Genomic DNA, 475472 nt, shown 5'->3' with positions numbered 1-475472 from the left:
TTTATTTTTTAAAGAATTTTGTGTGTTTTGTTATTTTTTTTTTATTTGGGAGAGAGAATCCTAAGTAGGTTCCACCCTCAGCGCGGAGCCCAATGTGGGACTCAGTCCCACAGCCCTGGGATCATGATCTGAGCCAAAATCAAGAGGTGGACGCTCAACCAAGCCACCCAGATGCCCCGTGATTTTTTTTTTTAATTTTAAAGTAATCTCTACTTATGTAGGGCTCGAATTCACAACCCTGAGATCAAGAGTCACACGCTCCACTGACTGAGCCAGCCAAGTGCCCCAAGAGCTAATGAACTTCTAATGTGTCCCTAAGAGTTTCCTGGTAGCAACATTTGGTGGAAATGTCACAAAAGCTAGAAATTAATTTCATGGAAATGTCACAAAAGCTAGAAACTGGGTTCTATCACTCAATAGCATGAGGCCTCCAGAAAGTTCCTTAACTTCACTAAGCCAAGCTTTCATCGTTTAAAAAAAAAAAAGACGGGGGGCGCCTGGGTGGAGCAGTCGGTTAAGCGTCCGACTTCAGCTCAGGTCACATCTCGCGGTCCATGAGTTTGAGCCCCGCGTCAGGCTCTGGGCTGATGGCTCAGAGCCTGGAGACTGTTTCCGATTCTGCGTCTCCCTCTCTCTCTGCCCCTCCCCCGTTCATGCTCTGTCTCTCTCTGTTCCAAAAATAAATAAACGTTGAAAAAAAAAAAAAAAAGACGGGAGTTCTCCTGTTTAGACAAAAATCTCTATTGAAGACCTCTTTCAGAGCTGTTGTTACTTTGACGTAATTGTTATTATGAAAGCCCCACCTACCCTCTCAGAATCAGGCCCAGCACTGGATGGGCTTTCCAATAATAAGGAAATGGCAGGGACCCTGCACCACTTTCTCAGGGCCCGCTCTGTGACAGGCACCGCACTGAACACTTCGCATGTGCTGTCTCATTTAGCCCTCACAACCCTTCGAGGTGGTTTAATATCATCATTCCACTTTGCAAATGATACATTCAAGTTTTAGCTTGAGGGTAAGTTACTGTAAGCCAACCACGTGGCTCATTGTCAGCATTCAAACCTAGGTGTGCCAGACTCCAAAACTCAGCACTTCACCATGACCCATGTCACGGACTTGGTCCTGAAGTGCCAGAAGGGCCACGCACTCTGAAGTGGTGGCCCCTTGGTGTACCACACTCCCAAAATAGAGTGAAACCAACACTATGGTTCAGCGCTCCCCCACAGCACCCACCAGTGCCCATGACCTTCACTGACCCAGGTCTTCTCAATCACCTGACGAAGCCCCTGTGCTCTGGGCACAACACTGTTAGCTTCTGTCCCCACATGCCACCGGCTGCCCGATACTGTCTCAGAACCTGCCAAGAATGAGAACGCAGTTTTCTTCTGAAAAGAGAATCAAAATCAAGTGACAATGCTGTCCTGGTGGTCCATGACTACTGGACCATGATGGTGAGTATCATGAGCTGAGCTCCGTGGGTACGGCCTTTGTCTCCCTTTACTCTTCTCCTAATGACAACTGACAGCCTAGCTTTGGGGCCCTCACAGCCTGGTTATGAGTCTTTGCTCACCTGCCTACTGGCTATGTGACATTGGACAACTTGCCCCAACTCTGTAAATTTTGGTTTCCTCATTTATAAAATGACGATGATGGGGGCACCTCAGTGGCTCAGTCAGTTGAGCCTCGAACTCTTGATTTCAGCTCAGGTCATGATCCCAGGGTCAAGGGATTGAGCCTCACATGGGGCTCCATTGCTAAGCATGGAGCCTGGTAAAGATTCTCTCTCTCTCTCTCTCTCTCTCTCTGCCCCTCTCCCCACTTGTGCACGTGTTCCCTCTCCCTCTCTCTAAAATGAAAATAATTATAAAATAAAATGATGATGGTGGTCATAATCTGTAGCACAGCAAGGCCATTCTGAGGATCACAATTTAAATGATGCATATAAACACTTTGCATAGTCCTGATGTATAGGAAGCAATCAATGAACAGTGACTATTATGGTTCTTCTTCATTAATATGACTCTCATTTAGCCTGAATTTGAGAAATCTGAGAAAGAAGCACTTGTCCTCATAATACATATAGGCGTGATCCCTATTTATTTGGTGTGTCTGAGCCTGGATTTTGATTCAGTCCTATCAGACATCTTAGACATTAGACATTTACTAAGTGCCTAGCATGGTGAGGAGTTTTTAAAAGGCATACGGGCCTTTCTCATAGATTCTGATACCTGAGGAAAGACAAGATTTACACCACATGAGGGGCGCCTTGGTGGCTCTGTCAGTTGAGCATCGACTTCAGCTCAGGTCATGATCTCATGGTTTGTGAGTTTGAGCCCTGCGTCGGGCTCTGTGCTGACAGCTCAGAGCCTGGAGCCTGCTTCAGATTCTGTGTCTCCCTCTCTCTCTCAGGCCCTCCCCTGCTTGTGCTCTCCCTCTCTCTCAAAAATAAATAAATAAACATTAAAAAAGAAAAGATCTATACCACAAGAAAACATGTCTAAGAAAGAGAGGGTGTCCTACAATATATTTAAAAATACTAAACTGGACCAAACCTAAACCAAAACTTAGTGCAGAAAATAGTAATGAGGGAAAACTTGATAGAACTTTGATACAGGTGGGAAGTGAGGAGGGATGTTGAGTTATAGCGCCGATCCCTTCCTTGCCATCAGGAACCACCCGCTGGGCCCAGAAGACCCACTCAACACAGGGCAGTCTCCAAGATACTCGCCCTTTGAGGCAACAGCTCCACTGGTGAGATAGCCTGGCTCGTGATGGGTGGCCTTGTGGTCACCATATTGTGAGGGCAGCCAGGCTGCCGTTAGATGCTCTGGCCCGAGGGACTTCTGCTGACAGGTACATCCTTCCTCCAGGAGGTGGGCTTGCCTGCAGGGCGGGGAAATCAAGTCCCAGGTAGAACCAGACAGAGGACCAGGGCAAGCTACACTCTTATGGCTGTTCTCTGCCTCCTAAGGGCTGCTATTTCAAAGCCTCCTCCTTGGGCAGCTACCAGAGTAAAGTGCTTTCAAACCTTTTGATCATAGCCCCAGTAAGAAGTACATTTTCTTTTCTTTTCTGTTCTGTTCTTTTCTTTTCTTTTCTTCTCTTTTCTTTTCTTTTTTCTTTTCTTTTCCTTTCTTTCCTTTCCTTTCCTTTTCTTTTCTTTCTTTTTCTTTCCTTTCCTTTTTTTCCCTTTTCTTTTTCTTTTTTAATCTTATTTTAGAGAGAGAGTGTGTGTGTGAGCAGGGGAGCGGGGAGAGGGAGAGAAAGAATCCCAAGCAGGCTCCATGCTCAGTGCAGAGCCTCACACAGGGCTCGATCCCACGACCATGACATCATGACCTGAGCTGAAATCAAGAGTAGGACATTTAACCGACCAAGCCACCCAGGCGCCACAAGAACTGAATTTTTAATAAATGTCCTGGGTAACTGTGATGCAGGTACCCTACTTCGAGAAACACTGTACCGGAGTGCTCAAGGACACCAGCGTCATCAGGAAATTCAGATAGTCACAACTTGCTGGGTACAGTCTGTCCCCACCTCTCCTCACAAGACTCACATAGTGACTTCACTTCACTGTGACACTCACTGGTGACTTCTCCATCAGACAGGAACTTGGCTCACTTCTCCTGAACATGAACAATCTCTGCAAACAACCTACAACTTTGTGGTCTCATCTTTGATGGATGGCATAAGAGGCCAGTAAAACCAAGCCTTCAGGAGAACAATACATTTCTTCATCGAGGATCTGTTTCTTGTCCTGAGATACAAAATTATTCCTAGTTAGATGGGCCCCAGCATTTGACAAAAGCATCTATAACCAAATAATTTATACCGTCAGGGTCAGGACCCAGTACAGGAGCACAACGAATCTCTTTCCTACTCCAAATTTGAAAATTCCATTTTGAACATGTTTCAGTGTTAAAGATAGAGCCAGGAAGAGAGGTATCAGGAAGACATATAAATGGTCAAGAAAAATAACAGTTCAAAAAATAGCACATCAGCCAAAAGCTGACGGATGGAGATGGAAACAGATATCTAAGTATAATTGTAACATGTGGTGACATCTCTTTGCCTAAAATGTTCTTCTTTTACCAAATTAAATAGCATAACAGCCCCAAATCCGGAAGAACAACCATTTTGAAGCAATTCACCTCTTTTAAGTCTTTATTTACTGCAGGCAACATCCTGATATTGTAAGAAAGGGAAAGACACTGGGGCGCCTGGGTGGTTCAGTTGGTTAAACATCTGACTTAGGCTCAGGTCATGAGCTCATGGTTCACAAATTCAAGCCCCACATCTGGCTCTCTGATGTCAACACAAGCCTGCCTCGGATCCTCTGTCCCCCTCTCTCTATGTCATTCCCCTGCTTACACACACACACTCTCTCTCTCTCTCTCAAAAAAAAAAAAAAAAAAAGAAACATTAAAAAAAAAAAAAAGAAAAGGAAAGCCATCATTTTCCTGACAAGCACGCACATCAAGGCATAATATTACTCTTAGGTACTTCAGGCATTAAACTCACAAGCAGTCACTGAGTACTTGCGACGTGCAACCAGCAGATACTGGATAAGTCACATTCATTTGCTCCTCCAAGAGTCCCCCTGGGCCGTCAATGCTAGGCTGCTGGAAATACAGAGATAAGAGATAATTGAGATGTGGTCCCTGCATCAATAGAACTTATAGTCTGTTAACTGGGGATTTTTTTTAAGTTTATTTATTTTGAGAGAGAGAGTGAGAGAGAGCAGGTAAGCGAGAGTGTGAGCAGGTGAGGGGCAGAGAGAGAGGGAGCAACAGAATCCCCAGCAGGCTTTGGGCTGTCAGCACAGAGCCCAGTGCAGGGGTTGAACCCACAAACTGTGAGATTATGACCTGACCCAAGATCAAGAGTCAGACACTTAACTGACTGAGCCACCCAGGCACCTCTGTAACTGGGGATTTTAGAGTTAAGAGATCTGACAGTTACAACACTAGAAGCATAGAATGTTACAAGAACCCAGAAAGAGAGGAAGAAAGTCCGGGAATGCACAGTTAAAATGAGAGGAGTCAGCAAATGTGCAAGAAGAGAGATGTGTGAGGCAAGGGGGCGGCCAGGACAGCAAGAGACCTTGTGTGACTGGAATCCAAGCTGTGTTCATAGATGGGAGAGGGGTCCAGGGAAGGGGGGCTGACCACACATGTCCTTAGGGGCCACTCAGAGGAGTGTAGCCTTGATCCTAGACAAGATGGGCAGTCATCGAGGATGTATAGCAGGGAAGTGATATATTGGACACCACACGGATAGACAAATTGGGGACTGAAACTGAACTGAGAAAATAATTTTTGCCTCTGATGCAGCCCAGTGTTGAAGAGAGGACCATACTTTCAGTGGTGACACATCGAACCAATGAGTTATTGACACCCCTTTCTTCCAAGAACCCTTCACTAGGCTTGGGGAAACTGTCCCACACCAAAGTGTGTGTTTACTGGGCAGTTGGGGAGGCAGAATTTCAAGGACCATGAAACATAGGATTCTCCAGGATTTGGTGTCTCAGGTCTCCCCATGAGGGAACCAGTCTGCCCAATCTTCCTATGAAACTGTGTTTCTGTGGCTTCAACCATCGTGGACATGTGAGAGAGTCTCATGTCTGTGTCTTGAGTCTGCTGGCTCTCCTGGGCTCCACTGGTGCCTTGGACATCTCCACTTAGACGTGCCCGTGTGTCCCTCAAAGGCTTCCTTTTCCCTCCTTCCTACCTTCCTCTCCTGTGTTTTCTCATCAGCCACCCAGCAGTGCAAGTCAGAGACTCGAGCATGTCCACATCACAGTCATCACCCACATCCAGGCAATCCCAGGACCTCTTGAGTCTACTTCTTCATGGCATTTCTCGGCAAACCCATCACGACTACTCCAGTCCTCATGCCTCATTATCCCACACCTTGATTCCTGCTACAGGCTCCATCCCAGGCTGGCTCCCCTCCTACCTGTACGTTCCTAATGAGGTATACTCTCAGGAAAAAAGTGAACTGGAAGACAGCTGTTTTGTTTTGTTTTGTTTCCCCAGTAATCATATTGTTAGCGGTAATGTGAAAGTATTATTATTATCCTGAGATTGTTGAGTATGTATTGTGGGACAAAGCAAATTTGTAAATATACTAGTGTCAGGGAGAAGTAGATTTTTCAGCTTAGGAGAAAGGAGATACAAATATAAGACCAATGAGGGTAAATTTAACCAAAGAAAAAATTACAAGGAGAATTAGAGAGCACATTAAGGAAAAAGACATGAAAATACAACATAACAAAAGCAGGCCTCAGAGGAAAACTTATAGCTATAAATGCCTACATTAAAAAGAATTGAGACCTCAAATCAATAATCTAAACTTCCACCTTAAGAAACAAGAAAGAGAAGAGCAAACAGAACCCTAAACAGGAAAAAAAAAAGAAAATAATAAACATGAGAAATAAAGTGAAATGAAAAGAAGTGAAATAAAGACTAGAAAAACAATAGAGAAGAACAAGGAAATCAAGAGTTCTTTGAAAAGATCTACAAAATTGATAAGCTACACTGACCAAGAAACAAAAGGGGGGTGGGGGGGAAGACTCAAATTACTAAAATCAGGAATGAAACTTGGGGACATTACTATTGACAATGAACATGGCATTCATACATGGCAAAATGCCAGCGGGAGCCAGAATCGCAGCTCAGCCCTGGGGGCTCCCAGACGCAGCTGAAGAAGTAGCTGTTCAAGCTGCAGGTGCTGAACCAGGAGCAGCGGGCTTGATCGCACGGCGCCACCGCAAGAAGCGGGCGTCCAGTGCCTGTACCTACATTACTCTCTCTGGGAAGAAGTGCAGAAAGCTCCCCCAGAGACAGCGTGCCCAGGAGGACAAAGCAGCCATGGGAGTGGCAGTCCCCACTAGGCAGCCAGGACTAGTGAACCACTGCCCAAGCGGCAAAAGAAGGTTAACACTCCCCAGGATGTAGACATGGAGAACCTTGAAAATGAGAGCTTGGTCTCTCACCTCTCCCACCAGAAGATCCTCAGCTGGAGCCAGCAGGACTCTGGTTGTTTCAGAGGACTTCAGAGAGGGCATTGTCCCTTTTCACTCTCCTCTGATTCCTCTTCCTTAATGCCTAGTGAGCTGCCTGGGGGTGCCGGGGGGTGGTGGTGGATGTGTCGAGAGGAAGAGGGTGGAGAAGAAAGATGGGAGAAGGGGCTCCTTAGCAGTCAGCTTCATGTGTAACAAAGCCCTAGAGTTCTCACTGAGATGTGTGTGATTAAATGGAGGAACGGCAGGGGCGCCTGGGTGGCTCAGTCGGTTGAGCGTCCGACTTCGGCTCAGGTCACGATCTCACCGTTGGTGAGTTCGAGCCCCGCGTCAGGCTCTGGGCTGATGGCTCAGAGCCTGGAGCCTGTTTCGGATTCTGTGTCTCCCTCTCTCTCTGCCCCTCCCCCATTCATGCTCTGTCTCTCTCTGTCTCAAAAATAAATAAAAAAACATTAAAAACATTAAAAAAAAATGGAGGAACGGCAGGGTGGGGGAGGGAGGGGGTGTCTGTGAGTGTGGAAGCAGGAGATAGAACCCACGGAGCTTACTTGAGCAAAGGCAACAAGAAGCCAGTCTGTGAGATGGTCCTATCCCCCCAGTGAGTGGCACTCCAACTTTCCATTTCTGACAAAAATACAGATGATTGTAGAGATGGCAGAGGAGGTAAGGGTCCTGTTATCAGCCCTGCCGCTGCCCCTGTGTAACCAGAGTGGACAAGTCACTTTATGTCATGTTTTGTCTCTGCTTCCTTTGCTGGATTATATTTCTGATAAACTGAAGACCATACATTTTTAAAAAAAGATCATAGAGGGGCGCCTGGGTGGCGCAGTCGGTTAAGCGTCCGACTTCAGCCAGGTCACGATCTCGAGGTCCGTGGGTTCGAGCCCCGCGTCGGGCTCTGGGCGGATGGCTCGGAGCCTGGAGCCTGTTTCCGATTCTGTGTCTCCCTCTCTCTCTGCCCCTCCCCCGTTCATGCTCTGTCTCTCTCTGTCCCAAAAATAAATAAAAAACGTTGAAAAAAAATTAAAAAAAAAAAAAGATCATAGAGGCGCCCGGGTGGCTGAGTCGGTTAAGCATCCAACTTTGGCTCAGGTCATGATCTCATGGTTCGTGAGTTCCAGCCCCTGCTGACAGCTCAGAGCTTGGAGCCTGCTTTGGATTCTGTGTCTCCCTCTCTCTCTGCCCCTCCCCTGCTCACACACTCTCTCTCTCTCTCTCAAATGAATAAACATTAAAATTTTTTTAAAAAAAGATTAGAGGGGCGCCTGGGTGGCGCAGTCGGTTAAGCGTCCGACTTCAGCCAGGTCACGATCTCGCGGTCCGTGAGTTCGAGCCCCGCGTCAGGCTCTGGGCTGATGGCTCAGAGCCTGGAACCTGTTTCCGATTCTGTGTCTCCCTCTCTCTCTGCCCCTCCCCCGTTCATGCTCTGTCTCTCTCTGTCCGAAAAATAAATAAACGTTGAAAAAAAAATTTTTTTTAAAGATTAGAAGAGAATACTATAAATGCTAGAAATTTAGATAACCTGGATGAAATGGACAAATTCCTGAAGCCCACAAACTACCAAAACTGACCCAAGAATAGATAGAAAATCTGAAGAGACATATAACAATTAAAGAGATATAGTTAGTAATCAAAAAAAGTTTTAACAAAGAAAAACTCAGGCCCAGATGATGGTTTCACCGATGAAGGCTACCGATCATTTATAGTAGAATTAATATCAATACTTCTCAAACACTTTTAAAAAATTGAAATAGCACACTACCTAACACATTCCTAACTCATTATTACCCTCATACCAAAAAAAGATATCAGAAGAAAAGAAAACTATAGCCCCTCATGAATATAGATGCAAAAATTCTCAATACAATACTGGCTAACTGAATCCAGCAATATATAAAAATAGTTATAAAACACGACTAAACGGGATTTATCCCAAGAATGCAAGATTAGTTTGACATACAAAAATCAATCTAGGGATGCCTGGGTGCCTCAGTCAGTTAAGCATCCAACTCTTGGTATCGACTCAGGTCATGAACTCATGGTTTGTGAATTTGAGCACTGACAGCACAGGACCTGCTTGGGCTTCTCTATCTCCCTCTCTCTCTGTCCCTCCCTTGCTCAGTCTCTTTCTCTCTCTCAAAATAAATCAATAAACATTTTTTAAAATAATAAAAAATTTAAAAATCTTAAAAAAATTTTTAAACATCAATCTATATAATATACCATATTAATTTTTCAAATGGGGGTGGGGCAGGCGGTGGAGGGGAGACAAGATCATCTCAATAGACACAGAAAAATCATGTGACAAAATCCAACACTCTTTCATGACAAAAATATCCAATGAACTAATGGAAGGGAACTTTCCCAATCTGATAAAAGGCATCTGTAAAAGCCCACAGCTAACGTCATACTTAATAGTGAAAGGCTGAAAGCTTTCCTCTTAAGGTTAGGAATAAAATAAGGATGCCTGCTTTTATCTTCTATTCACCTACATTATTCACTTCTGTTTTACTGTACTGGAGGTTCAAGCAAGGGCAATTAGATGAGAAGAGATAAATTAAATAAATCATAAAAGACCTCCAGATTAGAAAGGAAGTGAACCATTTGCAGATGACATGATCTTATATAACAGAAAACCCTAATGAGTCTACAAAAACTTATTAGAGCTAATAAATGAGTTCAGCAAAATTGTAGGCTATAAGATAAATATAAAAAATTCAGTTGCATTTTTATACACTAGCAATGAACAGTCTTAAAATTAAGAAAGCAATCCCTTTTATAATAGCATCAAAAATAATATAATTCTTTGGCTAAATTTGTGTCTAAGTACTTTAAGACTTCTGCACTGAAGACTATAAAACATTGTTAAAAGCAATTAAAGCTCTAAAGAAATGGAAAGACATACCATGTTTATGGATTGCAAGACTTAATATTGTTAAGATGGCAATACTCCAGTGGCGCCTGGTGGCTCAGTCAGTTGAGCATCTGACTTTGGCTCAGGTCATGATCTCGCAGTTGATGAGTTTGAGCCCAGCATCGGGCTGGAGCCTGCTTTGGATTCTGTGTCTCCCTCTCTCTCTATTCTTCCCTCTCTCATGCTCTGTCTCTCTCTGTCTCAAAAATAAACATAAAAAAAATAAGATGGCAATGCTCCATAAAATGTCTACAGATTCAATAAAATCTTAATCAAAATTTTAAATGAATTTTTTTTGCAGAAATGGAAAAACTGATCCTAAAACTCATATGGAACTTCAAGTGACATAGAAAAGTCAACACAATCTTGAAAAAGAAAGGTAAAGTTGGAGGGGTCACACCTTCCAATGTCAAAACTTACTACACAGCTATAGACAAAAGAAATTGAATTAAGAATCTATAAATAAATCCATATACTTATGTTCAATTGATTTTCACAAGGTTGACAAGGCATTCAACGGAGAAAGAAAGCCTTTTCAACAAATGGTATTGCGACAACGGGATATCCATGTACAAAAAGAATGAATCTAATCCTCTTCCTCACACACAAAACTTAAAACGTATCATAGACATATATAAAAGCAAAAAAATTGCATACAACTAACTCAAGTGTCTGTTGTCACCTTAATGGATAAAGAAATTGTGGCATATGCATAAAATGGGATATTTTTCTCCATTAAAAGGAAGAAAATATGCTACAACGTGGGTGAACCTTGAGGACATTATGCTAAGTGAATTAAGCCAATCACTAAAAGACAAATTCTGCATGATTTCACCTCAAAACCATAGAGACAGGAAGTAGAATCATGGTTACCGAGGGCTTGGGGGTGTGGGGAAGGGGGAATTATTGGTTAATGGGTACAGAAGTTCAGTGTGAGAAGATGAAAAACATTCTGGAAAGGATGGATGGCAGTGATGGTTGCCCACCAATATGAATGTACCTGTATACCCCAAAATGGGTAAGATGGTAGGTTTTATGTTATGTGTATTTTACCACAATAAAAATAATTTGGGGGAAAAGTTGTGTGATATGAACACAAGGATAGACAAAGAGATCAATGGAACAGAATGGAGTTTATGACAAAGATGACCCTGCATTTCAGTGAGGAAGCTCGGTCCATTCCACAAATGGTTTTGCATCATTAACACCTGATTCCTATCTCATACGTGAAACAATTCCAGATAGATCGCATGTCTAAATGTGGAAGATAAAACAAAGTTTCTAGCAGGAAATCTAAAAGAATATCTTCTTGAGTTTGGTTTAAGAAAAGATTCCTTAACAGGACAAAAAAACTGCAATCATTAAAGAAACAATTGATCTATTAAACTGCATGAATATTAAAATTTTATTCTTATGAAACCACACCATTAAGAGAATGAAAAGACAAGTCACAAAGTGAGAGAAGATATTTGCAATATAGTATCTGACAAATGACTTTATCTCAAATATATAAAGAAGTCAATGAGATAAATATTGACAATGCAATTTTAAAATAGGCAAAATACAAGCTCTTCAAAACAAGAAATATTCAAATGACCAATAAACACAGCCACCAGAGTGGCTAAAATACAAAAACACAATGTTACTATTTTTAAAATATTTTCTAATTTTTTAGAGAGAGAGAGAGCAGGAGAGGGGCAGAGAAGGGGGAGACAGAGGATCCAAAGCAGGCTCTGCGCTGACAGCAGAGAGCCTGATGTGGGGCTCGAATTCACAAACCATGAGATCATGACCTGAACCAAAGTCAGACACTTAACCAACTGAGCCTCCCAGGTGCCCCTTTAATCTTTTTTTTTTTTTTTTTCAGTAAACTCTATGCCCCATGTGGGGCTTGAACTCAATAGAGCATGCAACTCTTGATTTCAGGGTCGTAAAAGACATGCTTACATATGTTCAACAACATATATGTATGGTAACATTCATAGCAGCCTTATTTGTGATAGACTCCAAATAGAAACCTCTGAAAGCCCAGCAACAGAACAGGTAAGTGTAGTAGATTCACACAAAGAAATACTATGCAGCAATGAAAAAGAATGAACTATTGTTTTACATGCAACCACATCTACAAATCACACAAAGATGATGTTGAGCAGTGAAAGCCCACCACAAGAGAATATATTCTTTGTCATCCATTAAAATAAGTTTTTAAAAGTCAGGACTGTAGTTACCTTTAGGAGGATGGTAGTGACTGCAACGAGGCCAGGGAATGCACCTGGGGAATGGCATTAATGTTCTGTTCCTTGGTCTGAATGCTCATTACATCGGCATAGTCATTTAGTAAAACTCCAGCAAGACAAATGCTTGTGATATGTGAGACTTCAGTAAGTGCCTTACTTTCCTTTAAGGGCTCACAGACTCTCAGAAAGGATCAAAGAGCCAGGCTTGTAGGCTATACAGATAGTAAGAACACTCCACAGACTGGTCTGGTGGAGACACACGAGATACTATAGCTCTGACACCACCCGTACTGGATTCTGGAAGCTGCTGCTAGAGCTGGACATCCCAGCCCCCATGGCCGCCCCTTCCCAACAGGGATTTGCCAGACCCAGCGTCTTGTCATCAGATGCTTGACTGGTGGAACACGCATGGGTGCACCTGACCAGAGAAGTTGGGTCATGTGCCCCTGGCTCAGTCAGCTTGGGCTGCCACCACAAAATACCATAGACCATAATGGCTTCAACAGACATTTATTCTCTCACAGGAAGCTAGATGTCCAAATTCAGGGTGCCACACTGTCACATTCTAGTGAGACCTGTCTTCCTGCCTCGTAGGTCATCCTGCTGTATCCTCACATGACCTCATCTTCGTGCATGCTTGTGACAGGGGAGACAGAGAGAGACGGTGTGTCCTCTTGTAAAGACACCAATCCCATCACATCAGGGCCCCACCCTTTGACCTCATTTAACCTCATTTACCTCCTTACTAGGCTCTATCTCCAAGTAACAGTCACCTTGGGGGTAAGGCCTTCAACATGAAGTTGGCGCATTGGGGGAAGGCACAATTCAATCCCTAGCAACCTCATGAAGCATTTTCAGCCACTGTACTCAGAGGCCAGCCAGCCTCCTAAGGTGAGGTGTCCCACAGAGAAAGAAAGTTCAAATGCTGGGAAAGAACGACAAAGGTCCCCAGTGTGCCTATCACTCTTCCTTTCCTCCGTGACTCCCGCACCCTCACCCCCATCCCCTGGTGCTCCTCTTTTCTCCGTGAGTATCTTGCAGGCTTCCCCTTCCTCATCTCTTCCTTTGAAGCTTCACGGCCCGAGATGTCCTGCTCACGAACGTCCGGAACGAGGAGCAACGTTAGAGCCAAAGCAGCCGAGGCCGCGCGGGGCGGGGCTGAACCGGGCGGGCGGGGCTCCTAAGCTGGTGTGCGCAGCCTCTAGAACGGAGGCGAGGCGTGGCGCGGCTGAACCGGGGGGCGGGGCGCCTACTCTGGTGTGCGCAGCCTCTAGAACGGAGGCGGGGCGGGGCCGAACCAGAGGGGCGGGGCGCCTACGCTGGCGTGCACCGCCTCTAGAACGGAGGTGGGTGCGGGTGCTAGAGGGTCCCCAGATCAAGGAGGAGGCGAGGGTCCGTGAGGCACAAGGCCGGGAACCAGGGAAGTGCAGCGATGGGTCAAAGAGGAAGAAGAAAGGAGGCCCCGCGGCTGCCGCGATGGCTGCTCCGTGCGCGGGTAGCACAGCAGCCGGACCTTGAGGATCAGGGCTGGGGGAGCCCCGCCATCTCCTTGGGGGTCCCCGACGTTGCCTGCCGCAGGCCTCCTGGTACTGATGGGAGACGTCCACAGCCGTATTCCGGGTTTATGCCCCTCCTTAAGAAACCAGATGCTCGGACCAGCCTAGGGCGAGAGCGAATCTGCAGCCCAATTTCTGATGGTTCTGGCCACAGCGCCTGGGTCAGCTTTCCCTGGTGGCAGGCAGCAACACTGGACCCCGTTCACGTCTCAAGCAACAGGAGTGTTGCCAGAGGGTGTGGGAGGAAGCCACAGGGTGAAAGAGAGGATGAAGGTCCACCTCTGGAACAGACAGGGCCTCCATAGTAGGAACTACTCAGCAGTCCCGTCTGGGAGTTACTTTCAGAGAGGCTTTTAGACACTTCTCCACCCTGTGTCACTGCCCTTGAAATGCATGGTCCCACAGCAGACATACTCCCCAGCAACACAGTTCACAAGCCTGGCCCCTGGCAGCTTGGGGAGGGGAGAGAAAGTGTCCAGTGGAGAGACCATCCTGGGTGCTGTGGCAGAAAGGCAAGTGGCCTGGATGTGCCATCCCAACAAGACCGCACACATACACAGTGGCGGAGAGGCATTGACAATGTGGAGTAACGTGTGGTCATCCGGGAAGGCCTGCGTGTCCCCAACATGACAAATCCTTGTTCTGCTTACAGCGGGCACCAGAATGTGGGGGTCGAGGTGAATCGTCATAGTAGGGGTCATTCTCAGCTCAGAAGGTCTCAGAGCTCTTTTAACTCGTGGGATCTTAGGGAGTCAGGCTCCAGGGTTTGGCATGGGCAGCGGGCAGTGTCAGGAAGAGCCAGAAGGCACGGCAAAGCCAGGGGACCGCTCAGCACCTGCAAATGTCGCTTTGGCCCCGGGGACGCATAAGTCACACCCGTTCACCAGCAAGTCTGAGTGTGTCTCAGACAGCTTGTAGCTTCCAGGAGGACCATGGTGCTGGGAAGTAGCAAGCGTGGAAGCACTGGGGGCTGTGGGAACAGCGTGTGAATTCAAAAGAGGTGAGGTGGGTGGGCCATCTGGTCGTCTCCACAGACATTTGAGAAGATGCTGTCGCCATTTGGAAAGTTTCCTTAATGAAAACTTTTAACACTAGGGATAAAGTGACACTTGTCTTACCATGATCGTTCTACAGCGTCCAACAGCAACAATTCTTTGTGTACCTTCAATGGGTGGAAAACAAAACGGAGAAAGTCCCTGCCCTCATAGAGAGGAGACAAAATAAACAAGCATGGTGGGTTTTTTCTTTTAATGTTTATTTATTTATTTATTTTTGAGACAGAGAGGGACAGAGCATGAGCATTTATTTTTGAGACAGAGAGGGAGGGGCAGAGAGAGAGGGAGACACAGAATCCGAAGCAGGCTCCAGGCTCTGGGCTGTCAGCACAGAGCCTGACGTGGGGCTCGACCTCACAAACCACGAGATCATGACCGAGCTGAAGTCAGACGCTTCACCGACTGAGCCACCCAGGCACCCCAGCACGGTGGTTTTCAAACAGCGCCCACATTCCTTGGCCCTCTTCCCAGGGAGACGTGGAGTGATTCCCCTTCTCCTTGAACCGGGACAGGGCTTGTCACTGCGTCACCAGTAGAGAATGGCAGGACACTCTTCTCCAGGACACACCTATAAACGCTCTAAGAGGCTCCCACCAGCTGGAAAGGCCACACTGAGGTGCTCCAATCAGTCTCAGGTGCCAGACAGGTGATTCTAGCCCGCAGCCCTTGGAGTCACCCCCAACGGAGACCCCAGACATCGTGGAGCAGAGACAGTTCCTGTGCTTGTTATGCCTTGCTCAAATTCCTGACCCACGGGATCCGTGAGCTTGATAAAATGATTGTTGTCTCACTGAGGTTGGGATGGCTTGTGATGTGGCAAAATCTAACCAGAACAAGTACCTGATGCAGTATCTGCGTTATGTAATGTGATGTTACGTAGAAAAGCAAAGCAGGGTAGGGGCAGTGCTAAGGGAGAGGGTGGCATTAAGCGAAATGAAGCCAACCTGCTAAGGAGGGAAATGCGAGCGAGAATGAGGGGACAGAGGAATGGAACAGAGGACTGCAGTGTGTGCCCATAACGTGGAAACCTGCCGCCCCCTCGGCCTCAGGGTGGCCCGTCTCGCAAGCTTTCGTGCAGAGGGCAATGTATCCTGGCTCCTCAGTTCAAGTCAGCTGCTGCTTCTGGGAGCTCCATTTTTTTTTTTTAATAATTTTTTTCCTAATCCTGGATAATTTAAACATTTAACCAAAGACGAGTTTACGTAAATTTCTTAATTTACTCTTTTTTGCACTTGGTATAAACATTGAAAGGTACGAAAGTTCCAGAGCAAAAAGTCTAACCTCCCACTCCTGGCCCCATCTCACTCAATGACCCTCCCTTGATGCAACTCTCTTGCCTGTTTTTGGAGAATCTTTCCAGAAATGGTCTCAACATTGGAGAGCAAACTACACCGACCATTCTGCACCTTGATTTTCTCACTTATGACGGAGTTGTCTCCATATCATTACTTAGATGTGTTTCTCATTCTTTAAACAAACAAAACAAAACAAAAAAAATTTTTTTTTCCTTTGGAGTAATTTTAGCTCTACAGAAAAAAATTCAAAGACATTGAAATTACCATGTATCTTTCAGTTGGCTTTTTCTAAATATTAACATCTAACATAACTACGTTGTCAAAACTAAGTTCTCATTAGTACAATACCACTGACTAGACTACAGAATTTCTTCCAGTTTCGCCAGCTTGTCCGTCAATATCCTGTTCCTGTTCCAGGACACCGCCCAGGGTACCAGTAACATTTAATCTTCACATCCCCTTAGTCTCTACCAATCTGCGACAATTTCTCAGTCTTTCCCTATTTTTATGACCTTGACCATTTTGAAGAATAGTGGCCAAGTATTCTGCAGCATGCCCATCAATTTGGGTTTTTCTGATGTTTTCTCATGATTAGAATAGGTTATAGGTTTGGGGGAAGAATCCACAAGGTGAAATATCCTTCTCAATGCATCATTTTAGGGGCTCACGATATCAACATAACATTAATGGTGAGATTAACCTTAATGACTTGGTTAAGATTGCATCTACCAGATTTCTCCACTTTAATGTTTATGGGGGAGGGTGCATGAATGGGGGAGGGTCAGAAAGAGAGGGAGACACAGAATCTGAAGCAGGTTCCAGGCTCTGAGCTGTCAGTACAGAGCCTGACATGGGGCTCGAACTCACGGACCGTGAGGTCATGACCTGAGCTGAAGTCAGATGCTTAACCGACTGAGCCACCCAGGTGCCCCCAGATTTCTCCACTTTAAATTGTTGTTTTTCTTTTTCTGTGTTCTTTGAAAGTGGATCACTCAGCCCAGACCACATTCATGTTCCACCTTATTTTTTAATTATTTTTTTTAAGATTTATTTATTTTTGAGAGACAGAGCACAAGCGGGGGAGGGACAGAAAGAGAGAGAGAGAGAGAGAGACAGGATCCAAAGCAGGCTCCAGGCTCTGAGCAGTCAGCACAGAGCCCAACGCGGGGCTTGAACCCATGAACCGTGAGATCATGACCTGAACTGAAGTCAGACATTTAACCGACTGAGCCACCCAGGTGCCCCTCACGCTCCACCTTATTAAGCTCCACCTCCCAGAAGGGGGCAGGGGGGCATCTACACATATTATTTGGAATTCTTCTGCATGAAGATTTGTCGCTTTTCCCCCATTATTCATTTCAACCATTTATTTTTTAATTTTTTAAATCTTTTTTTCATTTCACCCATTTCTTTACATCAGTATGGACTCAGGGATCACTAGAACCAGCCACTTTCCCAAGGAGCCCTGGTTTATTTTACTGGGGAATGGTTGTTTAGAAACTAAGATCTATGGGGTGTCTGGGTGGCTCAGTCGGTTAAGTGTCCAACTCCAGCTCAGCTTGTGACCTTGCGGTTTGTGAGTTCGAGCCCCACATCAGGCTAGCTGCTGTCAGTGTAGAGCCTGCTTTAGATCCTCTGTGTCCCCTCTCTCTCTCTCTGCCCCTCCCTTGCTCACGCAGCCTCTCTCTCTCAAAAATAAATAAACAGTTACAAAAAAAAAAAAAAAAAAAAAGAACCGAGATCTGGGTACTGGGTATGCTTATTGCTACCAGAGCGTGTCTACTTCAAGGCCTTCTCTGCGGACAGAGTTTGGAAATAAATGTACGTTTTCTAACCTATGTGTATATACACATCTGTAATTCTTTCTGTACCTATCTGTATGTGTCAAAGTAAACATGAGTCCGTACTGACTCCACCTCTAACCCAGCCCAGGGTTTATTGTAGCCTTTCCCCTTGCTTATTTGCAACCTGGTTCCCGTTATCTACAATCTATTACTTATTTGTTCAGTCCTAGTACATATATAAAGTAGTTTCAGAGGGCTCCTGGGTGGCGGCTCAGTTGTTAAGGATCTGACTTTGACTCAGGTCACTATCTCACGTTTGAGTCCCATACTGGGTGAGCTCAAGTCCCGCTTTGGCTGACCATGAACCCCACTTAGGATGAACCCTGCTTCTCTCTCGCGCTCTCTCTCTGCCCCTCCTGGGATTCTCTCTCTCTCTCTGCCCCTCACTCGCACTCTCTCTCTCTCTCAAAAATATATAAAGTCATTTCAGAATCGCCAAAGTGTACTCCATGAAGAACAAATTTACCCTAGAGTACAATGTTTACCTACAGTACTTTTTTGTCTTCAGTCTTATTGTATCCAATCAAAGAATCCTTTTCCAAAATTACTTAGATCAGTTCCTTTCCTCTCCACCCCCTTCATTGAGGTGCTGTCATATGTAACACAGGGTAGTTTGTCCTAATCTGCATTCCATTCTGGGATCCCATGACATCTTGGTCGATTTTTTAAAAAATTTGCATGCAGCAAAACTCGTTGTGTATGGGTTGTGACAAAATGCACGGAGTCATGTATAAACTACCTTGGTGACGTATAGAACAGTACCATCACCCTGAAAATTCCCCTGTGTGTATGGTAACCAACTTTCTGGTTTCCCTGAGACTGCAGAGGGGTCCCAGGATGCAGGACTTTCACCCTGATATTTATCTTGATATTTCATCTTGATATTTATCAACCGACTGAGCCATCTAGGCACCCCAGCTTTTTGTATTTCTTGTAATGTAAATCTGCTAGCAATGAATTCTCTCAGGCTTTGTCTTTCTTTCAACTTCATGTTTGAAAGATAATCTTTCTGCATATAGAATTCTTGGCTGGCCGGTTTTCTTTCAGCACTTTGAATATGCCGCCCCACTCTCCTCCTCCCTGCTGTTGAGAAGTCAGTTGTTAATTGCATTGTTGTTTCCCCATCATTTTGTTTTTCTTGCTGCTTTTAAGATTTGCTATTTGTCTTTCTTTTTAAAAATTTTGTTTAATGTTTATTAATTTTTGAGAGAGAGACAGAGTACGAGCAGGGGAGGGGCAGAGAAAGAGGGAACACAGAGTCTGAAGCAATCCAGGCTCTGAGCTGTCAGCACAGAGCCCAACACGGGCCCAACTCACAAACTGAGAGATCATGACATAAGCCAAAGTCAGAGGCTTAACCAAGTCAGCCACCCAGGCACCCCTGCTCTTTGTCTTTCAAGTTCAACCATGATGTATGTAGGTAGGGATCTCTTTGTTCTAACATGGATTTGTTAAGATTTTTGAATCTGTAAATTAATGATATTTATCAAATTTGAAAGTTTTTGGCCATTATTTCTTCAAATATTTTTCCTGTCCTTTTCTTTCTCTTTTCTTGTGCTGTGACTGCCATTTCTCTATGTTGGCATGGTTGATGTTGTCCCTAGGTCTTGAGGCTCTGTTCATTTTTCTTCATTTTTTAAAATTCTCTCTAGTGTTCAGGATTGAGTCATTTTTATAATCTGTGTTCAAGTTCACTGATTCTTCTGTCATCTCAAATCTACTGTTAAGATCATCTAGTAAATATTGCATCTAAGTTATTGCAGCTTTCAAGTCGAGAATTTCCAATTGGTTCTTTGTTATATTTTTCATTGTTTTTGTTGAGACTGCCTGTTTTTTAGTTGTAATTATATTTTGCTTCCATTATATTTTCCTTTAATTCTTTGAGTGTATTTATAATACCTGCTTTGAAGACTTTGCTAAATCCAACATCTGGGTCCACTTAAAGACAGGTTCTATTGACTGCTTTTTCACCAAATATGGGTTTTACTGTGTTTGCATACACACTTCACACTTTTTTGTTGAAAACTGGACATTCTGGATAATATATTTTGCAACTTGGGATTCCGATTGGATTCCTGCTGCTACTGTTTTGTTTTTAGTGACTTGTCTGAAGTTAACCTGTGGAATGTATCTCCCTCCATAGTGTGAAGGAGCCTGATGTCTTTGCTCAGATTTTTAAAAAATTGATATTTTTACTTTAAATACTTGTAGATTCACATGTGGATTTCAGAAATAATACAGAGAGATGTCACGAGCCCTTTGTCCAGTTTTCCTCAGTGGCAGTATCTTGTAGAACTATAGTATAGTATCACCACCAGGATATTGGCATTGTAGTGAAAATCCAGAATACTCCAACACAAGGATGCCTTCTGTTCTTTTATAGCCATATCCACACCCATCCCACCCTCCATCCTTAATTCCTGGAAACTATTAAGAAATGTCCTCCAATTCTGTAATTGTCATTTCAACAGAGTTATATAAGAGCAAGTGTATAGCCTGTGAGCCTTTAAGCCTGGCTTCTTTTACTTAGCATCATGCCTTTGAGATTTATCTCAAATGTTGCATGTATTAGTAGTTCATTCTTTTTTATTACTGAGTAGTGTTTCATCATATGAATATACCACAGTGCCATAGACTGGATTTTTGTGTTGCCTCAAAATTCATGTTGAAACCCAATCCCCAATATGATGGTATTTAACAGTGGGGTTTTGGGGGAGTGATTTGGTCATGAGGGCAGAACCCTCAAGAATGGGATTAGTGCCCTTATAAAAGAGAGATTTGTCCCTCCTGCTATGTGAGGACACAGAAGATTACTGTCCATGAAATTGGAAGCAGACCCTCCCCAGACATCAAATGTACTGGAGACTGGACCTTGGACCTCTCAGTCTTCAGAACTGTAAGAAATAAATTTCTGTTGTTTATAGGCCACCCAGTCTATGGTGATTTGCTACAGCAGCACAGAGTAAGACACACAGATTATTTAATCATTTACCCATTGAAGAACATCCAAGGTCATTTCTAGTTTAGGGTTATTAGGAATAAAGCTGCTGTGAGCATTCATGTACAGGATTTTGTGTAAACCTATATATTCATTTCTCTGGGATAAATGCCCAAAAGGACAATTTCTGGGTTGTATGGTAGTTGCGTGCTTGACTTCATAAGAATTCCCCAAGTGGGACACCTAGGTGGCTCAGTCTGTTAAACAGTCAGTTCTTGATTTCGGCTCAGGTCATGATTTCACAGTTCCTGAGTTTGGGCTCCACATTGGGCTCTGTGCTGTTAGCGCGGAGCCTGCTTGAGACTCTCTCTCTCTCCCCCCCCCCCTCTCTCTCTGCTCTCCCCAGCTCACTCTCTCTCTCAAAATAAATAAACTTGAAAAAAAAAAAAAAGAAATTCCACAGTTTTCCAGAGTAGGTGTACAATTTTACATTCCCACCAGCAATGTATGAGTAATTCAGTTTCTCTTTGCTCTTACCAGCATTTGATGTTATCACTATTAATTAATTCACTCATTCATTCACAATTCTGATAAGTGTACAGTGGTATCTTGTTGTGGTTTTAATTTGCATTTCTCTCATGGCTTAAGATATTAACCATTTTTCTATGTGTTTATTTGAAATCTCTTCAGCAAAATGTCTGTTCATGTCTTTTGCTCATTTTCTAGTTGAATTGCTGTTTTTTGTTTGTTTGTTTACTGTTGAGTTTTATGAGTTCTTTATATATTCTTGATAGTTCTTTGTTGGATATGTCGTTTGCAAATATTTTCTCCAAGTCTGTAGCTTGTCTTTTCATCCTTTCAACAGTGTCTTTCACACACCAAGAGTTTTACATCGATGAGGTACAATTGGTCAAATTTTCCGTTTATGGATTTTGTTTGTGGGGTCATGTCTAAGGAGTTTTTGCCTAGTCCTAGATCCTGATTTTCTCATGTGTTTTTTTTCTAAAGTTTTATAGCTTTATATTTTACATTTAAGTTCATGATCCATTTTGAATTAATTTTTGCGTAACATGTGGGACTTAGAGTCAAGGTTCATTTTTTTTCTATGAATGTTCAATTGCTATGGCACCATTAAAAGTACTATCCTTCCGGGGCGCCTGGGTGGCTCAGTCGGTTAAGCAGCCGACTTCAGCCCAGGTCATGATCTCGCAGTCCGTGAGTTTGAGCCCCACGTCAGGCTCTGTGCTGACGGCTCAGAGCCTGGAGCCTGTTTCAGATTCTGTGTCTCCCTCTCTCTGACCCTCCCCCGTTCGTACTTTGTCTCTCTCTGTCTCAAAAATAAATAAACGTTAAAAAAAAAATTTAAAAAAAATGTACTATCCTTCCTTCGCTAAATTGGTTTTTGTACCTTTGTTTAAAAAAAATCCAATGGACCTACTTGTGTGGGTCTATTTCTAGGCTGTCTATTCTGCTTCTGATCTCTGTGTCAGTCCTGTCATCAGTACTATGCTATCTTCATTTCCATAGCTGTCTAGTAAGCCTTCATATTGGGTACAGTGATTCTACCCCTTTAATCTAAGATTATTCTAGACATTCGAGGGCCTATGCCTTCCCTTATACATTTTAGAATAAGCCTATGTCTATCAAACAAATCCTTGCTGGCATTTTGGTAGGAATTGCATTAAATCTTTAAATCAGTTTGGCAAGCATTGACATCTTGACTCTTTGAGTCTTTTCTGTCATGAGCACAGTATGCCTCTCCATTTATTTGGTTTTAATTTCTTTCATCAGCTTTATATATGCTTTGTTAGATTCATACCTAAGCATATTTAAATAGTTGTAAATGCTACTGTATTTTTCATTTTGCTTTCCATTTTTTGTTGAACACTGGATGTTTTAGATAACATATTATATCTGATTTTTTTTTCCCCCTGAATGTTATTGTTTTGTTTTTAGTAAATGCCTAGACTCAATCTTTGGAATCTCTCTGCCTCGTGGTACACAACCCATAATGTGTTGGCTCAGTTTTTTAATTTATATTTTCATTTTTTGTAAAATAAAATCTGCCTATACATTGTCTCTGGGTCTGTCTAGTGAGTGGTCAGGTAATGACAGGCTCTGCTCAAACACCAGTGAGGCTTTCACCCTTGGCCAATGGACTTGGGGACAGGTGGGGGGCCTATTCAAAATTCAGTCTGTTTTCAAGTCTCTCCCAGCTTTTACTTTCTACCACAGATCTTGAACCTTCTTGGGGTCTCCCCTGTGTATGAACACAACCTCCCATTCCATCAGGGATGTAATGGAAAGCTTGATCAGCCCTCTCTGGTTCTCTCTTTTCTGGGATTTCCCTGGCAAATTTCTAGATAGCCCACTGGTCTGCCAACTGCCCCAAGTAGGCCTGCAGCCTCAGGCTACCAAAGCTGTGGGTTTTCACCTTTCATTTCCTACGGAGTTTCCTACTTTTACTGACAATGCCAGTGAGCATGGGGTTTTTCTCCCTCCCCTCCAAATCAAATCCAACGGTGAAACTGCCAGTATTCAAAGGCATATTCACCCTGGTAGCGTGACAAGCTGGGGATGGGGAAGGAAATGGAAACAGCTCCAGGCAAGACTCCCACAGTTCGTTCCAAAAGTTCAGTTTTTCCATAAATAGATGCTTCTCAATTTTTTGGCTACTTGCCTTTGGTCAACTTCCAGAGCCCTGGAATGGTTGGTTTTGTCAATTTTGTCCTGTTTTATAGTTGCCTAACACTTTGCCGGAGACACTCAGCCATGACTGAACCTTTTAGCCCCGGACCACCTTGAAATCCAGCTGGGATCCAGACTCTTCTACCCTCCCAGCTCCAGCTCCTGGGGGTGAATCAGCCTTCTTAAGTGAAGCTCTCCATTCACATGCAGATCTCCCTCTACTGGTGAGAGGAGGCTCAGAATTAGGTTTGCCTACTGACAGGTCCCAACACAGTCCAGGGCAGTAATCTCCAGAGTGGGGTACACTTGCTCAGACAATGGGATGGCACCAGTCAATTCATAAGGGTGTAAAAACTTTTAGATTGAAATTAGGCTCCACTCAGATTAAGTATACAAACTGACATCATCACCCTCCCTTGGATGGTCAGTTGGATGGGCATGGGTCAACATGTGGGGTTGAGACGCCTACACGAGGTGTATGTTCCTCACACAGTTGCCCTGAGGGAAGCACCCTCACACTTCGTCCACTTTCAGCTTATCAAGAGCTGCTGCGATGTATAAGGACACTATCAAGGGGAGTCATGACTTGTTAACTGGTTTAAAACTAACACCCACAACACGGACAAATGGGTTAAAAAGACTCCTTCAAATAAATTACTGATTGAGAATAACACTCAAGTGCAAGCAAATGACAGATAATGGTGGAGGCAATTCCTCCTCCTCCTACTGGGAGGTCTTCCCAAGTTCCATTAGGAGCTCAATATAATGATGCTTTAATCAGATCTAACAAGAAGTCATCCAGAAAATAATGCCAAGTTAATGAGCACAATTTGAAATATAGATTGACAAATTCAGAGTGATGAATCTCACCCTAAGCCCCTTAGGTGGCTTGAGATATTAGCCAATGGACACTATGATGTCATCACATTGTCAAGGCATTTTTAAACTGCTGTATTTTGTGTTTCTATTTTTGTGTGTATTTTACTAGGTAGAGAATTTAGTAATATAGTCATGCATGTACATAATATTCTAAGAAAATTTATATCCAATGTGTGCAATAGAGTTCACTGCCACTAGAAGTGAGAGATAAAGTCCCCCTGGTCTCTAGGGTACTTCTGCATTGGGATCCCATGGCAGTATGTATGCCACTGTGCTAGCTGGGGTCTCTGCCACAGGGCTGCCAAGTCCCAAACACTCTCCACCCGGGATTCCTGTCTGGCGTCAAGAGGTTTTGGGGCCAAACTTGCAGGACCAGAACTCAATACGTAATCAGCAGACTGCACCTTGCAGACTGGTATCACTCCTTTGCCCCAACCCAAAGTACCCGCTTTATCAGTGGGACTCAAGACTACAGATGGGCGACCTCCCAGCCCTCCACATCTCCAATCAGAGAGGTCATGAGAAACCTCATGCCACATCGTGGGATCTGGACAAAAGAGCTCTGTGGAATCGGATCATTAACCTTTAACATTTCCGGGGACCAAAGTAGGAAGGGTGTGAACAGGACAGTAGGCAGGGCTTATGGGCTCAGCTCTGGTCCTGTCTGCACCAACTGACCCCCGAGAGCTGTCCTGCAACCCCACCATATTTCCTGCATGGACAGAGTATAAGGTAAGCAGGCGGACTCCAGACCTCCCCAGATACAGCTCACATTCATCACCTACGGCCTCCACATACTTCAATTCACTGAATTCTCTCAAGAACCCTAGGAAGGGAACACTATTAGTAATCATTCTCTTTACAGATGAGGAAATGGAGGCAGAGTACAAATGAAATTTGCCCAAGGCTCTCCAAGAGTAAAGTGCTAGTGCCAGAATTGGAACCCAGACAATCCTAATTAGGCACTAAATCCGAAACCCAACCTCCTAGCCACTGTGTTCTCCTGCCTCCTTATATGCTACCATCTGTCCATGACCTGGTCACCAGTAACTGCTGACACTAGAACTGGCCACCAGAGGGAAAAGCACGATCATTTGCTCTAAACAAGGCATGCGTATTGCAGGCTTAGTGTTGAGGCTTAAGACACACGAAGATGTACTCTGAAGGGACCCCATCTAAAAACCACACACACACACACGCATCTTGCTTCATCCATCTGTTGCCAATACTTGCAAATTCTGGGCAGACCACCTCAAAGATTTTCTTTTGCTCTGCCTGCCTAGCTTAGGTTTTTGACATCTCATTTTTTCAGTGTCCAACCCAGGCCAAAATCTGTAACATCATTTTCACTAAAAGTTGCATATCCCACACTCTCCAGGGACGGTGCATTTCTAGCCAAACTCTTGGTTTTCCACTGTGTATTCCTGACCTGTTTCCTGCTCATATTACTTCTACCCCATGAACCACCCAACCCTCCCCCCACCCACCCCATCCAATACACAGCATGTTTCTGTTGCGCTCCAGCAACTTTACGGGTAAGTTTCTTACACCTTAGAGCTACAGGCTATCATTTTTGTATCTGAGAATGGCAAAAATGTACATACCGGAATGTGGGTTAAGATCAGTTATTCTCTTTTCTTGCTCTCCTGGCATTCTGTGCGCTGGGAGTATGTATGGGGTGGGGGGGAGGGGCCGGTGAACACAGGAAGAGGGATGGAGACAGGAAGTACATCACTTGTTCCCCAGTCCCAATGCCTGCTTGAGTGGGACCCTGGCTTTCACGAGTGCCAGATGGACATCTTTGCAGATCACAGGACTGTCCCCTTGGACCAACCTCCCTTCCTCCTGGCGGACTAAGGACAGGGAAGGACCTCTCCAGCTCATGGCCTCATCTTGAAGTGTGGGCCACAGTCAGGCAAACTGAGAAGAGCCCTAGATCACAGGCTGGTAGACCTTGACCCTAGGGGCCGGGGAATGAGAGCCACTGTAAGCGTCCAGGGTTGGTAGGACGCCAAAAGCTGAGGCATCGAGGGAACTTTCAGTCTAGGGCAGCAGAATGCATGGGGTGACTATGCCGGGACCCTGGTTTTCAACAGGGCAATGCCAGCCCTAGGGGAACTTTGCTTAGGAGAGATTTTGGGTTATCACAATAATAGGGGACCTCTCCTTGCATGTGGAGGCCCCCCATAGGACAGCGCAAAGACCTGTCACATTTCACAAAGCTTCCAGGGTCTTACCCATCTTTCAGGTAGAGATTAAAAATGTGTATCATCATTTGAGCCTGGAACCTATTTTGCACAAATATTTTTTAGACATGCACTATACTTTCTAGGATCCCAAGTAAACGGAGGGAAGAGTGTACCTTGTTGTTTTGGGAAACTTAACAGGAATCCCATCTCCTGCAGTCCTGCTGGGGTCGGAGTGGCAGCCAAACCTCACCTGTCACTCTGTGCGGGGCTGTCCCGCTCACAGAAATCCTCTCACGGGTACAGGATCTAATCCCATTGTCATCACTTCAAGGTTGTGCCCAGGGGCACGTGGGTGGTCCAGTCAGTTAAGCATCAGACTTCATCATCTCGCGGTTCGTGAGTTCGAGCCTTGGGTTGGGCTCTGTGCAGACAGCTTGGAGCCTGGAGCCTGCTTTGGATTCTGAGTCTCCCTCTCCTTCTGCCTTCCCCCACTTGCTCTCTCTCTCTCTCAAGAATAAGCATTAAAAATTTTTTTTCTTAAAAAAGAAAAAAAAGGGGTTGTACCAAGGCCTTTACTTAAGATGCAGCTGAGTTCATTACATGTTGCTTTCCTTCTATTTATATTTCAGTTAGTCCTCTATTTTTTTTAATGTTGATTTATTTTGAGAGAGAGAGAAACAGGGGAGAGGCAGAGAGGGAGAGAGAGAGAATCCCAAGCAGGCTCTGCACTGCCAGCAGAGATGGACTCAGGGCTTGAACCCACAAAACCACGAAATCATGACCTCAGCCAAAGCCAAGAATCAGATGCTCACCCAACTGAGCCACCCAGACACGCCGTCCTCTATTTTTTTTATTTTTATTAAAAAAAAATTTTATGTTTATTTATTTTTGAGACAGAGAGAGACAGAGCGCGAGTGAGCGAGGAGCAGGGAGAGAGAGGGAGACACAGAATCCGAAGCAGGTTCCAGGCTCTGAGCTGTCAGCCCAGAGCCCGACGCAGGGCTCAAACCCACAAACCGCGAGATCATGACGTGAGCTGAAGTTGGACACTCCACCGACTGCGCCACCCGGGCGCCCCCTTTTTATTTTTAATTACATGTTGGTAAATGATGTTCTCTTTTCAGGATAGTAAAATCTATAAAAAGAAAAGGTTAGGCCTCATCAGGTTGAGCTCAATGTGCTAGGGGCCAAGGGGCCCCTGATGCCGTGTGACTTTGGTCCTGCTCTTTAGTGTGTCCACGGGTGGCCTGCAGCTGCCCCAGCACCAGCGGCCCCCCAGGTGGTGCTAGAGCAGGAAAGCAGCCAGGCAGAGCCTGGAACGGGCGCCCTGGACAAGAGGGAAGGGGAGGGGTGCCCTTCCAGCTGGCAGACCGCTGCAGTGTTCATCACGTGTGCCGAGTAGGAACCCCCGTGTCAGGGACAGGTGGATTCCCCAGCTTCTACGTGGATGAGGCATGTGAACCAGCCACACGGGCATGGATGTGGCGCAGGGTAGACAGCCAGATTCGGCTGAAGGACACGGACCGAAGACGAAGAGTCTTCCAGATTCAGGATATGATCCAGTGGCCAGGCTGGAGATGAAAGGGCAGAGGAATCGTGTCTGAAAGGCACACAGGTTTGAACTCGAAGCATCTTCCCTAGCCCCTTCTGTGTGTCTTTCTTCTTTTTTATGACTTTTTTTTAAAGATTAAGGGCTACTTCATCATTAAAATGAAGGCGTGGCCAATGTGATTTCAAGAGGTCAGGCTCCCAAATTCTGAAAGGCAGAGAGATTGTAAGGCATTCTCAAAATGACAACACGAATTCTTGATAGCTAGAATCCTGGAGTTCAGACCCTGAAATCTCTCAGCTGTGAGGTCGCTCATAAATTATCCAGGGTCGGTGGTTTTGAAACTGCAGTCTGCTTTCCATTAGTTGGCCGTGTAATCAATTTAGTGGTCAAACTCAGTTTTTAAATTAAATAGAAGACACTAAAATTTAAAAATATTGGTGTGTGTCATTCGTGGCGGGAGCAACGATCACTTCATGATGTTTGTTTCAATTACGTAACTTCCTTCCGGGCATCCATTCTCATCCATGAAAAGTGAGAAGCCAGGGCACAGGCAGCCCCACGGCCCAGAGAAGCCAAACCCAGTTCTCCTCTACCCCCAGGTAGCCAGAGGTGACCCACCAGCCCAACTCTTGCACACCCGCCCTCCCCACTTCGTCGGAACACACATTCACAGAGTGCTGGACACTGCTCCAAGCACTTGGCATTGGGGCGCCTGGGTGGCTCAGTCGGTTGGGCATCCGACTTCACTCAGGTCATGATCTAGAGGTCCGTGGGTTCAAGCTCCAGGTCTGGCTCCGTGCTGACAGCTCGGAGCCTGTACCTGCTTCAGATTCTGTCTCCCTCTCTCTCTGCCCCTCCCCCACTCACGCAAAAAATGAATAAACACTAAAAATTTTTTTTTTTTAAATAAGCATTTGGTATTAACTTGATGAATTCTCACTGCATTCAAGTGAGTGCCATCATCCTTATTTTACGGATGAGGAAACTGGGGCACAGAGAGGTTAAGCCACTTGGCCAAAGCTGCAGGGCATGTGGGAATTGGAGCCGGGGCTCATTGCTGCCACGCCGGACTTCAGTTCCTGGACCAGCCAGGGGTGCGGCATCTCCCTGCCCGGCCTCTGGCACACCAGCCCCATGGGGCCACTGTAGCAGCAGCCTGGGGGAACCCTGTCCTCGGGAGGTGGACAAATCCCCAACGGGCCCCCATTCTCCACGCGGCAATGAGCCCGGGATCCCTGAGCGCCAGGGTCGCAGCTCCACCCTCTGCATCCAACGCTCCCACCCCACCCCAACCCCTGCTCCCATTCCCGGGTGCATTCAAACCGCAGCTATTCCAAGATGCCATCTGGGGCCCCCCGAAGAGCCATCAACCTCTGCCCTGCAACCCTCTTGATCTCTTCACTGTCTGCCATTAGATTACACTTTTTCGTGAACTGTCTCCCCAACTAGAAGGGCCGAAAAGACCAGTCTTTTGTCCATGTGCTACAGCACCTTCAGCTCCCAGAACAGTGAGGACACTTAGGAGAACCCGAGAAAGATTTGTTACTGTGAGTGATGCAACAAGTCGATCCCCTCTTCCCCTGGGACACAGCCCACACACTTGCATCTGTTCTCAAGGTGGTCAAACCACCCTAGTTCACCCATAATATCAACAACTAGCATGGCACCAGTCTGGGGTCTTTGGAGGCTAAGAAGAAGAAGAAGAAGAAAAAGGCTCTCTCTCAGATGAAGAGAGAAGTTTGGGCAAGTTCACGAAGACCTTGACCAGACTCCACACCGCTCCTCTGGCCTTTGCGTTCATTCTGATCTTTTCTGTGCTCCTTTGCTGGTCTGTGGCTTCAGGTGCAGCGTGCCTGCCAGGGAATAAAATAGCAACTTGACTCGAGGCCTCAGCACAGGTCAGATTTTACACGGAGCGGACAGAAAGAAGGTGGGAGCTCTTACTGACCAAGGACTCTTGTTCACACGTGATGAAGCAGGACATGCCATCTAAGAGTGCAGGGGGAGAGCAGTGAGGGGCACGAAGCGCGGCCTGTGAGAGAGACGAGGCAGGAGAGGTGAAGAGGTAGAAACAAATGGGACTGTTGAGGCATCCTGTTCAACACGGTCCTGGCCACAAGAGTGCCTAGAGACTGACCTCTGTGACCCTGGAGCCTGCCGGGAAGGGAGGGGAGGTCCACAGAGCCTCCGCCCATAGGGGAAGAGAAGAATTCACGTTAGCGAACACGATCTCCCTTGATAAGCTGCTCCACAAATAACTGTAGGGGATGCGCCGTCCTGGCACAGGGCGTCTGGCACATGCGGGAGCTCTGTGACAGGAGAAGGCAGAGCGGCTGGCGTCTGCTTCTGGTGGTGACTCAGGCCAAGTGCACGTGAAGGGCTTATGTAACTGAGAAGGGCGTCTTCACATCCCCATGTCTACTCACATGCTCCGCAGTGGTCTCCATTGCTTAGTTTACTCACTTCTGGGCAGGATTTGGGTCAAGTCTGTGGGCACTTGCTGGTCCAGGGCCGTCAAAGAGGTTTTGTACTCTCAGGGAGAAGACCTGTATGTTCGCTGAGGCCAGCTTAGTAGGAGACACGGCCCACCCCGCATCCTGACGATGAGCGACACGTGGAGAAAACAGGTTGCAAAACACCCCCAGTAACTGATCACATATGTTCTTCCCTTAGAAAACACCCATCAGATGGGAGGAAAACAGAGACACGGCAAATAAACTCAGATGTTTTATTCTGTAAAGCACATATGCACATATTTCAAACACAGAAAATGAATCTGGGAGTAAATGCCGTAACAGATCAGCTACTGACCATCATGCAGCAAGGTAAGTGAGATGGGTCCGCTGGCCCTTCTAAGCCCACAGCGCCTGCAGGAGGGTGGAAAACCAGGATACTGAATCCCTACAGACTGCCAAAGAAAATGCAACCGAAACGGCAGGCTCCTAGTGACGAGAAAAACTTACAAATAGAATCAAAACTGATTCAAGTCATACAGTGAAAGCACAAAAGGAAAAAGGAAAGAGATCAATATGATCTGAAACAACCATTTAATAGTAAGTTGCTAACCTTTAATTGGACCTCCAGTCCAAGATGCCTGAGGACGCGCCAGTGCTCCCGTGCGGGGTCACTCAGAACGGCCTGTGGGCCCTGTGTGGGACGCTCTTCTAATCCTGAGGGTCCCCCAGCAAGACGCAGCGGAGGACTAGGCCTTGTCTCCAAGTGCCCAGATGTTAACAGGACTCTGGACTTCCTGAGATTCCATGAAAGTCTCTCCGGTTCCTAGACCTCTTCACCCAGGCCCATGGCCTCTCCTCTTCCCCGATTTCTTTTATACGCCTGACTGACTCTAGGTTTCTAGAAGATCTTTGAGAATTACCTGCTAGAGTGAATGCTGGATTTTTTAAGCGTGTGTCCTGGCCTCATGGACAAGTCATACTGTCCAGGCATTTTTGGCACTTCCTTCCCTCATGCCTAACAGAGTCCTTCCTCCCCTGGCTAGAGATTCCAGCCATTCCCTGTTATTAAAACAAGTGTAATTAACATTAGCAACAAGCTGGACTGAACAAACCAGTGAAACTGACGTTTTCCACCTGTCTTTCTCCTTTTGTGTTACTCTGCCAGTTATAAATCTATCCCTGTAACTCAACTTCATGGGGATTTTATCAATTCAGTAGCAGCTTAACCTAAAATCTGTTGGTCTTAATGATACTGATGTTTCTAAAGGCCAAGCCAAATGGCTCTTTCTCAATCTTGTCTCATAAAAGTCTCAAAGTCTCTAAAGAGAAAACTAAAGGACCAGGTTAGCCATGCATCATGTAAGCAACTCATAAAAAAAACTGGATAGACAAGTATGATCATTACACTTGAAATGTACTAAAAGGAAAAAAAAAAGGGATATTAACATATTAAGTTACTACAGTGATTATTTTAATAATCTTCAGTAAGAGCCCACAATTGTTTTCCATTCAAGAATGCCTGGGATCAAATGTTCGAGGCCAATTATTTCAGACTGCAGGACTAATTCTAATTGGGAACAGACTACAGACCTGAAGTTCAGGGGAAAAAGTGCTGAGAGTCACGTCTAAGGTTTTAATTGCCCTTCTGCTACATAATGTTGCTCAGGAGAACACAGAAGTCAGTAATGACCAGGACTTATTAAGGCAAAGAGCTATTAAGGAAAAACCATAATACAAGAAACAACAAAGGACTAGAAAAAGTAACACAATTTTTAAAAACATAAATATGGAGCAGAAAGAAAAAGGGATAAAAGATTTAGATCATCCAAATGCCACAGGAAAGAAAAATGATACGTGGCAAATCAGAAGTCCTTTCCTCAAATTTCACAGGCATTGTTTCCACGTTACTGATCTACGAGCTGCCGTTTTCCTTCTGAAGATATGTTCATTGCATAAAAACATATGCAAAAAGTAAAAAGAAGAAAAAAAATCCACTCCCTCTTCAAAGAAGAAGCTCTTTTACAACTATGAGACTGAATCATCTGTCTTTCTATACTGCCAGCTGCACTCCAGAAAACAGAACAGCTAATTTCTACTCTAGAGCCATTTACTTAATTTTTAAGCTCTTTTGAGTGAGGACACTGCTTTAACTTTTATAAAGGAGGGAAGGGACAACAGAGAAGAAAAGGACAGTGGCACATTCTGTGCCAACTCAACTCAAACAAGACCAGGTTCCTCACCATCCATGTGGAAAATGAAACTTAGATCTTTACCATGTAGGTGATTTTTAAATATTTAACTCTTTACTCAAGATAAAAGCACAAGTCTGTCCTAACTAGAGTAGTATTAAAATGTGACTATTTTACTTGTTCTTCAAAGAAAAAAAACAAACAGAACAAAAAACTAAGAAAGATAGGTATGTTTCCTTGCAAGCAAAATGGAGAAAAAGGTATTATTGTTGTTACCATGATTATTAAGCCACAGACACATAAAATCCACAAAATGGATTGGTGGCTTTGGAAATGCAGTATCATATCGAAGGTGCAGACTGTTTGGAACGTTCTGTACATACCGGGCTGAAACAAGAACCAAAGCAAACCTCAACCCCACCAGCAATGAAATGCCCCTGTGACCTTGGCAAAGACGGCATGGTCTGCTCCCCAGCAGTAAGATCACGCTCCTCTCTGGCGCTACGCAGAACCATCCCAAGTCCACAGGTGAGGCTGAAGGGTTCCCGCTGCACCCAGTGTGAAGCACGTGCATCATTGGACCAATTTCGGAATAGATTTTTATAAATATATACAAATCAGTTACAGGCACTTGAAATGTCTTTGGCTGGAATAACCCAACATTGCAAGATAATATATTCACAGAGTGTCCAGGCCCAGGCTGGGTTCAGCAGGCAATGATTATGGTTCTCTCAGTCTCTCTTAGAAAACGGGCAGTTGTGGGATTAGGCATCAGCCAAAGCCACCTAGAAAAGAAGAGGAGGAGCAATCCAGTCACACGGTAAAGCCCAGGTCACACGGTAAAGCCCAGGTAACTCAGTCCCGCCCAGTACTCTTACTGAGTTCGGGTCCCCAACCAAACACCAGGGAGCCATACGGAATGCATCGATCAGGCAGGGGAATTACTAAATCCCTAAGTAAACAATGTCACTTGGTAGAGAATGAAGAAAAATCTCAAAGTCCGTTGCAGGAAGTAGCTGATCTAGTGGAAACACCATGCTGAGACAGAGTTAACAGTTTTCAAACCCTGATCAGCATTCTAGGAGAGGATTTCTCAAGCCGATAGAAACCGCGAGGAAACAGCCCTTCAGGGTCGGCTGCTCTCCAGTAGGACTTTGAGAACAATGCCCAATCAGTACCTTTTGCCAGCTAAGGCTTGGGTATATGACTGAAAATCCAAAATCATCATTTAGGCTGAGAGTAGACTACATCTGATAAAAAGGAACGAGTCTCACTAATTGAACTAGTGAGTTTGAGCCCTATGTTGGGCTCTGTGCTGAAAGCTTGGAGCCTGGAGTCTGTTTCAGATCCTGTGTCTCCCTCTCTCTCTGCCCCTCCCCTGCTCGCAGTCTGTATGTGTCTCTCTCTCAAAAAGAAACAAACATAAAAAAAAAAAAAAAAAAGGCAGTAACTAATTTCTCTGGTGGAAAGGTGCCATCCACAATAAATGGAACGGGGAATAAGTGGGGACTTCCTGTCTGCAGAGATCTCCAGCAAAATCTCGGCCAGACCCCACCCACTGCTCACCTTCTCAGGACAAAAGTCAGGATTGCTCTGACGCAACTTGCTGGGTCTGCCTTTGATAACCGCATAGCAAAACATTGTTATCACCATCACGAAGAGGAAGTAACTGGTGTGCATGAGATGCAAATTTATTAATGAACGGTCATCCTAAGTGAAGAGAATAAACCAGAAACATCTGCACTGAGTTACTGGAAGATTTTAATGCTGGGTTTCTGGAAACAGGGTTCATAACCTCCTGACTCGCCTAAACTTGAATTCTCAAACTGAAACGAGGTTTCTCTTTTTCTCTTCTAAGCTATTAAAGCTGGATCTAAGTAAAGATGGTATTCCTGGAACCACCCACTCCTTCCTAAGGCAGCCCCCTGCCCTGGCTTCTGCACTCCTATACTGCCCAGGAACCCAAGAATGCCCTGTCCCCATTTCCCCCCACACCTGAAGTTCCCAGAGACCAGAGGCCTCAATCCAGACCCTTCTCTTGAGTCCTCTGACTACCCTCAGGTCACATGGCTGACAGCCCAAGACTGTGTTCCTAATTCCTTGTCACTCCCCCACCAGGAAGGCTTCTCCCCTTGGGCAGCTTCATTCCTCTGCCTTTCTCCCACTTTTCAAGTCCCTGATTCACTCCTCTCTGACCTCCCACGTGCAGTCACCAGGCCTGCCAGCTGCCGCGTCCCAGCCATGCTTCCCTCCCTTTTCCTTCACACGTCTCCAGGCCTTGAAACATCAAGCCTTGGGCTCCATCGCATAAACACATCATCAGGTGGGAGACCAGCCTTCCTAACACACTGCTTCACAAAGACCCTACAGTGTCCCTCAGCAAGGCATAAAGGTCTTCCTGGAACCAGGACTCTGCCCAGCATCCAGCCTGATCTCCACTGGTGACTCCTTGCAGGGCCCCAGCCCACCAACTTCTACAACTTGATAAAATGAGATGTAAGAGAAAAGGACCAGGCAAAAAGAAAAGAAACCCACCTGACATACAGTGACCAGAACAAAAGTAAGGGCGTTTACGATAATCCGTGCAGTCTGTTAAAAGCAGGTTCAAGTCTAAGCAGGAGGCTAAATGAACCTCCCATCCACTGGTCCAGATCCACTGGTCTTCCTCCTTATTAAGTAAGATCCCCTCCAGCTCTCCATATCTGGCCAAAGACTCAGCTCCTCCTATTTACTTCTACCTTTCTAAATTCCAAACTTATTTATTTTGCTCAAATTGACGCTAACCAAATATTCTGAGTGGCGGTGTGACTGAGCAGACGGTATAAGCACCTCTCGTCACCCCCATGGGTCGGGCACACGACAGCTGCTCAACGAGTAACCGCAGCCGAGCAGCGCAGAAAATGAGCAACAAATGCAGGGCTGGTTAGCTAAAAAGGTGGCCTATTTCCCCAAGTCTCTAGTCTCCCGACCCAGCTGGAAATCTAGAATGGCACGAGCTAAGCTAGCCCACTGAGGTAAAGAGGGCCTACACTAATAGTTCTCAGACGCAGGGACACACACACGACTTTTCTCACTTACATCCGGAACAATAACTGAAAGCTTGGGATTTAAAGCATGATAGACTTTTCCAATGGCCCCCTTGTAACACCAGAAAGGATTGTAATCTTGAGCGTATTTTGTGTTGGCATCTCTGGCAGTCGTGAAGATCTTGTACCAGAGCGTGGCGTTGCTGTATGTGTCAGGAACACAGTGCGGTGGCTGCCTGCAGGGGAAGAGTGGCAAAGACACGTGCTCAGTGGCCTGAGACGGTTCCTTGTGTCTCCCCCGCAGCCCCAGCACAATACTGAGCACAGCCACACGCGTGGAAAGGAAAGATAAGAGACATGCATTTAAGGAAAGTCACATGATGTTTTTCGTTCACAGATCTCTAAAAAATTATTAAACACGTAACGGAATAAGAAATCGGCATGTCACATTCACGAGTCCGGTTGTTAAGACCTTTGCCTCCGCAGGTCAGTCAACACGGTTCTCTCGCATACGACGCAGCCAAAGAGACACTTGCTCCTTTTAAGCCCAGTTTCTCAAATTATCTAAATTCTTAGTCACAACTGGAAGTTTTATGCACAGACGACTCCATTATATTATATATAATTGGTTATACACAGCCAATAGCAAATGTTTAACTTACCTGGTCTTGTCCTACAATCTCCAAATGTCTCAAATAGATAAATCACAGGATAACTATTCTTATTTAAAAAAGGGTTCATCACAGAATTCTTTTAAATAGGCTACGTCTAATGTATTTTATGTATCTATAGATCATTATATCCTTCACAGAGAAAGGAGAGGCAAAAAAAACCCAAAAACCTTAAAAGACCAAGTGGTAACACTGATAGCCATGCAAAAAATTCGAAGCAGAAAATTATGCTCTCGATTTAAAAAATAACTCCTTCTGAATAACGGAGATCAAAACTTCACGTTTCAGGAAGCTTCATTATGTCATTCTAGTCACAGGATCAGCTCTTATCTTTTCTGTGACATGCTTCCACCAACAGGAAAGGCAGCCTAAGAACATGTAACAAAAACCAGATGCTTTTACCACCTGCGGAAGGATTCACTCGCTCTTTAATACTTTTATGCAGAAGTTGTACCTGTAAGATTCCAAAGTCAACTTAAATAATCCTTCAGCCACGTCTGGCTGTGACAGTCCTGCAGAGTAATTGACTGGAAGCCACCCTGAGAGTCTGCTGCTAAAGTGCCCCAGTCATACTCTGGTACATGGAGCTCGTGACACGCAACCACTGGGCCCAGGAAGCCACTTACACGGTGACGGGAAACACGCCAGGGTTGGCTGTGAGGGTCATGCAGGCTGTGAACACCACCTGCTCACAGTGACCGTGAAGGGCGCAGTCGTCCGAACTCCAGGCTGTAGGCAGGGTAAAGGTAATGTTTATCTCCTCGTGGGCTTCCCTGCCTAGGAAAGAGAAATCGGGGTGGGGGGGTGTTTGGTAAACAAAGGTAAGAACTCATATATTTGTTATGTTCTGGGATTTCAATGAATCCTGGAATCAAACCCACCCAGGAATCACCTATCAGCCCACAGAAGAAACACACCTGCCTTTGTGGGATTTTAGGAACAAGAGTTCTGAGCCAGGCTCTGAGGCCTGCTCACCTGGTAGAGCCACAGCTTGGCAAATGAGAGGGGCCGCTGTTTGCCAGCGCCTAGAGATGTCAGGCAAGGGCCCACAGTGAATGAGTTGGAAAGCTGGGGGCTGGGTGAGCCATGATCACCACCATTTTCGCATGTGAACAGCACTCGTACCATTTTCAAATTGCTTTTGTATGTGTTCTTTCACGTAAAGTGTGCCATTAGCCCATGAACGTGACCACAGAAGTACTGATGTTCCCCTTTCACGTAGGAGCAGACTGAGGATCAGAAGGTCTAACGGACTTAAGGAAGGGCAGGGAACTGGTAAGGGCTAAAGAAGCTTAAACAAAAATGAAGGTCTTCTGATACCACAGCGGAAGGTCCACTTGATGCCCAGAAGTCACCCTCTCACCTCAGTCCCACGGGAGCAGCTCTCGCCTGTAAAACCAGCAGGAGGCTGCCAAGCACTTTAAGCTACCTGAGGACTTTAAGAGGCTCTTGGTAACAAAGAACCAAAGATACTTCTTCTAAGGTCCAGGCCTCCGCAATGAAGCCTTTCCTAATTATCCCAGCTTCCACTACTTCCTCAACACTCTCCTGAATCACTTAATAGTCTGTCATGGTCAGAGGACACTATTGGTCAAAGGGCAGTGCTCACTGTTCTGTAGATGTTTATTTTTTTTATTCTTTGAGAGAGGGTGCGCAAGTGGGAGAGGGGCAGGAAGGGAGAGAGAGAGAATGTTAAGTAGGCTCCACACCCAACGCGAAACCCAATTTGGGGCTTGATCTCACAACTGTGAGATCACTACCTGGAGCTAAAATCAAGAGCTGGATGCTCAACTGACTGAGCCACCCAGGCGCCCCTAGGTGTTAATTTTTAATATTACTTAACACGCACTTAATATAGCATTTCCTTTGTGCCACGAACTATTGTAAGTGCCTGATGAATATTAACTCATGTTATCCTTGTCTCTTCCATAATCCTAAAATTCCAACTGGACAAAACCATACCTTAGTTCTGACCTTAGTTTTTCTAGTTCTTTTCAGCAGCTAGGGCTGAGCTAATGTAGGCATTCAAAAATTTGTAGACTATAACAATATTTATATTTGTAGACTAATAACAATATTTATAGTATGTATTGAAAACTCCATGATGAGAAACTTGAATAAAAATTTGTGCTTGTAAGTATTAAAACCAGAACGAGGCCTTAAAGTTGCTTCTCGGCTGCTTTTATTGAGCGCCTACTATATACCAAACACTTTAAGTGAAGATGTAGTAGAAATAGTTCCTTCTTGACTTCATTTAGTTCAAACTCAAGAAAAGGGGAGACATGCAAAAATAAAAATAGTCTGATGAGTAAAGACCACATACTACTAATACTCTTTCTTCGAAGAGTTGTTGCCTAAGAAAATCTGGAAGGAAAATGGCTACACTCACACACCTGAAAGTCCAATCTGATGCCCTAAAATGGTCGAGTACAGATGGGTGACATTGCGGGAGTACCCTCCAAAGGGCTTCAGCGGGTCCAGGGTTAGGGTGATCGCAACTGAGATGTTAACTGGGCCTGAATCCTCCAGGGCCTGAGGGGACTGGGTGGACGCTCTGGCCTGCCCGCTGGTCATTGTGCTCTCCGGAGCCGTGGTGTCATTTGTGAGGTGCTTTAACGTTTCATTCTCGGATACACACAAGTCCAAATCGTTAAACCGCAGCAGAAACGTGTTCCAATCCTGCAGTAAAATGCAACAGAGGGAAGTAAGTGTGAGAAAGTCGGAAAGTGCTGCCACCACACCATCTGGCCACGACCTGACGACCCCCCAGTGTGGCGTCACAGGGCTGCAGGGGAATGACACTTCTGAGTCACTCATTTAAAACAGCAATGACAATACAGCCATCAGCCTCTTGTGTTGGTGTAACAGTGGGGTTTCCAAATCACTCTCATATTCACAATCTAAAATATGAATTCTTAACTGGCATGAGATACTAAATATACCAGGAGATTAAACCAACTTATTCAAGAAACTGTGTAGAAAACAAACCAAAATAGCACATACTTATAGAAAATGATCTAGCTTCAGAACCAAACCTGAAAAGAAAGCTTAAATGAAAGTAATAAAAGTTAAAATTAAAAATTAAAAGCATTCATCCAAATTTAATTAGCCAAAAAAATAATCCATTATTTTTAAGATTTTGTTTTTAAGTAATCTCTACACTCAATGTGGGGCTTGAATTCACAATCCCAAGCTCAAGAGTCACCCGCTCTACCAACTAAGCCAGCAGGCGCCCCACAATTAGTTATTTTTTAAAAATTAGGCAGCCTTGGGGTGTCTTGCTGGCTTAGTCAGAAGGAAAGGCATGCAACTCTTGATCTTGGGGTTGTGAGTTCAAGCCCCACGTTGGGTGTAGAGATTACTTAAATAAATAAAATTTAAAAAATAAATAAGTAAATAAGGCTGCCTTAAAATAATTCCTCAAAAGGGCAATTCTATACATCTTGCTTTCTCTCTGTAGAATGCAAAAGTGTAGTCAATACCAATATTCATGTGGTACTTCCCCCGCCTTGTCATGGACTTTGGAACATGACCACCTTAAAACAGAACAATTTCAGAAAGGAAGGGAAATGATATTTATCAGGCTTCTCTTACGGTCTGTACTGATGATTTAAATCATAAGCAATTTTAAAAACACATACAGCTGATTATGTCATGATTAAACTGAAACCAACCTAGTAAAGTACCCACCTGGTTCTATTTTAATTTTCACAGAAATGCAAAGATGAACTCAGGCTGAAACAGTGACAACAAACTAACCTAGGCTGTCCGACAGAACTTCTCTGTCCCAGCAACATTAGTCTACAAAAAGTTGCCAAATGTGAAGACAAACCCAGTTACACTTCCAATTACTCTAACACTAGCCACTGATTAAAAATGCCACTTGAGGGGCGCCTGGATGGTTCAGTTGGTGGAGCGTCCAACTTCGGCTCAGGTCATGATCTCACAGTTTGTGAATTCAAGCCCCACATCGAGCCTGGAGCCGGCTTTGGATTCTGTGTCTCCCTCTCTCTCTGCCTCTCCCTCACTCGTGTTCTCTCTCTCAGAAATAAATAAACATCAAAAAAAAAATTTTTTTTAATGCTATTTGATATCCCTGACTCTCCTTCAGGGAGGCGGATTTGAGGCTTTCTCTCTCGTCCCCTCATGAGGCTACCTCTCAAAAAACCTTTTCCTTGCTGCATTAAATAAAAAGCCATCTGAGCAATCCTTGAGCAGTCAAGTGAGTATACCTTTACAGCATCAGCGGATCAGTGCATGGTATTTAGTAAGACTGCAACTCGATGTATAAAATTACATTCTCCCCAAACCTACAAACTCAGGGGACCTGAGCTGAAATTGAACTGAAAATTAGAGCTGAAAATGAACATTCTAGTCCCATCCCTTCATACTCCAGACATGAAGGAACTGAGGCCCAGAGCAACTTTAAGGGCTCTCCAGTCCCACAGCTGAAGGCACAATCTGGATTAAGTTTTTTGACTCATAGCCCCAAACTTCACCCATATTCCTCAGATCCTCATTTGAAAAGAAAAGCACTAAGTTAATCATAACCAAAGCTCTGCAGTATCCTGGCACTGCTTTCCTGCAGAGTTCAAGTCCATTTTGAACAGCTGGTCAAAGCCAATGTCAGGCTCCATTTTGATTATTAAAGACTAATTATCCAGGCTACCTCTTAATCACTTAGCTTGGCTGAGTGTTCAACATGCCCTTGGGCTCTGAAGAAAAGTAATGCCAGGATGCTGCGGAGCCCTGGTTCTGACTAGAATATTCATTTTCAGCCCTAATGTGAGTACAGCCTATTTGCACAACCTTTAAAGATTCAGAGTCAGAAAAGAGGGAAAACTGAGCCAGCCAGTAGGTCTCTTCTTGGTTAGAAACTCTTTGAAAGGGTTTCATGGTAGAAATAGCTAAAACTTGTTACCTAAACTGTCTGAAAGAGTTCACTTGTGAAGGTGGCCCTTCCTGTCAAGGTATTCTAGGATCTAGAATACCAGAGAGCAGAAAAGGCCATGATCCCCATTACACAGGGTAGAACCCTCCTCTTAGTCACGAGGCACACACAATGAGGCAACGCTGCAGTCTCAACCCCCACTCCCGCTCCTACTCCCACCTAGGAACACACCCAAGAAGAAAAAGGGTAAGAGAAGGAACTCCGGGAATCTACGATGACAGGTACTCATTTGTCCTGAAAGAAACTTTATCCACCAGTAAATTCACCGTATCATTAATTCAGCATTATTTCTAACATGTAAAATATATTTATTAATAGGTACATTATCATTCACTTCTGTTAAGAATTGTTAATTTTGTATTGTTTTCTTTGTATTTGCAAAAATACACCTTTTAAGATCTGTATTATGAGTGTTCAAACTATTATATGCCTAGATTAAGGATTAAAGAGCAATACCCCAATAATGTATTTAAACTGACCACAACATAAAAATCTAGAAAGCAAGTTTGTAGATAACTGAAATTCGGCCTAATAAAAAAGACAAATATATCTGAAAATAAGACCCAGGTGTTCTATTTCTTTAGCATCCCTTCTTTGGCAGTGCAAAAGCTATCGGTACAGCTAAAAGAAATTCCATGACATGTGGCTTCAAGATAACAAATATTTACAGTTTTCAAAAACAGCAATTAGCTAATTTAAGATAAATTTAAATTACTTATTATTAATTTAATAACAGCAAATATGTTAGTTCCTGGCCTTCCTGACACAAACATTTTTACAAATATATTTTCCAAAATACATGTTTCATTGCTGAAATAGTCTAACTGAAACTGATGGCATTATTTAAATCAACAGTTACCTAACTAGATACCTTCTAACAAAGTGAGTCATAGGGAAGACAAAAGATTGTGAATAAATGTTGCTCTTTCTCACTGGGTTAAAATGTCCCCATCAAAGAAAGGTGTGTGGAGAGCGCAAGGGTGTTCTCCCACTGGGTAAGGTCGGGCCAGCCTGACAGGAAAACTTAAAATATACAATACCTCTGCCATTTCCGGTGACTTAATCTCCTTGATTTTGAAGAAATAGCCCAAGGTCAGGAAAGCTATTGCCATGGCGCTGACACTGATCATAAAGACCACAAGGGGAGGCCGGCTGCTGATGTACAGCTTCAGGTTCTCCAGGGGGTTGATGTTGAACATTATTCTGATCAGCTCCACCTAAAAGGGATTAATCAGAAGACTCACGGACTGACTCACCCCAAGAAACCCTATGATCCCCATTGTTGTTTCCTTTAATGGTGTTGAGGGGTGAGCGGTGCCTGCTGGCTCAGTCAGTTAACCGTCCAACTCTTGATTTCAGCTCAGGTCATGATCTCGTGGTTCGTGGGTTCAAGCCCAGCTCAGCTAACAGCACAGAGCTTGCTTGGGATTCTCTCTCCCCACCATCCCGTCCTTTCCCGGCTCACACGTACATGTTCTCTCTCTCTCTCCCTCTCAAAATAAATAAACTTAAAAAAAAAAAGAAACTATAAAAGAAATGGCATTGGGGGTAATGAGGTCACTCACTACTGAACTTGAGAAATGTTTGATCGTAAATCCACTGCAAAGCCTAGAAGGCAAAAACACTAAATGTGAACTGTCATTATGTCAAAGTAGTAAGATATTGAAAGATACACATTTCTCTTTCCATCTGAATCTAATTATTCTATACTGAACACTTACTCTTCCATAAACACTATTATAATAGCACTTGTTACTGCCACTTAAGATAATGCGGAACTAGGTAATATGATATAAATACATGCTAACACATACAAAAAGAAATTGAGGATGCTCTCATTTCCTACCATTCAAAGGCTGACTTCCATTTGTTCAATTCTGTCCTGTTCACTGCCATACTCATGCCTATCCCAGTGACAGGCAGAGAGGCACGTAATAAATATTTAATTATACCACTCCCCTGCTTAGAGCCCTCCGAAGGCTTCCCACTGGACCTAGGATGAGATCGGTGATAGCTCCATGGCCCACAGGGTTTCATGATCCAGAAGTGGCACCACTTCCCCTGCTCCCTCCCTCACCACGCTCTGGCCACACTGGCCTTGCTATTGTTTAGATCACCTTGTCACTTTCTACAAGGAAGTCAGCAGGGACTTGGCCGGAGACTGCGCTGAATCTGTACATCAGTTTGGGGAACGCTGCCATCTTAACAGTATTGTCTTCCAGTCCGTGAACCTTGCCATTTGGATTTTCTCTAATTTATTCCAATACGTTTTGTAGTTTTCAAAGTATACATTTACACTTTTTTTGCCAAATGTATTCCTAAGTATTTTATTCTTCCTGGAATTTTTGAACATGTCCTTTATGAAGGTGTTCCCCCCCCCCAATTTCCACGTTTGCTCTTTGTAAAATACAGGTTTCCACTCAATAGCCTTCCCTGACCACCCTCAGCCCCCCTTCCCCCCCGCACCTCTCAGTACCCTGCGTTAGTCCCTTCACACTGTTAAGTGCCAGTCAAGAGTATAATTAATTTTCCACTTGTGTGTTGTCTCTCATCCCTGGTTTCTGGGCTCCATGACAACAGGAATTTTGCCAGTCTTGATCACTGTGATGGCCCTGGTCCCTGGCCCCTCAATCTGACATGTCATAAGCAATTATATACATGAACAGACTACAAAACTAAACAAAGCAACTAAAAAAAACTGATAGCTTTTAAATTTAAGAGCAAAAAAGATGCATCCACACCCCCTAAGAACTAACAGCAACCACTTGCAATAAGGCAGGCTGTGTATTCGTTCGCCTTCACGAGAATCCTTTAAGATGGAAAATATCCTTTGTGCTCTCCCCAGAGGCAACAACCATGTATGTTCTGTGTACTTTTACTACATGTATATGTTTAATCAGATACAATTACTGATATTGCATACGAAGACTTGTGAAAAATGATATACTGACTATATCCTTCTGCTATTTTCACCCAACATTCGGTTTTGGAAGTTTGTCTGTTCACCTATGCAGATCTAGTTACTGAATTTATCTACTGTGTAATATGCAGCTGTAGCTGGGTTTTGCTGGACTGAGGAGCCCAGCGAGATTCTTCTTGGGTTGCCTCAGCCAGGGCCCTGCGGCAGGCACAAGAGTGGCTCTGACACAAGTAGGTCACAGGGTAGGCCCATGTGCAACCTGACCTGGTCACACCAGACGGCTCTCCAAAGAAGCCATGCTGGTCTACACTTCCTCCAGCAATGAAAGGGCTTGCTCAGTTTCCCAACACTTGTACCAACACTTGATATTCTCAAGTAAACTTACTGATTTGGATCGATGTGGAATGTTATCTCATCATTTATTTTATTTTTATTTTAGAGAGAGCAAGCACAAGAGGGGGAGAGGAACAGAGGGAGAAAGAATCCTAAGCAGGCTCCACACTCAGTGCAGAACCAGATGCGGAGCTCAATCCCACGACCCTGGGATCATGACCTGAGCCGAAATCAAGAGTTGGACGCTCAACAGACTGCGCTACCTCATCATTACTTTAAATCACATCTCCCTTGAACTGAGCATCTTTTCACTTCATCAGCCAGTTAGGTTCTTCCTAAGTAAACTGCCATTTACTAGTTAAGATGTTTGTCTATTTCTTATTAATGTTCAGGAGCTCTTTTTACATTCTGGATACTAAGCCTTTTCCAATTTTTTATGTTGTATGTAACTACTCCAAGTTTGTGGATTTTTCTTTAATGTAGTCACAGTATTCTTGCCATATGAGAGGTTCTTGATTTTTTTAAACAGCTTTACTGAGATATAATTCACATACCACGCAATTCAGCCATTTAATATATACAGTTCAATTCACAGGATCGGCAACGATCGCTGTAATTGATTTTCAAACATTTTCATCATCTCATTAAAAAAACCCATACTCTTTAGCAGTAACCTCCTATTCCTTCCAGCCCTAAGGAAACCACTAATGAACTCCGTCTATGTATCTGCCCATTCTAAACATTTCAAATGAATAGAATCATAACACGTGGCCTTTGGTGACCTGACTTCTTTCACTTAGCATGATGTTTTCAAGGTTCATCCACATTGTAGCACATACCAGTACTTCATTCCTTTTTATTGCCCCAAATATTCCATTGTATGAAAATTTTTTTCATACATTTTGCTTATCTATTCATCAGTTGATAGACATTTGTTTCTACTTTTCATCTATTATGAATGCTGCTGCTAAGAACATACACGTGTCTTGTGTGGACATAAATTTCCACTTCTCTTAGCTGGATCTGTCCTATATATCCTAAGAGCGGCACTGCTGACTCCTATGGTAACATGTTCAACCTTTGGTGGACCTGCCAGGATATTTTCCAAAGCAACTCCCACTCTGAATTCTCACCAGTAGCGTGTGTGTTACAATTTCTCCACAACCTCACCCACGCTTATTACCTTTTTTATTAGAGCCATCCTACTGGATGTGAGGTGGTATCTTGCTGTGGTTTGATTTACATTTCCTCAATAGTTGTAAGTCCTTGACTTTAATGTATTTAAATTTATCAACCTTTGCCTTTTATGATTATGTGTATGTATATATTATTTAGGTATCTTTACATGTCAAAAAGATTTTTATCATTACTTTCCTCTACAGGGTTAGAGTTCCACTTTTGACTTTTAGTGTCTCTTAATCTACTTGGAATTGATTTGGGATTCCAGAATCTAGGTTTCTCGTTTAGTCCTGTTCTACACAGGTGGTCAACTGTCCAATTCCATTACCTGGTTTTATACTGAACGTAGATTTCCCATGGATTTGTAATGCCGTCTCTCATATACATCAAGCTCCCATATGTGTGTGGGTTTGTTTCTAGGCTTTTTCTTGCGTTCCATCACCATGTCTGTATCTCCCACCTGTATGAAATCTTGCTCTCTAATACAAGAAGTCTACTGTTTTATTTTTATTCAAAATTGTCTTAGCTATTCTTGGCCCTTTACTCTGCCATATGAATTTTAGGTTCCAACTGTTAAGTTCCCAGAAAAATCTTGTTAAGATGTAAACGGGAATTGCACCAAAAAGACTATTAATTTAGGGAAGAAATGACATCTTTCTAACACTGTGTTCCCTAATCTATGAACAGGGTCTCTCTCTCTCTATTTATTTGGGTCCACTTTTCTTTTTCAATAATTTTTAAAAACTTTCTCTTATGCATCTTGTTTGACTCAAAAACATACTAATTTATGCTATTACTGACAGTATCTTCTAAAAATTACATTTCCTGTTGTTAATGTATACATAAGAAAGACTTTGGTATACTGATCGTGATTCTAGACACATTGCTGAAATCTTTTAAATTCTAATTAGGCTATTTGTAGCTTTTCTTATTTTATGTAAACAGTCACACTACAAGCTAGTAAGTGTTTCTTCTTTCCAGCCCCTATTTCATTTATTTTTCTTACGGTTTTGACTAGAATCTTCAGAGAAATGATGAATAGAAGTGGCAAGAGTAGAAATCCTGGCCTCATTTCCACCTTTAAAGGAAACACTTCACTATTAAATATAGTATATGTCAAAGGTTTCTAAAAGAAACCCCTCACCAAGTTAAGGAAGTACTGTTTCAAGTATGCAAACAGATTATAAACAAGTGTTACATTTTAATGAATGCTTTTATCTGCAACTTAAATTTTTTCCTTTAATCTGCTGACGTGAACTATGTTGATTTTTTTCATGCGGACTCATATTTCCACTTGGATAAACTTAATATGATCAATCATGATTTTTTAAAACTACATTGCTGATTTATGTTTGCTAAATTTTATTCAGACCTTTCAGTATCTATTTGTAAGTGAGATAAGAAAATGATCAGCCATGATCACACTCTCCCTGACTATATACACTCCTTGACTAGTAGGATGAAGTCATCCTAGTATCATAAAATGAATCTGTGCAGACACGTATTTTCTAGAACATATGTAAGAAATTAGCTTTTATTTTTCTTAGAAGCTTTACAGACCTTGGCCAAAAAGACCACCTGAATTCACCAAGTTTTTGTTTGGTTTTGTATCTGGTTGAGCTGTCTTAAATGCTTCGTCACAATTTTAGTGATGGCCAGTCTAGGTTTTTTATTTCTACTGAGTTGGTTTTGGTAAGATGTGTTACTCTAGGAAATTACTCCTTTGATATTGGTTTTTAATATTTCTGGCACAGTATTATTTTGTGATTTGTTCAATTTTTAACTTACTTATAGTTATTTTTTTTCACTACAAATGTTTTTATGTGTTTGCCGCCTTCTCTTTTTAACCAATCTTACCATAGCTGTATTGCATTAATGTTTTCAAAGAACCAGTATTTGGTTTTGTAGACTATGTCTAAATAATTTGTTTTCCATTTCAGTAATTTCTACATGTTGTTTTGTTTTGTTTTTATAATTTCTCCCTCTGCTTTCTTTGGGTTTACTCAGTTTGATTTCTCCAACTTCTTCAGTTGGAATCTTAGCTCAGAATTTTTATTCTTCTTTTCTGAGATAAGCATTTCAGAATATAAATTTCTGCAACATACTCCTAAAATTATATTCATGCCCTTCCCACTACCACCAATCCAATCCATTAGCTAATCTCGTTTTCTTTCTAAAATAGATCTCAGATTCACCCACTTTCCCCCATCTTCTTGTGAAGATGTACTAGCTCTCTACAGCCCTAAGACCTCTATATCCAAGTGTCTGGTGCATTATCTCTACACCTACACATTCCACAACATGTCCAAAACTGAACTCATCTGCTTTCCTGCCAGTGTAACTTTTCCCCCTGTATCCCCATCTCAATACAGAACTCTGGAAAACATTCTAGACTACTTGTGCCTTCCCCGCCATATCCAAGCAATTACTAAGTGCTAAAGATTCTATTTCTTTAATATCTCTTCCTTCCTCTTCTTTTCCATACTCCTTGGCACCGGCCCTTAGTTCAAGCCCTCATCATCGTTTTCTTATAACTATCACTGAGAATCACACCTGGATCTGCATCAAATAATCCATCCTTCACATGCTGTGAGAGTGATTTTTCCAAATGCAAATCTGGTCATGTTACTGCTTAAATCTCTCAGAGCTCCGATGACCAAAGGATAAAAGTCCAAGCTCTTTAGAATGGCAGTCCACCACAAGCTAGGTCTTGCCTACGTCTCAACGATCTAACTGCTTGCAATTCCCAGGACATATTAGACAATATTATAGCTTCAAGCCTTTGAGTCCACTGGTCCTCCTGACCTTCATGAACCACCTTCCACTAGTTTACCTGCCTCTTCCAAGACTCAGCTCATGGGTTACCTCCTCTATGGAACCTTTCCTGGCCCTTCCCCCCACCCAGCCCCTCAGGAAGAAGTGACTACTTTCATTTATATCCCACTATACTCTGCAAATTTCTCATACAGAAACTGAAACACCTCACTGCAACTGTGTGTATATACATCTATCTTCCGAACCGATCCGTAAGCCCCTCAACGGCAGATACAATGTCTTACTTGTCTCTCCATAATCAATATCCAGACACAAAATAGGCTATGTTTTAAAATGCACAAGTTCATAAATGAATTCATCAAATAAATCCAGACTTAAGACATAAACTAAAAAATAATCTAGAAAGTGATTATAACAAGATTGCTGGACACAAGGCCAATATACAGAAGTCAACTGCATTCCTACATAACAGTAAGAACAAGCTGAATTTGAAATTATAAATACAATACTTATATTAGACCCCCCAAAATTAAACACTTAGGTACAAACCTAACAAATATGTACAATACGAGGAAAACTATAAAACTCTCATGAACAAAACTAAAGAACCGAATGGAGATATTCCACATCTGTGGACAGAAAAACTCAGTATGTCGAGGTGTCAGTTCTTCCCAACTTGACTCATACATTCAACACAATCCCAATAAAAAATCCCAGCAAGTTATTTTGTGGATATCAACAAACTTTTCTAAAGTTTCTATGGAAAATAAAAGAACCAAAACAGACAATACTAAAGCAAAAAAAACAAAACTGGAAGACTAACTCTACTTGACTTTAAGTCTTACTATAAAGCTACTGTCAGTAATCAAGACCCTAGAGTATTGGTCAATGGAACAAAACAAAACAAAACAAAACAGAGAGCTCAGAAACAAACTCACCTACATGCAGGCAACTGATCTTTGCAAAAGCCATACAATGAAGCAAAGCCACATCTCTTTAACAAATAGTGGTGGAACAACTGAACATCCACATACAAAAAAATGAACCTAGGGGAGCCTGGCTGGCTCAGTCAGAAGAGCATGCGGCTCTCGATCTCCAGGTTGTGAGTTCGAGTTCCACAGTGGGCGCAGAGATGACTTAAAAATAAAATCTTTAAAAAAAAAAAAAAAGACTCTAGACACAAACCTTATACCCTTCACAAAAATGAACTCAAAATGGATCACAGACCTGAATGTAAAAGCAAAACTATAAAACTCCTAGAAGATAACATATAAGCAAATCCAGATGACCTGGAGTCTGGTGATGACTTTTTAAATATGACACGAAAGGCAACATCCATGAAAGGAAGAACTGATAAACTGGATTTCATTAATGCTCAACATCACTGATCATCAGAGAAATAAAAACTACAATGAGATATCACCTCACACCTTTCAGAATGGCTAAAATCAAGTAACTTAATAAAAGTTATTAGAAATATTAAATAAATAAATATTTTTAAAAAGGGGGTGGTGCCTGGGTGGCTCAGTCAGTTAAGCATCCAACTCTTGATTTTGGCTCAGGTCATCTCATGGTTTGTGGGTTCGAGCCCCATGTCAGGCTCTGACAGCATGGTGCCTGCTTGGGATTCTCTCTCTCCCCTCTCTCTCTCTGCCTCTCCCGCACTCCTGCGTGCACGGTCTCTCTCAAAATAAATAAACTTAATGAAAATTATTTTGAGAATGGCTAAAACCAAAAACACAAGAAACAACAGGTATTGGCAAGGACGTGGATAAACAGGAACCACACTGTTCTTGCACTGTTGGTGGCAATGCAAAACGGTACGGAGGTTCCTCAAGAAGTTAAAAAATAGAACTACCCTATAATCCAGCAATTGCACTATGAGGTATTTAGCCAAATGATACAAAAATAATGATTCAAAAGGATACATGTACCCCAATATTTATAGCCGCATTACCTACAACAGCCAAACTATGGAAACAGCCGAAGTTTCCATAAACTGATGAATGGAAAAAGAAGTAGCATATACATACAAGGAATATTACTCAGGGGTGCCTAGGTGGCTCAGTTAGTTAAGCATCTGACTCTTGATTTTGGCTTAGGTCATGATCTCATGGTTCTTGGGATTGAGCTCTGTGTCAGACTCCTTACTGACAGGGCAGAGCATCCTTTGGATTCTCTCTCTTAATAAATAATAAGTAAACCTAAAAAAAAATTTTTTTTTTTTTTTTGAGAGAGATACAGAGCGTGAGTGGGGGAAGTAGAGAGACAGAGATGGAGACAACAGAATCCAAAGCAGTCTCCAGGCTCTGAACTGGGTCAACACAGAGCCTGGCGCGGGACTCGAACTCACAGACGGTGAGATCACGGCCTGAGCCGAAGTCGGACACTTAACTGACTGAGCCACCCAGGTGCCCCAATAAATAAACTTTTTTAAAAAAATGGGATATTAGTCACAGAAAATAATGAAATTTTGCCATTAGTAAAAGCACAGATGAAGCTAGAGTATCATGCTAAGTGAAATCAGTCAGAGAAAGACAAATACCATACGACTTCACTCCAATGTGGAATTTAAGAAACAAAACAAACAAGCAAAGGGGACAAAGAGCAAGAAACAGAACTCTTTAAAAAAAAATTTTTTTTTAATGTTTATTTATTTGAGAGAGAGGGAGAGAGAGCACAAGTGGGGAAGGGGTAGAGAGAGAGGAAGACACAGAATCCAAAACAGGCTCCAGGTTCTGAGGTGTCACCACAGAGCTAGACGTGGGGCTCGAACCCACGGACTGTGAGATCATGACCTGAGCCGAAGCTGGACGCTTAACCGACTGAGCCACCAAGGCGCTCTAAGAAACAGACTCTTAATTATTAGGAACAAACTGATGGTTACCAGAGGGGAGGTGGGTGGGAGGACGGGTAAAATTAGGTGATGGATATAAAGGTGGGCACTTGTTATGATGGGCACCAGGTGTTGCATGGAAGTGTTGAATCACTAAATTGTACACCTGAAACTAACATTACACTACATGTTAACTAACTAGAATTTAAATAAAAACTTAAAAGAAAAACACTAGGTTTCACTAAAATTAAGAATTTCTGCTCTATGAAAGACACTGTTACCAGAATGAGAACACAAGCACAGACTGGGAGAAAATACTGCAAAAGACATATCTGTTACAGGACGGTTATCCAAAATATACAAAGAACTCTTAAAATAATAAGAAAACAGCACGATTTAAAAACTGGCCAAGGATCTTGACAGACAGACATACCTCAACAAGGAAGACATACAGATGGCAAATAAGCATACAAAAAGATGCCCCATATCACAGGTTATCAGGAAATCCAAATTAAAACAACAATGAAATACCACTACCCTTCCTAGAAGGGCCAAAACCCAGAACACTGACAATGCCAAACACTGGCAAGAATGCAGAGCAACAGAAACTCTCATTCATTGCTGGTAGGAATGCAAAACGGTACAGCCACTTTAGAAGTTTGGTGGTTTCCTACAAAACTAAAACACACTCTTAACCACAATATCCAGCAAGTGCACTGCTTGGTATTCGCCCAAAGTAGTTTAAAACTTAGGTCACATAAAACTCTACACATGGAGGTTCACAACAGCATTATTCATACTTGCCACAATTTGGAAGCAACCCAGATAGATACCTTTCAGTAGGGCAATGGATAAATTGTGGTATATCCACACAGTGGAATATATTATTCAGTACTAAAAAAGAAATGAGCTATCAAGCCATGAAAGTCAAGGGGGAAACTTAAATGCGTATTACTACATGAAAGAAGTCAATCTGAAAAGGCCACATACCCTATGATTCCAAAGATATGACATTCTGGAAAAGGCAAAAGTATGGAGCTAGTAAAAGGATCAGAAGCTGCAGGAGGGAGGGAGGGATGAACAGATGGAGCACAGAGGATTTTTAGGTCAGTGAAAATACTCTGTATGATTATGGACTCTGAATGACAGTGATGGAGGTTCACCAATTATAACAAATTCTGGTGGGGGATGCGGAAGGGGGGAGGCTATGCATGTGTGTGGGACAGTGTTATACAGGAAATCTCTGTACCTTTCTCTCAATTTTGCTGTGACCCTAAAACTGCCTTTAAAAACGTGAGTCTTTTTTTTAAAAAATAAAAACAAAAAATGACATCAGTTAGGTTAAGAATCTTAAGATTGAGAAACAAAAACATCAACAGTAAATCAGAGTTCCATAAGTTTATTTAAAGTTATAATAAGCTCTTATATATGTTTATACAGTTTATTAAGAGAAAGACAAAATCTGAATCACATATAAAAATAAATAGGAACCATTCACCACCTGGAACTACAATTATAAAACATCTAGAAAAGTACAAAAATCTAAAATAAGTTCACTTCTAGAGAAAACTAACAGTCATTAAAACCACATCACACCAGAATGTAAACATCTATATATCAACATAAATACCTACAAATCAGCAAATATCAATATAGCTAATTTAATTAGAGAAAGTTCCAGGGGAGGCCAACTGTATTCACTTAAAAGTGAAAGACTTTATTTTTTAATAAAACAATTAAAAGTCAAATGTTTCACAAACTTGAAATTCCTTTCCTACTGTTCACTAGCATTTTCAAATAATTAACAAAAGCTAAACAAATGTATTTCCTCTGGAAAGAATTAAAAGAACATTTCTATGATCTTTACCATAGTATATGTCACTTTTAATTAAAGAATAAGTTAAGTTCTGTATGGGGTTAAGAAAAGTAGATAGAGAGAAAGCACACTATCTGGCCCCTTTTCCTAAATTCATCCCAAGTCCAACTAGAGGCTTTCACAAGGATAAAGAGAGAAACCACCAGGGCTGTGAAGCTGCCCCTTGGGAAAAGTCTAGGGATTTAAGGTACCCAGAACACAGCCAAAATGCAGTTACATGTGAGAGTATGTGACTGAAGTCCATTGACGGAGTACCTAGAGCTCTGAGACCAACTGAATGACAACACTAAACATCAGGTGGCAATTTAAGTAGGCAAAAGGCAATACCAAGATTATACTGGAGTTATCTCGAGCAACCCACAAGTTAGGAGAAACACCAGAGTTACTTTAAAAGAAGAGAAGAGGAAAAGAGCTGTGAAACTTTCTAGAGATGAACCTGGCCACACATATCAACAGCACTACAACCCAGCATACTCTTATCTGTGTTCAACTTCTAAAAACTTCACCTGAGAAAAAAATACTGAAAACAAAGATTTAACTACTAAGATAGTTATCTCAGGAGTGTTTAAAACAGTAAAAAGCGAAAAACTAGATACCCAACAACAGCAGAGAAATGGTTACAGCATGATATATCCCCAGCAAAAACACTATGGTCATTAAACACACAGCAGCTAAAATAACATACACAGAATGAGGCTGTTCAGGTTTTTTAAGTATGAGAGTGGGTGCACACAAGTACCCATCCGGGAAAAAAAGACAAATAACATACCCTCAAATGTAAACAATGGTGGTTCCCTCTAGCTGGTCAGATTACATACATCTTTTTCCTTTTTAAAAAAATTTCCATCATGAATATATATTCCTTTTGTAATACTTTCTAACAATAAAACTTATAAATGTAAATAATCTTCAATAGATCCTGCTGGTCTCGTGGCCAAAATAAAACTTCCTTAAATCTTAATTCTCTTCATTTTCTTCATTAATAAAGGTGAGAAATAGGAGAAAAAAACCCCAGAACGTTCTTAAACCAAACTAGAAAAAAAAAAAAAAAACAGAAAGCAGGACAGTCCTCTAGCATGTCCTGGTGCTAAAGAAAGGCAAAGCTTAACTTGCAGTCATCTGTACTCAGAGGGATCTGTGAGAAACCGAGAATAGCAAACAAGATCTAGGTGAGGCTCCTGCAGACAACCCAGTACTGTGTGCTCCCGGGGCAGGTGGGCACAGAAGTTCTCCAGACAGGCATGGGCCCCTCCATTAGGGCAGAGGTTGAGAGGCCAGTGGAGGCCACAGAGGGGAGGAAGTGACCATGAGCCAAAAAGGTGCCCAGGATGGTGAGGTATCCTGCAAGTGTCTCAAGAAGGAAGAGGTACTGAGAAGTGAGTAAGTATTACGATTAAGAAAAGAAAGGATCTCTGAGCCTCTCTGCGCTTTAAAAAATACTCCAGTGAAACTAAGCTTGTGTAATGCTCCACCTGGCCAGATCACCGGTGACCTCTAAAACCACACTCTGGCAGGGGGAAAGCAAATGGTGAGGACAGAAGAACAAGGATGAGGAGACAGACAACAGGTGAACACCAGGGCTTCAAATGAAAGGGACAAGAGACAGTGGGTCAGAAGTGAGGAAACTGACACATTTGTAACCAGAGAAAAGAGCTACTAAAAGAGGAAGGCTGCCCAAGGGGCCAGTGACAGCTGAAATATGCAATTTTGTAATTGATTATAGTATTTTATTAGAAAGGAAATTAACACTGATTATGCCAGATAAGGAGCCTTTCACAGGGTCTCCCTTTCTCCAAGTACACCACATAGCTACTTGCCCAAGTTTAAAACTACAATCTAAAACTCGAATTTAAGATCTGCTAAACCACTACCTGTGACCCAGACCAAAAAGTTCACTTTACGTGAACAACAAAACCACCGTTCATTTTAAACTAGATTTTCGACCTCAGGCCAAATGGGAAATTCCTTAAAACTCTCCGATAAAGTCATGTCCTTCTCAAAGTTTCAAAGTGACTAGGAGGTGGGGGCTGGCGGCAATGCCAGGGGAGGCTTGGAGAGCCTGCTGTGTGTGCCCACCCAGGAAATACACCGCTCTTGTGCTAAAAGAATAGCAGGAACTCACCTCCATGTGGGAGAGGGGCCCACTTGGTTTATTGTGGGTTTTTCGTTTTGTTTTTAATGTTTATTTATTTTTGAGAAAGAGAGAGAGAGCATGCACGGGAGGGACAGAGAGAAAGGGAGACAAGGGATCTGAAGCAGGCTCCATGAGCTGTCAGCACAGAGCCCGATGCCGGGCTCAAACTCCCAAACCGTGAAACCATGATCTGAGCCGAAGTCGAATGCTTAACTGACTGAGCCATCCAGGTGCCCCAGGGCCCACTTTGAATATAAAAATTTAAAAAATATCCTGAACCTAATAAAAAGCACTAATGGATGTGAAACTAGATTATCCAACACTTAGCAGAGATGAGGCCACCTGCTGATATCAAAGAAACCTGTGCAATCTCAAGCACGCAGCTACCATCCTTCCTCCCCCACCATGAAGCAGAACAGACCCTCAGAGAGGCAAATTAGTAGTGATGAAGACAGGAAAACTTCCAGGTCTCCAGTGAGGTCTCAGTTGGTAAAGCCAACCCAGAATTGCAGTCCTTAACTCCCCTTCCTGCAATATTTGACACAGACACAATGTCTTCCACCTCCAGGACATCAGTCACCGGGCTTTCCTTTTGCTTAACTGGCCACCCCTTCCTTCTCCCTCTTCTTCAAGAGCTGCTTCTCCCCCTGAGCTCACGGCTGGGCCTCTGCTCAAGGCACACACACTTATTCCCTGCAATTTTCTGTATCTATCCCCGTGCCCAGACCCAAACATCCACATACAGGAGCTCTCTACTTAGCTGACCCGCAGGCACCTTGAGCCAACGTCAAAACTTCTCCAAAGTCACCAAAGCCGCTCCTCCTCATAATGAAAGACACAGCCATCTACCCAGTGACCACTGCCAGCCATTCTTGAGTCTCTCTCTCTCTCTCTCTTCTATAAACAGCTATCAGTTACCAGTCAAGCAGTTCCCACCTTGTAAATGTCTCTAACAAGAGGCTGTCCTCCACACACACACACCCACACACACCCCCCCCCGCGCCCCCTCCCCCATACTGCCTTCTTCAGCCAAACTGAAAGCCAGATGTATCCGGTTCGTGTTGCCTCTTGTTTCCATGATGTTTCTGCAGTTGCTTAACAAGAACATCTAACATAACTGCTCACTCTTTACGAAAGAGGCACCCTGTTTAGGAGTTTTGCATGTATTGTATATGATCCTCACAACATCTGTATTTCGCAGAGGGGTAAATTAAGGCATAAGAAGTCAGCTAACTTGCCCAAGGTCATACAATAGTAAATGAACCTGGATTCAAATCCAGTCAGCCTCCAGAACTGGTGCGTCAACCAGGAAGCAGACTACTGTTGTAGTTACTGTTGTAACTAATGTTACGGGTTCAGATTAAGAGTCAACCCGAGTCAACCCCACCAAATGAGATGAAAACCGAAGAGTATCCATACAATTTTACAATTAAGACATCAGTAGTTTTGTAAGTGAAACCCCTTTAAGATGATGTGATAAAGGCAGAAACCAGATGCCAAAGGGCTAAAGAGAGAGTATCATTTTTAACAGCTACTACTTAAAACATGCCCTGTGCCAGGCACCATCCCAAGTACATACACCATACTTTTTAATCCTCACAACGCTGCCAGGTAAATATTACTATCCTCATTTTACAGATGAGGAAACTGAATCAAAAGAGGTTAAGTAATCTGTGCTAGGTAATAAGTGGCAAGAGAGAGATTCTGACTTAATTCTTCTCACTCTAAAAGCTGTGTCATCAATCACAATACCAGGATTGGTAAGTAGGTTTCAAGTCTAATGCCAAGCTGAAAAGAAACAAAATTTTCTTAGGCCATGGCTATATAAGGTGTATCTTAGTCATAAAAGCACAAGACTGATTTTTTTTGAAGTTTAAAATGGTTAACTTATTTTCCACCTCTTTAAGCAAGGCAATTCGTATCTCACAACTCTCATCAATCAGAGTATAAAGCAAAGATGAGTAGAATCTTCTCAATAGTTTCCTGTTTCTCAAGCTAATACATTTCATAGTGCAGAAAAGACTTTCACAATAACTCACAACAAGTTTAAATGATCAAGATAAATTACAACAGGAAGCATAAAGTTTTAATGCACTTTAGGCAACACCAGTACTCGAATAAAGACAAAAAGGAACAACATGGGCTGACATAATTACATGTTTGTAACCAGACTTAGTTCCAAAATTCAGACTCTGGCTGTATTTCTACTCACTTATAATTAACAAACGCATGGCTCCATTTTCAAAGGCATAATATAAAATCATGGTAACTTCCAACATGCCTCCCTCTCCTTTTAAAAAAAATTAATTCACCATAGTTCCAAAATGGAAAATAACTTATCTTTGTTCTTTAGTTGTTTTTTTTTTTTTAATTGTTGAGCATTTTAGAAACCAAATTTAAAAGTATCCCCACATTAAAGTTTAATGACTTGGAGTTTAATTAACAGGTATTTAAAAAAACAGATCATGAGTGATGACAAGATTAAATAAACACTAAAAGTTCAATATGAAATTATAACATCCAAACTCAGTGTAAAGACTGGCAGATGTTGTGAAAACAGCACTTTTAACCAAACAGCATAAAGGTCCAACCAAATGACCATACTTCGTAGACAGTCCTCACCAAAGGTTGATGTACAGTCCCAGGACTACATTCAGGTATGGAATTATACACAGAGAGAACTACAGACCTCTTGTGAAATTTATTCAATCTGTACCAGGGAAGGATAATTTAAAGATTTCCATATTTATCAAAATGAATCCAAAATGGAAAATCAATTTGCTAAAAACTCTATCTTTCCTCCATTCCTTTAAGTCACTATGATACTGGGCTCTTTTTTTTTTTTTTTTTTTTTGAGTTTTTACTTAAATTCCAGTTAGTTAACATACAGTGTAATATTAGTTTCAAGAGTACACCACACTGTGATTCAACACTTCCATATAACACCCAGTGCTCATCACAAGGGCACTCCTTAATCCCCAACACCTATTTCACCCATCCCCTACCCACCTCTCTTCTAGTAACCATCAGTTTGTTCTCTATTAATTAAGAGTCCATTTCAGGGGTGCCTGGGTGGTCAGTTACTCTGACTTCGGCTCAGGTCATGATCTCAGTTTGTGAATTCCAGCCAGGCATCGGGCTCTGTGCTGATAGCTCAGAGCCTGGAGCTTGCTTGGATTCTGTGTCTTCCCCTCTCAGGCCCTCCCCCGTTTGTGCTCTGTCTCTCTCTCTCAAAAATAAACAAACATTAAAAGAAAAAATTAAAAAAAGAAAAGAGTCCATGTCTTGGTTTGCTCTTTTCTCTTATGATCATTTGTCTTGTTTCCTAAATTCCACATAACCTTTTTCATTTTAATTAAAATGTCATAGTAAAATACTTTTATAAAGGCTGTCTTACATGGCAATGGGATTCTGCAGCATGTTACTGACAAAAAACATCCCGCAGATTGGGCCATCCGTGTACTATGTCATGCTGTGTCCCCTGTAGAGGCCACTCTTTTTCAGACGCATGTCTATAACAAGGAGACAGAGCAGTGGCTAGAAAGGGAAGAAGAGTCTAAAAGAAGTATCAAAAAGTTAAGATGGTGCAATCCTGAGAGTGTTTAACGAAAGACTAAGGTTGAAGCCAGGGAGGTCCTGAGACTAGTCATAATGTTGCAGAGCAATTACATGGCATCCTATCTGAATGGCTTCAAAGGTCTTTGACAATACTGTGTAAGAGAAACCAGCCACATGTCGGTGAACTAGATGTCAGTAAAAACACCCAGGGGATGTCTGGGTGGCTCAGCTGGTTGAGCGTCCAACTTCAGCTCAGGTCATGATCTTGTGGTTCATGAATTCAAGCCCTGCGTCAGGCTCTGTGCTGACAGCTCGGAGCCTGGAGCCTGCTTTGGATTCTGTCTCCCTTTCAAAAATAAACACTGGGGCACCTGGGTGGCTCAGTCCCTTGAGCGTCTGACTTTGGCTCAGGTCATGATCTTTCGGTTCACGAGTTTGAGCCCTCTGTCGGGCTCTGTGCTGACAGCTCGGAGCCTGGAGCCTGCTTCGAATTCTGTGTCTCCCTCTCTCTCTGCCCCTCCCCTGCTCGCGCGCTGTCTCTCTCTCTCTCAAAAATAAATAAACATTAAAAATAATAATAAATAGATATGTAAACATTTAAAAATTAAGAAAAAACACTCAGGAATTGGCTTAAAAGCCTGCCATTCATCAATTGGCAGTAGCCAGAGTGGCAAAGATCATACTAGAGCCGAGTTCCCACAAACTAAACACAGGCACAGAAACAACTTGCAGACACTAAATTTAATTTCCTGACTGTTAATACCAGACAGGAATCACAATCAGCATCTTTTTCATTGTCCTTAAAATAAGTTAAGCACTGCTTTGTGTCATTGTCTGAGTAACAGAACAAAAGAAACCCACCAAATGAAAACAAGTCTTTAGAACTCAGAAATCTACCAGAAGCCAGACTGGGTAGCCAGTGCTTTTTCTGTCTTAGAAAAGCATTTAACCCTTCTTACCGACTGCCTCTGCCACTGCTTCCAGGTTTCTACTGCCCAGCTACCTAGTCTGAGTGCTGTTCCAACACCTGGCCCTAGCTTTTTCATTTCCCAGTTAATTCTGACCCAAATGCTCAAGATCTTTTGAGGTCCACCTCAAGGGTCACTTCCTTTATGAAGCCTAACAAAAACCTCTGACAGTTATCTCCACGTGGCCATTCAGTCCTGCCACCTTTATGAGCCTACTGCTTTCTCTAAGTATGTTCCCCGCGGGCAGAAACTGTATTTGCCCTTAGGTCTTGTCTCTCTTCCGTGCAACAGCTGCCAGCTGCCCTAACACAGGGATGCTCAATCAGCATTTGGGGATCTCAGTGCCCAGACGTGGGTGGCAGGCAGTCGGGCTTTCAGTCCTCCCACCTCAATTAGGCCACAGAAATTCTTCCTCCACCTTTACTAAGAAGTCAGCACACTGCCTCCTTATCCCAGGGAGTAAAGAGCTTGCAGTCATCAAGTCTATCTTAGCTGCACAACAGGTCTATTTCCTTTCCTTAAATCAGGAAACTGGAAGGTGTTCTTACCCTTCAAGCAATTTCATCTACACACAGGATACAAATGCTCAGACCCCAAGCTAACCAGAGAGCTAGCGGGACAAAAAAAGTTATTAAATATCCACCATGAAATTAATCAAATTCCAGCCTTGGAATTTTTCCTCCCACTGCCTCCCACAGAGGCTCACCTTTGAGGCAGGAAAGTAGCAGTTCAGGAGCAGCCACAATCTTCCCTGCTTTAAAGCAAGCTGCAAAGAAGCTCCCCATTCATCGCTGAATAAGGGCTGTAATCTGCTAGTTGAGAACTAAACTACAGGCATCGTATTCTTCAACAAAGGCCCCCTCACCAGCTGTTCCCCGGTTATGGTGTTCACACAGTTCAAAACAGCACAATAGGCTTGGTTTTATTTCTAATGGTGTTTATCAAGAGAAACAGAACTACCTGGCTCTAAATTACCCCGCAGCCACTCCTTGATTTATTTTACTAAAATATGAGTGAAGATGATTATCCACCCTATCTCTCGGTATTTACCAAGCCTGACACATAATATACCACTATTTCAAGTGTCTGCACATAGGTTAAGTCTATCCCTCCCATCTTCTTCCTGAGATGTACATGATTTGCAAATAGAGAAGTAACGCAAACACGACCCAAAGTCAAAAATGGCAAACTACCAAAATGTTCCTCGTGCCAAATCCAAATTATCCAGGCCTCAGGTCTGAACGGAGGACGTCCCGCCATCTCGAGGGCGGCAGGGCACCCTGGCTCCAGGCATGCGGGTGGACCAACCCGGGGGGGCGGGTAAGCAGGCCCACGCCAGCGGCGCAGGCCAGGCTTGGGCTAAGACGGAGCGACCCCCACCGCCAGCTGGGGCGGGGGCTGCAACCCCGACAGGAGGTGAAGACACCCGGCCGGAAGGGCCGCTCCCGACCAGCACGGCGCCCTCCCGACCCCGCGCTCAGCCCCGGCTGAGCCCCGACCCCGGCCCGCCCGACCCCGGCTCACCCCGCCCCGGTGGGCAGCGGCGCGCCCCGGGCCCGGCCGGGCCAGCTGTTCGGCGGACGCCCGCGGCCGCTCAGAGATCACTCGCGGCGGCGCGCGGCGGGCCGGGGGCCGCTCGGGACCATCCTCCCCGCCGCGCCAGGGGCGGCCTCGGGCTCCACGGGGCCCAGGCGAGGACCAGAGGCCAGTCCGGCTCACGCCGCCGCGACACAGACTCCTCTCAGGGTCCGGCAGCCGTGGTTTCCGGGTAGAAAAAAAAACGCCACCGCCAACGCTGCCGTGACCTCCGACACCTGGCGTCCGACGGCGGCGCGGCCGGGACAAGATTCCTCAGTCGCGAGCTGCGGAGACCACGCCCCCTGGCTGGGCTACGTGGGGGCTTGCGTGCGAGTACCGGGGCTGCGTGCGTGCTGACACGGAGCGCGGGGCCTGCCTTTCTGTGTCTGTGTTTGAACGGGGTGTTATGAGGCTGGCATCGTGGTGAGTGCCCGTGCCTAGTGCACGTGGGTGGACCTGCGTGTCAGTGCGTTCTGTAAAGACCGTGTGTGCTGTGCGTTTGTGGATCCGTGTGCGTGTTTAGTGCTGTGCGTGATGGTTAGGAGTATAACGTGTGTGCATACGTAGGTGTGTAGTGTGTGTCTGTGTGTGCCCGTGCATTAATCACTGCCCATGAAAGTATAATTTTAATACAATCCCTTTGTAAGGTAATTTGGCATCGTCCAGGAAACTTGAAGATGTGCCTTCTTTCTGGAGAATATATTACCCCGGAGAAACAGTTGCACATCTGCGCAAGTAGACATAATAAAGAATATTTATAGCACCATTATTTGTAGTCACTAAGAATTGAAGAGAAAACAAACATCCATACAGTCAAACGTAAAAATAGGCAGTATATTTTTATATAAACAATTTCGACAGCGAAGATTATTCAGAACAGCTTGACAACATCCGGGCTCACATTAAGGGCATAACATGCTGGGGGGGGGGGGCGCGGGGGGCAAGCCATGAAAGGATACATTGCAGCATAATTCAATTATATAAAATCCCCCAAACATGCTAATCAACGCATTGTTTAGAGATGCATACGTGACTGGTGGAATTCAGAAAAAACAAAACAAAACAAAACAAAACAGGAAGAGATGCACAGACTTCATGTTACGTGGTAAGAGGATAGAATGGGGGAGGGCACACAGGCTACTTCAAGGTACCTTGAGCAAGTCACAAGCACTCTGAGCCTCATGTACTTGGTTTCTGAGGTGGGGGTGATAACATCAGCTTGTTCCAGTTCGTTAAAGTCCTCCACTCTGTAAAACTGTAAAGCACTATCCAAAGATAAGTTATGTGCTTTGAGAGCTAACCACGGTAGGACCTGAGCTGTTTGTCAAAGTTCCTGCAGGGCACTGACCCCTGGTTGGTATGACACGCACCGATTTAATAGTAGTGTTTTATGGGTTCAAGAAGCTTCAGAGTAGTTTATGTCAGCTTATCAGCATTATTTGTAGATAATAGACAAAGGGCTCTGCATTTGGGGCTAGTTACAAGCAGGAATATGCCTATGCTGTGTGACCAGAAAAAACATTAGAAAAGAAACCAGCAGAGACTCAATTTTGGGCTCCCTGCTCTAAAGCGTTCCACGCACATGGTGGTTCCTGCCCCAGGAGTGAAAGCGCCATCTGTTTGGGCTCTTACAGAAGAAGGATAATAGAACCTTGCACCTCGCCTTTCCAGCCCTTACTTAAATATTATTGGTGTATTGTATTTTTTGTCCTGTAATAAACTGTAGATTGTTAGGATCTGTGAGTTTTCTTTAGCAACCAAAGCCTGTTAAACCATTTCAGCAGCTGGTGTCAGATGTAGGATTTACTGAAAAAACCCTGACTCATTCTTAGCTCAAAATGTGGCTAAGGCATTACTAGGAAAAAAAAAAAAAAAAAAGGTGATTCTGATAAAAGAGATGAAAATGAACAAGTTACTCTTGGTTTGAAGTAGCACAGACTTTGAAATTAGATACTAGTTGTAAAACATTCCAGTGAAATCTGGAACTGAAAGAATCTGAACCTCAGGAGCTAGAAAAATGGACCGGCAGGGAACTGCAAACTGATACCAAGTCAGCTAAAAATTCAGATCTGTGGTTGCCGCTTTGAGCATCAGCAAAATGAAAGTTAAGTTCAGAATCTCCTTGGGGTGAGCTGTGTCCTCTCTGGCTGGCACCATAATATTTGATGAGTCAGCGAATTCTGTGAGACTTAGGACAACAAAGAAGATAATTCAAGTTGGGCAAGATGACAGGGAGGGCAAGAAACTAGGGAAATAAGGGATTATTCAGTGAGGGAACTGAATAATTTTCCAGGTCATTACAGACATCATCCTGATAAACCTTTGTTAAAACGATTCCTGAGAATTTTAGAGAATTTTAGAATGAGGAGCAGTGTCTCTGCTTTGAACACTTCTGACTAAAGGGGAAGATTTTGGTCCACCAACTATTGGCTAATACCTTTGTGGGGATGGTTCACAGGGAAGCCCCTAGGTTTCTGGAATGGATTAAGAGAAGGATCCATCATGCTTATCCAGAGAAAGACAATGTCACTTCCCCTCCGTTGTCAACCAATACTAAGGTTGCAAAAACACTGCAGGCGTAGGCAGTATTGGACTATCTATATAATGACAGAATTGAGCTCCCTAATGGGATGCCCCTCACCCAGGCTACGACCAACACTGTAACTCAAGGCGTCCCGCCAGCACTAGCACCACATATGACTTTGATATTGAGACCACAGGAGAACGTAAAAGAGGCGACCTCAAATCCTTTATCCCAGCTACCACATGGAGGATTAAAAAAAAACAAACTGGCACAGCCACTTTGGAAAACAAACTGGCAGTTCCTCAAAAAGCGAAACAGAGAGTTAACATTTTAGCCCAGCAATTCCATGACCAGAGACCCAAGAGGCTTAAAGCATGTCAACACGAAAATAGTCAAAAAAGTGGAAACAGCCCAGAGGTTCATCAACTGATGAATGGATAAACAAAATGTGGTACATCCATACCGTGGAACACTATTCACCCGTAAAGGGGAATGAAGCTTCAAAGCATCATGATAAATGAAAGAAGCCTGTCACGAAAGGCCACATATTATATGATTCCATTTGATATGAAATGTCCAGAAGAGGCAAATCCATGGAGACGGAAAGTGAATTCGTGGTTGCCAAAGGTGGGAGGTGGTAACTAAAGGGGAACAGGGTTTCTTTTGGGGCCAAGAAAAACACTTGAAAATTGACTTGGTGAATGCACTGAAAACCATTGAATTATACACTTTGTGTGAATTACATGGTATATGAATTACATCTCAGTAAAGATGTTTTCAAAAAAGTTAGAACTTTACAAAAGAAAGGAAATCAACACAAGAAAGGGACTAACAATTCAGCCTCTAATCATGTGGGAATCTTTAGACAGCTAGTTTTAAAAGTCAAAAAAGAAAGAAATTGAGAGAGAAAGTGCCACCAAAACCTTTATGAAAATCTGGGGATCCCACATCTAAGTCTCCTCAAAGCCCCTCGGATGGAAAATCCAAAGGCTTGGGGAAATTCCAGAAAGAAATAAGGTTCCAGTGAGCCTACAGCATTAGATTCTAAAATACTCACTTTTATTTATTTTTTTTTTCAACGTTTATTTATTTTTGGGACAGAGAGAGACCGAGCATGAATGGGGGAGGGGCAGAGAGAGAGGGAGACACAGAATCGGAAACAGGCTCCAGGCTCTGAGCCATCAGCCCAGAGCCTGACGCGGGGCTCGAACCCACGGACCGCGAGATCGTGACCTGGCGGAAGTCGGATGCTTAACCGACTGCGCCACCCAGGCGCCCCAAATACTCACTTTTAATACAAAGGTAGTAGTTCTTTGTCCAATACCTGCAAGTTTTCCTTAAGATTGATATTATTTCGGGGTGCCTGGGTGGCTCAGTCGGTTGAGCATCCAGCTCTTGGTTTCAGCTCAGGTCATGATCTCAAGTTTGTGAGTTTGAGCCCCGCATCAGGCTCTGTGCTGACAGTGTAGAGCCCACTTGGGATTCTCTCCCCTCTCTCTCTGCCCCTACCCCACTCATGCACTCTCTCTTCTCTCAAAATAAATAAACTTTAAAAAAAGTCATAATGGAGGAAGAAGACAGGCAAAAACGCCGGGGTCTCTTGACTCAACTCCCAGTGGGGTTCCCAAGGTCTTTTACCAACAATGGGTGGTGAAATGGCCAGAGGTGGAGAAGTAACTCTTCTAGATCTCCTGGGCATGGAGCACATTTACAGTGTTGCCTCGGCCTGCTAACAAGCCCCATAGGGGCAATAGAATTAATCCAGGGGGCTATGGGGACGCTACTATAAAAGCGACCAGAATTAAAGTCTGGTCAAAAGTTGGAATATGTGATTTGTAAATGTATGCTGTGATGGTGTCTCCCTTACCTGCCATGCTTTTGTGGTGGAGTCAGGGCAGGGGGGAGGGGAGGTGGCAGAGGAATTCACACAGGGGCCCTCCCCGCTGCACTCTGTTTTCTCTTTCAACATTGAACCTGCACTGAAACTTCAGGTAAGGGCTCCAGAGGCTGGGACTATTCCACAACAAGATACCATGTCCGTAAATTTGGACCTAACGGCAGGATTTCAAAGGGATCGATAGGACTGACCGTCACTTCCCCGCACCCCACCGCGGTGGAGCTGGCTGCTGAGATGTTTTGTTGCCCAGTGGATGCGCCAGACGCACTTCTCTGCACGTATCCAATCAGACCCTCGAGGTGAACTGAAGAGAAGGCTCCTGCCCATCTCCTGTTGCTGCCAGCAGTATAGTTGCACGGTAGGGAACCACAGGGCCTTCTTTAGAGAGAAAAGACTGGCTTAAAATTGATGATATATGGAAGAAGATGCAATTGCTCCCAGGGGAAAGGGAGCCAATAGCTTGTTAAAGGGAAAGTCTAACCAAATCTCCATGGCTGGTTGAGAAGCTTAGAGGAAGGGAATAAATATGGTCTCTTAGCTTTGACTCCGAAGGTCCTGGGGGCAAAGAACTGTGTCCGAAGCTCCTCTTTTTTGAAGAGCCAACAAGTGACCTGACCACTACGGACAGCCGTTTGGCAGACCCTCAGAAAGTGAGACATAGAATCACCATGTGGCCCGTCAATTCTAATCCTAGGTGTACATCGCGAAGAACAAAAAGCAGGAGTTAAAACCGATGCGTACCCACCGATGTTCATCACCCCATTATCTGTAATAGTCAGAAGGTGGAAACAACCCAGATGTTCACCAACAGATTAATAGGCAAACACATTGGCCTACACATATGAAAGAATATCACCTTGGAAAGGAAGGGCACTCTGACACGTTCTGCAACATTATGTGAAATGAAAACATTATGATAAATGAAACAAACCAGACACAAGGAACAAATGTTACATGATTTAACTTACATGAAGCAGCAAAGTCATGGAGACAGAAAGTAGAAAAGAGGTCATCGGGGGGCCACGGGAAGCAGGGAATGGGGAGCTATTGTTTCATTGTATAGAGTTTCTATTAGTTCTGGAAACAGGCAGTGGTGACGGTGGCATGACATTGCGAATGCACTCAATACCACTGAACTGGGCACCCAAAAAGTGTCGGTGTGAGTTGGAAATATTTCACCGCATTAAGAAAAAAAAAACCACGCGAGTGGACAACGTCCAATCTAATGACCTTCTGCGCGTGGTCTGTGTCCTCACAACCGATGACCAGGTGTGAGGTCTGTGTGACCACAGGGAGCAATTGTAACGGGACTATGTCTTTGGGTCTGCATTTGACGTTTGCTCATGAAATACTGGAGACAAGGCCTCTGACTTATACTGCTATGAGAACCAATTATGGTACGTGAGAAAAGGCAGATTTTGTTGGAAGGGGCAACATCATAAAAAATTGGTTGATTGTAGTTTAATCAGTCAACAGAAGTACGCCACAAAGCACAGATAGCCAGTGATCAGGGAGGAAAAGGATTGTCAAGTATGAAACATTTGTGCTCATGTTATTTATTAGTGGATGGATCAGCTCTCTGTTTAAATGGATGCCAACCCCCCAGATGACTGCAAACATTTGAAATCCGTGTGCACATTTGGATCTTCTATGTGAACAGAGTACCTGTTCGAAGGTGTTCTGTGCGAGTGTAGGTGGTTCCTGAACCAAGAGAGGGGTGGGTAATAGGACCTTGCACCTGGACGTCCCAGACCCTTAGGGTGAGACAGCCTTTGGCTGTGATTTCCTTATTTCCATGCTGTTGCTACCTAGTACCCTTTCCAGGAATAGACTGTAGATAGGTAAGCACTGCCATTTTGAGCCCTGTCATTTTGGGTCTTGAGCAAGTCAATCCTGTTTGACTACCACCATAGGTAGAGTTTTGCTGCACTAATAATCACTGGGTCTCCTGATGGGGTGCACTGAGAAGGACACATCACCTCTTTGGCATTCCTGCCAAAATGCTAAAACCTGAATATAATCCTCAGGACGTGATCAAGCAAATCCAGGATGAGTGACATTCTGAAAATACCTATCCCACACTCTTCAAGTACATCAATGTCATGAAAACAAGAAAGACATGTATACCAAATGCATGTATACCAAATCATCATGATGTACACTTTCAATATCTCATAATTTTATTTGCCAATTTTACCTTAACAAGCTGAGGAAAAAAGAAATAAACCTGGGCAATTGTTCTAGATTAAAGACCACTAAAGATACATGACCACTAAAAGCAATCCTGTACAGGAACCTGGATTGGGAAAATTTGGATATGGTCTACTGACTGCATCAATGTTAAATTCCTGTGGTTACGTAAAAGATTGTCCTTATTCTTAGGAGATATATACTATATTTAGATATATACTAAATAGAGGTATTGAATTGTGATATCCGCACCTGAGAGAGAGAGAGGAAGCAAATGTGACAAAATGTTAAGTATTGAATCAAGGAGAAGGGCATACAAATGTTCGTTATAGTATTCTTTCAGTATTTCTGTAGATTTGACACTTCTCAAAATAAAAATTTAGAAGAAAAAATAACAATCACTGTGATACATTAGGCCAGAAGTCAGCAAACCTTTCTGCAAGAAAATATATATATATTTTTAAGCTTTATGGACCATATGGTGTCTGTCGCAACTATTCATCTCTGCCATGTACTGTGAAAGACACAGAATGAATGGGAGTGGCTGTAGTCTAATAAAATCTTATTTACAAAAGCAAGTGCTGGGCCAGATTTGGCTGCAGGCCATAGTTTCTGACCTCTGCTTCAGGCTGTGGTACACTCAGGGCAATTCTGCTGCCTCCTACAGTCAACTAGAAATTCATGGCTGCTCAGGAATTGACAGCATGTGTTAAAATGTGAATCAAATATTGTAGCTTGAGATGCTATTATCCTAATCTCCCTACAACTGGTGACCTAACAGCCACGTCCCACTGAAAACATCCTCTCCTCTTTTTCATCTTGTCCCTAATAAAAACTCTTCAAATCTCAGGGTGCCTGGGTGGCTCAGTGTGTTAGCGACCGACTCTTGATTTCAGCTCAGGTCATGATCTCGTGGTTTGTGGGATCGAGCCCCACATCGGGCTTTGTGCTGACAGTGCAGACAGTGGAGAGCCTGCTTGGGTTTCTCTCTCTCCCTTTCACTCTGTCCCTCCCCTGCTCACCCTCTCTCTGTGTCTCTCAAAACAAATACATTTAAAAAAAGAAATGGGAACTCTGTGGGAATGTAAAATGGCACAGCCGCAATGGAAAATAGTATGGCATTTCCTCAAAATATTAAAAATAGAACTGTAGAATTACCATATGATCCAGCACTTCTGGGTTTATTATCCAAAAGAATTAGAAGTCAGGATCTTGAAGAGATATCTGGACCCCTGTGTTCATTGTACCATTGTTCACGATCGCTAAGACATGGGAAAAACCTAAATGGCCATCGACAGATGAATGGATAAAGAAAATGTATACTCATACAGTGGAATGCTACTTGGCCAAAAAAAAAAAAAAAAAAAAAAGTAAGGAAATTCCGCAAAACGGGATAACATGGATGGACCTTAGGACATAAGGCATTATTCCACTTACACGAGGTATCTAAAATAGCCAGTTTCACAACATCAAAGATTGGGATGGGGGTTACCAGGGGCTGGGGGGGGGGCGTACTGTTATTAATTAACAGTCCAAAAATTTCAGTTAAGGTTCTAGATACCTGCTGTGCAGCACTGTACTTAGAGTCAACAATAACACACACTCCAATATTTGTGAAGAGGATAGATTTTACGTTAAGTGTTGTCACCACACTAAAAAGTAAAAGAAAGAAAAAGAGCGGGGGCCCTGGAGCTAGTCTTCCCCGGGTTCGAATGCTGGCTCCCGACTTCAGCTCTGTGATCTTGTGCAGTGCCCAGGCATCTCCACGCACCAGCTTCTCTTTGTGCCTCAGAACAATTAGCACGACTGACCTGCAGGCTACTGGAGAAGATTAAACAAGTTCTTCCGTGTGAGGCACTTAGCACAGTGCCTGGCATGTATCGAGCGCTAATTAATGCTACCTGTTAGTATTCCTACTAAATTAGGTTTCTTGGACACAGTCAAGAGGTAATACATCTTTAAATGCTCACTTAGCACAGTACCTAAGGGCTAAATACATGTAAGATGTTGCAATTATTCCACTAGGCAGTTAAACAGGCATTTGTTGCCTGTCACTTTCATTGTATCTTACTCTCAGCTAAGTCTTGAGCCATTTCACTTTTCATGTTTTTGCACCTTCCCATGTCTCCTGGATTGTGAATAAGCTGAAGGCAGAGTCCAGGACGTGTGAATTTTTGCAGCCCCTCCAGCACCACGCTATGTAGCCTGGGCTGGAGTATATATAGGGCATAATTTTAATACAGTCTTGAAAAGAAGAATCTTGGGGCACCCGGGGGGCTCAGTCGGTTAAGCGCCTGACTTGGGTTCAGGTCATGATCTCACGGTTCGTGGGTTCCAGCCCCGCAGTAGGCTCTGTGCTGACAGCTTGGAGCCTGGACTCTGCTTTGTCCCCTTCTCTCTCTGCCCCTCCCTGCTCGTGCTCTGTCTCTCTCTGTCTCTCAAAAAATAAATGAATGTTGAAAAAAATTTTTAAAGGAAGAATCTTCAGTAGACCACCTAATCCAGCACGCTACTGATTGACTCATCTAAATAAAGTTTACTTATTTTGAAAGAGACAGAGATAGTGCAAGTGGGGGAGGGGCAGAGAGAGAGAGAGAGAGAGAGAGACAGACAGGGAGAGAGAGCAGGCTCCACGCTGCCAGGGCCGAGCCTGAGGCAAGGCTTGAACCCAAGAAACCCCGAGATCCTGACCTGAACTGAAACCAAGAGACGGGCATTCAACCGGCTGAGCCACCCAGGCGTCCTCATCTCCACACTTTTAAAAAGACAGCGCTTTCAGAATGAGTCACTATGACTTATGAGATGATAAGAGAAACTCTTCCCTTGAAACGGTGACCATGTGCATCCACCCCCTCTGACTTTTCAAAATCGGGAGGAAACGACCAGACTCCTTCCCCTCCCAGACCTGTCCTGCGCTCTGCAGCAGGGACCGTCAGAATTGCAGGTGAATTCTGACCATGGACTCAGAGCTCAGGTGGGATGCCTCCGTGTTGGAGAATGCTTACCAATCTTCCAGCTGCCACCCCAAGTCCAAGAAACTCGATTTCTTTCAGCTTCACTGACTTTTTATTACGGGAGTACCCTTTTTCTTCTGGCACTGAAACCACGCAGCGGGTGTGTGCTTCCGCAGAGGGCATTTAAACCAGACACCTAGCCCTGCAAACAGCTCGTTATTCTTTTAAGGAGGAGGAGGCCTCAGAACCTTCCAGGAGGATGATTCTACCCCAGAGGTGGCATTCTATCTTGGCAACCGCAGAGGGGTTGCCTGGGAAACCCTGTTTAGACATCAGCTGCTCACTTTTAAGACAAACTTCTCCCTTTAAGAGCTAGTGTGCCCGATTACAATTGTGTTGTGTGGTGGTTTGGACAGCGTTTGTTTTTATGCTCTTAGAATAAGTTTTCCATTTTTCTGTTTACAAAACAACCATTGTATTGTATACAGTTAGGAAACTTTAGGAAATATTAAAAAGGAAATTAAAACCATCTGTAATAACCAAACCCAATGGTAACTACCGTTAAGATTTTGCTGTATTTCTGGAGCAGCTGGGTGGCTCCGTTGGTTAAGCGTTGGCTTCTTGGTTTCAGCTCAGGTCATGATCTCACGGTTCGTGAGTTCAAGCCCCCAGTCGGGCTCTGTGCTGACAGTGAGGAGCCTGCTTCAGATTCTGTGCCTCTCTCTCTCTCTCTCTCTGCCCCTCCCCCGCTTGTGTGTGTGCGTGTACTCTCTCTCTCTCTAAATAAATAAGTAAACTCAAAAAAAGAAAGAAGAAAGATTTTGCTGTATTTTTTTCTTTTTTTTCTAGCATTGCATGGAATTTTAAAACAAATTCGGAACTATGCTTCACATCATGCTAGGATAGTTTTCTACATAATTATTTGATTTAAACATCCCCCTCTACACAATTTAAACACTGAAAAATTTTAACTTCTGTAGTCCTTATTTTTAATGTAAATTTTTATTGTTTCTTATGATTTTTTTAGCATAGCTTTCCAGAAATGGGATTACTGTGCCAAAAAGTAAAAATATATATTTTTTATTTAAAAATTTTTTAATGTTTATTCATTTTTTAAATTTTTTTTTAACATTTATTTATTTTTGAGACAGAGAGAGACAGAGCATGAACGGGGGAGGGTCAGAGAGAGAGGGACACACAGAATCTGAAACAGGCTCCAGGCTCTAGGCCATCAGCACAGAGCCCGATGCGGGGCTGGAACTCACGGACCATGAGATCATGACCTGAGCCGAAGTCGGACGCTTAACCGACTGAGCCACCCAGGCGCCCTAATGTTTACTCATTTTTGAAAGACAGAGACAGAGCACAAGCAGGGGTGGGGTGGACAGAGAGGGGGACACAGAATCTGAAGCAGGCTCCAGGCTCTGAACTGTCAGCACAGAGCCCAACTGCAGGGCTTGAACTCACAAACCTCGAGATAATGACCTGAGCCTAAGTCGGAGGCTCAACCGACTGAGCCACCCAGGCGCCCGTATATTTTTTCATTTTAGAGGGAAAGAGAGTGAGCAAGCAGGATAGAGGGGCAGAAGGAAAAAGAGAGAAGCTTAAACAGGCTCCACACTCAGCGTGGAGCCTGATGAGGGGATCAATCCCACAACCCTGGGATTATGAGCCAAAATCAAGAGTTGGTCGCTCAATCTATGGAGCCATCCAGGCGCCCTGAAGTAAAAAGATTTTTAAGGCTCTGACACATCGTGCTGATTGGCCATCTGGAAATTTTATAATCTGTGCTTCCATCAGTGAGGCACATTTCTCTGTACATTCATAGTCCTAAAACGTTATAAAATTTCACCTTTGCCAATTTGACAGGCAAAAAAATACGTTATTAAATTATTTTACATTTCTGATTACTAACGGGCTGAAATTCTCATCTGTTGCTGTCTATTTGTGAGTCTAAATGGTGAGTTGTTTGTTTATGTCCTTTGTGCATTTAAAACAATGTTTATTTATTTTTGAGAGAGTGCAAGCGGGGAGGGGGAGAGAAGGGGGGTAGTGGATCCCAAGTGGGATCTGAGCTAACAGCAGCGAGCCCAGTGCGGGGCTCACACTCACGATCCTCGAGATCATGACCTGAGCCGTAGTCAAACACTCAACCGACTGAGCCACCCAGCCACCTGCGTTTGTGAATTTTTAAATGGTTAAAATGTTTTAAAGTTTCTTATTTGAAAAAGTACTTCCGTTTTCTTTCATATTTGTATTGGTAATTTGTCTTTCTTCTTCCCCCACCCCCAACTTTATTGTGATAGAATTGACATATAACATTGGTAAGCTTAAGGTGTACAACATGATTTAATACACACTTACGTTGCAAAATGATTACCACAAAATGGTTAGTTAACACATCCATGGCCTCACACAATTACCTTTTTAATTTAATTTTTTTTTTTTGGTGAGAACATTTAAGATTTTATTTTATTTTATTTTATTTTAATTTTAATTTAAAAATTTAAATTTTAAATTTAAATTTTATTTTATTTTATTTTATTTTATTTTATTTTATTTTATTAATTTGAGAGAGAGAGAGCACACGCAAGCAAGGGAGAGGGGCAGAAGGAGAGAGACAGAGAATCTTAAGCAGGCTCCACGCTCAGTGTGGAAGCCAATGTGGGGCTCAATCCCGTGACCCAGGGACCATGACTTGAGCCCATATTGAGTCGGATGCTCAACTGCCTAAGTGACCCAGGAGCCTCTAAGATCTGCTTTCTTAGCAATTTTCAAGTAGGTAATACAGTAATTATTCACTATAGTCACCATGCTGTGCATTAGACCCTCAGAACTTCACTCATCTTGTAACTGGAAGTTTGTACCCTTTGACCAACATGTCTCCATTTCCTACCCCTCAGCCCCTGGCAACCACAATTTTGCTTTCTGTTTCCATGAGTTCAGCCTTTTTAGATTCCACATACAGATTCCACAAGTGAAATCGTACAGTATTTGTCTTTCTCTGATTTATTTCGTTTAGCATTAATGCCCATCCATGTTGTCAGGATTTCCCTCTTTCCTATGGCTGAATTTTACATTTCTGTATCTATTCTCTGTCAGCAGTCACAGGTTGTTTCCAAACTTTGGCTACTGTGAATAATGCTTCAATGGACATGGGGGTACAGATACCTCTTTGAGATACTGTGATTTCATCTCCTTCCACATCTATACACAGAAGTGGGATTGTGGGATCGAATAGTAACTGCATTTTTAATTTTTGAGGAAGCTCCACAGTGTTTTCCACAGTGACTGCACCAGTTTAAATTCCCACCAACGGGGGGCGCCTGGGTGGCTCAGTCGGTTAAGCGGCTGACTTCGGCTCAGGTCATGATCTCACGGCCCGTGAGTTCGAGCCCCGCGTCGGGCTCTGTGCTGCCAGCTCAGAGCCTGGAGCCTGTTTCAGATTCTGTGTCTCCCTCTCTCTGACCCTCCCCTGTTCATGCTCTGTCTCTCCCTGTCTCAAAAATAAAATAAAGTGTTAAAAAAAAAATTAAATTCCCACCAACGGTGCACGAAGGTTCTCTTTTCTCCACATACTTACTAATGCTGTTATCTCTCATCTTTTTTTACAATCATCCCCACAGGTGTGGGGGTGATATCTCACTGAAGTTTTGATTTGCATTTCCCTGATGATTACTGATGTTGGGCATATTTTCATATATCTACTGGTCATTTGTATGTCTTCTTTGGAAAAATGTCTATTCAGGATTTCTGCCCATTTTTAAATCAGATTATTTGTTTTTTGTTTTTGTTTTTGCTGTTGGGTTGTATGAGTATCTTATATATATTGGCTATTAGCTAGCACTTTATTAGATATATAGTTTCCAAATATTTTTTCCCTTTCCAAAGGTTAGTTTTCATTGGCTTGATGGTTTCCTTTGCTGCACAGAAGGGTTTTTTTTTTGCTTTTAATTTTTAGTGAGAAATAATTAACATATTATGTTGTATTAGTTTTAGGTGCATAATATAATGATTTTATAAATGTGTATGTTGTGAAATGATTACCACAATGGGTTTAGTTAACATCCATCACCACACATAGTTACAATTTATTTTCCTTTTTTGATGAGAACCTTAAAGATTTACTTTCTTAGCAAATTTCAAATATACAATATGGTATTGTTAATTATAGTCACCATGTTGTACGATACATCCCCAAGACTTATCTATCTTATAACTGGAAGTTTGTGCCTTTGACCACCTTTGCCCATTTCTCCCACCAACCTCCCTCCCCACCCTGCCGGTGGCAACCACCAATCTGTCATCTGTATCTAGGAGTTGATTTTTCTTTAAAATATTCCACATATAAGTGAGAGCATACAATATTTGTCTCTCTTCATCTGATTTATTTCAGTTAGAATAATGCCTTCAAGATCCATCCGTGTTGTTGAAAATGGCAGGATTCTATTTATGGCTAAATAGTCTCTCAGAGACTGAGAGAGAGAGAGAGGGAGAGAGGCGCCGGAGTGGCTCAGTTAAGCATCTGACTTCGGCTCAGGTCATGATCTCATGGTTTGGGAGTTTGAGCCCCGCATTGGGCTCCGCACTGATGGTGCAGAGCCTGCCTGGGATTTCCTCTCTGACCTCCCCGCCTTTTCAAAATAAATATTTAAAACTTAGAGAGAGAGAGAGAGAGAGAGAGCATGCACACGCAAGTGGGGAGAGGGGCAGAGAGAGAGAGGGAGAAAATCCCAAGCAGGCTCCACACTCAGCATGGAGCCCAATGTGTGCTCGATCCCACAACCCTGGGATCTTGACCTGAGCTGAAATCAAGAGTCAGATGCTCAACTGACTGAACCATGCAAGCGCCCTGAAAGTGTTTTCAAGACCCCTACTATTGTTGCATTGTTGGCAATGTCTCCCTTCAGATCTGTTAGTATTTGCTTAATATATTTAGATGTTTTGATGTTGGATGCATGTATACATATATATGCATATTACATATTATATATTGTTATATTCTTGCGGTGAATTTACCCCTTTATCATTATATAATGAATTTTTTTGTCTCTTGTTACTTAAAGTCTATTTTGTATGATATAAGTCTCTATTTTGGTTTCTATTTGCATGAGATATCTGTTCCCATCCTTTCACTTTGAGTCTATGTGTGTCCTTGAAACTGAATCAAGGGACGCCTGGGTGGCTCAGTCGGTTAAGCATCCGACTTCAGCTCAGGTCATGATCTCGCCGTTTGTGAGTTCGAGCCCCACATCAGGCTCTGTGCTGACAGCTCAGAGCCTGGAGCCTGCTCCCGATTCTGTGTCTCCCTCTCTCTCTGCCCCTTCCCCGTTCATGCTCTGTCTCTCTCTGTCTCTCAAAAATGAAGATTAAAAAAAAAAGAAACTGAATTGAGTAATTTGTAGGCAGCACCTTCTTTTTATCCAGAAAGCCACTCTATGCTGTGAGTTGGAGGATATAATCCATTTACATTTAATAGTGTTTATATTTAATTGATGTTATACATAGAATGAACTTCCCCAACTTAACCACCTTTATGGAATATGCATTCTGCAAATGAAAACATTTTAAGAACAACAAAAGGTAAAGGGAATATTTACATATATTTTACACTGGTTGTTTTACCATTTTATATTTGTCTCTCTTTTAAAATTTTTTTTAATGTTTATTTTTGAGAGAGAGAGAGAGAGAGAGAGAGCATGAGTGTGGGAGAGGCAGAGAGAGAGGGAGACACAGAATCCAAAGCAGGCTCCAGGCTCTGAGCTGTCAGCACAAAGTCCGACACAGGGCTTGGACCCATGAACCGTGAGATTATGACCTGAGCTGAAGTCGGACGCTTAACTGACTGAGCCTCCCAGGCGCTCCTTTATAGTTCTCTTTAATCCCTCAGGAATTATATTCATGATAGTGTGAGACGAAGTTCTACTTTAATTGTTTACCAAAAATTGGTAATACTGTAGTATACCATTGGGGAGTGGAAAGAAATCACTTGTGACAAGGAGGAGAGTGCAAATCAGCCAGCTGGGAGTTGTACATCTCCTTCCTCGGTCATTCTTATTTAGACTTCGTTCTACCACTAAGACATCTTACTGTTGAAGCTGGCTCTATTCAAGGGTGTTGCCCTGGTGATGTTTAACCATCACCAACAGACAGCACAAAATCAAGATCTACCATCACAAAGCAACTCCCTCAGGCTGCCTTCCGCTCCTGTCCCTCACCACTAGGAGCCACTAATTTTCCCCCATGTCCATAATTTTATCATTTCAACCATGCTATGTAAATGGAATCATACAGCATGTAACTTTTTGAGCCTGGATTGTTTTTCACTCCAACTGTTACAGGTATTAACATGCGGAGTAGTGTTCCATTGTACGTATGTGCCACAGTGAGTTTAACCTGTGAAAGAACATATGGAACGTCGCTGGTTTGAAGTTATTCAAGATAAAGCTGCTTTTAACGTTTGTGCACAGGCTTTTGTATGTTCAGGAGTTCTCATTTCTCTGGAATAAATGCCCCGGGGTGCTATCGCTGGTTTGGAAGGTAAGTATATGTTTTACAAGAAACTACCAAACTATTTTCCAGAGTGGCTGTAGCATTCTACACTTTCTCTTTTCTGATTTCACGTTTTCTTTTTCTTGGGTTCATTTTCCCTTGTTTATCAAGTATAGTTCCTTTCACTTTTTAATTTAAAAAAATTTTTTAAATTGTGGTAAAATACGCTTAACAAAATGTGCCACGTTAGCCACTGTAAGTGTGCAATTCAGTGGCATTAATTATATTCACGATGTTATGCAACTATCACCACTATCCATTTCCTGAACTTTCCTATCATCCCAAACCGAAACACTGTACCGATAAACACTAACTCTCCATTCCTCCTCCCGCTTAACTCTTGGTACCTTCTATTCTAATTTCTGCCTCTGTATCTTTGCTTATTCTAGTTACCTCACATAAATGGAATCATACAGTAGTTGGCCTTTTGTCTTGGTTTATTTCACTTGGCAGAATGTTTTCAAAGTTTATCCATGCATTGCGTATCAGAATTTCATTCCTTTTTAAGGCTGAATCTTTTACACTACAGGGATACCCCGATTTTTTAACCCGTTCATCTGTTGATGGCCACCTGAGTTGTTATCAACCTTTTGGCTGTTGTGAGTAATGCTCCTCTGAGCCCTGGTGTGTAAACATCAAACTAAATCGTGTCCCCACAAAAATTCACATGTTGAAGTCTTAACCCCTAGCACCTCAGAATGTGACTATAGTTAGGGACAGGATCTTTACAGGTGTAATCAATCTTAAATAAGGTCCTTAGGATGGACCCTAATCTAGTATGACTGGTGTACTTATAAGAGGAGGGAATTTGGACATAGACATATACAGAAGGCAGATGATGTGAAGACATAGGAAGAAGATGGCCACCCACAAACCAAGGAGACGCCTCAGGTCCAACCCTACTGATGCCATAACCTCACATTTCTAGCCTCCAGAATTGTAAGAAAATAACCTTCTGTTTAAGCTACCCAGCTTTTGGTACTGGTTAGGTCAGCCCTAATAATATAGCAAGTATCTGTTTGAATCCCTACTTTTAGTTCTTTTGGGTACTATATCTAGAAATGGAATTGCTGGATCATATAGTAATCCTAGGTTTCACTCCTTGAGGAACCACCAAAATGTTCTCCACGATGATGGCGCCATTTTATATTCCCAACAGCAATGCACCAGGGTTCCAATTTCATCACACCCTCATCGTCACTTGTTATCTTCTGCTTTTCTGACAAAAACCATCCTGACTGCTGTGAATTGGTACCTCCCTGTGACTTTGATTTGCTTTTTTTCTAATGACTATTGGTTTTGAGCATCTTTTCATGTGCTTATGGGCAGTTGTGTCTTTTCTTTGGAGATGTCTAAGCCCATTTTTGAATTGGGTTGCTTTTTTTTTTTTTAATGTTTATTTTTGAGAGAGGGAGACAGAAAGAGAGCACCAGCGGAGGAAGGGCAGAGAGGGAAACACAGAATCCGAAGCAGGCTCCGGTCTCCGAGCTGTCAGCACAGAGCTTAATGTGGGACTCAAACCCATGAACCATGATATCATGACCTAAGCCAAATTCGGACGCTTAATCAACTGAGCCACCCAGGATCCCCTGCTTGGGTCTTTTTTTTTTTTTTTTTTAATTGTTGTTGAATTGAAGGAGTACTTTATATATTCTGGATATGTAACCCTTATCAGGTATATGATTTGCAAATATATTCTCTTGTAAAATAGTGATTTCTAGGCGCTTGGGGGGAAGAAGGAATGGGCAATGACGCTCAAAGTATACACAATTTCAATTATACAAGATAAATAATTTCTGGAAGTCTACTATACAACACAATGCCTATAGCTAACAGTACTATATATTTAAATTTTTCTAGAAGGGTAGATCTTAAGTGTTCTTAACACCATTACTCCCCACCATGAAAATTAATAATAATAAAGAAGATAGGAGGAAACTTTGAGAAGTGATGGATATGTCTATGGTCTGGATGTTGGTGATGGTTTCACAGATGTATACTTAAACTCATCAAGTTGCACATTAAATATGTACATCTTAAATTTTTTCCCCTCCCTTTCTGTGGGTTGTCTTTTCACTCTCTTATTACTGTCCTTTGAGGCACAAAAGGTTTACATTTTGATGAAGTCCCATTGATCCATTGTTTCTTTTGTTGACTGTGCTTTTGGTGTCATATCCAAGAAATCATTGCCAAACCTAATGTCGTGGGGATTTCCCCCTCCATTTTCTTATAAGTTTTATAGCTTTAGCTCTTATGTTTAAGTCTTTGATCCTTTGAATTAATTATTTATGGTGTAAGGTCCAACTTCATTCTTTCGCACAAGGTTATCTAATTTTCCTAACACCATTTATTGAAAATATTGTCCTTTCTCCCACTGAATGGCCTTGCATGTATCTTCTATGGTTAAGTTTCTGTTCAAGTCTTGTGTCCATTGTCTAACTGAATTCTTTTTTAACTGTTGAGTTCAGGGGCACTTGGGTGGCTCAGTAGGTTAGGAGTCTGACTCTGGCTCAGGTCATGATCTCATGGTTCATGGGTTTGAGCCCCACATTGGACTCTTGTGCTGACAGCACAGATTCTGTCTCCCTCTCTCTCTGCCCTGCCCCCCACTCATGCTTTGTCTCTATCAAAAACAAACATTAAACAATTTTTAACTGAAAAAAAAAATTTTAACTGTTGTGGCGCGTGGGTGGCTCAGGTCATGATCTCATGGTTTGTGAGTTCGAGCCCCACATCGGGCTCTGGGATGACAGCTCAGAGCCTGGAGCCTCCTTCGGATTCTGTGTCTCCCTCTGCCCCTCTGCTGCTTACACTCTGTCTCTCACATTGTCTCAAAAATAAACATTTAAAAAAAAATTTTTAACTGTTGAGTTCAGACTATTCTTTATATATCATGGATATCAATTGTTGGTTGGACATGTAATTTGCAATTTTTTTTTCAGTCTCTAGCTTGTCCTTTTATTAACAGGATCTTTCATAGAACAAAAGTTTTAAATTTTGACTCAGTCCAATTTATCAGTTTTTTTAAAAAAAATGTTTTTGAGAGAGAGAGAGAGAGAGAAGCAAGTGGGGGAGAGGGGCAGAGGGAGAGAGAGAAAGAATCTCAAGCAGGCTCCATGCTCAGTGTGGAGCCCAGCATGGGGCTTGATCCCCTCCCATGGATCAGGACCTGAGCCGAAATTAGGAGATGCTCAACCGAGCCACCTAGGTGCCCCTGCTTTCTTCCCGCCCCGCCTCCCCCCCCCCCCCCCCCCGGTTATTATAGTTTTCAGTTCTAACATTTCTATTTGGTTCTTCCTTATACCTTTGCTTTGCTGGGACTTTCTACATCTTCATTTGTTTTAAGCATGTTCATTTTAGCTCACTGATGCATTTTTATGAAGGTGTCTTAAAATTTCTCATTAGATAATATCTTGAATAGAAGTGGTGAAGGTGGGCATCCTTGTCTTGCTCCTGGTCTTAGAGGAAGAGCATTCAGTCTTTAACCATTATGATGTTAGCTGTGGGTTTTCTTATATGCCTTTGATTATGTTCTTGTTTTCTTCTATTCCTACTTTATTTTTTTCAAGAAGTGTATTTAAGTGCTTTTTCTGCTTCAGTTGAGATGATCATATGGTGTTTGATCCCTTTATTCTGTTAATGTATTGCATTGATTGGTTTTTGTAGTTGAACCATTTTTGCATTCCAGGAATCAATCCCACTTGGTCATGGTGTATAATCCCTTTAATGTGTTATATAGATGGCTACTTAGTTACTTTTGATGGCTAATATTTTGTTGAGAGTTTTTGCATTTATGTTCACCAGGGAAATTGGTCTATAGTTTTCTTTTCTCAGACTGTCCTCAGGCAATGCTGGACTCATAAGAAGTATTCCCTCTCCTTCAATTTTTTAGAAGAGCTTCAGAAAGATTGATGTCAGTTCTTTAAATGGTAGAACTCACCAGTGAAGCCATTTGGTCCTGGACTAAAATTATTTTTTTTAATTTAAATTTGTTAATATATAGCGCAATATTGGTTTCAGAAGTAGACTTCAGTGATTCACCACTTACATACAACACCCAGTGCTCATCACAATAAGTGCCCTCCTTAATGCCCATCACCCATTTAACCCATCTCCCACCTGCTTCCCTCTGTCAATCCTCAGCTTGATCTCTATCATTAAGAGTCTTTTGTGGTTTGTTTCCCTTTCTTCTCCCCTCGGCCCCTTTCCATATGTTCATCTGTTTTGTTTCTTAAATTCCACATGAGTGAGGTTTTTAAAGTTGTATTTTCTGGGGCACCTAGGTGGCTCAGTAGGTTGAGCGTCTGACTTCGGTTCAGGTCATGATCTCGCAGTTTGTGGGTTCGAGCCCCGTGTCGGGCTCTGTGTTGACAGCTCAGAGCCTGGAGCCTGTTTCAGATTCTGTGTCTCCCTCTCTCTCTACCCCTCCCCTGCTCGCACTCTCTCTCTCTCTCAAAAATAAACATTAAAAAAAATTTTTTTAAATTATATTCCCCCCCCAACTTTTACTAGCTATCATTTTACTGTGAAGGCTTTCCATCAACTGGGTGTCACTATAGTTCTTCCTCAAAATCGGTTGGTATAATGGTAACCTCCAATATGTGTGGGTTTATCTTGAGAGAGAGAGAGAAAGAGAGTGCAAGCTGGGGTGAGGGGTAGAGAGAGGAGAAAGAAAGAATCCCAAGCAAGCTCCACACCATCAGCGTGTAGCCTGACGTGGGGCTTGAACTCATAAACCACGAGATCATGACCTAAACCAAAACCAAGAGTTGGACGCTGAACAGACTGAGCCATCCGGGCATGTGTTGTTTTTTTTTTTAATGACATATTTATTCAATGTTTTTCACAATTCCTCTTCATTTTATTCAGAGTGCCCCCAAACTGTCCAATGGGACACCTTCCATCTGACTCCAATGTCCTATTGAGATATACCCATTAGTCTTAAAGTACTTTCTTGCTTTCAGACCAAAAAGATACTTTTCACTAATTTTTTAACTTACCTAGCTGTAGATCCAGCCTTTTCTCCATGGAACATGCTGGATAAAGGGTGAGTGACGCTTGTTCCCACTCCCCAACTGGCCAAGATGCGGCTGTCAGCCAGCAAGCCATCAAATGCGCCATCATGTCCTGGTCCAATGCCCCATGCATGCATACCCAGCTGTGACCGTTCCTGAGGGGCTACAGTGGTCACAGAGTGGCAGCAGTAAGACCAAGATCTCATCCAGGAGGGTGGTGGGAGGCAGGACTATGCATGAACCGAGGCTCTAAGCCGCACTGTGCATGCTCCATTGTCCCCTCAGACTTCAATTCAAACATGAATCCAAACACAGCATTATTAAGAATATCCAAGATGGCAGAGACAGAACATTAAAGCCCAAGCGCAGGGAACTCCTGAGCACAGGTCCGAGTATGTCTTCTGTTTCTCAATTTTGTATTTTTTCCCATATAAATCCTAAAAGCTCTTGCTGTTTGATTTATAGGTTTCTATAGTGAACACAATTTTCCCATCGTATTTGCTAACTGGACAGTTATGAGATATAGAAGTATCATTTTGTACTGTTGCTTTTGATGGCTACTTCTCATGTCATCTCACCATTTTAGTGAAATGTAATGTTTCCATATCAGTTCTCTTGGGCTTTCTAAGTAGAAAAAAGCACCTATACATAGCTATCACTTGAGCACTTAGCACTGCTAGGTACTGTTGTATGTCATCTAATCCCCAGAAGCCCTTGAAGCTGGTGTGATCGTCACACCCGATTCACAGATTGGGTATGTGAAAGAGCAGAGACTTGCCCAAGGCCAAAGAACTAATATCTACATGTTAGCCAAAATTTCAAAGCCAACCGCAAGCCTCAACCACGAGGCTAGAACATTTTCTACATAGGTTAGGTTAAGCCCCCTTCATTTCTGTTTGAAGACTGAGTACCTGGGGTAAAACTTTCAGAAAAGCGCTAATGGCAGTGACAGCAAACATCTTTCTCTTGTTCTTGATTTTAACTGGAATGTCTCCAATGCTTCATTTTTAAGTGTGATACTGATGGTTGTGGCTTAAAACGGAAACCTTTGCAACATGAGGATATTAGTAATGTAGCTTTTCCTAAAATAAAGAACTAAAACTCAATCTAGCTGAAAGAGGGATGGATCATGAGACCCTGTTAATATGGGTTTCCGTTCCAAAGGTTTATTCCAATCACGTTTATAGTACATAAAATAGCGATACTCTCTTGTTGAGAAGACAGAAAATGTGGCCACAGTGTTGATGCCAACTTAAGAGAAATATAAGCCTCTACCTAAGGCAAGATTTCCTATCTACAGAATTCAACTAATATGAGACACGTACAAAGAAATCAATTCAACAGCTTCCCTTAAAGATATGCAAGAAATCAAAAGAAGACAGTTTTTGTGGGAGGCTGATATGCACATTTTATTTAACAAACATAATGTACAAGACTAAAAGAACTGTATATATTCCCAGGAGAATTCAGAGTGTGTATACCTGGATTAGCACCTAGAAAGTACATAGAAAAGAACAACGGAAAAGGGGGAAAGCTTTCTACAAAAATCACTTGGGCTCGGGTTTCTAAGTGCAGATTCTCACTGGCATCGGATAGTAACTCCTCGCACTCCACATGAGCTCAGTGACTGGCTGACTCGGTTAACTGCTTCACGCCTTTAGCGCTTCGTGACAACAGGTATGTCAACCTCATGGCTCTTACGGGGAAATTTAAGTAAAGGATACAAAGTTTTATACTCACCCTAGTTTTATTCCAAAATTACTGCACTACAAATCTGTGTGGTACACTGTTAGGAAGATACTGAGATACTGCTTGTGTCATGTGACCTTATTTCAGAACGATGCCCTGGAATTATGCACAATTTCACAGCTACGCTGATAATCTATAGAAATCACTGACTGGAAGGAGGATCATACGTGGCGTATTTAGGTTATGAAGGGTTCCGTTAGGATTAAAACGGCTCCACACTGCCAGTGGCTGTAAAGCCTCCGTATCAGTTGACCGCACTGTGCATTTAATACAATATTCTTTGGTTACATCATATTAACCACAAGGAGGACAGCTTCCTTGTCTACACAATAGATTAGTGGTTCTCAACTGAGGGCGAATTTGCGCCCACTCCACCCTGGAAACATTTGGCGATGTCTGGAGGAGATTTTTCACGACTGTGGGGGTTGCCACTAGTGTCTAGTGGGTATCGAGGCCAGGAATACTGCTAAACGTCCTGTAATGCACAGGGAAGCGCTCATAACAAAAAGTCCTCAGGCCCCAAATGTCAGTAGCACTGAGGTGGAGAAACCCTGAAAGAGGTTTATATGACATGCGTCTGGGTTGCCCATAGAGTCAAAGGTCTGCTGCAGACGGAGGCAGAAAGAAGGGTGCTACAGCTCTGAGGAGTTCCCCATCGGCTCTCGCCAGTGGAGGCCCGTTCACTCTTGTCTTCTGATCTAGACCCAGCACCAGCTCCTTTACGAAGACCTCTATAAATACCTGCTGAATGGGTGGAGGACGATGGTGCAAGAGGCATGGTTCAAAGTCTTCAAATGACTATCTTGAACAGTAACTTTATACGACCTAAAAATTATTCTGAACCTCAATGGTGTCACAGTCCCTGACTGATTATACAGAACCTCAAAGTTAGGCTAACATATTGTTAAAGGTGGAGTCAATATTTTAAGGGCAGTATGTCTAACGTTTCTAGATTCATTTAAGTGGGGCAAACCAAATAAAATGGTGTTAAAGGCAAACATTCAATATACTTCATTTTAAACTAAAAAAATTAACGCATGAAACGCCATGCACAGCAGACACCATTCCTTTTTTTTTTTTTTTACATATTTACAATTTTACATATTTACTTATCAATATATCTTCTATCTTTACAATTATAAAATTATTTCAAACTGTAGAAGAGTGGTACCATACATTTTGTAGCATTCATTTGTTTTATCCTTTAAAGGCAATTATTTACCCAAATCCAAACCACAGTGAATGCCACAGAGGAAGCACGTAGGAAAATCATGGACAAAAAATAGATTTAGACAAAACTTTCACATAAGACTTAAATGAATCTATTTCAGTAACTCAAATAAATAGTATTTTATTATTTACTAAGCTTCCCCTGCCAGGAAAAACAAAACAAAACAAACAGAACAATCCCCACAAACTGTACCTTTAAAAACGCTCTGGCATTTATAAGCATTAAGTTATAGTCTAGATCCCAATCATGGACTGTAGTAAGGGCTAGCTACAATTTAGGCTCAAATAAATACTACCCATGTAAATATTTATCATCCTGCATAAACTTGAGGTTGCAATGGTGGAGGAAGTTTATCATTTTCAACATTTTCAGAGTCAATAGCTGCTAAAGATTGATTCGGGGGCTTAATTTCGAGTGGATATTTCTCAACAATGTCTTGAACCTCTTTTGCAATTCCATCTGTCCACTCTATGAGGTCTTTTTCAAGTTTCTTGGCTTCACTCATGATCCTTTCTTGTCGTTCATTCAACTGAGACAGAAGATCCAAGTTCTTATACATTTGCTTAACCCCCAAGCAAGCATCAGGAGACCAATTCTCAGATTCTTGCTTCCTGGGAGAAGTCTGGCCGGACATGTATCGATCAAAATCTTCCTGACTTAAATTCAAAGACTGAGCATCTAACTTCTCAATGAAAGCCACAGCACAGCACTAGAAAAAACCAGAAGGTTATTTACTATAGCCATAAGGGGAAAGGTACAAATATTCAAATACATCTTTTTAAATCCTTTTATTATGGTGAATTTAAAACAATCAAAAGTAGGATGGGGCGCCTGGGTGGCTTGGTCGGTCAAGCGTCCGACTTCAGCTCAGGTCATGATCTCACGGCCCGTGAGTTCGAGCCCCGTGTCGGGCTCTGTGCTGACCGCTCAGAGCCTGGAGCCTGTTTCAGAGTCTGTGTCTCCCTCTCTCTCTGCCCCTCCCCTGTTCATGCTCTGTCTCTCTCTGTCTCAAAAATAAATAAATGTTAAAAAAAAAAAAAAAAAGGTAGGAAAAAACAGGTAATGACCCACCATGGACTTCAGCTTCAAAAATTACCAACTCAGAGGCACTTGGGTGGCTCAGTCGCTTGAGCCTCAACTTTAGCTCAGGTCATGAGCTCAGCCCTACATTGGGCTCCCTGCTGTCAGTGCAGAGCCTGCTTCAGATCCTCTGTACCTCTCTCTCTGCCCCTTCCCTGCTTGCACTCTTTCAAAAACAAATAACCAAACAAAACAAAATTAACAACTCACAGCAAATCTGTTTCTTTCTTTCTCTCTTTCTTTCCCTCCCTCCCTCCCTCCCTCCCTCCCTCCCTCCCTCCCTCCCTTCCTTCCTTCCTTCTATTGACTCATTTATTTTGAGGGAGAGAGAGTGTGAGCACACCCAAGCAGGGGAGAGGCAGAAAGAGAGAGAATCTTAAGCAGGCTCCATGCCCAGCACAGAGCCCGATGTGGGGCTTGACCTCACAACCATGAGATCATGACCTGAGCCAAAATCGAGAGCTGGATGCTTACCTGAGCCACCCAGGCATCCCAATCATGTTTCCTTATACTCCCACAAGAAATAATACATTTCTTCCTTAGGAAAAAAAAAAAAAAAGTTGCATTGCAAACTCCCATTGAGTCTGTGAGAAATTCAGTCCTCTCCTTGGGTTGTTCAAAGGTCTAGGGGTCTTATACAGAGTGAAACGTCGGGGGAGGCACCTTCAGTGTTTGTTCCACACTGGCTACAGAGTTTCCCGTGGACAAAAACTGAATGATTCCTCAAACTCGGAGACTCTCTGCTTCCCTGCCATGTTGCAGGGAAGAGGAACCACTGTTGGGACTGGGAGCTCTAGGGCCAAGTGACTGGGGAACATATCCCATAAAGCCATTCCCCTTTGAGGTCTTGCCAGCCCCACAATGCTCACTCAGGGCCTGGCCAGCTACTGGGCACATCAGCAGGTACTGGAGTGGCACACAGACCTCTGGTCCTCTAAGGACCTGTGGTCCTTTAACATCAAGTGGCTGAAAGAACAGGCTTTGAAATCAAGCAACCTGAGTTGTCACCTCCGTCATATGTTAGCCAGGAGTTTTTGTGAGCCTGGGGAAAGTTACCTACTGTCTCTGGGGTTCCTGTATCTGTAAAATGGGAAATACCACCCAGATTTATTGTGAGAATGAAGCAATCCAGCACACGTAATGTGCTTAGCTCACAGGTCGGCAGTAAGAAATGAACAAACGGGAGCAATTATTAGTACAGAAATCCTTGGGCAAATGCTCAGTGAAACAGACATCTGTTGGCTATACTTTCTCATATTGATTTAATTTTTTTACAAAGAAAATGAATTTTCACATTTTCTTAAAAAACTATTCTCACAAGAAAGATATGCAATATAAACAGAGGGAAACAGGCAGCTCTCAGAATTTCTTCTGAGAACTCATTCCCAGGATCCAACATTATTACACATAAAAAAGGGAATCACCTTTTTGAGGAATATTTAGCAAATCTACTACAACGGACTCATCTGACAAGAATGGGCCCATCTGACCCTGCCACACAGGTGCCCATGGTGTCCGTGGATGTGCTGCAGTCCCTGGAGAGAGGAGGAATCTAAGAGGATTCTAACATTCCTGGCATGGATGGATGCTATTGCCCCAAGTGGAAACAGTGTATATGAGAAAGGAGAAAACCATTTGGTGGGGAAGCAGGTTTAGTTTTGAAAAAATTAAATCTGAGGCCCAATAAATAGCCAGAAGTGGAGCTCAGTAGGAGGGCAAACAGGTGACGTGTGTGTGTCATCACTGTGCAGATGACAGCAGAGCTACGAACAGAGCAGACAGCCTAGGGAGAGAGATGCATAGAGGACAGCACCCCACGGAAAAACCCAACTTGAGAAGACACAAAGCTCACAAAGAGACAAGTAAGGAGTGGAACTCTGAAATCCAAAGGCAGGAAGTTCTAGAACAAAGGAGTTACCAAGAATGTTAAAGAAGTAAGATGAAGGCTGACAGTTTTCATGGGATTTGACTTCTGCTGGAGCAGTTTCACTGGAGCAGAGGGATCAGAAGCCGGACTCTGAATCAGCAAGAGGACGGAGACATAAGGTGCTAACAGGGCTGTAGGTCAAGGTGCTGGGAAGCTGCAGGGAAAAGGTGAGCCAGCAGCCTCCACTGTTGACCACCAGGACGACCCTCAAACACCTCCCAGCCCTGCTCATTTCTCTACTACCAGCCACGTCTCCATCTTCATAATTCTCAGGGATTTTCCACACTCTCTCATGTTCTCTAGATAAAGAACTAAATCCAAAAGGCTCTTCCTGGCAGTCAAGTGCATGTTTTCACTTATGTTAAGAAATGCTTACTTCAGCTAAACTTTTGGGGGAGTTTAGTTTAAACCACCATGTGTCTGGGAGGATGAAAAATACTGCAAATAATGGAACAAGCATCATTTTGAAAAAGGGCATTCCCAGGATGGGCTAAATGGGTGATGGGTATTAAGGAGTGCACTCGGATGAGCACTGGGTGTTGTATGTGATGAATCACTGAATTCTACATCTAAAACTAATATTACGGTGTATGTTAACTAACTGGAATTTCATAAGAGCTTGAAAAAAGAAAAAGAGCATTCCCAACTCCCTGCAAACCACATCCCCAGATGCTGCAACAACAGTAATGAGCAGCTGAATGCCATGGCTGAGGGTGAGGTTAACCGGGGCAGGTCTAGGTTTTGAAGCACTGGAAATTTATACACTTTTGGGAACCCACTTAAAGGAAAACAAAATACAGAATCAGGCACAAAAGTGAATACATATTTAGCATTTAAAAATAAATCACAACAAATTTCTGGAAGCTTGGGAGATTCAAGCTTGTCTTTTTAGTTTCAAATGTCTTTTTAGACAATTTACTAGAAATGCTGCCTTATGTAACCTGGTTTCCTCTCCCTATTACCCAGTACAACTTCCTACCCAGGAAAGAAGGCACATAAGGTATTCTGAGGCTCAAATCCATTAGTAAATCTAGTCTAAAGCAAACAAACAAAAGTTAAGTGGTCAGTAAAAGGAAGTATTCAGCCTTACAACTTAGATACACATATTTTAATGCCATCTTGCCTAGAATCAAGTAGCACGGTTAACAACAGTTGAAAATCATTTCACATCCTCTAAACTGACCCTTGCCTAAAATCTCAGGACTCAGTTCTAACAGATCATTTATAGAAATAAAGCAAAAAATAATTCTTAAGTCTTTCAATAAAGAAATCAAAGTCCATGATCTGATTTATTCATGGTTGAAACAACCCAACTAAGTGAATGGCCCTTTTAACCAGGACCTGGGCAAGTGATGGCCAACAGCAACAGACACTCCTCCACGTGACTATCGTGTTTCCTGTAAGAGGATCACAATCTCTGGTCAAGTACTGAGAGGTGGGGTGTTTGCCCGGCCCAGTCATGTGTGCTATGTGACAGCAAGCAAGCATCTTTAGCTTTACTGATTCCTCAACTCACGGGCAGTAAACTGTCACAGGCCTGTGAGTGATGTGTCACACCCCTAAAATGGTTCCTCTCCGTAACTCCAGGAAATCAAATCCTTACCAGATTGGTGAAATAGTAGCCATCCTCTCCAGTCATCAATCGGCTTGGGTTGCAGAAGCGGGTGATATACTGGATATTGGACTGAAGGCGTGGGGGGTTGCCCTTCAAAACAATGTAGATGAGAGTGGGTAAAAAGTCATCGGCTGACGCTGGCTCGTTCTTGGTGATCTTAATGGCATTGAAGATGTGCTTGCTACACTTGGTGATGCAGGCCAACTTATCTCGAGGTACACGCTTAGAATCCATTTCAATGATATCTATAAAGCAGAAAAGACACTGCTTCCAATGAGAAAATGATTACATAAAAGAAGTATTAGAATAATCATTTTTTAATCTATCAAATTACAGAGGTTAACCCTTTCTCCACCAGGTAACTTAGTATATAAAAAACTTTGACCACAGAAACTGTAAACACTAGCTCATCATTACAGAATGTGTAACCAGGCACAGAACCACAGACCAGGCATTATATGCATTATTTCTGTGCTCCACAAGCCTATTTCTTTTCCATCCTCAGATTGTACAATGGATACTACTTGTAGGAAGGGAACTGAGGTTCAGAGAAGTTCCATAATTTGCCCAAAATTATATAGACAGCCAGTGACAGAGGGCAGATTCAAGTCTGATTCTCTAACGCATGCCTTTAACCACAATGGTGAACTGCTTATGAGCTCCTTGGAAAATTAAGAGCGTTTTTCCTGCTTCTGTTCCTCTAATACACTGTAAAAGTCAGTTTAGGAAGCCTACTGCTTTTTAGAAAGGTGGGTACTATACAAAGCACCATTGTATTGGATATAAAAATACAGCTGCTAAAATCTATCACACGTATGGTCCATAGCGGCCAGTCCCCACGGCATATAAATCTCCACCAGCTACAAACACCTACAGCACTTTTATGACATTTATAACCTACTAGTTAGCACAGGGGATAAAGCAAGGGTATACATTTACTCTCATTCATTTCCCTCAGAGAAAAATTACTTCACTGCCCCAAACTACCACTAAGTGGTAGGCTCTTGCAAATGGACACCCTGTGCCACAAAGACCGGGAGGTGGGGAGGAGTTCAGCACCACTAGAACAACAGAAGAGGAAGGAGGGAGTGCGCCTCTGGATAGGCGTTTCTGCCTGCCATCTGGAGCAACGTGAAAGAAGAGAGCTGACGCAGGTTAATTTGAAAGCAATTTCTGGTCAACAGCAGGAACAAAAGTTTCTGATTTAGGTGGGGTGATGGCGCATGTCACAGTTCTTTCTGCTCCCAGCTCTCATCCCGGAGGTCGGTTACTGGGAGGAATCCTCACGGACCACCAGCCATGGAAGACTAACGTATGGGACAGAAACACCCGACAGTGCAGAGGCTGTATTTTAACTTCCTAATGCTTCTAGTCCCTGTACATACATGTCTATTGTATGCTTTTGCTTATTTTATGGTTTAGTTCCTTTACTCTTTTAATGATGGGTTGTAATTATTGTTACTATGTCTCAAACTATTTTCTTTTTCTATTTGAGTAGAATGTATGTAAAAAAGATCTGGGGCGGGGGGGTGCCTGGGTGGCTCAGTTAGTTAAGCGTCTGACTTTGGCTCCACGATTTGTGGGTTTGAGCCCTGCATCAGGCTTTGTGCTGACAGCTCAGAGCCTGGAGCCTGCTTCAGATTCTGTGTTTCCCCCTCTCTCTCTCTGCTCCTCCCCCCTCCTCTCTCTCAAGAAAAAACATTAAGAAAAAAAAATTTTTAAGACGTTTTAAAAACTGTTTTTACTACTGTTTTTATCCTGTTTAGCTTTCTACCTTTATTGTTGGCTTTTATTTTTTATTTTAAACCTTTCTCTCATTTTAAACCACTCTCTCATTATTTATTCTTTAAGTTTTGTTTAAAAAAGTTTTAAAGTTTATTTATTTCTGGGAGAGAGAGAGAGAGAGAGAGAGAGAGAGAGAATGCGTGTGCACATGAGCATGCAAACAGGGGAGGGGCAGAGAGAGGGAGACACAGACACCGAGGTAGGTTCCAGCCTCAGAGCTGTCAGCACAGAGCCTGACACAGGGCTAGAACCAGTGAACTGTGAGATCATGACTGAGGCGAAGTCAGACACTTAGCTGACCGAGCCACCCAGGTGCTCCTATTCTTTAAGTTTTTTTTTTTTTTAATGTTTATTTATTTTTGAGAGAGAGAGAGAGAGAGAGTGAGTGTGGGGGAGGAGGAGAGACAGAGGGAGATACAGAATCCGAAGCAGGCTTCAGGCTCTGAGCTGTCAGCACAGGGTCCGACGTGGGGCTCGAACCCACAAACCGTGAGATCATGACCTGAGCCGAAGTTAGATGCTCTACTGACTGAGCCAAATGGGGCATCTGGCTGGCTCAGTTGGAGGAGCATGGGACTCCTGATCTTGGCGACATGAATTTGAGCCCCATGTGGGATGCAGAGATTACTTAAAACTTAAAAAAATAAATAAATAAAAGTGAATTACTTTTTATCTGGATGCATGTAGCTGCCACTGCCAAGAGGGAGGGCCAAGAGTGTAAAAAGAGAAGGGAAGGGAAAAGAAAAAAAAGTAAAGAGGGAAGGGGGTATAGATTTCCGTCACACTCTTTGTCCTGCAGCAACCCCTCCTCTAGTATCCTTTAGTCTGAAGGAAGTTTTCTGGGGGGAACTCTTTTGGACCGCCCCCCCATGTGTAGCTAGTTCCATGATTTGCATTGCTCTAAAGCCTAAAGGAGGAGATCCGGGAGGAAATAACAACAGGAAACTCACCACTGTATTAATTCTTCGAGCAATGATTTCCTGCCCTAATCTGTCTGCTCTTATTTACTTTTCAGAATCCTCAGATAACTGCTTTGTGTCTGCCGTCCAGGGCTTTTACTTGTAGTCAGTAGGAAAGACAGGCTGAGGGTGGGTCCTCCATCTTAGCAGAAGTCTTAGATTTATCGTTCAAGAAGTTTTGTAAACAAAGTAGGCTGTAGCTCCAAGTCATGATTCCTCAACCTTGGCACTAATGAGATTTTGGACTGGATAATTTTTTTTTTTTTTTTTTTGTAGGGGACTGTCCCGTCTTGCATGATGTTTAAAAGCATCCGTGGCCTCCACTTCTAGATGACAGATGTCAACTGAAACGGAAAATGCCTTATTCGGTATTATTTATCAACAAAACTGACAGTGCTGATTAGTAGCACCTGGGACAATGTAGAGACATTTAACTGATGTCTCCATATTTAAGACCACTGTTACAGACTGTCCTCTCTGGGACTCCTGTACTTAGGCTAACAACTTCAGATTAGGAACACAGTGATCATTAGAACCTTTGGCCCTCATAGAGGCAGAACGTATCTGTACTTGGATTGGCAAGATATGGGGGTTAAGATGAGGAAGAGTAAGAAGGCTTTTAAAATTTTATGGCCAGGGGCGCCTGGGTGGCTCAGTTGGCTGAGTGTCTGACTCTTGGTTTTGGGTCAGGTCATGATCTTATGGTTTGTGGGTTCCAACCCACATCAGGCTCTGTGCTGACAGTGTGGTGCCCACTTGGGATTCTCTCTCACTGCTCCTCCTCCTCCTTCTTCTTCTCTCTCTTTCTCTCTCTCTGAGTAAACATTAAAAAATAAAATAAAATCTTGTGGCCAAATTTCTACTACTAAAATATCTCTTCAAACTCCAACTCAGATGACTTGAGAGAAAAAAGTTTCATCTCTCAAATTCTATTAACAAACTGTTGATGTATTAAAATCCTCTTAGTTCTATTCTTAAGCAAACAATGGTCTGGCTCCTGTAGTTTCTGGTTTTATAAGGTCTATCCTATGGCATTTCAGAAAAGAGTCCCAAACATAAACTCCTTTTGAAGTACTTTAAACATAAACCAATTGGTCTTGAACTTGGTAAGAGTCTTTGGGAAAAAACACAAGTACAATGTCCATATCCAGGCTTCTCACCTTCAATCTCTTATGATGTTCCCTGAGCAAAAGGTAGGAGTGGGGGTGGGCCTTGACCCAAAGGAGTCAATTCATGAAGCCTATAACACAGCCTTGCAGAAAAGCTTTGAACAACAAAGATGACAGAATTTAGCTAGGCCAGTTAGACTCTGCAAGGGGAATTACAGAAAACAATTCATTTAACAACAGGAGTTAAAATGCAGAGATATACAAAGAGAAGCAGAACCTGAAAGAGCGCAAGAATCACGTTAACAGCAGATATCCCAGTCCCCAGAGGGGCTGTGGAGCTAAGTTTCCGTGAGAGTGTGGCTTCCTTTCCTACCTTGATAATCTCTTAAGTAACCCCCTATTTCTTCCTGTAACAGGAGTGAGTCTCTAATTCTTACAACCAAAGGAGCCTACCTAACGGTTTGCCTCCAACACTGCTAATAGCAGCTGAGCAACTAACTTTCTTTCCCAGCAGAATTTCACTAACAATCTCTAAATGGGCAAGTCTTTCCAACTCTTCTTAATTGAGGAGAAGCTGGCCTAGGTTGGATGTCTTCTCTAGTAGGAGCAATTTGTTTTGGTTCTTTGCTTTTTTAAAATTTTCGTGGGCTATTTCTGCTGGGCTATTCCTATGACTAAGAAACAGAAACCTTATTAGGTGCCTGGACCTGTCCAGGATGCTGGAACCACATCAATTCAGGGCACTTCATTTACTTCTTAGACAAACTAGAAAAATAATCCAAAGCACATCTCTAATTAGCCAATTAGAGAGACATCATTTTAATATGTAACTTCAGCTTGCGGAGTACCTTGTACCACCAACTCCCTTCCTCCCTCTAAAATTATTTTGAATATACAAATGCCACTGAGTTTTAAGAAATTAGCCTTAGCTGCATTTGACCTTGGTTTAGTTCAATGCCCAAGAAATAAGAGACCCTGGTCACAGAAAATAAAGGGGAAATGTAGTTTACCTGCTAATGTGAATGCTTCAAATTTATAAAACTAGCACTCTTGCAAAACGCTTTTCCCACATTCCAATATACCTTTGGCAATATACCTTACTATCTGGCTGCTCACTGACTTAAGTATGGATTTATGTTAACTTCAAGGAGAAACACCCAGATAAGAAAGCTCTCAGTTTCACTGACCTGTGATTGCTTTCACCACCATATCAGATACTTCGGAAATTTCTTCATTAACAGGGACGCAAAGCATCTGAGGTGTAACCCAGTGCAGGGCTCTACAAAGAGGGAAAGACAGTAAAAATCCCAAGAATACACTGCAGCCATTTGTCTTGTCATGTCCTTCAGTTAAGGGGAAATATGGGACCCCACTGACTAATGAGGCCATTGTAGGCCCAAGCATATCGCTGCTGAACATATTAGGGGTTGAGCTGAAGTAACTAGAATCCTTAAATGAGGCTTCTCTTCGGCACTTATCACAAGGAAAGCAGAAGACAACTTTACTGGTTGAAATGAGATTATACTGAGGCTGAAGAGATATTTGAGGATAAAGATCTGAGAAGAATCTGCTGCTTCCTCTCTTCACTGTCCATCACCCTTAATGTCCACTTAGGCTCTGCCTTCAACTTATGAGACTGAGTAAGAGGTCAACAAGTGTGTGTCGCCCTAGTCTGAATCACTGAATTTCCTGGCCACACCCTAGCTTCCCAGCAGAGACTCTGCTGCTGACCCTCACCGGTTGTCTGACAAATGCTCTCACCCTGCATGTCAGTCCAAAGCCCATCTAGCTCCTTCTGGCTCCATCTGTCACCTTCCCAATACCAAGTCCTCACTTCTGGGGTGACACTACCAAGAACAGATCTACCAATTACCAGCCCCACTGTCTGGGAACACCGTTTGGATTCCTAGGCCCCCTCCTCCAGAAACACCTGTGCACAACCAACCTCAGACCTATTCCCACATTTAGATGGCCTATTTCCTAAGTGTTTCACTGCCACCAGAATAGAGCCCTGGGGGAATAGAGCCCACTCTACTGCCCATGGAAGATTAAGCACTTTGGGAAGTGTTATCAACCCAGTGCTGGGGGAGGATGTGATTGGAGGAACAGCTAAATAAGGAGCACCACTGGTTGGGGGGGGTGGGGAATAATGACACCTTAATATGGGTATGTCCAGCTTAACTTCCTGCCTCACAAGACGGGACAAAGCAATGAGAAGTAATGAAATTTCCACCTGTTCCTTGGAAGTTTTGGAGATTTTGAAACAATCTCAAACACTGGATCTGCTTCTCATCTAAAGCTGCTGGAGTCAGAAGGATAAGCAAGAAGGTGATTTCAGGCCTTTCCTCCTAGCAATTTACCATATTCCTGGTCTTTCTGACACCACAAAGAAGCTCAGTGCTAAGGACGGCAGGTCCCTTTGCTGTTATTTGCTCTCAAGGTTTGAAATGCAAGTGCTCTGTTCTCCCACAACGTGTTCTTCCCATGGTAGATAGTAAACACAAGACAAAGCAAAACAACCAACTACCGGATCCTCTTTTGAATAGCGAGATCTTTCTTCTCATCATCGGTAGTTTCTGGACAGAACACATACTTATAGAGACGAGTCATGATGTACTTTTCGATCTGATCCATTATCTTCTCAACTTTTTCCGGAGGCACTGAAATATCCAAATGGACATAAAAGCTCAAGAGAGGGATGGACAGTTTAAATTAAGAATATGTTTTCATAGTTTTTCCGACATAGCAGAAAACTAATTTACTAGTTAATACATTAAATATACCCAGAAACAAAAGTACAAGATGTTACATTAAAAAATATCCTTTAGGGGCGCCTGGGTGGCTCAGTCGGTTAAGTGTCTGACTTTGGCTCAGGTCATGATCTCACAGTTTGTGAGTTCGAGCCCCGCGTCAGGCACTGTGCTGACGGCACAGAGCCTGGAGCCTGCTTCGGATTCTGTGTGTCTGTCTCTTTGCCCCTCCCCCACTCATGCTCTGTCTCTCTCTCTCTCTCTCAAGAATAAATAAATATTAAAAAAAATCTTTTTAAATAAAAAAATAAAAAATACCCTTTAAAACCTTAACCTCAATTTTTGGGACTGCCACTCACAGAACTGCCAGTTCTAACCTAAGCTGCTTGGCGGGACCTAATAGGTTGCATGCCTTGCCAAGTGGGAAGACCTCAGCATGGCTCACACCCTATTGCTACATTAGAAAAGCACTTGTAATTCCAAAAACAGAATGACAGCAACCCACTCTTCCATTTTTTCTGAGGTTTACTATAAAACCTTGGAGATTTGGAGGTGTATAGGTGGGGCTTATTTCTCATTTATACATGTATGCTAAGTATATCCTGAAACCCAACATCAATGGAAGTCAAATTCAAGAAAATCTCGAAAACCCTACAGCTCTAAGTCCCTGATTCTCAATTTTTATTCCACCCCCACCCATCTGAGGAATACATAATCATGAAAAATGACTCACCATAATGGTGATTCCAAGATGGGGGTTTCATTTAGAAGCCTCCTAAGTGGGTTTTAATCGACTCTGCCCCTACCCCTAATGGAATTATTAAACATTGTTCAATAAATTACCCAACTGCTGTGATTACTTTGGAATGGTACACATGGTGGTATTGAAAGACACTCTAAGGATAAGACCAGCTACCAGGATGTCAGTGGAGTCATTTATAGGACAGAGTTGGCAAACCAGCCAGGCCATCAGAGAAACAGAGAAAGTTCTAAAAGACTCAAAGGTCAGACTCTGTACAACTGACCAGCAATCCCTTAATGGCTGGCTACCAAAGTATTACCTTTTCCACGAGTCTGCATTCTTTCAGTCACATTCTGGTAAAAATCCTGAGTAAACTCTGACTGTTCCTCAATGCTTAAATCCTGAAAAAAAGGGACAAAGAGGTTGCTTGGTAGCTGAAGAAAGATCACGCATAAAGCTCTAAATTTTATAAAGTTTCCAAAATCCACTCCTTAATTGGTGCTAATCTCAAAAGTACCTACCAATTATATAACCCTGTAGAAAAGAAAAGTCTGTCCTGTAATGTTATTTACAACACCCCATGACCTCTTATTTCTTCTGATGTATATATGTATTCCTACATGGATATAATGCATATTTTGATAATTTACACACTTATGTGCATTTCTATTTATCTGATCTACTTAATCATTTTTGGTGGCTTTCTCACATCCCATTATATTAAATGATGTATTTAACCAGTCTCTACCACTGTGCATTTGGGTTTCTCTCTTTTTTTTTTCACTATTATGTACAATTGTGTGGACTGTTTCTCTTGGGTTATTTCTTTGTGATACATTTTCAAGAGTGACATTAACAGTTCAATAAATATGAACAACTTTGTATCTCTAAGTATCTACTGCTAGATTGCAATCCTCAGAACCTCCCAGTGCAGAGTCATTAGCCATGTATGTGTATTTATTTCTCCAGGGCCCCTACAATAATGGTCTTCGTAATTTTTATTTGGGTTTACTCATTATGTGGTATAATATGTATACTTATTCCCTACTTTCTTTTCAAGAATAAAGTCTACATAAAATATAAACACAGTTCAGGGAGCCCAGGTGGCTCATGAGTTCATGAGTTCAAGCCCTGCATCGGGCTCTGTACTGACAGCTCAGAGCCTGGAGCCTGCTTCGGGTTCTGTGTCTCCCTCTCTCTGCCCCTCCCCTGCTCGAACTCTGTGTGTGTGTGTCTCTCTCTCTCAAAAAGAAATAAACATTAAAAAATATAAACACAGTTTAGCACAGTTAACTAGAAGATGATAGGGACGCTTGGGTGGCTCAGTCGGTTAAGGGTCCAACTTTGACTCAGGTCATGATCTCATGGGTTCGAGTCCTGTGTCGGCTCTGCTTATAGCTCAGAGCCTGGAGCCTGCTTAGGATTCTGTGTCTCCCTCTCTCTCTGCCCTTACCCCTCCTGCACTCTTTCTCTCATTCTCTCTCTCTGTCAAAATAAATAAATAAACACTTAAAAACAACTAGAAGATGATAGGAAGAAACACAAAACATGGAGAGAAGCAGAATACAGAGGCAGGAACAACAGAAAAATGTAGTCCTTAGAGAAATTAGTCCAGTCAGTCCAGTTTAGTCTCTAACTAAACTTTCTAGCAGTCATCACCAAGACAAAAATAGTCACATAATTGGGTGTTCAAAATATAAATGCAAATGAACCCTTCAGGTGAAATTCTGACACCAAACCCAGAAATTTCTCTCAAGGGTTCTCCTAAAGACTCACTGTAGAAAGGCATGATCATGGCCCAGGACAAATTCCACAGGACCGTTTTTCACAGCCTGCCTCTATGCAGGCCAATGACAGCATGCAGGCAAGGGCCCATAAGGCCTTGGTGAAAGCCTGCAGACCCTGTCACTCTGGCTTAAATCCCGAAAGACGCGTTAGGGTCCAGATCGTGTCGTTCTGCCTTTTACAATGTCCCTCCCAAGTATCCTTTCCTGGTTTGGGCCTCAGCAACCCTCCCCTCGAGTATAGCTGCTCTCCCCAACTTTGACGTTTCTCACTTTTCAATCTATCCTGCACCCCACAGTCCAACTGATCATCTGAGATTCAGATCTGAGCACAGAATGAGATTAATCATCGGAGCATCATACTTCCAATGGTTGTCCATCAGATGAATCCTGAAGCCTGAACTCAGAATCACCACCCCTTCCTCCTTCCCGCTTACCCTGCCAGGTTACCCAATTGTTCTGAGGTCTGCTTTTGGCTATTCCACCTCTCCAACACTATAAAGTTACTCTCTGTCTGCATTACTTTGATTCCTCTCCAGTCTTCCAACAGCTGTCCGAGGAAGGCTCTGTTCATACCTTACTTCTAAGAGCAGTCTTTCATTCCCTTAGTCCAAACAGCCTTGTGGGCCTCACAGCACTCACAGTGCACCTGCTGCTTTCTTAACTAGGTATTTACAGAAAAGTCCTTCGGTTGAATTAAAATTGATCCTTTGTCTAAGCAAGAACTTGGTACTAAGTAAACTTTAGACGTTTTGAAATGTTGCTTTCATTTGTATTTACCACAATTTTCCAGTGCTGCCTTCCATTCTACCTTTTATTTTACGTTACACAGCTTTTAAAAAGTTAATACCACTAAACCTTTTACCTGATCCTTAAGAACAATATTTAAGAGTTCAATTGCAGCTTGAAAACTGTTTTAAATTTCTCCACAGAAATAAGTATCTCTCCAGCACAAATAAATATACTAATCAACTTCACTAATTTACTTCTAAGTTTTTTTATGTTTAACTCTTATTTGGCCGAAATGTAAGGTGCAAGTATGAAATATGGACCGTAAGTAATCTATATACAAACTTCCCTTTGTCAGTAGCAGGTAGTAAGTAAAAAGCAACACTGCTCCCTCTGTTCCCCCAGTTGCTCCTGAGAAACCGAATTTATTTCTGGAATCCCTGGTTTATTTCACTGTCCTATATTTTAATTTTTTAATTAAAATCTCACCTAGTTGTGATGTCTTTCATTTTAGGATATATTTTGAAGTCTGCTAGATTTAGAAACCTCTCCTACCAAATTCTTATTCCCAAACCCACCACACAAAGAGATTATATATTTGCTTTTTTTTCTAGAATAAATATAACATTGTAATTTAAATTTTTCTTACCTAGATCCAAGGTACTATCTTTAGTCTTTTATTTTTTAAATGTTTGTTTACTTTGAGAGAGAGAGAGACAGAGAGAGAGAGAGACAGAGAGACAGAGAGAGACAGAGAGAGACAGAGAGGGAAAGAGGGAGGGAGAGAGAATCTCAAGCAGGCTTAGCATTATCGGTGCAGAGCCTGACATGGGACTTGACCTTACGACCATGAGATCATGACCTGAGCTGAAATCTAGAGTTGGACACTTAACTGACTGAGCCATCCAGGCACCCCAACAATCCTTAGTCTTTTATTTAAAAAAAAAAAAATTTTTTTTAATGTTTTTATTTATTTTTGAGACAGAGAGAGGCAGAGCATGAGTAGGGGAGGGGCAGAGAGAGAGGGAGACACAGAATCCGAAGCAGGCTCCAGGCTCTGTTCTGTCAGCACAGAGCCCGACGCGGGGCTCGAACTCACGGACTGTGAGATCATGACCTGAGCCGAAGCCAGACGCTTAACCGACTGAGCCACCCAGGCACCCCTAATCCTTAGTCTTTTAAATCTTTGTATGAACTAACTTGCCTTACTAGACTTTTACTAATATTTAATGCTATTTATCGCTATTACATTTAAAAATTACTATTTTTTAAAGGTTTATTTTTGAGAGAGAGACACAGTGTGAGCAGGGGAAGGGCAGAGAGAGAGGGAAACACAGAATTTGAAGCAGGCTCCAGGCTCTAAGCTGTCAGCACAGAGCCCGACGCAGGGCTTGAACCCAAGAACTGTGAGATCATGATGTGAGCTGAAATCGGACGCTCAACTGACTGAGCCACTCAGGCGCCCCCCAAATTACTATTTTTTAATACTGTGCTAGGCTCTTTAGCTTTTTATCACCAGTGTGTCATACTGTAACTGAACTTTATGAATTTATCTTGTTATGCCAATAAATTGACACCTCTATTAGTACACTTAGATTTTCCTGAGAAGATCATTTTTCCTAAATTTCATGGAAATTTTATTTCTATTCACTCAAAAAGCACTTGCTGCATGATCAGAATTGCTAGCCACTGTACCAGACAAGGTATTAAAAACAAAATTAATAAAATGCCCAGAAGGCATTCAATTTGAATGGGAAGATTGAACACAAATAAGTAATTATAATATTCTATGAGAATTAAAAACCAGAAGGACAAAAAGTGCCACGGGCCACATGATAAATCCTTCACTTCTCCTTTTTATTGCAACTACCTTCAACAATTCTCCCTAAATAGGTATGGGTCTACTGTAGCAGTAAGTATTCTTATTTCATACTAATATCTATGTGATACAGGAACGACGTTTCTAGTAAAGCTCAACGAGACAGGATGTATCCATGCTCTGGGGTCTGAACTTGAGCAGATCACATCTACTCTGTGAGAAAAGTCCTGATTCTACCCACCTCCTCCTGCTGCTGGAGGATGGGACTCTATCAGAGCATGCTCAGTTTGTCCAATACATGGCTTTGCTTTCCATACTGCTGCTTCCCAACGAGACTTCAATTTTTTGCTTCCTATCTAGCCCTTGTCTATGAATTGATCAATGAAACTTATATTGTAAATTCTCTAAGCTTCATCCCTGCACTAAAGTAGATAACCAGACAAATAGATCCATGGACTGAGCAATTTTAAGTCCACTGGTAATATTTCTTCAGAAAACTAGTTTTAATACTATGCCTGGACTTTCATGTGGGTAATTATAAGCAGCAGCTACATGAAGAATGTGTCCATAAGAACATGTTTGTAAACTCTAAATACCATCAAATTAGTCCCTTCTTCTCCTATTCTTAGTTTAAATCATTTTGTAAATCTTTTCAAATCCTTTCAATAAGCAGACTATGTTTAAATTAACAAAAGGACTATCATTATGGAGTTTGTGAGATGAAACTTTTTATTATGAAGACTATTAATCTAACTTTATTTTTATAATATGGGGGCTTCACTTAACATCTTAACAGTAATATTTTAATTTTCCTTTAGCATGCTATAATTTTACTTGTTATTCTTTCAGTTTATGCACTTTATGCAATAGATTATTCTTTTTTATCTCCTAGGTGCCTCAGACATGGTTACCTTTCATTTGCACCATATCTCAATACTTAGAACAAACCACAGTACATTGATTCTTATGATTACTAGTACTCACTTTTTAAAAAATATTTATTTTGAGGGAGCCAGAGAGAGCGTGCGCTAGTAAGCAGGGGAGGGGCAGAGAGAGGGAGAGAGAATCCCAAGCAGGTTCCTTATTGTCAACACAGAGCCCAACGCAGGGCTCGATCTCATGAACTGTGAGATCATGACCTAAGCCGAAATCAAGAGCCAGACGCTGAACTGACTGAGCCACCCAGGTGCCCCAGTGGTACTCACTTCTAAGTAAAAACACTGTGACCTCCTTTTAAAGGCCTAAATGGCCTGTTTTGCTAGTGGCAATGAGTCACCTATCCCTCCCCTGGCTCCAACAATCACTGCCATTCTATGTTACTATTCAGAAAATTTCTTTTTATATTTCTATTTATATCACACAGAGTTACACTACATTAGACTGTTTATTTTACAATTTACAATAACTCCCCTGCTACTCTGTCCTCTTATCTTGTTTCAGATTCTTTGTAGGACTTACCACTATGTTATATTACAAATCTGTTGATTATTTTCGCCACTAAAATGTGAGCTCCGTGAGGGGACTGTTGACCACCATATCCTCAGTTCCCACAACAGAGCCAGGCATAGGGCTATTGCTCAATTAGTTGAATGAAAGAAGAAATAAATGTGACCATTTATCATTGCCCCTCTCTTTGTAGTACTGTAAAAACACTTGGAGACAATTCTACATAGATTTCTTCTATTTCTACGGATCTTGTGAGGAGAGTCACTGATTGCCTTTGTTCTGCACTATCTTTTCAAGGATAGCTAAATAGCAAATAGCCTTGGAAGACAGACATAGCACCTCCCTCAAGTAAAAGGGTATACTGTTTATTGTCCAGTATAATAAAGATAACATTTCCATCTGAGGCAAAGGTCAGACAAGTTTAAAACATCCTCTTATCTAACATTACTCACTGCAAGCACAGGCATTACCTGGTCTTTGCATTACCCTGTGGGAACTGACACTCAGGGAATTGGTGCAAAGGCTAATATACTCTAGATATGGCTACTGCTGTGAGTAATAAATTGGCCTTCTTTTCTGACCCAGGGGACTCATGGCTTCTGCCAGTATCCATGGAATGATGGCAGGCTAATTTGTTAACTTGAGAGTAGGCAAAATCTCAGATCCTTCACAGTTCTTCTCAAAGGAGCTGAGCAGGTTTGTGTTGGTAAATTTTTAGGTTCTACAAAATTCCAAAATGTTTTTTCAGTTTTCTAAGAAAAATTACAGTCTACCAAAGTCTACTTTTCCTAAAGTATTTTCAAACTATTGACTGGGATCATCTTTTCTATAATGTCTGTGTGTAAAGTCATTTTATTTTTTTCCTAAAAAATTTTCCTGTTTTGTTTGAAAGTTTGACAAGTGGGTGTATTCTTTTGACTATTAATACTGAGAGGTATTCTGTATACCTTCTTAATTGTCTGGTTGAAATCTTTTTTTTTTTTCTTTCCACTCTATTTTGAAAATCTTTGCCTATTTCCTTAATTATGTTTTCTATGTAGTTCACCTGGCACATCTCATCATTAGAATTTAGAATTCCAAAATCTGTTTTCTGGGTTAAGTTTCTTTTGTACTGCAGTTAACTGTTGAATTTATTTAGGTTTTAGCTTCGATGTCCATATTTTTTGTACTGCCAGTTTCTGTTGCCTTCAATAATTTTTTTAAGGAAAATAAACACACTGGTGCTTCAATCCTCTTAAATAAAAATTTAAAATTAAACATTAACATTTAAAGTAGACCAAGCATGTGGTTCTCATAGTTTGAGATAGTCCATCTTACTAGGGAATATACCCTGAGGTCACTAGTAGCTAGTTGAACATAGATTTAAACATTTCTACATTTAGATGAACAAAACAGAGCAAAAGTAATTGGTTTTTGTCAAATTCAATTACTGCCAAAATAAAGATGGTGAGAATTGTTAAGGTACATTATGTTCATTTCACATCTCTAAGGTAAAGCCAGTAGTTGATCATTTTTAGCACCTGGTTAGTTAGTAATTACAAATGAGCTCACATATGTTCTTCACAAAGGTCAGCGTTAAATTTTTTTTTTTTAACGTTTTATTTATTTTTGAGACAGAGAGAGACAGAGCATGAACAGGGGAGGGGCAGAGAGAGAGGGAGACACAGAATCTGAAACAGGCTCCAGGCTCTGAGCTGTCTGCACAGAGCCCGACGCGGGGCTCGAACTCACGGACTGTGAGATCGTGACCTGAGCCGAAGTCAGATGCTTAACCGACCAAGCCACCCAGGCGCCCCTAGCGTTAAATTTTTTTAGCAAGAAAAATGTTTATACTCTTGCGTTTCATTTACACAGTGAGATGCGAAAGAACCACAGTGCAGCGAGGCACGGCCAAGTAACCCCACAGGATTCTAGAAGACACTGTATTCATTTAAGATACTCTGATGTCACCAGAATTTGAGCAAATATAGCATCATTCATGATACTCTAGAGGACTAGCAGTGTCCAAGTGGCTTCTTCTCTAAGTATGTGAAACTACGCAACATGGAATCCTAAAAATCAGTGAACAGACTCCTGAATTAGAGTTCATTAATTTAATTGTGTGCTTAGCCACTTGGGTTTTTCCAACAAAGTTTGGGGAAAGGTCAAAAGTACTCATGGGTGAGAAAAGACGAATCAGCCTTTCAAGAGTTATAGGAGCTAGTTAGAGGCAGCTAAGCTCCTTTCACCATGCCCACCAAGGTAGGTCCTGGTGTGGGCCATCAGCTTGTACCTCACCTTGTTAACTAGCACTGCTGTGCCCAGCTCTTTCCCCTCAACAAGAATGCAGAACAAAGCCTCACATCTGTAGGGTCAAACTTGGCTCAGTTTGAACCACAACTGGTTTAATTTGAGTAAGCCGTGATTTTTGAACACCTTCTGGATGTGGATTTCTGTCATTATGGGGCTCTTCTATAGGTTTTATAGGATTATCATCTTTAATTTTTTTCTCTTGGAACACACATTGTGTTGCTTTCTCTAAAATGCCTACAAACTCTAGCAAGTCCTCGCAGAATTCCTAAATACCATATAATTATGCCTCCTCCACCACTTTTGGCTCCTTGGCAAAAAGTTCTCTGTATCTGCCAAATCTTGCTTTTATTCTTCCGTACACTCTTTTAGTTGCTCTTCTAATCACTCTCTCTTCCATGACTATCCTCTCTGTAGAGGAAATACCTCTCTTCCGTTCCATTTTGACCCGTGTCCTCTTCTACTCTGGGCACTGTTCTTTTGTTTTGCAGCTGTGCACAACAGGACAGGGCCTGAGAGACGATGCCAAAGCTGGGAGCCAGCCCCACCCACTGAGCCATCACGGTTCCCCTTGATAAGGTCTTAAGTTTTCTCGTACATATCGCTGTATTCTTCTATGATACATTCTTATTTTATTCACTCATCACTTTCAACATAATTATCAATTTAACCTTTTATCTATTTTCAGTTCTTACAACTTACAGATTCTATCAGCTCAGATGCTTTCCCACTGTCTTGTCACCTCACTTCTCATCTAACTTTAAAATTGAGTCCTGGGTTTCTCCCCTAGCCCAGCTCCCCAATTTTCTTATCATGATTAAAGCCTATTTTGTTAATTAAAATTTCTTTGCCTTGGATACAAACCTCTGCTCTCCTAACAGTAAATACACAGCAGGTCAAACTACTCCTTGCACACACATATGGTTTAGAATAGTGAAATTATTTTTAAAAGTTTATTTATTTAGGGGCACCTGGGTGGCTCAGTCAGTTAAGTGTCCGACTTTGGCTCAGGTCATTATCTCATGGTTCATAGGATCGAGCCCCACATTGGGTTCTGTGCTCAGAGCATGGAGCCCACTCCCTCTCCCCCTGCCTCTCTCTCTCTCTCAAAATAAATAAACGTTAAAAAAAGTTTATTTATAAAGTTTATTCATTTGTTTATAATATTTATTTATTTATTTTGAGAGAGAGAGGCAGGGGGAGAGGGAGGGAGGGAGGGAGGGAAGGAGGGAAGGAGGGAGAGAGAGAGAAAGAGAGAGAGAAAGAGAATGTGAGTGGGGTAGGGGCAAAGAGAGAGAGGGAGAGAGAAAATCCCAAGCAGGCACTATGCCGCCAGCACAGAGCCTGACATGGGGCCTGAATTCACAAACTGCAAGATCATGACCTGAGCCAAAATCTAGAGTTGGATGCTTAACCAACTGAGCCACCCAGGCACCCCTAGAATAGTGAGGTCATTTTAAGGTATAGGAGGACACCTAGCTTTCTATTTATTCTTGGAAAGAGAAGATAAATGAAGATATAGCTATGTTGTAAACTGTAATTTTTTTCTCCTCATTTAGGTTTAGAAAAATAGTTTTGCAAGAGAGTTGACATGGGAAAAATTTTAAGTTTACATAACGTAACCAATATCAGAATTTTATAGAATGAATGCTTGGGAAAAGAATGATGAAAGTAACAAAAGGTCTTACGTTTGTGCTTGACTGCTTCTTTAGTAAGGAAAAAGAATATTTGAATGACTGCTAATAAAGGAATCTTGTTTTTAAAATTGCATTGAGGGGCACCTGGGTGGCTCAGTCAGTTAAGTGCTGAGTCTTGATTTCGGTTCAGGTTGTGGTCTTGTGGTCATGAGATCAAGCTCTGCATGGGGGTCCATGCTGGGTATGGAGCCTGCTTAGGATTTTCTCTCTCCCTCTCAAAAAAATAATGCATCGAGAAATCCACAAAATTCACTTATCAAAAAGCTTTAATTCAATATCCAATAAATTAAAAGGTATGTATTTCAAGGAAGTAGAGGGTATAATAAGCTCCACTTTTAAAAATAGAGTAGGCTCCACTTTCAGAATAGGGGAGAGTGCTTCTGAGTGATTTATTAATAATTAACAATGGCAGGATTTAAACATTTTGGGCAGCAAAAGAAACTTCTTGATTTAACTGCAGTCTGTTTTGTGTTTTGAAAATGTTTTCATATAAATAAACTTATGGGAAAAAAAACTTCACCAAGGAAGGGATCTTACTAAGTTAGAAAATAGGGTTTTCTAGTTATGATGGAAAAGGTTAATATTGAAAGTTGGCTCTATATAATACTTTAAAATTACCCTGGCCACATAAAAAGGCTTTGTCCAAATGACAAAAAGAAACCCATACATCCTTCATTTCATTGGTGACCCTATACATCCAGAATCCATGGCCACTCTTAGACCTATCTGAAGCTTGGCTCTTAGAGTGAGTTTCTTAAATTCTAGTTATTTTTGTAATGATAAGAAGTTTAAAACACTAAACCTTATAAATTCTTCTTAGCTTCTTCTGTATATGCCAGTCCCCCATCAGTCATTTTCTTAGTAAAATTTAAATTCTTGCTATGATGACTTCTAAGAAGAGAAAAGTGGCTGATGACAACATACATATAAGTGGATTTTGTGTTAATGATGTAGCTGCCTATTTTGTTTGCAATAAAAATACCTCTTATTCTAAATAATATGAAAAGGAATATAAGATATATTTTAAGTAGCTAATAAGATTAACCAAACAGAAAAAATGACAAAATAAACCACCTTCAGAAGAGTCTGAGCAACCAACAATATTTGTTGAACAGTAAAGCATTACATTGTATTACTGCAGTGTGTATGAATTATGTAAGGACTGAATGAAATTTCATCCCAAAGAGACATCCTTTTGGGATGAGGAAATTGAAAAAAGAAAAAAAAAATTCTGAGTGCAGATGAGGTGTTTTGTGATAAAGATAAAATGGCTGAAAATAAACCCAACCTTTTTAATGCAATTCTGTAAATATTTAATTTTCTAGACTTGAGCCAGATATGGAAAAGGCTGCTCACCACTGACATACACTCAGATCGGAGAAAACAGGAATGCAGTAGAAAAAGATGTGGGCAAGAGTGGTCCATTGTTCTGGACCTCAGAGATTTGGGGAAGACTGCTACTGTGGGGCACAGAAGAAAGAATCACCAGTTAATGGCAACGTCAACAGGGTGGGTTCAAATATATAGGAAATGAATTTTCATACTGTATAGGTCACTAGAATAAGATGACTTAGAAAGTCTACTTGGTGAGACGAACATTAAATTAAGTTTTTTGAGCCTTAAGTCTAAGCCTAAGTTAAGATTTTGAGTTTTGGTTACCTGAGTACAGAGGACACCTTTCACACACTTCATTACCTCAGCAACTATCCCCAACTGCACTCAATCAGATTCTCTCAAGAAATTTATATGATTAAGTGATTTGAAGCTTATTAGGTAAGATTGGTTCATTCTGGTATAAAAACAGTTTTATTTATTTAAAAGGACATTTAACTTGGAGCCAAAGGCAAAAGGGCTTCCTGGAGAAGCGCTGGACATTTCAGTTTAACAAATATCTGTTAAATTTCAGGTATGTGCCAGGTATTGTGGCACATACTTGCCTAAGACTTGGACACTTAGCCACAGAACACTTAGTGCTAGTGTAGAAATAGAAAACTGTTGCACAATGGCTCTTCAAATGGAAGGGATCTGAGGCCACATTCAGTTCTCAGATATGGGTTAGTGATGCCTTGAAAACAGTTAGGCATGATGGTATTCTGCCCCAGTTAATTACTGTTTTACTTTAGTATATTGGTTTAAAAGTCAACTAAATTATTACAGAACAAGGGCACGTTACAGTTCTGAGCAAAAGAAAAATGAACAAATCAGTTCTGATGAGCTGATCAAATGAGCTTATTATTTTTCTAAAATATAGCATTACACAGTATATATGCTATATGTCCTGTAGTCTCTAGGCCAAAATAGTATGAATATCCTGTAAACATTCTGTATGGACTAAAGAAAAAATAACTACAGGGGTGCCTGTGTGGCTCAGTCAGTTAAGAGTCCAACTTCAGCCTAGGTCATGATCTTGCCATTCCCAAGTTCAAGCCCCACCCTGGGCTCTGTGCTGACAGCTCGGAGGCTGGAGCCTGCTTCAGATTCTGTCTCTCTCTCTCTCTCTCTCTCTCTCTCTCTCTCTCTGCCCCTCCCCAACTCACATCATCTCCTTCTCTTAAAAATAAATAAACATTAGAAAAAATTTTGAAAAAAAGAATAAATAACTACAAAGGCTTAGTTTTTATTTATGGCTAAAAAAATGAAAGTTGTCTTAAATACTGAGAACAAACTGAGGGTTGATGGGGGTGGGGGAGAGGGGAAAGTGGGTGATGGGCATTGAGGAGGGCACCTATTGGGATGAGCACTGGGTGTTGTATGGAAACTAATTTGACAATAAATTATATATTTAAAAAAAATGAAAGTTGTATACCACATGACCTCTGAAGATTCCATACTAAGGAAGTCTATCACTGCTTCTAACTTAAAACATCAATGATTATGGGCACCTGGGTGGCTCAGTCGGTTGAGCTTCAACTTCGGCTCAGGTCACGATGTCATGATTTGAGCCCCGCATCCAGTCCTATGCTGACAGCTCAGAGCCTGGAGCCTGCTTCAGATTTTGTCTCCCTCTCTCTCTGACCCTCCCCAACTCACACTCTCTCAAAAATAAATAAATGTTACAAAAACAAAACAAAAAAACCCATCAATGATATATGCTTTCTTTAAATGTTACTATCTGCTTACAAATGCTTTAAATTTTTTTTTTTACTGTTTATTCATTTTTTGATAGAGACAGAGAGTGAGTGGGGGAGGGGCAGAGAGAGGGGGAGACACAGAATCCAAAGACAGGCTCCAGGCTCTGAACTGACAGCACAGAGCCCAACGCGGGGCTCGAACTCATGTACCATGAGATCATGACCTGAGCTGAAGTCGGATGCTTAACCAACTCAGCCACCCAGGTACCCCTGCTTACAAATAACTTTGAGAAGAAAACAGGACTGCTTATTCTCAGTATAACTGCACACCAAAAAACAAGAGAGAAAGCTTCTTTTCTCCCTTATTAACTGAATTCAATATTTAAAAAGTATTTTGGCAGAAGCTGTTTGCTTATTAGCCTAGTGATAGTGACCACAGCTGAAATACAGCTAAGCAGTTAATCACCTTGCTGCTTTTCTTACTCTCTTTTCCTAAGACTTCCTCACTTTCCAGAAGGGACTTTTAGAGCGAATTCTGAGTTTAATGGGTGAAGAATGTTACAAATAATTGATCGTTGTTTACAGAAATGAGTCCCTTTACAAGTAGTCTTATAAATTACTGCAATTGAGGGGTGCCTGGGTGGCTCAGTCGGTTAAGCGTCCGACTTCAGCTCAGGTCACGATCTCACGGTCCGTGAGTCCAAGCCCCGCGTTGGGCTCTGGGCTGATGGCTCAGAGCCTGGAGCCTGCTTTCGATTCTGTGTCTCCCTCTCTCTCTGACCCTCCCCCGTTCATGCTCTCTCTCTGTCTCAAAAATAAATAAACGTAAAAAAAAAAAAATTACTGCAATTGAGATTACAGTTTAGAAATTGCAGGTTAAAGAGACACCTGTGGAAGGCACAAGTTCTAGTTCTGACACTGGCAAAATCTAACTGTGTAACCTTGACAAGTCACTCATCCTCTCAGGCTCCCACCTTCCCCATCTATAAAACAAAAGGGACTGAAACTGGATAGTTGCTAAGGTCCCTTTCAACATCTAAATTCTGGCTTTCCCTTCTCCCACCTGATCAAGGAGCGGTATTTTATAACAAAATACAAAACAAAAACAGAAAACCCTAAAATGAACGCTATTGGCCTAACTGCTGCTACTTAGAGTTCAAGGTCTACTATGTTCCCTTAGCGGTTTAAACTACATACAAGGTGACAATTTAGGAAGGCTTATTACTAAAGTACACAATACAAGTGGCTTCAATGTCAGACTTTCCATGCAAAGATGACCCAAATACCACTGAGTTGCAGTGGAAAAGTACTAGCCTGGGAGTTGGGTTTTAACTTGGTTCAGTGACATCTCTTAGGTAAGTAACTTAACATCTCTGGATCCTGATTTTCCCAGGTGTAAAATGACAAAGTTATACTAGATTATCTCTAAGACCTTTCCCAAAACCAAAACTCTATGTTTCTAAGTGGTTACTCTCAACCTACCCTTTTGTAATGCATTGCTTCCAAAAACAGCTTGGTCTGCTTATAGATTTCTTGGCCTGTCTTGTGGAAGGTCTTGAGAAATTCTATGAACTCTTTAGACACTCTATCCGTTTCAATGCTGGTTTGCCGGTTTATGGAAGGACTGGGAGCTTTTGCTTCCTGAATTTCTGCTGGGAAAATTAAACATAGTAAGTTTCATTACATAGAAGATCCATGCATGGAATTACTTTAACTATGTAACTTGATTATTTAAATTATGCTTAATCAAAGTTAAACTTGAATTTAAATTCTGTTTAAATATTTGGACCACTTAAAGTAAGCTCAATCTATTTTATGACGAGGAAGTACAAGCAGATAAAACTACACAATCTAAAAGATATTCCCATTCAAATAAAAGTTGCTCTACTAATATTTTTTTAGCCAAAATATATCATACTTTGACGCATATACTTAATTATAAATGCTGAAATGGCGGCACTATCTTGAACAACTTTCTCAAAGACTGCATGAATTTACAAAACTAGTCAATAAGCAAAATAACAATCAGGAGAAGCACAAAAATGTTAGGTGACTTATAAGATGTGAGACAACTCTTCCAAATCCATTCTACTTCTCAAAAAGGCAAAGGCTCATTTATTTATGTGGAGACTAACAATTACTGACCCATAATCCAGTTTTCAAAAAAATTTTTCAAGTCATACTGCTCTAAGTGCAAGAACGCATCCAACATAGCAATCATGACAGAGCAAACAGCAAAGAGGTAAGCAAAGTAAGTAAAACACTGTCTAATCAGTGGCCACACACCTCTTTCCCCTCTTCAAATGGGACCTTTAAAGAATAAAGGTAACAGTGCTACAATACAGTAGGCGCTCTCTGATCACATTCTAGCCTCCTGATATTCAACTGCTAATCCAATAACTGTAAGGAATTAAATTACTCATATCCCCACAGTTCCCTTTTATACATAAAAAGAAAGATCATTAGGAAGAGAAAGTATCTTCTGAAGATACTGAAATCAACTTATTACCTGCTTACTCAGAGTAACTTCCTATCATCTTATGTTTTGAACCTTAGTACCTGAGATATATTTCAATAAAGAAGTTGCAGTAAAGTTTTCAGATAATAGAAGACTGGATTATTCAAGTGAGACAAACACATGTAGACTACCTAAAAGAATATACTATTAACTATGGTGAAGTAAAGATTCTACCTCTCTTTTATTATCACATAGCTGGTGATCAAACCAATGAGGTACTTAAATTGTTTGACTTATGTTCAAAGTAAGGGTGAAAACACCCTTTCTCCTCCCAACAGTACTATTAAGTAGTTAACAGAACAAAGTTGCACATTATAGTTATCTTTTCAAATCAAGTATTTGCATATCTTTCAGATTATCAGGTGCTTCCTAATTATGATTCGAACTATAGAAGCCCTAAAATCACATTAAAATAAAATAAAATAAAAAAAGCACACAAAAACCCCACTATATCTATGGCTAAAAATACTATCAGTCAAAAGTCAACCAACAGATGGAAAAAATGCTTGTAAGCTTTATCACAGACAAAGGGCTACTCTCCTTAATGTAAAGTAACTCCTATAAAGAAGAAAGAAAAATAACAGTTCAACAGGAAAAGGGGTAAGGAATCCTAACATTGCACAGAAAGGAAACCTAAATGTATTTTAAACAAAGGAAACATGCTCAGTCTCACTCGTAACAAATATGCAAATCGAAACTACTATGAGATGCCATTTTAAAAATTAACAGACACAAATCTGATATTGATGAGGGTATGGGGTAAAAAGGCATTCTCATCTGTGGAGGTGGGAATGTAAAATGATACAACTGCAATGAAATGCAATTTGGCAATAATCATCAAAATTAAAAATACATTTATCCTATGACCCAATAATTCCATTTCTCAGAAATTTTCTGATATAACCACACATGTACAAAATGAAATATATACAAGGCTATTCATTTTAGGACTACTTATAACAGCAAGACTAAAAATGGCACAATGCACACCACTAAGGAACTAATAAATTGTGGTTTAATCCATAAAAGGGAATACTATGTAGTTTTAAAATACTTTTTATGTACTAAAAAAAAAAAGAGTTCTCAAAACATATTGCTAAAGTGAAAACAAAAAACAAAAAACGACAGTATGTGAATAAGAATATAGAACAGAGTATATACAATAAAAATATATGTGTTCAGAAATGAAGAAACGCACCTAAGGATACACAAGAAACCAATGACAAAGGTTGTCTGAATACGGGAGAACAATGGTGGTGATGGCTGGGAACTAGATGGGTGAGGGACCATACACCTTTTATTTTGTAGCCATTTGAATGTACTACTTATTTTTTTTTTTTAAGCAAATAAATTAATCAGGTACAATCTAACTTAGAACAAAAACTGGAAGCACCCTTTCTAAACATTTTTACCAATATGGAATACCAAAAGGTGTATTCAACAGTCTGTATGATTAGAAAAAATTCTTTAAGGAGTGCCTGGGTGTCTCAGTAGGTTAAGCACCTGACTCTTGGTTTCGACTCAGGGCATGATCTCATGGTTCATGAGTTCGAGCCCTGAATTGGGCTCTGCGCTGTCAGTGTGATGCCTGCTTGGGATTCTCTCTCCCCCTCTCTCTCTGCCCCTCCCCCGCATGCACATGTGTGCTCTCTCTCAAAATAAATAAATAAAAACTTTAAAAAGAAAAAAGAAATAAAAAGTTCTTTAATACTTAACTTAATCCTTCACTCAATCTGATAATTCCACTTCTGGTCATGATGGGATAACAGGGGTTGGGTTCACCCTACTCCCTTAACAACTAGAAAATCAGACAAAATACACGAAATAATGCTTTTCAGACACTGGACAACAGGTGGATGGGAGGGTAACCCCTGAGAGAAGCAGACAAATATGGTAAGTCTTACAAGTACCCCAGCTCGCTGCACAGAGAGTTTTTAGGCCATGGCAACTCAAACAGAGCCTAGCAGACCTGCTGAATTTGGGAAACAGCATTTAGAGCTGAGGGAGGCCAAAGTCGCTAGAAATTGCATGGCAAAATACAGAGAGGATGGGGCTGCAGAGAAAAAATTCCAGGTAACTGCAGAGGGATTCCTGTGAGTCTTTGAGGGAGCACTGCATGTATATGTGAGAAAGTACCCAAGACTGCATAAAGAAACAGGCAGAACAATCCCCAGAGCACACATGACTGGGAATAATTCACTTCCAAACAGCCAGGAGGAACAAAGAACATCAGCAATGGCAAATATAAAAAAACAATTTCTCATTAAAGTAAAATTTCTTTAAAAGATCATTCACTGGAGCCACCTGGGTGGCTCAGTTGGTCAAGTGACCCATTCTTGATTTCGATTCAGGTTGTGATCTCATGGTTCACGCGAAAGGGCTCCGTGGTGGGGTCTGCACTGACAGTGTGGAGCCTGATTGGGATTCTCTCTCCCCTCTCTCTACCCCTCCCCTGCGTGTGTACTCTCTCATACATACATACGTACATACATAAATAAATGAATGAATGTATGTCTTCCTAGCAAGGTTCCTGAAAAACTTAACTATCCTACAATCCAACAATTACATTACTAGGTATTTACCCAAAGAATACAAAAATACTAATTCAAAGGGATACATGCATCCTAATTTTTATAGCAGCATTATCTACAATAGCTAAATTATGGAAACAGGCCAAGTCTCCATCAACTGATGAATGGACAAAAAAGATACACACACATATACATATATACATACATACACACAATGGAATATTACACAGCCACAAAACAGAATGAAATCTTGCCATCTACAATGACAAAGATGGAGCTAGAGAATATCATGCTAAGTAAAATAAGTCAGTCAGGGAAAGAAAATACCAGACAATTTTATTCATATGTGAAATTTAAAAAACAAAACAAATGAGCAAAGGGAAAAAAAAGAGAGAGAGAGGCAAACCAAGAAACAGACTCTTAATTATAGAGGACACACTAATGGTTAGCAGGGGGGATGTGGGGGATGGGATGGGTTAAATAGGTGATGGGATTAAGAAGTGCACTTGTCGTGATGAGCACCAGGTGTTGTATGGGAGTATTGAATCACTATATTGTACATCGGAAACCAACATTATTGTACTGTATGTTATCTAACTGGAGTTTAAATAAAAACTAAAAACAATGATAAAAAAAGTCTTCCTAGCAGAATAACATATGCTTTTGAATTATATTGGCGATATTTACAGCTCTTTCAAGAATTTTCCATATTGCAGACACTGTGCTTTACTATATATTCTCATTAGTCCTTAAAAATTTAGATTCCTGAAATCATATGAAATAATAATATCTACCATTTTAAGCCACATACACACTGAGGTTAGAGAAGTTAAGTCACTTATATGCCTCAAGTCACACAAGTAGAGGAAAAGCTGAAATCTGAGACCAGATCTGCTTAATTTCCAAGCCCAGGTTCTTTACAACCACACCATAACGTCCCTACTATTATTACAGTGTCTATTGATTCCTTTTTAAGCAAATCATTGAGTAGCAATTCAGTATCTACTACATAAAGCTGCCTGCAAAGGCAGATCACACTAAATCCAGTTAAGTCTTTGATATATAAAGTAAACTGTAAAAGCAAAATCGTCACTAAATTTGTTTGAAGAATAGGTATGAAAGAGTAAAGACAATCTGAATATGCCAGTTATCAAAAAAGGACATGATCATGTAGTAAAGATGATTAACACCATTTCTAGGACGAGAGACATTTTATATCTCAATGTTAAAAATTTTACTGAAAAATCCCATGTTTCTCAGATTATTAAAAAAAAAAAAAATCAATAGAGGCAACTCAGCAGAATACTATAAGAACCAGAGGAGCCAACTCTGCGATTAGAGGTTTGAAACTTTCAGTCCCACCCACCCCCTGACTTCTTTCAAAATGCAGAGGGGATGGACATTTTTGATCACCAACAGCCAACGATTTAATCAACCATGCCTATGAAATGAAGTTGCCATAAAAATTCCTGAAGGATTAGGTCTGGGGAGTTTCCACATTGGTGAACACAACGAGGTGCTGGCTGTATGGCACACCCAAAGAGGGCATGGCAGCTTGGTGCCCGCTCCCCTATACCCTGCCCTATGCAACTCTTCCATTTGGCTAGCCCTGTGTTGTAGTCTTTGTAATACAACATAAGCATTAATGAAGTGTTTTCCTGAGTTCTGTGAGTCATTCTAACAAATTGTCAAATCTGAGAAGAGGCCTGTGGGAATCCCCAACTTCTAGATGGCTGGTCAGGAGTATGGGTGCCCAACTCATGGGGGCTGCAGCTGGCCTCTTAGGGTGGAGATAGTCTTGTGGAACTGAGCCCTTAACCTGTGGGTTTTGTGCTGACTCTGGGTAGTGTCAGAAAAAGGACTGAATTGTTGGGACACCCAGTTGGTGCCAAAGAATAAAAGACACTAAATATGCGATAATGGGGAAACAATTTCTCATAATCCTTATCATGAAAATCAGAAAACAGGCACGATTATAAAATCAGTTCTAAATTCAACTTGGGGAATCATTACTTCAGTTTCATCTAAGTGCCAAACAGGCCCTCATGATTAAAGTAGCAATTTATTAGTGATCTTTCAGATGATGTAATCAACACTATGCTTCTATTTAACTAGCATCTGGGACATCTTGGGACAGCACTGAATGCTGGAGGATTATAGTTTTATTTTTAACTTATTTTGAAATAACCTCAAATTTACAGAAAAGCTGCCAGATTGTTACAAATAATTTCTTTATACCTTTAACTCAGATTCATGAAATTGTAACCTTTTGCTACATCTCTATTATTTTTTCTAAATTTTCAGGTGGATTGTATATAGCATGCTCTGTATCTCTTTTTTTTTAATATATGAAATTTATTGTCAAATTGGTTTCCATACAACACCAAGTGCTGATCCAAAAAGATGCCCTCTTCAATACCCATCACTCACCCTCCCCTTCCTCCCACCCCCCATGCTCTTTATCTCTTAATATGAGCGTTTCCTAACAAGGATATGCTTTTACATAACTATAGTACAGTTACTAAAAAAAGCGTGTGGGTTTTTTTCTTACATAGGATCCAATGGAGGGTCACATCTTCGTTTGGCGGTCACGCATAGTCTCCCTTTAACCTCTAAGGGCTCCCAGCCTTCCTTTGTTTTTGTAATATTGACAATTTTAAAGAATAAAAAGGCAAGTCATTTTATTGAATGCCCCTCAGTTTGGGTTTCTCTCTCCTTTCCTCATGACTGGATTCAGGTTATAAATTTCAGCTTAAGTATTAACATAATTCATGGTATGTTCTTCTCAAAGGATATCTGGAGGCACATAAGGTCCATTTCCCATCATTACATAGTTGCCATTTCTCTATTTGTAATTAATAAATTAGCTGTGGGACTTAATTTGAGATTATGCTCATAATTTGTTCCTCAGAAAACTTCTCTCACCTCAGATTTAACATTCACTGGTGAAATCTGCCTGAATCAATTCTTAGTATGATGACTGCAAAATGGTGATTTTTTATCTCCATCTCTCCTTCTACATTTATTAGTCAACATTCTATGGTAAAAAAGAGTTATCTCTTCTCTTTTATTTAATCATTTATCTATTTTATTAGTTGAAAGGACTAGTGGATTACTTTATTCAGGTATACTCCATTTATTGTCCTTACTTAATACTCAAATTTGACCAGTGGAAATCCACAGAAGATGGCTGCTGGGTCTTTTACATGTCCGCAAATTTTGGGCGGCCCCCCTGCTCCAGCTCCAGAATCAGTCTTTTCTCCAAGGAACCCTCAAGTTCACTTTAGTGAAGATTAATATTTAGAATCTAAGGTCTGGGTGGAAAAATTGGTATGTTTCTGTTCTAAAAATGGAAAAGATATTCTTCCTATGAGCACTGCCTTTAGATTAGTTTGTGAAAGACGTGCACAAGATTCTACTCAGGGCAACAACATCTAGTTGAGCTCTCCAAAAAAAGGACTTTTAAAATGTGTGAGCAAGTATTTCAACTTGGCCAACCAACTATGATTTATTGTGTAAGCTATAATATAGCTCACTCAATCTTACTTTAGAGATTTTAAAACTCTAAATAAACTTTCTGAGTCTTTACAGTCAAGCTATTCCATTAACTTTCTCTGAAGGGCAACCCAACTCTTAACAGGATATTAAATATTCTTCAAACTCCTTAGAAGGCTATATTTATGTTCTGTTTACAACCAACCTTCCTTGGTTTAAGAGCTTTCTTTCATGCCACCAATGGAAGCAAGAAAAATATCAAGAGCAAAGGCATTGTGTATTAATGAAGTGAAATAAAGAATACAGAACACAAAAGGTCTATTTTAGTAGAGACTCAATAAATTAAAACCACATTTAGTAATAGGCTAACCTTATCCACATGCAAAGCCCAAATAATCAGTCTGAAATGCAAAGTTCATCTGGCAAAGTTATGTAAGCAGTCTGTGAAACAGAAGATCAAACAGGATCTTCTTTTGTAATACATACACATTAATCTTTTTTCAATACTTTGAGGTCTTTATCCCCATATGCTTTCTACAGACCAGAAACAACTAAAGATTAAAAATCTAAGGTAAGAATCTATCATGTGAAAAGAAGCTAAGAAGTATACTGGCTAAATATTTTTTTAAAATAAAATAACTTGGGATTGTTTCTTTTAAAGTACAAATCATCAGGGTGCCTGGACGGCTCAGTCGGCTAAGCGTCTGAACTCTTGATTTCGGCTCAGGTCATGATCTCACGCACGGTTCATGAGTTCGAGCCCCTCATCGGGCTGTGCACTTTCAGTGCAGATTCTCTCTCTCCCTCTCTGTTCCTCCCCAACTTGTGCTCTCTCTTGCAAAATAAATAAACTTAAAAAAAAATAATAAAGTACAAATCTTCTTTCATAAAATAATGCACATTTTACACACTCTTAGGATACAATTTTTTTTAAAGTGTCAAGGAGAGTCACTGAATGTGTAGGACTATTAAGTTCTTCAGTAACAGAAACCTCATGAAATATCTATCCGTAGCTATACATACAGATGTAGATATACATGCACATACATATACTAGAGGTCAAGGGATATAATGGGAAAAAAAATGGAACCAGGAGACTTGAGTTCTCATATATCAACATATTACAGGACCTTGAGTAAGCTGGGCTAATATTTTATGGGCTTTCATACTGTCTGTCATTTGTAAAATGAGGCAGTTAGAGCCAATGGCTTTAGAACTTCTTTACTATTTCATCTGCTGTCATAGTTTGCCATTTCACTCTATATCATAAATTCATAAGGTTAATGAGACTTTCCCAAAGCAAAAAACAAAATTTAAGCTAAATAGGAATGAATGGTTTTGATCAATACCCTTGAGCTCCTTACTAGTAGAGATTACTCAATCAGAAAAACAATGTGTATTTTTTTTCTTTTTTAATGTTTATTTATTTCTGAAACAGAGAGAGACAGAGAATGAGAGGGGAGGGGCAGAGAGAGAGGGAGACACAGAATCGGAAGCAGGCTCCAGGCTCTGAGCTGTCAGCACAGAGCCCGACACAGGGCTCGAACTCACAAACCGTGAGATCATGACCTGAGCCAAAGTCGGTTGCTCAACCGACTGAACCACCCAGGTGCCCCAAACAATGTGTATTTTCAACTAGCTAACATTTATTGGAGACTTAGTGTGTCAGGCACTGTGCTGAACTCTTTTAATTGGATCAGCTTCTTTAATTCTGAAGACGTGCCTATAATAGGTATTACTGTCCCTCAGAATAGACAGAGCTTAAAGAAATTAGCTTGCTCAAGGTCACAACAGCTAGTAAATCACAAAGCTGAAACGCAAAAAAGGGTGACTCCCAAGTTTATGCTCTTAACCACCATACTATACTACCTCCTAATAAATAAAGCATGAGTCAAATACGTTCTTCATTTAATCTCTAATAGGTCCTGATTATTCCCATTCTAATTATAATAGAGAAAATTGCTATAGTGACAGCCGACCAAGAAACAATTTCAAATTAATCATGTGAACAGAAAGACTATTTAAAGATTTGCTTTTATTAAAGAGAAGTGCTGTGTTTTTGGTAATAAGCAACCTTTCCTTCTTTTTAAAAAAAATGTTTAATGTTTCTTTATTTTGGGGGCAGGGGGAGGCAGAGAAGGAGGGAGACAGAGAATCCAAAGCAGGCTCCACACTAAGAGAACAAAGCCCAACGCGGGCTTGAACTCACTAACCGTGAGATGACCTGAGCCAAAGTCAGATGCTCAACGACTAAGCTACCCAGGCACCCCAGCAACCTTTTCTTTTAATAAAACAAACAACGCCATTAAATCTGAAAGACAAGCAAATTTCTTTTTTTTTTTTAAGTTTATTTATTTATTTTGAGAGAGACAGAGAGAGCACAGAAGGGGCAGAGAGGGAGAGAAAGAGAATCCCAAGCAGGCTCCGCACCGTCAGTGCAGAGCCCAGACTGGGGCTCGAACACATGAACTGTGAGATTGTGACCTGAGCCAAAGTCTGAGGCTTAACCGACTAAGCCACCCAGGCACTCAAGGCCAGCAAAGATCTTAAGGTGTGATATTATTACTCATTTCTATGCCTTTAAGCAGACAAAAAACCTCCTGACAATTACCCCAGATGGCAGGGTTTGTCCAAGAGAACATCTCTTCAGATAGCATCAGTCTTGTCTCCATCGCCATTTCAAATTTACTGCATAACTCTGATTACCAACATAAAGGTTCAAAGACAAAGCTGACAACAGACATTCTTTCTTGCTTCCAGTTAGGCCACTTCAACTAGCCTGTCTGCTGACTGGTAGAACATGTGTAATTTTAGCAACAATCCTTTTGCGGGGAATACAGCATTTTAAGAAGCGGATGAAAAAGATAATGTACGTACAAATCATGCACCAGAAAATGCCTTCTATGGGTTACTTTCACCCCTCCAAGCGCCTAAAGCAAACCTTCTCCTTTATATTCTCTATATATTTCTTCAAGATGCAAGCTAAGCTGGCTCTCAAACTCTCAGAAAACCTTTCTTAGATGAACTTAAGCCTAGAAATAGTCAGTTCTGACAAGATATGGTTAAGTAAGGATATTATCCAAAGCAGAATAAGCCAGAATCCAAAAATTAAAGGCATAAAAAATAAAACATCCAAAAAGATAGCCATTTGGATGGGAATAAATTTTATAAACAAAACTACCCATTTCAATTTTCTTCATTCCTCCTATAGAGTAATAAACAGGTTTCTCTAACACACAATGTCCTCCAACCAAAGAGATTTTTGGTTTCATATATTGTGTGACCCTTAAACCCAATTTTGGTTTCAAATAGGGGTTGATGTCCACTGAACAACTTACAGATTAAAAAGCAGAGCCCACATGCACTGTGGGTCTACTCTGTATCTCATCTGAGCACAGAAGGAAAAAGGAAAATTACCCTTCTTTGATCCAACCCTGGATGAAGCACTGAAGAATTTCTTCACTGTGGTAACCTTGCGGGTCTTCTCATTGGTTTTTTTTTCTTCAAACTTGGAAAATGTGAGGGATTGGGCCCCCTGGCTGCTCTGACTGCTGGCAAAGGCCTCTTCCTCCTCCCGCTGAAGTCTGCAATTCAAGAGAGATTAAGAATGAGCAAGACATCCTCCAAGTTTTCCTTGTATCTGAAGCTATTACTCAATGAATTGCAGGGAGATCTTGAATTTTTAGAAATGGAGGCTAAACATATCAAATAGGTCTGAAGTGCCTGAATGAAACTATCCCACACACTCCTAGACTTCAAAAGGAACCTTCTCCATAGATCATATTCATTTAACAATATACTAAGGTTACATAAAAGGAACTCTAGTCTACTTTTCCTTAACAAGCTCAAGGTTGAAAAGGAAAAAGATAAGTATATAATGTGATAGTTCCTACAGTAGAGAGTAAAACATAATTGCTATGAGAACATAGGAAAGAACAACTTAATCTGCTGGAGGAGACAAAGAAGGTTTTACAGTGGTGCTATTTACACCGGTCTTAAGAGGTGAATAGGGTTCCACTGAGTGAAAGGGCATTCCAGGAAGAGGGAACTACAAATGTGAAGGCATATGGTTTCCTTTGCAGATCAAGATCAGCGTAGTCACTGGTGTGACCAGGTGGTTAAGAAACCTTGACTACTGAGCCCATTATAATCCTAGATTTTATCGTGTAGTGGGGAACCAAGAAAAACTGTAAATCCAATAAATGACCATCATCAGATCTGTACTTTAAAAAAATAATGCAGGTTGCTATGTGATAACTTGAGGGGCAATAATTAAGAATATATTATACAAAGATTTAAGTGAGAAAATATAGATCTGGAAACTAAGAAAGGATGAAATTCAAGAAACTTCTTTGAGCTGGAATAAATTCTATTTATTGGTCAGATAAGTGGTGTAAAGGAGAAATTAAGAATGACTCCCAAAGAAACGGAACCCTCTTGCACTGTTGGTGGGAATGCAAATTGGTGCAGCTGCTCTGGAAAAGTGTGGAGGTTCCTCAAAAAATTAAAAATAGACCTACCCTATGACCCAGCAATAGCACTGCTAGGAATTTACCCAAGGGATACAGGAATACTGATGCATAGGGCCACTTGTACCCCAATGTTTATAGCAGCACTCTCAACAATAGCCAAATTATGGAAAGAGCCTAAATGTCCATCAACTGATGAATGGATAAAGAAATTGTGGTTTATATACACAATGGAGTACTACGTGGCAATGAAAAAGAATGAAATATGGCCCTTTATAGCAACATGGATGGAACTGGAGAGTGTGATGCTAAGTGAAATAAGCCATACAGAGAAAGACAGATACCATATGGTTTCACTCTTATGTGGATCCTGAGAAACTTAACAGAAACCCATGGGGGAGGGGAAGGAAAAAAAAAAAAAGAGGTTAGAGTGGAAGAGAGCCAAAGCATAAGAGACTCTTAAAAACTGAGAACAAACTGAGGGTTGATGGGGGGTGGGAGGGAGGGGAGGGTGGGTGATGGGTATTGAGGAGGGCACCTTTTGGGATGAGCACTGGGTGTTGTATGGAAACCAATTTGACAATAAACTCCATATATTGAAAAAAAAAAAGAATGACTCCCAATATTTTTTAGCTAACTGAATAAAATAGTGATGTCATTAACTGATACAGAAGAAGGTAGGAGGAAATGTTGGGATTGAGTAAATAAAAGAAATAAATTTGACCTTGGACCAGGTCCAACGTATTTGAGGTATTTATAATAAATCTAAAGAGCTATCTATAGAACAATGGTTCTATATGTTGAGCCCAGCAGCATCACCTGGGAACTTGCTAGAAATGCAAATTCCCAGACCTTACTCCCACCCTACTAAAGTCAGAGACTCCAAAATGAGGTCCAGTGATCCCTGTTTTGATAAGTGATTCTCATGCTTGTTCAAATTTGAGAAGGAGTGCTGTAATAAGACTCAAGCAAGGTCATAAACGGAAGCAGAAAAAAATAGCCATGAAGTCATAGGTAGAAGTGTTAGTCTGAGAATGGAATAAGACACACCTCTCTCCGAGACAAAATAGAAGTCAGCATCAAGATAGGAGTACATTTTGCTGTGGAGAGGGGAGAAAGCTGCTTTCTTCATGAAACAGGATCAGCTACTGAGATGTTCAGGAGTGCAGTGGGAAATCTGAGCAAATACTTAATTGTTCTATGTCTATATTTTCTCTTTTGGACCATAGAGTTACTGAAAGCAGTGAGTATGCATTATAATTCTCCAAGTTCACCACAGATGCTAGAAAAGTAGTCACTCAACAAATATGGATGATTAGGTATTAAAAAACTAGCAAAAGATGTCAGAGTTCAGTCTGACGTTCTTTTATGGAGAATTTTTACTGTTTCTAGGATGTTTTGGCAAGAGATTAACATCATTCATGGCATTTTATTCATCTCTATACTCACCAGCCATTCCATCTTTTAGTTTTTATCATAATCGTATTTCTGGATAATATAAACTACTTTGGACTAACAAACCTCATTTTTAAGAAACAGTTAAATTTCCAAAATGCACACGCTCTATATACAAATCAAAAAAGTTTTTACTATTATGTGTTTATCACCATGGCAGGAGCTATGCTGGATGTATTTTAAGAATGAAAAAACTGAGGGGCGTCTGGGTGGCTCAGTCTGTTGGGCGTCCGACTTCGTCTCAGGTCATGATCTCACAGTCTGTGAGTTTGAGTCCCGCATCGGGCTCTGTGCTGACAGCTCAGAGCCTGAAGCCTGCTTCAGATTCTGTGTCTCCCTCTCTCTCTGCCCCTCCCCTGCTCATACTCTGTCTCTGACTCAAAAATAAACAAAAATATTTTAAAAAAAATAAAAAAAAAAAGAATGAAAAAAATGATGCCTGATGAGAGCCATGTGCTTGGTACATCAGCTAGACTACTGCATTTAATGTTCACCATGAAATCTGTGTATCTCCATTCTTCTTCTCTGAGAAGTCTATTTTATCTATCTAAAAGAACTCAGTCTAACACACTCTAAACACAAAATAATTACAAGACAAAGATAAAATGAAGAAATCACTGAAAGCTATTCATTAAATGTTGACTGAGAAGAAGAAGAGAAAAAATTCACTTTTAATACTAAGCTGACTTGCTGATAGCTCACAACAGGGGAGAAAAATGGATTTTGACAATGACTGAGCTATCTCTCTAACTGTATCGCTGTTAAACCACCCCTAGGTAAGTCCTTTTACCGCTCTGCCAGTTCCCAATCCTCCTGAATCTGCTTCTGCCTGGCTTTGTGGTACTCTTCCCTCCAGCACTTGGAGCAGAAACCCTGCCAAGCAGGGTTGCCATAGTAACCACATCCTTTCTTGCATAGGAGCTCCGACTGATCCACGTGAATTCCACGGCGTTCAGACTTCAGGCTCATCTTCTTTCTGCTAATCAAGTATAAACAAGAAAGTGTTGTTGCACTATCATTCTTCTATCAGCACAGGAATTGAGAACAAAAATATGAGCGAGTCCATAATCTTCAAGCTATTAGGGAGGGAAGGAAGGCTGTGAGGGAGGGAAAGAGTTTAAATACAGCAAGTTCCTGGGACACAAGGCTGCCTCAATTAGTAAAGCATGCAACTCTTGATCTTGGGTTTATGGGCTTGAACCCCACACTGGGTGCAGAGATTATTTAAAATAAAAATCTTAAAAAAAAAAAATAAAGCAAACAAGTTCTTGACACAGTCATACAAAAGAAAACATTTCTTATTTCCCTCTCAATAATACATAGAACACTTTAAGAAAGAACTAATATTGGATTAAAGGCCTAAATGTAACACTTGAAACTATAAAACACCTAGAAGAAACCAGAGGGAAAAAACTTCATGACATTGGATTTGACAATAGTTTCTTGGCTATGACACCAAAAACAGCACAAGCCACAAAAGGAAAACCAGACAAATGTGACTGTATCAAACCTAAAATGTTCTGCATGGAAAAGTTAACAGCCCACAGAGTGAGAAGGCAACCTGTATGGAATGAGAGAAAATATTTGCAAGCCATGTATCTGCTAAGGGATTAATATTCAGAATATATAAAGAATTCCTATAGCTCAACAACAACAAAAACAAATAATCTAATGAAAAATTAGCAAAGGACTTGAATAGATAATTCTCCAAGGAAGATATACAAATATCCAACTAATATGTGAAAAGATGCTCAACATCACTAATCAGGGAAATGCACATCGAAACCACAATGAGATACCACTTCACATCCAGTAGGATGGCTATGATGAAAAAAAAAAAGTCAGATAATAACAAGTGTTAGCAAGGATGTTGAGAACTCTCATACAGGGCTGCCTGGAATGTAAAACAGTGCAGCTGCTTTTGGAAACAGTCTGACAGCTCCTCAAGCAATTAAACAGAGAGTTACCATATGACCCAGCAATTCCACTCCAAGGTATGTGTGTATACACACACACACACACACACACACACACACACACACACACACAAAAGAGATGAAAACATATGTCCACACAGAAACTTGTACACAAGTGTTTAAAACATTATCCTTAATAGCCAAAAGGGGATGAATGATAAAGAAATTGTAGTATATCGATACAATGGAGTATTTGACCATAAAAAGGAATTAAATACTGATACGTGTCACAACACGATCAACCTTGAAAACGTTTTGCTAAGTGAAAGAATCCAGTCATAAAAGGCCACGTATTATATAATCCCCTTCATATGAATGTTCAGTATGGGGAAATCTACAGAGACAGAAAATAGATTACAGTTGCTTAGGACTAAGGGGGAGAGGGTGGGAATAAAGGAGATAGCTGAAGAGTATGAGGTTTCTTTTTGAGAGGATGAAAATGTTCTCAAGTTGGATGTCATGATGGTTGCCACTGAACTGTTTAACCTTTAAATGGGTGAATTCTATGGTATGTGAATTATACTTCAATAAAGTTGTTTTTAAAATACGTATCTTGGAGATATTGCAGGTTGAGGCCCAGACCACACAATAACGCAAATGTCACAATAAAGTGAGTCAAATAAATTTTTTGGTTTCCCAGTGCAAATATAAGTTAGGTTTACACTATACTGTAGTCCATTTAGTGTTCAATTCTAAAAATTAAAAATGCAAATTTGACACTGAGATAAGGTTACAGGTAAATTAGAATATACCAGTTTTATGGATTGGAGAGGAAGTGTGAAAAACAGCAAAGAAACAAAGTCCTAGAAATTGAAGTAGGAGCAACGTTTTTATCAGAGTGTTAGCTATAACAAAGTATAAAACTGTAGGATTTAAGCTTTATGTGGTAAATAACATGGCATTCATATGTAAAATGTTCAGTATCTGAGTGGTAGTTTTACTGACGTATAGTTATTTTAATTGTAGACTTAAAATTGCTGCATTTTATGTACTTAAAGTAATTCTTAACATAAAAAATAATAAAAATTAAAATTAAAAATGCTTTATTGCTAAAAAAAAATGCTTTATTGCTAAAAAATGCGAACTACCATCTGAGGTTTCAGTGAATTGTAATCACTGATCATAGATACCATAACAAATAATAATGAAAACGTTCGAAATATTGCCAGAATTACCAGATTTTGTGACACAGAAACACGGAAGTGAGCAAATAATGTTGGCAAAATGGCGCGGACAGATTTGCTCAATGCAGGGTTGCCACACAAACCTTCAATTTGTGAAAAAATGCGGTATCTGTGAAGCTCAATAAAGCAAAGTGCAATAAAGCAAGGTATGCCTGTAAAACTCAACAGAGGAGGGCAGGATGGAAGTCATGGAGATTCAATATTGGCTTTGAAGGTGGAGCGACTATAAGCCAAGGAATGTGGGTGGCTTCTAGAAGCTGAGAATGACCTCAGTCCTATAACCAAAATGAACTAAATTCTGCCAGCATGAGTATGTCTGGAAGCAGATTTTCCCCACAGCCTCTAGAAAAGAGCCCAGGCTGGCTGACTCCTTTATTTTGACCTCTTGAGATCCTTAACAGAGTACGAGTACCCAGCTGAGCCAGGCAGGACTTCTGCTTTACAGAATTTGGGGATAATAAATGGGTATTGTTTTAAGCTGCTAAATTTGTGGCGATTTGTTATGGCAACAACAGAAAACTAACAGGCCTCTTTTCCACATCTCTTTTTGGGAGCCTTTGCACATGTGTTCTAATGCTGCCCAGGGCTGTGTGCCCTGCTGTTCACATGGTGATTATTCTCTCCTACTGTAGGTCTTAGCTTTCACATCGCACTGTTAGGAAGACCTTCCCTGGTTACTCTATCTAAAGTAGTACCTCCCCCAAATCCCCAACTCTCACCTCCACGCTGGCATTATTTCTCTATATCCTACCTATATTGAACAAGGCGGGGTAAGGAAAGAGTTAACCAAGCAGGCCTGAGTTGCTCAAAAATCGTGCACATTCTCAGAAGGGCCTGCTTGTGTACTGGCTCATGGTCAGCTTCTGGGAATGGAAGTCTTTATGTCTTTATGTCATGAGTGTCATTATGTTTTGTATGCTTGGAAATTTGAACCACACTTTAGACAGTCTGCGCAAATAGTGTGATGTATGGTGAACACCTGCTTTCATTCTGAGGGGTCTGGAGTTGCATTAACTGTGGTCATACTGTGAAGGCACTTGTGCTTATGTGACCAAACTTCAATAAAAACCCTGGAATTCAAGGCATAAGTGCGTTTCCTTAACAGAAAATACCTCACACGCGTTGCTACAATTTGTTGCTGGGGGATCAAATGCACCACTGGGAGAAGACTCATGAGAAGACTCAGGCCTGGTATCCTCCAAACTCTGCTCAGTGCACTGGTTTCCTTTATTGGTCCTGTTTTGTATCCTCTCACCTGGCTATAAAACATCACCAGGAGAACAGGAGTTCTATGAATCCCATCAAATTACCAAACTTGGGGGGAGTGCTGGGGACTAGTGACATAGGGTATGATTATAAAGGGGTGGCATGAGGGAGCTCTTAGTGGTTACAGAATAGTCCCCTATCTTGACCGTGACACAAAACTGCTATACACACACACATGGCAGATGTCAATTTCTTGGTTCTGAGAGTATACTATAGTTATATAAAATGTAGCCTTTGGGGAAAACTGGGCAAAGAGTACACAGGGCCTCTCTGTATTATCTTTGCAACTTGCTGTTACTCGGTCATTTCGAATTAGAGAGGTTTAAAAAATTCCACTTAAATTTTAAATGACAACACGTATGACTGAACCACTGTATATGAGACAGTTAAACAGTGATAACGCAGGTTATTTCTAAATATGGAAAACAAAGAGAGCAAGCGAACTGCCAGAAGTGCATGCCACGATTTGAAAGGCTATGTAGAGGTGATGATAGCTCTGTTTCAGTGGGGCAAAGCAGGTACAGCCAACACACCCACATTAGACATCAGAGACATATAAACAGCATATCCCCTTCAGTTAGGGAGAAACATACGGGGATCAACCGCCTGAGACTCCATTCTGTCTTTCCTGCACAGAAAGACCTCTCTCTCCCTAATCAGTGGAGCCATAATCCAGAGGCAAGCTGCCACCACCACTGCACCCAAGAGGAAGGCCAGAGGGACATATCCAGATCCTGTTTGAGCACTGCACTCAAATAAGCAGGCTTTTATTGAGCAACCTGGGCATAAAAAATGCATAATTCAATTGGCCCACTACATTAGAGAAGACAGAGTAAAAATGATCTCTACTGCTGAGACAATGGAGAGCCCTGTGAGTTCTGCCCCCAGGCTAGTATTCAATCTGGGTTGAGGTACACTAAAAAAAAGGACAGAGGAGTACAAATCCCAGAGTTAGGTGTGTTCTTCCTTAAGACTGCATAAAGCCAGATTGATCTCATAAAATCAGCAAAAACAAAACAACATTTTGTGGATCTGAGTAGCTTCCCACTATTTTCCTTATGAGAGTCCTACTTTCTGTTCTTGGGTTCAGTGCTATGTTCTCATAGTTCAGTTCCTCTAGGCCGCAATTTACAAGAAACTTCCAATCAACTCTACTAAAATGATACACTGTCCTTTGACCTCAGTTAAGAAATAAAATTAATAGCTAAGCTTTTTTCCTGAAATTTGATTTTCTCCATTTATGGAAGTATAAGATGCTTACTCTATAAAACCTGATATATATAGACAAGTAGAAAATAAAGTAGAAAGAAAGTCAAAACATCACCCAGAGACATTCACTATATTCTTGTAGTGCTTTCTCTACTCATCACTCAGTTACTTAACAAATAATTATACACTGATTTACACTCTATGACAGGCACTTTACAAAAGTAAAAGTAAAGTTTCAGTCATTTTGGCACCTGCTATGTAGTATGGGAAATATAACTATATATCTAGAAGGCCTGAAAGAAGAATTTAAAACACTATGAACAATGAGGAAATAATTAATTTTAGAATTACAAAATCACATAAAAATTTGTATTTATGTAAAACAAGCTAAATATGTGTAAGTGAAATCTATGGAACTCTTAAAATAGTCTAACAATAACAAGTTTGTAAATATAAAAAGATCCCATTCACAATAGTATCAAAATGTAAATCCACCCAGGAAATACTTTAATAGTAAAATTACGTGATTTACAATAAATATTGAGAACCAAAAAAAGCTAAAGTAGCTGGTAAGGTAAGGCATACCAATTTTTACTGAGGAAATTAAATATATAAATGGCAAATGTTTAAAATATTTCAAGTTTACTACAAATGACAATAAAATCTCAAAAGACTTTTTTTTTGTTGTTTTGTTTTGTTTTTTCAACGTTTATTTATTTTTGGGACAGAGAGAGACAGAGCATGAACGGGGGAGGGGCAGAGAGAGAGGGAGACACAGAATCGGAAACAGGCTCCAGGCTCTGAGCCATCAGCCCAGAGCCTGACGCGGGGCTCGAACTCACGGACCGCGAGATCGTGACCTGGCTGAAGTCGGACGCTTAACCGACTGCGCCACCCAGGCGCCCCATCAAAAGACGTTTTTTAAAAGTTTATTTTATTTAATTATTTTGGGAGAGAGAGAGTGTGCAAGCACACAGGGGAGGGGCAGAGAGAGCGGTAGAGAGAATCCCAAGCAGGCTCCGCACTGTCAGCACAGAGCCCTATGCGGGGCTCCAACTCATGAACCATGAAATCATGACCTGAGCCAAAATCAAGAGTCAGACACTTAACTGACTTAATCGCACCTTACGAAACTTTTAAAGGACTAAGGGCTATTTAAGCTTAAAAACTGAAGCAAAATTTTAAAAAGAAAAAGATTCAAATACACAAATTTAAACTTCTATCTAGTTTTTAAAAGGCCCACTTAGAAAATGGAAACGCAAGGGCACCTGGGTGGCTCAGTCTGTTAAGCGTCCAACTCTTGATTTTAGCTTAGGTCATGGCCTCACAGTTCGTGAGATTGAGCCCGACACTGGGCTCTGTGCTGACAGTGCAGAGCCTGCTTGCGATTCTCTTTTCCTTCTCTCTCTCTCTCTCTCTCAAAATAAATATTTAAAAAAAGAAAATAGGCAAATATTTTAAGAAAATAGGACAATGAAGTATTTTATCATATTTAAAATTATATGAATAAAAAGAAACTGTAAATCTCTGATATGCAGGATAAGGATACGAGTAGACCAATCACAAAACATGAAAAGCTTCTGAGAAACAGAAACAGAATGTCAAAGGGCTTCTGCATTTTATTTTTATTTATTTTTATTAAAGTTTATTCATTTTTGAGAAAGAGAGAGAGAGACAGAGACAGAGAGAATCCCAAGCAGGCTCCAAGTTCAGCATGGAGCCTGATGTGGGGCTTGATCCCACACCGTGAGGTTGAAATCAAGAGTTTAATGCTCAACCAACTGAGCCACCCAGGAGCCTGTGAAGATTTCTGCATTTAAAATTTTGATATATACTACCAAAGTGGCTTCACAAAATGACTGTGTCTATCTACATTCCCACCTATTGTGTATTAGAGAATCTACTTTCCTGGAAACTCATAAATAAATACTATATTACTAATCTTTATTTTGTCCATCTGAAAGGCAAAAAAATAAATCATTTCTTGTTTTAATATGCACTTCCTAAACCATGTTTAATATTTACTGGTCATTAGCATATCTTCTTTGAAGAATTTAACCATTTGTGTTTTTTGTTCATTTTTCTGTGTCATCTTTTCTCCTTTATTTTCAGTCGAAGTATAGTTGACATATAATCTTTTTTTTTCTCTTTATAAGTGCTCTTTTTATGTCATCTTTTAGTCCGTCACTTTATGTTATGAAGACACCACTGTTTTAATCAAAGAGTTAATATTTCAAATCTATATCCAAGTTTCACTAACTTTCGTATCATTAAATACATTGCTTCCAAAATGAAAGTAAATACCACACAGAGAAGCAGTGGCACAGTTCCAATGTTAAATACAACAAAACAAAGCATCCAAACACTAGCCTGCCCAAATAATTCCAAGTGGTAATCAAACCCATGAAATATAATGTAGAGTTTATACTGCTGGAATGAGCAAAGCCGGCAGAGCAGCATTCTTACAGAATGAGTTCTTGACAACAATCTTCTACTGTATTAAGTCGCACCCTCTCCAGATAAGTGAAATTATGATTCCAATCTGAGCATGCCACTGCCCAGGCTAACAACTCAAACTTGCACACCAAATAAACTGGCTGCTCTGGTCTACTTCCTTCTATGCTCCATCCTCTCTTCCATGGCAGCAGCCAATTTCCCAAAAGGCCAGTTTACTGGATAAGTAAATGACCAAACATTCTCTGGCTTAACTCTACTCAAACTAGCAACAAACTGCAACACATAACATGCTTTCAACCACTAACAGCTTTGTTTTTTCTCAAAGTTCTGTCTCAGTTTAGCTTTGCTGCAGCCATTTCACCCTCAGCCATTGCTGTGGCTGAGCAAAGTGATACACACACATATATCATAAGACAAATACAAAAAGCAACTAACTGCCTGGATGGAAAATGCATTTATTCAGATTTATTAGCCAGTGTAATGAATTATATATCTGTATTGCGTTCTAAGCCTCCGAGAAGTGTCTTGTGTGTAATAAAAATTTAATCCAATTAATCTGCAGAAATTTTCAAAAGCTACAACCATACTGTCTGTTGTGGGTTAAATTGTGTCCCCAAAAAAGGCTGAATTCAATACTGTGAATGAAACCTGATTTGGAAATAAGCAGATGTAATTACTGATTTAGGGTGGTCCCTAAATCCAATAACTGGTGTCCTTACAAAAAGGCCCTGAAAGACACACAGACATACACACAGAGGCCACATGGCCTCAGAGGCAGAGATTGCAGTGATGTGGCTGCAAGCCAAGGAACTATAAGACAACCAGCCAGCATCTCCAGCCTTCAGAGACAACACGGCCCTGCTGACACCTTGGTTTTAGATTTCTAGCCTCCAGAATGATGAGAGAATAAATTTTTGTTGTTTTAAGCCACCCCATTTGTTTATAGCAGTCCTAGGAAACTATAAAAATCATCCAGTAAGAATTGTAAACTGTAATTGTAAACAAATAATTGAAAGAAATGAGGTTTCCACAAGTTAACATAGAACTATGGGTTCACAGCATCACTTGCTCTTTATCAACTGGATAATCACATCTCCCTCCCAGTTCATGAGAACAGTCCTGGCTTATGCCTGTTGTCCTAGCGAAAAGGCATCCATTTGATTCTCAAAAGTCATCTGCTCTGGATAATAAATTACACTGTCATCTTATTTATGAACAAGCCTAGAAAACCCTCCTGTAGTCCACCTTCAAATTCCATCCTGTTCAAATAGCATCTGACTCCCTTTTGCCCACTGACAGATTAATTCTATCCCTCTGGTTCTTACAGCATTTTATATATACAGCTATTATAATACACTCTATTACAATAACTTGCTTATGTGGCCATTCCACATACACAGACACAGCATAGCACTGTTCTGCCAGGAACAGAGTGAGTAATCCATACATACTTCCTAAATTTATTAAATTATTTATTCAGAAGACCAACAAAGTACCTGCATAGACCATTTTCTTTCACTTCTGTCCCATGTACACTCTCCAGGGCCCATTGCAGGTAAGAGTCGAAAGTTGAACAGCAAAATGACTAACTTACAAAGCAGGTGTTCTCAAATTTTAGCATGCATCAGTAGCACATGGAGGACTTGTTAAAGCACAGAGTACTTCCTGGCTCCCGACCCACAGTTTCTGATTCAGGGGGTCAGGGGTAGGGCCAGAGAATCTACATTCCTAAGAAGTTCCCAGGTGATGTGGCTAAGGATTACTCTTGGAGAACCACTGTGATAAAGTAAGCATAACAATTATTAAAAGATTAATTTCTTCTCATGATTTCATTACTAGTGGGAGAATTTATTTTCTGAATACGATGGAGTAGCTTGTGGCAGACCAACACTCCTACTGAGAATGAAAAAAGCTAGATACATTTTTTAAATCAATGTTTAAAGGCATCAAAAAACAGATGAAGCAATCAAGACTAGAAGCCTCTGGATTCTGGAAAAAGAGACGAATGGTAGAGAAACAAAGTGACATTCTGTGGCCACTTTTTCACCAAGTACATTTGATGATTTTGGGGCAAAAGGCTGAGAATCCAGACTACAGACAGAGGAACCACAAGAGCTTTTGGAAGAGATGAAACAAAGGCAAGAATCAAGGAGCCAAAATCCCAGGGAAAGTGGAGAGTCAAAGAGCCAGAAAGATCTAACACAAGGCTGGTTTTTCCCTAAGGACATTTACCAAGTTCTGCAGCTGCACAGAGAGGACTTCAAAACAAAACTGAAACGTCTGAAAATCAAAAGTGGAATTTTCAGGGGAGCCCAGCTGGCTCAGTTGGTAGAGCATGCAACTCTTGATTTGGGGTTGTAAGTTCGAGCCCCACGTTGGGTGTAGAGATTACTTAAAAATAAAATCTTTAAAGAAAAAAAAGAGTGGAATTTTCAGTAATCTCACTGTTCTCAAGAGACAAAGATTACAGCATAGAAACCACCAGGGGAAGAGATGCCTGTGAATTCACTAAACTATCAGTTGGAAGCCCCAGATGGTAGTGGTAAAGGCAAACCAGAAGGAAACCTAGCCTTATCAACCCAGCAACACAATCTCAACCATTAGCTCAATCCCTAAAAGGATTAGATAAGTCCCTACTCTACCTGGCTAGCAAAAGGGAGGAGACATTTCCTCTCTAAAACAATAGCACTGAGGTGCCTGGGTGGCTCAGTTGGCTAAGTGACCAGCTCTTGATTTCTGTACCAATGGCACACAGCCTGCTTGGGATGTGCTCTCTCTCTCTCTCAAAAATAAATAAATAAACTTAAAAAAAAAGAACAGCATCATCTGGAGCTTCATTTTATTCACAACACCCAGCATTTACCTAACTAAAAGCCAAAAAGAAAAAAACAGATGCTCAGATGATCCAGACAATGGAGTTAACAGAAAGACTTTTTATTTTATTTTAATTTTTTAGAGACAGAAAGAAATCCCAGGAGGGGGAGGGGAGAGAGGGAGAGAAGGAGAGAGGAACAAGGAGAGAGGGAGACAGGAAAAGAGGGAGAGAGGGAGAGATGCAGAGAGAGAGAGGGAGCAAGGGAGAAGCAGGGCATGAGCTTACCTGATGCAGGACTCAAACTCATGCACCATGAGATCATGACCTGAGCTGAAGCTGGATGTTTAACCAACTGAGCCAACCCAGGCACCCCAAAAGAAAGACTTTTAGGAGCACCTGGGTTGGCTCAGTTGGCTAAGCATCCAACTTCAGTTCAGGTCATGATCTCACTGTTTGTAAGTTCAAGTCCTGCATAGGGCTCTGTGCTGACAGCTCAGAGCCTGGAGCCTGTTTCAGATTCGGTCTCTGTCTCTGTCTCTCTCTAGCTCTCCCCCTCCCCGCTCATGCTCTGTCTCTCTCTCTCTCTCTTTCTCTCTCAAAAAATAAACAATAAAAAAAAAAAAGAAAGACTTTTAAATAATGATAGCTATTTAAATTCCCTATTTAAAAATATAGGTAAAAAATAAATTTAAAATAGGTGAAAAAAAGAGGGTAAGAACATACTTTAAAAATGAAGAATTTCAACTGAGAATTGTAATCTATAAGAATTGAACTGAAATGCTAGATCTGAAAAGTATAATAACTAAAATTAAGAATTCAAAAGGTAGATTTAACAACAGACCAGGCCTAGCAGATGAGAGGATTAGAAACTGGAACCCAAGTCAATAAAATACATCCAAACAGAAGCAGAGAGAAAAACTAATAGGAAACACAGGGGCAGGAGGAGAGCAGTGTAAAGAGAATGAGGAACACTGTGGAAAAGTCTACCAAATATATAACTGGAGCCCCTCAAAAGAAGAGGAAAGAATGAATAAGACAGAACCAATATTAAAAGCAAGAACCAGGGCACCTGGGTGGCTCAGTCAGTTGACTGTCCAATTCTTGATTTCAGCTCAGGTCATGATCTCATGGGTTCATGAATCAAGCCCCTGGTCGGCTCTGTGATGAGTGTGGAGCCTGCTTAAGATTCTCTCTCCCCCTCTGCCCTTCTCATCTGCTCCCACATGTGCTCTCTCTCTTTAAAACAAAATTAAAAAAATAAATAAAAGGAAAGAATGAAAATTTCAAAATTGATGAAAAGACAACCCACAAATCCAAGAAATTCTGGGAACCTAAAAGCAGAAAGACACACACACACACACACACACATACACACACACACACAGATATAGCATACTTAAAATGTTGATAATCAAAAACAAAGAGAAACTTTTTAAAGTAACCAGTGGGAAAGAAGCACATTGCTTTCATAGGTGCAACAATAAAACTAACAGCTAAATTCTCAAAGAAACCATAAAAGCCATAAGACAACAGAATGACCTCTTAAAAGTGCTGTAAAAAGAAAATGCCCACCTAGAATGTGGTGCTCAGTGACTATTTCCTTTAAAAAATAAAGGCAGAATAAGACATTTACAGACAGACAAAAACTGAAACAATTCATTATGGGCCCGCATTAGAAGAAATACCAGAGGGAACTCTTCAAACGGGAAGAAAAATTAGCCTATTCCAAAGAGAAACACAGAAATACATACAGGAAGGGACGAAGAGTAATGGAAACAGTAAATATGTAAGTAAATCCACACAAATACTGATTATATAATGCAACAAAGCAGGAAAACGACAAACTGAGTTAGTACCTAAAGCTCTAGCATTACTGGAGAAGCGATAAAAGTTGTAATTTGTATTAGACTGCAGTAAGTCAAGGGTATATATTACAATTGCTAGTATAATCACAAAAAGAATAGTGAAAGAATGTGTAATTAAGCAATTACTATAGGGAAAATATTAAATAATTAAATAATAAATAATCCAAGAGGGGCGCCTGGGTGGCTCAGTCGGTTGAGCCTCCGACTTTGGCTCAGGTCATGATCTCACTGTTCGTGAGTTCGAGCCTTCCATAGGGCTCTGTGCTGACAGCTCAGAGCCTGGAGCCTGCTTTGGATTCTGTGTCTCCCTTTCTCATCTGCTCCTCCCCTGCTTGCACTCTGTCTCTCTCTCTCTCAAAAATAAATAAGCATTAAAAAAATTAAAAAAAAAAATAATCCAAGAGATGGCAAGAAAAAAGGAAAAGGGAACAAAACTGGTGAGTCAAAAAGAAAACTTACCAAAAGATGGTAGATCTAACACGAAATATAGTGACAATCGCATTACATGAAAATGGACTAAATATTCTAATTTAAATACTAAAATAGACTAAAGAAAAAAAACCTAAATTCAATCATCACGATGCTTTCAAGGATAAAATTAAAAAAACCGAAATTATAAGGACGGAAAAATATACAGCATGCAACACTTACCAAAAGAAAGCTAGTAAAGCTATACTGATATACAAAGTGGACTTGAAGGCAAAAAGCACTACTAATGCTTAAAAGATAACAGTGCTAATCCACCAAGAAAATTCTAATGTAAGCAAAGTGGTTAGAAATTAGTAATCACTGGGAGCTAAGAAGCATACCCTTACCAACGACCTTGAAGGCCAATGCAAAACAACTGCTGCAACCAACTCTTTTTAGAAAAATCTATGGCAGCTCAAAGGGTAGAACTACACATTAACATAGAGCATAAATACCAGACTTCTTGGCAATACGATAAAACTCACACAGGGGCACCTGGGTGGCTCAGTCGGTTGAGGATCCAACTTTGGCTCAGGTTGTGATCTCATGAGTTCAAGCCCCACACCAGGCTCGCTGCTGTCAGTGCAGAGCCTGCTTCAGATTCTCTGTCCCCCTCTCTCTTTGCCCCTTCCCCACCTGCGCACGCTCGCTCACACATTCTCTCTCCAAAAAAATGAAAAACAAACCTCATGCATATACCTTATGTGAATTCTGAAATGCTTAAACTAGTAAACAATTTTTTTACCACAAAATAAAAGGTAGACAGTTTTACAAACAAACATTAATAAAGATCAGAAGATATTCTGGGGTAATAAAATGTTTACTAGACTGAGTAGTTTGATAAGGTTCATATCTATAAAATTCACATCTATAAAAACTAGACTTCCTGAAATTAAACCCTCAGAAAAAGGAAAAAACAAAACTGAAAAAAAAACTCAGATTCTTCTTCTCCAAATATAGCTCAAGTGTTGATTGAAGCATGAAACTGAAATCTTTGCATTATACTTACCTAAATGGCAGACTCACCATCATAACAATTAGTGGTTTTGTTTGGGGCTGGAACTGGCTAGGCCTAGAATCCAACCTCCTGATTAGCTTTTCTGTTAGAATCTAAGAACTTTAAACTTTAAAAGATCTCAGCTTATTTCTCAAGCCCTATTTTATTTACACATAAATAAAATAGTAAGTTGAGATTTTTATTTTCTAACTTATTTATTCAATTACGAGACCAAAGTACTAGAAAGACAAAAAGTTTCTTCCCTCTCCTCCCTCTCTCTCTCTTTCTTTTTTGGTAGCCCATACAGGGATTGACAAGATCTTCTTCAAAGAAATAGCCTATAACTTCTCATGGGTAACAACAAAAAGTATCTGCAATTTTGTTCTCAAGTATGTCCAAGAACAAAAGTAGGCTCTTTGGAGAAAGTTGTGTCTACATATAGTTGATATTCAAAGAACATCAGCAGTTAGCACAGGGTATGAAAACACTTTGCCATCTGATTATTCCTCATAAATGATACTTAAGATGTGTCCACCCATGACTACACAACATTTAAACCCCTAGAGTAATAATAACATCTATATACACTTACCACACCATGAGAACAACTGCAATGGCTAATTAATTAATATAAAGATATAATCCATCTTGCTAAGTAGAAGCCAAGGATATTACTTCCGGAGACACTAATTATAATGGATTTTAGACATTTTATTTCATCAGCCTACAGTTTTATTTTTTCTTTTCACATTTTTTATTTGCATTCTTCTTATAATATCCTACTCAAAACTGTGGTCACTAGCCCAACTTATTTTTCAGGAACATGTTTAAAAAACAATGTCAAAAGTGATATGGAAATGCAATTAAGGAACCATTAAGTTACATAACTACATTTAGGCAACAACAGTTCCACCCATTGTTTACTGATGAAAGGTGAATAAGGATGTTCTCTATTCTCTAGTTTCAGAGGCTAGGTCACAATTTACAATATACTATAGGAACTGTATTATAATACTTCAAACAAAACAAAACAATCTGGAATTACCTGAAACAGCTACATATGAAAATGCACGATAAATGATGGTTTACTTATCTGTACAACTCTAATGCAATACAATTCCTAACAGAACAAAATGAGAGTTAAGAACACATACACCTAGTAATGGCATTACAAAACTATAACCTAAGTTCATCTCAAATCACAGCAGTGAGATCACCAGCTTAAGTTTTACTCTAAAATTTAAATACAAATCTCTTTTTCTAGAATGGTACACTATCTTTATAAATATCATTGTGACTTTCCTGATCTTGAGATAAATTCAGAGCAAACACAAAGAAAAAATATATGCATTTTAGATGCAAACAAACACATAAAATAATATCGCCACTCTGCCAATCCCGATTGATGCTTAGAAGACTCCCCACTCCCCAGCTTTACAAAGTACAGCCAAATGACTTGAAATTGTATCTCCCTGACCATTATTTGGATAGGAAGATCCTGTGAAAGGCCTTTTTGTAATGGTGGGTTCCAATACTTGCCAATGTGCTTACCTCTATTAACTGTATATGTCTGTTCCCACCTTGGGAGCTCATGGTCCAGTCTGCTGCAGGTTAATATAAAGTCACGGTTAGGTGCAGACCACTGAGTTGATTGGACTACCTGAGTTCAAATCTCCATCACCTCTTGTATGACCTGAAACAAGTTACTACTCTGAACCACACTTCTTTATATTTTTAAGAAGGAGGGTGAAGGGAAAGGACAACATTGAGATAATGCATGTCAAGGGCTTATTACTTGCACAGTGCCTGGCCCATGCTAGCACTTGATAAATTTGAACTATAGCCAATGTTCTCTATGCTGGAGCTAACACCCTAAACCTACTTCCAGAAATGAATCTTAGGTCTGTGTCTGGTATTCCCTAAGTCCATCTGTATGTGGAGGTGAGGTGACTTTCATTTAAATATTCGTCCTTGTCAGACTCCTCCATTTTCACACTCTCCATGAAAAATATGGCTCTGTGATTAGATAACATAAAACGACAACATAAAAAATAAATGTACTTGAGGGACTTGTCAGGAAGCACAAACTCAAATCCCTGATTTGCTGATAACTTTATAACAAAAAGCTCCATTGAGAAACAAAATATTTATGGAAGAGAACCTAAAGAATGTACAGTCCCCATCTACTTATCTAGAGCATCTAAAACAGATCCTTAAATTAAATCACTGTAGAAATCTACATACTTAGATCACATTATTTTGCCAGCACCAGAACTGCTTTTACTGAATTATGTTTTGTCATCAACCAACACAATGAGGCAACAAAGAATTTTAATTAAAAAACAAAGTAAAACGAGGGCGCCTGGGTGGCTCAGTCAGTTAAGCATCTGACTTCGGCTCAGGTCATGATCTTGTGGTTCCTGAGTTCAAACCCCATATCAGGCTCTGTGCTGATGGTTCAGAGCCTGGAGCCTGCTTTGGATCCTGTGTCTCCCTCTCTGCCTCACTCCCACTCGCGCTCTGTGTCTGTCTGTCTGTCTGTCTCTGTCTCTCAAAAATAAGACATTAAAAAAAAAAAATTAAAAAAAAAAAAACAAAGTAAAACACAATACAGCCCTTTGAAATGCATGCTGTTATTTGCTTAAGGATGTAGCTAAGAAATCTGTCAATACAAGGAGTCTGGGAATCCAAAGAGAAACTGGTCTTTTATCTTATGATCATTGAATTATACAACTGATTATATCGCTTTCTGAATAGGCTACTAAAAGGCAGAGTCAAATTTGTAGCCCTCTAACAAATACTTAAGATTTCAGTCCAAGTACCTTGTGCACATATCTCATTCCATCTCAATGAAGATCTTACAGACCTCAGTTTTCATCTTAATTTTTCTCCCTCCGTGCTAAATTCATCACCTCCTTATTTCTGTATGTTCTCAATAACATGTTGTATCTTTGTAAGTAATTATGAATCCTTTCTGGAACACGATGTGATATAAGTAAATGACATGCTCCATTTAAAAAACATTACAGCACAATAAGATACTTTCTTCCAGTAATAAGCACTTTATGAGTTCAATTTCTAAAGGCATTACCTTTTTTTTTGTGCTCCAAAAAAGAAAGAAAGAAAGAAAGAAAGAAAGAAAGAAAGAAAGAAAGAAAGATTGCAAATACTGTGTCTAAAATTAGGAAATTCTAACAACAGGAACTACAAAAATAAAACTTTCATTATGTATTTTTAACTTTGAAGCACACAGAAAATTACAAATATATCTCATGTAAAAATCCCCCCAAAGTCATGTTTAATTTTAAAACACAGACCAAATCACCATAAATGCAATTTCAATGATTTATTCTGAATGAAGGGAACTAGAGAGATTAGCTTCAAAGATGATTCAAAAGGAGGAGCTTCAATTTCTTCTGTGCTGCCCTGTGCCTGGCACAGAGGATGCTGCCAACCATACCTTAAGGTGAGACCACACAGAATTCAGGGCCCCAAAGACTCCTGCTACACTCCTGCTTTAGGCATTGTGCTACGGCCCTCTTTCAGGGATTTTAGCAATCTCCTTGATGTCATTTGAGGAAAATAAAAAGCTTAAGACTCTTAGTGTGTGCAATTTAACCCATTCATGAACTCATACTCTGATCATAACTTCTGACTTCTAACCACATACTTATCTAACTGATGATAATTACAGTTCTTCACCCTCCTAGTGACCATAAACAAGGAAGCTATGCTACCAGAAACATGAAAAAAGGTTCTACTGTACAATAAAAATTATACTTTCTACCCCACCAATAGGAACTTCATCAAACACAGGAATCTCACAGGGTAACTTGGAAGCCGCATCATAAGAGTACAGCTTTTTCTTAAAGCATTTTAGGAGCTTTATTCAAATATCAAGCAAATAAAATATAAGTTACATAATATCAAGTGGGATGAAAGTAAGTCCACTGTTGTTTCTAAGTGTTTATCCGATGATACTCTAAATTATTTCCAATCATAACAGTCATATGAAATATAATGTTTCGACGACGCTTTATGACAAAAATAAGCATTTAATAAGACTTTCAAAATGTTTGACTTCTACTGTGAAACTCTTGCTTTTAGTGTGATAACTTTATTTATGGGTTAAGAAAGCCACTTAACAACATTTGTATTCTGAATCACAGAATAGACAGGTGTGTCACATAGCTTTCTTCTCCATTTTAGGGATAGGTCATCTCTGCTACAGATGTATACTTTGCAAACAATAAAAACACACGTGCCAAAAATTAAATTCATAGTCAAGATGAAATTCTGTCTCCAAAGATTGACACAAGTAAATGAAACAAGATCTTAGTTCTTCTCTATGTAGATATTAAAATAAGTACTGATCATTTTTTTTCCCACTGGAAACCAACATCAGAAATCAATGAATTCTCATCAAGTTAACAAGTACTCATAGAACACTTGTGAATGTCCAGCTCGGACTGAGAATGCAAACAGATAGAAGGAGAATTCCTGTTTATAGAAGCTTACAAATTAGCAGGGTCGGACACTTTTTACACAATGAAACAACTAGCAAATGAGCATACAACTCAGTTCAAACATTTAATGAGCACATAATCAAGCACCACATTGGGCCCACAGTCTTCATCAGCCAAATAGCAGCAGTCTGTGTGTGTGTGTAAAATCTACCTAAAATTCCATTTTAATCATGAAAAGACCCTCCTTAAAACCCTTCCTCGGTTTTGTTGTCATCAGCTCCTGAATCTCTGCCCTGCACTTTTTTACTTTTCAAAAACCGTCTCCTAGTAGTTATTGGCCTATTCTCCTGTTACTTGTCCCACCCCCACATTCCAACCAATCCCTAAAATTCCCACCCAACCTTGTTAGTTTCAAAGTTATCGTGCTTCAAGATACTTCCATAAAGTATTCCCTGATTATCTTTCTTCACCCTCCATACCCTGCAGTGTCCCTCCTCACGCTCTATCTTGGCTCTATTTACCACACCGTATTGAAAGTATCTTTATTGTCCCTAACTTCTAGAGAGAAGAAACATGATTGCTTGGAAGATCGGTGAAATTTCAAATCCTGAACTCGGTTTAATCTTCCGCACAACCAGTAACTCTTACAAAGTAACATTATTTGTCATTAAATGGATTAACAATACAATCAAATCTTACCCGTCCGGCAAACTTTCTTGTTTTAACTATTTTACATTAACAGGCTTTTTAAAAAGCAGTTTCAAGTTTACAGAAAAAAAAAGTACAACTATTTTTAAATCTCACAAACAAAAGTAAAAACTCTTCATATTCAAAAAACGACTCCCCTGGTGATGCTGTCAACTCGTCTTGACAATTTTCACATCTAATCTAAAGGGTAAAAGGAGCCCATCAGAGCCCACTGACACACTTCCCAACGACAGGACTTGGTCACCAGCGCTGAGGCACCACCAGATGTCTATGACCTACTCTCTAAAGCAGCTGAGTCCCTCCCTCCCTGTGACTAAACTTCCGTGATGGGCATCACCTCTGCTCTCCTCTAAACCAGTTCTGCTCCTAACTCCAGGCCCACAACTTCCCCCACAACGACGGCGCGAGAGTTAGGACCGGTGTTCAAGTCCCCGCATCACCAAAGACTGCACCCTCCCGGCTCCGGGACCTTTCCTCCCCAAGAACGACGTGGGTTCTTGAAGCCCCGGAGCCCCTGCCAAGGCCGGGCTGCTCTCTGGGTCTGAGCCGCCAACCCGGACGGACCCCCGAGGGACCCAGGGCACGAGCCGACGGGCCGCCACCACAGGTGTCCCCTCCAACTGCACGGGCTGGACAGTGAAGAGGAAGCCGGCCAAAAGGAAGCCATCCCGCGAGGGGTGGACGGGTGGCAGGAGCCGGCCAGGAAATGACAAGCGTCTGTCCGTCGGAGTTGGGCCGGGCCGTACAGAACTTGGCGACGAACGCTTGAAAGGGGGAGGCTCAGCACGACGAGGACTAAGGCGGCCGGCGACCGCCTGGGGCCGGTCAGGGCCGCGCCGCGGGGCCCCGGGTTGGGACCGACGGCGGCTGGAAGCACCGAAGCGAAACGGCCCCGGCCGGGTAGACGGCACGGGCGAATGACCCAGCAGCCTCCGCCCGGACGGCGCCGTCGCCCCGCCGCCCAGAGCCGAGATCCTGGGCCCCTGTCCTTCTGCTCCGTACCTGGCCTGCGGCTCCACTGGCGTCGGGCCGCCGCTCTCCGCGGGTAGCTCGAGTGGGTCCCGGCTCCGCCAGTCCACAACCCGCCCTCTCGCCGGCCCTCCCTCCCTCACGCCCCGCCCCCGGCGCCGCGAGCGCTCGTTACGCACGCACAGACGTCATTTCCGGGTCCTGGGGCGCGGAGTGGGAGGGTGTTGTTGCGGGTCCTCTCGGAATCCGCGCCGGGTGGTGCGAGCCGGAGGCGGGGGTGACTGACAGCACCCGCAGTGTCGGAGGTCTAGGAGAAGAGGGCGGCCTCCAGGCTAGCCCTGCAGTGCCGACCTGCAGCGTTCGGGAGCCGACGGAGCAGCCGGTGTGCCCTGTCTTCTTCAGAGCCTGCTTCCTGCGGTGCTGTCGGGCCCTGGGCCACTGTAGCAGCACGGATGGGAGACGGAGGCCGCATGAAAAGCCAATGAATCCTATCACATTACGGATGTCAGGAATTTTAGTGTTCGAATTAAAGGACCTTAAAGAGATTGGTTGACCTAAAAGCCGTTTTTACAGCTAAACATAATTGAGACCCACGAGGTTAAATAATCGTTAGCTAGTATTAATGGTCGAGTCTTAAACGGAATCCAGTTCCCTTGATTACCATTTCAGGAATGTTGGAAACAGCAGCTGCCTCTGTATCCTGGGTGCCATCTACGGCATAAAGTGCCGCCACAACAGAGAAAAAACAAAACTATACTGGATCTGGAAGGTAGACCTGGGTTGAAATCCCAATTTTGCTAACAGCTGCCTCTGTGATCTTGGACAGGTTGCCTAATTTCTGTCTCTTTTCATCATTTGCAAAATGGAAATTGATTCTTTCCTCAAATTCTTCTAAATGCTTAGAGATAGCAGAACATGCCATCCAAAAACGTACCTCTTTGGCATAAGGATTATTTTGAGAAAGTGGATGCCAGAGAAGCTCTGAAAATGAATACCCTTTTGTAAGGGAAATGTACATTTAAAAGGAAATCTCCGTTTGTAAAGATGTCTCCTTCCCCGTACCTAGAAGAGGATGGTTAAATCACAAGAGACTCATCAATGGAGAAGACACTAACTTAAATCTGCGTAGCAAACCTTAAGCTTGTTTGCATTTCTTTCCCAGATCACTTCCCATAACTGATCCTCCAGCTACCCACCTTACCCCAACACACACCTTTCTTTTGTGTACGTGATAATGTATTTAAGTTGGCATTCTAAATCTTGTCCCGTTATCTCTCATGTATGTATAAGGTATATGTATTAATAAATTTCAATGTGCTTCTCTCTTGTTAATCTGTTTTTTACCTCAGAGGTCTCAGCCAAGAACTCAGAAGGGTAGAGAGACAATTTTTTTCCTCCTCTACACCTAATGTGTGCTAGGCTGAGGATAGAGAGCATAAAATGCATAAAGTGGTACCTGGGTGGCTCAGTCGGTTAAGTGACCGACTTCAGCTCAGGTCATGATCTCATGGTTTGTGAGTTTGAGCCCTGTTGGGCTCGGTGTTAACAGCTCAGAGCCTGGAGCCTCCTTCAGATTCTGTGTCTCCCCCTCTCTGCCCCTCCCCAACTGGTGCTGTCTCTATCTCTCATAACTAAACTTAAAAATATATTTTTTTTAATTTTATTTTTAACGTTTATTCATTTTTGAGACAGAGAGAGAGACAGAGCATGAATGGGGGAAGGTCAGAGAGAGAGAGAGAGGGAGACACAGAATCTGAAACAGGCTCCAGGCTCTGAGCTGTCAGCACAGAGCCCGACGCGGGGCTTGAACTCACGGACTGCGAGATCATGACCTGAGCTGAAGTCGGACGCCCAACCGACTGAGCCACCCAGGGGCCCCCCCCCAAAAAAATTTTTTTTTAAATTTTTTTTTTAACGTTTATTTATCTTTGAGATAGAGAGAGAGACAGCACGAATGGGGGAGGGTCAGAGAGAGGGAGACACAGAATCTGAAACAGGCTCCAGGCTCTGAGCTGTCAGCACAGAGCCCGATGCGAGGCTCGAACTCACGGACCGCGAGATCATGACCTGAGCCGAAGTTGACCGCCCAACCGACTGAGCCACCCAGGCGCCCCCAAAAATTTTTTTAATAAAAAAAAATAAAACACATAAAACAAAAGTATGCTGAGAAGCTTACATTCTAGAGGAGAGGGAGGAGCCAATAAACAAGTTATTTACAGTAGTACTTAAGATCGTGATAATTGCTATGAATAAAAAATTAAAAATTACGCAAGGAAGAGGAACAGAAAATGCAGTCTAAAAGTTTGCAGTTTTAGAGTGGAGAGGAAAGCCCTGGCTGCTGAGACGGTACCCTGAACAAAGGGCAAAGGAGCTAGCTATGCTGGTATGCAAATATTTGGGCAAGTGTACTAGGTACTGGGAACAAGTGCAAGGGCCCTCTTGACACCTCTAACCTATGTAGCTGTAGCAGATTGAACTGGGGGAGGAAGAAGAGATCAAAAGGTAATGGACACAGTAAGTAAGGGGCTAACCCCTAGGTCAATGTTGAAAGGGACTAGCAAAAGTGAGGACACTGGTAGGTCTGACTCATTGGGGTCATTAGTGGGACAAACTACCACACGCCTTCTTCCTCTGAGAGAAGGTGGGGTGGAGGCTACTGGAAGGGGCACCAAAGTTATATTTAACTGAAGAAGCAATGCTTTAGTTTGAATTTAGTGGTTTAGTTCTTGATAGGCATATGGATATTCATTGTATTACTTTTTATTTCAATTTATGTGTATTTTGTGTTTGAATTTATGAAACTCTATCCCATTGGAAACAGTGAAGATAAAAGAGGGCTAAAAACTCATCTTGGGGTAGGTCAAAAGGAAAAGAGCAAAAGAAGAGTGGGGAAAAAAATAGAAGCAAGAGGAAAACTGCAAAAGAGGAGTAATGTGGAAGCTAAGAGGAGAGAGAGAAAGCAAAGGGATTAATGGAAAGAGATTCCACAGAAGGGTCAGATAAGATGAATCTACCCCCCCAAAAATGAAAACATATTAACAAAAGCGGTGAGAGGTGCCTGGGTGGCTCAGTCAGCTAAGCGTCCAGCTCAGGTCATGATCTCATGATTTGTGAGTTTGAGCCCCACATTGGGCTCTCTGCTGTCCGCACAGAGCCTGCTTTGGATCTTCTGTCCCCTTCTCTCTGCTCCCTCCCCTCCGCCTCCGCTGCTTGTTTTCTCTCTCTCTCTCTCTCTCAAAAAAAAAAAAAAGTGGTAAAAGCAGGCATCCTTGTCTTGTTCTTGATCTTAAATGGAAAAATTTTCAATCTTTCATCATTGAGTATGTTACCTGTGGGTTTTTCATATATGGCCTTTATCATGTTGAGGAAGTTCCCTGCTATTCTTAGTTTACTGGGTGTTTTTTTATCATGAAAAGTCTTTAAGATTTAATTTTTTTTTAACATTTTTTAAAGTTTATTTCTTTGAGTCGGGGGGCAGAGAGAGGGAGAGAAAGAATCTCAAGCAGACTCTGTGCTGTCAGCATGGTGCCTAATTTGGGGTTCAGTCTCATGAACCTGTGAGATCATGACCTGAGCCGAAATCAAGAGTCAGACACTTAACCAACTGAGCCACCCAGATGCCCCTATTTTTTTTATTGTGAAATATAGATAACATAAAATTTACAGGCAGAAAAATGAATTTGGGTCCTTACCTAACATATATATGAAAATTAAAAATTGATCAAACACCTAAATGTAGGATATAAAATTTAGAAGAAAACACAGTTGAAAAGCTTCATAACCCTGTATTTGGCAATAATTTTTTAGATATGACACCAAAGGCACAGGTAATAAAAGAAAAAAATAAACAAATTGGACTTACCAAAATTTAAAACTTTCGTGCATCAAAGGCCAGTCAACAGAATATAAAGTAACTCACTATTTGCAAATGACTTACCTGATAAGGGATTCTTATACAGAATATATAAAGAACTCCTAAAACTCAACAACAACCCAGTTTACATGAGATGTCTTTCTATTTATTTATCTCTTCTTTCTTTCAGCAATGTTTTATAGTTTTCATTGTACAAGACTTTCACCTCCTGAAATAAATTAATTCCTAAGTATTTTATTCCTTTTAATGTTATTATAAATGGAACTGTTTTCTTAATTTCTTTTGGGTTGCTTATTGTTAATGTATAGTAATGCAACTGATTTCTGTGTGTTGATTTTGTACTACTACATTGCTCAATTTATTTTTTCTAATAGTTTTTTTTCCCTGTCAATCCTAACATACATCTGTGTATGTAGGGTTTTCTACATACAAAATCGTATCTTTGGATAGAAATAATTTTACTTTTTCCTTTCCTATTTGGATGCCTTTTGTTTCTTTTTCTTGCCTAGTTGCTCTAGCTACAATTTCCAATACTATATTGAATAGAATTGGAAAAAAAAAACAGGCATCTTTGTCTTATTCCTGATTTTAGTGGCAATGCTTTCTGTCTTTTACCATTGAGTAGAATGTTAGCTGTGGGCTTTTCGTATGTGGCTTTCTTATACTGAGTTAGTTTCACTCTATTCTAGTCTGTTGAGTGTTTTATCATAAAAGGGCGTTGCATTGTGTCACAAGATTTTCCATTATCAATTGAGAAAATAAGATAGTTTTTTCCCCCTTTATTCTCTTAAGACCATTGTTGTATTCCAGGAATATATCCCACTTGGCCACTGTATATAATCCTTTTAATATGCTGTGGAACTCAGTTTGTTAAATTTGTTGAGAATTTTTATATCAATATTCATAAGGGGTACTGGTCAATAGTTTTCTTTTCCTATAGTCTGGCTCCATATCAGGGCAATTAATGAGTTGGAGTGATTTAGAAAGCACTGCCTTCACTGTTGAGTTTTTGGAAAAGTTTGAGAAGGATTGTTATTACTTCTTTAAATGTTTGGTAGAATTCACCAGCAAAACCATCAAGTCCAGGGCTTTTCTTTCTCGGGCGGTTTTTGATTACTGATTCAACCTCCTCATTAGTTATAGATTTGGATTTTCTGTTTGTGATTCAGATTTGGTAGGTTTTATATTTATGAAAATTAGTCCATTTCATTTGGTTATTTAATTTGTTGGTGTACATATGTTCACAGTATTCTCTTATAATCCTTTTCATCTATGTAAAGCCAGTAGTAATATCCCCTCTTTCATTTCTGATTTTGGCATTTTGAATGTCCTCTTTTTACACTAACAGTAGCTAAATATTTGTCAGCTTTTCTGATCTTTTAAAAAAACAAATTTTGGTTTTGTTGAGTTTCTATACTCTGTTGTTATCTTATTCATTATTTCACTTATCTCCACTCTAATCTTTATTTCCTACTTCTGCTAACTTTGGTTTAGTGTGTGCCTCTTTTTCCAATTCCTTTAAAGTGTATGATTAGGTAATTAATTAGAGACTTTTTAAAATGTAGATGTCTACAGATATAAATTTCACTTTGAGCACTGCTTTCAGTAGATTCCTTAGGTTTTATATGTTGTGTTTTCATTTTCATTTGTCTCAGAGTATTTTCTGATATCCTTTGTCATTTCTTTTTTGACCATTGGTTATTTGAGAGCATTTAAAAATCTTTTTCATGATTTTGTGAGTTTTCCTTCTGTTACTGATTTCTAGTTTTGTTCCATGGTGATTATGAAAGATATTTTATATGATTTTTCAAAATTTATTAAGACTTGTTTTCTGGCAAAAAAAAAATGTTCTTCTCTGGACAGTGCTCTACGTGCATTTGAGAAGAATGTATATTCTATTATTGTTGGGTGAAGTGTTCTATATATGTCTGTTAGGTATACTTGGATTGTAATATATTGTTCAAGTACTCTACATATTGATCTTGTCTCTGGTTGCTCTATCCATTATTAAAAGTGGGATACTGAAGTCTTCCACTATTATTGTAGAACTGTCCATAATTTCTCCTTTAATTCTGTCCTTTTTGTTTCATATATATACTTGGTGCTCTGACATTAGATGCATATATGCTTATAATTGTTATGTCATTTTGTTGGATTAAATCTTTTTCTGTATATAATGTCCTTCTTGTCTCTTGTAACCTTTTTTTCTAATGTAAAATCTATTCTAATAGTATAGCCACCCCAAACTCTCCTTTGGTTACTCTTTGCATGGAATACATTTTTCCATCCTTTTACTTTCAACCTCTTTGTCTTTGGATCTAAAGTGAGTCTCTTATAGACAGCATATAGAGTTTTTAAGAAAACAGGTTCTGCCAATCTCTTTTAATTGAAGAGTTAAATCCATTTACATTTGAAGTAATTACTAATAAAGAATGACTTCTGCCACTTTGCTACTTGTTTTCTGTATGTCATACATATTGTTTTGTTCCTCAATTCTTTCATTACTGCATTTTTGGTATTTAGTTGTTTTTCTGTAGCCTACCATTTTGATTCTCTTCCTTTCTGAATATTTTAAAATTTATTTTCTTAGTGGTTAGTTTTGGGATTACAATTTAACATCTTAAATTTATAACAACTTAGTTTGAATAATACCAACTTATTTAAAATAGTATATATTCTGTACCTATACATCTCTGTCCCTTTCATTTTATTGTTATTGTCACAGATTTCATCCTTATAAATTGTACACCTATTAACACAGATTTATAATTAATGTTTTATGTATATGCCTTTTAAATCATATAGGTGGAAAAAGGAGCAATTACAAACCCAAAGCACAATAATACTGGCTTTTACATCTACCTAGGCATTTACCTTTTCCAGTGTTCTTTATTTCTTCATGTAGCTTCAACTTACTGTCTAGTGTCATTTGCTTTACAATCTGAAGGATTCCTTTAGTCATTTTTTAAATGTTTATTTAATTTTTGAGAGAGTATGAGCAGGGGAGGGGCAAAGAGAGAGGGAGAGAGAGAAATCCAAACAGGCTCTGCACTGTCAGCAGAGAGCCCCATGCAGGACTCAGTCTCATGACTGTGAAATTGTAACCTGAGCCAAAATCAACAGTTGGACACTTAACTGACTGAGCCACCAGGCGCCCCTCCATTTCTTATAGTGCAGGTCTACCAGTAATGAACTCCCTTGGCTTTTATTTGGGGATGAATTTCTCCTTCATTCTTGAAGAATAGTTTTGCCAGATATAGAATTCATGGTTGACAAGTTTCTCTTTCAACACTTCAAATATGTCATCCCACTTCTTTCTGGCCTCCATAGTTTCTGATAGGAAATCAGTTATATTCTTAAAGGGGATCCTTTATATGTGATGAGTTTGTTTTCTCTTGCTGCTTTCAACATTCTTTTTCTTTGGCTTTCTACAGTTTGATTGTAATGTGTCTTGGTGAGGATCACTTTGAATTTACCTTACTTGGAATTCTTTAAGCTTCTTGAATTTGTATATTTGCCTCATTTCCTTTATCTTATCATTTGTTCAATCTCTACACACACACACACACACACACACACACACACACACACAGTTTTCCTGAAGAATGTGAGACTAAGTTGCAGACATCATGCTTTGCAGACATCATGCTTCTTGACTTTACATATTTCAGTGTGTATTTCCTAAGAAGAAATATATCTTCTTAGAAACCAAAGCAAAATCATTAAAATCAGGAAAATTAACATCTGATAAGTTAACATTGATAAAATCCTACTTAATCTATAGCCCTTACTCAGTTTTCATCAATTGTCCCAAGAATCACTTTTATAGCTATAGTTTTTCCTGGTTGATCATTTAATTGTCATTTATCTTTAGTCTTCTTTAATCTGGAATAGTTCTTCCATTTTTATTTGTCTTTCATGATCTCGACATTTTTGAAAAGTGTAAGACAGTCATTCTGAAGAATGTCCTTCAATTTGGGTTTGTCCAATGTTTTCTCATGATTAGATTCAAGTTATTCATTTTGGCAGAGAAATCATATAAATAATGTGTCTTTATCAGGACAGGTCCTTTGTTTAATGTTGACTTTGGTTACATGATCAATGAGGAATCTTTCAGGTGTCTGCACTGTAAAGTTACCATTTTTACCTTTGAAATTGGTAACTTGTAGGGAGATATTTTAAGACTATGTTAAAACCTGTTTTTCTTCCAAAGTTCATCCATCAGTTTTAGAATCCATTGATAACATGTTTTTTAATGTTTATTTATTTTTGAGAGAGAGCGAGCGAGCGAGCAGGGGAGGGGTAGAGAGAGAGACACACACAGAATCTGAAGCAGGCTCCAGGTTCTGAGCTGTCAGCACAGAGAGCCCAATGCGGGACTCGAACCCAAGAACTGGGAGATCATGACCTGAGCTGAATTCAGACACTCAACCGGCTGAGCCACCCAGGTGCCCCTGCCACCATCAGTTATAATTATGATGGTTGTTAAATGTAGATTTTCTACCCCATCGTTTCCTCTATATTTATTAGCTGACGTTTTACTCTAAGAACTTTCCTTGGGGCACCTGGGTGGCTCAGTTCATTAAGCATTTGAGTTCGGTTCAGGTCATGATTCCGCAGTTCATGAGTTCGAGCCCCACATCCGGCTCTCTGTCAGCACAGAGCATGCTTTAGATCCTTTGCCCCGCCCCCCCTTTCTGCCTCTCCCCTGCTTCCAGTCTCATCTCTCTCTCAAAATAACTAAATAAACATTGAAAAAAGAACTTTCCTGTCTACTTCGTTTATATATTTATTTGTGTCAACATAAATTCATGGATTCTCATTTTATTCAGTGGGTTATAAGCCATCTCAGTTGGCCTTTGAACAATGTGATTGATGGTTAGAGGTACTGACCCACTGTTGAAACTCTGCACATAATTTTTGACTCCCCAAAAACTGAACTACTAAAAGCTTACTGTTGACGGGAAGCCTTACTGATAACATACATAGGTGTTAATATATATTATGTTTTATGTATTACATACAGTATTCTTACAATATAATAATGAGTATAGTAATAGTATAGAGTGATGTTGAGCATCTTTTCATGTGTCTGCTGGCTACTTGGATGTCTTCTTTGGAGAAATGTCTGTTCATTTCTTCTGCCCATTTTTTGTTTTCTGGGATTATTTGTTTTTTGGGTGTTGACTTGTATAAGTTCTTTATATATTTTGGATACTAACCCTTTATTGCATATGTCATTTACAAATATCTTCTCCCATTCAGTACATTGCCTTTTAGTTTTGTTGATTGTGTTCTTTGCTGTGTAGAAGCTTTTCATTTTGATGTGGTCTACACCAGATTTTTTTTTCTCGAGAATCACACAACACAGAAAGCTTTATTCATCCATACCATTCCAGAGAAAGGCAGGCTCACTTTAGTATGCTGTCATCTTGGGCTTCTGCCAGTTCTCTCTCAATGTGTTTCCATTCATCCTGCTTCTTTTTCTCCTCAGCTGCTATCCTCCTTTCCTCTTCTGCCTGAAACTTCTGTAGCACTTGGCTCTGTAGGCCACACCAAGGAATTGAGCAGAGTAGGGGCTGTACTTGATGAGCAGTGACCTGCACTGGCAGCACCATTTTGTCCATAACCTTAACCAGATTTTTGTGACAGTATTGTATATGTGCTTGCTGAAGCGAGCACGTGACAGTTTTGTAAATGTATTTTCTCCTCCTTATGGTTTTCTTAAAATTTTCTTTTCTCTAGTTTGCTTTATTGTAAGAAAACAGTATATAGTATATATAACATACACAATATGTGCATTGACTCTTCATGTTGTTAATAAGGCTTCCAGTCAACAGTAGGCTATTAGTAGTTAAGTTTTGAGGGAGTCGAAATTTACATGTGGATTTTCTTCTGCACAGGGAGTTGGTGACCTAACTCCTGCATTGATCAAGCATCAACTGTACTATCAAATTTTAAAGGGGGGGGGGGAGGTGGAGCTCTATATGTAATGAAATGGACAGATCTCCAAAAGACAGTGTTAAATGAGAACAGTAGGGTGATGGAACATGTGGTATGCTACTTTTAGATTTAAATATAGATATATAGGGGTTCCTGGGTGTCTCAGTTGGTTGAATGTCCAACTCTTGATTTTGGCTCAGGTCATGAACACAGGGTTGTGGGACTGAGCCCTGTGTCAGGCTTCACACTGAATGGAGCCTGCTTAGGATTGTCTTTCTCTCCCCCTCTGCCCTTCTCTCCTGCTTGCATTCTCTCTCTCTAAAAATAAAAGACAGACAGATAGGTAGATACTCTCCTAGGATGTGTATCACTTTCTAGAATATAAATAAATAAATAAATAAATAAATAAATAAATAAATAAATAAATAAATTCTAGAAAAAAAAATTCATATAGATAGAGGGAGAAAGAGAAGAAGAGAGATACATGTACACTAGAATAGATATAGTATATATAGGAAGAATTATTTTAAAGAATTGGGTCATGTGATTGTGCAGGCTTGGTGAGTCCAAAATCTGATGGCAGAGAGAGAGACAGAGAGAGAGAGAGAGAGAGAGAGAGAGAGAGAGAGAGAGAGAATCCCAAGAAGCCTCTGCACCATCAGCACAGAGTCCAATGCAGGACTTCACCCCATGAACCGTGATATCGTGACCTGAGCCAAAATCAAGAGTTGGACACTTAACCAACTGAGCTACCCAGGCACCCCTGGAAGTGTACTGTAGATGGCATAGTCAGAGAAGGTCTCACTGAATATGTGACAACTGAGGTGGAACATAAAATGGAAAAATGAGCCAGCCCATGAGGAGCGCTGGGGAAAAGGCATTCCAAGGAGATGAAATGCCAATCACAAAAACCTGAGGTAGGAACTGAAAGAAGTCCAGAGCAGAAGACAGGAAAAAAGGAGTAGTGTGGAGTGATGAAGCTGGGGGTACACAGGAACCAGATCAAACATGGAAAGACCATTCTAAAAGCAAAGGGTTTTAAGTAGGCATGTTGCAGGTCTAATTAACCCTTCCAAGACTATCTTGGAAAATAGGTTGGAGGAGGTATAATCAGGGGTCAAATTAAGCCAAGAAGTCTTTGTAGTAATGCATGATGAGAGATGATGGTGATTCAGACAAGTGAATTTGTCATGTTTTCAAGATAATCTTGAAGATGAATTCAAGACTTGGCAATGGATTGCAGTACAAGGTGAGGTAAGGAGGGGAGTTCAAGATGACTCTTACGTTGGGGTGCCAGGGTGGCTCAGTCGGTTAAGCCTCCAACTTTGGCTCAGGTCATGATCTCGTGGTTTGTGAATTCAAGTCCTGCATTGGACTCTCTGCTGACAGCTCAAGCCTGGAGCCTGCTTTAGATTCTGTGTCTCTCTCTCTCTCTGCCCCTCCCCCACTCACACTGTCTCAAAAATAAACATTAAAAAAAAAAAAAGATGGTTCTCAGGTTTTTGTTGACTGAGTGGATGGTGGTACCATTTCCTGAGATAGAGAAGGTGGAATGAAGAAGATGTTTGGGGTGGGAAGAGGAAGTAAAGAATTCCACTTGACTATATTAAGCTTGAGATGGCTAATAGGTATTGAAGTAGCAATATTTAGCAGGTTATTGGGTATATAATTCAGCAGGTTATTGGATATATAATTCGAGGCTGAGGAAAGAGGCCTGAGTGAGTTTAAATTTGGGAGTCATCAGTGTATATAGATAGGCCAGTTACTGACTGCCTCTTAGCTCCATATTCATCCTTCATTGCTTCTGCAAAAATTGGGTTGGGACCTTTGAATATTTTTTCCTTTGCCAACTAATGTGATATTAAACTTTGTTAGTAGAGGACATTGGTGAGATATTGCCAAGAAGAAAGACATTTCCTTTCCGGTTCTGGTGTGATTGCTCCCAGCCCCGCCTCTCCAGCACCCAGCTCCTGCAGTGCATGGTAGTCAATGGCACAAAAAGGCCAGCAGCTTTCCCCAGCACTCGCCTTGGGTGGTTTTTTAGTGGAGTGTTTCTGGCAGAACACCTCTCTGAACAGATTTTGCCAGCACCCTAGAGGGTGATTTCCAGCAAGTTCCAACAGCATAGCACCCCAGTGACTTCTCTACCATTCAGTGAGCCATGGCTATCCCCTCTCCAAAAAGGTCTGGATATCAGCTCTGGGAGGAGTGTTCTCTATGTCAGCTCTGGGGGTAGTGGCTGCTCCTACGTGTGCTATTCCTGTATTCTTTATAGTTCGCTACTGCCAATCCCTCGTTACTCCAATCCTATTATAATTAATAGTTATTTATATTAAAGATATAAGTTGTTCAGATAACTGCATGTTTTTTTTCTCTTGGCTAATACAAATGACTCATTGCACTTCAGGCAAGATCATGCAAGGAGGAGACAGCCTAGACTGATGTGTCAAATATAAGGTGCCAAGAATTCTCTATGTTATTTTCCATTTTCAGTGGGTGGGATATAAAGGCACAAGGGATAGCAACAGGATGGAGCAGAAGCACCTGTGTTCAGTTTCCTCTCCTGTCACCCTAGTCAGCCATTGTAAGGGGAGGCAGTCCCTTTTTGTGTCCACTTTGGCAGGCACTGGGTTTTGGCTGGCTTCTGCTGCATGTGGGTACCTACCTGCAGCTTGCAATGGCTTCTCAGTCAGCTGCAACCAGAGCTGGAATTGCTCTGCTGGCCTCTTTCTTGTGGTCTTGCAAATGGAGCACCTTCTGAAGTCAAGATGTTTGAAAAACATGGCCTGCCCTCTCTGTGTGGACAAAGCTCCCAGTTTCACCTTGACTACTCCAGGCTCCTGCAGACCGACATCCCTTAAGGGGTTCTTTCACATGCCATCACTAGACCTTGAATCTGTTGGTTATATTTCAACTCTTACACCTACAAAGGTTGTTGGCCTGCCAATACCAGCATCATGGAGATATAGAAACAAGGGACAGAGGCTCCCCATGCTTGTGCCTCCTTCTGACCCCTACCAAGGCACTGAAGTGTGTCTTGGTGGTATAAGACCAGGATAGGAGAAAAGGGTTTTTAGCTATTGGAATTCTGGGTCCTTAGTGAGGATCAGGTGAAGCTCCTTCCTAAAATGACAGGATGATCAAGTGAGGAAGTTGAGGATCATGAATGAATGGTTACTGCCTATAAATCCCAGAAATCCTGGGGCAAAGTTGAGTATCTGGAGAGCCTTCCACCTAAAAAACTTTACTTTCTTATACATTATCATGAGGATCCTTTGGTTGGGCTATCTGGAAATTCTGCCTCTGGATCTCAATCCACAAATCTAGGTTGTCCCAGGGGGTGCTGCTGCTATAAAGCAGTCAGGATTGCCATCCCAGCAGGGAACAGCACTGACAGGGTTCAAAATCAGACAATAAACCCCATCTCAGTGGGATCCTCTAGGCTAAAGGTCCAGCCTATGTAAGTGGAATCCTCTAGGCTAAGTGGTCCAGCCTATGTAGACATTCCTGCAGGTGACTACAGAGTGGATTCCTCAATGTCCTCTCCTCAATCCTCAGAGAGGATTCCTCTGCCTCTCTGAACCAACGGAAATTTCCAAATAGAGCTGCATTTGGAAGTATAAAATTAAGCATCTGGGTGGAACATTGTCTGAATATGTCTGGGGGCAGATACATTCTGCCTTGACTTTTGGGAGCACCAAGTGAATAATGCCTCCTTATTTCGGCCAATAGGGATGTGGTCAGCTCACCAGGGAAGTCCGTATCTTTGTTAGGAAGTTCTTGGTGAACATAGTTTCCAGGAAGAGTATTTTGCTTATCCCTTCCAAGGGTAGAGGAGGGTGAAATTAACTTATCTGTTCAGTGGGGTCCTGCAAGTACACTCTGCTGCCCCTGTGGAAATAGATACAGAGCTTCAAGACAAGGGCTGAAAAAAGGCTTTCAATCCTACCAACCAGGTGAAAAAGCTGAACTGGAAAGTCAGGGACCTCAGTGCAAAGAGCACCTAACTGACTGAGAAGAAGTTTGGGGGCAGTGCTGGACAAAGCATCACTGCCAGGGCTGGCTACCAAATGCTGGATGAGGCAGGGCCAGAAGTAGGCAACCAGCTTTAAAATGCCAAAGACAGGACATCGTGAGCTGGGGGAGGGGTGGTGATGGTGGAGGGGGTGGAGAGATGGAGATGACATTGTAAGAGTAGGGACAGTAGGCACCCATGACACGTACACACAAAGATGGGTCCCTGGGGCAGAGTAAGCGGAGGCAGAGCTGAAGATAAGGATGTAATGTTGAAAAACACACTAAAAAAGGCATTTATAGGGATTTAAACCTACTCATGATAACATTCTAGGGACTTAAACCTACTCAGGATACCATCCAATCCCTTTACAAAAATAACAAAAGAATAAAGATTTCAACTAAATTCTTAACTTATAAATTTCTTTTAACGGAGGTCAAGCTCCAAGTTTTGTGGTGCTTTTGGGGTTCTATTTCTTAATTTTATTAATAAAGGAGATAAGTATGTATACATCTATTCCAAAGATCTACTGGAGCTAGGCCATCTGCCAAGGTCACTTAATATAGGGAAAAAAAAAACAACAGGGTCTATAATACATTAAGAGAATCTTCTAAAAGTCATGGTGTGTGGAAGGGTGATTCAGTTTGCTACTGAGATCACAGAAGGGTGAGAAAGGTGCATCACAATCTGATTATAGGCCCCTTTTATGAAGTATTTCTGGATGGTTCAAGATGGTTCAACTCAGCCTTCCTACAGTTGTGTTGGATTTTTTTCCTGGTGCACAACAGTTCTGTTTCCACTTGGTTCCAGGCGGTTGGAGGTGGTAGAATCCCAGGATCTTCAGATTATGTCAACGCTCAGGAAGAACAAGTGTGTGACGGAAGAAGTCCTTAGCAATCGGGAATGGGGCTGCCTCATTTCTAAGACTCAACTGACTGTTACTGTGTGTATATGCTGGGAAGGGAGCTTTGTGGAGGGGGAGGTAAAAGCTTGGACATCAGATCTACGACTTTTGTAATAACACTATCAGTTTTTCCTTATATTTAGACTTTAGAAGAAGATATTCATCTAAGGGAGAAGTGAGATGCCTAATGTTCACAGCTAGTAAGATCACTGTAGAAATGACTGGAGAAGGGAAAAAAGGCACATAATTACTCTTGCTCAGAACAAGATGCTCATTGGCATCCTATTCATATAGGCACTTTATTTTAAAGTTATGTTAGAAATAAAGTTTAAAATTATGTTTAAAAAATAGAGAACAGTATAAAGTACATGAAAGGAAAAACAAAATGGTAAGGAGTCAAAGGACAGGAAGTTAAAGGTAAGTGAACACAAGCTTGAGCAACATGCTAGAAGTTAAGCAAATCAAAATGAAAGGTAATCAAAGCTAGCTAAGAGATCATCTTCAAAATGATGACAAAGGAACAAATAGGCAGGATTGAGACCCAGATCTAAGGGTCGTAAGTCCCAAGCCAGGCACACAGCATCCCCTGAGCCACACTAAAGAGCCTCACATTCAATTATTCTCTTGATGTCAGGGGTCCCTGAAGGAGGGCCGCGGCCTCAGGCACACTCCCCACATGATCAGGCTGCATCTGTGTGGTTAGGCCAGGGGGCTGCAAGAGTCTGATTAACTCAAGCTGTCCCGGATCATCCTGCCATACCCAGGATCCAGCCAGAGAGCCACTACTGACCTCCACTCATTGCCCATGAGCAGGGTCCTTCTCCATCTAGCAAACATGTGCCCCTTACTAAGAAGGGCGGCACACTGGGGACCCCAGCTAGCTCCTTAATACTCAGGGACTACTTAAGACCTACGCATCCAAGGAAGTTTTCTAATATGACTTCTAGAGTATCTGCTTTTAAAATCTGCACAGACTGAAGCAGGGTGAAGCCCTGAGTCTCAGAGGTGGGACACTGAGCTCTGTTGTCAGTGTCCCACTGACAAGAAGGGAGGGCTCTGTTGAACACCTGTGAGGATTTCCGAAAAGGGCCCTGGGTTCGAATCCTGACTTGGCCATTTACTAGCTATCTGCCCTTGAGGCAATTATGTCTCCATGAGCTTCAGTTTCCAACTTATTAAGTATTATTAGTGTATCATTACTATGTGATTGTGTGCACAGTAATTAGGTCAGGGAATACATTTGGCACAGGTAATGCAGCAGTGCTTTTGTTTAAAAGTCAGAATAATCAGAGATTTAAGGAAGCAGTTGGAGGGTGGCATAGCTACCCAGCATGTCAGAATTCACCTTTCCATGAAAGTGATTCCATTAAGTGACTCCATGGGGCATCCTGATGAGGACACTCATTAGCCAGGAAGGTGTCAAACTCTGCTTTCAGAGGAAGGGCAACTTATACCCATTTTCCTCAAGTAAGGGTCTTAACCACTAAGGCTTACATAAGCTTAGAGCCATTTATCTCGCCCTTGAAAGAAGTGGTGACATGATAGGAGGGATTTCTTTCAGAACCACCTGACATGGCTGTTAGCCACAGAGTGACCGTGCAACTGTGGTATCTTCTTCCCCTGAAGACCTCTCAACACAAGAGGGCAAAGCCTAGGCTGGGTGGGCACACTCCTACCTGGAACAGAGACAAGGCTACAGTTACTGCAGAAGGGCCTTCATGGTGCCCATCTCCCTCTAACTTCAAGTCAGGGCAGAAGTTCAGGGGCTGGTCTCAGGAAAGAGCCTCTTTTATTTAGCTAAGTATTTAAAAATATAACACATTTTAAGCAGAAATCGAGACATAGTCTGTGATTTGCTCGCACAGTGGGGGGCAGAGGAGGGATGAGAGTAAGTCTCTAAAAAAGAAAGGCACAGCACCCAGGTTCTAATTCTTTACTTTAATGCCACATGAGGGTACTGAGGCTCCATGCACCAAAGCGCTCACAGACAGGGAGTGAACGAACATAGGAAATGTTATACCATGTACACGAACCCAACACCCAACACCGTACAGAAGGAAGACAATGGACCCAGGTGACCTCCCATACTCCAGAGGCAACCTGTTCCTATACCCAGTCTTTGTTCCCTCCTCCTCAACCCCTGCCCACCCACCCTTCTCCCAATTAACATATGTATACATGTATGATTCTTCCAGAATTCCAAAAAGTGCCTCTCCCACCCCAGTCTCTCACACTCTGGCTTCTGATGAATAGAGCCTCCCTCTTTTAAGGATCACAAGGCAGCCACTACTTTCATGAAAGAGTCGCAGCAAAATGGTGCCCAAGAAAGCTTAATCACTTAGAATCAAATATGGACAGAAGGTATGCAGAAGGATATTTGAAATTCTAACTGGGATCAGTGTGAGTAGTTTTTGGTTTTTTGTTGTTGTTGTCATTTGTCTTAACCTCTTCAAAATCCAGCTGAGGCCAAGACTGCACACTGAGGCTCACCCCACTTTGTGGTTTGGAAATGTCATTCTTCCTAGTCTTCCAACAAGCAACCCAGAACAGGAAGATAAGGTCACCTGACCAGCCTGAGGCACAAGGTTCAGACAGCTCCCAGAATATCCTCAGCCCCAGGAAGAAAGAATAGAAACTTTCAGAGCACAGTTGACTCCTTGCCACGTGATAAGCACTGGACAGCCTTGTGAATTAACCGAAGGTAGAATAAGGGTGGTGATGAGTCCTATATTTCTTCTATTTAGAGTGCTACCCAAAGAATTCCCCCTTCTGGGATGGTGTGATGTGTTTCATTGTGGTTTTGCTTCAATCTTTTTTGTGCCATTAATTAACTTTTTCATTGTTATTGAATTTTGTTATGGCTGCTATTGCACCACACGATCCTGTATCCTAAAACTTTCACCTTCCCAACCAGTGAGCATGACACCTGGGAGAAAAGGTGCCCACAAACACAATGGAAGCTCCAAAGGCAGGCACTTTGGTTTGACCCATCAACACGATGCACAAGAATGCTATGAAAATATACTCCCTTTTGATTGGGAAGAAGTGTTCATCCTTTGGGGCCCTCCTTCCTAACCCAACCGTTCTTATGCTTTAGAGTTGACCAGTTAGAGTTGAGAAAGGATACAACTTGGAGAAGTCTCTTCCTCAGATATGACCTTTATTTGGAGGCCATTACCACCACCACCACATCCAAAAGCACTTTTCAGCCTGGCCTTGGCTTCTCATCAGAGAATGGCCAAATTGGGCCACTGAATTCTTTTACTTCGTTTGGAAAGAGCTCTAAGCTGGCTGCCAGTATCCCTGCGCTGCCTGGTCTACTGGCCCAGCGCCTTGTCTCCCCCACAATGGCACAGAACACACCACTGTGAGAACAACACAGGGGCAGAGCGGATCCAAAGGGGTGTCTCTAGCAAGAGGCACAAGGACAGTGTCCTTGTGCAGCATCTCTGCAGCTCCAAGCTTGTCTTCAGGGATTGTTTTTGAGCAAACCAATCACTCCATCCTACGTGCATGGACTCTAAATAACCAAGTACTGTGATACTTGGGAGAGAGACAGGGCCAAGGCCAGATTCCTGAAAGCACTAGGATTAATTGTCTGCTTTCTACTCATACTGCCTTTCTCCTGAATAGCTTGCCTCAGTGTCTGTCTAAAAATGAATCTGTATTAGGCAGTAACACCAACTGGAGCAACTTAAATGAAAGACTTCTGTTAGAACAAGACAAGAGGCATGCTGTTGGACTAAGTTTCAAGCAGGGAAATCAACTCCAGAAAAGTGATGATTCATCTGTGGATGAGAACAATAGAAGGGATGCATACCTTGGAACCTGAACAACTGACTGTATACTTTCCTCTTAGATCTCATTCTATACCTCTGTTCCACCATATAAGAACACAACGTAAGAGTGCAAAACCATGCCCTGGAATCCCTGTTGCCACAGAGGGCCAGGAAGTCACTGCCCTATGAAGGAGTTCTGCCAAGGTCCTAAGGCTTGGCCTTCTCTTCCTTAGAAGGATACAGACATCTTTAGCTACCCCTTCCCTACATCACCAACCACTGGTCTCACAGGACTGAGACCAATGAGGCTGTCCTCACTAGTTTTTTATATACAAAAAATCTCTCTACAAAACACCCAGGAACAATCAAGCACAATCACGATCACATGGAGAAGTCTGTAATGCAGCACAGAAATGTTACGTTCCGATTACTGGTGCTGCATGGCTCTTCCTTTAGGGGATGTGTGTCCACATCCGACTGACCACCCTAGTCTGCACATGGAGCAAGAAGGAAATGCAGTGGGAACAGAGCCTTGTGAATCTTTTTCTGTCTCTGAAATGGGGACAGTAAAACACGATGGAAGTGCTGCTATCTTCCTACAGCTCCCGGGATAGCTGTGCCTCCCACCCAACCCTTTCTTTGCCTCCTCAGAACAGACACTCTCCTAGGAGAACATTAGCAGGATAAAGCAATAGGGTTAAAAACACAGGGGTTTCTATCTAAGGAGGTTCACCACAAATTGGATGCTAACACATGAAATGGCAGCCAAAGAGATATTCTGAGCCTCTAGAAAGGATGTTACATCTCAAAGATAACAGAAGATCTATGCAACTTGTCTGCTTGATTCAGGGAAATCTTCAAAAGGAACCTCTGAAATCTGCATTACAGCCCTGAGAAGATAACCCTTCAAGCAAGGAAGGTTGGTGGAAGGTAGGAGAAGCCAAGGCCCTAAGGCAGGGCTGTAAACATTGTGCTTTTCTAAGGCCAACCTGGTACATGGCTTTGGCAACTATGGTTACATCTCCAAAAAGTGGTGAAGAATATGTTCCAGGAGGAAGAGTCTTTCCACATCCTAAAACAAAGCATGGAACTATCCCTGGGGGAAGAGGGAGAGAAGATGCTTCTTCTTCAGCCAGGGGCTGTGGGGTGGCTACCTGGGTAAACCCCCCATCATATTCTGTGTTCATACCTATACACTAGGCACAAGGAAGGGATACGTGAACAGGGTTGAGGAAGTGATTATGCCTACAACAGTTTGGTAACGTGGCTCTAAAAAGGGCAGAAACTCTCTTGCAAGAACAAGAGTGACAAAACCTCTCTGGACTTTCTGGTCAAGCCCTAGCTACCCAGACCCCTAAGCCTCAGGCAGAGACTGCTGTGCCTTGAGGAGAGGTCAGGTGAATCCAGGCACCAGGTCCCTGTGGGCCACAAGCCCTGAGCCTGACCCCGAGGTACAGCTGGGAGACCTCCGTCCCCTTGGAGCTGTGCCTCAGGACTTGGTCCTCACCTCAGCAGGTCTGGGGCAGTCAGTATCCCTTCCAGGGATCTTACTCCCAGCGCCACTAAGGGGAATGGACACCCTCCCTGATAGGACTCTGTTCCCTACCCGGGCTACTCACCACCATGTGATCTTGAACTCATAGATGGGGCGCTTGCAGTAGTAGTGGTTGATGAGGTGCTTGTCACACACCCCGATGCACTGATGGTCCACAGTGAGGCCCTGGGCTGAGAGGTCTGTGACCAGGCAGTGCAGTAGGTCATAAACATCAGCCACAGCCTCCCAGGGCCCAAAAGATACATCCACTTCGCAGTGGTGCTCAAAGAGCTGCCCATCACTCTCACTCCGCTCGAAGCGCAGGGAGTTGAGAAGCGGACACTCATAGGGGGTGATGGGCATCTCCTCCTTGAAGACACAGACCTTGAGCTTGGCAAAACGGGCCTTCCGCTGTACTGCACGCAGCCGGGCAATCTCCACAATCCGCTCCAAGTGGTCTAGGGGGGTGAACACAGCACCCATCACTGGGACAGGGGTCAGGATGTCGGGGGGCAGTGGGCAAGGCAGCGTCAGGGCACAAAGAGAGAGCCCCGGTGAAGGCATGATCCAACAGGGAAGAGGCAGATCCTGGGGAAGGGACTCTGGGCCCGTGAAAGGCACAAACTTAAACAGGGATCATGGGTCTCCAAGGCAAAAGAAACCAAAAGGATAGAATGAGGATCATCCTTTTGAAATGTGATCTGATGATGTCACAGGAAAAGTGGGCCCTATTGAACTTGAATCTTCCCAGTTTGACTGGGAGGGGAGAGCAGAAGGGGAAGCAGAAATCTCTCTGATCCTGAGTAATACGGATACATCTTAGACCCACCTCTTTGGTGACGACCTATGCACACACAGATGCCTTGCAACCCTCCTTTCCCACACCTCAACCACCCTGGGCAATTGACACCTCACCTTTGTAATAAGGCATGAGTCCCAGAAACGCCTGGCGCACTTTCTCCCCCTTCAGAGGCTGCATGTTCTCTAGCTGCTCCAGGAGGGGCCCGATGGCATAGTACTGAGCCTCTTTGTACACAGCCCGTACACGCTCCCGGGGTGGCAGGTCCCCTGAGCGCAGGAAATTCAGCACATCTCTGAGCAGGAAGGAAAGAGGGTTGGTGAGAAGGAGCTAATGGATCTGGGCAGTGTCACATAGTGGTTAGAGCACAGAGTCTGGAACCAGACTACTAGCTGTGTGACCTTGGAGAGGTGAACTTAACCTCTCTGTGCCTTGATTTTCCCATCTGTAAAATGAGGGAAAATTTAAAAACTACCTTGTAATGGTATAAAGGGATTAAATGATTAAAAAGTGCTTAGAAAATACCTGGCACAAGGTAAGTCCTCAGTAAGCATTAATAGCTGTTATTATCAGTATCATCATTATTACATTTATAATTATCATTAGGTATATTTATTTTATTAGGTATTGTTATTTTTGGGTATATATAGGAATAATGGAAACATACATATTCTAGGCTCCTTAAGACATATATATTTAAATTGAGGTCTAATTAATATGCAACAAATGTACAAATCTTTTTTTTTTCAAGTGTACAAACCTTAATTGTATAGTTTTATTATAACCACAACCTAGACCAAGATACAGAACATTTCAATCTCCTCAAAGTTTCCCTCTGCCTCTTCTCATTCAATCCCAGAATTCTATCAACAAAGATTAGTTTTGCCTCATCTTAAAACTCATGTAAGTGGCTGGATCTACTATAATTGATTTAACCCATTCTCCTGCTGATGGACAGTTGAGTTGTTTCCAGTTTAGGGCTCTTATGGGTAAAGCTGTGATGAACATTCCTGTATAAGACTTTCTGTGGACACACGCACCAACTTCTCTTGGCTAAATATTAGGAGAATTGTTCAGTCATAAAGTGAAGCGCATGCTTAACAAAATGGTTGTAGCATTTTATGTTTCCACTAGCAATGTAGTAGCCTTCCCCATTTTCTATATTTCTTTGCCATTCATCTTATTTTGTAGCTACATGGACAGCAAATGCTACCCTGAACACCTGGACAAATTGGTTTCTCGAATGAATAAAATCACATACTGCATTTTCTTAAAATAAAAATTCAGTTCTTTTAATTCCATCTTCAGATTCTTTGGTGCTAAGAGTAATCATAATCAGATCCATCGCCAGTTAAGTGTGGCAAGGTCTTTACTTCTGTAAAGATATGTGAGTAAACCCCAAGATCAAGATGTTGCCTCAATAGTTTGTCTATGACCATGATGTAACGGCAGTTACCACTCACTAAGTATTAGTCTGGGTCAGCTACTATTCGTGTGTTACCCTATTTAATCCCTTCAATGACATTTAAGTGCCATCTTAGGTCCATTTTTAAATGAAGAAAAAGAGGGGCTCAGAGAGGTTAAAGAATACCCTTACTCAAGGAGCTACAGCTAGCAGAGGCCCAGATGCAGTCATGGTTGACTCCAAGTCCATACCCACAGTGGTCCAGACTCTAGTCCAAAGTGTTATTCACTGATCACAGTGGGAAACTGCCCCAGGTGGTGACCCAAGCAGCCTCCCTGGTGGGTGCTAGGGACACATGAGCTGCCCCAGCAGAGAAATGTACCTGATCAAATGCCCTGAGCCCCTATTTTATTTTCTCTGAGTCTTTAAGCAACTTCATCTGCTGATGATGAATCACAGACCATTGGAGTCTAGCAGCCTGAGGATAAATGCCACAATACCCTGCTTTCTGCCACACCCTGGCCCAGCTCTGACCCTCTCCAGCTATGGCCACCTGGGCATGGGCACATCAGCTTAGAGCCAAAGCCTGTTCCTCCTCCCCACAACCCCTTCCCAAATTAGTCCTCTAGGATCTTAAGCAAACCTTGGTCTGCTCTGAAAAACATGACCCCAGGGCAAGGCCCAGCTAAGAGTGCTGTGGGAGTTGCCAGCTGGGGCCAGCACTTTCCTCCCCCAAACAGCCTGCAAACAAAAATCTTTTTATAGCTCTGCAGAGCGATGTGACACTTTGTTTTCTCAGCATTGGAGGCAGCTGACAGCCCAATGGGGAAACCCAGATGCTTCAAAGCAAATTGCATGACCAGAGGCTCCTTTCTGAGGATAAAAATGACCTTTCTCCCTGTGCAGGCGATCCTACTTGGGAGGCCAGCACAGATACGTAGTGGTTGGAGACTTTCTGACTCCTTAGCCAATGTGTTGAAGGTCAAGAATCATGTTAGTTCTGTAGTCATCTCCAAAGTTACACTGAAGGGGCAAAGAGCTTCAGCCACATGCTCTGGAAGGACCCGGTGAGGGGTCACACCAAGGCTCTTTACGTAATCGGCATGGCAGGCCTGTGAGGCAGCTGTAATTATTTCTCATTTCACAAGCAAGGAAACTAAAACATAAAGTCTTTAAATTGTTTACGTGTTAAGGTATCAGAAGTCTTTCCTTGGGAAGGGCTATTTTCTTTTTTGAGATTGTGTCTTTCTGTGTTTTAGCGTTAAAATGACAGTCACAATTGAAGGTGTTTGTTTGTTTTTTTCTAAAGGCTTTTCTTGGCAAAATTAAAAGATGGCAATCATATGTTGGCCCTTCCTCCACCTTTTTTGTTCATTTGTTTTAAACCATCAAAGAAAGTCTGAGAACCACGGTCATACACCATGTCCCTCCCTAATGGCAATGTGGAGCCCCAGAATCTGAATCTGAGGATATTCTCCAAGAAGTTGTTTTGGGGCTCCCCTGCCTATAGGTGGCATCACACCTATTCCATACAGATGACAACTTCCTGGTCTCCAATTTCATCACATCCAGTCAGTGTGTAGCACCTGGGCTCTCTCTGGCTGTCCTTGTCTCCTCTGGGAAAGATACTATGGCTTTTGATCCAATTCAATAAGCACATTTATTAAATTCCATCAGTACATTTGCTATTTTCTTTTCTGGGTATTAATGGAAGATACCAAAGCCCCATATTGAAGCCCAGGTCCTACTTACTAGAACTATAAGGTTGATCATAGAGGGAGAAACATACCCAAAGTGGGTGCCATCCCGGTCAATGAAGTACCGGCCCTCGGAGTCTGTGGGAATGTAATGTCGCCCGCTGAACATGGCCGCCAGCATGGTGTCTTCATAGCGCCGCAGGGTAGACAGGCGTGTGGTGAAGTGAGCCCCTCCAATGTTAAGGGGAACAACCTCAGGAAACTGGAAAGGAACCACCGGCACTTTCAGCCAGGCATTGGGGAATGAGAACAGAGGCTGCTCTGATTGTGGTCTTCTGGGGTCTTATTAGTGCTACACCATTCAGTCACCCAACGCTAAAATCCAGGAGTGTTTCTGAATGTTCTTCTCTCTCCTCTCTTTCCCCACACTCATCAGTTGCCAAGTCCTACCCACATACCCCTTGGAATGTTCTTTCCACTCTCCCTTTGTCCATCTAGCAAATGCATTTGCCCCGTGTGTGGTGTATGTTGTTCACTGCACAAGGACACCGATCTGAGAGTGATCTGCTAGCCCAGCTGTGTGTCCTTTCTCTAATACACACCAAGGCACCATATAGGTTAGCAGCATCCGCGCATTCTAAAAGTTTCTCTTCAGGGCGCCTGGGTGGCTCAGTTGGTTAGGTAGCTTGATTTCAGCTCAGGTCATGATCCCAGGGTTGTGAGATGGAGTCCTACGCTGGGCTCCATGCTGAGTGTGGAGCCTGCTTAAGATTCTCTCTCCCTCTGCCCGTCCCCAAGTTGTGTGCACATGCGCACACTCTCTCTTTCTTAAAAAATAAAATAAAAGCTTCTCTTTAAGTTTCCCAATTCTGTAAGCATTTCTGTTCTATTGTTCCTCACATGCACCCAAGACAGAGTTAACTGAACATTCCCTCCATCGTGCCTTCACCATGGACCACACACCCTCCTCGCCTAGCACGGTACACCAGCAGTTATTTTCCTCTGTCAGCTCTCCCTTCTAGACCTCAAGCTTCCTGAGGGCAGGGATGGCATCTTGTTCACTAATCATGAGGCCACCCACAGCAGGGCTCATAGGTGTTTGTGGAACAATTCCAGGCATCCACTCCTCATTCTTTGTACCTCACTGCTTCTTTCTTAATCTGTAGAGTGGGATCAGTCCCCCATCCAGCTAAGGTTCCGGAGGCAAGGGCAGGGGGAAGAACAGGGAATGATGGTATAGATTTGCCAGGAGAAGTTCTAGGGTCTCCCTAAAATACTCAGGACCTTTTTTGGGGGAGGTGGAGGGTGGGAATATCTTTCACTGCTTGTGGTTTTAAAGAAATGAAGCCAGTTCTCTCTAATTTTCCCACAACCTCCAGATTGACTAAAATTTTGTACGAGTGCATACTTTTCAATATTACATCTCTAAGGCTCCAGTGTATGTTTATCCAGATAGTCCTTTCCCCCAGCCTTCCATTTTTTTTCCTACATTTTTTTAGGTGTAGTTGACGCACAACGTTACATTAGTTTTGGGTGTATGACACTGTGATTTGTTAAGTCTTTACACGGTATGCTTACAAGTGCAGCTACCACCTGCCACCATTTATTACCGTTATGATTTCACTGACTGTATTCCTTATGTTGTACTTTTTATCCCCGTGACTTATTTATTCCATAACTAGAAGCAAATACCTCCCACTCCCTTCACCCATTTTGCCCATCCCTCCACCCTTCCTGCCCTCTGGCAACCACCAGCTTGTGCTCCGTATTTATGGGTCTATTTATGCTTTGTTGTTTTTTTGTTTGTTTTTTAGATTTCACATATAAGTAAAATAATATCAACTTTTTAAAAGTTCTTTGTGAACTAAAGTAGGATAAAAATACATTAAATCAAAGTTACCCAGAGCCTAGTGCAGTGCCTGGCATGCAGCAAAGACCCAAGTGTGCATTAAATGAATGAGTGAATGAATGCACGAAATAGAAAGGTTATGTACAGTTCTTCTGTGCGTATGCACTGTTACTCTTCTGCAACCAAAGGATAACAAATGCCTTCTACTTAGTCTATAGCTCCAATAAAACTATTCTAGGTGCATAGCAAGGACTCAAATATTTTGAGATAAGAATGCTTTACATTTCTGGAGCTCTTTACACCTCTTCCAAGGATATCTCATACCAATCCAAGTGTCTGCTCCACAGTAGAGCTGAAAAGACTGAGGCACAGAGGCAAAAGCAACCAAAAACTGTTCTGGATCTCACATGGAACAATGTATCTGGGGGGGAGCTGGCCTACAGTCTCTGGGTGTTGCCTCTTTGTCTCAAACCCCATTGTTTCCCCAATGACAGTGCATGAAAAGCAAGCACCATAGTGTTTCTAACGGCTCCACCCCGCACCCCCCCCCCCCAACTGCAAAGAGTACTTCTAGAGTTGTGCTCATTGTTGTGTTTCATGATGTCGAGGGCACAGGCTTCTAATCCCCAGGGGAGGAGCCACCCCCGGCCCAGCCCTGCCCCTCTGGAGCTGTCCATTCTCCTAGGATTCCTCCACACCCCACAGGCCCCCACATCCAGCACTACCTTAGCTCCTACCTTCTGTCTCCCTCTTCAGCTCCCAGCAGTGCCCCACCTTCCCTTCTCTTTCCCCTTCTCTTGAGTGACATTTCAGCTCTAAATGTGATACTGTTATCACATCAAGACCAGTGGGAAGGAAAGCCATTGAGGTGTCAGGTGAGTGTGGACACATCTATTAATTAGCCTGCTTCTTATCTGCACAGAGTCCCTGACCCCACTTTCTGGGCAGCTGGAGGTTGGGTCTGGGCAACCACGAAGGCCTCCTCCCTGATTTTCTAGAAGACACTCTCATCTCTTGGGGCTCCAAGGTTCCCTTCCCACAGACTACCCTCCCTCCTCTAGTTGTTAAGGATGGGACTTAGGGGTGGAGTAAACCAACCTTGCAGTGAGTGAACACTGAAAGAGGGGGGCGTGGGGTGGGGAGATCAGGTGCCCCCCGGGGACAGGAAGACACACCTGTGCCTTTTACAGGAGGATGAGTGGGCTGGGCAGCTCGGCTCTTCTGGCGCCGCCCTCAGCCCGACCCCCCCCCCCCCCCCGACCCCAGCCTCGGTGCTGCTCACACCCCAAGGTCAGTTCTGCCGGGCACCTGCTTCTCCCTCTGCGCCCCTTCCCACGCCCCACCCCCCGGGTACCTCCTGGGGCAGCAGGGGCAGCGCGTGCCCCGCCTGCGTGGCCGTCGGGGTGGCCGGCTCCAGAAAGTCGTCTTCGGCGTCGGAGCTGGACATGGCACCGTCCGGGCGACGGCTGTCTGGCTCCCGCCCCGTGACTACCACCATCCCTCTGGCTCTGGACAGTGGGCGCGGCTTCGGGCGGGCGGGAGGCGGCGGCCCCGGGCACTAGCGCCGAGCAGCGCCCGACATGACGCGGCGCGGCCGACGGGCGGGCCCGGGGGCGGGGTGGGGGGGGGGGTGGAGAGCGCAGCGCGCGCGAGCCGGAGGGCGGCCACTCCCTCAGCGCCAACGGGCTCACGGACCACCGCGCGGATCGCAGGGCCACCGGCCTGACCCGGCCGCCTCCCGCTATTGGCCGAGGCTCCTCTTGCTCCGCCCCTGATTGGCAGGAGGCTTGTCCAGTCCAAGAGCAGGCAACGCGTTGAGTCTGCGCCCGAGTGGCCACTGGGAGCCGGACCTGCTTGCCTGCCCTGCTCTGATTAGTCCCCAGGCCAGCGGGCGCGCCCCTTCCATTCGCTATCCGCCCGGCGCACAGGGCGGCGCGCGAGATCGCCACATCTACGCGGACCCTCCTCGTTGGCTCGGAGGGTGGCTCCCGCATTGGAGTCGACGCCTAGTAACTAGACAGCAGGCAGGGCTCTGAAACTAGCTGTTCTATCTTCAGGGCAGTGGGTTTTGTGTCTCCTTGGGCGTCGAAGGCCGGGGAAATCCGTAGGAGGGGAGGAGCAGGTCACCTCAGTGGAGGTGGCGGCGGGAGGACGTCTTGAGGATGCGGGGGGTGTGGCGGGAGGACGGCTGAGGTTGTGAGAGAGGAGGGGCAGCATTGCGATCGGGCGACCCTCCACAGGCCACAAGGGCAAAACCTGGGTTTCCAGTCCTTCCTGATGGACTCATGCAGGAACCCGAAAAGAAGAAACCTCAAAATAAGAGCACCTGAGTTCAGTTAAAAATGACAGTGACTCTCCATCCTCTACGTGCCAGTTCCTCCGCGGATGGACACAGGCCCCACCCAAAGAAGCTGACATACTGTCTGCAGCCTCAGGCTGTGTCCCCTGGGAGGGGCTGGGTCAGCTCAGGGACTGACTCTCCTAGGCATCACGCTCTGAGCTCTTTCAAACCATTTTTACACCCAGTTCCTCATCTGATCCTACTGTTGTGACAGAAAAGGCAATTGAGACCTAGAAGACTGGGACCGCTTCAGAGAGGTGGGCAATGAGCTAGAGGCACACACAGCACTTCCTCTGTTGGACCAATCACACTCCCAGGTGGAGAAGTGTTCCAGGTCAGTGTTTTCTCCCACATCAGTTGCATCGAAATCACTGGAGGGCGACCTTGTTAAAATACAGAGTCCCAGTCCTACCTCCAGAGAATCTGATTTGGTCTGTCTGGAGTGAAGCCTTACATTCGCACTGCTGACAAACTCCCAACTTATCCTGATGCTGCAGGTGCATGAACCACGCTTGGAGTAGCACTGCCCTAAAGAGGGCCCCTTGAGGCTTTCTCTTATCTATCACTACTCTCTCCAGCCCTTCCCAAGGACATGTATAACAAAATTTCCTCCTTCTGTCCCATGACAGTTAGGACGTTTCAGCTGTAACAGAACTGCGACCAAACTTGGCTTAAATGAGGATTTTATTATCTTACCTAACAAGAAGTCTGAGCAGATCCTGGGTTGATTCACTCAACATGGAGTTACCTGGACCAGCTTCCTTCCATTTCTCCACCCTCCCAGGTGGCCTTTCCTCACCCTAGGAATCCATGTGAGAAAACCACAGAACTGAGTCAGGAAGACAGTTTTTCCAACTCCTTAAGGAAAGCCTGTATAAAGAGAATGAGAAGGGAGACCCAGAGGCTCGGGAGGTGGGGAAATCCATGTGTAACTAGTTTTACATTGCATTCTGAATGTGTTGGAGTTTTCATTTTCCATTTCTGCTGAGGATTTCCTTTAGTAATACAGTTTCCCAGTTGTTTCTGTTTACACATTTGGTGGGGCGGGGGGGGGGGGGGGGGAGGGTTGGATCCAAGGTCAGCAGCCTGGAATGAGGACTTGCTGAATGAGTGGGAAGGGGTTGGAACAGGCTTTCTGGGAAAGCAGGGCACTTTGCTGGCAGCAGCTATCCCCACCCAACAGTGGAATGACTTCCAGGCCAGTTCACATGAAGGCTGCAGGGAAGGGTCAGTGAGCCTTTAAGAGAAGGATGGGATGAGTAGCCCATACTCATGCAGAGGTGGGGGCTGTTGTCAGAATACAGGCAGGTATACTCTGGGATCACTTCTCCAAGAGTAAACCAAACAAACAGGCCTGAGATCAAGCCCTGAGATTAGTAACTGGATTCTATTCTCCATGTCTCCCTAACAAAAAGAACTGAATGCTGGCAAATCTCCAGAGTACTGATTCAGCTACTGAATTTTCCCTCTTTATTCTAACTTACTGAATAATTTAACAACCAGAAAGGAAATGAAAACAGAAGCAAAAGCATCCATCTTCTTTTCCACATCACTTTTTCAGTTTTCATTTTGATTTAAATGTTTTAGACACGTAAACAATTATAGATAATACTTAGCTCCCTGCTCATGAAATGCAATATCACAAACACAGTTGTGTCTGCACATACCTCCCTAATTTCATCCCCCCCTCTCCTATATATCGTATGTATCATTCCATGCATGTTTTCTCTTTAGTTAGGATATATGATACAGCAAAGTGCAAAACTATATATGTACGGTTTGAAGAATAATTATAAAGGAGCTACCCATAAAACCACTACTCAATCAAGAACTAGAATATTACCAGTCCCTACATGCTCCAAGGGTCCTCCCTGATGAAGACAACCTCTATTCTCCCAGAGGTCACCAGCATCTTTACTTTTCTGACAATCATTTCCTTGTTTTCCAAGTTTAACTACCCCTGTCTACACCACTGAGCAATGCAGCTTAATTTTTGTTTTTAGACTAAATAAAGGCCGCGTTATCCATGCCACTGATGAATATTTAATTATTTCCTAGTGTTGTATCAATCAGTGCTGCTACAAATCTTATTTTAATGTCTCTTGCTGCTCTGAACATTTCATATCAAATCATGTCACTCCTCCATTTAAAGCTCTTTAAAGGTATTCTTGTTTCAGAGAGGAGTGAAGAAAAAAAGCGTGGTTCTGAGTGAAGTGAAGGGAGAATGGGAAGAAAGGAAGAGAAAAGAGTGGGGGGGGGGGAAGTGGAAATACTCTGTGGAGGAGTTTTGCTAGTGCCCAGAAGTCTTCCACCTTCCAAGTTTTAACTCCAATAAATTGATCTTTGATCTCTAGATTCTATCTTTCTCCCAAAACTGGTTTATTTGCTTTTCTACTTCCTTAAGACTGATGGTCCCTTGCCCTCTCACCCTTTTTTCTCAGGTAGCTAATAAAATAAAATCACTTGATTTTATTTTCTCCCCTATCCTACCATGACCCCACATATCCATCTAAACATCTCCCTAGGGAATGTCTTCCTGTGTTCCCTTGCCAGCACCTGACCAAGGGACAAAACCCATTAGATTAACCCATCAGCTTTCTGTGCTCTATCTCTGGATAAGTGCCATCACCATATGAATTTAGATACCACCATAAATGCATGATTAACTCATGCAGTGCCACTGAGCCATCTGTCCATGTGTTTCTTCTAGTCAGCTCTTTCCTTTTTTATTTTTAATGTTTATTTATTTTGAGAGAGAGCAAGAAAGAGCGAGCGCATGAACAGGGGAGGGGTAGAGAGAGAGAGTGAGAGAGAAAAACGCAAACAGGCTCCATGCTATCAGTGCAGAACCTGACGTGGGGCTCGAACTCTCAACCACGAGATCATGGCCTGAGCCAAAATCGAGTTGGACGTTTAACTGACAGAGCTACCCAGGCACCCCTCTTTTTTTCTTTAGTTGAGATATAATTGACATATAACATATTAGTTTTGGGTGTACAACATAATGATTCAATGTTTGTATAAATTGCAAAAAAGATTACCACAATAAATCCAGTCAATATCCAAGTCAGCTTCCTTTTCTATTTCCAAACTTACTCTTTCCAAGGCCCTCTGCACTCCAGGATATCTCCTCTCCTTCCAGCAAATGGAAACTTGGCTTTTATTGCATAGAGTAATGCAGCTATCAGGCATGAAGAACTTCCTCAACTTCCTACCATCTCACCCTCAAGTTAACCATCTCCTCTGGGTTTGAGGCTAAATCTCCCCAAGGAGGCTCTAACTTGTACTTGCTCTATAAGTTAACCCTTCTCTCTCCTGAATTTTTGGTCTCTTCCTCTGTATGGTTTTCTTGGCTGCAGCCTATATTATGTGCCAGTTTCTCCCATCATAATAAATATTCTTCTTCAATCTTGCATCCTTCTCTAGGTAGCACACCTTCTTTCTCTGTCCCATGGTAGCGAGTATTCTCACAAGTGTCCATACTGTTTCCTCTATTTCCTTATCCCCATTGCAGAGTAGGTTTCACACCCATCACTGAAACTGCTCTCCACAAGATCAGCATGGCTTTCTAACTGCCAAGCCCAACCATCTGTCCTTCTTGAACTCTCTAGGTCATACCACAGTGGAGTCTCTTAAAACCCCCTCCTCCTTTGAATTCCATGAGCCTTCCCTTCCCTTCCCTTCCCTTCCCTTCCCTTCCCTTCCCTTCCCTTCCCTTCCCTTCCCTTCCCTTCCCTTCCCTTCCCTTCCCTTCCCTCCCCTCCCCTCCCCTCCCCTCCCCTCCCCTCCCCTCCCCTCCCCTCCCCTTCCCCTCCCCTTCCCTTCCCTTCCCCGTCTCTTTTGCAGGGTTCATTCACCATCTTACCTCTTCAGAGCCATTGGATCCCAGAATTAGCCCTTGGCTTGCTTCTTTCCTATTCTACATATACTCTCAAGGTATGGTTTCAACCATGATTAAAGATTCCCAAATTTAAATTTCCAACACAGCTGTTTCTCCTGAACTTTATACCCTTATTGTACATAAAACTGACTACTTGACATCTCTAACTGGATGTCCCTAAGGGTGCTTCAAATTTACCATGTTCAAAACCTAACTCAGCATTTTTCCACCAAGTGTTCCCATCCTTCCTTATTTCCCCCAATTCTCTCTACTCCTTGTTTAATGTTTATTTATTTTGAGGGAGAGAGATAGAGAGCGAGCAGAGGAGGGACAGAGAGAGGGGAGAGGAGAGAGAGAGAGAGAGAGAGAGAGAGAGAGAGAGAGAGAGAGAGAGAATCCCAAGCAGGCTCCGCAGCTGTCAGTGCAGAGCCTGACATGGGGGTTGAATCCATGAACTGTGAGATCATGACCTGAACTGAAACCAAGAGTCAGACACTCAACCAACCAAGTCATCCAGGTGCCCCGCAACTCCTTGTTTCTTATCCACTGGCATAAAGGGAGAAACATCATGACTGACAGGATGAAGTTAGATGGTTGGCCTTCCCTTGCTCTCCTGGCCTTGAGGAGGAGGTTGTTTGCCAACAGCTTCCCATGGCACAAAAGCTTGGCTAATGGCCCACTTGCTCTCACCCCAGGTCAGCTCTCGCCAAGCCTCTGGTGTACCCTGTTGATTAACCACTGCTATTTCTTAGCCTGGACTTCTCTTCCTATCATCCGCTTTGGTAAATGTGACTGATGTTTAGATTGTCTTTCTCACCTCTTTTCTGATCCCTCTTAAGTGTGGCTCACTGAATGCTAGAAGCTTAAAATCTAAAAGCTACTTTCTCCAGAGTACCTTGTATCCTGGATTCCACGAGCGACCTAACTTTCACCAAGCAGATCAAAGCACTTGAGGTTTGGAGGAGGAAAAGTGAACACTGAGTCAGAAGCCATGATTCTTGCTCTTTTGGGAGGCAAGCTTGAATGTGGAAGCATTAAAACTTTTCCTTTTTGCTGTGGCTGTAGCAGACTTCCCAATATCTACCTTCCTGGAAGTCAAAAAGCAGGGTGGGGGCGTCCATTTTGGTGTCTTACTACTCCCTGTAATATCTACAAGGTCCAGTACAATGCATGGCACATAGTAGGGACTCAATAGATGAATGCTGAAAGGAATTTGTGCTGTGATCACATTCAAACTATTACCTCTCCATATATTTCTTCCTCTTGTCTTTTATTGGTATTAGTAGTACACAGGGGCATGAATTGCTGTTGTTAATATCAAAGAGGTAGAGAATTCCAGAATGCCATCACTCTTGGCTAGTGGGAAGGAGCTCCCCCTCATGTTGTGAGAAGGCCTAGGAGTCTTATCCAGAGTGAACATCAAGGGAATGCTCTTTGGTTTGGGGTGTATACTGGTAACCTTGGACATCTTCACTGCAAGAGGACATGGGCCCTGAAATGCTCTCACCTCAAGCTCCTTGCATGTAGGCTTTTGGTGAATTTGTTTTATATTTTCAATTATTAATTATAAAACAAAAATAACATATGAAACAGATACAAAAATAACATGAGAATTCCACGGTGTTTTATGAATGTGGTTTGAGGGCTCATCGTTGTCCTACCTACTATTGCATATTACTTTCTCACCCCTTATGTCTCTAAATGAGGCTGGTTCCAGTCACTTCTGAAGCATTATGGTCAAATCCCATGGGTGGGTGAGTATATTGGAGCCACATTCCCAATTCTCCCTCCCACCTCATGCCCAGTTTGTGTGGCATTTTCTTTCTTTCTTTCTTTCTTTCTTTCTTTCTTTCTTTCTTTCTTTCTTTCTTTCTTTCTTTCTTTCTTTCTTTCTTTCTTTCTTTCTTTCTTTCTTTCTTTCTTTCTTTTTTTCTTTTAATGCTCATTTATTTTGAGAAAGAGAGAGAGAGAGAGAAAGGGGGGAGGGGCAGAGAGAGAGAGAGGGAGACAGAGAATCCACACTGTCAGGGCAGAGCCCGTCTTAAGGCTTGATCTCATGAACCTTGAGATCATGACCTGAGCTGACATCAGAGTCCAGTGCTTAATCGACTGAGCCACCAGGTGCCCCTGTGTGGCATTTTCATCAGTCTATCATTTCAGGCTTAAGCACTTCCCAGCTTGAATATGTCACCTCAACATGATTCCACCAAATGGAAAAAGAATTTAGCTGGAAATATAATCCCCTGCACCCTAAGAAAATGTACCGTTTCCTAATGTGCCCTTCTCTTTGGGCCTCTCCACCACCATTCCACAGTCTTTGTCCTCCTAGGCGTCCCCACCCACTCAGAGAGTTTGTTGGGGTTGAGGCTGGGAAGGGCCTGTTGTTTCTCGGAGGCAGGAAAAGGGTATTAGGGAAAAACAACTTGCCATTTGGGGACTTTCTAGCTCTGATGATTATTCTGACATTTGTTTGGAATTGCCAGCTGAGAGTCCTTTTGGTTAGCTAGAGACATTAAGGTGTAGTGAAATAGTTAAATATCTGGAGGCAGGATAGGATTTAAATTATCTGTAAGAGCAGGGGTTTGCACACTTCTCTGTAAAGGGACAGGTAGGAACCATTTTCAGCTTAGCAGGCCATATAGTTTGTCTCTACTCTACCTGCAGCTGTAGAGAGCAAGCAGCCATAGGTAAGACATATACAGTAGGTGTTGCCAGATTTGGCTCGCTGGGTGTAGTTTGCCAAACCCTGTATAAGAGAAATAAATCCATCCTAACTGCATTGTGATCTTTTCAAATGTGCTCCATATAAATGTCCTAGTAGCTCATTTCTGCTTCATTTCTGATTCAAGTCTCAATGATTCATTTGTGAAGAACAATCGATAGCCAAGTGTCAGAGTATCAAGATTACTAACTTTTCATCAGAAGAACTGGATAAATAATGAGACTCACTAGAAGAGAAACTGAAAGTCAATGTTAAGTGTAACCAGATGTGTAGCTTTGGGTAAGTCACCACTTACATCTGGCTACTCGAGATCCCAGTTTTTTTAACTGTAGGATTACGGGGTTCCATCTCTTGATTTCTTTTAAAAAAGTGTTTTGGGGGGGTCCCCTTGGATGGCAGTGGCATGAGAGCAGAGTGGGAGGTGCGGCAGCTAGAGTCACCGCAGGACAGGCATTTAGAAAGTTTCTTCTCCTCCTTGAGTTTTAGTTGCAAGAGTGCAGCCAAAACTGTAACCAAAAGGAGGCATTATGCTTCCAGAAAAATCTCAAGGAAAAGCACTGCAGGCAACAGTAGTAGCTGTTGGATCAGGCTCTACAGGGAAGGGTGGAGAGATTCAACTAGTTAGCCCGAAAGTTGGAGATAAAGTTCTTCTCCCAGAATATGGAAGCACCAAACTAGTTCTGGACCACAAGGATGATTTCTTATTTAGAGATGGTGACCTTCTTGGAAAGTATGTAGACTAAAATAAATAAATCACTAGTGACATGGCATCACACGAAGCTGCCCATTCCACTGAGGTTCTGAAATCTTTCCTGTAAATGTTCTCCATGTCTCTTTTATAAGAAGCTAATAATATCCAAGAACATAGTAATAACTAAAATAACTCACTATTGTTTCTTATTTTACAAAAATAATTCCTACTGATTGTGTTTAGAAAAGAGAGTTAAGAAGAAAGAAGAAAACAAGAATCCCCACTTCCACCACCAAGAGAGACTGCGAAGTGAGAACACTGAACATTTTGGCACACGTCCTTTCAGATGTCTATCGGCTTAGCTATTCTATTTAGTTTCCTATACGTCCTTTAGATGATAAAGATGGGATCATAATAAACAGCTTTGTGATATCAAGTTTTCACTTAATGTAACATGAACATTTTTCTGTGTTGTCTTTTTCTACAATACCATATATATTAGCTGAGTTCTATTTTGTGGATATACCATAATTCATTTAGCCCATACCCCTTTTGCTAGATTGCTTCAACTTTTTTGTTTTCACAAACTATATTGCAATGAGCAGTTTTGTAGAGAAAGCTTCGCACACATGCAAAGCACACATGCATGATACACATTTTCCTTATTTTTTTTTCAACTTGAAAACTTTTTTGAACGTTCAGCAGTCATTCCATGTTTGGCCAATAGAGGGCATTTTAGGCTTTCTCAGGGTAAGGCCTTAAAAGCCATTTCTACAATATGGAAGAACAAAAATAGTGGTTTTATTGTGAAAATGATTCAATTTTGGATCTTTGGAAATAACCAACCCCAAAGGAAGAATCAAAGTCATTTATTTTTATCTCTAACAAAACTACTTTGTCTCTCAGATACACTCCCACCCAATATTTGAACAATGAACTGCTTTGTTAGGATTTAAACCTAAAATGAATAAAATTACCTCTTTTGCCCAATTCAGAATAATTAAGGAAGGAGTGCTCTGCTTTACACAAAGACCTAAAGTCCCTGCAGAAGACTGCAGTGGAGACTGACAAATAAGCAGGAAAGGGAACTCAATGCTGAAAATACTGACCTTGCCAGAGAAAAGCCCAGACAGCCCCAGGATCTATAGTTCCTTTCGAAATACAAATCTGGGGGTAACACTGAGTGGAGTCTTTCCTAGACCAATACTTACCTATCGTATAGCCAGGTTTTGGTAGGCGATACTGTATATATTTTGTTAGAACCTGAAATAATTGTTTTATTTGCAGTTTTCTTGATTTTTACCAAGACCATAAATTCCCAAGGGCAGTAATCTGCCTATACTTCCTGGCACACTACCCAATTATACCTAGCAAATTACTAAGTACAAGGGAGGTCCTTAAAACAGTTGCAACTCAATGTTAATGGCAAGTTTCTATTCTAGTATAAAGATGATTATTGAGATGCAGAGTAGTGGTTGGGGTGTAGACTCTGGAGCCAGGTTGTCTATGTTTGTATCCTGTCACTAGCTGTACTAGGTACTTTTACCCCCCCCCCCCCCACCCCGAGCCAATGTTTGTAAAACGTAGGTAGTAATAGTAACTCAGATGGTAATTATGAAAATTAAAGAAGTTTAAACATGTACAATGGCTAGCATGGGGCCTGGACCACACCAAGCTCTTGATAAGTATTACTAGACTGATTGCTTAGGTGATTACTAAGGTTTTCTTCCCCTCTTTTTTAAATTCTATGATTCTCCATGGCTGATGCTCTCTCCAAGCTCCTCCCGTGGCCACCGAGGACACTAGCCTCTCTCTGGCTTTGCGGGTTCACTTGCTGTCTGTGGCCAATGGCTCTGCTTCCTCCACGAAGCTCTCTGACAGTCATAGGCCACACGTCTACCTGGTCCCTTACTGTTACCTCCTTTCAAATTTTGCTCCAGCCAGCTTTCATTCGTTCGACAGGAGTTCCGTTTGATGTCACCAAATCACAACATTTCACAAAGTCATCTTCATCGATGTGATCTAAGAAACAGAAATGCTTTTCCTCACAGGGCTCAAAAGAAATGTGCTCGGGCCAGAAAGCAAGCAAGCTTTGTGGAAGAAGCAACGTCAATAGGGATGGAAACAGCACAGCGTCTGTTTCTTCAGGCCAGTGTGCCGTGGTTGCCTCTTTCCTGAGTCGGCGATTTTGTGCGGCGGGTTCTCCGCCCTTTTCCTTTTCCGATACACTCCTGCTTGTAGCAAGGGAGTCTCCAGGGGAGGGCAGGTGCGGGCAATAGAAGTCACATCTCCTCTGGGGCAAGCACTGGAGTCAGGCTGGGTGAGAGTTGAAAAATGTCCTCCTCTCCCACTCTGATAGGCTCTAGAGGAGTATGTGGCCTCCCCCCTACAAAGGTAATGACATGAGACTAACACAGGACATAAGCAACAAACAAAACAAATATTATGCTAAGCTGAGGTTGACTTTGTTACTATTTGGAGGTTGGAGCAGTTGAGTAATAAGAAATGGCACTGAAGACAGCTGAGCCCTTCATGAGGCTGGGATTTTCCAGGGAGAGGGGAGAGGGTTTACAGGCATCTGGGAGAAGCAGAAAGTGAAGAAGTGTAAGGAGACAGAGACAGGCAGGAGGCGAACTGTACGCAAGAAAGTAGTGAGGCCACACAGTGGAGGCAGAACAGTTTAGATGTAACGTGTTAAGCATTAGAGAATCAAAGAAGGCTTTTGAACAAAGGAGTGCTTGAAGGCACACTGCCGAACAAAGGATTGATATGGCAGCAGTATTTATTGTCTTGTTCTTTTAATTTTTTAATGTTTATTTATTTTCCGGCGGCGGGGGGGGGGGGGGGGGGGAGGACTGTGAACGGGGGAGGGGCAGACAGAGAGGGAGACACAGAATCCTAAGCAGGCTCCAGGCTCTGAGCTGTCAGCACAGAGTCCGACGCAGGGCTTGAACCCACGGACCATGAGATCATGACCTGAGCCAGAGTCCGACGCTTGACTGACTGAGCCACCTAGGTGCCCCAAGCAGCAGTATTCATTTTCAGTTGAAGGGGACAGGTCTGAGGGGAGTGGACTGGAGAGAAGGATGTTCAGGCCAGGCTTGGGCCAAGGTGCCAGGCCACCACTGTGGCACTAAGGGGCCTTGTCTGGGGGACACCACCTGGCTGAGCCTGTTTTCTCATCTGTAAAATGATATGTCAGAGGTTTCTGAGAGAATTAATCATTTACCGAATATTTTCCTGGGCTCCTGGAATGTGCCAGGCAATTTGCTAGATGTCAGAGATACAAAAATGGACAAGAAAAGACATAGTCTTTGTCTTCCAGGAACTTACCATCTAGTATATGAGACTGACAATAATAATTTAAAAAACAGTCAACAGACTAAAAACTGCAAAGTCTGATAAGGTGATACTAAAAAGAAGAGAGTCAAGAAGGGCATCTACTTTTTAGTTCAAGGGGCCAGGAAAAGTCTCTCTGAGGAAATAGAATTTACTGAGATCACAGAACTGAGAAGGAGGCATTCTGGCATAGAGCAAAGGGAAGAATATTCCAGAGAGAGGAATAATATGTGCAGAGGCAGGAAAAGCTTGGTGTGCTTCTGTGAGATCCAAAGAACCCTAGAGAACAAGGAGCGAGGTAGGTGAGGTGGGGGGATGGCCTGCAATGAGATGGAGAGGGGCAGTGGCTGGATCATGGTAAGAACTTGGGTTCTATTCTAAATGAGAGGGTAAGTGGGGAGGGTCCTATCTATATGTATATTGTCAAATCATTACTCTGCCATGTGCTAAACAGCATTTGAGGGGGGCAACGTAGGAATGGGGATATTGTTTAGGAGGCTCTCTATTGCAACAGTCTAAGTGACAGGTGGTGCTGTCTGACATTAGGATGGGAGCAGTGGAGCTGAAGGAAAGTAGATGGATTCAAGAAATATTCTGAAGGTAGAATCAAAGATCTTATATGTGGGGGGACAAAAGGAAGGAAAAGACTCTTAGGTCTCTGGCTTGAGTGACTAGGTAGAAAATATTATTTACTGATAGATAAGACCAGAGGATGCAGATTTTCAGGCGAGGGATAAGAAAACACATAAAACACCTTGTTCAGTGCCTCACACATAGAAGACACTCAATAAATAGAGATTACTATTATTATCTGGTCATTCTGTATTGTATAACACTGGCTTCTAGAAAACAGCTGGTAACAGTAACTTCTCTGTCCTTAAATACAGCATATAGGCATAGAAATAGAACAGGACTCTAGGACAAATGATAGCAGGTCTTTATGAAATCAATTACAGCAAAATCTTCATTAAGACGTTATGATACATGTCGGGGCACCTGGGTGGCTCAGTCAGTTGAGCATCTGACTTCGGCTCAGGTCATGATCTCATGGTTCGTGAGTTCGAGCCCTGCATCGGGCTCTGTGCTGACAGCTCAGGGCCTGGAGCCTGCTTCGGATTCTGTGTCTCCCTCTCTGCTCCTCCCCTGCTCACAGTCTGTCTCTCTCTCAAAAATAAATAAATATTAAAAAAATTTTTTTAATAAAAAAAGATGTTATGATACATGTCAATTAATCTTCAACAAAGGAAGAAAGAATATGCAATAGGAAAAAGTCTCGTTCAACAAATGGTGATGGGAAAACTGGACAGCCACATGCAAAAGAATGAAACTGGGTCACCTCACACCATACACAAAAATAAACTCAAACTGCTTTAAAGACCTAAATGTGAGACCTGAAACCATAAAACTCCTAGACGAGAACACAGGCAGTGATTTCTCTGACATGAGTCATAGCAACATTTTTCTACATATGTCTCCTGAGGTAAGGAAAATAAAAGCAAAAATAAACTATTGGGACTTCTTCATCAAAATAAAAAGCATCTGCACAGTGAAGGAAACGATCAACAAAACTAAAAGACAACCTACTGAATGGGAGAAGGCATTTGCAAATGACATGTCTGATAAAGGTGTAGTATCCAAAATATATAAAGAACTGATACAACTCAACACCCAAAAAACAAATAATCCAATTAAAAACGGGCAGAAGACATGAACAGATATTTCTCCAAAGAAGACATTCAGATGGCCAACAGATACATGAAAAGATGGTCAATATCACTCATTATCAGGGAAATGCAAATCAAAACTGTAATGAGATTTCACCTCACATCTATCTGTCAGAATGGCTAACACTAACAACACAAGAAACAACAGGTGTTGGTGAGGATGTGGAGAAAGGGGAAACCTCTTGCACTGTTGGTAAGAATGCAAACTATTGCAGCCTCTGCAGAATTTATTGCAGCATTACTTACTACAGCCAAATTATGGAAACAGCCCAAGTGTTCATCAATTAATGAATGGATAGAGATGTGGTATCCACATACACACACAGGTACACACACACACACATTGGAATATTTTTCAGAAATATAGAAGAATGATCTGCCATTTGCAACAAGGATGGAGCTGGAGAGTAACTGAGTCATAAAAAGACAAATACCATGTGATTTCACTCATATGTGGAATTTAAGAAACAAATAAGCAAAGGAAAAAAAGAGAGAGAGAGAGACAAACCGAGAAACAGACTCCTAACTATAGACAACAAACTGATGGTTACCAAAGGGGATGTGGGTGGGGGGATGGGTGAAATAGGTAAGAATACACTAATGAGCACTGAGTAACATACAGAATTGTCAAATCACTGTATTATACACCTGAAACTAATATAACACTGTATGTTAACTCTACTGGAATTAAAATTAAAAACTTCATTGAAAAAAGTTTTGATGCATAGGAGGGATTATCTACAATACAGCCAACTGAAGAAACGTTGGCTTCTCTGATAAGGGCTTCCTGCTTCTCTGAAATCACAGTAATGAAAACATGTAAACCACCAGAATGCTTCACACATTTAAAGCTTTTATTTTGAAAAATAAAATACAAAAGTCATTAAGTTGTAAATGTATACGGTAATTCCTCAACTTCTCAAAAACAATACAATGAATTATTTAAATAATTAAGATATTTAATATTATCCACATCAATACATTTAAACAGGAAGTGTTCTACAAAACATTAGAACATGTACAGACAACCTATTCCAAGATGAAACTGCCCAATTTTTGCTTATAGAATCCCATTTTAAAACCCTCCCCTTGAAACAAAAGTTTGGAATCTGGTAAGAAAAGACGAGGACCAGAGCAGTTTTAACAGAAAGCACATGTTCCCTCTGGACTTCGTATCCACAGGGTTGTGCACGTAATTAGGATCAAGAGCACTGTACTCAGGGAGCAGATCACTCAGGAAGGCCCAAATGTATACCGACTTCCCACCCTCTCAGTGGGGACAGCCTGGCAAGTGAACAGGAGATGTGGGCCATGGTACATACGCTCCACTGATCTCAGCAGGGGACGGCCAGTCCTAGAAAATTCCCTTCTGTTGAAAAGGCAGCAGTCTCCCCTAGGGCAAACAAATAGAATCTGGTTATAGGTGTGGAGTCACGCTTTGTCTCCCCTGCACCATACTGCCTCCTTCCCAGTTGTGGTCCTGGTGTAAGCCAGGTAGACAGGGAGGAGGACAGATAACTACAAGAACAGCTGCCTCAGAAGGACGACCAAAGAGGCACACTCTCCCTCAGTCTGCGATGCTTTTAGATGCCTGCCAGTAGCTTGGGTACGCGAAACAAGCAGACGGCAGCCAAAGCAAGGGCTGCTCCTGCCCATTTCTAAGTGACTGCAACTGTCATCTGCAGTTGAAGCTACTGCGGGGGCACTGGTAGGGATGCATGTTCAGGGGTCCAACATGCTGGCTCTTTGTTTTAAAAAAGTGGAGACCAACGTTCTTTAAAGGAAGATTTAAAGAACACAGTGACTGTCATATTCAAATGCCAAAAGGTTTCAAAAGACAAGAAGAAAGACTATTGTCTGTTCTGAGATGCTTTGTCTTCCTCGTTTCTTCTGAGTCCTTCTCTCATTGTATATGGGCACCTACAGGCCACACTGAGCAATGCAAGGATGAAATGATGCTGTGGAGGCAACTCGAAGGCTGAAGTCAACAGACATTGTATTCTGTCTTGTAAAACAGCTGGTCAGTAAACGAATCCCTGTGTGTGTATTTCAGGGAGGGAATTTATAGATTTTAAAGTATCTTGGATCAACAAAATTATCCAAGGCTTGATAACTGCAGTTATACAAGTCCATAGAGTATATGTCTAACATTTAGCATTTGCTCCTTAGCAAAAAGGCATTCATAAATCCTGAAACTCATTAATATTACTAGCTCGCTGCCATCCATGATTTTGACATGGCTTAGCAGTGTTCATGTGCTTTTTGTCTATTATCCACTAACACCTGGCAAGTCATAAAAATCTCTTATTCAAATTATTCAATCTCAATTATCTCATCAGTACAACAGGAATAATACCACCTACTTGCCAGAGTGGTTTGAAACCTAAAAGAATGCATCATATTATATAAATTATATAGTATATGTCATATAATATGTCATTTCTATATTACATATATAAAATGCTTGATACTTTATGCCTGGTATAGAGTATGCACTCAATCCACTGTTATTATATAAATAAAAATAAAACAACAAGACTGTAAGAAAAAAATCACATTTTCAAAAAAGTTTTTCACGTTCCAAATGAAAGCACCACAGGGTGGTGGAAGAAGCCTTGGCTTTCACCTTCCTGTGATGTGACTTTGACAAACAACCTGCTCTCTCTCTAGGATCAGTTTCCTTATCTGCAAATAGGTGATTGGGGTTAATGGTCTCCTGATCCCTTTCATATTAAAAGAAAATGTTATTTTTATCATCTTAAACCCCTCCTTTTATTAAAAATAATGGCTAACACTATTTGAGCGCTTACTAGGTGCCAAGCTTTTTGTAGACATTATTGTGGTTAATTCTTACTACTACTCTCTTATGTATTAATAATCTTATTTATTCGTCCTCATTTTACAGATGAGGAAGGTAAGACACAGAGAAGCAATTTACTCAATGCCACAGAACCAAGATTCCAACCCAGGCCGACTGACTCCAGAGCTGTGCTCTCCACCCACCCCAGCCACACCTCCTCCTAAGAGAGCTTAAGCAGGGAAACCCAAAGACCCAGGAATGTCCCCCAACCCTCACCTCATATATGTAAGAGATTCCTGGCTCTGCTACTCCACTTCCTCAGTCTGTCAAAGGAAGCAAAAGATGTTTTAAAGTCCTTGAAGTTGGTCAGCATGAAAAGTGACTGCTCCCATTGAAATATCAGGTGTAGTTTGCAGGCTCTGATCACAGATTTTCTGCAGAAGAACTTAGTCTGCAACTGTTGTATAATAAAGAATTTGACTGGCCTTTGTCCCTGGTTGCTGGTAGGGAGGCTAAATTCTTGGATTTTCCCAGGTAACAGGAATGTCTTTGTTAATTCAGGAGCTCCTTGGATCATACTTGAGTTATGCTAAGAGACGACATAACTCAGGATGGAAGCTGGTCACAGAAAGACCAAACCTTTCACCAGAGAGCTGGGACTCTGAGCCAGCCCAACCTCTGGGTAGCGGACATTGACTGGGATTGAATTCAATCACATGACCAATGATTCAATCAACCACATCTATGTAATGAGATATCAATAAAAACTCTGGATGCTAAAGACCAGTGGAGCTTCCTGTTTGGTGAACACATGTACATGCTGTTGGGAAGGAGAAGTATCCAGACTCCACGGCGAATGGGCGGAGCTCTGTGTTTGAGACCCTCCCAGGTCTTGTCTTACATGTCTCTTCATTTGGCTGATCCTGATTTGTATCCTTTAAAATCAAACTATATTTGCAAATACAGTGCTTTGCAGAGTTCTGTGAGCCTTTTTAGCTGAATAGCAAACCTGAGGGTTCTGTGGGTTTCAGTTTTCTCATTTATGATTAGTTAAGTCAAAGTCTTTTACAGCCCTTTTTCTAAGTATGTGTGTGTGATGCATTAAACTAACCAGAAAAAGGTGCGTGAAGTGCCTGTAAGCCTTTTGTGCAGTTTTTTTTTTTCAACTGATTTGTAGGAACCCTCCGTATTCTACAGAGGAGTCCTTTGCTTCAATTATTTTATCCCACTTAAGGCATACTTTTTTGCTCTTTTTATGATGCTTTTTAATAATAAGTAAATATAATCAATTTTAATGGAGTCCAAGTTATCCATTTTAAAATTAATGATTAGTGTTTTCTATGATTTAAGAAATCCTTCCCTCTTAAGGTCATGAAGATGTTCTCCTTTATTGTCTCCTAAAACCTTACTTTTGGCCTTTCACATATAGGTCTATAATCTGTCTGGAAATGATTTTTGAGTATGCTGTGAAGCAGAGGTATCCCTTTTAACCTCAAATTCCCTTTCTTGACTCCTTCAAACTTTTTATGCAAAACAGTCTTTGGATTTGACATTCTTTTAAGACTTGCCTCTTGGATTATTCTCTGGCTCTAAATGCCACAGCCTGCAAGTGAGTGATGACCTATTCATGAATCCATCCAGGTTTCTGGGACATCATGCCCAGCCCAGGCTCAGGGCCCTGTTCTCCCTTGTCTGCAAAAGTTGGTCACAGTCTTTTGGGGAGATCAGAAGTTCCTTGAGAAAAATTTTTTTTTCCTCTGACTCTTGAGGACTTTTCCAACTTCTCCCCATAACAGAAATTTAGTAAACATCTGTTGAATAAATAAAATGAATGCATGGGTGGATTAAAACTAAATAGATGCTAATAAGAACATGCCTTGAAAGTAGTTTGAAATTCTCAAGTAAAAGGTATCAACTATTCATGGCTGACTGTTATTAGACGAGGATTTCTTTCTTGTCTAAGACAGTTTTCTTAGAGAGCCCAGCCCATTCACTCCAGGCTTGCTCTGGGCGACACGACTTCACAGTCTGTGAGGTGGTATGTTTCCCTCATCAACCCATATCTGGAAAGATATTAGAAACTAAGTTCAGTGCTGAGTCTTCATTTCCTAATTCCAAGCTAATTACTGAGAGCAGAAGCCTGGAGGCAACACATATTATCACTAGGCTAGAAAGGGAAGTCTTCTGCTGGGCTCATGAGGGAGTCAACAATTTTTCCCCCACCATGATATAGGAAGGCAGATGATGTTCAGATGCAGGATACTCTGGGTTACTTCAGGTACATTGTGTCAGCTGCAACCATGCCTGTTTCTCTTCAACTCAAGACATGATACTGAAACCCAAGTAGGTGAGGGCATGACATTACAAGGATAACTCTAGATCTGTTTTATTAATCTTTTAAAAAGGAAAAGTTAGAATCTTCAAATTCTCACCATCCTTTCCCAACTTGGGGGCTTTGTAGTTGAGGGCTGATGGATGTATATATAACAAATTCACAAATCTTCAATAAGACAAGTTAAAAGGCATGGATGTATATAAGAACAGAGTAGATTTTTATTTCAAGTTAGATATCAGAAGGCTGGAGCAGATTCACCAAGGCAGGCTCCTTATATGTGGAATACTATATAGCTTGTAAGTGACCTCAAGCATTTGGATTTTAGTTATTAATAAAGCATTTCCCTAATTTTGGAAGACACTGAGCTATCTGACTGTGTTAAAAAGTAAGACTGTTAAAACCAACAATTATCAGAGGCCAATCTTTTTATGACCAGCACAGCACTCTTTAAAAAGATCACTTCAACACAAGAGCTCATCTATCACATTAAGAAGAGGAAGCAGATACAGTACCTGAGGTTTTTCTTTAAGAAATTCAGGTAGCTGAAATTCTCCTTTATAGACCTGGAAAAACAAAGCCAAGTGTGAGTTTAAGGAAACACATACTGTCATCCTCACTTCAGGATGCTGGCAGCGCTTGATGGTGGATGAATTTACTGCTTCAGTCCTGGTCAGTTTTAGAATGGGAGGAAGCCTGTCAGTTCAAAAACAGCTAGCATTGAAGGACTAACTGAAATTCCCATTTACTCTGGCCCCACCTGTTCTACATTTTGCCTGAGTGCTGGCTGAGAGAGGGAGGGTCAGAGTATCTGAACAAGCACCCAACATTCCAAGCTCCAATCATTTTAGCTGAGAGAGAAAGCAAGCCCTGGGCCATCTCTCTCAAGCAACCAACACAGAATTCACACAACTTAAGAACAGGCTCCTCCTGATTTCCTTTTGAAATCTCCACCCTTACAAACTCTAGATTTATGCCAAATTTGCTTTTCTTAATGTACCCTATACCCTCATAATATTTTGAATATTAGATGATTCTGAAATCATACACACTTTTAACCTCAAAAATCTCAATTGAAAACTTACTCTTATCAATATATAAAATTACATTTATGGAAATAATTTTTAAAAAAGACAATACCAGGGCTCCTGGGTGGCTCAGTCAATTAGGCGTCTAACTTCAGCTCAGGTCATGATCTCATGGTTCATGGGTTTGAGCCCCACACTGGGCTCTGTGCTGACAGCTCAGAGCCTGGAGCCTGCTTTGGATTCTGTGTCTCCCTCTCTCTCTGCCCCTCCCCCACTAGTACTCTGTCTCTGTCTCTCTCAAAAATAAACATTAAAGGGGCGCCTGGGTGGCTCTGTCCGTTGAGTGTCCACCTTCGGCTCAGGTCATGATCTCACGGTTCATGGGTTCGAGCTCTGTGTAGGTTCTGTGCTGATGCTCAGAGCCTAGAGCCTGCTTTGGATTCTGTGTCTCTCTCTCTCTCTCTCTCTCTGCCCCTTCCCCGCTTGTGCTCTTTGTCTCTCAAAAATAGACATTAAAAAAAATTAAAAATAAATAAACATTTAAAAATAAAAATAAAAAAGTATCATTTACAACAACATCAAAAAACTCCCTAAATACCTAAGAATAAATCTAAAAAAAAGATGTATAAGATCTTTACACAGAAAGCTATAAAACATTATTGAGAGAAATTAATAACCAAATAAATAGAAATAGCATTCTCAGGGACTGGAAAATTCAATATAGTAAAGATGTTCATTCTCCTCAACAAAGGAATTCCGACTAAAATTCTAGCATATTATTTTGGGTGGAGGGGGCAGGGGTAATTTCTGATTATAAAAGTTCTAAGGAAATGCATAGGGCCAAAAATAATCAAAGTAATCTTGAAAAGAACAAAGTAGGGGACTTATTCTAGTTATTAAGATGCTATATTATACAGCTATAAATAAGCCAATTATACAGCTAACATACACACATATACAGCTATAATTATTATATATATTCTATTCTCTCTCTATATATAATTAAGTTAAAGGCAGGCTTTGGTACAAGTACAGACAAATATATTAATGGAACGGAATGAAGAACGCAGAAACAGTCCCCTGTATACAAATACTTGGTTTATGACAAAGTATATGACAATTGCATTGCAAGCAATGCAATTAGAATGAATAAATAAATAAATAAATAAATGTAGCATATAATGATACACTGAGTAGCAATTAAGAAAAATTAACTATTGCTATGACAATAACATCAATGATTCCCAACACATAATGACAAGGGGGATAAAAGCCAGATGCCTAAAAATGATATACATATCTCCATTTAAAGTACAGTAAAACCTTGGTTTGTGAGCATAATTCATTCCGGAAACATGCTTGTAATCCAAAGTGCTTGTATATCAAAGCAAATTTCCCCATAAGAAATAATGGAAACTCATATGATTTGTTCTACAACCCCAAAATATTCATATAAAAATGATTACAATACGGTAATATAATACAAAATAATAAAGAAAATACAAAATATAAGGAAAAATAAACAAATTAACCTGCACTTACCTTTGAAAACCTTCGTGGCTGGTGTGAGGGAGACAAGGGAGAGGGGGGGTTATTGTGTAGGACGACTTTCACTATCACTAATGGAATCACTGCTGTCTCTTGGTTCAATGGAATCTTTTTCTGCACGGGGGCCATTGTATATGCTCGCACAGATGTTGACTACAGTACAGTACCAAGCTCTTGTCATGGACTGTATTCAATGTAACTGGAAAGGGTCTAGATCTGCAGGCAGCCTGACTTAGAATGAAGCCAAAGCATTCCTAAGCCTACTCTTGTCTGGAAAAGCAAAGGACTATCCACAGGTGCTTTGAAGTGGCAAAAAATACACTAGTGCCAGTTGTGGGCACCTTCCAATGTTTTGAAACATCACTGATTTCTGCCAAACTCTGCAGCCTGAGACTGAGTATCTGAGCATGGGAGATGATCACCCACAATCCCACAGTGACAGTGAGAGAGAGAGAAGAACCACTGGCTCAGTTGTGATCATGTGATGTTTGCAAGACATCGCTCGTTTATCAAATTAAAATTTATTAGAAATGTTTGCTCATCTTGTGGAACACTTGCAGAACAAGTTACTCGCAATCCAAGGTTTTACTGTATTTTAAAGTTTGTAAAAAGGCAGAAACAATTTCATGATGTTAGGAATCAGGATACTGTTCACTCTGGGGAGGAGGGAGGGAGGGAGGGAGGGAGGGAGATGAAAGAGGCTTCCAGGGTGCTGGGAATTTTCTGTCTTGATATTATGAGTAGCAACTATGAAGCTACGTTCATTTTGTGATCATTTATAGAGTTATGATTTGTGCACTTTTCTCTGTGTATGTTATATTTCAAGAATAAAATTGAACAAATTAAGTCAGTAACTTATTGCTAAAAATCTACTGTTAACACACACACATGTACACAGTCTTTAAATATAAAGATGTTTGTTTCAACACTGCAATAGCAAAACAAAACAAAACAAAACAAAACAAAACAAAACAAAACAAAACAAAACCTGGGAGCTATTAGTGTCAATCAAAAGTAAAGAAGGTCTCCAGTAGCCAAAGTTAGGTAATTGCTGAACTTGACAAAGTATGGCAAGAAACTACAGATGGTTCTTAGGAAGAGAGTCACTGAGTAGCCCCTCAGAACACAAAGAAATCTTCTAAATGGTGAATCCTAAAGCTCACAGACCTAAAGGATTTTTACTTGGTGAGGACTGATCCACTTCTAAAAGTAGCAGCATTCCTTCTGAAATTCAGAGAATCAATGTACTTTTTGCCTCTTCTCTGCAATGTCTAAAACCTGCTTCATTCTTTGGGGTTTCTGCTACAGTCCTAAGAAGCCTAAATTAAAACAGAGATATCAGGGGTGCTTGGGTGGCTCAGTCAGTTAAGTGTCTGACTCTTGATTTCAGCTCAGATCATGGTCTCACGGTTCCTGGGTTTGAGCCTCAAGTCAAGTTGGGCTCTGTGCTGGTGGCGAGGAATTTGCTTGGGATTCTCTCTCTCTCCCTCTGCCCCTCTCCTGCTCATGCACTCTCTCTCTCTCTTTTTCTCTTTCAAAAATAAACATTAAAAAAATTAAAACAGAAATATCAGACTTTTGGATAAGGTATTTCCTCAGAGATGCATCACAATGGAAGATACAGTGGGTGCCAGATAACAATACTGCGTCTACCAGGACTGTTTCAAAAGCTACCATTGCCTCTTTCATACCCTCAAATGGTCCCAGGTCACGGGATAGGTGGGCAGGAGCCGTCGGGCCTAGCTGCTCCCTGAAGTATCTGCATGTAAGAATCCTGTTTGTTCTACCCTAACACCACAGTCCATAGATTGTTCCAGCTTCCTGCACCATGTCCCTCCCACCCCCATTTTAGTGAGATATAACTGACTATAACATTGTATTACTGTTCCAGATTTCTGATGTAGGAAGTGTTTAAGTCCCTGGAGCTGTGTGTAGCATGTTAATGCTGACTTCCACTGTGCATGCCTGCAAGCACCCACTATATCTAGCACAGGGGCTCAAGCCAATAGGATGAGGCTTTTTCTTTGTTTGTTCGCTTTTGTTTTTGTTTTTTACCAGATTCCCAGGTGTCTTTCCTTCTTCCTCTATTCATGGAACTGTGTCCCACAAACTCAGGCATAAGCTACTCAGGCTTAGGGTCTGTGCCCTGGCTGCTTTACTGAACCAGAACAAGTCTGATTTGCCCCAGTCCCTCTTCCAGTTAGTGGGTTAGTTCCCCAAGAAACTTTTGTTATATTCTTCATATCCTCTGACTCAGAAACTGACTCTCCTCTCTTTTAGGAGCCTCCTCTGCTAGAATTCAAGCAGGAGGTTCACTGAAAGCCCAGGGGGTATATAGCTAGTCAGTGGCACAGTGAGGCTCAGAGGGCCCTACCCAGCACTGTCTCATTATAACATGCTGTTTGTATTTTATTACCATTAGCAAATCTTATGGTTGAATCTTCCCTTCCCTTTTCAGTTCACTGTAAAAACCAGCAAGGCATGACAGAAAACAGGAGTGGGAACATCAAGTATTATAAGTGTCTTCCAGGAACTGACAGTTCCAGAAAGGTAAGGCTTGCATGAAAGGAGAAAAAACACCCCTGAATATATGATGTCACAAATGTAATAAAAAACCAAAAAGCGGTCTGGATAAGACATCAGATAAAAGGCTCAATCAAAAAGTTACGTGGGAAGATGCCTCCTTTGATTATCCTTCAGGGAACAAATGCTTCAAAAGACAGAAACTTTAGTGCTGACAAAAAGAACACTTTCACTGACAAAGTAATTCCATTTAGTGCAGAAATGAAGCACCACATTGCTTATAAAAACAGAAAAGTTAGGAATGGAATTTCCTTTGGTTAAATGAATGGTGTTTCTGGACATACTATTCTCTGGTACTAACAGAGTGAGGACTGCACTTGACAGCAATGAGCTAGGCACTCAGATCCAAACAATCCTACAGAACCCTCCCACCTCAAGCCCTGAAGGAATGATGAGGAGACAAAAGTAGGCTCCTGATTTGCAGGGTGCACTGGAAATAAAAATACTAAGAACAGCAGGTAAACATTAGTGTCTCAGGTTAATGTTAAGTAAGTGCTTCATATGTATGATCTCACTGAATCCCACAATCTCTTGAGGGAGGTATTATTTACTCCCTTTTTACAGATGAAGCAATTAAGGCACAGAGAAATTAAGTATTTTGTCCAATGTAGTGAAATGAGAAGCTAATAGGTACCATGATTCACTTGCATTTTAAAAGGATCTTCCTAGGGCACCTGGGTGGCTCAGTTGGTTGAGCGTCTCTTGATTTCAGTTCAGGTCATAATCCCAGGGTCGTGGGATCAAGCCCAGAGTTGGGAGCTCCATGCTCAGCATGGAGCCTGCCTAAGAGTCTCTTTCTGCCTCTGCCCCTTTCGAAACCCTGCTTGCACGCTGTCTCTAAAATAAAAATAAAATGAAATAAAGTAAAAGGATCATCCTAATTGCTCTGTTTACATTGTCAAGGGCCAAGGATAGAAGTATGGAGGTTACAGTAGTAATCCAGACAGGAGAGGATGACAAGGAGGTGGTGAGAAGTGGTGGGTGTGTGGATTTTTATTTTTCTAATTATGTCTAATTACACAGACTCAATGTAGGGTGTGAGAGAGCAGAGCGGAGTCAAGGATAATTCCAAGGTTTTTGGCCTAAGTAACTACCGACGGGAAATACGGAGTTGCCATTAACACAGCTGAGAAATGTTCTGACTGCAGAATATTTTCAGGGGGAAGATCAGTAGGTTCAGTTTTGGATATATTAAGCTTGACATGTCTATTAGACAATAAATGAAAATGTCAAGTCACCAACTGGATATATAGCCTGGAGTTCATAGAAGTCTGGGTTGGGATATATAAATTTGAGAATTATCAACTAACAGATGGCATTTAAAACCTTGATACCTGATATGATAGCCTGGGGCTCAGGGTAGAGAAAGAACAGCAGAGGACTTAAGACTGAGATATGGGGGCATTCTAACATTCAGAGGTCAGAAAGAAGAAGAAGAACCAGCAAATAAGACTGTGAAGAAGCAACCAATGACACAGAAGGAAAACTTAAAAAGTGATGTCCTTAAAACCAAGTGAAGGAAAGCTATCAAGGAGGAAGTAATCAATTGCATCAAAAGATGCTGGGAGTTCAGATGGTAACTGACTACTCGATATAGCAACATGAAAGTCACCATCAACTTCACAAGAACGAATAGAATAGTAGCTGTAAAATTCTGAATGAAGTGGATGTAAGACAGAGAATGGAGAGGAACTGGAAACGGAGTACAGAAAATTTCAGTTTTGATGTAAAGGGAACCAAAGAAAGGAATGGCAGTGGCAGGGCAACTGGAATCAAGAAGTATGTTGTGTGTGTGTGTGTGTGTGTTAAGATAGAAGAACTAAGGGCATATTTGTTTGTTGATGGCAAAGATCCCACTAGAGAGCAAAATCTGATGATGTAGGATATATGAGGAGATGGACTTGGGTGCCAAAGGGGAGGAAATGCCTTCAGATAGGATCACGGATGTAAACTTCTGTTACACAGACTTTCTACTACGAGAGATGAGGATATCAGACCAGTAATACTTCCTTTCCTCTAGTCTCTCAAAAATTACATAATAATTTTTGGTTAACGTCACATTCTGTAAGTTTCCATTATTGTGACACTATAAATATCACCTATTTACATTTTCTTACACAAATTTGTTGTTGTCTTAGAGTTAGTAATAACCTCATCTTTTTCTTAATTAGTAGACTCTATAGTTTTTAGAGCAGCTTTAGCTTTATAGAAAAACTAGCAGAAAGTAAAGTCCCCATGTATGTCCTCTCTCCCCCACAGCTCCCCCTATTAAAATCTTGCATTACTGTGGTACATGTTATAGTTAATGAACTAGGAATGATACCCTGTTATTAATTAAAGTCTTTAGTTTGCACTAGGATTCGGTCTTTGTGTTGTAGTTTCTATGGGTTTTGATGATTCCATAATGACACATATCCACTATTACAGTAGATACAGAATAGTTCCATTATCATACCCCCGGCCCCGCTCCACTTATTTACTCCTCCTACCTTCATGCAATCTTTTTACTGTCCCAGTTTTGCCTTTTTCAGAACATTATAGACTTGGAATCACATAGTATGTAGTCTTGTCACATTGACTTCATTTAGCAACATGCATTTAAGTTTCTTCCATGTCTTTTTGTGGCTTGATAACTCATTTATTTTAATCACTAAATAATGTTCCATTGTCTGGATATACAGTAGCTTATTTATCCATTCTCCTACTGAAGGCCATCTTGGTTGCTTACAAGTTTTGGCAATTATGAAGAAAATTGTTAGAAACATTGTGTATAGGTTTTGTGTGAACAGAAGTTTTCAACTCATTTGGATACATACCAAGGAATGCAACAGCTGAGTGATACAGTAAGACTATGGTTAGTTTTATAAGAAACTGCCAAGCTGGGGGTGCCTGGGTGGCTCAGCTGGTTAGACTCTTGATTTTGGCTCAGGTCATGATCTCACAGTTTGTGATACTGAGTCCAGCACTGGGCCCTGTGCTGACAGTGTGGAGCCTGCTTGAGATTCTCTCTCCTTCTCTCTGCCCCTCCCTTGCTCTCTCTCTCTCAAACTAAATAAACAAACATTTTAGGGGATGCCTAGGTGGTTCAGTCGGTTAAGGGTCTGACTCGATTTCGGCTCAGGTCACGATCCTGAGGTTTGTGAGATTGAACCCCGCATCTGGCTCTGTCTTGACAAGGTGGAGCCTGATTGGAATTCTCCCTCTCCTCACTGCTTCCCCCAACTCTCTCTCAGAATAAATAAATAAACATTAAAAAAAAAAAAACTTGCCAAGCTGTCTTCCAAGTGGCTTTACCATTTTGCACTCTTACCAGCAATGCATGAGAGTTCCTGTTGCTCTGCATTCTCATAATCTTAGGGTGTTGTCAGTGTTCTGGATTCTGGCCATTCTAGTACGTGTATAGCGGTATCTTGTTTTAATTTGCATTTCCCTAAGGACATATGATGTTTTCATATGCTCAGTTGTCAGTGATATATTTTCTTTGTCAAATTGTCCATTCAGATCTTTTGCCCATTTTTTTTATTAAAAAAATTTTTTTTAACATTTATTCACCTTTGAGAGAGAGAGAGACAGAGCATGAATGGGGGAGGGGCAGAGAGAGAGACACACACACACAGAATCCGAAGCAGGCTCTAGGCTCCGAGCTGTCAGCACAGAGCTCAGCTCAGGTTTTGAACCCACAAACCATGAGATCATGACCTGAGCCAAAGTCAGACATTTAACCGACTGAGCCACCCAGACACCCCTTTTGCCTATTTCTTAATTGAATTGTTTCTAAATTTTAAGAATTTGCTTATTTTGTACGTCAGTTCTTTATCAGATGTGTTTTGCAAAAATGTTCTTCCAATCTGTGGCTTTTCTTTTTCTTTTCTTAACAGTGTCTTTTACTTTGTCTGAAAGCTCCTCCAGCTGTCTTTTATTTGTGCTATCATGGTGTATCTTTTATTTATCCCTTTGCTTTGAATCTATCTGTGTCTTTATATCTACAATTTCTTGTTAAAAGAAAACTGGGGCGCCTGGGTGGCTCAGTCTGTTAAGCATCCAACTCTTGATTTTGGCTCAGGTCATGATCTCATGGTCATTGAGTTCGAGCCTCCGCATCAGACTCTGCATTCTCTCCCCCTCTCTCTGTCCCTCCTGTGTGCTCTCTCTCTCTCTCAAAAAGTAAATAAAATAAACTTAAAAAAGAAAACTAGTTTCTCTACTCACAGTCCTTCTGATACCACTGTAGGGTTTTTCTTCACACCAAGAAATCCTAACTTTCAAGAATTAGCACAGGGGCGCCTGGGTGGCTCAGTCAGTTAAGCGTCCGACTTCGGCTCAGGTCACGATCTCGCGGTCCGTGAGTTCGAGCCCCGCGTCGGGCTCTGGGCTGATAGCTCGGAGCCTGGAGCCTGCTTCCGATTCTGTGTCTCCCTCTCTCTCTGCCCCTCCCCCGTTCATGCTCTGTCTCTCTCTGTCTCAAAAATAAATAAACGTTAAAAAAAAAATTAAAAAAAAAAAAAAAAGAATTAGCACAGATCTCCACAGGTTAAGGATGCAAGTCCAGGCCTCCTGTGTAGTGTTTCCCACAATCCCCTCCTCAGGTTCAATAATTTGCTCAAATAATACCCAGAACTCAGAGAAACACTTCACTCATGATTACTGGCTTATTATAAAGGATACAAACAGCCAGATGAAGAGGAATGTAGGATGAGGTCTGGAAGGGTCTTGAGGGCAAAAAGTTCTGTCTCTGTGGAGTATGGGGTATACCACTCTTCCAGTCCATGGGTGTGTTCACTAACCTGGGAGCTCTCTAGACTCCTTTGTTTTCTTTTAGGGTTTTAATGGAAGTTCCATTATTTAGGCACAACTGATTAAATCATTGGCCAGTGGTTGATCAACTCAGTCCCCAGCCCCTCTTTCCTCGCTGCATCTAGAGAAGGTAGGGCTGGAAATTCCAAGCCTCTAAGCACATGGTTGGTTCCTCTGGCCACCAGCTCCCATCTTGAAGCTATCTAAGGGCCCATAAAGTAACTCAATAATCTAAACTCAGTTGTGCTTGGGGCGCCTGGGTGGCTGAGTTGGTTAAGTGTCCAACTTTGGCCCAGGTCATGATCTCACAGTTCGTGAGTTTGAGCCCTGCTTCGGGCTCTGTGCTGACAGCTCAGAGCCTGGTGCCTGCTTCAGATTTTGTGTCTCCCTCTCTCTCTCTGCCCCTGCCCCACTTGTGCTCTGTCTCTCTCTCAAAAAAATAAACATTTAAAAAAAATTAAAAAAAATTCTTTAAACTCAGTTGTGCTTGAAAAGGGCTTACTATGAATAACAAAAGATGCTCCTTTCACCCTTATCACTCAGAAACTACAAGGGTTTTAAGAGCTCTGTTCTAGGAGCTGGGGACTGAATATATAGTTCTTATATCACAGTATCATACCTGCAGTAACTTATATGTAGATAACACACTTGTAGATAACATATAGTTGGGTTTTGTGTTTAATGCACTCTGGAAGTATCTGTCTCCTAATTTAGACCATCCATATATATATATATATATATATATATATATATATATATATTTTTTTTTTTTTTGTTTTTGTTTTAAGTAATCTCTACACCCAACATGGGACTCGAACTTACAAATTTACAACCCTGAGATCAAGAGTCGCACACTCCACTGAGCCACCCAGGTGCCCCTAGCCCATTCACATTTAATGTGATTACTGACACAATTGGTTTAATACCTATGATATTTGCAACTATTTTCTTTTTGCTGCCCTTGGACTTTCTCGCTTCTACTCTTTTTTACCTTCTCCAGTTTTAATTCAGCATTTTATGTGATTCCATTTTCTCTCCTCTCTAAGCATGTCAATTATACTTCTTTTTAAAATGTCTTCAGGGGCACTGGGGTGGCTCAGTCGCTTAAGTGTCTGACTTCAGCTCAGGTGATGATCTCGCGGTTTGTGAGTTCAAGCCCCACATCGGGCTCTGTGCTGACAGCTCAGACAGAGCTTGCAGCCTGCTTCAGATTCTGTGTCTCCCTCGCTCTCTGCCCCTCCCCCACTCACACTCTGTCTCTGTCTCTCAAAAATGAATAAATGTTAAAATAAAATGTCTTCAGTGGTTATCCTAGAGCTTGCAATATACATTTACAACTAATCTAAGTCTACTTTCAAATGACACTGTAATACCTCACAAGTAGTGTAAATAAATAAGATTACTTCCAGTTCCTCCCTATCCTTTGTACACTCCTGTCATTCATTTCACTTATCTAGAAGTTATAATCACTGACTATATTGTTGCTATTATTTTAAATAAAATGTTATCTGCTAGGTCAATTAATGGGAAAAATTTAAGATATTATTTTACTCCATTTATTCCTTATCTAACCTTTCTTCTCTTCCTTTATGTACCTGAGTTTTTCTTTTTTAGAGAGAGAGAGAGAGGGAATGTGAGCGGGGGAGCTGGCAGAGGGAGAGAGAGAGGGAGAGAGGGAATCTCAAGCAGGCTCCATGCTCAGCACAGAACCCTATGTGGGGCTCGATCCTGAGCTGGAATCAAGAGTCAGATGCCCTATCGACTGAGCCGTGCAGGTGCCTCTAGATCTGAATTTCCGACCTGTATTATTTTCCTTCTCTCTGAAGAGCTTATCATCTCTCACAAAGCAGGCCATTGGTGACAAAGTCCCTCAATTTTGTCTGAGAAAGTATTACTCCTTCAGAGGATAATTTTGCTGGTTGCAGACCTGAGGCTGGTGGACTTTTTTCTTTCAATACTTAAAATTTTTTAAAAATGTTTTTATTTATTTTTGAGACAGAGAGAGACAGAGCGTGAGCAGGGGAGGGGCAGAGAGAGAGGGAGACACAGAATCGGAAGCAGGCTCCAGGCTCCGAGCCGTCAGCCCAGAGCCCGATGCGGGGCTCGAACTCACGGACTGTGAGATCATGACCTGAGCTGAAGTCGGACGCCCAACCGACTGAGCCACCCAGGCACCCTCAACACTTTAAATATTTCACTCCACTCTCTTCTTGCTTGTATGGCTTCTGTGGAGAAATCCAATATTATCCTTGTTACTCTACAGGTAAGGTGCTTTTGTCTTCTGGGTTCTTTCAAGATTTTGTTTTCGATTTCCCATAATTTGACTATGATAATGCCTACGTGTAGATTTTTTGGCCTTTATCCTGCTTGGTGTTTTCTGAGCTTTCTGGATCTATGGTTTGATGTCTGTTATTAATTTTGGAAAGTTCACAGCCATCACTACTTTAAATGTTTCTTTTGTTCCTTTTCTTTCTTTGCCTCCTGGCATTCCTATTATACATATATTACGTCTTTTATAACTGCCCCACAGTTCTTCGATAGTCTGTTCTCTTTCATTCATTTTTCTCTTTAAATTTCAGTTTTGCAAGCTGATTCATTTTCATTGCTGGGCTGTGTCCTGTCTACGATAAGTCATCAAAAGCATTCTTCATTTCTGTTACAGTGGCTTTGACTTCTAGCATTTCCTTTAGATTCTTAGTTTCTATCTGTGCCTGCATCCAGATATTCTTGCATGTTATCGACTTTTCCCATCAAAATCCTTAGCACGTTCATGATAGTTATTTTAAATTCCTCGTATGATAATTCCAAAATCTCTGGCATGTATGAATCCAGTTTGAATGCTTTCTATGGTCTCTTCCACTGTGTTTTTGACTTTTAGCACACGTTGTAACCTTTTGGTTAAAAGTGGACATGATGTACTGGGTAAAAGGGACTGTGGTAAATACGCCTTCAGTGTGAGGATTTACACTTACCTGGCTACGAATCAGCCTATGTTTACTATTTGTTGAAGGAGTACCTATCAGAGGCTAAAATTTCTTCAAGTGTCCTTGTTTTTGTACTTCTTGTTGTTTTGAGGTTTCCCTAGAGACTTCCTTTAAAAACAGACTCTGAGCATTGTAGCTCTTTTAGTAGTAATCCACTGTTATTATACAAGATATCGACTGGTGTGGTGGTAGCGTGTGTGTGTTTGCGGGGTGGAGGAGACTATTCTATAACCCCATAGTTTCCATCTAAGTATTTTAGTGAGTCTGTTGCCTGGGCTGGAACCAGCACAAGGGCTTCTCAGCTTCCCCTCCCACCCCTTTAGGTAAGACAGAAAAACTAAGAGGGGGTTGGAGCTGGGTATTTCCTTTCCCCTAAGTGGCTTAGACTTTGGTAAAATAGTTTACTTTGAGGGCAAGCCGTTGTTAGAGAGTATCCCCAAGCATATTTTAAGATGGTTACTTTTCCCTTCCCTCTGTCAGAGCGCCAGGGGATTTTTCTCTTATCTTTACCCTGTGGGGCTATGGAGGAAAAACTCACTAAGCCTCTGGCAATTCATCATTTACAGTTTATGTATTCCTAGCAGTACTGTCTTTAGTGGGAGACTTGTGCTCTTGGTAATCTATGATTCTTGGCATTTATGTCTCCCTCTTCCATTTTTTCCCCCTTTCACAAGATATCCTTTCTGAAACACTTGGTTTACTTCCATCTGGACTACTTGTTCTCTAGGTCTCCTGCTCAGGTGCTATCTTGCAATTTTCCTTTGCTGTCATCTGGCATATTCTCCATACTTCTCTGGTTTTCATTCCCATTCCCTTGCCCAGGTCTTCCCTTTACTTGGTTAATCCTTCATCTTTGGTGGAGTATACCCCTCAGTATGCCTCCTGAAAAGGCATATATAAGAAGCAAATCTTTTGTGATATTGCATGTCTGAACATGTCTTTAAGATTTTATTTTTGAGTAATCTTTACACCCAGCGTGGGGATCTAACTCACAACCCCAAGATCCAGAGTCACAAGCTCCACTGACTGAGCCAGCCAGATGTCCCTGAAAATACCTTTATTTTATCTTAATACTTGATTGAAAGTTTATCTGGTTATATAATTACAGATAAATAATTTTCTCTCTGAAATTATGGCATTGCTTCACTGTCTTCTAGCTTCCCACGTTTGGGTTGACAAGGCTTATATTCTTTTTTCTTTTCTTTTTTTTTTTTAACATTTATTCATTTTTGAGAGAGTGTGAGCAGAGGAGGGGCAGAAAGAGAGGGAGACACAGAATCTGAAGCAGGCTCCAGGCTCTGAGCTGTCAGCACAGAGCCCGACATGGGGCTGGAACCCATGAACCATGAGTCATGACCTGAGCTGAAGCTGGACACTTAACCAACTGAACCACCCAGGTGCCCCTCTTTTTTCTTTTTTCTTTTCTTTAAAGTTTTTTAGTGTTTATTTTAGAGAGAGACACAGAGCATACGTGGGGGAGGGGCAGAGAGACAGAGCGAGACAGAATCCAAAGCAGGTTCCAGGCTGTCAGCACAGAGCCTGATGCAAGACTTCAACTCATAAACCACAAGTTCACGACCTGAGCTGAAGTCAGAGGCTTAACTGACGGAGCCATCCAGGCGCCCGTAAGGCTGATACCTTCTAATTCCTGGTCCTTTCTATGTGACCTTTGTTTTCACACTAGAAGCTTTAAGAATTTTCTTTTTATCCCTAGTGTTCTATAACTTTATGATAATGTGCCTGGATGAGGCTCATTTTCTTCACTCAGTGGTACTGGAGATGCATGTGCTTCTGTTCCTGGAAATGTCCTTTTATTACAACTTTAATAATTTCCTCCTCATCACTCTTTCTCTTTTGCTCCAATTAGTCAAATGTTGGACCACCTGAATAAAGCCTCTAATTTTTTTTTTCTCTCCAAGACATCTGTTGGTCCTTTTATTTTACTTTCTAAGAGATTTTCTCAACTTTGTTTTTCTAATTCTTTTACTGATTTTAAATTTCAGCTCTCATATTTTTAGTTTCCAAAATTTTAAATTCTCTGTTCCTGTTGTTTTTTAAAAACCCCCATCTTCTTCTTGTTTCTTCATCTTATTTCTACAAGAACATTAATTATAGTCCATTTACATTTTCTTTTTCTCATTACATTGTTTTTATTTCCTCTGAGATCCCTTTTTCTCTTTCTTTTGGTCTCTTTCATGTTAGAGAAGTTCTGCAAACATCCAGTGCATCTTGGCCGTGAAGAACAAAAAGTTGACGGGAGGGGCGCCTGGGGTGGCTCAGTTGGTTGGGCATCTGACTTCAGCTCAGGTCATGATCTCACAGTCTGTGAGTTCGAGCCCCGCGTCAGGGTCTGTGCTGATGGCTCAGAGCCTGGAGCCTCCTTTGGATTCTGTGTCTCCCTCTCTCTCTGCCCCTCCCTCACTCATGTTCTGTCTCTCTGTCTAAAATAAATAAACACTAAAAAAAAATTAAAACAAAAAACAAAAAGTTGACTGGAGTTCTGTATATGAAGATGTGCTTCCTTAGCTGGCTTTTTTTTTGGTCAGGGTTCTCCATGTATGATGGTACACCCATAGTATGCACATTCTCTGAAGTCCAGGTAAGTATCTTATGGCTGGAGGCTGCAAACTACTATTTATGGAATTGCTGAATAGAGGAACACATCACTACTGGAAAAGAAATTTTTTAATTTTTAAAGTTTATTTATTTATTTTGAGAGAGAGAGAGAGGCAGAAAGAGAATCCCAAGCAGGGAAACAGGAGGGTCAGGAAATTGGCCAAAGTACAAGCAATACACAATTCTTATTATTTGTCCTCAGCTCACTTTCAGCTTTCTTCTTTTTTTTTTTTTTAATTTTTTTTTTAACGTTTATTTATTTTTGAGACAGAGAGAGACGAAGCATGAACAGGGGAGGGTCAGAGAGAGGGAGACACAGAATCTGAAACAGGCTCCAGGCTCTGAGCTGTCAGCACAGAGCCCGACGCGGGGCTCGAACTCACAGACCATGAGATCGTGACCTGAGCCGAAGTTGGACCTTAACCGACTGAGCCACCCAGGCACCCCACTTTCAGCTTTCTCATAAAATTAATTAGGAACTGAACATCTAAGCCCAACATGACTTCAGCTGTTACCACAGCCTCACATATCTATCTATCTATCTATCTATCTATCTATCTATCTATCTAACAATTTACAATTAAGATGTAAGCAAAAGTCTGCGAGCAGCTAGCAGCAGTTAAGGCTTGCAGACTGCAGATTCAACCCTCCACAGGTCCCTTTTCCTTCACACACAGTTTTATTCAACCTAAGTTATTTGGTTTCAACCTGTAGCGGTTAGATACAGCAAACAGGCAGGCAATGCTGGGAAGTGACAAATAAAAGAAGACAAATTATAAAAAGGCAGACAGGAGGACGCCTGGGTGGCTCAGTCGATTAAGTGTCCGACTTCAGCTCAGGTCATGATCTCACGGTGAGTTCGAGCCCAACATCGGGCTCTCTGCTCTCGGCACAGAACTGGCTTCAGATCCCTGTCTCCTGTTCTCTCTGCGTCTTCCCAACTCATGCGCACCTACTAGGTCTCTCAAAAATAAACATTAAGTAAATAAATAAAGGCAGACAGAAAGCCTTGAGTCCTTTAAGAAAGAGATCAACAATTCTATATCCTATGGAGAAGGCCAGCATTTTCTCTTTACAACACATACAATGATTTTTTATGAAATAAAATTTCATATTATCATCAGTAATTTCTTTAAGCAGGTAAGGAAGTATGTGATCAAAAAGAGAAGGACTTCTACACCAAACTGTTAATTAAGATTTGGTCTGTAATGGGACAGATCTATCTAGAAACTTGCCTTTCTAGAATGACTGGCTCTTCAAAGATTTCATTCAGATAGTCAAGTTTTTACAAGTTATAAGAGAAACTCTCTATGAAGCCAAATTCTGAACGTGGGTTGATCTTACGGAGAATATTAAGCTTTCTCTAAGTTGTTTTCACCCTGAAAGTGTTCGTGGCACATTCTGAGACACACATGCCTTGTTATCTGTGTTAAGCAACCTCTGAGGCTGAGCCCTTATGTTCCCTGCCTGGTATTCATGACCTGTGGAATCCCCTTCCTTTAAGTGTGAACTGGACCCAGTGACTTGCTTCTAACAACTAGAATATGGCAAAAATGATGGCATGTTATTTCTGAGATTAGGTCACAAAAAAGTCTGTTTCTTCTGTCTTGGGGAATCTCTTGCTCTCCAGCTGCATGTCGTGAATAGGCTTACGCCAAGGTCTCTGTGCCAAAGAACAGATATCCCCAACCGATTTGGAGACCTGTGGCCTGCCAATAGTGACAGGAGTGAGTTTGGAAAGGGAACCTCTTCTCATTGAGCCTTGAGAGGACTGCCACCCTGGCTGACAGTGTGACTACAACCTCCTGATGAGCCTAGACCAGAGGCATCTAGTTAAAATGCACCTGGATTCCTGATCCTCGGAAACTGTGAGAGAATATGTTTGCTGTCTTGAGTGCCTAACTACCCTAAATTTTAAAGTGCCAGAGATAACTAACAGATTCTGGTGTCACGAGTGGGGTTCTATTATCACGAATACTTAAAATGTGGTAGCAGTTTTGTAACTGGGCAGTAGGAGGTAGCTATAAGGACTTTAAGGAGAGCAGTGATAAAAGCCTAAATTGCCATGAATTGAAATTGACAGATTTTGGACTGTGAGGAGGCTCCCTGTGAGGTTTTAAGGAGGGTAGGAACATCTGATTAGAAACTGGAGGCAGGGGGATCTTTGTTATGTAGAAACAAAGTTCAGTAACCCCGTCACTTGCAGTTATACACAAAGTAGAAAATGAGCCAAATGAACTGGGTGGTCCAGTAAGGGGATTTCCAAGCAAAACACTGAAGGTGTCATGGAATTTCTTCTTGATGATTATAGTAAAATATAGCAAGAGGAGAGAGAAATTGAGGAAAGGATTGTTTAAAAAAAAAAAAAAAAAGCCAGGACTTTATGGCTTTGAAACTGGGTGTGAAAATTCTTAGCCTTGCCATCTTCAATGACAGCAGTTATGGCACTGTCACATTTCTCTCACTGATTATCACCTTCTCTGCTTTTAACTCTCTTGCCTCCCTCTTACAACGACCCTTGTGATTACATTGAACCCATCAGATAATACAGGATACATTTTTAATTCCTTAATTACATCTGCAAAGTCCCCTTTGCCATGTAAGGTAACATAGTCACAGATTTCGTGGATTAAGACATGGAAATCTTTAGGGGGCCATTCGTTATTCAGGCTACAAGTAAGCAATAGATAACTAATACTTAGAATTTCTACAGTTTATAAATGGGAACCCAGAGGTGAACAAGGTGCTATAGAAAGACAGTTGTATAGCCCTTACACACAAACAAAAAGCCCATACATGTGTCTTTAAATTTTAAAACAGTAGGTTATATAGTGGAATGCTCTTACTCTTAGAGGGGTATGCTGAAGCACAATATCTGTAACTTTCAAATAAGTCAACAGCAGCAGCAGCAGCAGAAGAAAATGCATGTATGTGTAATGTACATGGAGAGAACAGATGAAGCAAATATGGCAAAATTTTAACTAATGAAGCTACATTAAAGGTATAAGATGTTCTTCAAATTCTTCTGTAAGTAAGAAAAAGTTGGGGAAAATCAGGGGCTCAAAACAATGTTCAACACAACAAATATATTAACCTTACAAAGCTCATTGGAGCATAAGAAATATACAGTCTGTGTATGGGCTGAAACTGAGGATTCCACTGAGGGGTTGGCAACCCACTCTGTAAAAGCCAGCAAGTAAACATTTTAGGCTTTGTAGGCTATACAGTCACTTTCCTAACTACTCGATTCTGTTGCTGTAGTGCAGAAACAGATATAGACAATATATAAATAAACAAGCATAATGAGTTCTAATAAAAGTTTATCTACAAAGGCAGATAGCGGGCCAGATTTGCCCTGCAGGCTGTAAAGTGCCAACCAATCTCTGCTTTAACTCAAAACCTTCTTTCAAATGTAAATTAAAAATATAAAAAATTTTTTAAAAAAGAAAAAAACCCCTTCTTTCAAAATAAGAGAATTTAAACAATCTCCAAAAACATGTAATAATGACCATATTATGTGCCAAGTAAGCACTGTAGTAGGCAGTGCACACTTTGTGTTGCTTCTGTTCATCATTTTCTTCTCAGTGTGTGTGTGTGTGTGTGTGTGTGTGTGTGTGAGAGAGAGAGAGAGAGAGAGAGAGTGAGAGAGAGAGAGAGTGTGAGTGCGTGCACGTACGCACAAAGAAAGTTTAGTCTCACCACCCTGGGTTGTGAATTCAAATTTCACTATAAACTCAAATCTAACTTATTCCTCCTTCTTTCTAAAGTAAACCCACTGTAAACTCTATAATATAATCCATCCTTCCTTTTTTTCTTCTTTCTTTCCATCCTCCTTCTAAATCTACTCAAATGTGCAAAATTAATCACAATCCTTCCTTCATGACAAACTTTCATCATTGGTCTATGCTTTGCCTTCTATTATTTATTTCGTAATGTAATTCATTGTTTTTAATAATGTAATAAGCATCCCTCTTGAGAAATTTCACATTCAGAGAAAGCACAACTCCAGCCAGATATGATAATACAGGAAGGAATCTAGATTTTGAAATTTATATCTTTAATCCCACTGGGCTCTGGTGGCTCATTAGAGACTTATTATCTCTAAAACACAAATATGAAACAGTTGATAACATGTATGTTTACATATTCTCATTTGTCTTAAAATATTTTGGCAGTTTGGAAAATCTCAGACTGGATTCTTGGAGAGTTCAATAGTCTTGTGCTGCCTAGAAACAACTAGATAAATGTTATTAATATTTTCTATACCAAGAAAAAAATTAATCACCTCAAAGCATGATCTTCTATTCCAACAATGTTTTTAAGAAAAAGAAATGTTTCAGAGTGCCTGGATTGCTTAGTTGGTTAAGCATTTGACCCTTGATTTTGGCTCAGGTCATCATCCCACAGTTCATGAGATCGAGCCCTGCATCAGGTTCCGCACACACAGCCTGCTTGGGATTCTCTCTCCACCACCCCCTCCCCCCCCCCCCCCCCGCCTCTCCCCATGCTGGCTCTCTCCCTCTCTCTCTTAAAATAGACACTAAAAAAAAGAACTGTTTCAGTGTATTGACTTAACTGAAGTTTGATAAGATGGATTGGAATGTGAATTGAATTGGGAAAGCGTAGTAACTGTAAAATAGGAACCCACTTCCATTATACAAAGCTGTATAAATACAGCAAATTTAGCATTAAGGCTTTGATTTCCTGGGGGAAAATTTTTAGTTTGCAGATTGCTTAAGAAATTGTATCATTTCACTATAGGACACCTATCAGGCAAACATGCTAATCATTTCCATTCAAAGGTAATGGTACCAACCAAGTTTTCAGGGACACTGAATGATAATTGATGCATACAAGTACAGTCAACACTGTGCCTACATGGCACCCTAAATGCCCTACTTTTATGACAGTTATCACACTGAATTACAGCTAATTACAAATCCATCTTCACCATACTTCTTAGGAGAGGGACAGAGTCAATCATCCTTATATCCTGGATACAGGTACAAATGGATAGTTGGAAGAAAAAGTAATAAATAAATGAGATCCTTTCATAGTGGTCTCCATTTTTACAGATGAGGGACTTAGAATAGTTTCTGAGGCCAACTTACAGTTGAGATTGAACACAGAGAGGTAGAAAAAATAACTCTAATGGGACCTTCCTGATTTGAATCTGCTGAACCATCAAGGCTACATATTATTACTTTATAGAAGACTGTCATTCATTGTGTCATGCTATTCGATCCTACTCTTCGAAATAAAAGAATTTAAGCATCTAACATTACAATTTGATAAAAACATTAGATAGCTTAATAACAAAAGTATTCTCTTTTGCTCAATTACATTTTAAAATGTTCATAAAGGAACGCATTTGGTGACAGGTAGCAAAGGGAAAAAATGGTAGAAAATCTAAGAAATTCTCCCTGGCCCCAATATTAGCAATGCTTCAATAAGAGAAAGATGAGAGTACATCTTCCAAAACTTCTAATCACAATATTTTTTTCTTGCCTGGAAGATCATTCGAGAAAAAAATCAAATTACAGATATAAGAGCTTTGCCTCATTTTCCTTTTTTATTTATTATTTTTAAAAATTTTTTAATGTTTATTTATTTTTGAAAGAGAGAGAGAGAGTGGGAGAGGGTTAGTGAGAGAGGGAGACACAGAATCGGAAGCAGGCTCCAGGCTCTGAGCTGTCCCTCAGAGCCCGATGCAGGGCTCGAACTCATGAACTGCAAGGTCTTGACCTGAGCTGAAGTCGGACGCTCAACTGACTGAGCCACCCAGGCGCCCGCCCCCTTTCTTTTTTTTTTAAATGGTCATGATAAAAAAGGAAAGCTAAGCTAGGACAGTGATATTCTCTAGAGAGAAGAAGCGGCCCTATAAAGAAAATGGGAGATTAAGAATAAGGCAGTATGGCACACCTTCACTCTGTTAAGATGTTCAGTTAAACTAGATTTAAGAGTAAGATATCACTGTTGTGGCAGAAAGATAAGGTTCAAAGTTTCCTTAAAGCCAAAAGTAAAATCTGGTTTAATTAAATGGAGATCGAGAACTGCTGAGTTCAGTGAAAAGGAGTCCAAACCTTGTGTGTGTGCGTGCATGTGATGTGCACAATTTTCTCCCCTAAGTCTCCATTTAGAGGTATTTGTACTCTTTTTGGCTGCCGGATCTGAATCTCTTTTCTACATCTGGGAAATGCCTTACCTCATGAGACTTGTTGGGAGATAAATCTTCTCTATAGGTGAAACTAACAGACACTTGCCCTTGCTTCATTATCTCTTTCAGCATAATTATTAATATTTTTTTAAGTAGGCTCTGCATCCAACGTGAGGCTTGAACTCATGACAAGAGCTGCATGTTCCATCAACTGAGCCAGCTAGGTACCCCATTCATAATAATCTTTAAAAGGGGATTACTTCATTAATTAAAAAATATTCATGGCTATATGCTGGTCAAATTTTCCTCTGGTGTGGATTCCTTTTTGATGTATTACTCATTATTGAAAGAGGGGAGTTGTTCATATGTCAAATATTTACAAGAGATTCACATTAGGGAAGGTCCAGGGCCTTATGACACAGGTTGTACATGAGAATTGGGTTTTTTACCTTCATTTCTCAACAACTAACCAAGATCCACACTGTAGGGCTGCTTTCATTGCTGACTCTTTCCTTCAACCTGCTTCACAACAGACAGTATTGTACGGAAATAGCTTATAGTCTGTGTTCAGTCTCCACCTTCCCTGCTTCATGACATTTCCTGTCAAGTCCTGACTAGGGAAGTACTGGCCCTTGGTTGTGTACTGTTCTTGTTACAGAAAAGGGACTGTTGGTTTTGCCCTCAGAGCTTCCAATTCTGTGGAAACACGTGTTCTTGCCGAAAGTGTCCACACCGAGTGTCCCCCTCACCTTTACTTGACCTTCACTGCATCTGTTGATCATCTTCAACGTCTTTTCCCAATGTGTCCCTCTCATTTCTATTTGCTCTCCCTTGCATTTGTTGCTCTTCCTCTGTGTCTTCTTAGTTGGGACAATGGATTCCTTCAAGTGTCAAACCAAGCACCTGTGTCTCCATTTCTTGTTATGGTTATTATTTTTAGATGATTCCAAGATGAGGAGAAAATGGCTATCTTTTCAGCCTTTAAAAGCTGAACTCTTTTCTTTGAGGAAGACATAGTGGTAGCTACTGCAGAGCTCTGAGTGCCTGGCTCTTGCCTCCCCCCTGTTTTCTCCCAGGAACCAGTTGGTCAGGAAGCTGTGTCACAGCCATGGCTTCTAAGGACATGGGAAGATACCCGTGGAAGCGGAGGTGGTGATTCACAGAATTAGAATCACTCTAACCAGCTGCCAATGGAAAATCTCTGGAGAACATATGAACCAACTTGATCAGAGGTGCAAAGGAAAAGAACCTCAAAGTGAAAGGATCGGTTTGGAAGTCTTCCAAGACTCTGAGAATCACTACAAGAAAACCTCTTCCGGTGAAGGTACTAAGACTTGGGATTGTTTTCAGATGAGGATCCATAAGTGACTCACTGATCTGTACAGTCCTTCTGAGACTGTTAAATAGATTGATTCCATCAGTACTGAATGAGGAATCAAGGCCGAAACCACCAATGCACGTGCTTAATCAAGTCAACCTTTTTAATAAATTATCAGTTGTTATAAAAAAACTCTGAAATACAGATATCTTTTTTCCCCAATTTTAAGTAGACTTTAATTAAAGTATAACCTATCAAGGGAAATGTGCAAATTATGGCTGAACAGCTCTTGACATTTTATAGAATGAACACAGATTGAGAAACAGAAAATGACTCAGCAGCTCCTCTTGTGCCACCTCTAGTCATAATGTGTCTCTCTCCCCCAGTAAGAGTAACTTTGAATTTTATGGAAATGGAATCATAGCCCAGCCCCTGATAAACTCTGTTACTTTCTATTTCTATGAATTTGCCTGTCCCATCCATCTCTTAAGTAGAATCATATAATATTTGTTCTTTTTTTCTCTTAATTTTTTTTTTTAACATTTATTTATTTTTGAGACAGGGAGAGACAGAGCATGAACAGGGGAGGGTCAGAGAGAGGGAGACACAGAATCTGAAACAGGCTCCAGGCTGTGAGCTGTTCAGCACAGAGCCTGACGCGGGGCTTGAACTCACTGACCGCGAAATCATGACCTGAGCTGAAGTTGGCTGCTTAACCGACTGAGCCACCCAGGCGCCCCCATATAATATTTGTTCTTTTGTGTCTGGCTGATTTCCCTTAGCATAATGGTTTCAATTTTTATCCAAGTTGTAGCAGGTATCAGAATTTCATTCATTTTTAAGGCTGAATAATATTCCATTGTATGTATACACCACCTATTTATCTATTCATCCATTAATGGACATATAGGTTGTTTCCACCTTTTGGCTACTGCGAATAATGCTGCTTTGAACATTGGTGTATAAATATCTGTTTTGAGTCGTTGCTTTCAATTCTTCTGGGTATATACGTAGAAGTGGAATTCTGGGTTATGTGGTAATTCTATGTTTAACTTTTTGAGGAACTTCAAAAGTGGCTGGATCATTTTACATTCCCATCAGCAATGCACCAGGTTTGTAAGTTCTCCACATCCTTACTAACACCTGTAATTTCTTTTCCTTTTCCTTTTTGTAATAGCCATCCTAATGAAAGTGAAGGGGTTCATTGTTGTGGTTTCGATTTGCATTTCCCTAATGACTAGTGATATTGAACAGTCTGTTATAATTATTTTTAATTTCTGCATATTATGATATTTTGGCACCATAAAAACAACAACAACAACAACAAGCAAAAAATCTGCCCCCCAAACAACTTTCTGTCTGGAAAGAGATTGCCCCTCCAGGACTAGCTAGTTCTTACAGACAGGAAAGGGCCGAGCCCGAAGCATGTCTCTGATATACAAACTAGTCAATCCAGGGCCATGTCTCCTCTATCTGGTCCTGGTGCCCCAAAAGACACTATTCCTCTGCCTTAATCCTCCTGGGGCAGGTGCCAGATAAGTGGGACCACCCCAAGGCCCAAATACCACTGAAGTAAGTTAAACTAGCTAATCCTAAACTGTTCACCCTGCCCTTTCTTGCCTTTCATTTACAAACCTCAATAAAGGCTCTGGCCTAACCCTCCCCCCCTCTAGTCTCCTAACCACCCTGGTAGCCTTTCCACAAGGCCCTGCATGGGATGCCATGCCTTCTCTCTCTAGGACCTGTAAGCACCTGTAATACACCTAGTTTTCCCCAGCCTGTCCTCAGGCTTCTCTTATGGACACACCTGATTGTCTCATAAAAGAATTCAAAGCAAGCATCTTTTCATATGCTTATTGGCCATTTGGGTTAATCTTCTTTGGAGAAATATCTATTAAGGCCTTTTGTCCATTTTATGTTTAATTTTTTGAGGAAATCCCAGCCAGACTGTTTTCCAAAGTGACTGCACCATTTTACCTTCCCACCAGCAGTGTATGAGGATACTAATATCTCCACATACTTGGAAACACATTATTAAATATTTTTTTGTTTTATTGTGGTAAAATATATATAATAACATTTCCCATTTTAATTCCAGTGTAGTTAACATACAGTGTTATATTAGTTTCAGGTGAATACTGTAAGTGATTCACCAGTTCCATACCATTTTAAACATTTTAAAGTATGTAGTGTAATGGCATTAAGTGCATTCACACTGTTGCGCAACCATTACCACTATCCATTTCAAGAACTTTCCGTCCTTCCTCCAGCCCCTGATAACCACTGTTCTACTTTAGTCTCTATATATTTGACTATCCTAGGTACCCCAAATAAATAGAATCATACAATATTTGTTCTTTTTGTCTGGCTATTTCACTTAGCATAATGTCTGTCTTCAAGGTGGTAGCATGTATCAAATTTTATTCCATTTTAAGGAATTTCATTCCACTGTATGTATATAGCACATTTTATCTGTCTGTTCATCTGCTGATGGACAATAAGTTGCTGTTCACACCTTTTGGCTCTTGTGCATAATGCTGCTATGAACACTGGCATACAGATATGAGTACCTGCTTTCATTTGTGTAGATACCCAGAAATAAAATTCCTGGATCACATGATAATTCCATGTTTAATATTTTGAAGAACTACCATACTGTTTCCCATATATTTTCATTACAGGTATCCTAGTGGATGTGAAGTAGTATCTAATTGTGCTTTTGATTTGCATCTCCCGAATGATTAATGATATCAAGCATCTTTTTTTTTTTTAATTTTTTTTTAACGTTTATTTATTTTTGAGACAGAGAGAGACAGAGCATGAACGGGGGAGGGTCAGAGAGAGGGAGACACAGAATCTGAAACAGGCTCCAGGCTCTGAGCTGTCAGCACAGAGCCCGACGCGGGGCTCGAACTCTCGGACCGCGAGATCATGACCTGAGCCGAAGTCGGCCGCTTAACCGACTGAGCCACCCAGGCGCCCCATCAAGCATCTTTTCATGTGCTTTTTAGCTACTTCTGTATCTTTTTAGGGAAATGTCCCCTCAAAATCTTTGCCCATTTTTATATATCTATTTTTTTTTTTAATTATTTTTGAGAGAGAAAGAGATAGACAGAGAGACAGGGAGCAGGGGCGGCGCAGAGAAGGAGACAGAGAATCTGAAGCAGGCTTGGCACGGTCAGCGCAAAGTCTAATGTGGGGCTTGAACCCACGAACTGCAAGATCATGACCTGAGGTGAAGATAGACCTTAACCAATTGAGCCACCCAGGCGCCCCTCTTTGCCCATTTTTAAACTGAGTGATGTGAATTCTTATTATTGAATCATAGAGTTCTTTATATATTCTAGATACTAGTATCTAGATACCATTCTGTGTGTTGTCTTTTCACTCTTTTGATGATATCATTTATAGCACAAAAGTTTATAATTTCAACGTAGTCCAATTTTCCTATTTTTTCTTTTGTTTTCCTTACGCTTTTGCTGTCGTATCTATAAAACTAGTGTCAAATCTAAGGCCATAAATATTTATTCCTATGTTTTCCTCTATGAGTTTTACAGGCTTAGCTCTTATATTTAGGTCTGTAACTCATTTTGAGTTCATTTCTGTGTTATGATATTAAAGAAGGGATCGGGGCGCCTGGGTGGCTCAGTCAGTTGAGCATCCAGCTTCAGATCGGGTCATGATCTTATGGCCTGTGCATTCAAGCCTGGCGTCGGACTCTGTGCTGACAGCTCAGAGCCTGGAACCTGCTTCGGATTCTGTGTCTCCATTGCTCTCTGCCCCTCCCCTGTTCATGCTCTGTCTCTCTCTCTCTCTCAAAAACAATTAAACATTATAAAAATTAAATTAAAAAAAAGAGAATGGATCCAACTTCAATCTTTGTATGTTGGCATCCAGTTGTCCCAGCACCATTTGTTGAAAAGACCATTGAATTGTCCTGGCATTCTTTTTGAAAAACAATTAACCGTTAACCATAAATGGCAGGACCTACTTACGGACTCTCATGTCACCTTACACCTTTTTAATAAGTTATCTTTCTGCTTAAATCAGCCAGAGTTGGTTCCTGTTGCTTGAAACTAAGACTATCATATCAGGAATGAGAAACTGTAATATAAAGTTAAGATCTCTGAGGATCATCAGAGAGTAGTAGGGACCCCACAAGATCAAACAGGGAATTTGAGAATTCTTATAGTGGTTTCAGCCCCTTTAGCTTAAACTATCAAATACTGTACCTTTGGGACACTGATCATGGGCCTATGGAGGCCATATACAATGTTAGGGAAAACTGTAAGTTAAAGTCCAGATGTTGGTATATGTTAACTAAATTTTTTAGCCTTCAATAAATCCTATAATCAAGAAATTTTTGAAAGTAAATACAGCTCTGTTAAGAGCAAACTGAAACTGACTGAGGGTACACTAATTTGTGCATTTTTTAGGATTGAAAAAGTCAAATTCTGATATCAAGCTAAAGTAAGTGTATGCAGAGACAGTGAACTGGAAGACTTGATAGGAGATAAAACTGAGCAAAGGAAAAACAAAAGCCTAATGTAGGCCTTCGAGGTACTGTTAAGAATTCTCCAATAAACAAAGAGAGAAGCCTGGGGACAAAGACTAAATTATGAGTTATGCCTTTTCAACCTGAGGCTGTTACTTATTTTTTTTTTAATAATTGTTCACAGAATTCTTTGATTTTTAAAAACCATTGTGTATATGTTTTTATTATTTTTTAATGTTTATTTTTGAGGGCAGGGGAGGGGCAGAGAGACAGGGAGACAGAGAATCTGAAGCGGTTCCGGGCTGAGAGTCACAGAACCAGGAGATCAACACTTGACCTGAAGTCAGATGTTTAACTGACTGAGTCATCCAGGTGCCCCCTGAAGCTATTTTTAAAAAACTGTCTCAGAGCCAAGGGGATGGACAGGAATTTCCATGACAAAGAGACTAGATCAGAATTGTCCACCTAGTGACTAGAAGCAGAGGCTGGAGGTTGACTCATCTAATCTCTCTGATTCACTGGCTCTACTCCACCCACATGTAATACCTCAGACAAAATAGGTGTTCTCCTGCCTGAAAGCCTTTGCACAGACTACTCCCTCTACCTTGTACAGGCTTGCCCCCAGGTATCTGGATGGAAATTCCCTTACCACCTTGGTGTCTTTGCTTAGACACATTTTTTTTTAATAAGAGTTGCTCGGATTCCTCTGTGTGTAACTGTAACCTGTTTCCTCACCATTCAACTCTCTCAATCCCCCTAACCTTGCTCTATTTTTCCCAAAGAAGTTATCATCTAATAATATATAGTTTCCTTATTTGCTATAATCATTACTATTTTCTGGGGAAAGAAAGAAAAGATTTTTGTCAGTTTTGTTTCCCAATGTTCTCAAAAATTTCTATTGATTCAATGATTGAAATATGCTACACTAGCTAAATTTCATATTTTGAGAAGAAAAAAATAGTGGGAGAATGAAATCATATGGTAAATGGTAGCATAGATATTATAGCATGTATATCAACCTTTTATTTCTATAAATGACAGACTTAAAAATGCTAATTCATATTTTTTTACTATCCACTAAAAGTTTAGTCCATTGCAAAGGAAGAATTTGGCATGCTATTATTAAACCATCCAAATTTACCAAAGATTGACCATAATAAACTGCTAAGTATAAGGAAAGCAAATGGTTTCTCATCAGAGGTAAATTCAATGTGTACTCTTTTATATCTATAGCCAATTAGAAAATATTACTGCTTACTGTATTGGGGAAGTTTAATGTCTTCCTCTCACTTACTTGTTGAACAAGTATTTCTTGGTTATAAGAGATATTGACCTAGATGCTCATCACACTGTGGTGAACAAAGTCCTTGTGCTCAAGGTATTTATATTAATGTTCCTTTAAAACATCATTTCAAAGACAGTGGTAAGCATTTGTACTGCTCACCAGTATATTCAGTCCTCCTTTCCTCTGTCACATGAGAGGACTGTACTTCCTGATCTCTTGAAGTTAGACAGGACCACCTGACATCAGGCATGGCTTTTACTAGCAAACATAAAGAGGAATTATGTGTGACATTTCTAAGAGGAAGCACTTAAGACTTTATGCACGGGGGCGCCTGGGTGGCTCATTCGGTTAAGTGTCTGACTTAGGCTCAGGTCATGATCTCACGGTTCGTGGGTTCAAACCCCACATCAGGGTAGTGCTGACGGCTCAGAGCCTGGAGCCTGTTTCAAATTCTGTGTCTCCCTCTCTGCCCCTCCCCAACTCGTGCTTTGTCTGAAAAGTAAAGAAACATTAAAAAAAAATTAAAAAAAAAAAGACTATGCGCGATTCTCCACGCTCAGTCTCTCTCTTCCTCTGCCACATGTGGCTATAGAGGTGCCATGAGATCAAAGAAGTCTGAATGTTGAGACAACACATGGGACATGCCTGAGAGTAGCCTAGACTCCAGAAACATGTTAAAAGTGACAAATTTTGGGCACCTGGGTGGCTCAGTCGGTTGAGCGTCCGACGTCGGCTCAGGTCATGATCTCACAGTTAGTGGGTTCGAGCCCTGCATCAGGCTCTGCGCTGACAGCTCAGAGCCTGGAGCCTGCTTCAGATTCTGTGTCTCCTTCTCTCTCTGCCCCTCCCCCACTCACGCTTTGTCTCACTCTGTTTCTCAAAAATAAATAAATGTAAAAAAAAAAAAAATTTAAAAAAAAAGTGACAAATTTATTTTGGTTAAGTCTTCTGAAGTCTGGAAGGGAGATTATATAAACTTCTTTCCACTTTAATATCTACATCAGAAAAAATACTGACATCTGCCAGACATCCTTTTTAATCCAGAATAAACTAACACTTCATGGTTGCTTGAAATTGACCAGAGGTTCTTGAACTGGCTTTGAGACCCTTTCAGGGATGTCATAAAGTGAACACCAATTCTCTCTTTAGTGTTATAGTACAGCTCTCCAGAAGGTACCTGGAAAAGGCACCTGATATTGGAAACACTGAATACAAAGATATGAAAATCCATGTATCAAGTTAGATAGTGAAGAGATTTTGCAAAAATGTAAAATATTCTTCTAATTCTGTTACAGAAGGTAGTTATTTTTCATAAAACTAGGCTATATTATGTTTATATATAACAGATTTCCTGTTATTTCTAAGTGAATTTAAAATATTTTAAAAATTTTCAGTTTTAGTTTCTAATAAAATACTGGGATATATACACAGATAATGTAAACAAAAGCTCTTTAGAGTCTGATAATTTTTAATAATTCCGGTCCTGGCATCAAAAAATTTGAGAATTATTGGACTACACTGTGCTTCCATCAGTGAAAAGCTACTATTTTTAATCTTTATCATTCATCCCTTTCCTTCACTAGGAAATAATTACTTTCCAGATAATACCAGAGGCTTTATGATAAATATCAATATATGTCACCAAATTTCTGATCAAAAGTACTTTAAATTAGAATGTACACCTAAAAGACATTTTAAGAATTCTGAAATTTGTATCTCTTTGAACCTAATCTGGAAAAATTATTATTATTTTTTTTAATGTTTATTTTTGAGACAAAGAGAGACAGAGCATGAACGGGGGAGGGTCAGAGAGAGAGGGAGACACAGAATCCGAAGCAGGCTCCAGGCTCTGAGCTGTCAGCACAGAGCCCAACGCGGGGCTTGAACTCACGGACCAGACCATGAGATCCTGACCTGAGCTGAAGTCGGACGCTTAACCAACGGAGCCACCCAGGCGCCCCTGGAAAAAATATTAAACCAAGTAGAAAATGCTTTTAGGGAATACTAATCTCATGACAGTATTGAAGAGAAATTCTACAAAGTAATAATTGATTATGAGGTCACTGACCACTGGATTCTAGTTAATGGCAACTGTTTCCATACTGCAGCAACAATACTACACTGCTTTATAATTTAAGAGCTTAACTGAGATTATCTGTAATGGTTGCATAGTAATTAGGACATACAAACAGAAGACTTGGATTGTTCAAATAATTTAATTCAAATTGAATAACTCAACAATGAAGACATTTATTGATGCGCAAAGCCCTATGTTTGGCTTTACAGGTATCAATGATGATGTGAAGCAGTCATCTCTCAAACCAAATTACCAGGAAATCCATTCTAGTGTTGGCCAAATGCCAGTCAAAACAGAAAATAAACTTGATGTTTTTATGGCTAATCATTTATTTTCTAGCAACACAAAGTCTTGAAAATTAAGCTCAAGTATTTCTGTGTTTTCAAAAGGGCCCTTTACTGCTTCACTTAAAAAATTTTTTTTGATGACTCCAAAAGAAGTACAATACATATTTATATAAAAGTTAACAGAATTCCAATTCTGATGGTTGTAGCATACCATTCTATATATTTTTTTCTCCTGTCACCTGTTGCATTCTGGGAATGGTATATAACAGAGCCTAACACAAGAAAGCACTAACAGGAAACAAGAGGGAGAGAGGATTGAAAGGAAAAGAAAAAATATTTAAAACCAGTAATAACAGTTATACTATATGCCTGAAATATATGTTTTTAAATCTTGTTTACAGCCTCTTCTCATTCTAATCCATATGGCTATAGTGCACACATGAGCAAGTGACTGCCTTGCTGTATATCTGTCATACCCAGTCTGAAGGTCCAAGCATGGTACACAAGGCCATTCTAATTTCATTCAACCTTACCATCCAGCTTCCCCTCCTACAACTCCTTGTCAAATCTCATCACTAAACAAACAATCTGCCATTCCCAACATAGCTTCATGTTCTCCTACCTTTTTTCTGGCTGTTCCCTCTGACTGAAATCCCTCTTTGGAGCCTTGTCTTGGCTGGTGAACCTCTATTTAACTCCTAAAACTCAGCTAAAATAACAGCACCACTGTGAAGTCCAAATTGAATTAAAATTTCTAATCTTCCAGAGTACTTAGTTACCCTTTTTATAGTATCAATCACTTTACTTTTGGAATTATTTTTTTCCATGCCTCTCTCTGCAGTGATACTGCCTTAATAGGAGACTATATTTCATTTATCCTTAGCTCATCTCATATGGCACCTAGTAGGTAATACACTTCTGCTGAATGGAAAATTAGAGCAACAACACATGATTATCTCCATAGACTCAGAAAAAGTATTAGAAAAAAATTCAAGACTTTTCATGATAAAAACACTCAGTAAACTAGAAGTAGAAGTAACATGTATCATTACTTGTATCATTAACATGATAGAGGGTATTTATGAAAACCCAACACATCATATTTAATGGTGAAAGACAGAAAGATTCCCATTGAGATCAGGAATAACACAAGGATGCCTACTTTGTTTTTTTAATGTTTTATTTATTTTTGAGAGAGCATGAGCAGGGGAGGGGCAGAGAGAGAAGGAGACAGAGAATCTGAAGCAGGCTCTGTACTGACAGCAGAGAGCCCAATATAGGGCTCGAACCCATAAACCGTGAGACCATGACCAGAGCCAAAGTTGGACGCTCAACCCACTGAGCCACCCAGATGCTCCAAGGATGCCTACTTTTGTGCTTTTATTCAATCTCTACGAGAAGGCTTAGCCAGAGCAATTACACAAGAAAAAGAAACAAAAGGCATCCAATTTGGAAAAGGAATATAACTGTTTCTATTTGCAGATGACATATTTCTACATGCAGAAAATCCAAAAGAATCCACATATACATAAAGTAGCTACTAGAACTAACAAACAAATTCAGCAAGTTGCAGGGTAAAAGATCAACATATGAAAATGAGTTGTGTTTAGATGCACCAGCAATGAATAATCAGAAAGGAAATTAAGAATCCATGTATAGTAGCATTAAAAAAAAAACACCTACATTAAAAAAATCTAAAAAAGAAACACCTAGGAATGAATTTAAAGGGAGTAAAAGACATGTATAGTAAAAACAACCAAACACTGATGAAAGAAATTAAAGAAGACATAATTACTTGAAAAAACATTTCATGTTCATAGATTAGAAGACTTAATATATTTTTTTAATATTTATTCTTGAGAGAGAGACAGAGTATGAGCAGGGGAGGGGCAGAGAGAGAAGGAGACACAGAATTCGAAGCAGGCTCCAGGCTCTGAGCTGTCAGCACAGAGCCGGATGCGGAGCTTGAACTCACGAGCTGTGAGATATGACCTGAGCTGAAGCTGGACGTTTAAACAACTGAGCCACCCAGAAACCCCAGAAGACTTGATATTCTTAAATGGCACTACACCCCAAAGTGATCTGCAAATTTAATGCAATCCCTATCAAAATCTCAATGGCTTTGTGTGTAGGTGTGTGTGTGTGTGTGTGTGTGTGTGTGTGTGTAAATGGAAGAGCCAATCATCATATTCATATGGAATCCCAAAATACTGAATGCCTGAAAAGCCAAAATATTGAAAAAGAAAAACAAGGCTCAAGAACTCACACAGATTTCAAAACTCACTCCAAAGCTGTAAAAATCAAAACACTGGTACTAGCACAAGGACAAACATATGGACCAATGGAATGAAACTGTGGCTTGAGAAATAAACCCACCATCTACAGCCAATTGATTTTTCACAAGTGTACCAAAACCATTCAATGGGGTAAAGAACAAGCTCTTTAACAAATAGTGCTAGGCCAACTGGGTATGTAAAAAAACATGAAGTTGGAATCCTGCTTCATTACATATATGAAAATTAGCTAATAATGGATAAAAGACCAATATATAAACTAAAATTAAAAACTATCATTAGAAAACACAGGAGTAGGGGCGCCTGGGTGGCTCAGTCATTGAGCATCCGACTTCAGCTCAGGTCATGATCTCACAGTTTGTGGGTTCGAGCCCCATGTCAGGCTCAGAGCCTGGAGCCTGCTTTGGATTCTGTGTCTCCCTCTCTCTCTGCTCCTCCCCCACTCACACTCTGTCTCTGTCTCAAAAATAAACATTAAAAAAAAAGAAAACAGAGGAGTAAATCTTCATTACTTCAGATATGGGAATGGATTCTTAGATTTGACATCAAAAGCATGAGTGACAAATGAAAAACAAACTGGATACACACAGATTAAAACCTTTGTCCATCAAAAGACATTATCAAGAAAATGAAAAGACAGCCTATGGAATGGGAAAAATATTTGCAATGGTACCTCTGATAAAGGTTTGGTATCCAGAATAAAGAACTCTTACAACTCAAAAAAAAAAAAAAAAAAAAAAAAAAATGGGCAGTGGACTTGAATAGACAGTTCTCCAAAGATATACAAGTGGAAAACAAGTACATGAAGAGATACTCAAATTCATTTGTCATTAAAGAAATGCAAATCAAAACCACAATCAGGTATCACTTCACATTTGCTAGGATGGCTAGAATTTTTTAATTTTATTTTTATTAAGTAGGTTCCATGCACAGCATGGAGCTAAATGTGGGGCTTGAACTCATGACCCTGAGATCAAGACCTGAGCTGATATAAAGAGTCCGACACTTAACCAAATGAACCACCCAGGGACCCCAACAATTTTTTTTAATGTTTATTTGTTTTTGAGAGAAAGAGACAGAGCACGAGCAAGGGAGGAGCAGAGAGACACAAAGACACAGAATCTGAAGCAGGCTCCAGACTCAGCTGTCAGCACAGAGCCCGACGCAGGGTTCGAACCAACAAACCATGAGAACATGACCTGAGCCAAAGCTGGATGCTTAACTGGCTGAGCCACCCAGGAGCCCCTCAACAATTTTTTTAAAGGGAAATAACAAGCACTGATGAGGAGGTGAAGAAATAGGAACTCTTGTGTGTTGCTGATGGGAATGTAGAATGCACAACCACTGTAGAGAAGAGTTTGACAGCTCCTCAAAAAGTTAAACATAAAATTCCCAAATTACCCAGGTATTCCATTTCTAGGTATATATCCAAGAGAAATGAAAATATATGTCTACACAGAAAACTGTACATTAATGTTCATAGCAGCATTGTTCAGGATAGCCAAAAGGTGTAAACAATCCACATGTCCCTCACCGGACAAATGGATAAAGTGTGGTAGAAATGTACCCTGGAGCGGTGCGTGGGTGGCTCAGTTGGTTAAGTGTCTGATTCGATTTCGGCTCAGGTCATTTTCTCACAGTTTGTGACTTCAAGCCCCGAGTCAGGCTCCGCGCTGTCAGCGCAGAGCCTGCTTGGGATTCTCTGTCTCTCTGTCTCTCTGCCCCTCCCCTGCTCTCTCTAAAAAATAAATAAATAAACTTTAAAAAAATGTACCATGGAATATTATTAAGCTTTAAAAGGACACATGAACCGCAAAAACATACTAACAGAGACAGAAAGCAGATCACTGGTTCCCAATGAGATGAGAGAAAGAGGAATGAGGAATGATTGCTTAAAGGTTATTTTGAGGCTATATAAAATACTAAACCAGAAAGAGTTGGTAACTATAACCCTGTGAATGAACTGAATGCCATTGAATTGTATACTTTAATAATGTTAACTGTAGTCTGAGTTTCACCTCAATATTTTAAAAGGTAATTAAGAGGTTATTACGGATTCCTTTTGCCAATAAATTTGCAATATCAGAAGAAATAGACAAGCTCTTGGAAAACACAACTTAAACAAACTGATGTAAAAAGAAATATATATTTAGGGGCACCTGGGTGGCTCAGTTGGTTGAGTAAGCGACTTTGGCTCAGGTAATGATTTCACGGTTTGTGAGTTTTTGAGCCCTGTACTGGGCTCACTGTTGTCAGCACAGAGCCTGCTTCGAATTCTCTGTGCCCTCTCTCTCTGCCCCTCTCCCACTTGCACACATGCTCTCTCAAAAATAAACATTTTTTTTTTTTAAAGAAGAAATCGACAAGCTCTTGGTTGAAAACTAAACAAAGTAACATAGAAGAAATAGATATTTAGGGGCACCTGTGTGGCTCAGTTGGTTAAGCATCCAACTCTTGATCTCAGCTCAGGTTATGAGGTCACAGTTCATGAGACTGAGCCCCGCATTGGGTTCTGCACTCACACCATGGAGCCTGCTTGGGATTTTCTCTCTCCCTCTCTCTTTGCTCCTCCCTGGCTCTCATTCTCTCTCTCTCATTCTCTCTCTCTCTCTCTCTCCCCCCCCCCCCACTCCCTCTCCTTCCCTCCCTCTCTTTCTCAAAATAAAATAAACTTTAAAAAAGGAGGAATAGCCTGTTATAGAAAAATGATACATAATTTGAAATCATCCCTGTTGTAGACTGCAAAAAACATCCCCTTGGTTAGTTAGAAAAGGCTTGAGAGGTCCTAGATATTCTAGCTGGGCTGACTGATAGTGAAGATCTCCCCTACATGAAGCCCATCCATAAAGAATGGGAGAGGTGATTGTTTTTTCAAAATTACAAATCTCAACAAAAGACCATGAAGCATACAAAGAAATAAGGAAATAAGGCCCACAAAGGAACAAAATAACATGCCTAAAGAAACCTAGATATTTACAAATCATACATCTGATAAGGATTTAACATACAGATCATATAATGAACTTCTAGAACTTGACAATAAAAAATCAAATAACTATTTAAAAATAGGCAAAGGACTTGGACATTTCTCCAAAGATGATATACACAGGACCAGAAAGCACATGGAAAGATTCTCAATATAACTACATATTAGAGATATACAAATCAAAACCACAATGAGCCATAACTTCACATTCATTAGTAATCCCATTATTATTACTAGAGAAAAACAACCAGCCAGAAAATAACAGGTGTGGGCAAGGATGTGGAGAAGTTAGAACCCTTGTATACTGTAATGTAATTATGAAATGGTATGACTCAGCTATGGAAAACAGTATGGCAGTTCCTCAAAAAAATTAAAAAGAAGATTACCATATAATCCAGCAATCCTGCAGGGTCTCAAAGAGATATTTGCACCCATGTTCATAGCAGCATTATTCACAAGGTGGAAGCAACCCAAATGTCCATCAATGGATGAATGGATAAACAAAATGTCCTATGTAGATATAATGGAGTATCATCCAGTTTTTTTTAATGTTTATTTTTACTTATTAAAAAAAATTTTTTTAATGTTTATTTATTTTTGAAAGAGAGAGAGAGAGTGCAAGCAGGGGAGGTTCAGAGACAGAGGGAGACACAGAATCCGAAGCAGGCTCCAGGCTCTGAGCTGTCAGCATAGAGCCCGACATGGGGTTCAAACTCACAAACCATGAGATCATGACCTGAGCTGAAGTTGGACGCTTAACCGACTGAGCCACCTAGGCGCCCCTATTTTTACTTATTTTTGAGACAGAGAAAGAAAGCATGAGTGTGAAAGGGGCAGAGAGAGGGAGCAGGAGACGGAGAATCCAAAGCAGACTCTGAGCTGTCAGCGTAGAGCCAGATGTGGGGCTCGAACTCATGAATCATGAGATCATGACCTGAGCCAAAGTTGGATGCTTAACCAACCAACCATCCAGGCGCCCCCTGCCCTTTTTTAAATGTGTCATCCAGTTTTTAAAAGAAAATCCTGTTATGTGCTGCAACATGGATAAATCTTGAGGACATTATGCTAAATGAAATATACTAGTCATGAAAAAGACACAACTGTATAATCTACTTATATTATGTACTTAAAGTATAGTCAAATCCAAAGATAGAAAGTGGCATGGTGGTTGCTAGGGGCTAGGGGGGAAGGTAGAAATGGGGAGTTGTTGTTTAACGGACAGAGTTTGTTCTGCAAGATGAAAAAATTCTGAGTATCTGTTTCTTATACTTTAAAAAAAATTTTTTTTTAATGTTGTTTATTTTTGAAGGAGAGAGAAACAGAGTGTGAGTGGGGGAGGGGCAGAGTGAGAGGGAGACACAGAATCTGAAGCAGGCTCCAGGCTCTTGAGCTGTCAGCACAGAGCCTAACTTGGGGTTCGAACTCACAAACTGTGAGATCGTGACCTGAGCCGCAGTCGGACGCTTAACCGACGGGGCCACCCAGGTGCCCTACGGATTTTAATTTTTTGTTAATGTTTATTTTTGAGACAGAGGGAGACAGAGCATGAGAGGGGGAGGGGCAGAGAGAGAGGGAGACACAGAATCTGAAGCAGGCTCCAGGCTCTGAGCTGTCAGCACAGAGCCTGATGTGGGGCTCGAAGCCACAAACTGTGAGATCATGACCTGAGCCGAAGTCGGACACTAAACCGACTGAGCCACCTAGGCGCCCCAGTAATGTCAATATACTTAATACTACTGAACTGTACATTTAAAAATGTTTAAAATCATAAATTTTATGTTATGCATTTTTACCACAATAAAAAATAAAAAATAAAAAATTCTAGGTAGGTTGTGACCTCAATTAGAAAGGTAAAGCATTAATGTTTTCAGATATAACACAGAGAATATCTTCATGGCCTTGGATTATCAAAAAGATTTATTCAATGATATAACAAAAACACTATACTAATGGCAAAGACACCAGATTAGGGATTAAAATTGAGAACTTTCATTCTTTTTAAAAAAATGTTTATTTATATATGTTGAGAGAAAGTGCAAGTTGGGGGGGCGGGGCAGGGAGGCAGAGAGAGGGAGAGAGAGAGAATCCCAGGCAGGCTCCAAGCTCAGTGAGGAGCATGGCATGGGGCTTGATTCCACCATGGCCAATATCAGGACATGAGCTGATGTCAAGAGTCTGATGCTTAACCGACTGAACCACCCAGGCGCCCCAAGAACTTTTATTCTTGAAAAGACTTATGAGAGAGAAAAGGCAAGTCAGGTAAGTGAGAGAGGATTTGTGAAATACATATTAAACTGTACATAAAAATATGTACAGAATTCCTAAAGATCATTAAGGGAAAAGCAAATAATTCAGTAGGAAATCGGGTAAAAGACTTAAGTAGGCATTTTATAAAACAGTGCAGTTGCAAATACCATATGGAAAAGTGTTTACTCTCATTAGTTTTTAAGTACATATGAATCTTAACCATAATGAAACATCACTGTGCATCTACAAGAAAACACTAAAATTTTAAAAGATTGATTCTAACAAATACTGGCTGTGGGGAATAAGTTAAGGAATTCCCTGAGCCTGCACTGATGGGCTAACAAGGCACATTTCTTTTGTTAATCAGCTCTGCTCTGGGCAGCATCACCCATAGCACAGTGGTCTATAGCCCTATTTACCTGTTTACCTAATTTGGTCCTTCCTTCCTCTGAAAGCAGCTTTCTGCTATAGTACTAAATTGGGGGGATGCTTTCACCCTGAACACTCTGAATCTTGCTTACCTCATATGAGGTATTTGTATTGGGTGCCTTTGCCCCTCCTTTCTATTCTGGGGGACTTTCCCCCCCTTACTTTATTCTGGGGGGCCTTTGCCCCCCCCCCACACTCTATTCTGGGGGCCTAATCGTGTTTACCCAAGCTTGGGTGTAAGCATCCTATGGCTCTGTAATTCTTTATGCCTTGTTAGCCCATCGGTGCAGGCTCAGGGAATTCCTAAGTTTATTCCCCACAACTGGCAATGTGCAACAAGGGAAATTCTCATACATCCATTGGTGAGACAATAAACTGGTATAATCACTTTGGAAAACTCTTTGGCATTATCTCCTAAATTTAAACATACAAATACCCTTTGACCCATCACTTTTACTCTGTGAAGGAAAAGATTAACTCAGCAGGCCCAGGTTGCTCACATGGTGCATACTCCAATGAAAGGTCTGTTTTCAGGACTGGCTATTGGTTGGCTCTTGGATCTGAGTTCTGAGTGTTCTGTCTATAATGTTTGTGCACAATTGGACCAGGCTGTACCAGTATAAGCAGATAGTTTATGTTAATAATTTATTTATGGTGAACACCTGCTTTTTCTCTGCGGGGTCTGGAGCATGAGAAACTGAAGCTAGTCATGCAGGCACTACATGCCTGTGACCAATCCCCAGTAAAAATCCTGAATACAAAAGCTCAAGTGAGCCCCCTGGTTGGCAACAATCCGTATGTGCTGTCACATATGTTGCTAGGTGAATGAAGCATATCCTATGTCACTCCATTAGAGGGGACATTTGAAGATAGCACCTGGTTTCCTCCAGAGTTCAATCCTAAGTGCCTTTTCCCCTTGCTGATTGTACTTTGTATCCTTTTTCTGTAACCAACTGTAACTGTGAGTATAAGAATTATGGATTACTGTGAGTAGTCTTGGCAACTCCTAACATAACTCTCAGGAATATTCTCAACAAAAATGTATATTCATTTTTACCTAAAGAAATTCAGAAGGATATTTTATATCAATATTAAAACATTCCTAAAACTACAAACAACCAAAATGTCCAAATAGTTATATAATCAAAGTATAACATCAAATAACAAAAATGAACCACTGTGAAATCCAACATGAATCCCATAAATATTACATGAAAGAAACCAGACAAAAATGAATACTGTCAGTGCCCTCAAGCAAAAGACTACCAGAAATATAGCTGTAGTTGAACATGCGGAGTTTATTACTCATTTCAAGCAAGGACAAACCCACATCATGGGGAAATGTGGGGTGTCTCAGTAAAAGAGCACTGGAAACCATACATGATTAAGGAGTTTGCTCTGGATTGGGTGCTGCCAACAAGAAGGGATGATTCTATGACTTTATCGTACCTAGAGGAAGGCAGACAAGAAGCAAGACTAAAGCGATTATTGGTAAGAAAGCAGTAGTCACTCATATTAGACAAGAGGTGGATATTTGATATTCTGTGGTTTGCAAAGTAACTGTAATTTTCTCCATGCTTAGACAAAAGTATCAAGGGGTCTTGTCTTTTCTCAGTTCATTATGGTTAAAAAGTAATACTGTCCAATGTTGGTATTTTGTGAGATCATTTATATCAAATAGGAGACCAGCATGTCCTAGTGGTGAGCACAAAGCCAGCTTTTAATAAACTGTTGCCTAGATGCTGTGTGTTATCAGTTCCTGTTTGTCACAGACTGATTTTTCTTTCCTCAATATGTATTGTATGATTCCGTTTATATGAAACTTAAAAACAAGCAAAATCAAATCCATTATAAATTCAGGACAGAAGTTATGGTTAGAAAGGAGGAGGGAATGATTTGGAGGGGCAGGAAGGAGGCTGTTGGGGGTACACTTACTGTCTCCTTGAAAAGGAAAAGAAGCATCTCTGGGTTAAAACATGATCCCATTTATAGTTGTACCAAGGACCACAAAATACCTAGGAATAAACCTAAGCAAAGATGTAAAAGATCTGTATGCTCAAAACTATAGAAAACTTATGAAGGAAATTGAAGAAGATACAAAGAAATGGAAAACATCCCATGCTCATGGATTGGAAGAATAAATATTGTTAAAATATCTATAGTACCCAAAGCAATCTACACATTCAATGCAATCCCAATCAAAATTGCACCAGCATTCTTCTCAAAGCTAGAACAAAGAATCCTAAAATTTGTATGGAACCACAAAATACCCCAAACACTCAAAGTAATATTGAAGAAGAAAACCAAAGCAGGAGGCGTCACAATCCCAGACTTTAGCCTCTACTACAAAGCTGTAATCATCAAGACAGTATGGTATTGGCACAAAAACAGACACATAGACCAATGGTCCAGAATTGGACCCACAAATGTATGGCCAACAAATCTTTGACAAAGTAGGAAAGAGTGACCAATGGAAAAAAGACAGTCTCTTTAGTAAATGGTGCTCGGAGAACTAGACAGCAACATGCAGAAGAATAGAACTAGACCACTTTCTTACACCATACACAAAAATAAACCCAAAATGGATGAAAGACCTAGATGTGAAATAGGAAACCATCAAAACCCTAGAGAAGAAGGCAGGCAACAACCTCTTTGACCTCACCCACAGCAATTTCTTGCTCAACACATCTCCAAAGGTAAGGGAATTAATAGCAAAAATGAGCTATTGGGACCTCATCAAGATAAAAAGCTTCTGCACTGCAAAGGAAACAACCAACAAAACTAAAAGACAACCAACAGAATGTTAAAAGATATCTGCAAATGACATATCGGATAAAGGGCTAGTATCCAAAATCTGTAAAGAACTTACCAAACTCAGCACCTGAAAAACAATCCAGTGAAGAGATGGGAAAAAGACATGAATAGACATTTTTCCAAAGAAGACATCCAGATGGCCAACAGACACATGAAAAGATGCTCAACATCACTCCTCATCAGGGAAATACAAATCAAAACCACATTGAGATACCACCTCACACCAGTCAAAGTGGCTAAAATGAACAACTCAGGAAACTACAGATGCTGGCGAGGATGTGGAGAAACAGGAACCCTCCTGCACCGTTGGTGGGAATGCAAACTGGTACAACCACTCCGGAAAACAGTGTGGAGGTTCCTCAAAAAATTAAAAATAGAACACTATGACCTAGCAATAGCACGACTAGGAATTAATCCAAAGGACAGAGGAGTGCTGATTCACAGGGGCACATGTACCCCAATGTTTACAGCAATGCTTTCAACAATAGCCAAATTATGGAAAGAGCCTAAATGTCCATCAACTGATGAATGGATAAATAAGATGTGGTTTATATATACAATGGAATACTACTTGGCAATGAAAAAGAATGAAATCCTGCCATTTGCAGCAACGTGGATGGAACTGGAGAGTGTTATGGTGAGTGAAATAAGTCAGTCAGAGAAAGACAGATATCATATGTTTTCACTCATATGTGGATCTTGAGAAACTTAACAGAAACCCATAGGGGAAGGGAAGGGGAAAAAAATAGTTACAAACAGAGAGGGAGGGAGGCAAACCGTAAGAGACTCTTAAATACACAGAACAAACTGAGGGCTGATGGGGGGAAAATGGGTGATAGGCATTGAGGAGGGCACTTGTTGGGATGAGCACTGGGTATTGTATGTAAGCAATGAACCATGGGAATCTATCCCCAAAACCAAGAGCACACTTTACACACTGTATGTGAGCCAGTTTGACAATAAACTATATTAAACAAACAAACAAACAGCTAGCAGAAACAAACTGGCAATAGCCTGCACAACCTTCATTCAATTATGAAACATGATCAATAGATTTTTGCTACAAGATGAAGCCTTTGTACACTCTTGTCTATCAATTTATTATTTATGAGAAAGTGTCATTTGTTAAAATGCAAAATATATTAGGTGAAAAATACATGAAGGTTCACATGAAGGCCACTGATGTTTATCCAAGAGTTCAAGTCCCCAAAATGAATGTTTGAACAAAGCAACATTGAACTTCTATCAAATTCAACTACTCTGATTCAACAAAAACAAAAGAATATAGGAAAATTTGGGGATGGTATCTATGTCTCTAAGAAAGTGAACATAAATCATTGATTAAAAAAAAGAAATCTAGGAATTTCGCAGTAGTTAAACACCCAAGATCACTCTGATGTTTTAAAAATTACCATAAGGGCACCTGGGTGGCTAAATTGATTAAGTATCCAACTCTTGATTTTGGCTCAGGTCATGATCTTATGGTTTGTGGGTTTGACCCCTGCATCAGGTTCTGTGCTGACAGCACAGAGCCTGCTTAGAGTTCTCTGTCTCCTCCTCTCTCTGCGCCTCCCCTGTTTGCATGCTCTCTCTCTCAAAAATAAATAAATAAACACTTCTTTAAAATGTCATAAAATACACATATTCAAAAAATAAGCAAGGAACAAGAGAATATTTTAATATAGCAGGCAGATTAAAAAGAGCCAAGAGAGAATTAGAAAATGAATCCAAAGAAATTACCCAGAACATAGCAGACAGACAAGACAGAAAACATGAAAGAGATGTTAAAATATTTAGAGGGCAGAATGAAACATTTTAATATTCAACTAACCGTGGAGTCCAATGACAAACTGGAGAAAATGGAAGAAGCACAACTTTCAAGGAAAAATGGCTGAGAATTTTACAGAAGTATTGAAATATAGGAATTTGCCTAAAATAGGTACACAGAGCCAAATAAATAAAAGAAAAAAGCCACTGTTAGATATATTGTAGTAAAATAGTACAGTTGTGTGTATGTACATGTATCTCCCTATATATACATAGGGACACCCACCTGATAAAGATCTCAGATGCAAGTACTCAAGAAAAAGGCAAGTGGTAAACATGTACATAAACATAAATAAATATTGTCTACAGATAATCATAATGATTCTAACATGTGGGGTTAGAAAAAAGAACTGAAATAGTCAATAGTAACAGCAAAAGCATTAAAAGGGTGGTTATCTAAGGGTAAATGTTTATGTGGAGATTTAAAATATCAAACAGCTTTACATTTTATCAGGTAGAGCTTGGACAGTAGTAATTTAAGACTAACAAAAGAATATATGTCTAACTTCTAAAACAGCAGGAGGGGAAGATGGAATTTTAAAAATCAAGCAAAAAAAGAGATAGCTAGAACACAAAAGAAGTGGGGAAAATAAGAAAATACTTGAAAATAGAGTTTTAAAAAGTAAGGACAGGGGCTCCTGGGTGGCTCAGTTAGTTGAGTATCTGACTTTGGCTCAGGTCATGATCTCATGGTTTATGGGTTCAAGCCCCACGTTGGGCTTTGTGCTGCCAGTGTGGAGCCTGCTTTGGATTCTCTGTCTCCTTCTTTCTGTCCTTCCCCTGCTCGTGCTCTCTCTCTCTCAAAAAGAAATAAACATAAACATAATAATAATAATAATAATAATAATAATAATAATAATAAAGTAATCCTAATAAATGTAGAAAACTTGCTAGAAAAAGGATATTTGCCAGATTAAATACAATTCTAGCTACAGGCTAAAAACCATTCAAACATAAAGACTTAGAAATGTTGAAATTTACAAAATAGAAAAAGACATACAAGGGAAATTACAACCAAAGTCAGGGTAGTATATAAGTACTAAAAAAAAAAAAAAAAAAAAAAGTCTTTTAAAGATAGGGTTGCCAAATTTAGTGAAAATAAACAAAACCGAGGACTATGTAAGTTAAATTTGTATTTCAGATAAATGATGAATAGTTTTTAACATTACTTAGGACATACACTAAAATTTATTTGTTGTTTATCTGAAATAAAAACTTAATTGGGCATTCTGTATTTTATCTGGCAACTCTATTGTAAGACAAAAAGCATTTTTAGTGAATCTTTAGATTATGATAAAGTGCTCAATTTGCCAGGAAATGGTAATGACTGTAAACTTGTAAGCTCCCAATAAAGTAGCCTCAAAATAAAGCAAACTTTGACAATTTCATGAAGAAATGGACAAACCTGGAGTGCCTGGGTGGCTCAGTTGGTTGAGCATCTGACTTCAGCTTAGGTCATGATCTCACGGTTTGTGGGTTTGAGCCCCACATTGGGCTCTATGCTGACAGCTCAGAGCCTGGAGCCTGCTTCGGATTCTGTTTCTCTCTCTGTCCTTCCTCTCTTTCAGAAATGGACAAACCCGTCATGGTGGACAAAACCTCTATCTTGACTCTCTGTGCTGTCAGTGGCTGCTTTCCTCAGGAGCTATGGCACCCAAGTGCAGTTCCTCCAGGTTTTCACCACAGTGGCAAGTGGCAAGGCCTCTCTGCAGGCCTACGGGTGGTAATGGCTTCTCTTTCTTTCTAGTTATTGGCCCTTTCTCATTCCTTGTTGACTCTTAACCATGGCCACATTTCAGTAAAGCAACCCTTCAATAAAATCTTGTTGGCTAAACTCTTTAAAGTGTGCCATCTGTTTCCTGTCACTATCATAACAAATACAAGTAGGTGCAGAATTACGGAGAGTGTAACAGGGTTGGAAAGATCAGCATGTTGTGATTATCATAATAAAGACTGCTGTGGGCAAAAATCATCAGTGGTTGCTAAATCTAGGTTGAAAAGTCTAATGAAAAGCAAGATATTCACACAGTCTTAAAGTGTAAAGTTGCTTTAATTGAAAGGGAGAAAATAAATGTAGAGTGGAAACACTGGAAAAAACACCTTCACAAACAGAAAAATTAACATCACCAAGGAGGAACAGACGAACATCATATGCCTCCAGATATGATTCCTTAAGAATGAAACAAAACCATGTATCCAGTATCCTGCTGGGAATGTACAGTCTGATTTAACCATGAGAAAACATCAGACAAACCCACAGTTAGGAACACTGTATAAAATAACTTGCCTCAATTCTTCAAAAATGTCAATGTCATGAAAGACAGAACATATGAGGAAATGTTACATATTAAAGGGAACTGAAACAACAACACGGAACTAAACACAATATGTTACCTTAGACCAAAACCTATACTGGTAGGGGGAAAAACTAGAAAATACATTACTGGGACAATTGACAACACTGAAATACAGACCATAAATCAGATAAAAGCATTATGTCAGTGTGAAGGTTTCTGAATTTGAGAACTGTACCAAAGTTATGTAAGAAAATATCCTCACTCTTAAGAAATATTAAAAGCAAAGGGGCATGGTGTATACGATATATCGTCAAGTTATAAATGAATAAATAACATAATACAATGTAGTGTGTATATGTGTGTTATTGTAAAATGAGAAAACAGAAGTAAACCTAGTAAATATATTTTATACATATACAGAGAGCGAAAGAGAGGAGGAGGAGAAGTAGTAATAGTAGGGGGAGGTTGGTGAAGGACAGAATTATGGCCAAAAGATACAAAATGACTAAATCTGAGAAAGGATATACAGGAGTTCTCTGTATTGCTCTTGCGACTTTTCTCTCTGTTTTAAATTATTTCAAAGGAAAAAGTGCTATGGATATTGCTCCATTAACACTCTTTGTTACACTTGAAAATATGATGAAAGATATTGATTCTATTTCCAGGAAAATCAATTTGCATCGACATACATAAGTTTGCATATTATTTTAGGGAGTTCAAAGACACCATAGAGTATGTGCACGTTAAAAACCACTGCTCCATTATTTCTAACATCCAGTACTGCAAAAGAGAATTCTGCCATCAGCATAGTTTTTATTTTTTTGTAGGTAACCTATTATTTTCTGTCTCATTATATGTAGGTTTCCCACCCCCCCGCCCCAGGATATTTGAAATTTTAGAAATACCACCAAATATGGTACTGACATGTTTTTTTCATGTTCTTTAGAAAATGGTAAGCCCTTTTATTCTTCAGGTCATTTTCAGCCTTAGAAACTTTCTTTACAATGACAAATTTGATTGATGCTTCTGTTCCATTTCTTCTGATTTTTCCTATTCACTGGTTAATTTTCAATTTTCTGTCTTTCATATGCGTACTTTTTTCTACCTATCATTTCCATCTCTGTCCTTTCAATGTTCATTCTAGAAGAGCACCCCAAGTGTGGTCTCTATGTCATTAATTTTACTTTTTTTTTTTTTTTGTAGCATCAGTTCTGCCCTTTATCACATGCTCCTTATACTCCAGATATGTTGTTTACCTGGAGCTGTGACTTGAGAATGGATACAGAAAGACAGAGTGACTATAGAAAGAGGGGAGAGATACCAGGGTTAGGATGTTTTGCAGACCAGCTAACAACTCTAACTTCTTCATTTTCTAGTCTGGGCAGCCCTTTCAATCTGGAGTTAGAAATGGATAGTAAAGGTGAGTCCAATCCTTGGTCTGCCTTCTTTGTGGCCATTGGTAAAGCTGGGATTAAGGAAGTGACATGAGGGGTGCTTGGGTGGCTTAGTCAGTTAAGTGTCCGACTTCAGCTCAGGTCATGATCTCACAGTTCATGAGTTCCAGCCCCGCATCAGGCTCTGCAATGACTGTGGGGAGCCTGCTTAGAACCCTCCATCTTCCTCTCTCTCTGCCCTCCGCTTCACACATGCTCTCTCAAAAATAAACATTAAAAAAAACCAACAACAACAAAAAAAGGAAGTGACATAAATGTGGTCCTCAATGTAATCAATGATAAAATTATTGGAAAATTTCCCCATTCTTTAGCATAAAGCTCTTTCATATCTTTGTTCCTCTTTATTAAATTGTTAAGGAATTTTTATTTAAAAATTTTAAACATTTTTATTCATTTATTTTTGAGGGGTAGGGGCAGAGAGAGAGAATCCCAGGCAGGCTCCATGGCATCAGTGCAGAGCCCAATGTGGGGCAAAACTCTCGAACTGTAAGACAATCATCTGAGCTGAAACCGAGAGTTGGACACAATTGACTGAGCCACCGAGGTGCCCTTCTTTATGGAATTTTAAATGATTGGAGGGGTGCCTGGGTGGCTCAGTTGGTTGAGTGACTGACTCTTGATTTTGGCTCAGGTCATGATCTCACAGTCAGTGGGTCTGAGCCTTGTGTCAGGATCTGTGCTGACAGAGCAGAGCCTGCTTGGGATTCTCTCTCTGCCCTTCCCCCACTCATGTGTGTGCTCGTGTGCTCTCTCTCTCAAAATAAATAAATAAATAAATAAACTAAAAAAAAAGGCCAGGAGGCACCTGGGTGGCTCAGTTGGTAAGCATCTGACTCTTGATTTCAGCTCGGGTCATGATTTTACGGTTCATGAGATCAAGCCCCATGAAGGGTTCTGTGCTCACAGCACAGAGCCTGCTTGGGATTCTCTCTCTCCACCCCTCCCCTGTGTGCTTTCTCTCTCTCTCTCAAAATAAATAAACATTTTGAAAAATGGTAATTGGAAAAAGCTGTTTCAGGCACTGGAAATCTGATACCAAGTTAGCCTAGAAGTGTCTTTTCCCATATTTTCCCCTGATGAGGAGCACAGGGTAAAAAAATGACTTCTAATTATTCTGGTTTATTATATTCCCATCATAGATGTGGATCGTCTAAGAGTTAGATATTATTGTTTAGTACAATCATTTCTGCCTGTTTACAATATGTATTAATTGACATAAAGAGAATTGGTTTCTTTCTATAAAATTCCAAGGGAAACTGTAAATAGCTACCCAACCAAACCTCTTGGCTGCAAATGTTCTCTTTCTCAAAAGGTGGTCTTACTAACGAAGGCAGAAAGAGAAAAATGAGAGGAACGATAGAACCTGCTTCTTTTGTTTAAGAGACTGGATTCCTCACAGGCCTTCAGATAGGGTCACACCTGAAAACAACTGCTGTTAAAGATGGTTTAAATGTATTAAATCAGAAATGACACAAGTAAGGAACACGAGGCTTGTACACACAACAAAGGGGCTCCTTTGACATTTGATCTAGGTAAGTAAAAAACAAGGAAGATGACTCATTTTATACAGCAAAAAAGCAAATATGGATGCATGAAACTCATTACCCCCAAGAGGATTTCTGGCAGAAAACAAATTATTGGTATACACTTATGAATGACTGTGCCAAAATGGTGACAGAGAATGAGACAAGATTTGACTTTGAATGATGAGTCACAAAGAGCACAGTCTTGCTGTGGCTACTCCCTTGGGGTAGTCTCAGATTTTAGACTGACCCAGTGGACAAATTCCTGGGTTTCTAAGACCAGTTTTTATGCCTTTATTTTATTAAAAATTTTTAATGTTTATTATTTATTTTTGAGAGAGAGAGAACGTGCAAGCAGGGGAGGCGCAGAGAGGGACACACAGATGCAAAGCAGGCTCCAGGCTCCGAGCTGTCAGCACAGAGCCTGACAAGGGGCTCAAACTCACAAACCGTGAGACCATGACCTGAGGCAAAGTTGGATGCTTAACCGACTGAGCCACCCAGGTGCTCCCAGTTCTTATGCCTTTAAAACACAATGGAAAGTTTTCTGTCATCTTATCATGATCTTATTATTTCTACATCATGTCTTTTCTAAATACCTACATCTTCTTCCTGTATACAAACCCAATCTTTGCTTCTTCGGAAGCAACTAGGTGTTATGCCTAGAGCACTTATTTACTTATTACCTGTTTAATAATTGAAGCCTTAAAATGATACATCTAAACGCTGACTGAAGTATTCTGAGAGATGGTAAAATGTACAACTCTGAACTTCCTCATATATTCTTCATAAAATGCCCTAAGGAAACAATTCTACCTATTTTCAAAGTCAAGGCAAAACTCTTGGGCAGGGAGGGAAGCCAAATTAAGGAACTGAACTTAATTCTACAGTTGTTGCTTTGAAGGTCTATGAAAATTTTAAGAGAGTAAGTATTCTTTTAACTAAAACAGCTAAAATTTGAGTACAAAAAATCAAGGAAATGAGGAATAGCTAAAGATTTATCATCTTCCAAATTCACCAAGAATAGTATTAGTTGGAATATTCCTACTATGGCCCAGAAGCCCAAGTAAAGGAAAGGAGTCCAAGGGGGAATTTTTCCTGGATGTGAATTACGATGTCTCACATAACTGTGGCAAGAGCAGAGTCGAAGATGATATTCACAGACAGCCAGAACCAGGACTTCAAATAATGCCAGACTCTCTTGGACTCACTCTGCTTGCCTCACTGGGTGGGCTTTATTCCTGCTACACACTGAAGAGTAGGAGTCCACTAGCATTAACTGCTAGTTACTGCTTAACGCTATAATAACAGAATAACTGGTTAAAAGTAGCTCAAACATCTAAGAAGTCCAGAGGTGAAGTGAATGGTCAGTCCTGAGCTGTGCTCAGTAGCTCAGAAATCAAGGGTCTCAGGCCCTTTCCTTGTCTTCCTTTTATCATCTTCAGGGTATCAGTGATACCTTCTCTTACAACCTCAAGACGGCTGCAGCACAGCCATGCATAATGTTCTTCCATAGCAGTGTTCAAAAAGCAGGAGGGGAAGGATGAGCTCTTTTCACAGAATTCTTTATTTTTTTTTCCAGAAAATTCAATGTCTCCCAGAAAACTCTAAAAGACATCTCCTTACATAGCTTTGCCTAAGTAAAAATTGGCCACATCCTTATCCCACCTCTAAGGAAGTCTGGAAAAATTACTATCAGGAATTTTTAGTTTATTTTTTAAGAGATAGTTCCTACTACAGGTAAAGATGGAACGGGCAAGCAAAAATGTCTAACACTTCTACTAACAGTTCCTATGCCTTATATCGAGTTCCTTCTTGCTTGCAACTGTGGGTTCTACACCCTGATATCTGCTTTTCCATTTGACTATTTGCTCTGCATTAGTACTGTCTATCCAGGTTTCCAACGCATATTCCATTTATACTTTGATCTGCTTTTCAGCTCTCTCTTCAGGTTTAGTAACAAGGTCTTTAAACTGTTTTCTGGCTTGACTCATGTGCCCTGAGGACTCTGTTCCTCCTACCTGCTCAGTGACTCATAGATGCTTCAAGTATAGATGATCATATCCTATCTCACCCCTACTTTAGATTCCTACTCAGTTTAATGAACAACTCCATCGAGCTTCTTCCTACCAAGGAATGCGTTTGGTAAATAAGTTCAATTTTGGTCACCGAGTTTCAGGTCTCTGTGAGCACGTAGGTGGAAGGATTCAAATGGCAGATGGAAATATGGAGCTCAGAGCTTAGGAAAGAAAACCACTAGGAGATACCAAATTTATGATCATCAGCAAATAGGCTGTAATCAAAGCCATATAAGGGGCGCCTGGGTGGCTCAGTCAGTTAAGTGTCCAACTTCAGCTCAGGTCATGATCTCACGGTTTGTGAGTTTCAGCTCGGCATTGGGTTCTGTGCTAAGAGCTCGGAGCCTGGAGCCTGCTTCAGATTCTGTCTCTCCTTCTCTCTCTGCTCCTTCCCCGCTTGTACTATGTTTCTCTCTCTCTCAAAAATAAATAAACATTAAAAAAAAAAAAAAGCCACATGAGTGGATGAGTTTGATTAAGGAGGCCACAAAACAGAATTCCTTAATCTGATGGGCTTCAGGGACATCTATGAATTCACTGAAATTGTGGGTAAAATTCTGTGTATCTATGTGTCGGTATTTCTAAGATAGGAATCCATACATTTCATCATGTTCTCAATTAGGTTTATAAATCTAAAAAGATAGAGGGCACTATTTACTTCAATGTGCCACAATTTTGGGATTAGAGACTATGATGGGAAAGAGTATGGAATATGTTAGTATTTAATTTCCAATTTACCCTCTGAGTCACAGCAACCACCAAGCACATGATTTTCTATTCAAAATTGGGCAATATGTCCCCAAAATATGCTGACTCAGAGACCAATACTTCCAGACTACCCAGAACTGTATGAAAACCAGCACGTTTAGTCCTGGAGCTTTGGATTCTATATTCCTGGTCAAAATGTGAATTTCTTCCCACTCCCATCCCATAAATAAAGGGAACAATCTCCTGAGCCATCTTCTTTTTCTGGAGCCATTCTCACATCACATCTGACAATCAAAGATCACTTTCTAAGCATGACTTTAGGAAACTTCATGATCATCAATGCTGCATACAATAGCATCTGAATTTTTACAGGCAAAAAAGCTTTGAAAAAACATAGGATTTGGATTACAAGAAGGGCTACGAAAACCAACCCCACAAAACAGGAATTCCAGCTTGTATGCATTATCATGAAGTGCTCAAAAATGCAATTATAGTTCACACTTTATCTTTTTTTGGCTCAAAATTATTTGTCACTTTAGAAATAGAGATGGGGGAGGAAGGTTTTTATCCAGTGTGAATTCAGAAACCCTTTAAAAAGCCACAGATGTGTATGAAACAAATTCTCTAGTCACATGGATTCAAACCACAGCATTCTTCCCAACCTTCAAGCAGACCAAGAATAATGTAGCCAGTCAACTTGCATGTAGGAAAACTATAGTGTCTATTGCCTGGAAAACCTCTAAATATCATTTGTACATATTTCTGGTTTATAAAAAACATTCTGATATCATACAAAAGAGAAAGCTATGAATTACCAATTGTCAAGAGATTACCAAGGACTATGGTAATGGATGTTAGATTGATGTGTACTTCATCTTTAGCAGAATGTAAACTTTTTTAAAACTTCAGAGATGGTTCATAAAAGAATGTGGACATGTAGGTAATAACTGGAAAATGTTCAACTACATTAATCAATGAAACCTATTAAAATCAGCAAAAATCAAAAATAAAATTACCTATATTATATGGATAGTCCAAAAGATTAAAAAGAAATTATCAACATATATCAAGCAACTTAAAAAATTTCAGATACTTGGACCTGGTTTAATTCTACTTTTTTTAGTCTACGTTAGAAAAAGACACTAGGGGTGCCTGAGTGGCTCACTCATTTGAGTGTCCGACCCTTAATTTCTGCTCAGGTCATGATCCCAGGGTTGTGGGATCAAGCCCTGCATCGGGCTGGGCTCCATGCTGAGCATAGAGCTTGCTTGGGATTCTCTCTCTTTCTGCCTCTAACCGTCTCCCTGACTTGCATTTTCTTTGTCTCTCTAAAAAAATAAAAAACAAAACAAAAAGAGACAAAAATGTAATTTGTACCAAAAAATGTATTTTGTGCAAAGATGTTCACTATAATATGTCAAACAAAATTGTAAGCAGCAAAAGGAAAATGGTGAAATGAATTATAGGACATATACTAGGGAAATATATTTTATTTATTCATTCATTTACTGACGTACTACTGTGCTTCAGAAAGGATTTGAGGTAGCTCATCTGGTAATATATTATGTAACCATGAAAAATTATGTTTAAAAAGCAACATGCTAACGAACATTAGGAGGAAAGGGCTGGCTACAAAATCGTGTGTGTGTGTGTGTGTGTGTGTGTGTGTGTGTGTGCGCGCGCGCAAAAGTAAGATTATAAAACAATGCTATCTTACATTTTACAATAAGCAGGAAGGAAGGGAAAACCATCGAAATAAGAATGGTATGTGTATGGTTGGTAACAGAGGCGAATTTTATTCTCTTATCTTTTTAATTTTATAAGTTGTATAAGTTTACATTTTTATAATAAAATGTTTGTAGATATGAAATCATAAGAAAGGATAAAGATTATGTAAAAAGATCTGCCTGTATACATGATGGTTTATAAGAAGACAGATAGCTCTTCCTAGATAGCTACTACAAACTAAAAAAGGAAAATGAAAGTATATAATACTTAAGAGAAAAAAATCTGCATGGAAATTAACCTCATGAAATGTAAGTGTGTTTGTCAATTAAAGGTATCAAAAGAAGGACAGAATAAAGAGATGATTTAAGATTGTAGAGAGAGAAGGACACTGACACAAGCAAGAGAATACTTGAGAAAAGCAAGGAATTTTCACCTTGAAATCAAACAGCCTATCAGTGAACTTACACTAACATAGCTGTGTTGTTGAAACTGCAGTCTCAGACAAGAATGCATGTAGAGTCAGAGGGTAGAATTGTGGTTGCCAGGGGCTGGAAGGAGAGGGAATGAGTAATGACCATGTCGTTTCAGTTTGGGAAGATGAACTTCCAGAACATTTTTCATCTGGGTGGTGGCGGCAAGTACACAAGCAACGTGGGTATAGTTAATACCGCCGAACTATACACCTATAAATTGTCAAAATGATAAATTTAACGTTATGTGTATTTTACCACAATAAAAAAAGAATACATCAAGGTCTGATTTGAAATAAATTACACTCGGAAATGTATATATTCAGATTAGCTGAGTTTGCAGCTTGTCTGAAACAATATTTTATAAAGATGTTAGCATAATTTATTAAGAGAAAAAGCTGTAATTACACTTTAATACAACTTTCAATTGCAAGGTTGCTTATTACACCTCTGTAACAATTCTTCTGATGTAGCCAGTGTTCAGTTTTCAAGTATCAAGAAATCATGCCTCATTTAAACAAAGGTTTAAAAGTAAAGTAAGCTATTAGGTTCAAAGGGAAAAAAAATCCTAGAAGTGAGGCACTAATAATTCTGGTATTTCCAGCAAATCTGTGGTAATCGGCTATGAGAATAAATCTCCCCAACAATCAGCACCATTCCTAGAAACTGCACAAAAAAGATTAAAGAACTGTCCCCATACTTCCTGGGAAGAGCCACAGTTACCCTTCAAATGCAGGAAGAGTTCTCATGATAAAGCATTCTACAAATAGAATTTCTCAAACTTAAAGTAAATTTCTGATCACAAAAAATAAGAAGCAAAAGGAGAAAAAAATGCTCAGGACCCAAATTCCATATTCAGTTTTCTCAATTCATTTTAAAAACTCTCACTTACCCTTCTAGTGTTTTCAAGAATTTTGGGATCAGGTTTTCCATAGTTAGGTGGATTGGCATATGGGTCATATCCAAGTTTGGCAAGCATGGGTGCAATCACTGCCATGTCTTGTAAAACATCTGGGGGTATCTTCCCAACCCATTTTGATAGTGCTCCTACATTGACTGGCTTGATGACTTGGTCTGTAGATCTCTCCACTCTGAAAACAATACAGTATGAATAAGTATTTATTTAGAATACCAAAAAATAATATTAAAAGACCCATGGAAATTCTTTTTGATAACTTTAACAATTATAAGTGTCTCAGTTATAAATCTATTGAGAAAGAAGACACTAATCGGGCTTGACACTATTTACCAGGCTTTTTTTTTAATGTTCTAAGTTTGACAGTTATTATTGGCAACTTCATATTTCTAGAAACAGGAAAAACGGTCAGCTGAAAACATCTGTACAAATTACAACATCCAGAAAAAATAAAGCTTTCTTAGGAAAACAGCCAATCAACTTACTTGAAAGGCATCAAAATTAAACAAACAAACAAATAAATAAATAAGATGGATTGATGAATGACTAGAGGGATAAACAGATGGACAAAGAGATATGTGATGAAGCAAATACAGCAATATATTAATTATAGTTAGTAGGTGTAATTCTTTCAATTCTTTGTATGTTTGAAATTTTTCATAATAAAATATTAGGAGGCAAATAGCCAGCATAATCCACTAAGAATGCAAAATATTCATTTGTTCTATTTTTCCTTTTTTCCTTTTTTTAAAGTTTATTTTGAGAGAGAGAGAAAGAGAGCCAAGCAAGCGCAAGGGAGGGGCAGAGAAAGAGGGAGAGAAGGAGAATCCCAAGCAGGCTCCTGCAGTTAGCACAGAGCCTGACGCAGGGCTCGAACTCAGGAAATCATGAGATCATGACCTGAGCTGAAATCAAGAGTCAGATGCTTAGGGGAGCCTGGGTGGCTCAGTCGGTTAAGCGGCCGACTTCAGCTCAGGTCATGATTTCGTGGTCTGTGAGTTCGAGCCCCACGTCGGGCTCTGTGCTGACAGCTCAGAGCTTGGAGCCTGTTTCAGATTCTGTGTCTCCCTCTCTCTGACCCTCCCCCATTCACGCTCTGTCTCTCTCTGTCTCAAAAATAAATAAACGTTAAAAAAAAAAATTAAAAACAAAAAAAGAGTCAGATGCTTAATTGACCGAGCCACCCAGGCGCACCCCTGTTCTATTTTTCTGTTGACTTCCTGAAGAACACTGTTCTTCAGGAAGCACTTCAGGAAGAAGTGCTGTTTATGATTTTCAGTATTTCAGAAAAAAATGTGTTCCATCTCTTGACCTAGAGATTTACTTTGTGCTTGTAGTGGTTATACTTACATATTTGACTAACTCATACTCTTAGGATAAAATAAATAAATATAAATAAAATAAATATAAAATAACACCTAGATTTAAACTGGATCTGAATTAGCAGATTTTGGCCAAATGACTGCAAAACAAAAGTGCTTAAGAGAGTTTTATAATAATTAACTCACTCAAATTAGTATTCTCATAAAAGGTAAAAACCCCTATTTAACAGGTACATGTTTAACATGTACATGACCTCTCACTGCAGAGAGGTCTGCATCTGATGATGAATCCTTCAAAGGGGCTCTACTCCTAAACAACAGACAAGAGAAAATAAAATGATTATTCCCTGGGATTCTGTGAGACCACTGGCTCCAGGTTCCCTTCCTGCTTCAATGATCACATTTCCTCCCTCTCTTAAATTTTTCTTCAGATTCCACGTAACCCACTGCTCTTTCTACTCTATGCTTTTTCCCTGTATGGCTTGATATTTAATGGTCTTTTCTTGACACCCTTGGGTTTTCCAGGCCAGGTCCAGTTTATAAATATTGCCCCAGCTTCAATATTAAAGGCACATCCTACTCACTCTCATAAATGTTCAAGTTTGTATGATAAATTCAAGTAATTTTAAGTAAATGATAAATATGGTCACCCTGCCCATATACCCCACACACACCTCAAAACTAAGATGGTCTAAAACTGGACCCATCATCTTCTGCTCAAGATCTGATCCCTTTTATGTACATCTTATATTGATAAATGGCACCACCACCTATCCATAAGGCAAAGCCAGAGATCTCAGATGGGGCAGGGAGAAAGAAAGCAAGATCACTCCCAAGTTATCCAGTTCTACAGTCTCTATCTTTGAGTAAGACATCTCTCCTTCATTCCTACTGCCACTACCTCAGTTCTTATCACCATCACATCTCACCCAGATGATTACAAAACCTCCCAATTTCCCTGCACTTAAACAGTTGGCTTCCTTGCCCAACTATCATTCCACCAAAACATAAGGAGGGTCTATGTCTTGTTAATCTATCACTGGCACCTAGCACATTAACATGTAATAGATGCGCAATTAATGTTTATTAAGTGAATGACTGAAAGCTTTTCACGGGGGGGGGGGGGGGGAACGCCCGTAAATTTAGTTTAGACAGACATGCTCAAGAAAAGTCAAGGATCATTTTTATAAGGAGATCAACTGACACAAGATGAACTAACCAGAAAACATAACAAGTGCTAAACTGCATGATATTTTCTGTGGGGGCATTAGCGATGTTAGAGAATGGGAGTCATGTCTGCAGAAATAAACATCTCCAGAAAAATAAGGCTTATAGTAAACAAAGAATAACATTTTCTATTCATTCTATGTTAGGCTTTACATGTGATATCTAATTATAGATCCCTAAAACAACCTTAAGAGAAAGATATCAGTCCCCATTTTTCAAATGTGTAAACTGAAATCCAGATAAGTGATTTATCCAGGGTCATACAGCCTGGAAAAAGTGGAGTTAGAATTTGAAGCTCTGGTTCCAAAGCTCCAATTTTTCCCAGTTTCTCTTATCGATCTTCTTAATTTTTACATTCTGTGTTTCCCTGAAAACTTTACTCTTTTGTTCCTTACTGCATAGTGTGAGCAAGTTGGTTTGCCACAATGGTAAAAATACACAAATATACTATACATATATTAGGAATATATACAATGCTTTGCTGGTAATGTTTAACAACCTGATCTCCAGGGAGGGGAAAAGCCATGATTTGTTACATTTACTGAGGTCCATGGCATAAATACCATACCTTCTATGGCTGATTTCAAACTACCAACGTGCCTCACCAACTGCAGAGTCGAGAAGAGATGTGCAAACTGGGCTCTTGACAGCCAGGGCAAGTCAGCTCTAGCAGACCACTGGGTATCTACAGGGCCATAATCTCCTATCTCAAATTCTGAGATCTAAAAAACTCTAAAAAGTAAACAGTTTCTTGCCTTCATCTGGCAGCAAAACATGACCTGAACTGATAGGAATCTATTTATAGTCATTATTCTAGTTGGCATAAACAACCAAACTCTTTGATGAAGAAATATTAATGTGTATGATTACACAGTGCTGACACAGAATAAGCAGAGGGTATTTTATAATATTATGTACATTATATGACCTTTCTGAGGTCCAAATATTTCTGAGTTCTGAAACATGTGTGTGTTAAGCTCTGGAGTCACACATAGGGTCTTGTATGTCATGACTGGGAAATTGACTTTATCTTGAAAATGATGGGAATGATAGAGTTTTAATCATGGGACTGACATGACTAGGTTACTGCTAGAAGCATTCAATGCTGATAATTATGGGTAAGGCAGATTGAGGGACAGGGTAATCAAGGTCAGAAAAACTAGTAAAGATGTTTAACTATATATTGGAAAACTTGAGAAATTATTAATTCAGTAGAGCGAGTGATAGAAGTAGAAGGAAAACTCGACAGATTAAAAAAAACACTGATAAGACTTAGTGGCCAATTAGATATGGGGAAGAGGGGATGGAGTCTAGGTGAATTCAGATTAGATGTGAAGGGCAGAGTAGACAGTGTTATCACTCATTACAGTAGGTAGTATGGAGGAAAAGCATTACAATGCTGTTGCTTTGTTTTGTTTTAGGAGTATAGAACCCAGAAAAAGAGGTAAATTGATGGTAATCAGAAAGTTATCAAAAGCCTAAAGAAACACTAGCGTTCACTAAGAGACTGGAATGTAGTATATGCTCAATAAACAATAGCTATTATTGTTTTTTCATCCAGATTATAGCACTGTTCATAAGAAACATGAAAGCCATTGTTTGTCATTATGATCAAAGTAATAACTTAAAGTACAACCATCCCTTGTCTGAAAGTGATAGAGAACTCTAAAATGAAAGAATCTGGAAAGGTTTTTGTTATGTAACCACTGAGTCCAAAGATCCACTAGCAGCACATGCAGTTATTATGGACCGCTAAAGGGAAGAACTTGGGAAGGCCTACTGCCTATCAGTCAGGTGTTTCTCTAGTGTTTCAGTAGTAATGACATTTTTTATTTATTGATCGTAAAATTCAAATTAAACATTTTCTGAATACCCACTATGTGTCAGGTCAAGTGGTGGATACCAAGGATGCAAAAATGACTGACTAGATCATGGCCCTCGTCTCAAGAAGCTCAGAGTCCAATAAGAGAGAAAAACAAATACATATGATTAATATGCAGCATAATAAATGTAATGACAAAAGCTAAAAACTATGTAAGTGATTCCAGATAACACAACTAAGCCGTTCTTCTCCTAGGGTGGGACATGAATCAGGGCAAATTGCCAAGTTGCTAAGGCAAGGGTTAGCAATGTATGGGCCACAGGCCAAATTCAGTCCCACTGCCTGTTTTTGTCTAGCCTTCAAGCTAAGAATGGTTTTTACATATTTAAATGGTTTTTAAAAACTCAAAAGAATATTTCTTAACACAAGAAAATCATATGAAATTTCAATGTCATAGTTTTATTGGAATACAGCCATGCCCATTTGTTACACATTATCTATGGCTGCTCTTCAATGGCAGGGTTGAGTAGTTGAGGTAAAGACCATCTTGTTCCCCAAACCTAACATATTTAGTATTTAGCTCTTCATAGAAAAAAACTGTCAATTGTAATCTGAGACTGCATTTTAAGGGCACGTAGGGTCTGTGTGGGGGAGTCTCGGGTGCTGTCCTTCATCACAAAAGGGCCCCATCAACTTTTACACACAGGAGAGACCTGGTACACTTAGAAAGTGGAGAGCCAAGAATGTATTGAAGCTGCTTGGGTGGGGAAGGTGAGAGGAAGAAAAGAAATAAAAAATAGTGTTTACTTTGCACTTACCAGGTTCAAAAGAGTATTTGTTGAGCTACAGTAAAAAAAAAAAAAAATAATAATAGAATGAAATAGAAAATAAAATAAAAAACAAGAGGGTGGGTATGGTCCCAATCCTCCAGGAGGTCACTGCCTCATGAGCCACACGAACTTTCTACAATTAAACTTTTAGAGTTGCTTCTTAGTTCCAAATCAGCTCTTCAGGCTCACCTTTCCTCTCTTCCCAGGGGCTCTAGCTGTTTCGTTTGCCTTTTTCTATGAGGCAGCAAGGTGCAGTGGGAGAACGCAGACCTGGAAGTTGGGCCTGTGTGATCTAGCTTTGAGATCTAAGAAAACTGATCCTCAGAGACTGAGAATAATAGCCACTAATACTCGGTTTTAAAAAACATTCTTCAAAAGCAGAGATTGGCAAACTGTGGCCCAAATTTGTTCTGCTGCCTATTTTGTAAATAAAGTTCTACTGGAACACAGCCACATCCACAAGTTTCTGTACAGTCTATGGCTGTTTTTGCTCTAAGTCAGAGCTGAATATTACAACAGAAACTGTATGGCCTGTCAAGTCAAAAATACTTGGTCCTTTACAGAAAAAGTTTGTTGATCTCTGTTCAAAAGGATACAGTTATTAGAGAGAAATGAGATTCGTTCAGAAAGCCGGATTTTCTTTCCTAGAGAACAACAACCTGCAGGCTGCATGCAGTTCATCAAATTCCCTTCACTCCTTCAGTCTTTCTAGAAATTAACCACCACTTACGCCTAATTGTACTAGGATATAAATTAGTTACCATACCACTAGTCTAACTGGGACCTTAACACATAGTGCCTGCTAGACTGGGATTTCTCAACACCCACAGCCTGGGAACAGCGCTGCAAGGCCTGATATCTGTGAATCAGCAGATTCTCCCCCAGTCCTAGGCATCGAGGCTCACTTCCCTCTGCAGTGTTCATAGTAGAAGGCACCTGCCCTCGGGGACAACGCCAAAATCTTGAAATGACTGAGGTGAATATAATCTTCCAAAACACTCATTTTAAAAGCATGGATCTTTCTTGAACCAGGCAGGCTGCCAAACCACAGGTATGAATTATGATACACAGCAACTACTACAGGAAACCAAATTCTCTGGACTAAAGGAAGCATCAGGGCTAGAATGGACAGGCAAAAACGAATGGGTAAGAGTATATAATCCATATGGTTAGACTTATTAGACTAAAACAAAAGATGAAATACCATTAAAAGTCATGTTTTCAAAGACCATTTCACTCTTAGCAAATGCTTAGGTTATGTCTTGTGAAAGTGGATTTAGGGGACCTGGGTGGCTCAGTCAATTAATAGATGACTCTTGATCTCGGCTCAGGTCATGATCCACGGTCTGTGAGACTGAGTACCATGTTGGGGGCTCTGTGCTGACAGTGCAGAGCCTGCTTGGGATTCTCTCTCTCCCTCTCTCCTCTTCTCCTGTTTTCTCTCTCAAAATAAATAAACCTTAAAAAACTGTGTACAAAACAGAAATGCAATTTTGTGATGTGTTATATATTCTTACAGAATCATATCAAAATGCTCACGATGACCGTGATGTGATTGTGATTTTTATATTCTTATCTAACTTTTCTGTATTCTCCAATTTTCTATAATAAGCAATGTCTTTCTTTTTCAGTCCATGGAATAGTGGGATTGCAAAGATCCATGCAGAAGTCTAATAACTATCTCAAGCTCAACACAGGTCAAACTTAACTCCTGATTTTATCCCCAAATACTACACCCATGGCCCTCCCAATTGTATCTGAAAACCACTCCATTCTTCTGCCTGTGCAGAATAAAATAAAACTGGAACTATCTTGGGGCGCTGGGTGGTTCAGTCGGTTGAGCGTCCGACTTCAGCTTAGGTCATGATCTCGCAGTTTGTGAGTTTGAGCCCTGCGTCGGGCTCTGTGCTGACAGCTCGGAGCCTGGAGCCTGCTTTGGATTCTGTGTCCCCCTCTCTCTCTGCCCCACCTCTGTCTCTCTCTGTCTTTCAAAAATGAAAAAACACAGAAAAAAAAATTTAATAAAAAAAACCTGGAACTGTCTTTTGACTACCCTCTTTCTCTCAAACTCCACATCTAATCCATCTGAAAATCTTATCAATTTATACTTCAAAAATATATCCAAATATGGTCATTTCTCATCAACTCCACAGCTACTCCCCTGGTCCAAGCCAACATTATCTCTTGCCTGGATTTCTACAATATTCTAATAGCTACCCTGCTTCTTCCTTCACATCCTGTGGTCTATCTACATTACATATACCAGAGAGAGTTAGATTGTGTCACTCCTCTGTTCAAAATCCTGCAGTGCCTCCCCAGGTATTCTAAGTCCAAGACCTGAAAATGAGAGGGAATCTGAGAAACCACAAGAATAGGTTTTTAAAACTTGTCAAATCATCCACGAAAACCAAGAAAGCAGATAGCAAAGCCAAAAAACCATGACAAACATTTAAAATAAAATTAGGTGACAAAGTTGCCCTACAGACCCCAAAATACAAGTGGTTGGAAACAATAACATAACGGTAATACCTACATGAAATGAGTGGGAGGAAGGAGAAGGTAGCAACAGGACATCGAAAAGATATTTACAAGACTGACCCTTGAACAACATGGCATTTAGGGTTGCTGATGTCCACGCACTTGAAAATCCTTGTATAATTCTTTACTTTTGTTAAGTAATTTCTATGCCTAATGTGGAACTTGAACTCATGATTCCTGAGATAAAGAGTTACATGCTCTACCAACTGAGCCAGCCAGGCATCCCTCTTGTATAACTTTGGCGTTCCCCAAAACTGAACTACTAATAGTGTGTTGACAGGAAGAGTTACTGATAACATAAAAAGTCAATTAACACATATTTTGTACATTATATGTAGTTTATACTGTAAAGTGATACAATAAGGTAGGCTAGAGAAAACAATGTTATTTAAAAAAATTTTTTTTAATGTTTATTTATTTTTGACAGAAAGAGACAGAGTGTGAACAGTGGAGGGGCAGAGAGAGAGAGAGGGAGATGCAGAATCAGAAGCTGGCTCCAGGCCCCAAGCTGTCAGCACAGAGCCGGACGCCAGGCTTGAACTCATAAACTGCGAGATCACGACCTGAGCTGAAGTCAGATGCTTAACCGACTGAACCTTCCAGGAACCCCTAGAAAACAATGTTATTTTAATAATCACAAGGAAGAAAAGATGCACTATTTATGATACGTAAGTTTATTCATCTATGAATTGTCTATCAATACCTACATCAATATCATTGTACATGATATAAAACACTGTAGATATACATATTTCTAACATTAGCCATCAAAAAATGAAAATATGTACAGTCTCTAAGTCTGTGGGCATAATTTTTGGTAAAACTTAACTTTTTTTTTATGTTTATTCATTTTTGAAAGACAGAGACAGAGCACAAGCAGGGGTGGGGCGGGTGGGGGGGGGGGGACACAGAATCTGAAGAAGGCTCCAGGCTCCGAGCTGTCAGCACAGAGCCTGACGTGGGGCTTGAACTCATGAATCATGAGATCATGACCTGAGCCGAAGTCGGATGCTCAACCGACTGAGCCACTCAGGCACCCCAAAGCTTAACTTTTTATAATAGATTTGTATACATTTTATGATAGTAAATGATAAAAGACTAGTACCTATATATCTTATGCACATGACATACCTTACTTTTTATTTTTTTTTCAATATCTCCAGGCCACATGGTTTGTCTGAGAATTTTTTCAAGTTGTCACAAATCTCCCAAAATTTTCCCAATATATCATTGAAGAAGTCCATGTATTAGTGGATCTGCACATTTCAAACCCATGTTACTCAAAGATCAACTGTACTTTGAAAATTACACCAGATCTATTTTAGAATATAGTTGAAACTGGGAGGGGTGTCACCCAAATCTAAAGATGAGTACAAAGGTTAAGTTCTGGAAGGAGTCAGAGAAGGCTGGGAAACATGAACTCTTGAAACCAACCAGCCAAGGAGCCATAGCTCCTTTCCAGGACAGGGCACCGCACTAAACAGAAAGTTCTAAGAGTAGAGTCAGAATAGGGTCAGAGACAAAGGAATGAGAAGATTGAGAATATGATTGAGAATAGGGCAGAGAGCCAGGAAATATCAAAAAGTAAACCACCACATTATTTAAAATCTTCCAAAGAAAACAGAAAGAGATCTGTGAAATATATAAACATATCTTGAACTATTACTCCTTGAAAATTTCAAGAAAACTATTTTCATGTACAAATGGACAAAAAAAGTTAAGATCAAATCTCATACAAAGTTCTTATAAGAAAAAACAGAATGAGAATAACATCCCTATGGATATGAAAAACAACCAAAAAAAACAGCTCAAAAACATACTAGAATTATAACTTACTGTTTCATTTTTTTAATTTTTTATTTTTGAGAGAGAGAGCACAAGTGGGGAAGGAGCAGAGAGAGGGAGAGAGAGGATCCAAAGTGGGCTATGTGCTGACAGCAGAGAGACTGATATGAGGCTCGAACTCACAAACTGTGAGATCATGACCTGAGCAGAAGTTGAAATGCTCAATTACTGAGCCACCCAGGTGCTCCTATAACTTAGTATTTTAAAACAAGCTAAAAGACATTATGACAATGATACAAGACATGGAATAACAACATAAATCATAATTATAATAATTCAGAAATGAAGTGCTAGAACTCAGGAAAAAAATCAGAAATGAAAAAATTTCATAAATGAAGACTAAGCTTGAAGGAAGGCAAGAGTTATTAACTCAATACAACAGACACCCTTAAAAGAAGTTAAAAGCGAAATAGAATAATGCCTTAAAAGAGTTCAATGTTTTCCATTTTAAAATAATTTTATATCCTGGGAGCACCTGGGTGGCTCAGTTGGTTGGGTGTCCAACTTTGGCTCAGGTCATGATCTCACGGTTCGTGAGTCCAGGCCCTGTGTCGGGCTTGGTGCTGACAGCTCAGAGCCTGGAGCCTGCTTCGGATTCTGTATCTCCCTCGTCTATCTGCCTCTCCCCTGTTTGTGTGTGCTCGCTCTGTCTCTCTCTCTTGAAAATAAACATTAAAAAGAATTAAAAAATAAATAAAATGATTTTATATCCTGGGACCTTACTGAATTTATTTATCAGTTCTAGTAGTTTTTTGGTGGAGTCTTTCAGGTTTCCTACATATAATATCATGTCATCTGCAAACAGGGAAAGATTAACTCCTTTTTAATGAATTTGGATGCCTTTTCTTTTTGTTGTCTGACTGCTGAGGCTAGGACTTCCAGCACTATGTTAAATAACAGCGGTGAGAGTGGACATTCCTGTCTTGTTCCTGACCACAGAGGAAAAGCTCTCAGTTTTTCCCCATTGAGTATAATGTCAGCTATGGGTTTTTCATATATGGCCTTTATTTGTTGTGGTATGTTCCCTCTAAAGCCTACTTTGTTGAGGGTTTTTTTTTTTTTTATCATGACTGTATAGTGTTCTTTGTCAAATGCTTTTTCTGTGTCCATTGAAAGGATATGGTTCTTATTCTTTATTAAGTGGTGTAACACACTGATTGATTTGTGATTACTGAGCCACCTTTGCAGTCTAAGAGTAAATCCCACTTGATCTTGGCAAATGATTTTTTTAATGTATTGTTGGATTCTGTTTGCTAATATTGTATTGAGATTTTTTTGCAATTATGTTCATCAGAGACATTGGCCTATAGTTCTCTTTTTAAGTGGTATCTGTATCTGGCTTTGGTATCAGAATAATGCTGGCCTCAGAGAATGAATTCAGAAGTTTTCCTTCCTTTTCTATTTTTTGAAATAGTTCGAGAAGAATAGGTATGAACTTTTCTTTAAATGTTTGGCAGAGGGGTGCCTGGCTGGCTCAGTCAGAAGAGCCTGTGACTCTTGATCTTGGAGTTGTGAGTTTGAGCCCCACATTGGGTGTAGAGATTATTAAAAATAATAAATAAACTTTAAAAAAATTTTAAAAATAAGTGTTTAGTAGAATTTGCCTGTGAAGCCATCTGGTCCTGGATTTTTGTTTGTTAGGAGTTTTTTGATTACTTAATTTCTTTACTGGTTATCAGTCTATTCAAGTTTTCTATTTTTTCCTGTTTCAGTTTTGGTAGTTTATATATTTCTAGGAATTTATCCATTTATCCATTTCTTCCAGGTTGTCCAATTTGTTGGCATATAGTTTTCATAATGCTGTCTTATGATTTTTTATTTAAAAATTTTTTTAACATTTTTATTCATTTTTGAGAAAGACAGAGCACTAGTGGGGGAGGGGCAGAGAGAGCGGGAGACACATAGAGCTGTCAGCACAGAGCCAGATGTGGGGTTCAAACCCACGAACCATGAGATCAGACCTGAGCTGAAGTACAATGCTTAACCAACTGAACCACCCAGGCACCCCATGATTGTTTTTATTTCTATTATTTTTCTATTATTTTTTAATTTCTATATCATTTATTTCTACTCTAATCTTTATTATTTCCCTCCTTCTGCTGGTTTTAGGTTTTGGTTGTTTATTTGAGATTTTTCTTGCTTGTTGAAGAAGGCCTGTATTATTATAAATTTCCCTCACAGAGGCCCTTGCTGCATACCAGGGTTTTTGGACCATTGTGTTTTCATTTTCACTTGTTTCCATGTACTTCTTAATTTCTTCTTAGATTTCCTAGTTGATCCATTCATTGTTCAGTAGCATGTTATTTAACTTTCACGTATTTGTGGTCTTTCCAGATTTTTTCTTGTGGTTGACTTCTAGTTTCATAGTGTTGTGGTCAGAAATTATGCATGGTATGATTTTGATCTTCTTTAATTTGTTGAGGTTTTGTAAGCTAATATGTGATCCATTCTGGAGAATGCTGCATGTGCACTTGAAAAGAATGTGTATTCTGCTGTTTTAGGATAAAATGTTCTGAACATATCCATTAGATCCATCTGCTCCTGTGTGTCATTCAGAGCCATTGCTTCATTGTTTCGTAGTTAGGTGTCATTGTTTCGTATTTAGATGTCATCGATGTAAGTGGGGTGTTACTATTACTGTATTATTATCAATTAGTTTATGTTTGTTGTTAACTATTTTATGTATTTGGGTGCTCCTATGTTCATTCAGTGCATAAATATTTATAACTGTTATATTGTCTCACTGGATTGTCTTCTTTTTTATTATATAGTGTCCTTTGTTGTCTCTTGTTACAATCGTTTTAAAGTCTACTTTGTCTGATATAGTATTGCTACTCTGGCTTTCTTTTGACATCCATTTGCATGCTAGATGTTTCTCCATCCATTCACTTTCAATCTGCAGGTGTCTTAGTATAAAATTGGTCTCTTACAGCCAGGATATAGATGGGTCTTGTTTTTTTATCCATTCTGTTACCCTGTGTCTTTTGATTGAAGTGTTTAGTTCATTTACATTCAAAGCAATTATTGATATATATGTATTTATTGCCTTTTTATTACTTGTTTCGTGGTTGTTTCTGGAGATTGTCTCTGATCCTTTCATGTCTTTCATTCTTTCATGTTTGCCGATTTTCTTTAGTGATATATTTGGATTTATTTCTCTTTATTCTTTGCATATTTGTTAGTGGTTTTTGATATATGGTTACCATTTGGTTTGTATACAGCCTCTTCTGTATATAGCAGTCTATATTAAGATGGAGGTCATTTAAGTTTGAACCTATTCTTTTCTCCTCCCTCCCCATATTTTAGGTATATGTTATTATATTTTATACCTTTTTTTTATGAATTCCTTATTTTCTACAGAAATATTCATTTTTACTGCTTTTGTGTTTCCTACCTCTGTACTGATGCTTTTAGCCTCTCCTTTCCACTCAAAGAGTTCCTTTTAATATTTTTTGCAAAGCTGGTACTTAGTGGTCATGAACTCCTTCAGCTTTTGTCTGGGAAACTCTTTATCTCCCCTTCTATTGTGTATGATAGCATTGCTGGATAGAGTATTCTTGGGTGCAGATTTTTTCCATTTCACACTTTGAATATATCATGCCATTCCCTCTGGCTTACAAAGTTTCTACTGAAAATTCTCCTGCTAGCCTTATGGGTTTTCCCTTGTAAGTTAATGACTTCTATTGTCTTGCTGCTTTAAAGATTTTCTTTTTTTTTTAGCACTATATTTTGTGAATTTAATTACATTTTGTTTTGGTGTGGGTCTTTTCTAACAGAATTTTCCCTGAGCCCAGGGCCGAGGTTAGCAAGCTTGGAGTGGGCAAGTACTCAGGAAAACTCTTGGGCATGGCACACTGCTAGTAGGTGAGATACAAGTGCCTCTTACTGGTGGCTCTGTGTTTATCCTGGGGGGCAAGGGAGGAAAATGGTGCCTGCCAGCTCCCTCATTTTCAGTAAAGTCCCTCAACATGTTCTGAAATCAGTATGAACAGATCTGTCTCCTGTTTCCGCCCCCCCCCCCCCCCACTCCCCCACATTGTGTAAACTGCCTTTTTTATGTTCCCTCTCCATCCAGGCTGCTGTCTTTTTAAGGGCAGCAACTGAGCTATTGCTCACCCTCCTGGCTCACTCTGTGCTGATTCAGCAGACTTTTAAAACTCCAGGCTCCAAGTACCAGTGGTTTTATAAACACATGGAATTCAGCCCCTCTGGTTTTTAAAGCCAAATATTTTAGGGATTTGTCTTCCCATGTGAGCTCCCTGGTGCAAGGGCTCATTTCTCTGCCCTCTCCATGCACACAGCTCCCACCCTCTTGCGGGCAGCTTCCCTCTGCCTTTCTGACCTTCCTAACCTTTCAGCTGCAGCTTCTTCTCTATGTTTAGCTGTGGAGTTTGTTTTGCCAGTCTTCAGATCACTCCAGTTTGTTACGCTGGATGTGGAGGGTATCTAGTTGAAAATGTGGGACAGAGTCCTTTTACCCCGCCATCTTCCCAAGTTCCTCCAAAGAAAGCATTCTTTACATTTTTTCCCCAAGTATATGTTGACAGAGTACATGATCTAACCAAGAATAAATATTTGCTTTAAAACGGCCAACATCAAGATGTAATCCAGTGGGACTTCAAAAGAAAAAATCCACTGAGCACCTAGGCAAAATAAGCATGTGACTTATAGTAGAAAAATAAAGTAATAAAGAATAAGAATCAAAATTAGATTATCAGACTTTACAACATCAAAACTTTTTGCCAGCGAATAAACATGCACATGGAAGAAAACTGAGCCAAGAACTTTAGATCTAGAAAAACTGACTTTCATGTACAAATGACATAGAACAGCTGTTATCAAAGTTAATCAGAGAATATTGTTTCTATGGACACTTTCTGAAAAAGCTACTAGAGTGCAAGTCAACAAACTTTTTCTGTAAAAGACTAGATAGCAACTATCTGAGGCTATCAAGGCACAGTCTCTGTTGCACATCCTCCTCTTTAATTTTTACAACTCTTTAAAATTTTGTAAAAACCATTCCTACCTCACAAGCCATACAAAAACAGGTGGTAAGCCATTGTTTCCAACCCCTGTACTAGAAAATGAGTTTCAGACAACCAAAATAGTTAGGGGGCACTGACAAAGGACTGGGATAGCCTCACCAGACAAAAGTAGTAAAATAACATTTTCTGCTAAAAGAAACTAGGGCATATTAAAGAAATGACTCATTCCTGATCTCAGCTGAGCCTGTAATATCTTCTCATACCAATAGCTAGGAAATTATGAGACACTCCCATGGTCATGGCAAAAGTCTTCAGGAGCCAATCTGAAGAAGCTTCTAGTGGGCCAGAGATGGGACAATTTGAACTTTAACAAAAATAATAATTTGCAACAGATTGAAATCTCAAGTTAGTCTCTTGGAAAGATATGAAAAGGAATCGACTCATTATCTTGAAAACTACCAAATAAAGGTTAAGAATCAAGTATTTATCATGACTTTTCCCTATGTGGACCATAAACCCAGGTAACCAAATAGTAGATGGAGGGATGTATCTCTTTATAAACATTTTTCAAATAATATATAGAAAAGAAATCAGAATTAGATTATCAAAATTTTGCAAGGTCAAACAAACTGATGAATCTAGGCACTGAGGATTAATGGCTGCTAAAATCACAAAAGGTAAGACAACTATGCATAACAGCCTTGCCAAATCAAATCTTGAGTATGATTAAGCCTCTGGATTCAGCCACCAATTTGTATGAAACACAGAATTAAAAAGAATATGTTGGATAATCAGCAGTCCAATTGCAAAAGTTTTGCAATTAGCAAAATTCAGATTATACATAATTTTACTAGCAAATAACCTGGGCTCTTCAAAAAATAGCATGTGGTAACGATAGAAATTGAGCATTGGAAATCTATAGATTCAAAGGAATTTAAATACACGCCAGATTATTTTTGATGGGTAAAACTATAGTATATAGGGATGTGTATTTGGATGATAAAACTATAAAGAAACATCAGGAAGTGATTTCTAAAAGTATCAGATTAGTGCATAGTTTTGGGAAAAGTATGAGATTTGAGATTAGGATACCTAGAAAGGCTTCTAGATTGACTGGCATAGTTCAATTTCTTGACATGGATGGTAGTTACAAGGGTGTTTGCCTTATTAAAATTCATTAAACTGATTTTTATTTTATTTATTTAATTAATGTAGAGTGTGCACGTGACAGCAGGAGAGAGGAGAGAGATAATCTCAAGCAGGCTCCACGCCCAGCACAGGGCCCAATGTGGGGGCTTGATCTCACAACCATGAGATCATGACCTGAGTGGAAATCAAGAATTGGACGCTTAACTGACTGAGACACCCAGGTGCCCCAAAACTAATTTTTTTTAATGTTTATTTTTGAGAGACAGAGTGCGAGCAGGGGAGGGGCAGAGAGAGAGAGGGAGACAGAATCTGAAGCAGGCTCCAGGCTCTGAGCTGTCAGCACAGAGCCTGATGTGGGGCTCAAACCCACAAATTGTGAGCTCATGACCTGAGCTGAAGTCGGATGCTTAACCAACTGAGCCACCCAGGCGTCCCCCCAAAACTAATATTTAAATAGTCCTTACAGTGGTAGTAACCTAATCTGACTTCTACACTCTCCTACGTCCACTCTGTTTCAGCCCCACTGACTTTATTGTGATTGCTTACCTAGGCTAGGTATGCTCCTCACTGGTGTTTTTATAGTGGCTGTTTGCTCTGCCTGGAATATTCTTTCCCCAGATATCCATTTGACTAACTCCTTCACCTCCAAGATATCCGTAAATCTCACCTTCATGAGGAATACTCTGATCACTCTATGTAATATTATAACCTGCCCCTCAAAACCCCTTGGTCCATGGGACACCTGCTGGTTCAGTCAGTAGAACATGTGACTCTTGATCTTGAGGTTCCAAGTCTGAGCACCCACAATGGGGGTAGAGATTACTTAAAAACTTTTTTTTAATTTAAAAAGTCCCCTCATTATTGATCCCCTTTATCTCCTCTGATTTTTCTTTTTCCACAGCATTTATAAATGCTACTATCCTAATACATGATTTTCCTATTTAGTACAGTTTTTGTTTTTTGTTTTTTTCTCCTTCCACTAGATTGTAGGCTCCATGAGGGCAGCAATTTTTTTGTATTTTGTTCACTTGCTCTTGCTCTCTCATAGGTCTCTGCTAGAAGTATCACCTTACCAATGAGGACCTCCCTACTATTCCTATATCCCAGCTCTTGGCAACAACCTATTTTCTGCTTTATTTTTCTCTAAAGTACTCATTACCATCTGACAAACTAGACATTTAACTTGCCTATGTTTTCATGGATTGATTCTCAAATACTAATGTAAGTTTCACGAAGAAAGGGCTTATTTTTATTTGTTTTGTATGTTTTGTTAACTGCTATAACCCTAATGCAATGGGTACTCAATGGGTACTCAACATGTTAAGTGAACAAATAGTCTTTATTATGTTTCAGTAGTTTTTTCTTATTCCTTAACAGTTTGTATTATGAATGACAATTGAATTTTACCAAGAGCCTTCCAGCATTAAATAATATGATCATTTGGATTTAATTTATTGACGTAATGAATGATGTTAACAGATTTTTCTGATATGAACCATTCATTTTTGAAATAAAATTAGTCATAAAAACTTATCAATCTTTAATACACTGCTGAATTCTGTTTACTAATATTTTAATTATGACTTTATGATTTATGATTGTAGCATCAATATGGGAAGAAAACTCTGAGGTTTTCTTTTCTATAATTTCTACTGGTTCTGACATTAAATCATAGTTTCATAAAGTGAACAGGGGAGTTTTCCATCTTTTTCTATGACCTAAACTAGTTTAAATAGCATTGGACTCATCTGTGCTCTAAAAGTTAGAAACAATTCAATTTTGAATCATCTGTGCCTTTTATTTATTTAAAATAAATTTGGGGGGGGGGGCTCCTGGGTGGCTCGGTCGTTTAAGTGTCCAACTTCGGCTCAGGTCATGAACTTACAGTTCGTGAGTTCAAGACCTACATCAGGCTCTGTGCTGACAGCTCAGAGCCTGGAGCCTGCTTCAGATTCTGTGTCTCCCTCTCTCTCTGTTCCACCCCCGCTGGAGCTCTGTCTCTCTCTCTCTCTCAAAAATAAAGATTAAATTTTTAAAAAAATAATAAATTTTAAAAAATTTAAAAATAAGAAAAAAAATTTTAATGCTTATTTGTGAGAGAGAGAGACAGACAGAGACAGAGCATGAGTGGGGGAGGGGCAGAGAGAGAGAGGAAGACACAGAATCTCAAGCAGGTTCCAGGCTCTGAGCTGTCAATACTGAGCCCAACACGGGGCTCAAACTCATGAACTATGAGATCATGACCTGAGCCAAAGTCAGATCCTTAACTGACTGAGCCACCAGGCACCCCACATCTATGCCTTTTAAAATGTTTTCCTTAATCACCTTTTCAATCTCTCAGAGACTAATCAACCTATTTAAGTTCTCCATCTACCCTGAAAAATCAGCTATTATCTCTGGGCTTTCAATTTACTACAAAGATACTCTTTCATAGCATTCACATATAATTCTTTTAATTTCTTTTTTTTTTTTATGTTTTATTTATTTTTGAGAGCAAGAGAGACAGGGAACGAGTGGGGGAGGGGCAGAGAGAGGGAGACACAATCTAAAGCAGGCTCCAGGCTCTGAGCTATCAGCACAGAGCCTGATGTGGGGCTCGAACCCACAGACTGTGATATCATGACCTGAGCTGAAGTTGGACGCTCAACCGACTGAGCCACCCCTCTTTTAATTTCTTTCACATCTGTATTATGTCTCCTTTTTCATCCTTTAGGTGATGTACGTTTACTCCCTTATATACCTTCATTGATACTGCAAAGGGTTTACCTTTTTATTGACCATTTCAAATAATCAATTTTCATTTTTGTTTCTCCTTTCTACTATTTTTCTCTGTTTTATTAATTTCAGCTTTTCCCTGCATTGACTTTAGGATCCAGTAGTCAATCCTTATCCACCAGGGATAAGTTCCAAGACCCTCAGTGGATGCCTGAAAACACTGACTGTACTGAACCGTGTGTGTGTGAACACACACACACTATGTTTTTTACCTATGATAAAGTTTAATTTATAAATTAGGCACAATAAGAGATTAACAATAACTGAAAATAAAATAGAATAATTGTTACAATGTATATATATGTTATGTGAACGTGGTCTCTCTCTCAAAATATTAGATTGTACTGTATTCACCCTTCTTGCAATGATGTGAAGATGATAAAAAGCCTATGTGATGAGAAAGTGAGGTGAGTGATACAGCATTGTGACCAGCATCAGGCTACAATTGACCTTCTGATGACATGCCAAAAGGATTATCTGCTTCTAGGCTGTGGTTGACCAGCAAAACTGTAGGCAAGGGTGGGGGCTACTGCACTGCTTTGCGTTTGATACCACTTGTCCTAAATTCCCATATGATTTGGGTCTAATTCTAACCCTATTCTTTACCACTTATCAAGACAAACCAACTGATTCATAGGCAAGAAGATCTTATTATTTAAGAACAAAGGAGGGTCTCATTAGAAAGGGTAATGGGGCTTAAATAGCATTCAACTGGAGGTTCCATGGGTTGAAAACTAAACTATGGCTAAAGAAGAAAAGTAACTACCTAACATAGGCTTACTGCAACATGTATAATGTGTGTTAGGAATAATGCATTCCTACCCCACCCCTCACCCTCAATATATGTTCCATAAGGGCAGGATTTGTGTCTCATTTGCTGCTGTATCTCAAGTGCTTACAATGTGCTAAGGAACATAGCAGAAGGTCAATAAATATTCGTTGAATAAATGAAAAAAGTGGACAAATCTGTTTCTGATTTTTCAGATGAAATCAGCATTTCTAGGTTTAGAATAATAGTTAACACAAGGTCAAGAAAAAAAAAATAGATTCTCTCTCCTCCCTTGATTACCCTTCCTCTCCTCTATGTCTGGTTATGTCTCGGTCCTTAAGTTCTTTAGGTCCTAGAACATTCTGGGATGAAAGCAGCTCTGTTGTGGTTTTGTCTCTGGTTGTTTTATTTTCCCTATGCAACAACATCTTGGTGTTTGGCCAGACTTGCATTCTTTGCAAGGAACAGATTTCGTTTCTTTTTTACAGCCTACAAGTAGTTGTGAAAACACTGACACTTTATTTCTCAAAAGTTCACTTATTTGTTCATTCTACTGTGGTCCTCCAGCATGAAATAACAGAACCAAGCTAGTTAAATGTTGGTAATAATTGCCCTTAGCCCATTCTGGATTTCAAGAATAGCATATATGACCAAATATTTAAACACTGCCTAAAATCAAATAGGGTAATCATCAGATTCATTATTAAACCTAAATTTATATTTTCACCTCAAAGGTAAATTACTTTAACATGTTATACTTTAATTAAGACCAAAAAAAAAAAAAAAGACTTTTAGTACTTATAAATAATGAAACTGTGGTTGAATTTCCTTCCAGTGATTTAATTACATAGTTTTATTTACCCCTGATTTGAACAACACGGACAGAGTAATGACACATATTTCAAGATCTTAAGCTATCTCACATAACATAAAGTACAAACAGAACTTCAAGAATAGCAACTTTTTTTCAGCATTTAATTAAAATTTTTATGTATATACTCATGGAACCAACATCCAGAACAAGACAGGGAACATTCTCAGCCTCTAAACTGGCTCTTTTGTGCGACATGCCAGTCAGTACCCATAAGATAAATGGTATTCTACTTATTATATAGATCAGTTTTACCTGATTTTTGAACTTTATACAAATGGAAACTTAAATTATATATTCTTTTGTGTCTAGCTTTTTATGCAAAGCCTATTTGTGAGATTCAACATTTGTGTATCAGCAGTTTGCCCTTAGCCCTTTTTCTTGCAGAGTAGTCTGTAGCTCACTGCATGAAGACACCACATTATCTGTTCTCCTGTTGATAAGCATTTGGTTTTGCTTCCAGCTGTTGGAATAGATTTGATAGGTCAGAAGGTAGGCAGGCATTGTGACAGGGAAAGAGAGAATAAAATAGGCAGAGAGGGAAAGGTTAGGACCTACGGTCCCTGGGTGGGGAAAAACACATATTTTAAAACACTGCTGGGAGCATCTGACCCAGGAGCAAACTCCCTCAGGCCTAAAGTTCCTCTTAAAAATGTAACAGACACCACCTACTCCCCTTCAGGTTCCCCTTAGGAATTTGACAAGCAAAATACCTAACTAAAATAAGTAAATCATAAAACTTACGTTATATGTGAGATGGTAGGACCATAGTCTGACTCCTCACATAATGGAATCAAGTCAATCAGGAATGGACAAGCCAGCACCTAAAATTATCAAGCCAATAAGGGTAGAGCCTGAGAAGGAACGAGGGGGAAGGAACGGGGCCGAGAAAACCCCATAAAACAAAGTCCCTTGCCTACAGTTGCGGGCATTCACTTTCGAATGCCCCTTTTGTATAAAGAGAGCTTTCATACTATTCTTACTTTCTGATCTTATACTCTAATAAATTAGTTTTGCCTGCTGATTTTAGTTGTGTTGACCTCTTCATTCTTCAAAGCAGGAGACAACAAACTCTGGTAAAAAATTCTGCAACAGCATATTTGCTATAACAAATAGTTTTCCCAAGTGGCTATACTAGTTTACACTCCCACCAACATTAAGAATTCCAGTTGTTTCATATCCTTGCCAACACTATGTATTGTCCAACCATTTAATACTAACCATTGTGGTGCATATGTAGGGGTATCTCACTATGGTTTTAATTTGCATTTCCTATTGACTAATAATGGTAAGCCCACTCTTTTATTTACTTATTTTTTATGCAGAATTAGAATGGTGAAAAGATCTCACTTCATTAACCTATTCAAAAATTATATGCTGGATGAAGGAAAACAGCAGGACTCCTGAAAAGTGGAGAGAAGTGATGCAAGTGATCTTTGAAAGACTCCCTTTTTCTAAGGACCATCTTGCCAGCGCTAAGTCAACCTATGGGACTTTACCCATGTTCTTTAATTTTTATATAGATTCAAGTCCAGTGTTCTTTCATTTCATCCTGAAGCATTTGTTGTAGGCAGATCAACTGCTGACAAATTCTCTTGCTTTTTACGTGCAAAGATTGTCTCATTTCTTCTTCATTTCTGAAGGGCAGTTTTGGCAGATAAAGAATTCTTAGTTGAGTTCTGCCTTTCAGCACTGTGAATATGCATCTCATGCATTCTGGAATCCATGGTTTCTTCTTTTTTTTTTTTTTTTCTAAATGTTTATTTATTTTTGAGAGAGAGAGAGAGCGCGAGCAAGTAGGGGAGGGGCGGGTGGGGGGGGGCGGGGACAGAGGATCTTCAGCAGGCTCTGCACTGATAACAGAGAGCCTAATGCGTGAGATCATGACCTGAGCCAAAGTCAGATGCTTATCTGACTGAGCCACCCAGGAAACCATGGTTGCTAATGAAAAGGAAGTTGTTACTCTTATTAAGAATCCCTTGTAGGCCATGAATCCTTTTCTCTTGCTGCTTTAAAGATTCTCTTTGTCTTCTGAAGTTTGATGATGATGTGTCTATGTGTGGATCTCTTTGATTTTATCCTACTTGGGAGTTCGATGAACTTCCTGGATGAGTAGTTACATGTTTTTATTTTTTTTCTGCTCATTTGGTATCTCTTCTCTTTGTAGGATTCCCATTATGTGTATGTTAATACATTTGATGGTATCCACAGGTTCTGTGTGTGTGTGTGTGTGTGTGTGTGTATACAGACATACATTTTTTTTTTCTGTTTCTCTGATTGGATAGTAGCAATTAATGTATCTATTAAGTTTGCTAGTTTCTTTCTTCTTCTAGTTCAAATCTCTTGGGCCTAATGAGCGAATTTTTCATCTTATTTATTGTCAACTCCAGAATTCCCATCTGGTTTATTATAGTTCCATCTCTTTATTCTTATCCTCTATTTGGTGAAGACACTGTTCTCATACTTAAACTTTTCTAAAAAATATTTTTTTTAAATGTTTATTTGTTTTTAAGAGAGAGAGTGCAAGTGGGGTAGGAATAGAGAGAGAGGGAGACACAGAATGTGAAGCATGCCCCAGGCTCTGAGCTGTCAGTATAGAGCCTGATGCAGGACTCGAACTTACCTGAGATCATGTGAGATCATGACCTGAGCCAAAGCTGGATGCTTAACCAACTGAGCCACCCAGGCACCCAGGAATCTATGGTTTCTAAAGAAAAGGAAGCTGTTACTCTTATTAAGACTCCCTTTCAGGCCAACTGACAGAGCCACTCAGGTGCCTCCATTTATAATTCTTGATAGGTGAGAACTTATTGCTATTTTTTGCTGTTCTGCTATTGTTTTGTTCCCCTCTTCATCTCTTCCTGTCTTCTTTTGTTATTTGATGGTTTTATGTAATGGTTTCCTTTGAGTTTTTTTCTATTTTCTAAGTATCTATGATAGGTTTTTGTTTTTTCTTGTGGTTACAAGAATTCCATAAAATTACCTTGTAGCTATTATTTTCTGTTTTAGGTTGACAACAACTTAAGTTCAGTCATATACAAAAACTCTACACTCCCTTTCACACATACTTTTTTTTTTATAGTCAGAGTTTGCATCTTTAAAAAAATATTTTTAAATGTTTATTTAATTTTGAGGGGGGGGGGTGGGAGGGAGGGGGAGAGAGAGAGGGGGACAGAGGATCCAAAGCTGACTCTGTGCTGACAACAGACAGCCCAATGCAGGGCTTGAACTCATGAATCATAAGATCATAACCTGAGATGAAGTTGGACGCTTAACCAACTGAGCCACCCAGGTGCCCTAGAGTTTGCATCTTTTAATAATGTGTATCAATTAACAAGCTTTTGTGACTAGACATTATTCTACTTGTTCTTAATGTTTTCATCTTTTAACTTTTATATTATGATTAAAAGTAATTTATATACCACCATTACAATATTACATTGATGCTGTACTTGACTATATATTTACCTTTACCCATGAGATTTATACTTTCATATGGCTGTCTAGTTTGTTTTCATTTCAATTGAAAGAACTCCCTTAAGCATTTCTTGTAAGGTAGGTCTAATGGTGATGAACTCTCTCAGTTTTTGTCTGGGAAAAACTTAATCTCTCTTTCATTTTAAAAGGTTAGTTTTGCCTGCCACTGAATTCCTGGTTGGCAGTTTTTTCTTTCAGAATTTTGAATATATCATCCCACCCTTTCCTGGCATGGTAAGTTTCTGCTGAGAAATCCACTGATATTCTTATGGGGGTGCCTTGTAAGTGATGAACCACTTTTCTTCTGATGCTTTCAAAGTTCTCTTCACCCTTTAATCTTTTTTGCTTTTACTTTTTAATTAAAATATAATTGACATATAACATTGTATAAGTTTAAGGTATACAATGTCCCTGACTTTTGATTATTTTATTACAATATGCCTCAGTGTAGTTTTCTTTGGGTTGACCCTGATGGGACACTTCTGAGCTTCATGAATCTGGATTATCAATTTCCCTCGCATGATTTGGGAAATTTTCAGCTGTTATTTCTTTAAGTAAGTTTTCTGTCCCTTTCTCTCTTCCTTCTCCTTCTGGGACCCCCATAATGCACATACATTTTATTTTAGTATGATGGTGTCCCATGAATCCCTTGGCTTCCTCATTCTTTATTCTCCCTTCTCTGGGTAATTTCAAATATGTCTTTGAGTTCACTTATTTTTTCTTCTGCTTAATTGAGTCTGATGTTAAAGACCTCTATTATATTATTTCACACATTATATTCTTCAGGTCCGGAATGTGACTCTTCCTTTTAGTGATTGCTATTTCTGTTGAACTTCTTGTTTTGTTCATGTACTGCTACCCTGATTTTGTTGAATTGTCTATCTATATTCTCTTGTAGCTCATCAGTTTCTTAAAAACAATTATTTTTAATTCTTTGGCAATTCATAGATCTCCATTTATTTGGAGCCAGTGACTAAAGGGTTATTGTGTTTTCTGGTGGTTTCATGTTCACTGTTGCATGACTGTCTTTGCATCTGAAGAAGCAGTCACCCCTTCCAAACTTCATGGCCTAGCTAGGGAATGATGTCCTTTATGAGGAGATGTGAGGTCATCAGTTGGGTGAGGTGTACAGCAGCTCCAAGACCAGATGTGGGGGCATGCCAGTTCTGGGGCAAATGAGGGCACCTGGTCCCACAGTTGCATGTGTGCAGCTATGGCAAGCACCTAGTTGCATGGATGCACTTGAGCAGCTATGGTGGACTCATAATCCTTTGGACATATGGATGGGTGTTCAGTGGTACCAGTGTGTGCTGGAAGCTATGCTCAGGTTTGCCATCATGGGGGGCACTGGAGTTAGGAAGTGAGAGGGGCAGCTCTAACTCATGGATGGAAGGGGAAGTACTTGGCAGCTCCACTTCCAGGGGATGTAGCACTTCTGGTATGAGGAAGCTCTAGCTGCTGGGGTCTGCATCAGCAAAGAACACAGGAGTCCTCCGTAGCAGTAACTAGAGTTGCTGAGGTCCCTCACTCTCCCTCTTTCCCAACGAGGGGAATTCAAGGCCAAGGGAATTCCTTGGAACACCCTGCTGACCTGAAGGACGGGACAATGCAGGCAGAATGCTTTTTATCCCATTTATGCAGTCATCTCCAGTGTCTGCACTCCTCTGGTTCACTGCAGCCCCCTAACTGTAGCCCAGCATTTCCCCAGGATTATCCTTGTCTGTGATAGTTGACTTTATCATTATTTTTGTGTGGGAGTGAGGGTTAGAATCTCCTAGTCTGCCATCTTGGTGACATTACACTGCCTCATACTTTCCTTTAGTTCATTAGACATGGTTTAATTCCTTAAGGAACTATTTAAAATAGCTGATGTAAAGTTTTTGTCTACAAGTGCAATATCCAGGCTTCTTCTGAGCAGTTTCTATTGATGATTTTCCCCTTGTTTATTTGCATGCCTCATAATTTTTTGTTGAACACTGAACATACTGAATATTATACTGTAACAATTCTGCAGATCAGATTCTCTCTCTCCCAGAGTTTCTCATCACTGATGCTTATTATGGTAATTGTTTGCTTAGAGACTCTTCAAAACCAATTTTGTAAAGGTATAGTCTATATCCTTTGCTGTGTATAGTCACTGATCTCTGTTCTGTTAGCTTGGACAGTTTTCTTTAAACCCATAGAACCCAAAAATCTCCCATTCATTGCAGAGGTACTCTGTGGGTTTGGGGGTATACCTTAAACACTCACTCAGTTCACAACTCTGTCTTAGCCTTCACTTACTAGTTCCACAGACCTCCAAGATGAGCCAGAGGTGTGAGCTCAGGGCCCTCTCAGGTCTTCTCTAGGCACACACACAGTCCTGCCCAAGTGCATGGCTTTCTATATACCCAAGGACACGTTGGTGTTTTCAAAGTCCCAAGGACACCTAAATCAAGGCTTTTTTTGTGTACTGTTTGCCCCACCTGTTTTCCATTGCCTCAGGCAGCAGTAATAAAATCATTTGCTTGTAAATGTTTTTGATAAATGCTGCTCTTCCTGCCCTCAGTAGCTTTAATACTTAGCCAGTTGTCAGGAAAATAAAGACAAGAGTTTTGAGTCAGTCTTCCAGGTAGCTTCCAACCAAGGCAAAACAAATAATTACAATTCTTTGAGAACGAGGTCTGTTCTCTCAAGCACTGAGACCAAACACAGGCTCAGCTGATCTGAACAATGAGGAATGAGACTAGAGTATACTGAAATGCCACAAGCTCACTCTTCTTACTGAATTTCAGCTATTTTGCATGAATAAGTATTCCCCAAATTGTTGCAAACCTTTGGTTAATTACCAGAGTTCTGAAAAGTTGATTCTAACAGTTTTTGTCAGTTTTTCTCTTGCGTTTTTTCCCTAAGTTTATTTATTCATTTTGAGAGAGACAGAGACAGCACGAGTGGAGGAGGGGCAGAGAGACAGAGACAGAATCTTAAGCAGGCTCCACATTGTCAGTGCAGAGCCTGACGCAGGACTCAAACACAGGGCTTGAACTCACAACCCATGAGATCGTGACCTGAGCTAAAACCAAGAGGTGTATGATGCTTAACTGACTAAGCCTCCCAGGCACCCCTTTTCTGTTGCTTTTAACGAAAGAGCTAAATTTCAGATTTCTTGGGGTGCCTGGGTGGCTCAGTCGGTTAAGCATCTGACTTGGCTCAGGTCATGATCTCATGATTCATGAGTTCAAGCCCCATGTCGGGCTCTGTGCTGACAGCTGGAGCCTAGAGCCTGCTTTGGATTCTGGGTCTCCCTCTCTCTCTGCCCCTCCCCTACTAATGTGCTCTCTCTCTCTCTCTCTCTCAAAAATAAACATTAAAAAAATTTAGCAATTATCAGGGAATACTATGAAAAATTATATGCCAACAAACTAGACAACCTGGAAGACATGGACAAATTTCTAAACACTCACAGACTTCCAAAACTCAAACAGGAAGAAATAGAAAACTTGAACCAACCCATAACCAGCGAAGAAATTGAATCAGTTATCAAAAATCTCCCAACAAATAAGAGTCCAGGACCAGATGGCTTCCCTGGGGAATCCTACCAGACATTTAAAGCAGAGATAATACCTATCCTTCTCAAGCTGTTCCAAAAAATAGAAGGGAAGGAAAACTTCCAGACTCATTCTATGAAGCCAGCATTACTTGGATTCCCAAACCAGACAGAGACCCAGCAAAAAAAAAAAAAGAGAACTACAGGCCAATATCCCTGATGAATATGGATGCAAAATTCTCAACAAGATACTAGCAAATCAAATTCAACAGCATATAAAAAGAATTATTCACCATGATCAAGTGGGATTCGTTCCTGGGCTGCAGGGCTGGTTCAACATTCACAAATCAATCAATGTGATACTTCACATTAATAAAAGAAAAGAAAAGAACCATATGATCCTGTCAATCGATGCAGGAAAGGCATTTGACAAAATTTAGCATCCTTTCTTAATAAAAACCCTCAAGAAAGTCGGGATAGAAGGAACATACTTAAACATCATAAAAGCCATTTATGAAAAGCCCACAGCTAATATCATCCTCAATGAGGAAAAACTGAGAGCTTTCCTCCTGAGATCAGAACACGACAGAGATGTCCACCCTCACCGCTGTTGTTTAACATAGTGTTGGAAGTTCTAGCATCAGCAATCAGACAACAAAAGGAAATCAAAGGCATCAAAATTGGCAAAGATGAAGTCAAGCTTTCACTTTTTGCAGATGACATGATAGTCTACATGGAAAACCCGATAGATGCCACCAAAAGTCTTCTAGAACTGATAAATGAATTCAGCAAAGTCGCAGGATACAAAATTAATGTACAGAAATCAGTTGCATTCTTACACACTAATAATGAAGCAACAGAAAGACAAATAAAGAAACTGATCCCATTCACAACTGCACCAACAATCATAAAATACGTAGGAATAAACCTAACCAAGGATGTAAAAGATCTGTATGCTGAAAACTACAGAAAGCTTATAAAGGATATTGAAGATACAAAGAAATGGAAAAACATCCCGTGCTCATGGATTTGAAAAATAAATATTGTTAAAATGTCAATACTACCCAAAGCAATCTACACATTCAATGCAATCCCAATCAAAATTGCACCAGCATTCTTCTCAAAACTAGAACAAGCAATCCTAAAATTTGTATGGAACCACAAAAGACCCCGAATAGCCAAAGTAATATTGAAAAAGAAGACCAAAGCAGGAGGCATCACAATCCCAGACTTTAGCCTCTACTACAAAGCTGTAATCATCAAGACAGCATGGTATTGGCACAAAAACAGACACATAGACCAATGGAATTGAATAGAGACTCCAGAATTGGACCCACAAAAGTATGGCCAACTAATCTTTGACAAAGCAGGAAAGAATATCCAATGGAAAAAAGACAGTCTCTTTAACAAATAGTGCTGGGAGAACTGGACAGCAAGATGCAGAAGAATGAAACTAGACCACTTTCTTACACCATTCACAAAAACTCAAAATGGATAAAGGACCTGAATGTGAGACAGGAAACCATCAAAACCCTGGAGGAGAAAGCAGGGAAAAACCTCTCTGACCTCAGCCACAGCAATTTCTTACTTGACACATCTCCAAAGGCAAGGGAATTAAAAGCAAAAATGAACTACTGGGACCTCGTCAAGATAAAAAGCTTCTGCACTGCAAAGGAAACAATCAACAAAACTAAAAGGCAACCCACAGAATGGGAAAAGATATTTGCAAATGACTTATCAGACACAGGGCTACTATCCAAGGTCTATAAAGAACTCACCAAACTCCACACCCAAAAAACAAATAATCCAGTGAAGAAATGGGCAGAACACATGAATAGACACTTCTCTAAAGAAGACATCCGGATGGCCAACAGGCACATGAAAAGATGCTCAACGTCGCTCCTCATCAGGGAAATACAAATCAAAACCACACTCAGATATCACCTCACGCCAGTCAGAGTGGCCAAAATGAACAAATCAGGAGACTATAGATGCTGGAGAGGATGTGGAGAAACAGGAACCCTCTTGCACTGTTAGTGGGAATGCAAACTGGAGCAGCCGCTCTGGAAAACAGTGTGGAGGTTCCTCAAAAAATTAAATATAGATCTACCCTATGACCCAGCAATAGCACTGCTAGGAATTTACCCAAGGGATACAGGAGTGCTGATGCATAGGGGCACTTGTACCCCAATGTTTACAGCAGCACTTTCAACAGTAGCCAAATTATGGAAAGATCCTAAATGTCCCTCAACTGATGAATGGATAAAGAAACTGTGGTTTATATACACAATGGAGTACTACGTGGCAATGAGAAAGAATGAAATATGGCCCTTTGTAGCAACGTGGATGGAACTGGAGAGTGTTATGCTAAGTGAAATAAGTCATACAGAGAAAGACAGATACCATATGTTTTCACTCTTATGTGGATCCTGAGAAATTTAACAGAAGACCATGGGGGAGGGGAAGGGAAAAAAAAGAGAGGGAGACTCTTAAAAACTGAGAATAAACTGAGGGTTGATGAGGGGGTGGTAGGGAGGGGAGGGTGGGCAATGGGCATTGAGGAGGGCACCTGTTGGGATGAGCACTGAGTGTTTTATGGAAACCAATTTGACAATAAATTTCATATTAAAAAAATAATAAACATCAAAAATATTAAATTTCAGATTTCTTGACTCTGCCATTTTTGCTGACATCATCTCAAAATAACAAAACTTTTAAAGCCACTTTAAAATGCATCACCCCCAGTTTCCCAATAACTCAAATATTTGTTTAGAGTTTATATTGTTGTGTGGCTATCAGGATAACCAAGACAAAATGTTTCCACTCAAGTAATATGATTTCAGTAATTTCCACATGAAATTATTAATAATTATGACACTGGAGCAGAGTCCAGAAAGCTGCAATTTTAATAAGTATTTCAGGTAGTTCTGATACTGGTAGTTTGGCTTGGACAAAAATTGCCTTAGGTTTTCTTGGCTTCTGAAACCTAAGACGGTATATTGACAAACAAGCATATGTAAACATAAATGGATTACAAAGACCTAGCCTAAAACTGGGCAGTTGGGACAGGAGAGAGTACCGTAGAAAACAATCTACTAACTGCAAGAGAGGAAGAAGGGGGCATGAACTTTTGCATCTGTTCACAAGTATTCTTGATCCTAGTTTTGCCAATACTAGAAAAACGCTTTGAAAAGGTTCAGATGTTACTGCCTCAGAGAAACCTTCCTTGTTCTCTATCTAAATTGGCAACCCCACCTCTACCCCAGAATTTTAATTTATTTAATAACATAATGGTTTTTTAAAATACTTCCCAACCTGTGTTTCCTTGTCAGGAAGCTGGTTACTCCTTCCCTGTATCACACCTGCCATTATGCCTTAAAGAAACTGGCAGAGGTAGGGCATTTGGGTGGCTCAGTCAGTTTAAGCGTCTGGCTCTTGATTTCAGCTCAGGTCATGATCTCAGGATCATGAAATCGAGCCCCACATGGGGCTAGGTGTAGAGCCTGCTTGATATTCGTATCTCCCCCCCTCCTCCCACCCCTCCCCTGCTTGTACGTGCACACTCTCAAAAAACATAAAATAAAATAAGAGTCGGACACTCAACCAACTAAGCCACCCAGGTGCCCCAGGGAACAGAGGGTTCTTAGCAGAATTTTACTAACTGCAAAAATACTATGAGAAAGGGGTTTGCCCTAGGGAAGGCAAAGAGATTCTATAGCTGAGAATATAGGTCTTACTGTCCAAATAGGATAGCCAGACCTCTCACGGTTAATATGAGTCAAGATGGGGGCCAGTGCAGCAGGGAGAACCACCGAACCATGCTGGAGCTAGAAAGAGAGATCATGACTTACCTGGCTGTAGAATGCAGCAGCACATATCAGCAGGACAAGCAGCAATCAGGTGGACAGGGATACCAATATCTCAGAGATCAATAAGGACTCAGAGCATAACAAGACTACACACCGTCACCTATTCTTTGTCAACATATGTAATCTAAGAAAGGTTAGGTGGTTCTCTCCCTGCATGTATACTATTAGTAATAGATGGAGGAGTGGTAGTGGTATGCATAACAATAGCTAATGTACTTTTATAGCACTTATTATATGCCAAGCATTGTCCTAAGATTTCTACATGTTAATTCACTAAAATCTCACAACAACCATTTGAGGCAAGCACCAAAATTATCACCATTTTACAGATGAAGAAACTGAAGCATAAAGAGGTATGGCTCAAAGCCCCACAGTTAGTAAGTGGTAAAGCCAGGATATGAACCCAATTTGACAACATATGTATTAGGGGAAAATAGATGTATCAAATGTGGTTTTTTTATGTATGAAAATGACAAACACTTAATTCAGAATGAGTCCCACAGAGATTTTTCTAGTTAAAAAAAAAAAAAATCAAGGTGTTATATGCCTCTGGAACCAGGACAACATAAAAAAGTAGGAAAAGGAGAAAACAGATAGTTATCAGTTGCCCCCAATTTAAAGGTGGACACTGATCTATCAAATGATTGTTACAGGACAAAACTGATACACTGGGAAATACAGCAAGTTAGCACATGAATTTATAAATATTTCATGAACTCAGAGATACAGTGGTGACTACAGGTGATCAGTCTAAGCAATATAAAAGACTTGAGATTAAAATAAAGAGCTCTTCTCTTTTAAAGGATCATACTAAAATACCTATAAGTAAAATGCTTTACAATAATCCAGTGGGAAACACTATTTGAAACAATTAAAAAAAACTCCACACAACACATGACAAAACAGCTCAAATGTTGGACATCAGGAATTAAAGAGCAATGATCCCTGAGAGATGGGGAACAAATAAGGTAAGCCTTCTGATTGCCCCAGATCTTCCCTTCAGAGGTTTACAGGCTGTGGTACAAGGGGAACCCAAGTGGAGCTTGGTGGATTCCCCAAATTGAGGAAATGGGAGTTTCAAGTCAGAGAAAATCTGTGTGGTTAGTCTGAAGGGCAGAGAATCAAAGAGGAGAAAGGTGCACAGAGAGAATTTGGAGATCTGCGAAGGAGAAAGAATTATCTGAAATAATAACAAGGAACTGCATCTAGGACTCACACAGGGCTGGGAATAGTACCTGGTCCCACCACATGAAATGGAAAAACTCCTATTTCATCAGATATTGGTAGAGTACTCAGGAAGGTCTTTGACTCAAGACTGGGGAATAATTACTCCTAGACGAAGTACTTCTTCAGACTTAACTAACAAATCAGAAAATTAAAATACAAAGATAAAACTGCTCAAATAATTTAATAGCATCCCAGAATAAACCTAAAGAATATTCATAGAAAAACAAAAATACCCAGCACCCAACAAAGTAAAATCCATATCTGGCATCAAGTCGAATATTATCAGGCATGCAAAGAAGCAGGAAAATACAACACATAAGAAAAATAATCAACCAAAACTGGCAGAGATACTAGAATAGTAACAGATAAACACATTAAAAGTTATGCAATATGCTCATGGAATAGTTATACAAGTATACAAGACATGTGTGACACTGTGATTTATAAGAAATACAGGTTTGGTCTTCACCACCCATTTTGTGAAAGAGCTCCTAAAACTCTTAGACTTTCTTAAGTAACCAGAGGAATACCAGTGTCTTTCCTTCTGTTAATGAAGTGAATTTTTGAAAGCCCCTAGGTTTTCAAAGGATGGGGGCTAGTCGCCAGGGGAACCAAACGTGTGATCTAAGGGTTGGAACTTTCAATTCCACACCTCAATCTCCTAGAAGGGGAGAGAGGCTGGAGACTGATAGCCAATAATTTAATCAATCGCACCTATGTCATGAAGTCTCCATAACAGCCCAAAAGGACAGGTTCAGAGAGCTTCCAAGTTGGTGAATGCATCCATATACCTGCAGGGTGGATACCTCGAACTCCACAGGAAGAGAAGCTCTTGTGTTCAAGACCTTTCTAGACCTCACCCTATGTATCTCTTCATCTGGGTGGTCATTTGTATCCTTTAATAACCTTTGTAATAAAGAATAAGTAAACTGGTTTCCTGAGTTCTGTGAGCGGCTCTAGCAAATTAATAGATCCAATGAGGGGAACGTGGGAACCTCCAATTTGTAGCCAGGAGCACAGGTGACAATGTAGACTTATGACTGGCACCTGAGGAGGAAGCAGTCTTGTGGGTCCAGTGATATGACACTTCCCAGAGAGACAATTCACAGAATTGAGTGAAATTTGTGGGATACTTCATCAGTGTCCTTGGAGAACTGGAAAACTGCTTGGAGGTGTGGCAAAAACACACATAGTGGAACACAGAAGATATAAAAGGCCCAAATCAAATTGTGAATTATGAAAATTCTGAGTTGAAAAATAAACAAGAGTTATGGCAGATCACATATTTCTTTTTTTTTTCAACGTTTATTTATTTTTGAAGAGAGAGAGAGCAAGGGAGAGGCAGAGACAGAGGGGGACAGAGGATCCAAAGCAGGATCTGCACTGAGAGCACAGAACCCAATGCCTGTGAGATCATGACCAGAGCTGAAGTCAGACGCTTAGCTGACTGAGCCACCCAGGCGCCCCAGAATACCCAGATTTCAAACGATAAGATTAGCGAACTTAAAAGACAAAGCGATTAAACCATCCAGAATGAAACAGAGGAAAAAAATTTTTTTAAATAAAAAGAGCGCTTCTAGTTCCTGGTCAAACATGAAAGAAGCTTGGAAGTCCAAGTCCCCCTTCCATCCTAACAAGTAAAAAGCTAAACAAACTCTTCTTAGATCAAGTCACAAGGCAAACTGCTGCCCCCAAACTGGAAAGACAGGCAGATACCAAGAAGCATGACTTACCAGAGCACGGACTTATAGGCAGAAACCTCTGGGGAAAGCAGTACTGGGGCAGAAAAACCTGAACCATAACAAACTGCTAGAGGCTCAGAGTAGGCAAACTTATGACTTAAAGATTCCAGGGGGCACCCCCACACTTTTGCGAGTTTTTACCATCTGGAGTACTTCCAGGTTCTCACTGTAAAAATCAGAGAAAAATCCACTCCTGCTTCTGGCAGGGACAGGAGAAATATGCCAGAGCCTTTGGTTCTTAATGGGGCCTGCCCTCAAAAGAAACTAATTTACCAGAGCCTAACTGACCTGAGGAGAGGCAAATACTCAATTCCAGTCCTCTCCAGCCATCCTGTCCAACCTAAGAGACAGAGCATAAGGGGGGCAGAGGGGGGATGAAACTAAAAGGTACTGTGAAGTTCACAGCTAAAGGGCACCAGCTTATGAAAAGACTGAGACCCACTCCTAGGACTACAGAATGCCCCTGGTAGTATGGTATGATATGTGATACCATAGCACCACATCACTAAAGAACTACTCACCAGAGTTCCCATCACCCAGCACATCATGCATGGCTTTCAACAAAAAATTATAAGGCATACTAAAAGGCAAAAACCAATTTGAAGAAACTGAACAAGCATCAGAACCAGATTTGGATATGGCAGGAATGGTGGAATTATCAGACCAGGGATTAATACGTTAAGGGTTCTGATGGGAAAAGTAGACAACATGTAAGAACAGGAAGATACTATAAAGCACACAGATATAAATTCTAAGAAAGAAAAAATGCTAGGGATCAAAAACACTGTAACAGAAGTGGACAATGCCTTTGATGGGTTCTTTAGCAGTGAACACAGCTGAGAAAAGAATCTCTGAGCTTGAGGATATGTCAATAGAAACTTCCAAAACTGAATAGAAATGAGAGGAAAAAAAAAGACTGAAAAGATAAAACAGAATATCCAAGAAACGTGGAAAGTGTAACATGCGTGTAATGGGAATACAAGGAGAAGAAAGCCAAAAAAGAATAGAAAAAATGTTTGAAACATTAATAACTGAGAATTTCCCCAAATTAATCTCAGATACTATGATGGTTAATTTTATGTGTCAACTTGATTCGGCCATAGGATGCCCAGACATTAAGTCCATTACTCCGGGTATGTCTGTGACAGTGTGTTTGAATGAGGTTAACATTTGAATCAATAGAGTAAAGCAAAGTGCCCTCCCTAATGTGAGTGGCTCTCATCCAATTAATTGAAGATCTGAATAGAACAAAAAGGCTGAGTAAGAGTGAACTTCTGACCTCAGACTGGAACTTACACCATGAGCTCTTCTGGTTCACAAGCCTTCAGACTCAGACTGGAAATACATCAGTTGTTCTCCTGGGTCTCCAGCTTGCCAACTGCAGATTTTGGGACTTCTCAGCCTCCAAAATTACATGAGTCAATTCCTCAGAATAAATCTCTTTACATATATAAATAGAAATATACATATCACCATCCTATTGGTTCTGTTTCTCTGGAAAACCCTGATTAATATATACACCAAACCATGGATCCAGGAAGATCAATGGCCATCTGGCAGAATCAATGCAAAAAGGGGGGGGGGGGGGAACGAAAATGAAAAAGAAAAGAAAGACTATACCTAGGCATACGATATTCAGATTGCAGAAAACCAAAGATAACGAAAAAAATCTTTGAAGAAGCCAGAGGAAACAACATCTTGCCTACAGAGAGGCAAAGATAAGAAATACCTCCAACTTCTCTTCAGAAACCATGCAGGCAAACAGAGTGGAGTGAAATATTTAAAGTGCTGAGAGAGAAAAAAAAAAAAATCACAAACTTGTAACTCTGTATTCTGTGAAGTTATTCTTTAAAAGTGAAGGGGAAATTAAAGACTTTCACAAACAAACAAACATTAAGGGAATTCGTTGCCAGAAGACCTACCTTGCAAGAAATGTTAAAAGAGTTCTTTAGAATGGGGCAGAAACTTGGATCTACATAAAGAAAGGAAAAGGATTAGAGAAGTAATAAGTGAAAGTAAATTCAAAACTTTCATTTTTTATTCTTAAATGATCTAACAGATAAGAATTTGTTCAAAATAATAATAGCATCAATGTATTTGAGTATGTGGCTTATGTATAAGTGAAATGAATGAAAGCAATGATACAAAGGACAGAGAAAAGACAAGTATTTTGTTATAATAAGGCACTTGCACTACCAATGAAGTGGTGTAGTGTTACTTGAATGTGGATTTGGATTAGTTGTAAATGTATATTGCAGACAAAAGGGCAACCACACACACAAAATTTTTTTAAGTATAACTCAAATGCTAAGAGAAAAAACTAAATCATATAAGATGCTCAATCTAAACCACAAATGGCAGAAAGAGTGAAAAACAAAAATAGGAACAAAGAACAAAAGCAATTAATAGAAAACAGTAACATTTAGGGGCGCCTGGGTGGCTCCGTCAGTTAAGTGTCGACCTCTTGGTCTCAGCTCAGGTCATGATCTCAATGGTTCATGCATTTGAGCCCCTGTGTTGTCAGCACAGACCCACTTCAGATCCTCTGTCCCCTCTCTCTCTGCCCCACTCCCGTGCTCTCTCAAAAATAAACATTAAAAAAAAAAAAAGAAGGCTGTAACATTTGTAGTAGACATTAATCCAACTATATCAGAAATCAATTTGAAAAAAAGAAATCAGTTTGAACATCAATGGTCTAAATGCACTAATTAAAAGAAAATTATTGTAAAAACAATTACTATAAGAATGGATCAAAAAACAAGATCCAACTATATATATTGGCTCCAAGAAATCCACTTTAAATATGAAGACACATACAGATAAAAAGTAATCAGATGGAAAAAGATATAACATATTAACACCAATCAAAGGCAGAGTAGCTATATTAATGATAAAGGGATCAAGTCTACAAGAAGACCTAACAATCCTTAATGTGTAAGCACCTAACAACCAAGAGTCAAAGGCGTGAGGCAACAAAGGATAGAAGTGCAAACAGGTAAGTCCACTATTATAGTTGGAGACTTTAACACACCTCTATCAGAAATGAGCAGATCCTCCAGACAGAAAATTAGCAAGGATATAGCTGAAATCAAAAACATCATCAATCAACTGATATACCTGACATTTATAAATTACTTCTCTCAACAACAGCAGAATACACATGTATCTTAAGCTCACATGGAACATACACCAAGATAGATCACATTTAGGCCATAAAAACAGATTTAAAAGAATAGAGGTCATATAGTATATTCTTATAGACTACAATGGAATTAAACCAGAAATCAATAACAGAAAGATAGCTGGAAAACTCAAAATACTTGGAGATTAAACAACACACTTCTAAATAATATGTTTTTAAATATTTTTATATTTTTATATATTTCAAATAATAATTTTTAAATATTTTAAACTAAATGAAAATGAAAATACAGCTTATCCAAATACGTGCAATGCAGTGAAAACAATGCTTACAAGGAAGTTTATGGCATTGAATACACATTTCAGAAAAGAAGCATCAAAGCAATTACAGCAGAATTTAATGAAATTAAAAACAAGAAATCAGTACAGAAAATCAACCAAATCAACCAAATCTTTCTTTGAAAAGACAGCTTAAAAATTTTAAGCTATCCAGTGCTAAAAAGAAATGAGCTGTCAAGCCATGAAAAGACATGGAGGGGGGTGCCCGGGTGGCTCAGTTGGGTATATGTCCGACTCTTGATTTGAGAGGTCATTATCTCATGGTTCATGGGTTTGAGCCCTGCATTGAGCTCTGTGCTGGCAGTGCAGAGCCTGCTTGGGATTCTCTCTCTCTCCCTCAATCTCTGTCCCTTTCCCACTTGCTCTCTCTCTCTCTCTCAAAATAAACATTAAATAAAAAATTAAAACAAAAAGATATGGAAGAACTTTAAATGCATATTACTAAGTGAAAGCAGCCAATCTGAAAAGGCTATATACTGTCTAATTCCAACTATATGGCATTCTGGAAAAGGCAAAACTATGGAGACAGTAAAAAGATTAGTGGTGGCCAAGAGCTGAGGGAAGAGAGGGATAAAAAAGTGAAGCACAGAGGATTTTTAGGGCAGTGAAACTATTCTGTGTAATACTGTAATGGTGGATACTTGACAGTATACATTTGTCAAAATCTATAGAATGAACAATGAGAAGGAATCCTACTGTAAAGTATGGACTGTGGATGATAATGATGTATGAATATTGGCTCATCCACCATAACAAATGTACCAGTTTGGTCCGGGATTTTGATAGTGGCAGAAGCTGTGCATACATGGGGGCCAAGAATATAAAGAAACTCCCCGTACTTTTCTGCTCAATTTTACTGTGAACCCAAAACTGCTCTAAAAAACAAAGTCTAGAGGCACCTGGATGGCTCAGTCAGTTGAACAGCTGACTCCTGGATTTGGCTTGGGTCATGATCTCATGGTTTATGGGTTTGAGCCCTGTGTCTGATTCTGCACTGACAGAACAGAGCCTGCTTGGGATTCTCTCTCTCCCCCTCTCTGCCCGTCCCTCATTCCTGCTCTTTCTCTCTCTCAAAAATAAATAAATAAACATTAAAAACAATAATAATAAAGTCAGGGCACCTGGGTGGCTGAGTCAGTTAAGAGAACAACTTGGGCTCAGGTCATGATCTCGTGGTTTGTGGGTTCAGGCTCCACATCAGGCTCTGCGCTGACAGCCCAGAGCCTAGAGGCTGCTTTGGATTCTGTGTCTCCCTCTCTCTCTGTCCCTCCCAGGCTGTGCTCTCTAAAAGTAAATGGATAAACATCAAAAATAATAATAATAGTAATTTAAAAATCTACTTTTAAATTTTATAAGAGCATCAGTGAGCTCTGGAAGAATTTCAGTTATATATATATATATATATTTTTTTTTTTTTTTTGAGAGAGAGAGAGAGAGAGAGAGAGAGAGAGAGGGCACAAGTGAGCAAGGGGCAGAAAGAATAAGAATCCCAGGAGGGCGGAGGGGAGGGGAGGAGAGGGGAGGGGGGGAGAGGGGGAGGGGGAGAGAGAGAGAGAGAGAGAGGAGCAGGGCTCATCCAAAGTGGGACCTGTGTTCACCCAAAGCCGGGCTCATGCTCCCCTGAAGTGCCTGAAGTGGGGCTTAAGCTCACCTGATGTGGGACTTGAACTCATGAACTGTGAGATCATGACCTGAGCGAAAGTCAGATGCTTAACAACTGAGCCACCCAGGCACCCAATTTTATATATTTCTAATTGTAGTCTCCAAAGGAGAGGAGAGAAGAAAGACAAAAATATATATTTTTGGAGAAGTAATGTCCAAGTTTTCCCACACTTTATAGAAACTATAAAACCCACAGACCTAAAAATCTCAACAAACTCCAAGCAGAAATTATCAATTTCAGGAATGAGAGGTTCTACAGATCACTACAGATTCCAGAGATATGAAAATGTCAATAAGAGAATATTATGAGCAGTTTTACGTCTACAGATTCAACAACTTAAAGAAATGGACAAACTCCTTCAAAGACACAAAGCTCACTCAAGAAGAAGTAATTTAGATGTTCATCTTTTAAAAAATTGAATTGTAGTTAAAAACCTCCAATATTTGCAAAGGAACATTTATCAGGCCAGATAAATCAAAAGAGAAATCCTCACCTACTCACAAAATATAGTAGTAAAAACACAGAACCCAAAAGATAAAGAGATCATAATATGGTCAGGAAATGGCATACAACAACAACAAAAAAGGGGCTGCCCTCCCTATTAAACAACACCAGAATTCTTCATAGAGCTAGAACAAACAATCCTACAATTTGTATGGAACCAGAAAAGATCCCAAATAGCCGAAGCAATCCTGAAAATCAAAGCTGGAGGCATCATAATTCTGGACTTCAAGATGTATTACAAAGCTGTAATCATCAAGACAGCATAGTACTGACACAAAAACGGACACATAGATCAATGGAACAGAAATAGAGAACCCAGAAATGGACCCACAAACATATGCCCAACTAATCTTTGACAAAGCAGGAAAGAATATCCAATGAAAAAAAGACAGTATCTAGCTGGGAAAACTGGACAGTGACATGCAGAAGAATGAAACTGAACCACTTTCTTACACCATACATAAAAATAAATTCACAATGGATGAAAGACCTAGACATGAGACAGAAAGCCATCAAAATCCTAGAAGAGAAAGCAGGCAAAAGACTCTTTGACCTCAGCTGCAGCAAGTTCTTACTTGACATGTCTCCAGGGGCAAGGGAAACAAAAGAAAAAATGAACTACTAGGATCTCATCAGGATAAAAAGCTTTTGTACAGTGAAGGAAACAATCAGCAAAACTAAAAGGTAACTGATGGGAGAAGATATTTGCAAATGATATATCAGATAAAGGGTTAGTATCCAAAATTTATAAAGAACTTATCAAACTCAACATCCAAAAAACAAATAATCCAGTGAAGAAATGGGCAAAAGACATGAATAGACACTTTTCCAAAGAAGATATCCAGATGGCTAACAGACACATGAAAAAATGCTCAATATCACTAAGCATCAGGAAAATATAAATAAAAACCATGATGAGATACCACCTCACGCCTGTCAGAATGGCTAAAATTAACAACTCAGGCAATGACAGATGCTGGCAAGGATGCAGAGAAAGGGCAAGGATGCACTGTTGGTGGGAATGCAAACTGGTGCAGTTACTCTGGAAAACAGTATGGAGGTTCCTAAAAAATTAAAATAGAACTACCCTATGACCCAGCAATTGCACTACTAGGTATTTATCCAAAGGATATAGGTGTGCTGTTTAGAAGGGCACATGCACCGCAATGTTTATAGCAGTGCTACCGACAACAGGCAAAGTATGGAAAGAGCCCAAATGTCCATCAATGGATGAATGGATAAAGATGATGTGGTTCATGTACACAATGGAATATTATTCAGTGATCAAAAAGAATGAAATCTTGCCATTTGCAACAACGTGGATGGAACTAGAGTGTATTATGCTAAGCAAAATTAGTCAGAGAAAGACAAATATATGACTCCACTCATATGTGGAATTTAACATACAAAACAGATGAACATAAAGGAAGGGAAGCAAAAATAATATCAAAACAGGGAGGGAGACAAACCATAAGAGACTCTTAAATACAGAGAGCAAACTGAGGGTTGCTGGAGGGTTTGGGGTGGGGGGATGGGCTAAATGGGCAAGGGGCATTAAGGAGGACACTTGGTGGGATGAGCACTGGGTGTTATATGTAAGTGATGAATCACTAAATTCTATTCCTGCAATCATTATCACACTATATGTTAACTAGCTTGGATGTAAATTAAAAAAAATTGCTGACAATTAGATGATTTCTCAAGAGAAAAAACTGCAACTGGAAGGACAGTGGAATAATTTTTTTTTTTAATGTTTCATTTTTTCTTAGAGACACAGAGCACGAGCGAGGGAGGGGCAGAGAGAGGGACACAGAATTAGAAGCAGGCTCCAAGCTCTGAGCTGTCAGCACAGAGCCCGACGCAGGGCTCGAACTCACAAGCCGTGAGATCATGACCTGAGCCCAAGTTGGATGCTTTACCAACTGAGCCACCCAGGCGCCTCAAGGACAGTGGAATAATATCTCCAAAGCACTAAGAAAATTACCGGCAATTTACACTGAACAGAATAAAAACTCTTCCAAAAATTAGACTTTTTTTTCAAATGAAACTTAGAAACAAAAAATCCTTAGACTAAAATAAAAATCCTTAAGTCCACATTATCTATGCATAAATGTGAATAGCAAAAACTAAGCAAACCCCCATCTTTCAGGCAAGAAAGAATTAAGAAAAGGGATTATTGGGGTCTAAAGACTATATGCAACACCCTTGTTATTTTTGACAGTTTTATCTCACCTCTTTGCCCTAAAGGTGGCACCAGGTCATGCAGAAATGCATAGTGAGAATGCAGGTAGGTAAAGCTCTGAGAGAAACCCATACTTCTGGCCAGAATAACAAGACAAGTAGCTTGTGGGATCCAGGGAGTGTTGGGGGGAGGGGGGATGGAGGGAGGATCCAGGGAAGAGAAGAGCCAGAGAAAGTTTCCCATAACTGTACATACGAATCAGTACAAATCCCAAATCACACCTACGAGAGAATGAAGGACGCAAAGGCTTTGAGAATTACACTATGGAATAAACTGCTACCAAATCTCTAAAGTCATAATTGGTTTGTGGATGCAAAAGACCCAAAGTAGCACAACAAAGTCTTAAAACCAAACTGATACTGGAAACACCGTTCACAGAAAGTGAGACAAACTGGTTAGAACCTAGCCAGCTTGATTGCCTACCAAAAAACAAAAACAAAAAAATCATTTTCTAGAGAATTCTAACAGCAATCTGAGACTGAAAACATAACTCCAAATATTACTGAAATACAGAGAGCCAAGAAAAATCCAATATTGAGGGAAAAGATAATCAAAAGATGCACAGAATAGGAGACACTCTCCAAATAATTTCTAAGGCTAGTACAACTACATAATAAAACCAGATATAGATTGTCTGAAAATTAAAATTATAGGTCATTACCACTCATGAAATAGATATAAAAATGTAAACCAATAAAGATGATAAAAGAGTAAATCCCAAGAGTCTCATTACAAGGAGAAAAAATACTTTTTTTTCCTTTCTTCTTTCTTTTCTTTTTATTGTATCTGCATGAAGATACTAGCTGAAACTATTACAGTAATCATTTCACAACGTATATAAATCAAATGATCATGCTGTACACTTTATATATAGTGATTTATGTCAATTATTTCTCAATAAAACTGGGGAAAAATCAGCATAAAATACACATGGAAACATTTTTTAAGAATCCTAAAACAGGGGCACCTGGGTGGCTCAGTTGGTTAAGCATCTGACTTCAGCTCAGGTCATGATCTCACAGTTTGTGAGTTTGAGCCCTGCCTCGGGTGAGCTTGTGTTCCGCTTCAGGTGAGCCCCACTTCTCTTTCTCTCTCTCTCTCTCTCTCTCTCTCTCTCTCTCCTTCTCTCTGCCCTTGCTCACTTGTGCCCTCTCTCTCTCAGGGAAAAAAAAAGATTCCTAAAACAAAAATTACATATCAAATCCAGTACTAATTATCAGTTGATAAATCATGACCAATTTGGGAGGTGTTTTTTTCCCCCCCCAGAAATTCAAGGTTAAATCAACATTAGAAATCTATTAATGTAACTTACTGCCATTAGTAGCTTAAAGGAGAAAAAAGTCACATGAGTACTCTGATTACATAAAATGGAACCTCTGTGGCAGGCTGCTTCCAATAACTCAGTCACAAAAAGAATCTTTAAACATATTAAGGCCGTGTCTCACGGGCCCTCCCAAATGAACAATAAGGTCTCTAAGAAGTGTAAGCACATTATCCCTTAGCCATGTCAGCAGGAGCCCAAAGCAAAGAAGTGTTTATTCCAAAGAAATCTGTAGGTATAACTATTATCCAATAAAATGAACCCCAATGAGATTTATAGAGAACCATAAAGTTTTTGAGAAAAGTTTGTCAGCACAAATACTGCCAACTTGGACTGAAAGACAAATCGTACAAAAGGAAAAGAAGCAGTGGATTTCCAAAGTTCTTCTGGCAGGAAGTAGACTAATGATGGGGTGCCTGAGTGGCTTGGTCAGTTAAGCTTCTGACTTCGACTCAGGTCAAGATCTCACGGCTTGTGAGTTTGAGCCTGACGTCGGGCTCTGTGCTGACAGCTCAGAGCCTGCAGCCTGCTTCTGATTCTGTGTCTTGTCTCACTCTTTTTCTGTCCCTTCCCGCTCGTGCTCTATCTCAAAATTAAATAAACATTTTTTTTTAAAGTAAAAAAAAAAAAAAAAGGAAGTAGACTAATAAAACCACATAGTTATAAAACATGTGCTATCTTTCATGACAAAGGAAGGATCACTCAAGAGCCCAGAGGGGGCAGATAGACATGGAGAAGAATTCCTAGAATTGTTTCTACTTGATGGAGACCTTATCAAAGAATGTCTTACATTTTTACAGACGGATTTCAGAATTGATATGGACAAGTAAAACCTCTTTCTTCTTCCTATTTCCCCCCATTTTCAACTGGAATGTCTATGATCCTATGCTTGTTCCACCACAGCACACTGCAAGGAGGCATAACTGTATCTTTAGTGTCACAGATCTTCAGATTGAGAGCAACTGTACTCAAGGACCCATATTTAACAAATTATACCCAGGAACCTCATATACAACTAGACTTGATTTAGACAGCAAGATGTTGGACTTTGAGCTTATAAGGCGATGAAACTTTTGGTGCCTGGGGAGGTGGAGGTGTATTTTGCATATGCAAGGAAAATAAGACATTGGCAGCTAGAGGGCAGACTGATGAGCTATTGAGATTCCCACCTCCTGGTATTCCTTTAATCCTCCCCTTGCTTATGGCTGGAACTAGGGACCTGCTTCTAATACTTAAGGCAAAAGTAATAGGATGTCACTTCTGAGATTAGGTTAATAAAAGATATGACTTCCCTCTTGCTCACTCTCCCTGGCTCTTCTCATTTGGCTGGCCTGAAGAAATCAGCCACCATGTTGTAACTGTACAGCTTTATGGCAAGGAAGTGAGGGGCTCCATCCAAAACCTATGGAGGAATTAATTTTGCCATAAACCACATGAGCTGGAAAATAGATCCTTACCACACAGAATAATTCCATAACTATAGCCTTCACTGCAAAAATAATTTAAAAACTTGAATGTAGAATAATTCCTTGATTGCAACCTTGTGAGAGATTCTAAGCCAGAAGACTCAGCTAAACCACGCCTATGTTCCAGACCCATAGAAACTATGATATAATAAATTTTTGCTGTTTTATTAATTTTTAAAAATATTTATTTATTTTTGAATGAGAGACAGCACTAGCGGGGAAGGGACAGAGAGAGGGAAACACAGAATCTGAAGCAGGGCTTCAGCACAGAGCCCGATGCAGGGCTTCAACTCACAAACCGTGAGATCATGACGTGAGCTGAAGTCAGGACGCTTAACTGACTGAGCCACCCAGGCGCCTCAATATTTGCTGTTGAAATCACTACATTTTGAGGAGCTTCCAGGGTGCTGAACATATCTACCTGCTGGAAGGTGGAACACCCCAGTTTCATGGGGCCAGAAATCCCTGTCCTTGAGACCCTTCGGGACCCGCTCCCCTATGTACTACTTCCTCTGGCTGTTCATCTCTATTCTTTACAAGAATGGCTCTAAATTTTCTTTTGTAAATGCAACCTTTCAAATGAGAAATAAAGCAAGACTCAAAGTGACTTTTCTAGGTTCAAAACGTCTTGTTAAGTGGCAGAGCTGGGATTCAAACCCAGGACTATCAAAGAAACCAAAATCTTAACCATTTTACTCATTGACTATGTCTTCACAGGAACTAGTAACATAACATAAAGTACTTTATTATATTAGGGGAAAAAAGTTAAGGCAGATTACATTCAGGATGTGTTTTTGTATATGTCTGATTTAAAACTGTTGATATTTCTTAATGAAATAAATGATTATTACAAAAAAAAAAATGGAATGAAACTGAACTCCTTAGCACAGTAGGGAGTGTGTCAGTCTTACATAAAAGATGGAATGATATGCTAACTTGGATTTGCTTTAAAACAATTCAGAAGCGGGGAAACAAAGAGTGTTGATAATTGTTGGTGATCATGAGGGTTCTGTACACCATTTGACTTTTGTATTTGAAATTGTTCACAATAATAAAAAAAATTATTTTAAGGTTTCTCAACCTTGGCATTACTGACATTTTCAAATTGATAAATTCTTTGTTGTGGGGATTTTCCTGTGCAGTGTGGGATATTTAGTGGCATCCCAAGCTCTGGCCATTAGATACCAATAGTGCCACCACCCAACTACTGTAACAACCAAAAATATTTCAGACACTGCCAAACATCCCCCAGGGGAGCAACTTGGCCTAAGTCAACAACCACTGCTTTAAAACAGGTTGCTTGTCAAAAATGAACTACTGGGACCTTATGAAGATAAAAAGTTTCTGCACAGCAAAGGAAACAACCAACAAAACTAAAAGGCAACCAATGGAATGGGAAAAGATATATGCAAATGACATATCGGACAAAGGGCTAGTATCCAAAATCTATAAAGAACTCACCAAACTCCACACCCAAAAAACAAATAATCCAGTGAAGAAATGGGCAGAACACATGAATAGACACTTCTCTAAAGAAGACATCCGGATGGCCAACAGGCACATGAAAAGATGCTCAACGTCGCTCCTCATCAGGGAAATACAAATCAAAACCACACTCAGGTATCACCTCACGCCAGTCAGAGTGGCCAAAATGAACAAATCAGGAGACTATAGATGCTGGCGAGGATGTGGAGAAACAGGAACCCTCTTGCACTGTTGGTGGGAATGCAAATTGGTGCAGCCACTCTGGAAAACAGTGTGGAGGTTCCTCAAAAAATTAAAAATAGATCTACCCTATGACCCAGCAATAGCACTGCTAGGAATTTACCCAAGGGATACAGGAGTACTGATGCATAGGGGCACTTGTACCCCAACATTTATAGCAGCACTCTCAACAATAGCCAAATTATGGAAAGAGCCTAAATGTCCATCAACTGATGAATAGATAAAGAAATTGTGGTTTATATACACAATGGAGTACTACGTGGCAATGAGAAAGAATGAAATATAGCCCTTTGTAGCAACGTGGCTGGAACTGGAGAGTGTTAGGCTAAGTGAAATAAGCCATACAGAGAAAGGCAGATACCATATGTTTTCACTCTTATGTGGATCCTGAGAAACTTAACAGAAACCCATGGGGGTGGGGAAGTAAAAAAAAAAAAAAAAGAGGTTAGAGTGGGAGAGAGCCAAAGCATAAGAGACTCTTAAAAACTGAGAACAAACTGAGAGTTGATGGGGGGTGGGAGGGAGGGGAGGGTGGGTGATGGGTATTGAGGAGGGTACCTTTTGGGATGAGCACTGGGTGTTGTATGGAAACCAATTTGACAATAAATTTCATATATTGAAAAAAAATAAAAATAAAACAGGTTGCTTGTTACTATAGGAAGTCCTAGCATAGGCACATAAAACACATAAGACATTAGGAAAACTTCAGGATGTAAATATATAAAAGCCATTTGAATTTCTATACAAGAGCAACTAACAGAAATTTAAAAACGCATTTACATTAACAAGAAAAAAGGCACTTAATCATAAATTAATCAAAAGAAATACAAGACTTTTATGAAGAACATTATAATATACCATCAAAAGATGCCAAAAACCTAAATAAATGGAGAAGCATGCTGTGTCATGGATAGGAAGGCTTAATTAATATAATGATGGCTATGGGTCTATCTACAGATTCAGTGTAAATTTAGGTATGATTAATATGGAGGAAAAAGGGCTAAAAATAGTCAAGACCTTCCGAGAGAACAAGAATGAAGCAGGGGGCTTGCCCTAAGACATTTTTGAGAAACAATAATAATTAAAACAGAGTAATATTGAAGAGATCTCACTAACAGAATAATACATACATGTAAACACAATATTAAACTAGCTTGGTACCACACATCACTAGAAGAACAACTTTCTAGAAAACTCGTCATCTGTATGGAAATAAATTAAAAATGGATCTGTATCTTACACACACAAAAGAAATCCCATGTTGAATAATAAATTCCAGGCTAATTAATGTGAAAGAAAAAAATTGTTCAGTTTTAGAAAAATATGGTAGACTATTTCTATGACCTTACAGTGAGGAAGAATTTCACTACAAAACACAGAAAGGTTCAGACCATGAAAGAACAGATTGATAAATGCAACAACTTAAAAATCTACATTCAACAAAAGAGATTATAAACAAAGTCAAAAGACAAGCTACTGGGACAAGGAGTTTGCAACATATATATCAGATAAAGGCTATCACAAAGAAAACAACGAAACTTACCCTTCTGAAAATGGGCAAGGATCATAAACAGGCATTTCACAAAACAGAACCACAAATGGCCACTGAAAATATAAGGTGCTCTTGCAGGGATGCAAGTGTGGGTCAATATCCACAAATCAATCAACATGATATGTCACATCAATAAGAGAAAGAATAAAAACCATACAATCATTTCAACAGATGCAGAAAAAGCATTTGACAAAGTACAACATACATTCATGATAAAAAAAATTCAACAAATTGGGTTTAGAGGGAACATAACTCAACATAATAAAGGCCACATGTGAAAAAATTACAGCTAACATCATACTCAGTGGTGCAAAACTGAGAGCTTTTCCCCTAAAATCAGGAACAAGACAAAGATGTCCACTCTCACCACTTTTAGTCAACACAGTACTGGAAGTCCTAGCTGCAGCAATCAGACAAGAAAAAGAAATAGAAGGTATACAAATTTGTAAGAGAGAAAAAGAACTTTCACTATTTGCACATGACATGATACTATATCTAGAAAACCCTAAAGACTTTACCAAAAACTACTAGAACTGATAAATGAATTCAGTAAGGTCTCAGGATTCAAAACCAATATACAGAAATCCATTGTATTTCTATGCACTAATAATCAAGTAGTAGGAAGAAAAATGAAGAAAACAATCCCATTCACTCCAAATAATAAAATACCTAGGAATAAACTTAACCAAGGAGGTGAAAGACCTGTACTCTGAAAACTATAAAACACTGATGAATAAACTGAAGGTGACACAAAGAAATGGAAAGACATTCCATGCTTTTGGATTAGAAGAACAAATATTGTTAAAATGTCTACACTACCCAAAGCAGTCTGTAGATTTAATGCAATCCCTATCAAAACACCAACAGCATTTTTCACAGAACCAGAACAAACAATTCTAAATTTGTATGGAATCACAAAGGACCCCAAATAGCCAAAGCAATCTTGATAAAGAACAAAGCTAGAGGCATCACAATTCTAGACTTCAGGTTGTATTACAAAACTGTTGTAATTAAATCAGTACGGTACTGGCGGGGCGCCTGGGTGGCGCAGTCGGTTGGGCATCCGACTTCAGCTCAGGTCATGATCTCACGGTTCAAGAGTTCAGGCCCCATGTCAGGCTCTGTGCTGACAGCTCAGAGCCTGGAGCCTGCTTCGGATTCTGTGTCTCCCTCTCTCTCTGCCCCTCTCCCATTCACACACACACACACACACACACACACACTCTCTCTCTCTCTCTCTCTCTCTCTCTCAAAAATAAAGATTAAAAAAATTAAAAAAAAAAACAGTATGGTACTGGCTCTGAAAGAGACATATACATCAATGGAACAGAATAGAACCCAGAATAAACCCACAGTTATATGGTCAAATAATCTTCAACAAAGCAGGAAAGAATATGCAATGGGAGAAAGACATCTCTTCAACAAATGGTGCTGTGAAAACTGGACAGCTATATGTAAAAGAATGAAACTGGACCACTTTCTCACACCATACACAAAAGTAAACTCAAAATGGATTAAAGACCTAAATGTGAGACCTGAAACCATAAAAATCCTAGAAAAGAGCAAAGGCAATAATTTCTCTGACACTGGCCAAAGTAACATATTTCTAGATATGTCTCAAGGCAAGAAAACAAAAACAAACTATTGGGAGTACTTCAAAATAAAAAGCTTCTGCACAGTGAAGGAAACAATCAACAAAACTAACAGGCAACCTACAGAATGGGAGAAGATATTAGCAAATGACACATCTGATAAAGGGTTAGTATTCAAAATATATAAAGAATTTATACAACTCAATACCCAAAAACCAAATAATCCAATTAATAACTGGGCAGAAGATTTGTACAGACATTTCTCCAAAGAAGACATACAGATGGCCAACAGACACATGAAAAGATGCTCAATATCACTCATCATCAGGGAAATGTAGATCAAAACCACAATGAGATATCACCTCACACCTGTCAAAATGGCTAAAATCAAAAACACAATAAACAACAACTGTTGTTGATGATGTGGAGAATGCAAACTGATGAAGCCACTGTGGAAAAGCATATGGAGGTTCATCAAAAAATTGAAAATAGACTTACCATATGATCCAGGAGTTCCACTACTGGGTATTTACCCAAAGAATACAAAAACAATAATTCAAAAAGATATATGCACCCCTATGTTTATTGCAGCATTATTTATAATAGCCAAATTATGGAAGCAGGCCAAGTGTCCATCAATAGATGAATGGATAAAAAAAGATGTAGAATATATATACAATGGAATATTATTACTGAGCCATAAAAAAGAATATCTTGCCATCTGCAACAGCATGGATGGATCTAGAGGCTATAATGCTAAGTGAAGTCATTCAGTCAGAGAAAGACAAGCACCATATGATTCTATTCATATGTGGAATTTAAGAAACAAAACAAGCAAAGGAAAAAAGGGAAAAACCAAAACACAGACTTTTTTTTTTTTCAATTTGAGAGGGAACGAGAGAGCAAGCAGGCTAGATGGTCAGAGGAGGGGAAAGAGAGAGAGAGAATATGAATCTAAGCAGGCTCCATGCTCAGGGATCATGGGATCACGATCCAAGCCAAAATCAAGAGTTAGACACTCAACTGACTGAGCCATCCAGGTACCCCATAAAACAGACTCTTAACTGTAGAGGACAAACTGATGGTTGCCAGAGGGAAGTTGGGTGGGGGGTGGGGGGGATGGGTGAAATAGGTGAAAGGGATTAAGAGTACATTTATGATGAGCACTGGATGAAGTATGGAATTATTGAATCACTATATTGTATACCCAATCTAATACAACACTGTATATTAAGTCTACTGGAATTAAAATTAAACACACACATACACATATATGGTACTCAAATTCCCTTAATCAGAGAATTAGCAATTAAAATCACAGTAAGGTACCATTTACTTTTACCCAATCAGAAAATTAAAAAACCAGGCTGCCCTACATAATTAAATAAGATGGTTGTAAAATGCATTGTATTTCTGTGCACCAAAAGATCCTAATTTTACTACCTAAATATTTGGTGCAGATGTACATGTAAGTTTAAAACTACATACATGTGGGGCGCCTGGGTGGCTCAGTCGGTTAAGCATCCGACTTCAGCTCAGGTCATGATCTCACAGTCTGTGAGTTCGAGCCCCGTGTCGGGCTCTGTGCTGACAGCTCGGAGCCTGGAGCCTGCTTCAGATTCTGTGTCTCCCTCTCTCTGACCCTCCCCCATTCATGCTCTGTCTCTCTCTGTCTCAAAAATAAATAAACATTAAAAAAAAAAACTACATACATGTATATAAATGAAAGATAAACATAAAATATTAACTTAAAAAAAAAAGCCAGACTTATAGATACAGATCCTTGGGAATTTTTATACTATGACAGTGGCAGTGTAAACCACTGCAAACTCCTTAGAAAAAAATCTGGCATTACTGTGTGAAGTTGAACATCATATCCTCCATGATTCTACCAACTCTATTCCTAAGTGTTTATTTTTTGAGACGCTCTTGAAAGGACACACCTTAAAAAATGTACATAGCTCCAAACCAAAAACAACCCAAATGTTCATCAATAGCATAAATGTCTAAGTAAGCTATATCACAGAATAGTATTGTGGCAATAAAACCAAACTGATGATAGCTATACATCTAAAAATAAATCTCAAGATAATGTTAAGAAAAAGAAGACAGGGAGGACTGGAAGGAAGGAAAGAAGGAAAGACACATGCAAGAAAGAAGAAAACAGACTATGATCCCATTTATGTAAAGTTCATAAACAGGCAAACTAAACAAACAAAAACAGGAAAAATATGACAAGGAAAGATCAGACATCTACAAGTAGTTTCAAATACTGCTATTGTAATGCTAAAACTCCCCACCTGCCATGTCAGTTTCCCCACTAGGGTTGTTCAAATCAGGTGCCCAATTTGCTCTGTTAGACAAACATTTCATGAGTTAAGACTATCTCTACCCTAAACAAGTCTACAGGAGAATGTGTGATAACATTAACAAAAGTCCATGAAGCACTTGACTGTGCTAGTTTCCCAGTTGTTTTTTTTCTGAGAGCACAAGTTATTATTAGATTATTATATATATGTAATATACAATATTATAAAAATAATATTCTAATAATAAGGACCATTTATGCCAGGTTCTATGCTAGGGGCTTGATAGTAATTTTATTTTATTAAAATTTTTTTAATGTTTATTTACTTTTGAGATGGAGAAGACAGAGCGCAAGTGGGGGAGGGGCAGAGAGAGGAGACAGAATCTGAAGCAGGCTCTGAGTTGTCAGCAGGGAACCTGATGCGAAGCCTGAACCCATGAATCGTGAGATCATGACCTGAGCCCAAGTAGACTGAGACATCCAGGCGTCCCTGGGCTAAATGTTAATAGTCATTCTAATTTAATCCTCACAACGACGCTATGAAGTGGGTATTATTACCATCCCTATTGGATATTATTACCATCTCTATTTCTAGGATAAGGAAAGGGGGAGGATGAGGTAACTAAGAACTGGAAAAATCAAGAAACTCATCCAGGGTTTATTATTACAACTAATAAAGGATTGAGCTGGAATTTAAATCTCTGTTCATCTGACTCAAAAGCCTGTGATTAGCCACTTTGACACTCATTATTTTATTTACTACTCAAAAGCCCTGTAAACTAAATATAACATAGAGATTAAGAGTACCATTCCTGAAGACAGAAAGACTTGGTCCATGCCCTAGCTTACCTGTTTTCAAATGTGAGTGAGGAAAAGCTCCTCAACCTCTCTGAGAGACATAGTCCTTTATTTATAAAATGGTTTTGAAAGTACCTATGGGTAAGTATGAAAGGATAAATATGAAACATCAGTGAAGTAATGCATGTAAAGAGCTTAACAAAGTGCCTAGCACACAACAGATATTCAGTAAATTTTGGATGATATCATCATTATCATCATCATCTTCTCCATTTTATAGTTTAAAAAACAGAGACACAGAGAAGAACAGTAGTGTATCGCATGTTATAAAGCCAGTTAGTATCAGTGAAAGGTTTTAAACACGAATCTAATCAGCTTCAAAGTCTGAACTCTTCCATTCACCAAGGCATTTCCTGAAGACACAGGAAGTTCACTGGACAGAGGGAGATCTCAGAGAGACCCTTAGGAAAGACAGATCTGAGCTGAATGCTGCAATGCAACTTGCGTTGCTCAGATGAAGAAGTGTGAGGAAGGTACTACAGGTAGAAGGAACAATACAATGAGCAGTATGGTATATTTGAGTAGATACAATTATTTCAGTGTAGTGGGGGCCCAGAGGGTAAGGGGTAAAAAAGTCATAGTCTGCATATGAAGCCAACATAAGACATAGAACGATTTTGAGGCAGTGGTTCTCAAAGTGAAATCTCCAGACCAGGACATCAGCATTACCTAAGAACCTGTTACAAACGCAAATTCTTGGACTTATCACAGATCTGAATCAGAAACTCTGGGTCTTTTCAAAGGTCCTTTAAGTGATTCTAATATATGGCTGACATTTGATGATTTTGAGCAATGATGGCATGTAATGATGTTTTCAAAAATAATGAAATTATCCCTCATCAGTCAGGTAATTTAAAAGAGGCAGAGGACCATGCTGTTCTGAATTCAGAAAAGGTAGAAGACAATAATATCTGAATAGGCACTAGTTGTAATACCTACAATATGCCTTATTTTTCTTTGACAACAGTCAATTTCATAGGTTACTCTACTCACAGATCAAATTTGCCCTATGCTTCATTTTTCTTTCTTTCTTTCTTTCTTTTTCCTTCCTTCCTTCCTTCTTTCTTTCTTTCTTTCTTTCTTTCTTTCTTTCTTTCTTTCTTTCTTTCTTTCTTTCTTTTCTTTCTTTCCTTCCTTCCCTCTCTCTCTCTGTCTCTGTCTCTGTCTCTCTTTCTTTTGAGACAGAGACAGTACAAGCAGGGTAGGGGTAGAGAAAGAGGGAGAATCTCAAGCAGACTCTGAGCTGTCAGTGCAGAAACCATGTGGGGCTCAAACTCACGAAACTGTGAGATCATGACCAGAACCGAAATCAGGAGTCAGACGCTAAACCGACTGAGCCGCCCAGGCACCCCTAACCTATGCTTCATCTGAAAATACATTCCCAAACAGGCATACATTTAAAAAAATTTTTTTTAATTTTATGATAGAGGGATCCTTTATGTTTTATACCCTAAAAAGTTGTTAACAAGAAAAACAAAGCCCCAAAATGGTGTCAAACCAAGACTTTAATCTATTGCAGTTTCAACCTGTCAGGAATGTAACCTTTAACCAGTCAACACAGAATTTCTGGGCCAATTCTAGGAATGTGCTGAAAGACCCTTTCCACTACCCTTAAGAAGGCAACCTTGCCTAAACAATGCATTCCTTGTTAATAAATGCCTTTCTTCTTTTTTTAATGCCCTCTCTCTGCCTTTAAAAACCTCCCTCTGGTGTAGCTCAGTGGAGCTCTCCTCTACTTGCTAGATGGGATGCTGCCTGATTAATGAATCATTTTTAAAAGCCAGTATTATCTTCAAATTTACTCAGTTGAATCTTGTTTTTTAACATATTTGATGGCAGCAGTGGGATCCAAAGCAAACTTCCAATGGCATTCAGTAACAACAAAACACACTGGCATGGTACCCTGTGAACTCTTTTGAGCTCACGGTCTTTCTTGCCATTTCTGAGGGCCATTGGTAAGTCCTTCATGGTTGGAGTTCTACTCTTTTTGCATTCAAACTACCGATCTAATTGGCTTTCCAGTCCATGGTTAACTGGTCAGCCTAGACTGACATGGGGCTCTAACAGAGCACAGTCCTTAGCCCTTGTCCATAGTCCAGTCCACAATTCCATGCTGGAATCCCTTCCCCAGTTCCAGTCTGAAATCCCCATTTACTAGAATCTGCTGGTTTAGTCTACTGGTTTAGTACTCGTGGTACACAAGATCTTCTCTTGGCCAGCCCACAGTAATATCCTCTGGTTACCACTATGTGTTAAGTTGCACATTTGTTTGTCTGGTTTTATGTAAACAAAGACTTAGCTAATGAAATCCTTAAATTCTAGAGTCAAGTGTACCACCTCTGGCACACTTGCTTATTTTATGTCCAAAAACTATGGTGCTAGGTGCACTGAATATATACAGAAATGGCAAAATTTTGGTCAAACAACCTAGAATTACAGTGGTCATGATGGGGAATGTTCCAACTAGATAAGATCATCTAAGAAGTGCATGTGAAGGGTGCTTGGGTGGCTCAGTCGGTTGAGCATCTGACTCTTGGTTTCAGCTCAAGTCATGATCTCGTGGTTCATGAATTCGAGGCCCACATTGTCAGGCCCTGTGCTGACAGTGAAAAGCCTGCTAGGGATTCTCTTTCTGCCCTTCCCCCACTCATGTTCTCCCTCCCTCTCCCTCTCTCTCAAAATAAATAAACTTAAAAAAAAAGTGCACTTGAAAGGGTTCCCAAATTAAGCAGAATGGGACACCTATTTTAATGGGCAAGCAGAGGCCTCCAAAAGGTTCCAAAATTCCAAAGTAGTTTCATTGAAAAATTCATTGCAAAAGCCTAGAGAAAAATTAATGTAAAAGGGACCTAAAACAAGCCTATAACTCCCATTGCTCCTCTTATTCCTCCTTTGAGTAGTCTATCCACTAATCCTGTCTGAATTGTTTTCCACTCTGAAAAGACTACCTAACCATAAACAAAAGTCTTCCAAATTAATGGCCTTACAGACAAATCCACCTTCAAAGGAGGGCCCCCATTTAGACCCCCTCCCAGAGTCAATGAAACTGAGGAATTTTCCGGTAAACTGCTATATTATTTCTTTAAACAGACAAGAGGAAACTCTGGTAGATACCAGAGTCTGCAGAGGGTATCCTAGAAAAACTGACAGAAACCAGGGAAGGGTGAAAATTCTTATCAGAATCAGTTCTTCTGAGTCTGTCAGTAATGCCCAGTTGTAAGAGGGAAATAGAGTTTCACATTATCCCTTACTTTCCAAATCCAAACCCATTGTTGATTGATCTTTCTCTCTCAGGGATAGCTACTGTCTTCTTGCTTACTCAACTGGGCTTGGCTTTCTACCTGCCTTGGACATATAAGTTGTTGGTTCTTTCTTTTGGCTATCTTTGGCAGTGACTCTGGATTTGGGGAAGATAACATCCTTTACCCTCTTTGGGGCCCATCTTACACCCAAGAGGGGTTTTTTAATACTGACAGAAATATTTAAAATTAAAAACTCTGAACCCAAAGGGAAAGAAACAAATTAAGGGTAATGTAGTTGGATAGGTGGATCAATCTATGATGTCATTTAAGTTACAACCCAAGTCTTTGAGGAACTGAAAGCAAATGTCCAAATCTTACAAAGCCTACAAAACAAAAGTCAGCCCCAGAGGCAACTCAAAATTAATCTATTTCTTTACCAATCCCCAAATTTTCCTTATTTATCTCAAAAGGCTTATAAGTTTTGGCCTTAGGAAAGCAAAGTCCATCTTGGAGAAAGTTAATATTCTTTGGTCTCTTGGGGGTTATAAACACAGCCCACAATCATATGACTCTAAAGGAAGGAAAAAAAAGGGGAAAAGGTCTTTTTAAAATACAAACTGGTGGGGTGCCTGGGTGACTCAGTTGGTTAAACGTCTGACTGCAGCTCAGGTCATAATCCATGAGTTTGAGCCCCACATCTAGCTCTAAGCTGTCACGAGCCCATCATTGGGCTCTGTGCTGATAGCTCAGAGCCTGGAGAGCCTGCTTTGGATTCTGTGTCTCCCTCTCTCTCTGCTCCTCTCCTGCTTATGTTCTGTCTCTCTCTGTCTCTGTCTCAAAAATAAACATTTAAAAACAATAATAATAAAATAAAATACAAACTGTTAAAAAAATTAAATAAAATAGAATACAAACTGCTAAAATGGCTCCTAAGCTCTAGCAGTCTCCTTAAGATAAATTTAGGGACAAATATAAATTTTAAAAATCTTCTCCACAAATATTAGTAATTATAAGGTCTTTGCATTTGTCTGTTTGTAAATATGTTATAAATGTGAGATATTGTGCTGTCTCTGGATAGTATTGCTAAAATTAATTTGTGAAGGGCTCTAATTAGTTGGTTTGAAGACAAGTGCTTATAAGGATTGAGCATTCTAAAGCTCTCAAAAAAAACCAGAAACTAACCCAAATGTTTTTCAAGTTCACGTAATCTGAAAAAAAATACTCTCTATATAAACAAGTTTCAGGTTGATAGTTTAATTAAAACAGACATGTTTAGAGTTAACACTAAATATAAAACTTTTATTCTACCTAAGCTTATTAGCCACATAAATTCATACTAGCCATATATATTCATATTATCTTTTACAAGATCTACCAACAAAAAAATAATAGCTTGGGATAATGGCTGTCTTTGTCAAATGTTTAATGAAGTTTTTTTCGTGGGTAATCTAAACATATTTATTAAAAACAAGTAAATATATGTAAGCAAGACAAAAGCTTATAAATGAATTTTTCAGCAACATTTATGTCTACTTAAATAGTTTTCCCAAATCTTTTTGGTAACCTTAAAACCTTAAGGTTTGCTAAATTAGGCTGAATGATAAACTCTTTACATATCTAGATCATTTCCAAATACAATAAAATACTACAACATTAATTACTGAACACAGGCTTAACTACTTTGGGCTTCTTATTAGAGAAACTAAAAGATATTTGGATGTGTTAGTGCTGCACTGGAAAAATGAAAAAGGCCTATGCTTCTAGAAATTATAAAATATATTCATAAATCTGCAAATCTGAAGCATGCTTGTATTAACAGTTTACAATTGTTTACTTATTAGCTTTCACTAGAAATTAAGGTTTCTAAGAATTAAGAATTCTAATAAATGTAATTAAGACTACTGGAGAGGCGCCTGGGTGGCTCAGTCGGTTAAGCATCCGACTTTGGCTCAGGTCATGATCTCACAGTTTGTGAGTTTGAGCCCCGCATCAGGGTCTGTGCTGAGAGCTCACAGTTTACAGTCTGATGATTAGGTACTTTGGAAACATCAGAGCAAAACCGCTCTTGAGCCCCACTGGAAAGAACCTTACCAGTGCTCCTGGCCACTGACACTGCTCTGCAAAACTAGAAGGTGTTAAGCCTTGAGTATACACCACACAGCTACAGGCTCCACATGACAGCTAGTCCTGAACAGACACTGGAGACCTCCAAATCAAATCACAAGGAAGAGAAGTAGCTGACACAAAGGTAGACTGCTTCCACCCAAGATGATGGATCAAGACCTCCTACTTTAACAGAACATGAAACCCTTTGTTTTTCCTTTCCTTTACTCTGCTACTGGCCTGGAAAGATAATCCCCTCATTTTCATCTCTCAGACCACTGCTAAGGGCGTTAACCTCTGGAAGTTAGAACGACCTTTTATTTCAGCCAGAAGAAAATCTAACTGTAGCCCTAACTTTTCACAAGCAAAATAAGACTTATTGGTCGACTCCCCTGATTTCACATTGTGAGTTGAAAGGTGGCTTTCATGATTCAGAATTCACTCCTTTTGGCAGGTCCCTACTTCCTTGGTTAGGGATAAACGTAAATGAGGCTATGATAAGGAACTTCTCCTTAATTCTTAAAATTGTTGTGGAATCTGCTACTAAAGCAATAGCTCCCCAACAAAGGTATCTTTAGACTCTGGCCAAAGTTGTTCTTGATAAAAAATAGCCCTTGATTATCTTTTAGGTGAGCAAGTAGTGATAAAGCAAAAATGTTATGACCTGTGAATGCCACACAAAGGATCAACAAAAGCTGCTAAGAACTACAGAGTAGTAGCTGAGAGTGGTGCTAATGCCTTAAATTTTGATCATATCTCTCAGTTAAGGTGAGAGTCTGATCAAAAGGGGCAGAATAATTGTTAAAAGGAAAACCACAGGCGCAAAATGGGGCCACTTAGGTTAAAGCCCAAGTCAGGAAACCAAGACTTAATAACTAACCTAACTGCAGTTTCAACCTGCCAGGAATGTAACATTTATCCAGTCAACAGAATTTCCTGGTCAATACTAGGAATTTATTGACAGACCCCTTCCACTCCTCTTAGGAAGGCAACCTTGCCTAAACAATGCATTCCTTGCAAATAAATTCCTTTTGATTTTATGCCCTCTCTCTGCCTTAAAAAGCCTTCCTCTTGTGTAGCTCAGTGGAGCTCCCCTCTCCTTGCTAGATGGGATGCTGCCTGATTGAAGAATCATTTAATAAAGCCAATTAGATCTTCAAATTTACTCAGTTGAATTTTCTTTTTTAATAAAGTCAAACTTATACTTATTGAGTGTTCTTAGAAACGATTATAATACCCAAATTTTTATCATTTCTATACATTCTGGAGGACATTATAATCAATTTTTTCTTTTAAAAACAAAATAGAAATTTTATAATTCCATGAGTTTTGTTTCAGTTTTGTTAAATACAAGCAGAATTAAATGTTGCTTCAAACAAACCCACTCCACTTCTAGGTACTTTAGAAACCAAGGTTCCTCATGAGATTTTAAATGAGTGTCCCACTAATAAGAGAAGTTTGCAAGCAACTGGTCTACAGGATAAAATGCAAGATCTTTAGCATAAAATATAAGGCCCTCCACAGCTTGATCCTTACCAACTCTCTCAAGCCTTGTTTTCCACTACGTTCTACCTGAAAATGAACTTTCTAGCAACACCAAACTGCCTATAGTCCTCATAAATACCACAGTTTGAGATGTTTCTCATCTTTTTTTTTTAACTGTTGTAATATTTATTTATTTTTGAGGGAGAGAGAGAGAGGGAGACACAGAATTTTAAGCAGGCTCCAGGCTCTGAGCTGTCAGCACCGAGCCCAATGTGGGGCTCAAACCTATGAACTGTGAGATCATGACCTGAGACAAAGTCAGATGCTCAACTGACTGAGCCGCTCAGGCGACCCTAGATGTTTCTTTGAGAATTTGTCCATATTGTAACTTCCAAGTGACTACTGCCTTGTTTTATTTTACTATATTTTAAAAATTATATTAGGTTATATTATATTAGGCTATTAAACATTCTGGGTCCAGGTGGGATTGTGCGTACATGACTTTCACTGTATGGTGGAAGGGCAGGGTCTATAGGTCCGGTGTAACAGGGACCAGTTGTTCCCTAAGTCTTTTTGTGCCTGCTGCTAGGCCCCTAGGTTGGGCCAGGAGTCATGCCACAAGAAGCCTTCCAACCCATCTCTTCTTTTTGGACACTGTAGGGCTAGAATTAGACACAGGCTGCTTCTAGGAGTAATATCTCTTGATGGCTCATTTGGCTAAGGAAGAGAAAGACACTGGACAGTCAAGGAACAACTACAGCGCTCTAGCCATGGCTCACCCAAGGAGCACCTTATCCTGCAAGTTAAAACTGAATGCTCTTTCCTTTATTTGTTGAGCTACTTATCCTTTAGGTCAATGATTCTCAACAGGAGGGGAGATGGGGAGCGTTTTGCCTCCACAGGGGGCATTTGGCAATGTCTGGAAACATTTCTGATTGTCACAAAGTGGGGAGGGGTTTTGCTACTGGCATCTATTGAGTAGAGACTAGGGATACTGCTCCATCCCACAATGTACAGGACAACCCCCACAATGTACAGGACAACCCCCACAACAAAGAATTATCTGACCCAAAATGTGAATAGTGCCAAAGTCAAGAAACACGACTTTATTTCTCGGTTTCATACCACAATCTCCAGGAAGGCCTTCCTGAACACCACACATTACCTCTTCTTAGTTTCCCATACTACTTAACATTGTACTGTTATGAATCTGTATCTGCTATTCGATCATGTGTACCTTTAAGACAGAGACCTTAACACTGTATCTGGCACGTAGTAGGTACTCAGTGAATTGCAGAGACTGTTATCTGTCTATCCCAATATCAAGTCTATTCCCCTTGGTAAAAGAAACACCAACTCTTGGTTGGGCACATGGTCACTTAGAATAAAGACTACATTCCCTAGCCTTTTATATGTGGCCATAAGACTCAGTTATGGCCAGCAGAATGCAAGGAGAGGGGCTACCTGGAATGTAAGGGAACGAAGGAAATTCATGGGAAATGCCCTTAAAAAATATTAAATTCACCTTCTTATTTGCCCAGTCTATCCCCTGTTCTGCTACTTAAGGACACAGATGATATGATTGGGACTCCAACTTGAACCACGGGGCTGAAAGAGCCAAAAGCTGGAAGCAGCCTAAATGCCAGATGACTACAGAGCTTCCAAACCAGCCTTGGTATGCCTTCTTTTATGTAACAGCCACTATTTTGTTTAAAACCATGGTTATTTTAGATCTCTATTTTTCGAAAAGACACTTAATTTAAATTAATAAATGATCTAATACCCAATTTCTGCTTTTTGCCATCAAATGCCATAGTCTTCAAGAAAAGTATACACTGTGCTTTATTAACGTTCTTGCTCTGTTTCTTCACATTCTTCACTAAAATTTTCTGAAATACAATTTTTCCTCTGCTCTTTTTCTTTTGCAACCTGTTTTGCTGTCATCTGCATTCATTGTTTATGCAGTTACCCTTCTCAGCTACTTATCTCTTCCATTTGTAGAAGAACAGCGATTTCCACAACTACAAAAATATTGCTGTTAGCTAACATTCAATTCACAACCAGATTTATAAAGCTAGGTTTACTGCCTTCACAAAGGATAAGTAATCCAAAGTAATTAAAAAAATAATATTTATAAAATTATTCTGGGATATTTTAATCTGAGCTACTAGAGTTGTAATGCTAATTTGCATGCTATTAATTTTACATGCTATAGAAGTGATCATCATTTGCATGAACATAGCCTGTCTTTCTCTTAACTTGCTCATAATATTCTTCCCATCCTTCAATTTCAGAAAATTCTCAGGTGGACATTTTATTATCCTTCCCTGTTAATCCTATATTATAAAAAAATTTAATTTCTAAACTAAATTCCATTTTGAACACTAAGAAGAAATTTAATATTCAAAATTTAATAACTATTCTACTTAGGAGTATCTCCATTTCCAAAAAACAGTCTTCATTGCTCTCACCTATTTATTTGATTGTTTTAAAAAGAAAACCACAAGCCCAAAATGGTGTCACTGCATTGAGGAAGGCTCCAAAGTCAGTAAACCAAGACTTAATACCTCGCTTCCCTCCCTACTCCCCCCCCACCACCACCTGCCAAGCGGTGTGGAGGCAGAGGCCCGAGGGCACTCAAGATTCAGCTGCAATATCCAATATCCAGTCTATTCCCCTTGGTAAAAGAAACACCAACTCTTGGTTGGGCACATGGTCACTTAGAATAAAGACACATTCCCTAGCCTTTTATATGTGGCCATAAGACTAAGTTATGGCCAGCAGAATGCAAGGGTTACAGAGGGGGTCATTGCTGCTGGAGGTGTAATGGATGTTTATACTTCCTTTCAAGAGTCATTGAAGATGGCCCTAATTCATGATGACCTAGCACATTAAGCTGACAGGCACCAAGCCCATCTTTGTGTGCTTGCATCCAACTGTGATAAGACTATGTATGTTAAGTTTGGTGGAGGCCCTTTTGTTCAACATCAAATCAACCTAATTAAGGTCAATGACAACAGAGAGGCAAAGAACAAATTAAACTGGTTCTTATAACTAAAAAAACAAAACAAAACAAAACAGAATTAATACCTAATCTAACTGCAGTTTCACACCCCCTGAAATGTAACCTTTAACCAGTCAAAATGGGAATTTCCTGGTCAGAACTTATAAATTTAATGATAGACCCCCCCCTCCATTCCCCTTAGGAGGGCAACCTTGTCTATAACAATGGATTCTTTGCTAATAATTTCCTTTTTTCCACTTGCTTTCTACCTTTAAAAACCTTTCCTTTTCTGTAGCCCTTTGGAGTTCCCCTCTACTTGCTAGATGGGATTCTGCCTGATTCATGAACTGATCAATAACGCTAATTAAATCTTTAAGATTTACTCCGTTGAATTTTTGTTATTTAATACTTTGTTCTGGATCTGACTTCTAGTTTTCTCTCTGCTTTACTTACTAGAAGCTTCAGAGACTGTCAATTATTGTATTCCTATTTGTTCTCTTCTACTTACCGCTGCTTTTTTTCCTTCTAACCTATTTGTGCTTAATAGTTACATATCTTTTTTTCTGCCCTAAAAGCAGATAACTTGTCTCTGAATTATAGCTGTGATTCTTTGGTTCTAGTTTAAGGGTTACCATTATATTTTGTTTTGTTTTGTTTTCTGACTTTGCTCTTTTGACCTAATAAACTTGTTTACTGATCCTAGGATACTGTTTTATTTTAGTCACCTTTAAGCATACGATGGTACATTGTTTTGTTATTGTTATTGATGATTTTTATTTGTTCCAGGCAATTTTATGGTATAATGAGTTTAAAAGCAGGAACAATGCTGTATACTCTAGTAACTTCCTGAATGTTCCCAGATGGAAATTACTGAAATTCCACAAAAATTCCACAATTCATGAGAAGTTAATGTAAATAGCCTCAAACTTTATTTCCATTTCCTACTCAAAATATTGGAGGAGCAGGCATCAGCAGTAGATACCATTCACTAATCAGCAAAATCCTACTCCATATTCAATCTCTTAGAAAATTCTATTAGAATTTGCATAAGGTATTTCCCTTAAAATGTATACCCCTCTACTTTGCTGTACAAACATTTCTTGAAAGGCAAAAAGACATTTAGAAATGTCTCAATTTTTTTTTCTATTCTCTATAAGTTTAGAAGAAATAAAAGCAATCAGTGAATTCTCTATCATATTTTGGAGCCATCATATTCAAGACTATAGCTCAATTTAATATGAAATTGAAGAGTATGGGTGAATAATTTATTAAAATAGAACACAGTATTCAAAACATCAAAGTTAACAACATCAATCACTGGAGAAACTAGTTCTACTACTGAACTTGAAATGACTATCTAAAAACACAATAAATAGTATACCTAAAATTCTATGCTTGTAACCTTAATGCAGAACTAAACTTATCAGCCAGTCAAAGAATCTGTTTTCATCCCTTCCCGACTCATTACTTGGCTTTTATTTTCAGTTAAAAAGAAAAAAAAGAAAGGAAAAAAAAGCCCATCCTATATTCAGCAGTCTCTAATGAAGACTCCCTTCACCATCCCAGAATGAAAGAATGCTTTCTTCCACCAAATTCTTTCATAGAGGAACTCTTAAATATACTAGCAGATGATTACCCTATGCTCCTACTGTAACTGGAAATGACAGGCAGGCAAGAGGTACCACTCTAACTGAAAGCAACTGGAAATTCCTAAGCAAAGCAAAGGAAAGCTTAACTTTCATAGTTAATAAAATAAGGCAGGTAGAACTGTGAAGGCTTTCCTTATCACTGTCTTCAACAATTTCTACATATGATCCTGAACCATCTGGTGATATCTTCAAGCCTTCAAAACTGCGTAAATATTTTCCATATTTTAGTACTAAATAATACAAAAATAAATATTAAAATACTGACTTCAAACAATTTCCCCAGAATAAAAACGTTTATAGGAAAGCAAAGCACACAGGATGACTGACTCTGGGCTATGAATTCCTTATGGTCACAACTCTCAAGTAATAGGAGATATTTACAACTTGGTACTTATTAATGGAATAATTCTGTATGTTTCTGCCTCATCTCCCAATTAGCTCTTTTTGAGAACAGAGACTCAGCCTTAAAAGCAGTACAGCCTAGATTGGACCTGCCTCAAACAAAACAGCTTTGTTTTTATCTGTTTTACATTGGAACTCTGGGAAGATTTGTTTCAAAAAGGAATTCAAATGTTGTTATTTTGTTTTGCTTTTAAGTTTAAAAAATACTTGTAGCCCTGCTAAAATTAAAAGGACTGAGAATACAAGTTGTTAGCAAAGATGCAAAGCAACTATAATACGTAAGTGTATACTATAGCCATACATTGCTGATGCAGACACTGTGAAAAACAATTAAGCATCTGTTAAAGACATATAAATATAGAGATACAGAGATATTTTATGATCCAGTGACTTTACTCATTTTTCTTTACCCAAGAAAAATCAATGCTTATGTCCACCAATAGTAATGTACAGGAATGGTGTTAGCAACTTTATCCATAATAGCCCCAAACTGGAAACACCAAATGTTCACCAAAGGAACAATGGATAAATTGTGTTATATCTATACATTGGAATATTACATAGCAATGAAAAAAATCAATCCATACAATGGTATGGGTATATCTAATGTTAAATGAAAGAAACCAGGCAAAAAATAATAAATAGGCATGCTTGCATTTATAGGAAGTTCAAAAACAAGCAAGGCTATTTCTGAACTTCATATACAATGTCATAGCACCTCTGGTGACAGAGGATGAAACAGTAGTTACTTTTGGGTTGAGGAGGATGTTAACTGAGAAGGAGCATGAAGGAGCCTAGTGGGTACTGGGAATTTTCTGTATTTTTATACAGATGGTGATTATACAAGTGTATACAGATACAAATATTCATCAAATTGTATACTGAATATCTGTGCATTTAATATGTAAGTATTCCTTAATTTAAAAAAACTCATATAATAGCAAGAAATTTGGAATAAGCATTGGAAATTCTAGTCATGGTTCTGCCACATATGATTCTTGAAAAAGCACAGAACCTCACTGGGCCTCCATTCTGTATGCTAAATGTTACTTAAGTAAGGTCTCTTCCCCTTCTAAAATCCATTTGTTTGTAATTTCTATGAATTTCCTTGGTATTCATGTTTGCCTTAAACATAGTAATTATATATGTAAAATGATCTTGTCCTGATTTCCACCAAAATTTACCTTGAGCATATCTCCTTAATCCCTCCTTGGAGAGACTAGGGATGGCAAGGGTGCAGGGGTTTGGTGTTATTTTGTATTACTAGAAGGAGCCAGCAACAGAATCTCTGGGCCAACATACAAGCACACAAAGTGAAATGCTAACCTACGAATACAAGTGATTAGAAATTAGTTATGGTCTATTATATGAAAAGAACAATAAACTGTGATGACATTAGCTATGGCTGTAATTCTCTTTGAATCAATAAACAGAACCCAGAGCCAGTAGAGTGATAATACCTAATAATTTATCATCATACCTGTAAGTTAGGTGCAGAAATGCAGCTGCTCCTTTCAAATTATCTACATCAGGAATCAATACTCACTGTACAAGTTCTATACATTGAAAAAAGAAATCAAGAAGATATTCCCTGGTAGGAAAAAGCAGGTACAGAAGGGAAGTACACTGTTTTTTGTTTTTTGGGGTTTTTTTGACAGCAGGTACATATTACTTTTATGAATGGAAAAAGATAAGAAATAAAATAAAACTTAGTTACACCCAACTTCTTCCTCATAAAAATATGCTATGTGAACTTAACAGTAGTTTCCATTTTTATATCCATATTCTAGGTATATAAGTCATCAAATCAGGCTGTCGGATCAAGTCACGGCACCCCAGTCACTATTTCATAAGAAAGAAAGAAAAATGCAATAGTTCTAGAAGTATTTGAATCTAAGGAACTTCCTGTATGGATTATGGATTGAGCTTCCAAATTTTGGAGTTCTATACCCTTTAAAAAAATCAAGATCCATCAGATGACAAAAGAAGCACTATGTGTTATAAAACGCCATGGAAAATGGCACTACCCCACTGAGACCAAAGCACAGATTCTAATCCTGGCCTTCCCATCTCAATTTGAGTAAATCATTTTTACTTTCTGACTAAGTCTTCCTACCTGTAAAATGAAGGGACTGGGTTAGATCATTTTAGTCTTTATATTTCTCTATCACTAAAAATTCCAAAATGCTTAGAATTCACCACTTGCTCACCAACATTAGATGCTTCTCCTCATATTAACCTTAATCTACACAAAGTCGACTATTGTTATTAATAAAACTACCTAGAAATTAGAAATCAGGAGTCGCTAAAATTGAATGATGGACATTAAAGAAAAATACCTTTCACTGCTATAAATTGGGCTGGCTTCTATCAAATAAATAAGAAGCTCAATTCATAAAAATACAAATGAATTAAATAAATGAAAGGGCCTATAATGAATTTTTAAAACAACTCATTGAAAGGGACACCTGGGTGGCTCAGTAGGTTAGGTGTCCCACTTAAGCTCAGGTCATGATCTCGGAGTTTGTGGGTTTGAGCCCCATGTCAGGCTCTGTGATGACAGCTCAGAGCCTGGAGCCTGCTTCAGATCCTGTGTCTTCCTCTCTCTCTCTGTCTGCCCCTCCCCCACTCACGCTCTGTCTCTCTCTCACTCTCTCTCTCTCTCAAGAATAAGTAAACATTAAAAAAATCTTTTAAAAAACTCACTGATGAAGTTATATCTGTTCCAGAAACACGTTCTGTAGTTTACACACACACACACACACACACACACACACACACACACACACCTTTACTACCTGAACACAGGGTCAAAAAAAACAAAAAACAACTTCTACTCACTTTGACAGAGATACTCCCCCAGCTTTCCCAATCATCTCTTCATGATGTAATACTGAGTAGTTCCATGGAATATGAAGGAACTTTAAGAGCGTTCTCATCCACCGTTCAGGATGTAAGACAAGTTGTTCATAGTGAACTAACATGCATTTTTTATAGCCAACTTCCATACATTGATTATACATGGTCTCTATGGCACGATTCCACTTGGTCAAACAGTCTCTATAGCTATTCAGGTCAAACCCAGCTATAGTAACTTTCCGAGAAATCATTGAATGTACTGATGCCCGGCCATCTCGGACCATGAGGAGAAATTTGGCATTAGGGAATAACCTAGCAAGGTAAGTTAAGGATTTCAGGGCAAAAGGATCTTTATTACATAAATAAGGGGCTGGTTCCCCATGCTTAACAATAATTTCTAGTAAGAAGGCTTGCATGGCAGAATCTAGCACTTCATCAGTAACACCAGCCTCATCCAAGCGTATTTTCTCTTTACTTGACCGTGACCACATCTGCTTCAAGGCCAGGATTCGGGGAATGACTCTGGTTTCCTCTCCACAGCGAATATCAGGGTGTGCATCTAGCATGGCCCTCATGAGTGTGGTTCCACTCCGAGGCACACCTCCAATAAATATCAAAGGCATATCTTTGTGATAGGCAAAGGTTTTATTCACTTTGATGTCCAGGCCAGTTCTCACAGTGGTCTTTGTGCTCTCCAATTTGAGGGGCTGGCTACGTTCTTCTATTCGGTGATGACATTCCATGGCGTGTTGGCCCAAGTAAAACACAGTCACAGAACTAATAACCAGACATGCCAATAGTAAGTTCTGCTTCAGTTTTCCAACCATCTTGATGTAGTTATCTTGTTATTAAATAGATATTCTGCTCAAAATAATTTTCAGAAAATGTTCAGGCCATGGAGATTCTACTTCAGAAAGATGATCAACATCTAGTGAGAAAAGGAAAAAGCTATTTTATCATCACATTAAAACTGTTCACAAATTAGTCATCAGTGATCACCATTACATTCTGGCTAGAAAGAAGCTAAAGCTGTCTTACATACTGTGATATTCTTAGAACACAAGTATACACAAGTGCAAGCAAAAATAAATCATTTCTAATCAGAAACAGCATTTCTTAATGTGACAATTCTGAAGCTTTGTACCTTCCACAGAATGGAAAAATAAATAAAACTATTTCTATCAGTGGGTTATGCAAATATTTAATATGACCAAGTATGTTTGAGGTCTAACCCAAGGCTCATCTCTAGTATTCAGATTTGCTTCATCCCTAAGAAGTCATTATCTCCACATTCTTCCCTAAAGAGAAATTACAGAAGAAATATACAACTTCCAAATCTTTAAGACAGATTTAGTTTATTCATTCCACAAATTATTTATTTAGATACTACAGGCCAGATACTTGGGTGTGGCTGAGGATAAGCTTTGAAAACGACAGCAGTGCACTGACCCTTGCTCTCAGGAAACAAAGTCTCATGGACAGATAGATATGCAAACAATGACAACAAAATGCAATCAGTGCCTTAGTAGATATAAACAACAAGAGTATAATGAAAAGGAGCACATAAGTCCACCAGATGAATCTATAAAAGCCTTATAGAAAATAAGAGGGAGAGGTACTCTAAGCAGTAGGAACTTGTGTGCAAAAGCACAATGGCATGACAGAACACAGCATATTTAGGCAAAAAGTAGTTCAGGAGAACTGGTGTGTACTGTGAAAAGACAATTACGTGTGTGTTTGTGATCTAGCCTTCAGAAGAACAGAGAAGGTTTAGATACGCAGAGTATTCTAAGCTGAAGATACACTATGACCAAGGTGTGGATGTGTAGAAGCAAGGGCATGTATGTAAAACATATATACTATGTAAAATATATATACTATGTATATGTAAAATACACATATTATGGAAATACTAGTTTAGCTGGCGCAAGGATATATACTACAAAGCAGACAGCAATCAGACTACACCTAGACTAAAACAATGTGCCCTGAATCCTCAGAGGGCAAGTGTGATGGTTAATTTTATATGTCAACTAAGCCATTATGGTGCCCAGTGTTTGGTCAAACACCAAACACTAGTTTGGTCTAGATGTTGCTGTGAAGGTTTTTGTTAGATATGATTAACAATGAAATCAACAGACTCTGATTAAAGCAGATTACCCTTCATAATATGAGTGGGCCTCATCCAACAACTGAAATCCTTAGAAGAGACAGGTTTTCTGAAGAAAAAGGTATTCTCTTCAAGACAGTAACACAGAAACTGTACCTGGATTTCCAGCTTGCTGCCCTGCAGAATTTGGACTCAAAGCTAACATCAAGTCTTACCAGCCAGACTGCTCTGTGGATTTTAGAAATGCCAGCACCTCAATAACATGAGCTAATTCCTTAAAAATTGTCCCTTCCTTATATGTCTCCTAATAGTAAGTACACCTGGGGAAAGGACTAGCTATGCTAAAAAAAGAATACCTCCTGAGAGGCAGGACGTCTAGCTATGGACTAGTGAGAAGGTAGGCAATTCTCCCCCAAAAGTAAGCAAGATGAAGCTGACAGAAACCCCATCAGTCCTCTGGAAATCAACAAAGGAATACAACAACCTAAGCAGCATCTATGTTTGAAAAACTGCTAAATGTTGAGGAAGAACAATGAAAGTCTATGACATTCTTGCCTAAGACTATTCCCACCCCACCATCCACTCACTTAGCAGGACAGAGGTTCTGCAGAGCAGGGCGAGGCAGGGAAACTATGAAGACTATGGCTTTGCTCCCAGGATCAAAGGGAGTCACTCATTTTGGAGTGGTGAATAACACACACTGTCAGCTGTGCTGTCAGTGTAAGTGATGTTCCAGGTGGCAGGAGAGCAAGGAGGATGAACAGCTCCAGTAGCCTCAGTTTGTAATCATGACTGGCAAACTCAACGCCAGCTCACAGGTGCATGGAGGCAGAGGAGACACAAAAGGAACTGTCAGTCCTTAAACACCAGTGCAGATTTGAAAATGGCCTCAACTTGGAATGTGCTCCTCTACCCAAATGCAGATCCACTGGCAGATGAAAAGTCACACTGGCTTAAGATATCAGAGCACAACCACTGTCCAATGAACTGTGCTGACAGGAAGGCAACCCCTAGAAAGCCATGCTTAAAAATGCAAATAATTTTACGTGTGTGTGTGTGTGTGTGTGTGTGTGTGTGTGTGTGTGTGTATCTGAGCAACTACATCAGCATACATTTATATGAAATGTCCATAAAAGGCAAATTTATAGAGACAGAAAGCAGGAGGTGGAAGCAGGAATTTAATGACAAATAGGCATGAGGGGACTTTTTGCAGTAATGGAAATGTTCTAAGACTGGACTGTTGTGAGACTTGCACAACCTTATAAAATCTACTAAAAATCATTGAATTACACTCTTACAATGGATAAGTCTTAGGGTACATAAGTTATACCTCAACATAGCCGGGCTTTTTGTTTTTTGGGTTTTAAAGGAATACTTTCGTAGAAAAACATTTTGATAGTCTCAGTAGCTTACACCAAGATCTGGTTTTTGTTTACTCATGTATTCATTCCTTTAGTCACATATTTGAACATATATTACTGTACCAGGCACAGTACTTCATTATAAAGCTGCAACAAAGAACCACAAAGTGAGAACAGGTTGAGATTAAAAGATCAGGTTAATACGAAAAGACTGCAAAAAAAAAAAAAAAGAGAAAAAAGAAAAAAGAAAAAAAGCATTAATTAAGGACACTGGTAGTGGGGTGCCTAGGTGGCTCAGTAGGTTAAGTATCTGACTTTTGATCTCAGCTTAGCTCTTGATCTCAAGGTCGTGAGTTCAAGCCCTGCATTGGGCTCCATGCTCAGCACGGAGCCTACTTTAAAAAAAAGAAAATAAAAAAAAAGGAACACTGGTGGCAACATAGCATTGAAATATCTATGCAAAAAACAGAATCCATGATATAGAAGACACACTTAAGATGTTTTACCAATATTCAGTTTAAAAGGGGGCAGGTAGGAAGAAAACAATGGAGAGAAAAGAAAGTAACACAGAAAATGGAATGAAAAAGAAAAACAACATTTAAAAAATGATATTCAGGTAGAGATCTGATCAGTGAGTAGGAATTAGGTAAAGTGAAAACAAGAGCATTCTAAGCAAAAGCAAATGGATATACAAAAGCCTTGCAATGGAAAGGCATTTTAAAGCTTTTAAGGAGCTAGGTAAAGCAGTGAGCAAGAAAAACAGGTCAATGATGAAACTGGAAAGATGGGTAGGGGTCAGATTGTAAATCTGGTGGATCAGTTTAGGGATATGAAGTTTTATGATAGATGCAATCAGATGTGACTGATTTAAAGATTTTTAAGCAGGGAGTTACTTAATCCTATTCAGATTTATACACTCTCACTCTAGCCAAAACCATCTTGAAAAAGAATAATGCTAGAATATGCACAATTCCCAACCTCAAAACTTAACTACAAAACTACAATAATGAAGACAATGTAGTGCTGGCATAAAAACAAGCATACAGATGAATGGAACAGAATCACAAATCCAGTAATACACCTTTACATTTATGGTCAATTGATTTTTCTTTTCTTTCTTTTTATTTAATTACGTTTTTTATTTTTATTCCAGTACAGTTAACAAAAGGTGTTATATGAGCGTTAGGAGTGCAATATAGTGATTCAACACTTCTACACATTACTCAGTGCTCATCATGATAAGTACACTCTTTAATCCCCTTCATCTATTTCACCTTATCCCCTACCCACAGCTCCTCCGGTAACCATCAGTTTGTTCTCTACAGTTAAGAATCTGTTTCTTGGGGCGCCTGGGTGTTTCAGTCGGTAAAGTGTCCGACTTCGGCTCAGATCATGATCTCACAGTTCATGAGTTCGAGCCCCGCGTCAGGCTCTGTGCTGACAGCTCGGAGCCTGGAGCCTGCTTCAAATTCTGTGTCTCCCTCTCTCTCTGCCCCTTCCCCACTCTCTCTCTCTAAGAAAAAATAAAAAACATTAAAAACTTTTTAAAAAAAGAACGCATTTCTTGGTTTCTCTTGTTTTTTCCTTTGTTTGTTTGTTTCTTAAATTCCACATATGGGTGAAATCATACAGTATTTGTCTTTCTCTGACTATTTCACTTAGCATTATACTTTCTAGCTCCATCCACGTTGTTGCAAATGTCAAGATTTCATTATTTTTTATGGCTGAATAATTTTCCATTGTATGTGTATGTGTGCGGTGTGTATGCATATATATATATGTGTGTGTGTGTGTGTATATATATATATATATATATATATACGTGTATGTGTGCATATGTGTGTGTATCTCCTGCTTCTTTATCCTTTCATTTATCTATGAACACTGTGCTGCCTCCATATCTTGGCTAGAGGAAATAATGCTGCTATAAACATGGGGTGAATGTATTCCTTTGAATTAGTGTTTTTGTAGTTTGGGGTTAGATACCCAGTAGTGCAATTACTAGGTTGTAGGGTAGCTCTATGTTTAATTTTTTGAGGAAACTCCATACTGTTTTCTAGAGTGGCTGTACCAGTTTGCATTCCCACCAATAGTGCACAAGTGTTCCTTTTTGTCCACATGCTCATCAACACTTATTTTTTCTCGTGTTATTTTTTTTAATTTTAGCCATTCTGACAGGTGTGAGGTAATATCTCATTATAGTTTTGATTTGCAATTCTCTGACAATGCATGATGTTGAGCATCCTTTGATGTGAGGAAAGAGCAACCTTTTCAACAAATGGTGCTGGGAAAACTGGATATCCACATGTGAAAGAATGAAGTTGAACACCTGTTCACAAAAATTTACTCAAAATGAACTGGAGACCTAAATGTAAGAGCTAAAACTATAAAACTCTGAGAAGAAAACAGGTGTAAATCTTTGTGGCCATAGTTTCTTAGATACAAGACCAAAAGTATAAGAGACATATTAAAAACAGATAAAATAGACTTCATCACAACTGAAAACATTTGTGCTTCAAAGATCACCATTCTGAAGGTGAAAGACAAATCAAAAAATGAGAGAAAATATATACAAATCACGTATCTAATAAAGGACTTCTATCCAGAATATATAAAGAACTGTTACAATTCAACAATAAAGATAAATAACAGAACTCATCATCAAGGAAATACAAATTAAAACCACAATGAATACCACCTCACACCAGTCAGAATGACTAAAATTAACAACTCAGGCAACAACAGATGTTGGCGAGGATGCGGGGAAAGACGATCTCTTTTGCACTGCTGATGGGAATGCAAACTGGTGCAGCCACTCTGGAAAACAGTGTGGAGGTTCCTCAAAAAATTAAAAATAGGCCTACCCTATGACCCAGCAATTGCACTACTAGGTACATATCCAAGGGATACAGGTGTGCTCTTTCGAAACATGCACCCCAATGTTTATAGCAGTGCTATCGACAAGAGCCAAAGTAGGGGAAGAGTCCAAATGTCCATCGACAGATGAATGGATAAAGAAGATGTGCACACACAGACACACACACAATGGAGTATTACTCGGCAATCAAAAAGAATGAAATCTTGCTATTTGCAACAACGTGGGTAGAACTAGAGGGTATTATGCTAAGCAAAATAAGTCAGTCAGAAAAAGACAAATATCATATGACTTCATTCGTGTGGAATTTAAGATACAAAACAGATGAACATAAGGGAAGGGAAGCAAAAATAATGTAAAAACACGGAGGGAGACAAAACATTAGAGACTCTTAGATATAGAGAATAAACTGAGGGTTGCTGGAGGGGCTGTGTAAAGGGGGGATGGGCTAAAATAGGTAAGGGGCATTAAGGAAGAAACTTGCTGGGATGAGCACTGGGTATTATACATAGGGGATGAATCACTGGAATCTACTCCTGAAATCATTATTGCACTATATGCTAACTTGGATGTAAATTTAAAATTAATTTTTTTTTGAAAAAGATAAATAACCCAATAAAAAGTGGGCAAAAAATCTGTATAGACATTTTTCCAAAGAAGATATATAAATGGTCAATGTGCACTTGAGAAGATGTTCAATATCATCTCTTCAGGAAAATGCAAATCAAAACCACAATGGGATAGCATTTAATACCCATTAGATGGCTACAATCAAAAACAGATCACAAGTGTTGATGAAAATGTGGAAAAATTGGAATACTCACATACTGCTGGTGGGTGGGACTGTAAAATGGTGTAGCCACTTTAGAAAAGTTTGGCAGGTCCTCAAAAGGGCAAATGTGGAACTAGTTAGCATATGATCCAGCAATTCCGCCCAAGAGAACTAAAAACGTATTCACAGAAAAACTTGTACACAGATGTTCACAGCATCATTATTCATAGCTAAAAAGTAGCAACCCCAATGTCTACCAACTGATAAATGGATAAACAAAATATGGTATATCCATGCAATGGAGTATTATCCAGCCATAAAAGGTGTGAAGTACTGATATAGAATTCAATGTAGACAAAGCGTGAAAACATTATTCTAATTGATTAAAGTAACTCATAAAAGATCATATATGATTCCATTTATATGAAATGTCCAAAACAGGCAAATCTGTAGACAGAAAAATTAGTAGTTGCCTGGGGCTGAAGGGAGAGGGAAGATGAAAGTGACTACTATGTAGTTTCTTTTTGGGGTGATGAAAATGTTCTAAACCTAGACTGTGGAGAATTTTTTGGTTATGTGGATTATATCTCAATAATATTGTGGTTTAAAAAAAAACACTATACACTTAATAGACTGGCTAAAATAAAAAAAAAACACTTGGCAATATTGAGTGCTAATAAAGATGAGGAGCAACTGAACTCCTACATTTCTGGGAATACACAATGATACATCTGAAAAGGTGTTCTGTAAATTCTAATAATGTAAACATACTTACCCTACAACCCAATAATTGTACTACTGAGATTTATCCTACAGAAGTGAAATCTATGTTCACATAAAACCTGCATGTGAATGTCTATAGTAGCCCTGTTCACAATCACCAAAAACTGAAAACTAACCCAATGTCCTTCAGTGTGTAAATCTAGACAAACCATGGTACATCCATTGCTGGGATACTACTCAGCAACAAAAAGGAACAAACTCTTGATACACACAACTTGGGTGAATCCCAAAGGTATTATGCATGCTGAATGAAAGAAGCCAATCTCAAAAAATATTCCTATTTATAAAATAGTCTCAAAAAGGCAAAACTATAGGTCACTGGATGCCAGAAAACTGTTAACTTTAAAGGGATATAGAGTTTTCTGAGATGACAGAACTATTCTGTCTCCTGACTGCTGTAGTTGTTACATGAATAAATATATGTATTAAAATTCACAGAACTATGCATCAAAAGAAAAAATCTATTTTACTGTACAATAATCTTTAAAACAAAAACAAACAACAACAACAACAACAACAAAAACTGGGGTGCCTGGGTGGCTCAGTCAGTTAAGCCTCTGACTTCAGCTAAGGTCATGAACTTGCAGTTTATGAGTTCAAGCCCCACACTGGGCTCTGTGCTGACAGCTCGGAGCCTGGAGCCTGCTTCAGATTCTGTCTCCCTTTCTTTCTGCCCCTCCATAGTTCACACTCTGTGTCTCTCTCTCAAAAATAAATAACATTAAAAATTTTAAAACAAAAAAAATTTTAAGAGAAATTTGAGAAGAAAAATGGGGGACGGGGAAGAAAGATGAACACCAAAGAAAGATCGAACACCAAAAACAGGAGAATTTTTTATTCTAAATCTTCTAGTTAATGTTTCTGATCAAGAATTATTTACTGGTGATAAATTCAGTGGTAATAGGAATACATTAAATAAATAATGGGTTTTACTGAGAAGAGCAAAGAAATGATCTTAGGAAAATTGTTTCATGTTTTCCATTTTATGAACACCGAGATGAAATAAAAATTCATTTAAATCTGAACATAGCAAACAAAACTTACTTAGTGAAGCAAAGAGAAGTGCTCTTAGGGATGCAATTAACTCTAATAATGGTTGGTTTCACTTTAGATAATTATATAGGAATGATTCCTCTAGCACATTCCATTTGTTTGTGCAGTGGTAGGTGTGTAATGCATGTTTAATGAGAGAAGAGCAGTAATCGCTAAGAAATCACTCTAAAATGGCAAAGCTTTTTGGTAAAATTTAGTACTACATGCATTTTAAATTACATTTAACTTAACCTCTGATACATGTCAGAATTCAATATGTAACAAATGAGTCAACTTCTTTCAAAAATAACTTGTGCAACAATTTAAAATTCAATTGTATAAAAACAAGATAACTACCTCTCTGAAATCTTCTCTAAGCACATATCAGATACAAAATATTCACCAACCAAAAGCTAACATGACAGAGCTCCAAGTTACTAGAGCAGCAACCAATGGGAAGTAAAACTTCCCATTAAAATACCCCAAATTCTCAGTAAAATACCTAACAAGACAAAACCCATAAATATGTTAACATGTTTCCATGTCCAGAAACATACTTGTAAGTCACTTTAATGGCTGCCTAATAACTTTACTGAAAGGATCTAGAACTAAACCAATGTGGGTTTGCTCTCTGGTAAGTTACAGGTAGAGACCAGGTAGAGAGTTATCACACAAAGGAAACTATTTGCAGCAAATAAAGATATCAGGGAGCATAACTTCCAAAGTAGTGAATCCCTGAGCAGGGGTGAGTGGGTTCCTTTTTTTTGTTTTTAATTTTTTTTAAGTTTATTTATTTATTCTGAGAGAGAGACAGTGTGCCTGCACAAGAGCAGGGAGAGGGAGAGAGAGAATCCCAAACTGACTCCACACTGTCAGTGCAGAGTCCAATGTGGGGCTCAAACCCATGAACTGCCAGATCATGACCGAAACCAATAGTTGGACGTTTAACAGAGTGAGCCACCCAAGCGCCCCAGTGAGTTCCTTTTATTTAGGGATAGGATGAATATTCAGAAAAGGAAGCTCTGTCATCAAATGTAAAGGCAGGCATAAGACTGCACAGGGGTACTTAGAAAACAGTTCTATACATGCATCCTATGTTACATTTAATGAACCTCATACTCCTCCGAGGATGGAGATTTTAACATAATGAAGCAGAGGGAATTGTCAGAGGAGGGGCTTTGGATATGCTCTGAGAACCTGTATAAAATAGATGGGGTTTTGGGCTCCTTATCTCAGGAAAAAAACGCAGGACTTTGCTTACTTACGAAACAGCACTGTAAGTTTTTACTACTGATTTATTGTCTCTGAAATGGTTAGGCTATTTCCTGGCCTAGTAGAGACTGTTAGTTTTTGCATTCCATTTGTTCCTTTAAAATCTTTAACTACTGAGGTTTTTGTATTTCTTTGTAATTCTAACCTTCAAGAAAGTTCTGAGAAAGTTCTCCAAGAAAGTCCAGGAAAGTGTGCTTGGGCAAGTAGGGCACAGACCTTGGGGGTGAGGGGTGGGGAAGATGGCTAGGGGCTTAAAATGACCTCTCTTATGTCACAAACGTTATTTTTTTTTTTCTGGGGACCCCGAACTCTTTCTGCTTACAGAGCTACCAACAATTATTTGGCCAGTTCTCTATAGTTATCTGTGATAATATTCTTGTATAAACAAACTTCTTGGGGCGCCTGGGTGGCTCAGTCGGATGGGCAGCCGACTTCGGCTCAGGTCACGATCTCGTGGTCCGTGAGTTCAAGCCCCACACTGGGCTCTGTGCTGACAGCTCAGAGCCTGGAGCCTGTTTCAGATTGTGTCTCCCTCTCTCTGACCCTCCCCCGTTCATGCTCTGTCTCTCTCTTTCTCAAAAATAAATAAACGTTAAAAAAAAAATTAAACTTCTTTGCACATGTGATTATTTTCTTAGACTAATTTTTTAAAAGAAGAATTGCTAGGTCAAAGTGTGTGGAATAGGAGTGTGGGATATGCTTGATTTTAAAATATTTAGTTAATATTTGATTAATTTCCTCATACCCTACACCCAAATCAGAAAAACATTATATTGGCTCTATCTTCAAAATACAGTCACAATCTGACCACTTCTCAACATTTCACTAGCACCACCAGCATTTCTTACCAGAAATACAGAAAGGTATCCTTACCTCTACTCCTGCCCCCTACAGACTATTCACAACTCAACAGCGAGAGGGATCTTTTTCAAATTTAGTTAGAATACATCATTCCTCTGCTCACAGCCTACTACTGTTTTCCAAAATAGTCTTGAAAAGGCTTAAGACATCCAACACTAAATCTGTGTTAAATTTCTTTTTCTACTGATTTTGTCAAGAAATCTCTATTGGCATCAAAAATAGCATTGACAGAGGTCAGGCCAATATATTATCACAAATTAATAGTTTTGTTGTTCAAAGTAATTGAGAAGGCACCTCTTAACATTAGAACTTCCATAAGGATGAAAATGAAGGCAACTCCTTTACTAAGGGATAATTTGGGGGAAAGCAAAGTCTTACCATATATCCAAGTATACTTGATAATTGTGTCAACATAATTTGGGGTGATTCTTTCCAACTTTTCATTTTTATTGTACTTTAAACTACATTTGAGGGGGAAAAGTATGTTCTATATCCCCTTCAAGATGTTTGAAATCAAGTAAGATGGTGGTCAAAGCCCTTGTAAGGGATACTAAAAACGTAAAGAAAGGGATCTGGGCTTTCCCGGAAATATTCTCATATTCCTCACTAAGCTTATGAAACCTACTTTTCCCTCTGTGCATGTTTCTTAATTTGGAGAATCACAGAATCATACAACAACAGTGCTAAGAGGGGCCCTTAGATCATTTAGTCCAATGCTCTCATTTTATAGATACACAAAAGGAAGCCCTAATAGCACATCTTCCTCATCACTTCTCTAAATCTTACCTACTCAAAGGTTGCTTCTAATTTTTTTCATGTATATTTTACTTGCTCCAAAACATTTTAAGCTCTGAAATTCAGAGATATGTTTTGTCCCCTATCACAGTATGCTTAATAGAGCATGAAGTCACATCATATAATGAGCCTCCAAAAAGTATCAGTAAACCAATCAAACTGAGAGGTACATTTCTCTAGAAGAGAGATGTGGAAATGAGGTCTCTACTCACATCTTGGTACTAATCCTCCTCATTCTTTTTTTAAAAAGTAGCCCATGGGGTGCCTGGGTGGCTCAGTCAATTAAGCATCCGACTTCCACTCAGGTCATGATCTCATGGTTTATAGGTTTGAGCCCTGCATCGGGCTCTGTGCTGAGAGCTCAGAACCTGGAGTCTACTTCTGATTCTGTGTCTCCCTCTCTCTCTGTTCTTTCCACACTTGTGCTCTGTCTCTCTCTCTCTCTCTCTCTCTCAAAAATAAACATTAAAAAAATTTTTTTAATTGGCCCTATCTACAGAAACCTTATGAAAGAAATTGAAGAAGACACCAAAAAACAGAAAAATATTCCATGTTCATGGATAGGAAGAACAAATATTGTTAAAACATCAATACTACCCAAAGCAATCTACATATTCAATGCAATCCCTATCAAAATAATGCCAGCATTCTTCACAGAATTAGAACAAAGAATCCTACAATTTGTATGGAACCAGAAAAGATCCCAAATAGCCAAAGCAATCCTGAAAAAGAAAACCAAAGCTAGAGGCATCACAGTTCAGGACTTCAAGATGTATCACAAAGCTGTAATCATCAAGACAGCATGGTACACAAAAACAGACACATAGATCAATGGAACAGAACAGAGAGCCCAGAAATGGACCCACAAACTTATGCCCAACTACTCTTTGACAAAGCAGGAAAGAATAACCAATGAAAAAAAGACAGTTTCCAGCTGGGAAAACTGGACAGTGACATGCAGAAGAATGAAACTAGACCACTTTCTTGCATCATACATAAAAATAAACTCACAATGGATGAAAGACCTAAACATGAGACAGGAAGCCATCAAAATCCTAGAGGAGAAAGCAGGCCAAAGACTCTTTGACCTCGGCCGCAGCAAGTTCTTACTTGACATGTCTCCAGAGGCAAGGGAAACAAAAAATGAACTACTGGGACCTCATCAAGGTAAGCTTCTGCACAGTGAAGGAAACAATCAGCAAAACTAAAGGTAACTGACAGAATGGGAGAAGATATTTGCAAATCACATATCAGATAAAGGGTTAGTATACAAAATCTATAAAGAACTTATCAAACTCGACACCCAAAAAACAAATAATCCAGTGAAGAAATGGGCAAAAGACATGAATAGACACTTTTCCAAAGAAGACATCCAGATGGCTAACAGACACATGAAAAAATGCTCCACATCACTCATCATCAGGGAAATACAAATCAAAACCATAATGAGATACCACCTTACATCTGTCAGAATAGCTAACATTAACAACTCAGGCAATGACAGATGTTGATGAGGTTGCAGAAGAAAGGGGAATCCTTTTACACTGCTGGTGGGAATGCAAACTGGTGTGGCCACTCTGGAAAACCGTGTGGAGGTTCCTCAAAAAATTAAAAATATAACTACACTATGACCCAGCAATTGCACTACTAGGTATTTATCCAAAGGATACAGGTGTGCTGTTTCGAAGGGGTACATGCACCACAATGTTTATAGCAGCACTATCAACAACAAAGTATGGAAAGAGCCCAAATGGAATGGACAGAGGAATGGAAAAAGAAGATGTGGTACATATATACAATGGAATATTACTTGGCATCAAAAAGAATGAAATCTTGCCATTTGCAACAACGTGGATGGAACTAGAGGGTATTATGCTAAGCAAAATTACTCAGAGAAAGACAAGTATCACATGACTTCACTCTTATGTGGAATTTAACATACAAAACAGATAAACTTAAGAGAAGGGAAGCAAAAAATATAAAAACAGGGAGGGGGACAAAACATACCAGACTCTTAAATACAGAGAACACACTGAGGGTTGCTGGAGAGGTTGGGGGTAGGGGGACAGGCTAAATGGGCAAGGGTCATTAAGGAGGACACTTGTTGGGATGAGCACTGGGTGTTTTTTGTAGGGGATGAATCACTGGATTCTACTCCTGAAACTATTATTGCACTATATGCTAACTAACTTGGATATAAATTAAAGAAAAAAAAAAAAAACGTAGCCCTATAATTTAAATAGAAAGTAGAGTAAAAGCTGGTCTGACCATTACTCTCATATAGTCAATCACTGTGCACACACACACACACAACCAGCCCTTGTCCATTACCTTAAACTCTATTTTGCTGTATTTTCAAATAAGCAGTATCAATATTTTCTCAACTAGGACATTTACAGAGCTGAGGCTGAGCTGGAAGGGAACACTAAAAAGTTTCATCTTGTTTTCATCTCCAGGGGAAAGAAAAAGCATTAAACACTGCAACAAACATATCTGAAAAATCACTATTAATAGGACTGCTCTTTCTCAGCAAGCCAAATGAAAGAATCCCAGAAATAATGCTCTAGAGAAGAAAAGAGCGTGACACTATTCTTCCCTACTCAGATCTCTGCAAATTTTATAGAGATTTCTAATCAAAACAGTTCTCAGTCAACAGAAATAGGTATAGAGGTCGGTAATCAGGCTGCACCAAAACTCAGTGCACACACACAGGCCCAGGCACATGCACGCATTAGTACATTCATCACACCCTGCTTTAAGAATCAGGAAGGTGGCCACATACTAGGTCCAAAGAGATGATGAGCAAATGTCCAAATTAAAGTAACATTCCCTTAAAACCTTTTTTACATTGTTACTTATTAGCTCCTTTCTTCCCATGCCTATTCATGATATCAACCAATGTAGCAAATAGCAACAGCCAATTCTACTTTGCCTGCTGTCTAGAGTCCGTTCTATAGTGGGTTTCTCCATTCTCTAAGATTTTTAGCAAAAGGAAACATAATTTTATCATGTGTTCAAATTTGCCAATTAATATGTGTCCAGGGGTTAATTTGAGTGACAGCTTTGCCATTCAGCAGAAACTTCTAATAAACAAACCATTGTTGTAAGACCAATTCTTATGTCAGCTCATAGCATGCCAAATGGGAACACCTTTTTCTAGCTACCCATTGGGGTCTGCCACAAGAACCACTGACAATAAGTGGCAAACGGCAAAAAAAATACAGTACATGCAGCTGACGATCTTTTACTGGGACCCATCTTCCTAAAGAAGATGTTTTCAATAAATCCCATAGTCAAGAAGGAAAAGAGCTGGTCAAATACTAAGAACTGGACCAAATGCCTATGACAATAGACATAAGAGCACAAGTTAAACTCACATATAACATTTTCAATGGTTCAAATTAAATAAAATGTCTAGGAATTGCTTCAAAAATATCTGAATGTAGATGTGTGAGTAGGGAGAGGAATTATATATGAAATCAGGTGGCTGTGAGTTAATAACCTGAAGCTGAGTGATGGGTACTTGAGGATTCAATATAATTTTCTACTTTTGGATATGATTGAAAATTTTCATAACAAATGGTTAAATGAAATAAAACAAAATAGAAAGTTTAAGTTGCCAAATTCCAACTTTCTCAGATCTGCATATCAGAGGGTCATTGTAAACTAACCATTCTTCTTCCAGATTCTTCACTCATGTTTCTCATCTATTTAAACTACCCTGGAGAGGGAACACATACACAAAAAGCAAATTTGCTCAAATTACATACTCTAATTCAGTTACACAATTTTTCTACTTATCTCCTAACTTTTAGAATTAAAAAGAGAAAAGATGATAGCATTGAATTAATGTAAAAAAAAATTTTTAAGCCTAGTGTTTTAGAAGACCTGGGCTCTAGTCTGAAATCCACTTTTTTAAAAACCTATACAACTAGTTAAATCACGGAGCACCAGTTTCTTCATCCCTTCAATGGGGATGATGATAATCAAACTCTTCACACACAGTATAAGGTATAAAAAGAAGTAAGACTAGAGAAAAAATTAAAAAATATAGAAGAATACCTGCAAGTTGTCTTTTTTTCCACAGTGCTGCTGGAAGTGGAATCAAGTGGATAATGTATATAACAGGGCTTTTAAAGAACACGAGCTTGAAACAAAATGAACCCAAGGAAGTTCACACAAAGGCACATAATAATTAAAATGGCAAAAATTAAAAGGAAGAATATTAAAAGAAACAAAAGAAAAGTAAACAGTTACATACAAAGGAAACCCCATTAGGCAATCAGCTGCTTTTTTAGCAGGAACTTTGCAGGCCAGAAGGGAGTGACATGATATATTCCAAATGCTGAAAGGAAAAAAACCTACAACCAAGAATACTCTACCTGGCAAGGTTATAATGTAGAATTGAAAGAGAGATAACGAGAGAAAAACGAAAGTTAAAGAAGTTCATCACCATTAAACCAGCCTTACAAGAAATATTAAAGGGAATGCTTTGAATGGAAAGAAAAGGCCATAATCAGAATTAAGAAAACTAAGAAAAGAAAAATTTCACAGGTAAATACAGACATAATAAGAGGAGTAGATTGATCACTTATTAAATCAGTATGGAGGCTGAACCACAAAAGTAGCAAAATCAATCATATCTACAAAAATTAGTAAAAGATGTAAAGATGTAAAATATACCATATACATGAAAAACGGAGGGAGTAGTAAGTTTAGTGCTTTCACAATGGTTATCTGAAAACTACTTTAGCTTTGAAAAGATAAAATATTAGTAAAGATGTAAATACATGCCATATACATGAAACATGGAGGAAGTAGTAAATTTAGTGTTTTCAGAATGGTCAAACTTAAGCTACAATTAATGTGATATAGATTACTATACACATAAGACGTTATATATGCACCAATGGCAGCCACAAATCCAAAACCTATGACTGATACACACAAAAAAAGAGAAAGAAATCCAAGTATAACGCTAAAGACAGCCATCAAACTACAAGGGAAGACAGCAAGAATAGACAGGAACAGAGAAAACTACAAGATCTATCTATATGCTGCCTACAAGAGACTCACTTCAGACCTAAAGACACATACAGACTAAAAGTGAAGAGATGGAAAAAGATGTTCCATGCAAATGGAAGTGGGCGGGAAAAAAAGCTGGGATAGATATATAAGACAAATGAGACTGTAAAAGAAACACTGTAGCAAGAGACAAAGAAGGACATTGCATAATGATGAAGGGATCAATCCAACAAGAGTATATAGCAATTTTAAGTATCCATGCATCCCACACTGAAGCACCTAAATAAGAAAGCAAATATTGGGGCCCTGGGTGGCTCAGTCAATTAAGTGTCCAACTATTGGTTTCAGCTCAGGTCATCATCTCATGGTTTGTGAGTTCAAGCCCCATATCAGGCTCTGTGCTGACAGTGTGGAACCTGCTTGGGATTCTCTCTCTCCCTCTATCTCTGCCCCCTCCCACCACTTCCCCCCAAAAATAAATAAACCTGAAATTTTTTTTTCAAAAAGTTATTTCTTAAAAAAAAGGAAAACAAATATTAACAGACCTAAAGGGAGACAGTGAGAGTAACACAAGACTAGTAGGGGACTTTAACACTCCACTTACATCAATGGATCATACAGGCAAAAAAATCAATTAAAACAACAACAACAACAACAACAACAACAACAACACCCAGTGGCTTTGAATGATTTTTAGCCCAGATAGACTTAACAGATATATACAGGACATTCCATCCAAAGACAGCAGGACACACGCATTCTTTTCAAGTGCATATGGAACATTCTCCAGGATAGATCACATTAGGCCTCAAAACAAGTCTCAATAAATGTTAAAAAACTAAAACAAAATCAAATACTTTTCCAACCACAATGGTATGAAACTAGCAATCAATCACAGGAAAAAACTAGAAAAAATACAACCACAGGGAGAGTAAACAACATGCTACCAAATGGCCAGTAGGTCAGTGAAAAAATCAGAGGAAATAAAAATTACATGGAGATAAATAAAAATGGAAACACAATGGTCCAAAACTTTGGAACACAGCAAAAGCAGTTCTAAGAGGGAAATTTACAGCAATACAGGCCTACCTCAAGAAACAAGAAAATTCTCAAATAATCTAAACTTACACCTAAAGAATTAGGAAAAAAAGAACAAAGCCCAAAGTTAATATAAGGAATGAGATAATAAACACCAGAAATAAATGAAATCAAGACAAAAAAAAAAGTAGAAAAGATCAATGAAACAAAAAGCTAGTTCTTTGAAAAAATAAACAAAATTGATAAACCTTTTAGCCAGACTCATCAAGTAAAAAAAGAGAAAACTCATACACATAAAATCAGAAATGAAAGAGAAGAAATAACAACAAACACCACAAAAATACAAAAGATTATAAGAAGTTACTACGAAAAACTATATGTCAACCAAACAAACAACCTAGGACAAATGGATAAATTCCTAGAAACATACAATCTTCCAAAACTGAGTGATGAAGAAGTAGAAAATTTGAACTGAATCAGTGATCAAAAACTCTCACCAAATGATGGCTTCACAGATGAAATCTACCAAATGATTAAAGAAGACTTAACACCTACTCTTCTCAAACTATTCCAAAAATAGTAGAGAAAGGAAAAGATCCCATATACATTTTATAAGGCCAGCATTACCCTGATCCAAAACCAGACAAAGACACTACGAAAAGAGAAAACTACATGCCAATATCTCTAGTGAACACAGATGTAAAGATCGTCAACATTATATTAGCAAACTGAATTCAACAACACAGTAAAAGAATCGTTTATCACAATCAAGTGGGATGTAAAACGGTTCAATATTCACAAAATGTTAAATGTGATATATTACATTAACAAGAGGAAGGATAAAAACCGCATGAGCATCTCAACAGATTCAGAAAAAGCATTTGAAAAAATACAACATCCATTAATGATGAAAACTCCCGACAAAGTGGATCTAGAGGAACATACCACAACATAATAAAAGCCAAATGTGAAAAACCCAAAGCTAACATCATACTCAATGGTGAAAAACTGAGCGTTTTCCCCTAAGATCAGGAATAAGTCAAAGATTTCTACTCTCATCATGTTTATTCAACATAGTACTGGAAGTCTTAGCCATAGCCATCAGACAAAAAAAAAAGAAATAAAAGGCATTAAAATTGGTGAAAAAGAAGTAAAACTGTCACCATTTGCAGATGACATGTTACTATATATAGAAACCCCCAACAACTCCCTCAAAAAACTATTAGAATAAATGAATTCAGTAAAGTTGTAGGATACAAAATACACAGGAAATGTAGCATTTCTCCACACTAACAACAATTAGTAGGAAGAGAAAATAATCACATTTATAATTACATCAAAAAGAATAAATTTAACCAAGGAAGTGAAAGACCTATACTCTAAAAACTATAAGACAATGGGGCGCCTGGGTGGCTCAGTTGGTTGACCAGCAGACTTCGGCTCAGGTCATGATCTCGCGGTCCGTGGGTTCGAGCCCCATGTCGGGCTCTGTGCTGACAGCTCAGAGCCTGGAGCCTGTTTCGGATTCTGTGCCTCCCTCTCTCTGACCCTTCCCCATTCATGCTCTGTCTCTCTCTGTCTCAAAAATAAATAAACGTTAAAAAAAAATTAAAAAAAAAACCTATAAGACATTGATGAAAGAAACTGAAGACAACACAGATGTAAAGATACAGCCATGCTCATGGACTGGAAGAACTAATACTGTTCAAATGTCCATTCTACCTAAAGCAACCTACAGATTTAATGCAATCCTTATCAAAATACTAATAGTATTTTTCACAAAACTAGAACAATCTTAAAATTTGTATGGAACCACAAAAGACCCCAAAGAGCTAAAGCAGCCTTGAAGGAGAGGAACAAAGCTGGAGGTAACACAAATCTCAGATTTCAAGATATACTATAAAGCTATGCTAATAAGAACAGTATGGTACAGGCACAAAAACAGACACACAGATCAATGGAACAGGATAGAGAGCCCAGAAGTAAAACCATGCTTACACAGTCAATTAAACTATGACAAAGGAGGCAAGAATACAGTAGGGGGAAAAGACAGTGCCTTCAATAAATGGTGATGGGAAAACTGGACAGCTACCTGCAAAAGAATGAAACTGAATCACTTTCTTACACCATACACAAAAATAAACTCAAAACAGATTAAAGACCTAAATGTGAGACCTGAAACCATAAAACTTCTAAAAGAAAAACAGGCATTTATCCTATGGACATCAGCCTTAGCAACAACATATTCATGGATATGTTTCTGTAGGTAAGAGAAACAAAAGCAAAAATATACTATTGGAATTACACCAAAATAAAAAGCTTTTACACAGCAAAGGAAACCATCAACAAAACAAAAAGGTAATGCACTGAATGGAAGAAGATATTTTCAAATGATATATCTAATAAGGGATTAATACCCAAAATGTAAAAGGAACATATACAACGCAACACCAAAAAGAACAAACTATCACAAAATGGGCAGGGGACCTGAGTAGACATTTTTCCAAAGAAGATATACAGATGGCCACCAAACACATAAAAGATGCTCAACATCACTAATCATCAGAGAAATGCAAATTAAAACCACAATGGGATATTACCTCACATCAATAAGAATGGCTATTCCAAAAAGACAAGAAACAAGTGTTAGTGAGGATGTGGAGAAAAGGGAACCCTCATGCCCTATTACTGGGAATGTAAATAGGTGCAACCACTGTGGAAAACAGAATGGAGGTTCCTCAAAAAAATTAAAAGTAGAATACCATATAAATCCAGTAATTCCACTACTGGGCATTTATCCAAAGAAAAGGAAAACATTAATTCAAAAAGATATATGCACCCCTATGTTTATTGTAGCATTATTTATAAGAGACAAAATATGAAAGCCACCTAAGAGTCCATCAACAGATGAATGGAAAAGATATATATACCACGTGTGTGCATATATATGTGTGTATGTATGTATATATATGTGTGTGCACATACATGTTTGAATATATTTTTTAACTTTAAAAAAAGTTTATGCATTTTTAAAATTTTTTTAAACTTTTTATTCAGTTTTTGAGAGAGAGACAGAGTATGAATGGGGGAGGGGCAGAGAGAAAGGGAGACAGAGAATCCGAAGCAGGCTCCAGGCCCCAAGCTGTCAGCTCAGAACCCGACGCGGGGCTCGAACTCATGAACGGTGAGATCATGACCTGAGCTGAAGTCAGACACTTAACTGACCGAGCCACCCAGGCGCCCCAAAATGTTTATGCATTTTAAGAAATAAAGAGAGAGAAAGAGAGAGAGAGAGACACAGTCCGTGTGTGTGTGTGAGCAGGGAAGGGACAGAGAGAGAGAGAAGGGGAGACAGAGAATCCTAAGCAGGCTTCATACTGTCAGCGCAGAGCCTGATGCGGAGCTCAAACTCACAAACAGTAAGATCATGACCTGAGCCAAAATCAAGAGTCTGACACTTAAACTGACTAAGCCACCCCTGTATATGTGTATGTGTGTGTGTGTGTGTGTGTGTGTGTGTGTGTATGTATGTATGTGTTAGGGGTGTGTGTGTGTGTGTGTGTGTGTGTGATGGAATAGTCCTAAAATAGAATGAGATCTTGCCATCTACAACAACGTGGATGGATCTAAAGGGTATTATGCTAAGTGAAATAAGTCAGAAGATAAATACCATAAAATTTCACTTATACATGGAATGTAAAAAAATAATTGAACAAAAAAAACAAAAACAGGATCATAAATACAGAGAACAAACTGGTGGTTGCCAGAGAGGAGGGGGTTGGGAGATAGGCAAAATAGGTGAAAGAAATTAAGAGGCAGAAACTTCCAGTTATAAAATAAATAAGTCACAGAGATAAAAAGTACAGCATACAGAATACAGTCAATAATATTGTAATAACATCGTATGGGAATGGATGGTGATTGTAAGCATTATCATCGTAAATACTGAGTAATTCATAGAACTGTCAAATCACTATGTTGTGATAAAAACAGAGAAAGAAAGAAACAAATCAAGAAACAGACTCTTAATTATAGAGAACAAACTGATGGTTAGCAAGGGGGACATGGCTGGGGGATGGGTTAAATGGGTGATGGGGAGTAAGGAATTCATTTGTCCTGATGAGGACCTGGTGATATATAGATTGTTCAATCATTACACTGTACACCTGAAACTAATATAACACTGTGTGTTAACTAACTGGAATAAAAACTTTTTAAAAAATTACTATGTTGTACATCTGAAACTAATATAACATTGTATGTCAACTATACTTCAATAATTAAAAAGGGGGGGGCACCAGGGTGGTTCAGTACGTTATGCAATTGACTCTTGATTTTGGCTCAGGTAATGATCTCATGGTTCATGAGATCGAGCCCCGTGTGAGGTTCCACGGTCACAGCAAAGAGCGTGCTTGGGATTCTCTCTCTCCCTCTTTCTGCCCCTCCCCCACTTGATTCATCTCTCTCTCTCTCTCAAAATAAATAAAAATAAAACATTTAAAAAAACAAAAACTAAAAAAGACCACAGGCCTGTGGCACTCTTCATACACTGGCTCCTCCTCATCTTCCAACTTCACTTCCCAGCTCTCCTCCCATGCAGCCTGCCCCATTCAGGACCACTCTCACTCCACACAAAACACCTCCATACCTGCCCTCTACTCATCCTGCTGCCTCCTAGGTTATGCCCTATTCTCCCTTTTATACACACCTCCTCAGTGTTCTTTTCCTATCTCCTTCGCCCCCAAAATAGATTGTTCCAACTTCTGTAACCTCAGGCACTTGGGAACAACATGTTGGTTTGCACACTCATGCACTGTATTGTGGTTAGTTTACCCTCAATAGATTGCAAGCTCCTTTAAAGTACAAATTAAAATACATCATCATGCAGTGAGTGCATAAATATCAGATAAAATATAAAGCAAAGAAAATACAGATGAATAATAAACACCTAGTGAAATCTTCTCAAATCTCCGTAACATACCTTTAGAGTCATCTGAAACAAAGCAAATGTTCAACAAATGTCAAAAATGAAGCAAGGAGATACAAATAAACACAAACAAAGTAATCTGGAAGTCATAAAAAATTTTGCAATTTCAATCATTATCCCAACAGGACCTTTTAAACTGAATCTACAAAATTTATAGCACGTAGAAAAAATAGTTTTTCCAAGAGTTTGGGAAAGAATACACACAAATATTAAAGTATTAACAAAACTATTATAACTGTTATGGTATTAAGATTATTGGTGGAACAAAATTGAAAGCCCAGGGAAAAATAGCCTCAACTATGTACACAAATTTGATATGTTTCAAAAGCAAACATCACAGAACACTGACAATTGTTTAATTTATGTGCTGGGTTCCCTCATCCACATTCCCACACTCACCCTCCTTCATCTACAGCTATCCTCTACTTACATTCTGATGCCTCTCAACTCTATTTTCAACCAAGGCCTGCATCCCAAATCTCAACCTGATCATTCAAAGGCCAAGGCACAACTCAACTCTATCTAGATGTTCCACTGGCAGTCAAATTTAAGAAGACCAAATGGAACACATCTTCCCTAGTAAATTTCTCCCCCTCTTCTATTTCTTCTACTGGTAAATGAGCCGCTTCCTCCTAGATGCCCAAGATAAGTATCTGGGAGCCTTTACGTAGTTTCTCCCTTAACTTCTCCATGGTAACTTGTGAAGTCCTGTCAATTTTTCTCGCTTCGTGTCTCTTGAATCTATTCTCCCTCTCTTTTCTTCCCCTCCTGACATGGCTTTAATCCTCACCCTCATATTTTCTCACTTGCGTAACTCCATGGCCTAATAACTGATACTCTCTGACCTTCAGTCAGTTCATTCAATATCCTGTTTCAGAAGTAATCTAAGATGCAGATATACTTATGACACTCCCCTGCTTAAAACCTTTCAAGCCCTTTACTTCTCTCAAAACAAAATCCTCGCCATAACATATAAAATCCTTCCAGATCCAGTGCTTACCTGCCCCTAGCCTCTTCCTTCATCACTCCCCAGCTCCAACACCCCCCTACACACACACACTCACCCAGTTCTGTTTGCATCTCTTAACTAGGCTTATCAAAAAGAAAAGAGAATGAACCCAAATAAATAAAACCACAGTAAGGAAGGAGAAATAACAACCAACATCACATAAATACAAGCAATTATAAGAGAATATTATGAAAAACTATATGCCAATAAATTGGACAAACTGGAAGAAATGGGTAAATTCCTAGAAATATATAAACCACCAAAGCTACCACAGGAATAGAAAAGTTGAGCAGACTGATAACCTGCAAAGAAATTGAATCAGTAGTCAAAAAGATTCCCAAGAAACAGAAGTCCAGGGCAGCTTCACAGTGGAATTATACAAAACATTTAAAGAAAAATTCATACCTATTCTTCTCAAACTATTAAAAAAAAGAAAAAGAAAGAAAGGAAAACTTCCAAACTCATTCTATGAGGGCAGCATTGCCCTGATACCAAAACCAGAGAAAGACTCCACTAAAGAGAACTACAAGCCAATATCCCTGATAAACACGGATGCAAAATTTTTAATAAAATACTAGCAAACTGGGGTGCCTGGGTGGCTCAGTGGCTGAGCGTCAGACTTTGGCTCAGGTCATGATCTCACAGCTCGTGAGTTCGAGCCCCATGTCAGGCTCTGTGCTGACAGCTTGGAGCCTACAGCCTGCTTCAGATTCTGTGCCTCCTCTCTCTCTGCCCCAACCCACTCGCATTCTGTCTCTGTCTCTCTCAAAAATAAATAAACATAAAAATAATTTTTTTAATTAAAAATAAATAAATAAAATACTAGCAAACCAAATCCAGTAATACATTTCAAAATAATTCACCACAATCAAGTAGGATTTACTCCTGGGTTGCAACACCAGTTCAATACTCACAAATTGATCAACGTGACACATCGCATTAATAAAAAAAAAAGGATAAGAACCATATGATCATTTCAATAGATGCAGAAAAAAACATCTGACAAAGTACAATATCCATTCATGATAAAAACCCTCAACAAAGTAGGTTTAGAAGGAACATCCCTCAACATAACAAAGGGCATATATATAAAAACCACTGATAATATCACCCTCAATGGAGACCATAGAGCTTTTTATTTTTGTTGTACTGGCACATAAATAGACACATAGATCATTGGAACAGAATTGAAAACCCAAAAATGAACGCACAGCTATATGGTCAATTAATCTTCAACAAAGCAGGAAAGAATATCCAATAGGGAAAAAGACAGTTTCTTCAACAAACGGAGTTAGGAAAACTGGACAGCAACACGCAAAAGATTGAAACTGGACCACTTTCTTATACCAAACACAAAAATAAAATCAAAATAGATGAAAGACCTAAATGTAAGACTTGAAACCATAAAATCCTAGAGGAGAACATAGGCAGGAACCTCTTGGACATCAGCTGTAGCAACTTGTTTCTAGAGAGATCTGCTGAGGCAAGGGAAACAAAAGCAAAAATAAACTATTGGGACTTCATCAAAATAAAAAGCTTCTGCAAAGTGAAGAACATGGTCAACAAAACTAAAAGGCAACCTAAGGAACCAGAGAAGATATCTGCAAATGATAATCCAATAATGGGTTAGTATCCAAAGTATATAAAAAATTTATAAAGCTCGACACCCAAAAAATGAATAATTCAATTCAAAAATCAGGAGACATGAATAGTCATTTTTTACAAAGAAGACATACAGATGGCCAGCAGACACATGAAAAGATGCTCAACATCACTCATCATCTGGGAAAATCAAATCAAAACTATACCTGGGCGCCTGGGTGGCTCAGTCAGTTAAGCATCTGACTTCGGCTCAGGTCATGATCTCACGGTTCATGAGTTCAAGTACTGCATCGGGTGAGCTCCTCCCCACCTTCAGGAACTCTCTCAAATGAAACAACACAAAACAAAAAAACTACACTTCACACCTTTCAGCTAAAATCAACAACACAAGAAACAACAGGTGTTTGTGACAATGTGGAGAAAGGGGAACCCTCTTGTACTATTGGTGGAAATGCAAACTTGCGTAGCCACTCTGGAAAACAGTATGGAGGTTCCTCAAAAAGATAAAAAACAAAACAAAAACAGAGCTACCCTACAATCCAGTAATCACAATACAAGGCAGTTACCCAAACAATACAAAAATACTAATTCAAAGGAATACACGCACCCTGATGTTTACGGCAGCATTATCTATAATAACCAAATTATGGAAACAGTTCAACTGACCATCGACTGATGAATGGATAAAGATGTGGTATATCTATACAATGGAGTATTACTCAGCCATAAAAAAGAATGAAATCTTGCCATTTGCAATGACATGGATGGACCTAGACAGTATTATGCTAAGTGAAGTAAGTTAGTCAGAGAAAGCAAGAACCATATGATTTCACTCCTGTGTGGAATTTAAGAAACAAAACAAACAAGCAAAGGAAAAAAGAGAGAGAGAGGCAGACAAACCAAGAAAGAGACTCTTAACTATAGAGAGCAAACTGATGGTTACCAAAGGGGAAGTGGATGGGGGAATGGGTTAAGTAAGTGATGGGGAGGGACACCTGGGTGGCTCAGTCGGTTGAGCATCTGACCTTGGCTCAGGCATGATCTCACGGTTTGTGAGTTCAAGCCCCACATCGTGCTCACTGCTGTCAATGCAGAGCCTGCTTCAGATCCTCTGTCCCCCTCTCTCTCTGTCCTGCCCCCACTCATGCTTTCTCCCAAAAAATAAAAATAAATAGGTGACGGGAATTACAGGGTGCACTTGTGATGAGCAATGGGTGTTGTATGGAAGTGGTGAGTCACTATATCATACACCTGAAATGAACACTACGTTGTATGTTAACTAACTGGAATTTGAATAAAACTTTTTAAAAAAAATCATTCAAACATATGTTTCCTAAAAGATATACTTTAGTTTCAATGACCAAATGAGCTGAAAGCAAAAGGAGGGAAAAGATATACCATGCACCATAACCAAAAGTCTCTGGAGTAGCTAAACTAACATCACATGTGATGCACTTTAAGATAAAATTTGTTACTAGCAACAACAGGCACTTTATAAGACCTGATATCCATAAAGAAGTTACAATTATAAATACATATACACCTAAAAACAGAATTTCCAAACACAAGAGGCAAAAATTGACAGCACTGACGGGAGAAACAGACAATTCAACAATAATATTTGGAGAATTCATTACACTATTTTTGATAATGGATAAAACAATCAGACGAAAGATCAAGTAAAGAGATTTGCCAAGTAGACTCAGCAAACACCTACAAGACTGCAGGCTGCAACAGTAAGCAACAATACATACATAAATACATATGTATGTATGTATTTACACACACACACACACACACATATCATTTTCATGTGCACATTCTCTAGGATAGGCCATGAAACAAATCATAAAAATCATACAAAAGATAAAAATCATACAAAGTATATTCCCCAACCACAATAGATTTAGAAAATACCATGAAAAAATATTTGAGAAATTTGCAAATATGTGAAAATTAGACAACACTCTCCTAAATAACCAATGAGCCAAAGAAGAAATACCAAAGTAAGTTAGGAAATACTGAGATAAAAAACACAAAACTTATGGGATGTAGCAAAAGCACCAAAAGCTATGCGATAAGCAAAATTATAGCTGTAAATACCTATATTAAAAATAAATCTCAAATCAATATGTTGCACACCCTAAACTTACACAATATGTCAATTATATGTAAATTTAAAAAATAAAATCTTAAAAGTTTAAAACTTTAAAAGTTAAAAGGATCTCAAATCGACAACCTGTTAACCTTAAGAAACCAGAAAATGAAGAGTAACTTAAATCCAAAGCCAGTAGACAGAAGGAATTAATTAGACTACAGTGAAACAAATACAATAGAGAACAAAGAATAAAGAAAATCAACAGAATAAAAAGTTGGTTCTTGAAAAGATCAGCAGAATTAATCATTTAGTTAGATTTAGCAAGAACAAAAAAGAAGACTCAAATTACTAAAATCAGTAATTACTACCAACCTTACATAAATAAAAAATATTCTAAAGAATTATACAGAATACTATAAACAATTGTAATCTAACAAATTAGGTAACTACATGAAGTAGACAAATTCCTTGAAGACACAAAGTACTAAAATCAATTCACAAAGAAATTCTCTGAATCAAGCTGTAACAAGTAAAAAGATTTGAATTAGTAATCAAAGCTTTCCACAAAGAAAAGTCTAAGATCAAAGGACTCCACTAGTGGATACTACCAAACCTTAAGAATGAACACCAATCCTTAAAACTCTTCCAAAATATAGAAGAAATGCAAACACTTCCCAATTTATTCTATGAGGCCAGTTTTCCTTGATTCCAAAACTAAAGACACTACAAGAAAACTACAAAGATATATTTATCTATATACATGCAAAAACTGAGCCAAATGCCAACAAACCAAATCCAGAAACATATATAAAGGATCACAAACCATGACCAAAGGTGGATTGTCCCAGTCATGTAAGATTGTTTCAACATATGAAAATCAAGTAATGTCATACACCATATTAATAAAATAAATGACAAAAACCACACAATCATCTCAATAGGCACTGAAAAAGCACTTGACAAAATCCAACACTCTTTCATGCTAAACACAAGGAATAAGTCAGAAATAGAAGAGAACATCATCAACATGAAAAAGGACATCTAAGAACCCACAGCTAACTTCACACTTCATGATTACCCCCTAAGATCAGCAACAAGACTGGATGTCTGCTGCACAGCAGGTTCTAGCCAAGGCGATTAGGCAAGAAAAATAAATTTAAAAGCATCCAGATTAGAAGGAAGAAGTAAGACTATCTCTCATCAGAGATGACATATCATGTATATATAAAATCCTAATAACTCATTTGGGATGCCTGGGTGACTCAGTTGGTTAAGCGTCCAACTCTTGATTTCAGCTCAGATCATGATCTTGTGCTTTGTGGGTTCAAGCCCTACATTGGGCTCTTTGCTGGCAGCGTGGAGCCTGCTTGGGATTCTGTCTCCCTCTCTTTCTGCCCCTCCCCCCTCATGCATGCACATGCTCTCTCTCTCTCTCTCTTTTTCTCTCTCCCTCATAAATATTTTTTAAAAAATCCTAATAACTCATTAAAAAAACTATCAGAACTGTTAAATGAGTTCAGGATGGTTGCAAGATACAGGACTAATGTACAGAACTCAACTGTATTTCTTTGGGCAGGGGAGGGGCAGAGAGAGAGAGAGAGAGAGAGAGAGAGAGACAGACAGACAATCTTAAGCAGGCTTCACATCCAGCGTGGAGCCCATGACCCTGAGATCATGACCTGAGCCAAAATTAAGAGTCAGATGGTCAACTGACTCAACCACTCAGGCACCCCTCAACTGTATTTCTATGTGTTAACAATAACAATACAAAAATGGAATTAAGAAAACAATCCCATTTGCAATAGCATCAGAAGAATAAAATATTAAGTAACAAATTTTACCAAAAAATGCAAGACTTGAACATGGAAAACTAGAAGAGATTATATATGTTATTGAAAGAAATTTAAGATCTAAATAAATGAAAACACATTTCATGTTCTTGGACTGGAAGGCTAATACTGTTAAGATAGCAATATTCCTCAAATTGATCTACAGGTTCCATGCAATCCCTACCAAATTCCAACTGGGTAAGAGTGCCAAGACAATTAAAAGTGGGAAAGAATAGGTTTTTTTCAACACATGGTACTGAGATAACTGGATATCTATAAGCAAAAAGATAAAGTTAGATCTGTATCTCACACCATATACAAAATTCACAAAAATAGAACAAACACCTAAATGTAAGAGCTAAAACTATAACACTCTTGGAAGAAACATAAGATTAAACTTTCATGACCTTGAATCAGGCAATGGTTTCTTAAATATGAAACCTAAAGGGTGCGCCTGGGTGGCTCAGTAGTGGAGCATGCAACTCTTGATCTTGGGGTCATAAGGCCCACATTGGGCATGGAGCCAAACAACAAAACAAAACAAAACAAAAACCACAAGCAACAAAAAGAAAAATGATAAATTGAACTTCATCCAAATTAAACACCTTTGTGCTTCGAAGGGTACCATCAAGAAAATTAAATGACACCCAAAGAATGGGATATTTGTATTTGCAAATCATATAACTGGTAAGTATCTAGAATTATAAAGAAATCCCACAACAATAAAAAGACTACTTAATTTTAAAATAGGCAAAGGAATAGAGATTTCTCTAAATATATACAAATAGCCAGAAAGCACATGAAAAGATGCTCATCATCATTACCCATCACGGAAATGCAACTGGAGCCCCAAAGTATTACTTCACCCATTAGGATGGCTATAATCAAAGAGTCAGGGAACAAGTGTTAAGGAGGACTTTGAGAAATTGGAACATTCATACATTGCTGGCAGAAATATGAAATGGGGCAGCCACTTTGGAAAACAGTCTGGCAATTGCTCAAAATGTTACACTTAGAGTTCTAGAGTTGCCATATGACCCAGCAATTCATGTCCACACAAAAACTTGTACAAAAATATTCATAGCAGCATTACTGATAAGAGCCAAAAGTGGAAACAATCTAAACACCTATTAACTGATTAATGAATAAAAAATGGTATGTCCATAAAATGGAATATTATTCAGCAATAAAAAGAAACAAAATACCGGTACATTCTACAACATGGAAGAACACTGTAAACCTTAAGCTAAGTGAACCAGTAACAAAAGAGTACATATTATATTTTTACATTTACATGAAATGTCTAGAATAGGCAAATCTACAGAGCCAGAAAATAGATCAGTAGTTTCTTAAGATGGAGGGGATAATAAATGGGACAGTTGGGGGTGACAAGTAAGGAGTGCACAGTTTCTCTGTGGGGTAATGAAAATGTTCTAAAATTGATTGTAGTAATGAATGCACAACTCTGTAAATATACTAAAAAATCTTATAACTTAAACGGGCAAACGTATGGTATGTGATTTATAACTCAAGTTGTTACCAAAAAAAAAGTAGGCTAAGACCTACACACTAAACCTCTTAGGGTGACTGCTTACTAAAACAGAAAATTTTAATAGGATCCAGAGTCTCCAACAAAACATCAAAAATGTCTAGGATACAATAAAAAGTCAATCATCATACCACGAACCAGGAAAACACAGCTTGAATAAATAAAAGACAATTAACAAACACTAATACCACACATGAATCAGATGTTAGAATTACCTGACAAGGATCTTAAATTTTTTTAACTTTTTTTTAAGTTTATTTATTTTGAGAGAGAGAGAAAAAGAAAGCAAGAGCACAAGTGGGGGAGGGCCAGAGAGAAAAATCCCAAGCAGGCTCTGTTCTGTCAACACAGAGCCTGACTCAAGGCTCCAACTCATGATGTGAGATCTTGACCTAAGCCAGAATGAAGAGTCAGAGGCTTAACTGACTGAGCCACCCAGGCGCCCCACCTGACAAGAATTTTAAAGCAGCCATCATGTTTTAACGAGCATTGAGCTATACAACTGAAACAAACAACAAAATAAAAAATCTTAGCAAAAAAACAGAAGATACAGAAAAGAACCAAATGGAAATTACAGAACTGAAAAATAACATAACCAACACAAAAAGTCACTAGATGGGCTCAATCGCAGAATGGATACAACAGAGGCAAAAATGAGTCAAGCTGAAACTGCAAGTAGCACAATAAAAGTGAAAAGATCTAAACAATAGAGAAAAAAATAATGCCTCCCGCACTGTAGGACAATCACAAAAGTTCTAAGATTTGTATTCTCACAAAGGAAGAAAGGAGAAAGAGAACAGTGCTAATAAATTATTCTAAAAATGGCTGAAACACCCAAAATTTGGCAAAACTCATGAACTTAACAGTTCAAAAACCTAAAAGAACTGCAAATAGGATAAACTCAAACAAATTCATGCCAAGATATATCATACTTACACTTATGAAAACTAAAGACAAAGAAAAAACCTTTAAAGCAACCAGGGAGAAAGGATACGTCACCTGTAGGGAAACACGAATTCCAATGATAGAGGGTTTCTCATCTGAAATCATGGAGGTGTCAAGGAAGTGGCACAATATTTTCAAGTGCTAAAAGTAAAGAACTGTCCATCACAAATTCTACAAACAGAAATAGCAAGAAAATCCTAAGAAAACTAAAGAACAAAAGAAGACAACTCTATTGTTTAAATCTTAATTCTAACTTATTACAAAGTATACAAGTACCATTATATGAGCAATTACAAGTTTTTCTTATAATAGTAATTAAATATTTGGGAATTACCGACTTCCCCCTCACCATCACCAATGCCAATGAGATTCATATATGTAGATGGCTTCCCTATTTCCTTAATTCTCTTAAAAAGATATAGTTCTGCCACTGTTCAAGATCTTTTATCAATTTAACAGTTCTGTTCTACTTGAAAAATCCAAAGCTTATGAGCCTAAAATCAGAGCTGTTTGTTTAAAAAAGATGGAAGATACATTATGTCTCAACCATCCATAAAGTCTATTTTAAATAGTATCTCCTAAAGAGGAAGTCCTGAATGAACCTCTATAATCATGTAACAGCTTAACCATCTTAAAAGCCAAATCCTAAGAGCAAATAATATTTATCTTAATCCACTCTAATTTATAAAGAGTGTGTGTGTGTGGTTTTTTTTAAACAAGAATGACTATGCAAGTATGACTAGTGACCTGTTAAGCAGCCAAGAAAGAAACAGATGGTCATCTTGCAAAACTGTAAATTCAAGATCTGTTTCACATTATTTACCAACTGATTCACTGAACTAATTTTTATCAAGTTTTTAAAATATACTAAGTACTGTACAAGGCAGTGACAAAAAAATAAATAAGGTACTACCATACTGTGATATAAGAATCACATAACAGAATATATATTAGGTCTTCATCCCTGGCTCCTGGCACAGAGCTCCTAAAACCTTTGGAATTTCTTGATGGGGTTGGAGGAGCATCTTTTGTTATTCATCATAAGCCCCTTTCAACCATATCTTGGGGGATGAGGGCTGGTTGCCAGAAGAACCAACCCCTGACCTCAGAATGGGGGAAAGGGGCTGCAGACAGAGTTTATCCCCATCGACCAATGATTATGCCTACATAATGAAGCCTCCATAAACTCTAACTGAAGGGATTCAGAGACCTTCTGGATTGGTGAACACATGGATGTGCCCGGATGGTGCCCCCAGAGAAGGCATGGAAGTTCATGGAGGTCCCATACCCCTTCCCACAAGAGATGCCTTAGGTATCTCTTCCATTTGCTGTTCCTGAGTTACATCCTTTCTAATGAGCAGGTAATGGTTAAGTAAAGAGCTTCCCAGAGTTCTGTGAGCCATTATAGCAAATAACTGACCTGGGTTGTGGGAAGCCCCAGTTTATAGCCAGTTAGACCGAAGTACAGTTCATGACCTGGGACTTGCAACTGGCATGGGGGGGGGGGGGCGGGGGGAGGAGGACAGGCAGAGGCTAAAGTCTTAATGTGTGGGATCTGCACTAACTCTAGGTAGGTGGTGCCATAATTGGGTTAAATTATAGAACACCAGTTGGTGTTTGGAGGGTCGGAGAATTGTAAAGGGAAAGCCCACATATTTGGTGTCAGAAGTGTTGTGAGTAGTGTAGAAGAGACATAGCTTACCTTCAGGCGTGATCCTAGACCTCAAGGAACTCCTAGTCATGAGAAAAATGGGCCCACGAGAAATAATTTAAATAAAATGATATGTACTATAATAGGTATGTCTACCAAGTGCCAGGAAAGTAAGCAACCAACCACGCCAACAAAGTGACATTTATGCTGATTTTTAAATACTATAGTATTACAGTTAAATATTATAGTTCCTCAGGGTTCTATCAGTTCCTCTTAAGCTCTCACCCTAGTTCTCCACCCTAGCTGCACATTACAGTCACATGGGAAACATGTTTTTTTTTTTTAATTAAAAAAAATTTTTTTAAGTTTATTTATTTTGAGCGGGGGGGGGGGGGGGCACCTGGGTGGCTCAGTCGGTTAAGCGTCTGGCTTTGGCTCAGGTCATGATCTCGCAGTTCATGGGTTCGAGCCCTGCATCGGGCTCTGTGCTGACAGCTCAGAGTCTGGAGCCTGCTTCGGATCCTGTGTCTCCCCTTCTCTCTTCCCCTCCCCTGCTCATGCTCTGTCTTACTCTATCTCTCAAGAATAAATAAACTTTAAAAAAAATTTTTTTTTTTTTTGAGAGAGAGAGCAGGGGAGAGGCAGAGAGGGAGAATCCCAAGCAGGCTGTGCACCATCAACACGGAGCCTGACATGGAGCTCAGAACCACGAAATCATGACCTGAGCTGAAACCAAGAGTCCAGCATTTAACCAACTAAGCCACCCAGGTACCCCAGGAAGCATTTTTTAAATGACAATGTCTGGTCCCAGAGCAAATCGACTGAATCAGAATCTCTGTGGAAGCCTTCATCCCCTCATCCTTACCCTTTAAAAGCTATCCAGGTGGTTTCATAAAGTAGTGCCTGGGTTAAAAACGACCAACTCCATTTGAGAAAAACATAACCCAGGCTTCAACCAATCTCCTGGCAATGAGGAAAGAAAAAGATTTCAAGTAGAAACAATATGAGCTATAACAGAGTTACTGTGAGGAGAGAAGAGGATTCTAAGGTTTCTAGGACGAAGGCCTAAAATGGAACAAGACATGTTTATATGTGCTTGAGGGGGCTATGTGAGTAAAGGGAAGGGAAAGGAAAAGATAACCAAGTTTGGAGAATTCACTATCCAAGTTTAGCTTTCCAATAGACAAATGAAAATAAAGAACACTTGAAATTCAAGAAAAATGGGGACCGAATACACATCTTTGAAAACCATAAATACAGCACTATTTGAAGCCATGAAAGGAGGTATAATCACACAAGGAAATTAGAGAATAGAACATAAACCGAAACTCTAGTGAATATCATGTTAATCGGAGAAAATGAAAAAGAGGGAAGCATCAAGGGAAGGTTTTTGTTTTTGTTTTGGAAGGTGGAAATCTGAGCATGTACGCAGGCTGAGGGAAAAAATGACAATGCAGAGATCAAAGATGTTAGTTTTAGAAAGGAGGACCCTTCTTTGATGAAAGGAGATCAGAAATCAGATAGGCATAGGCACACAGAAAAATGATAGAATTTTAGTAGTCAGGGCTGAAGTTCACCAATTGCTTCTGTGAATTTTCTGCTTATTGCAAAATAAGCAATGAAAAACATCCAGTAGGACACCGAGAGGAGAATGGTAAAAATCTACAAACAGCCATTTAGGTTTTAGTACATAAGATTAACCTAGGGGAAAGTCAAAGCATCTCCAGCCAGTGAGAGTAAAGTCAGAATCCAGAAGTTTAGAACAGCATCAGCAGCTCACTTACACGATTTTCTGCAGTCTGCTCTGGAGATCCTAGGAGCAGAAAAAACCAACTGTTTGATTCATCCTGACTTGGAGACCATCAGAGCAAATGCAGCAAGAATGGCTTGAAGCCAGTAACATTGTTTTTATACTTTTAAAAAGTTACATTTTTATTTCACTCTTAAAAAAGAAAGGGAAAAAAAAAAAAAAAGACAAGGCTGTAGCTACTTCCTTGGGTTGCCAGAAAGAGTGTTTGGGAAAGTGAGGGATAATTACTTTCACTCCTACAGCACTTGTCAGAACTTTCGCTCCTCAGCATTTTTGATCCCTTCAAGAGCTGATTCCCAAAATTCTAAACCTGATTCCTCTAAGCTCTTAAAGGATGAAAATTCATTGCAGGATTGGACTATCCAACCGAGAGAGAAACAAGTGAAATACTTCTTACATACAACGCTGTATTCTGGCTAGTAGGTAAACACTGCTGATTGAAGGTGGGAGCTGATAAGGGAGTGATTATATTTGAGGCTCCCTAAGAATCATTTACAAAGCCAATTAACATAAAACAATACTTAACACAAAGATTGCAGAATTCAGGGTTTTTTTCCCCCTGAATATATACAGTGAGTAAATAATTGACAATTTAATCTCTTTCTCACACTCGGAGTTCACTAATTTGTCCTGCCATCTACCGCACCACTCTTCAAGGAGTGGGAAGAATCCCTCCGGATACTGAACCTCTTGCTACGACCATCTGGAGAGTACAGAGACCTGAAGGAGGAAGAGACTAACACGCGTGAGCATCCGCTATGTGGCAGGCCTACTGTGTACCAGGCTCTGGGCAAGACACTTTACATGCTATGCGTGCAGGTCATTGAAAGACGAATTATGATGTTCAAACTACGGATCTGGCGTTCAGGAGGGTATTAGGGTGTCTGACGGTTTAAGTGTAAAGGAAAAGAAGTGTTAGTGACCGTGGCTGATGAAAGTGAGGGGAAAAGAGGCGAGTTGGGAAAGGAAGGCATCTGAGAGCAAAAGGGCAAAACCCAGGGACATGGGGGAGGGGGGGATGGGGGGCGACTGGAAGGTACGGAGGACATGGCAATATGGGGCAGGCATGAGGGTGAGTCTGTGGAAGCGAAGCCGGGGTACAAGTGAAGGCAAAAGTCTGATCTGATCCCGGCGGGATGGGCGGCGGGCGAGGGGTGGGGTGGGGCGGTGGGTCTCATCCCGGGAAGGCGCCCCAAAGGACTGCAGGGGCTGGGAAACGGTGCCAGCGCTACGAAAGGGGAGGGGACGAAGAGGGGAGGGGGCGGCGGGGGGATGACCACGGCGGGGACGAGGCGGACGACGGCGAAGCGGAGACCGGGAAACGCAGGCGCTGCGGGAAGGGGAGCGGGTGTGGGTGCAGGAGCCGGCAGGCCAGGGCGAGGGGCGCCGCGCTCGGGGGGCGGGGCTGGACAACTGCCCGCAGGGAGATGGGGAGACGTGTGGGCAGGAGGTGACGCGGGGCCAAGGGATGTCAGGACCGAGCCGCCCGGGGCCCGGAGCCATGTGGGCGGCGGCGGGAAGGCAGCGGGGCCGGGGAGGCGCTCCGAGCCGGGCCACAGCGAGCGCGGCGTTCCCCTTACCTGGGTTGAGTGAGGAGCCGCCGCGCCGGCTCGCCAGCATCCTGCGCTCAGCCGCTTCTCCCACTGCCCTAGGTGGGGGCCATTCCACCCGCCCCGGGACCCCGCCTTCACCGCCAGGCGCCAGCTGCTGCCAGCCCGGCCCGGCCCCGCGGAGCAGCGCCAACGCGACCCGCGCCCGCAGCCGCCTCAGCAGCGACTCCCGCCGTGGCTGCCTCAGCCCCTGCCGCCAGCCTCTCGGGTGGGCCTGAGATCACAAGTGTGCCACGATTGGTTGCCGCACGCCCGGCCCGGGAGATGTGTCGGCTTCTGTGATTGGTGGGTTTCCCTAGCTGCCGCCCGCGGGAGGTGGTACTGGGAATAGCGCCGGCTCTTGCAGGCGTTGAAGGGCGGGATGGGTCTGACGTCGCGGCCGGACGGGCGCCTCTGCGTCCCTGCGTGTGCTCGCTCCGCGAGAGGGCTCCGAGCAGCCACCTGCCCGGACGGGTTGTTGCCCTAGCAACGGCGCACTTGACCTGGCTGGAGGGGAGCTGCGCAGGGGGTGCGCACCACGCCGCCTTAACCCCCACGTGGGCAGCCTTCATCGGTGAAACCCTGCCGCCGGACAAGAAAAGGAGCTTTTCCGAGAAATCCTCTTTTTGCATGTCCACTGCTTCAGGTACCACCCCTCTGGCCGCTGCTGGCGGAGGAGCTTTCATCTCATAGGAGATACAACTCAAGAACAGATATCAAATTCACACAATATTGCATTCCACACAAAAAGTGTAAGTGAGTGACTGGAGATTCTGTCCCAACCATAGGAATGGGGAACTGATACTTGAGAGAAAGAAGTGAAAGCTGGAATTGGAGAAGAGGCAAAGGGAAGAGAAACGTTGTGGAGAGGGCTGACATTTCCCACCTGAAAATTAACAGTTCATGTCTATGTCAGTTAGGAACTGACATATCCATACCAGATTCTGTCAAAGCAATTATTTCACTTCTATAAACTGTGGAACAAGATTCAAAATGAAGTAAGCATTGCCAAAGGGTCACTGTCTATAGAGTCTAGAGCACATTGAGTAAATTTTTTGCCTAGTGCAATTCTGGGAATACCTCAAACGTTTAACTTTCGTCCATTGAACTTTGGACTTTTGTCAATTGCAACTTGTCAGTGTCAACTCCACTGTCTCCTCCCATTCATCTTTCCACTTTGGACTGAAAGAGAAAATGTTAACACCTGGTAGCTAAAAAGTAAATCATGCATTAGATTTTAAGTTTAAGGTCTGCTAGCAACAATCATAATATTAAAAAAAAAAAATTATGTAACCTTGTGGCTTTTGCTTTTATAAGCCTGATCTGCTTCCTTGAAATTCAGAGCACACCTTCAACTTCAGTGGACTCCATGTCTCCCTGAAATAAATGCTTTGATTGCTTTATATCCTCTTCTTGAAGGACAGAACATAGATTGCAAAAAGCATGGGCTCAGGAATCTAACATCTTTGTTCAAAATTCCTGTCTACCATATTGGAATGTCTTGTTACCTGCAGAATGAGATCTGTAGAATATGTATCAGAGAGTTGCAGGTGTGTTCATGTGAGGCCACACAAAAACTTGTACATGAATGCTCATAGCAACATTATTCATAATAGCTGATAAAGTGACAAGAACCCAAATGTCCATCAACTGATTAATAAACAAAATTTAGTATATCCATACAATGAAATATTATCCAGCCATAAAAAAGAGTGAAGTACTAGGGTGCCTGAGTAGCTCAGTCGGTTAAGCCTCTGACTTTTGATTTTGGTTCAGGTCATGATCTCACCGTTCATGAGTTCGAGCCCCGCATCAGGCTCTGCGCTGACGTTGCAGAGCTTGCTTGGGATTCTGTCTCCCTCTCTCTCTGCCTCTCCCCCACTTGCTCTCTTCTCTATCTCTCTCTCTCTCAAAAAAAAAAAAAAAAAAAAAAAAAGAAAGGAATGAAGTTCTGATTTGTGCTACAATGTGGATGAATCTTGAAAATATTATGCTCAGTGAAAGAAAATATTCACAAAGACCCCATAACATATGAGTCCATTTATAGAAAAATGTCCAAAATAGGTAAATCCAAAGCGACAGCAAGTAGACTAGTAAATGTCTTGGGCTGAGGAGGCTGAGGAAAATGGGAAGGACTGCTAATGGATATGGGGTTCCTTTGGGGGCAATTGATGAAAATGTCCTAAAATTGATTGTGTGATAGTTACACAGTGTTGTGCATATACTAAGAACCATTGAATTGTGTACTTTATTTTTTTAAAATATATATTTTTTAACGTTTATTTATTTTTGAGACAGAGACAGAGCATGAATGGGGGAGGGGCAGAGAGAGAGGGAGACACAGAATCGGAAGCAGGCTCCAGGCTCCGAGCCATCAGCCCAGAGCCCGATGCGAGGCTCGAACTCATGGACCGCGAGATCATGACGTGAGTCGAAGTCGGACGCCTAACCGACTGAGCCACCCAGGCGCCCTGAATTGTGTACTTTAAATAGGGGATGAATTATATCTCAGTAAAGCTGTTACTTTTATTAAAGATTTTATTTTTAAGTAATCTGTATACCCAACATGGGGCTCAAACCCACAACCCCAAGATCAAGAGTCACATGCTCTATGAACTGAACCAGCCAGGCACCCCAAAGCTGTTACATTTTTAAAAAACAAAATGAGAGATGCCTGAGTGGCTCAGTTGGTTAAGCAGCTGACTTTGGCTCAGGTCATAATCTCATGGTTCGTGAGTTCAAGCCCCTCATCAAGCTTCCTGCTGTCAGCGTGGAGCCCACTTCAGATCCTCTGTCTGCTCCCCCCACCCCACTCTGCCCTTCCCTCACTTGCTCTCTCTCTCAAAAATAAACATTTAAAAATAAATAAATAAAATGAGATAACAAACCTCTGAAAGCTCCTGGCTCTGGTGCCTCTCTAACAAGGGCTCAGCATATCTAAGTTTGTTTTCTCTTTATTCAGTTAGCAAAATCTTTTTTCAAAGTTTATTTATTTTGACAGAGAGAGAAAGAGAGAGAGAGAATCCCAAGCAGACTCCATGAAGACAGCACAGAGCCCAACGAGGGGCTCCATGTCACAAACTGTGAGATCATGACCTGAGCCAAGATCAAGAGCTGGACATTTAACCAACTGAGCCATCCAGGTGTCCCAAGTTAGTAAAATCTTGTAAGCAACTTGATCTGAGGAAATTTAAACAAATACCCACCGTGACAATTTTCTTTTGTTTGTTTATTTATTTATTTTGAGAGAGAGAGAGAGAACATGCACAGAGGGGATGGGCAGAGGGAGGGAGAGAGAGAATCTCAAGCAGGCTTGCTGCTGTCAGCACAGAGCCAGACATGGGCCTCGAACTCATGAACCATGAGATCATGACCTAAGCCGAAACCAAAAGTCAGATGCTTAACCAACTGAGCCACCCAGGTGCCCCTGGAACATTTAAATCTAATGAAGAACATGCTCAGATTTGTCCCTAGCTGCTTTGGAGCAGAAGAAATGGACCACTAGGATTACAAAGCTTAGCCAAAGAAAATGAGCAAGATTAGCAGGCCGAGAGCAAGAGGAGAGGGAAGGAAGGAGATAGCACTCCTCAAAGTGATTATAGATAGACCCAAGGGCTGCCTCCCAAATCCAACCTTTCAACATTAAGGGCTATGTCCCCCATTCCACTTCCTGCATTCTAGACCCCTTCAAGAAAAGTGTTTACCATGGCCTGGAGCTGCTGCCAGTCCCTCTCCACAAAACAGAATTGCAACTGAGGTGACCCTTCATATGGCCCCCAAAATACTTCACCCAACTACAAGACCTGAAGAAAAACTGAGGAGCGCCTGGGTGGCTCGGTCAGTTAAGCGTCCAACTCTTGATTTCAGCTCAGGTCATGATCTTACGGTTTGTGGGATAGAGCCCTGCGTTGGACTCCACACTGACAGCACAGAGCCTGCTTGGGATTCTCTCTCTCCCTTTCTCTCTGCTCTCTGTCTCTCTCTCTCAAAATAAATAAACTTAAAAAAAAAAAAAAGAAAAAGAAAACTGAGTAGCCAGGTGAGGGATGGTGCTTGTATCTTACCTATTAAACTGTGAGAAAAAATTCCAGACGAGACTTTGGTAAGAATGGGACACAAATCCCTTCAGTGAAATCTGGCAGGGAGGTTGACCTTCCTTCCTGTCATGTGATGGGATGTCTCCCGAGCAAGACAGCTTTAGGTGACCCAAGAGCCACACTGTAGAAAGTAGCCAGAAGCAAGGAGCTGCTTGAAGTGAAGCGAAGCTCAGAGCCCTTTGGAAACAAGTTTTTCTGCTTTCTAAATCTACCTCCAATCCATGTAGTATATCTTAAGAAAAAAAACTCCAGGGACACCTGGATGACTCTGTCAGTTAAGCGTCTGACTCTTGATTTCAGCTCAGGTCACAATCTCACAATTTGTAAGATCAAGCCAGTACGGAGCCCTCTTGGGATTCTCTCTCTCCCTCTCTCTCTGCCCCCTCCCCAGCTCACTCTCTCTCTCCCTCTCTGTCCAAATAAATAAATAAACTTTAAAAAGAGAAAAGCTTCAAAATATACTCTTAAGTGAAAAGAACAAAGTTAAGAACAGTGTATATAATATGCCCATTTGCAATTTTTAAAAGTACACACGCATGCCTATGATTTTCAGAAATAACCTCTGGAAGGGCACACAGTAAACTGTAGCAGTGGCTCTTTCTGGCTGAAAACCTGAGGGACCTGGGGACAGGAGCGAGAAAGAGACTTATTTTTCACTGTATCTATATACTTTGGCACTTTTTGAAATTTTGCGTCATGTGCTTGGATTACCTATTTAAAATAAATAAAGTCAGAATTTTAAAACCCCTCTTCTGCAAAACTCACCACTGAAGCCTATATGAACGTCTGGTTCCCATGACATGTATATTGCTTTGTGTAATTTTTTAAGCCGCATACTCGGTACGCATATTCTGAACAAGCTGTATCTATTTTCCCTCCCCAGCTTTACCTCCTTCAGGTGATCTCTCCTCAGATAAGCTCACCTGAGGGCATGCACAGCATCACCCCGACCAATCCACAGGCAATTCAAAGGACTCAGAGTTTGTTTCTTCCAAACAGCGTAGGCAGCCCCACAGGCCCAAGGAAAGAGAGGAGGTGGGCACCTCCAGTGACAGCCTGGAAGCCAGTGACAGCCTGGAAGCCACTGCCCTGTAAGGCCAGCCCTCGGGGATTCATCTCCTGGGAAGGCCTGGCCCAGGGTGAGGACTCCTTAACACAGTAATCTCACCTCCTGCAAGGAAAGTCCGTGCACCACACCTAGCAACGTTCAGGCAGCACAGCCCTCCACCACGTCTACCTGGGGGGACTGTTGGCTTTGGTTTGGTTTTTGGTGCAGATCTCCCTTCATGGCATTGCCATTCTGGAATGTGACATGGGGAGAGGATGGTGCCGAGGTGAGAGGTGGAAGGGAGGTGGAGGCCCTCAGAAATGGAAAATAGGAGAAGAGAAGCATGCCAGGTCCCACTTTATTATCCTTTCTCTGAGTCCAAGGGAGCTGGAAATGAGGGTCAGGAGCAAGGGGTTTGGAAACAGAGAATGGAGACGACACACTACCTTTGCAGTTCAAGGTGAAGGAGCCTGGATCTTTCAGAGGCACGCGTATGGCTGTGGGAGAAAGGGTGGGGAGTGGAGAGCTGGGGACAAAAGGAGGTCTCAAGGATAAGGACAGAAATGGTAATGACAGGAGATGGCTGGGTCTGCCCAGCCCTCTATCCTGTCCCCAGCACAGGGCCTCACATGCGCTGAGTGAATGGATGAGTGAATGAATAGATACAGAAATAGCAAAAGCTGCAGCTATCAACAAAGGCCACCAAGGCAAAGCAGAGGGGGACATGGGGAAGAGAACAGGAGGGCACTCAGAGTCCTCCCTGGGAGGGCAGAGAGATTCAGAGTGTGGGCTCCAGAGGCAAAAATCCTTGAAAGGGAAGTGAGAGTTAAATTAAACTTTCACCCAACCTAAAGTGACCCCAAAGCCCTGGCTGACCTGGGACAAAATGAAACACTTACCTGCAAATAGCATCAAAGGGCTAATGTGCTGCAGGAGACACCTCACAATTCTCTCGAAGCTTGGGAGATAGAGGGATTTGAGACAAAAAAGAAAATGGTGATACGAGTTAAAGAAAAGGAAAAGAAAAGAGCATGCCTCCTCTCTTTCCCCACCCCTAGCTCTAGGAAAACTGGCCAGGTCAGGCCCCTCAGCCACATCATCATTTTTAAAATGAGAATCCAGCACAGCCTATGAGCAGACATTTTCCAAATGGCTACAGAATTCCTGCACCTTCCAAAAATACCTCTTCATGGAATTCCTGCCAGGGAGCGAGGGCCACATGCCCAGGCTGGAACCAACCAACTGGGCTTCCTGCACCCAGGAGCTACTACCGGCGTGCTCTTCAAACCCTAGATACAGGAAATGCCCACTGTTCCATGGGTAAACCCAGCCAGACAGCTGCTGGTGCTGAGCCGAAGACAGGAGCAAAGCATCTTCTAGCCCCACTTATGACAAAAGAGATTATGGGATTTCCAGGAGTGACTTTCAAGCCTCGCTGTGCCTATAAACCACCTGTGCAGCTTTGTAAGCTAGACACCAAGCCTCTCATCAGTTATATCGAGCAGAAGCTCTGGGGGAAGGGTCTCCTCACCCCAGGGGGCAGACAGGGACTGGAGTAGCGACTGGGAGGTGGCATCAGGGGGACTTGAGAGAGGCTAGTCACTGATACTCTGTTTCCTGACCTAGAAATTAACCCAGTTTGTTCACTTTGTGAAAATCTATCAAACTATACTCACATGTGCACTTTTCTGTATGTTACACTTCATTTTTTTACAAGCTGCCAGATAAATTCTACTGGCCTACCTGGTGTGAGAACCCCTGAGTCAGAGGTCCAGGTTGAGGGCCTTAGGTTACACTAGGGATGCTGAGTGCTTTGGGGTATGGGTTGCAGTAGCTACAGGGGTCTGCCTCTACTCTTAGGCAAGTCTCTGACTTTCAGGGGAGAGAGGCTCCCGGGAATAGAGGGGCCTCAGGTGGGAGGTGCACCAGGGAATAGGCCTGTGCCCACGGATGCTGACTACTGACACCAGTGCAGACCAGGAGCATCTGCCAAGCCTAGTGACTTGTCCTGCACCCGGCTTGAGCAGGCCTCCGTGACCTAATTCAAGAGGGCCATTTTCTCCTGTGGCTTTGGTTTTCCTTCCCCAGTTAAATAGGCTGCAGAGACTTCCAGCTTCTTGCCACCTGCCTAGGTCTCTTTCCCAGAGCAATCAGCTTCTTGGAAGGATATGCTACTCCCTGCAGGATCTGGGGGATTCCAGCCCATATTTACTAATGTCTTCCACCAGGCAGTGTTCTAGCTGCTGAGGGCACAGCAATGAACAAGTCAGACCCCACTGCCCTTATTGGCTTCGAGTTTAATGTAGAGCCTGGCATTCAATTACATGTGAAGGAGATCAGAAAACGCCACCTCAGAATCTGCCACTGTGGCTTAAGGAGTATTTTGAGGTGAAGGCAATCAAGAAGCAGAAAACTTGAGTTCTTTGTCCTCTTCCTTTCTGCTGGAAACAGGGTGTAAATTTCCCTTTTGCAAAGGAAATTTTCATTTGTAAAGATGCTCCCCCATCCTACCAGGAAGAGGAGAACGATGTGGAGTTAACTCATCACCTCCTCATCTCTTGAATCTGAATAGTAAACCTTACTCTATCACCCTCATTTTCCATTAGTTTCTCCTGTATATTTAACCTATCAGACTTCACTGCCCCTAGAAGCCCAAATCCTCCCCTTTTCCCCTATGAAGTTAAGAATATAAACCTATGGGGTGCCTGGGTGGCCCATACTTAACTGGATACAGTTAAGTATCCAACTTTTGGTTTCAGCTCAGGTCATGATCTCACAGTTGGTGGGTTCGAGCCCCACATCAGGCTCTGTGCTGACAGTGTGGAGCCTGTTTGGGATTCTTCTCTCCTCTCTTTCTGCCCCTCCCTCACTCATATTCTCTCTCTCTCTCTCTCTCTCTCAAAATAAATAAACTTTAAAAAAAAAACAGAATATAAACCTTCAACTATTTAAGAAGACAACTACTTCCTTTGTTGGCTCCTGTGTGCCTGGGCAATAATGAACCTTTTCTCCTGTTGTCAGTTTAATCCTCAGGCCCCAGCCTCTGAACCTAAGAGGGTAGATGACTGTGTTGCCTTTCCCATTGCTACTTAACAGAAGCACTCAAGACTTGCTCACCACCAATATGCTCAGGTCTCCACTTCTGTTCATTTGCTCATACACATTCTTCTACCTGCATTGACCTCAACCCAGCTCTGCCAGTGAAAATTCAGCCAACCTTCAAACATTGCAAACACCAATTCCATTTGGAAGTGTCTCATCTCTATGACCTTTGTGACTGTGTCCTACGTTATACTTTTCTTAAGAAACCCTTCCCATTCATGGAGAATCATCTGTCATGCTACTGGAAGGCATAAGAAAGCTGGAGTAGTCATACTTATATCAGAAAAACTACATTTTAAACTAAAGGCTGTAACAAGAGATGAAGGGCATTATATCGTAAGTACAGGGTCTATCCATCAAGAAGAGGTAATAATCATAAATGTTTATGCCCTCAGTTTGGAAGTACCCTAATATATAATCAATTAATCATAAACATAAACAATCTTATTGGTAAGAATATGGTTATTGCAGGTGACTTTAACACTCAATTTACAGCAATGGACAGATTATCTAGGTAGAAAATCAATAAAGAAATAAGGGCCTTGAATGATACACAGGACCAGATGGACTTGACAGATATATTCAGAACTTTTTACCCAAAAGCAGCAGAATACACTTTCTTCTCAAGTGTACATGGAACATTCTCCAAGATAGATCACATACTGGGTCACAAAACATCCCTCAATAAATATAAAAGAATTGAGATCATACAATGCATATTTTCAGATCACAATGCTATGAAATTTGAAATCAACCACAAGAAAAAGTTTGGAAAACACCCAAATGCATGGAGGTTAAAGAACATCCTACTAAAGAATGAATTGGTCAACCAGGCAATTAAAGAAGAAATTAAAACATATATAGAAGCAAATGAAAATGAAAACATGACAGTCCAAACCCTGTGGGATGCAGCAAAGGCAGTCCTAAGAGAAAAATACATTGCAATCCAGGACTATCTCAAGAAACAAGAAAAATCCCAAATACAAAATCTAACAGCACACCTAAAGAAACTAGAAGCAGAATGGCCAAGGCCAGCAGAAGAAGAGAAATAAAGATTAGAAGAAACAAACAATATAGAATAAAAAAAAAAAAACAGAACAGATCAATGAATCTAAGAGCTGTTTTTTTTAAAAAAAATAAACAAAATTGATAAACCCCTAGCCAGACTTCTCAAAAAGAAAAGAGAGAGGACCCAAATAGGTAAAATCATGAATGAAAAAGGACAGATCACAACCAATACCACAGAAATGCAAACAATTATCAGAGAATACTATGAAAAATTATATGCCAACAAACTAGATAACCTGGAAGAAATGGACAAATTCTTAGACACCCACACACTACCAAAAATCAAACAGGAATACATAGAAAATTTGAACAGACCCATAACAAACAAACAAAAATGAATCAGTTATCAAAAATCTCCCAATAAATAAGAGTCCTGGGCCACATGGCTTCCCAGGGGAATTCTACCAGACATTTAAAGCAGAGTTAACACATAGACCAATGGAATAGAATAGAAACCCCAGAACTAGACCCACAAACGTATGGCCAACTCATCTTTGACAAAGCAGGAAAGAACATCCATTGGAAAAAAGACAGTCTCTTTAACAAATGGTGCTGGGAGAACTGGACAGCAACATGCAGAAGGTTGAAACTAGACCACTTTCTCACACCATTCACAAAAATAAACTCAAAATGGATAAAGGACCTGAATGTGAGACAGGAAACCATCAAAACCTTAGAGGAGAAAGCAGGAAAAGACCTCTCTGACCTCAGCCGTAGCAATCTCTTACTCGACACATCCCCAAAGGCAAGGGAATTAAAAGCAAAAGTGAATTACTGGGACCTTATGAAGATAAAAAGTTTCTGCACAGCAAAGGAAACAACCAACAAAACTAAAAGGCAACCAACGGAATGGGAAAAGATATTTGCAAATGACATATCGGACAAAGGGCTAGTATCCAAAATCTATAAAGAGCTCACCAAACTCCACACCCGAAAAACAAATAACCCAGTGAAGAAATGGGCAGAAAACATGAATAGACACTTCTCTAAAGAAGACATCCGAATGGCCAACAGGCACATGAAAAGATGTTCAGCGTCGCTCCTTATCAGGGAAATACAAATCAAAACCACACTCAGGTATCACCTCACGCCAGTCAGAGTGGCCAAAATGAACAAATCAGGAGACTATAGATGCTGGAGAGGATGTGAAGAAACGGGAACCCTCTTGCACTGTTGGTGGGAATGCAAACTGGTGCAGCCACTCTGGAAAACAGTGTGGAGGTTCCTCAGAAAATTAAAAATAGACCTACCCTATGACCCAGCAATAGCACTGCTAGGAATTTATCCAAGGGATACAGGAGTACTGATGCATAGGGGCACTTGTACCCCAATGTTCATAGCAGCACTCTCAACAATAACCAAATTATGGAAAGAGCCTAAATGTCCATCAACTGATGAATGGATAAAGAAATTGTGGTTTATATACACAATGGAATACTACGTGGCAATGAGAAAAAATGAAATATGGCCTTTTGTAGCAACGTGGATGGAACTGGAGAGTGTGATGCTAAGTGAAATAAGCCATACAGAGAAAGACAGATACCATATGGTTTCACTCTTATGTGTATCCTGAGAAACTTAACAGGAACCCATGGGGGAGGGGAAGGAAAAAAAAAAAAAAAAAAGAGGTTAGAGTGGGAGAGAGCCAAAGCATAAGAGACTCTTAAAAACTGAGAACAAACTGAGGGTTGATGGGGGGTGGGAGGGAGGAGAGGGTGGGTGATGGGTATTGAGGAGGGCACCTTTTGGGATGAGCACGGGGTGTTGTATGGAAACCAATTTGACAATAAATTTCATATATAAAAAAAAATAAATAAATAAAAAATAAAGCAGAGTTAATACTTATCCTTCTCAAGCTGTTCCAGAAAATATAAATGGAAGGAAAGTTTCTGGACTTCTTCTATGGAGCCAGCATTACCTTGATTCCCAAACCAGACAGAAACCCCACAAAAAAGGAGAATCACAGGCCAATATCCCTGATGAATATGGATGCAAAAATTCTCAACAAGATCCTAGCAAATTGAATTCAACAGTATATTAAAAGAATAACTCACCATGATCAAGTGGGATTCATTCCTGGGCTGCAGTGCTGGTTAAATATTCACAAATTAATCAATGTGATACATTGCATTAATAAAAGAATGGACAAGAACCATATGACCCTGTCAATAGATACAGAAAAAGCATTTGACAGCATTCTTTCTTAATAAAAAACCCTCGAGAAAGTCAGGATAGAAGGAACATACCTTAACATCATAAAAGCCATTTATGAAAAGCCCACAGCTAATATCATCCTGAAAGGGGAAAAACTGAGAACTTTCCCTCTGAGATCAAGAACACAACAGGGATGTCCACTCTCACCACTGTTTTTTTTTTTTTTAATGTTTATTTATTTTTGAGACAGGGAGAGACAGAGCATGAACGGGGGAGGGTCAGAGAGAGAGGGAGACACAGAATCCGAAACAGGCTCCAGGCTCTGAGCTGTCAGCCCAGAGCCCGACACGGGGCTCGAACTCACGGACCGCGAGATCATGACCTGAGCCGAAGTAGGTCGCCCAACCGACTGAGCCACCCAGGCGCCCCTCACCACTGTCGTTTAATGTAGTGTTGGAAGTCCTAGCCTCAGTAATCAAACAACAAAATGAAATAAATCATCCAAATTGGCAAAGAAGAAGTCAAACTTTCATTTTTCACAGTTGACATGATACTCTACATGGAAAACCCAAAAGACTCCACCAAAAAGCTGCTAGAACTGATACATGAATTCAGCAAAGTCTCAGGGTACAAAATCAACATACAGAAATTGATTGCATTTCTTTTTTTTTAACTTTTTTTTTAACGTTTATTTATTTTTGAGACAGAGAGAGACAGAGCATGAATGGGGGAGGGTCAGAGAGAGAGGGAGACACAGAATCTGAAACAGGCTCCAGGCTCTGAGCAGTCAGCACAGAGCCTGATGCGGGGCTCGAACTCACAGACCGTGAGATCGTGACCTGAGCTGAAGTCGGATTCTTAACCGACTGAGCCACCCAGGCGCCCCAATTGGTTGCATTTCTATACACCAATAATGAAGCAACAGAAAGAGAAATCAAGAAATCAATCCCATTTACAACTGCACCAAGAACCATAAAATACCTAGGAATAGACCTAACCAAAGATGTAAAAGATTTGTATGTTGAAAACTATAGAAAACTTATGAAGGAAATTGAAGATACAAAGAAATGGAAAAACATTCCGTGCTCATGGATTGGAAGAATAAATATTGTTAAAATGTCAATACTACCCAAAGCAATCTACACATTCAATACAATCCCAATCAAAATTGCATCAGCATTCTCCTCAAAGCTAAAACAAACAATCCTAAAATGTGTATGGAACCACAAAAAACCCCAAATAGCCAAAGTAATGTTTTAAAAGAAAACCAAAGCGGGAGGCATCACAATCCCAGACTTTAGCCTCTACTACAAAGCTATAATCACCAAGACATTATGGTATTGGCACAAAAACAGACACATAGACCAATGGAATAGAATAGAGAACCCAGAACTGGACCCACAAATGTATGGCTAACTAATCTTTGACAAAGCAGGAAAGAATATCCAATGGAAAAGAGTCTCCTTAGCAAATAGTGCTGGGAGAACTGGATAGTAACATGCAGAAGAATGAAACTGGACCACTTTCTTACACCATGCACAAGAATAAACTCAAAATGGATGAAAGACCTAAATCTGAGACAGGAAGCCAGCAAAACCCTAGAGGAGAAAACAGGCAACAACCTCTTTGACCTCAGCCACAGCAATTTCTTGCTTGACACGTCTCCGAAGACAAGGGAATTAAAAGCAAAAATGAACTATTGGGACTTCATCAAGATAAAAAGCTTCTGCATTGCAAAGGAAACAATCAATAAAAGGCAGCTGACGGGATGGGAGAAGATATTTGCAAATGACATATGGATAAAGGATTAGTATCCAAAATCTATAAAGAACTTACCAAACTCAACACCCAAAAAACAAATGATTCAGTGAAGAAATGGGCAAAAGACATGAATAGACACTTTTCCAAAGAAGACATCCAGATGGCTAACAGACACATGAAAAGATGCTTAACATCACTCATCATTAGGAAAATGCAAATCAAAACCACATTGAGATACCACCAAAGTGGCTAAAATTAACAACTCAGGAAACAACAGATGCTGGAGAGGATGTAGAGAAATGGGAACGCTCTTGCACTGTTGGTAGGAATGCAAACTGGTACAGCCACTCTGGAAAACAGTGTAGAAGTTCCTAAAAAATTAAAAATAGAATTACCCTATGACCCAGCAATAGCACTACTAGGAATTTATCCAAAGGATACAGGAGTGCTGATTCATAGGGGCATATGTACCCCAATGTTTATAGCAGCACTATCAACAATAGCTGAAGTATGGAAAGAGCCTAAATGTCCATCAATTGAAGAATGGATAAAGAAGATGTGGTTTATATATACAATGGAATACTACTTGGCAATGACAAAGAATGAAATCCTGCCATTTGCAGCTACCTGGATGGGACTGGAAGGTATTATGGTGAAATAAGTCAGTCAGAGGAAGACAAATATCCTACATTTTCACTCATATGTGGAACTTGAGAAACTTAACAGAAGACCATGGGGAAAGGAAGGGGAAAAAATAATTTCAGACAGAGAGGGAGGAAAAGCGTAAGAGACTCTTAAATACAGAGAACAAACTGAGGGTTGATGGGAGGGTTGGGGGAGGGAGGAAATGGGTGATGGGCATTGAGAAGGGCACTTGTTGGGATGAGCACTGGGTGTTGTATGTAAACGAAGAATCATGGGAATCTACCCCAAAACCAAGAGCACACTGTGTACACTGTATGTTAGCCAAGCTGACAATAAATTATATTTACAAAAAAAAAAAAAAAGAAATTCTTCCTATTCTATTTTGCATTTTTATTCTCTGTGTATTTGTCTCGTTCTCCTCCCTCACCCTTAGCAGACAGGAAGCCACTTGGATGAGGGTGCATATTCCCCACGGCACCCAACACTCTTCTGGGCCCATAAGAGGCCTTGGAATGTTTGTTGAGATGGATTAAATTGAATGATGGGACAGTGTTTCCCTTAAGAATCATCACCTCACTTTGTTCTGTAATTTACAGACAAAAAGTCCTCTTGTGTTTTTTTTTGAAAAATTTTAAACAAAGAAAAGGGCTAAAAAGGGGCGCCTGGGTGGCTCAGTCGGTTGGGCGGCCAACTTCAGCTCAGGTCACGATCTCGTGGTCCGTGAGTTCGAGCCCCGCGAGTTCGAGCCCCGTGTCGGGCTCTGGGCTGATGGGTCAGAGCCTGGAGCCTGCTTCCGATTCTGTGTCTCCCTCTCTCTCTGCCCCTCCCCCGTTCATGCTCTGTCTCTGTCTCAAAAATAAATAAATGTTAAAAAAAAAAATTTAAAAAAAGGGCTAAAAAGAGTACAATTAACTGCAATATATAGATATAGATATAGATATAGATATAGATATAGATATAGATATCCTTTACCAAGTGTCCAACCGGTGATTCTCCAATTGTTAACATTTGCTACCTTTGTTGGATATCTATCTGTATGTAATTATCATTGTTGTTATTGAACCATTTGATAACAAATTACAGACACTGTGTCTTATGTTCCTTTATACTTCATAGGTGTCACCTAAAAACAAGGACATTCTCTTATTCGCTGATCCAGTGAAGGAAATTTATCTAATGTATGTAATATACAGTCCATATTCAAAGTTCTAAATTGTCCCAATAATGTCCTTTATGAAAGAGGATTTCAACAACCTCCACTTTGACCTCAGTCTCTAGTTTCTTATTGATTAGGTTTTTCTTTCCAGTTTATCTCTGAACTCAGGCAAAAGAGCTTGCAGGCAAAGCATCCCCTGATGGGAACCGAAAATACCTGCTAGAGCTGTAAAGACCGGACTGAGCCAGCAAGACCCTGCCTGTGACTGAGCCCAAGACAATGAGCGACCTGATCTTCACTGCCCACCTGCAGGTACCCACCGACCTTTGTCCCATATTTTCCTTGTTTAAACCTGGAGGTATTTTTGGCACTTTGGAGACAGTGTTTGAGATGCTAGTGAAGCTGTCTTTGGGTGGTAGCCTCACTGAAATAAATCCCTTTCTTGTTTCACGGCCACTTGTGTCTCTGCCTTTGTCAGCAGCACGTGGCTGAAGCCGGTCTGTTTGGGACCCCAGAGCCAAGCTCTTGCACCCCTGTGCCCCGGCTACATTTACAGCTATTTTTTTTCCTTCAAATCTGCGTGTTGCCTTTAGTTATGTCACTTTTGTCTCTTTCCTCACCCTTTCTCTGTCTTCTGAGGCATACTAGTTATTTGTAAATACCTTCAAGTTGAGTTTGTCTGCTGTTTGGGGGTCAGGAACACCCCAAAGGGAAGTGCCATCATAGCAAGAGGCACACAAGGTCAGTGTTAACTTCTGGTTAAGTTAGGTTTCTCCACTGTGAAGTTAACATTTTTCCCTTTGTAAGTTACAAGTAATCTGTTGAAACTACTTAGTATTTCAGGGACTGTGGAAATATCCCGTTCCCGGTCTCATGGTGATTCCTGCCTGGCCCTGCTGTTTTTGCCAGTCATTCAAGGAAAGTGGAGCTGGCCGATGCCCAGGGGCTGAGGCTCTAGCCAGATTGGACACAGAAGGAAAAGCAACCAGGACAGGAAACTAAGCAGAAGGCAGTGAAGGCATTCTGAATGCCACGCTGGGACCTGAGCTGCAGCTCACTGAAGTATGACTGGCAGGCACTCCCCTCACCCTTCAGTGCACTTCAGGCTCCTTAGGGCTGCCACAGTGGGGCTGGCCCTTCATAGGATCACGCTCTGGAAAGGGACCAGTTTGCAGGAAGCAGAAAAACCATCCTTTCCTTCCTTATTCCCTAGTGGTCCCTGGTAATTTCCAGGGGGAAGTGCCTCAGACATATTATTTTTGGAAATTTTCCAGGGGCCCAGTGAATCTGAAGGGTTCTGGATCTCTGGGCCCTGCCTGGCCCTCCCAGCCAGGCTCCCCCATACACCCTCTGCCTGTTTGCTGCACTCCTTGCAAATATTTGCTGTGCTGTTGTACACAACCCTGTGCTGGCAGTCAGGGTGGAACGTGGGTGTGCATACCCACAGGACACACATGGCCCCAGACAAATTGGCCATAAGCTCTTGTATGCCCAACAGAAGGTGTGTTCGCTTCCTGCGGCTGCCATAACAAATCACCACAAACCAAGTGGCTTAACACAGCAGGAATTTATTTTCACACAGTTCTGGAGGTCAGAGGTCTGAAATCAAGGTGTCAGTAGGACGTGCTCCTTCGGCAGGTCCTCTAGGGGGACACCTTCCTCAGCCTGTACAGCCTCTGGCAGCTGCAGGCATTCCGTGGCTTCCTTCACTGTATCTTGCAATTTCTGCCACTGCGGCCACATTGCCCCTCTCCTTTCACAGACAACTTGTCATTGGCTTTCAGGCAGGATCCTGCAGATACTGGGTAATCCAGGCTGATCTCGTAGTGAGATCCTTAACTTGATTACTCTGCAAAGACCCTTTTTCCGAGTAAGGTCACATTCACAGGTTCTGGGGGTTCGTACATATCTTTCGGGGCAGGAGGCACCATTACAGATGGATCCCACTACAGATGGATCCATGTACTTTCTTCTTCCATTCTACACAAATGGTAATTTTCCAAATGTTCTCTGAACGAATTCTAAACTCATGGCTGGAAGTCATTAAAATAGTCTCTAATGGCTCTTTTGGGGCTACCCAAATATTTTTCTTCAACACAACAAATACACACACATGCACACACACTCACACACACAAACACCTAGACAGAGATTTACACATTGTACAAACATGCTTTACAGAAATGTGCATGTATTCAGTACTCATTCATTTGTCACATATTGATTGAGTGCCCGCTACGTGCCAGGCCCTGTGGAGCAGAGGAAACACAACAGTGAACAAGGCAGCAAGCCCACTTCTGGTTTACACTCTGGTAAAATATTTACATGCACACAATGAGAAAAATAAAAATGCAGAATACTCCAGGCTTACACAGGCCCAGTGCTCCCAGAAGAACTAAATTCAAAAATTCTAGGCCATAGGCAGCAAGGGAGTGTGAAGGCATTGATGTAAATAACCAAAGTACCGGCAAAGTGGTTTTTAAAACAACAAATCATTGGGGCTCCTGGGTGGCTTCGTTGGTTAAGCATCTGACTTTGGCTCAGGTCATGATCTTACAGTCTGTGAGTCTGAGCCCTGTGGCAGGCTCTGTGCTGACAGCTCAGAGCCTGAGCCTGCTTTGGATTCTGTGTCTCCCTCTGTCTCTGCCCCTCCCCCACTCATTCTCTCTCTCTCTCTCTCTCTCTCTCTCTCTCTCTCTCTCTCTCTCTCTCAAAATAAACATTTAAAAAAATTTTAAACAGCAGATCATTGATTAAGTGAAACATTTGTGAGCAGGGGTGAATCCCATTTCTGAAAGAACAAATATTGTTATGGAGGGACATGCAGTTCTGGGGTGTGAGTTAGAGGAGTCTGAACAAATGGGCCCAGCTGGGCCTTAAAACAGCCAGAGAAGGCCAGAATACACACCTATGCCAGTTTTCTGAGAACAAAAAACACTAGGCTGGATGGGGGAAGAGAGATTGCCCACAGGAGGCAAGTGCAGGAAGCAGAGGGTCAGAAGTTGGCAATAATGTACAGACAAAGGTGAGACTAATGAATATAATATCATGGCATTGAAAAAGCAGACCTAGGCCGGCCGCCTAGTGACTATGTCCCTGACATGGCCGCAGAAAGAGGTTCCCACTCAAACCTCAGACCACGCCTCCTCCCCTTGAGTAACTTATGTTTTCTAAGAAAGCAAGCTACCGATTGATGCATTCTTCCGAAGTCTGAGGTGGGAGGAAGGGGAGTGTGAAAGGCGTGGAAAGTGTGAGTAGAAGAGGGAGGGCTTCTCTCAGGTAGGGGCCAGAGGCAGGAGCCCTCAACCCTGTCCAGGCTTAGAATGACCTGGGAGCATTTTACCCCTCCCCAAACGAATTAATCAGAGTCTCTGGGGATGGTGTTTGGTGCTAGGTATTTATATAGCACAGTGAGGCTGACAGCCAATGGTTAATAGGTGACCAGTGAGAAATGTTCTGTATACACTGAGGCCAAACATGTTAGAGATCCTCAGACACAGTGGTTCTTAAACTTCAGGTGCATCAGAATCTCCTGGAAGACTTGTTCAAACACAGATTGCTGAGCCCCACCTCCAGAGTTTCTGACTCAGTGGGTCTGTAACCACCAGGCCCAACATTTGCATTTTTAACAAGATCAAGGTGACGATGATAATTGCTGATCTGGGACCACACTTTGGCAGCCAATTGGCTGAGTCCACGACCCTTCCCCAGCCAATCGGCTGAGGCCATGATCCCTATAAGACCTTTGTGCTTTTGAAACCCTCTCTCTCTCTCTCTCTCTGGTATCTCACCGCTGCGTCGGTGCAGGTAGGGGATTAAGCTCGAGCTAGCTCGAATAAAGGCTCTTTGCTTTTGCATCGGACTCGGCTCCCTGGTGGTCTTTGGGGATCACGAATTCTGGGCATAACAGCATTACCTACTGAAACTGGCATTCACACAAGTGTGATGGGTATGTGATGCGGCAACTCGGCTAGGCTTAACTACAGAGCCCAGAATTCTCTTTCTAGTGTGATCCTAGTTAGTGTGGGCTACAAGCAATACTCTTGCCTGGCAGTCTGCGGGTGGAAGGAAGGCAGCAGCCATTTGGTAGCCTACACACAGTTTCTCCTCGTTATTCACACAATTCTTATCTATTCCCTCTGGATCTTCCTTCCCTCTGTCTGTGAACAAGCTTCCACCTGTGTATGTGGAATTCCAGCCTGCTCGTGACCTTCCCTTCCTGACTGCCTGCCCGGCTGCGAACTTCGGACTTACTTTGCCAGCCCCCACAACTGCAGAAGTCAATCCCTTAAGATATAAAACATATTTAAATGTTTATAATGTATATATAGGCTGAACTCTTTTTTTATAAAGTGTTAGGAATTAAAAAACCTTTTTAAGTTTTTATTTTTGAGAGGGAGAGAGAGATTGTGTGCATGTGTGCGTGAGTAGGGGAAGGGCAGAGAGAGAGAGAGAGAGTATCCCAAGCAGGCTCCATGCTGTCAGGGCAGAGCCCTCCTCAGGGCTTGATCTGACAAACCATGAGATCATGACCTGAACTGAAATCAAGAGTCGGATCCTTAACTGACTGAGCCACCGAGGTGCCCCTCAAATATTTTTTAAAAAGTTAAACTACATGTTGAAATAAATTTCAAATACAAAAGTTTATAATCCTATCATAAAACGTCAAAGTATTATCACAAATTATATATTATAAATCTATAAATTATTAACAAATTCATTTAATGAAAATTAAGTATCCTTTAGGGGCACCTGGGTGGCTCAGTCGGTTAAGCATCTGACTCTTGATTTCTGCTCAGGTCATGATCTCATGGCCCGTGAGTTCGAGCCCTGTGTCAGGCTCTGTGCTGACAGCTCAGGGCCTGGAGCCCGCTTCGGATTCTGTGTCTCCCTCTCTCTCTGCCCCTCCCCCACTCACACTCTGTCTTTCTCTCAAAAATAAACATTAAAAAATTTTAAAAAAAGAAAAGAAATGGAAAGACATTCATGGTTCATGGATTTGAAGAACAAATATTGTTAAAATGTCTATACTACCCAAAGCAATCTACACATTTAATGGAATTCCTATCAAAATACCAACAGTATTTTTCACAGAACTAGAACAAACAATTCTAAAATTTGTATGGATCACAAAAGACCTTGAATAGCCAAAACAATCTTAAAAAAAGAAAAGCAAAGTTGGAGGCATCACAATTCCAAACTTCAACTTATACTACAAAGCTGTAGTGATCAAAAAAGTATGGTACTGGCACAAAAATAAGACACATGGATCAATAGAACAGAGTACAAAATCCAGACATAAACCCACAATTTTATGGTCAATTAATCTTTGACAAAGCAGCAAATAATAAGCAATGGGAACAAGAATGTCTCTTCAACAAATGGTGTTGGGAAAACTGGACAGCAACATGCAAAACAATGAAATTGCACCACTTTATTATACCATACACAAAAAATAAACTCAATATGGATCAGAGATCAAAATGTGAGACCTGAAACCATAAACATCCTAGAAAACAGCACAGGCAGTAATTTCTCTGACATTGGCCGCAGCAACATTTCTCTAGATAGTCTCCTGAGGCAAGGGAAACAAAAGCAAGAATAAACCATTGGGACTACATCAAAATTAAAAGCTTCTGCGTGGTGAAGGAAACAATCAACAAAACGAAAAGGCAACTTACATAATGGGAGAAGATATTTGCAAGTGACGTATTCAATGAAGAGTTAGTATCCAAAATATATGAAGAACTTATACAACCCAATGCTCCAAAACAAAATGATCCAATTTAAAGCTTTTTTTTTTTTATGTTATTTATTTTTCAGACAGAGAGAAACAGAGCATGAATGGGGGAAGGGTCAGAGAGAGGGAGACACAGAATCTGAAACAGGCTCCAGGCTCTGAGCGGTCAGCACAGAGCCTGACACGGGGCTCAAACTTGCGACCACAAGATCATGACCTGAGCCGAAGTCTCAGGTCAGATGCCCAACCGACTGAGGCACCCAGGCACCCCCCAAATGATCCAATTTAAAAACGGGCAGACATTTCTCCAAAGACATACAGATGGTCAACAGACACATGAAAAGATGTTCAAGATCACTCCATCATCAGGGAAATGCAAATCAGAACTACAATGAGCTATCACCTCACATGTGTTAGAATGGCTAAAATCAACAACACAAAAACAACAGGTGTTAGCAAGGATGTGGAGAAAGGGGGAACCCTCTTGTACTGTTGGTGGGAATGTAAACTAGTGCAGCCATTCTGGAAAACAGTACGGAGTTTCTCAAAAAGTTAAAAATAGAACTACTCTATGTTCCAGCAATCACATTACTGGGTATGCACCCAAAGAGTACAAGAACACTAATTCAAAGGTATACATGGACCTCAATGTTTATAGCAGCATTATTTACAATAGCCAACATATGGAAGCAGCCCAAGTGTCCATTGATTGATGAATAAAGAAGATGTGGTATATATATATACAATGGAATATTATTCAGCCAGAAAACATAATGAAATCTTGCCATTTGCAACAACACGGATGGAGACAGAGAGTATTATGCTAAGGGAAATAAGTCAGTCAGAAAAAAGACAAATACCATATGATTTCACTCATATAGAAACAGAACAAATAAGCAAAGGGAAAAACAGAGGAAGGCAAACCAAAAGACCGACTCTTGGCCATAGAGAACAAACTGATGGTCACCAAAGGAGAGGTAGGTGAGGAATGGGTGAAATAAGTGATGTGGATGAAGAAGTGCAGTTGTCATGATAAGCACTGGGTGATTAACAGAAAAACTTAAAAATAAATAAGGGGCACCTGGGTGGCTCAGTCAGTTAAGTGTCCGACTCGATTTTGGCTCAGGTCAAGATCTCAGGATTTGTGACTGGACTAACAGTGCAGAGCCTGCTTAGGATTCTCTCTCTCCCTCTCTCTCTCTGTCCCTCCCCTGCTCATTTGCTCGCGCGCTCTCTCTCTCTTGCTCAAAATAAATAAATAAACTTTAAATTAACAGATAAGTAAATAAATAAATACCAAAAAAATAGAGTGTCTGGAGTTATAACTTCTGTGCAATTATTTCCAGGTACTGAAAAACTCCTTACCCTTCACTAGTTGGGAGAAGATGAGGAGTTAGACACAAATATTTTTCTGTTGTTAAAAAAACACAAAATTCGGGACGCCAGGGTGGCTCAGTCGGTTAAGCATCCAACTTCAACTCAGGTCATGATCTCATGGCTCATAGGTTCTAGTCCCACATCAGGCTCTGCACTGACAGTGTGAAGCCTGCTTGGGATTCTCTCTCTTTCCCTCTCTCTCTGCCCCTCCCCCACTCATGCTTTTTATCTCTCAAAAATAAATAAATAAACTTAAAAAAATTCACCTGAGTAAATTACAAATATCTTATTGGCTTTATTCAATGATTCATGAATCGGCCAGCAGACAAAAGGCAGAAGAGAACAGGAACAAGGAAGTTATACTAGCAAAAAGCAGATTGGTTGTGGCAATCCTTTAGGGGATGGCAGGAGACTATGAAGCAGGTTGCCTCACTAACTGATTTGACCAGGTAATTTCTCACTAACTGATTTAATATTCCATTTCTGGAAGAACCGAAACTGTAATTAAGTTAAGTCTTGGTTTGTGGGGATTAAAATAATCGATTCCATTTGGGGCATGTTGTTTTGTTTTCAACAATTCCCCCCTTTGATCAGACTCAGTCTGAGAGCAGTGATAAAAATGTAAGGCATTAGCACTGTTCCCAGCTACCACTCTGAAGCTGCTTATTCTCTGTGTGGTATTCATTCGTCACAGCATTTGGTTCACATTCTTTAAGTCGGTCATTCCCTTTGTTCCTTTTCTGATGTTCTAGTCTTAGGGAGGTTATTTGCTTGGTGGTTACCAGCTGTGAACATGTATTTAAAGTTTCTGAGAAGGGCGCCTGGGTGGCTCATTCAGTTAAGCGTCCGACTTCGGCTCAGGTCATGATCTCACAGTTCGTGAGTTCGAGCCCCGCGTCAGGCTCTGTGCTGACAGCTCAGAGCCTGGAGCCTGCTTCACATTCTGTGTCTCCCTCTCTCTCTGCCCCTTCCCTGCTCATGCTGTGTCTCTCTCTGTCTCAAAAATAAATAAACATTAAAAAAATAAAAAAAATAAAGTGTCTGAGAGAATGCGGTATGCTCAGGAGATAATTGTGATTATTATAAACAGACTAACTCCCAATATCTGAAGTGCACTTCAGAGCCATGGTCCCCAAGACTCAAATCAATCAAAATCAGAGAAGTCAAAAAAAAGACGTTGAAGGGTCACTTTTGTAAGCTAAGTGGATTATTCAATGATTTTATGTAGCTTCCAGTGACATCCAGTTCATCCAGGCACAGCAACTGGTGTCGGCCATAGCTCAGACATCTTGCTCAGCTAAAAGATAATCAAAGGCTATCCTTCGGCCAGAGAATCTAAGGAATGTTGTTGGGCACCTACCGCTTCAGTAGCAGATTCTGCAACATCTTCAAGGGAGAGGTTCTTGACCATAGTGTCATCTGTAGTTACTCCTAACCAGGAGAAGAAAGATCTGCCAAAGGAAGAGACTTTGAATCATTGAATGTCTCTTGAAAATTCCTGTTTGGGTCTGTCGTCAGGACTAGAAAGATGACAGCCATAGAGGCCAGTAAAACTTGAGGATCTGTAGACCACACAAGAAGTTATTTTGGTTATTCTTGCCTTGTGTACCTTTCTGTGTAAGAGCCTGGATGCAAGATTCCCAGGTTTGGGGTTTTGAACCAGAAACAGGGAAATAGACACCCAGGGTTAGGGAGCCTAATATGATGGAGAGGAAGCTGAGTTTGTTGTAGAGAAATTGAGACATCGGAAATCAGGAAGAAGTTTGTGACAGGCAAAACCACAGAATCTTCAGAACCATGGCAAATCCAACGGACGTTTGGAAGTTGGATTATCTCCCTTTGCAATGTCTGAAATATGTAAACAATGGTATTTTCCTTCCAGGCCAGAGCAAGGCAAAAGGTGAACAAAAGAATCATAAGGCACTTCATGGTGTAAGAATTGGGAAAAAGGATGGTTAGGGGCACCTGGGTGGCTCAGTTGGCTGAGCATCTGACTCTTGATTTCAGCCCAGGTCATGATCTCACAGTTTGTGGGTTTAAGCCCTGAGTCGGGCTCTATGTTGACAGTGTGGAGCCTGCTTGGGATTCTCTCTCTCTCCCACTCTCTCTCTGCCCCTCCCCGACTCACATGCATGCCACTCTCTCTCTCTCAAAATAAATAAATAAACTTTAAAAAAAAGAAAAAGATAATTAGGTAGGGAAAGAGAAATGGAAAGAAATGGTCTTGATCTGATGTCTTGGAAAGAAGCAGTCTACCTCAATGTCAGCTACTTCTCTTCCGAGGCAATTTGATTTTGAGGTCTCCAGCGTTTGCACAGGACCAGATGTAAGGTGGAGCCTTCTTCAGTTGTGAAATATGCACCCAAGGTTCAACACCTTATAATTTGGCATCAGTGTTGGTAGTAAATACTTGGTACAGTCCTTTCCATGAGGCTCACTTTTACAAAAGTGTCAGGATAAAACAATAATTGTCTGTAAATGATAAAAGACTTTAAAATACCCATTGCTAAAGATCTGATGAGAGTTCACTACTGACCAGAAAATTTGGTTATTTCTGTGACACAACATCTTGAGATAATTAGAATTATTACTAATAACATTATACCAGGACATATCAGATTCCTAGGAATTTCAAACAATTTCCAGAACACTTATATTAACAGAAGCATTGCTTTTTGCTTAATAATACTTACCAAGTAATTTATTTTTTTTAATGTTCATTTATTTTTGAGAGAGAGAGTGCAAGCAGGGGAGGGGCAGAGAGAGAGGAGGACAGAGGATCCAAAGAGGGCTGGGTGCTAACAGCAATGAAAATCAGATGTTCACCCAACTGAGCCAACCAGGCGCCCCCCCACCATGTAATTTAATATATCAAATAATCCTAATTAGTTTAGTATCTCTTTTTTTATAAAGAGAGAAAACAAATATATTTTTTTTAATGTTTATTTATTTTGTGAGAGAGGGAGAGAGAGTATGAGCATGGGAGGGGCAGAGAGAAGGAGAAAGAAAGAATCCCAAGCAGGCTCCATCCAGTATAGAACCCAATGTGGGGCTTGATCTCACCTGAGCCAAAATCAGGAGTCGGACGCTTAACTGACTCACTCACCCAGATGCTCTGAGAACAAACCTTTTGAGATGTTCCTGGGACCCACTGAAAAATCCCAGTTAGTTGGAGGTTGAAAAAAGACTTTATTTAGAATTAGATTTTGGGAAGTTATTTTAAAATATTAAAAGGTTTTGGGCACTTGACTAAAAAGGATCACAGAGCATTATGAAATAATATTTAATTATCCATTTAATCAAAGTGATAATAAAAAATGTCAAAGGCAAATACAGAAGGTTACATAGTTCTGAACAAAACTTAGCCCTTTTAATATTGAGAAATTTAGGTTTACTTGAATAATCAAAGACATGTTGATAAAGATAACATGAAACACAGGAAATTATTATTATTACTATTATTATTATTTATTTTAGGGAGAGAGAGTGCAAGCAGGGTATAAGGGCAGAGGGAGAGAGAAAGGGAGACTCTTAAGCAGGCTCCACGCTCAGCATAGCCCCACAAGGGGCTGAATCCCATGACCCTGGGGTCGTACCTGAGCCGAAATCAAGAATTGGATGCTAAACCAACTGAGCCACCAAGGCACCCTGAGATTACTTCGGTAAAACCCAAATTTTTTTCTTTCTAGGCAGATTACTTAAAAGATAAAAAACAAAAACAAAAAAACAAGCAAAAAAACCCAACACGTTTGTTTAAATTTCTTATTGAGAGCAGACCAATATTCTAAGAAAAAGTTTGCCTTTTTAACAGAGAGAACCCAAATTCTAATTTTGTATCAGTGTACTTTTGATATTAAAATTAATTAAAATTTTAAAAATTTAATTAAATCCATTTCAATATTAGCCAGTTTGACCACACATAAAATTCCTTCCCCAAGATCTCTTTTCCACAAATCTTCTACAACTTTCTATGTCCATTTAGTTTGCCCTTTGTTCTCTTTCCCATTCTGAAACCATCAGCTTTACTTTAGGACAAAATTACTTTCTTTTCCTTCAACAAAAATACATCTCTATTTCTCATACTTTACTTACTGAAAATACACTTCTATTTTCCTTCTATACAGAGATGTTTCCCTTATTATTTCTATTACTTTTAATTAACATATCAGAATTTTTAACCCCTAAAAACCTTAATTTATAGTGAAAATTAGGAAGAAAACAATTGTCCATTACCGGCAAATTTATAAATATATTTCATAATTTCTAGGAGTATATTCTTGTTCCTAGTAAATTTTCCAGTATGGCACGAACATCTTTACTAATAGACCCAAATATATTTAGTTTCTCTGTGAAAGGAAGCCAAAAGTGTGCTTGGGTGTCTCAGTCGGTTGAGTGTCCAACTTCGACTCAGGTCATGATCTTGCAGTCCATGAGTTCGAGCCCTGCATCAGGCTCTGTGCTGACAGCTCAGGGCCTGGAGCCTGCTTCGGATTCTGTGTCTCCTTCTCTCTCTGACCCTCCCCCGTTCATGCTCGTCTCTCTCTGTCTCAAAAATAAATAAACGTTTAAACATTTTTTTAAAAAAAAAGAAGCCAAAAGTAAGTAAACCTATGTCCAGTAATTAATGTTTTATTATTTTATCTTATTTGACAGTGTTCTAGATATTCAATGATCCATCATTTAACTTAGCAAAACTCTTAAGTTTCAAGTTACCAAAAAGATTTGGGGAAACTATGTTAGTAGACATACCATAAAACATAACAGTTGCTGAAAAATTCACTTAATAACTCTTATCTCATTTATGTCTATCTAAATCACTTGCTCCTGCAATCATGCTTAGACAATACATGAAAACTTCATGAGACACTAGACAAAAGTTAGCCATTTTTCTTGCTAATAAATTCTGTAACAGAGATAACATGAGTTTGTCTTTTAGTAAACCTAGATAAAAGTGTTATACTTAATGCTGATAATTCAAAGGACACATCTATTTTAATTAAACCAACAAACTTTAACCAGTTTTTATTTACTAAAGATTTACCCTAGATCATATGAACCTGAAAACCACTGAGGTTGTTTTTATATTTCTGAGAATATACTTAATTTATATGGTGATTGATTGTTTTTTTTTTTAATGTGTTATTTATTTTTGAGAGAGAGAGAGAGCATGAGTGGGAAAGGGGCAGAGAGAGAGGGAGACATAGGATCCAAAACAGGCTCTATGCTGACAGCAGTGAGCCCGATGTGGGGCTCAAACTCACGAACCATGAGATCATGACCTGAGCTGAAGTCAGACACTCAACCAACTGAACCACTCAGGTGCCCCAGTGCTTGTTTGTTTTTAAGCCAATTAAATAGAGCTCTTTGCAAATTACTTTTTAGCAACACCATACAGAGGTAGAAAAATATCACACATCTATAATAATGCATACATAGACAGACATAAACATACAGACATCACAGAGATCTTAAAGCTTTTGTTTTAAAATTTTCATACATAAAATGGGTACGGTAATGCAAAAGTTGCTAGTTTATAAAAGAACAGTTGAACTCAAATTATATTTCTGCAACAGGTGTTGGCAAAGATGTGGAGAAAGGGGAACCCTCTTGCACTGTTGATGGGAATGCAAACTTGTGCAGCCACTCTGGACAACAGTATGGAGTTTCCTCAAAAAGATAAAAATAGAACTACCCTACAATCCAGCAGTCGCACTATAGGTATTTACCCAAAAAATACAAAAATACTAATTCGAAGGGATACATGCACCCCAATGTTTATAGCAGCATTATCTACAAGAACCAAATTATGGAAACAGCCCAAGTGTCCATCGACTGGTAGACGGATAAAGAAGATGTGGTGTATACATACAATGGAATATTAGTCATAAAAGAGAATGAAATCTTGCCATTTGCAATGACATGGGTTGAGCTACAGAGTATTTTCTTTCTAACTTTTTTAAAGTCTTATCTTGAGTGAGTAGGAAGTGGCTCATTCAGTACAGACTAGACCTTCCACTACAGGCCAGTATCTTGACTATTCTTGGCTTTTTGCACTTTCATGTAAATTTAGAATCAGCTAGTCAAGATCTATTAAGAAACATGTTGAGTTTTAATAAGAATTATGTCTAATCTATAAATCAACTTGAGGAGAATTAACCTTTATAATATTGAGTTTTCTAATCCATGAACATGATATGTTTCTTAAGACTCACACATGGATAGGGGTGCCTGGGTGGCTCAGTCAGTTGAGCGTCCGACTTCGGCTCAGGTCATGATCTCACAGTTCGTGAGTTCAAGCCCTGCATCGGGCTCTGTGCTGACAGCTCAGAGCCTGGAGCCTGCTTCACATTCTGTGTCTCCCTCTCTCTCTGCCCCTTCCCAGCTCATGCTCTGTCTCTCTCTGTCTCTCAAAGGTGAATAAACATTAAAAAAATTTTTTTAATTAAAAAAAAAATCACACATGGATTAATGACTGCAAAAGAAGATATCAAAAAGGTGGGATTGTTGGTTCAGTGGATATATATGGGAATGACTGGCTGGCACTATCTACCTTCTAGTTGCTGCACTTGCCCCTTCCTTTCTGCTTTCAGGCTGCCCAATTATTATGCGATCTGTCCCCTGCCCATAGCTGATTGGTTCAAGGTAAGGCACCTGCCCCAAACTGATCTAATGAAAGAATTCTCATGGATTTTTGGACCAGAGAATGAAAAAGAGTTGAAATACATTTTCTTTTGTGTCTGAAGTTGTAAAACATAAATTTTAAGTGCTCTCTGTAACCACGTTTCAGATCATGTAGACTGGAGGATTGGAAGCAGATGCATTGTTGAGAAAAAAGGGTGAAACTTAGAGATGCACAGAGAGAAGACAGAGAAACTGGTGGTATTTGAGTCTCTGACTCCATATAGCTCTTGAGGCCCAATTGCATTCATGCTTATGGGTTCCAAGAGACCCATGATCCAAGAGAAAATGCATAGGTCCCAAGAGTCCACTGTCCCTTATAATAAATCCATCTTGAGACTGAAACTAGTTTGAGTTGGGTTTCTACCACTTGCAACCAAGAATCCAACTAATGGAGTTGAGTAGACTTAAAAGAGGTATTCTCAAATAGATTTCAGGTAAGCCAGACAGGCTCACAGTTTGGATTGCACTTCATTCCCTCGGATGCCCTTAGACAGAGTCTTCTCTGTCTTCTCTAACACTTGCCTCTGCTTGGGATAGATAATCAGAAGTGGTATCCCTTATCCTCTTTTTTTATGCAGGATTTATCTAATGTAAGCACTTGTCTTATTTTTATGTTTGGATGCCAAGCTTTGGTTAGAATTTAATGACCATGTTTGTCATTAAGATTACCCATATGATCATTTTAGGGCTGTTACAGGTCTAACTGGCAAATGCTACCATCAAGATGTTAAGATTTTCCCAAAATAAGATGCTGGCACTGGATGGGACTTCAAGAGAAATACTAAATATTTGCACCACTTTTGCCTATCTTGACAACGACATTATACACCATGAGGCAGAGGGTAAGGTTCTGAATTTCGAGGAAACAGAAGGGAAGAATTTTGGATAATGTGATGTGGGGAAAGGATGTGTCCTATATATACAGATGGTTCTCAATCTTGCCTAAGTCCAATCCTGAACAGTCTACACTGTCATACATTGAATGCACGGTGTACAGACAGACCCAACACACTTTTCAAAGGCCAAATTTGAACTTTTATATGCCAGCCAACTCAGGATGATTTCAGGCTAACTCATGAGGGTGTTGTGTAGCTGCCGACAGTCCCTCTTTAGCATCATCAATTGTCATCATTATCAGTATAGCAGTTGATGTCGTTATTTAAATGTTTAATTGAATAGGTATTGATTGGTGTTAAAAAGCAAAGGTCTCATAAACTTAATGCAATTGTGACAAAAGTGGGAATGATTAGGTGGGACAAAATTGGTGAAGCCTTAGCTTCAAGTCAGATGTCCGCCATACTGAAACTAGTTAATTTTGTGTTTATTTGTGAAGGAAAAAAATCAGTTTATGTAGGATAACAGAAGACCTTGTAGACATTGGGAAAATTCTTGCCTCTGGACAGGGCCTGAAATGTTCTGTGGCCTGCTTCCATGGGCCTGAGAAGCATAATGAAGCCAGTCAAGTTTCCCAAGATTCTCCAAGGCAGTCTGTTCTTGGCATTTCCTACGTTACCGTAACAACTCCAAGGAAGTTCTGACCACTAAACTTTAACAGGATTGTAAAAGTTTTAGTGCATTCTAAACTTTCTAATTCAAGGTTATATAACTTTGTAATAGAAATATTTCTACAACTATCTATCTATATCTAGATGATGATATCTATATCTGGATACAGGTTGTTAGATGATAGATACGTAGATAGAGAGATGATAGATAGATAGATAGATGCTAGATACATAGATAGACAGGTGCTCTATGGGATTTATAGAACACTCTAGTCAGTGGTGTCTGTGTCTGTTCTCCAGGAGAAAAAAGATCCAGACCTCAAGAACCGAGGACAGGAACTCTAGAATTTCCGAACTGATGAGTTAAAATAGCTTAGGAATGTGCTGTCTGTTGGGGACTAGCCACAAGAGGACACATTTTAATCATTAGTGCTGATGCAGGCCAGATTGCTTTCCAAGAAACCCTGCCCTGTCACTTTTTCCAGCCATTCTTGTCTGAGGACAGAGGAAGTTAAGCAAGCCTGGGTATTCTTGGAAGGAAAGCTATGCCTGAGCTGGATGGCCAAAGTTTCAGCAGGGGTGTGTGCAATGCAAGCTGTGATGACAGAAAGTGCAGCTCCCTGGATCCTGAGGCAAGAGAGGGGATTTCAGCAACTGAGCACTTCCAGAGACCACACTCCTCTGGGTTTGGAGACCACAGAAAAAAATCCACTTCCAGAATCCAAATATGACCCCATTTCCCCTGTGTTTCTGAAATATGGCCAGGGCACACTTCTTATCCAATGACTTTATCTCAAGGAATTTTACAGTTTGAAAAATTGATTTGGTATGATGCAACTATGGACCCAGTACTATTAGATTAGAGGATCTTAACTGGGGACACATCACCTGGAGAGACGTTTCAAAATTCATAGACCCTGAATCCCCATGCTGAACCCATCAAATCAGAAAAGCTGGGGCCTGAACTCGTATAGTTTGAGAAAGGTCATGGAGATTCTCATGCAAGGACCAAGTTAAGGGCCAGTGCAAAAAAAGAAAAAAAACAAAACACGGTGCCAATAAATCTAGGCCGTGGCCTTGATATTTTTTCTTTTTATGTTAAAAATGTTTATTTCACCTGAGTCACCAAAATACACGCTACAATGCGTGTAGACCAGGCTTCCCACGTTAACGAACGTACAAATTATATCTTGTTAAAGTGCAGATTCTCATTCGTCAGGTCTAGAGTGGGGCCTGACAATTTGCCTTTCAAACAAGTTCCCAGATGATGCCTATGGTGCTGGTCCATACTGTGAGTAGCAAGGGCCTAGGTCAGTGGTTCTTAATCTGGGGCAATTTTGTCACTACCCACCCTAGGGGACATTTGGCAGTGAGAAATGTCTACAGATGTTTTTGGTTGTCAACTGGGGAAAGGGATGGTGTTAACCATCTAATCGGTAGAGGCCAGTTGTACTGCTACACGTCCTACAGTGCACAGGAAAGCCCCCACGACAAAGACTGGCCAGCCCAAAACGTCTGTGGCTCTAAGGTTGAAAAATGCTAGACTAGACCAAATGCAAAACATATAAGGTTTCTGAAAAGTAGTTATTTTCGTCTTAATTCTTTGCTTCAATGTTGGGAATTAAGAGAATTTTTTTTTAAGAGAATTTTATAGAAGGAGATATGCATTTGCCCTATACCCAGTGATTGAGGAAAGGAGTTCCTCAGAGAATTCCCTAAAGTACCCAAGCATCAAAGAGCTGGCGTTAAATATTTAACAAATCTGAAGCCAGCCCACAGCAGTAGCATTCAAACAAGAATGTTCCTGTTACCCTCTCCTGTCTGTTTCACCCAAGTGTTCACAAGTTAGCCACCCACAACACGTTCCCCAATTTCCCACCTGTATTCCTGTGTTCCAGATTGCAATCTTCACCCTGAGAATCTTCTTACCTCCTCTTCCTTCCCATTAGGTTTTAATGTTTATTTATTCTTGGCGGGGGGGTGGGGTGGGGGTGCAAAGTGGGGAGGAGTAGTGAGAGAGGAAGACACAGAATCGAAAGCAGGCTCCAATCTCCGAGCTGTCAGCATAGAGCCTGACGCGGCGTCCGAACTCCTAAGTTGTGAGATCATGACCTAAGCCGAAGTCAGATGCTTAACCAACTGAGCCGCCCAGGTGCCCTCCTTCCCATTAGGTTTTAAGGCCTCATTGAAACACTCCTCCCTTGACCATCCTCACCTGGAGTGATCAGGCCCTTTTCTGGTTTCCCTTGATTTGCTGTCACAAGACCATATGTATGCCCCTATCATCATAGCGCTTCTTTTTAAGAACAGCTTTACTGAGATAAAGTTCATACAGCATACAATTCACCCATACCACTCAGTGGCTTTTCGTATATTCAGGGGAGATGTGCAACCATCACTGCAATGTTGTGATTTATAAGAAATATAAATTTGGTCATACAGATGACCAAAATATTTTTCTCAAATATATTTGGTCTTTATCCACAGTTCCTGGCTCACAGCTCCCAAAACCCTTGGAATTTCCTAAGTGCTGAAAGTCATAAATGTGTCTTTTGTTATGTTAATGAACATAACATTTTTAGACCCTACCGAAGGGTAGGGGCTGTTTGCCAGAAGGACCAACCATGTGGTTAGAGGGGTAGAAGTTTCAGTCCCCCGCTGTGTGTCTCTTCATCTGGCTGTTGATTTGTATCCTTTATCACCCTTTAATAAACTGGTAAATTAAGTGTTTGCCTGAGTTGTGTGAGCTGCTCTAGCAAATTAATTAACTTGAGGAGATTGTTAGAACCTTCAACTTGTAGTGGGTTAGAAGCACATGTAACAGTCTGGGGCTTGCAACTAGCATCTGAAATGGGGGCTGGGGGGCAATTGTACAGGATTGAGCCCTTAACCTGTTGGAATCTAATCTCCAGGTAGTGTTTGTTACCAGAGACATCCTGTTGGTGTCCTGTTGGTGTCCAAAATGTTTCCCTCACACACATTGGAATTGGGTCTGGGAACACTAAAAGAATCATCATACCAATTTTAGAACATTTTCATCACCTAGAAAAGAAACACTGTACCCTTTACTTCTCACTCCTCATCCCCATCTCTTCCTAGTCATAAACACTAATCTATTCCATAGATTTCTCTATTAGAGACATTTCAAATGAATGGAATAATATAATATGTGGTCTTTTGTGACTAGCTTCTCTCAGCACAAAGTTTTCAAGGTTCACCAACATGGTAACATGAATTAGTGCTTTATTCCTTTTTATAACCAAATAATATTTCATCGTATGAATATGCTACATTTTTAAAATTTTTTTATTTAAAAAAATTTTTTTTAATTTTTTTTTCAACGTTTATTTATTTTTGGGACAGAGAGAGACAGAGCATGAACAGGGGAGGGGCAGAGAGAGAGGGAGACACAGAATCCGAAACAGGCTCCAGGCTCTGAGCCATCAGCCCAGAGCCTGACGTGGGGCTCGAACTCACGGACCGCGAGATCGTGACCTGGCTGAAGTCGGACGCTTAACTGACTGCGCCATCCAGGTGCCCCTAAAAAATTTTTTTAATGTTTTATTTATTTTTTGAGACAGAGAGAGACAGAGCATGAGCAGGGGAGGGGCAGAGAGAGAGGGAGACACAGAATCTGAAGCAGGCTCCAAGCTCCGAGCTGTCAGCACAGAGCCCGACGTGGGGCTCGAACTCACAAACCAAAAGATCATGACCTGATCCAAAGTTGGAAGCTTAACCAACTGAGCCACCCAGGCGACCCTGAATATGCTACATTTTGTTTAGCCACTTGTCAGCTGACAGACATTGGGTTGTTTTCACCTTGTAGCTATTGTGAATAATGCTGCTACAAACATTTGTGTACAAGTTTTTGTGGGGATATACGTTTTCATCTCTCTTGGGTGTGTACCTAGGAGTGGAATTGCTGGGTCATGTGGTGACTCAATGTTTAGGTATTTCAGGACCTGCCAGACTTTTCTAAGTGACTGTACCAGCTGCAACATCAGGAGATCCTGCTGCCCTTTCTCCCACCCCATCCTGCTGCACACCAAAGGAGTCTCCCATGAGCACAGCTCTTCTCCTGCATCAGAGCATGCATTGGAATAGACCATCCAAAGTGTGGGGTGAAGCCAAAGCCCCAACACATAGAGACTTAGAGCAGAAGTCTTGTCAAGTGGACACTGAAGAAAATAACTGGACTGGATGCTATTTGTAGCCCTCTGAAGATCTAACAACCCAGGAGGGAGGGGAAGGAAGAGAGAGAGAGAGAAAGAGAGACACCACTCAGATTTTATTGCATGTCCCAGCTTCACTCTTCAGGAAAATTCGGTCCCTGGAAAGCAACCAGCCTTCCCGCTGTAAATCAGTTTTAGGAGTTCTTTCTTCCTTTCCTCCCTCAATTCTTCCCCCTATGCTCTTTCTCTCTTTCTTCTTTCCTTCTCTCTTTTCCTTTCTTTCTTTCAACTTAATTGTTTCCCATGATTAAAAAAATACATATTATTACAAACACTTTAGAACATGCCACAAAATATTAAAATGTAAAGAAAAATGCCACTCAGAAAGGGTCACTGTAGTTTTGTGACCCTTTGATTTTGATAGTTCCTTTTGACTTTATTAATATGCAGTTTTTATTTTTTTATTAAAATTTTTTTCAAACATTTTTATTTATTTTCGAAAGAGAGAGCATGAGTGGGGGAGGGGCAAAAAGAGAGGGAGACACAGAATCCAAAGTAGACTCCAAGCTCTGAGCTGTCAGCACAGAGCCCAATGCAGGGCTCAAACCCATGTGAGATCATGACCTGAGCCGAAGCTGGATGCTTAACAGACTAAGCCATGCAGGTGCCCCAATACACAGTTTTTAAAAATCATAGATGACCAAGAATCATAAAATACCTAGGAATAAACCTAACCAAAAATGTAAAAGATCTGTATGCTGAAAACTACAGAAAGCTTATGAAGGAAATTGAAGAAGATACAAAGAAATGGAAAAACATTCCATGCTCATGGATTGGAAGAATATTGTTAAAATATCAATACTACCCAAAGCTATCTACACATTCAATGCAATCCCAATCAAAATTGCACCAGCATCCTCCTCAAAGCTAGAACAAGCAATCCTAAAATCTGTATGGAACCACAAAAGACCCTGAATAGCCAAAGTAATATTGAAGAAGAAGACCAAAGCAGGAGGCATCACAATCCCAGACTTTAGCCTCTACTACAAAGCTTTAATCACCAAGACAGTACGGTATTGGCACAAAAACAGACACATAGACCAATGGAATAGAATAGAGACTCCAGAATTGGACCCACAAAAGTATGGCCAACTAATCTTTGATGAAGCAGGAAAGACTATCCAATGGACAAAAGACAGTCTCTTTAACAAATGGTGCTGGGAGAACTGGACAGCAACATGCAGAAGAATGAAACTAGACCACTTTCTTACACCATTCACAAAATAAACTCAAAATGGATAAAGGACCTGAATGTGAGACAGGAAACCATCAAAACCCTGGAGGAGAAAGCAGGGAAAAACCTCTCTGACCTCAGCCTCAGCAATTTCTTGACACATCTCCAAAGGCAAGGGAATTAAAAGCAAAAATGAACTATTGGGACCTCATCACGATAAAATCTGCACTGCAAAAGAAACAATCAACAAAACTAAAAGGCAACCAACGGAATGAGAAAAGATATTTGCAAATGACATATCGGACAAAGGGCTAGTATCCAAAATCTATAAAGAGCTCACCAAACTCCACACCCGAAAAACAATCCAGTGAAGAAATGGGCAGAACATATGAATAGACACTTCTCTAAAGAAGACATCCAGATGGCCAACAGGCACATGAAAAGATGCTCAACGTCGCTCCCCATCAGGGAAATACAAATCAAAACCACACTCAGATACCACCTCACACCGGTCAGGGTGGCTAAAATGAACAAATCAGGAGACTATAGATGCTGGAGAGGATGTGGAGAAACGGGAACCCTCTTGCACTGTTGGTGGGAATGCAAACTGGTGCAGCCACTCTGGAAAACAGTGTGGAGGTTCCTCAAAAAATTAAAAATAGACCTACCCTATGACCCAGCAATAGCACTGCTAGGAATTTACCCAAGGGATAGAGGAGTACTGATGCATAGGGGCACTTGTACCCCGATGTTTATAGGAGCACTTTCAACAATAACCAAATTATGGAAAGAGCCTAAATGTCCATCAACTGATGAATGGATAAAGAAATTGTGGTTTATATACACAATGGAATACTACTTGGCAAGGAGAAAGAATGAAATATGGCCTTTTGTAGCAACGTGGATGGAACTGGAGAGTGTTATGCTAAGTGAAATAAGTCATACAGAGAAAGACAGATACCATATGTTTTCTTTCTTATGTGGATCCTGAGAAACTTAACAGAAGACCATGGAGGAGGGAAAGGAGAAAAAAAAAGAGAGGGAGGGAGCCAAAGCATAAGAGACTCTTAAAAACTGAGAATAAACTGAGGGTTGTTGGGGGGTGAGAGGGAGGGGAAAGTGGGTGATGGGCATTGAGGAGGGCACCTGTTGGGATGAGCACTGGGTGTTGTATGGAAACCAATTTGACAATAAATTTCGTATTTAAAAAAATCATAGATGAGACCATACTTGTAGTAGAATCTTGCAGTAAAGACCTCCAGCTTGCTCACCTCCTCCCCACCACCCCACCATGGTGACTCTGCGCTTGGTTGTCCTGACTTACTTTGGCCAACGGGACATTAGCAAACGTGAGGCAATCAGAGGCATGAAAATTGCTCACACATTGACACTTGTTCTTTTGCTGCTCTTTGGGCCCATGAAAGTGCTGTGAGAAGAAGGCTGGGCTAGCTTTTTGGAGGATGAGAGATCACGTGGAATAGAGATGAACAGTCCCACATGAGTCCCATTTAGACCAATCAGCCTGCCAGCCGCCAAATGTGAGAATAAGCATCCCAGACTATCCAGACCCAGCTGCAAAATACCCAGACACACAAAACAAGGGAAATAATAAATACTTAAGTAACTTACGTGACTAAATTTGGAGTGGTTTGTTATGTGGCAAAAGCTGACTGGTATACTAATTTATATAAAATCCTGTGACCTAATTTTTTGCACTTGATATTTCCACACAAGCACTTTGTCATACAATTACAAGTCTTCATGAACATATGTTTTAATGGTCACATAATAGTCCCTTAAGGGACATATCTAGTTGATAAAATTGTGGCCCTGTTGTTTGACATTTAGGTTGTTGTAATTTTGGCATTCATAATGCTCGTGGGATTGATATTCTTATGCGTAAAGAATTTTCCTATATGTTAAATTATTTTCTGAGAATGGGTCGTCTGGAGTAGAATTACAAAGTCAAGGTGAAAGATCTTTTACTTTCTTTACCTCCTTACTGTGGAAATTTAAACAAATGAAACACCAAAGAGTATAATGCATCCCATGGACATGAAGATTTTGCCATTCTTCTTTTATGTATCTAGTCCTCATCCCAAGGTTTTTTTCCCTGAAGTATTTTAATCTCTCCTTTAACATGAACATTTTTAGTATGTATTTCTAACTGATAAGGATTTTTAAAAAACATGAGCACGGGGCGCATAGGTGGTTCAGTCAGTTGGCTGGCCGACTTTGGCTCAGGACATGATCTTGTGGCCTGTGAGTTCGAGCCCTGCATCGGGCTCCGTGCTGACAGCTTGGAGCCCGGAGCCTGCTTCAAATTCTGTGTCTCCCTCTCTCTCTGCCTTTCAAAAATGAATAAATGTTAAAAAAATTCTTTAAAAAAATTAAAATTAAAAACATAAACACAATTTTATTATCATAATTAACAGCATGAACAATAATACATTAATATCATCCAACAATCAGTCTATGTTAATCTCCCCTGATTGTCTGAAATTATATTGATTTATTCAAATCAATATCCAAAGAAGGTCTTGGTTGATATATGTCTTAACTTTTCACTCTTGTAAATTCCCCATAAACTGGATTTGGTTGACCACACCCTTTTGATGACATTTAACACATTTCTCTAGCCTCCATATTTTCTGTTATTCTAGAGACATTGGATTAAGCTAAAAGAATTTTTTTTTGCATGAATACTTCATTGGGAATGATATGCTGCCTATTACGTCACATGAAAAGCTCAACATCTGGTTGTCCCTTTGTATGATCTTAAAATTGATCAGTGGGTCCAGAAGCTGTCAGTCTGCTTATTTCACCAAATGTTTTCAACAGTCACTGATAATCACTGCCTAAACTTATTACTTCATTAGGTATTGTAAATAGTGATTTTCTAATCCTATAATTCCTTTTGCTGAAATTCTGTGAAAAGAAGAAATTTCTTTCATCAGCAATTTGGGTATCCTAAAATAGAGTTGATAAGAAAAGGCAGGATAAATGCTTAATTCTTTTCTTCCTTTACCAACTTGCAGAATGAATTGTATCCTAGAAGTTCAAAAGGTAATGTTTTGCTTTTGCATTTTAGTAGTAGGAATGCTTAGATTATTATATTCTTGATGTGTTTCAATCCATTGCAGTCATCGTTCTTTTGAATACCAAATATTCTTTTGAATGCCCTGTTTTTCTCCAAATAGGGTTATTACATATAAGCAATGTGTGAAAATATCCATCTATTCTTTATTTCATTAAGACTGGATATTCGTGGGGCACCTGCGTGGCTCAGTCAGTTGAACAACCGACTTCGGCTCAGGTCATGATCTCACGGTTTATGAGTTTGAGCCCCGCGTGGGGCTCTGTGCTGACAGCTCAGAGCCTGGAGCCTGCTTCGGATTCTGTGTCTCCCTCTCTCTGCCCTTCCCCAACTCATGCTCTGTCTCTCTCTGTCTCAGAAATAAACATTAAAAATTTTTTTTAAAAAGACTGGATATTCTTATTAAGAGAGAAAGAGATAACAAATACATATCATATATATATATATATATACATATATATATATTACATGTGAATCAATTGTTGTCATGGAGAATGTAAATGGACATCAATATTGTTTTAAATGGCCCCTGAGTGATTTTAAAGTACAGTCAGCGTTGGGAATCACTAGACCAGTGCTTCTCAACCTGTGTTTACAAATCCCCTGGGCATATTGTTAACAGGCAAATCAGATTTGGCAGGACTGGGGTGGAGCTAAGATTATATATTATATATTATATGTGTGTGTTATATATTATGTATATTTATATATTATATATAATTTGCTATCAATATCTTAATGTTTATTTATTTTGAGATAGAGAAAGGTGTGGGGAGGGGTAAAGTGAGAGGGAGAGAGAGAATCCCAAGCAACAATGCAGGGCTTGAACTCACAAACTGTGATATCATGACCTCAGCCGAAATTAAGAGTCAGAAGCTTAACCAACTGAGCCACCTAGGTGCCCCTTCTATCAACAGATTTTTTAAAAAATACCTTTGTGCTGGTTTGTCTTTTTTTTTTCATTCCCAGTGAGGTTGAAAATTTTCTGTATGTCATTAGCCATTTGTATTTGGCTCTTGGTGAACTGTCTAGATATATCCTATTGGTAAATGAGTTAAAAGTTCTTAGCAGTAAAAAAATTAATTTATGTGAATTTTTATACATTAAAGATATTAACATGTTGCCTGTTATATTTATTGCACATTATTTTCACAGTTAATTGTTTCCCTTCAATTTTAAGTATATAAGTTCTCTGTTTTATAAAGGTAAAGCTATTTATCTTTTTATTTGTGAGTTATTCCAATACTATTAAATTTAGAAAGTTATTTTCCACCATGAAATTTGATGAATATTTTACTCTATTTTATTCTATTATAGTATTTTAATGGGTTAAAAAAATCAATTTAGGGGTTACTGGGTGGCTCAGTCAGTTAAGTGTCCAACTCTTGATTTCAGCTCACGTCATGATGTCACGGTTCATGAGTTCAAGCTCCACATCAGGCTCTGTGCTGACAGGTCAGACCTGGAGCCTGCTTCACATTCTGTGTCCCCCTCTCTCTGTCCCTCCCCCACTCACACTCTGTCTCTCTGTCTCTCTCAAAAATAAATAAACGTTAAAAAAATTTTTTTTAATTTAAGAAAAAATCAATTTAACTCAAAACTATCAGTTAATTTTGATATAAAGTGTGAGATCTGGATCTAAGTCTTTTCTTGATTTATCTATCCATTCTGATTCTAATATCACACACTATTACAGTTTTACAATGTATTTTTCCATATAAGAGGGGAAGTCTTTATTACTATTCTTATTCTTCATAGATTTCTCAGACTTACTGCATTTATTCTTTCAAATAACTATATTGGACATTTGTCATGTTTTGGAGGGCCTTCTTGAGCATTTTTTGCCTTATGAATCTTTCCTATTCCCCTCCCCCAAGGGAGAAGCCAGGAAACATGATTTCTTAGCCTCCCTTGCAGCTAGGGAATGGCCATGTGACCTAGGTTCCAGCAATCTAACATACTCGTGTGAAACTTTGGTGCAGAAATATGAACATGAGAAAGCGGGCTCTTTGTGGAATCCATTTGCTGGTGAGGGTGACAGCAGACTTCCAGTTTGGGGGGCTGGCAATAACTTGCAGTAGAGTTCCAGGCACACGTGTAGCATTGGTGCTGGTGGCAGCTGTGGGTGCGGTTGGTTTGCATCACTGGCATGAGCGCAGATGGGCTCAGTGCCTGGCAGTGGGAAGACTGGTTCCCTCATTAGGTCAGTTCTGCAATGTGGTCTGGCACTGTTCCTGGGAGCTCAGCTCCAAGCTCCTAAATGGTTCTGAGAGTTGCCCAATGTCCACTAACGCATGCCTGTTCTGAGCTAGAGTGTGTTCTGTTGTTTGTAACTGAGAGTCTTGACTAACAAGTAGGCAAAACTAAATTGGGGAAGGAAGGTATCGTATCCATAATTGTAGCTGTTGTCTAGAGGCTAGACTGAGCCTTGATATGTAAAGTGTGGTCCATGTGGACCAGCAACACCTGGGAACCCATTAGAAATGCTTAGTCTCAGTCCACCCCAGTCCTGCTGAAGTTGATTTGCCTTTTAACCAGATGCCCAGGGGATTTGTAAACACAGATTGAAAAGCACTGGTCTAGCGATTCCCAATGCTGGCTTACTTTAAAATCACTTGGAGACCATTCTCCATGACAACAGTTGATTCAGGAAAGAATCATCGACAGAGCCTAAAACCACAGAGCAAAGGTTGTTAGGGAATTGGTTATTCGTACAGGTCGAAGAATTTCCCCACAGATCACTGGCTAATTACAAAGGGGAAAAAATGACCTTTACAGCAGAGAAATCTGGCAGACTCCACATAAACAAGTGACAAAATTTAACATCACAAATAGTTGGGCCAAGTAACATCATGGTCCTCCTGATAAGAGCACATTATCATCTATGTAGAATTTCTGCCAAAAATGAAAATGATTAACCTGAATCAAATACCGAGTGACAAAAAAACAGTCAAGTCCAGAGAGATGACCTGAACAGCTGTCCTGGCTGGACTCTTCAAAAATGACAGTTTCATGAGAGCCGAAAAAGACTGGGAACTGGTCTAGATCAAAAGCAACTGACAAGACATGAAAACTAAATGCACTGTATAGTCTTTAATTAAATCCTGAATTGAGGGTGGAAAGGCTAGAAAGGACGCTTTCAGGCCAATTTGGGAGGATTTTGAATAGTAGTTACTAGAATTGTGTTAATGTTAAATGTTTTGGGTGTGATAATTATGATGTGGTTTGTGGAGAAGAGTAAACCTGTGCTTAGCACACACATGCTGAAATATAGACAGACAAAGGGTCATGAGATCTATACATTGTTTTAAGCGGTCTAGAAAAAAAATTCATAGATGAAAGAGAAATAAAAACAAAAGCTGCAAAATGCCAAATGTTAGTATTTGGTGGACCTAGACCAAGGGCTGGCACATTTTTTCCATTTAGAGCCAGATAGTTAAGTACATTAGGTATTACAGGCTCTGTCTCAATACTCAATTCTGCTGTTTTAGTGTGAAAACTGCCATGAACAAAATAGGTCTGGTGTGTTTCAATAAAACTTTATTTGTGGACAATTATGTGCTAATTTTATCTCAAAGTTAGAAAACAGTCATTTCAAAAATTTGCTTCTCTGAATAGATATGAACCAAAATGTTATCAAAGACGACTTCCTGAAGGAACAGGGAGTTGGTGAAGGAGAACTCTGTTTTACTGTCTATACTTCCGTATGGTTTAAATGTTCAAACGAGTGCTTTGGATTTTTGTTTGTTTTTCCATTAAGTTGCTTCTTTTTTTTTTTTTTTTAAGTTTATTTATTTTGAGAGAGACAGAGAGAGCACAAGTGGGGGAGAGGCAGGGACAGCAGGAGAGAGAATCCCAAGCAGGCTCTGCACTGTCAGCACAGAGCCCAACATGGGGCTCAAACTCACAAATCCATGAGATCATGACCTGAGCCCAAACCAGGAGCCGGTCGCTTAACTGATTGAGCCGCCCAGATGCCCCTCATTAAGTTGCTTCTTAGATTAGTCGGCTTTACTGTAGTAACAAACAACTGCAAATCTAAGTGGTTTATAACAAATACCAGTTTCTCATGTTATGTGAGGGCTGAGAATAGGCTGCACTTTGGCTCCGTGTATTTACTTACTCTGGCACCCAGGCTGAAGGAACAGACCTATCTGGAACGTACTGTTCTTCTAGCAGAGGGCAGAATCACCAGAGACCAAGCCAAGCCATGCAACTGCATTTAAAGCTCCTGCTCGGACATGATATGAGACGTGCCTGCTCGCATGTCAAAGGCCAAAGGCAGTCCCACAGCCACGCCTCTCAACGGAAGGCTTAAGAGGTGGGGTATGTATCATTACCTCACAGGGGAGGGGATGAGTACTTGTGAAACAATGATATACTTGACTACATTTCTGTTGAATTAAGTAAGTCTCCTTTGAGGAAATATTTTCTTTTTTTGTTCTTATATAATTTTTTTCCTGCTGACCCATTTTCTCCCCCCTGTTTTCCTTTCCCTATGGAAGGGTAGCTTCAGCAGTGCTTTTCAAACTGTGGATGGTAACCCATTAGTCAGTCATGAAATTAATTTAGTGGAGGCACAACTAGTATTTTTGCTTAAAAAAGAGAATACAGTAGAAAATCAGGAGAACACTGCACATAATAAAGTTAAGGATTGTTTAATGAAACCTTTATTTCAGTCACATATATTTGTCCATATACTGATATAAGCTATATTTTTTGCTATTTCAGTTAAAAAAATTAAAAACTTTTTAAATAGATTTTTTAATGATTGATTGATTGATTGATTTTGACAGAGGGAGCATAAGGAGGGGAGGGGCAGAGAGAGAAGAGACAGGATCTGACAGCAGAGAGCCTGATGTGGGGCTTGAGTTGAACTTCGAGATCATGACATGAGCTTAAGTGGGATGCTCAACCGGCTGAGCCACCCACGCGTCCCTCAGTTAAAAAAATTTAAAGCCTTGGGGCACCTGGGTGGCTCGGTCGGTTGGGCGTCCCACTTCAGCTCAGGTCATGGTCTCCCAGTCTGTGAGTTTGAGCCCCACGTCGGGCTCTGTGCTGACAGCTCAGAGCCTGGAGCCTTCCTTGGATTCTGTATCTCCCTCTGTCTCTGCCCCTAACCCACTCGCATTCTGTCTCTGTCTCTCTCAAAAATGAATAAACATTAAAAAAAATTAAAAAAAATTATAAAGCCTTGACCTAAAGGACAGGCTAGGTCGAGGGACTGATTGATCACTCCCAATTGCCATCTGAACTCAAGGATGCTGGTACCAAGGATGAAGAGAAGCTGGTTGTAGAATCTGATCCAAGACACCACTGAACGCCAAGAGACTGTGATGGATACAGCAGATTGACTGCCTCAGCCTCTTTCCTGTGTCCCATTCTCCTTCTATGCTGCAGAGACTAGAAATCCTAAAACGACGTTTCCCAGGCTCCTTCGCAGCTGGGTTCCAGGTGGGTTTTAGCTTCCACTCATGAGCTGCTGTGATAGATTTAAAACCTGCACACATTCTTTGCTGCTGCACCCACTGAGAGGTAGAATCTAATCCCCCTCCCCAAGAATCTGATCTGCCCTTGGAGACTTGTGTGGCCAAAAGAATGCAGCAGAGATGATGTTCTCAAACTCTGAGTGCATTTCCTAGGAAGCCTCACAGGGTCCACCTGGGCCTCTGGGAATGGGGGAGCCAATTTCTCTGTCAGAAGTCCAACTGTCCTCAACAGCCATGCTGTGAAAAACCCGAGCATCTGGAGGTCCTGGAGGGTGAGACCAGCATGTGGAGGTGCTCAGTATGGGACTGAACAAGATATCTTGGAGGTAAATCCTCCAGCCCCAGCTGCCCCAGCACGGATCAGACAGAGATGGGCCACCCAACCAAGCCCTCTCCTGAACTCACAAAATCATGATACAAACAAAATGGTTTTTGAAGCCACCAAGTTTCGACGTACTGTGTTACATAACAATAGATTAACAGAAGAGATGCCTTTTCTCAAGACTTCTGTTTGGAACTGAGTCAAGCAGGGAGACAGACAGTGGCATGCAAGGCTCCCGAGGGATAGGAGGCTGCTTCTTGTTTGGATGTCTTGAAGAAGATGTGTGGCATGCAGGGTACTTTCTTTTTTAGGCCTCTACCCTTAGCAGCACCCAAGCTCCAGGACAGGACACGTGGGAACCAAGAGCTACTATGCTGAGAGAATCCAGAGGCTAACACTAAGGACCACAGGAAAGCCAAGAAGAACATGGGGTATGGAGCCATAAATGAAGCCAGATAAAGTGATAAATAAACTCAGACAGCTAACATTTGTTGGGCACTCACTGTGTGCCAAGAATGTATTAGCATTCTATGAACATGATTTTATTTGATTCCCCCCCAACTGTCCCAGGAGGTAGCTACTACTATTCATTCACATTTCATAGGTGAAGAAATCAAGGCACAAAGAAGCTAAGTAATTTCAAGGTTCTGCAACCAGTAAATGGCAGAGTATGGATTTATCTGACCAAGAGCTCGTGCTCCTACTAGCCACTCACACTGGAATGGCTTCTAGGAGCAAGGGCCAAGTCACTCCAAGGAGGTTGAAACCATGATGAACATTAAAGGGCATTTGAGGTGGGTGTATGTTCTTGCACAAAACTGCAGATGGGATTCGCCCCACAGAACAGTCCTTTACTCAAGATAACTAAGAGGGTGCCCCTACCCTCATTCTCTAAGACACTGTTTATAGCCTCCATCACTGCTTCCACACTGTGGAACCAAGGATGTTCCTATTGGGTCTAAGGCTCTTCTCCATTCCTGATAACCAAAGGCTGAGTTAGCCTTAGCATTGCTCAGAACCCCAAACAGCTCAGACCTCTTATCTTGGTTCAGGTGTGATCCAGGTAGGGGCTGGCGAGGAAAATTGCTGGAAGGAGGGCTGGGAATTTTAAGATGGTTCCTATAACCTTCACTCCTTGGTGTAACTCCCATGACTATGTTATGCTATATGGCAAAAGGGACATTATCCAAGTGGGCCTAATCTGATCACACGAGCCCACTTAAATGCACAGTTTCTTTGGCAGCAGCAGAAGTAGTGACAAAGATCCCCTTGTTAAAAATTTTTTTTAATTTTATATATAGAGAGAGCATGTATAAGTGGGGGAGAGGGGCAGAGGGAGAGAGAATCTCAAGCAAGCACCATGCTCAGTGCAGAGCCTGATGCTGGGTCTGATCCCACAACCCTGGGATCATGACCTGAGCCAAAATCAAGAGTTGGACATTCAACCAACTGAGCCACCAAGGTGTCTCAAAGATTCCCTTTTTGACCAAACTCTGGCCAAGCTCCTCTGAACCCTCTTCTTCACTGACCTTTAAGTCGATAAAAAATGGAAAGGAAGTAAATTAAAACTAAAAGACCTATCTCAGCATTAGCCTACACAGACTTCAACAGACACTAACATACTTTCTACCAGCTCAAGGCCACATCCCTAGGATAACCCTAGCCCTTCTTAAAATGTCTGCCTGAGAAAGCTCAGAGTTGAGTTCGGTTCACATTGGACTTTTTTCCCTATTGCAATAGCTGTTACTGATTAAAATCTGTCCTTACTGCTTTAACTAATTTCCGGCTTTGCTTGCCTTTGACAGAAGTCAAATTCCAAGCAAGAACGATTCAACACACTGTTGCTGGTTTAAAGTTGGAGGGGTCATGTGGCAAGGAAAGGGGGAGGCTGGTAGAAGCTGAATGCCCACAACAAAATGGGAACTGAATTCTGCCACTGAATTTTCCTGGAAGCTGATTCTTTCTAGAGCCTCCAGATAAGATCACAGTCAATATCTTTGGTTTATGCCTTGTTATATTTTGAGCAGAGAGCCCAGACGTGCTTGCCCAGACTTCTGATCTACAGAACCGTGAGCTAATGAATAGGTGTTGTTTTAAGCTGCTAAGTGTGTGGTAACTTGTTACACAGCCATAGAGAAGGAATATACCTTTTGTTTGACCCAACAATCCCACTTCTAAGAATTTATACTGAGGATATACTGTCAATAACACAAATACATAGGTTTTTCATTGCAATATTAATATTAACTGGAAACTACCTAAATGTCCAAGCAGAGGAGATTGGGTGAATAAACTCTGGCATATACAAGAGCTCATGGAGTAAGAGAACGAGGAAGACTCTTGTGGACTGAGATACAATGATTTCCAGGCGATAAGCAAAGAGATTTAATTGCAGAAAAGCATATTATGAAGGGAAAACCTTTGTTTTCCTTTATACTACACAATACTCTGAATACTTATGTACTCCATATATGGGGTAGCTTGTCCCACATTAAGCAATTCTGTGACACTGCCTGGGTGGCCTTTAACTCAATGTTTACATTATCTGCCTGGAGAGAGCATCAGACTGCCCCCCCAACCCTTAGTCCCACAAGACTGCCCCACTTCTGACATCAATCACAAATCCAGGTTTTTACCTGTGCATTTGACAGGCTATACATTGGAGTTTCCCATAAACTCCTCTTCAGATTTCATTTATTCACTAGAGTAGCTCACAGAACTCAGAGAAAGATTTATTTATGTTTATTCGTTTATTTTAAAGGATACAGATGAACAGCCAGATGAAGAGGTATGTAGGTTGGGGCCTAGAAGGGTCCTGAGAGCAAGAGCTTGTATCCCCATAGAACTGGGAGGTGATACCCTTCTGGCATGTGGCTGTATTCACCAGCCAGAAAGCTCATTGAATCTTCCTGTTCAAGAGTCAGTGGATGAGGCTGAAAGCTCCAACCCTCTAATCACTTGGTCTTTCTGGTGACCAGCCCCATCCTAAAGCTATCTAGAGGGCCCACACTGTAACCTCATTAGCCTAAAGTCAGGTGTGCCCAAAAAGGGGCTCCTTAGGAGTAACTAAAGACACTGCCATCACTCAGGAAATTCTAAGGATTTCAGGAGCTCTGTGCCAGGAACCAGGAACAAAGACCAAATATATTTCTTATACTACACATATGTAGTATGCTATGTTTTGCATGAGAAAGAAGGGGAAAGAAGAAAGAAAATATACATATATCTGCTTATTATTACAAAATAAAACACAAGAAGGACAAACAAGAAAACAATGCCGTTGGTTACCTACAGGGGTGGAGGGGAATAGATGGAAACGATATTTCTCTGAGCATATCTTTTTATATAGCTTTGACTTTTGAAAGCATGCTAATATCCCACATATTCAAAAACAAAATTAAGTCGATAAAAAATGGAAAGGAAGTAAATTAAAACTAAAAGCAAACTAAAACAAGTAAACTAATATTTCAAAAAAGTACCATAATCACACTGAACAGGAGAAAATGAATGAATTTGAAGTAATTTAACACAGTATTTGACTATATTCCCTCAGTTGGGGACGGGGAGTATGGTGGAGGGGAAGAATTGCAAACAAGTCCTGAACTGTGTTTACTAGGTCTGCGGTTTGTAATGGTGTGGGAAAAGCAATTCAGAAACCGTTATAGATGTTAGAAACTATTTCAAAGCATTTTAAAAAAATATTTGTTTACTTCTGGATTTTTTAAACTAAAGTTTATTGTCAAATTGGTTTCCATACAACACCCAGTGCTCATCCCAAGTGCCCTCCTCAATGCCCATCATTCACTTTCCCCTCTCCCCCACCCCCCTTCAACCCTCAGTTTGTCCTCTACATTTAAGAGTCTCTTATGGTTTGCCTCCCTCCCTCTTTGTAACTCTTCTTTTTCCCCTTCCCCTCCCCCATGGTCTTCTGTTAAGTTTCTCAAGATCCACATATGAGTGAAAACATATGGTATCTGTCTTTCTCTGACTGACGTATTTCACTTGGCATAATACCCTCCGTTCCAACCACATTGCTGCAAATGGCCAGATTTCATTCTTTCTCATTACCAGGTGGTATTCCATTGTATATATAAACCACATCTTCTTTGTCCATTTGTCAGTTGCTGGACATTTAGGCTCTTTCCATTATTTGGCTATTGTTGAAAGTGCTGCTATTGAGAGAGAGCGAGGGAGAGAGAAAGAGAGGCAAAGAGAAAGGGAGACAGAGAATCCCAAGCAGGCTCCGCACTGTCAGAGCAGAGCCTGATATGGGGCTCGAACTCATGAATCGTGAGATCATGACCTCAGCTGAAACTAAGAGTCAGATGTTTGACTAACTGAGCCATCCAGGAGCCCCAATATAATAAACTATTTTAGATGTAACATAGGACTGAGCAAATGGGAGCCAGGATTCTCATGAAAGGAGAAGGGATATACAAATAAAGAATGGGGAAGGTAAGAAATAACCTTGTTGAGGGTATATTAGTGTAAATTCATGATTTCTAAGATCTGTATATGCATGTTTGTGTCACACATCTATGACTGTGTAAACATGCGTACATATGTACATACAGGTATACCTGTGTATATTTCCTGACTCTGTCCATTGAGAGAGCCAAGAAGAAAGGACACTCCAGGAGCACTGAGGGCACCAAATTCTCTGACCTTGATCTCTGAGACCTTCACCACTAAACGAATCAGGGTCCTCAGAGAACTAGCTGAGTTCCAGGCTGGCATAAAGAATGCTTGGAATCCCTTGTTATACCAGCAAGTAAGGACATGCTTTTTTAAAGAGTGGGTTTATGTCACATGGACCTACGAGACAGCTTGAAGGGGTTCTCACTGGCAAGTCTGCGACAGTTTGAACACCAAAAGAACTAAGAATTAAATTATAAATCCCTAAAAAAAAAAAAGAGTCCACAAATACATAAATCGAGAGAAGGAAGCTCTTTTGTTTACTGGAAAATGCTGAGGGCAGAATGGAAAATGTGGAAGGAATGTGGGATCACTGTTTTGCAACCATCATGGTAAAGCTGGATTAGGCAAGAATCATCAGTGGATGCTAAATCTAGGGGGGATCTTTGATAAAGAAGGCAATATTTGCATGACGTTCCCACACTGCTTATTAGTTGCAAGAGAGAAAAAAAAACAGCAATAATTATATAGTGAATTACTTAGGGGTAAGGGGCCTTGATATATTTAACTCACTTTAAGATGGCTCAGTGAAAAGTATTTTTATATTGTGCTGCTTTTATTTTTCTGGATGGTTAAAAAACAAAAAAACAAAAACCCTGCATGGAAAGTCTCTTAGAGCAAAGGTCTTGTAGAATGCAGTTTTCGTCCAAAAAGAGGGTTGGGGCCTGAGTGATCATAGCAGATGAGTAGCTGGGCTAGGTGACTGCAGCTAATAGGACACAGAGGCTGAGCCCCCAAAAACTGAGGCGGGTATGGGCCTGAGAGGCCTGTAGGAGAGGTGAATGTTCACCACAAAGTCTGATCCAACAGGCTACCCATGACTAATGTATGCTCCTGGGCTTATGCATCCCCAGACTAGGCCAATCTACTAGGCTTAGGCCACTGTCAGCCCTGAGAACAAGCCTCTATCACTGGAGATTTCCAGACATAGGTTCAAGATCTCCCATACCAGCCTCATGTGATCCTTACCTTCTAGAACTGTTTTAGGCTCCAACCCTGATTGCCTCCTCTCCTGTGACCTCGGCTATATCTGGTGAGTTCTCCCTCCTCCCAGCACTCAGACCATGGCTTTCCTCCAGATTTTCTGGCTCAGCATGTCTTGCCCTAGCCCTGACTCCTCGATCACCCTATGACTCAGGGCTCTGGCTCCCTACCCCAGGACCCCACCCTGCCTATGTTCTGGTTCTCCCAGCTAAGGTCCCACAAGAGCCCAAAGAATGGGGATGTTTAACCCAGAACCTGCCAGGTTACTAAGACTGCCCCCCCACCCCCACCGCCCCATCATGTCAAAGGACAACTTGGGGCTTCTGGTTCTCTCAACCCAGCTACTGAGCCCGCCATACCACAGGACCCTGCAGATATGTAGTGACCCAGTGGATGGAATTGGCACCTGACTGCTGAACACACCCAGCATGTCACAGTCCTTGGCCCTGAAGCATGCCTGCCCTACACTCTCTCTAGGTTAGGCAGTGTTTGGGAAACACAAGAAAGAAGCATCAGAAACAGGCTTGCTCAACAGACCTGATGCTTGGAGTTCCCTACTATTTTCAGCTAACACTTGCTTCCCCAGCTCTAGCACATGAACTCTAGCTCCTGGAGTCTCCTCCCATTTCCGCTGCTTACTAGCTGTGTGTCCTTGGCCACTGTTTCACTTCTGCAGCTTCAATGACATCTGCCACATAAGGATAATGTACATGAAGCAGCCAGTGCAGTATCTGGGGCATGGTTGGTGGCTCAAAATAGCAGTCATTGATTCAAGAAAGAATCAACAGATGATGATGGAAAGTTTGATGAGGAAGAGGATCCTCATATAATCTTAAAGTAGCTCTGCATAATTTACTAATTAATTTAAAAGGGGAAAATAATCAAAGCACACTATCAAAAGCGTGAAAAGACAACCCACAGATGGGAGTAATATATCTTATATCTGATAAGAGGTCAATATCCAGAGTCTATGAAGAACTCCTTCGACAATAAACACAATTCAAAGGACTTGCGTAGACATTTCTCCAGAGAAGATTTACAAATGCTCCATAAGCACATGAAAAGATATTCACCATCAATCATTAGGGAAATACAAATCAAAACCACAACGAGATATACTACCTCAACCCCATTAGGATGGCTATGATTAAACCAAAAACAAAATGGAAAAAAAGAAATGTTGGCAGGGGTGTGGAAAAACTGGAACCAATGTACATTGCTGGTGAGGATATAAAATGGTGCACCTGCTATGGAAAAATGGAAAAGCCACCGTGACGTTTCTTCATAAAGTTGAAAATACAATTACCATATCATCTAACAATTCCACTCGTAGATGTATATCAAAAGAATTGAAAGTAGGGACTCAAATAGATACTTGTACACCAATATTCATACCAGCGTTGTTCATAATAGCCAAAAGATGAAAACAATCCAAGTGCCCATCAACAGATGAATGGATAAAGAAAAGGTGGTATATACATACAATGGAATATTGTTTGGCTACAAAAAGGAATGAAATTCAGATAATGGTACAAAATGGATGATTTTGAAACATTATGTTTGGTGGAATAAGACAGACACTGAAGGACAAATAGTGTATGAGTCCACTTACCTGAAGTCCTAAAATAGACAAATTCATAGGGACAGAAAGTAGAATAAAGTTTACCAGGAACTAGGGGAAGGGGGATTATCTCAGTTTGAGATAATAAAAAAGTTCTGGAAATACACAGTGGTGATGGCTGCATGATATTGTGAATATACTTAATGTCACTGAATTGTTAACCTTAAAAAATGTTTAAAATGATAGATTTTATGTTATATATATTTTACCACAGTTTAAAAAATGTGAGCAAGGGGTGCTAAGGTCTGAGACCACTTCCTGGTGAACTCTCAAAACTGGTAGGGTCTTGCTTCTAGGACAGGGCCTGACTTTGAGAAGACACTGCTGGGAGTCAAATCAAAATTGAGCAGAACAGGGGCGCCTGGGTGGCTCAGTCGGTTAGGCGTCCGACTTCAGCTCAGGTCACGATCTCACGGTCCGCGAGTTCGAGCCCCACGTCAGGCTCTGGGCTGATGGCTCAGAGCCTGGTGCCTGCTTCCAATTCTGTGTCTCCCTCTCTCTCTGCCCCACCCCCGTTCATGCTGTGTCTCTCTCTGTCTCAAAAATAAATAAAACGTTAAAAAAAATTAAAAAAAAATTGAGCAGAACAGAGGCAACAGAGACAAAGAAAGAAAAGGTCTAAATCAGGGGCTAGGTAATAGGCATTTTTGGTTTATTGGCTTGAGGGTTCATGTTGCAACTCCTCAGCTTTGCTGATTTGGCCTGAGAGCAGCTATAAACAATATGTAAAAAAATTGGGCAGGACTGGGTTTCAGTAAAACTTTATAAAAACAGGTGGCCTTTGCCAGTCCTTGATCTGGGAGGGAAACAGAGTTGGCAAGCCGTCATATTTTTTAATATTATATAAAAACAAAAGAGGGAGCTCTGTGAAGTTAGAAAAACCATACTGAACCACACAACTCCTTCTAAAACTTCCAGAAAACTAATCTCACATAAAATAAACAGCAGAAAAGGTAAAGATAAAATCTCATACAAAGTCATTACTAAAAAAAGAAAAAGAGCAGAATAACATTTTGCCCACAAAACAGCTCAAATTGTAACCTACTATTTTATTTTTTAAGTAAACTCTATGCCCAATGTGAGGCTCAAACTCATGACCCTGAGATCAAAGTTCCATGCTCTACCAACTGAGCCAGCCAGGTGCCCCTGTAACCTACTATTTTAAAACCAGCTTAAAACAAAACAAAAAAAATTTTTTTAAAGTAGGCCCCATGCCCAGCATGGAGCCCAACGTGGGGCATGAACTCACGACCCTGAGAAGAAGATCTGAGCTGAGATCAAAAGTCGGATGTTTAACTGACTGAGACACCCAGGTACCTGCTATCTAAAATTATTAAGAAAATGATACAACACAAGAAAGAACTACAGTAAAACAAATTAGAAAATCCTAGAAATAAGTAAAGAATTAGAAACAAAGGGGGGAAATGAAAGTAAATTAGAAGAAACACAAGAGCAAATAAACACAATAAAAAATGTCTTAAGAGAAATAGAAGGGAGAAAAACAGTTTCTTAATTTTTTTATGTTAAAAAATTTTTTTTCTTCTTTCTTTTTTTATTTTAGAGAGAGATGGAGCGTGCACAAGCGGGGAAGGATTGGATTGAGAGAAGGAGGATTTTCAGCAGGCTCCATGCTCAACACAGATCCCAGTGCAGGTCTCAATCCCATGACGCTGGGATCATGCCCTGAGCCGAAGTCAAGAGTCGGATGCTCAACCACCTGAGCCACCCAGGTGCCCCCACCCCCCAATTTTTTTTCTAAGATTTTATTTTTAAGTAATCTCTATACCCAACATGGGGCTCAAACTCACAATCCCGAGATCAAGAGTTGTGTGCTCCACTGACAGAGCCAGACAGATGCCCTGGGAGGAAAATCATTTTTAATTGTAAAGAAGTCTGATAGAAAAGAACAAAATGGTTTGAGTGAAAATGACAAATATGTAGGACAGGCAAAGAAGAGCCGATACAGAACATAGAAGTCTCCTGGCGCCTGGGTGGCTCAGTTGGTTAAGCGTCCAACTTCGGCTCAGGTCATGACCTCGCGGTTTGTGTGCGGTTTGTGAGTTCGAGCCCCGCATCCAGTTCTGTGCTGACAGCTCAGAGCCGGGAGTCTGCTTCAGATTCTGTCTCTCCATATCTTGGCCCCTCCCCTGCTCATGCTCTGTGTCTCTCTGTCTCTCAATAATAAATAAAGGTTTAAAAAAATTAAAAAAAAAAAAGAACATAGAAGTCTCCAAAGTAGAGAAATGAACCAAGTAAATAAGATAAATATAAAAATCAAGAAAAATATAAAAAATCAAGATACAGATCTATAATTAAATTTTTTTCAATGTTTGTTTTTGAGAGAGAGAGGCAGACAGACAGAGCATGAGCAGGAGACGGACAGAGAGAGAGAGACACAGAATCCAAAGCAGTCTCCTCATTCCGAGCTGTTAGCAGAGCCCCACGTGGGGCTCCAACCCACAAACCATGAGTTCATGACTTGAGCCAAAGTGGGACGCTTAACCGACTGAGCCACCCAGGCATCCCTATAGTTTCTTAAAAATGTCTATTCATTTATTTTTAGAGACACAGAGAGAGAGTGTGGGGGAGGGGTAGAGAGAGAGGGAGAGAGAGAATCCCAAGCAGGCTCTGCACTCAGTGCAGAGCTCAGTGCAGGACTCGATCTCACAAACCATGAGATCATGACCTGAGCCAACATCAAGAGTTGGATGCTTAATCAACTGAGCCACCCAGGTGCCCCTGTATGTATCTTGATATAAAATATGCATAAATCAAGACATTATGCAAAATACAAAATTTAAGAAAATGTTCCTGAATTGATTTTTGAAACTACACACACACACACACACACACACACACAGACACACACACACACACACACACACACACACACACACCAAGAATTCTTGACCCAAACCCAGTGTCGAGACATACTAACAAATTCACCAGGCTTTCAGGGTACCTGGGTGGCTCAGTGTGGAGCCTGCTTGGAATTCTCTCTCTCTCCCTTGCTCTCTGCCCCTCCCCTACTTGTTCTCTCTCTCTCCAAATAAATTAACTAGAAAAATAAATTCACTAGACTTTCAGGAGAAAAACATCCTTTGGCATCTGGGCAAAAAAAAAAAAAAGTGGCTTATATGAGAAACAAAATGTGGACATTGCTAGACTTTTTAAGAGCAATACTTGATAAGAATAGGAGAAAATAAAATGATTAAGATATTCAAGGAAAAGATAATGTGACCCAAGGACTTGATATCCAGCAAAACTGACTTTTATAAATTTTTTTAATGTTTATTTATTTATGAGGGAGAGAGAGAGAGAGTCAGAGTGTGAGTAGGGGAGGGGCAGAGAGAGAGGGAGACACAGAATCTGGAGCAGGTTCCAGGCTCAGAGCTGGCAGCACAGAGCCCAACTCGGGGCTCGAACTCAAGAGCCGTGAGATCATGACCTGAGCCAAAGTCGGAAGCTTAACCGGCTGAGCCACCCAGACACCCCAGAAAAACTCACTTTTAAATGTAAAGAGCATGTACTATTATCAACATTCGAGATATTGTTTCCATGAACTCTTACTGAAGAATCTGCTAAAGAACAGTCTCAGATAACCAAAATGAGAGGTATGAACATAGCATAACCAAAACTAGAGCGATGTCAACATAAGGTATGGTGAGGAGCATTATAGATATGTATAGTCAACTGTGGAACTAAGACTAAATACAGGTTAAAAGAAGTAACGGTTATACTTCCAGTCATGTGTGTATAGAATGATTATAATGCAGGGTAAAAGGGAAAGCATATACAAAAAATATATTTAAGTATTTTCAGTCATCACATCGGTAGTGGTAGTATTAGTTTTGTTATTCTGAGATTGTTATATATTTAAGGTGCATAAAGTAAATAAATAATTATGAGGTATTCTAATTCTATCCTATAGAAGAGTTTAAGTAAAAACCCTGAATCTCAAGTGGAAGTAGCATCAGGACGAACTCAGAAGTTATCTTTTAAGATGTACATATATACGTATCATCCTAGCATAAATATATTCGTGTATGTATATATTTTGTGTATTTTACCTCCCTTTTACAACACAACTTGTATCTAAATTCCTAGCTTTGTTGACCGAAAAGGCCTAGAAGCGAGGTAGACACAATGGCCATCCAGTGGCACTGCATAGATGATCTTGAAATACCATTTTGCCCTAGAAGAAACCAGGGCTTTTTGAGGAAACAAAGGATTCAAGGGTAGGAAAGGTACAAGATGAGCCTGGAACTCTTCGCATAGCAGATCACAAGGCAGCTCTCAGAGAAACTCAGGAGCCAACTTTGAAGACGCCCCCGTGGACCAGAGGACTATTTGAGCCGCACTAAGGATAATGATTGTGTAGATTGAAACCCATCAATAATGGGTTAAGCCCCTGGGTTAGTAATGGTGCTTAAAACAAACAAAACTAACTGGTCACCTTTGGAGGATATTTAGGAGCCAAGTCATTATTTTGAAAATAGGTAAATAAAAGGAAAGATTCAAACATGTATCTTGCTTTCCCTACCCTAGTGTAGGGTAAACAAAAATCTAAAAAAAAAAACAAATGTTTTTTTAAACCGCTGGTGCTTAAGGAAGAGAATGTTCCCCTTCCTTCTTCCCCTTCTTCCTTCTTTTCAGCATTTCATTTTCTTTTAGAAAACCTGAAATTATAAATGCTTTCTCTGTCTCTCTGAGATATATGTAACTCTTTAAAAAAGTTAAATAGACCTCATACCAGGAATGCCTTTCTTGGAGGCCATCTCCTTGAAATGTGAACTTGTCTCTTTGGAATTTTAAGCCTAGGTGCTTGGCTCCATAATGTAACATCCTGCTTGTCATAAAGAGACAAGTTTTATTTTTCCTGTTGATGAAGACAATTAACATGTATGTAATGGATTTTATTTGCCTGGCTGTATACAAGCAGATTTATTTTTCTTTGCAGTCTCCTTGATGGATTGCTATTATGTGCACTGCAGTCTGGTTAAATGCTTATTCAATAATGAAACCATTTCCTCTCTTGCCTATATTTTGTAGAAGGAAATTTCTGTGTTGGCAGGAGATCTGATTTGTAATTATATTTCCCCCAAATGGGTAACCAATAGAAGATGAGGAAAAATATCTCGTTATAAAAATATTCCATTTCATAAAGAAAGAAAAAGTGATAGAATTAGAATACCACCATTGTGCAACCCCCAGCAAATTAATCGATCCAGGCACTGAGAATCAACAGCTGCTAATATCACAGACAGACAATGCAGAGACTATAACGCCCCTTGCTGAAAGAACACGATACCACTTCGAGTCTTGCCAAAGGGATCAACCCTGAATCTGACCAAGTCTCTGGACCCAGTTGCTAAATGGTTGGAAAAACATAAGACAGAGGCACAAGTTCAACTGCACCGTGAGTATGCCACCAGCAAAATCCAGGAATCTGTAGGTCAAACAAACTGGGATGTTGGCCATGAGATTGTAAGAAAAAGAAAGGCATGGTGAGAGATCCTGAAGATGAAGAGGCGTAAAAGATAGGTTTAAAAAAAACAACAAAAGTGCAAGAGAAAACTATTGTGGTGGGGGATGCACACTTGGGTAACAAAACTGTAAAGAAAGCCAGTGAAGTGGCTGCCGTAAAGTTGAGGATTGTGGACACTTTATGCAGGAGGAAGGCAATTGTATTTGGGACAGGGTGAAAGGAGGGTTTCTGAGTGACTGGCAGAGTTTTATTTCTTGACCTGAGTGTTAGTTATAAGGGTGTTCTTGTTAGAATTCATTAAGCTATTAATCATAATTATAAGTTCTCTTTATAATGTATCCCCTTATAATTCACATGACTTATATGGGGTTTTTTTTAGTAGCTGTAGCTGTGTTTTATTTTACAATAGAAAGAAGTTATGATTATTTAAACCAACTCCTCTAATCATTGTCTTCTCAGAAAATTCTGTATGGAATTAAAACAAGTGACTTGCTAGTGAACTGGATGGAGGCGGGAATCAAGGATGACTTCTCAATTTATATAACAGGGCAAGGCAAGAATTGTGAAACCATCACAAAGCCATGCATGGCTTATAACTAATAACCAACAAACGTGTCCAGTTTATAGCGAGGAGACAATACTTCAGCATAAGATGATCAGGAAGGGCTTTCTGGAGAAGGGAGGATATGAGCCAAATTTTGAGTTAGAATTTGGATTCTTGAAGAAAGCATGTAGTACCAGCAGATGACAGAACGTACACAAACCATAGAGACGGGAAAACACAAACATCTCTTCAAGGAATGTTCTTTCCTTTACTGCCCAACTTATCTCATCCTTCAAGTCCAAACATTACTTTCTCCAAGAACCTTCCCTGATGCTCCCAGACTGGGTCAGGTCCTCTATTTCCTTTTTTTGTTTTTCCAGTTTTTACCATAGCTATAATTAAATGGTGAGTTGTGAAATTGGTCATTTAGCATCTCTCCCCCTAGAATATAAAACTTCTTTTAGACAGACTCTGGATGTCAGAGTCATGTTATACTTCACTACTCAGATCTAAGCCTTGCATGGTAGACACTCAAAAGCTTGTTGAGTAAATAAATGAGTGAAGCCATTCAGCTGGAATGAAGAGTTGTGCAGGGGACTAATAAAGTTGGAAATTTTATCAAGAGACAGATTGTGGAATGACCTAGAATGCTAGGGTTAAATGCTTAGATTTTTATCCTTTTTGTTAAAAAAGAATTAACACCAAATTTATTGTCTCACAGTTCTGGAGGCTAGAAGTCCCAAGTCAATTACATTCACCAATTTACAGATGTCAAGGGGGTTGGTTTCTTCTAAGAGCTCTCTGCTTGGCTGTCCATGGCTATCTTCCACATGTGTCTCTTCACATGATCTTTTCTGTACTTGTATCTCTGCGTTCAAATTTCCCTTTTATAAAGCTTTCAGCGTATTGGATTAGCACCCACCCTAATGACTCCATTTTAACTTGATTACCTATGTAAAGAACCCTATGTCCAAAATAAGGTCACATTCTGAGGTACTATGTTAGAATGCCAAAATATGTTTTTTGTAGGGAACACAATTCAACCCATAATACATGGCTAACTTCCACTCAACATTTGAGATAGTTCAAAGGTTTTATTTATTCTACATAAATTTCTGTGATACTCCCTCTTTCCTGGAGCAATCTCCATGTTACATGCCCCTCCCAATGTGTTTCCATAGTATGTTTTCCTTTCTCTTGGTATTTATTAAGCAGTATTAGAAGAGCCAGCATATTATCTCTCAGTGGACTATGAGTGCCTTTAAAAACAGAGATACTCTAAATTATTTTTGTATTTCATATGCCTAGAACCATTTTTGGAATGAACGATACTACAATCTATATTTTTCTAAATCTTAATTTCCCTTGGTCACAGTAGCAAAATAAAATACCTTTAATGTTTTTCAAAGACATGCATGCATTGCATATTAATATACAGTTTTACTTTTTAATATTATTTAGGCAAACAGTACACCTGATATTCTAAAAACAAACAAAATATTGAGATTTATACTCCTAAGTAATAAGATTTCAATCTTAATTCAAGGATATATTCTCTTAAGTGGTTTTCAACATATAACTACAGTAATATGACCCTATTCTGGAGGAAATCTGAAGCATGATTGGTCTGATTGTATTGGAAAGGGTGCCTATTACAATCCTCTTTTGTCTGATCTTGAAATCCAGGAATTGGCTTCTAAAGTTCTTAGTAATTTAAGGGTTGAATAGAATACAGTGTAAAAATCACTAATCTATAGGACAGAAAATGAAGACTCTGAATACATATTGTTTTCTAAAAATCCTTGTTTCCTCTATTAACCAAAGAATCATAATCTCTGACTTTTGGTCTATGTATTTTTGTATTCAATGTTTAACTTTCTACTATCATGATCTACTTATGCGTGTATATAGTTCAGAATTTTAGCTGCTATAACTTGAACCAGTGCAATAGTTTCCATTAAACTACTGAACCATTCAACACATTCTTGGCACTGTGAGAGGAATACATCTTTTCTCTTGGTTCCAGGAGGCTCAGAGCCAAAGTGGTGCTCAGTTTTAACTACACCAATGTTTCTTGTTAACATATCTGTTTCTTCTGTCTTCCATACCCTGGTTTTCTAAAAAAATGTTTTTACTGGGGTAAAATACACATAACATAAATTTACCATTTTCACTATTTTTAAGCGTACAGGTCAGTGGCATTAAGTACATTCACCACCATCATCTCCAGAACTTTTTCATCTTCCCAAAATAAATTCTGTACCCATGAAATAGTTAACTCCCCATTTCCCTCTCTGCCCAGCCCCTGGCCCCTACCATTCTACTTTTTACCTCTACAAATTTGGCTATTCAGGTATCTCGTATAAGTGGAATAATGTAACAGTTGTCCTTTTGTGTCTGGCTTATTTCACTTAGTATAATGTCTTTTTTAAGGATTTTATTTTTTTAAGTTTATTTTTATTTAGTTTGAGAGAGAGATAGAGAATGACTGGCAGAGGGGCAGAGAGAGAGGGAGGAAAACCCAAGCAGGCTCTGAGCTGTCAGCACAGAGCCTGATGCGGCTCAACACCACCAACCGCGAGATCATGACCTGAGCTGAAGTCAGATGCTTAACCGACTGAGCCACCCAGGCGCCCTGACCAACTGGTTTTTAAAGACTGTGTTATTTAATTTCTACATAATTGAGAATTTTTCAGTTCTCCTTCTGTTGATTTCTAATTTCATTCCATTGTAATAGGATAACATACTTTATATAATTTCAGTAGTTTTAAAAATGTATTAAGACTTGTCTTGTGGCCTATCTAACCTATGGTGTTTACTAGAGAATGCTCCATGTGTACTTGAAAAAATTATGTATTCTGCTCCTGTTGGGTAGTATCTACATGTCTGCTATGTTCAACTGGCTTATAGTATTGTTCAGGTCCTTTATTTCCTTATTGATTCTGTCTGGGGTTCTATCATTATTGACAGTGGTACTGATGGGAATGCAAGCTGGTGCAGCCACTGTGGAAAACAGTATGGAGGTTCCTCAAAAAACTAAAAATAGAACTACCCTACGACACAGCAACTGCACTACTAGGCATTTATCCACAGGATACAGGTGTGCTGTTTCGAAGGGACACATGCACCCCCATGTTTATAGCAGCACTATCGACAACAGCCAAAGTATGGAAAGAGCCCACATGTCCATCGATGGATGAATGGATAAAGAAGATGTGGTGTATATATATATATATTATATATATACACACATATATATAATATATATGTGTATATATATATTATATATATGTGTGTATATATATAATATATATATACATATATATAAATATATATACACACATATATATAATATATATGTGTGTGTGTGTATATATATATATATATATATATAAAATATATATATAATGGAGTATTAATCGGAAATCGAAAAGAATGAAATCTTGCCATTTGCAACTACGTGGATGGAACTGGAGGGTGTTATGCTAAGTGAAATTAGTCAGTCAGAGAAAGACAAAAATCATATGACTTCACTCACATGAGGACTTTAAGAGACAAAACAGATGGGGATGCCTGGGTGGCTCAGTCAGTTAAGCATCCGACTTCAGCTCAGGTCATGATCTTGCATTCCGTGGGTTCCAGCCCCATGTCGGGCTCTGTGCTGACAGCTCAGAGCCTGGAGCCTGCTTCAGATTCTGTGTCTCCCTCTCTCTCTGCCCCTCCCCCACTCACACCCTGTCTCTCTCTCTCAAAAATGAATACATACTAAAAAAAATTTTTTTTTAAAGAGACAAAACAGATGAACATAAGGGAAGGGAAACAAAAATAATATAAAAACAGGGAGGGGGACAGAACAGAAGAGACTCATAAATATGGAGAACAAACAGGGTTACTGGAGGGGTTGTGGGAGGGGGGATGGGCTAAATGGGGAAGGGGCACTAAGGAATCTACTCCTGAAATCATCGTTGAACTATGTGCTAACTAATTTGGATGTAAATTTTAAAAAATAAAAAATAAAAGAAAAAGAAAGTGGCACTGATCACCGACGATTACTCTAGAGCTATCTATTTCTCTCTTCAGTTCTGTCAGTTTTGCTTCAAATATTTTGATGTTTTGTTATTAAGTACATACATGTTTTTAATTGTCATATCTTCTTGCTGTATTGAATCTTTTATTAATATATCTTTGTCTCTTATAATCTTTTAAAAATTTAAAGTTATTTTGTCATATCAGTATGTTCACTACTGCTCTTGTTTGGTTACTATTTGCATGAAATATCTTTTCCTATCCTTTCATTTTTACTCTATTTGTGTCCTTAGATCTAAAGGGAGTCACTTGGAAACAGCACTGAACAATTGAATCATGCTTTAAAAATCTATTCTGTCAAATTGTGCCTTTAAGTCAAGGAGTTTAATCTGTTTACATTTAAAGTAATTGCTGATAACTGCTGGTGGGAATGCAAACTGGTGCAGCCACTCTGGAAAACAGTATGGAGGTTCCTCAAAAAATTAAAAATAGAACCATCCCACGACCCAGCCATTGCACATACTAGGTATTTATCCAAGGGATACGGGTGTGCTGTTTAGAAGGGGTACATTCACCCCTATGTTTATAGCAGCACTATTGACAATAGCCGAAGTATGGAAAGAGCCTAAATGTCCATCGACGGATGAATGGATAAAGAAGATGTGGTATATATATATAATGCAGTATTACTCGGTGATCAAAGAGAATGAAATCTTGCCATTTGCAACTACATGGATAGTACCAGAGGGTATCATGCTAAGCGAAATTGGTCAGAGAAAGAAAAATATCCTATGTCACTCATATGAGGAATCTAAGATACTAAACAAATGAACATAAGGGACGGGGAGCAAAAATAATATACAAACAGGGAGGGGAACAAAATATAAGAGACTCTTAAATACAGAGAACAGAGGTTGCTGGAGGGGTTGTGGTGGGGGGGCTACATGGGTAAGAGGCATTAAGGAATATACTCCTGAAATCATTGTTGCACTATATGCTAACTTGGATGTAAATTAAACAGTAAATAAATTAATTAATTAAAAAATAAAGTAATTGCTGATAGGGAAGAACTTACTTTTGCCCTTTTGTTGTTTGTTTCTGTATGTCTAATAGCTTTTTTTGTCCCTCATTTCTTTAATTGCCACCTTCCTTTTTGTTTAGTTGACTTTTACTGTTTTAAAAAAAATTTTTTTTAATGTTTATTTATTTTTGGGAGACCAAGAGACAGAGTAGGGGAGGGGCAGAGAGAGAGACAGACACAGAATCTGAACCACAGAGCCGGTCAGCACAGAGCCCGACATGGGGCTCAAACCCGCGAAGCCTGGGATCATGACCTGGGCTGAAGTCGGACGCTCAACTGGCTGAGCCACCCAGGCGCCCCAATTTTTATTGTTTTTGTGACATATTTTAATTCCTTTCTCATTTCCTTTTGTGTAGTTTTGAAATATTTTACTTGTGGTTATCGTGGGGATTATACATAACATCCTAATGTTATAAGAATCTATTTTCATTGATACAAATTTAAATCACAAACCACTGCTTTGGATCCTGTGTCTCCCTTTCTCTCTGTGCCCCTCCCCTGCTCTTGCTCTGTCTCTGTCTCTCAAAAATAAATAAATGTTAAGAATTTTAAAAGAAAAAGGTGGGTGGGGGGGGGCACCTGGATGGCTCAGTTGGTTAAGCATCAGACTTCAGCTCAGCTCAGTTTGTGAGTTCAAGCCCCGAGTCGGGCTGACAGCTTAGAGCCTGGTACCTGCTTTGGATCCTGTGTCTCCCTTTCTTCCTGTGCTCCTTCCCCATTCATGCTCTCTCTCTCTCTCTCTCTCTCAAAAATGAACAAACATTTAAAACATTTTTTTTTTTAATCACAAACAAAAACACTTTTACCGCTCTACCTCTACCCCTCTCCACATTGTTACTGATGTCACAAATTACATCTTTGTATAATGGGCACCTTTTAACATAGGCTTATGATTTTTTATGCTTTTCTCTTTTAAATCCTATAAAAGAATAAAAAACAAAATTACAAACCAAAATTACAATACTGGTTTTTATATTTGCCCTTGTATTTACCTTTGCTGGAGAGCTTTGTATCTTCATATGATGTTGAATTACTACCCAGAGTCCTCTCATTTCAACCTAAAGTTCTTTCCTGAGAATGTCTTGTAGGTCAGATCTAGTGGTAATAAACTCCTTCAGCTTTTGTCTATCTAGGAAAGTCTTAATTTCTCCCTCATTAAAAATATTTTTTTAATGTTTATTTATTTTGAGAGAACATGAGAGGGGGAGGAGCAGAGAGAGGGGGAGAGAATCCCCAGCAGGCTCTGCACCATCAGTACAGAGCATGATGCGGGGCTTGAACCCCTGAAACATGAACTCATGACCTTTGTTGAAACCAAGAGTTGGTCACTCAACTGACTGAGCCACCCAGGCACCTCCCAAAATATTTTTAAATTGTGATAAAAATATAAAATTTGCTATCTTCACCACTTTAAGTGTACAGCTCATTAGTGTTAATATATTCACATTATTGTGCAACCTATTTCCAGAACTCTTTTCATCTTGCAAAACTGAAACTGTAAGCCCATTATACAACAGTAACCCATCATTTCCTCCCCTCAGTCCGTGACAACTACCGTTCTACTTTTGTGTTTATGAGTTTGGCTCTATTCTAGGTATCTCATATAAGTAGAACCATGCAGTATTTTTTTTGTGACTGGTCTATTTCACTTAGCATAATAGCCTCAAGATTCATCCATGTTGTACCATGTGTTAGATTTTTCTTCCTTTTTAAAGCTGACTAGTATTTCATTGAGTGTGTATACCACATTTTGTTTACCCATTAATCTGCCAATGGACACTTGGTTTGCTTCCTTGATTAGGGAATTGTGAATAATGCTGCTATGAACATGGGTGTACAAATATGTCTTTGAGAGCTTGCTTTCCATTTTTTGAGTATATACCCAGAGGTGGAAAATTACTGGATCATATGGTAATACTGTTTAATTTTCTGAGGATGTGTCTTGCTGTTTTTGGACTGCTAAGCCATTTTACATTCCCATCAACAGTGCACGAGGGTTCCAATTTCTCCACACTTGTTATTTTCTGTTTGGTTTGATAGAAGCCATCCTAATGGGTGTGAGGTGGGTCTCTCTTGTTTTGATGGACAATTTTGCCAGGTATAGAATTCACATTGGGGTTTTTTTCTCTCAACACTTTAAAGACATTGTCCCATTCCCTTCTGGCCTCGAAGGTTTCTGCTAAGAAAGTGGCTGATAATATTGTTGAGGGTCTCTGTAGGTGACAAGCCACCTTTCTCTTGCTGGTTTCCATTCCGTTTTCTGTCTTCCTATGGTTTGATTTTAATGTGTCTTGCTGTGGGTCTTTTGAGGTTTCTCCTACTTGGGAATTAAAATTTTTGCTCTTTAGATTGCCTTTCTTCAAATTTGGGTAATTTTTGGCTGTTATTTCTTCATATAATCTCTTTCTCTTTGTCTCTTCTTGTCGTGCTCTTATATGTTGATTTTTGTCCTTTTGAAGACATTCCCTAAGTCCCTCAAGGTGTTTGTTTCTTCATTCTTTTCCTTTTTGCTCCTCAGACAAGGTAATTTCAACTGTGCTGCTTTCAAGTTGGCTGATTCTTCTGTCTGCTCAAATCTGTTGTTGACCCTTACAATGAAATTTCCTATTGTTTTTCAGCTCCAAAATTTGTTTGGATCCTTTTTATAATTTCTCTTTGTTACTGTTCTCATTTTATTGATTTACTGTTTTCCTAACTTCCTTTAGTTTTTTTGTTCATTTTAACCGCTTGAGCATATTTCAGTTACTTTAAAGCCTTTATCTAATAATTCTGATGCCTGCATTTCTTCAGGGAAGATGCCTGCCACTTCATTTTCTTCTTCTGAATAGGCGCAGGTTATCCTGCTTCTTGTGTTTACTTTCTTTGGTAGAAAATTGGGCAGGTGAAAAACAGCCACTTCTCCCAGTCTTTGCAGACTGGGTCTGTGTCAGTGTATTCTTTTACTAATTAGCAGGATATGTTCTGAGCTTCAGGATCAAAGGAGAAAACTAAGTCTTCAGGTGTTTTAGCCTGCATCTCACCTGGATTTGTGTACCTGTTTACAGTTCCTCCCTATACATGCTGCTTTTATGTCTTCATTTCCCAGTTTCACTCCAATTTCTCCTTGGGGCCTCGATTATCTATCGTGTGTCTCCACCCTCAATGTCTTGCCCCAGATGTCTGTGAATCATAGTCTTTCTATAGATGTTATGAGCAGCTCCTGCCACTTTCTGCCACGTTTCCTTTGCAGAACTCCAATTATGGGGAAAAGAAACTAGTCCTTTAGGCAGCCCCCAGACAAGTTAGAACATTGAAAGTAAGATTTGTTCTGTTCCCTTCAGTTTAAGGTGGGGGGGGGGGTGTTGGAAAATGGGCTGCTGCCACCGCCAGACTGAGATTGCCCAGAGGTGGAGGGACAAGGGTAAGCAAAACTTTCATGAATTTTCTTACCATTTCGAATGTAGCTTTTTCTTGACCTGACATTCACTTGGTTACTGTAGATGTGACTGTTTTCCTGAGCTCCCATAAGCTCATCTTAGCTGGCTTTTGGTTGTTTTCATGGTCTCTGTGGGAGAACGAGAGCTTCCTAGCCCTCCATTTTGTTGATGTCACTACAGAATTTTTATTCTCAGTGCTATAGAAAGACTTCCAATTTTTGAGCTGATGATATGATGTAAAGAAAAAGTACTTTAGGATATTAAGCACAGGCAGGGTACACAATAGATCAGAGAGGAAACAGACAGGTTAGTATCTTGTAGGCAATATGCAGCTTGAGGCTTGACTATGTGGCCAAAATATACAGCACTGATCCTGGCACATACTGTGTGCTCAACAAAACTTTGTTGAACTAGATACCCAAAATTATAGTAGTTGTGACGAAGCACAGAATCCTTAAGGCAACCTCCTTGCATGCGGTAGATAAGGCAGTCAAAAGTAAACACACTCCATGAAATTTCTGTATCATGCTAGTAGGTAGAATCTCAACCAGGATTGGGCATGGCAGCCCTTGTAGCATTTATAGAAAAATCCCAGATGTCTTGCAGAAAAATAAGCCACACTGAAGACCTCATGACTCCAGAACCATCTAAACAAGGGATCAGCAAATAACAGCCTGTTGCCTGGTTTTGCAGTTTTACTGGAACACAGTCACAGTCCTCTATTTATAAATTATCCATAGCTGCTTTCATGTTGTAATATCAGAATTAAATAGCTGTGACAGTAATCCTATGACCTACAAAGCCTAAAATATTATCTGCTCCTTTACAAAACAGTTTGCAGACCCCTCTTCTAAACAATACAGTGAAGTCTAAAGGGGCTAGAGGCTGCTGTAAACTATCATGTTTAATAAGGGCCCAAGATGACAAATAACTAAGTAGTCCATAGGACCTGACTGATGAAACTTAGTAATCACTTTCTTTTCAGGGACAGAATACTTGGAGGGAAATAGGTTTCAACAAATGGTACTAGGACAAATGGATATTCACATGCAAAAAGGTGAAGTTGGACCCCTTCTTCACACCATATATAAAAATTAACTCAAAATGGATGAAGACCTAAATGTATAAAATTTTTCGAAGTTACAGAGTAAATACGATCTTGATTTAGGCAATGGATTCTTAGATACGATATACCCAAGTCAGAGGGAACCAAAGAAAAAAGATACATCGGGCTTCATCAAAATTAAAACCTAATGTGCTTCAAAGGACACCATCAAGAAAGTGAAAATAACACCAAAAAAATGACAGAAAATAATTATATATTATATATCTGAAAGGGTTTAGTATCCAAAATATATAAAGAAATTTTGCAACTCAACAATAAAGACAACTCAATTAAAAAAGGGTTAAGTTCTCTGAAGGACTGACACTACATGACTTCAGGACTTAATACAAAGCAACAATCAATAATCAGGACAGAGTGATATTGGTGAAAGAGTACACAAATAAATCAATGGAACAGAACAGAATAGAGGCCAGAAATAACCATACAAAGAGAGTCAACTGATCTTTGACAAAGGATCGAAAGCAATTGGATGGAGAAAAGGACAGTCTTTTCAACAAATGGTGTTGGAGCAACTGGATATTCACATGCCAAAAAAATAAAAGTTGACACAGACCTCACATCTTTTGCAAACATTCACTCAAAACGAATCAGACCTAAATGTGAAATACAAAGCTATAAACCTCCAAAACATAACATAGGAGAAAATCTAGGTGACTTCATGATGACAACCTAGGCTTCATAACTTTTTAGTTACAGCATCAAAACCATGATCCATGAAAGACAAGGACAGGTTGGACTTCATTAAAATTAAAAACTTTTGTTCTGTAAAAGGCTGTTAAGAGAATAAAAAGACAAGTCATGGACTGGGAGAAAATATTTGCAAAATATTTATCTGATAAAGGTCTAGTATACAAAATATATTTTATTTTATTTTTTTAATTTTTTTCAATGTTTATTTATTTTGAAGGAGAGAGAGAGACAGAGTGTGAGTGAGGGGCAGAGGGAGAGACACAGAATCTGAAGCAGGCCCCAGGCTCCAAGCTGTCAGCACAGAGCCCAACATGGGGCTCGAACTCACAAACTGCAAGATCATGACCTGAGCTGAAGTCGGATGCTCAACCAACTGAGCCACCCAGGCACCCCTACAAAATATATTTTAAAAACCACTTAAATTTCAACAAAAAGAGAACAACCTAATTTAAAAATGGGCAAGAGATCATCTGGGTTGGCTCAGTCGGTTAAGCTTCTGACTTTGACTCACATCATCATCTCACAGCTCATGGGTTCGAGCTCCACATCAGGCTCTGTGCTGACAGCTCAGAGCCTGAAGCCTGCTTCAGATTGTCTCCCTCTCTCTTTCTGCCTCTACCCTACTTGTGCCCTCTCTCAAAAATAAATAAACATTGAAAAAAAAAAGTGGGCAAGAGATCTGGACATCTCCTCAAAAAAGATATACAGATGACAAATAAACTTATAAAAATATGAATGTTATATGCCTTTCGGGAACTGCAGTTTAAAACAATGTGATACCACTACAGATTAGAATGGCCAAAATTTAAAACACAGATACCACCAAATTCTGGTGAGGACATGAACAAAAAGAACTCTCATTCACTGCTGCAAAATGGTACAGTCACTTTATAAGACAGTAAGGCAGTTTCTCACAAAACTAAACATACTCTTACCCTATGATCCAACTATTATGTTCCTTGGTATTTACAAAAATGAGCTGAAAACTTCTGCCACACAAATGTGGACACAAATGTTTATAGCAGCTTTTTCGGATAATTACCAAAACCCAGAAGAAATTAAGATGATTTTTAAGTTTATTTATTGAGAGAAAGCAAGTGTGGGTGGGGGAGGGATAGAGGGAGACAGACAGAATCCCAAGCAGGCTCTGCGCTGTCAGCACAGAGCCCAACACAGGGCTCCATCCCATGAACCGCGAGGCCACAACCTATGCCGAAATCAACAGACAGACACTTACCGCCTGAGGCACCCAGGCACCCCAAGTTGACCTTCAGTAGGTGAAACAGTAAACAAACTGGTACATCTAGACAATGGAATAGTATTCAATAATAAAAAGAAATGAGCTATCATGCTATGAAATGACATGGAGTAACCCTAAACACCTACTGCTAAGTGAAAAATCCAATCTGTAAAGGCCACATCCTCTATGGTTCCAACTATATGACATTCTGAAAAAGGCAAAACTATGGGGACGGTAAAAATACCAGTGATTGTAAGGGATTTGGGGAAAGGGAGGAAATGAACAGTGGAGCACAAGGTGTTTTCAGAAAATATTCTGATAATAGCATAATAGATTTTTGTACTTGTCAAAACCCAGTCTATGCGTGCACTCCTGCACTCTCTACTGTACAACACAAAGAATGAACCCTAATGTAAACTAGGTACTTTATGTAGTAAAAGTAGATCAACATTGGCTCATCAATTTAATGAACATACCATACTAATGCAGATGTTAATAATAGGGGAAGCTGTTGGGGGGGGGGGGCAAGGAGGGCAAGGGGCTATATGGGAATTCTTTGTACTTTCTGCTCAATTTCACTGTGAATCTAAAACTCCTTGAAAAAATAATGTTTTTTCTTAAGTGCAAAGGCTTTCAATAGGCATTTCTTCAAAGAATATATAAATATCCATAAGTAAGGACATGAAAAGATAGATACTCAACTTTAATAGCCATTAGGGAATTACAGATCGAAACCACACTGAGACAGCACTTCACAACCACTAGGATGGTTATAATCAATACGAGGGACAAAAACAAGAGAGAGATTGGATTCCATCATGCACCACTAGTAGAAACATGGTATGGTGCAGGTGCTATGGAAAACAGTGTGGCAATTCATCAAACAGTTAAACGGAGTTATCATATGACCTAACAATTCCACTTTTAGGTATATGCAAGAGAGAGGGGAACGTAGGTCAACAAAAATTTGTTCACAACAGCATATTCATAACAGCCAGAGTAGAAACAACCCAAATATCCACCAACTGATGAATGGATAAAAAATGGTGTATCCATTCAACAAACCATTATTCCACCATAAAAAGGAATGGCACAACATAGCTGAACCTTGAAAATATGCTAAATGAAAGAAGTCAGCTTTAATTTATATGGAATGACCAGAATAGGCAAATATATAGTAGAAAGATTAGTGGTTGTCAGGGGGCTATGGGGAAATGTGAATGAAAAGTGACTGCTAGTGGGTATGGGGCTTCTTTTGGAAAAGATTCTGGAATTAGGCAGGAGTGATAGTTGTACAACCTTGTGATATACTCAAAACCCCTGAATTTAAAAAAATATACAAAAGGATATCTAGGCAGTTTTACTTCCTTTTATCCCCTTTATTCATTGTATAATTAAATAAGGTTGATAATTTTTTTCAGAGTATGTGATGTGCTTTACAATTTACTGATCCATTTACACAAATGGGTGTTAAATTTAGTTTCAGGGGAGAAAATACTTTAGCAAGGAATATCTGGAGCATTAATTTACTCACCTCTCACTAGGCTATAACCTTTTGAGAAATGGTATAGTCACACAATGATTACTTAGGGAAATGGTACCCATTACTTTAGGAATAAATGGGAAGTCCTCACAGGGGACAGTGCATCATACTGCAACATTTAAGCAAAAGGGGGCAAGAGAAGTATTTGGGTAAACCTGTAACTGGGAGTCGATTTTTCAAAAACTCAGAAGTATCTTGACAGATAACTAAAACATCTTCCTGGGTCAAAAACTAGGGTTTTCCCCTCAAAAACAAACAAAACAAAACTAAGAGCCTAGGAAAGTCTGGAATAACAAAGGAAGACAGATTGAACTAAAAATCATGTGCCTGTTCCAGTTGCCCTCAGAGCTGCCTCTCCTTGGGTAACTGGACTGGGTGTCAGCCTCTGTTTGGGACATAATTCAACTGTCAAGTACATATTCAGAAATTTTCAGAGGCCAATAAACAATAAACAAATGGACATACTTTTTTTTTAAGAATAAAACTGTCACATGGTCAAAAACTAAAACCACACAGAAAGATGTAAAATGGAAAGTAAAATTCCCAGACTCCCCAGCTCTCCTTCCTAGATGTGATCCTGGTTAAGTTTTGTACGTAAATTATCTTTTTTTTTTTTTTGTGGGGGTGGGGGGCAGGGGGCGGACAGATGCCTTTTATTGGTCTAACCAGCATAACTAACAGGTTTGGGCAGAGCTCCCCTATCTGTCCTGGCTCCCATCTTGCCTCTCCTGGGAGTTCGTGACTCACCCACAGGGGAGAAGAGTATCCTGGGCAAGGGTGGCAGGCAAAGCCAGGATCGGAAAGGGGATCAGGGTGAAGTAGAAAGCATAGGGCCACCAGATCATTCAAATAAGAAGTCCATCAGGGCAGAAGAGAGGATGTTTCCCCACACGAGCCCCTCTGCCCTGGCGAGGAATGGAAGGGGGCAGGAAGCTTCCACTAGAGGTTTCCTACTGTGCCCTTCGTGCCATCAGCATCTCCCGGATGTTGTCCTCAGCTTCCTTCACACTCCGCTCCAGGTAGGATTTTTTCTGTCCCAATTCTTTAATTTTTTCTTCTGCTATTTTCTGTTTCTCTAGCAGTTGATTGTGAATTACCTCCCTGGACTGAAGAATAAACATTCTTCCTACACCTTCATACATGTTAGTCTCCTCTATCAAAGTCATAATCTCTGTACCTGTAAGATGTGCATGCTTTTTCGTTCTGTCTAGCTGTTCAATCTGTATGTCTGCAAGCCTCACCTGCTGCGTGTCAATAACTTTGGCTTGAAGCTCTGTGAAGGCCTTCTTCAATTCCAGATCCACAGGAGCCACCATCTTGGTCCACTCCGTAAATTATCTTAATTCTTAAATGTTGTTAATGTGACAGGAATATTATACAGAATACGTTTCCTATAAAGGTTAAGCCTTCCAGAGCCTGCCTGGCTTTATCAAAAACTGAGGTTAAATTCAGGCCCCAAATACAGAAATGTAAAATTTTCCTGCAATCTAAAATAGAATTTAGACCTAAACAGATTTTTTTTAACAAAAAAATCACACATTTTAGCTTTCAAGTCAGACTTCACTTCCTATCCATCGCAAAACAAACTCTTAAGAGATTTATAAAAATACCAAAAATTGGTGGTTACTTGGAAACAATTTATTATTAATTAGGTTAATCCATTAAAAAAAAATACATCAAACACACTCACAGTTAAAATGAAACAGTGGCATAGGTACCCATGTGATGCCTTGACAAGAAAAATCAACAATTCCTGGTAAAATTCCCAATACAGACAAGAGACTTCAATATAAATGCCCTGTGAATTCCAGTTTTGCCTGTAAACACATCTCAGGTGATCCTCAGATGATAAGGTTAAGAAAGACATGAGTGCAACTGGCAGGGGTGGTAGGGAGGTTGAAATAACCTGGAAATTGCAAGGGGGTGGGAAGTCATCCAGTTAACAGCAGCTCTGAAAATATGTAATCTCACAACAAAATAAGTACCAATTTGGAAAATTAGTGTCTGTGGGCATTTTCTTCCCCAAGTCAGGAGCAGAGCGAATGTGGAAAATTAATTTTCAGCAACATTGCTAGGATTAGGGCAACCACACATCTGGAGCTACTGAACTCTCCAAAGCCTCAGTATCAATAAGTTCTTCACATGGTAATTATCCTAATATTTTAAATTAAAAAACTGATACACCCTTGCAACAGCTAACAAATTCAAATTCTTAGGAACCAACCTCCAGTTTCTCCGTATTTTATCCATGAAGAACTATATAACTGACCCCTTTCAAAAGATGCAGACAATTTGCCCATCATGCAAATGAAGTTCACCCAGACTTGACACAAAGGTGTCTACTCAGGGCTCCTGTCTCAGGGCAGGAAACCGAAGGTCATTAGAAAGGCGGCCAATGCTGTTCTTCTGCTGAGCTGTCATTCAGTCTGGAGTGCTGCTTTTCAACTGGAATGGGCCGGCCGGTACCCTAACATTTAAGACTGAATAGTGTGAGCTGGTAAACACCACCCCTGCCAGCAAAGGAAACAAGCCTTCAGACCCGATCAAGGGTTGGCCAGGCTGTTCTCTTATCTCCAATGTTCTCGAGGAAAAGATTCCTCTGAGGTAAGCCAAATTCAGTGGCTCATTTTAACCTAAAGCAACTATCTGCTGCTCTGGGAGTTTCTAGTCATCTAACGGGATTCTCTTAACTCTGCTCTCATCCCAACAGTGCTCAGAGCCCCTGCTTGGGAAGCTCCTAGGGAAGCAGATGAAACTAATTAGGACACAGCCCATCAAAGGCAACACAAGTACTTTACCAGCTGTGTATGGGGGCCTTCCCACAACTGTGGCAAAGGCCACAGAAGAAATATTTTGACCACAGAGGGTTCCACAGTCATTGTCCTCTTTGGCTCTGTCCTCCTCTCTTTAGCTCTCTGCCCTGACAACCTCAGCCTGTCTTCACCATGTTTCATTTCCCAGAGGCACAAGTACTTCTTTTTAGCTTATTTTTGTGATTTATCCAACTAACCATGAAATCAGGCCTGCTGGGATAGAGGGTACAACCAAATGAACAATCCTCTGAATGTCTGGGAAATGGCTACTGGGCCTTTCAGCTTCATGAGGTGGTTGGGCCAGCTGTGCTCCTCTATGCTGGGTCCTCTTCATCCATTGTCACGTCATCCGTATTTTTCTTCTGTTCAGCCTCTGGCCCTGCAGGCAGAATGCTTGTGACGGTGTGGAGGAGGGCTTCGATCTGCTCCTCCGTGAGCCGTTCTTCACTCTCTTCTACTATCTGCAGAAGAAAAGAAAACCTCCAGGGGTTATTTATGGAGGAGCTGCACAGGCGGGGTCCACTCCTGCCTTCCTCCACCCATGCTGTTCCCAGTCTGCTGGCCTCTGGCACACACAGCTCTAGGCCTGGCTCCTGAGCCCCCCTCAGGTCTCCAGGTCCTCTCCATCCTGGCTCCAACAGAGGGGAGAAGCCAGATCCAATTCCCATGTGATGGCTCAAAATGGGTCAATGTAAAAAGTAAGTTGCAGGTTAGCATTTTTCTTCAAAGAAACAGAAAACCCTAACAGTTCTCTACCCATCCACATGCACACATGAATATGTTGTATGTGCAAAGAAAACACACCCCTGGGGAGTAAAATGACACTTTATATACTTTTGTATTTCACAATAAGCACAGCTGTGACTTATGAATTGTATCAACAACTCATTTGATGATTGCCCACTGTGTGCCAAATGGTTTATCTATTTTTTCTCATCCCCACTCCCACCACCACTAACAGCTCTTTAGGGAGCTCATGTGCCTGGCGCTGCACATAGCACTTCATATCTGTTATTTCTTTCAGCCTTCACAACAATATGGCAAAGGGCAGAACGAGAGCCCCATGCTGGGCCTCCCCAACACGAACACCTACAATCAATCAAGCACACACCACGTGGTCCTGGTCATCTCCTGGAATGTGGAACAACAGTCTGATGAGTGACGGCTGGGAAACAATCCCCCGCTGCTCCACTAAAGGTCCACTTAAAGCCCAGTTTGACGTGTCCCGGAAATCTACACACAGATGGTCCACAATTCTGAGCCAGTTTTATTAGCCTCCCCTCTAGTTCTCAATATATTAATGAATGATATTAATGAATACAAACATAGTCAACAGTGTTTTTAACAGCAATACATAGGCAGTCTTAACCATGTTCACATAGTGGCACTGTCAATCACAAACAGCTAAAGGTGTCCAGGGTTCTGTTCTGTGGCATTTCCCCACAGCAATCTCTGAAATTTGGCAACTAAGACCAAGAGGAATTCAAGAAAGAAATCCTAGCAGATTTAAGTAAAGCAAGATGACCGGCAGGGCTTACAATCCTGAAAAGGATTTCAGTCTGACTGCCGGACTTTATTGACAACAGCACAGAAGCTAATAAAGCCAGGCGATGTGTCCAAGATCATACTACAAACTCATGGAAAAACATCGTTGTTTCTATAATGCTTCTATAACTAGAGAATAGTCCTGGGTGTTCTAGGGTGGAGAAGATCCTGAGTGAACCAATGGGGCTACTTCCCATCATGCTGTGAAATAAAATGACCATTTCCTAAAGATTAAACGCTCTGTAAAATGTAACCTCTACTGAACAAGAAACAATCCCCAGAATCCCATTTTTTAAACCAGACATGCAAAATTAGGATATGAAAGGAAATAATCTAACATAGACTGTCTCCAAAATATGAAGGAGGAAGAAATGGGATATATCGGATTTGATTATTCAATTCTAAGAAAAGATGATCTCCAGCTGAGAGAAGAATGTCTCCAAATTTATAAATTAGTGTAGGTGGTTAATTATGAACTGCTTCCTGCCTCAGGGGAATGGGAAAGAGGATTTAGACTAGTCTCAGAACAGGGACAGCCTCGCACCAGTATTTGTACAGGGCCTTTCCCAGAATCACTGCCACCAGAGCTTCTCAAACATGCGATCCATAAAGTCAGGACAATTTACAGATGAGTAAGTAGAGGCTTAGCATTATAAACAAAACCTGATCTGGGTCTCACAGTAAATAGTGCAAGGTCTTTTGACTTTGAATTCCACCTCTTTCTGGAACACCATGCCCTCCAGTAGGAGGTTTCTATTATTTCCTCTCTCAGAGATGCAAACTAGAATACACTGGTTTGAGTTTAGTTTTAGTTATATGACCTCTGAGAGGCCTTCATCTTTAGAAAACCAAAGAGAGAAGACTTGAACAAGGCACCTTCTTACGTCCCTGTCTCTGGATTTGGCAGATACAACAATGATCGGGTGTCTACTAGGCGTATTCATGACAACAGGGCTAATGAGCTTTCAAATTTTGCCAAGTTTGCCAAGAGTAGAAGCTTTCATCAGCACACAAACCCTCAGGGTCAGGAACTTTCCTTTTCAAACCAAGATTCCTAGTCACAGGAAGAAAACCTAAACTTCATTAAGCAAAATGAAATACATATACACAAAAAAGAAACTGGCAGACATCAAAAATTTACTAAGCCTTCTTGGATCACTAAGGTAAAATGCTATTAACTGTATTATTCCTCACCTTTTCTTCCCAACACAGAAGAAACTGAGCCCAAATAAAGAAATACAAAGCACGATCTCAATATTCTCAAACACTCAAGGTTTCAAATTGTTCGGAATATAAAGGCAAAAGAAATGTCAAAAACCAAAGTATTTGCAGATGGGTCAGCAATAAATTTTTATCACAGACAAAGACCATATCAATTCCCTAGGGGCTGTCAAACTGGGCTGCTATACTCCAAAAATGGTTGTTTCTCATTCTAAGCTGCCAAGTCTAACTTCCTACTTTCCCCAAAACAACTAAAATCTAGTAACTACAGATACTTCTAGCTCTTTGACCCAGAAAAGTTCACTTAACCTCTGTAAATTTCAATTATTCTCTAATGTGAAATGAAAGTAACACCAACAGTAAGGACTAAAAGAGAACATATATTACAGTGTTTCATAAGCCATAAAATTTTATATATTCCAAAACATTTTATAATCCCTACCTTGTAACAGACTTATATGATAGTGTTGTTCAGGATAGTGGCCTATGAGGTCACGGGGTTCGCTGTCCCGTCTTCAGTCTAGAGAGCTCACAAACTGCCCTGAATAAATGTACACACCAGGGCATGGCAGAAATCACAGAAGCTGGTGGCTTCCTCATTTCCTCCCAGACAGCAGGTCTGTGGATCTGAGGATCACAACAAACCATGGCTGAGGTATAACTAAAAGAAGCCTCAGGCCTCCAAAACTGAATACTAACAAATGGTGGATGCTGACATTACTTCTGGATGCAGGGAGAATAAATGGCTGTAAAGTTAATGCAGAGAAATTCTCAAGTCCTTTGCACTTTCCACTCGGTGTGAAGACCTCATTTCTTATCCTCCTCTTGTGAGAAGAGATACTGCTACAAGCTGTGGTAAATGTTTTTGTACCCTTTGTGGCCAAATTCCAGGCTGGGGAAAATCTGGTTACAAAATGGTCCAACCGCTGGAAATATACATAGTTTTTATCAAGACCTACTACCTATCTGTGAAAAGAAGAGAATAAACATTTGAGTGGACGCCACACACATCTTTCTTCTCACCCTGTAAAAAGCATATGGCTTGGAGGAAAAAGTAAGCCTTCTGAATCAGACCCAATTAGCCACTCGTTAGCCAAGACTATGGTGAGGGTGTTAAAGGTGACCTACACAAAGCCCCAGCATATAGCAGGCACTCTCAATAACAGCTAATCGTCCCAAGTAATGATAGAGCTTTCTACTGGCTCTGAGATGAGGTCACGCTAACCCTCCTCATCTTTTCTGTCCATCTGTCATTAAGCCATGAATAACATATGTTGCTGATTAAAGTTGGAGGAGACACGACATGTGATCTTTAACCCAGAGGGACACGGATTAGTTTCTTGCTGATTTGTTTGTTCTTTTCTAAGCTGAATCTCCAACATAGTCGAAAGCACCAGAATAAGGGTACAAAAAAAAAAAAAAGAAAAGATCTCTTTTTAGCCTAAAGGCCAGTTCCCCCAGAAAGTCACCCTTTATGGAAGGAATTTTTCTAATTTAATTTTGGGTGCATTTTCAAGGACAGAAACAACACTGGGAAGTCAATAAAAGTTTTAGTCCAAAATTAAATAACCCATGACCCTTTAAAAATAAGGTTCTTTTAAAGCAATCTAAACATCATAGGTATTTCTGGCTACTTTCTTCCACACTTTTCTGAAGCAAATTTGACAAAGTTAAGTACTTCTAAAACTGACTCTGCAAACTCCTTTGTTCCTATTTGTTAATTCTCCAATCAGTTTTTTTTGTTTTTTTTTTTTACTGGCAGTTAAATGGCCTAATAGTTGTAGCTTAACGATCCTCTCTGCCCTCTACAGGAGAGGGAAACTGCCCCCGCACACCAATTAATACAGCAACCACACGGTTTGTCTCACTGGGCCTCATTTTCACATTCTCCTTATACCACGTGTGGCTTCTACTCTTGCTGCCTTGCATAATTCTAGACCTTGATACTGTGACTGCTGTGCAGACAGTGCAAGTGATGAGGCTCCAATGAATGATCTTATGCAGGGAAACAAGATGATCAAGTGTGTGGTTTTAACAGTGATGTAGAGGGGCCCCTGGGTGGCTCAGTCGGTTAAGCGGCCGACTTCAGCTCAGGTCATGATCTCGCGGTCCGTGAGTTCGAGCCCTGCGTCGGGCTCTGTGCTGACAGCTCAGAGCCTGGAGCCTGCTTCAGATTCTGTGTCTCCCTCTCTCTGACCCTCCCCTGTTCATGCTCTGTCTCTCCCTGTCTCAAAAAATAAAATAATAATAAAAAAAAAAAACGTTAAAAAAAAAAACAGTGATGTAGAAGGTGGGTTGGAGGGGGCAGGCTGAGGCAGGGAAGATGAGAGAACAACTCCAAGAGCCGCACTGAGAAATGACAGAAATTAACACAGTGCCGGAGGGAGAGAAGAGAGAACAAGACAGGAGCAATGGAACCTGGGGACAAAGTGCATATGGAATCAAAGGGAGAGAATGTCTTCTAGGCTTCTGGCTTGGGAGACTGGGCCAGGAGGCTGAGAGAGAAAGAGAGCATGTGGGGAAGGTACACATGTGCTCCGTGAACCAAGAACAGAAACAGGAAGAGTGGGATCGAAGGGTGGGAGTCGGGGAAGAGAAATTCTGCCAGAGTCATGGTGAGTCTATTGTTTTTATGCAACATCTGGTTGGCAATAACTCCTACAGGAAAGCAGTGGTCAGAATGGGGTAGGACATCAAGGGAGACAAAGAGCTGCCAAGTCACAGGCCCAAACCCGAAGGAAAGAATTAAATTTCGTCCAGTCTTCTAACTTTCACTAAGTCCATACTAAGTAGGATCCAACTGGTGAGGTCTCCTTTCACGTATAAAATAGGGTATTTGGGCAGTCTTTTCAAGAAATGGCAGTTCCAGTCTTGTCCGTTCTCAGCCTTTATCACCCTTCCTCCCTCTCAGACCCAGAAACCAATCCTCTCACGTTCAAGCCTCCTTCACTCACCAGCTGGATCTCAACAGCAGTCATAGGCCTGTGGTTCAGCAGCTGAAGCTTTTCAGCTCTGTCAAAAGAAAAGTACAAAGCATTTAAAACTCTTATTCCCCTCAAAATCTTGAGTCTTGACCAAGCTGTTTAGAGAACACTGTGTCAGATAACAAATGGGAGAACCACCTGGAACTTGACCCTCCGTTTCTTCAACTGTAAAATGAGAGAATGGGAATAGGAGAGCCTATGTTGGAGACTTTTGGGAGGATACCAATGTGTATTAGAATCCTAAAGATCACAGAGGTGTGGACTGAAAGAAATGTAACAAATGGCAGAGGTGCGGTTTTAATAAATTTTATCTGGAAAATGTGAAGAAAATAATGTTTTCTTAATCCAGATAACAGAAAGTAAAGAAAGATTAATAAAATAACCTTGGTTGGTCGGTATCACTTAGAAATGCCCAAGAATTCCTTTTTGAGATTAATATTAAATGCCAGATTTGACTTGTTACCTTAGAAACAAAAAACAGGGCTAGGAGGGAACAGGGTTTAATGCACAGTAGTATAAGGTACAGTCCTCTGACCACAAGGAGTTTACAATTCAGTTGGGGAAAGAAGACAAATACAAGCCAATTTTAACAAAAACTGTAAGTAACAGTTGATGGTAATAATTATCTCCTGTTACAAGGCAACAGCTGGCTCATTGGTAAAGAGGTGGTTGAAATGTGTGGACTCTCAAAGGTGATAGGACTTAAAAGAAAAAAGAACAGCTTCAATTACCACCCCTCTGTAGGTGACAATTTCTAAATTTCCCTCTCAATCTGACCCAGGAGCTCCAGATTCATCTTTCAATTCAACTCCGTAAATATTTATTGAGCTTAAAGACATTGTGAAATAAACAGATGAATAAGCCACATGCCCACAGCCACAGCTGGGGAAGCAGCACATTACCCCACCTCCCTAAGCCTCGGTCTCACCATCTGTAAAACAGGAATGACAATAGAACTTAATATCTCGCCAGGGGGTTAGGAGGGATGAACATCTTTCCGTTTATAGTGCCAGCAGCTACCACTTATTGCTTACTTCCCATATGGCAAGCACATTGAACCCTCAGACTTAATAGAGGCTGAGATGGTAAATAACTTGCCCAAGGTTACACAGCTAGTGAATGGCAGAGCTGGGACCCTGCCATCAAAGCTCGTGTTCTTAACCATCTGCTTCTAGTATTCAGCATTCAAAATGATGACTGTCACACAGCAATTTCCCCACAAATGGCAGTCATCATTAAGGCACTTGTAGTTAAGTTCTACTCCTCATAATCCCTCAACATTTATTCTAGACTCGAAGATGACTTCACATGGGAGAAAACCCTTATCCTGGGCCCTGAAAGGTTTTCTAGGCAAATGGTGAGAAGAAATGGCCAGGCAGGGCAGGAACGGCATAAGTAAATGGCCAGAAGAACAAAAATTATGGAGTTTTAGGAAATGGTGGCTTGAGAGGCTGTGGGACACGAGGCTGAGTCATCCAGGACAAGACGACATGGGCATTCAACTACCAACAGGCTGCATATGACTCTCTGGACACTGGGAAGAACCAAGGAGAGAAGTGACACGCTCGCAGGTGAGAACTGCGAGTTGGGTAGCGGCAGCAAGGCTGGCAATGAGAGGCTGGGCTTGTGAGACGCTCTGGTCACCCCGAGGTATAGTCAACAGGATCTGACAACTGCCTTAGCTGGGTGAGAGCACGGTGAAGGAAAGAGAAGAGTCAGGGTTCGTTGTCATGTTCTTAGCCTGTCTGGCAAAAATATATTACTTGAAATCTGAATTGAGTTTGTGTGGTTTTGGAAGAACAAAGAGGTCTCGGTCCAGCTGTTTGTCTAGTTTTAGTTCTTAGTGTGATCTAGAACTAAAGAAAAAGACCAGAGCTGGACATATTAGCAAGGAGTTAGGCAAAACCATGGGAGTGGGTATCACAGGCAGAGATCAACTAACTACAGAGTAAGTGAAGACCCAGGACAGAGCACCATAAAGCATCTCTGTTCAACGGTCAGGGCAAGAAGGTGGGGAAGGAGGTGGAGGACGAGGGGAGGGAGGAGCACAGACAAAGAAAACCTAGGAGAGTGGTGCTAGGGAAAAGTTCCAGGAAGAGGGTATTAGCAACAATGTCACATGCTGAAGACGGGAAAGTAGGTTGACTGTATACAAGCCACTGGATTTGCCAAAAAAAGAGGGCACTGGTGGCCCGTGCAAGGAGTTTGGTGGAATGACGATCGTGATGACAACTGGATTATGGGGGCTGAGGAGTAACTGTGGAGAAGATAAACTTTTGTTTAATGCGGTGTCATCACTTTATTAAAATCTTCAAAAACGGTCTTTATCTTACGTTTTTAATATAAAAAAATCCACAAGGAAAGCACACCACACTGAGAATTTCCATAATAATAATGGATACAGTCAAACATCACATGTACAGAACACAAAATTTAGATGAACTGAAATTGTAAGCTAAAATAAAACCCAATGTCAGAAAACAAAATACAAAATATTAACAATTCAAACATTCTTTTTTTTTTTTAATGTTTATTTTTGAGAGACAGAGAGAGACAGCATGAGTGGGGGAGGGGCAGAGAGGGAGGGGGGACATAGAACATGAAGCAGGCTCCAGGCTCTGAGCTGTCAGCACAGAGCCCGACGCGGGGCTCTAACTCACAGACCACAAGATCATGACCTGAGCCGAAGTCGGATGCTCTACCGACTGAGCCACCCAGGCGCCCCACAATTCAAACATTCTTTATCCTAATGAGATTTCACCAGAATCAAGTCACTTGGAAGTGAGGCATTTACGATAATGACCCCGTTAATGCAGCTTAGAAATTTTTGGGAGCCCTAAGTGGCAGCATCAGGCAATCTAACAACAAATGGGAACAAAATTTTGATCTGAAAACTCCCCTATATTTGACTTGAAAGCTATTAGGCTTTTGAAAGGCATCCTCTCCACTGCCCCTCAGATTTTAAATGAACTGTTGTTTTCAGTACAGTTTGTATTGATATTCTTTGTTCAAACGAACCTCAGCTCTTCTGGCACCAAAGCAAATTTAGATTTGGTCTGTGTCTGATGAAACAACATATGAGGAGGGTCCAAGAGGCAGATGCAAAAGTAAAAGCAATGGAGTCTATGCTTGGGGCACAGAGGGTTTTTCAGAGGATCCTTGTGAAAGACCAGTTAAAAGATGGCAAGTGACATGTGTGAGAGAGAAGGAAGTTAGCCCGACTGGCTTTCTGTTCCACAACACTGATTCAATGGAGATGGGCAGGAGGGAATGGAAGACTAGGTTTGAGGGTGGGATGTGGAGCAAAGGATGGAAAGGCAAAGTCAGACAATTAACACGTTTCGTTTATAACATGTAGTATAAATCAAAGACTTAAAGGAGACGAAAGACCAATCAGAGTAATTTGGCAACTTCAATTCTCAGGAAGATGAAAGTTCCCTGCAAACCTAATTTGGTATATCATTACTAAAAGCAAAGACCAGCATGATACCGTATAACTCCAGAGGAATGTAAGGAAGATCCTTAGGGCTGCTCTACCCATGTTTTTTTTATGAATGGCTACCTCTTCTACATCAAAATGCTTCACAGAGGTACCGCTACCATTAAGTGCTCTCTGATTGAATCTGAAAAGTGCCCAAAAGTTTGAGCACCAGAAAGACACCCAACATGTGTCTAAAGTGAAACATGAGGTTCATATGATCTGTGCTGTCTTTCCTGGCATAGCAGTGGACTGGTTCCTCACCAGATGCTGGAGCCACCATTTATGCCACCATGAAGAAGTCTGAGCAGCACTGGGAAGGCATCCTGGGGGTGGAGGAGGAATGTTGCCAGCAGCAGCCCCAGCTCTGAATCTGGTACCTGCAAAATATGCTCCTTCCACCGGCACTGTTGAATCAGGCAGACAGATGGGAGCAAGCGGATAATAAGCCACAGGGGCTGTGGAACCTAAAGGGCCAAAAGCCACAGTGTGGTCAGGAAAAGCAGCTGATGTAGTGGGGACTGCAGCAGCTCCTGGATGCACAAAGCTCAAACAACACAGCTCCGAGTAGTCAGATGAAGCATCACTACAGGTGTAGCCCGAGGAGAACGCAAGGTCTGAGGCCACGCTCGATTCCCACGAGGCTGCACAGATTAGCTGGCTGTTAGAGACTGACCTCTGCTGTTCACAACAGCCACGGGTCTGGTTCTGCTCCACATCACAGACCAAAATAACCTCTTGACAGGTGGAAGTAAAAAAGCAGTTACAGCCTGAGAAGGGTAGGTTCTGGGGGGCCCCAGAACATGTTTGCCAGCTAAGGAGACAAGCATAAGGAGAGACCAAAATTATAGGAGTGAAAGGGAAAAACAAAGTTGAAAGTCTCAGCAAAGGGGCTCACGTTCCACTGACACCGCAGCAATGTGGAAAAGAAAAAGCAAATTTGAGGGGATCTGAAGGGAAAGGAGTTCATTTTGGATAATTTTCTCAGTGAAGCAGAAGTGGGGTTAAACCAACCAAGCGAGTTCTCTGCTCCTACATCCAAAGAGCTGAACACTGCAGGAGCAAAACCAGAGAACCACACTCACTACAGGTTCCAGTGTGAAGGGATGGGGGTTACAAACATCCCCCTCACATCATCACCAAGCCAGTTTTTATTGTCTCTACTTTCTCCCCTTCACTTTTCAACTCATGGCACTTTAGCTCCTGTCCCAACTGATCACCAAAACTGTTCTTGCTAAAGGGCCTGATGACCTCCATATTGACAACTCTAGGGGATGCTCCTCCGACCTTGTCTCTGCCATATCTAACATGGTTGATCACTCCCTCCTTAAAATTATCTACCCCTGCAGCTTCCACGACACCATTCTTTTCTGATTCTCATGTCTGACTATTCCTTCTTCATCTCTTTCTAGGTTTTTTCTTCTGTAACATTTCCATGGTGCCATTTTTCACCTGACCGCTTACTGAGTTCCTCATCCAAACCTCATAATCGTGTCCCCTCCTATAGACTTTAGCCAATAAGTCCGTGTTTTCACGTTATGTGATCTGAGCTCCAGATCTCTGTAACCAAATGCCACCTAGACGTCTCCACCTAAAATACCTCAGACACATTTCAAGCTCTGCACATCCCAAAGTGGTCTGTCCTTCCCAACAAACCAGCTCCATTTTCTGTACTTTTCACTTTGGTAAAGAAGCAAACACCCAGTCCAGAAACCTGAGGGTCATCCCTACTATGCCTTATATTGCATTCATCTTTGTATCCCCCCAAAACAGAGACAAAGCTGCCATGAGATCGATGTATGTAGAGGATAATTAAAGAAAGAGCTAAGGCAGGTCTGACTTTCAGAAGAAGTGAAACTGTTGATCACTGGGAAGACCTGGGGCAGGATTTCATGCTTTGAAAGCAGACAAGCTAACTCCAGAAAGTAGGGAAACCTGACAACCCATCCATCTACTCTGAGCTTTGCTGGCCAGAAGTACATTTCCCAAATAATTGCCAAACACCAAGAGTAATCTGTGTACAGAAGAGTTCCTTTTAGGGACCCAAAGTTATTTACAAACCTACCTAAGCTGAGTCTCAATGGCAAGTTCTTCTTCTATTCCTGGCGGACATAGCTGTACATCTCAGGGAGAGGATCTCAGGATGAGACCTGGGGCTGCAAGCCAGGCACTTTGGGGAGCCTCGGTCAGTTAAGCGTCCAACTTTGGCTCAGGTCATGATCTCGTGGTCCATGAGTTCGAGTCCCACGTCGGGCTCTGTGCTGACAGCTCAGAGCCTAGAGCCTGCTTCAGATTCTGTGTCTTCTTCTCTCTGCCCCTCCCCCACTCTCTCTCTCTTTCAAAAATAAACATTAAAGAAAAATTTTTTAATAAAAAAAACTTAAAAAAGAACTAAATGCCTCAAGCAAAAATTAAATTATTAAGGAACCAAATGCTTTGGGTGAGGTAACCATGCTATAGAAAACAACATAGGACTTGGGACACCTCGGTGGTTCAGTCGGTTAAGCGTCCAACTTTGGCTCAAGGCATGATCTCGCAGTTCATGGGTTTGAGCCCTGCATCAGGCTCTGTGCTGACAGCTCAGTGCCCGGAGACTGCTTCGGATTCTGTGTCTCCCTGTCTCTCTTGCCCTCCCCACTCGCACTGTTTCTCTCTCTCAAAAATAAACACTAAAAAATAAAATAAAAAAAAAAGAAAATAACATAGGACTTGGTTTTAAGGTGACTTCAAGTTGAGTCTCACTACTATCATTTTGCTGAATAAAGCTATGAAGTAAAATAAAACATGATTTCTTCTATGTCCCCAAGGACTCTAGTAGTGGAGGTATTTAAATTAATAAAGCTCAGTTTTGGACCATGATAACTTGACAATTCAAGGCTATTCTCTTGAATCTCCTCTCCCTGAGAGAATAGTAGAGAAAAACTCTACTAGTAGAGAATATGCAGATGTAAGGATTAAAAAGCACTTAAGCAGTTTCTGTTACAAATGTGATTCTTGTTTTAAACCACCCTGGCTAGCATAAGATAGTCCAGGTCTCCACGGCATATGGCAAGCCTGAGTCCTAAGTACTGAGGCCAATGAAAGCCAAAGGGCTGCAATGGTTGGTTACTGTCTCCAGGAGTCAAGCCCCAGCTACAGAGAAAGAAGCCTGCCAGCCCCCTCTACTGGTTGTTTGTAGAACAACACTGCCTGCAGCTTTTGCTTCTTGCAGTCATTGATAACCTATGCAAAAACCCTGGCACATGATCTGTCCCAGTAATAAACCATTTAATGAAAGGCAATCACAAATGGAAAAAAGACACTTCTCTGAATATTACAATCTGTTTTAAATTTACATAGATTATGTCCAATCATGAATCAGCTTGCAAGACAATTCCCATTTGTGCGTTTCTTTCTTTTCTTTTTTTTAAAGATTAAACTCTATGCCCAACTCTTGCATTCATAACCCCGAGATCAAAAGGCACATGCTCTACTGAGCCAGCCAGGCACCTCATTTATGGGTATCTCAAATGGTAGCCAGGTACATTTTTGTAGCAGAAAAGATGTAGGGATGGGGAAACAACACACCAGACTAGATAAACAGCTAAGAAGAGATCTTAAAAATCAATAATCAGGACTTGTGTTATAGACAAGATAGAGTGAGACCACTAAAGCCAATCTTTCTGCTGATCATAACAAAAAATGAAAAAGAAAAAGAAAAAAAAACAACAGGACAGACTACAAAAGGAATAACCTAAGGACTCTGAAAAGTATACAGAAGTAGGTGGGCCAGGTAGAGAAACAAAACTTGAAGGGCTAGCTGGTGTGGCGGGTGGATGTGAGTTTCTTCTGCTTTGTTTTCTCTTTTCTCTCACAGCCTTGATCCTCAGAACTATGGCAGTAGCTCCACAAGCAGCTGAAACTCCAAGAGAAATTCCATCTTTCCAGCCATAAGACTGGAAAAAGGGGCCCCTGCAACCTAGTAATCTGAAATTCACAACACAAGGGCAACTCCTCAGGGAGGCCTGGCAGTGAAGGTAGCCAGGAGGAGAGTCCCAATGTTCCAGAGTGCCAACTAATATCTCCCCCTCCTTCCTCTTTATTTCTTCCTGCTTTGCCCCAAAAGTAACACCAGTAACAACTGTACGTGGGCAGCTAAAACTTTGAGAGAAATCCAGTACTGTGGCCAGAGAACCAAAAGAGGGAGCTCAAGTAGGTCAGAGAGTATGGCGGCAATGCCAGAGAAGTGACCTAGAGAAGGGGATTCTCCTAAGTTTGAACATTCATCAGCACAAACCCTAGGTTCAGCCTCAGCTCTTCACTGAGGAGTGAACAAGTTAAACCACCACTCGTCTCATTTGCAAAAAAGATCTAAAGCAGCAGATCCAAGGTTTTAAAAACTAAACTGACACTGAAATCCTCACCCATGAAGGCAAGAGACTTGAGGTGTGAACCTAACTGGGTTGATGGACTGCTAAAAGAAACAACAACAAAAAAGCAACATTACCCAGAGGCTTTTAACAGGACCCAGAGTCTAAACAATATGATATTCAAAAAGTCCAGGATATAATAGAAAATTACCTCAATGAGAAGAAAATACAACTCATTCTCGAGGGAAAAGATAATCAACAGATACTAAACCTATAATAACCCATACACTGGAATTATCAAAGACTTTAAAGTAACTATTATAATAATATTCTTAAAATAAATGGAATATTAGAAGTCCTCAGGAGACAAAAATTATAAATAATAAACAAACGGAAATTTTAGAACTAAAAAACATAATGCATGAAATAAAAAATTTGCTGGCTGGGCTTAGTAACAAAATGGAGATGACACAAGAGTCTGTGAACTTAGATCAGTATGAAGTATCTTGTTTGAACAACAAAGAGGGGGAGGGAAAGGAAAAAAAGAAACTGAACAGAGAGGATTCAGGGAAAATGGCAGAGCGGGAAGAACCAGGAATCTGCCTCTCCACCAGCTAGACAAAAACGGTCTATAGACAACTAGATCTAAATGTAAAATGCAAAACTATAAACAGTCCTAGAAGATAACGCAGCAAAAAACCTAGATGATCTTGAATTTGGTGATGACTTTTCAGCTAAAACACCAAAGGTATGATCCATGAAAGAAATAATTAATAAACTGGACTTCATTAAAATTAAATAAAAACATTCGCTCTGTGAAACACAACATCAGAAAAATGAGAAAACAAACCACAGACTAGGAGAAAATATTTACAAAAGACAGGATAAAGTACTGATGTCCAAAACATACAACAAATTCTTAAAACTTAACAATAAGAAAACCCAATTGAAAAATGGCTAAGACCTGAACAAATACCTCATTAAAAAGATTCAGAGATGGCAAAGAAGCATGCAAAAAGATGCTCCACATTATGTCATTAAGGAAATGCAAGCTAAAATGAGACATTACACATCTAATTAGAATGGCCAAAATCCAGAACACTAACATCACCAGAACACTAACATAACACTAACAATCAAATGCTGGTGAGGACTGGAGCCAAGAGAAACTCTTTCATTGATGGTGAGGATGAAGATACAGCCATTTTGGAAGACAGTCTTGGTTAGCCATAGTCTTACCATCAATCCACTGCACTCCTTGGTATTTACCCAAAGGAGCTGAAAACTTGCATCGGCAAAAAACTCTGCATACAAATGTTTATACCAGGATTTTTGGATAACTGCCCAAACTTGGAAGCAACCAAGATGTCTTTTAGTGGGTAATGGATACACAAACTGTGGTACATTCAGACAATGGAATATTATTCACTGCTATAGAGAAATGAGCTTTGAAACCATAAAAAGACATGGAGGAAGTTTAAAATGCATGTTACTAAGTGAAAGAAGACAATCTGAAAAAAACTATATACTGTATGATTCCAACTACATGACATTCTGAAAGCAAAACTACGGAGACAGTAAAAAGAACAGTGGTTACCAGGGGTTATGTGTGGGGAGGGAGGGATTAATAGGTGGAGCACAGGGGATTTCTGTCAATGAAAACACTCTATATGACACTGCAACAGTGGATACAAGTCATTATACATTTGTCCAAACACACAGAATGTGTAACTCTTAGAGTGAACCCCAATGTAAACTATGGACTTCAGGTGATATTGATGTGTCAATGGAGGTTCATCGATTGTAACATATTTACCAATTTGATGGTGGATGTTGATAATGGGAGGGAGGCTATGCACCTGTTGAGGAAGGGGTATATGGGAAATCTCTGTATCTCCCCTTAATTTTGCTGTTAACCTAAAAGTGATGTAAAAATATAAAGCCTCAATTAAAAAAAGAAAAAGAAAAAAAGAAAAAGAACAGAGATGATTCTAAGAAGGTACCAGGAATCTGTCTCCCCGTCTAGACAACACCTGTACTGGTAGGATCTGTCTGATGTAACTATTTTGGAATTCTGGAGCCCTTTAAAGCTTACAACTTCCAGGCTAAGGCTTGGAAAGTAAACTTAATTTTGGTCGATTTCAGACCTTGGCACAGTGCCAGCTACCCATCCTCCAATTCTACTGGAATGGCTGCATCTGCGTTCCTGCAGCAGCTTGCATACAGCTTCCTGAAGCCAGAGAGGGCTGATTTCTCATCAGAAACTTTGAAGGCCAGAAGGCAGTGGGCCAAAATATTCCAAGTGCTAAAACAAAAAGAACTCTCGAGTAAGAATCCTATATCCAGAAAAACTATCCTTCAAAACTGAAGAAACAATTAAGACATTTCCTGTGAAACAAATGCTAAGTAAACCAGACTTACCCTGGAAGAATCACTCAACAATGTTGTGCAGTATGAAGTGAAAGGCTACACAGTAAATCAAAGCTGCATTAACAATGAAAGAACCTCATAAAGGTAAACACATGGACAATTATAAAAGCTAGTATTATGGTAACAGCAGTTTGTAACTCTACTTTTTGCTTTCTACAAAATTCAAGATGATTTAAAATACTTATGAGTTTATGTTTGGGGCATATAATGTACAAAGATGTGATTCTGTTATATCAGCAACTGAAAAGGATGGGGAAGGAGCAGAATTTTTGTATGTTATTGAAGTTAAACTAGTATAAACTCAAATTAAAGTGTTATAATTTTAGGATGTTAAACCAGTGGCTGAGACAGGAGGTTGGGGGAATCAGGAGTTACTGTCTAATGGGTATAGCATTTCAGTTTTGCAAGATGAAAAGAGTTATGAAGATTGATGGTGGTGATGGCTACACAATATTATGAATGTATTTAATACACCAAACTGCACATCTAAAAATGGTTGAAATGGTAAATTTTATGTTATATGTATTTTACCACAACAAAAAATTGGGCGGGAGGCGGGGAGGTGGAGGGGGGAAGTGATCTATTTTCCCCATGCCATTTCCCAGACTGTATCATTGAGTGAGTATAAGTACCATCATAAAATATGAAGGAAATAGAGAATGATATACCATGCAAATATTAATTTAAAAGTACACATTAAACTAAGTTTAACTAATGAAATTAAAATAGTACATCAAACTATATTATTGTACCACCTAAAATCATCTCACTCACCATGGCATTACCTGTATCACACTTGGAAGACACTGGTTTCATAATTTCTAAAGGTGTTTGGCACCAAATTCTCAGACTCTCTCACCTCTCAATAATAATCCAGTCAATGGACTCATTTCGGTTAAAATGGCTGCTCTGATGGGAAAGACATTTCTGGGAATCCAGCAAACCAGATTCTCAGTTCTGAGGTTTCAAAGACAAGGCCTGATGACACAAGAGTTGAAATGCTGCCAGAAGCACCCTCAGCCACTAAAGGATGGTTGGAGAGAATATAGGTGGCATAAGAGGAGATCCGAATTGGAGGATGGCCTTTCCACTTTTCCCCCAGGAAAAGTTCAATGTATCAAGCTTCAGAATCATTCAGCAAAGGACTTGTAAAGGACACTGAATTTTGTCTATGGCTGTGAGATGAAGTCAATTAAAAGGAGGTATTATAAAATGGCACTGCCCAACATGCTGTGGTAGGGTCCCCTCCCTAAGGAAAGAAAAAAAAACCTCAAGGCAACCTGGCTATATGCGTACGTGACAACATCCCTCATGACCTTGTACCATCAGACCACTTAATCAGACTGCATGTTTGTGTGTTACCATATATGGGAGACAAAGAAGTAAAAAATATATTAAAACAACCACACCACATGGCGTTTAGGGCTCAGTTATTCGGGTGTGAACCCAACTGGGTGGTGCCAACAGGAATAAAGTTGGTTCCTGGAAAGAAAAGCCTCGGTGTCACAACTCTCTGTGCAAGAATCCTTCTCCATTACTTGGGGGCTCACGCCTGGGATTCGGAGACACGTGTTTTCACCTCCTTTGCCATTGGAGATATGAACATCAGAGCATGGGTGAGGCAGCCTTCCCTGGCACCTTGCCCTACTCTTTGCCATAGGAGTGGCCAAGGCTGCTCCAGCCAGCTAAAAATGTGGTGAGAGTTTTCTGTTAGCACTCACCTTCCTTTTGTGGATAGGATACTTCGTTGGTACCAACATGGGGAAACAATGGCCATAAGAGACTAGAAAATTTAGATCCCCACCAATCTTATAGTAAAACAAAATACCCCAGTCTTACTACCAGGGTTTGGCTCCTCAAAAGTTCAATTATCGGGAAAAACTGTCTTGCCTGGTGGGGAAAAAGTTCATCATCATCTCTGTTAAAAACTTAACATGCCTATGCCAAAGATTTTATAACTCAACTGGCCAGAAAACCCCATGGTGGGGGACTCCAGATCACCTTAAGACAGATCCCCACCCCTTGTCTAACTTCTCTCATCTCTGAGAGGCCTGGGACAGTGTCAACGCAGCCATCAAATGGCAGACTCCAGGTGGACTATACTAGATATGTGAAAGGACAGCCTATATAGTACTTCCCTCAGGCTGGTCATGGTCATGTGTGCTGGAAACTATTCATCCATCTTTCTTCCTGCTCCCACTTGCCAGAGAAAAACATTTGGAAGTCCAAGTGTATGGGCACAGCGAGACTCCAAAAAAAGCAGCATGCCTTACAAATTGGCAATTAAAAAGACGATAAATGGCCTCCTGAGCATATAATCCAGTATTGTGGTCCTGCCACCCGGGCAGAGGATGGGTCCTTGGGCTACCACACTCCCATTTACATGCTAAACTGCATAATTAGACTACAAGCAGTTATAAAAATTATAACCAATAAAACTGCCAGAGCTCTTAACTTACGAGACAAGTAGCAAGCCAAAATACACAATGCCCTATCTATCATAATCTCTTGGCCTTAGATTACCTGCTTGCTTCTGACGGAAAACTTTGTAAAAAGTTTAACCTACGCAACTGCTGCCTACAGAGAAATAAGGAAAACGAAAGTCATAAAAGAGATCACAAATCAAATAAAAAGAACTGTTCATGTCCCCATCCAGACCTGAAACGGTTAAAACCCCAGGGAGTTATTTGGAAAATGGTTTTCAACTTTTGGGGGATTCAAAACTCTCATAAAAATTATCCTCCTAATTCTGGGAGGTTGCTTAATCCTACCTTGCTTATTAGCTCCCCTGGTAGTACGTTCTTTCTCCAGACTCACTAAGGCCATGATTAAAAAAAAAAAGATAGCCACTCATGTAATGATGTTATAAAAATATAAGCCTCTAAACCAAGATGATGCTCTTTGACCCAAAACAGCATCAAAAGGGGGAATGTGGTAGGGTCCTTCCCTAAGGAAAGGAAAAAAACCTCAAGGCAACCTGGCTATATGTGTATGTGACACCATCCCCCACGACCATGTAACATCAGACCACTCAATCAGACTGCATGTTTGTGTGTTACCATATATGGGAGACAAAGAAGTAAAAAATATATAAAAAAAACTACGCCACGTGGGGCTCAGTTCTTCGGGTACAAACCCAACTGAGCAGTGCTGGCAGGAATAAAGTTGCTTCCTGGAAAGAAAAGCCTCGGTGTCACGACTCTCTGTGAGAGAATCCTGCTATAATGTCAGCCACCGCCTACACACGGCTACTCATACCTACATTTAATTAAAATTAAATGACTCTACAAATGCAGTTCCTCCTTTGCACAAGCCACATTTCCAATGAGCAACAGCTACAAGTGGCTAAAAGCTACTGTATAGGACAGACCAGAGGTATATTTCTATCACTGCAGAAGGTTCCCCTGAATGGGGCTGCTCTGTGGTCTTTACTGATCAACAGTCATGGATTAGAAGAAAATACAGTCATGTGACAAGGTGCAGTGGAGCTGAAACTGCAAGTGACAATCAAAGTAGATCTAGAGGAAAAGCAATACATCATTTTCTTTCTCCCCAGTCCTGATCCCCTATTTGCATTTTGTTGTCCAGAGTTTTTTGTGTCAACAGGGTTGGACATACTCCACTTATGGAGCTAAGAGTGACAAGCATATAAATTATTTGGAAAATAATAAAAAGTTTGTGAGGCACCTGGGTGGCTCAGTCGATTGAACATCCAAATTCAGCTCAGGTCATGATCTCACCATTCGTGAGTTCAAGCCCTGCGTTGGGCTCTGTGCTGACAGTGGAGAGCCTGGAGCCTGCTTCGGATTCTGTGTCTCCCTTTCTCTCTGCTCCTCCCCCACTCACACTCTGTCTCTCTCAAAAATAAATAAACATAAAAAAAAAAAAAAAAGAACAGAGACTTGGGAACCCATAGAACCATTATTAAAGTTCTAACAGTTGTCTTTGGAGTTCCAGAAAGAAAAGAGAAAGAGACTGGGGTAGAAAAAAATATTTCAAAATAATGGTTCAAAGCCTTACAAATTTGGTAAGAAACAAAAATTTATGTAATCAAGAAGCTCAGCAAAGATAAACTTAAAAAAAAAAAATCAAAATCAGATTTTTGAAGACCAGAGAAAAGAAAAAATACTAAAAGCAGCTAGAGGAAAGTAACACATTACACATTGCATGACCACAGATTACTCATCAGAAATCGTGATAGTTAGACTGAAATAACATCTTTAAAGTGCTAAAAGACCAATTAACCTATGACACTATCCTTCAGGAATGAAAGAAAATAACATTCTCAATTGAAAGAAAACTAAGAAAATTCGTAGCAGCAGATTTGTTCTAAAAGAAATGTTAATGGAAGTTCTTCAAGCTGAAGTAAATGATGAGAAATAAACATGGAACTTCAGAAATGAATGAAGAATGGGGTGCCTGGGTGGCTCAGTAGGTTAGGTGTCCGACTTGGGCTCAGGTCATGATCTCACGGTTTGTGAGTTCAAGCCTGTGTCAGGCTCTGTGTTGACAGCTCAGCACAGAGCCCGCTTTCAGATTCTCTGTCCCCTTCTCTCTCTGCTCCTCCCCTGTCATGTGCTCTCTCTCTCAAAAACAGACATTAAAAAAAAAAAGAAGAAGAAAAAATGAATAAAGAGCAAAATAAATGGTAAAATTCTGGGTAAACATAAAAGACTATTTTATCCTCCTAAATTCTTTAAAATATGTAAAAGTATATAAAGCAAATGTTGAAACACAGCTAAATACTAATTTCAATGATGTAGATATAATAAATACAACATAAAAGGGAGAAGTTAAGAGTCTTACATATAGTTTACTGACAGTGATAAAATACTAACTTTATCCTGACTGTAAACGAATAGGTATATAGACTGCTATCCCTACAGCAAAATATATGAAAAGATATAGCCAAAAAGCAAAAAGACACATTTTTAAAGACTAAGGAACAAGAACCATATGAACACCTCAACAGACACAGAAAAAGCAACTGACAAAATTCAATATCCAGTCATGATAAAAATCTCACCAAACTGAACTTCCTACACCTGGTAAAGAGCATCCATGAAAAACCTAAGCTAACATACTTACTGGTAAATAACTGAAAGCCTTCCCATAACATCAGGAACAAGGTAGGGAGGTCTGCTCTTATCGCTCCTGTCCAACATCATACATCAACATCATGGTCCTAGCCAGAGCATGAGACAGGAAAAAGAAATAAAGGCAAAAAGATTTGAAAAAAATAAAAGTCTGTACCCACAAATACCATGATTGTCTACATAGAACAATCACAAGGAACGTGCTAAAAAATAAAAAAGCCCCTGGTATTAGTAAATGGATTTAGCAAGGTTGTACAGCATAAGATCAATACAGACAAATCAGGTGTATTTCTCTACATTAGCAATGAACATCTAGAAATCAGTGTTATTTAAAATAGCACCAAAAATTATTAAATACATAGGTATAATCTAATAAACTGTGCAGAACCTGTATGCTGAACCACAAAAACAGCGATGAAAGAAATTAAACTCCTAAATAAATGGAGAGATACACTGTTTTCATGGATTGGAAGACTCAATATTCATATCAATTCTCCCTCAAAACTGATATATACATGTAATACAATCCCAATCAGAATCTCAGCAGGATCTGTTCTAGATATCAATAAGATGATTTGAAAATTTATATAAAAAGGCAAAGGAACCAGAAAAGCCAAAACAATTTTGAAAAGAACGAAGTTGAAGAACTTATACTATTTGATTTCAACACTTACTACAAAACTTCAGTGATTAAGACAGTGTGACTCTGGCAAAAGAATAGACACATAGATCAATGGAACAGATTACAGAATGAAGTGACAGAATCAACAGATGACTTACAAAACTGCAAAGGCAATTCAACAAAGAAAGGGTGGTCTTTTCAACAAATGTTATTGAAACACTGAAATTTGCAGGCGCAGGTGCACGCGCACACACACACTGAATCTCAACCCTTATCTCACAACATACCCTCAAAATCAACTCAAATGGATCATTTCTAGAAGAAAACACAAGAGAAAAATCTTTGTAACCCTGGATATGGCAGTTTTTACACAAAACATTAAAGGCAGGATGCATAAGAGAAGAAAGAATAGATAAATTTGACTCCATCAAAACCTTGTGTTCTGAGATAGTGTTAAGAGAATGAAAAGACAAACCACAAATTGGACAGAATATCTGCAAATTACATACTGAACAAAAGACTTATATCCAGAATATACAAAGAACTGTCAAAATTATGTAATAAAAACAAAATAATGGGCAAAATATTTAAATAGACATTTCATCCAAGATATGTGAAATAAAAGAAAACACTCATTCATTACCAAGAAAATGTAATTAAAACCACAATGAGATACCCCTTCAAACCAATATAAACAGCTAAACTAAAAATTACTAAAAATACCAAGTACTCGTGGAACTCTCTTACATTGGCTAGACAGCATGCAGAATAGTGCAGTCACTTTAGAAAAGAGTTTGGCAGTTTCTTAGAGTTAAACTTATTCTCACACAAAAACACAGATGGTGTGTTTACAGTAGCTGCATAATTGCCAAAAACTGGAAACATCTCAAATGTCTTTCAATTGATTAGTGAATAAACAAACTGCAGTATATCCATACACTGGAATACTACTTAGCAATAAAACAGAATAAATGCACAACAATGTGGATAAAGCACAAATGCAGTATGCAAATGTAGGAAGACACACTCAAAAGGCTATATACTGTATTATTTCATTTACATGATTTCTGGAAAGGGCAAACTCATAGGAAAAAAAACAGATCAGCTGCCAAGCACTGGGCACAGGGAAAGGCATTAATTACAAAAGACATAATGAGATAATTTCTGGGGGTGATGAAACTGATCTGCCATACACATGAATTGCTTATATATTAATGACAAGATAAATCATTTGAAAATAAATATTTATAGGAATCCAGTGTTACTCTAAAATTTCTGGGAGTGAAAAATTTTCTTGACCGGCTGTTGGAAGAGTAGCTATGTTATTTTTCCCCAGAAGAAAAAGTTCCTTCTCAACACCCAAACAAGGACAACCACAGGGCCCACTGGGTCTACTATCTTTATACACACACTTAACTAGCTTTCTCAGAAAAACAACATGAAACTTTGGGTAAGCTGTAGCACTCACTCTGTGACTGATCTGGGGCACATATGTAACTTATCTCAACCTCAGCCCACTAATCTGCAAAACACTGAGTTGGCTGTCAGGATTAAGTGAGGCAGTTTATATAAAATAGCCAAAGCCTTACTTTTCCTACACTTAGACTTTGTCTTCTCACCTTCCCTTTCCCTCATATTCTATAGAAACATTTCCATTGGAAGTTAGTCTATTCTCAGAGCTAAACTCCAATTTCTGAACCATCTGGTTATGAATACTTCTTTTTTTTTTTTTTTTTTAAGTTTATTTTGAGAGAGACACAGAGAGAGCATAAGGAGCAGGGAAGGGGCAGAGAGAAGGGGAGAGAATCCCAAGCAGGCTCCGCACTATCAGCACAAAGCCCAAGGTGGGGCTCGAACTCACAAACCATGAGATCATGACCCAAGCCGAAACCAAGAGTTGGCTGCTCAACTGACTTGGCTACCCAGGCCCCCTGATTTTGTGTATTTCTTAAGATAATTTTCAGCTACCAGAAAAGGCCAGGCACCCTTGACTACTTCAAACACCACAAATATTAACCATAATATTTGTGTACCAACGGCAGGCAATAAAGCCACAACACCAGTGAGGATTCAGCTTCTGCTCTTTTCATTGTAAACACAACCTGCTTCAAATCTGTTTTATCAATATTAAAGGTTGTAATGGCCAAAAAGCATTTAGACTAAAGGAATAATTTCAACTGACTACATCGTTAGGTGATCTCACAAAGTCTACTTTCTTGCATTTTGGCCTCCCCACTAAAAGAGTTTGGAGAAAAAAATGAGAACTCAAAGAGGTGACAGACTGATTTACTTAGATCAGTTGGAATGAAGTGATTTCATCGTAACAGGTAGAATAACAACAGCACTTTATCATTCAGGAACCAAAAGCAAAGACAGCCAAAAAGGACAAAGTTAAACTAGAAAGCTGAAATAACGAACTCAAATATCCCCATCTGCAGTAGAGTCTATACATAACAGCAGTCCATTGGGCTGCTATGAAAATTACAATTAAATGAGAGTGTTAAATGCATGAACATTAAATGGACTCAATAAATGGAATGTAAGGTAGAGACGTGAAACTTCCCTGGTTCATCCGATATAATTCATACTGGCTTTTAATAAGGAAGATCTTCTCTGATCCCCAATCCCCCCAAACATTACAAGCTTCTAAGCTTAAAGCTTATAATACGTCAAAGAACAAGAATGACTTTGGGTAACAAGTAAATAATCTTCCCTCAAAAATACATACATATGGTCCTAGACACAACTTACCAAGACTCGATGAAGAAATAAAAAATCTCAACAGAACTATAAGTAGTAGGGAGATTTAATGAATAATCTAAAACCTCAAATAAAGAAAGGTCCAGGACAAGATGGTTTCACAGGTGAATTCTAGCAAACATTTAACCAAGAATTACCACCAAATCTTCTCAGGGGCACCTGGCTGGCTCAGTTGGTACAGCATGCAACCCTTGATCTCAGGGTCGTGAGTTCAAGCCCCTCATTGGGCGTGGAACCTACTTAAAATAAATAAAGAATACAGTGTGTCAAATATTAAAAAAATAAACAACAAAAAAACCCCCACCAAATCTTCTAACTCCTCTAAAATATTAAAGCAGGCGGAACACTTTCTATTTTAGAAGGCCAAGACTGCCCTGATACTAAAGCCAGATAAAGACACCACAAGAAAACTATAGACCAGTATCTCTTAAGTTAGTGCAAAATCCTCAACAGTATATTAACCCAACCAGCATATTAAGGAATTACACACAATGACCAAGTGGGATTAATTCATGGAATGCAAGAACTGCTCAACACGTGAAAATCCATCAGTGTAATGTATCACACTAAAAACTGAAGGAAAAAAAAACACCTAATCAGCTGAGTTGTTGCAGAAAAAGCATGTAGCACAATTCAATACCCTTGCATGATAAAAATATTCAACAAACTTGGAATAGAAGGAAACTACGTCAACATAACAAAGACCACATGCAAAAAACCCACAGGTAACATCTATTCAATGGTGCAAGGGTTTGAAAGCTTTTTCTCTTAAGATTAGAAAGATGACAAGGATGACTGCTTTCACACTTTTTTTTTTTGAAGTTTATTTATTTTGAAAGAGAGAGAGAGAGAAAGACAGAGGGTGGGAGGGAGGGAGGAAGGGAGGAAGGGAGGGAAGGAGGGAGGGAGAGGGAGAGGGAGAATATCCCAAGCAGGCTTCAGGCAATCAGTGCAGAGCCTGACATAGGGCTTAATCTCACGAACCATGAGATCATGACTTGAACCGAAAGAGAGTCAGACGCTTAACCAACTGAGCCACCCAGGCGTCCCTGATTTCACCACTTCTATTCAACATACTACTGGAAGTCCTAGCCAGAGGAATTAAACAAGAAAAAGACACAAAAGCATGCAAACTGAAAAAGAAGTAAAATTATCTCTGTTCACGGACAACAACACTATGATATAGGTGGAAAAGCCTAAAGATGCAACAAAAAACTGTTAGAACTGATAAACAATTTCAGCAAAGTTACAGGATACAAAAATCAACACATGAAAACCAGTTGTGTTTCTATACACTGATAATGAACAATCTGAAAAAGAAATTAAGAAACAATTCCATTTACAACAGCACTGAAAAAAATTAAATAATTAGGGATAAACTTAACCAAGGAGGTAAAAGATTTGTATACTGAAGACTATAAAATATTGCTGAAAGATTTAAAGAAGACATAAACAGAAAGAAATCCCATGTTTGTGGACTGCAAAACTTTACACTGTTAAGATGTCAATACTATCCAAAAACAACCTACAGATTCAACATAATCCCTATCAAAATCCCAATAACATTTTTTGCAGAAATAGAAAAAGCCATATGGAAATCCCAAGGGACCCTAAACAATCCAAATAATCTTGAAAAAGAATACAAACAGAAAATGGAACAGTGATTGTCAGGGGCTGGGGTGAGGAAGAAATGGGAGTTATTTAATTGGTACAGAGTTCCAGTTTTGTAAGATTAAAAACTCCTGGATACTGGTTGCACAACATGTGAATATATTTAACACTAATGAACTACACACTTAAAAGTGGTTAGGATGATAAATTTTACCACAAGTGAAAAAACAAAGTACATACACACAAACACACATTTGAAAGATGACTGCCTTCAGAGTTCATCTGGAGAGGCAAGAGAAGTCACTTAGTTTATTGACAGTGTAGCCCCCGTGTGTCTGAAATAACACCAATGTTTCCCTCAAAAGAAAATTATTAATTATCCTGAATGAATGACAACGGCTTTTGGGATTTATCGGCTCTGGTATTAATTCTAAAAGACTAGGGCTAGTATTCTTCTCATATAAACTAATCTTAATCCAATTTTTAATGATGTTTATAATTCCTATTTAAAAAAAGAAAGAAAGAAAGTAACCAGGAAAAGTAATCAAGCCCCTGGAAGACAATATTATCAACCCATTTTTGCCCCAAGTAAACACAAATGACAAATGACTTAACTGATCAACTTTATAAAGAGCACTGTAATTTGTGAACTTCATTTCTAACCAATTTGGCCTGAGTGCTGGAAAGGGGTTATGGGGCAGCTCATAGAACTGGGATTCAAAAAACAACAAAAAACAAAGAAAGATTTTTTACATTACATTCTGTTTCTGGCTCTAGAAAGACACTTGTGTCTAAGTCTTAGCTGTCTGGTCTATGATACCATGATCCTACTGTAAAAGAGCACTGTGTGTTAATTATGATTCAAAACCCAACTAAATAGAAATACACCAATGCTAAGGATGGTTTTTGTAAGCTATCATTTTCATTATGTGTCACACTTTTCCTAGTTAAAATAATTTTTACTTACTTGGTCAACTTGTGGCTTTTCATTGCTGTGAGAAACTCTCTGACAATCTCAGGACTCTGGTGCCTGCATGGTGTTTTTGATATATATTTTAATGTCTACGAAAAAAATTTTAAAAAGAAAATGCATAAGACAAAAAAATCTGAATGAGAAAAAGGGAAGACAATGGTTATAATTTAGTATTGTAAAATTTTGTTTAAAAAATCTTCTATAGGGGTGCCTTGGGTGGCTCAGTCGGTTAAGTGTCCAACTTCAGCTCAGGTCACGATCTCATAGTTTGTGAGTTCAAGCCCCACGTCAGTCTCTGTGTTGACAACTCAAAGTCTGGAGCCTGCTTCAGGTTCTGTGTCACCCTCTCTCTCTGTCCCTCCCCTGCTCACTCTGTCTCTCACTCTCTCTCAAAAATAAAAAAATATTAAATAAAAATAAAAGACAATCTTCTATAAAAAAATGCCTTCAGGAGAGTTAATCTTCATATAATGGGAATTCCTCAAAAAGAAAATCAGTAGCTAGAACAGGAATAATGAATGACATTCAGGAAGAAAGCTTTCCTGATCTTAAAAAAAAAAGAAGAAAAACCTCAATCTGACAATTGTGTTATATTTCAATTTTTTTCTTTTTTCTTTTTAATGTTTATTTTTAAGGGAGAGTGCAAGTGGGACAGGAGCAGAGAGAGAGAGGAAGACAGAGGGTCCAAAGCAGGCTTCACACTGAAAGCAGCAAGCCCAATGTGGGGCTCGAACTCATGAAACGTGAGATCATGACCTGAGCAGAAGTTGCCACTCAACCGACTGAGCCACCCAGAAGCCCCTTCAGACAATTTTTTTAAAAGACATGAAACCCAAAGAATAGTCACAAATCCATACAGATATAAGTAAATAAATAAATGGATGAGAAGGAACAATTGTTTGTTACAGAAGATTTCTATGTGTTAAATATGGTAGGAATGAGGGAAATAATCACCATTAGGCAATTGAACCACAGTAATAATTACTGCAGGAAAGACCTACCAATGAATACTAAAATCAATGGGCAAAAGCTTAAGGAGAAATATGATATTTGCATAGCCTCACAGCATCTTCCCCAAATATTTATTAATACTGTGATAGTTTTAATATATATGTCCTCAAACTCTTTGATACCCTTCCCTTCAAGAGGTGCCTTTCAATGGACTGGACTTGGTGACTCCTTTCTAATGAATACGAAGTATAAACAGAAAAACAGTAACTTTACAGTGGGGAAACCAGGCAGATACCACTATAATCAAGTGATCTCAGTTAACAGTACCAGTGACAAGACACTGATATCATGTACCCTGTATCACGCACTGAGCAGGGCACATCGCTTCTGTGGCATTCTTCCCCAAAAGCTGTAACTTCAGTTTGATCATGAGAAAACATCAAACAAACCAAAGCTGAAGGACATTCTATAAAAGACTTGCATTGATACTCTTCAAAGTGTCAAGGTCATGCATGGAAGATGAGGAAAGACTGAGGAAAGACTAAGGATCTGTTACAGACGGGAGGATATAAGGAGACATGCTAACATTTAACATGTTAAATACAAAATGGCATCCTGAATCAGATCCTTGAACAGAAAAAGGGCATTAATGGAAAAACTGAGAAAATCTGAATAAAATGTTTGTGTCATTTTCTTAGTTTTGATCATTGTACCATGGTTAAATAAAATGTTAACATCAAGGAAACCTGGGGGAAGGACATATGGGAACTCTCAGCACCATCTTTATAACTTTTCTGTAAAATTATCTCAAAATAAAAGGCTCTTACTTTTTTTAAAAGAGAGAATCCCACCTAGACATAACTTCAAAGGAATTTCAAGCCTGAAAAGTAAACAGTAACCTCATAAGTTAAGAGTTTCTCTCAAGTTCAAAAATCTGGTTGGTCTCAGACTCCTCCATAACGACAAACAATAAGAGACCAAGTAATACCTACAGAGCCTTGACGACTGAAGGCTGAGCCCAATAACTCCATAGTCAGATGAGGGGTCATTCACATTAAAAACACGAGAAATACATTCTCAAGTATAAACAGTCTCAAAACCCTTAACACCACAATAACCTTCCTTAAGGTACCACATATTAAAAGCAAGAGCTTAATGAGTATGTAATAGAGTGGCAGTGAGCTTAGACTGATTTAAGCGCGCAGAAGAGCACCTGACAGCTTGAAATTTGGCTGTAAAACTAATTACAAACATTGCATTTTTTTTTTAAAGAGATGGATGAACGATACAATGTAAAAGAACATGAGTGAATAAATGAATGATGGGATTTCAAACACATGATTAGATGAACAAAACCAGACAGGGAGGAATGGGGACAAATGTACTAAACCCCCCCTTAAATTCCTTAAAAGGCATTATGGTAACTTAACCCAGGTTTAATTTTGTCTTTGAAAAGATAAAGATAATTAAAACTAAATCCTGGGGTGCCTGGTTGGCTCAGTTGGTTAAGCGTCCAACTCGATCTTAGCTCAGGTCATGATCCCAGGATCATGAGATCAAGCCCCTGAGCATGGAGCCTGCTTGGGATTCTCTTTCTTTCTTTCTCTCTCTCTCTCTCTCTGCCCCTCTCCCCCTAAAATAACAAAGTAAATAAAAATAAAAACTAGAGGTGCTTAGGCAGCTCACTTGGTTAAGCATCCTTTTTTTTTTTTCAATATATGAAGTTTATTGTCAAACTGGTTTCCATACAACACCCAGTGCTCATCCCAAAAGGTGCCCTCCTCAATCCTATCACCCACCCTCCCCTCCCTCCCACCCCCCATCAACCCTCAGTTTATTCTCAGTTTTTAAGAGTCTCTTATGCTTTGGCTCTCTCCCACTCTAACCTCTTTTTTTTTTTTTTTTCCTTCCCCTCCCCCATGGGTTTCTGTTAAGTTTCTCAGGATCCACACAAGAGTGAAACCATATGGTATCTGTCTTTCTCTGTATGGCTTATTTCACTTAGCATCACACTCTCCAGTTCCATCCATGTTGCTACAAAAGGCCATATTTCATTCTTTCTCATTGCCACGTAGTACTCCATTGTGTATATAAACCACAATTTCTTTATCCATTCATCAGTTGATGGACATTTAGGCTCTTTCCATAATTTGGTTATTGTTGAGAGTGCTGCTATAAACATTGGGGTACAAGTGCCCCTATGCATCAGCACTCCTGTATCCCTTGGGTAAATTCCTAGCAGTGCTATTGCTGGGTCATAGGGTAGGTCTATTTTTAATTTTTTGAGGAACCTCCACACTGTTTTCCAGAATGGCTGCACCAATCTGCATTCCCACCAACAGTGCAAGAGGGTTCCCGTATCTCCACATCCTCGCCAGCATCTATAGTCTCCTGATTTGTTCATTTTGGCCACTCTGACTGGTGTGAGTGGTTAAGCATCCTTAACTCTCAATTTCCGCTCAGGTCATGATCTCACGGTTCATGAGTTCAAGTCCCATATCAGGCTCCGTGCTGATAGTGTGGAGCCTGCTAGGAATTCTCTCTCTGCCCCCTCCCCTGCTCTCTCTCTCAAAATAAATAAATAAACTTTAAAAAGAATAATAAAATGTTAAAAAAATAAAAGTTAAAAAAAATAAAAACTAAACCCTTTATAAAGACAAAATCAGATTTGAAAGGAAATAGCCAAAACATAAATTAAAATGACAGATATAAAAATCAAACATCACAGGGGCACCTGGGTGGCTCGGCCGGTTAAGCGTTGACTCTTGATTTTGGCTCAGGTCATGATCTCACTGTTCATGAGTTCGAGACCACTATCAGGCAGAGCCTGCTTGGGATTCTGTCTCCCTCTCTCTCTGACCCTCCCCAACCTGCTCTCTCTCAAAATAAATAAAAGTAAACTTTTTAAAAAATTATTAAAAAAATCAAACATCATATATAACAAATATAATAGCTTAAACTTTCTTTTTTAAGGATAAAGCATAAGGTTGGAAGAAAACATAGCAAAATGTCAACTAGATGTTAGATTATAAATTACTTTAGCTTTCTTCTTTATCCTTTTTGGTACTTCCTAAGTTTTTTACAATAAAAAACATCACTTTTTGTGCAATAAAGAATTGAGCTTTGGGGCACCTGGGTGGCTCAGTTGGTTGAGCATCCGACTTCAGCTCAGGTCATGATCTTACAGTCTGTGGGTTTGAGCCCCACGTCGGGCTCTGGGCTGATGCTCGGAGCCTGGAGCCTGCTTCAGATTCTGTGTCTCCTCCTCTCTCTGCCCCTCCCCTGCTCATGCTCTCTCTCTCTCTCTCTCTCTCATTAATAAATAAATGTAGAAAGAAAGAAAGAAAGAAAGAAAGAGAGAGAGAGAGAGAGAGAGAAAGAAAGAAAGAAAGAAAGAAAGAAAGAAAGAAAGAAAGAAAGAAAGAAAAAGGAAGGAAGGAAGGAAGGAAGGAAGGAAGGAAGGAAGGAAGGAAGGAAGAAAGAAAGAAAGAAAGAAAGAAAGAAAGAAAGAAAGAAAGAAAGAATTAATTAATTGAGCTTTGCCCAAAGAGACGGTCTGGCCTTTGCCTTCAGCTTCTGAGAGGCAATGTTATACTTAATAGGAGTATCTTTCTCTGGAGGTCTTATGTCATAATGAATAGTCTTAACAGTGTGACTTAGGGTGGAGGCTTTGGGTCATGCAGAATCAGTGCACCTGGAGGCTGAGATGAACTACAACGGGCAACCAATCATTCAATCATGCCTATATAACAGAACTCAAATAAAAATTTGGGAAGCTGAAGTTTAGCTGAGCTTCCCTGGTTGACAATATTTTGTATGTATTATCACACATTGATTTCAAGAGAAACATTTTCTGACTCCACCCACATTAGAGGACAAACATTTTCTGACTCCACCCACATAAGAGGAGGATAGAAGCTCTGTGTTGGCATTTCTCCTAGAATCTGCCTCATATGCTTCTTCCTCTGGTCAATTTTAATCTGTATCCTTTTCATGTAATGAACCATAACTGTGAATGTAATAGCTTTCAGTGAGTTCTGAGTACTTCTAGTAAATTACTGAACCCAAGGGTGGTCTTAGGGATCCCTGACTCGCAAATGGTGTTAGAATTGAGGACAGTCTTTTTTTTTCACTATTCCCTCTAACTCTGTCATTGGCTAACCTCACCATTGGCCAAATTTCCTCCACTTGCATGAACAGAATAAAAACTGGGTTAGAGTAAAACTACTCAAATCAGTAAGAGTCAGTCATGATTTGGTGGCCAGTCATCCCTGGAATAAACCAACCCCTCAATGCTAGTTTCGGTAGCCCCTCGACAAGTCTTGGCTTACTTCATAGGTGATAGTATTCAAGTTCTGTTGCCCAGAATTGTGTTTGTTCTTTCCACTTTCTTTCCGTTGCTCTTTCAGATCAGTCAGTAACTGGAACACCTGGGAAGTGATAAAAGATTTTTATGAGTAAATGTGAGAAATGTATCTATTTCATGAGCAATGATTTTTTTAAGTTTATTTTATTTATTTATTTATTTTGAGAGAGAGGGAGCAAGCAAGCAGGGGAGGCGCATACAGAGGATCCCAAGAAGGCTCCACACTGTCAGAGCAGAGCCCAATTCAGGGCTCAAACTCACGAAACATGAGATCACAATCCAAGCCAAAACCAACAAGAGTCGGAAGCTTAACGGACTGAGCCACCCAGGCACCCCTCAAGGTCAATGATTCTGAAGGATAAACAGAATAGTACGTCTTTTCTTTCAAACCCTCCCCTTAACTCTTCATTAGAGCAAATATGAGTCTGAGAAGCATCTGACATTTTAAAAATGCTTTTATCTAAGTCAAGTAATCCAAATTCATTAGTTTACTGAAATATTTCAAATGTTTCCTTATTAATATACACCATATCACTAATTTCCTCTGATCTCAAAAATATATTAATATTTGAAAGTAAACTCTCCTAAAATATGATATCTCAATAGATGTAGACAACGAATTTTCTAAAATTCAACATCCAGGGCACCTGGGTTGCTCAGTTGGTTGAGCATCTGACTTCAACTCATGTCATGATCTTTGGTTTTTGAGTTCAAGCCCCACATTGGGCCCACCGCTATTAGCACAGAGCCCACTTGTGGATCCTCTATTCCCCTCTCACTCTGCCTCTCCCCCACTCACACTCTCAAAAATAAAAATGAAACATTAAAAAAAATTATTTTAACATCGATTTATGATAAAAACTCTCAAAAAAGTGGGTAGAGAGGGAACATACCCAATGTGTAAAGGCCATATGTGACAAGCCCTAAGTTAACATCATACTGAACAGTGAAAAGCTGAAAGCTTTTCCTATAAGATCAGGAAGAAGTCAAAGATGCCACTCTTGCCCCTTTTATTTTTTTAAATGTTTATTTTTGAGAGAGAGAGAGAGAGAGAGAGAGAGAGAGAGAGAGATCATAAGAGGGTGAGGGGCAGGGAGAGGGAGACACAGAATTCAAAGCAGGCTCTAGGCTCCAAACTGTCAGCATAGAGCCTGATGTGGGGCTTGAACTCACAAACTGCAAGATCATTACCTGAACCAAAGTCGGATGCTCAACTGACTGAGCCACCCAGGTGCCCCACTCTTGTTCCTTTTATTCAACACAGTATTGGAAGTCCTTGCTAGAGCAATTAGGCAAGAAAATAAATAAAAGGCAGCCAAATTGGAAAGAAAGTGGTAAAGCTGTCACTATTTGCAGATGACAGGATACTATATATAGAAAACCCTAAAGACTCTACCAAAAAACTGAACTAAAAATAAATTCAGTAAAAGTTACAGCATACAAAATCAATATACAGAAATCTATTGCATGTATACATGATAATAATGAACTACCAGAAAGAAGCAATCTGTAGCAATCTACAGATTCAGTGCAATCTCTATCAAAATTCCAATGGCATTTTTCACAGAAATAGAACAATCCTAAACTTTTATGGAACCACAGAAAACCCTGAATAGTCAAAGCGATCTTGAGAAAGAAGAGCTAAGCTGGAGACATCATGCTTCCTGATTTCAAATTATATTACAAAGCCACGGAAATCAAAACAGTATTGTTACTGGCATAAAAACAGACATATAAATCAATGGAATAGAACAGTGTGTCCAGAAGTAAACTCACACATATGTGGTTACTTAATTTTTTTTAAGTTTATTTATTTTCAGAGAGAGCGCAAAGGGGAGAAGCAGAGAGAGAGGGAGAGAGTGAGAATTCCAAGCAGGCTCTTCATTGTCAGCTCAGAGCCTGACAAGGGGCTTGAACTCACCAATCACAAGATCATGACCTGAGCTGAAAACAAGAGCAAGACACTCAACTGACTGAGCCACCCAGGCATCCCTGTGGTTAATTTTTGACAAAGAAGCCAAGAATATACAATGGGGAAAAGACAGCCTCTTCAATAAATGGTGCTGGGATGGGGAGCCTGGGTGGTTCAGTGGGTTAAGAGTCAGACTCTTGGAGTTCGAGCCCCACATTGGGCTCTGCGCTGACATCATGGAGTCTGCTTGGGATTCTGTCTCCCTCTCTCTCTGCCCCTCTCCCACTTGTTCTCTATGTCTCAAAATAAATAAAAATAAACTTAAAAAAAAAAAGATACTGCCTTAAGGATTAAATGGTATCCATTCATATTTAAAAAATAAAAAAAAAAAAGGTACTGGAAAAACTGGTCAAAAGGAAGAGAATGAAAGTGGACCACTACCACATAACCACACAGAAAAATTAACTCAAAATGGATTGAAGAATTGAATGTAAGACCTGAAGCCATAAAGCTCCTACAAAAAACAAAGGAGGTAAGCTCCTTGAAATCAGTCTTGGTGATGATTTTTTTTTTTAACACCAAAAGCAAAGGCAACAAAAGCAAAAATAAAAAAGTAGGACTATATCAAACTAAAAGACACAGCAAAGGAAACCATCAGCAAAATGAACAGACAACTTACTAGATGAGAATATCTGCAAATCACTTATCTGATAAAAAGTTAATATCCAAAATATATAAAGAACTTATACCCAAAAACCAATCTGATTAAAAAATGGGCAGGGGACCAGAATAGACAATTTTCAAAAGAAGATATATGGATGGCCAACAGACACATAAAAAAGATGCAAAATCACTAGTCATCAGGGAAATGCAAATCAAAAAAATCAAATGAACTATCACTTAACACCTGGTAAAATGGCTAATACCAAAGAGACAAGAAAGAGTAAGTGTTGGCAAGAATGTGAAGAAAAGGAAACCCGTGTGCACTGTTGGTAGGAATGTAATTTCGTCCAGTCACTATAGAAAACAGTACGGAGGTTCCTCAAAAAGTTCCTCAAATAGGGGCGCCTGGGTGGCTCAGTTGGTTGAGCATCCAACTCTTGATACTGGCTCAGGTCATGATCCTGGTTTGTGAAACTGAGCCCCGCAACAGACTCCATGCTAACAGTGCAGAGACTGCTTGGGAGTCTCTCTTTCTCCTTCTGCCCTTCCCCTTCCCCTTCCCCCTCTTTCTCAAAATAAATAAATAAACCTAAAAAAAATTTTTTTGCACTAAGTTTTTAAAAAAAACAGGATTCTGCTTCAATAAAATGAAAATCTACTAAATTTATACCTGAAAAAGAAAAATTATGAGGCAAGAGTTAAATACAAATTTTACCCAAAAAAAAAAAATAATAATAATGCTATAGAACGTTGGAAGTAAACTCTCCCGACAAGGGAAAAACGTGTGTTAGCGCTGAGGAGCATGGGCGGGGGGAGATATAGCTTTCCTGTTTTAGAGATTACGCCAGAGAACTGAGGGAAGTATAGGCTCATAGAGCATACTACATACAATGCAACCTGTCATTATTTTTTCAGCAATAGTGTCATGAGCTCCAATTAATGCAATGTTTCCCCAATGGATAAAACACCCAAATACCCAGCAGAATCCAAACTGGACAAGGAAGTTCCTAAAAGCCGATGGCTTGACTCACAACCATCCCCTTCCTATTATTAGTAGCAACAACTTAAGGAAGGAGTATGGCCAACTGTGTTAATTCCACTATCTTCTATCTTCTATATCACACAATGGAAACTCCAATCTCCTAAAGTTTTCATGAATTGATATTCTAGAAAATGAAAACTTGACCGTGAATGTATGAATCGTTCTTTCTACACCCAGAGTTAACCTATCAGATGTACCAAACAAGACACAGGCAAAATAGAAGGTAGGCAAAAATAAATAATGTTATCTTCCCTCTCACCAACTTTTTTCCTTTTTTCCTCCCTTTCTTCAGCAACCCAACCCTCAAGTCCCCAGATTTCATATCTTTTAGTTCCTACTAAATTATTCATAATGGTGCATCAACTAAGCACTCATCTTCAGTATGGTGTTAATACTTATGAGACTATTATGGGGATCAAAATAATAACATAAAAGCATTTTATAGGCAAAAAGTGGTAATTAGGAAAAGGCATTAAGTATTTCAATGGAAAACTTTCACAGACAGAAAACAGTTCCGAATAGATGCTTCCATCCCATAAAGGCATATAAAATGAAAATCTAAAATCTTTGGGATTTGGGGAAGGTTGCCTACTATAAAGTCTTCCCAGCTTCCCTGAATTACTATGTATAATTTACCAAGCTTATAATAATTCCAAGGTCCACCAGATGGTGCCATCTGTCCTATTTTAAAGTGGAAAATCCAAATGAATTCAGTCATTTTTAATTAAAACTAATTCAATAATCTTCAGAAGCAGAGGACAAACTACCAAAGAGGAAACTACAATAGTTTATTTCAAAGCTATTTACCTCATAATTACTGAGCAGAGCAGAATTGGCATCCTTCCTGGAAAATAAAGTAAATTGTTGTCAGTCTGGGCACACATTCCTTTGTGGAAATTAAATATCTGTAAAATACCTGTGTCAAGATTCAGTAGTCCACTTCAGGAATTTAGGGACTATAAACCTAAAACTGAGAATGTCCTAAGTCCTACTGGTTTAGCTGGCAATGAATAATTTCAGAGCAAACTTCCCTCTTTACAGCCACAGTATATCACATATCCATTACTAAGTAGGTGACCAAAACACAATGCTTACCCTTAGTCTACATAGGCAGAAGTTAAGTCAGTCATCTGGGAGAGAAGTTAATTGCGGGAAGAACATGGGGCAAAACCAGAGGGTTGGAAAGGGGTGTCAATAAACAGTGAGGGTGCTAGAATTAACTGGAGAAACAGTGCTGTCTCATCCCACAGCCACGTCCTTTCCCCAGTACCATCTAACTCCCACCAGTTATCAACATCTTGGGCAGGCAAGTCCTCCTGCTGAATCCCCAGAAATGGAATCATTAACACTAACATCGCTGCTGGGAATCCCAGCAATGTCAGGAATCCTGCTAGATATCCACAAAGGTGTTCATCTTCTGTATCAATTCAACAAGTAGAGTTCATGTGTCAAGTAGTGGTCAAAAGCGTGGTACCCCTGTGATCAAGGCAAAATGTCATCTTTCATGCATGAGTGAGCACAGCAATGTGACTTGTATTCAATTAAAATCAAGCCATTCTACAATACCACATCAGAAGTATTTACTGTTTTTAACAGTCCAGAGGCAGTATAGTGTGATAATTAAGAACACAGTTATGAAACCTGAAAAATCTGGGTTCACATTCTAGCTTTGACACTTATAAGGTATGGGAGTTTTAGGGAGTTTATTAACTCTCCTAAGCTTCCCCATTTAAAATAAAAAATGGGGCTAAACTAGTACCTAGAAGTACAGCCTGGATTCTAAACCCAGCTCCACTGAACATTAGAGCTCTGTGAATTTAGGCAAGTTACTTAACCTCTTTGTGCTTAAATTTCCTCACCCATAAAATGACAATTATAGTACTAACCACATGAGATTATTTACAGGATTAAACTGAAATATGTAAAGTACTAGAACACAGTAAGTACTCAAAATGCCATCTATTACCACTGCCTGTGTTACAACCATAACTTCTTCCTACCTCACAGAGCTATTAGGAGGATGAAATGAGACAACAAATTTTTGAAGTGTAGCCTCATTCCTGGTATTAAGATCCTCCTTAGTGGAAGGTTATTAGTTTTTAAAGATACTACTTCATTGAATTCTCATTAAAAACCCTGTGATGTAGGACTCCTTCTTTATAAATGATGAAATTGAGGGGCTCCTGGGTGGCTCAGTCGGTTAAGCGGCCGACTTCGGCTCAGGTCATGATCTCGCGGTCTGCGAGTTCAAGCCCCACGTCGGGCTCTGTGTTGACAGCTCAGAGCCTGGAGCCTGTTTCAGATTCTGTGTCTCCCTCTCTCTGACCCTCCCCCGTTCATGCTCTGTCTCTCTCTGTCTCAAAAAAAAAAAAAAAAAAAAAACATTAAAAAAAATTAAAAGAAAAAAAAGAAAAATGAGACTGGACAAATAGAAATCGGAAATGCAGAATCCTAAAAATTCAGGAGGACGTCTGGACTTGACATAATGTATAATAAAGACTACAGTTTGTTATTAAACCAGGAGCAGAGCTGTGTAATGAAAATGCTCACATAAAATTTCAAAAACGTGGGCCAAAGAGGTGGGTGATTTCCCTAGTCAATCAAGAACGGAAAACGAGCAGGTGGCTACCATAAGGGTCTGACCTGGGACTTTGGTCAGCAGCACAGTGACGTCAGCTCTAATCAAGTCAACATGTGAACCTTACCAAATGCTACTGGTCATTCAACAAATAGCTGAGATTTCACAAAAGTGTTGCTTTGCCCAAATAACCACAATTGCACTCAGGTCACAAAGAATATCATACTGAAAAGTAATCTAACATAGGAAGGATATGCAGAATCAGTGTATATGATATGCTTTACTTAAAACTGAAAATGACAGGGGCACCTGGGTGGCTCAGTCGGTTAAGCGGCCGACTTCGGCTCAGGTCATGATCTCGCGGTCTGTGAGTTCAAGCCCCGCGTCGGGCTCTGTGCTGACAGCTCAGAGCCTGGAGCCTGTTTCAGATTCTGTGTCTCCCTCTCTCTGACCCTCCCCCGTTCATGCTCTGTCTCTCTCTGTCTCAAAAATAAATAAACGTTAAAAAAAAAAAAAACTGAAAATGACAAGTGAAACCACATGTCATCTTTGCCTACTCAATCAAGAAGTCAGCCCACTAGGCTTTTTCCTATCTTTGCTTGAAATTGAGTTAAAACTCCCTGTTTGTCCTAAAATACACTGTAACTAAGAGATCCCTTGCTGGAACAGACTGGAAAATAATACAAATGTTATTTTTCCTCAAGGCTAAGGGGTCAGGTGTCACTGTTACAACTTCACTTCCAAATCATGGCCTCTCCTCTGTCATGGAGAATATCCCATGCCTTGGGAAATTTGTCCTTGGCTATTCCAAGTTATTGCCCCACTGCCTGAGCCGATATTGTTAACGCAAGAAGCCAAAGAACATCATTTGTCTTTACTAAAACCAATATACAAAGGAGAGACACTCTCTTGTACATGTGTTTTAATGAACCTGTGTTTGGGGGCCAGAACAATGGATGTTTAAACAAGTACCACATCTTAGAGATTCTGGTTGGCAGAAGCTGACTTATTAATTTATTCTTATATTAGGAAGATAAATAATTTTTTTACCCAGTAAATACTAATAGAGTAAATGCCAATATGTGCTGGGCTTTCCTTTATTCAATTAAAATGTCAATGGGCATAATAATATCTACCTTTTATAAAACGGACTATGTTCATTTCAATTCCTGAATGAAATGTATATATTGATAAATTTTTTAAAAACAGCTTTTATCCTACTATAACCACCACTAAGTGGCAGGTTGCTGGGACCAGGGTATGGCAAGACTGGACAGACATCAACTAAATCAAATGATCAAATTTAATAGCACCAATGATGATGTGATGCACTGAGAAAGACACATCCCTTACAGCAACCCTGTCAAAGAATTTTTAATTTGAATCCAGTCATGAGGATATAACCAGACAAATCCAAGTTAAGGAACATACTTTAAAACAAATGGTTCAGACTCTTCAAATATCAATGTCATTTGTAACAATGTCAGTGTCACAAAAACAAGTTAGGAAACTTCTTAAAGGAGATTAAAGAACTATGACAACTACAAGTTGTATGACAATTAAAAATGTATGATTCTTGAAAGGATCTTGAATCGGTGGTTAAAAAAAATCCAGCTAAAATGACATTGTTGGGACAACTGGAGAAACTTTAATATAGGCTGTAGTTTAATGATACTGGTAGGTACATCAGTGCTAAATTCCCTGGGTGTGACAATGGTATTGCAGTTAAATAGAATACATTTTTATGACTGGATAAAATGACACGATATTTCCAACTTTGAAATGATTCAGTAAAGAGTGTGTGTGTGTGTGTGTGTGTGTGTGTGTGTGTGTGTGGAGAGAGAGAGAGAGAGATTAGGCAAATATATCAAAATGTTAACAAACGGTGACTCTAGATAGAGGGTATAAAGGTATTTATGGTGTTCTTTTTGCAACTGTTCTATGGGTTTGGAATTTTTCAAACTAAAAAGTTGACAAAAATGGAAATGTAAAACTAAAGAATTCTATAATGTTAAAAAAGACAGTAGTATAACTTATAATTAAGGACATAAAATGCATTTTCCTCCAATGTTTTTTAGGGTGACTATAATCTGTCAATTATATATTTACAAGCCATTGTTTCTACTGAGCAGGAATTGTCTGCTCTCTATATAACTTACACTTCAGTATTATGTAATACATTCACAAGCATTCAGACTTCTAGAAACTCCCCACCTACACAAAACTTCATATTCTCCTAAAGGACTTAAACTAGTACTAATTTTATTTACAGATGTTTAAAGCAAATATTCCAAGTGAATTTTAAAGATTGTTTGAATCTATATTTACATGTAGGAGTTACTTAATCTCCTTAAGCAATGAATTAGTTGACTGAAGTTGACTTGCTATTTGAAATGTAATGTGTAATTTTGCTTAACTTGCTGAGTCATTTAAGGGATGCAAACAACTACTTTGGAAAATCGAATTCTGAATAAACAGAACAAAATGATCTATTGGCAGACCTTTCTTTAGAAATACACATACACATACAAACAGCACCTTTTAACTGCCACACAGTTAATTTACGCATGCAATGATGAACAGAACTGCTCAAATTCTCCTATGTTCAACCTTTGATTCAAGTCACGTTCTGAAAAACTAAAGTACAAGAAAACTGGGCAGCCTTCAAAGTCAATGAAGTGTTTAATCTGTAGCGTTCTCTCGGGAGCTAGCAAAAAAATATCCTCTTTCCAGTCCTGTTACAGGACCTGTTCGGCTAACTTCTCTAAATCTCAGTATTTCCAGCTGTAAAATGAAGGAATTCTGACATGATCTCAAAAGGATTATAGAGAAGATAGTCCATTTTCCCTATGTATATTAAATTCAAGAATAAAAGAGTGAACACAAAGCTTTCCAGGTATATAAACAATCCCAAGGCATTAGACAAAGTTACGCAAATAGCAAATACCTTATATATACCAATAGTTAATTTTCCTATGAATATTTTGTAACCTTTTACCCGAGGAAAATGTATCCAAATGAGGGTGAACAAGTTTTTATTTTTTAAATTCTAGCACTCAATCAAATAAAGCATAAATATTCATCACCTTAAAAAAAAACTTATAGTGTATGTCTACATGTATTATTCACTCAGTAAGTATTTACTCAGCAACTGATGGAAAAAAAGTAGTAAAAACTCAGAGAAGTTTTCCTTTCATGCCTCCTCCCTCCAGGTCCTAGGAATGCCTGAAAGAGGTACAATGTTTGTGCTCGTAGAGACTCAGGCTTCTGCTAAAGATGCTAAGGACCACACCTGCCAGAGATCATACCTCATATTGGTGGCCAGGCAGGAACTCAAGTTAGGCCTCCATACCTTTCCATTTCAGGGGTCCTTCCACTCTCTGGAAACCTCACTTTCCCATAAATCACTCACTGCAAAATTCTTGACTAGTGTTAATAAGTCAATGAGTCCTTGGGAGAAATGGATAGATTGCTTTAGGAGAAAAAAACTCTTGATTCAAACCATTTCACTTAGGAAAATCAAAATCTAAATCAGAAAATGCTCAGCAATTAGGAAACTAGCTAACTCAATTATATGAATTTTTAATTAAATTATCAAATTAATGAAGTACTGTTATATTATTTAATTCAACAACTATCTGCTGAATGCCTAATGCATGCGTCCCTGCCTTCATGGACCGTTCTCAGGAGGGAGACAAGGTACTAAACAGGTAAACATTCATCTATTGTTACCACTTGTAATTATTCAAAAGAAAAGTAAACTATGGTGCTTGTAAGAGACAAAAGGACCTATTTTAGATTGGCTAAAGAGGAAAAGCAACATTCAACTTGAACTATCAAAAAGATAAAGAGGGAGCAGGACAAAGAGAAAAGTATACCAGGCAGAGGGAACAGTAAAGCAAAGGTCCTGAGGTAGTAAAGGGCTTGGAAGATTACAGAAACTACCTGCCAGTGGAAAGTGTGTGTGTTTAGGGGTGGGGACAGTAGCACAAGAGAGGATTGGTGAATAGGTGAGGTTATACAGGGTCATATAGGTCCTAGTAAGGAATGTGGATTTCCTCTTAGTACAACAGAAAGTGAACAGTTTTAATAGGGGATGTGTTGATCCAATTAATATTTTAAGATTACTCTGTCTGCTGACTGGAAAACAGAAGAGGGGGGGACAAGAGTGGAAGCCAAAGGCTACTAATCTAGACCAGAGATGACAGACTACATTTAGCTATGGAGATGGTGAAAAGTAACTGTATACAAAATATACTGAAGGTGGAGATGACAGGTCTCACTGATGGACTAGATTTAGGGGTGAGGAAGGAGGGCTTGATTTCTGGACTAAGCAATTGGATGGATGATGAGAGAAAGGGTTAGAAATACACTTTTGGGAGTCATCAGCATATAAATGGGTAAAATAACCAAGGGGAGGGCGTGAAGAGAAAGAGGTCCTGGGACTGAGCCGTAAGATACCGCAACATTTAAGCCAAGCAAGGGAGGAAGGATAAACCAGGAAAGGAGACTGAGAAGCAGTCCTTGATGTAGCAAAAATGCAGACAGCATGTTGCAAGGCCCAAGTTTCTAGAGTTTTTCGTTTTGTTTTGTTTTTCAAGTACAATTGACAGTTTCTGTATCAACTGCTGCTAAGAGATCAAGAAGATTGAGGACAGAAAATCAACCTTTGAATTTGACAAGATGGAGGGCTCAGATAATCATCACAAAACCATTTCTATAGATTGGTGTGGATAAAAGCCCAACAGACTGAGAATGAGGGAATAAAAACACTTCTGAGAATGAGGGTGTAAAAACACTTCTAAGCAGTTTTGTTCTGAGGGGAAGCAGAAATGGAACAATAAGTGGGCAGGAATATGGAGACAAGGAATTTTTAAAGATGGATAAATTAAAGCGGGACTGTTTAATGACAGTGAATACTCTAGTAAAGAGGGGGAAATTGGAAATAGCTTGGGCTACAGTAATATATCTGAATGTTTTTCAAGATGTAGATTAAGCCCCATTAATGAACTGCAAAATCAATTTAGTGGGTCAGCCTTCTTTTTTAATTTTTTTAAATGTTGTTATGTATTTTTGAGAGAGAGACAGAGAGAGAGAGAGACAGAGCATGAGCAGGGGAGGGGTAGAGAGAGAGGGAGACACAGAATCTGACGCAGGCTCCAGGCTCTGAGCTGTCAGCACAGAGCCCGACGCGGGGCTCGAACTCACAGACTGTGAGATCATGACCTGAGCTGAAGTCAGACACCCAACCGACTGAGCCACTCAGGTGCCCCATCATTCTTTTTTAATAAGAAACAATATAACAGTGTACTGAATACAGTAAAAGTATTATTTCACGAAGCTTTCATTTGTTACATATATATAATTGTGTTTTTTAAAAATCTGAAAAATAGTAGTATACATGACCATTAAACATGAAGCAAAACAACACAAAGGAAAATGTGAGTATTAAATAATCAATGCCAAAGAGAACACGATATGGGTATGCCTACAAGTTAATGTGAACCATGGAAAAACCCACATGCGGAGCAGCAGCAAAAACTTCATCTGCACGCAGCACAACAAGCAAACATCATACACACGAAGAAGTTTCTGAGGTCCCAGTCCTAGCTCCAGTACTTCCTTCTTCCCAGAAAACCCGCCCCTTCCCTTGCAAGGCGAACTGCTGGGCAAACTCGGAGAGGCCTTCTTCCCAGTTAGGGCTCCCCAAGGTAAGCCCCAAACTCTAATCCAGCACTTCTCCATCTCTCCAGCAGGTACCCCCAGGGCGGACTCAGGGCTTTACACCGTCTAAGTCCCGCCGGAACACCGGGCTGAGCTCCCCACTGGGAACCAGGTCACGCTAGGATATGAACGATGGAGGAAGCAGGCACACTGATAGACCGTCAGGCCAAGCCACGCTGGGCCCCGCGTCCCAAGCACAGGGTGGGAGTGGGGTCGAAGGTTCCGAGAGGCAGAGCGAGGGTCCCTTTCCTCCCCGCCTCCCGCCCCAAGCCTTCCCCAACCACCACCCCCCCCCCCCCCACGCTCGTACAAGGTGCGCTCCAAGCCCGCGCCCTCGGCTCCCCTCGACCCAGCCGTCCCCAGCTGTGGACACTTGCGCGAGCCCGGGAACGCGCCCCGGATGACTTACACTTCCATGTCGACCCCGAGTTGTCGCCTCCGCCCGCCAGCACACACGCAGCCTCACGCTACGCCGCCACCGCTTCCGCCCTCCTCACAGCGTGCCGGGTAGCCGGCTCCGCGCGCCGCGGGGCACGTCGGGATCGCCGCGCTGCATGCCGGGAACCTGGCGGACCGGGCCGGAGACCTCAATGCAGCCAGAGATCTGTGCACTTCACGTTGCGGGGCTTGAAACTGTTGAGGGACGCCTGGTGGAAGCGCAAGGCGGCTTTGTCCTGCTGGAAATGTTCTGTTTCATGATCCTGATGTTGGGTGTGGCGCCGTGTGTTCTGTTTCTGAAAATTCAGTGAGTTGTCCACTTTTATGTATGTTGTAATTGAATAAAACGTCTTAAAAAGTGAAAAACCCTCAGCCTCCCTTCTCGTTATCACTCTTCTTGAGAGCTATTTGGCGCGCGCACACACACACACACACACACACACACACAACTGTAAGGGTGCCTGGGTGGCTCAGTCCCTAAGCGTGAATTTTGGCTCTGGTGATGGTCTCACAGTTCCTGAGTTCGAGCCCTCTTTAGGCTCTCTGCTGCCAGCGCAGAACCTGCTTGGATCCTCTGACCCCCTCTCCCTCTGCCCCTCCCCTACTAGTGCTCACTCGCACTCTCTCAAAAATAAAAAAATAAACATTTTTTTAAAAGCTGTAAGGGTAAGACTCTGACCTTCCAGCCTTTCTAGGAATTTATCTAAAGGGAATTATCAGATGCTTGAAGAAAGGTGGTTTTGTAGTGATATTTTTTTCAGGGAGATAGCCTGAATATCCATCAATGAGGAATTGATAAATCATGTTTCAGCCACCCAGTATTATATATACGACCATGAGAAATCATGTAGCATATTTGTTACGCTAGAGGAAGTGCTTAAGATAGGGTTTTTAATTAAAAGATAGAAAATGATGTGGTGTTACTCTAATAATCTAAAGAAAAATGCACAGGGAAAAAATACCTAAGGGCACGTGAGGTAGAGCCACCTAATGTACTATATTTTATGTCTTAAAAAAAAAAAACATGGAAGGTTCATTATCTTCTAAACTTTGGATATGTCTGAAATAGTTCTTAAAGACTGGAAGGAAATAGCCAAAATATTAACAATAGCAAGTGTCTTTAAATGATATGTCAATTGCAGGGTGGCTGGGTGGCTGTCAGTTAAGTGTCCAACTCTTGATTTCAGCTCAGGTCGTGATCACATGGTCTGTGGGATCAAGCCCCACGTTCAGCATTCAGCTCTGTGCTAACAGTGCAGAGCCTGCTTGGGATTCTCTCTCTGCTCCTCCCCTGCTTGCTCTCTCTCTGTCTCAAAAATAAATAAGCATAAAAAAAAAAAAAGATATGTGTGGGGCGCCTGGGTGGCTCTCAGTCGGTTAAGTGTCTGACTTTGGCTCAGGTCACGATCTTGCTGTTTGTGATTTCCAGCCCTGCATCAGCTGTGCTGACAGCTCAGAGCCTGGAGTCTGTTTCAGATTCTGTGTCTCCCTCTCTCTCTGTCCATCCCCTGTTCATGCTCTGTCTCTGTCTCTCAAACATTAAAAAAAAATTTTTTAATGAGATGTCAATTGCTAACTTTTTCTGCTTTTTTATAGTTGTATCAGTTATCATTTGCTAAATTCATTCTCTTTGCAAGGCACTTACTAAGCACTTTGTTATTCCATTACATTAACAGTTAATGGTGCAAGCTTTGCAGTCAGATGGCCTGTGATTCTGTTTGCCTCCATCACTTTCTTAGAGGCTGTTGGACCTTGGGAGATTACTTAACCTCTCCTAACGCCAGTTCCCTCTTATGTAAATCATAGGTCTGTTTGGTAATCTTTATAAAGTACCTGACACATAGTAAGTGCTCAGCAAATATTAATTACTGTGACAATACAACTATGACACTCTGGGGTAATTCTTTTGTTATTCAAATTTTAATATTGAGGAAACTGAGGCAGGCTTGAAGACATTATGATTTACCCAAGATCAATCATCTAGGAACTTGTCCACTAGGGATTCAAATTCAGGCCATCTGAACAACTGTAGGAGGTGTATTAAATTGTTAATAGTGACTGATGATTGGTTAATAAAATGTGTTATGGCAAAAAAGGAATTGAGTACTGATACCTGCTACCACATGGATGGCCCTCAAAAACATGCCAAGTGAAGAAGCCAGACACAAAAGACCACATTCTATATGATTCCATTTATATGAAATGTCCAGTATGGCAAATCTATACAGACAGGGAGTAGATTAGTGGTTGCTTAGGGATGGGGAGTGACAGCTAATGGACACTGAACTTTCCAATTTTAGTATATATGTTACCAAAGCAAGCACATGGACACTGAATTTCTTCTGGGGGAAATAAAAATTTCCCAAAACTATGTTGTTATGGTTGTCCATCCCTGTGAATATATCAAAAAACACTGCATATACAATTTTAAATAAGCAAATTGTATGGTATCTGAATTTTGTATTCAATGAAGCTGTCAATACCACAGCTGGTATTTGCCTGTGGGGGTTAGTTTGGAAGAGAAATAAGAGGCATTTTTAGCATTTAACTTTACACACTCAGAACTTCAAAAATGTTTTTCAATGCACATGTTATTTTCAAATTATAAAAAATATTATTTTAGGGCACCTGGGTGGCTCAGTCGGTTAAGCATCCGACTTCAGCTCAGGTCATGATCTCACAGTCCGTGAGGTCAAGCCCCGCGTTGGGCTCTGTGCTGACAGCTCAGAGCCTGGAGCTTGCTTCAGATTCTGTGTCTCCTCTCTCTCTGCCCCTCCCCTGCTCATGCTCTGTCTCCCTCTGTCTCAAAAATATATTAAAAAATTAAAATTTTTTAATAGACCCAGCTGGTCTGATTTGTATAGAGGGTCCCCTGTAACTTCTTTAAGGCCAGTGGGCCCCACAAAGCAGCACTAACGATGCTTGTTGTGTATTCACTTAGCAAATATGTAGCGATGGCCCATTTAGTGGTGATGATACAAATATGAATAATCCACACCTCCCGCCCTGGCTAGCTGACAGCCTAGTTGGGGAACCAGCTCTGGACATCAACAACTATAATACACAGTGTTCAGACGCAATGAAGCAGAGGAGAGAATGACTAATGAGGTGGAGAGGCGTCTCAAAGCCAGGAGTGTTTGAGCTGGTTGTGGGGAGGAGCACCCAAAGCCAAGGCTTCAGGGATGGGCTCCCACAGAAGAGGGGTCAGTACCTCTGAGGGCCCCATGATAAAATAGCTAAGCTCCAGGTTCTCCAAGGGAAGCCACCCTAAGACTTCGAGGACCATATGGAGTCACTCTGCCTATTCTCTAAGGGCAGCCAAGTAATCAGGAGTGAGGCCCTTTCTCCCAAGGGAAGGCTGCCCAAAAGGACCTTGTGCAATGAAATAATCCAGCCAACAAAGCTGGGCTAGTCAATGACTGAAACTCCTCCCTAGCCTGTCCCCACTCAAGGCCTCCCTGTAGCTCTCCTAACTTGAGACTGCATAAGGAGTCTCATTCTTCGCTACCCAAAGTATAAAAACCTAGAAAATGGCTTTTTTTTTCTTAACAGCTGGCTTTTTAGGAAGGACCATGTACTACTATATACAAAGGCCCAGAGCATGAGCAAGCCCTGTGTGTCTTCCATGGGGAAATGTCCTGTTGAACACAGAGCTGTTAGGTCTAGAGCTCAGAAGGAAACTGGCAAAAACTTTTGAAGGTGTAAGTAGTTGAGGTTGAAGTCTTTGAGGTTAAGTCACCCAGGGAGAGTCCAGAATAGTAAGACTTACTTGGTGCATAACAGGTGCCACCGAGTTGATCTCAGCTCTTCACAGGGGTGTGCTAATTAATCCCCTCAAGATTCCATGAGGATGTGTGCGTTAGTATGCTCTCATTTACTTCCCTCAGGAATTCTCAGAGTTAAGTACAATGATCAGCCCATTTCACACAGAGGAAAGTGAAGCTCAGAAATGAGTTCCAACGAGTCAAAGCCAGGGTGCTCCCTCTTCTCTGGGCCAACTCCCAACACCCATGTGCACTGGCACTACCCCAACTTTACCTCTCAGTTTTAGGACCTGCAACAACTGGGATGCCTCCCTGTTCTGCGCTAGATACTTTAGATGCACCAAAGTGGAAAGTGTAGGGGAGAGAGGCCAGGCGAAACTTTCATTCTTCTGAGGCAAATCCCATGCAGTATTCAGTCCTCTGCTGAAATGGCTGTTGTCCATTGTCTGAACAGTCCTGGACCCTCAAGCTGGCAATGAAGATGAACACAGAAGGTTTACCTATGGTCAAGGCCTTGAAGGAAACACTGACAAAGCCCAGTGAGGTTGTGATCATTTTTAGCATCTCCGGAGCAGGAATTGTAGACCTGTGGTGACTTCTAATCATGGGTTGTATTCCTGGGGACCCACAGGAATAAGGCAGTCATGTGTGGTAGTTATAGATGTGGGCTCTGTGGCCACCCAGACTGAGTTAAATCCAGTACCTACCTTACAGAGTTGTTGTGTTTAGAATAGCATCTGGCAAATGGCAAGCGTGAAAAAAAATGTTATCTATTATCTCCCAAAAATCCAAAGCAAGGAAATAAGATTTTGAATGAAGAAAGCTTTAAGTATATGATGATGTATGGATGTCATCTACTTCCCCTTATTGTGGATATACTGTCCACCTTCTTGGAAAAGTCATGAAGCCTTTCACTACCCACCTTACCTTGGAACAGTTGACATGAGTAGAGTTAAAGGCTTCTAGTGAGTAAGAAAATGAGTTACATGGCAGTGCACGATTTGGAGGGTGGGCCAGCCCCATTCAAGGGCATTTTCCTGGAGTCTCTCCATATGCTAGGCAGAATAATGGTCCCCCAAAGATGCCCCAACCCTAATCCTCTAGAACCTGAAGATATGTTACCACATAAGCCCAAACGAACTTTACAGATGTGATCAAGGTTATAGATCTTACGATGGGAAGACTATCCAGAATCATTTGGATGGGCCCAACCTAAGCACATGGGTCCCTTTAAAGAGGAGAATCTTTCCCAGTTGACAGAGTTAGAGGAAGGTGTAACGATGGAAGAAGAGTCTGAGAGATGCAACTTTCCTGGTTTTGAAGCTGGAGGAAGGGGCCATGAGCCAAGGAATATAGGTTGCCTCTAGAAACCAGAAAAGGCAAGGAAACAGATTCTCCACTAAGCCTCCAGAAAGGACTGAAGCCCTGCCAACACCTTAATTTTAACCCAGTAAGAGCCACGTGAGGCTTCTAACCTATAGAAATATGAGATAATAAATCTGTGGGAGTTGTGTGGGCATTTGTTATAGCAGCAATGAAAAACGAATAAACTCCCATACAATTCCTTTATTCTATGCAGACTGTCTTGCTTATTCACTGTCCCCAATCCCAAAAATCCCTCAAACAACTCCTAGATAGATCCAGGTGTCTCACGGTATCATGTGTGTGCACATGCACACACACACGTGACCACAGGCAGAGCTCTGGGACCCTCTCTTATGGCTGCCACTGAACTTGTTGCAGTGATGGCAGCAGAGCAAGGTGCAATTGTCCCCAGGTGCTGAGGCTTGGCCTCCTACCTGACACCATTGCTGCAGATGTCTTAGGCTACTTTAGTTTATTTTCATTCCCTGGCTGCTGGAGTCTGTGGGGCCAGGTGCAGGGACAGTCAGCATGTAAGGCATATTTAAGAGTCTCTTATGTTCTGCCCTCCTCCCTGCTTTTATATTATTTTGCCTCCCCTTTTCCTATGTCCATCTGTTTTGTATCTTAAGTTCCACATATAAGTGAGGTCATATTATATTTGTCTTTCTCTAATTTCACTTAGCATCATACACTATAGTTCCATCCACACTTTTGCAAATGGCAAGATTTCATTCTTTTTGATTGCCAAGTAATACTCCATATATACTCCATACTCCATATATCTGGTATATATATACCAGAACAAACTGAGGGTCGCTGGAGGAGTTGTGGGTTGGGGGATGGGTTAAATGGACAAGGGGCATTAAGGAGGTCACTTGTTGGGATGAGCCCTGGGTGTTATACATAGGGGATGAATCACTGGATTCTACTCCCAAAATCATTATTGCTCTATATGCTAACTTGGATGTAAGTTTCATTAATGAATGAATGAATTAATTAATTAATGAATTTTAATTTTTTTTAACATTTATTTACTTTTGAAAGACAGAGAGAGGCAGAGCATGAGCAGGAGAGGGGGAGAGAGAGAGACAGACGGAATCCGAAGGAGGTTCCAGGCTCTGAGCCATTTGTTAGCACAGAGCCCGACGTGGGCCTCGAACTCACGAACCACAAGACCATGACCTGAGTTGAAGTTGGATACTCAACCGACTGAGCCACCCCGGAGCCCCTGAATTAATTTATTAATTTATTTATTATTATTTTCTTTAAACATAGGGGCGCAGGTGTTCCCTTTGTTGTTTTTTTTTA

The 475472-nt window shown here is 40.3% G+C and overlaps 6 protein-coding genes and 2 pseudogenes across 18 annotated transcripts; 1 reads left to right on the top strand and 7 right to left on the bottom strand.

Annotated features, from left to right (window-relative positions):
• Window positions 1–30886: 30886 nt before the first annotated feature.
• On the bottom strand, window positions 30887–71393 carry TMEM248 (transmembrane protein 248). 2 transcript variants are annotated; one of them, XM_015069885.3, is made up of 7 exons: window positions 71239–71393; window positions 42506–42682; window positions 38908–39193; window positions 37141–37291; window positions 35896–36079; window positions 34384–34527; window positions 30887–33602 (listed from the first exon to the last, which is right to left on the bottom strand). In XM_015069885.3, the coding sequence occupies exons 1-7, from the start codon at window positions 71368–71370 to the stop codon at window positions 33582–33584; spliced, it is 1095 nt and encodes a 364-aa protein (XP_014925371.2). In that variant the 5' UTR covers window positions 71371–71393; the 3' UTR covers window positions 30887–33581. The 2 variants fall into 2 exon arrangements, with proteins under 2 accessions (XP_014925371.2, XP_026897651.1); XM_027041850.2 differs by lacking the exon at window positions 71239–71393 and adding an exon at window positions 61569–61834.
• A 12743-nt stretch (window positions 71394–84136) lies between these two features.
• Window positions 84137–145546, bottom strand: RABGEF1 (RAB guanine nucleotide exchange factor 1). 5 transcript variants are annotated; one of them, XM_053213462.1, is made up of 10 exons: window positions 145418–145493; window positions 140793–140845; window positions 125795–125983; window positions 122498–122664; window positions 112019–112188; window positions 98021–98102; window positions 96737–96869; window positions 95397–95488; window positions 90345–90601; window positions 84137–86443 (listed from the first exon to the last, which is right to left on the bottom strand). In XM_053213462.1, the coding sequence occupies exons 3-10, from the start codon at window positions 125971–125973 to the stop codon at window positions 86045–86047; spliced, it is 1479 nt and encodes a 492-aa protein (XP_053069437.1). In that variant the 5' UTR covers window positions 125974–125983; window positions 140793–140845; window positions 145418–145493; the 3' UTR covers window positions 84137–86044. The 5 variants fall into 5 exon arrangements, with proteins under 5 accessions (XP_053069437.1, XP_026897646.1, XP_026897648.1 ...); XM_027041845.2 differs by lacking the exon at window positions 140793–140845 and having other exon boundaries at window positions 145418–145546; XM_027041847.2 differs by lacking the exon at window positions 140793–140845 and having other exon boundaries at window positions 112019–112185; window positions 145418–145546.
• LOC113594587 (grpE protein homolog 1, mitochondrial-like) lies at window positions 105283–108173 on the bottom strand (annotated as a pseudogene).
• A 14821-nt stretch (window positions 145547–160367) lies between the features above and the next one.
• Window positions 160368–172817, bottom strand: KCTD7 (potassium channel tetramerization domain containing 7). Its single transcript, XM_027041848.2, has 5 exons — window positions 172538–172817; window positions 169427–169596; window positions 166349–166527; window positions 165519–165891; window positions 160368–161796 (listed from the first exon to the last, which is right to left on the bottom strand). The coding sequence occupies exons 1-5, from the start codon at window positions 172679–172681 to the stop codon at window positions 161793–161795; spliced, it is 870 nt and encodes a 289-aa protein (XP_026897649.1). The 5' UTR covers window positions 172682–172817; the 3' UTR covers window positions 160368–161792.
• LOC106972844 (10 kDa heat shock protein, mitochondrial-like) lies at window positions 172764–181053 on the top strand (annotated as a pseudogene).
• Window positions 181054–186713: 5660 nt separating this feature from the next.
• Window positions 186714–350509, bottom strand: TPST1 (tyrosylprotein sulfotransferase 1). 3 transcript variants are annotated; one of them, XM_027041843.2, is made up of 7 exons: window positions 350369–350507; window positions 345382–345498; window positions 313367–314312; window positions 245932–246130; window positions 191528–191578; window positions 188957–189003; window positions 186714–187273 (listed from the first exon to the last, which is right to left on the bottom strand). In XM_027041843.2, the coding sequence occupies exons 3-6, from the start codon at window positions 314209–314211 to the stop codon at window positions 188986–188988; spliced, it is 1113 nt and encodes a 370-aa protein (XP_026897644.1). In that variant the 5' UTR covers window positions 314212–314312; window positions 345382–345498; window positions 350369–350507; the 3' UTR covers window positions 186714–187273; window positions 188957–188985. The 3 variants fall into 3 exon arrangements, with proteins under 3 accessions (XP_026897644.1, XP_026897643.1, XP_053069440.1); XM_027041842.2 differs by lacking the exon at window positions 345382–345498 and having other exon boundaries at window positions 350369–350509; XM_053213465.1 differs by lacking the exons at window positions 245932–246130; window positions 345382–345498 and having other exon boundaries at window positions 350369–350509.
• Window positions 350510–421389: 70880 nt separating this feature from the next.
• Window positions 421390–422961, bottom strand: LOC113594471 (prefoldin subunit 1-like). The gene has a single exon (XM_053212950.1). It carries the CDS (start codon window positions 422793–422795, stop codon window positions 422430–422432), a length of 366 nt encoding a protein of 121 aa, XP_053068925.1. The 5' UTR covers window positions 422796–422961; the 3' UTR covers window positions 421390–422429.
• A 134-nt stretch (window positions 422962–423095) lies between these two features.
• CRCP (CGRP receptor component) lies at window positions 423096–469227 on the bottom strand. 6 transcript variants are annotated; one of them, XM_027041836.2, is made up of 6 exons: window positions 469007–469137; window positions 461103–461139; window positions 456644–456742; window positions 451356–451450; window positions 430013–430070; window positions 423096–424753 (listed from the first exon to the last, which is right to left on the bottom strand). In XM_027041836.2, exons 1-6 carry the CDS (start codon window positions 469012–469014, stop codon window positions 424607–424609), a joined length of 444 nt encoding a protein of 147 aa, XP_026897637.1. In that variant the 5' UTR covers window positions 469015–469137; the 3' UTR covers window positions 423096–424606. The 6 variants fall into 6 exon arrangements, with proteins under 6 accessions (XP_026897637.1, XP_053068922.1, XP_026897642.1 ...); XM_053212947.1 differs by lacking the exon at window positions 469007–469137 and adding an exon at window positions 453140–453192; XM_053212945.1 differs by lacking the exon at window positions 423096–424753 and adding an exon at window positions 424760–427661 and having other exon boundaries at window positions 429992–430070; window positions 469007–469227.
• Between the last annotated feature and the right edge of the window lie 6245 nt (window positions 469228–475472).

The sequence above is a fragment of the Acinonyx jubatus genome, chromosome E3 (genome assembly GCF_027475565.1).
Source record: "Acinonyx jubatus isolate Ajub_Pintada_27869175 chromosome E3, VMU_Ajub_asm_v1.0, whole genome shotgun sequence".
Lineage (NCBI taxonomy): Eukaryota > Metazoa > Chordata > Mammalia > Carnivora > Felidae > Acinonyx > Acinonyx jubatus.
This window is presented reverse-complemented; position numbering and strand designations above follow the sequence as displayed.

Coding starts and splice junctions, on each gene's coding strand:
- RABGEF1 (XM_027041845.2), bottom strand. CDS start 125,973: ATGAGCCTGAAGTCTGAACGCCGTGGAATTCACGTGGATCAGTCGGAG. Junction 96,870..98,020: donor AATGCAGACTCGTGGAAAAG/GTAATACTTTGG, acceptor TGGATATTTCAG/TGCCTCCGGAAAAAGTTGAG. Junction 95,489..96,736: donor GCTATTCAAAAGAGGATCCG/GTAGTTGGTTGT, acceptor CCCTCTTTGTAG/AGCCCTGCACTGGGTTACAC.
- TMEM248 (XM_015069885.3), bottom strand. CDS start 71,370: ATGCCCTCTGCGGAAGCACACACCCGCTGCGTGGTTTCAGTGCCAGAA. Junction 39,194..42,505: donor AGTCACCGGAAATGGCAGAG/GTATTGTATATT, acceptor ATTTTACTGCAG/GATTGGAACACGTTTCTGCT. Junction 36,080..37,140: donor GGCGTGTTTCCCGTCACCGT/GTAAGTGGCTTC, acceptor CTTCCCCTGCAG/GCAGCCACCGCACTGTGTTC.
- TPST1 (XM_027041842.2), bottom strand. CDS start 314,211: ATGGTTGGAAAACTGAAGCAGAACTTACTATTGGCATGTCTGGTTATT. Junction 246,131..313,366: donor GGGGGAGTATCTCTGTCAAA/GTGAGTAGAAGT, acceptor TATTGTTTTCAG/AGTGGAGAGATCTACAGACC. Junction 191,579..245,931: donor TTCTTGAAAACACTAGAAGG/GTAAGTGAGAGT, acceptor TTGTTTTTCCAG/GTCTATAAAGGAGAATTTCA.
- CRCP (XM_027041836.2), bottom strand. Junction 451,451..456,643: donor TGAATACTATCACCTATGAA/GTAAGCCAAGAC, acceptor TTTTTTTCGTAG/ACATTAAAATATATATCAAA. Junction 424,754..430,012: donor CTGCTGTTGAGATCCAGCTG/GTGAGTGAAGGA, acceptor TTTCTTCTGCAG/ATAGTAGAAGAGAGTGAAGA.
- LOC113594471 (XM_053212950.1), bottom strand. CDS start 422,795: ATGGTGGCTCCTGTGGATCTGGAATTGAAGAAGGCCTTCACAGAGCTT.
- KCTD7 (XM_027041848.2), bottom strand. CDS start 172,681: ATGGTGGTAGTCACGGGGCGGGAGCCAGACAGCCGTCGCCCGGACGGT. Junction 169,597..172,537: donor TGCCCCTGCTGCCCCAGGAG/GTACCCGGGGGG, acceptor GTTCCTTTCCAG/TTTCCTGAGGTTGTTCCCCT. Junction 165,892..166,348: donor ACTCATGCCTTATTACAAAG/GTGAGGTGTCAA, acceptor TCACCCCCCTAG/ACCACTTGGAGCGGATTGTG.